Below are 446,815 nucleotides of genomic sequence, written 5' to 3'. Positions count from 1 at the left end.
GCAAGGAGCCCCATAAATGAAGAGCTGAGAGGTGGAAGAACACAGTATATCCTGGGAATACGGACGTGGTTTCCCTGGCACAGGGCAAATTTGGGGAGAAAAAGGTTTGGGCCTGTAAGATAGGCTGCGCCATTCTACAGAGAGGAATAAACATCAGGAAACGTGTCTAACTCAAAGGAATGTGGAATGGGACTTGGTACAAGAATGGAGTAATTGGCATCAGAGTAGACTGTAGCACAGGTGGGAAGACAAATGGGGACATTACTGTCAAGCATTCAAGTGAAACCCTTTGGTTTCTACGCACCCAGGTTTTGTCTAAACCATTTGGATATTTACTTCAGATTATTTTAGCTTCTAATTTTTGTTTTTGTTTTTGACTTCATAGAGGTATTTGAGGGTGAGCTTTATCCTGGATTGGGGAGGGAACAAGAAGATATGGGATAGGTAGCTTTCCCTCCAGGATGCACAAAGGGAACAGGTTTGCAGGCTGAGGATCCTTCCTGATGGAGGACATAGGAAGGGAACTGCCCTGGCAGCAGAGTGCTTTCCTCCTCGTGTCCAGTGTCCACTGAGACATGGCTGGAGGACTGCCTGTGCCTCTGTCCAGCCCTAATGCAACTGCATTTTTTTGTGAATTGACATTCATATCCATGTTTATATTGGTGTATTTCCCTTTCCTTATTTATTTATAGGAATTCTTTACCATATATTGTAAATATTTTTCTGTTTGTCATTCATTCTTGTTTATGGTCTTTTTCTTCTTTTCCTTACAGAGGTGTTTAGTTCGTGTGTGTGTGTGTGTGTGTGTGTGTGTTTGTGAATTTTAAGGAAGTCAAATTTATCCATATTTTTCTTTAAGGTTTCTAGGTTTGTTGTTGATCTCAGAAATGCTTCAACTATCCCCAAGTTTATGTACACCTATATTTTCTTCTAGTTCTTTTCTGGTTTTGTTTTTTCCAGACTTTAATTTGGTATATGCTATAAGATAAGGATTTAACTTTATTATTTTTCCCAAGTGTTACATCACCATTTGTCAAACTTTGTACCCTGTACCCACTGGTTCAAAATACTACCTTTCTCAAATACTAAATGTTTGTGTGTGCTGAGTCTGTGCTCAGCCAACCATCCTGATAGCATATTCTATACTCAGCCTCCTTTGGCTACTACCTACTCTCCTCTCAAGCCACTGTGTTCCTACTGCTGTCCCCATGGTGCCACAAACATCTCTCTAACAAAGCTCATCATCAGACTCGTAATTGCAAAAGCCTGTGGACGCTTTTCAGGTCTTTTCCTGATGGACCTCTCTGTACATTTGACATTGTTGGCAATTCTTTCCTTCTTGAAATCCCTTCTTTTGAGGTGATTTCGTTTGCCTGTTTGTTTTGGTAAATTTGGGGGACTTCTTGGTCATTGGGTATGTGCATCTTCACCTTTGCTAAATAACACCACAGTGTTTTCCAGAGGTGTTGTAGCAGTGTGCCGTAGTCTAATTAGATTAAAGACAAAGTTGGTATATCTGGCACACGCTGGGTCTCTGCCCCCTGGCATTTGCTCAGTTCCCCTCTTTTAGCTTCTCCCCACAAATTTTCTCCTCTCTCCTGTGAGCTTGCATCCTGCTGCTGGCCTAAGCCAACTCCACCACCATCACCACTCTCCGCTGAAACACAAACCAGTTGAGAGCTTTAAAGACTCACCTTCCTAAAACCTCATTTTTGCATTTTGTTCCCTGTTCCAAAATCAATAGTGGCTTCACAGGAGAGTCAAATAAAGTCTGAACTCCTTGGATTGGCGCCCAAAGCCCTCCCCTGCCTGGCTTCCTCATTTTTTCCAAGACTTATCTCCCCCCACTCCCAAAGGGAGTGCACTTGAATCCAACCCAAGGGCACTCACCCTGCTGGTGAGGGTGTAAACCAATACAGGCACTCTGCAAAAACAATGTGGCAATGTTTAATGAAGATGAAAATACACATACTGAATGACCAAGCAGTTTCACTTGAGTATGTGTGTACCAGGGCACATGAACAAGGATGTTTATGTCGCATTGTTTGTAGGTGCTCAAACATGGAAGCAACCCAAATGTCTATCAAGAGTAGAATGCATAAGTATGTTCCAGTCTCTGCACCCTTCTTCACTCTGTCCCCCCACTGACCCTAGGTCAGTGGGCATGTTTCTTTTTCAGATGTATCTTCATTTAAAACAGGAGCCCAACTACCTACTTCCAAAATAGAAAGTTAGGATACTTTTCCACTGAAAACTGAATTTCCAATATTATTGTATTAATATGTAGGAAAATTCTCTTTAACAAGCTGTGGTCATGTTTTCTCATTCTGTTAACCTAAGTGTTCCTTTTCTTTTTAAATTAACTTTAGGGCTTCCCTGGTGGCGCAGTGGTTGAGAGTCCGCCTGCCGATGCAGGGGACACGGGTTCGTGCCCCGGTCCGGGAAGATCCCACATGCCGCGGAGCGGCTGGGCCCGTGAGCCATGGCCGCTAAGCCTGCGCGTCCGGAGCCTGTGATCCGCAACGGGAGAGGCCACAACAGTGAGAGGCCCACGTACCGCAAAAAAAAAAAAAGAAAACTGAATTTCCAATATCATTGTATTAATATGTGGGAAAATTCTCTTTAACAAGCTGTGGTCATGTTTTATCATTCTGTTAACCTAAGTGCTCCTTTTCTTTTTAAATTAACTTTAGGGCTTCCCTGGTGGCGCAGTGGTTAAGAATCCGTCTGCCAATGCAGGGGACATGGGTTCGAGCCCTGGTCCGGGAAGATCCCTCATGTTGCGAAGCAACTAAACCCGTGCACCACAACTACTGAGCCTGCGCTCTAGAGCCTGCGAGCCACAACTACTGAGCCCGCGCACCACAACTACTGAAGCCCACGTGCCTAGAGCTCATGCTCCACAACAAGGGAAGCCACCGCAATAAGAAGCCCACGCAACGCAACAAATAGTAGCCCCCAATCGCCCCAACTAGAGGAAGCCCGCGCGCAGTAACGAAGACCCAACACAGCCAAAAATAAAATAAATAAGATAGATTTTAAAAATAATAATAATGATAAATTAACTTTTAAAAATGTACACACGTTAAATGGAGTATAATCTATAAAAGTATTGAATCATTATGTTGTACACTTGAAACTAATATTGTAAGTGGACTATACTTCAATAAGTAAATAAATAAAATAGCATATGTTAGAAATAATAAAATAAAATAATATTTATATACAGTAAAATCCATTCTCCTTTGGGGGTCAAGTCTATGAGTGTTTAATGCATACAGCTTATCCTTTGTTTGTTTGTTTTTTTACAAAGGAGTATCAAGATGGGTTTAAAGTAATTTTTCTTAGATACTGTTTACTGGGGCTTTGGAAAACAAAGTTTGACTTCACAACTTAGTAGGCAGGTTGAGTTCATGAAAGTGCAGTTCCACCTATTGGTCCTTCCTCAACTGTTTAAGTAGGTACTGATTGCCTGCCAGGATGGCCAGTCCTGGGCTGACCCTTTCCACGAAGATCAGAAGGATCGCTCCTGACAAAACAGGACTGGCTTTTACTCTCTATAGGAAATTGACAAGCTGTTGCTGCAGATGAAGGATCCAGCCAAGAATCTTTCAAAACCAGGTGCTCCTGGCTGCCAAGTACAAAGGTGACCGAAAACTCCAGAGGAGGGTCTGCCATATCTGAGCTACCTTGTCTTCTAGAAAGTGTCAAGATTTGATGGCATAAGCATTGAGGGAGAGTGAATACTTGTCCCCTCACTTCTCCAAGAAAGACAGGGAACATTGAACCAGTAATAATATAGTTTTCAAATACATTAAATCAGCTAAATTAACTGTTTAACCATAAGCCCACCATTCCATTCCATTTGCTCTGACATTACGCAAAAAAAAAAAAAAAATCAAAATTGTCATTGTTAGAAAAAAAGCCTAGAAATACCTACCTAGTGGTAGACCAGCCACTACCTTGCCCACCCCTTTCACCCCTTCCCACTCCAGTTGTTTTGACCTTTCTACTTCAATGGGTGACTTCACAAAAATGGGATGCTAGGCCTCACCAAGATGGTGACCTTGACGGCCAGCCTCTCTGGGTGGGTAGGATTTAGCATCTCCTACAAGCCTCCAGGTGATGCTAATGTTGTTGGTCAGGGGACCATACTTGGAGAATCACTGCTCTAAATCTAACTAATAATTTATAGGAAATATGAAAGGTAGAGTAACCTATTAACACCATGAGGATGCATTAAAAAAACAGACTCAGAGAAATTGTTCCTTCAACAAATAAATTATAAGGAAAAAGCAAGCAAAAAAGAATCTAGGGATTAAAGGAAACAATAGGCATGGAGAGCAGGGCCAAGACAGTGGCCCAAAGTACAAGCCTTGTCCTGCGCATGAAGCTGGATGTCAATGTCTACCAGATTCTGCCCCAGGCCTCCAATGGTGGCTACAGGCTGGAATTCAGGTCAGTCTGCTTAGACTGTTCACTTTAAAAGGAAAGACTGCCTATATCAACTCGAGTATAAAATATCGGGGGAACTCTTTGCTCAGGCACCAGTAGAACAATATCCTGGCTGAGGAGACAGTGACAGATTCCAGGTTCTATTTTGCAATCTAGCTCCAGGATGACACTGTACATAGTGCTTTCATGGGCATTTGCTTCACAGATCAGGGTGATGTCTTTGACTTTAATATCCCTTTGCAAAAATCACTTCAGGTGGGTAAAGCAGGTATCTGAGATATCCTAAGAATCTCAGGAAATGGCTGCTCATCCCAAGTTGAATCTGGGCTTCAAGGAAGGACAGATCATCAAGTTAAATGATGGGAACGTTAGGACCAAATATGACGTTTCCCAGGACTACAGGGATTGGAGGCCTAAGTTTACTCCCAACCCCACCTAGAAGCAAAGTCACTATTCTCCCTCCATCCTCCAAGACCGACATCAGCAATCATGTCGCCCCACCACCCATCCAAATCTAACCATGGAAGCAGTGATGCAGATTTCCCTTTAGGGTGGGATTCTCCTGCTGCTGTCATGACACCAGCTCCAGTCATTGAGTAATGATTTGGGGAGACCTTGGCACTGCACCCAGCTCTGTTCCAAACCTGGCACCCCAGCCATCCAACTGAGTCTAAGTCTGAAATAGCACTGGCAGGACATCAAGGACATACTTGAAGAATAAAAATGTCCTTGAGAAGATAGGGAAGAAAACCCCATCTTTGAGGAAGAAAATGAAGAAAGAGGAGGAGGTGCGGAAGGTAGACCTGGTAAAAGAAACTTTTTTCTAAAGAATTACAAGAATGATGTATGGGTTTGGGGATGATTAGAATCCTTTTACTAAGCCAGTGGATATTCTTGAAGACTTTGTCATAGAGTTCATCACTGAAATGCGTCAAGGAAACATCAATTGGAAGACAAGGTCAAGTACAAATTGAAGATATCTTTTTTTTTTTAATATTTATTTAGGCTGCTCCGGGTCTTAGTTGAGGCATGTGCGATCCTCGTTGCCACGTGTGGGACCTTTAGTTGTGGCCTGCAGACTCTTAGTTGCAGCATGTGGACTCTTAGTTGCGGCATGCATGCGGGATCTAGATCCCTGACCAGGGATTGAATCCAGGCGCCCTGCATTGGGAGCAGCAGAGTCTTACCCACTGGACCACGAGGGAAGTCCCAGATATCTTCTTCATTTGAAAGGATCCCAGGAAGTTTGCTGAGGTTTAAGTCTTGCTTACTATGAATGAAGAACTGAAGCTTCTTTTATAATTTTAAATTTCTGAAGCTTCATTATTTTCTGGGGCAACCATAAATAGTAACAATGTTTTTCTACAGTAAGGTCCTGATACCTAACCATGTAAATAAAAGATAAAGAAACACAAGATTTTCATGTCTTTGATTTTTGAGTGATATTTGAGATTTTAATTGCCTGCCTTTATAATACCATACTCAAATTACTTATTGGGTTTTAATGACCACACAAAAGCTAAAGTATCTTGCAAACCATGTAGCTCCTTCTGACTTTTGACTATCTGAATTAAGTATTACGTGTCTTTGTGCCATTGTAGGCTATACTATAACTGTTTAATATGTGAAATATAAATGTCACCTTGGACCCTATGATAAGTGAAAATGTGTTTCATGTATTCTCATTTCTAGACAACAGTAATCTAACAGATTATTAAGGATAGTGAATTAATTTGTGTTTCTCTTTTGTAAGAATGTTTACCTGTCTCAAAAGATAACTTGTTTTAATATTTTCTTCAGATACCGAGTGATTTTTTTTTTTGAGAAACTAAGTTTCACATGAATGCTTCAGAGTTGGAAGGCTTTTTTTTATTTAAAAGCTTTGGGGCTTATACATACTATTTGTCAAGTTGGAGAAGAACCCATTTTCCCAGATCAGATTAAAGCTTCTAAAATAAATGCTTTCAGTAGTAGCTGGAATGGCATTGCTTAAAAAGCTGACAGCCCAGGAGCTTCCCTGGTGGCGCAGTGGTTGAGAGTCCGCCTGCCGATGCAGGGGACACGGGTTCGTGCCCCGATCCGCGAGTATCCCACGTGCCGCAGAGTGGCTGGGCCCGTGAGCCATGGCTGCTGAACCTGCGCGTCCAGAGCCTGTGCTCCGCAACGGGAGAGGCCACAACAGTGAGAGGCCCGCGTACCACAAAAATAAAAAAAAAAAAAAAAAAAAAAGTTGACAGCCCAATAAGCATTTGGTATAGTACTTTATTAATATTTGTTAGTACTTGTTCATCGTGGAAAAGTGTCCTTGACTAAAATCAAATATTGCTATAGAAATCACTTGCTCAACTTACTGCCGTTCAGGATACACAGATTTTGAAATTGCATTTAAAGGGATCAATGAATGCTATTATTTGTGAAACTGAACATTTTGTGTGCTGCTTATAAACATTATCTATCAATCAGTACTTGGGAAAGTTCTACTTTCTTAACCTATTAATACCAGGAATAAAATATGAAAAATTAAACGGAAAACAAATTACCCTGGGGGCACAAATCTTTGAGAAGTGAAATACCTCCCTCCCCCAGAACTAAAATTACTGGGCAATCTTTTTCTTAGCTTCCCCATTTCATGGGGAAGCTGGTTTATGCCATTCCCTTTGTTGTTGTGCAGCCAAGATTAACAAGATGGGAATAGTGGGTCATACCACACTCATGGCTGACTCTGAAGGGCTCAGCAAGCCAGGGAGAAATGACCTCTAACGTCTGTAAAATTCACCTTTCAAGTTCCTCAACTTATTTCAGAGTCATCTCATGACCCTCATGTGTCTCTTTGTAAAGTCCTATTTAGCAATTTCAGGGGACAAAAAAATCTTGCCACTTCCTTCTCCACTAAGCCAATTCTCTGAAAATGGATAGACTGGCCTCAGTGTTTATAAATCCAGAATTTTGACAGGGATAGGGATGGAGAAAGTCATCTTTTCTGGTCACTGTTCTATACTCTTCCTCACTGCATCAAGTGCTGACTGCAGCTCCATCACTCTCTTGCACGTTTACATGTCTCTTCCTATGATAAAAGGGTTGTCTGTGGCACCTCCACTATTCTGTCTGTTGAAAAGTGCAACATCTTTGGCCAGTTTGGTGTGGCTTGAATGAAGGAAGTTCAAAGGGCTGTTCTAAATTACATTCTATGGAAGTGTTTATTTTCTTATAGCTCTATCCAGTTGCTGCATTTGAAGAAAAGCTTTACTTGGTATTTGCCCCATATTTAAAGTCAAAGGGTTTAGAATTTTGAACCTGACCTGTGGAGCAGAGGTTGAAAGCACGTAACTCTTGTTTAATACCCACATTCCCTTACTGCCTGGGTATCTATCTGACCCCTTTCCATAAACATTTTTTCAATCCTTTCAAATCTTCAGTATAAATTTGCTACATCTACCATCATTTGTAAAGTTGGAGAGTCACTGCTTCAGCTATTTGACAGACTTCCCAAAGTGAAGGGTTTGATACCCATTACCTAGAGTATCTCAAAAGCAAGTTGCTCTCCCATCACTTTCCTTTCCCACTGCCCAGCCTTTCCATATACAATGCTGGGAGGAGAGTACTCCTTCTCAGGTGATGGGCACTATATATTTGGTATATTAATGGGTAATCTGAGGCAAAAGCAAGAGGATATAATTTCTTTCCTCAACACCAATTTGGACGCTGTTATGGACTGAATGTCTGTGTCCCCCAAAATTCATATGTTGAAATCTAATCCCCAATGTGATGTATTTTTCCAAGTAAAAGCTTTGGGAGGTAATTAGGTCAGAAAGGTGGAGCCCTCACGAATGGGATTAATATCCTCATAAAAGGCCAGAGAACTAGCTTATTCTCTTTCTGCCATGTGAGGATATGAAGAAGTCAGCTGCCTGCAACCAAAAGAGCACTCTCTCCAGAACCTGACCGTGCCGACACCCTGATCTCAGACTTCCAGCCTCCAGAACTGAGAAATCAATTTTGGTTGTTGATAAGTGACCCAGTTTATGGTATTTTGTTATAGCAGCCCAAGCTAAAACAGATGCTTACACTCTGAATGAAGGAAATCCTTATATTTCGTTTCAAAATATATTCTCTCTCCTTGACTTCCATCTTTTATCTCCTAACGACTCTGGGTCCATTTTTTTTTTTCATTGTACTCCCCCTCTGGCAAATCTATTCTTGCAGAGCCATGGCAGGACATCTTTAAATCCATGTTTTACATAGAAAACACTAAAAGGAAAATCTCTACAATCACTAGTGACTACGTACTGGGAACCTCTGTTCTCAATCTTCCTCCACGTTGTGTTCTTTGTATTCTCAGGATAACATAAGCTATATTTGAATTGCTGACACACTGAAAATGAAGTTTAAGATATATGCGTATAAAGTATATGTTGTATTGGTACACTAATGGTAATTTAGAACATGGAACTCAAAAGACAACTATTTGTAGTATATATCTTTTTCTTGAACCTTACCCAAATACACATACTATAATACAAAACATTTATAAGACAATCAGGGAAATTTGAACACGGGATATTTGATGAATTTTTTTTTTAGGTGCAATAATGGTATTGTAGTTTTCTTAAGTGCTCTTTTAGGGATACTAAAATACTTTGGGATGAAATGATGTCTGGGATTTGCTTCAACATAACCTGGGGGTAGAGGAGAGTGAAGAAGAGCTACACAGAGGAAACAAGATGGGTCATGAGACAATGAATATGGGCACAGGGAGATTCATTACACTCTACTCTCTTCATTTGTATGTTAAAATTTCCCACAATAAAAAGTAACAAAACACAGGGTGGCAGACATATATTTACTCTGACACCAGTTATTTGAGCGAGATGAGTCCAGGTCTCACCCCCAAACTCCCCAGCCTTCTGGAGAGAAATGGAGGCCGAACATCCCAGGCTACCCCCCCGAGTACCTCAGCAACAGAGGCTGGCTGTCCCTGGGAGCAGCACTGCCTGTTTCCGTTGTCACATGTGGTAGAGATGAAGGAAGCCTGGGTGAATGGACATGCTTCTCAATATACACAGAGGAGGAGAGGGCTACATGGAGCTTAACATCCACAGGGAGGCAGGAGAGGCTGCTCACCCTGATTCCATGTTCTCTAGGTGTTCTGGGCCTATCTGACAGGGTTCAAGGTATTCAGTGCTATGAAGCTTCCCCAGTTGGGCACGTGGGGCTGTAGAGCACACAGGCTCCTGGCTCACTTTCAGCTCCAAGGCTGAGTATGGCAGAATTGACTCTGGGGCCTTGCACATTTCCTAGGATTAGCTAGCAGAGACTAGGGTCTCTGTATTGCACCCACTCCTGCTTCCCACTCCGCGACAGCACAGAAAATGGGAACCACAAAGGTATATTCAAACTGGGGTGAGGTAGGAGTGCCATGAACATTTGACTCTTCCCCAGCCTTGGCCTGCTAACAGTAGGAGGAAACAGTGCCTAGATGGTAGAAAATAGGATGGTAACCACCCATGAAAACAAGCCAAAAACTGGGGCACTGAGGATTGCCTGTCCTTTGGAGCCCAAAATATGATGATTTGTGTCACAAGTGTGTGTCTTGGGAACATGGCTGCTTGCATTTTATTTCCTTTTCATTTGTTCAATATCATCCTCCCCCAGTATCATTTCTTATTGAGTACCTGTGTCAAACACGCTTCCTCATTTAACCTTTCCCTGAAGATTACGAGGAAAAAATACCACTTGAGGAAGGTGCTATTAGCCTCATGTTATAGATACAGAAACTGAGGTTGAGAAGTTAAGCAACTTCCCTTAAGTTCATACAGCTTATAAGTGTAAGAGCTGGGATATAAGCCTTATACTTACTTCACAAAGTTGTCTCCAGGTTGGGGAAGGTGATGTTGACCCTGGAAATCCGCCAAAGAACCCCAAAAAGAGAGGGGCTCATAGGAGACAAACTTGAGACTGTGTTCTTGTATCACAACTGGCAGTTCTGGGTGTAGATGGATCAAAGGAGACTGTTCCCATGCTACGCACCATCCTTGGTACACATAGTGCCTCACTAGGCCTCCCTCCCCACCACCACATCCTATCCGTTTCCAGAAATCTCCTGGGCTCCATAAGCAGCTCCCATTATCATCTACAGGCAATGATGCTTGCGTCAGCTATCTGCCATCCCCTGGCCACCCAACTTCCACCACTGAATAACGGGAAACAGTAGTGCACACGTGCTCCTCTCTCCCCTTTCTCGTCACCACAACCCAGTTTCTTTTCCCTCTATTCCACCAATAGAGGGAGCTCTGACCAGCTCACCGGGCATCTCAGAATCAGATGCCACTTTCTCTCTGAACTCAGGCCCATTTGACCACTGAGCAATACAAGAAACTATCAACTACCTCCCCCAAATCTCCCTCTTCCTTGGCCCTGTGACACTTCCTCTGGGGGCCTCTGCTCCAGTGATGATCCCTGGGGCTCTGCTGTGGGTTCTTTAACTCTCAGAACTGCCCAGGGCTCCGCCCTCCTCCTGCCCTATACTCTCTCCTCAGGTGATCTGCAGCCTCACCTGATTCCCAGGCCTCTAGCTGCTTACTCTGTCTTGACCAAGTCCTATAGGCCAGTGCCCGTCTGTTCACCTCACACTTCAGGACTTGTATGATATGCCATGCTGCAGGGCGTGGGATCTGGCTTTTCGGGTGGTCAACTAACACAATCTCAACAAGTGAAGGGGAGCGAACACCAAACAGGGCAAACTTGGAGCAACGAAGGACAGCAGACAGAAGAGAGAGGAGGTGAGTTTGCTCTCTCCATCCCTCCATCACCCCAAACGTAGCATTTCTCAATAGTCTATCCAGAGACATCACACTTGGACAAGTGGCCAGTTATTTGTGAAGCAGTGGCCCACTCATTAAAACAAACCTTGTGTTTTCTGCTCTTTTCCTGCCTAGCTTTCCTCACCCTCACTGCTTGGGGATTGTATCTACCAATTAAGCACTAGCACTGCAGCTTTGCCTCAGGTTCAGTTTTCTAAGTAACCTGAATTAAGACAATACACCTCATCCCAATCATGTCTTCAACCACCACTGACACACTCCCAACCCATTCCCCAAAGTTTACCTCCAATCCAGACTTCTCTGCTGAGCTCTATAACCAGTTGGATCCAACTGCCAGTGGACATCTCCACTTGGACATTCTCACAGGCACCTCAAACTCATTTCTAAAATGAAACTCATAGTGCTGCTCCCCAACCGTGTGCCCTTCTCCTGTGTTTTGGGGGAGTCAGAGATGAAAGACACCTTAAAGGAACTCTCAGTCTGGCTAAAGAAGGAGACAGATGGGTGAACTCACAATTACAATGGAAAGAGACACGTACTGGTATAAAGCAATGCCATAGGGGCATGTACTGAAGAAGAGAAGAAAGGCTGCTTTGGGCTAGGCTTGCATGCGTTCTCTCATTTAGCCTTTACCACAGCCCTGGAAGGTATCGTTATTCCTATTTTGCTGTTGAGAAAGCAGACCAGAAATTAGAAACCTCGCCAAGGTCACAAAGCAACTAAATCCAAGCACACCTGAAAAAAAAAGGTTCATATTCTTTGCTGCTCCAGAAGAGGAGCACCTAAGAGGTTACAGGGATTGGAGATTTCCTAAGGTAGCAGTGCCGGAACTGTCTTAATAAATGAACAGGCTGTCAGCTAAGATGGGGTGGGGTGGGGGCAGAGAGATAGAAAGGAAGGAAGGAGGTAACTGGCATTCTTGGCAGTGGGAAGAGGCCTGAGCAATCACATGGTGGCAAAGAAACTGCAGGGGTTCACTAAGCCTAGACCATAAGGCACAAGAGAGGCTGGACAGGTGGGCAGGATCCAAATCATGGATGGCCTCATGCACCATCCTAGTGAATTTAAATTTTAAATTCTAGACACTTGGAGGAACCATTTCAGGATTTTGTTTAACTTTTAAATTCTACTTGAAAGAACCATTTCAGAATTTAAACAGAGAATGACACAGCCCAGTGTGCATTTTGGAAAGGTCTCTCGGGCATCCATGAGAATTGGGTGAGAGAGGCAACAGAGGTAGGATGACCATTTCAAAGACTGCTGAAATACCCAGAGCAAGAAATTATACACAAAGTTAGCAGTGGAGGGAGTGGAAAAAAGTGAACAGATGTGAGAGACAGTAATGAAGGAAAAACTGAACAAGACTGGGTAACTAAATTAGCTAAGGAGAGTGGAGAAGCCATCAGATACCCTGGTTTGTGGCTTGTTACATACAGGACATGGAAAAGATGCTTTCCATTTTAGACATGCTGACTTTGAGATAGATACCAGCAGGCAATTGAATAAATAAGTATGGTATTCGGAAAGCAGTAATGGTGAGAAACCACTACCAAGGCAAACGGACAGAACAAGAAAGCCCTATCCTCTTCTCATACCCCTGGGAGTTGCCCAGTCTTGGCCCTTGGTATCTTAAACACCAATGGGAAGGGAGGTCAGCAGCTTAGGTAGAAAGGACAGGAACACAATCCAATCCCAGGGAAAGAACAGTGTGGTCTGCAATTTCCTCATCACTAGAGGAGGCCAATTTGGAGAGGTGAGGTAAAGACTCTCTGATACACAGCCACCCTCCTCAACCAATTCTGGAAGAATTAAGCCCTAATACCCTAAGGTATCCCTTAGGTATATGCATCTAGAATGGTATCAGCTATGTGTAATCCTTGAGAGTACTGAGGAAAGTCACACAAATCATTTTCTCTTGGAACCCCAGTTGAAAAAGGCTAAGGTGCAGAGCAGGTATCAAAACACCATAATCCACTGGGCTTCCCAAAGGGTACATCAATTGGGAATCCGCCCAGCACTAACGTGTGCCCTGGGCTCCCAACCTGGAACCTCCTTGTCCTGTTTGCTCCTTTCCCACAAGCAGAGGACCTGACCTAGCTGGAGCTGCTCCTAACCACTAGGGGTCTCTCCCTCCAATTGGATCAGAGACCTCTGGCAGCCTGCGTAGGATTTCCCCAAGGAGGGAATAAAAGAGAGTATCAAGGGAATTCCCTGGCAGTCCAGTGGTTAGGACGCCACACTTCCACTGCAGGGGGACACGGGTAAACGACGCAGACAAAAAAAAAAGAGAGAGACAGAGAGAGAGACAGAGAGAGAGAATCAAGGAGTCAGCCAACTGAACTAAACTGGGGTTACGTTCTAAAATGCCGGGGCACTGTTCATTGGCCTAACGGGCCCCAAATCTAGAAGTGATTTCAGTAGGTCTGGGTCAAGGCCCAGAAATGTGCAAATTTTTTTTCAAAGGAGCTCCCCAGGTGATACTAATTTGTAGTGGGACTTGGGAGCAGCTTTTGCAACTTCTATCCTTTCTTACCGGTCTGTTGCTTTGGTCCTCCCTTGCTTAGTAAATGTTCCCTCTGAGAGACCCCAGATCTTATGGGGAGACTGTGCCAGTGCATCAGAAAGTTGTCTGGGGCGATGATCATACCATTAGCCCAGCTCCAAACACTGGCTTGAAGAGCAGTGAAAGATCCAGAAAGCAGAGGCAGGCCTGCTGGCAGAGACGACATACTCCTGGCCTCCTAACTCCATAAACGAACTCAGGAGCTAAGCCCGTGGTCTAGCCCTTTTCCCCTTGCTCCGAGAAACTTACTGCACACAAATTTGAGGAACACGGCATTCTACTGGTCACTAGAGGGAGACCTTCATATGTGACCCAGCCAAAGCCTCCTCAGCATCCCTTCTCCTCCACTCCTGCTCTGAGCCAAACGGCCCAAGTCCCACTCCCAACACCACACAGAGAACACTGAAGCAGAAGTGACTTTAATCAAGGGGTGAAGTCCTCAATCAGGGAGACCTCACTTGACCTTTGGTGGTGGGGTCTCAGCCTACCTACCCACCACGGCCCCTGAGTCTCCTCAGGAAGGAGGGAGCAATTGAACAGCAAGTTCCAGCAGAGGTCGGGGAACGGAACTAGGGGAACCAGGTCAAGGGGCAGGGGCAGGGCACTGACAGGTGGGAGTGAAGCTGAAAGGGGCAGGAACAGCTTCACACAGGCGGTTCTACCTGGGGGCTACCCAGTGGCTATGCATCAGGCAGAGTGGCACCAGGAGGGCTGAGCGTAGAAGAGGACAGCGAGGGAAGGAGCATTTAGGAGATGAGGCGACCATGAAGCTGGTGCAGCTGCTCCTGGGTGAGCACCAGCCGGTGTCGCTGTCCAAGGCCAGCAGCACACGAGAAGGTCACTTTGCCCATGTATACAGTGTCGTCCTGCTGCTCTTCCTTGGCCTGGGAGTTGGGAAGGGGAAGAGGCCTCCAGGTCAGGGGCTCACTTGAGCTGTGTGCCACTGACAGGGTCCCTGAGCACTGAGACCCTGGGTGACTGAGGCTTTGAGGCTGCTAGACTATAATGACCACATTTTCCAAATCAGAATTGAGGTGCACAGCCTGACAAGGGAGTTTTGAGCCCCTTCTGATGTCAAAAGTCATAGAAGATGTTTAACTGCTAAAATATTGGAATTTCAGGAAGCAATGCAAGCACTCTTAAGATACTTGCAAGTAAGACTTGGCCAGATTTCTCAGGATGTTCAGTTGTTGGACCTGAGACCCTAGAAGCCTCTTCAAATTCTGGAGGAGAGGGGAAGGACCCACCTGAGCCCTCCATACTGCCCCTCCCCCTCCCCCACTCCCTCTTACCCTGAGGAAGGCTGATGAAGGGAAGGTAGCAAAGTCAGTGGGGACCGTGGCTCCAGGGCGCTGAGATACAGTCTCCTTAAGGACCTCATCCTGGCAGAGGGGAAAAGGATTCATTTAGGGGACCCCCACAGGCTAGGCCAGTACCTCCCTGGTTTCACAGGAAGGAACACTAATACCAAAGAAGCAGGGACCAATCCTCTTTATCATAATACTTTTGCTCTCAACTCCAATCCCATCCCTACCCAACATCCTTACTTTACAGATACTTACCCTTTTAAGGCTCAACTCAGATTCTATAGCTTCTGGGAAGCCATTTCCAACCATTCTACTCTGCAGTGATATCAGCTCTGACAGAAGTTGTGCCTGAAACCACACACTCTAAAGATGATCCTAGCTCAACCCACTTTGTTGATAAGAATCTGTCTTCTGTTGATGAGAATCTGTTTGGGAGTGAGGGCAGGTTCCCAAGGCAGGAATCCTGCCTCCCCTTCCATCTCCTCCCCAGTGTGTCATCTAGCACAGGGATGGGCCCCCAGGAACCCTGGGAGTTCTTGTGGAAATGAACATGCTAGGGGCTCCACCACGGAATGTTCTGAAGTGGGCACTGTCGGGTGAGAAAGGGCAGGGTCTAAACTAACCTTGAGCTTCTCGATGGTGTCGCTTAGGGACTTGAGCTGAGCCACTTGCTCCAGGAGCTGGGCCGATGGGCTCTTGGCAGCTGTGGGGATAGAAGGCTAGTGAGGCCCACCAAGGCCCAGGCAGGCAGCTGTACTGCATTAAGGGTCATTAGTGCAGATACTGGACCCGCTCATGGAGCAGACATGTAAGAGGGTAGGTGAATCAAGCAAATTAAACACTGAGACCAAAGGGCAGTGCTAGGAAGAGCCTCTCTGGCGTGGGAACTGCCTGGGGCAAGGGGAAGGGGTGTGTTTTCCATCTCAGGATTTGGCTGGTCCATACCAGGGCTGGTGCGGGTGATGTCCACGACATGGGTGTGTGCGCTCAACTGATTCAATGTCTCCAGCAGCTGGTTAGTCTTACGATACAGCACTCCAGCAGCTAGATCACTGCCAGGGCCCTCACGGGGTAGGAGAGAGAGCTTTGCCACGTGCAAAGGGGGCAGGGCTGCTAAGGATGCCTTCATCTGCGCTCCCTGTGGGGGAAGGGGGAAGAAGGGTAGCGGTAATAAGTGATAGAAGGCCCTGCCATCTATCATCAATGAGGCAGTTACACTCCACCTCTACCCATCCTCCCTGTGACCTCCTCACCTTGAGGATGCTGTTCTCATGCTGGAGCTGGGAGATGTGCAGCCTCATGGCAGAGATCTGCTGAAGCAGCAGTGGTGAGTCCTTCACCAGCCCTGGGCCTGGCACAGATCCCGGAGCCTGCCCAGAGGCACCTCCTATGGGTACCATAACAAATGTCATGAGCCCCAGGTGCAGAAGGCTGAAGATGGGCACCATCCCTACTCATCCCCTTTCCTTATCCCCTCCTACCTCCAGTCTTGATTGCTCCCAAGGGGGTAGTCTCACCCTGCTCCCCCAGCCCCAATTCCCACCAGCCCTGTTAACCCCCCACCAGGATGGGTCTCTACCTCGCTGCTGTTCTTCTGTGCTCAGGATAGCCCATTGGGGAGCAGGAAAAGAGGAGAGAGGAATTAGATGATTTGGGAGTGAGGGGGACATACCAGAGGAATCCTGGGCACGCAGGAAGACTTTTTTCCTAATCACCATACCTTCTCTAACAAGACCCTGCCTCTACTTTTGAGGAAAGAGCAAATATGTGTGAAAGACAGAAAAGGGGAGCCAGGCCACGATACAGGGTGCAACACGTGAGGAAGAGTGGCAGCGGGAGTGTGCGCAGGAGGAGAAGCACTTGAGGCCATTCTTGCCTCCCTGCCTCAGACTCCAGCTCCCAGAAGGGCAGCCGGAACGCTCCTGACACCCTGATATGTCTGCACCCTCAGTGCTCCCTAGCAGTAAAACTGAAGTGGAGGATGTAGACACATTCCCATGTTCCTCAGGTTCCCCAGTGCTCTGAGACAAAAGTCACCCTTTTTTGGGTGTGAAGTTTCATAGACTAAGAACCGATATTTGTTTAAAGAGCCTATGCTAAAGCAACTCAATGCGGTAATTCTGGAGACTCCCCTCCCAAGGAACATGGAGCCGTCTGCACCACAAGAGTCTAAAGTCAAGAAGACGCTTGGTCACTTTCAGGGTCAAGCGGCACCAGTGACGGGGGCTTTGATGAGGACAAAACCCTAGGTGAGGCCAGCTGACAAGGCAAGCACAGCAGGGGAGATCTAGAGATCCTGAGGGTTTAATTCCATTACAAGGAGTTTGCCTTCTGGAGGTGAGAAGGGTAAGTAAGAAACTGAAGAGAGAACAAAAACCGAACTACACGGTAGATGAGAACTAACATGGCGGTGGCCGCCTCCTTGGTCAGGAAACTAAGGAGACTAGGCCTGGAAGCCAGAAAAACTCCAGGTAAGGAGCCCTGACCACACTAAGAGACCAGGCAAAGGTCAGAACACAAGCCCCAAGTGAAGCTGGGAGAATTCAGCAATGGAAGAGACAACTACTCTATAGGGTGAAGCCACGTGAACTCAGTGGGGAAGAGAAAATGCAGTGCCCAAGCAGAGGAGGGATCAAAAGCAAGGACCATGCACTGCTGTGGATACCACAGCACTCAGCCCAGCCTGCTGCAGGCTGGTGACCCTCTGGAATACAGGGCTGGGACAGGAAAGCCAGACGGTAGACCCAGAAGGGACATCTACTGGAGTCCGACTGTCACTGTAATTCTGAGCTTCACCAACAACTTGGTAAGGCCCCACTGCCCCACCTTGGTCAGAACTCTGCACATATCTTCAAGGAGAAGTAAAAACTTGGTGAAAGTTGCCAGAGGGCTTCCCTGGTGGCGCAGTGGTTAAGAATCCACCTGCCAATGCAGGGGACACAGGTTTGAGCCCTGGTCCAGGAGGATCCCACATGCCACGGAACAACTAAGCCCACGCGCCACAACTACTGAGCCTGTGCTCTAGAGCCCACGAGCCACAACTACTGAAGCCCGCACGCCTAGAGCCCATGCTCCACAAGAGAAGCCACCGCAATGAGAAGCCCACGTGCAGCAAGGAAGACCCAGTGCAGCCAAAAATAAATTCATTAAAAAAAAAAAAAAGTTGCCACAGAGTGAAACTGGGCAAGCATATTCCTGGTTGAATATCCAGGGGTAAAAGAGGGGGGCAGAAGTCAAACTGAAGCCAAGGGCAGGAGGGGGGCCATCCAATCTCCTCTGGGCTAGTGCTGCCTGTTCCACTGCACTCACCACCAGCAATGCCAGACACCAGGGTAGCAATACCCGAGGGAGGGGGACCCCGGAGCCCCTCGATTGTGCGCTTGGACTGGCTGTTCAATCGCTGCTTTAACTCTGCTTTCTCTGCCTCCAGCTGGTCGATGTCAGCCTGAAGTGCATCCATCGTCTCCTCGAACTCTCTGTGAAAGAATCTGGGCTTGGACAGTGTCCCTTCCCCATGGCCCCACCCCCCCTTCTCAGTCCTAACTGAGTCCTTGGAGTAGCCCTACTGGTGAGGAGCCAGAGGCAGAAGAGGCTCAGACTGGGATGAGATGATGGGGATGTCAGCTGGGAAGGAAGATGGCGTCTGTCCCCCTGGGGAGTCTCACTACAAGAGGCCCTGGGCTAGGCGGCAGGGAGCTGCTGGAAGGAGGGAGGGGTGGAGTGAGCAGGGGCCTGGGAAGGTGCCTGACTTCTCCTTCTTCCGCAGCAGCGCCTGGGTCTCCTCCAGCCGAGTCTGGACTTTCTCGATGCGCTCATCTGCATCCTTGGCTGCACTGTCCAGCTTCTTCTCCAGGAGGCTCAGCCGCACATTGGCCTCACTGAGCTCTTCCCCCTGGACGAGGGCAGAGAGCGTCTAGTTCCCTTACACCCTCCCATGGCCCCCCAGAGACCTGGAATAGACCACGAGATAGAAAGCTTCCTGAGGGCCCACGAGAACTCCCACTGATCACAGGTGCCACTTCTCCCCACTCAACCCCCAGCCCCCCTGAGTTATGATCACCAACACTCACTGCTTCCCTGTGCCCCATGCTATTTCCTGGCCCCCCAGATCCGGAGCCTTCCCTATCCTCACCTTGATCTTGAGTGACTTCTTCAACTCCTTAATAACTGTCTCTCGATCTTCAAGCTTCAAGCCCAGGCCTTCAGCATCTGTGATCTCTGCACGAAGGGCTGCAGCCCGCAGCTCAACTGGGGGAGGCTAAGGGTAGGGACAGGAGACAGAGGGCAGGGATAGGGAGAGGAGGTCATCAAGGCACTCCTTTCAGAGATCCAGTCAAAGGGAAAATCTTCTCCTTGCCTCCTAAGCAGGATGGTGCTCCCCAGATTCCTTCCTGCTGCCGCCCAGCCCTCCCTCCCACAATTACCAGCAGCTCTCCAAGTCCTGCTCCTCCAGGCCCCTGGAGCCCCTCCAAGGAGCGACCCCACCCACCTTGCTAGGGGGCCGCTCTGCATCGTACTCTCCCTCCTGCATGGCGGTGGCCAACTTGTTCATGGTACTGATCAAGATGCTGCATGACTGGCGCAGACACTCATAGGGGCTGCCGGAGGGGGCTCCGTAGATCTGCAGGTGTCAAGGGCAGTAGTGAAAACCCCACACTGGCCACCTGACTGCCCCATTACCACCTTCTGCCCAGCCTTCCCAGCCCACCTGCTCGCCTGCTTTGAAAGCCAGCTCCTCCAGGGCAGCCACAGGCAGGCCTTCATTCTCTGCCAGCGGGGCAATGAGCTGGGCGGCAGCAGCAGCCACCTCCTGCAGCACAGCCACCACCCACGTCAGGTGTTTCCTGCAGTCTAGGAGTGTGTCGGATACCTGTGCAACAGGCCAGAGTCAGGAGCCCACTCTGGGCCCCGCACCACAGCTCCCAGCTACCTCAAAACCATTCTTGTCCCCTGACCATATCCAGATCTTGACACGCTGGGCCCCTCCTGGTTCTACTTGGCTTCCTTCCCATCCCCCTTCACAGCCCAAACCTGTGGTCCAAAGGCCAGTGCAGCTGGGATCCCAGGAGCATCTGTCCCTGGCATTCGCCTCCGGATCTTCTTGCAGAACTGGCGGATATCACTGCACGAAGTTTCCAGGTCCCGGAGCAGGAGTGCAATATCTGAAGCCTCCTGCCCACCCTACTCAGGGAATAGGAAACAGATGGAGAGCCAAGTCAGCATTAGGGCTGGGGCGAGGAGGTGGGGACTAAAAGGAAGAGGAGCTCAAACAGATCTAGTTGTGCTCTCACCTGCAAGAAGGCCCGCAGCCGTCCCACCTCCACACTCATGCAGTCCAGGGCACTCTGGGTGAACTGTGAGGACAGAAGCAGGTCGTTGTCAGCCCCCAACAGGAGCCCTTCTGCCCCATCACCATCTCTAAGAAGTCTCCGCCCTCGGCTGGCCCCCATCCATAAGTGGGTCCTCTGGCTTCCCTGATCTGGCCTTAGTGACCCTGTTCCAGTCTTATGTGACACCCCTTGAGGGTGTGAACTGATGTCTCCCATTTCTGATCTCTATAAGGGGCTCAACCACTGGCCCAGACACCTCACCTTAATGTGGTCAGCCAGCTGTATGGTACTGTCCTCTGGTTGTTCAGAGAGGTGGATGCTGTACAGATGCTGAGGAGGGATGGCAAAGAAACAGACAGTCTTTAGGCCTTGGAAGAATGGAGAATTCTTCCCGAACTGCAATTTGACCCTGTCATCACAGGACTCCAGAGGTATGAGAGCATCCAAAACCCTCAAGGAGCTGCATCCTAAGGTGAGTCCATCTACGAGCCTCAAGCCATCAGCCTGGGACACACAACCTTGGCTACACTGGCAACAGCCTCCAGCAGAAGAAACCCTCCCTCCCTCCTGTGCCAAGGCTGAATTCTCGCCCCAGACCTGGTAGTACTTGATGGCTTTGGTGAGAGGCTCTACGTTGACAGTCTCGTCCAGCTGGTCCTTGTGCAGCAGCTCAATGAGAAAATCCAAGGAGCGTTCGTGGGCACTCATCTCAGGGTAGAGGCTGCCCACCTTCTTATACATGTCCACACTGCACTGAGAGAGGGCACTAGAGACCAGAGAAGGGCCCTGTGAGGCCAGCGTCTACCAGGCAATCTCAGTTCCAGCCAATCTCGGACCCGTGGCCCTGGAGTAGAAGTCAGGGGTTACTTACTGCTCATAACGGTGGAGTGTGGCCTGCAGCAAACTCAGCGAATACACCAGCCCAGCAGCAAAGCTGAGCTGCTCCCCCACAGCTCCTCGAAGTCCTGGACGCTCTGAACAGTTCTCACTTAGTTCAAATTTCTCCTGGGCCTGCTTCCGGATTAGCTCTGCCTGTGGGAAGAAGCACCAGAGACCTGGGGCTCAGAGCAGGGGATGGAGAACACAGACTCAGGAATAGAGAGAGCTGAGCAACTATGTAGGGGGCATGGATACATGGGGGAGAAAGCAGAAACAGCTCTTAGATGGGCAGGGACTATCACATGGGGAAAGGGTAATGATGCGATTACTGGTGGTTATGAAGATTTGGGATGTGGGGATGAAAGGGTGGTAGGACCAGTGGGACCAAGCTCTTTCCCGCCTTAAAGCTGCCGCTCCTGCTACCTTTCTACCTAGAATGCTATCCTGACAACGACCTCCCCACTAACTCCTAGTCATCTTCTAAGTCTGGCCTCAAATGTCATTCCTTCAGTGACAACCCTCTATCTAAATCGGCTCTCCGACCGTGCTCTCTCAAAAACGCTACCTCCACTTCACAACATGCCATCTCCCCTTCACAACATGCCATCTGTAATATACATCCATCTGTGACTTTGTTGACTGTGCTCCTCCACTACATCATAAACTCTGTGAGCAGGGAGAATGACTGTTATCTTTACTTGGCATCCTCAATGCCTGGTTCACAGCAAGTTCAACAGAGTCCTGTTGGGCACGTGATTGATAGACCATACCTTGCAAATGAGACGAGGCATGAGCAGCAGCACCAGGACGCAGTCATGGTCCCCACCTGGCCGAAGGAAGCTGTCAGGCATGAAGGCTGTCAGCAGGGACATGTGCCGGTTGGCCTGTGCCACCTCCATCTGCCTCAACTCCATCTCAATTGCCTGTGAGGTGAACAGGGAGGTGGGCTCTCAGCCAGGCTGCAGAGAGCCTCATAACCACCATGCCGTGCTCCACCACGTTCCCCGCTTCTAGGCCCAGGCCAGGAGTCTTCCAAACCACCACACAAAGCACGCCCCCATCCAGGAAGTGAAGCCCAGAACCCCACACCAGATCAGCCCACCGCCACACCCAGGCTGGGGTCCCCAACACTCAGCCCTCTGCGACCCACCCACTTTCCTGACCTTGGCATGGGCCTTAGTCTCAGCAAACTTGATTTTGAAGTCAAAAGTCTCTGGGGGTGGCTGCTGCTGCCTCTCCACAGATGCTTCCTGCTGGTTTGTCAGTTCCCGGTTCACATCCTGGGAACAGGGACAGACAATGAGGCACAGCTGGGTCCTCAGGGAGCCCTGAGGAGATGGTGGGCAGAGAATAGCGGGTAGGCAGGCACCTGCAGGTGGGCGGTCAGCTGGCGATACTTCTTGATGGTTTGCTGATAGTCTGCAACTGTCTCCTGGGCCGCCTCCACACGCTTCTGGGCCTCTCGCACCCGTGCACCCGCCATATCCAGCTGCTCCCGCAGCTCCAGTTCTGTCTCACGTGCGTTCTCCTGCAGCTCATCGTTCATTTCATTCATTGCTTCCTGGGAGGCCACAGGGGAGTTGAGGCAAAGGAAAGTCAGAGTCAGGGTAGCAGGCCAGGGTGGGTTCACTCACCATGCCTCCTACTCAAAGGTCAGGGGTCACATGTCAGCCCTTCTCTCAGCAAGTCACTTCCAACTACCCTCCATCAGGGTCATGAGTCAGAGTCTGCTCTTCTCTTACCAAGTCCCCCACGGTTTCTCTCAATTCCCGCACTTTCTCTTCCAGATTCAGGTTCCGGTCTGTCAGCATCTCCACCATCTCCTCAGCACCCAGGGCAGCATCCACCTGTGTTACAGAGAGGGAACAAGGAGAAGGGCTGAAAGGCACCTAGAAACAGAAGGTGCCTATAACAGAAGCGAGTCAGTGGGGGTGCTCTGGGCAAGGCGCTGGGCTCCCCAGACCTGCTCCTTGAGCTCATCAATGGTGCTCTCTGCCTGGCTCAGCTCCTCCTGCAGACGCTCCCGCTGTTGCCTCACAACTTCCAGCTCTTGGTTCTTCTTTTCCATGAGCTTCTGGAGTTTCACGTGCTCCTGCTTCTCGGAGGAAGAAAGATCCCGCATTCTGTGGGAAAGTGAAGAGAGAGGAGAGCGCGTGTCGGAGTCACCAGGTGGTGGGCGCTCTAACACATTTGGAGACAGGAGAGTGAGCCGCACAACGAGAGGACCCTACCTCACTAGGGCATCCTTTAGGCGGGCGTTCTGCTCCTCAAGCTGCTTGAGCTGATAACTGGACGCAGCGCCATCTGAGCCTGGGGAAAACCATTAATACTTTCAGACAAAGTTCCAACCCCACCATTTGGCCCCCAGCAGCTCCTGGCCCCTTACCCTTCTCTTCAATCTCAGCCTTGAGGATCTCCAAGTCAGTGGTGAGCTCGTCCACACGCTCCTTCAGCGCCTCCACCTCTTGCTGTAGGGACTCAGCCCGCTCTTCGGCCATCTCCTTATCCAGAGTGGCCATCTCGATGGCATCAGCAGTGTCAGCCATCTCCTCCATGTAGCGTTCCTTTGCCTCTAGGGCCTCCTTGGCTTCCTGAAGAGGAGTGGAGGTTGGTTGGGTTACAAGCACAGAGCTGCCTCATGCACCCTTTCTCACAGGACACTCCAGGCTCCAGTTTCAGCTTCCAGTACACTTCCTTGGGCCCCGTGCCTCCCCAAACACCCTCTTCACCCCAAGTCCCACCTTCCGAGCCTCCTTGAGGCGCCGCTGCAGGTCTGCCTGCTGCTCCTGCATTTTGCTTTTCCATTCTTGCACCTGCTCCAGCTGAATCTTGTGTTTCTCCAGCTCTTTTAGCTTTGCCTTGTCTTCTGCACGTTTCAGTCGCAGGGTCTCCAGTTTCTCCTCCAGGTCCCGCACTTGGGCCCTCAGCCCCTCCTCCTCCTGCAAAGGAGAGACCCTTCAGTCTATGTACAGCCTCCCCCGTTTTCCCCATCAAGACTGAGCTGGAGTGGAAAGGACAGGAATGTGTGCAGACATCATTCCAGGCCCAGGGCCAAAGCAAGTGGCATACAAACATCTGAGAAGAGCCTGATACATAAGGGGAAAGTGCGGAAGGGCAGAGAGTATAAGAGCTTAGTCAGTGATGGGGTACCTATATGCTGTGTCCCCCACTCTTCTAATCCAAGTTCCGGGTCTCCCCCAACCCTGGGAAACTTCGAAGACCCTGCCAGGGGTCATAGGCCCTTTCGTGTCTTGGATCTTCTTCACTCCAACCCCAGACCTTACCTTAGACGGGGAAGGAAGCGGTGGGGCTGCTCCAGGAGAGGTGAGGGCTGGCGTGGGGATGATGGGTGCCGCCAGCGGAGTCTGAGCTGGGGTGCTGGGCTCACTGCTGCTCAGCTCACCTGCTGATGCTGAGCCAGAGGGGCCCAGGGAACTACTGGCCCCAGCTACCCCAGTGCTGGCTGGGCGGGTGGGCTATTCAGACAGGGTAGGGGCAGACCAGAAGTGTAGGGGACAGGGGTGGTGAAACAGAGTAAGACAGAATATGAGAATATGGTGAGGGAAGTGACAGAAAAGGAAAAAGGCAGAGAGTATCAAAGCACAAAGAGAACAGAGAAACAGTGATGAGCAGAATGAAAATGACACAGTCAGAGATAGCGACAAAGGACCGGGGCAGGGTGGGGGTGAGAGGATGGCAGGAGAGGAAGGGATGGAAAAAGACATAAGATTACAATGCTCCTCCCTTGGCACTGACTCCACATTCCTCCAAGCTCTGGCAGTAACCCCTTAGAGCAGAATCCCATACTCCCCAGACCATTCCTTCTGTGACCCACTTGTGATCATTCTAGCAATTTCTTAATACTCCCAATCCCATTGTTGCTCTGGGCCTGTGCCCTCCTCCCCCAGAGTGAAAAAGTGCCTCAGTGTCATTCCCAGAGAAAAAGAACAGACTGATCTCTAATTTTCATGTTCCCAGAGAAGGCTGGGCTAAAAGTGGGGGTACTAGGCCCCCCAGCTCTTTAAATCAAGCTGATTCTCCTCCCCTTGATCTACTTCAGGGGACCCTGCAGGTGAAAGAGCCAGGGTGAAAGTTGTAATCCTTGGCTCCCCTCTGAAACAAGGTCAGTACAGCCAACCCATCTGTCACCTCCCTCCCTCCAAGACAGAGGGGCTCTAATCAGATAACACGACCCAGACCCCTGTGGAGCTGAGGCCCTGGAGCAGACAGGCCTGCCCAGTGCTCCTCCCTGCAGGGCTGAGCCCTGAAGCTCTCCCGATGGGCTGACACTCAGAGGCCACATGCCCAAAGCCTTTCACAGATACACCCACCTCCTTATCTCCTGACATTTACACTGCCAAGTTTTTTCACCTTTCTTCCAATCCCCGCCCTCCCCCCAACACACACACACACACACACACACACACACCTGGTCTAAATGCCCTTCACACACACACACACACACACACAGCTGGTCTAAATGCCCTTCACACACACACACACACAGCTGGTCTAAATGCCCTTCACACACACACACACACACACACACACACACAGCTGGTCTAAATGCCCTTCTTCAAGAAAGCCTACCTTGATTAACTACAACCACTCTCGTTTCTCTTCTGCGCTCAAGCTACCGGCTCAGACACCCTCCTTAGAGCCAGAAGTCACTTTCCCCGGAGGGGCCTGTCATTAGCCTCAGTCCCCTCACTCCCCTTAAGAGAACCCAGGGTACACTGTGACCAACTTATACTTGCTCATACACATGCCCACACACATGCACACGCCTAAAATGAGTGTGTGTCCACTCAGCAGTAGCTTGTACAGAGGCCTGTTTTTCCTCACCTTGGGCCGCCGGGTTGTAGTCTGGACAGGCAACAGGAGCCAGAGGAGTAGTAGTCAGGAAAGAAAGGATAATGGCAGAAAGACAGCAAAAGGGACAGCAATGAGAGCAGAAGCAACAGAAATGAGGCTACGCTTAGCGGTCCCACCACTCCTCCCCCATCCCCAGCCCATCCCCTTCATCCAGTGAATCACCTCGTTCCTATTCCAGGAACTCAGAACTCCTATTTCCCGTTAGTTCCTTCTCCCACTTTTGTCCTGCCCTTGCAGACCTCACCCCTTCAGACACCCTGGAAATCCTGGAAGTCCCTGTCTCCTAGGCTGAACCACAGGAGACCAAACACAGCAGCTGGTAGAGAAGACCAGTCCTTCTGCAACAACGTCTCCCACTCTATCCCAGAGCCCCGCCCACCCACCACTCCCAAGGACTTTCCCAGGTCAGCCCCTTCCTTCAAGTGCTAGACTCCACAGAGGACTCCCTAGAAATACCATGTGACAAGAATGATGATGAGCCCGAAATGAGCGATATGAACCCAGCAGAGGGAGATCAGGTCCCCAAGGCAGAACAGCCCTACTGTATACCCCACCCCCACCCCCTTCCCCAGGACCAGTTCCAGCAGCAATTCCCTTCCCCAGGGCAGAGGGCTCAGGTGTCAGGACCATGAATACTGCATGAGCCTGAAGCCCAGAGCTCAGCAAAGTAACCCCACCCAGCTGCAAGAAAAGAGGGGGAGGGTGGGCAGCAACATAGGGAAACTACTGCCCTAAACCAAATCCAGAAACCCCTCAGGTTACTGCAAAGTGATACAGATGATTAACTCCAACTCCCAAATAATGTTCCTGATACCCAGTGTCTCATACTTCTGGCAAAGGCAAGATTTGGCTTGGGCCCTGCTTCTAGGTCTCCCAAGGAGACCAACGCCCACCTCTACTACCCTGGGCTAAGCCTCCATAGCTGTGTATCAAAAACTATTCTAGGGAAAGACCCCTGACACAAACCCCAGTGGGGCGGGGATGCTGGTATTCAACCAAGAGTCATTCTAGCACAGGTTGGGTGAGGTAGGCCTGCTAGAGGCACAAAGACATCTGGACCTGCTTCCCAAGATTCTCTCACAGGAAATGCATCCGGAGCCAGTTTGCAGCAAAAGCTGCCTGAAGCCCAAGCCTGAGAGGCCACTGGGTACAAGGCCCAGAACACAGATTCAAAGCCAAAAGCAGGCAGGCCAGGGAGCAAATGCCCAGGGTGTGGGGCATGGCAGTGACACACACCTCTCCCTGCCCCCCACCTTCATCACCATCCTCTTCCCCCAACCAGGTAGACAGAGGAAGTCAATCAGCCCCCACCCCCACCCCAGCAGCCTGCTGCCACCATCACGCTGGCAACCCAGCAGCAGGACCAGAGCAAGCAAGAGTACCTTTCGGGCTGTCGGTGCCTGTCTCATCATTGCAGAAAACCAAAGAAAGCCAGGATAGGAGAGAAGGAAGGACAGAGGAAGATGGACAAACACAGAGGAAGGACAGACGGAGGGAGGGAGGGGGGGGAAGAGACCGAACAGAGGGAAAGGCGGCGGAGACAGGAGATTAGTGCATCAAATCCCAACAATGCAGCCTCAGCTTCCCAGACCAGCAGCTTCCCAGCTGGCAAATGGCTGCAGCTCAGATGCAGAAGCCCCCACGGTGCGCAGTGGGGACAGCCAGGCTCCGGCAGGGACCAGAGAGGTAGCCGGCCTAGTTCGCCAGCTGAGGCTGATGGCAGCCTCAGTGGCCGCAGCAGCAGCTCCACCTGACGTCATGCACCCACCCTCCTCTGCTCCACTAGGGGTGGAGACACTGCTCCTCAGTCGCCTAGCAACCACCAGGCTCTGATGGCTCCTCCTCCTCCTCATGATTGGACAAAGTCCTCTACTGAACCCGCCCTGCTTCCTCCTCCAAAGAACAGGTTCTGGCTCCTCCCTCTCCTTCCCTCTCCCCCAGCCCCAAGAATTTGCTCCAAGAAATTGGGCTAAGGGCCATCTCATTTCTGGGATGACCTCTCTGGGACCGGGGTATCACTGCACAGGGACACAAGGCCTCACTGCTTCATCAGGCCTCTCTCATACTCACACTCCCCTCTGTCCACAACCCCATCAACTCTACTTCTGTCTCATACACATGGACAATAATACCCTTATGGTGGCTCATCAGGCACATGTACCCACAGCACTCCTGCTGCATCAGCTCAGCAGGGCACACTAAGAAACCTGGGGAACATTCCATCTGGGCTGCAGCAGCTCTAATGACAGTGTTTGGCTCCTCTCTCAACTCTACCCTTGTTGTAGTCAGGTTAAAACCTGTCTCTAAAGGGCTTCCAGAAAGGACTGGGCACCTTGCAGAGACATCTGGGTTCTCTCTTCCACCCTCCTCCTCAAAGTTCCTTCTTTTGTTCTGTTGCTACCTCCCTGTTCCCTGGGTTAAGTGATGTGCTGTGACAGAAGCACTGAAGAGGAAGACACAGGGGAGGACTTGACTACTTGACTGACATTCTGCATCACGAGCCAAGAAGGTGCTATATCCCAGCACAGGCAGCCTAGGCTAGGCTTTGCCACATTTCTCTAGGCAGCCGCCAAAACCCCAAGACTTGGGCACAGCTCAGGTCCCTTCTCAGGATCAAGTCAGACTGCGGCCAGAACTCCTCCATAGATATCAGACTGCAGGTCCATCCTCTTCTCTATTCAGGGGTCTGGTGTGAGATGGGAACCCCAACCTGGAGCCAATAATCAAGGGAAGAAGCCCAGTGTCTGGAATGGGTCCAGTATCCTTTTGAGAATTATTTTCCTTTTTATATCCCCATTCCCTCCCAAGCCAGGACCCCAAAGCAAGTACCATCATGTTGTCTCTTCCAAGGCAAAACTCCAAAGTGAGGACCCACCACCAACCAGAAGTCAAAAAAAAAGATGTTTTACTCTCCCCTCCACTGCCCCAATCTAGTAGCCCTCCATGCAAGGTCAGAAGGGCCTGAAACAGGCTGGTGACAAGGAAATCACAGAATCATACATACAGCACAGCACATACAGGTCTGACAGGCACATGCAGGTCGGAGACAGCTTGGGCATAGCCCCAAGGCATTGGGCTGGTGTGAGGAAGTGGTCATGGCAGCAACTTAAGACTAGAGGAGTTTCAGGGGTGTGGGAGTTGTGGGAGGTGGGCCTCAGGCACACCACCAGAGGAAGGAAGAGGCAGTGAAAGACTGACAGAGCACAGTGAGGGTGGGCATTCATGGCAGCACCCACCCAGAGACAAGAACAACACAGGCTTTTCAACTCAGGACTGTTCTTCCTGTGCTCTGTTCCCTGACCTCCCACCTTCTTACCTAACCACCTCACTTGGTACTTTCCTCACCTCCAGACCCCCAGTCTCTCCTCCCACTGCCCCCAAGCTGAGGCTAAGTGAGAATCCACTGTAACCCAGTAAATGCTCTATTCCATGCTACTGTTTACAGTCAAATGCTTGGAGTCTCTGACTAGACGTCCTTAGGCGATGGGCAGGAATGTGGGAAGGGGTGAGGATCATCCCTAATGAGTACTACCTGAGCCTGATGTCCTTGCACTCCTCAAAGGAACTCTGAAAGCCAAGGCTGCCATTTCCTCTGGCCATCCCAGCCCCAAGGTCACACACACATGCATGCAGCCCAAGGACATGCAGGACAGCTGGGGAGGGGGCTCATGGCCCTCACCCACCCAGGCACAAATAGTAAACACACCACCTTCTTAGGCTTCAGGCCCCGCTGCATGAGGAGTAGGAAAGGGCAGAGTTAGAGAATAGGCTTAAACATCACACTGTGCTAGCTGGCCAGATATCTTGGGTGTAGGTATTAAGACCAACTCAGGCATAGCCAGGTATGGGGGGAGCCAGGTCACTGTCAAATCCAGGGTAAGTGAGGTGAGGGCTCCCTTAAGGATCAGCTTCCAGGAGGTCCACACCCTGACCCAGAGGAGCTGGAGAGTCTGGAGCCCCACCTCACACATCCTGCACAGAGCAGCGGAGGGAGGCTCCAGCAGGCCCTCTGCATACAGCCTGAAACAGGTGGCAGAGGGTCCACCTCCTCTCCATTCACTTGTGAAAAAGAAAGCACCTTCTTTCTCCAGTTCTTACCTTACCCCTACCCTACACCCATCAGATGCTGGCAGCCTTGGATACCAAAAGGTAGGAAGTTGGCAACAACACTACTGGGGTCAGACCTGTCCTCCCTTTCACCCCCAGCCTCTGTTCCAATTGATCCAGAACTTCTGGGCCTTAATAGCTTTTTCCCTGATACCACCCTTACACCTAAAGCAGCAACTCATACCCAGAAAGCTTCCTTCTCAGAGAGGATGGAGACTGGAAGGCTAACTCAATTTACTCATCTATTGCTTCTACCTGCCTGGTATTGAGTCTCCCTCCTCTCTTTCTCCTTTCCCTCTACTACTCCCACCCCCACCCGTAACCACTTACCAGTTTGCTGGTCTTTGCATTTGAGTCAGTTCCCTCTGTAGAATGCAAACAGAAACAAAGTGTGTGTTTGTGTAGAGGGGTAGAGGCAGAGAACGTCATGGCAGGTTAGGCAAGATATAACAAGGGAATATGGTGGTGATGGAAACTCTCAGGATCCACTGTGGCCCCGTGTTCTGGGGAGAAGTCCTGGGGACTCCTGGATGTGAGGAGGCAACTTAAGTGGGTGGCTGTTACCTCTTCTGAGGACCTTTGAGGCAGAAGAATCAGGTGTCTCTGGGGAAGTAGTATCTGCTCCATCTTCAAATACCTGGATCTGAGGACACAGAATAGACTCTATATAGCTAGATCAAGGCTGGATGTAATATGGGCCCTTCCCCAGGCCTTAAGCAAACCTGGGGTACAGGGCAGCTTCCTTAAGGATAGCTCTTAATCTTCCCTCCCCCATTACCTCCCACTCTACCAACCAGAGACTTATGCTCATGCCCAGGAAAAGGGAGCACCAACACACCAGCCGCACATGCAACAGAGCATGTACACGTACACACACACACACACACACACACACACACACACACACAGGAGGTGAGTACCTGGGACTGGCGCACAAAGATGCCATGCCCTTCGTCACAAGTGAAGTACTTCCTGCCTTGGACAGTTCCATCATTCTTGCCTTTTGCTTCATCCAGGATCACACCTACCCATTTGCCAGTGGCAAATAGTGTGGCTCCAACATAGGCCACAGTGCCACGGTAGCCTTTTCCAATCACCTCCACGCGGGAGCCCACTCGCAGAGGCCGGGCACTTGCCTCCGCACTCATTCTGCTGCCGCTGGGAGTCTGAAAGACACATGCAAACATACACAGTTAAAAGCCTCAGGTCAATGGTGTCATCCTAATATATAAGAAAGGCCCCAATCAGGATCCTGGCCTGAAAAGGGATCAAAAGTCACTTCCCTGAACCCCATTCTCAAGGTAAAGTGTCCCCACCACCACCACCAAATTCCCTTTTGAAAATATGTCAGTGCTGTGTTCTAAAACTTCTCAAAACGCCTCTGGAATCTGCCAGAATTTGTAAGAGATTATATTTAAATTTAATAAATCAGAATTCATTGCTAGATCTGTGAATGTCACCCCACACGGCTGCTTTCTCAAGGAGCACTGCCCCCTAGGAGGGGAATGAAGCTCAAACAAATAACTCAGTTTAGACCAGGCTCCCCACAACCCAGGGCCTGACTCAAAAGCCTGAGCTGGGAAGGCAGGTGAGTCAGTGAGCGACCCCACTAACCCTGTTCCCTCCCTACTGCTGCCTGTCCTCCCTGAGGGCACACAACTGTGCCTCCTTCCAGCCCTTAAGTCACTACCACTCCTTCCTGACCTGACTTCCCCGCCCCCACCAGCATACTCCTAGATGCCTCACCAAGCCCGTCCAACAATTTACTCCCTTCTTCCTGGCCTGAGCCCTGTTCTATCAACTCTCTACCCACAAGTTCTGGAGATCCTTCACTCATGCGATGTCACTATAAAAAGAAAAAGAAAGGCCAGGTAAATCGGGTACCTCAGATCTGTCCTGCATCTGTCCCCCAGACTCTGCCCAGTGGTTCAAATGGATGGCTTATCACCCTATCCATGGTGATAATGGACAAGGCAAGGGAATAGACTAAACATTGTCCTTGGGAAGCTCTCATCTTCTGACATACCCATGATGACAGGACAACATGAAATGAGGTTCCAAATAGGTCCACGGCTTAGAAGAAAATCACACCTAAGCCATTTTTAGCAATAGCAGCTCTATGAACCAGGGGCCTTGCAACAAACAGAGAAGGAAGCATGAAGAAGTGACAGCATGGCCTTGAAGACTCCACAGGGCCCCCTTCTGATGCCCCCTCTTGGCTTCATAAGAGAGCTCTGCCAGAGCCAGTGACTCCCTAACTCTCTTCCCCAAAGAGCTCATCCAAGAAGGTGAGGATACCGTTCCCTGGGGCTCCGAGAGGCCAAATCATACCTGGGACAGCCGAGTGGCTCTCACGGACCTGACAATAAAAGGAACTGACAGTAACATCAGGGCTGGCCCCAAACTCAGAGACGCTCTCCAACCTCCTAACCCTAATAAGCCTCTCAGAATCAGGTGGACACAAGAGTGGCTACAGATTCAATCTCAGTCAGAAGAGCAAGAAAGCGAGTGACAAACAACAAAGCAGCTCTAAAGAAAGACTTCACTGAAAGACCATTCCAACCCACCAACCCCATTTGTAATCCCCAAGATAGTCTGGCCCCCTCAGGAACCTCTGGCCTGAGGTCCACTTGGAGTCAAAGGTCAGGCCTCACCAGTACCCAGAGAGGGCCCAACTCTGGGAAGGGAAGCCTGTGCAGTCCCATACGGTCAGGGCCGCGAGTGGCCCCAGCCTAGCTACCGCCTGTCTCCCCACCCCCCACAGCAATGTCCACAGCCACCCAAGGCCTTCTCCAGAAGCCCTCCCGTGGCCATCCCAGATCAGGACCACTTACCCGACTGTACACGTGCCTCTTGCTCTGGGCCATGTTGCTCACCCGGCCTCTACCCCCTCCCCCAGCTGGCCAAAGACAGAAAGAAAAGGCAGAAACCTAGGCAGGAGGGTCAGGGCTCCAGGCCCTCATGGACAAACACAGAAGCCAGCCAGCCTGGCCTCCCTAGTCCATGGACCTCCCTGGGTGGCCTACTGGGGTAGGGGTAGGGACAGAGATGGGGGCTGAGGAGCAAGTCCCCTCTGCTGCTGGAGGATTCCTGAACCCAGAGACACCAAATCCTGCTTGCCAGCTGATGAGTCTCACTCTGCGCTAGTGCTGCTCTAGACATGTCAGGAATCGAGCTAGCCTCTGGGTCCTAGTGCCCCCTTGCTTCACCTGGGCCAGTCAAGAGGGACAGAGTATAAGGGACTAGGCCCACGCCAAAGACCCTCAACACTCACCTCTAAGTACACTGTCCTACGGCTGGGAGCACAGCCCTGCTGATCCTCCTAATCTGCACCCCCTCACCGTCACTGCCACCCTTCCCACCCCCAGGATGTGAGGCCTCAGCAGACCCACAAGCATCAAGTGACACATTCACACAGCCAAAATTAGGGTCTCTCGCCCCCCTTTCTGGTGCTCTTCCTCCTCCCTCCCCTTTCTAAACTCTGGAGTCACGTCCAAACCCACGTGATTAGGGTCTGAATTTCAATCTCACCCTGGGCCGGAGCAGCCAGGCCCCCTGCCCAATACACAGCAAAGGAAGGGCAGCAATGGAGGCAACTTCACACACACACACACACACACACACACACACACACACACACACACACACACACACAAAGCAAAGCAAAGCAAAGCAAAGCAAAGCAAAGCAAGTCAAGTACCCCAGCTCCCTCAACACTGGCAAAGGTTGCCACGGTCATTCTTCCTCCCTTCTAGTCGTTATAAAGGGCCAGGCTCTGAACCCTAAGAGTATCAGGTTCAAACAGATAGTAAGGGTGGTGGTCAGAAACAGAGAGTCCCACTTGCCCCCTACAAGTGGGGGCAGTGCCCAGTCCACCTCAGCCACCTGTCCCCTGTACTCTTGGCCTTGCCTCCTAGGCATCTCCTTAAGAGAAACAATGAGATGGTTTGTTTTCTATTTTTCACAAAATTTCTTTAATAACCATATTACTTTTATAATTTAAAACGTTTAATAAGATTATACATTCTAGTGAGAGGTCTCAAGAGGGCTATGTAACCACTTCATTCATTTATCCATCTAATGGGCTAGAAACCAACAGTCCCCGCCCCTAAGTAGCTAACAAGGTTGCCCTGGGGTCTGATCTATGGCTCTACCAGCTACAGTGTGGATGTAGATTCCCTGGGCCGAGGGATACCTGTCTTGTCGGCACTGGGCTTCACTGGCTGAACAGGGTCTTCCTCCATTCCACCCTCTTTCTAAGGCAGGCCAGATAGCCTAATAGGAGAATGATAGCCAACAGCCAGATATATGGCCCCCAAACATCTCTCCACATCTCCAATCCTGGCCAGACCCCCTAGGAAACCATTTCTCTCCTCCTCTGCAAAATCTCCATGTTGCCCCCTCCTTTCCCTATTCACCATTACACAGGTGGGCAGGGCCATGCAGCTCCTTGCAGCCTGGACTTCTGCATGTTCAGAACACTTTACAGTCTACAGAACACCTTAAAAAACAATTGTATAGTACCATGGTTAAGAATACCGGTTCTAGACTCAGGCTGCTTACATTCAATCCCTGGCTTCACCACTTGGTAGCTACGTAAACTTGGTCCCATTACTTAACATCTCTGTGCCTCAACTTCCTCATCTATCAATTGGGAACAAAGAACATCTCTGAGAGCTGTTGTGAGGATTAGCTGAGATAATCCATGTAAAACACTTAGGACATTGCCTGGTATTTAGTAAGCACTCAACAAAGTTAGCTAATAACTTAGTTATCATAATATTTGGACATCAAAATAACCCCATAAGAGGCAAGCCAGGAACAATGCTGACAAGAAAACAGGGCTTAGAGAACTGAGCAACTTCCCTGAAGTCACACAGAAGACAAGGAGTGGAGCCATAACTGGAACCAAAGCCTGAACCAGAACCCTCTGCACTTTTTACTCTCCTCATTGATACCACACATATTTCTAGGCTTCCAAAGCTGTGCTCTTCCTCTGGACCACACTACCTTCAAAGATTCAAAAGAGCGCACATCCAAGAACATCACAGCTCACTAGCCACACAAGTGTATATAGTCACCTAACTTCTTAGATGCTGTTTCTTCTATAAAATGGGACTATCACCTGCCATATCTACATTACTGCTCAAATAAGATAAAGCACATAAAAGTGCTCTGTAAAAAAATGCAGAAGCTGTATAGGTATTAAAATAAAATGTCTAGATGATAAATATTATAAGGAATTACAGAGAGGAAAAAGGTAAGCTAAAAAGAAAAGGGATACTTGATTATCCCTTGAATCATGAGGTTTTTGTTTAGATATGTGGAGAGGAAAAGCCTGCAAACATTGTAATCTGTGAGTACAGTATGAGTAGACACAGAAATAATTTTGCTTGACTGGGGAAAGTTAAAGATGACTAGCTTGGCTGAATCAGTGAATTCTGATGAGTTCTCCTATCAAACTATAAGCCTTTTACAGCAGACTCCTCAATTTTTCCTCTTTATGATCCCATCACTCTTAGCTCATGAAGTCAAATATTTATTGAATGAATTAACACTGATATTGAGATGTATTAGAAAGTAAATATGGATAGTCAGGGAATTTAACATCACGTAGAGATAGATGAATTGGATCCGATAACAACAGGAAGCCAGTCTCTTCCTGAGCAGGAGACTGGCATAATGAAAACTATTTTAGGAAGATCAGACAGGTGGCAGAGAGCAGAATGGAGTGGAGGCAAGAGCAAATTGATAAAGACAGGGAAAACAGCAAGGAGGCTATGGCAGTAATGAGCAAGGGGTGAGGAGGTCTGAGCCAGGCTCATGAGAGAAAAAGAGAGGGAAGAGGAAATGGACCGATTCAGAGACAGTACAAAAAAGCCCCGAGAAGGCCCTATGATAGATCAGACATGGGGAAAGAAGCAGCAGGCCTGTATGGGCTGTGGAGATGGACAGACCTGGGTACAGCTTTGATTCTCTTATTTCCTCATGTGTATGACTCTGGGTAAGATATTTTCAGAGCCCTGGTTACCTCAACTGAAAAAAGGGGGAAATAATACCTACCTCACAGGGATGTTGTGAGGATTAAATAAGACTGAAGTAGAGCATTTAGTACAGTGCTGAGCACAGAATGCGTGTTCAACAAATTGTAGATATTGTCTTCATCATTACCGAGAGGGTACATCAATGACAACTGCACACGGTAGGAACTCAAACCTTGCATGAATAAATGGATGGATGAATGAATGCATGGATAAGTAAAGGAATGAATAAACTTGGGAGTTTTCAAGCAGGAATAACGGGAGAGTGATGATTGATAACAATAGAATTGGGACAGGAAACTGAACATGTTAAGAGAGAGAAAATAAGTCATAGGGCCTTCTCAGAGGCAAATTTAACTGTGACCACTAACACGTGTATTTCACGATCTCCTTCCAAAACGAACCTGTGATGCAGACAACACGGATTCCACTATTTCCATTCTACAGGTGACAGAATTGAGTCTCAGAAGTCAAACAACTCACCTAAGTCTCATAGCCAGCAGGGCACATGTGAGTAGGAAGGGGGGCACATTTGACTAGCTGTACAGGTAGGTGATCCTTCAACAGCACCATTGGGCCCCACCCCATGTCACACAGGACAACTCTGAGTTACATGCTACCTCAGCCAGAAGACAGATACTCCCTGGATTTCTAATCCATTTTCCTCCCCAATGATATTAAATACTAATAAAAACTCTAGGAAAATGGAAATAGAGGAGGGAAAGAAATCTGTTTCTGATAGATTACCAGTGGTCTTGGAGAACATTTCAGAAATGACAGGAAAAGAAGTGGATTATTAGGAATTAAGGAGGAACCAGTAAGGAGGAAAAGCCTCTTTGGCACCCAGCCTGCACCATTTCTACCTTGCTTTTACTGGTACCCCAGCATCCTTTATGCCCCTGACCTCCTCTTGTCTCACCTTACCAAACCTTGATCCTGGGCTAACCCAACTGTTTGCTTTCTCTGATCCCACCTGTAGAGGTCTGAAATCCAGGCAGTCTGACAGCAGGGTCCACACACTTGAACTGAACTGCATTAGGCACGGGGTATTTTGATTTGGTTGCAAAGAGATAAAATGAAACATAAAGGTAATCAGCAAGATACAGATTTTCTTATAACTAGGGTGAAGTTGTACATCTCTAAAAGCACTAGTAGGAGTGGGATATGTGTGGATATAAGTCCCTCAGGAGTCAGGAAAGGAGAGGGGAATAGAAGCTCAGGTACTGGAAGCTTGGAAGGCCAGATTCCAGATATGCACAGGAACCCCGAAAGAAGATAAACAGAGCTTTTTATTCCTAGGTCCTACTCCAGTATCTGCCTTGCAGATCTCACACAGATAGGACCTAGACCCTAAACAGACTATTTTTTTACCTCTCCAGCTCTTCATTATCCCCAGAAATTTCTGTAGCCCACTCTCAAACTGAATACAGGTCTACCCCCTCCCAGGATATCCTCCTCCCCTAGGAATACCCAGTGACTACCAGGCCCACCTCCAAAGGGCCCAGACCTCCAAGAGCCAGGAAGGAAAGCTACACAATATGCCTCACTTATCCTCAATGAAGGCACTTCTGCAGGAAGGCAACAAGCACTTGAGTGCAGCCTGCTACTCAAGAATTGCAAGCCGGGACTTCCCTGGTGGCGCAGTGGTTAAGAATCCACCTGCCAACGCAGGGGACACGGGTTTGATCCCTGGTCTGGGAAGATCCCACATGCTGTGGAGCAACTAAGCCCGTTGCCACAATGACTGAAGCCTGCACGCCTAGAGCCTGTGCTCCTCAACAAGAGAAGCCACCGCAATGAGAAGCCCGCACAACGCAACAGGAGCCCCCACTCGCTGCAACTAGAGAAAGCCCACGGGCAGCAACAAAGACCCAAAGCAGCCAATAAATAAATAAATAAATAAATAAATAAATAAATAAATAAATAAATGTTCTTTGAAAAGAAAAAGAACTGCAACCCTCCCAGAGCTAGCAGCAGTCCTACTTAATAGCCTACTCGAAGTTCCTGCTGCTTTCTCCCCATGATCAACCAGCAAGTCCCTGGCACTAGGACCCTGCAGACAGGGAACCCTGAGCCTGCGCTCTAAAGAGAGAGATGCACCATTTCACAACTTCAGCAAAAGCCAAAGCAGCCAACAAAGCCACAGCCACCTCGGCTGTGCTGGGCTCTGCCATTTGGGCAGCTCACCGGCCACTCCCCAGAAGCAGAGCATTCTGTCCTTTCTCTTTTTAAATCCACGTCATCATCTGATCATAATGGGAATCAATCTCAAGTCACCACGCAAAGGCGTATCCATGGCAACATCAAGAGGAAGGACACAGAAATGATGCTCCAGTGGCTGCAGCAGGAAAAGGTAAGTCCATTTCTCTTCCACCCATGCCATCTCATCATTCTCCCCTTTCACTCAAGTCAGGTGTGCACCTTACCTACAAATTCTATCTATCCCACCAATGGGGAAAACAAAGGTGAGTGTTAATAATCTATGCTATTATGTAAGGTCATAGGTCTGCCTAGTCCCATAACTGGCAGCAAAAATTCTTTTTCTGGCTGACTGAGACAAGATCTCTTTTCTTATTCACCATCTCAATTGACATGGTCTCAGCCTGCAGTACCTAACAAATCATCATCAGTCACTTGTCTTTCTAGTCAGGTTGCTGGGAAATCACACAAGGATTTCAGAATTCTGTATGTAGTTGTAAAAATACAGCAGCAACACTGACTCTACCACCCTGCTCACCCAAGCCACTACCATACCCACAGACTGGCCCTCCTTAGCAGCCCTAAACTCCAGCCCCTCAAGGACCAGAAACTGGGAGTTGGGATGAAATTTCTGCCTTTCTCTGATGCCTCAAGGAAGGAATGCCATTTCTGCAGAGGTAAGAGAGTCATCAGACATAAGTTCTACTAAGTGTAAGTAACACTCCATGCCTCAATTTCTCCTTCTGTAAAACATAAATACTAACAATACCTTTCTAACAGAGTTGTTGTCAGAATCACGTGAGAATGCCTGAAAAGCACTAAGAAGAGTGTCTGGTATGAAGCACTCAATAAAAGTCAGCCATAATTACTATGAAGAAGAGGAAAGAGAGGCCTACAGTGCAGGATTCAAGTTCGGAGGGTACTCAATGTTCTTGGAGCATATCTCAACTCTGCTCTCTTTCCCTTTCCTCTCTGGACAGTTTCAAGTTTCCCTTACCACTATCAAGTCCCTGTTCCTATCCGAGCCCACACCAGGACCCCCACCCCTCAGCAGATAACCTTGCTGAGAAAGGAAATTGAACCTATTAGATAAGAATTCCTTTGCAAATTTAGGTGTATCCATCATTGCCTCTTTCGTCCTACATTCTTTTCCTTTCTTCTGTCATTCCTCTTCAAAAGAAATGATGTCTCCTTTTCAGAGACAACCCTCCACCCTCCTCTGCAATCTTCATTTCCTTTGTGCCTTCAAATGCAACCTCTCTATACTGGCTCTTACACATCATCGGATAACCCATGCTCAAGACTTCTATTCTAGGAAAATCTGTCTCTAGTCTCTGCTACTCCTCCACAAGCTGCCACCATCTTCCTTCCTTCCTTCCTTCCCAAACTACTCAAAGTGAGTACATCCTCCCTATCCTCACTTCGCATCCACTCTTCAATCCACCTGGCTCCCATCCAGCTGCTCACACTAAAAAAATAAAAGAGCCCTGGTGACCACAATCTCCTAACTGCCCAATCTCAAAGTACATTTTCCAAGCTCATCCTACTTGACCTCGCTGTAGCAACAGAGGCTGCTGATTCTCTTCCTGCAACTTTTTCCTCTGTAGCTCCCTGGACAACATTCTCTCTCACCTTGCCCACCAATCCCTGTCGTCTCCTCTGTTATCTTCAGTCTTCTATAAGCATGGCTAGGCTCATCCATTCCAACTGCATCAACTACCACTTACATCTACCACCCCTAGACACACACTCTCTTCTGAACTCCAGACCCACATTTCCACCTATCTAAGTGCCACAGACGCCCAAATTCAACACGACCCAAAACACACGGAAGCTTCCCCCAGCAAATGTTCCTCGTCTATACTCCCCCTTTACTACTGGTACCACCATCAATCCAAAATAGAAAACTGAGTCATCCTCAACAACTCCCTCTCTCTTGTTCTCAACAACCAATTAATTAGTCATTACGTCAGGTGAACTCTGTCTCAACAACCTCCAATATATCCCCTCCTTCCCATCCCCACTAATACTTAATTCAGCTTGAAGCCAAGCCCAGGTTACTACAAGAGTCTCCTGATGTCCTGGATCCAGATTCTCCCCTTTCAGTCTATTTCCACAATTAGCTTTCCAAAATATAACCACATCACCTCCCTGCCTAAAAACCTCCAATGGCTTTCCTCCCACAAAATTGAACCTTAGAACAAAACTACAGGCCATTAAAAACCTGGCCTCATTATGAATCTAATCTCATCAATCACCTCTCCTTTGATCCCAAAGTTCTCTTAGATTCCAGCCACTTGGATCTATCTATCTTATGCCTCTGCAAATGTTGCAAACGTCACCAAGTCTCTCTCTTCATCTTCAAGACTCAACTTACTTATCACCTCTTTCCTGAATATTCCCCTGATGTCTCCATGTGGAGCTAGTCATTCCCTCCTCTGCCCAACACTTTGGAAATATCTCTATTACAAGATCCCATTTTACTTACAATATCGTCTCCCTTATCCCATCGTGAATTCCTCCAGGGCACAGAATTTTTATTCATCTCAGTATCCTAAGCACTGAACACAGAAGACACTCAATGTTGAATAGAAGCCTATACCAACACCAGGCTCTAGGGATATAAACTGGTTCTGACAGGTTTCCCAGAGACACCATGGGGGAAGTACAACAGTCAGGCGCACATACACCCCAAGAGATGTAGCTCTTTACTCACCAGATAGGAGCCTAAGAAACTAAAAGTGCAGGGACAGCTCCAGGTCCTATGGAATTTGGTAGTGACAAAAAATCACAACCTCATATGCTTCCAGGGTAAAAGGATGAGAGAGAGAGAGAGAGAGAGAGAGAAGAGAGGCAGGGTGGGGGGGACACCTCTAGGCTCTAGGGGAAGTGCAGATCTTTTGGGAAAATAGCTTTAGCATGGCTTCAGAGTGGCAAGGGTCCAGTCTCTGCTTCAGTGAAACCCTCAGTGGATATGTGGGAGCTTGGGGAGGTCAGACTGGATAGCCAATTTGTCCATCAGCCAAGTACAACTAATATTAGCTGGAACTTCAAAACAAAAATTATATAAAACAAAATTCAGAGACTCCAGGATGGCAAGGACCCTAAGATAGATTTGAATCAGTCAATTGCTCAGCATTTACCTTCTCAGAGGACACTGAGGATCCAGTTCTCAATTCCCTTGGTATGGGACAGCTAACCCAAGGCCCACACACCACCCAGTACCAATAGACAGGCTAAACAACCTAAGAATCCTCTACCACAATCCCTCCCGACCTATAACTCCAAACAGCCACTAACAATGATAGATCCGAGCAAGTACAACCTATGGCAGTTGTCGATCATGTATTATGATTTTCCCAACTATTTTGACTCCTCCCTAACAACTTCTTTTCCTTTGTAACCTCATGTGCATTCAGGCCCAACTTATCAATTCTTCCTCAGTATTGCCTCCTGCATTCTTCCTTTCTCTTTCATTACCACTGTCATCACTTTGGTCTGCCATGTAACAGCTTTGAGAATTAAGGCAAATCATTTACTCTCTTTGGTGCCTCATCTATAAACTGGGTAACAGCTGCTCTGCCTACCTCACAGGAAAGGTTGTCTGTGAAAGGTTCTGTAATCTGTAAAATGTTATACATAAATAGAAGGCATTGCTATTATCAACCTAAGCCCTGTTTACTGATATGTGAAGCATATCTGGCTCCCTGCCTCTCTCCTTCTCCATTTCCAACCACATTATACACCACAGTAAGACAACTACACACTCTAAAACATTGCTTTGCCCAAAATCTTTCACTGACACACCGTTTCTTACTTGAATCAAAAAATTCTGGATCTGACGTACGCAGTGTCATCTCTGGACCACTGTCAGCTGCTTAGGATGCTTTCCCTAGTTTTGCAAGCCCCACCCATCCTTCAAAGTCCAGCTACAGCCCCACTACACTCCACACAGAAGGACTAAATTTATGAGACAGAAATTTGAAACAATGTCATGGAAGAATAAAGGATAATTCAGTTTGGGGAAAACTTGGTAGAAACACTGTCATCTCACACTTTAAGAGTCTTTTTTTTTTTTTTTTCTTCCACCATGCCACGCAGCTTGTGGGATCTTAGTTCCCTGACCCGGGATTGAACCCAGGGCCTGGCAGTGAAAGCACCAAGTCCTAACCACTGGACCGCCAGGGAATTTCCAAGAGTCATCTTTTAAAGAGGGATTATACTTTTTTTTCTGTTTGATTCTAAGAGATAACCTAGGACCAACAGGATGGAAGTTATAGAGATGTATTTTAGCAATATGAAAAACTTCCTTATTGAGCTATCCCACGATGAAATGGGATGCCTTACATGCAGTAAATTCCCCATTACTAGAAATGTTCAAGCCCAAACTGGCCACAGGGCAAGGATATTTTAGATGTAATTCAATTATCACAAGGGTAACTGGACTAGAATCACAACATTTTAGGTCTGAAGGAAACCTGAGAGATCTTCTAGTCCAGTCTCCTATTTTATAGGTCTGGACAGGGGAAGTGATCATTCAAGGCAGCACAGCTTGCTCTGGAGAGCAGGGAACAGAACATGGTCTCTTTCAATCCAGTGAAAACCCTTGCTACTCGAAGTGTGTGTGGTCCATGCACTGGCAGCATCACCATCACCCGGGAACTTGTTAAAAATACAGAACTAACCAAAATCTGTACTTGAACAGATTTTGTGTATGTAGCATTAAAGTTCAAAAAGCACTGACCTACACTGCCCCTTCCAAACCTTGAGTTTCTAATTCTGGAACTCCATTTCCCAAACTGTTTTGTATGTTAAACAGAGGTAACACCCAAGAAAAACAGTATTTTCCGTTCAAATCTGGGGAACTCTCGATACTATACTTCCAGTAGGAAATTCGTGATAAAAATATCAGTAGCATACTGAAAGTTCCAAAATATTCTGTAGTAGAGAAAACTTTAACCATGAAGTTTCTGAACATATTTGAGCACAAACTGTCTTTGAAAAAAAAGTTATCCTTAACTACTATCGCTAACATCCCCGGGCCTTGGGCTTCGCCCATACATTAGCTAAAGAACTTCAATCTCCACCTCATAGCTCCTTGACTCTCAGTACATTAAGCATACTGGATTAGTAAGTGGTCAAGACGGGCTTGCTGCTCTCCACACTGTAATAAGTGAGAGTAAGTTTCTAAATCACCGCCTCTTTTTTTTTTTTTTCTTTTTTTCACCGCCTCTTAAAAAATACCGGAGTTCTTCACCTGTGTGATTTAGCTGTCGGGATGCGCTAAGATGACTGCTCAAGGGTGAGCCTGCCAGTTAAGGCGGACGCCAGGAATTGGAGACTGACACACCAAACGCATATCCAGGCCCCCCACCTTGAGTCCGCTTTGTTTTTTGTTTGTTTGCCTGTTTTTCTGTTTGACACAACTTCTCAACCGTGTGCCCCACAGGAAACCTGTAGCTTGGAGTGGGTTCAGGGGTGCCTTGGATGCTCCCAGGAAAGGAGGGGAACCCTTGCAGTTCCGGAGGAATTCGGAGACGCAATCACTCGACCCCGGGAGCACACCACACCGGCAGGCTGAAGAGCTCAGGTGGGTCGGACCAGCCCAGACGCAGGGGCCGCCCACCCCCGCCGCGGCCCACCCCTGCCGACCCCCGCCCCGCACACCCGGCTCCCGGCCGCGCCCTAGGCGAGCGCCGAGTCCCCAGAGCACAGCCAGGAGCCTCGCGAACACGGTGGGGGAGGAGGCAGTTTCCAGGGTCGCCGCCTCCGTACCTGTCCTGTCAGGGGCTCCGCGCCCGGCTCCGGGCCCCACCGAAGACCGACGCCCAAGCCCTAGCGGGGGCCCGCCCCGCCCGCATGGGCTGCCCGCCGTGCCGCCCGACCCCTGTAGGCCCGTCCCAGGCCCTCTAGCCGCTGAGGCCCAGAGGCGCTCTGGGTCGGGGGAAAACGCTACTCTTCCCCGAAGACCAGCCCGGGTTAAATACTGCGCGCTGAGCGCGGCCGAGAAGACTTCGATCAGGCACAAAGCTGGACACCTGGAGCGAAATAAGCGCGTGCGCACTGTACACGGGAAGCCGATTAGGACCACAGGAGAGAGGCGAGCGGTGGCCAGCGACCTCTGCAGGCAGAGGGTAGACAGCCCAGAGAGGAGCCTGAGGATTCCTTTGCGTTAAGCAAAGGGCTTCCCCAGAGGGTGGCTACGCTTCTGAGTGCTAAGCTGTTAATTAAAACAATACTAGTAAACCATCCTTCGTCAGGTAGCTTAAGGAAAAAATAAAAATTTGCTGCTATTCAGTATTATCCATCATATGGGGATTCAGGCATTCTCATGCCCTTATGCAAATTTACGTAATGGACTTTGGCATTTTTTAATTAAAAAAAAAGAAAACATGGGTGGCAGAAGTGGCAGCGGCTGAAGTAGGAGATAGATGGGCCCCTGGGCTGGATAGCTGGTGCTTGTCAAATGGAGCAAAACTGAAGTTTATCCTCAGCCAGACAAGAATGCAAGGCCCATTTCCCTTCCTTCATTGATGTGGAGGGAATGAACTAGCAGTGGGGTATTTGTTGCAGTAAAAATAGAAATGAGACTTTTCTTTTTGGATAAACAAGGAAAATAAGTAAACAATGAACAGGTTGGGGAAACAGCATAACCAGGCCTGAAAGTGTTAAGCAATCTTGGTTATTCTTTAGCTGTTACTACTCATAAACACGTGTAGCTAGACTTGTCCTTAGCAAAGCCAATTACTCTCTGACCCCCATATGAATTACCCTTTGCACCTGGCATTTCTTCTCCTACACACCCTTGCAGCACTCTTCATTTCCGAAAGAAGGTCACAGCTGATAACTTCAGGGACACCAGATCCGGTTGCTCAGCTGCCTGATGCTAGCTTTGGCCATAAATTTGCAGAAGAAAAGAAATGCAAGACCTTAATTATTTTGAGCCTTATCACCTATCCCAGACCACGAGCCCCAAGCTATAAAAACCTTTCCCAGTGGCGGGGCGGGGGCACAGTTCTTGAGACTCTAGCCTGCTGTGTTCCCCCTTTTGCCTAGCAAAGAATAAAGCTACTTTTTCTCCTTCAAAACTCCGTCTCCGTATTTCTTTTCGGCATTGGTGCACAGAAAGCCAAGATTTTGGCATCACAGCCAGGCAACCCAGCTTCGTGAAGATTCGCGGCATGCTGTGGCCCGCAGGCACCCAGCACGCGCCTGCCCCGCTGCCATGGTGTCTGTCCAAGAGGAAGGTCAGCTCTGCCGAGTGGCGGAGAAGGAGGAGCCCAAGAGGAGACCAGCGATGCTGTTGGCTAAAACAGCTTCTGCAAAAGTGGAAATGAAGCCAAAAAGGTGGAAGGAAAGGATAAATCTTCAGGCAAAAATGTGCAAACAAAGGGGAAAAGGGAGCAAAGGGAAAACAGGCTGAAGTGGCTCACCAAGAGACTAAAGAAGACTTACCTGCAGAAAACGGAGAAAATAAAAATGAGGAGAGGCCAGCCTCTGATGAAGCAGGAAAGAAAGAAGCCAAGTCTGATTAATATCAAACACCCGGTCCTATCAGTGGTCCCTGTCTCCCTTCTTGTACAATCCAGAGGAATATTTTTACCAACTATTGTGTAAATGCAAGTTTTTTAGTAGCTCTAAAAACATTTTTAAAAAGGAGGGAATCCCACTTCATCTCATTTTTTAAGTGTGTGACAGGGAAGAGCTAAATCGGACTCCACGTTGGATCTGTTTCTTTGACTTTAACCTTTGATTTTCGTTGCTTTTGTTATTATAATCATGCATAATGACCTGCCTCAGGAAACCCTGCCCACCTGTGAATGGCTGCAAGAAAAAAGAAATTAACATATCACCTCACTGAGGCTGGTCATTCCAGGAGATGTTTTACAAGACTAATGGCCCTTTTACTTTACTTCCTCACTGCCTCTCCCTCTCTGATTCTATAAAAGAAACTGGCATCCAGACCCAGATAAGATGGTTTATCGGAGACTAGTCTGCCATCTTCCCGGTCTGCCGGCTTTCCGAATAAAGTCGTATTCCTTACCTCAACACCTCGTCTTCGATTCATTGGCCTGTCGTGCGGAGAGCAGAGTGAGCTTGGACTCGGCAACAAATTTAGCGAGCCAACCAGGAGCCTTGCTCGTGTCTAGCCAGCCCCGGTCAGGGAATATTGAGGCAAGGCCCTAGCAGCTGCCAGGACCATTTGTCCTGAGGATCTTCCCTTCAAAATTCCCTGAAGCGGCACTGGTTATCCCAGCACTTGGCAATTGAAGCAAGGAACCGACAAACTTCAATTTGGTGCTGCGAGTCAACGGACTCGATTCGATTTGGAGGGAAAGTCGCTCCGGCGTGCACGCCAGGAACATATTCCCCCCTCAATCTGGGCTTTTCCTTTACAGGACAAGCCAATCTGGTTGAGGTACCCTGCTGGAGGGGGGAATTGTTGTTAGACTCTGCCCGATTCTGGGAACTGGTTCCCTGGGAACTAGTTCATTGGTTTTGTAGGGTAAGTCTACCCGATCTGGGAACTAGTTCGTTGGTTTTGTCTTGGTTTTGTGTGCATCGATGCTAGAACTTGTACCTTTTGTGTTGGAATTTGTTGGCGTCTTCTGTGTCTTGGTGTCATCAAACTTTTAAAAGTGGAAAATACTCCATCTATCCTAAAGGAGAGCCCTTTGGGGAATATATTATATAAATGGGCAAAACATAGCCGTGAGCCTATGACTAAGAAAGACATGATGTACTATTGTAATAGGGTGTGGACCCAATATATGTTAGGATCAGAAGAACGATGGCCCCTGAATGGCTCACTCAATTATTATACAATCTCGCAGTTAGAAATGTTCTGCAAAAGAACAGGGAAAAGAGATGAGATTCCATATGTAGCAGCATTTATGCTATTGCATCAGGAGGAAAAGGAGTCAGAGGGCTGCCACCTTATGGTGCAGCAGTCTGAAAGAAAACCCAAGGGAAAACCTGTTCTACAAGGGAAGAGAAAAAAATGAGAGTGGGGACATGTTATTTCAAAACTTAAACCCCCGTCCAGCCTATCCAGCTCCCCCAGTGGCCAAGCAGGATGAACCAGCAGTTGTTCCAACTGCCCCCCCACCATGCCACCAACATATTCACTGCCTCCTGTTTCCCCTACCCAAGGGGATCATACAGAAGTTTCTATGGTAACACCCGGGACACAGGAACCTGGTTTAGTATCACCATCTAAGACCCGACAGGGCACCCAATTTGGACTGGGAGCCACTTCTGCAGCAGGGCAATTTCCCTTGTCCCAATATCTTGTAAGAGGCCAGGACACTCCCTTGGACTTGAGGCTTGCTATTCTGATTTCCCCACAGGAGCCCCAGGTAACATTGACAGTGGGGAACAAGTTGATAGATTTTCTAATAAATATGGGTGATCTTAAGAGGCTTGTAAATATTAAACAAAGGGGAAACAAAGTCATCCTAGGAGAAACTTGCCTGTATCTTGCCTATATACAAGTGTCCTATCTGGTTTTCTCAAAAACCCTTATCTCTGCCATCTTTTTAAAATGCAAATTTTGAAAAAGAGGGTACAGTAATTTAGAACTTGACTTGTTTTCCATAAATATTAGTAGAAAGGGTTTAGCCAGCTAGACAAGTGAGCTTGATTTGTTCCGTCTGCCAGAAACCCAACTTTAATGCAACCTCTTTTGTAAACCTATGGGTTTTACATTGCTGTACCTGACTCAGGGCTGAACTTTTGAAATGAGAACTATGATGTCTCTCTGTTTGTTTGTGTGTTTGTATGTGTTTCTGTCTTTGGATAACACTGCTGAGGTTAATCTGTAAATGAGCCCTATTTAATTGGCTTAAAGAAAAGTAAGTGCTTACAAACCAAACAATTCTAAATACAAGAGAAATTAAGCTAAATGAGTTTCAGGTTCACGTGAACTGGGAAATATTTAGTATGAAATTAATACCTGGTATTAATGTTTAAGTTTGTTGATCTAATTAATACAGACATGTCTTTAGAGCCATCAGCATTATATATAGTACTTTCACTGCACCTAGGTTTAATAAAAGTTAAATGAAATCTTGTTACATCTGTTGCAAATTTGTCAGCAAGAAAAATAACTTGATATGATGAAATTAAAGTAAATATAAATGAAATAAGATCTTTTAGGTAAGCTATAAGAATAATTATGTCTTAAAAATCATCTAAAATAGTTTCTCCAGATTTTGGTAACTATTACTTGCCTCTTGGTTGTCATTGGAAATTAAGGTTTTTAAGAGTCGGGGACTCTAATTTAAATATATAATTAAAGCTACTGAAAATAATGAAACATTTCAAAATGGTAGAATGTGTGTTTTCAGTTAAGAAGGTATGAGGAATGGAATTACATTTTACTGAGAAAGTTTTATACATGGCCAGGATTAACTAAATTTCGATTAAGTTACCTAAGTAGGTGGATTTTGTTAAGTAAGCTAATACAAGACTGGAATTTGATCTCTCTCTCTCTCTGTTAGAAGTGCTCCTTTTGATAACAGATTATATAAGTTTCTGTGCCCTTAGGTGATCCGTATTTGTTTTCTTTTAATCGTTTTGTGACTTTGGTTAAATGAATAAGTACTGTTTCTCAGTGACCTATGATCCTGTTGTGTTTTAAAACCTTTCTGATATTTTTGTGTATCTTTTTTTTTTTTTTTTTTTTGCGGTACGCGGGCCTCTTACTGTTGTGGCCTCTCCTGTTGTGGAGCGCAGGCTCAGCGGCCATGGCTTACGGGCCTAGCCGCTCCGCGGCATGTGGGATCTCCACGGACCGGGGCACGAACCCGTGTCCCCTGCATCGGCAGGCGGACTCTCAACCACTGCACCACCAGGGAAGCCCCCTTTTTGATATTTTTAACAAACTTCCTAAATATCAAAATCTGAATAAAGCTTTTTAGCCTCCAGTTGACTCTGAGATACTTCAAAAGAACATCTCTGAGACATCTCAGAGAGAGATGTCAAACTAATTTTATTTGGTATGTTAAATTACTTCAAAAACATTGTCAAGTGATTGGAGTTGAACCTTAGGTTATGGTGTATGCATAAATGTCATTTTTATAGATATTCCAAAATTTATATGGAATCCCTAATATCTGCTATGTCCTGATATGTTATCAATCATAATACTAGTTATTCTAAAATGTTATATCCAAGTTTCCTGCTAATTACATTGTACTCAAATCTTTAACCATGCTATTTTTAAGTTTTGTCCTGATGCTTTTACAAAATGAAGATCTTCAAGAAGACTGATAAAAAGGAATTTTTTAAGAAATATAAGTTTCTGATAGCCTTTAGATAATATCACTGGACTGGGTAACATATGACAAAACTAATGGGAAACCTGATTATTTCATCCAGATCAATGGGAATTAATTACATGAGACTGAAAACATGGCAGATATGATTTATGACTTTGGGAAATATACTGACTTTAATCTTTGTTTTTCAGAAAAACCTTTTCTCTTATGCGATGACCTACAACAGGTTGATAAAGTATGCCTTTGTAAACAAAGACGAAACGTTTATCTTTTTCTCTCTACCTGATCCTGCCAGAATTTTTTGTCTCCAGCAGGCTGTCCTGTGGACTTGATATTATGTTAATCATTGTTTGAATTTGTTCTTTATTTCCAAACTGTTTGTGCTTTGTGTCTCCCTGCAGCACTATGTCTTTGTCATTGCTACTAGCTGCATTACTTATATCCTATTTTATAAGATTGTTGTCTCTTGCAGTACCCAGTGTGTAACCAGGCCTCAAAACAAAACTTCTATGGCTAAACATCTTAAGAAAATAAATCACTTTTATAACATAAAATAATTGTAATAATATGATTCTAGGTATGGGAAGAAGCAACAAGGGAAAATGTCTCCTGGATCATAATTAGAGGATCCAGAGAATCTTTAATTATCAATAGGGCCTAATCCAAAAATTAGCACCTGGAGTGGCATATCAAGAATCTTTGCCTGACCTGGGATGAGCCTCCCAGCACCGTGGGACAAAATTTGATCGTGAAATGTCTCCCAAATATTGGTCAGATTCCCGACCAAGAGGAGAGGATCAGTCATCGGCGATTGCAGCCCTCCAACTTGAGCTGGTGAACCCTGAGGAAACTCAGGAAGAAGAATACCTGCCATCTAGCAGCCATCAGACTGCAGCCACTCCCTATGGTGAGCCCTGAGGACACTCAGGATGTGAAAATACAGGATACAGGCTAAGATAGGTGTGGTGCATATCAAAGAAATGATTTCAGTGAGCCCAGACTCTTGCATCTTCCCATACATAGGAAAAACGCTAAATTCCTTAACTGGTTATTTGGGGAAAGGTGAGGGGAAAATGGAATTTGAAATGTACCAACATTGAAGGTATGTCCCAGTTCACTTTATTTATTTATTTATGGCTGGGTTGAGTCTTCGTTGCTGTGTGCGGGCTTCTCATTGCGGTGGCTTCTCTTGTTGCGGAGCACAGGCTCTAGGCATGTGGGCTTCAGTAGTTGCAGTGCGTGGGCTCAGTAGTTGTGGCTCGCGGGCTCTAGAGCACAGGCTGAGTAGTTGTGGCGCACGGGCTTAGTTGCTCCGCGGCATGTGGGATCCTCCCGGACCAGGGCTCGAACCTCTGTCCCCTGCATTGGCAGGAGGATTCTTAACCACTGCGCCACCAGGGAAGCCCATACACCTGAAACATTTTAAATCAACTGTACTTCTATTGAAGTTTAAAAACAATGAAGGTACAATAAAGACATTTCAAACAACACTGAAGAAGTTTGCTATCACTAAATCCTGTATTAGTAGTCTACTGCTGCATAACAAATTATTACAAACTCATTGGCTTAAAAGAAAACATGTATTATCTCACAGTTTCTAATGAGTCTGGGTACAGGTTAGCTGGGTCCTCTGCTCAGGATCTCACCAGGCCAAAATCAAGGTGTCATCCAGGTCTGCAATCTCATCTGAGCTCCAGGTCCTCTTCTAAGCTCACTGGTTATTGGCAAAATTCAGCTCCTTGCAACCGTAGAACCGAAGACTCAACTACTAGAGTCCACGTGGCCTTCTCCACAATGTGGCAGTTTGCTTCTTCATGATAAACAGGAGAATCTCTCTGACTTCTATCTGAACCCTTTTAAAGGGCTCACCTGATTAGGCCAGATCCACCCAAAATAAACTCCCCTTTGATTATCTCAAAGCCAATTGGTTACTTGAGTCTTTAACTCACCAACCTATCTAAAATTTCAAACTGGGCCCCTCATCATGGCACTCCTTTCCTTTCTTGCTTCACTTGTGTCCATAGCATCATATGAGTGCTATGTAATTTTACCATATATTTTTATTATCTCCCTTACTCCACTAGAATATACACTTCTTGAATTCATGGATGTTTATCTGTTCTACTCATTACTGTAGAACAATGCCTGGATCAGTTGATACTCCATTAATTTATTCATTTAATAAATTAAGTTCATTATATTTAAGATCATTTAATGAATAAATTAATGAATGACACAGACCATGGAAAGCTTTGAGGAACTCAAATGTAGAAAGATGTGAAGAAAAGTATGGTAGACGAATAAATATTGTTCAGTCACACGCACACAAAGCCAAATGGTTATAGACTTTAATTACATCAGCAAATCCCATTAACCCAATATATAACATAATCACAGAAGTAAAATTCTATCATGTTCATGAGATCTGCTCACACCCAGGGGGAAGAGATTATAGAGAATGTGTACACAAGTGGGTAGGGATCTTGGGAGCCATCTTAGAATTCTGTCTACCGCAAATCCTCATGAAAGGAACTTCTAAAGGATGTACTTCAGGGTAGAAGGAAAATAATCCCAGATGGAAGATCTGAGACACAAGAAGGAAGAGTGAGCAAAGAAAATACTAAACGTATGGGTAAATCCATACAAATATCAACTATTTAAAATAACAAAATATCTGATTTGTGAAATTAATGAAATAACAATATAATTAAAATATTGGGTTACAAAAGCATATGAATTCAAAGAGAATGATTAATGTTAAAGAACTCTAAGCTCTATGTATTGTTTGAAAGAAGAATAAAGATATTGATTAAAGCTGTTAAATAAATATGCAGGGACTTAAAATTTTTAGAACAGAAGTAGATTGTATATTAGAGAGGGAGTTTAAAAATGGAAAAATTGGGACTTCCCTGTGTCCAGTGGTTAAGACTCCATGCTTCCACTGTAGGGGCTGCAGGTTTGATTCCTGGTTGGAGAAGTAAGATCCTGTGCACAGTGCAGCCAAAAAAAAGGAAAAATCATCCCACTGCACTCTAAGATGCTCCCAACCAACCTTCTCTCCTTTATTCAGGGTCAGACTTGTATCACAGTCTGGTGGATCTCCCTGCCTCTTCCCCACTTTCTCTCACAGCCATTTGCCCTAGCAAGTTTCTTGTACCTTTAATCCTCAATTAATTGGCATCTGTTTCTCGTATAATGTCCCTAGACTAACACAAATTCCCAATTTGTTTTATAAAATGAATCTATCCATGACAGCAAAACCAGACAATAGCAATATAAGTAAGGAAAAGTACAGTACAGGCCAATCTCATTTATGAATAAACAGTTCCAAGCAAAAACATGAGTATACTAAATTTAGCCACGTATACAAAATTAACACTCTGACAAAGTTGGTTTAAATGCAAGTTTGGTTTAATACTAGAAAATCAATTAAGGTCTAGGAAAAGAAATAAAATTTATAATAGTTGAAAGAGAAGAAATAAATATTATTCCCAGATGGTGTGATTTTCTATGTGGAAAAACCAAAAGTCTACAGATAACTTGTCAGAATTAGATAACTTAATAAAGTTGCTTGATGTATGATTAACATACAAATTTTAAAATACCATTTGCAATAGCATAAAAAGTAAGGTATCTGGAATTAAATATAATAAAACTTGTGCAAGATCTTTATGGGTAAAATTATTCAAAATTTTATAAAGATATTAAGAAGATTTAAATAGACAAAAGTGCACTTTGCTCATGTTTAGAACTCATTATCGTGAAGACTTCAATCCTCCCAAGTAGATGTAGTGCAATCCCAACAAGGTTTGTGTATGTGAAAGTTGAAAAGCTGATTCCAAACTTTATGTAGATTTAAAAGAAGCAATGCACTCTCACTCTCAGAATTCACTGACCTTATTGCATGACTCAGCACCCAGGAGCAGCTGGTTGACAGAAAGGTGGAATGGTTACCTGTAGGTTCAGTTACAGTACCAGCTGGGAGACAACACCCTATGAAGTTGGGATGCTCTCCTACAGGATGTGGCATATGCCTTAATCCAGAGGACACTATGTGGTACCGTCTCCCCCAAGGCCAGGAAACAAGAGGCACAGGTAGAAGTTTCCCCTCTTACTGGTACATCTAATACCCGCCAAAAGGAGTCTTACTCCCCATTACCACAACATGGGACTCGGTAGGTTTGGAGATCCTAGTGCCCAAGACATGAACACTTCTATCAAAGTACTAGCAGTAAAGTAGAAGCTGAAACTGTCCCCTGGCTGATCTGAGCTCTCACGCCCCTGAACCAACAGGAAGAGCAAGTGGTCACTATACTGGACAAAGAGATTGATCCTTGGAGCCAGCAAACAGAAGGCATAATCAGAGTAAGGGCTGGGAGTCAAGGAGAGGGTGGCTAGTTAGGGCAGGGGTCACAGAAGATCAGTCCACCTTGTCTAGGTTTGTTAGTCGGACTGAGGTATTCCAGAGGCTTTGGGCCACGTGACAATCCCGAGCAGCTTCAGGGGGAAGAGTTATCACACAGGAACTGTTAAAATGTTTTCCAGAAATGCCATCCAGCTCCTTTGCCAAGCACAGGTAGAGGACTGGGATTGCACCTTGTTTGCTATCCTGTAGAGACACGGGGGAAGAAGAGGAGTAAAGGACACTCAGCAGCAGAGCCCTGCCCCACCCTCCACTACCCACCTTAAAGAAGAAGCTGAGGAGCCAGAAGAGGAAGTGATATGGCCAAGAGAAATGCCTCATGATCTTCGTGTATACAACACCTGGGTCCACAGAGTTCACAGTCACACCTGAGAGGGTGAGACACATGCAGTACAAAGTGAAGTGAGAGGAGGATGTTGGGAAGAAAGGGTTAAGTGTCGTTCTGCAATGTGCAATGAGGGGAGGAGGATCCTTTCAGATCTGTCGGGTAGAGGTGACAAGAGACCTGGGGGTGGTACCAGGGAAGTCAGTGTTTAGTAACTTACATGAACGGTGATATCTGAGCCAGTAAGGAGACATAAGTATTTGAAAGTGTTGGGTGATCTTGAGGGGGAACATGATGGATGATGTTGGAGGAGAGGGAAGTTGTAGGTGATGAGAGAGTTGGAAAAGGACGAAGGGAGATATGAAGATGGGGTTGAGAGAAACATAGGGTGCACAGATGATAAATGGAGGATATTAACAGCTGGCTTGGGGGATATTGGGAGTATTATATGGCCAGAATATATTGGAATGAGATGGGAAGTGTTGGGAGGTAGTGTTGGGAGTGGAGGAGTAGGGGGTGTCAGAGGCAGTTACCTGTCCCTTGCAGTCTCTGGGCAAGCTTCCCAGTGAATGAGGCCAAAAGAAGTTTGCTGCAGTCATAGTTCTGGTTGAAGGTCAAAGGTCTACCAGCCCCTATCAGATGTTCCTCATCAATGTACCCATGTGCTTGCCGGAAGGAAGACACATTCACTACCCGGGCTGACCCTGCCCGCTGAAGGGCCCCTGGGTAGAGAGAGGACCACAAGTACTAGAGTAAATTCCCATGCCCACTCCCCAACCTGCTTCTCCATGAGACTCCAGGAGGACAGGGACCATCCCAGGCTTTCAGGAGAGAGTCAGTGGGTCCCCAGGCAGGTGCCCAGGAGAGGCACAGCATAATGTGAACTGAGACTTCATTTTTATTAGCTGTTTTCCTAATGCTCTTCCTCTTGTTTTATTATAGTGGGTTGTTTTTTTTTTGCCTAAAGTAAAAGTGGAGTTTTGCCTTTTCTTTCACTTGCCAGCTGGAGCTAATTTAATTAATCCTTGTTTATATTTTTATCTTGCTGATGGCTAAGAAGGGGAAGGAGAGGCTCGAAATGCTGTGAAAACTGTCTTTCACACATTCATACATTCATTCTTTTACTTATTCATTCGACAGTTATTCACTAGGACCCTGTATTATGGCAGACACCACGCTAGGTGCTAAGGACATATGGGTGCTAGGTTTAGGGGGAAAAGAAATGTGTGCAGAAATACTTGGGAAGGTGTGGGTTTTTTAAAATTTTAACTATCTTCCAAAAGAGTGAAAGTAAAATTACTATCAATAGAACAGGTACAAGTAAATTAAAAAAAAAAAGAGTTCCTAACTATACAGAAAAAAGTCTGGATTATATAAAGTATCAAAAGTTGTAGGACTTCCCTGGTGGTGAAGTGGTTAAGAATCCACCTGCCAATGCAGAGGACATGGGTTTGAGCCCTGGTCCAGGAAGAGCCCACATGCTGCAGAGCAACTAAGCCCATGCGCCACAACTACTGAGCCTATGCCCTAGAGCCCGCGAGCCACAACTACTGAGCCTGTGTGCCACAACTACTGAAGCCCGCGCACCTAGAGCCAGTGCTCCGTAACAAAGAGAAGCCACCGCACTGAGAAGACCATGCATTGCAACGAAGAGTAGCCCCCTCTCACCACAACTAGAGAAGGCCTGTGCATAGCAACGAAGACCCAAAGCAGCCAAAATAAATAAATAAATAAAATTATTGAAAAAAAAATTGTAGTTGTCACATATGAGTTTACTTATTGTTTCAAAATGCTAAAACTATTTTGAGCCCCCCATTTAAATGAAGAATCACAAATGAAAACTAGAGCAGGAGGTATTTAGCCAAAATTTGTTGGAGACAAGATTATTCTTAAAGAGGACAGTGAACTCCAAACTTGCAGACATAGTGACATGAAGACCAAAGGGGCTCACAGCCTAGTTGGAGACTGATCTTCATGCAGTGCAGGAACAGAGATGTGTACAGGGACTAAGGGAGTCCTGTAAATGGGGACGGCTGGGGGAGGCAGAGGTGTCAGGACAGGATCCACAGCACGAGTGATATCTGTGCTGAGTGTTGGCAGCTGAATTAAGTTAGACAGGCTAAAGAGATGGGAAAGCGTATTCCAGATAGAGGGAAATACATGTGCAAAAGCACAGCCAGAATTAAAAAACAGAGTGTGGCCCAAGAGATACAGATTGTCTGGCTGGAGACAAGGGTGTGGGTTTGGGAAAGGCAAAGGTGAGACTCTCAGCCTGCAGAGGGTCTTTTAAGGAGAGAGAAGCAGTTTAGTTTATTATATGAAGTACAGAGTTCCTTCAAAGGATTTGAAGCAAGAAAGTGATATGATGAAAGGTGATTTCTTAGAAGTGGCAGAAGGGAGAATAGATTAGAGAAGGGAAGATGGGAGAGAAGGCAGTTTAAGAAACTATTACTAAGCAAGGTACAGACAGGGTATTGTAGCATGTTATAATTTTTGGAAAGGGGGGGAAATATTTATACTTACAAATGCATAGGGTTTGGCCTTGCTCTTTGTTCACTTTCCAGTTGGGGCTAATTTAATCACCCACTAAAGGGTACATGAGACCTGGCATATGGGTAGGGTTTGGCCTACCAAATGCATAGGGTTTGGCCTTGCTCTTTGTTCACTTTCCAGTTGGGGCTAATTTAATCACCCACTAAAGGGTACATGAGACCTAGCAATAGTAGTTGCCTCCCAGGAGGGGAACGGGTAGCTGATTTTCCAAGAGAGGAGGAGACTTTTTCTTTCTTTCTTTCTGTCTTTTTTTTTTCTACTGCATACCCTTTTGTACTTTGGACATGTCATACCTGACCAAAAAATTAATTTTCTTTTAAAGAGGCTATTAGACAAGCCAAAGAAAATGTTAGGGAGAATGTGCCTGTCACCCAATCCCTCCACTCCCTAGGAAGAATACAAACCTCCTTAATTCTAGTAGCCTAATACCACCCTCAAGAAGCTTTTGTTGAGATGACTGACTCTACTAGTCTGGCTAGAACTCAGAGCTGGGGGAAAGAGAGGTGGGATGTAGATCTTACATCCTTTTGCTGGTTGTATCTGGGGCTGACTGATTCCATTACCAGCCTCCTAATCCTGACTGTTGCCAGGTGGGTTCCCTGCTGTGTACAGCAAAAATATGCTGGGTCATTGCTCAGCAAGCATCTGGGTGCCAAGGGAAAGGAGATGACCATGGGAGACAGTAAGCACAAAAATGCCGGGAGAATGGAAAAGTGGGGGTGGCACAGAAGGTAAGCACCCCTCCTTCCTTACCTTGGAGCAGATTTGTGAGCAGAAAGGGTCCAGTGTAGTTGGTGGCAAAGGTGAGATCAAGGCCCTCTGGGGTAAGTGTAGTGGGGAATCCTGGGAGAAGATGAAAACATAGGTGGTGGGTGATGGAGTGAGGACCCTGAGGGAGACAAAGTCTGGGGAGGACATATTGGGTTCAGTAGAAATGCCACAGGAGCATGGATGTGTTGAGATGGGGGCGATGAAGTTTGAGGCTATAACTTAAGGTAGGCTTTTTAGGATAGTGTCTGAATTACAGTGTTTCCATGGTCTGTACAGGTTAGGCTTGGAGGATGCCTGTTTTGGGGCCCCTGAGCTAGAAAGGAGGTTCCTGAAATGTGCTTAGGGGAAGCAGTCAAGGCACATACCACAGACTGCAGCATTGTTAACCAGGAGATGTATCTCATGATACTCCTGCAGAAGCCGCTGAGCGAAGCTTCGGACGGAGTTCATAGAGCTCAGGTCCACCTCACTAAGCAGGAGACGGTTGCTCTTTGACGCCGCTTGTATCTCGGCCAGGGCTCGCTGTCCACGCACCCGGCTACGGCAGGCCAGGATCACACATGCCCCGCGGCGGGCCAGCTCCTGGGATACAGCCTTCCCGATGCCTGTGGGAGGGCAGCTTCAGAGTATGCTAGTCTGGGGAGTGACTAAAGGGCAACGTGGTGGGGGGGGGTGCGGGGGGAGACAAATGTTCTGACGGTGGGTGCTGGTCCTCCTCCCTGCCCTCCCTGTTGGGGCTGTTGGAGGCTGAGGCCCTTAGTGAAGTGACAGGGCAGGAGGAGCACTCACCACTGTTGGCCCCAGTCACCACTGCTATCTTCCCAGTCAAATCCGTGGAGCAGCATTGGAGGTCCCAAAGATACAACTTATGCCAGACCTGCACACTTAGTCTAAGCAGGAGGACCAGAATGAGGAGGACAGAGCCAGGACCCCAGACTGGGGTGTTGAGTAGAGACCACAGTGACATAGCAGCGAAGTCTGGTCTGCCACTGGAAGTGCTGCCCATGGGAGGGTGGGGAGGGACTAGTCAAAGCTGAGTAGGACTAGGCAAGAGGTTGGTGTGGAGCATAAGGCACAAAATTTAAGGAGGCACTCACTCGTGGGTGTGCTTGAGCATCCCGTTTGAAACTGAGAGTGAATTCCTCCTTAAATTGTTTTCCCTAGCTATCTGATTGCCTCACTCCATTGCTGGTCCAAGTCAAAGATCAAGAGAGTCCAGGTTTCCCTAAACCCTGCATAGGCTCAAATGTGTCTCCAAGTGAAACTTGGGTTTGCACTCTAAGATGAACTGACAGAGCTCCAGGGACTGGAAATTAACTTCCTCATGTCTCGAATCACTCTGTGCTTAAGTGGGGTCATCCCCTTCTTCCCCTACTGGAAGGAGACTCTTATAAATTCTCCAAACTGAGGCAGACCCCACTTGGAACCCTTATGTCTGCTCCTTTGTGGGGATGGGGATGGTTCTCCAGAATGCCTCTGCTGGGAGCCACCTTGGCCCTAAAGCAGGGTCTCCTAAGGGTGTAATGGAATTATTCCCTGGAGTCAGTGTTCTATATTCTTCTAGACCACTCCAGTTCACGAGAGCACACACTTGGAAGAAACTGACAGACATCAGGCCAATACTTAAGGCAACTCAGGTGTTTATTTCTGGCAAGCAGACAGAAGGAAGGTAGGTTTCACACTGCCTGAGGTTCAGGGCTCAGAATGGGGCAGGCGCTTGGAGGGGAGTGACCACATTTTGGGGGTTGAGCTCTTCATTAACTGTGCCACGGTCACCTGGGGCTTTGGGGCACCTATGTGGGTGGAGGAGAGGTGCCACCTTCTTTGTCCTCCTTTTGAGGTTCAGCAGAGCTGAGCAGCACCTGGGTGGCTGGGTTCCACATGCTCACACCAGGAGCCAGCTCCAGTGCTTCCGGCAGCAACACGGGCTTCCGCATCACCTGGCACTTGGCCTCGAGAACTCGGGGCACGGGATGAAGCCACTTGTGAGGATCCTGTCTCTCCCCGTCCCCAGGGTCCAGGCCCTGCAGAGGTACGCGGGTGCGGCCAGCCCACAGCTCTCCCAGCAACTCGCCCTCCCCCTCCCAGCCGCTGGGCCACTTGGCACCCGGCCATAGTCTGGGGCTGGGGCTGCGTGCCACGTCGGGGCGCGCCGGGTGTGTGGCAAGAAAACGGAGCCCGGAACTAGCGAAGGGCAGCTTTGAACCAAAACCTGGCGACGGTAGGCCTAAACTTAAAGTAGGGAATTGGAGGCTGGGGCCGGGGCCCAAGGCTCGGAAAGGAACGCCAGGTGCGATAGGGAAGAACACTGACGGGGAGACGCGGACGCTGGGGGCGGAGGCTTGCGGTCCGGCTGGGGCCTCGATCTTCTCGCCCCGCTGGTGCCCGCGGTAGGCTTCCAGGGGGGACGTCTCGGAGTCTGGGACCAGAACCTCCGCCAGCGGGCGCACCCAGTGGCTCGACAGCCGCGCTGGGTCCAGGCGCGCCATCGCCGCCTTGCGGCCCATTCTGTAGTGCAGCGCGCTGGGCCGCGCATCGGCGCGCCCGGGCTGCTGCGGCTGGAACCCCCCGGAGGCGCTGAGCGTGGTGGGACCGCCCGCAGAGGGGCCGGACACCGACACGACCGAGGGGATGCGGGGCACCTTCTCCTCCTTGAGCTCCGGCCGGTCTCCAACCGCGTACGGCTGCGGCTGGGAATAGTAGAGGTCCTCGAGCGAGAACTGAGAGCTGAGGGGCTGTGCCCTCTCGACAGAGGCCTGAGGGCTGGCTACCAAGGACAGCTCCAGAGAACGGTGGGGACTGCCGGCGGGCGCCATCTCTTTCGACGGTTGGCTGCTCGCGTTCAAGGATCCGACTGCAAACAGGTGGCCCCTCGCCTGGTCGTCCAGTTTCTCTAAAGGACCCCTGGGCCCTGTCTCCTGAAACAGGACCGGGGTGGGTAGGGGGCCCGGGGTGACTCTCAGTTCAGGAGGACGCTCCCAAGATTCCATCCGCTCCTGAGAGCCTGTATCCATCCACGATCTTCCTAAAGGGATCTGGTCCACGTTCTCTTGGTCCTGGGGAAATGCACCAGGGTGGAGGTGAGGGGTGAGTGGTGAGACGTCAGAAAGGGTAGAGAGGAGGTTGGAGCAGTCCAGTGAGGCCCTGAGGAGATCGAAGACGCGGCGGGGGCAGCGGTGACAGCTGGTAGGTAGCTGGGGGCTGAGCTTACTTCGCCTTGGAAGGTCTCCTCCAGCCCCACCGAGGTCAGCGCGTGTAGCACGGGCACGGATCCCTGAGCCCAGGCATCCGTCGTGCAAGACAAGGGTTCCTCGTCCTCGCCCCATGTGGGGTCCTCTGCCACTGCAGATTCTCCCTCGTCCCTGGCCAGGAAGCGCCACTCGGTGATCTGCAGCATGGCTTCCCGGGCCTGGCTGATGGTGAATGGAATGCACTGCAGAGGCGAGAAAGGGTCTCAGCCCAGCAGGGAGGGGTCAGGGAGAGGGGAGATGGGTCTGGAGAACAAGGATCCAGGCCCACCTGTTGAGTCAGGTAGACTTGAAAGGCAGAGTCCATGACTCGGGCCAGCAGATCAGCCAAGATGTCCCCCACCACTTCCTCGCCCTCTTCGAGAGCCGTGAGCGCCATCCACTCAGCCTCAGTGAGCCGCCCAGGCACTATGTCCACCTGCGGCACCACCGGAGCCGTAGGCGGCCGCGCCTTTTCCGCCTTGGATCGGGTCACCCCGCGGTCTCGGACCTGCCTCTGTGGGAAAGGAACAAGGCAATCAGGGTGGGAAACTAAGGAGTGGAGAAGCAGTTATGGGCTAGGAGGAAGCTTCCTCAAGTGGTCTAGTAGGAAAGAAAGCCTTTAGAGAGGGATAATTTACTAAGAGACTACCATGTGACAGATGCTTTTCAGGTGTGTGACCTAGCTGATTTAATTTTCATAACAGCTCACTAGCCCATTTTACAGACAAAGAAACTGAAACCTGACAGCAGTTTACCTCCACTTGCTTGGGATTACACAGTGAACCCAGGCTATATATAGCTCTAACTGCACAGTCCTTGCTATTTGCACTAGTTCAAAGTGTTCAAAACTCTTGCAAGTTCAAGAACTTGAGAAAGAAAAGTCAATAGGACTTCCCTGGTGGTGCAGTGGTTAAGAATCCACCTGCCAATACAGGGGACATGGGTTCCATCCCTGGTCTGGGAATATCCCACATGCTGAGGAGCAACTAATCCCACAAGCCACAACTAGAGCCCACGCGCTGCAACTACTGAGCCCATGTGCTGCAACTACTGAGGCCCATACGCCTAGAGCCCATGCTCTGCAACAAGAGAAGCCACCGCAATGAGAAGCCCACGCACCACAACGAAGAGTAGCCCCTGCTCGCTGCAACTGGAGAAAAGCCCGCACGCAGCAGTGAAGACCCAACACAGCCAAAAATAAATAAAGTTATTTTAAAATGTAGGGGAAAATAGTTTAAATTGTCATATAATCTCTGGGTGAGAAACAGCTGCCTAAGCATAAAAGTAATGTAAGAAATAATAAAGAAATGGATAGATAAGTATATATATATATATATATGTCAAATTTTCCTCTGCTTATTTAAAAAAAAACATTCCTAATTAGAAGGTGATAATAGTAGTTTTCATTTACTGGAACTTAAAGTATATCAGTCACATACATGGATTCAATTCCTACATTTTTTAGACTACATACTATTTTTATCCCCATTTTACAGAATTTGCCCAGGACAACAGAGCAAGGAAGTAGTGGGGTCATATTTCATATGCCAGTCTGTCTGACTCCAGAGTTTGACTTTATCCTGCTTCCTAAACAAAAAATATGAGCAACAAATTTTAAAAAAGGATAAATATCCCCCAATACATTAAAAATGCATAAAATTTTTTAAAATCATAAGACCTCCAAGGATAATAAGCAAAGGACATAATATTTCACAAAAGTGGAACTGTTGATGACTAATAAACTTTTGAAAAGCTGTCCAACCTTCAAAAGTACCAATTCCAGTTTTATGAACACACACAAAGGCATATTCTGAAATGAAAATATATATTCTCTAAAATAGTCCCTGTGATGTCATTTATAATAGCAGAATATTGAAAACATACATCTAACAAAAAGAGAATAGGTGGCTAATTGTGTGCTACCTATATGATGGACTATTATGCAATGATTAAAGGCAGTCTTTAGGAAGAATTTACAATAGCATAGGTAAATACTTATGATGTAATGTTAACTGAAAGAAGCAGGATACAAAATTACATATCAAGTATGATCTCAGATATGTAAACCGATGTGTTGAAGAAAAGGAAAGCACAAAAATTGTAATAGTGGATATGTTTCTTTCCTACACTCTTCTCCATTTTATAAGTTCTCTACAGTGACTTTGTATCCTTTTATAATCAAGAAAAAGCCACTGAAAAAGAAAAATCTAGTCCCCCCAAAATCCATATTAAGGACATAGGAATTTAGTAGCAGATTCTTGGGAGCTCTCTCATTTCCCCACAACAGTCTCCCTGAACCTGATTCCTTCTAAAATTTACCTCCCAACGTAATCTTCCCAAACCTTTGCCTCCCCATCCCCACCCTTATTGCCTCATACATGGTGTTCCCCAAAATTCATTCTCCCCCAACTCTGGTGTTTCCTAAACCTCACGCTGAACTCAAAATCCCTTAAGCCTCATTTCCTCTCTCTGCTAGAGAGAACAGTCCACTTGGCAAGCCCAGGGAATGGCCCATGGCCCAGTCCAGGCTTGGCCAGAGCAGAGCAGGTAGGGAGAGTTGGTTCCTTAGACTTCCCCACCCAGCGTCTCATGTGACACCCGTGATAACGGCTTTAAACAATTGACTTTCAAGTACAGCCTCAGAATTGTTGTTTAATCCATTTCTTCCTCCTGAAATTCTCGAAATGTATCATATCTAGCAACACCTCTCCCCAATGCCTAATTCTGGTTTATCCATTCAAATGGGTACACCTCAGTATAAGAAACATTATACATGCATTAACTGTTTCCAAAGTCACTTCTTGTTCTTGAGCTCTGCACCACCCATTTAACCCCTTTCCCTCAGGTTCCAAGTGTGAAAATGCTTGTGAGTGGGCGTGGTGCAGGTGTAGATTTTCTGCCCTAGTGCACCGACATGGCTTCCTTGGTCATCTTGAATGCCCGCATGGAGGGCGGGCGCCGGGTGGCACAGATCTGGCCCACGGTTCAGGACACCGATCTTAACGGTCTATCCCCGCTCTGGGGCACCCTCAGCTGAGCTAAAGCTCACCGGGCCTTCGTGCGTCATCGCCGCAGCTGTAGCTCCAGCCCCGGGCATCCAGCTGCTTTCCTGTCCCGCCGCCGCTGCTGCTGCCGCCTATCGGTCGCCTCGGCAACCACGCCGCTGGCGGGCTCGCCCCGCCTACAGTTGACCTGGCAGCAGCGCTGCGCGCTGCACGTTTGGGTTGCTCGCCCCACCCAACGGCCGTGCGTACGTGCGTCGTCTCTATGGTGGCGGTGGATTCGGAGGGACGGGACGCTTCTCGTGTCCGGCAAGCTGCTGGTGTGAACTCTGACCTGGTCCGGGGGCTTCGGGGAGCCAGGGCGAGGGAGGAAGGGCCTGGGGGCTACCCTGCTTCATCCCGCCTTGGCTCGGGCTCTTGGGGCCACTGAGTCCTGGGCCACCGCAATTCCTCCTCTGGGAACCCCTGTCGCCTCATGACTCAGCCCTAGGGTTCCCCTTGCCTGCTCCACAATACCCTTCCCACGCCATGTGATCCCCCATCACCATCCTCGAGGCCCTCATTCACATCACTACCCAATCTCAGGGGTCTCTCCCAGTGCCTCGTGACAGCACCCACTCCCACCTCCCAGCCCCCACAGGAATCTCCGCTGTCGTCTGTCTTCCGCGCGCCTGTGATTCGGGCGTCTCTCCCCAAGGATGTTCCGCCGGGAGCGCTCCATCCCCCTTCGAGGCTCAGCCGCCGCCCTGTGCAACAACCTCAGTGTGCTGCAGCTGCCCGGCCGCAACCTCACACATTTTGGAGTAGTCCATGGACCCAGCGCCCAGCTTCTCAGCGCTGCTCCTGAGGGTGCGCCCTTGGCCCAGCGCCAACTCCAAGCTAAGGAGGGCGCTGGAGTAAGCCCCCCACTTATCACCCAGGTGAGGCGTGGAGTTAGGAGTGGTGTTACTGAACCCAACCCTAAACCAGTTCTTCCTCTCCAAACCTCAAGGAACAGGCCTTCCCTAACCATCTGAATTTCCACACTTTTGAGTCCTCATTCCCCTGCTCTGACCACTTCTTCCACTCTGATTCATCTCCCTCTAGGTCCACTGGTGTGTCCTCCCTTTCCGAGTATTGCTGGTACTCACCTCACATCGAGGAATACAAGTAAGAAGAGGACCTTCCTGCCCTCCCCCACTAGGGTCTTCTCTACTTCTCTCCAAGGCCCCTAGACCTTACCCCATTTATTTCTAAACATTTCCAAGCTGTTCAAATGCTTAGCCCCCTCTTCCTTATTTCTCATCTTCATGCCTTCCTTGTTTTCCAGTTCTCAAGTGCCGTCTCCAGTATCTGCCCTTTTATAAGTTGTATGACCTTGGGCAATTCAGTTAACTTCTCAGAGCCCCAGTGTCCTCCTCTGTTAAATGGAGATAGAAGTAGTGCCTACCTCCCAGGGTGGTTTTGAGGATTAGATGGGCTAAGGCTAACATGAGTATGTGGAGTAATCAGCACAGAGCTCAGCAAAGGTCAGCTGCGTCATGACCCCATCCTTGCCTTGGTCTTCCAGATGTATGAGTCTGATGGCTCCGTCATGGTCTATTGGCATGCACTGGATGCTGGAGATGCCTCTCTAGGTACCTGCAGGACTGAGTGGGTTGGGTGGGGGTAGGGAGGGTTTGCTGGGGTTAGGGGAGACGCTATTTCTAATCATTTTCCCCTCTCAGTGCAGGCTGTGTTTGCCCGAGGAATTGCTGCCAGTGGCCACTTCATCTGTGTGGGTGAGGGGGCCAAGGGCAGGGCGTTGGGGGGTGCTGAGGTATAGGGGTATAGCCTTTGGCCAGGAGGATGCCAAAGGTCTGAGGAAATTGTGCAGTGTTAGAGGGAAGGGTGGGAGTGAAGGGGGATCTGAGAGACTCCAAAAAGCCATGGTGGGGTTCATAGGGGCAGGGTGGGATAGGAAAAGGGTAGTGAAGGTAGGGGTGGGGCTGTTGGAGCAGTGAGAGGTGGGTTTGTTACTAAGGTTTCTGGGATGGAGGGAGTGCTGAGTGTGGTGGCTGGAGACCTGGGAGGATCAGGAAGCCATCAGTGGAGCACTGGTTCTGCAGGAATGTGGTCAGGCCGGGTACTGGTTTTTGACATCCCAGCCAAGGGTCCCAACATTGTACTGAGTGAAGAGCTGGCTGGGCACCAGACACCAGTCACAGACATTGCCACCGAGCCTGCCCAGGGACAGGTGAGTGGATTCCCCCTACTGTTCCAGTGAATCTGGGGGCCTCCCCACCTTGGGAGGCACGGGACCTGGGTTCCAGCCGTGGCTCTGCCACGAAGCAGCTGGATGACTTTGGGCAAATTGCCGCACTTTCCTAGGCTTTAGCAACCTCAGTTCCAGTGATGAAGCCTGAGATACTTTACATTTACGTGGCATTTAATAGTTCACTCACACTTTACAATACTGGTGTGAATGGAAGAGTTGGGACAGATGGTTTCTGAGATACTTTCCAGCTCTGACATGTGTGGCTTCCTTCTCTGAACTTCGGTAAGTTCAGGCCCACCTCCAGTGCTATCCTCTCCAGGAAGCCTTCCCCCTATTCCAGCTCCCGCTGATCTCCCTTAGCTGAACCCTGAATTGATACTGCCCTCAGACAACTCTTGTCTCCCCAGTTGGATTGTAAACCTCTTGAAAACAGGGTATGTATCATCTAATTCCTATGTTACACCGCACCTGGCACAGAGCTGGGCCCATGGGCTATGTTGGCTGCCTGGGTTTAGGGGTTGTCAAGAGGCCCAGAGTCTAGTCATGACTGTGGCTGGCTCACTGCAAGACCTCCAGAAGGTCCTAACACTATGGCCTCAGTTTCATCATCCATCCAATGAGGACAATTATATACCCAAACACATGGTGTGTGTGTTGGGGTCAGGGTAGGGAGTGAGACTATAAAGAATACAAGGAAAGCATTTTATGCCTCCAGGGGACCCCTCCAGCCAGTGATGGCTTCACATCTTGCCCTTTCCCTGGAGAGGCAAAGATGCAAATACTGCTTCCCTTCCCCTGCTGCCCTGTATACAGGACCCAGCAGGGGAGAAAGGGAAGGGCTGATCCTGCCTTTCCCCTCAGGACTGCGTGGCTGACATGGTGACAGCAGATGACTCAGGCTTGCTGTGTGTCTGGCAGTCAGGGCCTGAATTCAAATTATTGACCCGAATTCCAGGATTCGGGTAGGTGAGGCGGAAGGGGGCTGAGGCCTTCCTGAGGTAGCTTCCGGGTGGGGAGTAGGCTTGGGTCTGGGAAATCAAAGTAGGGTATCACTCTTGCAGGGTCCCGTGCCCTTCTGTGCAGCTGTGGCAGGGGACCATAGCAGCAGGCTATGGAAACGGGCAAGTGCGTCTGTATGAAGCCAGTACAGGAACTCTACATGTCCAGATCGATGCCCACGCCCGGGCCATCTGTGCCCTGGATCTGGCTCCTGAGGTGGGCAAGGTCAGTCTCCTCCTCTGTCCCTACATACCCTTGTTTCTGGTGCTGGGATGTTGAGAGGAACTCCACAGGCTTATCTCTGCCACTCAGTGTCGGCCCCTCCTCAGGCACCTGGACTGGGCTCTACAGCCTACACCAGTCCCCTGTCAGCACGTTCTGACTCCCACTGGTCCTCCCTGCCTTTTTTTTTATAGCTACTCTCTGCGGCTGAGGACACCTTTGTACACATCTGGAAGCTAAGCAGAAGCCCAGAGGGTGGCTACATTGAGGTGTGTCTTGTGGAATGGGAAGGGGAGTGGAATGAGGACCCAAGCATGAGGCAGCAGGCCCTGAGCAGCTCTCCTCTCTCCCAGGTGGAGCACTGTCATGGAGAGTGTGTACCCGACACCCAGGTGTGTGGTGCCCGATTCTGTGATCCTGCAGGCAGCTCCTTTGCTGTGACTGGCTATGACCTCGCCGAGATCCTGAGATTCAGCAGCATGTGAGAGAAAAGCAGCCCTCCGTTTCCCCTGTGGTATTTATAAAGTACCCGCCTCCACCCAGCCCTTGTCTGGTTACTCAGTATCATAGTCATACTTCACAACTAGTGAACTAAGCTCCAGGGATGAGGGGATGTGACAGGTCCAGACCAAGCCAAGAAGCAACCTGTCCTCAAGAACCAGGTGAAGGCTGATGTTAAATAACTTTAATGATCAATGTGGGAGTCACAAGGGAGGTGCATTCCCTCCCAGGGCTCTTCAGTGCCATCCTCAAAGCTGGTTAGTGCAGGGAGGTAGGGCAGGGTTGGTTCCAGTTTTCTCCCAGGAAGGGCTTAGGGGGTCCCAGCCAGCCCTGGGAATGAGTCCCTCAGCACCATGGCAACCACAGCTTAAAAGGGGCTTCTGCTCCCCCTCCCCAGCCTATCCCCAGTCCAGCAGAGGAAGGGGAGGCCAAGCTGGCCAAGCTGCTACAAAGAGCGCCGAATCCAGAGCCCAACTGCACACAGCTCATCTCCTCTTCTGACCAGATCCTGTTGCCAGTGCACCATCTCACACTGGGGACTGGAGCCAAGTGTCGGGTGGGCCTTTGCTGCAGAGGCCTCTGGACTGTGGGGACCGCTTCGGGGGTAGAGGGGCAACCGAGTGAGAAGCCCCAGGGGAGTGGTCTGGGGGGACAGCATCCAGGGATAACGTTCGGGGTCTCCCCCAGGGCAGGGAATGGGGCTGGGCTGGGGTTGGGGCCACTGAAGCAGGCGAGCAGGGGCCAGACAGGGCAGGCTGGTCTGTAAACACTGCTAGCCAGGGTGGGGGCGTCTCCAGCCTCGTGCCCTCCCGCTGGGCCAGGATGTCTGTCACCGCTGCGATGTCATCCAGCGGCTCAATAGCTGTGGCACCGGGAAGGGATTGAGGGGAGGGGGCTAGTCAGAGCTTAGGCCCCAGACCTACTCAGCCCTGAGCATCACCTGTCACTGTAGGAGGAAAGCCAAGCCTGGATCTCAGCTGAGATTGCATTATCCTGCAGGAGCAGCCCCTCACTTGGGCCCCCTGGAGTCACAGGTTCTGATAAGACTGGGATATGGGGTGACAGGGTAGACAGGGAGAGGAGGGTGGGCAGAAGTAGGTGAAGAAGCCAAGAAAGAGGAGGAAAATGAAAGCAGTGCCGGGCAAGTGAAGGGTCAGAGGAGGAGACAGGAATCCACATGCAGAAAGGGAGACAGAAAAGAAGAAATTACGGGAAAAAAATCCATGAAATGCATCTGGTTCTGTGGGTTTTTGTTGTGAACTTCGGTGGAGGTGGTTTTAAGAAGAGTTGGAGAAGGGAAAGGAATGCTGGGTGGGACTTGGGTCCCCAGAGCTCTGCCTTAGCCCGAAGTGTGCTTTCTCTCTGTCTCCATTATCTGGGTTCCCTTGAAGCCCCCGACCCAAATTCCCATCAGGATCCCAGAGTGCACTTTCACTCACCCATCTCATGGTACAAGGACCCCTGCTTGGCCAGTACTTGGGGTGGTTTCCGAGGAGCAGGGGTTTCAATTTTCATTATTTCATCGCAGCACTGCTTCCACTGGCCTGCAGGGAGGGCATTGATTGGGGTGGGTAGGGGGAGGACTGTGAGAGGGCCAGGCTACCCTCTCCCCTGCTACATTCCTTTCCACACATTCTTGAAACAGAGGCCTCTGGTAAAAGTAACGATCCACAGTCCCTCCTGAAGGTTCAATCCAGCCCCCCCCCTCTTACTCATGTCAAAGAAAAGCTGCCACAGAGCTTCCATCCAGCTCTGCAGGGCTCCCCGACTCTCTGCCTGAAGGGTGTGTGTCACCTCATCCTCCGCATACTGGTTACTGATGCTCAGGGTGAAGGGCCGGCCCGCTGCCTGGTCCAGCTCCCCTGCCCGGACTCGAGTCTCCTGCAGGAGAAAGACAGGATCTGCTTCCACCACCTTCACCTTGGTCACAGAAGTCAGCAGTGACATCAGGCAGGCTTGGTCATCCCTGCCTTAGAAGGAGGAGCTTGTGGGGCCTTCAAGAAGCCCTCTCATTTGCCTCCTACTGACCAGAGTGGAAAGAAATAGCAGGAAAGGAAGGGGACGAGACAGGTCGTCCTTAGGAAAAGAGGAGCAGACGGAGACAGGGAAGGAGGGGTTGAGCGAGGCAGGGAAGGCAAGGAGGCAGGCAGGAACAGGAATGCCGAGGCCTGAGGTCCCTCAGTACTTTCATAAGTCGGCAGGAATGCTAGCAAAAGGGCTAGGAAACAAAGAGGGTCCTTGGACTTGGGTTGGGAGAGAAAACCAGGAAACGGTGAGGGAGATGCAGATTGAACCTGAGGGGAAAGATGGAAGGAGGATGAAAAGTCCTAAACTGGCTATAGAACCCTCTCTGAGACTTGGCAGGGTCTAAGGTTGGTGAGTAGAAGGGACGATCATTTTCCAGTGATGCTGGTTGGGGAGAATATGGTCCCAACAACCCTGGCCCTGAAGCTGGGTGTGGTGCTGTTTGGAACAGGACGCTAGCTTTGATCCCTTTGAGGTCTGTGCCCACCCTCCTGGGGCCTGATGGAGAGGCTCCCGAACCCTGCCACCTGGGTGGCTTCACCACCAGGGATTCATCACCTTGTTGATCGCAATAGTAAACAGCGGCTCCTCCCCAGTGTCTGTGTCTTCAGGTTGCCGGTAACAGAAGAGGTTTGTGCCTTTCAAGACTCCATGCACTCGCACCCAGTCCTGCAGCTCCCCAGTTTGCTGCATAAATGACTCAAGGTTTCCTAGGGGAATCACACCCCCAACACCCTTCTTCCCAGCCCCCCACAGAGAAACTGCTCCTTTCTGCCCACCCTCCTCTTGTCTTGCCATGCCCCTCCTTCCTCCACCCAGATCTTGCTTTTTCAATAGTTCTTTGATTCCTGGGTCATCTGGCTTTCCTCTGCCTTCTCCCTGTTCCCTTCCACTCCTCAGGGCCCCTCACCTGCACCCTGAGGGTACCACTTGCAGTAGGCTGAGTCATGCAGAAAGGCTGAGCCACCAGACGGCAACACACGCTACCATAAAGGGGCAGCCAGGCGGGGTTCTCCTCTGGGGTAGGAGGAAGCGCAGGGTGAGGGTGGGGAATGTGAAGGGGACCATCCAACGGCCCCTCTTCTCACCATCCAGCATCCCCCACATACACACATACTCACCATGACTGGCGAGGGTCAGGTCATGTGTGCGGAACCCATCTTGCACTGCTGCCAGGGTGAGTGTGGTATGAGCCAAGAGGTGGTAACGAGGACCACTACAGGACAGAGAAGTGGGCAGGAGCCTAATGAGGGGCATGTTGGATGGCAGGAGCTGTAAGCTGAGCAGGTCTGCCCCATTGTTCAGGCTGCCCCACAGAAAACTAGCTTGCCTCCCCCACAGGGGTTGGAACATTTACTGCGCTCCTGCTAAGTGCCGGGGCCTGTGCTTTAAATATGTTATCCCACTGTGTTCCCACAACAGCCCTGAGGCAGCTTGAGGCTTAAAGAGGTTAAGATATCTGCCCATAAATATAGCTTAGAGTTGGAATTTGAATCTATATCTGTCTCCAAAATAAGCATTCTCTTCATTACCTGGAAGGTTTTCAAACTGCTGCTCAGAGACCCAGTGGTTCCACTAGGTGCCTTCAGGTTCCTGTAGGCAACACCACAGGACCCAGGCTACCCGGCTTCAACCAGGGGCACTCTGTTCTATCCACATAAGATGTATTTGCTGCTGCCAAAAAGTGATGACCCCAGAGCCTAGCTCTTCCTGCATTCCTACTGCTCTTCTCAGTTGGCTTGGGGTACAAGCCCTGAGGTACAAGCCAGAGTGCCTCCCAGCTATGTGACCACTGCTTATTCATATCTGTCTGCATGTCCTGGCAGCAGTGCAAAATAAGTTCTGCATGCTCAACACAGCTCAGAGGTCACCTGTGGCCAGCTGAGGGCAGTGGGGGAATACAGGGCCTTACCCAACAGCCGGGGTGGGGAGCAAGATGGGACTGCTCCCTGAGCCCCCAGCTGTCTCCAGAGATGCCCGCACACGCCTCCCCGAGGAGCGGCCCAGCGAGCTGCTGAGTTTGGTGGCAAGCCTCTTGGGGGCTCCAGCCAGGGCCCCCTCCTCTTCCACGCAGGCCCCATACAGCTCCAGCCGCAGTTCAAAGTCTGGCCCTGCCTCGGCACTATAGGAATATGGGAGGAAGAGAGGACAGGAGGATGGTCTGGGGAAGTGCTGTGGTGGAGGATGGATGTCATGCAAGTACAGGACAGCTCCACAGGGAAGGCCCATCTCCCTTCCTCCCTCTCCTCTCCCTCCCCTCCCCTGTGGCTACCTCATCCAAGGATTCGAGCAGAGTAGAGAAAGGTGGGAGCCATAGGGATGAGGTACTCATACTCACAAGAGCACGTTGTTCTGAAAGGAGATGTCTGTGAGGGTCCTGTCCACCAGGATCATCTCCGTGTCCTGAATGTGTTCCCCTATCTGCAGCAGCAAGAACACAGCCCAACGGTGCAGGTCTGGGGACAGAGAGCAAAACTGGTAAAGATGTGCCCCACAGGGACCTCCAATCTCAGGGTCACTCCCTTAAATTTGTCCCATGTGTGTGGAACTCACCACCTTTGTTCTTGAAATATTCTGTGTCCTTCCACATGAGTGGAATCCGGAGATCTAAGGGGCAGACAGATAGGAATAGATGTTGAGATGGGGCAGGAGATCTTATCATTGGGCAAAGAATGCCAACAGCTGGGGTAGTTGTGCTTCTTACCAGAAATGCAGACCTGGCCACGGCAGGGGGAGCGCTCAGCGGGCGGCCCACTGTCAGAAGGCCTGTGGGCAAATCACAACGTCCTAGCCTGGCCTCTTGACACTATTCCCCCTGGCTCTGGTTCCCAAGGGCTCTAGGACACCCCTGGCCCAGGACCCAGCTGCCAGGTCCCAGCCAGGCTGACATGGCAGGGCTGAAGGACTGTTAGGGAGAGTTGTCAGTTGAACCCAGGAGGTTGCTGGGCTTGGGAATGTTAGAGGCTCTTAGCTCACACACACAGTACAAGCTCAGGCCACCCTCCGCACAAGCACCCTTCCTGACCACCTCCCCAGACTCCTGCCAGAGAGAAGTGGGGCTTGAGGACACAGGTGCCCACAGAGAGAGACTCCCTTTTAAGGACTCTTCTCCATTAACCCCCAGGCTTGGAGGAGTTTGCAGGCTTTGTTTTTAACAACAAAGGAGGCTGCTTTTCTCCACCATCTCATCACTTCAATAAAGGAGGGTACTGGATCAGTCAGAAAATCAGGAACCCAAGTAGGGAACATTTGTGTTCCATTTACTGCAAATCTCTCTCCATCCTCCCCCTCAGCTTTGATTTCTCCTCTACCCTTCTGGCTAGATGGGCCGAACCTTCCCAGTGCCCCAAGTTCCCCAGTCCCCCCCCTCAGGGGGGACATCGGCCTTCCTCCCCTCCCCGCCCATCATTAGGACTCACCGAGCTTGTGTCCCTCTCCTAAGGTGATGGCCAGCTTATCCATACTAATTTATAATTCATTATAATGAAATTAGTGACTTAGCCTTAAACTAAATGATGTGGCATTGATGGCAATGTGTTTAGCTGCCAGGGACTTGGGGTGCACCTCAGATCACACTGTATGGGCTGTGTGGGGACTTGGGCAGGGCAGAGCCTGTCAATGGCCGCCTCTTAAGAGACAGCAAACTCACAGTAGAAGGTGTCCCCATGCCTGCTTGCTCTTCGTTTAACTTTATGGAGCAGCCTTCCCCTGGTGTCTTCATGGGTGCACTCTGGAGGCCTCCTGGCAACCTCTCCTTGTGTCAGCCTTCATGGATGAGCTGGGATGACACTATGTCGGTGAGGGGCCTGGACCTTCTCCCCACTCAGCCTTGTGGGATCAAGCAGGTTACTTTGCCAGAAGCCAGTTTTCCAAATGACCAGTTCACCAAAAATGGTCAGTTCTCAGAACGATCAATTTGCCAAATACTTTTTCCCACATTTTAGTTTTACCAGAGCATCGCCTCAACCATTTCACTACAGATTTGTCAGATCAGCAGTCTAATGCCAGTGTAGGTTGTGTTTCACATCCAAGAGTGGAGTCCTTTTAGTGCACAATCTAATTTATGTGAGTGGGTAGGCTTTCCCTCAAATTTTTTTTTTTTTATTATTTCTTTTCCCAATCCCTGACTTTAATGAGGCAAACCCCAGGTACAATGAACTATGGTCAGTTACAGTAAATTGGTCATTTAGCAAATTGGCCATTTGGTGAACCAGCTATGAGAAAATTAGCTTTCCAGAAGCCAGCCAGCCAGACTCATCAGATCACAGGCAGGGCTTAGCAAATTAGCACTTTTGCATGACTACTCCTCAGACTGCCAGCCTTTCACCAGATACACTGGCTTTCCTGAGCCAGTGTCTTGCAACTCACTAGTGCACCTCTGGGCAGCACACTGTGGTGGTAAAACACCAAGGTGTCTTCTAGGACCCTGGTAAGTCTTCACCAGGAAGTCATCTTCAGGGTGCTCCATACTCCATACTCCATAAACACACACACTGTGCCACTACTCCCATAAAGCCTCGCTTCCCCCCTGCTCACCGCCGGCCTGTCTTCCTCAGCACCTGCGCCTCCTTGCGCCGCTGCAGCTCGCCCATGTAGCTGAGGATGCGGCTGTTGCACACTAGCAGGCTCTTGGTGGCTTCCAGAGCCTGCTCTCGCTGGGAGCAGGCCGCCAGCAGCTTGCAGGTCCCTTCCCTCATTCGGATCTCATGGTCTAGCTTTCTTTGCAACTCTGTGTCCTAGCCGGAGTGGGGATAAGGATGAGAAGGAAATGTCAATTGGGGGACAGGTTGAAGCACCCTTCATTCCCAGGTGGACTGTGGTCCACGAGAAACTGACAAGAAACTTATGTTTCAGGCAACTAAAGGTCAAGGGTTGAGTCTCAACCTCAGCAGCCCACAAATAACCAGAGAGACTTTGTTAAAATTTATACTCCCTCTAGGAGTATAAATTTTTTTCAGCCTCTTTTGAGCGCAATTTGGAAAAATCTGTAAAACCTACAAATTCACATATCCTTTGATCCAGCTATCCAACATCTAGGAGTTTATCCTACAGATATAGTTACACTTGTGGGCAGAGCCATATTCATTGCAGCATCATTTTAAAACACCAAAATTAAAAGTCCTTCAATAGGGCATTGGTTAAATAAGTTATAGCACATCTATACCATGAAATATGGACTATTGCAGACATTAAAGAGTAAGATAGACATGTGCAAAAATGAAGCGATCTTCAAAGTATATGAAGTGAGAAAAGAAAGAACAGCATGCTACCATTTGTACACTATATATATATATATATATATATATATGCATATACATATCGATAGACATGCATAAAATAGTAGTGGCTGTGGGGCTGGGAGCCAGGAATGGAAAATCAATTTATGATACTTTATATATATGCTCCTTTACTACTGTACTATTGGAAATTGTGTTACCTTTTAAAAAATTAAATCTTCTGAGTTAAAAAAAATAATAAATCACGAGACCCCACCTCAGAGTAGCAGAATAAGAATCTCTACGAGTGGGGCATGTGCATTTTTTGGAAAATTCCCCAAGTGACTCTGAGGTGCAGCCCAGGCTGAGAACTACCACCTAAAGGGAATGGCCACAGATAGTAAAGGCCATCCTGGCTTACCCCAAAGACTCAAGTGATGAGAGAGGACATTTAGTTGGCAAGGGGTCAGTGGAGAAGGAGCATACCGCCTACAGTGTTCATCCATGCTGCAGAGAATGCAGTACACACCCCAAATTTGGGCACCTGCCATCTGCTGGCCCTCTGAGTCTGGGAGGTAAGGACAGAGGCAAGGAATGGGGATGGGAAAACAGGTAAAGCAAGTCAGGAGTGAGTAGGCACTTAGCACAATGCCCAATGCACAGCATATGGTATGCATGGGGCGGGATGCTTATTTTAACGATGCTACTTCAGCCCAGTAGCATTCACCCAATAACACTGGAGCATCCCTGTGCTGTCCGAAGCTCCATATTTGAGATCCAGCTGGGAGGTGAGAGATGCAGACGTTAATGGCTGCTCCGTAAGTGCCACGTCATGGCACACACACACTCACGGGAAACAGACCCTATTTGTTTCTGGCTGAGGTGATGGGGAAGGCTTCAGAGAAGAGGTGGAAGACTAACCCTATTACAGTGTACAAATCAGAAGGCAAGCCAAGTGGAGTCACAGGGTTGGAAGAGGAGGATGAGTGTGACTGCACAAAACCAAAACCTGTCTTCCCCCTCACACCAGCTCTTTTCCACACTATGTGCCCTTGCTTCTTTCCTGATGACTCCAGCCTTCAAGTCTCCAAGACCTCAACACCCTAAATTCCTGCTTCCGGGAATTGCCTTGTCCAGCCTCCCTGCTGATTCTTCCTTCCCTACTTGAGCTGGGCCAGACTTTCATCACGTCTCACCTCATCTCATCACCCTCACTATCCACATTTCCCTTCCTGACCCTTCAGAAATAGGCCAACCGGGTACCTACGCCGCCTCCACCAGGAAGCCCTCTCAGACTACACAGCTGCCCCTACCCCCACCATGACTGCCTGCACCAGGGTCCCACCTCTGCTACGGTTTGCTGCTTGCCAACCCCTATCCCATTCTGCATCTAGCTTCTACCACAAACACCCCCAAACAGGTGGGGGTGGGGGTGGGGCCGAGCAGCGTCCGCAGGCCACCTCCTGACTAGCCTTTTGGTCCCGGCCCTAGCACTCACGAATTCTTCCCTAGCCCTGTCCACTGCACGTGCGGCGCAACGCGGACATTGTCCCTGGTCCGGGGAGCCGCCCCGCCCGCAGAGAGAGCCGATGACATCATCTACCAACTGCCGCGAGAGCGGCCGAGGGGCTCCGGGACGCAGGCGGTCCCTCAGTCCCTCTGTGCGATTGGCCCGGTTAGGCTCCAGGTGGTGCTAACCACAGAGACCTAGTCGCGGAGGAACGGTACCTCCGGGAGCACCGGCCTCACTCTAGAAAGGGCTCCAGGCTCCGGAGCTGCCGGAGGCCAGGGGGCCCCTCCGGGTTGCAGTTGCCCTCCAGGATGACTCCTGGCCCGGGTGCATACGGGAGGGAGATAGTGTATACATCGGAATAACTGGGGATGCAGGGAAGTCGCTGTATCCAGCCTGGATGAGTCGGACTGGGGGTGCAGACACCCTGGCTACCACTCTCCCCCCATGCACTCGGGTCCGAATCCATTCTCCCACGGCCCTCGGTGGACAGTGCCATAGAAATCTCCCACCCTTTAGGCAGAGCACCTCGGGAATCCTGACGCAGGCTCTGGATCCCGGAGCTTCACCCCCATCTCCGTACCTCAGGTATAGCTCCATGTCGCCCCCCTCCCCACCCACACACCCTCTCTTCCCAAGCCGGCAGTACTTTCACCAGACTCCCCTGGGAAAGAGCCCTAAGCTGGACTCCGCTCAGGGCCCAAGGGGCTGAAGGAGGATGAGTCATGGGCAGAAGCCCCAGCACACATTAGGCCCTCTCTGGACATCCTTTCCAGTTCCTCCCACTCCCTTCTATCTCTGACTTCCCTCTCTGCTTCTCATCACCTTATGTTCCCTTTAGAATCTCCACCAGGGCTAAGTTCAAATCCTGGCTTAGGAACTTGACTAGCCATGAGAACTTAACCTCTGGAGCCTCTGTTTGTAAACTGGGGGTGGGAGAGCGTGGTAATTCCACCTCCTACTGTTTGAGGATTAAATGGGAAAGTCTAACCCCTACCTGGGCCCAGCACTCCCACCTTCCCTTTAATTGCAGCTTAAGTTGCCTCCTCCAGAAAGTCTTCTTGAATTTACACTTCCACGACTACCTCTCTTGCTAATCCCTGAAACATCAATGGGATGGGGGTTGGGGAACTGCTGAGCTTCCTGGAGAAAGAACACAGCACCCTCAACCAACCCAAGACTGAATGAGAGATGATCAAAGTGAAATCTAAGCCCCCTCCTCTTCCCCAGAACTTGGGCAGAGCTCCTATGAAGAAAAATTACATGGAGGGGGAGGCATGCAGAATTCGAACATTTAAATACCTAGACCAGCCATGGCCAATAAGATCTTCTGCAATGATGGAAATGTTCAGCAGCCATCTAGCACATGAAATGTGGCTAGAGTAATTAAGGAACTAAATTTTTTATTTTATTTCATTTTAATTAACTAAATTTTAAAGTTAATAGCCACATGTAACTAGTAACATGGACAGTGCAGAGGACTAGGGATGGCAAATAGGTTTTATTTCATATGCCAACAGAGGACAATATGTAGTGTCAGAGTCCCAATGGGATCCTTGGGCACCTTTCTCCATTTTAGAAAAAGATAATCCTCTCCAGGCAAACAAATTAGATAAAGGTGTCCCCTCCTCACACCACCTGAAACCAGACCAGGACTCCTGCCACTATGCAGTGCCCTTATGAAGGACACAACCTGCATAATTTATGCCAAGGTTGAGCTGAGAAAGATTGTGAGGCCATGCATGGATTTGTTGGTGAAGACTGCCATGATTGACTCGTAATGTCTATCATGATCTAGGGAGTGGGGACCCGGTTGAGGGTACAAACACATGTGCAATAAATTCCCCTTCTGAGCTGGACTCTCTACTGTCCTGCCTCTGACCTCCCTTAGCAGCAACACCCTGCCTGGTTCAGGCAGTCACTTCCTCAGCTTCCTCTCTCTTCCCCATCTCAGTAAATGACCACATCGCCCAGTTGCTTAGCCACACACCAGAGAGTCATCCTGGAGCCCTCTCTTGGCCGCACCCACATGTCCAGTACGTCAGCAAGCCCTGTCAGATCTACCACCATCATCTGAAATCCACCCCCTTCTCCCTATCTCCACCAAGAGCGTTTAATCCATACCACCAGGTTCACTCCCCTAAGGCTATAACGACCTCCTAGCTGGTGGTCTTCTGCTATTCGTCTGGCCAACCCTTCTCCCTCCCACCCCCCACCCCTGCCTAGCCTATTCCTTTCAAACACAACAGCCATCATTTTAAAACATTAGATAAGTTGTCCCCCTGCTTAAAACCCTTCCATGAGCCAACATCACACTTAGAGTAAAATCTAAATGCCTTGTCACGGACTACAAAGCCCTGCATAATCTGGCTCGCACCCATCAGCTCGACCCCAGCTATTATGTTCCAGCCCCACTGGCTCTCCTTCTTCCACAAACATATCACCATCATCCTCATTTAAGAGCCTTTTGCCCTTACTATGCCCTCTGTCTGGAAAGCCCTTCCTCCCATCTTTACATATCTTCATATCCTTCTGGTCACAGCTCAAAGAGCTCACAGAGGCCTTCCCTGACTCCTACATCTAATGCTGCCCCCCCTACCCGATTTTTATTACACCCCCCCGTTTTCATCATAATTTCACTATGTGAGATTATTAGTTTGCATGCTTCTTGTCTGTTCCCCCAGTAGAATGGACCTTTCCTGTTTTGTTCACTGAGGTATCCCAAGATCTAGAAAGAAGCTGACATATAGTAGGTGTTCAATAAATGTGATTAAGAATAAATAAATGAGGGACATCCCCGGCAGTCCAGTGGTTAAGACTCTGCCTTCCAATGCAGGAGGTGTGGGTTCGATCCCTGGTCAGGGAACTAAGATCGCACATGCTGTGGGGTGCGGCCAAAAACTAAAAAAAAAAAAAAAGGACTTCCCAGTTGGCGCAGTAGTTAAGAATCTGCCTGCCAATGCAGGGGACACGGGTTCAACCCCTGGTCTGGGAAGATCCCACATGCCGCAGAGCAACTAAGCCCGTATGCCACAACTACTGAGCCTGCGCTCTGGAGCCTGCGTGCCACAGCTACTGAAGCCTGCGTGCCTAGAGCCCACGCTCCGCAACAAGAGAAGCCACAGCAATGAGAAAAGCCTGTGCACTGCAATGATGAGTAACCCCCCGCTCGTCGCAACTAGAGAAAGCCAGTGAGCAGCAACAAAGACCCAATGCAGCCAAAAATTAATTAATTAGCTAACTAATTTTAAAAAAATAAAATAAATCTATTTAAAAAAAAGAATAAACAGCTCCCTGCCATCTTCAGGGCCACAGAATCCTGCCCTAGAGTCCTCTTCCCCTTCTCTGGTAAGACCATCTCCTTCCTGCAAACCTCTCACATTGAACTCCCCTCTTCTTCCCATACCTAAAAGGAGCCCTCAGCCCCAGAACACACATCCACACCAAACCACAGAGCTTCCAGAAATAGGTGTGAAGACCCTGTTGCCAACACAGTACTCTAATTGGCAGAACTGAACCTGGGTCCACACGGAGCACCCAACGAAGGGCTTACAGAACCGCCTATCCCTCTCCCCACTTGGAGCAGACTCTGCTCTCCCTGCTCAGCCCCAGCAGGAAAGGGCAGAGCAGAGATGGGCTGGGATGCTGTGGAGGAGGTGCACTCCAGGGGTGGGGGCGTTACCTCCAGGCTGAGCGCCATCTGCCGGATGTAGAGCATATTCAGGTCCTCCAGGATGTGCAATCTGTCCTGCATCTCTGTGCCCCCCAGGTGCCCCTTCCCTTGTTGACCCCTCAGAAGGGTGGGGCGAGCAAGCACCACGCTGCCCCACAATTCCTCCCGCTGCTCCCCTGGTCTTGAAAGAGGTGGGCAGTTCTTGGACAGAGGGCAGAGGCAGCCCCTGTCCCTCTTGCACTCCCGTTAGACCCCTCTGGCTGCTGTGACAAACTTTCCTTGCCTACCGCTGTTCCAGGGCCCTGATGGGAGCCAGGCATGGAGGGAAAGGAAAGCGAGGTGAGGATGAGCAGGGTCCCCGGAGAGGAGGCCAGCTGCAGAGGGGACTCTGGGCACAGAGTGTCCAGTCTTGCTTTGGTGGCAGCTGTTCTCCCAGCTGTGGAAGAAAAAGGCTCTTTCATTCCGACTCTGGCCCCTCCCCACCCCCCGCCCACATCCCTGGCCTGGTGGACAGAGAATCTGTGTGCGGTAGGGTGTGAGGGGCAGGCACAACTGGAAGGGGGCAGGGAGGGGACACTTCATGCAGGTTCTACAGAGTCGTGGGGTTTGTCAGGAGGTTGCTTTCTGAAAGGGGTTCTGGCTTAGTTTGAGGAAGAAGAAGGATAACGGTGAGGACCTTATTGAGTGAGCCCAGGGAGTGGGACAGAGGGGTAAATGCGGCTCAACCCCCAGGGCCACCTCTTCCAACTTGGGGCCCCCATCCAGCCCGCCCCACCCTGGGTTCACAATTACCTCGCTTTTCCAGCAGAAGGGAGGAGACGGAGGGAGAAAGGCAGGGGTGTGCCTAGCTGCTGCTGCCCCCGCTCCCCTCTGCGGGCCCCTTCCCTTCCAGACAGGAAACCAGCCCCGATTCCCAGCCAGCTGCAGCTTTGCCACCCCCCTCCACCCCAGGCCCACGGAGTCACATACCGCTCCGCCGGGTCCCAGCGGCTCCGCCCCGGCTCCTCCGCTACGGCCCCCAAAAGGCCGGGCTTATCCCCGGCTCCTCCGCTACGGCCCCCAAAAGGCTGGGCTTATCCCGGGGGCGGCCCCAGCTCACAGGCCCCTCCTCCGGGTCCCTGGGCCTGCCCCTCACTCCCCCACACTGGCCCCAGGCGGCGTTGCTTATGCTGGACCCGAAAGAGGTCCTCTCCCCGAGGCCCACTAGCTTCAAAGTCAACGAAGGCCCGGGACAGTGGGACACCGGTGTGAAAGAGCCTTTGTTCTGGGCAGGCTGTAGGGTAAAGTGCAGTTCTGGGCAGGCTGTAGGGTAAAGTACAGAAGCCAGGCCTGGAATCCCGGCAGGGAGGGGTGAGGAAGGCCCTCTCACTTAACCCTTTCCAGGCCAAGCAGGAAAGGAGAGCTGACCTTGGGGATAGCCTCTGCTGTAGCTACTCGCCCTGTCAGTCCTAGCTCAGCCCCACATCTTTCAGACCCTCCTGAGCCTCTTTAGGGAGTTACAGGTAAGGCTCAGACCTGAGCAACGTGTAGAGTGGTGGGCCGAGGAGGCAACTGTAGAGGCTGGACTCCTCTTAGGCCCCAGGAAAGGAGGCTGAAAGTTTGAGTGCGGGAAGTAATCCCAAATCTTTAATAAGGAACCCCCTCACTCCCGATTCTCCCAGCCACAGAGGAGCAGCTGGGGAGGGTTTCAGCGAAGGGGGCAGACCGGCGGAGAAGTCAGGATTGATGATGGAGGCTGTCCCAGACGGTTGAGACAGGTTGTGGGTTGCGGCTGGAGCCCAGGGAAGGAGCGGGCGCCCAGGCCAGGAATCTGTTAGAGCCCGCCTGGTTGCACACCGCCCTTTGCTCCGGGATGCCGTGAAGGACCGGGGTAAGGCACATTTGGGGAATCGAGCCTAGGGCCCCTTAAATTGAAGCCAACCCGAGGTTTTTCCAGGCGGAGGCAAATCATCCCAACTGGGCCAGGTAATGTCTGGGGTGGCACGGTCCGATTAACGTGCAGACGGTCCGCGCCTGACTTTTTAAGTCAACAACTACTAGTTTGTACCAGACCCGCGGCGTCTCCGCCCCTCGGCGCGCGCGGGCGGGGCGGGAGGCCCAGGCGGCCCGGGCTGCGGGAGCCCGGGGAGGGGAAGGCAGGGACGCGGGTCTCTCACCTCCGGTGGGTCGCAGAAGAGGCTGAGTCGGAAGCGGCCGCGTTTGAACTCCATCTCCAGGGCAGAGCCCCTGGCTACGGTGACCCGGCTCCGGTGGTTTCGGGAGAACATGCTGGCGGTCCCCCGCCTTTGCCTGCCCTCTGCACTCCCCGCGCCGCCCGGCCCTGCCTTGTCTCGTAGGCTTCTGTCCCTCGCCTACCGCCAGCTAGTCCGGCCGGGAATCTCCACGGCCCGGTTCCCAAACTCCGCCCCCGGAGACGACACCTGGGCCGGGCAGGGCGCGGCACGCTCTCCCTCCACTCCAAACCCCCGCCCCCGCCAAAGGCCCTGCCCGCCGGGCCAGTCCCGGTCCCCAAGCAAGCCTGACCCGACAGCCGGGGTACCCTACACCTCGCGAGCACTGAGGCGGGGCGTCGTCCCTTCCTGCCCGGGTAGCCAGCGCCACACCTGGGCATGGGGCGAGCCCAGAGAAGCCCCGCCCCCTGCCGCCCCCACTCGGCTAGCCAGACTCCCTGCGCGCGGAAAATCCCGGGGCCCAGGGATCGCCGAGAGGCACACAGCCCGGCCTTGGGATGGCGCCCAATCTCACCTCTAAGCAGCTTCCGAGGCGACTGTTTCAACTTCCTACAGTCCCAAATGTCCTTTCTTCGTCCCCCTACCCACTAAAGCTCCCCTCCGTCCCTAGTGGCCGCAGTTCACGTGTCTGGTAGCCCTGTTCTGTTACTTACTAACCGTGGATCCTTGGCTCTCTCACTGAACCTTCTGAGCTTCAGTTTTCTTACTTGTGCAATGGGGATACACTAATTACCTCCACTCCTCAGGTCGCTATGAGGATTACATATGAGAATGAGTGTAAAATGCCCAGCATAGTTCCTGGCACAAGACAAGCACCCCGTAAGTGCAGCTATGAAGAAAAACGACCAGGTAAAGCACCTTTGTGCCCTTGGATGGGGCACCAGTGACCTCAGCTCCCTGGACCCAGACTTTAAGTGCCTTAAGAGGGTGAGGATATCTATGACCTCATATGGGCTCTCAGCTGTTTTGCTGGGTCGCTGAGACAGGGTTAGGATTCACAGCTTCTGCAGAAAAAGGGGCCACCCCCAGCCTCCTGGGACAGAAGGAAATGGCAGAGGATTAGCTTGCTGACCACACGTGAGGAGTTTTCTGGGGACTTATGAACTTACTGGGGAGAACTCGAGAGAGAGTGGGGCTCCTTCACAGCCAGAGCCGGAGAAATACCAGCTTATAGCTTTAGAGAGCCCAGGTTAGAACTGCTCTGCTATGACAAATTACTCAACATTCTTTTAGAAAACCTGACTTAAAATTACTTTGGCAAAAGGGGAAATATATGGCTTAAGGAACAATAATATCCAGGGGTCAGGCTTTAGTTGTGGCTTGACCCAGGCATTCAGCATCACAAGGATTCCATCCCTCTCCTTCATCTGGCTCTGCTTTCCTCCATGTTAGCTTCACTCTCCACAGCATAGCAAGATTGTTGCCAAAAATTCTGGGTCTATAATATTTTCAGACTTAAATTCAGCAGAAAAGGGAACATCTGTTTCCTGAAGCTCCTACACATGTCTGGGATTCACTATGGGCCATTTGGGATGATTTATCCATCTCAAACCAATCACTGTAGGCAGAGGGGTGGCCAGACCTGAACCAATCACTGTGGCTGAGGAGGATTCTATTTGCCAGTTGGCCAGGCCTAGGTCACTTCCCACTCCTGGAAACCAAATGGAACCCAGTGAGCTGGGAGAGAGATGGGGGAGGGAGATATGGTTTCTGAAAGACTGTTCCAGGTACTACTACCAGAAGGTGAGGGAATGGATGCTGGACAGGAAAAACAACAAACATCCTTGACATACAAAAGTGTACATGGAGAAGGGAGTTCTTCTGTCATAGGAAAGGAAGATCAAAAGATTTTATAAATCTGTGGCCTCTGAGATAAACCTCAAAGAGGAGTGAGGGAAAGGAAAGGCATTGTTTCTGAGTTTCTTCAAATATCTATTGTCACTCCTCTAAACTGTAAGCTCCCCCAGGGAGGGAGAGTCTGTCTTGTCCACTGCTTTATGCTCAGTGCCTGGCACATAGGAAGTACTCAATAAACCATCACTTGAAGTAAGTGAACAAATGAGATGCCTAAAGAAAGCATACAGATTTGAGAGTGCTTAACTGGGATGAGCCATACTGTTGGACTAAAATTGTTCATTTCAAATGTTTGGCTTTTAGCAGCAGAATGCTTTTTTCTCCAAATGAAATCTCACCTGGAACATGTGAAATGTAATCAGAGCTGCTGTGATAGAAGCAGGGGCTGGAGCCCCACATCTTGTCCTCTCCAGAGGCCCTCAGCTGCACGCAGACACACACACACACACACACACACACACACACACACACACACACACACACACACACCTGTGGGACATGGGACCTAAGGAAGTGCTTAAAAATCCCTGACAAGAGCTGGAGGAATGGAAGGCATTTGGAAAAGAAGTAGAGCTCAAATCTTGCCAGAGAATTTGCACTCGATGTGACTGAAGATTTTGGGAAAGGAGTGACGCAGCCAAAGTTATATTTTAGAGATCATAGTCTGGCATCCATTTGTGTGAATCATTTGGAGGAGGTTGTGACTGGAGTTTGGGAAGCCAGCTTACACTGTTCTCAACCAATGGTAGAGAAACAAGGGCCAAAGTTTCTGTGGAGTTATTATTTTTTAATTAAATTCTTATTTGAAAACACACAGTTTTTTAAAACAATCCTTATTCTACCACTTAAAAAATAATACAAAGTAAAGAATAAATGAACAAAAGCACACTTTCCCCACCATCAGAGAAAAACACTGAGACACAGCCTGGTGCCGTGGCATGCTGAGGCCTTATACTGGCTCGTGAGAGACAATTTTGGAATTTTCTGGAATTGTGCATTCCAGCTGTTAAACACAGCTTTAATTAATAATTGAATCATAAAAACTCACAACTAAATAAATTATATTAAAGCAAAGGTGATAAAACTCAAAATTCATCACTTCCTAATTATTTTACTGCATTTTCCCATTATCCCTTGAGGTTGTTTACATCTATAGTGTCCGTATGGTTGAAATGCTATGTCACGGTGTGCTACTACATGTCTTGCCAACTCTGTGCTCAGTAATGAAATTGGCCATGGTGGGAGTTTTACACAACAGAAGTAGGCGAACACTGTAAACCAGGGCTATTTTTTTTCCCCTGGGGAGATTTCATTAAATATTTAGCCACATACCACTTGTTCACTGCATAATATTTCCCAATTTTTCCTTTTCTTACATCTGTATCTCCATCTCCCCAGCTATGAAGTAGATATTTGGGAAGGGCTTATTAGCCACCCAGTATTCAAATTATCTTTCTATTTCTACACAGACCCCTACTGTGGACAACTCTGGTAGGCTGAGGCTCTACCCTCTTTCTGGCAGCTGGAGAAGGACATTCATCCTCCCTCCCACTTCTTCACAGCCCAGGGGTAGGCAGTTGGCCTAAGCCAACCAACTGGAATGCTACCAACTGGACTTTGAATCTTGAAAGAGTGAAAACAAGACCCAGGGAGAATTCATGAGGAGTGGATGGCTCTGCTAGCAGGGAAATCCTCATCAGCAGGTTCCTGTGGTGAGACTTTGGTGTGGCCTCAGCATAACCTCAGCCATATGCCCCTAATGCTTGGCCTCCCAAGGGTTCCCACCCCTTATCCAGGGAGAATACAAGATGAACCCGAAACATTTTGTAGTGTTGGGAAATAAAAAGGTGCTAAAGGAATGATGGAGATGTGTCAGAAGGACACAGAAGTCATCTTAAAGAAATGCCCACTGACCAAATCTGGGACAAATTTAAGCATCAAAATAAATAATAGATTACAACTCATTGAATGAAACAGGAATCTATACCGACACAAATAAATACATATGAAACTGAATGTAAGGAGAAAAGAAAGCTCCACTTCACCATAGAATGCCAACTAACACATGTAGATGGAATAACGGGAGTAGAATACCACTTGGCAATTATTATTTTATTTATTTATTTATTTTTTGCGGTACGCGGGCCTCTCACTGTTGTGGCCTCTCCCGTTGCGGAGCACAGGCTCCGGACGCGCAGGCTCAGCGGCCATGGCTCACGGGCCCAGCCGCTCCGCGGCATGTGGGATCTTCCTGGACCGGGGCACGAACCCGCGTCCCCTGCATCGGCAGGTGGACTCTCAACCACTGCGCCACCACCGAAGCCCGTGTACTTGTTTTTGAGGAAATACACAGTGAACTATTTAGGGGTGAAGTGGCATCATGTCTGCAACTTGCTCTCAGAATGATCAGAATAGGAATAACGATAATGGAGAGGAAGGGGAGGCAATAGTAAATGTTAATAATTGTAGAATCTGATTTAAGGAGCTAAGAGAGTTCTATGTACTCTTCTTGCAACTTTTCTGTAAGTTTGAAATTATTTCCTCAAAAATTATATTTAAAAAATAAGCTAAGGGCTTCCCTTTGGAAGTGGCGCAGTGGTTGAGACCCACCTGCCGATGCAGGGGACACGGGTTCGTGCCCCGGTCCGGGAAGATCCCACATGCCGCGGAGCCTGCGCGTCCGGAGCCTGTGCTCCGCAACGGGAGAGGCCATAACAGTGAGAGGCCCGCGTACCACAAAAAAAAAAAAAAAAAATGCTAAGAACTTTTTCAGAAGGACAAAATTCTTCCTTTCAGCCTACAAACCTGCTCAAACCTCTCTGACACTAAACAAAGCAAAACTAAAAACAAAACAAAATAATGAAGCCCATGGCTACTTACTTACTGTCACCGCTTCCTCCCTGCTGGGCATCAGGATGTTGAGGAAACACCACTGGGTCCAGTGTCAGGAAGTCTCTGTTTGATGCTGGCTCTGCCACTCCCTAACTGTGTGGCTCTGGCCAAATCATTTAACCTCTCTAAGCCTCAGTTTCCTCATGAGGGAACAACAGTATCTCCCACATGGAGCTGCCATGGGGATCAAGGGAGGGAAGGGATATGAAAGCAGGTTATAAACTCTAATACGTTTGACAAATACTAACTGCAGGTGATCCCTCACTTCAACTCCTAGTGATACAGAACTATTGCCTTCACTCCCTGCTAGAATGCATACTCTGCTTGGAGCTCAACCTAGCCTTCGCAGAACTGTACACGGTTCATCATAGCCTTTGTCTGCTGATAATCTCTGCCCTTGGGTACCTTTATTGCCTCTTTTGATCTCTTCCCAACCCTGCCTGCCCCTCTGCCTGCCTGTTCAGGACTGGTGTCCACTTGGGTTTGTTCCTGGTCCTTTCCTCTTCATCTGCTTGATCATTCTGGAATGTCTCATCTATTGCCATCCCTTGAAGGAGACCTCCACTTTTATGCTGATGACGATGCCCCAAATCACACCTTCTGCATTGGCTTCTCCTTCAGTATTCCATCTCCATCTGGGCATTCCCACATGCACTTTATTTTATTTTATTTTTGTTAACTTTTATTACAGTATAGTTGCTTTACAGTGTTAGGTTAGTTGCTGCTGTGCAGCAAAGTGAATCTGTTATACGTATATATATATATATATCTCCACTCTTTTTTAGATTTTCTTCCCATTTAGGTCACCACAGAGCACTGAATAGAGTTCCCTGTGCTATACAGTAGGTTCTCATTATTCATCTATTTTACACATAGTAGTGTATACATGTCAATCCCAATCTCCCAATTTATCCCACCCCTCCTTTCCCCCTTGGTAACCATAAGTTTATTCTCTATATCTGTGACTCTATTTCTGCTTTGCAAAAAAGTTCATCTGTATTATTTTTTCTAGATTCCACATATAAGCAATGTTATACGATATTTGTTTTTCTCTTTCTGACTTACTTCACTCTGTGTGATAATCTCTATGTCCATCCACGTCTCTGCAAACGGCATTGTTTCGTTCCTTTTTATGGCTGAGTAATATTCCATTGTATATATGTACCACATCTTCTTTATCCATTCCTCTGTCGATGGACATTTAGGTTGCTCTCATATCCTGGCTATTGTAAATAGTGCTGCAATGAGTATCAGGGTGCATGCATCCTTTCGAATTCTGGTTTTCTCCAGATATATGCCCAGGAGTAGGATTGTTGGATCATATCGTAGCTCTATTTTTAGTTTTTTAAGGAACCTCCATATTGTTCTCCTTAGTGGCTGTACCAATTTACATTGCCACTAATTGTGAAAGAGGGTTCCCTTTTCTCCACACCCCTTCCAGCATTTACTGTTTGTAGATTTTTTGATGATGGCCTTTCTGACAGGTGTGAGGTGATACCTCATTGTAGTTTTGATTTCCCACATGCACTTTAAATTCACCTTGGATAACACTAAATGATTTTCTTCTTACTTGCTTCTCTTCCTATGTTCTAATCTTTATTTAAAACACTATGGGGACTTCCCTGGTGGTGCAGTGGTTAAGAATCCACCTGCCAATGCAGGGGACACGGGTTTGAGCCCTGGTCCGGGAAGATCCTCCATGCCATGGTGCACGAGCCACAACTACTGAGCCTGTGTGCCACAACTACTGAAGCCCGCGTACCTAGAGCCCATGCTCCGCAACAAGAGAAGCCACCACAATGAGAAGCCCGCGCACCACAACAAAGAGTGACCCCCGCTCGCCGCAACTAGAGAAAGCCCGTGAGCAGCAACGAAGAACCAACGCATCCAAAAATAAATAAATAAATTTATTTTTAAAAAACAAAACACTATGTTCTCTCTAATACTTGGGCTAGAAATATAGAAGTCATTTTAAAATTTTTATTTATTTATTTATTTATTTTAGCTGAGCTGGGTCTTAGTTGTGGCATATGGACTTCTTAGTTGTGCCATGCGGACTCTTTTTTTTTTTTTTTTTTAATATTTACTTATTTATTTGGCTGCGCTGGGCCTTAGTTGCGGCATGTGAACTCCTAGTTGCTGCATGTGGGATCTGGTTCCCTGACCAGGGATCGAACCTGGGCCCCTTGCATTGGGAGGGCAGAGTCTTACCTGCTGGACTACCAAAGAAGTCCCTAGAAGTCATTTATTATTGCTGCTGTTTGCTTTTTGAACATCTACTATGTGCCAGATACTACCCTAGGTACTTTGCATTCTTGATTTGCTTTATTCCTTGAAAGAATCCTATGCAGGAGACACTACTTCATTCTATTTTGCAGAGCTGGAATATGAGGTTCAGAGAGCTTAAATAACTGTGAACCCAAGGTTACATAGCCAGTAAACTGTAATTTGATAATAGGCTTCTCCGACTCCAAAGTTCATTCTCTTAATCTTAATCACTATACTACATTGACTTCTTCCTGAATTCTCATATATAATTGTTCATCAGTTCCTTTAAATTTCATCAATGAAATGTCTCTTGAATCAGTTCTTCCCTTACTATGTTCACTATTGCTACCTTGTTCAGACATGTATCCCATATATATTATATACAGTGCTTTTTTCTAATTATAAATGTGATATATAGGCTGTAAGAAAATTCATTACAAAAAATACTAAGCAATATATATATATATTTTTTTGCGGTACGCAGGCCTTTCACTGCTGTGGCCTCTCCTGCTGCAGAGCACAGGCTCCGGACGCGCAGGCTCAGCGGCCATGGTTCACGGGCCCAGCCGCTCCGCGGCATGTGGGATCTTCCCAGACTGGGGCACGAACCCGTGTCCCCTGCATCGGCAGGCGGACTCTCAACCACTGCACCACCAGGGAAGCCCTAAGCAATATTTTTAAGTGAAGAGAGAGAGAGAGAGAGAGCGAGAGAGAGAAGGAAATTTATAGAATTTAGAGAGAGAAAGGAAAGGAAAGGAAAGGAAAGGAAATTCACTACAGATCTAGATAGTGAAATTTCCCCAACCCCAGCTTCCAAAGATAATCACCGTTAATGGTGTAGTATACATTCCTTAATGTTTTCTCTGTGAATGTAGTAGCATATTATGCCTTTTTAAATGGGATCACCGCAGGACTTCCTTGGTGGCGCAGTGGTTAAGAATCCGCCTGCCAATGCAGGGGTCACAAGTCTGACTCCTGGTCCCAGAAGATCCCACATGCTGCAGAGCAACTAAGCCGGGGCGCCACAATTACTGAGCCTGCATGCCACAACTACTGAAGCCCGCGTGCCTAGAGTCCACGCTCCGCAACTAGGGAAAGCCCTTGGGCAGCGACGAAGACCCAGTGTAGCCAAAAATAAACCAATTAATTAATTTTAAAAAATTAAAAAATAAATGGGATCACCTCATCTTGAAACTTGCCTTTCCTATTTCATATGTCAGCACATACAGATCTACCTTGTTCCTTTTTTTTTTTTTTTTTTTTTTTTTGCGGTACGCGGGCCTCTCACTGTTGTGGCCTCTCCCGTTGTGGAGCCCAGGCTCCGGACGCTCAGGCTCAGCGGCCATGGCTCACGGGCCAAGCCGCTCCGCGGCATGTGGGATCTTCCCGAACCGGGGCACGAACCCGTGTCCCCTGCATCGGCAGGCGGACTCTCGACCACTGCGCCACCAGGGAAGCCCTGTTCCTTTTTTTTTAATTAGGTAAAACATACATGTTTTAGACAAAGTACAATAGGCACAAAAGGGTATATTATGAAGAATAAGTCTCCCTTCACCCTCGTTCTCCCAACTATCCATTGGAATTGCTGTCACCAGTTTCTTGGGTAGCCTTCTGGGGCCTCATTTCTTTTAATGGCAGCATAGCTTCCCACTGTATGGATGTATCAAATCCCTGTACCAAATTATTTTGGTTTTTCTTTAGAGGCACACTTAGATTGTTTCCAATGCTACTACCAACTTGGATATAAATTCCATGTCAATCTTATCAATTACTTATGAGCTCTTAGCTTTTGTGTTCCAGATTGGATAGATGCACCATAATTCATTTATCCATTTCTCTAATGATATAGAATTTAGGCTTAAATGTCATTTGCCCTGCTGGTAGGGCACTTGTGCTGTTAAGTAAGCCCTTCTGCCATTTTGCCGGCAATACAGTTTCTTACGTACTCCACCAAATTGTAAGCTCCTCAAAGGCAGAGAGAAGTGTTCATATTCATCTTTGTATTCTCATAGCCTAGCCCCGAATTTGGTCTGCAATATACGTTCATCACGCTTGAGTGTAATAATAATTGAATTGCCCGCGCTGAGTTCTGACCTCGATTGCGTGGATGCGGAGCCAGCAGAAAGCCGTGGCCCTCTGACCGCTCCCGGTCTCAAAGAGCCCGGAACCCTTGTTGGAAGGGGCGTTGTTTCTCCCGGAGGATTTTTTTAAACCGCAAAGCTTGCCCCGCACAAGCATGGTTGCTACGCACCGGAAGTGCCCGGCTATTTGCTGGGATAAGTTGTTCCGTGGGGCGGAAAAGGTATGTCTGCTTGTGTTCCGACTATTTTCAGCCTCTTTTCCTTGCAGGACCCCATGAGTAAGCTGTGGCGGCGCGGGAGCACCTCTGGGGCTATGGAGGCCCCTGAGCCGGGTAAGCGCGGATCGATAAAGCAACTTAGGCCTTCGCAGAAAAGGAGTCCCTTTCTTGCTCCTCCGAGCTTCTTGGGTACTTCGCCACAGGTGGGAAGGAGAAAGGCGGGGCTGTTGTTATGGTAACAGCGAATACCGCGGGAAGAGTAGGACCCCTCAGGGGTATTGGGTTCTTCTGGGATTTCCCTGACCTGCTCCTGATGTACACCGTTGACAGACTCTCCTTCTGCAGGGGAAGCCCTGGAGTTGAGTTTGGCGAGTGCCCACGGCCATGGAGTGCACAAGAAAAAGCACAAGAAGCACAAGAAGAAACACAAGAAGAAACACTACCAGGAAGAGGAGGCTGGGCCCACGCAGCCGTCTCCTGCCAAGCCCCAGCTCAAACTCAAAATCAAGTTGGGCGGGCAGGTCCTGGGCACCAAAAGGTGAGGCCAAGAGAGCCGAGGTTTTACTTGGGGGACTTCAGGAGCAGGTAGAGATAGAAGCAGAAGCTGGCTGCGCTTTTCAGAAGACAGAGAATGGACGCTGTGATTTCAGGGCCCAGGTTAAAGCAGCAAGAACCCAAGAGGGTGTAGGGAAGGCTGGATGTACTGAGCAGGAGGAGACAATTGCTCAGCTTACAGAGTGGTTGCTTCTCCGCAGTGTTCCTACCTTCACTGTGATCCCTGAGGGTCCTCGCTCACCCTCTCCCCTTATGGTTGTGGACAATGAAGAGGAACCTGTGGAAGGAGTCCCCCTTGAGCAGTACCGTGCCTGGCTGGGTGAGAAGGGTCTGGAGGTGGGGAAACTGGGTTTCTCATTATACCTGGTTAAGGGAAGAGGGTTCGTTCTGAGGAAGGTGAGAATTTTGCGTGTCCCAGTATTAACTTGGCCAAATTAGGGTTCCCCCTCTGAACAATTCCACTTTTAGCTCTCCAACTTTCCTTTCCAGATGAAGACAGTAATCTGTCCCCCTCCCCACTGCGGGACTTGTCCGGGGCCTTAGGGGGTCAGGAGGAAGAGGAAGAACAAAGGTGGCTGGATGCCTTGGAGAAGGGGGAGCTGGATGACAATGGAGATCTCAAGAAGGAGATCAATGAACGGCTGCTCACTGCTCGACAGGTAAGTTAGTTCATTCTTTATTTGCTTGCCAAATTTATATTGAGAACTTTCCATGTCCCAAGAACTTTGCTAGGCAGCAGGGATATCAGCAGTGGAGAAAAGACAGACAAGGTTTCCATTCTTATGGAGCTGGTATTCTTGTGCAGTAAATAATTTCGAAAAACTGTAAGGTTTATAACAAAAATAGGGTGATGAAATAGAAAGAAGTAGAAAAGAAACAACATTAGATAGGGTAGTCTGGAAAGACCTCTCTAAAGAGATAACATTTACAATACCAGAGGAGCTTACCCGGCAGAGAGACCAGCAGGGGCAAAGACCCTGAGAGCGGAACATGCCTAATCATGGTCAAGGAGAAGAATAAGTGTGACTACCACAAAAGGGTTGTTTACAGAGAAGTAATGTATTTGATTTATATTTCAGTAGATTTCTTTGGTTTCTTAGTGGTGGTAAGGGATAGAAGCAAGACCAAGTAGGAAGCTGTTGAAGTAGGTAAGAGATGGTGGTGGCTTGAACCAAGGTGGAATGGTAGAGATGGAGAAAATCAGATGGATTCTGGATATATTTAGGAAACAGACACTTGTTGGGGGAAGGAGAGGAATCAAGGATAATTGTTAGTTTTTGGCTTGAGCAGTTATCCAATTGATGCTATCCATTGATATTAAAAGATTTAAAACAACAACAAAAAAGCCTCCAGAGAGCTGGTACAGAGTTTTGGTACACAAGGCAGGAAGGTAACATTACTAATACTTTTCCCCTTGAGAGTCAAGGATCTAAAGCTGGAAGTCTGGAGACCTGAGAGGAGGCAGTATTAAGGGCTCCTGGAGAGGGTGCTCATTTCACCCCTTCTCTCAAGGCCTGTTCTCCTCAAGACCCTGCTTTCCATGTCCCATCTTCCCCTTCCCCCGTTCAGGCAGACGTCACTTCTCTGTTTTGACATCTCTTCCGTCTCTCCCTAGCGAGCTCTGCTGCAGAAGGCTCGAAGTCAGCCTTCCCCGATTCTGTCACTACCTGTGGCCGGGGGTTGCCCAGCCCCCGCTCTCACCGAGGAGATGCTGTTGAAGCGTGAGGAGCGGGCACGGAAGAGGCGGCTGCAGGCGGCTCGGCGGGCGGAGGAGCACAAGAACCAGACTATTGAGCGCCTCACCAAGACTGTGGCGCCCAGCGGGCGGGGAGGCCGAGGGGCCGCGCGGGGCGAGAGGCGTGGAGGGCGGGCCGCGGCCCCGGCCCCCATGGTGCGCTACAGCAGCGGGGCACAAGGTTCCACCCTTTCCTTCCCACCTGGCGTCCCCGCCCCCGCGCCGGTGTCTCAGCGGCCGTCCCCATCTGCCCCTGCGCCTCGGTGCTCTGTCCCCGGCTGTCCACATCCGCGCCGCTATGCCTGCTCCCGCACAGGCCAGGCACTCTGCAGCCTTCAGTGCTACCGCATCAACCTGCAGATGCGGCTGGGTGGGCCTGAGGGCCCCGGATCCCCACTTCTGGCTTCTTAAGGCCCTCACCCAATCTGGACTCTGTGCCTTCTCCTCTGTCCCCGGTTTTCAGTGTCTTCCCCACCCTATTAAATTTCATCCAGTGCCTTGACTTGTACAGAACTGGGGTAATGGGGTATGGGTAGGCCAATTCCGCGTACACACATCTTGCCCCCACCGGAGCTTGCGTCGAGGCCTGGGAAACGTCCACCAGGCCCAAGAACAGTAGCCAGCCCCCGCCCAGACTCCAGCCGACATCTGTGACCCTGCCTCTTCCTGGCGTGGTTAAGCGTTTGGCGTCATCTGGAAAATAGGACTCAAGCCAATCAGCGGGAACTTTGCTGTTCTGGACGGCCGTTCATTGGTTGATAACGCAAACCCGTTCTGTTGTCCATATTGGCTGTTGTCACTGTCAGTCAGGGCCATGGGTCGAACCTTACCCCACTCTTTGTCTGTGCAAGCTCTTGTTGTCTGGGAGAGTGGCGGAGGCGCTGCTGTAGATTGGTCACAGGGAGAAGCCTGTGATCTTTCCTATTGGCCCATGTGTCTGAGGGTGATGTGGATTGGTAGGACGGAACAACCTGGGTGCTAGTTGGCAGAGCTCTGGCTGGATGGAAGGTCCGGTTGCGAAGTGATGGTGGAGGCAGCGAAGATGGGCCGGGCAGGGACCATGGCGGTGGCGGCAGAAGTGGCAGGGGCGGGGTGGCTGGCGGTAGAGGAGACTGTGGTCTTCAGGGGGCTGTAGGCAGAGGCATGGCTCGGGCCAGCGGCGGGAACGGCAGCGAGGAGGACTGGGGGGCACTGCGGGTGCCGCAACAGCAGGTATCCCAACAGCTCCAAAAGCCTATCACGACAGCCATTTATTTCTCGTTCCCCTTTCCTTGTCCCTGCCTTTTGGGGGGTGGGGGAGGAACTCACGGAGACAAAGGTACTGCGAAGTTCCTAGATATGTTCCTTGCACCCTTTGTCTAAACTTTGTAATGTACTGTAGATGCAGTTGACTTGTGCCTGCAGCTTCATAGACCCCCATCCCGTGGCTGCAGTGGAAGCTTGCAGTGGCTCTCCAGTGACCAGAGGCATAGCGAGGCCCCAGGGAGGCTCCCTCTGTTTTGCAACTGTTATTTGTGATGTTTTTCTGTGTGCCTATTGTCACAACCGAGTCTGGCAGCGTCTACTCTTGAGGGAGCAATTTGGAGAAGAGCTGGAACCCAGACTCGCGCCTTGGATGCCATCCGTTAGCATCCGCAGCAATCCCATCTGGTTGGGAGCCCTGCTCTGGGTCTCACACTGACCCGCCTCTACCCTAGGAAGCCTGAGACCCAGGGGTGGAAAGATCCAGCTTGGGAGTGGGGATTGGCAGACCATGGGGAATGATGATGAAAACAGCTTTAGGAATTACCTTAAACTCCTTACCCATTGTCTGAGACTTTGAGATAGCTCAGACTGTCTTCTGGCTTCTGCCAAAATACTCCCTTAACAGAACCCTGGGGAGCCAGACCTGAGTATGAGAGAAGTCTCTTATATGCAGAGCTGAAATCTGCCTCTTTGTATGTCCACACCTTGCATCTTAATCTTGGTCTCTAGACTGATTCTTGCTATTCCAAATCCTCTTCCATGCTGGCAGCCCTTCAGATATTTGAACACTCCTCTCAGCATCACTCTTCCCTCTCCCCATAGATTTCTATGAGCTAAACTTGGTTCACAGGGTGGGATTATGTATGTGTATGCAGGGGCTGGGGATGGACAGTGCCTTGGGCTGGAACCTCCCTTGGTTCTAAGTGCCTCCTTGCTCCCAGCTTCGAGAGCTGTGCCCAGGAGTGAACAACCAGCCTTACCTCTGTGAGAGTGGTCACTGCTGCGGGGAGACTGGCTGCTGCACCTACTACTATGAGCTCTGGTGTGAGTCTTCAAGAGGGCTCTTCTTGGGTCCTTCTGCCCACCCGCCTTTGGACCTCAGCCTTCAAGGACCCTTCTCTGCCTGGGAGGTATCTAAGACTCTCCCTCCTCACTTCCTGCAGGGTTCTGGCTGCTCTGGACTGTCCTCATTCTCTTTAGCTGCTGTTGTGCCTTCCGCCATCGACGAGCTAAACTCCGGCTGCAGCAACAGCAGCGGCAGCGTGAGATCAACTTGTTGGCCTACCACGGGGCATGCCATGGGGCTGGCCCTGTCCCTCCCGGTTCACTGCTTGATCTTCGTGAGTGACTTGAGGCTCTGGGCTCACTACCAGTGGTCCCTCCCAAAACAGGACCCTGATTCATCCCACACTCCCTTTTCAAACATTTCAAAGCACACTTTTTGCTAACAGGAAAGAGACCCCCCCCCCCCCCGCCTTGTTGCCTTCCACCAACCATGCCATTCTCTTCTGCAGGCCTCCTCAGCACCTTCAAACCCCCAGCCTATGAGGATGTGGTTCACCGCCCAGGCACACCGCCGCCTCCTTACACTGCAGCCTCAGGCTGCCCCTCGACTGCTTCCAGTGAATGCACCTGCTGCTCCTCTGCTTCTAGCTGCCCTGCCCACCAAGAGGGAACAAATGTGGAAGATGTTTCCTCCCACCAGAGTGACCCTCCTCATCAGGAGGGTGAGCCTGGGGCAGGGGTGAGCCCTGCCCCCACACCACCCTTCTGCCGCTATCGCCGCTTGACTGGGGACTCAGGTATTGAGCTCTGCCCTTGTCCTGACTCCAGTGAGGGGGAGCCAGTCAAGGAGGCTAGGGCTAGTGCCACCCCACCAGATGTGGAGGACCAGTCCCCTGTGCACGGCCCCTAGATCCTGTACCCCAGGTCTCCTTTGGGGCTGGCTTCCAATGAAGGGGACATCCCATAAGCAATTTGGGGAGGGTGGGTGGTTTACTTGCCCACCAGAAACAGCCCTGCTCCCAACTCCCTGAGTTCTCCTCGGCCTCTCCCTGCCCACCTAGAATCGGTCTGAAAGGGCTGGAGTCCTGAGGAGAAGGGCAGTGTTTGGAGGACTGTGCTAGCTCTATCTCCTAAGACATACACAGGAGCCTTTGATCTCATTAAAGAGATGTGAACCAGCTGCTTGTGGATTTGGGTGGACTAGTGCTCAACTTACTGCATTGCACTTGATTGGAGGGGACCTCCAATCCACCTACTCTGAAGGACAGCAGGCAGCCCTAAGGCCTGGACTGAGCTAAGACCTCTTGGTGAGGCAAAGTTGGCAAAAGCAATAGAGTTTGACATGGCTTTCCCATTTATTTATAAAAATAGACTCTGAATTCACATTCACTCCAGGGCTATGTGGGATGTCAGTAAGGAGACACCTGAGATGAGCTGAGGAGGGTTTGAAGCACTGGTACTTGAGGGCTAGGGGCAGAAGTGAGAGACCTTGTCCCTCGACTCCAGAGTGGCATAAGGGGCCTGGCTCCCCTCCCATGTTCCCCCTTCAATAGTCTTCAGCCATGGCCAGTAGGACAAGGCTGGTCCAGCCCTGGAAAGGGCGGCAGCCCATGCCTCGCCCATCCTGGTCACTGTATTGCTCCCACAGGAAGCCCGTGGCCTGGTACTGCCGCCTCACATTGCTCACCAGATTGGTACGGAGTTCTCTGTGGAGCTTGGCAGCACGGGCCTGGTAGGGACCCTTCAGATGCCCATAGTAGTGAAGAGCCCCCAATGCCAGGTAGTTGACATTGAGCCACACAGCACCTCGCCAGTAGGGAGGATCATGCTCTGAATTGCGCTGGCTGTAAAAGGGGCTGGTTGCTGCAAGGGAGCGCAAACCAAAGGGGCTCCAGAGCTGGCGGCTATCAGCTACAACATCCAGCAGGGGTCCAAGGCGGGATGAGTTGGGGTCCAGTAGCCTCAGCAGGAAGGGAAAAAGACTGACATAGCCCAAGGCATCCACATACTGTAATCGAGGGTTGGGCCGGCCCACCACTCGCACCAGGCCCTGAGGGGGTCTAGGCTTCAGCTGCACTGCTTTTGTGTGATTCCCAAAGTCTGCAAAAACTCCTAGCTCTGGGGCCCAATGCAGCTCATCCAGGCTCTCCTCTGCTTCCAGGGAGGCAGCCAGTGGGCCCAGCTCTGCAGCTGCCTCAGCCTCTCCCAGCCGCTCCGCTAGCCGCATCAGCACACGGGCACCCAGTGCCACCCAGCACCGCAGGTCCAGGTGCCGCTCAGTGGATGAAGGGTGTGAAGCCCGGGGATAGTCATCCAACCCTGAAGGCAGCGTCTTGGGGTTCAGTAGGGTTGGCAAGGCTGGGTCCCGGCCCCGCCAGCGGTAAGACAGTGGCACTGGCCCTGCCTGGCTCTGATGAAGCCAGGAGAACCAGGCACGCAGGCGGGGGAAGGCCCTGTGGAGGAAGGCATAGTCGGCAGGGTCACCACCCTCTAGCATGTGGGCTATAGGCAAAAGCAGAGTTGGGGGGTTGGCGTGGGCTGTCCGTTGCACCAGGAACTCTGAGGGCACCCGGGCTCTGGCCTCATCCCCCAGCACCTGCTCCCGCCCAATCCAGCCGTCAGCATTTAGCAGCCCCAGCCAGTGGCCTATGGCCTCCCGGGTGAGCCGGGGATCCCACCGTTGGATCACCAGCTGGTGAAAGCCCTCGTCCCACAGGAAACCTCGCGGGAAGAATGACCGGGAGGGCACTGCTGTGAAAAGAGGGACAGGTGGAAAGAGGACTGGGTCCACCTTCTGCTTAGACCCCTCAACCTCCATGTCTGGCAACACCAGACCCTGTCCATAGAAGTAGCCAATACCACCAAGAAGACCACTGAGGGCAACCTGACCCAAAGCCTGCTCCTCAGGGCTCAGGCCCTTCTCCTTCAGCCGGAAGGTCTTCTCAAAGCGCTCTCTAAAGGCTTCAGCATGGCTTTCCAGGGCCTGGGTCAGCAGGCTGCCTGCCAGCTGCTCTAGGGCTTGGCTTCCTCCTGCCTGGGCACTGCCTGATTCAAACACCAACTCCACAGAAAAGGGGACTTTCAGTGTCACCTGTTGTATCAAAAATTGCCCTTGTCCCTGTCCTTGCCCACTTGGGCCTCTGTCCTCCCACTTCAGAGATCCTGGCAAGCCGAGGTAGCGTTCAGGGGAAGCCCCTGGGGGCCGATGCTGAAACCAGTTATTTAGGCGGCTCTTCACCATCTCTGTCAGCAAGGGAAGTCCTGGGTTGGACGACCAGAAGACATTGTAGCTTGAAAGGAAAAAGATAAACAGGAAATATTACTCAGGAGGAAGTGGTGGGGATTATAAAGCGAAAACATGAGGTGATCAGGAGTCAGGATGGGAGAGTCTTGGCAATGCAGGGAACATGGTGAAAAGAGGGTAGAATGGGGGAGATGGAAATCAGGCTAAGTCAGCATCCATACCACCACCCCACACTCTCTTCCCCCAATTACCTGCCATACTTGGGGGCTGTATCTCCTGGACTGGTTGGTGGCATAAGTGTAAAGCGGAAGTCACCAAGTTCACTGGTGTGTCCACTGATGAACTTCAACTGCCCCTTAGCTCCAACCTCTGGCACTAGGACTTCTTTGCCATCTGTTACCACATAGAAGAACAAGGACACCAAAGGGAGAGCAGAGGTACCTGAGGCCTGGGAGACCAATGAGGACATAAAAACACAGCATTAGGTTAGCAGTCTCTCCCCTGAGAATCAGCCTTAGGGAAAGGGACACCAGGTGAGAGCAACATAGTAAACAACATACATCTAGCAGTGTTGAGGGTCACTGAAAGTAAGCACCAGTGGGATGAGATAAAGAGCTCTGCACAGGGTTCTCTGGGAAATAATAGTACTTTTGTCCCATGTACTATGCTAAGAACTCTACGTATTATTTCCTTTAATTCTTACAATTCTGTGAGTTAGGTACTTTTTTATCTCCATTTTACAGACAAGAAAACCAAGGCTTAGAGATAGTAAAAAGAGATGGTCATACAGGCAAGTGTTTAAGGCAGGCAGCAGATTCAAACCAGGCAGCCAGGCTCAGAGCCCCTGCTATTAACCCCCACTTTATCCTGCATTTGCACGCAGCAAAGGAAGGGTGGAGGAAGTCTGGGCTAGGGGAAGGGTGTCCTGAGGGCCCTGACCTGAGGCTCTACAGTCACTCTCCAGCTCCAGTTCCCTCCGTGTTGACCCCCAGGCCTCTTGACGAACTCAGTGGTGAGCCTTAAGGCCCCATCCTGGATGTGTTGCCGCCCGAAGGAGAGACCGTCGTGGAACTCCCAGCCATAGGGACCCACGCCGTCCCCCTGCTCACACGTGTGCCTGAGCTTAGGGGTCCCCGGGGTGGTGCCTTGCTGCGCCCACATCAGTCCTGGGGGTAGAATGGCCAGGTAAGTCAAAGAGAGAGCAGGGGACCTGTCCCTCTGGGTCGCCGAGAACTTCAGGGTCATCCCTCTTAATAACTCTCCTGATCCACTCCTCACCACCCTTGATCTGGCGCGAAGCTGGGGCGCCCAGATTAAGTGCCCGCCTGCCTGCCCGCCCCGCGTCCAGGTTACCGGTGAGGAGGGGCTGCGGACTGCGGGTCTTCATGCCGAAGTAAACGTGAGGACGGTAGGTGCCCCAGAAGAGGTCCGGGGCCACGGCGGGGCTGGAAGAGTCGGGAGGCAACGCCGGGGGCGCGGAGTGCAGCGTGACAGCCCGCCGCGCACGGTGCCATGCCAGCAGCCAGCATCCCGACAGGCCCAGGGCCAGAGACAGGACCACGACGGCCAGAGCGGCTCCCGCAGCCGCGCCCCGGGGCCTGCCGCCCCGGCCTTCCCGTCGCGCGGGGCCGCCCCGAGCCGCCCTCTCAGCGGTCCGCGCTCCGTCTGCCGGCGCTCCGCGGCGCCGCCGCTCGCCCCGAGCCATCCTTGCACGGAAATCGGCGTCGTGGGGACCCGGAGAGATGGCCACAAAGCCCGGGTCCCTGCTCGCCTCCTGGGCTCGCGCGCAGCGCCTGGAACACCACTGATGTGTCAGCCGCACCCACCGGCCCGTGCCTCCCCCTCCGCTTCCGCAGGAAGTCCCGCCCCTCCACGTCAGGTTAAGCCCCACAGCAAAACAGCGCGGCGTGGCGTAGGGCCGGTCCCTGGGGTCGGCCCTCTGGGCCGCGTCCACTGGATCGGCGTTTATTCGGCGTTCTCACGCAGTTGACAGGCTAGTAGGAAAAACCAATCACATTTGTCTTTTTTTTTCCTTTTAATAACTACTGTATATTAAGAGCATGAGACGCTGTCCTAAGTGTTTTACATTTAACCGCTCCCCATATCGCCCCAATCAGGTGCCTGAAAACCGTGGCCTAGAAAGTTAAAGTAACTTGGCCCTGGCTACAGAGCCAGGAAGCGGCTACCCTGGAACCCAGGTGTATCTGAATCATATTGTCCACACCTATGCCTTCTTTCCTAGTGAAATGGAGTGGATCCAAGAGGACCTGTGATTTTAGATGTCATACCTCCACTCAGTCTAGGATTCCTTATCTAGATAAACCCTAAAAGGACCATAATGGTGGTAGCTGTACTTTTTTTTCTTTTTCCTTTTCTACAACCCAGGAAGCAAAGGCGCTTAGAGGAAAGATTGCTTATGTCCAGGTCAGGGAAGGCTGTAGGAAAGAGGTAGCATCTGCACCTGATGTTGTCCTAGAAGAGCCAAGATTACATTTGATGATGGTTCAGAAATACAACTTAGGGCTTCCCTGGTGGCGCAGTGGTTGAGAGTCCGCCTGCCGATGCAGGGGATACGGGTTCGTGCCCCGGTCCGGGAAGATCCCACATGCCGCGGAGCGGCTAGGCCCGTGAGCCATGGCTGCTGAGCTTGCACGTCCGGAGCCTGTGCTCCGCAACGGGAGAGGCCACAACAGTGAGAGGCCCGCGTACCGCAAAAAAAAAAAAAAAAGAAAAAAGAAATGCAACTTAGATTCATAGTTACTTCTCTCCAACAGCTCAGCATAAAAGGTGTTTTCATAAAGTACAAATCTCTATCATCCTCTAAAAAAACCCTACTCCACACCCTTATGCTAGTCTAGCTATAATCACACCTTCCATCCAAACTCTAATTATACAAAACTACTACTTTATGCTGCACACCCACTTCTTCTTTCACTATAATCTGACTTCTGGCCCCACCCTCCACTGGTAGACTTTTTACTCATTTAACAATCACCTTCTGACCAAACCCAATGGTCAGTCCTTTCTTGCTACCACTGCACCTGGTCCACACCTATTCAATATATTGTAGCACTTAGTATACACACCTGAGTTTCACCATTCATCTTTGTATCTCAGTACTAATCAGTTGAAGTCACAAGGTTGATGCTAAATACTGGTAAATTCAACAAAAGTTTATTGCACACTCTGTATCAGGCACTATGCAAGGTGCGGGGGACACAGAGAAAACAGCCCCAACCTCAAGTTCAAAATCTATAAGCACAGTGCCAGCACTCAATCCGTGTTCACAGCAGTGTTTGAACCATCCCTGTTTTTACAGATGAGTAGTTAATCTGGCCAAGGATAATAGCCAGTTAACCATGGACCTGAAGAACTCAAATCTAGGTTGTATCCTTTCGTCAATGAAGAGGCCTATAACACACAGCCTCTTAGATGCTATGCTGTGCTCACTCAATATTCTAGGCAGTTTACAGATATCAGTTTATTGATTGATTGATTGATCTTTGGCCACGCTGCATGCAGGGATCTTAGTTCTCTGACCAGGTATTGAACCCGTGCCCCCTGCAGTGGAAGAGCAGAGTCTTAACCACTGGACCACCAGGGAAGTCCCAGATATCAATTCATTTAATCTCTCAACAGTTCTATGAGGTAGGTACTATTATCCCCATTTTACGAATGAAGAAACAGGCACTGAGAGACTAAGTAATGTGTCCAAAGTTACACAGCTACTTAAGGGAAAACCTAGGATTTCAATCCCAGGCATTCTGGCTTTTTACTACACTATACTGTCTCCTGATAGTTTTCTTTCCTTTAAGGGAGAGGGGGGAAAACCAGTCCTTTGAAGATATCACCGTCTTAAGAGAGAAGCAGTAATGGGGTAGGAGGAAATATATTTGGTGAAGTACACAGCAGCCAGTGTCCAGAGATTCTTGATTGCCTAGCTGAATATTCTGAAGTTTTTCTCTAAACCAGTGGCTATTTTTTCCTACAACCTGCAGTAAGAAATAATTCTATACTGCAACCAAGTACATGCAGATAGACACACATACACATACTTCATATAATACCTATATCTATATTCATGATACGCTTAAAACAAGTTTCTTAAAGAATACTTCCCAGTCCATGTGCCATCTACTGATACTTTTTATTCTATTTGTTTTTAAAAGGCTGATTTGACCCCCTAAATTCACTTCATGATCCACATTAATGGGTGGTAACCTAGTATGAAAAACTTTAGGCAGGGTGCCTAAAAAGGACTTTAGGCACTGTTCTCTGAAACAAGTTGTAATAATAAAACCAATGATATGCTTTGGAAAGATAAAAGTAAGCAGCAGCAAAAACGGTTAGCAAAAAGGAGACCAGGTGGGAGAATGCAACAATAATACAGGAGAGTGAATGGAAATGTAGAGAACATTTCAGGAGCTTTTGTTTAAGACAGAATATTATGAACTTACTGACTGGATATTCAGGGAGCGGGCAGAACCAGAGATAATGCTGTGGTTTCCAGCTCAAGTGGCTGAGCAGATGAAGTGCCTTTTAAAGGAATGAGGAAGTCAGGGGAGGAGGCAAGTACAGATGACCCTTAAACAATGGGGGTGGGGATGGGCGTTAGGGGCCCAACCGCTCCACAGAGTTGAGAATGGGGGGATAACTTTACAGTCAGCACCCACAGTTCCACAACCGCAGATTCAAACAACCACAGATCGTGTAGTACTTATACTATGTATTTATTTGAAAAACAGGCATGTAAAAGGACCTCTGCAATTGAAACCTGCATTGTTCAAGGGTCAACTTTAGAGAGTATGTAAGATTATCGGGTTAGGGTTAGACAAAGAGTGTTGGTGGGATTTGGAGAAAATTGGTAGTAAGTACCCTGACTATAGCACAGAATCTGAGATTAGAGCCAAACAGAAATGTAGCGTTTAACCCAAGAGGGTAGTTCAAGTCATGACAGAATATGAGATGCCCCAAAAATAAAAGAGAGAAGAGAAAGAAGGAGAGTAGTATGCCTTTATGGTTAAAAGAAGAAAAAGGACCTGAGTGGAAAAGAAGTTACACAAGGGAGGGAATTAAGAGTGGCGGGTGCTACTGAAATGGAAAAATGAGGACTGAGATAACAGCATTTCTAATAAGAGTAAGAGGTACCTTGAGTAGTGTTGGAAGAAGCCAAATTCAAAAGGGTTAAGCAGTGAGTGATGGTAAGAAAGTGAAATAAAATTCAAATTTGTCCAGACCCCTCCCCATCTTGTCTCGTCCCAGAAACACTGGTTGGATTTGTAGTCACAGGGCTCTTTCTTTTCTCTTTTGCGCTCTGTGGTCTTCTAGATAGTGATTTGAGTAATTAAGTCAAGCTCTTCTTAGATGTGTCCTTAGCAGTCTTAGGTGAAAACCTGCTTGTTGGTCTCTTCCGCGCTGTCAGCGCCCGGTACTGGCGCCCGGCTTGTCCCCGCTTCCCGCCGCAGCCCTGGCCTGGATGTGGGAGGCGAAGGCAGTGAGCATTTCCTGGGCGGTGAGGTGCGCGCCGCGCATAATCAGGCGATGCCCGTCTCCTGGGGAAGAAACAAACGAGTAAGGCACCGGGAGGACGGCGGGGCCAGCGCCGAGATCTAGCGACTCCCTCCCGACTCCCAACCAGACCCACCGAACAGCACGTCCACGCAGGGCTCGGAGCCGTCGTGTCTCACGTCCGCTATCACCGAGCAGTTGAGGTTGGTGCAGCGAACTTTCTCGCTGCTCACGGCCTGGAGGAAGGTCCTGCGGTGAGAAAACGGCGTGAGCGGCCGGCAGAGGGGGCTAGACCCCCGGCGGGAGGAAGGCGCGCCCCTCGCGTCCGCACTCCTTCCCCCTCGTACCTTGTCGACTCCACGTTCTTCTCGAAAGGGCAGAATTGAACCCGAACCTGCTTGACAGAGCGGAGTCCGAGCCGGGCCAAGGCCGCTGCCATGGTGACCCTCACCCCGGAAGGACTCGTGCGGGCGGAAGTGTCGCTAGTACGAGACGCTGTGGACTGCTACGCGCTTCCGCAGTCCCCCGACCTCCGCCTCGTGCGGCTTCTCTGACACGGTCGGTGGTGCTGGTCCCCAGGCCGCCGCCCTGGGCTCCCCAGCCGAGAAGAGGAGGAAGGCCAGGAGGGAGACAGATAATTTCGGCACAGGGTATGGGGCGCCCAAAGTACACGGTCAGTAAACACAACCTGTCATTAATAGCCCCCTTTATCACGGTGAAGACAATAAATAGTGCAAAAGCCGTTTGCACCTGGCTCCGATAACACGTCTTTTGCAGCCTTTACTCCTCTGTACCCTGCTGTGCCAGATCTACGTTAATACCGTCTTAAGTGCTGGTCCCTTCCAAGGAGAGGGCACCACCACGGCAGGGATTATAAACCTACCAGAGGGTAAACTCCACTCGGGTAGTTTAAGATTAAACACATGGAACTCTGGAGTAGCGAAGCTTACACGTGAAGGTCCTACAGCCCAATATTCTTAAATGACTAAAAATAGTGATGGGGAGGAGAGTGCAGGGTACTATTATATAGTATACACTGTGGGACTGATTCAGGTGTATAAATTCCTATTCCACCTCTGTGGTTCCTGATGAATTAACTTTGTAGTAGTGTCCCGAACTTTTAGTGTTTAGCCTGGCTCCTGGGAGTTAAGAGGAAGTGGCATCTAGGCTCCCTGCTTTCTATTGCTTTTCCTCTTTCCCTTTCCCCTGGGATCCAACCCTAAAGCCTTACTCCCAGCATCTAGCCCCTTACTGCTAGTGTCTAGCTCTGAGATGTCTTCACTGATGGGGGACTAAGCCCAAGCCTCCCAAGGATGCTGACCTCCAGGTTTCTAAGTCCAAGCTCTGTGTAGCTTGTGGTTCTCAGGTATGCTTTCTTCCAAGCTCCCAATTAGGCTTTTTTAATATGCATTTCTAAATGTCTGGGCTTTTTCAGACAGAGACAGGGAGTTCTAACGGGCTCTGATTAGGGTCCTTAGGATTCAGAACTGGTCCTCAGGCAGGAAAGAAAAGGTAAGTGCCTGCGGGGATGCTGGTGCTGCCTCAGGGCAAGCCAGGCCTGCTGATTTCCTACCAGGTAAGCCTCAGGACTAGGTCCTTCTCCCCACAGTGTGCTTAGCAGCTGAGCTGTCTGGGCTGGGAGTGCTCCAGGTCGAAGAGGGGGCTCCAAGCTCTCCAGGCTGTTGAGGCTGCTGCTGGGCAATTCCATGGTCTGGACCTCATTACATGCACCTGGTAAGGCAGGAGTGGAAGGCAGGTGGCTGGCGGTGTGTGTGTGTGGGAGGGGGGCACACGCAGAAGCCAGATCAATGATGAGGATGGGGGATGCGGCACATAAAGTTATGAGCTAGGGGCAAAGAGAGCCTGGAGTTGGGGAGGGAGAGTGACTCACAGCAACAGGGAGGCCCCCTGTGGACTTGAGTCTTGGGCAGGGGCTGCTGCAACAGACACAGCAGGGCCCCATCCAGCCGCTGGAAGATGCTGAGCGTGAACAGAGTCTGGCGAAGTTCTGGGGACAGGCCCCACTGCTCCTCCTCCAGCAACTCCCTGACCACTCCAAAGTCTTGTCTGAGCTGCAGCGCCCCCTGCAGGCTGAAGGCCAAGGTACAGTGTGGCCCCCTGACCCTCCTGCCTCTCGGAACGGCTCTGCCCCACCCATCCCCTCTCTTTTTTTCAGTTCCATTCATCCCCCTGCCACGGCCTCCTTTTCTCCCCACCTGAACCGGATCCCGTGGGTGAGGATGTGGTCAAGCCAGGCACCCAGGATGGCAGTCAGCACCAGGCTGAGGGCAGGGGCCTGGGCTTGCTGTGGCAGTCCTTGCAGTCCTTGCAACACAGGCTCCAGTACCCTGCGGACCACCAACCCAGCATACTCACTAGGAATGCTGGGAAGTTCTGGAGTGAGAGAAGAGAAAGGACAGGATATGAGGCTAGGGAGATCCATCAAGCCCCTAATGGAGCATCTGGGGGAAGAGGGTAGGATTTCAGGGTGAGGGGACACAGAAGGTGAGGACAGGATGGAGACAGAGGAGTGGAGCCAGGATTTGGAGGGGCCAGGACACTGTTACCCCCTGAGAATCCTGGAAGGGAACGCTGGGATGAGGACTTACCAGGACAGAGGCGATGCCGCCAGTACCGACCCCGTGGCATGTGGAGTTCGAAGTCCTGTGTGGCTCGTTTATGACATTCTTGAAAAAAGAAACTTAGTGACTCTTCAGGCAGGAGCTGTGGGGATAAGGAGAAAGTAAAAGGGGCTTATCTCTGAGGGACTTGTCAAGTTATATGCTCTTCTAAATCTGAGGTGTTTAACCTGGCATCCATAAAGCCCCAGAACAGAATTGTATGGGCTTGGGCATTTTCTGAGGAGAGATACTATGGCTTTTATTGGATTTTCCAAGAGGTCTGGACCGAGAAAAGATTATGGACAGTTGCCCTAAGATTACCCTGCTCTCCTCAGCTTGGTTCAGAGGATGGAAATCCTCCATGTTAATTTTGTTCCATAGGAACGTTAATAGGAAAAAAAAAGGGAGACACCCTCACCACCGCCAGTGTTCAAAAGCAGATGCTAGAGAGAGGTCTTCATGATCTGCAGACAGGCAGAGGCTGAAGAAAGAAAAGGGAATTGTACGATCTTCTCTCTGTCATCTATAAAAGGAAGGCAAGAACTGTGTGTAGACCAGGAGCAATGAATATAACTTTCTAAGATTCAGGAACCTTTGGAATGTCCTCACACTGAATATTCTTTATAGCCACTTCCATTTCTCCAGAGCATTGTAACCCACAAAGCAAGAAAAGGCCCATGTGCTGGTTTGGTTTCTTTGGTTTGATAGGTTTTGTTTTTGGAGGGGGAGAAGACAGCAAAAAGGAGGGGTCTCTACAGCCCATCTAAGAGAAGAACTCAATAAGAGCGGTGTGTAGTGGCAGGTCTAAGGAAAAGGTGACTGTATGCCTGAGAACCTGAAGAGAGGAAAGGACCTGGCGGAGGCCAGACTTGGTGGGAGAGAGCCCATGTGGCTCCTGATACATGGGCTCTCTCCCACCAAGTCTAAATCTAAACTTTTCTTCCCTTATCCCAAACACCAGAACCCCCTTCTTCCTTATACATAACAAAGAAATTACCCTTTCGTCAACTGACATTTGTTAGGAAATTCTGCACTCAACACTCGGAAAATACAAGGTCACACTATGGGACAGTTTTTTCTGTGGGACATTACAGTCCTGCTGAGGAGAAAACTCACATCTGATTCTTCTTTTTCGTCCCAGTGCTGTATGTGGTAGAATGCCCAGAGCAGATGCCCAATAGTGCAGTCATCAGGCAGAGAAGCAAGGCATGAAACTGCTTTGGACAGTGTTTGGTTCACATGATGAGCACACTGTCCCTGCCCCTTTTGCTCTGTTCTCACTGCAACTACCAAGAGCTGGACCCTTCTCATATTATGTCTCCCCACCTCCCTTCTATCCTGACCACTATAGCTGGATCAAACTCTATCACTGTCTTCACTGTTCCCCTCCTGCTCTTACAATGGCTCCCTATCACTTATGAGATACAGTCCAAAATCTGTGAGCTGGTGTTCAGTGCCCTCCACAACTTGATGACAACCTACTCCTTCATAATTCTCCACCCCCACCCTTGAGATGCACATGCGAGGGCAAGTGTATGCTTATGTACACACACACACACACACACACACACACACACACACACACACACAGAGCGCTTCTGCTTTGGTCAGACCATCTCGCCAGTACTCCCCCAAGGAACTATGAACTCTGTTCTGGGACATGTTGAGTTGAAAGAGGCAGCAGTAAATTGAGGTATAAATGCCCAACGGGCAGATGCAGATGGTGGATTAGGGCTAAACTGGGGGCGGGGGGTGGGGTGGTCTACAGCACCAAGGCACTGTGGAATGCAGACAGAAAAGGAGGAGCGGGACAGGGACTGAACTCTACAGCCATGCCCCTATTCAGAGCAACGAGTAGACATTTGGGCAGGAAGAGAACAAAAAGCAGAGAGACATCATCCATAGTAGGAACAGATACTGTGTAAAATGGGGAAAAGCTAGACGTATAATAGTTTAATTCATAAATTTAGAAGAAAATAAGAAAATATTAGAAGAAACAGCCAAGAGTGGATGGAAGTTACCAGTGTGGAACAAGGATCAGAAATTGAAGTTGGGGAGGGGCAATTAAAGTGCTATTTTTTCATTAGAAGCCTTCTAAAATAATACTTTATTTCAGTTTTAATAAAAGTACAAATTACGCTTTTAGAAAATAGGAGAAACATATCAAAAACTAGTAAATAAAAGGAAAAGTCAATCATTTATCTTGCTGTTTCTCTACAAATTATACCTCAAAGTAACCAAGTAATTTATGAGGGCAAGTTTCACTTTATAAGAGTAATCCAACTAATAATGAAGAAGGAATGATAGAATTGGAATGTCACCACCTTGCACCCTCTAATGAAATAACGGATATAGACAATGATCATCAATCATCAGTGGCTGTTAACATCACAAAATGAGAGCCTGACATGGGAGCTGGGGGTGGGATATATAAGTGAAGTAAAATTGACCATGAGTTGACGAGTATTAAAGCCTCAGTGGTAGGAATATGGGGGTCCATTATACTCTTCTCTCTACTTTTGTATTTTTTTGAAATTTTCCATAATAAAGAGAGGACAAGAAGTGAAGAGCAAGAAAAGATAAATTTAGTGGCGATTCCAAGCACTGAGTTGTTCTACCACCACCACAACCTCCCCACCAACCCCAAAGCTGGCCCCTGTCAGGTCTCCTGCTCTCCTTACCTGGATCTGTGCAGTCAGCTTCTGGATCTCCAGGCCCAGCTGCTGCTCCACCTCCAGGGCCAAGCTTTCCTCTGAGGCCAGGCTAGACAAAGCTTCTGCCTCATATAATAAAGGCTTTGGCAGAAACAGGGAGTGAGATCCGAGCCCAGCCCGGGATGCTCCCCTCCCCATTCCCTAGCTACTCACAGGTAAATCCTTCTGGATCAGGAGCAGGAAGGAACCTGGGGCCCACGCTGCCAGATGCTGCTGAGTTCTGCCCCAAAACCAGAGCAAGATGGTCTGCAGGGTACAGAGCCCCAGGGCAAGGGGGGCAGGACCTGGGGAGAGGAGGGACAGAGTATCTGAAGGGCCACAGAACACCTTTGGGAGGAGGCAGGCTTCAGAACAGATTAAGGAATAAGGAGATGTCCAGCTGTTCTCTTATCCCCCCATCCCCAATACCTTGTCTCACCTGGAGGCCGGCAGAGGAGCAGTCCTGACCTGGGTTCTCGAAGGGCATCCAAGAGAGGAGGGAAGAGCTGTTGCAAAAGTTCAGTGGTATGAGAGGATGAGGGAAGGCTGCTCTGATTTCCACTAGCAGATGCCAAGGCCTGGCAGAAGCCTGAAGGTGAGGGGGTATGGTTTGATAAGGAAGGAGCAGTCTGGGGCTTGTGTCACTGCCATTGCCCCTTCCTTCTCACCTTGATCCCAGCTCCAGATAAGAGACTGATGAATTAGGTTGTGACACAAAGAAGCCAGCTCCTTCTCACACTCCTGAGGCAGTGATGCTAGTGGGAGAAATGACTGGAGCCTGAAAACAGGGTCCCTCTTTGCCCAACACTGCCCCCACTCAATGATGGGGGAAGAGGGGAGGCTTCCCCCAAGACTCAAGGCTGGCATGGAAAGCAAGACTTTGCCTTGAAAGCCCAGAAGCTATAGCCTGAATCCCCGGGGGTGGGGTGGGGTGGGGTATGTTCATTCTAAAGAGCCTGTTTTTGTAGTCAGGTGGCAAGTGAGTGAGGTGAATACAGAAGAGATCCCAGCTTTCCCAAACACCCACCCAGGCCCATCACTCACCCTGACCCAGTGCCTGACTCAGCTGTTGTGCCGCTGCCCTGGGGTCCCTCCAGGGTCCTAGACTTAGGTCCAGACTCTGAGCACAGGCTGCCCACAGCATGGTCCAGTACTGGCTCCACAGGGCCCCAGCCCCTCCAAGCCCCAGTCCACTGCTGGCTGAACCCGTCACGCCCCCCATCAGGCCCAGTAGCCCTGGCAGCAGCTCCCGCTCCTCTTGGCACCGCCTGCGGAGCTGGTCCCTCAAGTCAGATCCCCTGAGCGCCTCATCCAGCCAACCTGCCACCTGGCAACCCCGCTCCCCCGTCAGGAGGCGGAGCACACGGGCCGGGGGATAAGGGCGCGCTGCCCCTGGAACGTAGCTCAAGGCTTTTCCCTGCAGCTGGTGGTAGGCGGGAAGTGCCAGCAGCAGGTCGGCGATTTGGGACGATAGGCCCGGGCTGGCGGGCGCCTGGCCCAGAGCCCGAAGCTGCATCTCGATAGTAGCATCCAGGCGCTGGGCGGCTAGTCCGACGGATCGTGCCAGGAGTAGCGGCTCGGGTGTCTCCTGAAGGCCGTTTCGCAGGACCGCGCCTCCGGAAGAGTGCCCCAACAGGTCGCTGCACAGCTGAGGCAAGTGGCTGGGGGATGGAGCGCCGGGACTCAGGATCCTCAGGAGGCGCACGGTCGCCTGTAGGTGGCGGGCGCAGTCCTGTGCGTGGAGGAGCTCCTGCCGCTCGTGGTGCAGCCGAAGCAACACCGCCCGGAGACGCTGCAGCGCTGGAGGGGTCGGGCCGCCAGCTGCCGGCTCCCGCCCCCAGTCCACAGCGCCAGCCTCACGGTGCTCTCCTGCGTCCGCCGGCACCGCACACCACGGCTGCCCTCTCGGAGCTCCGCCGGGCCGTGGGTCCAGGCAGGGGATACTTCGGGCAACCGGCAGCCGCAGCCAGCCACGAACGTCCCGGCGGAGAGCGCCTGCCCGCTTTCTCTGCCACTGCTCCTCCTCAGCGCCCCCGGCCTGCGCCCGTAACGGCGGCACGGTAGCCAGCGGAGGCAGAAGGCCACCAGAGCGAGACGCTTGGGCCATGGGACAGCTTGTCCGGAACGAAGCTAACGATTCCCACCTCCCCGTACTGCCCAACGCCTGCCGTAGCCGGGGCTCCGCCCCATCCCCGGAGCCGTCGTCTCCGGCCCGGGAGCCGCCGGGACCGTCATGCACTCTCTCGCGCTCCGTAAGCGGAGGCTTCTGCCCCCAACAAAGATGGCTGCCTACTCTGTCCTACTCTGCCCTTCGGCCGGTGTCGAATGCCACTTTCACTTTCGGGTCACTGTTGACGGGGATGGCACCGATTCCGAAGACTGTGGGGCTGGTCAAGCTAGGTAAGCAGGTGAGACAAGACCGGAGGGGGTCCAGGAAGACTGGGGCAGCCCCAATTAGATCTGTTTTCAGTAGGATTTTGTGCTTCACGTGATGGGCAGAGGGCTCCAGCTCACCTACCCCGAGGCCCCCAGACGCGCCGCCGCCTTCCTTTCCTATAGTCTGTCCTCTGCGGCCCGGCTGCCCGCTGGGGGTCGCTGCTGTCCCCAAACTCTGCAAGGAATTCGGTCTCTTGGAGATCCAGGGGTTAGGACTCCGCGCTTTCACTGCCGAGGGTAGGGATCAGTACCTGGTCTGGGAACTAAGATTCCGCAAGCCTCGCGGCGCGGCCAAAAAAACAAAAAACATAACTCTTAGCCGCTCTTCCGCCCGTTCCCTTTACGGTCACGCCTCTTTTCAACCTTCCGTGTTGAGCCCTGCCCGGCCCGGCCCGGCGCCGCGCGGGGCTGCACCAGGGCTTTGGAAGAGGCGTAACTGTGGGCCCTACTGCCAAGAAACACAACGCAAGTGGAGGGGGCGGGGACGACTCAACGGTGATAAATGCTTGAAGTGGGCAGGATCGGGCAGACGAGGGTCTCTTAGTTGAGGATTGGGGAGTGGGTAGGAGTTGCTTGGGGAAAGATATTATGAACAGAGGGAACAGTGTGAGCAAAGACACTAAAGCAAGGAAACGTTAAGAGTACGTCACTGAAGTGAGACCTTAGTTATGGGTTTGAGAGAAGAGGCGAGCAAGAGGGCAGCAAGTGGTTTGAACGTCCTGGTCTGGCACATGGATTTGGATGTCCTGAAGGAGGTGGTAGGGTTATAGAGGGAGGGAGAGGATCAGATTTGGGAGCACCGGAAAGCTATACTTCCAACTGCTGCCTGGTTATCTCTAAAACCAAACTCAACAAGTCCAGAAGTTAATTCATCATCTTTGCAAATTTGTTGCGTTTTCTCTCATCTTAATCTTGGTTAATAACACAAACTTCCATCCAGTTGCTTAATTCAGAAATCTGAGAATCATTCTACATATTCTTCCCCTTTTCTTTACCTCACCTGTGTAGTCAGTCACAAAATCTACTTCTGAAGTGTCTCTTCTATCAAATCCATTATTTCCATTCCTACTTCTGCTGCCACTACCTTAGTTCAAGAACTCAATCTTTCTGGCCTGAACAGTTCTAATGACCTGCTAACTAAACATTTCACCCCTAGACTCATCTCTTTCCCCAGTACAATTTCATTTGAGCATTTCGCTTCCCAGATTAGATCCACTTCCACCACCAACAGGACAAAGTGCAAACTCACTGGATCACACAGTGTTCTTCAGGCACAGCTCCTGGCTGCATCTCTATTACAATAGCCTCCTCACCCATCTGTCTGCCTTTGCTCATTCAGCACACACCTTACTGAGCACCAACTATGTACTGAACACTGTTTTAGGCACTGGGAAGAAAGCAGTAAACCAAACAGACAAAAATTCCTATGGTCAGTGAATTAGCAGTGTCTAGTGGGGGCAGCCACTCAACAAATAAATGATATAGTATGTCATATATGAGAAGTGCAAAGAAAAGTAAAGCAAGAAGGAGGATAGGGAACACTGAATGGAACTGAGAGGTTTTGCTTTTTAAAGGGAGTGGTCAGAGAAGTCCTCCCTCAGAAGATTTAAGCAGGGATCTGAAGGGGATGAAGGAGTGAGCCATTCACTGCGGAAAGAGCATTCCAAGCAGATGAAATAACAAACACAAAAGCCCTGAAATGGGAGCACACTTGGTGTATTGTAGGAACTTCAAAGGAGACCACTGCAGTTGGAGGAGGGCAAGAGGGTAGGAGATGATTTCATGAAGAGATTTGGTGGTCAGATCATGTGTGGCCAGGTAGTGAATTAAGAGAGTAGTATAGACCGTGTTTTGGGGAGAGATAGAAGGTCAAGGCAGTCCTTTTTTTGTTTTGTTTTATTTTGTTTTTTTGCGGTACGCGGTCCTCTCAGTGTTGTGGCCTCTCCCGTTGCGGAGCACAGGCTCCAGACGCGCAGGCTCAGCGGCCATGGCTCACGGGCCCAGCCGCTCCGCGGCATGTGGGATCTTCCCGGATCGGGGCACGAACCCATGTGCCCTTCATCGGCAGGCGGACTCTCAACCACTGCGCCACCAGGGAAGCCCTTTTTGTTTGTTTTTAAAGATGGCTTACACTAACTAAGGAAACAATCCTCATTAGAACCACAGAATGTACAGGCCAAGCCTTGAAGAGTCTTGCCTCATTTTGTGAATGAGGAAGCTGAGGTCCAGAGAGGTTAAATGACTTGTCCAAAATCAAACAGCCCAGTAGTGGCAGAGCCAGAACTAAGATGCAAGCAGCTGTGCTCCAGGACAGTGTTCTCTCCGGTTCTATGCTACCTGGCTAATTAAGAGAGCAATAAAAAGCAATGAATAATAAGGTTTTAAATTATATAACATAGGCTATGTTAATGCAGCTTGGTTGAGTGAGGGCAGAGATAACTGGAAACGAAAGGGTCTGGGAAGGCTTTGTGGGGAGATGGAATTTGAACTCTTGAAGGTGAGGCAAGTTGTGAGAAAGAAGCTCAGAGCCAGGAGGGATTTGAGGACAGCTGGGGGAAGACCCCAAGGCTGGAAGAAGCCTGGTGGCAGAGGGAGGACAGCGGCTAAGTAGGAGAGGATTGCAAGGGAAAACTGGAAAGGTCAGCCAGGGAGCTTTTTGGAAGGCTCCAAATCCCAGGCTAGACTCAATCCTGCCTGTGGCCCTGGCAGTGGGAGATTACTGGAAAATTCTGAGTAGGGGCGTAATTGCTGAGAGCTTGGTTTGGGGGAGAAACAGATAAAGTGCCGGGGAGAGGCCAGCCAGGAACTGTGGCACTCATTTAGGCGTTGAGGTAGCTCCAGGGTGGACTATATGGGGGTGTTCATATTCAAGGATATAGCAGGGGACACCGCTGGAAGAGCAGGTAGGAGGGCTCCATTTCAGGGGCATCAGTGTGGCTGACCTAATGGCAGGATGTCAGAGAAGCCTGGACTGAATGCCACCCTCAGCTCTTGGGAAGGCAGGTGATACATGTGAAAGTCAGGAGCAGCATGTTTTGAGGTGCTGAGCAGGGAGAGGTCGGCCAGTAAGGTTTTCCAGGCTGGGTGGCTGGTTACTGGTTGCCGCGGTGGAGCGGTCAACCCAGCCAAGCTCCTTGCTGTCTCCCAGAGTTCCCCACAACACCAACCTAATGTCCCCTCCCCACCCCCTCCCAAGACATAGTGGATTTTTTTCGACGGCTTGTGGAGAATGATCCCCAGGGCCTGCGTCGGATCCGTGTGGGTGGGAGCGGCAGGCGGCTGCAGCTGTGGCACCGTGGTGGGGAGTGCAGGGGCCGGGCCCAGGGATTAAGGCTGGTACCCTGGTTGGGGGTGGGGGGGGCTGGCTTTCAGATGCTCCTCTCTCTCACGTTCTTCCTTTCCCTTCTCTTTCTCCCTCCTGACAGACTCCCTCCGGACCATTTCTGTTATGAGGGGGAAACTACTGGACAGAATGACAAGGCCAAGGAGGCTGAGAGACTGGGCACCTCCTGTGGTCTCCAAAAGTCCTTCCTATACCCTCCACGAGGGTCTAAGCCCTGCCCTCAAAGCCCTTCTGCCTCAGCATCCTGCCTCAGTGACTCAGACAACCTGCTTCAGGTGGCCATGCCGCAGAGGCTCCTGCTGACTGAAGAGGTGAGACTCTAGTTCTCCCAGTCTCCAGATTCCCATGTCTATATTCTCTCCTAATCTGGAGCTTTCAAGATTCGTTCATACTGCTTACCTCCCTTTCACTTTCTCTTTTCCTGCCACCTGCCCTTCCTCTTCCAGGAAGCCAACCGCCTGGCTGAGGAGCTGGTGTCCGAGCAGGAGCGCATGAAACGGAAAGCAGAGAAGAAACGACTCAAAAAGAAGGGAGCTGGAGGGCAGAAGGAGTAGGGGCCCAGAGGGACTTGGGGGAGGGAAGAAGAGAGAACTCTAGATGGCCAGGGGCCCCCACGGGGCTCAGGGACTGGAGGGTCTCCTGGAGGCCATTTGGTGCCGTGGTTCTAGAGTCACACTATGCTGTCTGGGCTGGAATCTGCCTCCTTACTATGAGCCCTCTGCCTGATGACCGTCTTACCTGCTTTTTCACCTGTAAAATGAGGATGACAACAAAACCTACCTCATAGAGCTGCAAGGATTAAATGAGATAGTGTATGCAAAGCTCTTAGTATGGTACCATATATATTGTCCACATGAAGAACTGGTCTCAGGATACAACTTGTGTGTGTGTGTGTGTGTGTGTGTGTGTGCGGGTGTTTAAGTATAGTGCTCAAAATACATCTTTCTCTTCCTCGTCATTGTCATTACAACGTCATGACAAAAGGATCGGAAGCGAAGGGAGCGTTTGGAGCAGGATGGCGGGGAGTCCAACGTGAATGTCTACAGGCAGGTACCAAGAGCACCAGGTACCAGGAGGGGGGGCTGGAAAAGCAAGCAATCCCAACACTGCACCTATTCACCTTCCTGCCTCACCTTCCAGGCTGAGGCATTGCAGATGGGGATGAGAGCCCCCCGTCCAGCTCTGGGAACCCAGCTCAGGGACAGTGTTGCGAGGAAGAGGTAAGAGCCCCCTTCCTTCCCTTTACGGTCTCTGCCCACCCTCTCCTCCCACTACTCTAGGACATACCTCATCCCTGCCCCTCCTTAACTTTCCTTTCTGCTCACAGGACTCACTGGATCTATCTAGTACCTTTGTGTCTCTGGCTTTGTGCAAGGTTGTGGATTGGCCCCCCAGTGCCTGCAGAGAAAAGGGACTGAGTCAGGAGCCCCAAGGCAGGAGCTTGGGTCCCCAAGAGAAGATGAGTTAGGAGGAAGGAAGCACTCCAAAAGAAGAGAGCTCCAGGCAGAGTCATAAGGCAGAGATGAGGAGGGCAGAAGAACCTCAGCTGGAACCAGTGGAAGGGGTGCCAGAGGGCTCTGGGAAGTTATGCAATCTAAGGGTAGAGGGCAGTGATCAGTAGAAGGAGTTCTCTGGCCCTAGGATTAAGAGACCTGGGATCCAGCTCCATCACTGTCACCCTGACCCAGGGTAGTTTCCTCTGCAAGAAAGTAGGGCTGATGCCATCTTGCAGACCTGTCACGAGGATTACATGAGTTGCCTGACACAAACTGTTTAAACAAAAGAGAAGGATTTGGGAAGGCTGAGGCCTTGAGTCCTGCTTGACTTTGCTTCCCATTCCTAGGCATCTCTAGAACTGCTGGCAGCTGCCTTACAACAGAGCCAGGAGTGAGATTCTTTCTCTCTCCTTCCTCACCCATCCCTCCCTGCGATAGCCCCATCTGAACCTTCCTACCCTCTCTCCTCCCCAGAGTTTGGTACCAGCTTTGCCCAAAATGGTTTCCACTACAAGGCCGTGGTCCTCTTCACCCAGGCCTCGAAGCTCAACCCCTGGGACCACCGGTAGGTGGGGGGGTTGGCCTCTATGCTGGGATGTCAGGGCAAGGCCGGGTGCCGAGGGAGGACCTGGACTTTTGGCCACTTTGTCTTTATCAGGTTATTTGGAAATCACTCATTCTGCCATGAACGGCCGGGTCAGCCGGTGTGGGCCCTGGCTGATGCCCAGGTAGCCCTTACTTTGTAGCCTGGCTGGCCCTGGGGCCTCTTTCACCTGGGCAAAGGCTTGATGGGACTGCAGGTAATGGGTCTGAGGTTGGAAGCTGAAGAGGAATTTGAGTGGGATCGGGTGGGGATCAGGTCTACATTGACATTTTCTAGTTAAGCTACTACCACAGTGTCACAATGTTAGTGGTACTCGGAACTGGAGCCAGTTTGGGAAAGGGGGCAGTTTTAAGTTCCCTTACCCCACTGACGCCTAAACTTTCCTCTTTCTCGTTCCTCTGGGACCGAAGCGTTTCGAAGAGGCAGCTGCTGTGTTCCAGGAGACTCTGAGAGGCGGATCCTAGCCTGACGCAGTCTGGGAGCTCCACTCCTGCCTTCTACAACTCGCTCTGGTAAAGGGACCAGACCCACTCTCATGCTGAGGGGGAAACAGAGAGAACTGGCCGGGATTGCAACACCAAATGCTGCTGCTTTCTGCCTCAGGCAAATAAGGGGGATGGGCAGGAATGCATGGGATGAGGGGGGCACAGGCAGCACTGCTGGAAGGAGTATCAGGTGCCCCTCCCTCTTCTCTCTCAGCAGGACCAGCGAGGAGGAAGCCCTGGGCCGCCTCTGTCAACTGGATTCCCCTATGCATTTCCCCATGTTGAGCTGGGGCCTTCAGGTCTCCTTTCCCTCAGTTGCCCTGGAAGCACTGCTCCGAGGGCCCCTGGCCTTCTGTCTCCACCCTTGCATTATCCCCCACATCACCTGAGCCCCTCCAGCTGGTCCCTCCCCCATACTCAGAGCAGAAGACCCTGTCCTCTCCATTTCCAGGACTCCTCAAAGGGCTGGGGCATCCTGGGACTTGGGCCCCAGCACCTACCTCACACCAGATGAAGGAGGACCTGTCCCTAATAAGGCAAGGCCATGTGTGCATCCCACAGGGATGAAGGACACTGTGTGGTAGCAGTTCACTGCACATTTTGAGACCTGTACTCTAATACCACGGTTGGGAACATCCCTGGCAGTCATGCCTCTTGCCACAGAGACCTTCTGATGAGAGAAAGGAGCCCTACATCCACTGAAATAGGCTTTCTTTGGTTCTTAAGCAGATGGCTTCTTCTGGGAGCAGTAAGGAAAAATAAAATCTCCCAAGGCTCAAGAAGGGATCTGTACAAAAGTTCAGGTTTTCAGACTATAACAGACCTGGCAGTGGGGGCATTTGAGGCTTGCCCTGCTTCTTGGCTCTGGGGGACTCACTCACCGGCCAGATCTCTGCTCAGGATGGGGTCACAGTAATGAATAAGGCCCAAGTCTTGCCCTTCAGATTGACAGATGCTCACTTCTTCCTAATCCCAGTTCTTGCCCGGTTTTCTCAAGCCTGAGCTCCTCATGCCCTGTTTCCTGTCCACACTTCCATGCATATTCTGACCTCTCCTTTGCCCAGTGGTCTGATGCTCACCTCCTCCCACTGCTAGAAGATTCACCAAGGGTTTGTATTTACCAGCTTACCAGCTTCTGCCTGGAGCTGGCAGAGCCCATACATCTCCACGTACCTGCACTGCTGGCTCCCCCACTGGTGGGGCCTTAGCAGGAACCCAGGCTTCTGCTACTTTGGTCATGGTCTTTCTCCACTCCAGCACTGGGCATTGTAACCAGCCTTTGCCCCATGTGAATTTACATACTTTTTTCCACCCAGGGTCACTGCCCCTAAAGAAGGCTAAAATCCTCTACTTTCTGTATAAGAATCATGACCTCCTTCTGGTTTCTCCTCTAAGATCCTGGCAGCTGCTCCTGGCTGGTTCCTCCCTAGCTCTGCCTGGGACTCTCAGCTCATTTAAATATGGATCTGCAGGGGACTTTTAGGCCTCCAGAATGCCTTTCCTAGAGGAACCATTTATCAGGATGAATGACTCTTGCTGCCCTATGGGTCTTATTCAACACCATTTGCACCTAGAGATAGGAGATGCTGAAGCACCTCTTTATTTAAGGCTGTCCCAAATTCTTTTATTGTTTATGGTTTCAGGACGCTTAAATACTGTATGACAGATTGAAGTCTGCCATTACCAGTTGGGTCACCTTCGGCAGATTTCTTAACACCTGTGCTTCAGTTTCCTCATCTGTAAAATGTGGGCAATCCCTACCTCACAGGTCTGTTGTGAGGGCTGAAAGAGAAAGTGTGAGAACCTACCTACCGAAAGCCTGGTACGTAATGGGTGTTAAATAAACTGATTTTTATCTGCAATTGTCCTACATATTCATGATTCCAACACTGGGAAGAGGAGTATGAGTGAATTGCTGCTTATTTCACAAAATACAGAGTTTGTGGGACTGTGGTTCTCAAAGTGTGGTCCCTGGGCCACCAGCATCAGTGTCATCTGGGAATTTTTTACAAATACAAATTCTCAGGCCCCCTCTAGACCTTCTAAATCAGAAGCTGAAAGAGTGGGCCCAACAGTTCGTGTTTCAATAAGCCCTCCCGGTGATCCTGAGGCACCTGACGTTTGGGAAGCTCTGCTCTAGGACCTAGCAGAGGAGACACCCATCCAGGAGGCCATTTTGGTGGGACAGGTTTGAGTTTTGTTTATCCAAGCCTTGATCATAAGAGGTGGTAGCACTGGGCTAGAATTTAGGAAGCCCTAAGTAGCAGAGGGTTATGGCTCAGAGCCAGTTAACTTGACTGAACCCTACCTTCCTGACTAGAATTATTTGCCCTGGGAGTGCTTTGCTCATGCCCGGCTGGCCGGGGGGTGGGGTTCGGGAGAGGTAGTTGTGTTTGTTTAAGGGGTGATTATATCACAGTGCCTCCATACCAGGCCTGCTCATGTGGCCCTCTTGTCCTGGACTGGGGCTAGGAAGGTGGGACTTACATGCTTTGGGGACTCCACTAGGGCTCCTGGCCCCTCAAAGAAGGGCCACCCACCACTACTGTATGGCGTCTTTGCTTTCAGGCTGAGCTGCTCCTTGCTCTTCCAGCCCCTCAAAGAAATGTCCCCGCCCCAGTACCTCTTAGACTGTCCTGGACTCGAATCTTTCCCAAGAGCCATAGGACTCCTGACACCTTGCCTCCACTTTGTCCCACACTCACACTGCTGACTGGTAGGGTTCTGACCCAGCAGCCTGAGGTCTGAGTCCCCAAGGCTGGAAAGCAGAATAACCAAACATCCTGGTTTTCCTGGGACTGAGGGATTTCCAAGGCTGTGGAGCTTTCAGTGGTAAAACTGGGAAAGCCCTGGGCAAACAGGAATGAATTAGTCACCCCAATCTAAAGGTTCCAGAGAGGCAGTCTTTAGAAGGGGATGAAGGGAATACAGATGGAGCCCTGAACAGGAACCAGGGGAGGTATGTGTGTGTTGTATATGTGTACTGTAGAGGCAACACAGGTGCAAAGAATACTTTTTGTATATAATAGGTGACAGATTCTTAGCTCTGTACTAGTAGTCATTATCTGTTCCTGTCAATGATGTCATTTTCCTTCCAGTGGCCCAGGGTTTCAAGGTTGTCTTTGACTCCTCCAATCTTTGGTCACTGGAGAAATTACACTGATTCCTGTTTCATAACAACCTTCCTCCCGACTCCAAGTCTGGCCCTGAATTCTCTCTGCTCTTACTTTTTGCAGTGGCCAGAGCTACACTCCTTCATCAGGTCTGCGCCAGTCACCCTGCACATGCAGCCAGATGCGCCTGCCCTAAACATTGCTCTTATACCTCTCCTCCCTAAAACCTCCAAGAACCATGACCTGCTCTGTCTACAGTACAATGCCTAAATTCCTACCTTTGGCTCTTCCCTCTCTCTGCTCTGTGAACACTTCTTTCGGTTAGTAGTCCCAGCCCCCACTTACAAGCTTCACGACATGATCATGGGCTTCTGTGATTTCATTCTCCTTATCCTTACAATGAAATTAAAGTCTCATCTCATGGGATTTATTGTAAAGATTAATCCATGCAAAGCATTTGGAACTGTGTCTGAAAATGCCAGGTTCCTTTCTGCCTTCCAGCCTCGTTCACTTCCCTGAAATATCCTTTTCTGGGACTTCTACCTGCAGCTGAGGCCCTAGCTGACACATACCCCTCCCCCACCCCCAGCGCTGGGTGGATTATTCCCAGAGCATCCTGAGGGTGGGATTGTGGCACCTGAGCATGGGAAGGTCTGGGGAGGGAGGAAGGACTGATGAGGAGAGACTCCTAAAGATGAACAGGGATGACCAGGCATGGGGGAAGACTTGCATCACGGGGAGTGTTCCTTTTCCCTCCCCATCACATGCAGGAGGATGATTCATTACCAGCGTTAGAAATTAATCTCAGAAATATCTGTTGGAGGAGGTGGGCTGGGCTCTCTACCCTGCAAGCAGCTACTCTAAGCTCTGCCTCAGCAAGTAGGACCAATCCTTCCCACCCTCCCGCCACCACCATCATCCTGGTGGTGACATTTTCCGCCCAAGTGCGGGGTGGGATGGAGGTCCCAGAAGCAGGGGTATGTCCCCTCTCCCAGAGCTCATCACTTTGCCTGTGTCTCAGTGTAGGATTCTCTCTGTGGGGGCGAGGAGAAGGGTCAGGACTCTATTAACAAATGACCTCAGGGTGGGGAAAAAGGAGAGTCAGGCAGGACGCTGTCACTCTGGGGCCAGTCTATTAGTTAGGTGCAAGGTCTCCCAGGTGGCAGCTGATCAAACGCCGGGTGGAGACCTGGAACTAAGGCGGCCAGTAGAGGAGGAGTACGCGCCCGCAGCTACCAGAGTCCCATGCCCTTCCCCTCATCCCGCAGTCTCCAGAGCATAGAGCTGACCAGCACCAGCTCTGAAGGCTGGTTGGATGCCTGGGTCCACATCCTGACCTAGGGGTTGTTCTTTTGTAAAATGGGCATAATTATATCACCTACCTTATAGGGTTGCTTGAGGGTTAAAGGAAACATCGGATTTAAAGCGCTCAGCACGGTGCCAAGCACGGAATCTTCGCAATAATCAGCAGATTTTGCTCTTACTGCGGGGAGCGTCAGGATTGAGGCGTGCTGCGGCGGAGTCTCAACTTTATTCTCAACAATTGGGAAAGGTGGGCGTCTGGACTGTGAGCCGGAAGGGGCCCGGGTCGACACCCTCCCTTTACCCCGGAACCCAGACAGGACGCGGAGGCGCGGAGTCCAGGGCCCCAGAGCCCTAGAGGTAGCTTTGCCTTCAATCTTCCACCTGTATCTCCTCGTCTGACAATCGGGGCCCAGAGTCAGGCCGGGCGGGGCCCGGGCAGAGGCCTGGGGCGCCGTCAGGCAGCGCGAGGCGGCACTGGATTTCGGGGGACAGCGAGCGCAGCGAGGCCAGGTCGGCGCGCATCTCCTCCACGTCGCGCTTGAGCTTGGCTCGCCGGTTCTGGAACCACGTGACGACCTGCGCGTTAGCCAAGCCGAGCCTCGCCGCCAGCCCGTCTCGCTCGGACGGTGCCAGGTACTTCTGGAAGACAAAGCGCCGCTCCAGCTCCAGCACCTGCTGCGCGGTGAACGCCGTGCGTGACTTCCGCCGTCTGCGGCCGGCCCGGCCAGGGCCCAGCGCGCCTGGGGCCGCGCGGCCTGCGGGGACAGGGCGGGGGTCAGCCTTCTTCTAGCTTGCGGGAATCAGGCTTCGGTCCGGGAGGAAAAGCGGGGGTGGGGTCAAGCCAGCGAGGGGGGCGTTGGTGCGGAGCGAAAAGACGGACGGGAGCCAGAACCGCCGCCCCTTCCCGAACTTTGCGAGGGGGGAGGGTGGTATTTCAGCCCGGGAGTGGGGCACAAAGTGGAACCGGCCACTGGGGTACTGGAGGCAGGAGGCTGAGGGTATCTTGCGGGGACCGGGGAGTGGGAGGAGGGCGGGACAAGCCAGAGAACTGGTGCATGGTCAGGCGGTCTAGGGCGGGGCCTTTGAGGCCTTCCGGAGCCCCTGGTGGAGCGGGCTTGCAGGTCTGGGCCAGCACCAGAGGCAGGGGCCGACCATGGTCAGAGTAGGGGCATTCAGCTGGAATGGTGAGTGCAAGAGAACCTGCACCGTGCCCTTCTTTAAACTCGTGGGTGTTGGGCACTCTCGGCTTATTCTTTTTGGGTGACACGGGCGCCCCCTCCTCGAGCCCAAAAGGGAGAGAGTGGGGGTACAAAGGGCGAGGAAAGGCGGAGTCCAGAGTCCCGCGGCCCTTGAGGCTCCAAGGAACTTCTGCTCCTTGCGCCCTCTCGAGAGGAGAGCGGCTTGGAGCGGAGCTCGGTCACCCGGAGAGGCCCGAGCCTCGCCTCCCTGCACTTTCTGCGCCGCCCTTGCCCTAGCTCACTCATTTACAGCCTCCGGGCCAGGCCTTTTGTCTCCTCTCTGGCCTTTCTCTGTCGCGATTGCCCCGCACAGTTCTCGACAGACTGGCCCTTCCCCTCGGCGCTGGCGGCCTCCAGGAGCGGGCGCGGAGCCTGGGAACTAACGGAGGGGAGGGGAGAAGAGGGAGAGGCAAGCCCCAGCACGTGGGCTGAGGGCAGGGTGCGGATTAGGGTGGCGGCCAGGGTGAACGAAGGTTCGAGACCGGGAACCTGGAGGAAAGAAATGGGGAGAAGGCCAAGTCACAGTGAGCGACCTCGCCGGCGCTATACCTTCAGAGGGCTGCGGAGCGTGCCCGTCAAGTACGCGGAAAGTTTTACTAGTCAGCTCCTCCAGCGCGCACAGCGGCGACGTGGGACCTTGGTTCGACTCTGGAAGCTGCGACGCAGAGGGTCCTCGGGGAACCATGTGCGGGCCTAGGATGTCTGCGATGCTGAAGGGTGTCCGGGGTGTCCGGGGCTCGGATCCCGAGCTCATGGCCAGCCGGGCTGTGGCGGTCCCGCCGCCCGCCGCGCTCGGCTCCGCAGCTGCCTGGGCCCCAGCGCGGCTCCCGATCTGGGCCCCCAGCCTCGGACCCGCCCCCCGCGCTGGGCCCGAGCCTCGAGTGCCCCTCCTCCTGCGCCCCCACCCCCCAACCCGGCCGGGTCCGCGGTGGGTCTGGAGCTGGTAGACGTTCTGGCAGCGGTATTTCTACAGGGTGGGGAGGTGTGGAGAGAAACCGGAGGAACAACCCGCCAGGCCGGGCCGCAGGGCTGCTCTGCGCTGCCGGACGCGGCGCAGTGCACACTCGGGCTGGACCCTTCCTGGGCGGCCCCCAGATTCTGTATACCACAGACTCCCCGCCTAGCCGCAGCTCTGGCTCATAAACTCGTCGGCAATAAAATTGCTTTCCCTGGCCCCAACGGCTGGGGAGTTGCAAAATTCCGAAAAGGGAGAGCAGAACTGGCAGTGGTAGGATACCCAGTCTCACCTAGTAAGGACCTCTGTCTCCTGACCTGGCCCCCTCGTTCCGCCCCATCCCTGCGGAACGCTCTTAAAGAGGTCGGGCGGCTGGAAGTTATTAGCGCGGTGCTGGGGGCTGGGGGACTTGCAACTTGGAAGGACCTGGCCAGGCAGAGCGATTGTAACCGGGAATACTGGGGATGCCATGGGGAAGCAAGTGCAGGTGAGTGGACTCTGCCGGCTCTCTGGCTGGACCCAAGGCTGTCCCGCTAGGGCTCAGAAGCCCTGAGAAAGTCAAAACACATGGAGAAGGGGCCGGAGACCTGGGCCTCAGGAGAGAGGACACAGCAAACCAGAGCTAGTGTTACTGCCCAGGAGGGGTCTTTGCCAGTGAAGCCTGGGCTTCCCAGTTACTCTTTCCATCTATCAGTCGATCTGTCTGTCTTTGTTTTCTTATTAAGCTCCTGTAGTTGGAGTAGAGGTCCTTCAGCCTGGAGAGGCCCAGAAACCACCCAGCATCTACAACAGTGGAGGCGGCCACTGGTCACTGCCCAGGAGCGTCAGGGTCACTCGCTATAGAAGAGTGACTTGAAGGGCAGACTTCATATACCCAACCAGATCCTGGGACAGAACCCCTACCAACCCAGGGGCAAATTCTAAGACCTGGGATATTCATTCCTATCTTATCTGGGTTCTGTCTTTCTCACTTCTCTCCCACAGCTAGTCCTGGGCTTATACCACAGCCCTCCTTTGTAAGAAGAAGACAACTCTGGGATAGCACTGCTCACCAGTGGAGGCCCAACAGGGCAAGGGTTTTGTTCACGTCTCACATCCCAGAGGCAGAGAAGCCCCACCACTCCTGAGGAACTCACCACTCCTAAGGAACTCGCTGCTATGATCTCTTCTGTTTTTTTCAAACAGTGCCATGAAGAAGTGGACAAGTCCCTCCTGGACTGTGCATTATGTCACCTTCTCTGTAGACTTCTGTACCTCCGACTGTTTGCGCAGTGATACTCTGAGTCCACCTGTCTATTCTCTGGGGCAAGTGGAGCCTGCAGTTGGGGTGCCCTGAACAGAGCTTGGGAGATCCAAGACACCTGGGTCAAAGACTCCTTGACAAGGACAGGAAAACACTTTGATAATGGGGGTCAGGGAACCTCATGTAACCTGAGGCAGTGACATAGCCCACACCCAACAAAGGGTATTCTTGGTAAAGGGCTCCCTCCCAAGTCACCCCCCATCCCCTAAGACTCACACAGACACTCACATAGTACCTTCATGGCAGCCTAAGCAATAAACTCAGCCCAGTGGGCCACTGTTGGATCAGAGAGCAGACGGTGGAAAGCTGAGATGCCAGGACCTTGTTAATTGGTTATTAATGGTGGCAGGTGGAGGAGGGCCAGGAGAGATCCTCTTAGCTGGAGGCCTCAGCCCGCTGAACCATCCTGGGGGTTTCCCTTAATCTGCAATTAAAGAAGGTCTCAGGAGGCTGCAGGAACTGCCTAGCCTATGTCCCAGGCCTGTCACCAAACAGACACTCCAGCCTTCACTCATGCATCTTCTTATGTAGCTTTTATGTCATCTCTTCTGCTCTCAATTACTCCTGTGTGTCAGTGTGGGGCTCTCCTGAAGGGCCTTTGCTTTCCTCCCCTTCTGTCTCTCCAACATTTTCCCCCTTGCAACCGGGCTTAGGAATGGGGTTGGACAATGGGGTTGGGCAGTCCCCAGATGTGGGTTTGGGGGAGGAGAGGGAAGGAGAGACTAGTAAAGGGAAGAGGCCACTTACAGCAGAGCCCAGCTAAGGTCATCTCAGCAGCCAGGGACTTGTCCAGACAATTGTGGGGCCACAGGAGGGGACTTTTCCCAGCAAAGCCCCTGGAACCTGAGCTGGGGAGAAACCAGATCCTCCGAGGGGGGTAGGAGGAAGGGAATGATTAATGAGGGAGATTAAGAGATTAAACCTGGGTCCTGGGCTGAGGAGCAGGGCGCTTAGCTGTCTCATAGGCTTCCCCCAACCCCAGCTTGGCAGTGCTGCTGCTTTCCAGTGCACCTCTTCCCACCATACCTCCCACCCCCATGGTCCAGCCCTCTCTGACTTGGGTCCTCCCCAGAGCCATCCAAAGACGTGAGCATACATTGCTGCCTGCCACCCCCCCTTCTGCAACAGACTCTCCCCATTGTCCCTTCAGACATTTGGGGGTCCTCTGCTCCCTCCTCTAGCAGAGATCCCCTCTTTCTCACTTTCCCTGCAGAAGGCACCTCCATTCCCACTTAAGGGTGCCTTCTCACCCACCCCCAACACCCTCTTTCAGAATTCCCTTTCCTCATCACCCCCATCTTATTTCACATTCCCTGACGCTGCACCTCTGGCCCGCCTTGCCCTCCTCAGCCTCTCAGCTTGCAGATTCCTCTACCCAGGCCTGCCCCAGGTGTACCCCCTCTTCTTGGCATCCATATCTGCTCAACAAATGACCTTCAGTCCCCTGGATTTCCCACCCCACGCATTTCTCTGAATTCTGTGAGTGTAAAGGGGGGCGGAATCCCCAGAATAACCTCCTTGGGTTGGTGGACGGCCGAGGACAGTCCCAAGAGATGTGCTTGTCCTCCCCCCCCCCCAGGGGAAATCCCTTAACCAGAGTGAGAGGGAAGTGGGCATTTTAGAGAAGAAACTCCAGGCAGAGGAGCTGGGGTGGGGAGTCCATACATCTCACACACTTCTGGGATGGTTTTCTCTTTCAGAAAACGTTAATGCAGATATAACCGATTCAGACATAAATTTTAGTTTTCTCACTTCTAGGGCCTCAGGTCTGTGAGTTCTTTTAGGCCTTTACGCTGGCTCACAAAAAGCTCTGTGCAATTGCCACCAAGCTGGGAGTGTGCAGGCTGGGGTGCGGGAGCGGCGGGATGCTCAGACACTCCCCCACACCCCTACACTGGTGTACCCCTTGGGACCCATTGTTCCAGGGAAGTCCCTTTTCCCTACCTCCTCACCCCCGCCCACCCCCAAGTCCTGGGAGAGACTGGCCAGGCTGAGAGAGACGGGTCCTCCTCTGTGCCAAAGGCCAGAGCAAATCTTGGTGCCCCCTCCCTCAGGTGAGTGTGGACCACGAAAGGGGTTTGGTGAGAAAGGGCATGAGGGGCAAGGGCGAGCTTGGCCCTGCAGGTGAGGACTGACGCCTCCACCCGGGCGCCCCGCGAGGTCCCGGGCGCCTGAGGGCGGGCTGCGTGCTGGGAAGGCCCTGCGGCCGCTTCTCTGAGCACGGCGCCGGCGTTCTAGGTCACCAAGCCCAAGAGAACCGTGGGCTTGATTTGCCCGCTGTGGCGCAGATCGAGACCCGAGTGACCCCGAGTGTCGGGATCTGCGTGGGGCAGGCCGGGGAGGGAAGTAATGGACCCACAGATGGAGGGAGAACGGCGCGGTTGCCCGCAGCGGGTCTGCATCAGCCACTTCGGGAGACGCACGGCAGCGGCAGCTACCGCCACCACTGCCACCCCGGCTGACAGACAACAAAAAAGGCCCCACTGAGCTGGGGACGAGGAGGGGAGCCGCGCCAACCCAGATCCAGGCCTGAGCGCCTTCTGCTGCTTCTTGGCCGCTAGCCATGTGTCATCAAAGGCCTCATCCCAAGGCTTGGTTCTCAGGTCTCCCGTCTCCAGCAGCCTTATCTTCTGACTGGGCCTGCTAGATGTCAAGCTGCCGCCAAGCCCCTACTGGACTCCTCTGTAGGGGCGTTTCCATTCTCCTTACCTCCACTACCGCCCCCCGCCCCGCCCCCGGAAATGCCCTTTCACACACAAATGCCTTGAGAACAGTCTTAAGTGCTGTGTGCTTGAGTGGGCCTGGGAGTACCCAAGCTTAAATTCAGGGAGAAGAGAATGGGGAACCCTGGGATAGATATAATTCATCAAAAACCTCCAGATACATGCTGGTATAGAGGCAGGCCAAAGACACTGAAAAAAGCCCTGATTCTGGCTGAGGGAAGGTTTTCTGTAGGAGGTGACACTTAGGCTTTCAAGGACAGCTGGTGGGGGTGGGGGGTGGGGGTTGGCGCGTTCCAGGCCTGAGGCCTGAAACATGTGAGGCTCGGGAATCTTGGAGATGGTGCCAGGAAGGAACTGGGCCTGGGCCAGTGGCCCTGCAGTGTCCCTACCCTGGTCCCTGCTGCCTGCCCAGAGGTCACCAGGGGTTCTGCCTTGCTGTCTGCAGTCTCTCCACATGTGCCTTTCTCTTGGCCTACAAGCTTCATCCATGGGGAGGGAAGCCCACGCCTACTGTGCCCTGGGAGAGAGCTCAGGTTTTTGCCCCTGAGTCTCTGGCTCTTTTAGCCAGTTCAGGCCACCTTCACTATGGCCCTCCCCTGAGCCCTCTGCCACCCAATCTCCATCTGGGGAAGCTCAGGCACCTTCAGCCCTCACAAGCTATACCCAATGAGCCCCTTGAATTCATGAGTCAGACTTTGGCCAGCGCCAGATTTAGGCTTTAAAATAAGGTTTAACATTTATGCTGCCTATGCCATCCAGTTTGTCCCAGATTCCACAGCAGCCCATTAGCTTCCTTCAGGAGCTCCTTGCTTTGGCCTCCAGTCCCCTCCTCTGTTACTGTCTGGCTCAAACAGACAAGGAATGCTTGCTGAATTACTCAGTGGAGTTCTCGCCTTGTTGCTTCCCTCTTGTTCCTAAAAAGTGCCTCTCCTGAGCACCAGTTCCCTCTTTTCAACTACCCTCTCCACACCCTGGCTTCACCTAGCCCAGGTCCCTGAAGGCCCACTGAATCTCATATGGACAGCGAGGTTTCCAGCTGTGACTATCCCCATGTGTTCTTGCATCCCACTTTTTTTAAGGCTCCTCCCATAGTGCAATTCTTTGTATTTTCTTTCAAATATCACTCTTCTTCAGTCCTGCAGTGGCCACTGTCAAACCCTAGCCCCATTCTCACCACTATTGAATTAGGATACCTCCAACTCAGGCCTTCATTATATGTGGCAACATTCAAGGACGGTGAGAGCTCCCCTTCCCTTCACCAAAAAGAGCTGGTATGAATGACCTGGTTTCACTTAGGTCACCTTCAGAGTTTTACATATGTAGGGTCCTCTACTGCTTTCCTTTGGCAATTCACTGAGGGAACACCAACAGAGAGAGGCCCTCTTTCTTGATGAAACTCAAGAGGGAAGCAGGACACAAGACAAAGCATGAGTGTGTGGCAGGAAAAAAAGGAAAAATTTGCTTTTTTTAAAATTTTTATTTCAAAAAATAAAGCCAAGGTTAATTTCACATAAATATCTGGGGAGGGAAGGGCAGAGGGATAGGTGGGGGCTTGGCCCCTACCTCCTCTTCTCTTTCACACTGTATTGTAAAAGCAAAGGGGATGGCTAAGGAGAGAATAAAGGGAAGAAGCAGTCAGTGGGAACATTCTTACCCAAGAGGCCCCCTCAGTCTGCCCCTGCCCTGGAGACTGCCTTGGCACTGGCTCACCTTGCCGAACCAGCGGGAGAGCCATATCTGCTTCATGGTCATGTGATCAGGGAGAACCTCATTGTCAAAAAGGAGCTGCACCTAGAAGGGAGACAGGGGCACAGTTTCAAGAAGTATCCTCTTGCACAGGTCAAGAACTACCCTGGTCTACCCTATACTCTGTTCCTCCTTTCTTAGCCGCCCTCCCCAAAAAACTTACTATGGGATACTCACATGTTGGGGATTTAGCATCAAGCGGTGACAGAGCACCCTCCGGAGATGGCGAACTTCAGCTCTAACAGAACATCGGACATATTTGTTCTGGGGGTGGGGAGGGAAAGGAAGAGAACAGGTGTGTGAGGGAAGGGCCATGGGGAGGTGAGTCTCCTTAAAGAGGCCCTCCCCTCAGCCCCTCTCACCTGCAGGATGCTTTTATTCTTGTCTTTGCCAGAACTGGGGGGGGGGGGAACAGACACAGGTTAGGGAGCTCTATCTTTCCCCTGTCCCTTGCCCAGACCATGATATACTCTCTTCAAGTGAACAGACACTCCCTTACTGCTCGCCCTCTCCCTGAGCCCCTCCCTGCCTCTGGGTCATTGTCACTGTCACTTCAGATAGCCCATGACCTGTCCTTCACCTCAGCCGCTCCAGGCATAGGCTCAGCTGCTCATCATAGCGATAGTAGTGGGCTTTTGAGTGGTCGAAGCTGCTGAAGGGGAGGCCAAGGTTGCTCAGGGCTGGCTCTGAGAAAGACAGAGTAATGAGGAGTGTGGCACATGTTCCATATGCCTTTTTCCCCGGGGAGCAAAACTGGGCAGGAGGAATGCTCTGGGGGTTTTACCTTACCCTCCTGTTACCAAGAGACATACCTTCCCCACTGGGCTGGGTGACCCGGTCCAAGCCTCGGGACTGGTAGAATTCTCGGATCCGTTTCTCTTCACCTAGAAGGGAGTGGAGTACAGGAAGTAAAATATAAGCCCTCCCTCATTCTTTGTCCCTCTAGCTGTCAACCTCTTTACCAAAGCCCTTGTCATCTCAAGCTGTCACCGAGCATCAGTCCTCTAGAGGCCCCTCAAAGTCAGGTTGGTTACTCACTGTCTTGCAAGCCTGGCACTAGCTTGTACACGATGTCCTGCATGACCCGGTCCAGTTTGAGGTTAAGCAGTGGCTGTGTCTCGTGGATCTTGATGTTGCACATGGGGCAGTACTTGCTGGTTTGGAGGTACTTCACAATACAACTCTTGCAGACTGCAAGAAGAGAAAAGCAAACTCTCAGGCCCTCTGGAAATCGGGCTCATGGGCTGGGTGGGTCGCCTGGGTGGTTGGGGCAAGCAGCCTAGAGGCTGGCAGCCGGCTTAGTGGGAAGTGGGGCCTGGAAGAAACAGCCAGGGTCCTGGGCACTCACACGTATGAAGACACTCTGTTATGGTGGTGGCATCCACGAAATACCCTGCGCACAGGCAACAGACGATGTGCTCATTCAAGTCTTTGATCTTTACTCGGACCTCCTCCTGCGGACACACCCTCCGTCAACGATCACTCTCCCAACCCCAACCCGTGCGCCTTCACAACTTGGAAGTCGCCTCTCATCAGACCCCACGGCCAACACCGCACCCTGCGCCGTCAGCCGATTAGCTCCCGGGGATTGACACTCCCCCTCCGCCCAGCAGAGGGCTCCGCGCACAGCGGGGTCTCCCTCCAAGCCAACTCGCCCCACCTTCCTTTCCCAGGGGAGACTACAAAGAGTGAGCGGCACAATGCGCAGGCGTCCTAGCCTGGAGTTTGGCAACCCGACCGCAATCGCGCAGGCGCATTGGGCACCCTGTCTCTGCGCAGGCGCACTGGCGCCCGGCCAGCCACCGCCCGTCCTGTAGCCGGCCGCAGTTCGCACCGCTAGCCGACCACAGTGGTAACCTTGCCGCCCCTGCACCTCGTTCCGTAGCGGGTCCATCTTGTACACTGACTGGAGCTGGTTCCGAAGCCTCATCGCGATCGCAATCTGGCCCCCCTGAGGAGACGCCATCTTAAAGGCTGATCCCGGCCGGCCACTTCCGGTGCCGCCTGCGGGGCGGGACTTGTCGCCTCGCAACGAAGGCTTAGGTCTTTTCGGATTCGCTGACCCTCTGTAAGGCCCCGCCCATGTCCCTTTCTCGCCGTGTGCTCACCTGAGCCCCACTGGCCCCTCCCCCTCCTCAATCTGTAATTAGGGAGTCGGGGGGTGCCTGGGAAGGGGTCCTATCTCTTTGAGCTCCTGTAGGAATCATCATAATAGACCCGACATGACCTCGGGACTAACTTTTGGAGCCTGCAAAAGACGGCCGCCTTCAACTCCCAAAGGCCCGGCGGTCTCCTCCCGCCACCGCTCAGGGTCGTCGATCTCCTGTGATGATGTCCCTGCTAAAGAAGCCCCTCCAGGGCCCTCTACTTGTGTCGCCCTCCGCGGCTGACGCGTCCGCATTACGGAGCTTCATCCCGATGGTGGGCCTGGTCCCGGCTTCACAGCGGGGATTTCTCGGAGCTTTGCGGAATCTCGTAGAGGGTGGAGGGGAAGGAGGGACCCCCAGGGACTTGGTAGTGATCGTACCCCCGCCCCCACACTCTCCCCTGCCGCCGAGGATGGGGGAGCAGGCCCTGGTTAATGATGATGATTCAATCATCGGCGCCTGCGGAGGCCTGGGACAGACTAATGCAGAGCAGATGCCCAAGAAGGAGGGGAGGACGGCTAGGACACTACCACACATGGACACGCTGGGGCAGCGAACTCCTGCGGTAGCATAGGCCCAGTCCCGTACTTGGGGAGGACGCAGGGGCCCTAGAGCTGGTACACCGACGTCCATAGTTACTTTTTAAAAAGTGGGATTAAAAAAAACAAAAACAAAATAAAGATAAAATTACTGTGGAGTATTAACATCAGGTGCAATTGGAGACTCAAGAAGGGAGAGATACCAGTGGAGACCCCGAAAGACTTTCTGGAGGAATTGGGTCTTTGTGTGGGCACAATTTAGAGATTGGGGGTGGGGGTGGGGAAAGGAGTGTGGTGGAAATAGAAAAGAAAGGCAAAGTGGGGGGAACGGAGTGAACGGAGAGGGACTGGACTGAGGCCCAGGTGTAGATCTGAGCGTAGTGATAGAAGAAGCAGAGCCTTGTGGAGTTGGGACTTTAGCCTGAGGGCAATAGGGAGCTAAAAGACGTTTTGGAAGAGGGTGAATTATCCTATGAAAGAAACATATTTGTTCATTTATCTTCAGAGTGAATTAGTGGTAAGGAGTTATGAGATTGGTGATATTTTAATCAACTACTTCTCGCTACAGCCACTGCTTACCTCTCTGTTCGAAGACGGCATTATCTCTTCTCTGGATGATTGCAGTGGCTTTTTGCCTGCTTTCCTTGCTTCTTGTACCTTTACCCCTCTTTAGCCTATTCTAAACATAGCAGCTCACAGTGATTCCGGTAAAACATGAATAAAAAAAGGATACGTGGGGCTTCCCTGGTGGCGCGGTGGTTGAGGGTCCCCCTGCCGATGCAGGGGACACGGGTTCGTGCCCTGGTCCGGGAGGATCCCACATGCCGCGGGGCGGCTAGGCCCGTGGGCCATGGCCGCTGAGCCTGCGCGTCTGGAGCCTGTGCTCCGCAACGGGAGAGGCAACGGCAGTGAGAGGCCTGCGTACCGGGGGCGGGGGAGGGGGGGGAAGGATACGTGGAAAGTTTTTTTGAGTTGATGGATGTTTATTATCTTGATTGTGTTGATGGTTTCATGTGTGTATACATGTCAGTGTATCAAATTGTACACTTTAAATATGTACGTTTTATTGTATGTCAGTTTTGCCTTAAGAAAGTTGCTTAAAATAAAATTTAAAAATGAGGTTTCTTACTTTTCTGTTTAAAACCTTCCAATAGCTTCTCTTTTCAATTAGAATAAAAGTCCAAGTCTTACAATGGCCTTCAAGGCCTTGCATGGTCTTTCGCAGTCCCTCAGTCTCTCAAGACACACTGGACCCCCTCACCATTTGTTCCACAGATACACCAGGATATACTCTCGTGTCCCCAACTTGAAATGCTCAGATATCCAAATGGCCCTTTTTTTCCTTCAGGTCTTTACTCCATGAGGTCTTCTGTGATCAATCTAGATAAATCATAATCCCCCACTCTTACACTTCTTCTTCCTCCTTCCTTGCTTTAGTTTTCTTCTTAGCATTGTTATTATTAAGTTTATTGTATATATTTCCTTTTCACCTGCCTCCCCCACTAGAATGTAAGGTGCTCAATGGCAGGAATTTTTGTTGTATTTACAACTATATTTCGTGGTGGTGATGATGGCCTAGACTAGGCTTTCATCTGTGGAAATGGAAAGGAAGGACTGTGTATGAAACATTTCAAAGAAAAGAATAATAGGAGGAAGTGAATAAGGAGCTTGAGGGGAAGAATTTCCTCCAGCCTGTTGGACTTAAGGTGGCTAGAGTGAAAGCAGGTGGAGCTTGCTAGAAAACTAGAATGGTGGGGTGGGACACAGCAAGTGTCAGAACCAGGGACTGAGGTCTTAGAGTTTTCTGGGTAGCTGTAATAGATGGAACTATTGGAATGGATGAAACCTGAGCAGAGGTAGAGATGGGTAAAGCTGAAGTCTGAGCTCTGAAGAATGCTCACAGTCTTTGGTAGAAGAAGAGAAGTCGGTGGAGGAAAAACATAAGCAGTGACTGTGAATGTCCAAAGATGTAGAATAATATGATATTATGGAAGCCAAAAGAATGGACATTTCAAGAAAAAGTTGATGGTCAGCAAAGTAAAACATGTCAGAGGAGTCCTGGATAACAGACACTGGACACGGGAGCTCTCTGAGAAAGGGTCCATGTAGTGAAGCCAGCTTGCGGTGGGTTAAAAGAATAAATAATGGGGAAATGGAGGCAATGGGTATGGGCAGTAAAAGGGAAAAGGAAACACATAATTTCTCTTGAGAAGTTGGGCGAAGACTTTGTCCAGATAGTAGAGACTTAAGACAGTTGGGGGTAGGAAGGACTAAATTGATAAGAAAAATGATGATACAGGAGTGGGGACATGGCACCAACAGCAGGACGGAAGACAAGATTCAGGAGGATGGGCTGGGAATGTGGCCTCTCCCTTTGAAGCTGCAGGTTTGAAGGCCTGAACAGAAACTAGCAGGAACCATCTTGCTAGAGAATCAGGGAACTAGCAAGGTAGAGGCAAGCCGAGAAATTCCTAGGACTGTGGCTGACAGAATTTTTTTTTTTTTAATCCCCAGAAGATGTGTATATACTACCAGGTTTGTGACCATTCTCCTCCAAGGATCAGTTGGGTAATCTCTGGGTGGCCGTGCCATCTGTGCTGACCTCAAAAGGCAGGATGTAAAAAAAAAAAGGCAGGATGTAGAGTAAGCAGGTATACAGGTCTGCACAATGCTACCTTTTTCACCTGCATTGATTCACTCATTGATTCATTCAAGAAGGATTTATTCCGCTTGATTGGAGACACACTAGTGCTCACTGTCTCCTGAGGCCCACCCCTGGAGTGGGAAAGGGGACTGACAAACTCCTAACCTGCAGGCCAGTCCCCTTGAGAGACTTTATTTACTTTACTGTCTCCCTAGGCTCTCTGTTCTCATCCAGGGAAATCCAGCCCATTGCTATCTCTGAAGGGTTTGCCTGAACAGTAGAGGTTTCATGCTCTCTAGTAGCCCCAACCCCTCTACTGCTGAGAAAAGATGCTTGGAGTTCTGTGAAGGCTAAGGGGAGGTGGTGATATGTTTCCTTCACCAAGACAAAAACAGCTGCCACAGTAGCAGTACCCGCCCCCCCACCCCCACCCCCCCGCCGCGCCCTCAGCCCCAGCAACCCTTTCAGAAGGGATTGTTGGCAGGGTGGGGGAATAGCTGGAGAATTGGATGATGGAGGTGGACAAGACTGGGGGAGGATGTCACCTATTATTGATGCCCACTGCCTCCCTCCCCCATCATTCACCCCCTTCAGATTGAGGTTTTCTGAGAACACTGAGGGGCTGGTGGCTTTGTGTGACGAGAAAGCCTACTCCCTTCTTTCTCTTCCTTATCTTCCTACCCAGATGCCCAAATATCATTCCTGGTTCCCTGGAGAGAAAAGACCCCTTACCGTGCCCTAAGCGCCAGGCTGCCAGCCCATCTGCTAGGGAGAAAGGAGGGGCAGAGTTTTCCCCAGGAGATCCTAGAGAATCAACTGGAAGATCCGTGCTCCCAGGGAGACCCATCTACTAGACTTAGAAGGCATTTCAGCTCACACGGGTAACTGGCAGCCTGTAGGGAAGCACCAGAGTGGGCTGCAGCGGAGGGTCTAGAGCTGGCACAGTGGGGTGGGGTACTTTGGCCACCACGTGCCGAGGCAGGCCAAGCTACTCATCGTGCCCACCCTCTGAGGGATGGTAAGAACATCCCCCTCCAGGCGCCCAGTCTCACCGGCTCAGAGGCGCCAGGAACCAGCCCCCCCAACCCCGGGGTCCGGGGCGGGCCGGGGAAGGTAATGTAATTCCGACCCAGCTAACCCGATTATGGCGGCCTGCACCGGGCTGGGTGGCGGCAGGGGCGGGTCTAAGGCACAGGGGCCCGGCCGGCCCCGGGTCCCATCCCGGGGAAGGATGCAGAGTTCACACGCTCCCAGCTCCTGGGTCCTCGGCAAGAGGTCACAAGGTCACCGAGCGGCTTCTGTCTTTCCCCACCTCCCTTCTCTGACACGCTCCAGGCACAGTTTCCTGGGCTTGGGTGGAGTGAAGCAGCTTTGCGAAATGAGGCGGTTAGGATCCTCCGAAGACTTCTGTGAGGTCCCAAGTGTCGCCTGTGGCGATTTCGTCCTCCCGCCTTTGCGGGGGTGGGAGGGAGTGTGTGAGAATAGACTTCCTAGGCGCAGAGTGGAGGGGCAGAGTCCCGCGTTGGTGGTTCCCTGTTGGGGGCAGAACGCCAGCCCCAAGCCCCACTGACCTGAGTTGGCTCCGGTGGAGCCACGGGTCCGCTTTACACCGATTTCAGAAAATCGAAATTCTAAGAAACACTGGGCACCCATTACGGGCGCTCCCGAATGCAGCTAGGGCCCCTATGGGAGAGGCCGGGAGGAGCACCAGGATCACTGGCCCAGAGTAGTTGCTCCCCGCCCTAGCCCACCGAACGCCCTGCCACCGCCTTCCCACACCTGTCCTCTTCCCGGGCCTCCAACTCGCCGGCCCCGTTCCCCAGCCGCTTCCCATCTCAGCCAGAAAGCCACAACGAGATTTGGTCTTCGAGAGCATTTAGGCGGGGGCCACAACGAATTCGGGAGTCGTCAGGCAGGACCCATCGGGAGGCGAAGAGTGGGGGCTGTGGGAGGAGGCACCTGCAAGGAAGCCGGTGAGGCCGAGGAAACCCCAAAGGCGGAGGCCAGCGAGGATGGAGTTGCCTTGCGCATCTCGGCTGACTCAGCGCGTAGCGGCCCAAGCACCGGCCCCTCCCGTGCAAGTTCATAACACCCTCGCCACCTTCCCCCCTCCAACACCCCCACCATTCCCGCCGGCCAGTCTTCCCCGCGCTCAGAGCAAACAGGCGTCTCTTCCCCTTTAACAGGCCCGGCCCCGCCCCTGCCCTACCCCCAGCCCCCACTGCCCACCCGAGGCTGATCTGTCAGTCACTGCCCCAGCCCGAGCCGGCCAACCCTCTCCACCCCGGACTCGGGCAGAGGCCCTGGCAGTCCAGCGTCCATCTGCTCTTCAGAGTCAGCAAGGGCGCTCCTGGGGCCCCAGTGGGTCGCGCTCCCCCGGGATGCGAGTCCCTGCGCCGACGCCCGGCAGAGGCCGGCACGGGCGCGGTTACTCCCCGTACACAGGGATGAAGATGTCCTGGGGGCCCCGGCGCCTCTCCACGGCCAGCCCCGCTGACCCCTGAGGCCACCGCCCCAAACGCTCCGCTGCTGGGCTCCCAGAGCTGTTTGGGGCGCCCTCCCCAACTGCCAAGCCTCCTGCGGTCCTCCTTGACGCGGACCCATGGAGCCGGCGGTGCTGGCCTCGCACAACCTCCCGCACCACGAGCCAATCAGCTTCGGAATCGATCAGATCCTGAGCTGCCCGGAACCCCCCGGGAGCGGCCTAGGCCCGGGTCGAGCGGGCCAGGGCCATGGGGAGAGTGTGGCGTTCTCGGGTGGATTTCACGGAGCCACAAGCTACGGCCCCGCGGGCTCGCTGGCCCCACTACCAGGCAGCTCTGGCGTGGGCCCGGGCGGCGTGATCCGCGTCCCGGCGCACCGCCCGCTGCCAGTGCAGCCGCCCGCTGGAGGCGCGCCTGCTGTTCCTGGACCCTCGGGTTTGGGCGGCGCCGGGGGCCTAGCGGGACTCACCTTCCCTTGGATGGACAGCGGCCGCCGCTATGCCAAGGACCGGCTCACTGGTGAGGTTGCCCGATCCCTCCAGCGTCATGCCCCACACTGACCCGGTATCCTCATCTTTGATCCTTCTGCTCCAACTCAAGGTCCCCTTTCGTACCCTCCGCCCCTAATCCCAGGGGATCCTCCCTCAATTGGTATCTCTTGGTCCCGCTGCTGAGAGGCGCTGGGGAGGTAGCTGCCGTCGATGCCCGCGCCCTCCTCTGCAGTTCACTGTCCACACCGCGGGAAGGGCAGGGTGAAGTTACGGGGGACGTCTCTCCCTCACCCAAGTGGGAGGGCCATTTCCGAGGCCTTTTCTTGTCTAGAAGCCTCTACTGGTGCGGGGTCGAGCTTGGGGCACCGTAGGGACCGGGCGCGGGAGCTCTGCAGCATTGGCAGCCGCGCTCTCTTCTCAGTGACACCTCGGGCCGCCCCGAAAACCCTGCCTTGCTCTTTCTTCCTCCCTGTAGCGGCGCTCTCGCCCTTCTCCGGGACGCGCCGTATAGGTCACCCCTACCAAAACCGGACCCCCCCAAAGCGGAAGAAGCCGCGCACATCCTTCTCCCGCTCGCAGGTGCTGGAGCTGGAGCGACGCTTCCTGCGCCAGAAGTACCTGGCCTCGGCCGAGAGGGCGGCGCTGGCCAAGGCCCTGCGCATGACCGACGCGCAGGTCAAGACGTGGTTCCAGAACCGGCGCACCAAGTGGCGGTGAGGCGCGGGGCGGGCGAGGGACCGGGCCGGGCCAAGTGGCGGTGAGGCGTGGGGCGGGCGAGGGCCGGCCTCGCTGACCCCGCGTCTCCGCTCGCCCAGGCGCCAGACGGCCGAGGAGCGCGAGGCAGAGCGGCACCGTGCGGGCCGACTGCTTCTGCACCTCCAGCAGGACGCACTACCGCGGCCGCTACGGCCGCCGCTGCCCCCGGACCCGCTCTGCCTGCACAACTCGTCGCTCTTCGCGCTGCAGAACCTGCAGCCCTGGGCCGAGGACAACAAGGTGGCTTCCGTGTCCGGGCTCGCCTCAGTGGTGTGAGCGACGCCTGCCCGACTGGCCGAGCGCTCTTTTCCGGACTGAGGCGCCGCGTGGAGCCCCGGGCCCGGGGCCTTGGAGCGCACGGCCGCCCACCCCGTGGTTCCGTAGCAGTGGAGCGTGTGAGGAGGAGGTGGCCTCGAGGCTATCGTCAAGAGCTCCTCGGCCACTGCCGTCTCCCAGGCCAGCGTTGTGCTGTTGCCCTGCGCGCTTAATCGTGACCTTTCCCGCCATTTTTCACTTAGACTGTTGCACCGCGGCTGGAACCCGAGGCGCTGAGGGGGCGGGACCTGAAGTATGATAGCCAATGAGATGCGGGGAGGGGGGCGGGCTGGCCAATGGCTGCTCTCTTGAGGGACTCCGGATTCTTCCGTGGGTGTGTTGGAGCTGGGGTTCTGTGTGGCTGGAGTAGGTTTACAGGCCCGGCTGGAATCAGGAGGCTGCAGCCCGCACAGGCCGGGTCTGTAGCAAAGGTGTGAAGGAAGGAAGGAAGACGTCAACGACAGAGGAGTAATGGAGGAGGTGCTGGAAAGCGAGTCTGACTGACCGCGACAGGAACCAGAGGGTTATCTACGCTGGGCGTCTCATCCTTCAACTGTAAAATAATCGCTAAGGACTTTGAGCCCCATGTTGTCTGTGTGTTTAACCGGCTGACTACGTCCTCTCACTTGAGCCTTACAAGTGGGTGGCAGGCGAGACGGATACTTACACACTCAATGGAAAAGAAAATCTGGGAACACTAATCTGGCTCTGGTGTCTCTCGGGGACAGAGAGGGAAGAGGAGGAAGCAATGGACAAAGTTAATGGGCCCAATGGAGTTAGGGTGAGCAGAATTTGGCAAATAATTAGGAAGTGATAGGCCTAAAAATAATCAAAGATAATTCCCAGGTTGGAAATGTAAAGGATCAAGAAATCAATGGTGTTGTGGATGATGAAAGGGAAATTGGGAAGATAGAACCAAGATTAACTCTGCAGGCAAAACTAAATGCTAGACCTAGAGAGAATAAATTCTGGAAAAATGCCTTTTGGGGGAGGTCAGTAGACATCTACATAGAGGTAGGAAATAGATGGAATGATGAGAACAGACAGAATCTCCAAGGGAGGAAACTGAGGCAAAAAGCAAAGTTCTAAGGATTAAAGGTTCCTTTCCATCAATTTCTATAAATACATTTACAATGTGCAAGATGATTGAGGATATCAAAATAGTCAAAAGGAAGAAAAGGGAACGTAGTACCCAGCTGAAAAGAGAAAAGCATGATGTCCTTGAAGTTGTTAGAAAAACTTGTGAGTGGGCCAGGGGCTGCTGGGAAGCTTGTTGATGGAAAGTTAAGAGTTTGGGTATGGCTGCAGTAGCCTTGAGGTTTAAGAAGAGCAGGATTTAAGTTGTATGAGAACAAAAGGGAAGACTTTGTCTGATTCTTATAGCACAGCCTTTCTTTCTCCCCTGGAGGCAAGAGCAGTGTGATAGAGGGAGGTAAGCTTTAGGCAGGGTTAGAGGCCAACTGTAGTCAAACTACTCATGTTCCATGTTAGTGACAGCTAGGTTAGTCATAGTACAAGTCTTGACTAGAGGTGGGAACCAGGCAAGAGGATGTCACTGTTGGAGTTGACTCTTGTTCTTTCCTACTAAGTCATCTCTAACTCATGGATATTGCAAATGCCGCAGAACCAAACTCAAATTTGACACCATATAAAAAGAACTTTTATAGACCAAAAGGGAACACAAGGATGGGTTTGGCATAAGTTGGGTATATGAAAGGCATGTTAGTTCCTCTCCAATAAATAGAAGAAAGCTAAGGAAAGGGTCCTACTCTGTTTAGACTGATTCGCTCCACTCCCAGCCCACCATTTCTTGGAACTCAGGTTCCAGTATTTGATCCTTAACTTTGGGCTTCTAAATCTGGCTGGCTGCCTAGGTGCTAGCCTGAAGGAAGATCTAATGTAATGAGATGAGCTCAGCTTCACTCCGCAGGCAGGTCACTGCAGGACACAGGCATCTCCAAGCTCTTGGGTGGAGGAAGATTCACTCCATGTTGAAGAATCTGCCATTTCTTCCCTCAGCTGGTTCAGGAAGTCTTTGCTCTCACTAGGGGGCAAGTTACTCAGGAAGTATGGAGGGGCCAATTCCACCAGCCTGACAGAGACAGTTATAATTAGATGATTTCTGTATCCTCTTTTATAATGCATGTTGTTAAACTTCTTACTACCCCTTCCACAAACCCTGTCTCCTCAAATCATATATTACTACAAACCACTAAGACCCCCTCCTCTTCTTAGGGTCTCTAAATCCCTAGCTTTAATTTTGGCCCCAGGAAGAGGAATGGGTAGTATAAGAGGGTTGTCAGGGAACTCACATCTGTGGTTGAATCTCAGAAACAATGGAAAGGCAGTTGTCTTTGGAAATGGAGAAATTGTGGTAAAGCACCCAGGGCGGGGGTCTGGCAGGAGCCCTGCGGCTTCTGTAGCAGCAGTATGGGGAGAGCTGGGCCACATGCTTATGGGTTAGGAGCAGGTAATTTCCAGTTCCATCTGTGTCTCGGGCCACCTCATTGAAAGACAAAGATATTGAAGGAATAAGTGAGAGTGAAGTGTCAGTCAGTAGAAGAAAGAAAAGGGAGTTGAGAAAGAATTATTAGCAAGGGTGGTGACAGTATTAAAAGTAAAGCATACCTCTAGGTGTTATAGCCCTACCATACTACGATACTGTATGGCATCTCCATAGCCCCTTGTATCCAAAACCTCAAAGGAAAAGTTTCTCCTGGTCGTAAAGAATCCTTTGTATGGCCACCTGGACCCCAATTTCAGAGGTGACATACACCAATCTTTGCTTCCTCTACTTTCTGCTCCTTTTATGACCCTCACCCCAACTCTTTCCCCTAACCTTAAGGAAGTATCCTGACACCAGTGCTTTCTGAAGGGCTCTGCGATTCTGCTCAGAGCCAAAGGCTGGTTGAGACAAGGGAAGTTCAATCCGTTGCATGAGTTCTAGGAGTTCTCCCCGAAGTTTATGGGCTTGGCACAATGCTGCCCAGTTTAGACCCCGAGCCTGGCACCAAGCCTTGTCTGCTCCACCTAGGAATAGAAAGGGACCAGCTATAGCTAAAGCCCTTGAGACCCCCAAAAGAACCCAACCCTTGGCCAAAGGGCTTCCTTTTCCTGGGAATAGAGATCTGTCAGCTGGTTGCACACCACTTCCTCTCTTTGGAAAATCTGGATTCTGTAAGAGGATGCAGATTGGACCACTCACTCTGTATAAAGGCTTCATACACCTGGATCAGAGAGCTGTGATCACCATCCACGTGTTCTAGTGCCCGACGCAGGGCAGCTTCTTCTGCACAGAGTGGAGGACGAGTAAACCCAGGGGCAGCTGGAGGCAGAAGAGAGGAAGTTCATTTTGGGGAATGAGAAAGGACAGCAGTGCACCGAAGAGGTAGAAGTGTCACTTTGGGAACTTTATTCAAAAGACTTCTAGAGACTATGCAGTTTATTAGACATTGAAGATAAATAAATGAAAAACAGTCTCTGCCCTCAAGAAGCTTGGGAGAGATCAACAAGTAAGCAAACTTGATAAGCCCAATAGGTGTGCAGGCCAGTATCTGAAGTTTGAGTAGGAATTAGTTCAGTGGAGAAAGGGCAGAGGGAGTATTCTAGACCACGGGGATAGCATGTTTGGAGAACTGCAAGCACCTAGTATATGAGTGGAGGGGATGGCATGTGTGGCAGGGTGGCAGGAGATTAAGCCGGAGTGGTAGGTATGGGCTAGGTTAAGAGAGGCTGGATGTGCTATGCAAATGAGTTTACATTCTGTTTGGAAGGTAGAGAATAGCTGATGAAGAGTTTTTAAAAGTCCACGTGTTTGGAAGAAGTTCACATGATTAGTTAGGAGGCTACTAAAGGAATCCAGCTGAGTAGTGATGAGGTAACACTGGCATTGACTGTGAGTATGGAGACGAACAGGTAAATTTTTTAAAAATTAGGAAAAGTGAAAAATAATAATGAAAAAACCTGGAGGAAGTTTAGTCTAGAATGATGATAGTGGAGCTGCAGAGATGATTGTATGATTTTGTGGTGGTGGTGATGATGGTGGTGGTGGTGGTGGTGGTGGTGGTGGTGGTGGTGGTGGTGGTGGTGAGGGGGTAGTTTAAAAAAGTACTCAGGCTTGGGCTTCCCTGGTGGCACAGTGGTTAAGAATCTGCCTGCCAATGCAGGGGACATGGGTTCAAGCCCTGGTCTGGGAAGATCCCACATGCCGCGGAGCGGCTGGACCCGTGAGCCATGGCTGCTAAGCCTGCGCGTCCGGAGCCTGTGCTCCTCAAGAAAAGAAGCCACCGCAATGAGAAGCCCATGCACCGCGACGAAGCCCGTGCGCAGCAACGAAGACCTGACACAGCCAATAAATAAATAAGTAAAATAAATTTATTTTAAAAAAAGTGCTCAGGCTCAACAAAAACGACAACAAAAGTGCTTGAGTTCAGTTCTGAGTTGAAGTATTATGGACAATTCTGATAGAAACATCCATCAGGAGTTAGATATATAAATCCAAGATTCAGAAGAATGATATTGTGGCATTTCAGACGATGGGGGTGAATGAACTTGCTCAGAGAGTTCAGGGAATGGGAAGACAAGAGGGGCAAGGACAGAACCCTGAGGTCCAACTTAACAGTGGAGGAGCAGAGGATGAAGCAGAGGAGGAAGAGCTCAAGAGATTAGGGAGTGGCCAGAGGGGTAGGGTGAAAACCACAAGGAGCAGGTCACAGAGGCTTAGGGAGGGGCAATTTTAAGGTGGGAATGGTTGGTGTTCTATGTGTCAAAAGAAAGTCATGAACAGGGGCTCAAAAGTGTTCATTGGGTTAGGTCTCTAGGAGGCCACTGGTGAGCTGAAGGCTGTGTCAGTGTTGTGGTGGGCCTGAAGCTGGAATGCAGCGGGCGAGGAATACCCTAGACTGAACAGGATAGAGATTATTCTGTATAGGCGAAGGGGAGTGTACGGTTGAGGAAGAGGGGTGCAGTTTTAGTAATAACAGGTAGGAGAGATTTAAGCATATTGAGGGGCAAGAACCAACAGAGAGATCGGAGAGGGATAAGTGGTGAAGCCTAGTTCCTTAGGCACTGTGAGCGCTGGGAGCTAGAGCAAAGTGGAATGGGCTGGTTTTAGGAGCACCAGAACACCAAAGGGAAGGCTGAAGTGGCCATAAGAGCCAGAGAGAGAAGTGATTTATACCAGTGAGCATGGCGGCCAGGGTGAGCATCTCATCCACACAGTCAAACTCGCACGAGGCCAGCAGGGCTTTGGCCAGATCAGGGGCCAGGGGAAATTCTGATAGGATGACTCCCAGGTCTGATAGGTCCCCATTATCATCCAGGGCTGCCAGATAGTCTAAATCTTCCAGGGCCTGCATCAGTGCTTCTGGAGCTGGAGAGGGAACAAGGCTTACAGGGCAGGGGGTCTCAGAGCCTGGACAGCAGGACTTGGGCAGGAGGGGTGCTCACCAGGCCGGTCCAGGAAGTGACACTCCCCTGGCTCTGCAATTTGTCTCCTCTTTAGTAGTAATATCAGGGGGCTCAGATTCTCCTCACACACCCTGGGTTGGGGCAGCGGGGGAGCCTCTAGTTCTAGGAAGGACTTAGGATACAGGCAGAGGCAGGATCCTGAGGGGAGAAAGACCTGGGAAAGAAGACCACTGTAGATTTCTCAGGGCTCATGGGTTGGGGACTCTTTTCGTGTTTGATTTCATTGAGGGCAAAGGCTCTTACCTGGTAGGATCCCTGTTGCCCGCAGTCGTCTTGCCTCTGCCTGACACTTGCTGATTGGTCTCAACACTTGGGATTCTGCTCGGATCTGAGGACTGTAAACCTGTCACCACCCCCCAACCAAGGCCAAGACAGATGAGAGAGGGCTATTTCTATCTTTAGCCCCCACGTCCCCTCACCTCTCTTTCACTCACACTTCGAAGCTCCAGTCCTGCGTCAATGACATGTCGGATGGAAGGGAGGGAGAAGGAGAAGTCGGCCAGCCAGTGAGTGACCACAACCTTTCGGGCACCCGATTCTATGTCCTCATACACAGCCTGAACAGCTTGTCCGCAGCCTGGGTGAAGGGGCAGCACCCGTGGTGGAGGCCCTTGGTTCTCCAAGGACCCCCCATCCCTGGACAAGGACTCACAGCACAGGGAAATTTCCTGAGAAAAGGGGTGGGGTGTTAGGGTAGTTCTCACCTTTGTGGGTCACAGACCCCTTTGAAAAACTGATGAAACACTATGGCCCTTCACTCTGAAAAAATGCACATACTCACAAAGTTGGGGTGTTATAATTTCAGGAGCTCACTGAACCACAAATCCCTGCATTGTATGGAATCAAAAAGAGGGTGGTAGACCTTTTTACCCTGAAACCCCAGAGTTTTTCCTCAGGACTCCAATGGAGAGTAAGTACTAGAACTCCAATGTTCCTAACAAGCATTGCTCACATTCCCCCCCGGGACAGGAAGGGACAGACATGAGACATGAGTACCTCCTTTTGCATCCCATGTTTTACCTCCTCACTGGGCAGGTACACTAGCACATCTCCTGGAGCCTCCTTCCGACACAATTCAAGCACAGCTTGGCAGGCAGCTTCCACTCTATCAGTAGGGACAGTGTCCCTGTAGACGGGAGTGGAACACCTGCCAGTCTCTCCAAGTACATGTACAACAGGAGGATTGCCCCAGAAGGCCTGGAGCTTAGGTTCGAGGGCTGGATCAGTAACTACAACCACTCTGGGGTCCCCTGGAAGGTTTCCCAGCCTGGCATCTCGCAGGAGCCCCTGGAGCAAATCTGAGGCCACTGACCGCTCCTGAGCCTCATCCAGCACCAGCACACCCCACGCTCCAGTGCCCCGGGTCGAGGCCACCTCCTGCAGAAGCAGCCTGTCCCAGCAGAACCTGTTGACATTGGCAGTGGGCAGAGGAGTCAGTGTAGACAATGACCAGCCCCAGAAGTCCAGAGGAGCTTCTCCCCAGGGGGCCTAGATTCTGATAGTAAAGATCAGAAAAAGACCCTGTGACTGACTTCCTGAGCCCATGGACCTTTACCTGTGACCCACAACCCCACTGGTGACACTGTTCACAAGCTGTACTCCAGTTAGGAAAGTGAGACTTTCATGATGAGGGTGAGGTTGAATGTCTGAGGTCCCTGGCTGGGGTTAAAGGGCTGAATTCAGCAGTTGCATCATGCATGATTTAAAGGGTGAGCTAGGCTGAGAGAGGGAATGGTGAGATATCAGAAGACTGGGCTTGTTTCTACTGGATGAGGGGAAGATCTGGGGTCAGGCCTGCAGGGGGCCACACCTGAGCAGGGTGTCAGGCCCAGTGCAGTCCTCTTGGGGGATGCTGTATCCAACCTCATGACCCAGGGTCAGGTCCATTTCATCAGCAACTTGCAGGGCCAAGCTCAGGGCTGCCAGAGGGTAGGGCTGAGTCACAGTTACCCGGCCCTTCTGGAAACCCCTGGCCAGCACAAACTCTGCACACCACTGTGGGATCTGGGGTAAGGGTAGGGAAGGACAATCAGTCAGTAAGATATAGAACTCCAGTCAAAAGTGCTGGGGGAGCTGTGGCCAGTTTAATCTCTTATTTGGGGAGTCCCCTGGTCCTTCACCAGCTACCCTGGGGCCAGCCTGTCTCCTTTTACCCACCTCCCTTATTACTCCTCACAGCTCCGCCCTGCCCCCCACCCCCCTCCCCCGCCTCCCTTGTCCCGGGAAGAGCCAGTTCCCTAGCCCCTCCGTTTGTCCACTCCCAGAATCTTCCCCAACCTGGGTGCTCTTGCCAGAGCCAGGCTCTCCAGACACCAGCACCACTCCACTGGGGCTACTCTCCAACTGCTCCAAGAAGATAAAGCGAGCAGCCCAGATAGGCAAGGATCGGCGCTGCTCAAGCAGCTCGTAGTAGCGGGAAGAGAAGGGGAGCCCGTCAAAGGGGTTCACAGCCAGTTCAGAATCCCCAGGGTTTGGGCCAGACTCTTCTTCCAGCCCGAGAACCTGAGAGGCCATGGTGGCTGTCTAGCAGGACCTACAGAAGGCAGGGCAGACATCAAGGCCTCGTATTTGGTGACTGACACCATCTGCCCACCTCAGCCCTGATCCCTAACCTGTACCCTCAAGTGATAATGCCCCGGGGTCCATCCTTCCCAGTATTTTTTGCCTGCCAGGAAAACAGTGGAGAGTTGAGTCTCCACGTAAGGGACTATCAAAAGTGGACTATTACCCTGTAGTCAGATAGTAAAAATCCTTTGACTAACACAGGGGTCCTCAGGGGCAGCAAGAATTCTATGAGACATGGTAATCTGTGGGAAGGTCCCCAAGGGAACAGAATGAAGAATCAGAGGAGCGGGGTAGGAATCAGGGAGCAGGGCCACAAGGATCCTGGATTCAAACCTGCTTGCAGCTCTGAGACGTGTCAGGATGGCAGCCAGTTCCAGACCCACACAGCAAGTCACCAATAACCCTGACCTGCTGTGAAGTACAAAGGTAAATTCCGGCTCCACCCACACCCTGGGGTGTGCCTCAACAGTCCTAAAGACTGTTTTGGGGTGGGGCCATGTGCTCCACCTTATTTAATCTGGTCAGCGGCCTATGGAAAATAGGCTCAAGCCACCACACTGAGCATGTGTGAACTCTGCAGACTTTGTGTACTGTGCTCATTAGTGAAAGGCATCCTGGGACTTGCAGTTTTACAGCTTTTTCCTCACATACCTGGGCTGAACACCCAAGCTAGGGTCCAGTTGCTTCTGGGCCTTCAGCTCAGTTACATTTCCTTAATATCACGCATTTCTTGACATGAGAAGGCGATTGCAGACAGTTCCATTCTGACCACCCCCACAAACCCACAAGGAAGCCCTCATCCCTGATCCCTACAACCAAGGGAAAAGGAACTTGCTATGGGGCTTCTGAGACCCAGAGAGGCAACAGAGACCGTGAGTGAAAACCCTGAATTTAATGTGATATTGGGGGGAGCCCCATCCCTCCCTTTTTACCACCCACCCATCCGGCCTGTTGTGAGTTGGGTGAGGGCTGCCCCCAGTCTCCGTCCTGCGGCTCTGGGTGCCATCCTGTACTCAGTCAGCCTCCTGGGCCTGCCTCTCTGTGAATCTCCTGTGGGACATAAGGAGAAGACACTGTATGGGTTTTGTCGTATACAATCGGCCCCTTCCTACCCGCTGTTCTCTAAGCCCCTCACCTTCTTGCGTATTCATACAGCGCCTGCTTGCGCTCCTGCAGATTCTCCTGCCGGGCCCAGGAGGACTTGGCAAATGTTAGGGCTGTGGGCTGAGGGGTCGCCGGGCCAGAGCTGGGGAACTGAGGTGATCACAATGTCAGAGGGCTTGCGAAGTCATCATCATTAAACACGCATCGAATGCCTACTTTGCAAGAGAGGCACTATGCTAGGGTCTCAGGATCAAAAAAACAGACGTCAGGGACAGGGGATATGCAGACTGTCCCATCCCACCCCAAGTCTTGGACCTGCCCATTTTCTGGGTCTCACCTTGGGCGTGGAGGCTGTGGGAAGGGCCTGGGTCCTCTCAGTGATGTCTTCAGGCATGAAAGTTACAGCTCCCTCAAGCAGATTAGTGATAGTCAAGTCTACACAGCCAGTCCTGGCTGGGCAGAAGGGAAGAGAGAACAGGACAGTCTGTTTCCCTGTTCACCTTCTCCCTTCACCACCCACTTCCCCTCTCTATGCCTGTCTCCTTACGTGAGTCTACCCTTTCTCATACCCAGGTCTCTCTGGATGACACCCAGTGGCACATGGGGTAAAACCTCCTTCACTCTCTGAGCCAGAGTTGCCAACTGCACATCAGGAGAAGGTCCAGGGGAGGGAGGGAAAGACTGGGCTGCAAAAAAGAAATACGAAATAAGGTGAGTGGAGAACTAGGAGGACGGAGAGGCTGACTAGTACAGGCATAAGGAAGAAAGCACAACAGACTGAAAAAAAGCTAAAAAGCTTTGTGTCCAGAGGCCACACACCTGACTGGGGACGCAATCTGGGGTGTCTCTGTCGCTTCATGTGCTCTGCTTTGTCTGCTGGAGTGAGTTGTGTCCCTGTCTGGCCCAACTCTTTGGCCACCAGCTAGGGAGAATTGGAAGATTGGAAGTTTCTTAAGCCTTCCTCTCCTTCCCCATAAGGAAAGAACCCACCTCCACCCTGCCTGTGTCCCCTACCACCTGTTGTACACGGAGGGAGAACTCCTCACTCCCCTCCCCCAGCTGTCGATGAACAGGACGAAGCCACCTGAAAAAAACAACCCAGGACCATGTTGGGGGCACCCACTCTCCACTCTGATACCTCTTTTCTTGGAACAGTGGTGGTGAGGATAGGGGAGATAGTAAATACTTTATATTGCCTCTGTGGTAGGACCTTGATATTAAAAGATCTGCAAATGGACAGGACAGAGGCAACTACTTCCTTGACCTTGAGACGAGTTTCTCCCAGCCACCAAAAAGTTAGGACAGTTAATACCTTACTTGATACACCGTGAAAGGGACGAAAAGTGACCACAGCAGTTCTGAGACCCAGGAGGCATCTGACACCGTCTGAGGGGAGGGCATGAGTGAGGTCTAAGCCAGGGCCAGGAGTGGGAAACTTCCCCTCCAAACCCAGAGCTCCCCTGTTGAACACACTCACCACAGAAACTAGGGGTCTCTGGACTCGCAGGGTAAGAGGCTGTACCACATCCTGGATAGAAAATGGCCAGGAACTAAAAGAGGGAAGAGATAGTAGGATGGGATTCCAGCCAACCCAGTCAGCAGCTCATACCCGACTTAAAAACGGGTAACTGTCAAACTGTACAAGTAGAAATATGGAGAATAAAGGGATTCAGGGGAAAGAAGTAAAAGTGGACAGAAAGTAAATGAACTAGTAAGGGAGGGGGTAGGTCTGAAAAAGGCTGTGAAAACCCAAGGGCTCCCAGGCCTGACCACCTACACAGTTGGAGACAGATACCTGTGCTCACCCACCTGAAGCGCAGGAGCCCCTCCCGGCCATTGGTGGCCTCTTCCTCGGGGAATAGCAGCAGAGGGGTGGGGGGAAGCCTCGTTGAAGCACAGAATCTCTTGAGTGACTCCACCAACTCCCCCCGCCCATCCATCTCCATGAAGCCCCGAGACCAGCACACAAAGCTGGGGGGACTATTGAGTAGAGGCTGGGAATGGGAAGGAGAGAAAGAAAGAAAAAAGAATATTGGAAAATGAGAAAAACTGACAAATGGGTAGAAAAAGGGGGTCAGAGGTAAGGGTCAGTATCTTGTGGTCCCCAAAGGAAACCCGGACACGGAGAGGGGAGCCTTGAGCTGGGCCCCAGGGAACCGCCCCGTGGCACTCTCGGCTTCGTCCCTAACTCACGGTGCTACAGCTGGTGAGCAAGTTGACTATGTTGTGGTCGAAAGGTGTCACGTGGTTGGAAATGAGGACCCTGACGCGGTGATCTCGGAGTCCGGAGTCCTCCTGCCGGGCCACGAGCCCCAGCACTGCACACATGGTCCGCACCACGAACCTGGGAACGCCGGCAGTGGTGACTGCGCGGCCTCCGGCCAGGCCCAGCCCCGACCCTCCCCGAGCGCCCGGGTCGGAACCTGCGAAGGACGCTGTCTGGTAGCGCGCAGCTGACCAGGAAGACGTGGATCCCAAGAAAGACGCGCAGGACGAGAAGGCAGAACCCGACTGGAGCGTAGAGCAGCAGCGCGAGAAGCAGGAAGCCGTCACCCGGGAGCCTGGGGGGCGAGAGGCGGGGTGATCGGGGGCCGAAGGCCAACTGGACGCGGGAGCCGGTCTCTTCCCTCCGGGGATCTTACCGGTGCGAATCAAAGAGCCGCTCCGGCCCCGGCGACGGGGGAGGCTCCATTGCCGCCGCTTTAGGGGTGCCGGGCCAACGCCGCCGCCATCTTCGCACCCCGCCGCAGGGGCTCTTGGGAAGGCGGAGTCTTCGGGCATCCGCCCAGGGTGCCGGGACCCGAAATCCTGAGGCGCCCCGGAAGGGCTAGCGGTCCCAGCATGCCTCGCGGGCCCTTTGACCACCTCATAACTCGCGTCCCACTGGGACCACAATTCCCGGCATTCGCGGGGCGGGGGCGGAGTCGGCCTTCCGGAATCCTTGGTTCCGGCGTGCACTTCTGGAGACTTCAGGTACCGGCGTGCTCCGCGTCCCGCTGTCCGCCCGCTAGCGTCCAGGGCGCCTCCTCTGTGCAGGGCGGGCGACGAGGCTCCCGAGGCGGAGCTGATGGCTGCACTGAGGGCGGGGCGGGGTGCAGTCTGGAGCCTCCGAGGATGGCGCGCTTTGGGAGGGGGTCGCTGGGGAAAGGGACCCCTGTTGACCCCTGACCTCCGGGCCTTGCTGACGTTAGGAACTCCTGACCCTCGGGCCCGAGTGACTTATGGGACCCCCAGTTTCGGGGCCCGGTTGTCTGTGGGAGCCCCTGAACCACGAACATGTCTGACGTCGGGCACTTCGGATCCCCGAGCACGGCTGATCCAGGGGACCCCAGATCCCCGGATCCGGGAAGACTCAGGGACCCCTGGAACCCGTCCGCGCGTGTGGCTGGCGGTGGCGCTGGGCGCTGGGGGGGCAGTGCTCTTGTTGTTGTGGGGCGGGGGTCGGGGTCCCCCGGCCGTCCTCGCCTCGGTCCTTGGCTCGCCGCCTCCCTCTCCCCGGAGCCAGTACAACTTCATCGCGGACGTGGTGGAGAAGACGGCCCCTGCCGTGGTTTATATCGAGATCTTGGGCCGGTAACGGTGGGGTAGACCCGGAGGAACCGAAGCCGCGGGTAGAGGGCGGGCGAGAAGGAGGGTCCGAGCCTCCTCACATCCGTGCTTCCCCAACCCCCGCCCCCCTATCCCAGGCACCCTTTTTCGGGCCGCGAAGTCCCTATCTCGAATGGCTCAGGATTCGTGGTGGCTGCCGACGGGCTCATCGTTACCAACGCTCATGTGGTGGCTGATCGGCGCCGAGTCCGTGTCAGGCTGCCTAGCGGCGATACGTATGAGGCCGTCGTCACAGCTGTGGATCCCGTGGCAGATATCGCCACGCTGAGGATTCAGACCAAGGTGGGGGTCTGGGCAGGCCATGTCTGGTTGGGGCTCTGAATTTGCTCACAGCTCCAGATGACAAGTCTCTTGTACCCATTCTCCCTTAGGAGCCTCTCCCAACGCTGCCCCTGGGACGTTCAGCCGATGTCCGGCAAGGGGAGTTTGTCGTTGCCATGGGAAGTCCCTTTGCACTGCAGAACACGATCACATCCGGCATTGTCAGCTCTGCTCAGCGTCCAGCCAAAGACCTGGGCCTTCCCCAAACCAATGTGGAATACATCCAGACTGATGCAGCTATTGATGTGCGTCCTGATAAGAGAGAAATGACAGACTAGGTTGGGGGAGGGGGTAGAGGTGTGTGATAGATGGTGGATTAGCCTGTATACAGAGGTTGGGTGGCAAAAACCGTGCCCACCCCTTCATGGGCTGGTAAAGGAGAGAATTTGGAGCAAGTGCCTCCATCCTGGTTTTGCCCCCAGGCATAGAGTCCCTGGATCTCTTCCATATTTTCTCCTTGTCCTGCAGTTTGGAAACTCTGGCGGTCCCCTGGTTAACCTGGTGAGTGGGACATCCTTTCCGAGAATCCCTGCCCCAGGTCAGTGTGGGAAGGGGTGGGTTTTCCCTAATTCAATGATGTTTGGTCAAGTTTCTGAGCAGTTTCTTGTTGGCTGTCGCCGGAATCCAGCCAGGTCTCCCCGACTCCCCAACACTCCCTGCTACTCTTGCTCAGGTACCCCCATCTCCTACTATTTATTTGGGCTAGAGAATAGTGGGCTCTGTCCCAACAGGATGGGGAGGTGATTGGGGTGAATACCATGAAGGTCACAGCTGGAATCTCCTTTGCCATCCCTGCTGATCGCCTTCGAGAGTTTCTACATCGTGGAGAAAAGAAGAGTAAGCCTGGCTTGGGGGTAAACGGTTTCCTTTAAGTAGTGGGGGGTGGAGGTGGGGGCTTGTTGGAGAGGGGTCTGTTGGGAGGAGCAGGAGGGGGAAGGAAGGATGTAGCTGGGTGGGGCTTATTTGTCCCTCTGTCACAGATTCCTGGTTTGGAAGCAGTGGGTCCCAGCGCCGCTACATTGGAGTGATGATGCTAACCCTGACTCCCAGGTATGAGCTATAGGGGTAGGGCCATCAGTGTAACCAGTTGTGGGCACCTGGCACTTCTGTTGAGCTTCATTCTCAGTTCTGTCTTTATCTAAGATGAGTTGCCTCATACTTGGAACTATCAGAAGAGCTGTCCTCTCTCATCTTGATTTTCTCACCCCACTCCACTTCGCATACCTCCCACCTGATTGATTTCATCCTGTTATTGCTTTGATTTACAACCTCCAATCCATTAGCCTGGTGTTCAGGGGCCATTTTCCATGTCTTCAACTCAACCTTCCGGACATGGCTTCCCTATGAGTATATTCTGTTCCGTCCAACTTGATTTCCTAATCCCATGTTTTTGTTTATGTTGTTCTCATTTTATATAAATATAAGACCAATCCTTCTAGGTTTAGATAAAGTTATGCCACCTCCTTCTAGCTTCTCTTAGGATTTTAGAATGACATTAGTGCTATTGATTTAATACTGTCATTTGGAATTAGTTACCTTTTATATACATGTCCCACTTCCTAACTGCTAGAAGGCAGAAAGTGAATTGTTTTTGTCTCCAGAGGATCTAGTGCATCCCTATCCATAACTTATCAGTGTGTTGATGAGAGATTTGAGGCGAACCCAGAATTGGGAGAGTGCCGTGGTGTGGTTAACAAAGTGATCTGTGTCCTTTCAGCATCCTTGCTGAACTACAGCTTCGAGAACCAAGCTTTCCTGATGTTCAGCATGGTGTGCTCATCCATAAAGTCATCCTGGACTCCCCTGCACACCGGTGAGGGAGAGATTGCACTGGGAGGTGGAGATGGGTGAGGTGTTTATGTGCCCTTGAACTGGGCCATCTATTCCCTCCTTTATCTCTCTGTCCACTTTTTGCCATAGGGCTGGTCTACGGCCTGGTGATGTGATCTTGGCCATTGGGGAGCGGCTGGTACAAAATGCTGAAGATATTTATGAAGCCGTTCGAACCCAATCCCAGCTGGCAGTGCGGATCCGGCGGGGACCGGAAACATTGACCTTATATGTGACCCCTGAAGTCACAGAATGAATGGATCAGCAAGAGTAGGAGGCTTCTGCTCTGATTTCTACCTTGCTTTCCTGGCTTGGGTTCTTATGGCACCCGGATGGAGGATTAAATGAACCAGTTGGGGGCAGGTCCCTCCAACTACCAGCACCAATCCCTGGGCCCTGAGGAATCACAAAAACACTTTTTATATAAAATAAAATTATACCTAGCAACATGTTATACTCAAAAATGAGGGGAAGGGTGGCGCACTGCTCTTTCCCCCCACAAAAAGGCTAGAGGTAAAGCCGTATCTCCCTGAACTGAGAGGAGATATTGGAGTTGACCATTCTGACCTCCCTATTTAAGAAAACGAGCTGCTGCTGTCTTTTCCTGGGCAGTCAATCAGGTGCGCCTCTTTGTGGCGTGCTTGGTTTGGTGCTGGGCCTGGGAGCAAAATTCCCCATGCCTGGCCACAGATCCAGACAGCCGGCGTAAAAGGAGGGCAATAACTTCTGCTTGACAGTTCTACACCCACAGTGCACAATGGATGAGTGCCGTGGGCCTGCTGACGTCAAGGATTCCTTGGTAAGCTCCTGAGGTAATGGCAGCCTCAGACCCCTGCCATTAGGGGCCAGTTGTGGTCTGCAGAGGAGGGTGGTGGCACCTTAGATGATCTGGTTGCTGGTCTGGCCAGGGTAGCGTTCAAACCTCCTGTTGGCCTCTTCACTGAAGGCATCGCCTGCAAGGTGAACATGTGGTTTGGGCAGGAAGATTGACCCGTTGTGGGGAAGGGTGGGTAGAAGTGGGGAGACTGGAAAATACGGAAGTGGGTGGGAAGACATAGAAACAACCTAGGGAGAAGAGAATGAAGGCCTTTCCCTCCCATCCCCCAGTCTTTCTGGCTTCTCTTCCCACCAAATACCAATGTGGCAGTTGTGCACCCAGATGCGATGTCCATCATATTTGCAGTTACATTTCATTGCATTGTTGGTGAAGTCACTTTCTGCTACTTCAAAATTGGGGTTGATGACCACCTGTGAGTGGGAAAATGCCAGCTTAACCAGCTGCAGTCCTCAAATCCAAATGTGTCTTTAATAAACACTCCTCCCACTCAATAGCTGGAAATCTTAGATCCCAGGCACCTGCAGAATGTAGTTTCCTGGCTTCACATCTGTGATGTCAATCCATTGACAGTCGATGTCATGCCGGTAGAGATCCCAGCAACCCACAGTAATGCCCTGCTCTCCAAAGTTGGCACACTCATACCTCTTGGAGACATCTGAAGAGATAAGCATATGTCAGTGTGAGGCAAGGCTGTGGGGATGAGGAAACTGTAGTCTACTCTAGGCCCCAACTCACCCTCCTGACACTCGGTGTCTTCTAGACAGAAACTAGCTTTGTGGCCCTCAGCCACCTTGGTGCCGTTGGGGGTCAGGATATCATAGTGAGTGAAGATGTCCATACTGTGATAATGCCTGTGGGGACAAGGGAACCCCTGTTTCCTTCCCTGCCCACAGCAGGCTTGCCCCGTCCCCAGTGGCCTTGCCCTTCTACTTGACCCTCTCACCCATGACACTCATGCCACACCCAGGAGTGGCGCCCAGCCTTGGGCCTGAAGTCAGCGCGTCCCAGGTTGTGGATCTGGGAGGAGAATCGGAGCAGACGCCGGTGGCCGTAAGGCCAGTTGGCTGAGCGGGCCGAGCTAGCCAGGCAGTTCTCTTCAGCAGCACAGTACAACATGTGCAGGGGCCTGTCCTCGATGTACGCGGTCTCCTGCACCAGTGCTGAGTGCAGCAGCAGATCTGACGCGGCTGCACCAAGGAAGGAAGGAGAGGGTTAGAACTCACTGCTGAGGGGCAGGGACAGATGGGAGTGCGTCCATTCTCACCCCCACCCCCTGCCCCGCATCCCCTTCCCCCCACCCCCAGAAAGTTGGGTGAGACTGGTTTTCTGCAGGGAAGGCGGACCCCTCCGGATTGCAGCTCTCTCTCTCCCTGCAAAGGGGTAGGCCACAGCCTCCCTTCCCTGGCTTGAGTCACCCGACCCTTCACTCACTCTCAGAACAAATGACTCCAGCAGTGAAATGGCTTCCTGTCCTCTTGCAGGCGACGTGGGTGCCATGATGAGCACATTGGTCCAGGGACAGCTCAGTCCCTGTGCAGTGCACTCCACTCATCACCACCTCTGTTATATTCCCTGAGTCCCAGTACCAGGTCTCCTGGGGACATACAGAGGTGTTTTTGTGAGGCCACCATCCAGCCTCCCAGGCCAAGGGACTCATTTTGACAGTCCTCTGCCCCAAACACAGCCTTTGGAGGCAATAGCCTTGGTTCGTCTCCTTCCCACTCACCTGCAGGCCATGGTTGGCATAGCCCAGTCCGAGTTGCCTGCAGGCAACCATGGCCTCCAGTGTCCCCCAGTCATCCCCACAGATGAGGCCCCAGCGAAGGGACCCAGGTCCTCCTGTTTGCACCTCGACTCGCCCTTCATGTCGGCTGCGGCCCCCGCTGAGTCGGATCTGTAGTGACACAATGGAAGTACTGGGGAAGCTTTTGGGGGTGGAGTAGTGGGAGTCTGTAGCAGGCCTATGGCTGAATGGTGATTCAGAGGCACTTAAAGGGCTAGCAAGTGGTGGCATCAGGTGGGAGCTGCAGGATGGCAGGGGCATGGGGCAGTGGGCATCAGACTGCAGATCATGACCAGAACTGGATAGGATGTGAGACACCTGAATCAAGGTGGAAAGAATGACTGACCTTGGTCTCTACCCCAGTGTAGGGCAGGTTGCATCGGACTCCAGCATCTTGGCTATGGGAACAGTCCTCAGCTGTGATGTTCCTGTGGGGGCACTTCCAGAGGGAGGGTTCCTGGCCAGAGCATCGAACTTCACTCAAATGGATGGCACCCATGCCTAAGGTCAGAGGTCAAAGATCAGGAGGTTCTAACTTCCTTATCTGTCCAGGGGTCTCCTTCCTAAGGAATGTACCCTCCCCCAGGAGTGTGTACCTCTTCCTTCCCTCTCCCTCCCACCTGCACCCCCCTCACCCTGCCCCATGCGGGCACCGCTCAGAGCCTCTCGAGCACTCCCGAAGCCCAGCTCCCGACACACCACACTGGCTGCCTGCAGGTCCCACTTGCGGTCACAGACTGTGCCCCACGTGCCAGCCTTCAGGACTTCTACCCGGCCCTCTCCTGGGTGGGCTCCACCCTTTAATCGCACTCGGGCCTGTAAAGGAGAGAGAGGTGCCCAGCAGTGAATGGAAACATCAGCACAGAGAGGGCTGAGTAGACCTGGGAGATGAATGAGATTCTGGTGGGAGGGAGCATGGGAGGTAGGAGGTTCCTCTCTGTCCTCAAAGGTCAAGGCTGTGCTTAATCAGGGGCTGGCCAGGCTAGGGGGTTCTCCGCCTGGGGTGGGGAAGGTCATAGTCGCTGTCTCACACACCTCCCCCTGAGGCTTCGACTGTTGCTTCTTCTGGCCACTGGACGCTGCGTAGAGAGGGCTTGGCACACAGCTCACCACCGCAGGGCCCCCCCCAGGGCACCTGGTGGTGTCATTGGCACGATAGAACTCCAAGGAGCAGAGAGAGAGGTGGGCCTCCGTGCCCACGCACGCCACCCCATGCAGACCAAAGGAGTGTTGCTGCCGCTGGGCCAGCAGCCTGGGGGGACAGGAGTGGGAGCAGTAGGGTAAAGCAGTGCTCCTGCCTCTTTGCCCACATCCCTCCTCCCACTCCGTGCCTCCACCCATGACCACTTTAGCCCTTCTTCTTCCCCTCTTCTCCGCAAAAACACAGAGACAAAGAGACAAAGGTAATGGCGAGTTTCTAGGCCGAAAGAGCCTAGATTACCTGGACGGGGGCTGGTCCTTGGGGACCTTCTGCAGCAGAAGAACCCTATGGGAAGGAAGGCTCGTCTTGACTTGCCTGACAGAAACCTTGTTCTGTACGGTTTCAGGGTGCTGGCCCTAATGGAGGCTGAGGCTGACGCTACTGTGCAAAGACAATAGGAAGCCAGGACTGCCCAGCTGGAAGAGATGGGTAGGAGGGAGTAGCTGACACAAACAGGAAGCCTGAATAGCCAGAGTGAGCAGATCCTTCTATTACGCTGTGACTGAAATAACTAAATGAGTCAGGATGCAAAGGAGTGAGTAAGTCTTGCGTCTACATGGCTTCTTAGAGGCCAGAGGGGTTTCCAGGCCAGAGGATGATGGGCAGTTATGGAAGAACAGACCAGATGGTGAACACAGGAAAGACTGGAGCTGGTATATACAGGAACGAAGATGTACAAATGCAAGACAGACAAAGAGGGGCCACGTGACCAGAGAAGGAGAGTGAATATGAACAACAGAAGGGTGAAGATATCCCCAGACCTGAGCTGAACTGTATGAGTCTTTAATGAGGTAGTCCATGCTTCTGCAGTTTAAATGTAACAGAAAGAATGTTCCATAGCCCCTCAAGTGGGAAAATGGGACTAAATTAGAGATGTTAAAACTTGGAAACACAGCGGAGAGATGCTAGAGAGAAGGAGGAGACTTGCTTATTGACACCAACGGAATGAGATACTGCAGTGAGCCATGTGATGAGAGAAGGACTTTCTTCCCAGAACAGCTGGTTTGAACCCAGAGAGGAAAGGAACCAGATGAGGCCTGGTGTTGGTGGAGTGGGTCTGTGAGGCTGGTTTGGCAGTGAATTATTGCAGTAATGTGCTCCATTACTTGATGTCAGAGGAAGGAAGGAATATGACGATTTGAAGCCATTGGCTGGGAAGACACAGAGAGATGGACAAGTTATAAACAAATCAGACAAAGGAAGCCTGGAGACTTTACAGAATACGTTTGCGAGCTCAAGATAAGTGGATTCAAAGAGACCAGGTATTCTCCCAAAGTCCTGTCTGGCTGAAAATAAAAGTCAAAGACGCCATCAGAGGAAAAAGACATCTCTCTTCTAAACTCTCTCCTCCTTTTTTCCCCATAACTGACAAAATAAAAACACCAGTGTGCATTTTAATGTGGGGGGTCAGGGAAGGCCAGAGTATGGCCATGTTGGGCAAGATGACCCTAAGCTGGAAGGGCACTACAAGAACACCCCCAAATTCCAAGCCCCTTTGAAGGCACCAGAGGGAGAAGCTGGGGAATGAGGGGTACCAGGGGCCACTGGGTGATCTCGGAATGCTGTGAAGAGAGGAGGAAAGAATAGAAAGGGATGACTTCTCTATGCCTCAACTACTGCTGAAGAAGCTATCAGAGAGACTTTTCATGGACAAATTGCCTTTAGAAACCAAGTGAGACACAATCATCGGGATTGGAAGCTTTCCATTCCCTGGGCTTCTGAAGGAACCCAGGAGGAAAATGATGGGACTGGGAGCCTAATTGTGTGAACTGGGCCAGAGATCAGGACTTCCATGTGACTCCATCCCTGACAAAGTTTCCAGAGGGGATCCTCAGTCTCACTTCCAAGCTGGTAGCACTTATTTTTAACAATTAAATAAAGGTAGGATGGGAACACTGATCCCTTAGGCAAACTTAACTTCTTGGGGGAGAGGCAAGCATGGCATCTGAAGGACAAGAGTGCCAGAGTATCTACTAAAATCTGCTGGGGGAAGATAAATAAGCATGTGGAACAAGGGTAGTCAGTGGATGAACTTCTGAGATTTTCAGAAATCCTGTGACAAGCATAATTCCTCAGAGAACCACATAAGGGCCAGTCTTACTTTACATTTCGGTGACTCATCTGGAAGGTGGCTTGTAACAGTTGCTGCTGCTCTTCCACCTCTTGGTGGAGGCTTCTCTTGGACCCCTTCCTGACCACAGCCCGACGCCCCTGACTCATCACTCGGCACTCCCTCTCCTCTCCACTTAGCCTGAACTTTATTTACCTCTTGATTGGCCCCCTGCCCACTCGGGGTTTGGGTTTGGCTTTAAGCTTGATGATTGGTCTGAAAAAAGGAGAAAGAAGTTATTGGAGGTAGTGGTCAGGTATGTTGCCAGGGAAAAGTAAAGGATTATTATTATTATTTTCTGTTTCTAGGAAGGACCCTTCATGCAGAGTATGGGGAGGGGCAAAGCCAAGGCAGTCAGATTTTCCACATATACTGCTGCATACCACTTAACTATTTTTGGAATACATGCTGCTCTCTGGGTTCAGCAACAGTTATGAGAAAACTAGTTATGTCAATCCAGGTGGTGAGGGGAGAGGAGATAAGAGGAATGGTAAAGGGAGAAGAGAGAATGGGAATGCAGATGAATTAAGGGAGGTTAGGAGTTGGGGCAGGGGAGGAAGCATGCAGGTGGCTGAGGCTGGAGTCCAAGCTATTTGGGGGAAGTATAAAGATGCAGAGGCTTTTCCTAAGCCATTCCTGCATTATTTCCTCCTTGGGCTTCCTAAGATCAAAGCTTACCCATCCCCATGCCTGCCTCCCCTCCCCTCCCCCCTGGAATGGCCATTTTCCAGTCATATCCCTGATTCATCAGCTTGGGTTCTGGGATGGACATGGATAGGCTGCCTTCCATCCATCCACCTCCTGGGGTCACAGGGATGAGCAGGAGGTCCCGGGGCTCTTGCCCCATTACCTTCCAAGGGGCTTGGAGCGTCGGGCCGAGGCTTTGGCCGCTCGCTTCCTCAACTTTCTGTGAGGATAAGACAACAGCAGAGTCAGGATCAGTCTAGAACTAAGTGGGAAAAGCTAGTGCAACTGGGACCAGGGGCAAGATTTCTTTTCCAATAGTTAGAGGGCTCCTGGTGGCAGGATCTTATAACATCAGATACCTCCAAAGTTCAACCCTTCACAGCTGTTTGGCCTCATAAGCACGTAACCAGACAGGTGAGCAGCAGTGAAGGACATGGACTCGGGGCTGATAAAGACCCTATACCAGGACCCACAGAAATTAGGTTAAGGCAGACAGGGAATAAGGACTCTTGGGTTGATATTAGGGCTGATCTAAACCTGGGGGGAGGGCTAGGGGAACGGGTGTAAGTAGAAGGGTGTTAGGATTGTTAGGATTGCCAGACTGACTAGGCAAGGAGAGGGAACTGGCTTGGTCACACCTAGAGAGGCTATGTATTCTTTTCTCGGATGCTCTCTGGCTTCTGGCATGTCCAGGCCTGAGGCCAGTGAACGAGGACCACGGACCAAGGCTGGATAATAAGGGACATTAACTTGGTCTGACTGCGGAGCATAAGGCCAGGCTGCTTAGGATGACAGAACCCTTCCTGCTTTAGTTAAATCCCATATGCTTTAGTCATTGCTTTAGTCATTCACAAACTGAGCTCATTTCCCAAACTTACTTCCAGGGATTAAGTTCTAAAACCTTATTTCTTCTTAATTGGCCTAAATATTTGACCTATTTTATTCTTCAAGAAGTTGCCTTAAGTCTAATGCATGGAAACTAGGTCTGTTTCTCCACTCATTCTCCCTTTGATTTCAAAGACTTTCACTTTGCCCCCTTTGTCCTGCCCAACTATGTATAATGAATGCAGGTCTTGTCTGTCCTTACAAAATTTATGGAATTCCCTGTCATCCTCTTAGTTATCATCTCTTTGAACATGTTCCTGCTCTGCTGTTTCTCTTGAGGAGTCATCTTTGGATGTGGTATACTATGTGCAGATGTGCTAGGATTTTAATAAATAGATTTTAACAGGGCTGAATCTGCTTGGTACCTCCTGCCCTGGCTTCTTACTGAGGATGTACTTAGTTGGTCTTTTTGCCAAAACGTTCAATATGTCCAACATTCCTAGCAAAGAGTCTACAATAACTCTCGGGTCCCTTTCCTGAGAGACTACTAAGAAACTTTCCGAGACGCTACTAAGAGTTTAGAATGTTTCATCATATATGTATAGTGTGAAACTTTTTCTCTAGATGTGTTTTTCTCAAACATGTCTGAAATGAAGTATACTTGGCACTTTCTTTCACCAGTAACCCAGAGAGATCATTCTGATCTCCAGCGTTGTATTCAGAAAAATGTTGTATTACCTAGAAATTTAGAAGTACTTCTTCTCTAAGTTATGTAAGGACTATATAAGGTCTTTATATTATATATTATATGGTATATATAATAATATACATTATAAGGCAAATACAGGTTACATTAAGGACCTGGTACTTGTTTAGGACCAGTACTGATATTTGTCTTCATTGATATTTCTTCATTCACAAATGTGCTTGTTTTCCCTATCATTTGTTCCTTCAACCATCAAACATAAAAAGCTACCTGCATCTGCACATCCTTTTCTCATTCCAACTGTCTTTCTTCTCTAAGGCCACTGCCCCCAAACGTTTCTGAATTCCTTCCCCTACGTTCCTTTCTCTCCTTCTCAATTGAGAAGTTGCACATAACCTCTCCTTCTCAATCGAATCCTTTTAAACATGTTCAGCTCTCTCTCTGTCTCTTACACACACACACACACACACACACACACACACACACACACACCCTCCACCCCACATCTTTCTCCCTCTTCATAGAAAAACTTTTCAGTGGTTGTCGATACTCATCATCTTTCCTCCCACTCACTCCTTAACCCACCCCTTTCTGGTTTCCGCCCCCCCGCATCACTCTGCGATAATAAATCCAGAAGATTTTTTTTCTTCTTTTTTAGTCTTCATCCCATTGACTCTTGGTAGCATCTGGCACTGCTGTTCTCTCTTTCCCTCCTTGGCTGTCACAACACTACTGGCCTTGTTTCAGTCCTAATTCTGGTTGCTCTTTCTTGGTCTTCTTATCAGGCTCCTCCTCTATATAGTCATTTAAATTTTTAGAGCTCTAAGGCATTCTTCTCACTCCACATCCTCTCTTTATATGTTCTCGTTCACACCTAACCTTGTATATTCCATTGCCTTCTTGATGTTCCTACTTAGATATCTCAAAGTTATCTAAAATTTAATGTGGGTTTAAAAAATAAATATAACTCTTACAGCAAAATCTACGCCGGAAACCTAGGAGTCAACCTTGACTCTTCTCTCTTCAATCCGTAACGAAGTCCTGTCAATGTTCTGTCCTAAACAACTCTCTAATCCATTTGCTCTTGCCCTTCTCTAAACCATTCTCAGAAATGCAGTCAAAGTAATCTCTCAGAGCCACAAACCTGATCATGTCCTCTCACAGCCCTCCTCATTAAAAAACTTCAATGATTTTCCATTACTTTTATCATAAAGATCCAAATCCTTAACATAGCCTATAAGGTCTTCTATGATTTGGTGCCTAACTAACTCTCTCGTCACCTCTGTATTCTGAGCACCTTGCACAGTGCTTGGCAAATAGTAGGAGTTCAATAAATATCTATCAAGCTGAAATGAACTAGAAGAGTGACTTCTTAAACAGCACTTAAGCTCTTAGAACTTCAACTTCTTTGCCTGAAAAAGGGCAGTAAATGGTTCAATTATCTGTACATTATTTTCCTCTTCTAAGATTCTACAACTTTCACATGTTCTAGGGTAGAACTAACAAACCAAGTTTAAAAATGATAAATATATCACATTCTGATTTTCTTATTCTCTAAATCTTACTGACTTCCTCTAAAAGCTAGCAGATGCATCTTCTTTCTCTAAGGAAGGTAGAGTTGTTTATAACTATCTTGCCTAGGCTTTATAATTGTATTACCTACGAGGATTCTCCCTCTGTCTGACTTGACCTGTGACGGCGTATCTATACCATATCCAAATCACAGAATCTCCCAGGACCCCTGTAATCTCTTTCCCCACTAAGAATGAACACTGTACTAAGTATATTTCCTTCTCCAGCCTTCATATCCCAGACTCAGTAAGAGATCCCAATAGGTACACAAATATTCCTGATTTCCGAAACTTACTTGAGGCTGTATATACGTGGGGACAATTCCTGGGCCTCAAAATGCCCCGGGACGGCCCACGTCTAAAGTTAGTTCATATTAACTTGAAGCCCAGAGATGCCTGATGGATACCATCCTTCTCTTGAGCAGCTTCAGTATCATTTTAGTTCTTTCTTCTCTTATTTTCTATATTCTATCAGTCATCCTACATCTATTCATTCCCCTCTCTCCTCGTTGTCATCCTCCCCATCAGCTTCATGTTTATAACTCCTGACTAATCTTACTGCATCTAGAACTTCCTCTTCCAGTTCACTACTATCAAACTTTTAAAAACATTGGCCTTATTTTATCACTGTCCCATACAAGTACTTTTATTTTTTAATCTTCCATAAGATAAAGGTAAAACTCTCCAATCTGGCATTAAAAGTGTTCCATTTTCTAGCCTTACTCTATCCATTCGGATCTTTCTTCCACTATTTCTCAGTATAAATCTTCTACTCTTGTCAACTGTCTTTCAAAATATCCTATTCATTTTCATCTTTGTTGGGGTCAGCAATAACTTCATGTTGCTAAATCCAGTATTCATTTCTCAGTCCTCATGTTTTTAGACCCATCAGCGGCACTGACACACTTGATCACTCTTCCTTGAAGCACTTTACTTGGCTTCTAGGCCTCCACACTCACCTGCTTCTTTTTCTACCTCACCTCCGTTTGCATTTTTTTTTTTTTTTTGCGGTACGTGGGCCTCTCACTGTTGCGGCCTCTCCCGATGCGGAGCGCAGGCTCCGGACGCGCAGGCTCAGCGGCCATGGCTCACGGGCCCAGCCGCTCCGCGGCATGTGGGATCTTCCCGGACCGGGGCACGAACCCGCGTCCCCTGCATCGGCAGGCCGACTCTCAACCACTGCGCCACTAGGGAAGCCCTGCATTTTATTGTTGTTGTTGTTTTTTGTTTGGCCACGCCACACCACGCCATGCAGCACGCGGGATCTTAGCTTCCTGACCAGGGATCGAACCCGTACCCCCTGCATTGGGAGCACAGAGTCTTAACCACTGGACTGCCAGGGTAGTCCCCTCTTTGCACTTTGCCTTATCTTTGCCTTATCTCCCTGACGCTTGATTCTGCCACATCCCTTACAGTCTATTCTTAACAAAGCAGCCCAAATAATACATAAAAAGTGGAAGTCAGATGTCACACCTCTGCCCAAAACCTTATCTCACACAGAGTAAAAACCAAAGACTCTCAAATGGCCCTACATGATCTGGCTCCCCATTCTTTCCCTATCTCCTCCTGCATCACGTGTCCTATCATTTTCTCCCTTGTTCACTCAGCTCCAGCCCCAGGGGTCTCCTGGAGCATGACAAGAATCCCCCATCCCCCACATCGTGATACACACCACCACACTCCCCAGGATCTTCTCATTTATGATGCCTCTTCCTGGAGATGCTCATCTAGATTTTTGCATAGCTTGTGTCTTCGCCTCCTTTAAATATTTTCTCAAATGATGCCTCCTCTGACCTATTTAAAACTGCAATCCCAGCCCCGCTTCCTAACCCTTTCCCTGCTTTATTTTTATCTATTATGCCCTTTGCCATCCTTACATTTTGTAATGTTACTCGTTTTCTGGTATTTCCCTAGTCCATGAGATCAGGGATTTTTGTCTGTTTTGTTCATTATTGAATCCCTAGTATCTACAACAGTCCCTGGCACACAGTAGGCACTCAATAAATAAATGTTGAATGAATGACTCTCTACACTTTTGTTCATGCTACCCTCTTCACCTGAAATGGCTGCTATTTAAATCGTACTAATCTTTCAGAACCTGGTGTTTGGATTAGGAAAGGTAAAGAACAAGCACAGGGAAAGAAATATAGCCCCAAGGTAGATAATAACAAAGGAGCACAGCACATAGATGTTTTACACCATATGAGTCCCTATGCCAGATAAAGTATATTCCTTGGGGCTGAAAGATGTGTTTCAGAGCCAAGGCAAAGAAAATCTGAGCAAGTATGGAAAAGACTGGAGGTTGGATAATGTACTGATTTTTGAGAAGGAAGAGGATTCTTCAATCTACAGATAATATTCTAGAATAAGTTATTAAATAGAAAGTTTGTGAGCATTGAGGAAAAATATGGTGATCCTTAGAAATCTAAAAGGATTTCAGTAAAAATTAGCCCAGTCAAACCACCAAGATTTCCTTTCTTGGTAAGATTACTAAATTGGAAGGCTGCAGAATGGCTGTGAACATAATATAGCTGGATTTTAGCAAAGACTAATAACATCTCCCATGATTTCATTACAGATAAGATGGTATAATGTTGGCTACATCATTGTAGTGTTCAGTTTGTTCCCAATTGGCTGAAAAAACATTTTACAACTAATGATTAAAGGTTTGATGTAAATCTGGAGGATTCATAAGAAGAGTTAGACTTTGGTTTTAAAGATTTCAACAATTTTAACAGTCACTTTGATGAAGTCAGGAAGCAGAGCTATCATATCTATTGAACAGAGGAGGCAGGGAGGGATGACAAGTGGAAAATAATGTCAAGATTCAAGATAATCTCATGGGATCATCATGGCTTTTTAATGGTTTTTAAATGATGTATAAACTAATAGGGTAAACTCAACAGATTTAGGCTGCTCTATCAGTATCAAGGATGAGAGAAGACCCAATTTAGGTGATTACAGGGTCAATATGAGCAGTGGGATGCTGCCTCAACAGAAAGGCAATGCAAAATCTACACATGCTTTAATTAAAAGTGAGCATTTCTGCTGTACCCTGCCCTGATCAGACCACATCTGAAGTAGTGTGCCCAGTGGAAGGTCACCCAGATGTTAAGAAGTCTTCCTGCAAAACTGATCTAAGGAAGAGATGAAGAAAACAATCATTTAAATTACAGAGAAATTTCTAAATTTCTCAAAATGCCAAATTAGATGCTCCAGGGAAGCGAGACGCTGTTAAGCACAGAACCGGTCACCAGTGTGATCCGTTTCCTAGAGGCCGGCGCGTACACCAGGGCTCCAGAGCAGGTGAAGAGGGCCGGCTTCTGGGCCGAAGCATATTCTGGAAAACTTGCCTAGGAGTCCTGAGGGCTCGCGCGGTCACAGACGCCTCGTGGGCCGCCTGGACCCAGGGAGGCGCCAGGCCCCTCCCGGCGCCCTCCGGCCTTCAGGGATTGGCGCTCTGGCGGGGACCCACCGCCCCGGGGATGCTCCGGGCCTGTCACCTTCAGACTCCCGGCGTCCGGCCCCGCCCCAGTTCCGCCTCTGCAGGGCATGGCCGCGCCCCCACCCCCCCCAACTCGACCCGCGGGCTCCTGGGCCGCGCCAGCGCCGGCACCGTAACCGCGACCGCCCGCGGGCCTGCGGGCCGCTGGCCATGGCCTCGCGAGACCCGGCGCTCGCCCCGGGTCGCGGAGACGCCGCCTGGCGACCGATGGAGTCACGGGCACCGACGCCATAGCCGCCGCTCACCCCGCGCCGGCTTGGGCCGCTAGAGAGCTCGAGCCTCGCCGGTCCCGTGGCAGACTCGCCTCGGGGACCGCTTCATGGTCCCGCGATATTTCTCAACTCTCCAGTTTAGCAGAGGCCTCCACATTTCCCCACTCTTCCGGAGCCCAGGTTCCCCCAGTGCCGCAGCCCCCTCGGAGGTCTCTCAACACCATTCCCTAACAGGCGCCCTCGTCCCTTCACCTGTAGAAGGCCACGTTGACCCTCTTTTCGCTAGGGAAGCCCAGCATCCCGCAGACCACGTGGCTGTTATGGGCGCTCCATCCTTTATCACACACTTGCGACCAGCCGTCCGGAAGCCTGACTTCGACCAGTCCCTCAGTCACGGGCAGGGGCCGCCTGCCCCGCCCAACGGCTGGTCGAATTCGTACCTCCTCCACTTGCAGGTGATGCTCTACCTGGGGATGGGACCACAAGTAGAGGAAGGAATCCCAATGACACCTTTCGTATGTCCGGCCACCCTCAAGGAACCCTGATTGAGTGTGCTTGCTGTAAACCCAATGGCGAGACGGGGCTGAGAGGCAGGCCTGCTCTCTAGGAGGTGTGTGGGTGTGTTGACCCTCCTGCAGCCATGAGTGTGCAAGGACATGCTATGCTCTGAGAAATGACTAAGGGTCCAGAAGAAGCTGGGGAAGGAGCATCTAACTCTGCCTGGAGCCTGAGGGAGCACTTCACAGAGGAAGTGGTATTGAAGGAGGAGGAGAAAGTAAGAAGGGAGATGTCCCCGGAGAGGAGGAACATCTGAGGTGAAGGAGAGCACAGTGCCCTGAGGACCAGGGATGAAGTTGGAGAGGCTCATGGCAGGCTTAGTAACTTGAATGCTAATGCTAAAACCTGGACTATACAGTGTCTCGGAGCCCTATCATTTTGTGCCCCCCCAAGTCCCCCACCAACCCAAATTATCCCCTTGGGCATATGGGATCCTCTACCTTCTAGTATCTGCGCATATAACCACTCCACAGCCCCCTGTGTCTCGCCACCCTGGGTGGTGTGTGTGTGTGAGTGTGTGTGTGTGTTTATGAACTACAGACCTCAATGACATTGGAATCCGAGAAGCCGGGGAGGCGCTCGTCCTTGCAGATGACCCCGGCATCCTCATCGTGGGTACAGTCACTGTTCCCCCAGCCCCGGGAGGCACATTCAGTCACACTCCGCTCAGTCCCACTGCAGCTCAGGTTGTCCAGCCAGATGCGGCCTGTGGAGGGGCGGGAGATAAGGGGACAGAGGGGCTTGGAGAGGTAGTACGGAGATGTTGGTGAGAATGAGCATGGAAGCCTCATACCTGGTAAGGTAATGAGTGGGGAAGGGACAGGGGACCCTGGAAAGGAATACGAAAGGGAGCATAGGATTGATGGAGGGTTGATAGTGATCTGGGGATACCCAAGAATTTGGTAGGGTGAATAAAAAAAACCAAGAGTCAACACTGAAGTTCTGATCAGCCCTTACCCATTCAATGAAAGCTACAATTAATCAAGTACCTACTGTATGTGAGGCAATCTGCCAAGGTATGTACATATGTGAGCATCCTTAGAACAGAGCTGCCAGAAGGTATTATCACCATTTTGTATAAAGAAATTGGAGTTCTGAGGAGTTAAGTAACTTGACTAAGACCACAGCCAATACATGGGGGCTTAGGGATTTGAGCCATTTGTGAGATTTGGAAATGTAAAATCCTTTCACCTCAGCCTTACATTCTCCCATGTGCCCCCCATCTGCGTTGCCACGTTGCCCTGCGTTCTTCTCTCTGCCTGGACCAAACTGAAATGAATATCACCGACTTTCTCTCAGAATTGGGTGGCCCCTCAAAGGTTGGTCCCAGCTAATGTGCAGGGACCCCTCATGCATATCCTGACAGGACTTACCCAGCTTCTGCTGGGATACCTACCTCCTGCCCCAGCAGGCTGTTGGAACCATCACAAAGTCCTTGAGACTCTTTTATGACTCCCCCACTCCAGGTCTGATTCAGTCCTTGATGCCATCCAGAAAAATCCCTCAGCCAAACGACTGTACTCACATTTGAAGACAACCATCATGTAATTGTTATCCAAAGCTTTTTCCTTTCATACCAAATATCCCTGGTTTCTTCAGCTATTCCTTGAAAATTGGCTTCCAATCTTTCACATCTGGCCAGCTCTCCTCTGAATATACTTCCATTTTTAGGATCTTAGTTCCCTGACCAGGGATTGAACCTGCACCCTTGGCAGTGAAAGCGCGGAGTCCTAATCCTGGACCACCAGGGAATTCCCAGTACTTCCATTTTCTACTGTCTCTCTGGAAATGTGGCATCTAAAGTGACACTTCATTCCAGAAGTGATCTAGCCAGTGGAAACTGGGGGATTAGCTTCAGACTGCACCAGTTTCTATCAATCTCACTGTGAGCTCATACAGTGTAAGCACCCCCAGGTCTCAGAATTGTTCCTAATCCCCTACTACCCACATTCATACTTGTCCTAGAGTTTATACTTGTCTTTGGTAAGTTCCAGCTTGTTGGTTTCAGCTCTGGTCTATAATCTGATTTTGTTGGCTGCAGTATCTGTGATTCCTTCTGGCTTTGGGACATCCAGACATCATTTACCTGCTTTCAGCTTCCCATGAAACCAGTTGTACTTTAATCATACAGGGCTCACCTGTGTCAGCGCTGTCTTTGCACGTGGCTTTGTAGACTCATACTTTTGCAGCAGAAAGGAACTTAAGAGTTCACCTAGTCATTTTGCACATGGGGCATCTGAGGCTCAGAGAAGGCACTGACCAGCCTAAGTTCACACAGCTCTGAGAAGTGACTGCTGGTTGGCTTGTCCCCCATGGTTGTACTTGACACTGGCTTTTCTTGGTGTTCTGTGTCCCTATGGCTGTGCCATCCTGGTGTTCCCTCTCCCTACATTTAGGTTGCACTTTGGCAATACCTAGGCTGTGCCTGGAGCATTGCTCACCTGTTCCAGGGCCGTATTTGGCACTGTGGGTCCAGCCTGTGGCCTCTGTGAAGCCCAGCTCCCGGCATAGGACATGGGCAGCCTGCAGTGTGAAGTCGTCATCGCAGATGGTGCCCCATTCGCCAGCCCGCTGGATCTCCACGCGGCCCTCGAAGGGCTTCCTGGGGAAGCCAGCCAGCCGGAACCGTAGCCCCTGGCTCCCAGCCCTCTTCTCAGGGGCCGTGGATGGGGATGGAGATCCCAGGCACGAGCTGCACAGCAGGCACAGCAGCAGCCCCCACAGGCTCCACTGCCAGACACTGACAGGTCGCATGGCAAGGAAGGCCTGGGTGCCCCAGAGAGAGAATATGTGAGAGAAGCTGAAATTGAGCCAGGCCCAGGTCTGAGAGAGGTCATGAGAGGAAAAGAGACACTGGTTAAGACCAGAGACAGACAGTGCGAGAGAAAGAGAGGGACCCACGGACTAAGAGAGACAGTGAGAAAGGAACACATACTAAATAAGAGCAGAAACACAGAGTCAAAGAGGCACACAGACTGAGAGACCCAGATTGGGGGGCGGGGAGGGAGAGAGAGAGGCTCTCCCTCCCTTTTGTGAAGAATAAAACTCTCACTATTAGTTGTTATGTCTCACAATGTCCTTTCCCTAGTTCTGCTATCATCACCTCCATACCCCGACTCGTGGGTCAAGGAGACCCAGTGATCAAAAGACAGAGATTAGAGACCAAGATCAGAGAATGGTCCAGATAAAGAGGAAGAGACTGAGCAAGAGACACGGAGAGGGAGACTCAGACAGAGAGAATGTGAGAGGAAGGGAAACTGTGGGAATGAAAGGGGACCAAACAGAGACAGTAGAGAGAGAGACACAATGTTGAAGATGGATAGAGAGGGATCAGGAGAGAGCCTGGCACACAGAATTGGGGGGCAACTGAGAAAGGCAGGCAATAGGTGAGGAGGAGGGGAACTGACAAGAGCCAAGGAGCAGAGGCAGAAGGGACCCAGATGATCCTATTCAGCCAGTCAGACAGAGGACAGATAGCTACTGATTGTGGAGACAGGCAGGCAAGGAGGGGCTTAGGAGACCCTCGGATCTCAGGTCCCCTGAATGGGAGCCAAGCCGAGTCCTCTCTGGGCAGATTCCAGGCAGAGAAGGCAGAGAACCAGAATGCACTGGAGAACTCTTGCACATCCTACATGCCCTGCAGGGTCAAGGGGCCCAGGAGGGCCAGGCCTCGAGGTGGGGGGGGAATGGGGTGGGGTTTTCCAAGCCTCCTGCCAACACCGCCATCTCTGTCACGGGCAAGCGGAGGCGAGAGCACCAATCGGCTTCTCTGCCAAGGCCTTCCCTCTGTCTGGGGCGGAGAACAGCCCCTCTACAGCGAGCTCCCCCCTCCCCCCCCCCACATGCTTCCCCCAACTCAAACAACCCAACAGGGCAGCTTTGTTTGGGAACATTTTGGCTTGGGGACCCAGGGAGAGGGCCTCACAGAGGAACCCCCAGCCTTAGGGCCCTCCCGGCTGCCCTATTTGGAACATCCTGCAGCCCCCGCCCCCCAATATCTGCTTCATTTCTCCACTCTTCTTGTGTTTCACTCTTCTTTGACAATAATAAAACCCTCAGTAGCTTGACTTCCCTTTGACTTTATCCCACATCACCCCTTTTCCCAGGTCCCTCCACCATCCTCCATCCACAACTCTCCTTCCTCCCACGGGCAGCGTGACTCCCCCTACCTGTGGCTGAGCGGGGGCCGTAGCGGCTGGGAGAAGAGTCCTGGTCCTGGAGTTCAGTCCTAGGACTTACAAAAAAAGTGCTTGTCCAGGGGAGACTTACCCCCCTTTCTCCCCCAGCCCTTTCGTTCCTCCCACGTCCCCTTGAGCCCTCCCACATTCCGCCTTCTCCCACGATCCCTCCCAGGCCAGTTCCCTCCTCTTCTCCTCCCCTCCTCTTTGGAGCAGGCCGCAGTCGCCGCTCCACCTCCCTCCCGCCCCCCTCCCCGCCTCCCAGCCTGCTTAATAAAACTTTCTTTTCTCGCGGGTTGGGTGCAGGGTAGCTGCGGCCAGAGAGCTGGACACAGAAGAGGCCACGGGGCCGCAGACCGTCCTGCATCCCGTGCAGCGACTCGGCTCCGAGTTCCGGAAAGTCTTCAGTCCCTAGCCCTTCCCCCACGTCCCCTGCTCCGCGGATCTTAAAACAGCCCAACTCCGGCCGAGCAGGGGTCGGGTCGTGTCTGGGGAATTGAAGCCGCGAGGGCACGTATGGTCCCTCCAATGCCCCAGGGTGCCCGTCGGCATTTTCGAGATGATGTCACGGCCTTCACTCTGACGTCACGTTGAGCATCTGATGTAGTACGCAGCCCCCAAGCCTAGGCGCCGGAGTCCTCTGACCGAAACCACGAGGTTTCCTTCGGTGGAGCCACTTGTGCGCGACCCAGGGTTCGGGCGGGGTGGGCCGGACGTGGTGCACCAGCCAGCTTATCTGGGTACCCCCTCCCCTTCCTTCTGGCTTGTCTCCTTCCTCCCCTTTCGCGGTCCGGGGACGTTGTGGGGGCGGGAACGCCTCCTGCGCGAGCCCCGCCCCGCCCTCCTCCCCGCCTCGCCCCGCCTCCGGCCCACAGGGCCAGGAAGGGCGGAAGGAACCGCCAGGGGCCATGGACGGGGCCATGGACGGGGCCGTGATGGAAGGGCCGCTGTTTTTGCAGAGCCAGCGTTTCGGTACCAAGGTAGTGTGGGTAGGGGTTACCGAACCCCATCAGAGCTAGGGGTGGGCAGCTGAGCCTAGATGGAGGGAGGGGACCGGCAGCGGGTTGGAGCGCGGCGCCCGGAGCCGGAGAGCCTTATGAATTTCCGGCTAAATTGCTTTGCACACATTCGGAAGAAGCGTCTGCCTGCCTCCGGCTTCGCCTCTCTGGCCCTGGGGGAGGCGGAGCGGCATCCTCCTTGGGAAACTTCGCCTGCCGTCGGGAAGCCTCAGACCTGAAATTGGCCCGCGCAGGTCCCTCCCTCCCTGTCGGGGCCCGGGCCGCCGGTGTTTGCCTGCTCTCCCTCCCCAGTGTCTCTCCGATCTTTCCCCAGAGGTGGAGGAAGACCTGGGCGGTGCTTTACCCGGCCAGCCCCCACGGTGTCGCGCGGCTCGAGTTCTTTGACCACAAGGGGTCGAGCTCTGGAGGGGGCCGAGGGAGCACGCGCCGCCTGGACTGCAAGGTGATCCGTCTGGCTGAGTGTGTGAGCGTGGCCCCCGTGGCCGTGGAGAGCCCCCCTGAGCCTGGCGCCGCAGCTTTCCGCCTGGACACCGCACAGCGTTCCCACCTGCTGGCGGCCGACGCGCCGTCCAGCGCCGCCTGGGTGCAAACGCTGTGCCGAAACGCCTTTCCGGTGAGGGGCTGGGGCGAGCTGCACTGGGCCCAAGAGTCCATGCGGGGTGGGAGCAGTTACAGCGGCAGAGGAACTGGGCTGACTCAGACCCTGGGAACCGCGGTGAGGGAATCACAGTCTCCTTCATACTCTTTCTCTTTACCCCAGAAAGGCAGCTGGGCCCTGGCGCCTGCCGAGAACCCACCCAAGCTTTCTGCCCTGGAGATGCTGGAGAATTCACTGTATAGCCCCGCCTGGGAAGGTAGATGCCTGAAAAGCCCCAGCAGGGATGGCATGGAAAGAAAGGGTGTCCTACAAGGGGAAGTAGAATGCTCCTGAGAGCTGGCTTTCACGTGTATGCTTGGACAACCTGCTCCCTCCCCCCACCCCAGTCCTGGCCAGGTGCCAGTCTAACTGTGTATTCCTTCCAGGATCCCAGTTCTGGGTAACCGTGCAAAGGACTGAAGCCGCTGAGCGTTGTGGCCTGCATGGCTCCTATATGCTGAGAGTGGAGGCTGAGAGGCTGACTCTCCTGGGCGTGGGGGCCCAGACTCAGATACAGGAGCCACTCCTTTCCTGGCCTTACACTCTGTTGCGTCGCTATGGCCGAGACAAGGTGCGGTGCAGGACTGGCTCCCTGGGTTGGGCAGCTGTGGGAGGGGTGGGGCAGGACCGGGCTTTCTTGCCTAGCCCATGACCCCACCTCCCTTCCCAGGTGGTCTCTTCTTTGTAGGTCCCCTAACTAGTTCCAGCCCTGTGACTCACCTCCTCTGATGGCTCCTGATTATGTGTTTCCCTCCACACCCTCTTCAGGTCATGTTCTCTTTTGAGGCTGGCCGCCGCTGCCCCTCTGGCCCTGGAACCTTCACCTTCCAGACGGCGCAGGGAAATGACATCTTTCAGGCAGTTGAGACTGCTATCCACCGACAGAAGACCCAGGGAAAGGCCAGCCAGGGGCAGGATGTTCTCAGAGCTGATTCCCATGAAGGAGAAGTGGCAGAAGGGAAGTTGGCTCCCCCGCGGGGCCCCCAGGAGCTCGCAGGCAGCCCTCCAGCCCTGTATGCTGAACCCTTAGACTCCCTGCGCATTCTTCCAGGCCCTTCCCAAGATTCCCTATACTCAGACCCCCTGGACAGCACCCCTGCTCAGGCAGGGGAGGGGTTACAGTTAAAGAAACCTCTCTATTGGGACTTGTGTGAGCATCTGCAGCAGCAGCTGATAAAGGCCAAGTTGACAGACCCCAAAGAAGACCCCATCTATGATGAACCTGAGGGCCTGGCCCCAGCTGCTCTCCGGGGCCTTTATGATCTGCCTCAGGAGCCCAAGGATGCCTGGTGGTGCCAGGCTCGGGTGAAGGAGGAGGGCTATGAGCTCCCCTACAACCCTGCTACTGATGACTACGCCGTGCCACCCCCGCGGAGCACAAAGCCCTTCCCAGCTCCCAAGCCCCAGGGCCTGGCCTTCTCTGAATCCGGTGCTGCAGCTGGCAGTGGCAGCAAAGGCCATAGCTCAGACACTGCCCTGTACAGCCAGGTCCAGAAGAGTGGGGCCTCAGGTAGCTGGAACTGTGGGCTCTCTGGAGCAGGGACTGACAGGACTGGGGCCAAGTCAGAGGGCTCCACATGAGAAGAAGGGCAAGGCTGGGGTTGCTGATAGGAGGACCATGGGGAGGTGGCACTGGGGATCAAAGAAACCTGTTAGAACCAGCAGGAACCAGAGGGGTCTGTGTGTAGAGACCAGGGTACAAGGGGAGTCAAGGGAAGGATGATGTGTCCCAAGAAGTCATGGAAGTGGGACAGTTGGCAGGGGCTCAGGGGCTGGATCTGGGGGAGGCCAGCACCTCTAAGTCATCCCCACCAAAGGAAGGGATAGCTGCTGGAGCAGTACTAAAGAAAGGGGTGTTTGGTCAGAGTAGGTACAGTTTGAGGGGCCTGTATGGAGGCTATAGGGAGACACTGGGCTGTGTCTTGATCTTTACCCCGGCATTGTTCTTTGCCAGAGAGAGATTTTTTTTTAAAGTTTTATCCTCATTAAAGTCAGTTTGGGTTTAAGAGGTCTATGTGTGTGAATAGTCACAGAGGGGACAGAGTGGCAGGCTGTGCTGGGTAGATGTGGAGGGAATCAGGAGAACCAGGAAGGTGTTGGGGGCCACTGAAGGAGGAAAGGGCCTCGGGCAGGGGAGTCAAGCAGTGTGGTCGTTCAGAGTCTGGGTGGTCCAGTCAGGCCCACCTGGGCCTGACCCTATCTCTGTGACCCTGTGTGTAACATCTGTAACGCTCAGTTTCCCCCACTGCCCCTGTGCAAAATGGGAAAGCTTAATTACACATACAACCTCACAGGGTTTTTATGAAAGGAGTTAAATTTCTCAAGTACTTAATACGATTTCAAGTGCAGAGTAAGCATTGTATAAATGGTAGTTATCCTGTGGATGGAGAAAGCTGATGGGCAGGTATGAGGAGAGGGGAATAGGAAGGGAATAGGTCTTTTTCACACCACCCTCTCCCCTGTTCTCAGCTCTAGGATGCCTTCCCTCCCCCTTGTCTCACACACCGACACACACACACACACACACACACAAAAGCACACTCACGCGCCTGCGCACACTTTGCGTGTAGGTACCAAGCATCAACCACTTATCTGTTTGGAGGCTGAAGGGAATTGCACTGTGGTGGGTGTAGTGGGAGGGGCATGGGCTTTGGAATGCGGTTTCGATTTCAATTTCAATCCTACTTGCTTTTCATGAGCTCTGAAAACCTCATCCTTGTCTCCTGAGGTTCAGTTTCCTGATGGTGACCTGACTTCACCCACCTACTTACACAGCTACAAGGAGAAAATCAGGCCTGGGAATGCTCCTAACAATGGTGGAGACTTACTGGTTATTTAATCTTCATTTGTGTTAACAGTATCAAATGATCCAAAAGAAAAATGAGTCCCTGCTTGGCGAAGGAAAAGGGTCGGTGCGTCTCTTCCCAGCCTGAAGAGTGAGGCAGTGGCAGCACTGAGGACTGCGGAGGGGAAGGCTGTGTTTCCCAGCCACCCGGAGCTCACAGAGGCTCAGGTGGATAGGAGGCAAGTCTGTCCACAGAAAGCCATTGTGTGAGCCTTGGCATGGATGTGCTTGCACAGGGCAGCTGGGCTGTGGTGCTGGTGACTTAGGGCCCTGAGGGATACTCCTCGTCTGCCTCCTCCTCCTCCTCCTCCATGGAAGGCTGGAAGAAGACATCCGAGGAAGCTTTGCTGGCTGCTGGCATCTTGGGGGCTCTGCCAGGGGCTGGAGTCATAGGCAAAGGGGCCACTGTGGCTCGAACTCGATTTGTTTGCAGTGGCCCAGCCTGCAAAGAAAGCAAGAAGAGCTTCCTGTGAAGACCAGACCGTTCCCGATCTGTCCAATTCCCTGCCGGGCCTTCTGTCCTAACTCCTTCATGTGTCCTGTGAGTGACAGCCTCGAGGCCCAGGGCAGTGGAGTCCCCTAGGCTCCAGCCTCCACAGTGCCTGTCTCCTGGCTAAGTGTCCTCCTCTGTTTGCTTGTCCACCAGCTAACTTATGGTCGGTTCTGTTCCCACCTCTAGACTGACTGTAGTTTGGAAACATCTTTCTCTTGTAACTTCAGGTAAGACAAAGCGGGGGTTTTCCTATAGGCTCTGTTATTGAGAAACAAGGAAAAGATTAATAAGGGCACAAAAGGAAGCCCAAATACTATAGAACATGGATTTCATAAAAATAAACACCCCCTGGGACTTCCCTGGTGGTCCAGTGGTAAAGAATCTGCCTTAAAATGCAGGGGATGGGTTTGATCCCTGGTCAGGGAACTAAGATCCCACATGCCGCAGGGCAACTAAGCCCGCGTGCCACAATTACTGAGCTCGCACGCCTCAACCAGAGAGCCTGTGTGCTGCAAACTACAGAGCCCACGTTCTCTGGAGCCCATGCGCCACAACTAGAGAGAGAAAACCCACATGCCACAACTAGAGAGAAGCCCGTCCGCCACAATGAAAGATCCCACGTGCCTCAGTGAAGATCCCGCATGCCACAACTAAGACCCAACACAGCCAAAAATAAATAAATAATAAGATAAATCTTAAAAAAATAAAAAGATAAATCCCCCCTTCAATTACTCTTTTCTCTCAACCCCTGTCACTAGAGCCCTGTCTCTAAGCTACTAACCTTGATCAGCCTCCCTTTACTCATCTGTAAAATAAGCATAACACTTACCTTGCGGGGATGCTGTGAGGATTAAATGAGAAAAATATATGTGAGAACACATGTCACAGAACCTGGCAAATGACTGCTGCTCAGTAAATGCTAATTCCCCTTCCCTTAGGCATTTCTTTTCCCACCTTCCCTTAAGCCTTTTCTTTCAACAGAGGCTTGTGGTTGTAGTTCCAGTGCCGCCAGTTTGCTTAGTGGGACAATGGTCTGTTAAATGACTAATGATTTATCACAAACACTGCAATTAAGATACCTAAACATATGTAAATGCCCAAGCAAAAAAAAAAAAAAAAAGCCCCCTTACCGGGTAGGGGTTGTAATTTTCTTTGTTTAGGGCAAAAGGCTGCTCTTTTTCTTCCTCCCCTGTATGCCCTCTTTCTGCCAGAGGGGATCCAGGGAGGATACTCCCTTGGATGGGGGGGAGTTGGGCACAGGGGAAGAGGACTCTCTGGGATTCTGGGCATAAAGGGGAGGGAGGGAAGTACCTTTCTCAGAGCCCGGCTCTCCCACCTTGGGTGGAGCGGGCCCTGAGGCTTGGCAAAGGTGCTGCTCAGGTGTGAGTACAGGTGGCTCCAAACCTGCAAGGGGTTGTAGGTGGGTTCTAGCTCCAGGTCATCCAGCATGCTCTGAGGAAGAGAGAGGAGGAGCCTCACCTGGGGGTCTTGAGGTCACAGAACCCAAGATGTCAGGCAGAGACCTGAGTGTGAGAAGCTGGAGGAGGTATGATGACCCAGGGCTTCACTGAAGGATGTGAAATAGATGCGTGTCCTGCTGGGTGTTCTGCCCCAGGTCTGAGTGCTTGTGAGGTAAGTGTCAGGCAAGGGTACAAGAAGTAGCAGCAACTGAGTGGTTAGGGACACTGAACACTCTGGCCCTGAGAACAATGTCACAGGATTCTGAGAGGGGCCAGAGCGCTATGAAGGTTACAAGGGATCCAGTGTGCGAAGCTGTGAGGGAGGGTGTGTCCCGGCTGGGGTGCTCACAGTCTGCAAAGCAAGTACACTGAGTTCTCGGAGGCCTTTGAGGTGAGTATAACCAGAGGACATGCCAGCAGAGCATTCCTGAGCAGTCAGGTTTTCCGGCCACAACATCCTGTGCCAGGAACCACTGGCCCTGAAGTGAGACACTGAGTGAGCCATGGCCACTTGTGCCCACCTCTCTGCATCCCCGTGGCTGCCAAGCCAAGAGTACAATCCCAGGCTCTGTCCTCTCTGCACATAAGTCAGCAACCTAGCAGCAATGATGTGGTTCCAGTTCTCTGTACCCAGAGGACCCCCTCCCCCGCCTCAGCCTGGGGAGGCTGACAGAGGAAATCCAGAATCCAGATCCAAGAAGAGAGGAGGGGGAGGAGAAAATGGCCTTCAGAACTGTTCCCTCCTTCTCATCAGAGTCTTATTTTAAAGCTCTTCCTATTCTCGGTGCCTACATTGGCTGCCTTTCCCTCTTTTTCTCAGAAATAGATGCACACAAACACAGGTACACACACATGTATACACATATTGCAGAGAAAGACCCATGAGAATACACCGTCACACAGATGCTTGCTTACTTCCTTCTGTCTGGCCTCAGTTCCTTGCTTTCTTCTCTGCTCCTCTTACCACACCCTTGGAACCACTTCTGCCTCTGCTCCCGTCCTTTCCTTCAGGGGCTCACTCCTTTCCCTCATCCCTTTCTTCAACTCTCTTCTCTTTTCTCCCCTCTATCTATTCCATGAGATCTGGGCTCACTTGCCTCCACAGTCTTACGGCTGTCATCAGGCATGTCCTCAGGTAGCAGGGGGAAAGGGCTGGGCAGCATCAGTTCCCGAGTGGCCACTGCCTTCACCAGCAGAGTGGGAGAGCGAGATGGCAGGATCACGTAGAAGGTGCTGGCGGGCTCTCTCAGGCTGTGTCCTTGGCTCAGGGGCTCCCCTTTGGCCAATAGCACCCATTCTCTTTTCTGAAACAAAGACATACATAAACGCTGGTTTATCTTTAGTCTTTGGTGTGTTTGGAGGATTAGTCCCAATTGAGGCTTCCCCAAGTTCCTCTGGGGGTGTCAGGGATGGCTGAGCCATTTCACCCTGGCCCTGGGGAGAGAGGGACTTTCTGCCTGAATCACCAGTGCCCCAAGGTACTACTGTTTTTCCCTGATTAGGGACATACACAAAGGGTTATCAATGCAGAGACAAGTTCAGAGATGAAGTAGGTGTTCACCTTAGAGGGGGCTAATATATTACTCAATGATAAATGTGGAGTTTCAAGAACTGAAATCCTTAAAAACAGAGCCTTAAAACAGAGACTTCTGTGGGACACTGTGAAAATTCAGGTCTCATTTTGAGAGTGATAAATTTTGCTTGTGTTGCACAACTGGGGTTAGAGTGGGCTGATTGGGGAATGTCCCTGGAATGTCCAGAGAGGGCTTAAAAAGAAGGTGGTCAAAGTCACCTGGGAAGAGAGAGGAGGAGGAGAGATCAGGGAGAGGAAAGCTTTGGTACAAGGAGGTGGGTGGGGACAGGGCCCTTGATATCAACTCAGCCCATCACAGGACAAAAAGAAGGGTCAAAATTCTGGGGGTGGCAACTCTTTGAGTGAAGGGTACTGCAGAACAGAGGGGTGACACTTTGTCGTCTGCCATGGAGATTAAATAAGTTAGCATATGGGTAAGAAGAAGAGACAAGCAGACATATTAGCAGATTTTCTGCATGTACCCTTTTAAACCAGGAATGGAAATGAGACAATTTTCTGTGGTAGTTTTTCAAGGAAAACCACAACTCCCGGAACCATGGAGTCAGGACTGTTACAATCATCTTTAAATCTTTAAATTGTGTTCTCTTCCTTGAGGTGATCATCATAACAGGTACATAACAGTCTGCTTGCTACATAAGATGAAAGAAAGCACACTAGTTCTACCCACTCTAACATATATGAAAAGTTGGAAGAAATAATACAAGAGGAAAGGCAAAAAGGAGAAAAAAGATTTTAAGGGGATAGAGGAATTATCAGTGTCTTGTGGAAGACAAGTGGAAAGTGACACAGCGAAGTAGAAAAAACCTGCTGTGGCATTAGAATTATACCCCAGAGCAAATGTGCTGAGGTGGGGGTGGGGCTGGAATTCTAGAAACTTCTTTTTTCCTGTTTTTCTTTTTTTTAAAATTCTTTTGTCCCCTTCTTTCCTCTTCCCCACCCCCACTCCTAATACACACTTTTTTTAAGTAAGGGGAATACCATGATGTCTCTTTAGCCCAGCCCCTGTAGACGTGACCCCAGGGCCTGCTGTTAAAACCACTGTAGAATTGAGAGGGGGAACTGTTGTAGTCGGGGGTCTGGGCTCGGAATCGGACTTGTGGGAAACCCTGGTCTGTTGTGCTCATGCCTGGTCTGTTGGTTCGCTTTGGGATCACCTTGATTTGTCTTCCTCTAAATAGGGAGTCATCTAAGGCCAGGGAAGCCCTCACTGACTGTTTGTCTGAGAACTCTATATAAGCAAACTCTTTGGGATGGCCACTAAATTTGTCACAGAGTATGGTAACGTGGTTGACTGAACCACAGCCATGAAAGTGTGCTTCCAGCTCTTCCGCTGCTGCACCACAGTCCACTTTGCCAACGTAGGTGGAGTGGGCATCGGCCTCCATCTTCTCCTCAATGGACATGATCAGTGGGCCGGCATTGCTGGAGGTGGACTCATATTCATTTGCTTCTGTACTTCATTCTGCAGCCCCTTTAGCCTCTCAGCTTCTTCTTCCATCTCCCAACTCAAGCTTTGATTGCTTCCAGTTCCTTCTCTAGAACAACACATCAATCCTGGGCCCCTTCTGGTGGTCGAGGCTGCATCATGTTATTCTCCGCAACGCTGCCCCGCCAGCCAGTCGGTCGCTGGCCTGCTTGCTCGCCCTCCTCTCACCCAGTTCTAGACACTTTAAAGCAGTGTCATCATTTTGTACAGCACAGAACTCTGAGGGGGTCTGGTAAGCCAGGCAGGTGGTAGGTGCTTTCAGAAGTTCATGCTTAACATTTTGCTTATATCTGGAGATGCGCTGTCTTCCTGAAGAACAGATACAAAATGTATGGAAAGTCTACCTGATGCTTCCCAAGTCCATCAGATTGGAAATAAATGATATAGAAATCATGGTGTATGTGTGCATGGGGAGAATTTGCTCCTGCTCTGAGGACATGGCCTTTCTTTTTTTAACATCTTTATTGGAGTATAATTGCTTTACAATGGTGTGTTAGTTTCTGCTGTATAACAAAGTGAATCAGCTATACATATACATATATCCCCATATCCCCTCCCTCTTGCGTCTCCCTGCCACCCTCCCTATTTCACCCCTCTAGGTGGACACAAAGCACCGAGCTGATCTCCCCGTGCTATGCGGCTGCTTCCCACTAGCTATCTATTTTACATTTGGTAGTGTATATATGTCCATGCCACTCTCTCACTTTGTCCCAGCTTACCCTTCCCCCTCCCCGTGTCCTCAAGTCCATTCTCTACATCTGCGTCTTTATTCCTATCCTGCCCTTAGGTTCTTCAGAACCATTTTTTTTTTTTTAGATTCCATATATATGTGTTAGCATACTGTATTTGTTTTTCTCTTTCTGACTTACTTCACTCTGTATGACAGTCTCTAGTCCATCCACCTCACTACTAATAACTCAATTTCATTTCTTTTTATGGTTGAGTAACATTCCATTGTATATATGTGCCACATCTTCTTTATCCATCCATCTGTCGATGGACACTTAGGTTGCTTCCATGTCCTGGCTATTGTAAATAGAGCTGCAATGAACATTGTGGTACATGACTCTTTTTGAATTATGGTTTTCTCAGGGTATATGGACATAGCCTTTTTAAGCCTGGAAGGGATGTTCTCTGGAAGGGATATTAGGAAATTGTAGGGCACTCCATTTAATTTGGCTCAAGTAACTTCCAATGTGGCTCAGGCTTTGAATTATTATCATTATTTTAATCTTCTTTTTTTCATGCTGTTTCATGAATTTGTTTGTAGATTAGTTTGTTTATTTATTAAGAATTTACTGAATGCCTATTATGTCCCAAGCACTAGGCATGGGTATATAGAAATTCATTAGACATGTTCGTTGCCCTCTTAGAGCTTGTAATACAGTAAGCAGAAGGTTTGTAAATTAATGTTTGTCCAAGATTTAGGATGACCAGCTGTTTCAGTTTGCCCATCTTTAGCACTGAAAGTCCTGTGTCCCAGAAAACACTTCAGTCCTGGGCAAACTGGGGCAGTTGGTTACCTTTCCAAGACTCCATGGAGAATAGAATATCTTGCCACTGTGGCAAGTCCCTGGGGGCTAAAACTATGGCAATATGACATTTCTTGCACCTCAGAGTTATGAAACAAATTCAAAACCACTACACCCTGGGATTACTAAGAAACTTTGAATGTGGCACACAAAAAAATTATGATCTTTAGAATTTGACTCTATTGACTTTGAGACAATAGCTAAGATTCTGTTAGAGAACTGGTATGCAGAAATACGTGAGGTCTCTCAAAAGTAGCTCCTGATGTGGGAACTATCAGAGGACTGGAAAGAGGCTGATTTGAAAGGATTTTACAGAATGCTTTAAAACTTCTGGGATAATTTACAGAGAGGTTGACAGAAGGCTCTGGAAGGAAGACAGGCAAATGTACTTATTAGAGTTTGATAAAGATATTAATTTATCTGCAGTTTCCAGGAGCATTCTGAGACAGTGAGAGATAGGGAAATTGAACTTTACGGCTTCTATTTTGACTCTGAATTTCTAACCTCTTCCTGGACAGTGATAACTTGAAGTCCAGGACCCAAGCTTGAACGAGGTCATGGGTTGACTTGTTTGTACAGGCATTGTACCTGTGATGGAAATGGTTAACTGACAAACCAGGTATCTGAGGCTGAGAAAAGGCAGTGGCATGGTGATGCCCCAGAAGACTAACCTTTGGGGTCCTCAAATTGAACAATGCTTAATGACTGTGGATGACTGCTGAGTACTTTAGAATATGTTTTTTCTAATTCTAAAAAAAGAAGCATGAGTTGGATGCTGAAATTACTGGAAGGCAGGTGAAAATGTGTCTATATTTATGTTGTGCTTAGGGACTTTTCTACAGAAGGTGCCAGGAAGTTTAGATTTTAGGAAGTGGGGATAGATTCTTATTAGAACAGGTGTGACAGGGACAGAATTGAATGCAATGTCATACTCCAAGCTCAGCCTGATTAAAGTCATCCTCCCCCACTTCTAACTACTAAAGCTGTGAAGGAAGGTGTGGCAGCCACTGTTGGTTTCCTGGCCACTGCTCCTCTCTCCCTTGCCCTCTCCCTTCTCTTTACCCATTTTTCAGTCTTTCAGTGATTGGTGTGGGGTGATATGTGACCTACAGTTAAATAATGAGACATCATCAGAAGTTGCTGGGTGGGGCTTCTGGAAAAGCTTTGTAATACGCTGGCAGGCTTTTTGCCTCTGCACCCTACCCCTCTTTCTCCCTAGGACAAGACTTGGTCTTAAGGTGCAGCAGCCATCTTGTGGCCATGAGGCAGCAGGCATAAGGATGAAAAGTACACCTGCTGTGGATGCTGCAGTGGGAAAATGGAAAGAGTCTGGGTCCTTGATGGTGTTGATCAACTGCGTCAGCCCCAGAATTGTCTGTCCCTGCACTTCTTGTTACATGAGAAAAATAAACTCTTATTTACTCAAAGTAGAGTTGGGTTGGTTTTCTGTTAGTTACAGACAAATGGATCCTTTACAGATTTCAAAGAAAATGAAGAGGATGTGGTTACTCACTTCCGGGTATATGGGGAAACAGGAGTAGAAGGGACAATTTTTTTTTTTTTTTTTTTTTGCGATACGTGAGCCTCTCACTGCTGTGGCCTCTCCCGTTGCGGAGCACAGGCTCCGGACGCGCAGGCTCAGCGGCCATGGCTCACGGGCCCAGCCGCTCCGCGGCATGTGGGATCTTCCCGGACCGGGGCACGAACCCGTGTCCCCTGCATTGGCAGGCGGACTCTCAACCACTGCGCCACCAGGGGAGCCCCAGAAGGGACAATTTTAATGGCACTGTCAGAAGGGCAGATGGGAGTTTATTATATCAGGTAAAAGCTCTAATCTCACCAAACCAGCACTCCCTTGGTTTGCCATCAATATGATGATGTGGGACCAAATCCATCCATTAAAGAAGCGTTGACCAACTCCTGAGTGGGAGTGTTCCTGAGGCAGCCGCTGAGAGTGGGGAAGGGCAAGAGCACTCATTTTGCATTGCTTGTGGGAAGAGAAACACTTCATTGTCATAATGCATCTAGGAAGAGAAATCACAGCTAGTTACAGAAAAGCCATGCATACCTGGGGGTTTTGGGGATCTGGAAGGACATCAGGAAGAAGTTGTTAATTTGGCATTATTTGCTTATTCTCTCACTCCAGAAGGCAGGACCCAGGAGGGGAAGAAAAAGAAGCGACAATATCCACTACTCCGCTACTCTCACACTGGCTTCCACAAAGGAGACCAGGGGAAGATGGTAAAAGAGATTTCAAACCCCCAAACAGCAGATTATACATTCTTCTCAAGTGAACATGGAACATTCTCCAGAATAGGCCATGTGATAGGCCATAAAACAAACTACAATACATTTTAAAAGATTAAAATCATCCAGGGCTTCCCTGGTGGTGCAGTGGTTGGGAATCCACCTGCCAATGCAGGGGACATGGGTTTGAGCCCTGGTCTGGGAAGATCCCACATGTCATGGAGAAACTAAGCCCCTGAGCCACAACTACTGAGCCCACGTGCCACAACTAACTGAGCTCGTGCACCTAGAGCCCAAGCTCCGCACCAAGAGAAGCCACCTTAATGAGAAGCCCAAGTACCACAACGAAGACCCAACACAGCCCAAACTAACTAAATAAATAAAATTTAAAAAAAAAGATACTGGATTGTATCTGAAGAACTTTTAAAAAAATCATATCATCCAAAGTATCTTCTCTGACCACGGTGGAATGCAATTAGAAATCAATAATGAAAAGAAATTTGGGGAATTCATAAGTATGTGAAAATTAAATAACATACTCCTAAGTAATCAGTGGATCAAAGAAGAAATCACCGGGGAAATTAGAAAATAATTTGATATGAGTTTAGGTAAAAACACAACATACCAAAACTTATGAAATACAGCTAAAGCAGTGCTTAGAGGGACATTTATAGCTGAAAACTCCTCTATTAAAATAAAAAGAAGAAAGATCTCAAATCAATAACTTAACCTTCCACCTTAAGAAACTAGAAAGAGAAGACCAAACCAAACCTAAAGCAAGTAGAAGGAAGGAAATTAAAAAATACGGGAGTAGAAAGAAATGAAATAGAGAATATAAAAACAATAGAGAAAATCATGGAACCAAAGTTGATTCTTTGAAAAGATCAAAACAAAACAAAACAAAAACAAACAAACAAACAAAATTTGTTAGCTAGATTGATCAATGGAAAAAAGAGAAAATAGTTACTAAAATAAAAAAAAGAGGTGGCATCACTACTCACCTTACAGAAATGAAAAGGATTACAAGACAATATTGTAAACAATTATATGACAACAAATTAGATAACCTAGATGAAAAGGACAGATTCCTAGAAAGACACAAACTGCTGAGAGTGACTCAAAAGGAAATAGAAAATCTGAATAAATCTGTGTCAGGGGTCCCCAAGACCACTTCCAGGTTCAGTGATTCATTAAGAAGACTCACAGGACTTAGCATATAGTCATACTCATAAATATTACTTATTACATCCAGAGAATACAAAGGAAAATCAGCATGGAGAAAATCTCATGGGATGAAGTCCAGAGGAAACAAGGTGTAAGCTTTTAAAAGTCCTCTACCTATGGAGTCACACAGAATGTACTTAATTCCTCTAGTGTTGAATTGTGACAACATGTGTAAAATGTTGCCTACCAGGAGAAGTCATTAGAGAGTCAGTGTCCAACATTTTTTTGGAGGCTGGTCACATAGGCACTCTGTACCTAGCACATACCAAAATTCTAGACTCCTAGAAGGAAAGCAGATGTCAGCATATACTTTTGCACAGTTTAGGCACAGTAAGCCACTCTTATTATTTAGGGGATGGTGGAAACACTCCCTAAATCCAAGTTCCCAGATGCCAGCCAAGGGTCAATCTTGCAAGCAGGACTTTCTAAGGAAAGGAATTTCAGGTCTGCTATATTAACTTTTTTGTACAACCTATAACAAGTAAAGACATAGAATTAGCAATCAGAAAATTTTCCACAAAAATGTCAAGGCCCAGATGGCTTCACTGGTGAATTGTACCAAACCTTTAAAGAAATAACACTAATCCTTCAGAAATTCTTCCAAAAAAACAGAAGATAAAGGAACACTTTGCAACTCATCTATAAGGCTAGTATTACCCTGATACTAAAACTAGAAAAAGACATCACAAGAAAATTACAGACAAATCTCCCTTATGAATATAGATGCAAAAATCCTCAACAACATACCAGCCAACCAAATCCAGTAATATATAAAAAGGATTATACATAACAAGAGGGATTTATTTTAGGAATACAAGGTTAGCTTCATATCCAAAAATCAAACAATGTAATAATATATCATGTTAATAGACTAATGGACTAATGGACGAAACATAATCATCTCAATAGATGCAGAAAAAGCATTTGATAAAATTCATGATAAAAACGTTCAACAGGATGGAACTTCTTCACCCTAACAAAGGCCTCTACAAAAAACCTACAGCTAACATCATAAGTAGTGGTGAAAGACTGGGTGCCTTGCCCCTAAGATTAGGAGCAAGACAAAGATGTCTGCCCTTGTCACTTCTATTCAACAATACTGGAGGTGTACTGAAGACCAAAGGGGCATTTTCCACATTTTCTGGACTGTTAGCCCCCCTCGGATTATGAGGATGACCGTAGGGAAGGGGAGAGGCACTCATAAAGATATTGAGTGTGTCAGCATCCTAGCACTTGGGGACTAATATTTTTAAAATTTGATTTAGAAAAATATAGTAATGTGACATTTCTCACATCAGAGAGTCAAGGTGCATATTCCTACCATTTATCAGTTCTGTGAAGTTCAAAATAGATGTGGCAATAGGTACATGGGTGGGGAAGGGTCAAAAAGGATGAGTGGGGGCAGGCTATGGTGGGGGGCAGGAAAAGCTTCAGAGTGAAAGTATTTAAGCAGAATCTGGAAAAAAAATTAAAAATTTGTCAGGTTCATAGAGGCAAGGGGAAGGGCTCAGCATGAAAAAGGGTGTGGCTGTGTGAAGCAGTTTAGCATCTTTGAGGAACATTTAGTAATTTATTAGTGTGGCTGGAGTGAATCATAGAAGGGGCATGGTGAAAGATGAAGCAAGAGAAACAGACAAGGCTGGGTCACAAGAAGCCCACTGACGTCGTGCTATCCTGCTATTCTAGCCCCTGTCTGTATCCCCTGGAGGCTGTATATGCTAACTTCATTCTGATCACTTTTTAAAAAATAGCTCCTGGGACTTCCCTGGTGGCACAGTGGTTAAGAATCCGCCTGCCAATGCAGGGGACACGGGTTCAACCCCTGGTCTAGGAAGATATCACATGCTGCAGAGCAACTAAGCCTGTGCTCCACAACTACTGAGCCTGTGCTCTAGAGCCTGTGAGCCACAACTACTGAGCCTGCATGCTGCAACTACTGAAGCCCACATGCCTAGAGCCTGTGCTCCGCAACAAGAGAAGCAACTGCAAAGAGAAGCAAATGCAATGAGAAGCCTACGCACCGCAACGAAGAGTAGCCCCCACTCACCGCAACTAGAGAAAGCCCGCATGCAACTAAGACCCAATGCAGCCATAAATAAATAAATAAATAAATTTATTTTAAAAAAATGGCTCCTGACCTGCCATCACCCCACTCTCAGCTTGGATTCTTGCTCTTGACTCTTCGCCTAATATAACCAAGGAATTTCCATTTCCCCACCCATTTACAGCCCAACCAGGTCATTGCCTATGTACTTAGACTCCTGCTGGGCATATCTTGGCTTGAATCCTGTCACTTCTGTGTCCAATTAGGGCAGACATGGCCCGTAAAACTCTGGAACATGTCTCCAGAAACTCTGACATTTTAAGTATGAAACTGAAAGATCTAGGTGGTATTTTCATTTCTTTTCCTAGTTCAGACAGACATGACTTTGTAAGAGAAATGAGGATGTGAAAAGTGAGTCACTAGCTACATAACTGGGACTATGTAGTAGGATTTGGTAATTGAAATGATGTTTTCCTGGTGATGAATAAATTCATCTAATAAATACTTAGAAAAATTATATATATAATTCCCTACCACATTCCACAAAGTAGTTATCCAAGTTTAGAAAAAGGCAACAACAAAAAATATAAAATAAACAATTAGGGGGATTAGGCAAAGGAAAAATAAGGGTAGGGTGATAATAGAGCCAAGATTAGATAAGATCATAAAAATGCAAACCACCCATTTTTGCCAGAAGCTATGCTTATACATACTTGTAAGAAAACCCAGGAACCTGAAAATGAGAACATGGTGGAACCAGCCAACTAACTGAGGGTAAACCAGAAAAATGTATTATAGGCCGTCTAGCCAGATAAAGGATGCAAAAGGGAATAAATGAACATTTAATAACCATCAACCTCTACATTTGAGTGGGTTGGAATGGCCAGAGGCAGACTGGTTTTCCTGCCTAGAATAACTAGCAAAGCTGAAAAATATACAGAAACCATTTGTCTGAAGGCAGTGAGAAGGTGCTGAAACAATAAAACTGAGAGATGGCTCCGTCTCTGGAGAAGGAAGAATTCAGAGAGGTGAGGGAGGTCTTGCAATTGCTTTTATCCTGAGGGCATATGTTTATTCTGAGTTGGAGGGAGTGGGGGTGGGAGCTGAGAATCTAGGATTTGTACCTCCTGAGGCACTTGTAAGGGAACAGAGAAACTACCAGAACTTTCTGGTGGAGACTTGGATGGGGTAAGATAGGTGCTCAAGCCAACTTCTCACTCAGCACATTTGCCAAATACTGGGGCTGCATGGAGCAGAGGACAAAAACACCCAAGGAGAAAACCTCTAGAAGTAGAGCATTTTAGCAGACTTGGGAAAGAGTCATTAGAGTTGGGATCGTCCAAGGGGAGGGGATACACATTATAGACCAGGTTTTCAGTGGAAAATCCTAGAGGGCAAAGAGCAAACCAGGGGTAGATTGAGCCTTAGCAGGACTGCAGTCCAACCTCGACTCAGCATAGCTCCTGAGTGGAAAAGGATGATTTGCCAACACTCTATCTGCTTAGTGCAGGGCAGGATGAACCCTCTCAGAAGAGGCCAACACCAACTGGAGCCTCTACAATTTATTTAGACACAATGAGTATCTTTCACCAAAATATTACTGGGTTCATCAAAAGACAGGACCACATGTCTGAAAAGCAAATGAAGACAGAGACAATAGAAACAAGGCCACAGGTGATCCAAGTCCTGAGGTTAGCAAAGTACCTTAAAATAACTATGATTAGTTTGTTCACGAAAATAGGTGAAAATACGGAGAATTTTTCCAGAGAATTAGAATCCATAAAAAATAAACAAATGGAATTTGTAGAACTACTAACCAACCATTATGTACAAATCATATGCCAGATGTATGCTACGTGCTTTACACATGTAATATTACTTAATCATCTTAAAGACAACGTGAGGTATATTTTACGTGAGGTATATCTGTTTTATATGTGAAAGGGACAAGGGTCACTAATATGTTTGTCATGCACCTTCTCCCTTTTTTTCCTTCTCTCCCACTCCACTTCTACTCATGAAAGGAGAAGCTGTGTGGGTTCTATTGCTGGATATTTTAAATAGGTGGAGAGAGACAGGACCTAAGAGGGAGGGGATTATGTCAGAGAGGCTAAGTCAATCTATAGAATATATATATATATATATGTGTGTGTGTATATATATATATATATATATATATATATATAGCTGAGAGAGGAAGAAGATAGAGGAACAAGGACTGGGGATACAGACAGAGTTTTAGTTTTTGGGTGTGCGTGTGTGTGAAAGGCTCTTGGAACATCTCCAGGTTAGATATGATCGAGGAGTAGAGGAAGAAAATTTGAAAAATGTCATTGTGGGTAATGAACTATTTCCTCTTTGGCGTTCTTGGAAAGCACACATAAGTTAATTTTAAAATTGCTTTTTGTCCTCTGGGCAGTGCTTCTTTACATGCCATTTATATAGAGACAAAACCACATGGGACCACTAGATTTGTTAGGGTTACAAATAGATAAAGACACTGAGGCTTAGAGAGGTTAAGTATATGGCCTAACTTCACACAATTGGGAAATAATGAAGCTGTCAGGAACCTAGGACCATCTGAGCCCAAAGCCCATGCTTTTCTCAGACAATACGAATTATACTTTACCACAACAGATTAGAAAACTGACTGGCCTTGACTCCCAACAAAGAGAGATAACAAAGGGACAGTTTCTACTCTAAACCTAAATTTGACTAAGCCTGAGGAATTAGTTGGTAAAATGGGGAAGTGGTAGAAATTTCAGGAAAAGGCAACCACGTTTTCCTGGATTCTGTGTAGGCAAATTTATATCATAGACTTTAACCAAAATCATAGGATCATATATTTAAAAACTAATTGAAATATGCTTGTCTCCAAAAAGAAACAGAACACACAAAGCTCTAGTGATAAATATAGGCATCCAGAAAGGCCTCATTGCAGAAGCACCATGTGAGCTGGGTCCTTCAGAATGAGGTAGGATTTGAACAGATGGAGATAGGAGAAGGGACAACATGAAAAAAAGTTCAAAGGTAGGGCAATTTAAAGTTTGTGTATTAATTTGGTTGCACTGTATGATACAGGAAGGGGAATAATGGGAGACAAGGATGGAGTTTGAATACCTGCCTAAGGAGTATCCACTTTAAGTATGATTAATAGTAAGCCACAAAATAGCTTTAAGCTGAAGAGTGCTGTGTTTCAAGAATATTAATCTGGTTGCAGATTGGAAAATGGATTGGGAAGGGGAAACACTAAAAGCATTGAGACAAGTTAAGAGATTATTGCAATATTAAAGGAAAGAGGGAAAATGAGGGAAATATAAATTAAAGGAAAGAGCGGAAAAAATACATACAGTAGATGCTATGGGGTTAGAGCGGGCAAGACTTAAGTCACTGGGTGAACAACATGTGATAGGGTAATGCTTCAAGAAGATTAATCTGGTCTAATGAACAGGGCAAATTAGAAGAGGGAGAGATTGGAGGTAGGGAAGCTAATTAGGAGTTTCTGAAGAAGTCTTGGTGAGAGCAAGCAGCAGGAATGGGAAGGAAAGGACAGTTACAACTTATGAGAAAAAATTTGATATGACTTAGTAACGAAGTAGGTGTAAAAGGAGAGAAGGCTGAAAGTGACTGAGGTTACAAGCCTGGGTGAGTAGACAATGGTGGTGCTGCTATTAATAGAAAGACAGAAGTTAGAATGAGAAGTTAGCTGGAGGGGAAACAGGACAATGAGAAACAGAAGTCAAGAGTCAACTGATTACATCAGATTTTCACAGAACATGTGAAAGAGGTGTAAGAAAGAATATAAAACCAAGGATGGACTTAAAGAAGTGCTGAAAACTTGTAAAAATAGGATCTGGAAGGTTAAAACACTAAATAAGTCTTGTCACATAGTAGGGACTCCAAAAATATTTGTTGTTGAATGAATGAACTGAAGCTTGTGAAGAATTCTTCCCTCCATAAGACACCACCTTTCAGGCTTTTTGCTGCTTGGAGATGTCAAGTGGGAAGCAAGAAGGAAGAGCCATTCAAACACGATTTTGCTTCTTCCTTTTCTAGGAAAGGAGAGTGGTCTTTGATCTGGTTGAGGTGAAACACAAGAAGCACAAGATGGGTAAGGAGCTACTACAAGTACCTAGTACTAGTTTAAGTGAATTCAAGTCCAGTGGTGTACAGAAGCTTGGGGTGCTAAGTGAAGGGAGAAGAATTAGCCTCAGTGCTGTGATCTGTGTTTATCTGGCTACACCTGGAGTAGGAATTTAGCCAAGGAGTTAAAAGTATGAGATATACAGTCAACAGAACTACATTCAACTACATTCTGACTTGGCCACTTCAGTGGCTGTGTGACCACTGGTAAGTCACTTGATCTCTTTAGACTTCAGTCTTCTCCATCTGTAAAAATGGGGACAACAATCTATCTCACAGAATTATTGTGAGAATTAAATGAGGTAAAGTATGCAAAGCACTTGGTTAAGTGACCAGCTCTTAGTAAGTGCTACTGAAAATGGGTATCTTATTAGACATGGGTCAACCACATACTCGTGAGTTTCCATGAGAGAGGAGTGGTAAAGAAGAGGTCTCTTTGGCCCCTACAGCTGTACCTGGCCTGTAGTGCTCAATAAATTTTTGTTGAATAAATAAATAAATACAGATTCTCAAACCCCAAGTTCAGAGACAGAGAGACTCTGATCTCATATAATACAAGCCAGGATGGAAGAGAATACTCTTTCCCATCCTTACTATAAACTATTATGGCTACATAATATATAGCCATAATAGTTTATAGTACATACTGTAAACTATTATGGTTCATTGTTTGGCTGAATTATTGTTCCTCTAACTTTCCCCCTATTTCAATTTAACCATTCCTCTATTTAGGACATTTAAATTGTTTCCAGTTTCTTACCATTGTAAATAACACTGAGATAAACATGCTGGTGCCTATATCTTTGCTCCCTTTTCTCATTGTTTTCTTGGGCTATATTCCCAGTAGTGGAATTGAAGTGTTGAAGGGTACCACTTTCCAGAAAACTTACACTCCCTCTAGCAGTGTATTAAAATGCAACTGTCTGTTTAAAATATCATGTACTATAAGAATGCACTGGGCTTCCCTGGTGGCGCAGTGGTTGAGAGTCTGCCTGCCGATGCAGGGGACGCGGGTTCGTGCCTCAGTCCGGGAGGATCCCGCATGCCACGGAGCAGCTGGGCCCGTGAGCCATGGCTGCTGAGCCTGCGCGTCCGGAGCCTGTGCTCCGCAATGGGATGAGAGGCCCGTGTACCGCAAAAAAAAAAAAAAAAAAAAAAAAAAAAGAATGTACTGAAGCCCCATGAGAGCAATTTCTCCCGAGTAGCTCTCCAAGATCCTGAGGAATTGGGTAGAGTATAGTAAATGGAGCTCTTGGGCTTTAACAGTTAGGAGGTATCTGTTGTCTCTGCTCTGCAAAGACAGGAGATGGGTGTTCTTCAGATAGGAAACAGGAACTCAGTGGGTGGACCTAAAGGGGAGTGTGGGCTTTGAAACAGGAAAAAAGAAGTCTGCTTCTGATAGTGAAAGGGACACATTACTGTGCTGTCTTGATCTCTCATATCCTACTGGGTCAAACTGCTATTCTATATCCACTTAGCAGTTATACACATCCTTGAATTGTATTTGCAATTGTTTTATTTTGCTTTCTAGGTGTTGTATTACTGTTTCATGTATATGCTCTTTTAGTTTTTTCATTTCAGGAAATGGTAAATCAGAAACCAGGCAGTTATTTGATACTTCGCTATTCCTCACTCCCTACATCCAATCCTTCACATGCTCTCTTTCTCTAAAATACTTCTTTAATTGGTTTACTTTTCTCATCTTGACTTCCAACATCCAAGTCCAAGCCACAATCATCTCTTGCCTAGACTACTGCAGTGCCCTCCTACCTCATTTTCTTGTTTTCATTTTTCTTCTGAAAGTTCATTTCCAAATTTTGGCACAATTAATTGTTTAAAAACTTAAATAGATGATGTCATTTCTAATGATTTCTTTTTGTATGTAAAGTCCCACGTCGTTTTTGGACTACAAATCTTTGTATGATTTGACCCCTGCTCACGTTTGGCTCCTCACCTTTTGGCTCTCTTGGTCCTTGCTCTTTTTGTTTCAGTCACAATGGTCATTCCACTCTTGATTTGAGGATCAGCTCTTTCCGGCCTTTGGGTCTTTGCACATGCCTTTCCCTGCACCTGGAATGCTCTTCTTGCCACCCTTCACCTAGCTAATTCCCATTCACGTGGCAGATCTCAGTTTAATTGTCGCTTTCACAGAGAGGCTCTCTTACAGCAACCTCTTATTTTCCCTCATAAAATTCTCACAATTAAGAATATACATATTTAATTCTGTCTCTTTCATTAGAAAGTTTCTTGAGACCATAGATAATGTCTATCATAATAGACTGAATATCTAGGGTTTAGCACAATGTCTGGCACAGACTAAGTGCTCTTCATTGAAATAAACCATAATGTCCAGCACAGTGACAGGAAGAAAATAGGGTTTAAAATATAGTTACTTAAGGAAAATTCCCTGTTGCCATTAAAATGTACAAAATCAGGGATTTTCAGGTTTAGTGTCATATAACTGAGTTCAGGAATTATTCTCTATAGTGTGAAACCAACAAAGGCAAGTCATATTTAATCCACATTTCAGAGTATGTCCAGTTTTCCCCTGTGCTCTGGAAGACGGGGACAGGTTTGGGATCAGGGTAGGATTAATTAGCTGCTTCTCTGTGTTGGGTACTTTAACACTCTTCCTCTTCTTCACTGGGTGACATGGGTACTCACCAGTAGGCTGTGACACAAAGCATGGAAATGCTGCTGATTTGTTTCCAGCTCATCCCATTCCAGCTGCCAACAGCTTGTGGGTCTGAGGATGAAGGGGAGTCCATATGTCAATGATTCACAGACCCCACTGGATTTTAGAGCCCTGGGAAGAGACAATGGCAGTGAAAATCCCCTCAGAGATATCCAGAGCTTTGACGCAGATCCACTTAAATTTAGCTTAAGTATAAGACCCTGTTGTGAAATCCTTTAGGTTAGGGCCTGTGAATTATTCACCTTAGTATGGCTAGCACCTATCAGGGTATGTTGCACACAGCAGAGTCTCAAAGCCTGTTAATCAATGAATGGAGCAGCCATCATGAGGCCTCAAGACTGATGGATATTTCCTCTCCTGAGCTCATTCTGTCCCATTCATTCCTGCTGCAGCGACCACATTACACAAGAGTACGCTAAAAATCTGCATCCCAGGCCTAGTTCTTCTGTGGCAAGGTGCTGACAGAAGACACATTTAAGAAGAGGGTACGTTTAAGAAGGTTCCCCAGCAGTATCCATGGTCACAAATCCATGGACAAGCTTACTCAGATAACTGTACATGGCTACTGTGATAGGAACTAGGAAGCAGTAAAAATGGTCTTTGCCATCATTGCTAATTCCACCCTGGAACTGATTCTTCTGGAAACAGGAATTCTAGTACTTAAAGAAATGGGAAGGTGGGGTAGATCCTCTGTGTCACTTGCTCCTTGAAGGTCAGATCTCTGTCACGATGGTATTCAATAAACATTTACTGAATGGATAAACATCATTCTGCTGATCTTTTTTTTTTTTCCTCTGCATTCTCAGAGACTATATGGATATCCAGTCCTCATCCAGACTTCAGAATACCCTACTGAGGCACATCTTCCACAATCTCCTCATTCATCTCCACATACTGAGTAGCCTGACCTTACTCTTTTATGCTCATACCTGTAGTTGCTGCTTTGGAACTGACTCCCTGCTGCCTGACACTTGGGGATGCCCTTTACCTCTGTTCTTCCTAGCTGTGGAACCAATAAGAATAAATATTTGCATGGATGGGAGAGGTTCTCTTGGGCCATACTTGATCACCCGGAGCTTGTAACGAGAGGCTGATGACTGGGAAACCATCTGGTAGAGGGTGCTGAAGTCTCCTTTGGGGTCATCCATTCTCAAGGAGCCATCAGCTGTTCCAGGGAGCAGGGATGGGCTGAGAAGTCGCTCTTGGAGATCACATTTCAGGCACACTACGATAAAAACGGCATTGGGGGAGGGATTGTTTTTCACAGGTTACTTCAGGTTATACGGTTAAGAGAGAACATCTGCCACCCAATTCCACCTCCACCCAGCAAGTAGGGCTGGGAGGAGGCCAGGGAGTGACAGAGGAAAGTACAGTTGGTTTGGGAAGGGAGAGCAAGTCTGGAACAGTATTGCTCTACACAACAGGTAACTTATTTTCTGGTTGTGGCATGATCTTTTTCTTATTTTACTTCTGGGCTGGCTGAGCAGTTGTCTCATAGTGAGAGATCTGGCTTGTGATCGAGTCTGAGAGGAACGTGTGTCCTCTGCGGAGGAGGCGGCTAACACTGAAATATGCAGGGCCTTTTGGCAATCACAGAAGGAAATTTTGCCCCTCCTGCTTCCCTGTGGCTAAGCTTTGGCAAGACTGCAGGTCAGATGAAGGAAGAACAGGAAAGCAGAAGTCAGGCAGTCAGCTGACAGCTACTGCTTCTCTGTGAGCTCTTCTAGGGACATTCGAGGGAGGGAGAGGAATAACTTCCTGAAATAGTTAATTTTTTAATTCCCCAAGTGAATAGAATCTTCTGGGCCTTGGAACATGATTGCAGCGCCAGACAACAGTTCTGAGGGGGCTTCAACTAACTGTGTATGGGTTATTCATCTGCTTCTGTATTAAGCTTTTGCTCCAGCAGGTACATTCACATGTCACAGTGTACAATGTTCTGTTGCACTAGATTTGAATCCTTGATATTATGAAGGTTTTAAATAAAATGTATATTGGGTTTAAATACTGTTAACAAACTATGAATGTATGAGTGCTGCATACTTGTGAGAAGGCTAGTAGTTGATGTCAGTGATTTATGAAATGACTGTAGTAACTGCAACATGAGGTAAAAATGAAAGTAGAAATAATGTAGAAAAAATAGGATGCCAGAATAGATGTCAGATCTAGCTGGCCCTCCTGGGCCTAGCAATCAGACCTAGACATCAGTTCTGGGTGAGACAGCTCTTGGCCAGGTGTGTCCTAGAGCCCAGGAAGTGCAGGAGGGACTTTGCCTAGGACTTCAGCTTCCCCTCGTTTCCTCTGTGCCTGACTGCTCCATTATTGGGTCCCTGGGCTTTAGGACTAGATGGCTGTGCTCATCTGGCTTAGGTTCTCAACTCTGGTTGTAGTAAGAATCACCTAGTGAACTCGCAAATGGTACTGATGTCTGGCCCCTACCTCACACCAATGAAATTGGGATCTCTGGGGATGGAGCTGATATTGGTATTTTAAAAAGTTCCTCAGGCTTCCCTGGTGGCGCAGTGGTTGAGAGTCCGCCTGCCGATGGAGGGGACGCGGGTTCGTGCCCCAGTCCAGGAAGATCCCACATGCCCCTCATGTGATTCTTACTGTAGCCAGGGATGAGAACTACTGGAGTTGTAGTCTCAGCAATGTTCCAAAGCTGGGAAAAACGTTTTACCAGGGCTAGAGTCTAGAACCAGGTATGCTTCTCACCACTCAGACTCAGGTGCAGAGGTGGCAGACCCCCAAACCCAAGATATGGGAAAAGACACTCAGCTGAGGTAGACTATGCACTGTGAGAAAGATGCCTCTGAGGGAAGCACCTAGAGAGTGGGTGAAGGGCCCGAGGCAGCTACAGAAGCAGGTGGTGTTGGGTGGAGAACCTTGTAAGGAGCAGTCAAAGTGGATATCTGAGGAGCAGTCCTCAAAAGATTCTATAGTAGGAGAGCTCAGTGTTTTTGTTTTGTTTTATTTTTTTGTAGGGAACCACATTTCCAGAAATCTACATATGGGGCAATGCATCAGTTTTGTAAATAATGGATAACTATGATATGGTCTTTATTGTGCTTGTTTAAACTCTCATGTGGGTCACACCCACCCCAGAGGAGGCCTACTTTCTCTGGACCTCATTCCAACTTATGCCTGAGCATCTGGATTCCAGTGAAGACCTCTTCAGCACAAGAGTCTGGATCTAAGTTCTACCACCCATCCTTAAGACCTGTGGTTTCCAAAAAATAATTGCAGATGGAGATAAACATTCTGGCTCTGACCCTGGTGCTGAAAGCCATGGAACAAGGGAGGGCAAAGCAGAGAAATTCTCAACACTACCATGGGCAAATGCCATGCAACAGTAGAAGAAAGGCTGGCTGTAGGAGCTCCTGGCTTTGGATGGCCCCAGCCCTCCTAATGAGAGATGTGCCCAGCATGAGGCAGCCCCTTTGCTCAAAATTGCCCAACATGAGGCAGGTTGCACAGTAGGTAAGGGCCCAGGCTCTGGAAGTGATAGACTTGAGTTTGATGAATGTCCTCTAGGCTGAGAGTAGTCAAATGTATAAAATATAGATTTCTAATCCTAAGGGTTAAGAATGGGATATGGAGTTGCCTGGCTTCAAATTCTGGCTTGAATATTAATTTTCTGTGCAGAAATGTTTAATTTCTCTGTCTCAGTTTTCTCATCTGTAAAACAGGGATAATATTATATTTATTCATTTTAAGACACATTTTTTTTTCACTTACTAACAGCTCTATATATGTCTTGCAATCACCATCGACCAGACAGGTACTCTTAACCCTTACTTACTACTCTAATCTAAAAGAACTCTCTCAGTAAGAATAAAATAATATTTCTAAGTGATAAAAAAGCAATGTGTCACATTTAATTGGCATTGTTTTTCTTTCTCAGTGGTATATAAAATAATGGTGTATCTTATAATGGACAGCATCTTAGATTCAATGACATATGATAATAGTACCTGCACCATGTTGTTGTTATGAAGGTGAAGGGGGATGATGCAATGAAAGGAGTTAACATAGTGCTTGGGGAAAATAGATAAGAAGTGAGTAATTGGTACTGTTAGTCTCAGACAAAGTGCGTGGAATGGAGGTCCTGGGAAGAAAATTTTACACACAAAAGAAAGACAGTAAAATCAAGTTAAGTTGTTAAAGGCATCTCAGGCCCTAGATTGAAATGTGGGGGAGGGGGAGGGAGATTAAGTACCCAGTGGCTATCCCCAGAAAGAAAGGACCAATGTGTGTCCTCCCCTTTGGGGATGTAAGGAAGTCTGTACCCATTTTTCTCATTGAGTTCCCACCCCTAAAGGGGAAGACAAAATTTAGTCTGTTCCCTTTGGAGCTGTGGCTGACTATACTGATGGGTCCATTTGCAGGCCCTGCCACCCAGGTCCTAGGCCAAGTTTCAAAGGGGATGGAGACTAGAGATGGCTTTATCCCTACAATCTAGTGGGACCTGAATTAAGTAACACTGTCAGCCATAACAATATCCAGGACCTTGCTGACATGCCTGGAACACTGGTTTGACCTCTTGGTTTCTACAATTGCCAGAACATACTTTGTGAACATGGTATAGGGCCACCAGTTGTACTCCCTGGGGCTTGCCTCTGTAGTTGCTTTAGTTCCCCTCAGTTTGGTGTCTCCCTATTGAGAAGACCTCTATTTAATCATTTAATTTTGGTTCTTTTCCTCTCCTCACAGGCCCTATTGATATTGTCAAGGTACCAGCTTACCTGAAATTATAATGTCAATGATATCTGCTGCATCAAAAATGAAAACTTGAGAAAACATATGATTCACTGTGCTCTTATGTAGTGTAGCTGATGCCCTATTATTGAGGTGTTTAAGTCTTTACACTGAAACTAACTGGCCCTTGCTGTCTGGGCTTAATCAGGCTCAATTTTCTAACTGTGGTGGTTACTTTTTAGAAATTCTTTTCTTACTCCTCATGCTTACATGGAGAGCCTCATCCAATCCTCCTCCAATCCCTAAACCTCAGCTACTCTGTATTCTGATGAGTTTCCAATCTAGAGTCCTAATCCTAGACTAGGATAATTATTATCTATATAATATGTCTTTTGGGGGGTGTGTACTTGGATTATCTCTGGCTCTGGAAATGTCGCTGAAACTCCGTGAAGGAAGAAGAAGGTGGACATGTTCTTGGTCTGTTCCATTGTTATGCAGCCAGGCTTTGAAGAAAATCTCCATGCTGACAATATCATTGTCTATAGTCTGAAGGTCAATATCAGTTCCCAGGATAGAACTCTCTGCAGAAGAAAGGGAAACAGTGGTTAAAGTGTTTAATTCTTTAATTACAAATTTTGAAAAATATAAAATATTAAATGCACCCATTTTTGGATCCATCAATTCCACCTCTAGATATCTAGCCTAGAGACGTTCTTGGACAGTACACAAAGAAACATATGCAAAGATGTTCAGTACAGCACTGTTGTGATAACAAATAATCAAAACCCCAAACAGGAAGCAATTCAAATGCCCATCAATAGGGGAATGTTTAAATAAATTATGGCACAGACTGTGGAGTATTATACAGCTGTTAACAAAGTAAAGCTAAATGTACTGACATGGAAAGCTAGGAGATAGTAAGTGAATAAAGAAAGTTCTAGAACAGATGTATGGTATGGACCCATTTATATAAAAATAAAACTCTTAGCCTAAGTGCATACATATGTATGGAAATGCCTCTTACAAAGCTCTGGAAGGCTATTATCAAACTCTTAATAGTGGACAGGAAATAGGGCAGAGTTCTGAGATACATTCACTTTTTATTATTCATACTTCTATAGTGTTTGTATTTTATTGTATTCATGTATTTCTTGTATTGAATATTTTTAAAAACTCTAGAATACAAGAACAGCCAAAAATAATATAGCAATGCAAGTTAAATACTTAGTTAACAAGGGGGACTTCAGTTTTATGTTGTTGTTTCACAGTGAAAATGTATTCAGTTATTATCTCTGTTATAAAAAAAATAAATTTAAAAAAGACTAAAAGAAAAAAAGATGAATTCCTGACCTCCACCTTCTGACACAGATTATACAAGTTTGCTATTGACATACTATATCTCACAAGTGTGATTAGCAGCCAAGAAGACAGGGATGGTCTGGTGGAGTGTGGTTTGACTCCAAATCTGAATCTCCAAATGAGAGTAGGTAGGTGGGGTAATGAGGCTTTGATGGTCTACTTCCTTCTTTAGGCAACACTAGCTCAGGAATTGGGATCTAGGTCTGGAGGTAAAGTTTGTCAGTAAAAGCCAAGTATAAGGTGATGGAGGAAGCACTGAGAGAGGAAATGAGACAAGAGCTGGAAAGAAACTGAAGAGGAGCATGACTTTTTTTGCCTCACCATGAGGGACTCTCTGAAATACTTTTACAAAGGGCCTAAGAAAAGCCAGTTGCTCCAATGAATTAACTTCTATGTATGACTCATGGACCCCAAGGAGAAAGCTGGTTTATTTCTAGAACAACATTCCTGAGGACAAGTCTGCAGAGGTGGCAGACTCTCCACAGGAAACAAAGGGCTTCAGTCCAACGTATTGGCACCCAAGCAGGGAAAGTGTGGTGAGACTTAAGTGACTTCATATTATATTTAACGACTTATTCTGTGGCTGAAAAGGGGCACCAAATGCATTTCTCTTCGACCAGTATAATTAAAACTGTACCATCAGCTGCTCTCGCCCTCTGTGACGGACCACATTCTGCCTATGGAATGTGTATCTCTCTAAATAAACTCGCTTTCACTTAAAAAAAAAAAAACTCTACCATCTTCTGTGGATAGTTATGAGGGTTCATTAGCTTACTAGCTATTTCATTCATTGCATCAAGCAATAATATTAATTATGTACTACATGGAAGATGAAATAATATACAAAGGTATATGATATTCTTTGCCTTAAGGAGTTTATAAAGCAACATTATTCTTGACCATTTCTCCTTAAAATCTCATCTGCTCTACTATGTTTTCAGGTACTACAGTGATAAATGTGAAGTCATTGTCAAAGAAACGTTCCTCATGAGTGAAGAGAAATGTTCTTTTTAATAATGTGAAACTTATTGTGTCATAGGAAAAACAAGAAGTAATTTTTCTGAGCCTGGACTTCAACTTGAGTAAGAAGTATGGAAATGACTGAACAGCTTCTCTTCAGAGAGGCAAAATGGTTATTAAAGCATAAGGAGGCAGATAAAGAACTAAATAAATGAAATTGAACAAAGGATCTCAAATAGTAGAGAGGATAATATTGCCCCAAGTTCAAACAACAGAATTTTGGATAAGACAAATAAGTGTTTTTTTTCTCCCCAGGGAAAGGGTTGAAGATTAGAAATTCCTACCATGGGCAGTACATGGGGACAATAGCAAAGTTGAGAATCTGGAAATAAGAACAATAGGTGTTTCCTCAAATAATTAAACAATAAAATCAATACAGAGTGATGAGGTCTATGAAAAACAGTCACCTTAAAAAAGGAGAATGGGGATTTCCCTGGTGGCACAGTGGTTAAGAATCCGGCTGCCAATGCTGGGGACACGGGTTCGAGCCCTGGTCTGGGAAGATCCCACATGCTGTGGAGCAGCTAAGCCCGTGCGCCACAACTACTGAAGCCCACGTGCCTAAAGCTCACGTACTGCAAGGAGGAGTAGTCCCCGCTCGCCACAACTGGAGAGAAAGCCTGAGCACAGCAACGAAGACCCAACGCAGCCAAAAATAAATTAATTAAATAAAACAAAACATATAAAGATTAAATAAATTTAAAGAAAAGGAGAATGGCTTACAGACCAGAGCAAGATTTGACTAGAGCCTATGGATGGTACTGGCTTATCTAAAGAATGATGTGTCCATTAGAAGGGGTTGGCCAGAAATGGAGCACAGAGGAAGGGAGCAACAGTGGCAGATGCTGGCAGCCATCATCCAAGTGTGGCTCAGAGGAGAGGGAGTGCTGGCTCAGTGAGGCATCCTGATGGCAGGATGTGTTTGTCAAGTTTCTGTTCTTCTTGATGATTATAGTGGTTATGGTTCTTCCTCTAAAATATTCTGGCTAATACTTTAGTCTTGAGCTTGATAAGGTGACTCTATCTCCGAGAGGATGTTGATAAAATCAACTTTCTGATTCTGTAAAGCTGAAGAACCAGGCCTGAAACATGCCTCTGTGAAGGAAAATGCCAATCTTCCCTACAGACACTCCATCAATGTTGCTAAAGTTCGTTCCAACTTCTTTTTTCTCTTCCAGTTTTATTGGGATGTAATCGACATAGAGCACTGTGTAAGTTTAAAGTGTGCAGTATAATGACTTGGCTTATGCACATCATGAGATGATTACCACAATAAGTTTAGTGAACATCTATCATCTCATAGATATAAAATTAAAGAAATACAAAAAATTTTTTCTTGTAATGAGAACTCAGGATTTACTCTATAACAACTTCCATATATAATGTACAGCAGTGTTAATTATATTTATTATGTTGTACCTTACATCCCTAGTACTTATTTATCTTATAATTGGAATTTTGTACCTTTTGACCACCTTAATTCAATTCACCCTCCCCCACCCCCTGCCTCTGGTAACCACAAATCTGATCTCTTTTTCTATGAGTTTGTTGGTTTTTGAAGTGAAATTGACTTACAACACTATGTTAGTTCCTGGTACACAACATAGTGATTTGATATTTCTATACATCCCCAAATGAACATCATGGTAAGTCTAGTTACCATCTGTCATCATACAAAGATACTACATAATTATTGACTATATTCCCCATACTGTACATTTGATACCTGTGACTCATTTATTTTGTAATTGAAAGTTTGTACCTCTTACCCTCCCTTAGCTATTTCTCTGCTCTCCCTACTCTCCTCCCCTCTAGCAACCACCTGTTTGTTCTCTATATCTATGACTTTGTTTCTGTTTAGTTAGGTTTGTTCATTTGTTTTGTTTTTTAGATTTCACATATACGTGAAATCTGACAGTATTTGTCTTACTCTGTCTGACTTATTTCACTTAGAATAATACCCTCTGGGTCCATCCATGCTGTTGCAAATGGCAAGATATTCTTTTTTTTTCTATGGCTGAGTAATATTCCATTGTGTATATATACCACATCTTCTTTATCCATTCATCTATTGATGGGCACTTAGGTTTCTTCCGTATCTAGGCTACTGTAAATAGTGCTACAATGAACATAGGGGTGCATATATCTTTTCAAATTAGTGTTTTTTCTTTGAATAAGCACTCAGGAGTGGAACTGATGGATCATATGGTAGCTCTATTTTTAATTTTTTGAGGAAACTCCATACTGTTTTTTATAGTAGCTACACAAATTTACATTCCCACTAACAGTGCATGAGGGTTCCCTTTTCGCCACATCCTTGTCAACATTTATTATTTGCTGTCTTTTTGATAATAGCCATTCTGACAGGTGTGAAGTGATTGTGATGTTGATTCGCATTTCCCTGATGATTAGTGATGCTGAGCATCTTTTCATGTGCCTGTTGACCTTCTGTATGTCTTCTTTGGAAAAATGTCTATCTAGGTCCCTTACCCATTTTTAAATTGGGTTGTTCATTTAAAAAAAATTATTTATTTTATTTATTTATTTTTGGCTGTGTTGGGTCTTCATTGCTGTGTGCGGGCTTTCTCTAGTTGTGGCGAGTGGGGGCTACTCTTTGTTGCGGTGCACGGGCTTCTCATCTAGGTGGCTTCTCTTGTTGTGGAGCATGGGCTCTAGGCACACGGGCTTCAGTAGTTGTGGCTCGTGGGCTCTAGAGTGGAGGCTCAGTTTTGGTGCACGTGGTTAGTTGCTCTATGGCATGTGGGATCTTCCCGGACCAGGGTTCGAGCCCATGTGCCCTGCATTGGCAGACGGATTCTTAACCACTGCGCCACCAGGGAAGCCCCGGGTTGTTCGTTTTTTGATGTTGAGTTGTATAGGTTCATTGTATATTTTGGATATTAACCCTTTTTTCAGATACATCGTTTGCAAATATCTTCTCCCATTCAGTGGGCTGGCTTTTCATTTTGTCGATAGTTCCCTTCACTGTGCAAAAGCTTTTCAGTTTGTCGTAGTCCCGTTTGTTTATTTTTGCTTTGTTTCCCTTGCCTTAGGAGACATGTTCAAAAAAATATTGCTAAGATTGATGCCAAAGAGCTTACTGCCTGTATTTTCTTCTGGAAGTTTTGTGGTCTCAGGTCTTACATTTAAGCCTTTAATCCATTTTGAGTTTATTTTTGTATATGGTATGAGAGTTCTTTCCAAATTCTTAACCTACAGGTTCTTGGAAGAGCCACAGAGCGGAGCTTCTTCCTTTGAAAAAGTTCTCAGGTAATCGCCATAGAGGCGCTTTGCTTCAGATTTGAGGGGACCTTCTCACATCATCCAAGCTAAAGACTAATGTGTAAACCAGAACACTTTAGAGAGAGAACTTCTTTTCCGTATTCTCTGCCACTGGTCCAGGCAGCCATTTCCTTGTGCCTGGATTATGGCAGTAGCCTCTTAGCTGTCCCATCAAACTCCATTCTTTCCCCTCTGGTACTTCTTACTACCAGTTAATTTTTCTAAAACATAGTTTCATCAGATCCTTCCTTTCCTAAAGAGCACATACTGCCTTCCTGCTGTCATCTTTATTCCCTTCACTCATTTTGTACCACTTGCTGCTACTCATTATTCCTCAAATACCCCCATTCTTCCCTTACTCTGTATGGCTCATATCAATATATTCCTCCTCTTCTCTGCCTGTTGAGAACCTATCAACACCCCCACCCCTCCATCCCTCAGCTCAGCAGCTTGCAGAGAGCTGAAGATTAGCAAGTGCCTGTTGAGTTAAACAATTGCTCCCTCCTCCTCAGCTCTCATTACTTTTTCCTGTAACTCTTGGGCTTCAACTGAGCTAGTCTCCCTGCCACGTGACTTCCTTCCTTAGTGCTTTTATTACTCTTGTCAATCCATGGCCTGCAGCTCCTCCAGGTTCCAACTCAGAACTGACTTTGTCCAAGAAGTTATGCTTCATTATATCCTCCCTATTGGTTTTAATCAGTACCTCCTGGGTATCTGTGGACTCCATACAGGCAATACTAATTATACTTGTTACTTTGTTTCTCCTGAAGGGTTTTCTTAATTTTTTTTGAGTTTATGAAAGGTGGTGGAATGTAGTCGAAAGACCAGGGTTTGAATTGTGGCTTGAAAGTTGTTAGCTATGTGACTTTGGGCAAAGTGGGGATAGCACAACATATTTCATAGTTATAGGAGGCATAAGAAGTGAGATGATTACCTGCATGAATGGCATGCAGTAGGTCTAACAAATGGCATTTTCTTCCTTTTCTCTCATCAACAAAATGATTTGCTCTTATAGGAAAAGAATGTGCTTTCCTTTTTTAAAATTCTTTTTTTCCAATCACTTATCTCGGTGACTTTCTCCCTGCCACCAACATACGTAAGAACATCAACACCTGGTCCTGTGTTCTTCACAAATATAACTAAATGTACTAAACCTGGGGAATGGGAAGGAGACTTCTCAGACGTTGAAGAACAGCTTCCATATTGACTGTCTAGCAGGGACTGGTCACACTGTTATGAACTAGAAAGGTTACTGGAGTGAAGGTGGCGGCTCTGAGTGTCTGGGTGTTCCTGACAAAAGAAGGCCTAGTCTGTTGCAGTCTAGCTGCAGCTGGCATTCACATTCAGTTTTTGGACCTACCCTGCCTCCCTGTGGCCATAAGCAGTGACATCCTTCACTGGGCTAAGCTTTTCTGGAAGAGGCACAATAATGGGAAAGACTAAGAAAGCCTAAAGGTAGTAAGGTAATGCCTAAAGCAATCCTTTTCAGAAGTCAACCCTAAAATAGTGTTACAAAATTGAAATGTGTTTAAAATGGGAGAATTTAACACTTTAACACATACTTACATATATAATGGCTATATTTCTCTCTTGACATAGAATGTCTAAAGTAGAAGCCCAGGAAAATGATGCTCCTGCACATCCTCCCCAGTCCCACAAAGGTCTTGACCTATAGGCCAAACCTATTTCTTTCTATTTTTTATTTTTTTTGAGGTACGCGGGCCTCTCGCTGTTGTGGCCTCTCCCGTTGCAGAGCACAGGCTCTGGACGCGCAGGCTCAGCGGCCATGGCTCACAGGCCCAGCCGCTCCGCGGCATGTGGGATCTTCCCGGACCGGGGCACGGACCCGGATCCCCTGCATCGGCAGGCAGACTCTCAACCACTGCGCCACCAGGGAAGCCCCCTATTTCTTTCTAAATGACCATCATGTCACCCGTCCTTGGGTGTTATGGATGGGCTTCAGGGGTTCTGGGAACCCCTGAAATTGTATACAATTTTGTCTATATGTGTATAGGTGTATTTTGGAGGGGTGGAGGAGGGGGATAGGACCTTAGCTTTTATCAGATTCTCAGAAGAGCTCTGTGACCCCAAAAATGTCAAGAACCACTACAGAAACTGTATAATCATGGTACCTTAGCCTTCCTGGGTCAGTTTACAATCAGTGCTGTGTACTCTGTGAATACTAGGATAAGTAATCAGAGCAGACAAAGTTGGCTCAGGAACAACTGTGCAGAGGCATTCGACCACTGTCTTAAAATCAATAACTGCAAGGGGATAGTCTCTGACAGCTCAAAATGTTAGGGGCAGTCTAGCTTGTCTTTCTGAGCTCATTTGCCTCATTTGTGGTGGTAATGATTGGACCCTGGGAAAAAGGAGAAGCCCCTTGAAAGGAGGTGGCAGGGGTAGTGGGGGTTAAGGCAGCGTGTCCTCTGCAGAGAAGTGAGCACAGGACTGACCAAGTGGTGATCATCTTCCTAGGGCCCCAGTCTATAAGTAGAAGTGTAATGAGATAGAGAAAATTTATTTCCCAGAACTATACCCTCCCAGGGAGACTACTGCTGCCATTCATTCATTCATTCACTTATTCATTCATTTAATTTGTCATTCAAATAATTATTTATTTAGTGCCTTCTATGAGCTAGGCACTGCTTGGTGTCAACAAAGAAAAAGACAAATTCTCTGCTTTCATGGTTTACCATTCTAGTGGGAGAACAGAAAATAAACAAAACAGAAAAAAATTACAGATAATAATAATGAAGAAAAATAAATCAGGATAAGTGTGTGTGTGTGTGTGTGTGTGTGTGTGTGTGTGTGTGTGTGTGAACCTTTACCTTGGCTGGCCAGGGAAGAAGTATGCTCTAAGAAGGTAATAGTTGAGCAGAGACTTGAACCAAGTGAACGACTGAATCATGAAAACATCTGTGGGAAGACTGTTCCTTATAAAGGAATCAGCAAGGTCAAAGGTCTTGAAGTGAGAATGAGGTTGGTATACTGGAGGAATAGCAAGAAGGCTAAAGCAGAAGGGAGGAAGTGAGGACTGGCACAAACTGCTGGGGTGAAGGATGAGACCCCCACAAAGGAACACACTCATGTAACAACAGGTAGTCACTACACCTATTTCTAAGAAGGGTGGGCTTTGGCTCTGCTTAGGGAAGTGTGCAAGACTGGGCAGAACAGAGCCAGTACTCCTTTCCTTTCTCTTCCTCTTTGTAGCCTTTGGCTCCTAAACAATTGTTGAATTAGTATTTTAAAAATATTTGTTTGAAGGTGTGCCGAACTATTAGCTTGTGTGGGATGCCCACGTCTCAGCCCAGGCCTCCCACACATGCTTTCCTGTTCTGTGGTGGTAGTGGGCAGTGGTGGAAAGACGGGAGAGGAATCTGGGAGTCCCATGAGCAGAACACAAGCAGAGATCCCTCAGCTTGTAGTGGACATGCCTCTTTTCCAGCCCTAGTCAGCTACCCAGAGAGTTTTATGATGGAGGGTCAAGGCGGTGCAGGCTAAGGTGGGCTAAAAAAAAAAAAAGGCTTGACTGTTAACTAAAGAATGAAATACTAATGATTCACGATGGATGATTTACATTATTGGAGACAAAATAGGGACCTGTGGGCACCTCTAGCTCTGAGACATGTCCTAACCTAATTCCAAATATTTCGGCCCTTAGTAAGAAGATGAATTAGGAAAGAAAATGTTTCCAGAGCAATTACTTTGGCTGGGAAAGTAATCTTCTCAGAATTGCTTTTTCTCAGGCCTGTGTGTTTCTAAGGGTGAAGAAGCCTGTGATTGGTGGTAGGGACTTCTCTAAGGGAGAAGCTGCACTGCATCCCCACACATCTGGAGCTGTGGGAGCAACATCCTGTGACAAGGAGTTGACAATATTCCCTGCCATCCAATCTTGCTTTTTTTTTTTGGCCGAGCTGCATGGCTTCTTAGTTCCTGACCAGTGATTCAACCCGGGCCCCCTGCAGTGGAAGTGCAGAGTCCTAACCACTGGACCACCAGGGAATTCCCATCCAATCCTGCTTTGAGGTGCCTGACTTGCCCTGCCCTGGCTAGCCCAAATAGAAAGGAGATCCTGCAGGTGCAGTAAAGAGGGTCTTGGTTATGGAAGGGTGTCTCTATGCCTGTGGATACCAGATGTAGCACCTTATCCACCTCTGCACCCTCAGCACTAGCAGAGTGTCTGGAATACAACAGGAGCTCAGTAAATGCTGCACTGCACAGAATGAACTAATCTTAGCCATTCTGCTCCTAACTTGCTCTGTGACCTTAGACCAGTCACTTCATCTCTCTAAGCTCAATTTCTTCATCTGTGAAGTGGGAATGATAATAATACCTAGGCTTAGTGTTCATTTGAGTAGGAAATGATGGCACCTGAAAGCACTTTGTAGACTTTAAAGCATCATGCAACTATAATGGATGAAAGATTAGAAAGCTGCCTCCCAGCTGTCTACACATGAACATTTTAGTTACTAAATGCCAGTGCCATTTCTTTCTTTCTTCTTTTTTTGGTGACATTTTTCTCTTAAATAACGTATATGGGGCTTCCCTGGTGGCGCAGTGGTCGAGAGTCCGCCTGCCGATGCAGGGGATACGGGTTCGTGCCCCGGTCGGGGAAGATCCCACATGCCGCGGAGCGGCTGGGCCCGTGAGCCATGGCCACTGAGCCTGCGCGCCCGGAGCCTGCGCGCCCGGAGCCTGTGCTCCGCAACGGGAGAGGCCACAACAGTGAGAGGCCCGCATACCGCAAAAAAAAAAAAAAAAAAAAGTATATGATTCAAGGTGTAAGAAAAAATATTTTATTTATGGGTCTCAATTAGCTCTATTTTCATTTTACTGAGGAAAAAATGCAACCCACCTGCGAAAGGGGTTGATCACTACTGATTGAGATTTACCAAAATCTAAAGCATAGTTTGACCTGGGAAACACTATACATAGAAGGTATTTTAAAAGCCTTTTCCTGCACAAACTAATTTACATATTCTATAAACAAAAAGCATTTAATGTAAATTGCAATGCAAATTAGAAAAGTGGACTGGGAAGAAGTGTTTTGATAGGCACTGAGGTGGGGAAGGAGAGTAGGGAAATGGTTATTTAGGAAAAGGAGGAAGTGGGGCTAGGAAGGCATTAAATCTGTTGGTGAGGGCCTGAGAACTAGACCAAGGAATTTTGCCTCTTTAATGCCCAAATGAGCTGAGAGATCTACTCTGAGATGAAAACAAAAGTAGGAGGAACCAAGAAAGAATATAACACTTACTGGGGAGTTAGGTAGAGTAAGGAAATGTTAAAAAAAAAAAAAAAGGCACAGAAACTGAAGAAAGTCCTAAAACATATCCTAAACAACAAAAATAAAAATCTAGAAAGACTGTATAACAGCTTTGTAATCCTGTATATATGTATGCATTTTTATATTGTTAGAGGTATATCTTCAGGGTATTGGAGTTTTAGAAGTGGGAATGGTGAGTCAAAAGTAAATGCCTAAGTAGCTTTGTTAGATACTGCCAAATTCACCTCCAAATGTGTTGTACCACTGTGCCTTCTACCGGCGATAAATGGAAATGTAGCCTCACCAACAGAATGTGTTGTCATACTTGTTAACTTTTGTTGATCTAAAGGTGGGAGATGTTGGTGTAGTCTTAGTTTTCATTTTTCTAATTATGAGTGAAGTTGAGCATATTTTTATATGTTTAAGGACCATTTAAAATATGTTTTGAATTATCTGTTTATGTCTTTTGTCCATTTTTCTATAGGGTTTTTGGTCTTTTTTTTCCCCTTGAATTTTTTAAAAAATAGATCTTTACTGGAGTATAACTGCTTCACAATACTGTGCTAGTTTCTGTTGTACACCAAAGTGAATCAGCCATATGCATACATATGTCCCAATATCCCCTCCCTCTTGAGCCTCCCTCCCATCCTCCCTATCCCACCCCTCTAGGTCATTGCAAAGCATGGAACTGATCTCCCTGTGCTATGCTGCTGCCCACTAGTTAACTATTTTACATTCGGTAGTGTATATATGTCGATGCTACTCTCACTTCGCCCCAGCTTCCCCCTCCCACCCCGTGTCCTCAAGTCCATTCTCTATGCCTATGTCTTTATTCCTGCCCTGGAACTAGGTTCATCAGTACCATTTTTTTTTCTTTTAGATTCCATATATATGCGTTAGCAGGAGGGTTCCCTTTTCACCACACCCTTTCCAGCATTTACTGTTTCTAGATTTTTTTGATAATGGCCATTCTGACCAGTGTGAGGTGATACCTCATTGTAGTTTTGATTTGCATTTCTCTAATAATTAGTAATGTTGAGCATATTTTCATGTGCCTATTGGCCACCTGTATGTCTTCCTTGGTGAAATATCTATTTAGGTCTTCCACCCAATTTTTAATTGGATTGTTTTTTTTTTTTTTTTTTTTTGCTGTACGCGGGCCTCTCATTGTTGCGGCCTCTCCCGTTGTGGAGCACAGGCTCCGCGGCTGTGGCTCACGGGCCCAGCCGCTCCGCAGCATGTGGGATCCTCCTGGACCGGGGCACGAACCCATGTCCCCTGCATCGGCAGGCGGACTCTCAACCACTTCGCCACCAGGGAAGCCCTGTTTTTTTGATATTGAGCTCCATGTGATGTTTGTATATTTTGGAGATAAATCCTTTGTTCATTGTTTCATTTGCAAATATTTTCTCCCATTCTGAGGGTTCTCTTTTTGTCTTGTTTATTGTTTCCCTTGCTGTGCAAAAGCTTTTAAGTTTAATTAAGTCCCATTTTGATTATTTTTCTTTTAATTTCCATTACTCTAGGAGGTGGGTGAAAAAAGATCTTGCTGCGGTTTATGTCAAAGTGTGCTTTTCCTATGTTTTCCTCTAAGAGTTTTATAGTGTCTGGTCTTATATTTAGGACTTTAATCCATTTGGAGTTTATTTTTGTGTATGGTGTTAGGTAGTGTTCTAATTTCATTCATTTACATGTAGCTGTCCAGCTTTCCCAGCACCACTTATTGAAGAGGCTGTGTTTTCTCCATTGTATGTTCTTGCCTCCTTTGTTATAAATTAGGTGATATGTGCGTGGGTTTATGTCTGGGCATTCTATCCTCTACCATTGATCTGTATTTCTGTTTTTGTGCCAGTACCATACTGTCTTGATCACTGTAGCTTTGTGGTATAGTTTGAAGTCAGGAGTCTGATTCCTCCAGCTCTGTTTTTCTTTCTGAAGATTGTTTGGCTACTCGGGGTCTTTTGTGTTTCCATATGAATTGTAAAATTTTTTGTTCTAATTCTGTGAAGAATGCCATTGGTAGTTTGATAGGGATTACATTGAATCTGTAGATTACTTTGGGTATTACAGTCTTTTTCACAATATTTATTCTTCCAATCCAAGAACATGGTATATTTCTCCATCTGTTTATGTCATCTTTGATTTCTTTCATCAGTGTTTTATAGTTTTCTGAGTACAAGTCTTTTACCTCTTTAGGCAGGTTTATTCCTAGGTATTTTATTCTTTTAGTTGCAATGGTAAATGGGATTGTTTCCTTAATTTCTCTTTCTGATTTTTCATTGTTAGTGTATAGGAATGCAAGAGATTTCTGTGCATTAATTTTGTATCCTGCAACTTTACCAAATTCATTGATTAGCTCTAGTAGTTTTCTGGTGGCATCTTTAGGATTTTCTATATATATATTTGTCTTTTTTCCCCCTGAGATATAAATTGCAAACACTTTCTCCTAGTTTTGCAGTTGTCTTTTGACTTTGTTTATGGTGATCTTTGCCATGCCTAAGATTTTTACTTTTACATAATGAATTTTTTGTAGTTAAATAAATTATTGCACCTGGATTTTGAGTCATAGGTAGAAAACCTTTCCCTATGCTGAGATTATAAAAAACTTCACCAAGGTTTTCTTTAACTACTTTAAAAATGTCATTCTTTACATTTATGTCCCTGATCCATTTAGAATATTTTCTAGATGGCTAACCACTTGACCCAGACAATTTGTGAACCATCTTTGCTCTAGTGATTTGTCACCTTCATTCTACACTAAATTTATATATGTACTTATGTCTATTTTTGGCCACAATCAATATTTGTACTGTGCTAACTAGTGCTCTAGTGCTAGGTATATGATAGGCATGATTTCAGATAGAGAAGCAGCCAGATTGTCCTAAGGTTGGGTGGGGAGCAATATAAGTCATCTGCCTAGTAAAGCAGGGGTGTGTTTGTTTCTGAGTGTCAGGGGATGAGGGGGAAAGAAGAGGAGGAATGAAGAGTTGGGATTTAATTAGAAGAACTTCTTTTAAGTCATAATCTCCTAAAGACACAGAGAGAAATGATGAAAAACTTGACCTTATTAACCTGAACAGAAGATGGAAGAAGAGGTAAAAAGAAAGAACCAAACTGATCAAGAGTGAATAAGGGCCTTCCAATCTGGTTAGGTTCCAGTACCTAACAAACTGATCTTCCTGTAAATAACAGACAAACTCTGGATAGTATTAAAAAACAAAACAAAACAAAATAATTACCCGAGGGCTCTTGAGACTGAACAAAGATAGGTTTGTGAGGGGAGCTGAAACTTGGAGTAAGTGACCAGCAAGGAATGAGTTCCCCATTTTTTGCACCTTTGCCCTGAGGGTAGCCTCGATCACAGCTGTGCAGGGGCAACAAAAGCTTCAACAGAAACCCCTCTGTCTTTCACTGGCATTACCAGGGGAAGCAGCCTGGGGCAACCAGAGCCCCTGGAGAGCGAGGAATAAATCCAAGGAAGGAGAAAGCCAGAGCCAGAGAGCCTGAAATTATGTATTTAAACTCAGTCCAGGCACCTAGCTGAACCTAGGTGGGACAAACTGAAAGCAGTTCATAGTTTAGGCTTAAAGAATGGAACTGAGATTTGAGTGAGGGGCCTACTACAGGCCATGAAATGTTGCAGTTTGAGTCTAACAAAGTTAATTGTCTGCTAAAACAAATAATTTTCAGAGTAATACAATAGATTCCAGAGTCTATACAATATAATATTCAGAAAATACAATCCAAATGTTTTTGGCATACAGAGTCAGAAAATATGGCCCAATTTCAGAGGAAAAATACAGTCCACAGATGCAAACCCCAAGATGACAAAGATGTTAGAGTTAACAGACAAGAACTTTAAAGCAGCGTAATTAAAATTATGGTCATAAGGAATGGAAAATACGTTCATAATGAATGAAAAGATAGGAAATATCAACAGAGAAATAGAAAATATAAAAAAGTACCAAATGGAAATTTTAGAACTGAAAAGTACAATATCTGAACAAAAAATTCACCACATGAGCTTAACAGCAGACTGGAGATGAGAGATGAGAGTCAGTGAATTTAAAGGTAGATCAATAGAGATCATCTGATCTGAAGAAGAGAGAGAAAAAAGTTTGGACAAAACAAACAAGCAGAATACCACAGAGCCTTGGGGAACTGTGGAAAAATTTAAAAAGGTTTAACATGTGGTAATTGGAGTCCCAAAGGAGTGAAGAGAGGGAAGGAGACAGAAAAAAATTTGACTAAATAATGGCAGCAAATTTCCCAAATTGGGTTAAGAATATAAATTTACAGACTAAAAAAGCTCAGTGAACCCAAACAAGAAATCTGTGCCTAGTCACAGCATTGTAAACCTGCTTAAAAACAAACATAAAGAGAAAATTCTTGAAAGCAGCCAGAAAACCGATCCTTTACACAAAGGGGAAAGTGATTTAAGGACTATGACTTTTATTGAGCAACCATGGAAGGCCAGAAGACAGTGGAGCAACATCTTTAATGTGCTGAAAGAAAAGAGAATCCTGTCAACCCATAAGTCTATATATAAGAAAAACCTCCTTCAAGAATGAAAGTGAAATATACATTTTCAGAAAATAACAGCTAAGAAATTTGTCGTTACCAGAACCAAACTACAAGAAATACTAAAGTTCTTTGAGCTGAAGGAAATGATACTGAAGGGAAAGCTGGATCTTTAGGAATGAATGAAGAACACTGGAAACAGTAAATATAAAAACTATTTTTCTCTTAGTTTCTTTAAAATACACATGATTGTTTAAAGCAAAAATTTATAATATTGCCTTGTGAAGTTTATAATGTGTATGTAATACACACAACAAATACAACAAAAAGACAATGTGTGTGTGTGTGTGTGTGTGTGTGTGTGTGTGTGTGTGTGTGTGTGTGTGTGTGTAGGGGATAAATGGACCTACATAGTTGCAAAGTTTGTATATTTTCCATGACATGGTACTATGTTAAGTCTAAGTAGGCTATAAACAAGTTTAAAAATATATTTTAATCCCTACAAGGTTTCTATATTTTATGTGAAGTACTGTAATCTTGAGGTTTCTACATTTTATGTGAAGTTTACTATATTGACTCTAAGTAGACTTTGAAAAGTTAAGATTGTATAATGTAATCCCTATAGAAACCACTAAAAATAATGCAAGAAAATTAGCTAATGACAATAGATAAAATAGAATTCTGAAAATGTTTAATAATCCAAAGAAAGCAGGGAAAAGACGAAGAAAAATCAGAGAGGACAAAAAAATAAAATAAAATGACTGACCTAAATCCAACCATATCAATACTTATGGTAAATGTTAATGGAGTATACACTCCAAAAAAAAGCAGAGAAGAGCATAATGGATAAAAAGCAAGACCCAATTTTATGCTGTCTATAAGAGATACACTTTAAGTATAAAGACACAAATGCGTTGAAAGTAAGTGGATGGAAGAAGATTAACCATAAACACAGTAAGACCTATGAAAAATAAAAACGTATGTCCAGGGCTTCTCTGGTGGCACAGTGGTTGAGAGTCCGCCTGCCGATGCAGGGGACACAGGTTTGTGCCCCGGTCCGGGAAGATCCCACATGCCGCGGAGCGTCTGGGCCTGTGAGCCACGGCCGCTGAGCCTGCGCGTCCGGAGCCTGTGCTCCACAACGGGAGAGGCCACAGCAGTGAGAGGCCCGCGTACCGCAAAAAAAAAAAAAAAAAAAAAAAAAAAAAAAGCAAAAACGTATGTCCATACAGAGATTTGTGTACAGACATTTGTAGGAACTTTAGACACTACAGTCAAAAACTAGAAACAACTGAAACATCCATTAACAGCAGAATGGGTAAACAATACGTGGCATAGTCATACAATATACTATTACTCAGAAATAAAAATAAAGCTAACAACTACTTGTTGATATAAACAACATGGATGAATCTCAAAATCTAAATGAAAAAAGCCAGACACAGAAGAAGTATATACCATTTATATGATCCCATTTATATAAAATACAAACTAATTTACAGACAAAAAACAGATCAGTGGTGTATGCCAAGGATGGAGAGAGGGATTGAGTGTAAAGGGGCAAGAGGAATCTTTTGGGATTGATGGAAGTGTTCTGTATCTTGATTGTGGTGATGGGCATATACAACTGTCAAAACTCATTGAATTGTACACTGTGGATGCAACTTACAGTATGCAAATTATTCCTCAAAAGAGGTGAGGAAAAAATTTAAAAGACCTAATTTTCAAATAACTTTAGATTTTCTATGGAACTCTAAAAAAAATTCTTCAATTCAATTTTTGCCATTTTTCTGAGACCATGGTTTCTGTTAATAAACATCTCTCTGTGTTAAAAATCTTTAGGTATTAAATAAAACAGTGGTTCTAATTTAGTCTTAAAGCCATAGGGACATGACTTTAATGTAGTTTTCAAAGACAAGCTCAATAAACAGCTGCATTTTCTGGTCTATTTTTGAAGACAATGAAAGGAGAAAAAATCAATAAGTGGAGTCTGACAACTGTACTGAAGCATGAATCATAGAAAAAGTTTTTTTTTTTTTTCTGGAACACTTTAGGAAGCAATGAATCTTTATCTTCTATGTTTAGGTTGTTAACATTTGGTGTTTCCTGAGAACACATATGGATAAAATACCTTTCCAAAAGAGCTTGACATCAATCCCTAGCAAAGACTGGGAGGAAATATTAAACAGATGGTTTGTGAGCACTTAGAAAGGGAACCTGATATCCTTGTGTACCAAGGCTGAGAAATGGAGGCTGGTTGACAGCATCATTAAGATGATTTGTAAATGGTTGAAAGACTTACATACCCAATGAGTGCAGACTGCTGTCAACCTGGACAGATGCCCTCTGGATGCCAAAATGCATTGATCACAGTGGCCATTTTAGTTTTGTCATATGTATTACTTAGTCGTTCTTTGGAAGCCATTATAAAATTTTTTATATGAAAATGAATACATGCAACATATATTTAAGCTATGAAGCATAACAGCAAAATGAACACTCATGAAGCCTTTATTCAACTTAAGATGTAGATCATTGACGCTACTAAGATATCTATATGCTTTGCCCTGATCTTCTCTAAGGGAAACCTTGCTACACTGAATTTTTAAAAATCATTCTTTTCCTTTTAAAACTAGTTTTTTAATTTTAAACAAACACGTTAGTATTTTGTTTTGCTTGAGCTTTATAAAGAGATATCTTATTGTCTATATCCTTGGTTATCTGCTTTTTTTCCTCAATATTGAAAAGATTTATCTACATTGTTGTAGGTAGCTGTGGTTCACTCATTTCCACTTTGTGAATAAACCTTGTAATACTTATTCATGCCTCATTCAATGGACATTTGAGTAGTCTAATTTCTGGCCTTTTAAATAATGTCACTATTCACATTCTTGTACATGTCTCCAAGTGCACATTTGTAAAAGTTTTTCTAGAGATATTCTTCTAGGAATTCTTCTAGGGTATTGTGACTGTTACTTTACAATAAAATGACAAGTTGTGAACCAATTACATTCTTTCTGTCAGTCTATAAGAGTTTCCATGCTCTGCTATTGCCAACACTATAGTGAGACTTCTTAATTTTTTGCAAACTAGTGGGCATAAAATGGGATATCATTGTTTTGTGTTTCCCTGATTACTAATGAGGGTGAGAATTTTTCTTATGTTTATTTTGAGATTTCCTCTTCTGTGAAATACCTGTTCAGATTTTTTGTTTATTTAAAAATTAGATTGTCTTTTTAAAAAAAATTGGGTTTCAGGCATTCCTTATTCTGGATACCAACTCATTATTGGTCATATGAGTTGTAAATATAGTTATGACTTGTCATCACTTTCTTCATGGTGTCTCTGATGGGCAGACATTCTTAATTTTGAAGTAACCATACTTACCAATCTTTTACTTTATGGTTAGCAAACTTTATTCCTCTTCTTTCCTACCTTTGGTGATAAAATATTCTCCTATATTTTCCTGCAAAAGTTTTAACTTTCATATTTAAATCTTTAATACATTTAAAATATAGTATTGTAAATGGCATGCAGAAGGATCAAATTTCATTTTTCCCATACGGAATACTGATAGTTCCAGTATGATTTAATGACTAGATCCATCCTTTCCATGCTTTGCCATGTCAACTCAGCCACATATCAAGTTTTCATATAATATGGCTGTCTGTTTCTGGGCTCTCTCATCTGTTCTAGACTGGACAATTTGCCTTTCCCTGTGTCAATATAACACTGTCTTAATTAGAACAGCCTTTTAATCATCTTAATATCAGGCAAGGTAAACCTTTAGCCTTAATATATATCTTCGCATCTAATATATATATTAGGATCAGCTTGTCAGGTTCATTAAAAAACTGATAGCATTTTGATTGGAATTGAATTGATAGATCAATTTGGGGAGAACTGAATCCTTATGATATTGAATGTTTCTATCCATTAACATGCTCCACTTAATTATATCTTCTTTAAGGTGCATCAGTAAAGCTTTAAACTATTCCCAATAACTATTCTATGCATCTTTTGTTAAAATTCATTTCTAAATACTTTACTTTTTTATTACTGTAAAAGGTATTTCTTTAAAAATTGAAGTTTCTAAGAGTTTGTTTCTAATTATAGAAATGCTATTGACTTTTTTTAAAAACATTTTTATTGGAGTATAATTGCTTTACAATGTTGTGTTAGTTTCTGCTGTGTAACAAAGTGAATCAGCTATACATATACATATATCCCCTCCCTCTTGTGTCTCCCTCCCACACTCCCTATCCCATCCCTCAAGGTGGTCACAAAGCACGGAGCTGATCTCCCTGTGCTGTGTGGCTGCTTCCCACTAGTTATCTATTTTACATTTGGTAGTGTATGTGTCCATGCCACTCTCTCTCTTCGTCCCAGCTTACCCTTCCCCCTCCCACATCCTCAAGTCCATTATCTACATCTGTGTCTTTATTCCTGTCCTGCCCTTAGGTTCTTCAGAACCATTTTTTTGTTTGCTTTTTAGATTCCATATATATGTGTTAGCATACAGTATTTGTTTTTCTCTTTCTGACTTACTTCACTCTGTATGACAGACTCTAGGTCCATCTACCTCACTACAAATAACTCAATTTCCAGGAAATGCTATTGACTTTTGTATGTTTATCTTATATCCAGCCAACTTGTTAAACTCTTACTAATTTGGTTATTAATGTAGTCAATTAAATATGTTTCAAATAAAAACAGTTTTGTTTCTTTCTATTCAATCTTCACACCCTTTAGTATTTTTCTTATCTTACTAGGCTAGGACAACTATGCTGAATCAAAGTGGTGATGGGGCATCCATGTATTATTCCTGATTTTTGAAGGCAATCCTTCTGGGTATTCTTGGTTATAGGTTATTCCCTTTCACCACTTTAAATATATTGTGCCACTCCCTTCTGGCCTGAAGAGTTTCTGCTGAAAAATCAGCTGATAGCCTTATGGGAGTTTCCTTGTATGGTATTTGTTGCCTTTCCCTTGCTGCTTTTTAATATTCTCTCTTTATCTTTAATTTTTTTCATTTTAATTACAATGTGTCTTGGTGTGTTCCTCTTTGGGTTAATCCTGTATGGGACTCTCTGCACTTCCTGGACTTGGGTGACTGTTCCTTTCCCAGGTTAGGGAAGTTTTCAGCTATTATGTTTTCAAATATGTTCTCCGCCCCTTTCCCTCTCTTCTCCTTCTGGGACCCCTATAATGCGAATATTAGTGCACTTGATGTTGTCCCAGAGGTCTCTCAAACTGTCCTCATTTCTTTTCATTCTTTTTCTTTTTTCTATTCAGCGGCAGTGATTTCCACTACCCTGTCTTCCAGATCACTGGTTCATTCTTCTGTAGCATTTAGTTTACTGTTGATTCCTTCTAGTGTATTTTTCATTTCAGTTATTGTATTCTTCATCTCTGTTTGCTTGTTCTTTATATTTTCTAACTCTTTGTTAAAAACTTCTAACTTCTCACTTGTACATCCATTCTTCTCCCAAGTTCTCTGATCATCTTTACAATCATTACTCTGAACTCTCTTGGGTAGATTGCCTATCTTCACTTCGCTTAGTTCTTCTGGGGTTTTATCTTGTCACTTTGTCTGGAACATGTTCCCCTGTTGCCTCATTTTGTCTAAGTTGCTATTTGTATTTTTATGTATGTGTTAGGTTACTTTTCTTGACCTTGGAGAAGTGGCCTTCTGTAGGAGATGTCCTATGCATCCCCTCAGCATACATTCCTCTTGTCACCCATGTTATATGCTCTACGGGTTCCCCCCACGAGGGCTGTGTGGGTGCTTCTGTTGTGGTGGGCTATGTGGGCAGTCTGGTAGGCTTTGTTGGTCCCTAGCCAGGTTGGTTGCCAGGCCCTGCCTTGTGTGGATGCTACTAGCTGCTGGTTAGTGGGTTCTGGTCACAAGGTGGCTAATTATAGAACCTCAGGTGGCCCCGGGGCTAGTGCTGGCTCACTGGTGGACAGAGTCAGGGTCCAGAAGACCCTAGGTCTGTTGCCTGCCCACTGGTGGGTGAAGCCAGGTCCTGGGGTTAGTGCAAGTCTATTGGCAAGCAGATCCAGGTCCTGGAGTCTAGCTGCAGGGCCCAGGGATCCCAGAGCTGGTATCATATTGCTGGGGAGTGGGTGGGGAGGGCGATTCCTGTCACAGTTGGGTATGGGGTCTGGGGTGTCACAAAGCTTGTGTTGGCCTGCTAGTAGGCAGGGCTGGGGCCCAGCTGATCCTAGGGTAGGGTCTGGCCTGTTGTCAGTGGGCTGGGTCTGCAGGCTACAGGATTGTGGTTTTCTTGCGTTTAGTGTCTGCCCCCTGGTGGGTGAGGCTGGTCTAGAGGTTACTGCAAGCTTCCCAGAGGGCAGGGCGGGAGTTGGGTTTTGGCCCTCTGGTGAGCAGGGTTGTGTCTAAAGGCATATCTGGAGGTGGCTGTGGGCTCAGGTAGTCTTTAGGCAGCCTGACTGCTGATGGGTGGGGCTATGTCTCTGCTTAGTTAGTTGTTTGGTCTGAGGTGTCCCAGCATTGGTGCCTACAGGTTGTTGGGTGGGGCCAAGTCTTGGTGCTAATGAGCCAGAGGGAAGATCCCATGATGGTGCCTGCCTGCACCAGTGTCCATATGATAGAAAGCTCCCAAATATGGCTGCTGCCAGTGCCTATGTCCCCAGGGTGAGCTGCAGCTGCCCCCCATCTCTCTGGGAGACTCTCCAAGACAAGCAGCTAGGTCTGGCCCAGGCTCCTATCAAATTACTGCTTTTGCCCTGAGTCCCAGTGTGTGTGAGATTTTGTGTGTGTCCTTTAAGAATGAAGTCTCTATTTCCCCCAGACCTTTGGGATTCCTGAAATTAAGCCTGCAAAGCCAAATGCTCTGGGGCTCATCTTTCTGGTGCAGGACCCTGGGCTGGGGAGCCCAATATGGGACTCAGAACTCTCACTACAGTGGGAGAACCTCTACAATATAATTATTCTCTGTTTTGAGGGTTGCCCACCCAGGGCGTATGGGACTTGATTATATTGTGAGTCTGCCCCTCCTACCAATCTTGTTGTGGTCCCTTCTTTATGTCTTTAGTCATAGAAGATCTTTTCTGGTAGGTTCTGGTCTTTTTCATTGATGGCTATTCTACAGATAGTTGTGATTCTGGTGTGCTCGCAAGAGGAGGTGAGCTCAGGGTCTTTCTACTCTGCCATCTTGGCCACTCTCCTTTTTTTTTCTCCTTTGTGCTTAGTCTAGTTTCACTTGCTCATATGGTGCTGCATGTAAAGGCCTGAAGGTAATCTTTCACCAGTAAAGAACCGTATTGTAGATTTTTGATAGAAACATTTTGCCAAGTTACAGAAGTTATTTTCTATCCCTAGTTTACCAAGACTTTTTTCTTAAATAATGAATGGATGTTAATTTTATCATATGTTTTTCTGTATCTATTAAGATAACATAATTTTTACCTTTATCTGTTGATGTAAATTATATTTATACATTTCTTTCTTTTTTATTGAAGTATCGTTGATTTACAATGTTATATTAGTTTCAGGTGTACAACATAGTAATTCAATCTTTTTACAGATTATACTCCATTTAAAGTTATTATAAAATATTGGCTATTTCCCTGTGCTCTACATTACATCCTTGTACCTTTATACATAGTAGTTTGTACCTCTTAATTGCTTTCCCCTATCTTGCCCCTCCCTCTAAGCCCTCTCCCCACTGGTAACCACTAATTTGTTCTCTGTATCTATAAGTCTGTTTCTGTTTTATTATATTCATTCATTTATTTTTTAGATTCCACATATAATGATAATGTACAGTATTTATCTTTCTCTGTCTGACTTACTTCACTAAGTATAATACCTTCTGGATCCATCCATGTTGTGCAAATGGCAAAATTTCAATCCTTTTTATGGCTGAGTAATATTCCATTGTATATATATATACCGCATCTCCTTTATCCACGCATCTGGTGATGGACATAAGTTGCTTCCATATCGTGGTTTTGTAAATAATGCTGCTATGAACATTGGGGTGCATATGTCTTTTCAAATTAGTGTTTTTGTTTTCTTTTTTTTTTTTTTTGCAGTACATGGGCCTCTCACTGTTGTGGCCTCTCCCGTTGCGGAGCACAGGCTCCGGACACGCAGGCCCAGCGGCCATGGCTCACGGGCCCAGCCGCTCTGCGGCATGTGGGATCTTCCCGGACTGGGGCACAAACCTGTGTCCCCTGCATCAGCAGGCGGACTCTCAACCACTGCGCCACCAGGGAAGCCCCCATTTTTGTTTTCTTCAGATATACACACAGGAGTGGAATTGCTGGATCATATGGTAATTCTATTCTTAATTTTTTGAGGAACCTCTATACTGTTTTCCATAGTGGCTACACCAATTTACATTCCTACTAACAGTGTACTAGGGTTCCCTTTTCTCCACATCCTTGCCAACATTTATTATTTGTTGTCTTTTTTTTTTTTCTTTTTTCTTTTTTTTTATTTGTTGTCTTTTTGATGATAGCTATTCTGACAGGTGTGAGGTGATAGCTCATCGTGGTTTTGATTTGCATTTCTGACGATTAGTGATGTTGAGCATCCTTTCATGTACCTGTTGGTCATATATATGTCTTCTTTGGAAAAAATGTCTATTCAGGTCTTCTGCCCATTTTAATTGGGTTGTTTGATTTTCTGATATTCAGTTGTATGATCTCTTTATATATTTTGGATATTAATCCCTTATCAAATGATATCACTTGCAAATATCTTCTCCCATTAACTAGGTTGTCTTTTCATATTGTCAATGATTTCTTTCACTGTGCAAAAGCTTTTAAGTTTAATTAGGCCCCATTTATTTATTTTTGCTTTTGTTTCCATTGACTTAAGAGACAGAGCTAAAAAAATATTGCTATGATTTATGTCAAAGAGTGTTTTGCCTATATTTTCTTCTAGGAGTTTTATGGTTTCTAGTCTTACAGTTAGGTCTTTAATCCATTTTGAGTTTATTTTTGTATATGGTGTGAGATAATATTCTAATTTAATTATTTTATACATAGCTGTGCTGTTTTCCCAACACCACTTTATTGAAGAGACTGTCTTTTCTCCATTGTGTATTTTTGCCTCCTTTGTCGTAGATTAATTGGCCATAAGTATGTGGGTTTATTTCTGGTATCTCTATTCTGTTCCATTGATCTATGTGTCTGTTTTTGTGGTGGTACCATACTTTTTTGATTACTGTAGCTTGGTAGCATAGTCTGAAGTGAGGGAGCATGATACCCCCAAATTTTTTCTTTTTTCTCAAGATTGCTTTGGCTCTTTAGTGTCTTTTGTGGTCCTATGCAAATTTTAGGATTATTTGTTCTAGTTCTGTGACAAATGTCATGGGTATTTTATACAGATTGCATTAAATCTGTAGATTGCTTTGGGTAATATGGACATTTTAACAATATTAATTCTTGCAATCCATGAACACAGGATATCTTTCCATTTATTTGTACAATCTTTAATCTCCTTCATCGATGTCTTATAGTTTTCAGAGTATAGGTCTTTTCCTCCTTGGTTAAATTTATATTTATATATTTCTAATGCAAAATCACCTTGTATTACAGGGATAAATCCAACTTGATCAGTTATATAGTCTCTTTTTATACATGATAAGATAATTTAAGATGGTTTTATCTATTTTCATGAGCAGACTGGCCTGCAATTTTCTTTTCTCACATTGTTCTTGTCTGGTTTTCTATCATGACTTGGCGGTGGGGGGGTATTTTCTTTTTCTTTCTTTCTTTTTTAATTTCTAGAAGAGTTTGTATAAGATTGGAGTGATCTGTCCCTTGAAAGTTTGATGGAATTTGACTATAAAACCATCTAGGATTGATAATTGGTTAGGGGAACCATTTAGATTTTTATTTCTGAGTCAAAATTTGTATCTTTTAAGTAATATATTGGTTTTTGTCTAAATGTTTGATTCCAATGTTTTGATTCTGCAGTTATGCTCCTTTTTCACAACCCTAACATAGTTTATTGTGTCCTCTTTCTTTGTCTTTTCTTCATTGATTTCACCAAAAAATTCTCTATTTTATCAGTTTTTTTCAAAGAACCAACTTTTGAATTTTTGATTATCTTTATTGCTCTTTTCAACTGAGGAAGTATAGAGAATGGTTAAGTATGTGAGTTTTAGAGTCAGACTGCTTAGAATCCCTGTTCTGTATCTTAACTAAGAAACTTTGCGAAAGCTAATTTGGACAAGAAACTATGCCTTAATTTCTTCATCTAGATATATGAGATTAAATAATAGTGGAAACTATTTAAAACAAAGTATTTGGACAGAAGGTGTTCAATAAAATGTTGCTGTTATTATAATCTATAGACAACTGTTAGAGTATTTAAGAGACTATGGCTTTTAGTTCACATATCTTTTCCTTGAGGCTCAGAACTTACTTAAAAATAAAACCAACTAGCAGCATTATTCTCTCCATTGATGGCTCTCCTATGTGCTTAATTTTGGCTGCTGGAATTGGAAGCCTCTCCCAGATCTTAAATTTATGATCAAAATCCAGTATTAGAGATCTGCTCTAAAGGTGTCAGGTTGGCTTACATATAAAGAGGGCATATAAAGATAAAGAAGTATTCCATCTTCCCCTGTGAGAAGTATATCTCTTCACATCTCTATTACACAGACCAACATTTCTAGTCCTCTTTTAAGAGCAAAACAGGAACAAAATGGATAAATAACAGAAAAGAAGGCTAAAAAACTATGGAAAAAGTTTTATAATATTATGTTACATGAAAACAAAAAAATTACATACATAAATTATAACTCTGAAACCTAAAAATGATTGTGGACAACTGAGAGGTAATGTGCAAAAACAAAATCAGTGTAATGGAGTAGTGGAATTGTGAATGATTTTGAATTAAAAATTATTTTATAGCCACATTTTCTTTTCAATAAAAAATTATTAGAGCCTGAAATTTTCTCAGTAAAAAGGTATGTATAAATTTTCTCAGTAAAAAGTTTGTGCGAGGACACCATCTCTCACAAACTCTTACTATTACTATTAATATCAACAGAAAACATTTATGCATTGCTCACATGTGCCAGGTACTGTTTTAAGTACTTTACATGCAAGTTATATTTAATCCTTGTAAAAACCCTATAGAATAGCTACTATTATTAGCCTTATTTTATAAATGAGAAAATTGTGGGATGAAGCATTTAAGTAACTTGTTCAAGGCCACAGAGTTCAAATAAAAATTCAGCTGGATGGTTAAATAAATGGTGATGAATTTATACAATAGAATACCTCACAGCTACTAAAAGGAATGGGTTAGAGCTCTATATTCCAATATGAAAAGAATTATTGGATAAATAGCTAAATAAAAAAATGCAGATCAGTGGGTATTATATAGTTCCATTTTTGTAAAAGTGGATGATATCAAAAACCCTAATAACATCACATGTATGTTCATGTCCAATATATGTGTAAGGAAAGCAATCCAGTAGAATGTGTCCTACACTGCTGATAGCAATTATCTCTGGAGGGTAGAATTTTGGGTCATTTTGAACTGTTTATATTATACTTCTGTATAGGGAGTGTTTACTTGTAATAAAAAATTAAAGAATAACTGGACAAAAGCTACCACAGAGACAGCTAGGCAGGATATTTCAGCTAAATTTTTTTTCAAGTTTATACAAATGACTTATTTCCACACTTGCAAGGGTAAGAAATGGTTCTTTAAAGCAAGCATTTACTTGAGCAAATTTTAAAACAATTCCTATGGGGTTACAGGATGGAGAATACAATCTAAGACCATTCTTACAAGCCTTAACATAACTAAATAAGCTTTTCTAAATTAAAGGAAAACATTTTATTAAAGATTCAACATTGCTTACAACTCCGAGTTTATTGAATGTGTGTAAAGAATGTGTATTTAAACTGGGGATTTATTTGAGGCTTTTATTATAGTGACCACACATATAGTAATAATAATACTGATGATAACTTCATAGATTTTATACTGTCTTTGCATTCAGCTAAGAATGGGGGGGGGCTTCCCTGGTGGCGCAGTGGTTGAGAGTCCGCCTGCCGATGCAGGGGACACGGGTTCGTGCCCCGGTCTGGGAAGATCCCACATGCCGCGGAGCGGCTAGGCCCGTGAGCCATGGCCGCTGAGCCTGCGCGTCCGGAGCCTGTGCTCCGCAGCGGGAGAGGCCACAACAGTGAGAGGCCCCCGTACCGCAAAAAAAAAAAAAAAAAAAGGAAAAAAAAAAAAGAATAGGGGTGGATTTAATTTAATTTAATTATTGTATTTCCTGTTGGATGACCACCTAAAAAATTTTAAGATCAGTCAAATTCATTTTCAGCTCCATAAAACTTTGTAAACATATCTCTGTCAAATACATCTGGTGAACTTCTGATGTTCTTAATATCAGCTAAATTTTAAATAAAGAAAAAATGAACAAGTTAGGCTAATCAAGAACAGATGGAAGAAAGTGTCATTTATACACTTGAAAGAAAACATATAATAAGCCATAAGCCTGAAAATTTATAGAAAACCTTAACTGATATGAATGTGATTTAAAGTTAACCTTTTCATTAAAATGAAATTATCTTGCTTAAGAACTCTCTAAAAGGTGAGTCTACCTTCTTAATTTCTAAGTTCGCTTTTTCTTCAACAATTCTGGATCTTGCAGTCTCCAAGTCATCTTTGTAATAATTAGATCTCACTATGCAGGGCTGCACTAAAGAAGGCAGAAATTAGACCAATCGAAGGACATAGTCTCATAGCTCCTTTTAAAACTGATCTGTAATATCATTTCCTTGTATGGTAACCTGTTTCTTTCTTCAAAAGGTAGCGTGTAGACAATTTTTATTTAATTGATGATCATGGTTACCACAGTTAAAAAATTATAAATAGATTCAAAAAGTGTTTGAATCAATTCATGATATTCATGGGCTACGAAGGGAAGCTACAGGTGTTTGGCATATGTCCCTAAATATTTGAGTTGATGTCAGAGAGTGTGACCACCACCTCTCACAAATTATTTGTTTTTTCCCAATCATTATTTATTTATTCAAGAAACATTTATTGAGAATCTACTATGTGCCAGGCAGAATGATATATGCTGGTGATACAAAGATGTATAAGACACAGTCTTATCCTCAGGTAACTCACAGTCCACTTGAGGCCTGGCCATTAAAAACAAATCTCAGGACTTCCATGGTGGCGCAGTGGTTACGAATCCGCCTGCCAATGCAGGGGACACAGGTTCGAACCCTGGTCCAGGAAGATCCCACATGCTGCGGAGCAACTAAGCCCGTGCGCCACAACTACTGAAGCCTGCGCTGCCACAACTACTGAGCCCATGTTCCGCAACAAGAGAAGCCACCGCAATGAGAAGCCTGCACGCCGCAATGAAGAGCAGCCCCTGTTCACCACAACTAGAGAAAGCCTGCGTGCAGCAGCGAAGACCCAACACAGCCAAAAATAAATAAATAAAAAACAAAAACAAATCTCAGAAATATTAAACCATCCATATACAAAAATTTTCAAAAATACTAAGAGTAGCTAACTTTCATTTAGCATTTACTGTATACTAAGTAATTAACATGTATGATCTCATTTAACTCCCATAACTACTGGATGGGGCAGGAATTAAAGGCTTACACAGGCTAAGTACCTTCTCCAAAGCCACACAGCTAGTAAGTAATAGAACTGGGATTTAGACTCAGGCATCCTAATTCTAGAGCACTCATCCTTCTGAGAATAAGACTAGTTGCTGTTGTTAATCTCTTGACAAGAACATCAGATATAGCAAAACATTAATGGAATAAAGGAATTAACTTTGAGGAAAGTACAGGCAAACTGGGAAGATTTCAAGCCATGAACCATATGTACACTTAACTCACAAAGAGGAATTACAAGCAATTTATGGGATAATGTATTATTTATAAGCAAATAGGAAGTTACTGGAAGAATCGTTAGCAGTGACACAAGGTAGAAAGCTGCCTTCCTGCATTTAAAAGCTCTTCTGTACAGTGCTAGCCTCTAACCATTTTAAATAAAGCCATCAGGTACCCTCAGAGTACTCTGAGTTTTGTGCCATTAGAGATTCAGTACTTTCTGGGTACAGTCACTGAAGGGAGAAAAGGACATAGTCCATGCCTGATCTGTCCATGATCAAAGAGAAATAAAAAGAGCTTCTCTCTCACAGATTCAGTTTGAGAACCCACTGGGAAAGACTCTGATTAGTAGCCTGGAGAGCTATGATTGCCTCCCCTGGGTCATAGCCCACCCTGTGACCATGAAAGTAGAGGTGTTACTAAAGAAGGGGGATGCAGGGGATGCTGGGCAGACCAAGAACAGACTCCACAGGTATCACTGTCATCAATTCATTCAACAAATATATACTGATAACCTAGGATATACTACAGAGTGGGGCGCAGAAATGAGTAAGGCAAATTTGTAATGCCAAGGCTTAATGCTTAAGAGTTAATACAGATAGAAAAGATATCAAGTAGTTTACAGTTTAGGTGAGAAGACAAAATTATCACACAATAAAGCAATGGTATCATCAAAAAATCTACAGACAATAAACGCTGGAGAGGGTGTGGAGAAAAGGGAACCTTCTTACACTGTTGGCGGGAACGTAAATTGATGCAGCCACTATGGAGAACAGTATGGAGGTTCCTTAAAAAACTAAAAATAGAATTACCATATGACCCAGCAATCCCACTACTGGGCATATACCCTGAGAAAACCATAATTCAAAAAGAGTCATGTACCACCATGTTCACTGCAGCACTATTTACAATAGCCAGGAAGTGGAAGCAACCTAAATGTCCATTGACAGGTGAATGGATAAAGAAGATGTGACACATATATACAATGGAATATTGCTCAGCCATAAAAAGAAACGAAATTGAATTACTTGAAGTGAGGTGGATGAACCTAGAGACTGTCATACAGAGTGAAGTAAGTCAGAAAGAGAAAAACAAATACTGTATGCTAACACATATATGTGAAATCTAAAAAAAAAATGGTTCTGATGAACTTAGGGGCAGGACAGGAATAAAGATGCAGACGTAGAGAATGGACTTGAGGACATCGGGGGGGGGAAGGGTAAGCTGGGATGAAGTGAGAGAGTAGCACTGACATATATACATCACCAAATGTAAAATAGATAGTGGGAAGCAGCTGCATTGCATGGAGAGATCAGCTCGGTGCTGTGTGACCACCTATAGGGGTGGGATAGGGAGGGTGGGAGGGAGCCGCAAGAGAGAGGGGATATGGGGATATATGTATACGTATAGCTGATATACTTTGTTATACAGCAGAAACTAACACACCATTGTAAAGCAATTATACTCCAATAAAAAGACGTTAAAAACAAATAAAGCAACGGTAAACAATTCTATGTGGTATATAATTAAATGCTAAATTGTGTTGTGTAGACCACAGGCTACGTGGTTGTTCTAAGGAGAGGAAAATCAATTCAGTAGTCATGAACTTCAATTAGGCCTTAAAGGATGGGGAGGATTTGGTTGGAAGAGGATAAGGGGAGGAATTCAGAGGAAAGAAGGGGGAATTCAGAGGAAAAGATTACTACAAGTGGAGGGATGGAAATAGAAGCACAGTCAGTGAGGAGACTGCCTTGAGAAAAGCAGAGGGTGTGTAGTAGCTGAGAGCTCATATACCACACAGCAAGGCTAGTTACCCTCCCGCCCCAACCAGAACAATGTCAGTGGTCCATGATGCTGGAAGGATCCACATGTGTCAGAATTTGATGGGAAACACATCCTTAGTTACCAACCCCCTAACCTAATTAGGGCATGAAGGGAAGAGTGAGGTTATTTATATGGAACCAGGAAGAGATCAATGGTATCAGAACAGTGGACACCTCCAGGTGTCTATAACCTTGGAGAAGACCAATATAACCAGAAAGAACTGACAGAGGGTGAACTGTAACTTGAGTGTTGGATAAATTAAAACCAGTCAAAAACCTTTTAAATGCTGTAATTTGAGAATCTCTACTTGATCTCCTGACAAAAATCTTCTCATAAATTTCCATTGCTTTAGCATGAAATCTAAATGTCTTAGAATGGGTTTAGGGCATATATGGACTTTCTTGATCTAACCCTTGCCTACCTTTAGAGCCTTACTCCTGCCTCTGCCTGATAGGCTCCTGACATAAGGAACCATGGGCTCATCTCTGAAAGTTGATTTATCTTGATTTCTCATGTCCCTGGGTCTCCTTTTTGAGTCCCCCTTTCCTCTTCCTCTGCTTGGTTAATTCCTATTTGTCCTTTAAGACTCAGTTTGAATATTTTCTCTTCTAGGAAGTGTATGATTACTGGTGATTTATGGGGGATTTATTAGCAGAGATCTGAGTGCCAGTAGTTACTGGGTTGGGGTAGGCGGGCTGGGGACATCAGGGCTGGGAATATAGTGACTCAAAACCCATTCTGGGGAGGTAGGAGGTAGGCAGGGCACATATGAACCGAGACTATAATCCCCTGGCACATGTTCCATTGTTCCATCAAACTTCACTTACAAAACACTGATTAAGAATTTCAAGACTGCAACCCAAAAGCATTAAATCCTAAGCATAGGGGCTTTCTGAATGCAGGGCCTTGTGTGACCGCACTGGTCATAGGCCAATGAAGCCAGCTGTACATATAAGTCTCTTCATACAGCATTGGTTATGATAGCAAAATGTAATAAACCAAATTATTCATTAATAAGCGATTAAACAAACTATGGTCCAACCACAAAGTAAAAAAAATCATGTATCCAGTAAAAAACGAGGAATGTCTATAGATACTAACATAGATAGCTGTACAACATGCGAAGAGGATTACAGAATATTATGTATGTCATGATCCCATTACAATATAAATTATTTCTTCCTATTATCTATCTATCTAATGGAGCATTAAGAGTGATACCCCAATCTCTTGAGGAGGAAGGAATTTTTACTTTTTATACCTATATTTCAGGTTTTACATTAACATATATTGTTTCTAAATTAAAAATATGATTAAAAAATTAAACTCTAACATGTAGAAACACCTGTCTGAACCACAGTGAAATCTGTTGGCTTCATTTCATTTAAGAACATAAAAGACCATGGAAGAGATTTCCCTGGTGGTCCAGTGGTTAAGAGTTCCCTTTGCAAAGCAGGTGGTTCGATCCCTGGTAGGGGAGCTAAGATTCCACATGCCTTGCGGCCAAAAAACCGAAACATAAAACAGAAGCAATATTGTAACAAATTCAATAAAGACTTTAAAAATGGTCCACATCAAAAAATCTTTTTTTAAAAAAAAAGTCCATGGAAAATAATCTTCCTGATCTGTAAAAGACTACTCATTAAAATCTTACCATTCTTTTTACCTTTTCTTTTAATTCTTACCGTCGTTGCTGGCCTCTTCAACAGGGGATGCTGAGTCCATACATTCTAGGACTCCCTTTGTGATCTCAACCACCTGAAGTCTCCTGACCCTGACTATGTCTGTATCTTTCAATCCTTCCTCCAATTGTTTGACCACCTCTTTTCCAGGCTGTGAAGTCAGAACAGTAATCTGGAAATAAATAGAAGAATCAACGTGTCTACTTTCCCTGATGTACAGAGGTTAGAATGTAACAGGTTAGATCTGGAGGATTAAACACCCCAGAAATCTGTGGTAGTGGCTATTGTCTTTAGGGCAAAGAAAAAGATTTATATGTAATTTGCAAATCAAATTTCATTTGACATATTCTGGTGCGAGAAGTCTGGTGGGACAGATCATCACAAGACCCTGCCAAACAGGCTGAACCTACCCCAGAAAGTGACCAATGAGAAGCCATCCCTGTGTTTTAGTTTTAGTTTTTCTTTTGGTCGTACCGCATGCAGCATGTGGGATCTTAGTTCCCCAACTAGGGTTCCCCGATTAGGGATTGAACCCGCACACCCTGTATTGGGAGCGTGGAGTCTCAACCACTGGACTGCCAGGGAAGTCGCTCACTGTGTTTCAGTTTTTAAGACTGCTTGAATCATTGACAGTATCCCTCTTGCTCAAAGTGCTTTGATTTCTTGAGGATACAAAGGAAATAGAATCCTTAAATTCCACTCATTAAATGTGTACTAAAGATCAGAGAGCTTATATGCTCTTTTCTCACAGTGGTACTTCCATGTAGATTTCTCTCCTTGCTCAATCTGAATCTGGGTTGAACTTGAAACTCTGGAAGGCAAGTATTAAATACATGCAATTCTCTTTTGTACTTAGACATTTTTAATTGATGAATAAGCATGCAGATGAAAGCATAATTATTTTTAAACTCATTTGTCTGATGCCTGATGTTACTAGAGACTGAATGTGTTTTAACTCACAGTCACTCATGTACCCAATGGAGTATCTAGTCATGACTTTCAATGTGAATGAAACAGAGAACAACAGAAGGATGACAAACAATGAAGGATCTAGATGGACTGAAATGGGAAGATGAGTTAGTGTCCTAAGCCATCTTTTACCTCCAGGGAAGTGTAGGTCAGAGCTGCACTTGTGGTCATGTGTCCGCTGTACTGTTTGAACTGCTGGAGCCCATCCTTTATTGCCAGCTGCAGAGAAGTGGCTTGTGGTCTGAAACAACCTTCTCTTTGCAATATGCGGAGTTCTGAGATGCAGGCCTGCAGCCTAGCAAAGTTCCCTTTCACTTGCTGCAGAGAAAAATGAATCAAAGATGCAAATCTTTAGTGACTCACGTTTCAGATTAACTGGCAGTCTAATTTCATTATCAATTACTCCTCAAGAGTACTTTTCCCTTCCTGAAAATCTGTTTATTTGACCAAGATCTATGGAATGCCTATTATGTTCTAGGCACTGCACTAAAATATTCCCTAGACCAGAGGAAGGAAAATTTTTAGCCAAAGGACTTTGATTATGTGGAATTACTAGAAACAGGAAAGAATGTGTTTTAACTCATTCACTTACCCAAAGGAAGGTTCAGTTGTGACTGCTTAGTTTTACTTTGGGGTGGTCTGCAAATTGGAGGCCTAGCAGCGTCACTCTTAGACATTATCTTCATTTCTCAGTCAGTCTAGGCACAGTGAGCTTCTCTATTCAAGAGTGATGTTTTATCAGAAATGAGGATTTTGATCATTTTAGAAATGATAAGGTCCTACCTAATCTTCCCCTCAGGATCACTTTGAGCAGAGATGCTTGGCTTAGTCTGCAGTCAGGTCAAGGAGCCAACACGTAAATCTCCTGGCTCTCCTCACTTTCCTTCACAAAAACTTGTTCTCAGGAAGTAATCTAATCTAATCTGACTCTAGATCGATGTTATGTCTTCTAAGAATATATGCATTTTGAATAAATGTGGAATTAAAATTTGTGACACTATTTGAAGGAATTCCAAGCATCAATAGCAGGTGGGGGTGGAGTGGGGAGGAATTATATTTGGGATAAGGAAACTTTGCTGATCAAAGAGCAGAATTGAGCAATATTTGCAAAATGCACATAAAATTCATGAGCATGTTACTTTGCTTACATGCTCCTCTCCATGAATCTCTGGGAAAAACACAAGAAATAGTATATAATTCTTACACAAAGAGAACTTGTAATCTAGATAGGAAGATAAGAAACCTACTCAAGTACAGACTAGTAGCCTTTGAGCATTTCTTTTCATGTACTCCCTAAAAGAATATGAAAAATGATATACTCCTTTATACGTTTTTAAGTTGACATATAGATTTTAAGTAAGTACGTAGTTGTTAAGGATATAACTTCCAGCATATTTAAATATCAATATTTCAAAATAAAACTATACCACTACTCTTTAAAACATAATCCAATAGAATCTAAACATCATAGGGATTTGATACTTGCATTATTCAATTTAAAAAGTACATGAGCAAGCTCTTTTTTCTTTTTAACAGATGGAAATGAATATTATTCATTTTTCTCCTTGAATTCATATTTCCATTTCACTTTTCTCATAGAGTTTTATCATAATGTAATAGAATTTTTTGGTTGGCAGTTTGTTTTTTTTTTCGGTACGCAGGCCTCTCACTGTTGTGGCTTCTCCCGTTGCGGAGCACAGGCTCCGGATGCGCAGGCCCAGCGGCCATGGCTCACGGGCCCCGCCGCTCCGCGGCACGTGGGATCTTCCCGGACCGGGGCACGAACCCGAGTACCCTGCATCGGCAGGCGGACTCTCAACCACTGTGCCACCAGGGAAGCCCCGGCTGGCAGTTTTTTATTGATCATCTTATCATACTTCTCTGTGTCAAAAATATTTACATGTTGTAAGATTTTAAAATTTCCTATGACTATAGGCTCTAATTAATAATCTAGATTGAGCTATTATTAAAATTATTGCTCATATACAATTGATCAAAACAACATATATATTACCTATTTTGATAATTATTGGCATTAAGCATAAACTTTAATTAAAAATGCATCTCAATGTCATGAGCATGTTGCGTTCTTTTTTCAATTAGTTAAGGTATGTGTGAATAAATTACTGATTGAATGGCACCAACATTCCGTATTAATCCTATTCCTATTTTCTAGGAGGTTTCTAGTGCTGAGAACCACTGTCCTGATAAATATAGAAGTCAATCAAATTGTCAAACTCATTCTGAGCTATATGCCAAAAATTATATAGGGATATAAATACTAATAAAAATTATTTTAATGATCAGCTGCTACTCAGTTGTTTGTTTTTTAAGATTTTTTTTGATATGGATCATTTTTTAAAGTCTTTATTGAATTTGTTACAATATTGGTTCTGTTTTTTGTTGTTGTTGTTTTTTGGCCACGAGGCATGTGGGATCTTAGCTCCCTGACCAGGGATCGAACCTGCACCCCCTGCACTGGAAGGCGAAGTCTTAACCACTGGACCACCAGGGAAGTCCCTCAATTTAGTCTTCCCTCAATTTTGTTAAAATTGGACATCACCTGGTTGCAAAAGATTTTTTTTTTTTTTTTTTTTTTTGCTGTACACGTGCCTCTCACTGTTGTGGCCTCTCCCATTGCGGAGCACAGGCTCCGGACGCGCAGGCTCAGTGGCCATGGCTCACGGGCCCAGCCGCTCCGCGGCATGTGGGATCTTCCCGGACCAAGGCACGAACCCGTGTCCCCTGCATCGGCAGGGGGACTCTCAACCACTGTGCCACCAGGGAAGCCCTGCAAAAGATTTTTAACCCAATCATAAGTCCTTTACTTTCTTACATTGATGCCAATATTTTGAATTATTCCTTGTTTGGTGCCCCTGCAAGTTTTAAAACCACATTGCAATTCATCACAGTAAAATTCATAGTGGGTGAAAGATTTGTACCTCTCACCTCTTCCTTTTTATTTTGGATTTTCTTTGTGAAGTGGAAGAAGGGTAATTGTGAAAGGGATGGTGGGAATGATGAAGTAGTCTGACACTCTCATCATAGGCATAATTAGTCAGAGAAATTTTAGAAAAGAATACTAGTGGAAATTGAGGATCTATATATCAATTCTTTAAAATTATATATTCCTGTGTACTCTGGGAAGTCTTATAGCCCTAGTGGTATGTGTATCCCGGTTGAAAGAGACTGTTATAGACTATTGATACTTTAGAGATTTAGAAAAAGAAAGGTAAGTGTTGGTGGAAAGGGGGTGAGATGGGGCTGAGAATTGAAAGGGTAAGATTTGTAAAAAGAATACAATATTTTATGTGTTTATGTGTGTGTGTTGGGGGATTGGTAGAGAGGCTGAAAGTTCAATACAAGCATCTATGGAGGTTGAAAGTGAATATAATGTGTCAGAGAGGAAGAGGAAATGTGCCTGACAAGAGTAGAGGATGCTTGTTGAAGAGTAGTGGGCATTTTAGTTAAAGAAGTACTAGTCTTGGTTAAGGTTTTAGATCCAAATAGACTTGAGTTCCAAACCTATCTCTTCCTCTTACTGACTATGAGTCCTTAAGCTAAAATGTCTTCAATTAGAAACTGGGGACAATGGAAATACTTATCTTACAGACTAACTATTAAATGACTTAGTTCATGTCACACAGTATGTACTCAGTGTTAGCTGTGGTTATTATTTTTTATCACTATCAAACCCTAAAAGCACTTAAATCATTGCTGATTAAACAGAAGGGGTTTGTATTGACTTAATGGCCCTATTCTACAACTGACAAAAATAAGTGGAAAAAAAATAGTATCTATGTAAATGACATAGGTGCATTCAGTCATCCATTTTAAAAAACATTTATTATTATGTGCTTATGATGTACTAGGTACCTAAAAAAAGACATAATTCCCACTTTCTACTAACTTACAAACAAGTGAGATAAATAGCCTCAGAATAGAAAGGGATAAGAGTCACACTAGAATGACATTTTCCAAAGTATGTTGACAAGTTATTGTCTGTCTATCTCACTAGAATATAAGCTCAATATAATAATATACTAAAGGGGGAATCTGATCTATCTCTTCATTGCCAGGTCTGCAGGGCCTAGGACAGTACCTGGAACACAGTTTTATTAAATTATTTTTGAATAAATGGTAAATGGATGCACATATAATAAGTTTTAGGGGGAAGAAAAATATAAGTTAGAAAATATAGGCATTCTCTGTACTGCCTTTGCAACTTTTTGATGAATCTAAAATTATTCAATAATGATAAATTTATTGAAAAAATAAACTAGGAAAATAGTAGAAAAAAAAGGATACTATCTTCTGGTAGGGAAGGCCTTTGGAAACATGACAACAAAGGTAGGAAACCATAAAGGGAAAAATGAAGAGATCTGACCACATTAAAATTTTCTGTTAAGTAAAGGAGAATATGAATAAAGTTAAAGACAAAAAACAAACTGGGTAAATATTTGCAATGTATAAGATTAGCATGACATTAATATTCTTAATATGTAAAAAGCACCTACAAATAAACTAGATATCTGAAACACACTCTTCTACCACCTAACAGTATACATACTAGATAAAACACAAATATCTTTTATATGCATAGTTGAATTCATAAGAAATTAAGGGAAATCCCCAGGAACCAAAGTGGGGACAACAGGAAACTACAGTGTGAGATAGGTATAAAAGCCTTGGCTTTACTTGTTGATCTTGGGAACCTAGGGCTTTGTGTTGTAAAGGAGAAGGAGACAAGGCCTTAGGCCCTCATAAGGAGTAGAATTGGAACTGCCATCCTGGCTCAAAGTTAAGACCATTCAAAAGGTTATTTTCTCAGTGAAAAGGTGGGCTAGAAAGAATCTACTCACTGGTCAAGGGAGGCGACAATGAAACTTGTTAAGTTATGTGAACTCTGAGTAGAAATGAGAAAGAAATCACTGCCGGGACCTAGAAACCATATATCTCCCCTCATGTGGGTTTGGGATTTGTCTTTATCTGCAGGGTCCAGGAAACCCTAATTTTAAAACATAACTTAAAGTGGTCCTGGGTTGATAGCACCTCAGGGCACCTGACTCAAGCAAACATAAATCCTTTCTAGAGGTATACACCCTAAACTCAGGCCCCACAGAATTCTCACACATTAAGATCAGCTTAAGGTAAGCTCATAATCCAAAATTACAAAATCAGTGAGGAAACCAAACATTATGAGAGAGAGTCTGCAGAAACAACAAACAGGAGAATTAGAATACCAACAATTTCAGATATTAGAATTATCAAATATATTTAAGTACCTTTAAGATGTTTAATGAAATAAAAGAGGGATTCAACACCATGAACAAAGAATTAAAAAACTATGAAAAAAGGACCAGAAAGATTTGAACATTACCAGGGTAACTGTACACTGAAGTAAAGGGGATAATCAGACATTTCAGGGTCTACTGGACACTGGCTATGAACTGACACTAATTCTAGGAGATCCCAAACATCATTGTTGCCCACTAGTCAGAGTAGGGGCTTGTGGAGGTCAGGTGATCAACGAAATTTTATATCAGGTCCAGTGGGTCCCCAAATGCAGCCTGTGGCTATTTCCTCAGTTTTAGAAAGCATAATTGGAATAGACATACCTAACATCTGGCAGAATCCCCACATTAGTTCCCTGACTTGTGGAGTGAGGGCAATTATGGTGGGAAAGGCCAAGTGGGAGCCTCTAGAACTGCCTCTACTTACGAAAATAATAAAAGTAATACTGAATTTCTGGAGGAATTGCAGAAATTACTGCCACCATCAAGGACTTGAAAGATGCCGGGGTGGTGATTTCTACCACATCCCCATTCAACTTGCCCATCTGGCCTGTATGGAAGACAGATGGGTCTTGGAGAATGATAGTGCATTATCATAAACTTAACCAGGTGGTGACTCCAACAGCAGCTGCTGTGCTAGATATGGTTTCATTGCTCGAGCAAATTAACACATCTCCTGGTACCTGGTATGCAGCTATTGATCTGGCAAATGCCTTTTCTCCACGCCTGTCTATAAGGTCCCACAGAAGCAGTTTGCTTTCAGCTGACAAGGCCAGCAATACACCTTCACTGTCCTACCTCAGGGGTATATCAATTCTCCAGCCCTATGTCATAATTTAGCTCACAGAGATTTTTGACTGCCATTCCCTTCCACAAGCTATCACACTGGCCCATTACATTAATGACATTATGCTGAGTGGACCTAGTGAGCAAGAAGTAACTTATTGGTAAGACATTTGTATGCCAGAGGGTAGGAAATAAATTTGACTAAAATTCAGGGGCCTTCTACCTCAGTGAAATTCCTAGGGGTCCATTGGTATGGGGCATGTTGTGATGCCCCATCTAAGGTGATGAATAAGTTTGTTGCTTTTGGAGTAGAAGAGAGCATCTAAAGGTCAAACTGCTTTTTATACAGATGTTCAACATCTTTCTACTTTTAGCTCTACCTTCATTCTTACCTCCAGAAGTACTTGATTTTACCAATTCCCAAGGCTTTTGAGAACTTGGTGGTTTAAAATGCTTTCTTCCTTGGGTTTCCCACTACTGGCTTAAGATTTAGCTCTCTTGGGACTGCTAAGTCAATTATCACTTTTCACCTGTATTATCGTTTCCAAAATTTTGTTGAGATTTCTCTTCTCACATTCAACAAGCATTCAAGATTCAAAGGTTACAAAAAAATATGTAGAAAAAGTCACCTTCCTACTCTTGTTCTTTAGCTAACCAGTACTTTACTGGAGGCAATCAATATTACCAGCTTATTGGGTATCTTTCCAGAGATATTTCTTTACATGGAAGAAAATATAAATGATAAACTTGATCTTTCTTCTTACCAAAATAGACCAGATTATGATACTCTTTCGTATCTTGATTTTGTTGCAGAGTAAATCTGGGTAATCGTTACATTCAATATATAAAAAGTGTCTTAATTTTTATGGCTACATAGTATTCCATTAATGGATGGACCATAACTTTATTTAACCAATTCCCTATTAATTAACATTAGGTTGTTTCCAATCTTTTGCTACTTCAAACAATGCTGAAATGAATAATCTTATACTCAAATCATTTTTGCACATATGAAAACATATCTGTAGAATGAGTTTCTAAAAACAGACTTGTGAGACTTCCCTGGTGGTCCAGTAGTTAAGACTCTGTGCTCCCAATGCAGGGGGCCCGGGTTCGATCCCTGGTTGGGGAACTAAGATCCCACATACTGCAACTAAGCCCATGCACTCTAGCGCCACAACTCGAGAAGCCCACGTGCAGCAATGAAGATCCAGTGCAGCCAAAACAAAACCAAACCTATTAAAAACAGACTTGCTAGGTTAAAGGGTATGTAAATTGTGATACCAAATTGCCCACTATAGAAATTGTGTTAAAATATATGCCCATAAATGGCATATAAGGGTGTCTGCTTCTTTATATCCTCATAAACAGTATGTCATTAAACTTAAAAAAAAAATCTTTGCCAGCCAAACAAGTGAAAAATAATAGCATCTCAATGTAGTTTTAACTTGCATTTCTTTTATAAGTGAGACTGAACATATTCAATATTTCAGCATCATGTGTATTTCCTTTAATGAAAACTGTGTACATAATTTCTCACTATTGATTGTTGGTCATTATCATTATTGATTTCAAGGAAATCTTTATGCGGTTAGGGAAATTAACCCTATGTGATATAGAAGCAAATATTTTTCCTCATATTGTCAGTTGTCTTTATTTTATTTTATTTTATTTTTGTGGTACCCGGGCCTCTCACTGTTGTGGCCCCTCCCGTTGTGGAGCACAGGCTCCGGACGCGCAGGCTCAGCGGCCATGGCTCACGGGCCTAGCCGCTCCGCGGCATGTGGGATCTTCCCGGACCGGGGCACGAACCCATGTCCCCTGCATCGGCAGGTGGACTCTCAACCACTGCGCCACCAGGGAAGCCCTGTCAGTTGTCTTTAGATTTTACACACAGTATTTTTTTTTTTTTGGCCAAGTGTATATTTTCTATTTTCTATATTTATTCAGCTGAATTTATTAATCTTTTATTTTTGGAATTTTGGGTTTTGTGTTATGATTAGAAAGGCCTTTCTTACTGTTACATTTTCCCCCATGGTCTGTATGTTAATTGTTGATTTATTGCCTCTCAGCTCAAAATTCACCCTTCAGTATATCTCTGCAATAATGGACAGAATTCTACTTTAAGCCTTTCTCCTTTACAGTAATCATGATGTTAAGTTTTCTGAGTAGAGTGTACTGGAGGGACATTGCAGGAGGAAGGTGCACTCCTGCTGAAACCAGTGGGGTATGAAGTTACCTGGTAGTGCTCCACCCACATGCCCAGAACTTGCTGGCCCTTGGTGTTATGGACTGAATGTTTGTGTCCCCTTAAAATTCATAAATTGAAGCCCTAACTCCCAATGTGATGGTACTTAGAGGCAAGGCCTCTGGGACGTAATTAAGTTTAGATGAGGTCATGAGAGTGGGGCCTCCATGATGGGACTGATGCTCTTAGAAGAGGAATAGACACCAGAGCTCTCTCTTCATGTACATGCACTGAGGAAAGGCCATGTGAGCACATAGCAAGAAAGCCGCTGTCTGCAAGATGGAAGAGGACTCTTACCAGAGCCTGACCAGGCTGGCACCCTGATCTTGGACTTTCAGCCTTCTAAACCTTGAGAAAATAAATGTTTATTGTTTAAACCAGCCAGTCATAGCCCGAGCTGACTAAGACACTGGGAACTTCTCAGCCCTAACCTGATCACCTGTCAGCTGTCCACTCAGCATGGACACTGCATGCTTCAGGCCTCCTGCCTGCACTGATGCCTGATTCCCTTTGCTCACCTGTGCCTCCCCTCAGTTTTGTCTCCTGTAGTCCTCCGAATGCTGCTGTTCTTCCAATACAGACACTGCTTACTCCAGGCCTCCTGCCCACATTGGCTTCTCCACTCTCTGCATGCCTACGCATCAGCCACTGTGCCTACACCTGGAGGGTTGCTTCCTGCTTTCCCAGTAGCCATGGATCAGCTCTGGCTTGAGCGAACCAGTGAACTTCTTTGCATCCAGTGAGCTGCAACCATATATTCTCCAACTGGGTCTAAACCCCAGCCTTCGGAAAGGGGTCCCCTTTCCAAGTTTGTCATTCTTTGAGATCTCTCCCTCAGCCCTAGCGTACCACAAAAAGCTCTCTTATATCTTATAATTGCTATATTACCATAGCTTAATATGTTAAACTATGTTAAAATACTCTATATACTTTTTCCTTGTTTAAATCACTATGTGGTTTCCATATCCTGATTGGACCCAGACTGATAGTCTGTTCTAGTACTTAGATATTTTCAATTTTTACATTTAAATCTTTGATCCATCTGCAACTACTGAGCCTGTGCTCTAGGGCCTGCAAGCCACAACTACTGAAGCCTGCACGCCTAGAGCCCATGCTCCGCGACGAGAGAAGCCACCACAATGAGAAGACCGTGCACCGCAACAAAGAGTAGCCCCCACTCTCTGCAACTACAGAAAGCCGGCGCGCAGCAACGAAGACCCAACGCAGCCAAAAATAAATAAATTTATTAAAAAAATTTTTTTTTTGGAATTTATACTGGTGTAAGCTGTGTGTATGACTCTAACTTAATTTCTTCCCACATGGCTATCTAGTTTGTTGAATAATTTTTCCAACTAATGTTAAATAGCATCATTATTATACACTAAATCCCCCCATGTATTTGGGTCTATTTCTGGACTTTAAATTGTATTATATTGCTCTGTTTTTTCAATTTCCAGTATCACACTGTGAATATCTGTTTAATATTTGAGAGGAAGAGTCTCTAGCTATTCTTGTTTGTTTTTTGTTTCTAATTTTAACTTTATTATCAAGATGTCTAGTTCTTCTGTTAGAAATTTTACAGGGAATTGCATTACATTTATAGATTAATTTAGAGATAACTGACATCTTTCTGGTCTGAGTCCTCTCAAGAACTAATGATGTTTCATTTGTTCAAGTCTTCTTTTGTGTTTCTCAATAGCATTTTAATTCATATAAATCTTGCAAATTTATTATTATTTTCATTCATAAGCATTTATTTGATCATTTTGGTTATTGTGATGAGAACTTTTCTGCCATTTTAACTTCTGGTTTGTTGTTCTGGAATAATATAAAGGGTACTTATTATTTTTTAAAAAATAAATTTATTTATTTTATTTATTTATTTTTGGCTGTGCCTGGTCTTCGTAGCTGCGCGGTCTTTCTCTAGTTGCGGCATGTGGGGGCTACTCTTCGTTGTGGTGCACGGTCTTCTTATTGCAGTGGCTTCTCTTGTTGCAGAGCATGTGCTCTAGGCACAGGAGCTTCAGTAGTTGTGGCACGTGGGCTCAGTAGTTGTGGCTCACGGGCTCCAGAGCACAGGCTCAGTAGTTGTGGCACACGGGCTTGTTGCTCCGCGGCATGTGGGATCTTCCTGGACCAGGGCTCGAACCCTTGTCCCCTATATTGGCAGGCGGATTCTTAACCACTGTGCCACCAGGGAAGCCCTAAAGGGTACTTATATCTGTATTAATATTTGTACCTGACCATTGTCATGAATTCTTTTGTTGTTTTAAGTAATTTTCTAGTCGATTCTTTTGGGTTTTCTAGATATATTACCATTAATCTGCAAATAACGATCATTTTATCTTTTTCTTCCTTATTTCTTTTTTTTTTTGGCCATGCCGTGGGGCATGTGGGATCTTAGTTCCCCGGATCAAAACCGCGCCCCCCTGCAGCAGAAGCGCAGAGTGTTTTTTAACTACTGGACCACCAGGGAAGTCCCTCCTTTCCTTGTTCCTATATTCTAACTTCTTTTTTATGTGTGCAATTATATCAGTGAAAATCTCTAAAATACTGTTAGATAACAGTGATGATAGTAAACTTACTTGTCTTACACAGGAGTATATTCAGTGTCTTTTCATTAAGATCTGGTTTTTGACTTGTCATAGACATACACTATGGGAATAGCCACCTGTTCCTAATTTTTTAAGTTTTTTTAAAAGAAGATTGGAGGGCTTCCCTGGTGGCGCAGTGGTTGAGAGTCCGCCTGCCAATGCGGGGGGCGCGGGTTCGTGCCCCGGTCCGGGAAGATCCCGCATGCCGCGGAGCGGCTGAGCCCGTGAGCCCTGGCTGCTGAGCCTGCGCGTCCAGAGCCTGTGCTCCGCAATGGGAGAGGCCACAACAGTGAGAGGCCCGCGTACCGCAAAAAAAAAAAAAAAAAAAAAAAAAGATTGGATGTTGCACTTTATTAAACACCATTTTTTAAGTGTGTATGGAAATAAACATGATCATATTTTTCTTAGATATATTTAGTAAACTATATTAATAGATTTCAATACTGCACCATTTCTGCATTCCTGTAGATGATTTTTAAAATATGAGCTGGATCCTATTACTTTATTTGGGATCCTAATACTTTATTTGGGATGTTTAATAGATAGTCATAAGTGAGACTGGTCTGTAGTTTTTCTTTCTGTGTAATGTTTGCTGGATTTTAGGATCAATATTACATTATCTTCACAAAAATAATTTGGAAGGATTTTTTTTTTCTTTCTGTGGTATAAAATGGTTAAAAAACTTTAACAATCTATTCTTTAAAAGTTTGGTATTATTCCCCTGCAAAACCATTTGGTTCCAGTACTTTATTTTGGGGGAGGGTAGTTCTTTCATAACTTTCCCTATTCCTTTTATGGGAAATGGCAGGTTTCTATCTCTTCTGAATTCACTTTCGGTAATTATATTTTCATGGAGAATTATGCATTTCACACAAGTGTGGTTACTTTCTCCTTATCTTATTTTGGGTATATGTGCCTTTTCCCCCTGCCCTTTTCCAAAAACTAAGTTAACTAATGGCTGATCTATTTCCTATTTTTTCCCCAAAGAACAAATTTGGATTTATTCATTTGTTCTACCATTTTCTATTTTCATATTCACTACTGTTTGTTTTTATCTTTATTATTTCCTTCCTTTAGCTTTCCTTAAGCTTGTTTTTTCTTTTCTTCTTGAGTTGCTTGCTTCATTTATTTTCAGTTTTCCTGGTTTACTAATATAATTTAAAATAATGAAATTTGTATAGTTTAAAGATATGAATTTTTCTCAGCATTAACTTTTTTATATCACATAGGTTCTAATATGTAGTGTTTCATTATTATTATTTTCTAGATATACTGCAATTTTTGCCTAATTTCCTCTTTGATTCAAAAGCTATTAAACAGCTTAAAAATTTCCAGGTGGTAGTGACTTTTTGTTCTGTATTTGCTATTTATTCCTAGTTTTATTGCATTGTATTCAGAGAATGTTGACTGATCTACTTGTACTTTTTGTAATTCATCAAACTTTTGAGGTTTATTTGTGGCTTAACATATGGTCAACTTTTGTGACTATTCCATGAGCACTTCAGGAAGGTGCAGATTTCTTTCATACATATAATTATATTTCTTTAAAAAATGTTGATACTATGTTATTTGGTACACTGGTATTCAAAACTGATATATTTTCAATAGACTGTCCCTTCAACAAGCTCTCTTACTGAATATATTTCTTGTGCTCCTCTTGATAATTCTCTGCTCTTCTCTGCTTTGTGTCCTAGCATTAAAGTGCCATTCTTAGTCGTGTTTAGTGATTTTTGCTCTAAATTCAATGATGTTTGATATTAAAATCATGGTTTTTGTTTTTTTATTACGGGGGTGCACTTGCCTAGTATACCTTTGCCCTTCCTTTTATTTTCAACCCTTCTGAATCACTTTGTTGTAGTCTCTTCTGCTGAATACAGCAGAATTTTGTTCTGCAATCAAATCTGTTTTAAAGTACTTTAATAGGTAAGTTTAGTTATTTTTAGTTATACTATTTTAAGGTATACACTGTTTTCATAGCTTTTGAAAAATCACTACACTGTGTAAATTTGTTTGCTCTATATATGTTTTCCTTGTCATAATTAGAAAGGTTTGTATTTGTTTTAGGGGTTATCTTTATAATTCCATGTTTATATAATTCCCCTAAGTTATTTCTTTAATATCCATTAATGAGAGATGAAAATCTCCACTATACAATAATAAAAGTTGTATATTTCCTTTTCTTACTCTCCCCACCCTCCTGCAGCACTCAATTACAGTTTATTATCTTTTTTTTTTTTTTTTTTTTTTTTTTTTTGCGGTACGCGGGCCTCTCACTGCTGTGGCCTCTCCCGTTGCGGAGCACAGGCTCCGGACGCGCAGTCTCAGCGGCCATGGCTCACGGGCCCAGCCGCTCAGCGGCATGTGGGATCTTCCTGGACCGGGGCACGAACCGTGTCCCCTGCATCGGCAGGCGGACTCTCAACCACTGCGTCAGCAGGGAAGCCCAATATATTCTTATTATTTGCCACTTTTAAATGATTCTATTGAAGGTCTGCTAGTAAGGATAAGAAAATAAATGTAATAGGCAAATTAGACCACTACTGGTCCTCAAATACCATTGTAGATCACATATGATTTAAATAACTTCTTTGTTCTCATGAAAAGGTAAAAGAATTGGTAAAATCCTCACAGTAATGGAATTTTTCTGAAACTGCTTTGAGAGATTAATCATTTTGGTCAAATTTATTTATATTAAGGGCACAATAGATATAAAAGGAATTCTAATATTTTAATTATAATTCCTTTGTCAAGATTTCTCATAAAAAGTTCAGAATTATTTTATTATACTCATAAATTAAATATGAGGAGATAAATTGAGGTGTTCAACTTAGGCAAGATTTCCTACCTGCTGTCTTCCTCCACTTACATTTTGAGCTAACTCTGCAGATAGAAAACGTCAGATACTTATATAGGTCAGAGAAAATGGATTTAAGGTAATATTTTATTTCTTTAAACAAAGATTGGACTGTTCTATACATAAGGTAATGGCATTGTTTCAGTGATTTTCTTGAGCTTTTGACCATGGCTGAACTTACTGTTCGTTTGGATGGAAATTTTGGCTTGCAATTTTTCCTGAGTTACCAGAGGTTGTTTTTAGTCTAGAACTGTCTGTCTTTCCTAATGGAGTGAATAAGGGATCAGGGGTTCATCTAAGGCCAGATGTACTGAGGAGTACCAGAGGCACAGAACATAGTCAATTGAAGAAGGAAATGAAATCCTTTTACTTTTGTTTGGGACATGAGCTCATCTCCCCAAAAGCCTCCTATGCTGAATATCTTCATTTGCCTTTCCAGATCACTCTCAACTTTTCTTTGCCCCTATTGCCTGACAGAAGATAGATATCACAGCCAAATGTGGTCATGGGACAGACATGCACAAGGAAAATGGCACAGTAGAGGAACATACTTGCTGTATGGCTGTAAACATCACTATCACTTTCACTCTGTCCTCAGTGTACTTGTAGGAAACTCCAGTTTTATGGAGTGAGAGTTATACATTTTGTTTATCCATTGACCAGTTAACAGACATTTGCAGTTCTGTTGTTTAGTGGGGACACATTTAAGATTGCTGTCTTTTGTTGGATTGACTTTTTTTTTCTTTTGGAATTTTTTTTAAAAATTATATTTGATATACAACGTTGTGTTAGTTTCAGGTGTACAGCAAAGTGATTCAGATACATATATATGTATACACACACACATATATATATTCTTTTTCAGATTCTTTTCCATTATAGGTTATTACAAGATATTGAATATAGTTCCCTGTGCTATACAGTATGCCCTTGTTGTTTATCTATTGTATATATAGTAGTGTGTATCTGTTAATCCCAAACTCCTAATTTATCCCTCCTCCCTTTCCCCCTTTGGTAACCATAAGTTTGTGTTCTCTGTCTGTGGGTCTGTTTCTGTTTTGCAAATTCATTTTGTATCATTTTTTTTAGATTCCACACGTAAGTGATATCATATGGTATTTGTCTTTGTCTGACTTACTTCACATAGAATGATAATCTCTAGGTCCATCCATGTTGCTGCAAATGGCACTATTTCATTCTTTTTTATGGCTGAGTAAAATTGTATATATATACCACATCTTCTTTATCCATTCATCTGTCGATGGACACTTAGGTTGCTTCCATGTCTTGGCTATTGTAAACAGTGCTGCTATGAACACTGGGGTGCATGTATCTTTTCAAATTAGGGTTTCCCCCAGATATATATGCCCAGGAATGGGATAGCTGGATCAAATGGTAACTCTATTTTTAGTTTTTTAAGGAACCCCCATACTATTCTCTATAGTGGCTGCACCAATTTACATTCCCACCAGCAGTGCAGGAGGTTCCCTTTTCTCCACAGCCTCTCCAGCATTTATTATTTGTAGACTTTTTTTGATGGCCATTCTGACTGGTGTGAGGTGATACCTCATTGCAGTTATTTGCATTTCTCTAATAATTAGCAGTGTTGAGCATCTTTTCATGTGCCTGTTGGCCATCTGCATGCCTTCTTTGGAGAAATGTCTATTTAGGTCTTCTGCCCATTTATAAAATTTATTTATTTATTTTCAATATTGAACTGTATGAGCTGTTTGTATGTTTTGGAAATTAAGCCCTTGTTGGTTGCATCATTTGCAAATAGTTTCTCCCATTCTGTAGATTGTCTTTTCATTTTGTTTATGGTTTCTTAGTTTGATTAGGTCCCATTTGTTTATTTTTGCTTTTATTTCTTTTGCCTTGGGAGACTGACCTAAGAAAACATGGCTACAATTTAGGTCAGAGAATATTTTGCCTATGTTCTTTTCTAGAAGTTTTATGCTGTCATGCTTTATATTTAAGTCTTTAAGCCATTTTGAGTTTATTTTTATGTATGGCATAAGGGAGTGCTCTAACTTCACTGATTTACATGTTGCTGTCCAGCTTTTCCAATACCACTTGCTGAAGAGACTGTCTTCTCCATTGTATATTCTTGCTTCCTTTGTTGAAGATTAATTGACTGTAGGTGTGTGGGCTTATTCCTCGGCTCTCTATTCTGTTCCATTGAGCTGTATGTCTATTTTTGTGCCAATATCACAGTTTTTTTTTTGTTTTGTTTTGTTTTGTTTTTTGTGGCTGCACCACATGGCATGCAGGATCTTAGTTCCCTGACCAGGGATTGAACCCGTGCTCCCTACAGTGGGAGTGTGGAGTCTTAACCACTGGACTGCCAGGGAAGTTCCCAGGCTGTTTTGATTACTATAGCTTTGTAGTATTGTCTGAAGTCTGGCGGGAGTCGGGGGGGTGGTTATGCCTCCAGCTTTGTTCTTTTTCTTCAGGATTGCTTCGGCAATTCTAGGTCTTTGGGGTTCCATATAAATTTTAGGACTATTTGTTCTTGTTCTGTGACTCTTTTTATCATTATGTCTACTTAATTTGATACATTAATAACGTTTTGATTGTTATCATGGTATATCTTTTTCCGTCCTTTCACTTTCAATGTACTTTTATTGTATTTGAAGTTAGTTTCCTGTAGATAGGATATAGTTGGGTCATGCCCCCACCTCCGCCAATCTCTTTTATTTATTTATTTATTTCCACACCATGCAGCTTGTGGGATCTTATTTCCCCAACTAGGGATCGAACCTGGGCCCCTGTCAGTGGAAACACAGAGTCCTAACCATTGGACCACCAGGGAATTCTCTCTTTAATTGGTGTATTAAAACCATTTACATTTTTAAAAATAAATTTATTTAATTAATTTATTTATTTTTGGCTGCTTTGGGTCTTTGTTGCTGCATGTGGGCTTTCTCTAGTTGCAGCAAGCGGGGGCTACTCTTCGTTGCACTGCATGGGCTTCTTACTGTGGTGGCTTCTCTTGTTGTGGAGCATGGGCTCCAGGTGCATGGGCTTCAGTAGTTGCAGCATGCAGGCTCAGTAGTTGTGGCTCACGGGCTCTAGAACTCAGGCTCAGTATTGTGGTGCATGGGTTTAGTTGCTCCACGGCATGTGGGATCTTCCCGGACCAGGGATAGGTGCCACCAGGGAAGCCCATAAAACCATTTACATTTAATGTAATTATTGGTATGTCAGCCTGTTGATTTATTTGTTGCTTTCTGTTTGTTCCCTCAGTTTTTCATTTCTGTGTTTTCATTTACCTATCTTCCTGTGGGTTAATTGAATACTTTCTTAGAATTTCATTTTGATTTATCTATAGTGTTTCTGAGTGTATCTCTTTATATAGATTTTTTAAGTGGTTGCTTTAAGTATTGCATTATACAAATACATTCCTATCACAGTATACTGGTGTCAATATTTTACCATTTTGAATGAAGTGTAAAAACCTTAATTTCCTTTAAGTCCTTTTATCCTCCCGTTTATAATGTAATTATCCTAAATAGTTCCTCTAAATACACTAGCATTAACAACCATATCAGACAATGTTATAATTTTTGCTTCAACTGTCAAATATAATTTAGAAGACTCTATAGAAAGTCTATTATCTTTATTCATATTTTATTCTTTCCACTCTTCTTTCTTCCTTCTGGATATTCCAAGAGTCTTTCTTTTATAATTTCCTTTCTGATTCAAGAACTTCCTTTAGCCATTCTGTTAAGGTAGGTCTGATGGTGACAAATTCTCTTAGTTTTCCTTCATCTGAGAATCTTGATTTCTGATTCATTCCTTAAGGATATTTTCACTGGATACAGAGTTCTAGGTTAACAGTTCTTTTCTTTCAGCATTTGAAAAATGTGATACTTCCTCTGGGCTTCGTGGTCTCTAATGAAAAGAATCTATCATTACTTGATTGTTTCTCCCTTATAGGTAAGGTGTCAGTGTCCCGCTCTCAAGAGTCTTTCTTTGTCTTTAGTTTTTAGAATTTTGATTATGATGTGTCTTAGAATGGATTTCTTGGCGTTTATTCTGTTTGGGGCTCCACCAGCCTCTTGAATCTTTAGGTTTATAACTTTTGCCAAATTTGGGAAACTTTCAGTGATTATTTCTTTAAATATTTGTCCAGCTCCACCCTCCTGTCCCTTTCCTCTTGGACTGTGATGACATAAATGTTAGCTCTTCGTTATAGTCTCACAGATCCCTGTGGCTTTGCTAATTTTTTTTTTCAAGTCTCTTTTCTCTCTGTTGCTGAGATTGGGTAATTTTTATTCTGTTTTCAAGTTCCTCTGTCCTCTCCATTTTTCCCATCCATAGTAGATTTTTGTTTCTAAAATTATGGGTATTGCATTTTTCAGCCTAAAATTTCTATTTGGTTTTTCTTTATGCTTCTATTTCTTTGGTGAGACTTTATATTTTTCCATTTGTGCAAGCATGTTCATAACTGCTTGTTGGAATATTTTTATGATGGCTGCTTCAAAAGCGTTTTCAGATAATTCTAACACCTGTGTCATCTCAGTGTTGGTGTCTGTTGTCTTCTGATTCAAGTTGGGATTTTCCTGGTTCTTGATAATCATGAGTGATTTTTTTTTTTGTATTCTGGACATTTTGGGTATTATGCTGTAAGACTCTGGATCTTGTTTAAATCTTCTGCTTTAGTAGGCCTATTTTGACACTGCACCAATGGGGGAAGTGAAGTTTCCACATAATTACTGTCAGGTTGGGGTGTGACTCTATTTGGCCTCTAATTACATCCCAGAAGGGAGGGTGCCTTGTTATCTCTGGGTGGGGGTGGATGTTCAGGTGCCTCATATGCCCCCCCACTGACACCCTGGGGGTAGGTAAGCTTCACTACCATTAAGCTTTCCACTAGGAAAAATGTCCTAAAAGTCCTTGTTTCCCACTAGGTCTTCACTGACACCATCCTGCCTTGGAGATAAAAAGATGCCTCACTGCCACGTCCCACATGGCCTCCTCTGACACCACCTCAATAGGGAGGCGGAGAGATAGAAACCTTGTTAATGTTGGATGGGTTGGAGGGCGTCTAGGCTCCCACATGGCTTCCATGGACACTATGTGGGAGGAGGTCTTATTCACACCAGGTAGGAATCAAAGTCCTGGCTCTCCATGAGGTCTTTTCTGACTATCCCAACAGCATGGCTGCCTCAGGAAGAGGATTTACTAGAACCTCTGAAGTCTTTCCCAGCCCTGAGATTCTGAACTTTGTAAAGGGCAGAAAGTGAAGATCTGAATTTGTTTGAGGAGGAAAAGAGATAGCTGTCTATGTGTGAGAGAGCTTTGTAAAAGCATTGCCCTTAGCCCAGCCTTTGCCTTCTGAAACCCTAGGGGGAGTTTCACCTGAGTCCTATATGGAAGTATAGAGAAAAAATATTTCCATATTTCTGCACAGTTGGGGCTTTCTGAGCAAAAAAACCTGGAACCTGGGTTAAAGGAAAAGTCTTAGAAACTTAAAGGGAGATAGAGCAGCCAGAGACCTCCAAAGAAATTTAGAGATTTACTTCCCCGTGTTTACATTTCAAAGAGGGATGAAAGAGGTCAGTTGCTTATATTCCAAAGGACTGTAAATGCCAAATTTTCTCTCTCTCTCTCAGGAGTGGAGGTGGGGGGTAAGATGTGGCCTATATATACTCCCATATTAATAATTTTGGGTTTCCTCTTCTGCAGTACAAATCCCCCATGTGTAGGATGACATCGGGCTCTTTCTGTTGCCTGTGGGGTATTGGGTATGGGGAATGGGCACAGTTATTACTGTAAGAATAAAAACTGTGATCTCTGCTCCAGAAACCTCATATCTGCTTTCAGGATAAAATGAACAAGTAGATATACTCACCACAAAGGGGAGGATGCACTCGTGCTGATTTTGTACAATGTATAAGCTGAAGAGGGACATGCGGCTGGGGCCCATCAAGCTGCAGGCTAGAGAGAAAAAATTCTGCAGAGCCTCACAGAGGTTGGAGCAGAGGTCAGCCCAGGATGGTAGAGCGATATGCATAATGAGGAGCCTTGGAGGTTGCTGGTAAATCTGTGTGGAATTAGATGGCCCTTTACTAGTAGTTTGCCCATGATACATGGCAGCCAGACCAGGGGTGGAACTGTAGCCACCACTTAGATATTCTCTACACCTATAGGGAAGAAAAGAGAAATCATTGGCTTTCATAAAACTGAAAGTTGAAACAATGAACACAGGTCTAGGGGACTAAGTCCAGACAAGAGTCAAACTAGGTACTAACTCAAGCTTCTCTACGCTATCCCATCTTAACAGCTGCCAAGGGATCTAGATGTTTGCCTATAATGTAAGGCTGAGAATGCTTAAGAGATGTTGAGTGGAACTAATCAAAAAGTCAAACTTCGGTCTCAAAGTAAGCTATCTGCCCTCATGACTTTGTTTATTTTTTTCTTTTTCTTTTTTTCCTGTACGCGGGCCTCTCACTGTTGTGGCCTCTCCCATTGCGGAGCACAGGTTCCGGACGCGCAGGCTCAGCGGCCATGGCTCACGGGCCCAGCCGCTCCACGGCATGTGGGATCTTCACGGACCGGGGCACGAACCTGTGTCCCCTGCATCGGCAGGCGGACTCTCAACCACTGCGCCACCAGGGAAGCCCCAACATTGTTCTTTAAATGGGGTAAAAGGCAGCTCTCTCCCTTATATTGTCAAACATGATCAATTAAGGCACCTGATGTGTCTGGGCATAGTCCTAAGCAGCACCTATTTGTGATCCTATGCTCCCCACTTTTGACAAGAATGCCCACTTATTGGTGTCCCCCTGCAAACCGGTTAAATCTCGGCCTTGAACCACCAAAGGCCATCAAGTTACCCCCTTACCAAAAACCCTTCAATGGCTTCCAATTACACTTGGAACAAAATCTGAAATCCCTACCCTGGCTCCGAAATTCTGCATGTGTCTCCTACCCAACTCTCCATCCTCCTGCCATGCCCTACCTGGCCAACCCCCCCTCCCATCCTCCACCCTCCTAGCCCCTGGCGCGCCCTTCAGCTCCACAAAGGCAGCTGGCCTCTTGCTGTGGAAGAGCAAAAAAGATTTTCGTGGGCCCTTCAATTTCATTTCCGCCCCCCTCACGTAAGGAAAAACATAAAACAAAACCCCTTTTCTTCGGCCCTAAGGTTTCACTGTTTTCTTTTGTCTTCACAAGTTAATATATTTCACGCTCCCCCCCCCCCCCAAAGTGTCTTGGGCCCTCAGCACGACGCCTACGCTGCCTGACGGATTGGCCACCCAGCCCCCAGGCCCGGGAGAGTCGGCGTAGGAGACTCGGCTCTGCCGCTCCATCCTCAGAACCGCTTGCGGAGGGCGGGCTCGGACGCGGCGGACCTGGGCGTCCGGGCGTCAGGCCTCCCCGGCAGCTGCCCGTGTCTGCTCGCCAACACCCTCCCCGCCAACACCCTCTTGAGGGCCGGCCCGAGATCGCCCCAAGTCCTTCCTGCGAGGCGCTGCCCGTGGCCGTCCTCCCCGCCTGCGGCCCTCAGCCCTGCTCCTACCCTTTTCTTCGCGAAGGCAATGGCGCGGCTACCTGGCCCTTCCGGCTCTCCACGTCCGCCTGCACTGCGAGGGCGCCCCCCTCAGGCCGGGCGGCTCATTGCGGGCTCCGCCTCAGGGTCCACCTCAGGCTGCACCTCAGGCCCGCCTTCTTCAAGGCCTGGGTGCCAGGGGAGCAACCCTTCCTTGGTGCTAAGGTAGAGTTTTGGATTTCTGTTGAGAATATTATGCTAAACCTGACATTTCGTCAAGCTACCCCTGCCCCATGAAGCATTCCAGTGGTACCCCCATCATGTTCCTGGGCTTAACCTTTCTCTTCCACGTCATTCATTCACTCATTCAGTCAGTCACTGTTTTTTTCTTCCAACTTTATTGAAATATAATTGACATACAGTACTGTATACGTTTAAGGTGTACAGCATAATGCTTTGACTTATATACATCGTGAAAGTTTTACCACAATAAGTTTACTGAACATCCATCATCTCACATAGATGTGAAATTAAAGAAATAAACAACATTTTTTTCTTGTGATGAGAGCTCTTAGGATTTACTCTCTTAACAACTTTAATATATAACATACAGCAGTGTTATTTATATTGTACATTACATCCCTAGCACTTATTTATCTTATAACTGGAAGTTTGTACCTTTTGACTGCCTTTATCCACCACCTCCCACCCCCACCCGCCTCCAGCTCTGGTAACCACTAATCTGAGCTCTTCTGTATGAGTGTGTTTCTGTGTTTTGGAAGTATAATTGACCTTCAACACTATGTTAGTTCCTGTTACACAACATAGTGATTTGGTATTTCTATACATTTCAAACTGAACACCACAATACATCTAGTTACCATCTCTCACTGTAGAAAGATATTACATAGTTATTGAGTATTCCCCACACTGTGCATTTCATACTTGTAACTCATTTATTTTGCAACTGGAAGTTTCTACCTGTTACTCTCCCTCACCAATTTCTTTCCATGCCCCCCACCCCCCTCACCTCTGGCAACCACCTGTGTGTTCTCTGTATCTATAACTCTGTTTCTGTTGTATTATGGTTGGTTGTTCATTTGTTTTGTTTTTTAGGTTCCACATATAAGTGAAATCATAAAATGTTTGTAGTTCTCTGTCTGACAATATTTCACTTAGCCTAATACCCTCTAGGTGCATCCATGTTGTTTCAAGTGGCAAGATTTCATTCCTTTTTATGGCTGAATAATATTCCATTGTATATATGTGTGTGTATATCTATCTATCTATATAGATAGATATCTATATATGGCATCTTCTTTATCCATTCATCTATTGATGGGCTGTTAGGTTGCTGCCATATCTCGGCTATTGTAAATAATGCTACAATGAACATAGAGATGCATATATCTTTTCTACTTAGTGTTTTCATCTTCTTCAGACAAATACTCAGGAGTGGAATTGCTGGATTGTATGGTAGTTCTATTTTTTCTTTGTTGAGGAATCTCCATACTGTTTTCCATAGTGCCTGCACCAATTTACATTCCTACCAACAGTGTATAAATGTTCTCTTTTGTCCACATCCTTGCCAACACTTGTTATTTGTTGTCTTTTTGATAATAGCCATATTGATAGGTGTCAGGTGACATCTCGTTGTGATTTCGATTTGCATATCCCTGATATTAATAATCTTTTTAAAAAAATAAATTTATTTATTTATTTATTTTTGGCTGCATTGGGTCTTCGTTGCTGTGCATGGGCTTTCTCTAGTTGTGGTGAGTGGGGCCTACTCTTTGTTGTGGTGCATGGGCTTCTCATTGTGGTGGTTTCTCTAGTTGTGGAACATGGGCTCTAGGTGCATGCTTCTGTAGCTGTGGCTCGAAGGCTCTAGAGCACAGGCTCAATAGTTGTGATGCACGGGCTTAGTTGCTCTGTGGTGTGTGGGATCTTCCTGGACCAGGGCTCGAACCCATGTCTCTTGCATTGGCAGGCAGATTCTTAACCACTGCACCACTAGGGAAGCCCAATATTAATAATCTTGAGCATCTTTTCATGTGCCTGTTGCCCATCTGTATGTCTTCTTTGGAAGAATGTCTATTTAGGTCCTCTGCTATTTTTTTTTTCTCTGCCCATTTTTTAGCTGGACTGTTTTTTTGATATTGATTTGTATATTTTGAATATTATTCTCTTATCAGATATATTATTTCCAAATATCTCCCATTTAGTAGGTGCCCTTTCTGTTTTGTTAATACTTTTCTTTGCTCTGCAAAAGCTTGTCAGTTTACTGTAAAAGATTTTCAGTTTGCTGTAGTCCCATTTGTTTATTTTTGCTTTTGTTTCCCTTGTCTGAGGAGACGTATACAAAAAAATTGCTGAGATTGAAGTCAAAGAGCATACTGCCTGTGTTTTCTTCTAGAAGTTTTATGGTTTCATATCTTATATTTAAGTCTTTAATCTATTTTGAAATTACTTTTGTGCATGGTGTGAGAGAGTAATCCAGTTTGATTCTTTTGCATGTAGCTATCCAGTTTTCCCAGCACCATTTGTTGAAGAGACTGTCTTTTCCCCATCATATAGTCTTGCTTTTTTTGTCATAGATTAATTGCCCATATAAGTGTGACTTCATTTCTGGGCTCTCTATTCTGTTCCATTGACCTATGAGATTGTTTTTCTGCCAGTACAATACTGTTTTGATGACTGTAGCTTTGTAGTATAGTTTGAAATCAGGGATCATGATATCTCCAGCTTTGCTCTTTTTTCTCAAGATTGTTTTGGCTCTTCAGGGTCTTTTGTGATTCCAGACAAATTTTAGAATTATATTGGTAGGGATTGCATTGAATCTGTAGCTTGCCTTGGGTAGTGTGGTCATTTTAACAATATTAATTCTTCCAATCCATTAACATGGTATATCTTTCCATCTGTTTGTGTAGTCTTCAATTTCTTTCATCACTGTCTAATAGTTTTCCAAGTACAGGTCTTTTACTTCCTTAGTTAGATTTATTCCTAGGTATTTTATTCTTTTTGATGTAGTGGTAAATGGGATTTTTTTCTTAATCTTTCTGATACAGTAGTTTGTTCTTAGTGTATGGACATGCAACTGATTTCTGTATATTAATCTTTATCCTGAAACTTTACTGCAACAGTGATGAGCTCTAGTAGTTTTTTGTTGGCATCTTGAGGATGTTCTATATATAGCAGCATGTTATGTGCAAACAGTGACAGTTTTACTTCTTCCTTTCCAATTTGGATTACTTTAATTTCCTTTTCTTGCCTGATTGCTATTGCTAGGGTTTCCAATACTATGTTGAATAAAAGTGGCAAAAGCAGACATCCTTGTCTTGTTCCTGATCTTAGAGGAAATGCTTCCATCTTTCCACCATTGAGAATGATGTTAGTTGTGGGCTTATCATGTATGGCCTTTATTATGTTGAGATATGTTCCCTTTATATGCACTTTGATGAGAGTTTTTTTATAATTTCTTTTTTCAGTTTATTTTATTTATTTTCTTAATCAATTAATTTATTATTTTTCAATGAGAGTTTTTTTTATCATGAATAGATGTTTACTTTTGTCAAACTTTTTCTGCATCTATTGAGGTGATCATATGATTTTTATTCTTCAATTTATGAATTTGGTGTATCACATTGATTAAGTTGTGAGTATTGAGTTATCCTTGCATCCCTGGAAAAAATCCCACTTGATCATGGTGTATGATCCTTTTAATGTATTGCTGAATTCAATTTCCTATTATTTCATTCAGGATTTTTGCATCTATGTTCATCAGTGATATTGGCCTGTAAGTTTCTCTTTTTTTGGTGATATCTTTGTCTAGTTTTGGTATCAGGGTGATGCCTGATTTGTAGAATGAGTTTGGAAGCATTTCTTCCTCTGCAATTTTTTCGACTAGTTTGAGAAGGATAGTTGTTAACTCTTCTCTAAATTCTCTTCTCTAAGAATTCTCCTGTGAAGCCATTTGGTCCTGGACTTATTTTGGGGGTGAGTTGTTTTGTTACTGATTCAATTTCATTACTGGTAATTAGCCTGTTCATATTTTCTATTTCTTCCTGGTTTACTCTTGGGAGATTGTACATTTCTAGGAATTTGTCCATTTCTTCTAGGTTGTCCATTTTATTGGTGTATAATTGTTCGTTGTAATTGCTTATGATTCTTTGTGTTTATGTGGTGTCAGTTGTATCTTCTCCTTTTTCATTTCAGATTTTATTGATTTGGGCCTTCTCTCTTTTTTTCTTGACAAGTCTGGCTAAATGTTTACCAATTTTGTTTATCTTTTCAAAGAACCAGATCTTAGTTTCACTAACTTTTTTCTTTTTAGTTTCTATTGCATTTATTTCTGCCCTATCTTTATGATTTCCTTCTATTAACTTTGGTCTTTGTTTATACTTCTTTTTCTAGCTCCTTTGGGTGTTAGGTTAGGTTGTTTATTTGAGCTTTTTTTGTTTCCTGAGGTAGGTTTGTATCACTGTAAACTTCCCTCTTGGAACTGCTTTTGCTGCATCTCATAGATTTTGTGTTGTTGTACTTTTATTTACATTTGTCTCCAAGTTTTTAAAAAATTTCTTCAGTGATCCATTGGTTGTTTTGTAGCATATTGTTTAGCTTCCATGTGTTTGCATTTTTTTTCTTGTCTCATAGCATTGTGGTCAGAAAAGATGCTTGATATGATTTCAATTTTCTTAAATTTACTGAGGCTTGTTTTGTGTCCTGGCATGTGATATACCCTGGAGACTATTCCCTGTGTACTTGAAAAGAATGTGTATTTTGCTGCTTTTGGATGCAATGCTCTCTATATATCAATTAAGTGCATCTGATATAATGTGTCACTTAAGGCTAGTGTTTCCTTATTGATTTTTTTGGGAGGGTCTGGATGATCTGTCCATTGATGTAACTGAGGTGTTAAAGTCCCCTACTATTATTGTGTTACTGTCAATTTCTACCTTTATGTCTGTTAATGTTTGCTTTATGGATTTAGGTGCTCCTATGTTGGGTGGATATATATTTACAATTTTTATATCTTCTTGGATTGATCCCTTGATCATTATGTAATGTCTTTCTTGTCTCTTGTTACAATCTGTTTTAAAGTCAGTTTTGTCTGAAATAAGTATTGCTACCCTGGCTTTCTTTCTCTTTTTTTTAATTTAAGTATATTTGATTTACAATGTTATGCCAATCTCTGCTGTACAGCAAAGTGACGCAGTTATAGACATATATACATTCTTTTTAAAATATTCTTTTCCATTATGGTCTACCCAGGAGATTGGATATAGTTCCCTGTGCTATACAGTAGAACCTTGTTGTTTATCCATTCTAAATGTAACAGTTTGCATCTACCAACCCCCAATTCCCAGAAAGATATGGAACGCTTCATGAATTTGTGTGTCATCCTTGCACAGGGGCCATGCTAATCTTCTCTGTATTGTTCTAATTTTAGTATATAGTGCTGCTGAAGTGAGCACTACCCTGGCTTTCCTTTAATTTCCATTTTCATGGAATACATTTTCCCATCCCCTTACTTTCAGTCTCTCTGTGTCTTTAGATCTAAAGTGAGTGTTCTGTAGGCAGCATATATATTGGTCTTGTTTTTGTATCCATTCAGGCACTGTGTTTGTTGATTGGAGCATTTAGTCCATTTACATTTAAGGTAATTATTGATGAGTATGTATTTATTGCCATTTTGTTCATTGTTTTTGTAGTTCTTATTTGTTCCTTTCTTCTTCTTTTGTTCTCTTGTGATTTGATAACTATCTTTAGTGTTGTGTTTGGATTTCTTTCTTCTTTCCAGGTGTGCATCTATTACAAGGTTTTGGTTTGTGGTTACTGTGTGTGTGTGTATACACACACACACACACACACACACACATATATATATTCATTTTAAGTTGCTGATCTCTTAAGGTCAAACACATTTTAACAACCCTGCATTTTTACTTCCCCCTCCATGTTTTACAGTTTTTGATATCATATTTTACATTTTTTGTTTCATGTATCCCTTAACTACTTATTGTGCATATAGATGACTTTACTATTTTTGTCATTTAACCTTCCTACTAGCTTTATATGTGATTGATTTACTACCTTTACTGTATATATGCCTTTATCAATGAGATTTTTCCTTTCATAACTTTCAAGTTTCTATTTGTGGCCTTTTCTTTTTCTCTTAGAGAAGTCCCTTTAACATTTCTTATAAAGCTGGTTTCACGGTGCTGAACTGTTCAGCTTTTGCTTGCCTGTAAAACATTTGATCTCTCCATTGAATCTAAATGAAAGCCTTTTTGGGTAGAGTATTCTTGGTTGTAGGTTTTCCCCTTTCATCACTTTAAATATATCATGCCACTACCGTTTGGCCTGCAGAGTTTCTGTTGAAAAATCAGCTGATACCCTCCCACCCTTTTTTTTGACCAGTAAAGAATTTTATTAAGGTAGAGGCCAAACAACTTGCTTCTTTTCACTTAGGAGACCAAAATTTTCACTTAGGAGACCAAAATTTAAGAATTCACTTAGGAGACCAAAATTTAAGAATTCTGTATATGAAAATTATTTTTAAACAATAGGCCAAAAAGAAGAAAATGAAGAAATAGTACTTTCAAATGGAAAAGGCATTTGAAAATTGCCATTTCCCCTCTTCATATAATACAAACTCATTTAAAATATTTTTCCAAATGTTTTACTATTAAAGATGTATATAAATTGTCTAACACATTTTTAGTTTTTTTTTTAACATCTTTATTGGAGTATACTTGCTTTACAATGGTGTGTTAGTTTCTGCTGTATAACAAAGTGAATCAACAATACATATACATATATCCCCATATCTCCTCCCTCTCGTGTTTCCCTCCCAGCCTCCCTATCCCACCCCTCTAGGTGGTCACAAAGCACCGAGCTGATCTCCCTGTGCTATGTGGCTGCTTCCCACTAGCTATATATTTTACATTTGGTAGTGTATATATGTCCATGCCACTCTCTCACTTTGTCCCAGCTTACCCTTCCCCCCTCCCCATGTCCTCAAGTCCATTCTCTATGTCTGCGTCTTTATTCCTGTCCTGCCCCTAGGTTCTTCAGAACCATTTTTTTTCCTTTTAGATTCCATGTATATGTGTTAGCATATGGTATTTGTTTTTCTATTTCTGACTTCACTCTGTATGACAGACTCTAGGTGCATCCACCTCACTACAAATAACTCAATTTTGTTTCTTTATATGGCTGAGTAATATTCCATTGTATATATGTGGCACATCTTCTCTATCCATTCATCTGTCAATGGACACTTAGGTTGCTTCCGTGTCCTGGCTATATTAAATAGACTTGCAATGAACATTGTGGTACATTACTCTTTTTGAATTATGGTTTTCTCAGGGTATATGCCCAGTAGTGGGATTGCTGGGTTGTGTGGTAGTGCTATTTTTAGTTTTTTAAGGAACCTCCATACTGTTCTCCAGAGTGGTTGTATCAATTTACATTCCCACCAACAGTGCACGAGGTTTCCCTTTTCTCCACACCCTCTCCAGCATTTATTGTTGTAGGTTTTTTTGATGATGGCCATTCTGACTGGTGTGAGGTGATACCTCATTGTAGTTTTGATTTGCATTTCTCTAATGATTAGCGATGTTGCGCATCCTTTCATGTGTTTGTTGGCAATCTGTATATCTTCTTTGGAGAAATGTCTATTTAAGTCTTCTGTCCATTTTTGGATTGGGTTGTTTGTTTTTTGATATTGAGCTGCATAAGCTACTTGTAAATTTTGGAGATTAATCCTCTGTCAGTCGCTTCATTTGCAAATATTTTCTCCCATTCTGAGGGTTGTCTTTTTATCTTGTTTATCGTTTCCTTTGCTGTGCAAAAGCTTTGAAGTTTCATTAGGTCTCATTTGTTTATTTTTATCTCCATTTCTCTAGGAGGTGGGTCAAAAAGGATCTTGCTGTGATTTATGTCATAGAGTGTTCTGCCTATGTTTTCCTCTAAGAGTTTTATAGTGTCTGGCCTTACATTTAGGTCTTTAATCCATTTTGAGTTTATTTTTGTGTATGGTGTTACGGACTGTTCTAATTTCATTCTTTTATATGTAGCTGTCCAGTTTTCTCAGCACCACTTATTGAAGAGGCTGTCTTTTCTCCATTGTATATTCTTGCCTCTTTTATCAAAAATAAGGTTACCAGGGCTTCCCTGGTGGTGCAGTGGTTGAGAGTCCATCTGCCAATGCAGGGGACACAGGTTCCTGCCCCAGTCTGGGAAGATCCCACATGCCATGGAGCGGCTGGGCCCGTGAGCCATGGCCACTGAGCCTGTGTGTCTGGAGCCTGTGCTCTGCAGTGGGAGAGGCCACAACAGTGAGAGGCCTGCGTACTGCAAAAAAACACAAAAAACAAAAAAACAAAATTAAAAAAAATAAGGCAACCATATGTGTGTGGGTTTATCTCCGGGTTTTCTATCCTGTACCATTGATCTGTATTTCTGTTTCTGTGCCAGTACCATACTGTCTTGATTACTGTAACTTTGTAGTATAGTCTGAAGTCTGGGAGCCTGATTCCTCCAGCTCTGTTTTTCTTTCTCAAGATTGCTTTGGCTATTCGGGGTCTTTTGTGTTTCCAAAATTGTGAAATTTTTTGTTCTAGTTCTGTGAAAAATGCCCTTGGTAGTTTGATAGGGATTGCATTGAATCTGTAGATTCTTTGGCTAGTATAGTCATTTTCACAATGTTGATTCTTCCAATCCAAGAACATGGTATATCTTTCCATCTGTTTGTACCATCTTTAATTTCTTTCATCAGTGTCTTATCGTTTTCTGCATACAGGTCTTTTGTTTCTTTAGGTAGGTTTATTCCTAGGTATTTTATTCTTTTTGTTGCAATGGTAAATGGGCGTGTTTCCTGAATTTTTCTTTCAGATTTTTCATCATTAGTGTATAGGAATGCAAGAGATTTCTGTGCATTAATTTTGTATCCTGCTATTACCAAATTCATTGATTAGCTCTAGTAGTTTTCTGGTAGTATCTTTAGGATTCTCTATGTATATTATCATGTCATCTGCAAACAGTGTCATAAGCTGATACCCTTATGGGAGTTCCCTCATATGTAACTTGGTGCTTTTCCCTTGCTGCTTTTTTTTTTTTAAGATTTTTTTTGATATGGACCATTTTAAAAGTCTTTATTGAATTTGTCTCAACATTGCTTCTATGTTCTGGTTTTTTGGCCCCAAGGCACTTGGGATCTAGCTCCCCAACCAGGGATTGAACCCACATCCCCTGCATTGGAAGACAAAGTCTTAATGACTGGACCACAAGGTAAGTCCCTCCCTTGCTGCTTTTAATATTCTCTGTTTATCTTTAATTTTTGCCATTTTAATTACAATGCTTCTTGGTGTGATCCTCTTTGAGCTGATCCTGTTTGGGAGTCTTTGTGCTTCCTGGACCTAGATGTCTGTTTCCTTTCCCAGGAAGGGAAATTTTCAACTATTAGGTCTTCGGATATGTTATCTGCCCTTTTCTCTCTCTCTTCTCCTTCTGGGACCCCTATAATGTGAATGTTACTATCCTTGATGTTGTCTTAGAGGTCTCTTAAACTGTCCTGACTTATTTTTATTCTTTTTTTCTGTTCAGCCTCAGTGATTTCTTCTACTCTGTCTTCCAGCTCACTGATCCATTCTTCTGTACCACTGAATTTACTGTTGATTACTTCTAGTGTATTTTTCATTTCAGTTATTGTATTCTTCATGTATATTTGGTTGTTCTTTATATTTGCTAACTCTTTGTTTAAAACTTTTAACTTCTCATTCTGTTCATCCAATCCTTTCCTGGGTTCTTTGAACATCTTTATGATCATTACCTTGAACTATTTATTGGGTAGATTGTCTGTCTTCACTTCACTCAGTTCTTCTTCTGGGGTTTTATCGTGTTCCTTTGGAACATATTCCTATGTCACCTCATTTTGCCTAGTTTGCTGTTTTTATTTCTGTGTATGTGGTAGGTTGGTTATATTTCCCAACGTTGGAGAAGTGGCTTTTTGTAGAGACCTCCTATGCATCCCAGCAGCAACTGCCCTCTGGTCACCAGAGTTATGCTCTGGTGTGCCCCCTATTTGTGCTGCATGGGTCCTTCTGTTGGGCAGACTATTGTGGGCATCCTGATAGGTGTGGCTGGCCCCCACTCTAGTTGGTTGCCAGGCTTGAATTGTGCATAGGCGGCCACTGGTGGGTGAGGCCAGGTTCTGGAGTGGGTGGTTGCAGGGCTGGAAGGGGGGTTTCCTGGATCTAGTGTCAGCCTGCTGGTGGGTGGGGCTGGGCCTCAGGGTGTCCCAGGTCTAGTGCTGGGTCACTGGTTGGTGGAACCAGGTTCCTGGGTCTCTGATTGCAGGGCCCTGTTGGTGGGAGGGTCCCAGAGCTGGTGTTGGGCTGCTCATGGGCAGGGCTGGATCCTGGAGTGGCTGACAAAAGAGCCCATGATGTCCCAGTGCTTGTGTTGGCCTGCTGATGGGCAGGGCTCGAGTCCAGAGTCCTGGGGCTGGTGCCTGCCTACTGGTGCATGGGCTGGGTCCTGATATGGCAGGCTGAGAGGCTGAGTTCCTGCACTGGTGGTGGAGTGGAGCCAGGTCCTGGGGTCTCTGGGTTCAGGTCTTTGGGTCCTGGAATTGGTATCAGCCCACTGGTGGGCAGGGCCAAGGCCAAGGGGTCCTGGGGTTGGTGCCTACCCACTGGTGGGTGAGGCTGGCCACCGGGCTAGTGCCAGCCTACTGATAGACAGAGCCATGTCCCAGGGTCTCTGGCTGCAGGGCCTTGGGGGGTTCTGGGGCTAGTGCCAGCACACTCGTGTTCAGGGCCTGGTCCTGGGCCCTCTAGTGGACAGAACTGTGTCCAGGGGTGGTTGCAGGCTCAAAGGGTCTTAAGGCAGCAGTCAGGCTGGTGGGTGGGGCTGTGTCTCCACCTGGCTAATTGCTTGGCCTGACACATCCTAGTACTGGTGCCAAAAGGCTGGTGGGTGGGGCAGGATCTTGGTGCTAATAAATTGGAGGGCAGATTCCAAAATGGCACTTGGTAGCACCAGTGTCCACATGGTAGAATGAGCTCCCCAAAATGTCTGCTGCCAGTGTCTATGTCTCCTGTTGCCTCCAGCATCTCAGGGAGGCTCTCCAAGATCAGCAGGTGGGTCTGACTCAGGATACTTTCTTTTTTAAAATAATTAATTAATTTTTGGCTGCATTGGGTCTTCAGTGCTGTGCGTGGGCTTTCTTTAGTTGTAGCGAGCAGGGGCTACTCTTTGTTGCAGAGCACGGGTTCTAGGCGTGAGCACTTCAGTAGTTGTGGCACGCATGCTCTAGAGCGCAGGCCCAGTAGTTGCAGTACACGGGCTTAGCTGTTCCATGGCACATGGGATCTTCCTAGACCAGGGCTCGAACCTGTGTCCCCTGCATTGGTAGGTGGATTCTTAACCCCTGTGCCACCAGGAAAGTCCCAGTATACTTTCAAATTACTGCTTCTGCCCTGGGTCCCAGAGCACGTGAGATTTTGTGTGCATCATTTAAGAATAGAGTCTCTATTTCCCACAGCCCTCTGGTTCTCCTGAAAGTAAGCCCTGCTAGCCTTCAAGGCCAAATGTTTTGGGGGCTCATCTTCCCAGTGCAGGACCCCTGGGCTGGTGAGCCTGATGCGGGGCTTGGACCACTTGCTACTTGGGCAGGATCTGAGAACCTCTGCTATTGTAATTATCCTCCTGTTTGTGGGTCACCCACTCAGGAATATGGGTCTTGACTATACTGCATCTCCGTCCCTTCTACACGTCTTGTTGTGGTTCCTTCTTTATATCTCTAGTTGTAGAAGATCTTTTCCACTAGTCTTCTAGTTTTTCTCATCAATAGTTGCTCTGTAAATAGTTGTAATCTTGATGTGCCCAGGGGAGAAGGTGAGCTCAGAGTCTTCCTACTCTACCATCTTTGCCACTCCCCTAGTATAAGTCAGTCACTCTTTTATTCAATAAATATCTGTTGAGGGCAAACTATGTGTCAGGCACTGTGCTAGGACTGGGATATTGTGGACACACAAATAATGGTCCTTGCCTTCATGGAAGTTAGAGTCTGCCCTCAGAAAGCTCTTTTAAGTCTTTTTCAAACTTCTACATTCCAAGAGGATCTGCCCCTTCTCTACTCATACTCATTTTCATTTACTTGCTGTTGATTCCTATAGTACCTCTGACAAAATCCAGTAGGGATAGGAGCCTCATGGTCCTCATCAGTTATCTGGTCTGGGTCTTCAACTCTATCTGGTTGAATGAGAATTCTTCTCTGAATTAGCCCACAGGAGAGGAAAAGATAATGCTAGTACCAAACCAGAAATGGGCAAGCACTTTCTCCTGTTTCCATCTTGATTATTGTTTCTTTACTCCTCTCAAGTTATTTGTTTGAGTTGCAGGTTGGGGAAGAGGAGGTCAGCTTACCAATGAGTGGTTCAGGATAGGTTAGAACCAATAGGAAAAGAGTTAGTTGCTTATGTTCTAGTCTCATAACCACTTTTCTCCCCTCAACTGCTCCTCATTGTAAAACCAGAAATATTTAACCCAGGTGTCCCAGGTATTGTAATCTAATGTCCAACAGACTTCCTATGTTTCAATATAAAGGATAGCTTCTCAACAGGTCTTCTTTCATACATAGTCCAAATTTATATTCTTGTCTCTAATCTCCAGATTAGACACTTATGTTGGAAATAGCTTTAAAAAATATATTTGGTCATGCCATCCCTTGACTTAAAAACTGTGTTTCCTTTTGGTTACAAGGTCTATTATAACTGACACCACCTCCAACAATATGCTTACTAACTCCGCACCATCCATTGCTCCTAGCTACAATAAATTTCTCTATGTCTCTCTATAAGTTGTTTTATCCATCTGAAGTAGCATTCATTGGAAAATGTGCCAAGGACTGTTCCATACATGGGGGAGTATGACTTGATTCCTTGAAGACCCCACTAAAGTCTAATCATACTTATAAGCTTTTGCACAGTGAAGGAAACCATAAACAAAATGAAGAGACAACCTACGGAATAGGAGAAAATGTTTGCTAACAATGCAAGCAACAAGGGCTTAATTCCCCAAATATACAAACAGTTCAATATCAAGAAAACAAACACCCAATAAAAAATGGGCAGAAGACCTAAACAGACATTTCTCCAAAGAAGACATACAGATGGCCAACAGGCACGTGACAAGATGCTCAACACCACTAATTATTAGAGAAATGCAAATAACTACAATGAGGTATCATCTCACACCAGTCAGAACGGCCATCATCAAAAAATCTACAAACAATAAATGCTGGAGAGAGTTTGGAGAAAAGGGAACCCTCTTGCACTGTTGGTTAGAATGTAAGTTGGTGCAGCCACTATAGAGAATAGTATGGAGGTTCCTTAAAAAACTAAAAATACACCTACCATATGATCCTGCAATCACACTCTTGGGTATATATGCAGAAAAACCCTCTAATTTGAAAAGATAATGCACCCCAATGTTCATAGCACTGGTTACAATAGCCAAGACATGCAAATTGGAGTTTTTGGAGCGACCTTTGCAAACCTGTCACTCAGGGTCCTGGAGTGACACGTCCAGCCCATTTTCGAGGTAGAACGCCCCACGTACCCCTGGGTCTAGCTCCCTCTCTCTCTGGCCTGGGCTTTTTCTCTCCTTAGTCCGACCTCCACGCAACCCCTACGGCTGAGGAGAAAATCAGTCCCATCATTGGTCCCTTCTTGAAGGGGTGGAGCCAGGTTGTGCTCTAACCCGCCGCCGCAGGCCCAGCCGCACGGAGGAGAGCAGAGTGGGACCGAAGCTGGTGGCGCCGAGGCTCCGAGGAGGCTGCGGGGCGCCCCACACCCCGGCGGTCAGGCGGTGGCAAAAATGCCGGCCTCTGTTGCGCGGCCCCGCCCGCGCCCGGGGCCGTCCCCGGCCTCGCCCTTACCCCTGCTGCTGCTGCTGGAGGTGCTAAGCGGCCCGGTGTGTGGCCGCGTACCCCCTTCGGTGCCCAGGATCTCGCTTCCTATCTCCGGTAAGGCGCGTGCGCCCTCGCCCTTATTCCTTCGCGCCGCGCCCAGACCCCGCCTGCAGGTACCCGGACCCACTTGCCCTCCCCACCCGGGAAGCCGCACCCGGGCCCCCACAGCTCAGCCCACTGCGTCCCGCGACGCCCAAGCCCCGCCCGGTTGCGGGCGGGACCCCGGGCGGGACCCCCACTTGGTGCTGCTCCAGCGAGCCGGGCGACTCGGCTACTACGACCAGCCCAGGAGGCTCCCGCGGCCCCTTATTAAGGCAACCGCCCCTCACCGTGCAGACGCAGACCCTGAGGCCCAGGGAGGGGAATGGGGGTTGCCGGAAACCCTCTATTTCGAAGTTTCCTCTCCCTTATTCCGCTCCTCTCTCACATGTACCTGTGTCCGTCACCCCAGCGTGACGCCCATCCTGCTCTCAAACCCATCGGTCTTTCATACTACTCCAAACACCCATCCTTCTGATTACCAGCTCAGCATTTCCATCTGCCCACTTCTCAAATTCATTTGGTTATCATCAGTTCTAACCTCCTCCGAGCCTTTTGCCCCGTTCACAACCCTAATTTCCCTAACTCACTTACCAGTCCTCTCATCTCTGGCACCAACTCCCATTTTCCGATCCACCATAACCCTCCTAACTTCCTCAACGTTCCCTACTCCCTCTACCCATTCCCTATATTGAGTAGCTGGGAAACGATTCAATGAGTTGATTTAAAATTCTTTTAAAATGATTTTCAAAGTCTTCAGAAGGAAAAAAGGAGGAGGGAGATGTCCTTTCAAAAGATGTGAAAGAAGCCAGGGGATGCCACAAGGTTAAAAGTGGTCATTGGAGTGATTCACACTTTAACGGCTCTTTGTTGAGGCGGGCATGAGTGTAGCTATGAACCTTGTGTTTTTCTCAGTGGGCAGTGAGTGTTAGCACCTTGGGCAGACAGAACCAGTGAAGCCAAGAGTACATCCTGTTGGGAAAAACTCACAACTGGGTAATAGTAATTTAGAGTTTTCTACATTACTTCTGTCATTTCAGACCAGTGACATATAGGGATGCTGTGAATCCAGAAGACAAAGTTGTGGTCAGAGCCTGGGTTTCAATTTGTGTTGGAGCAATAGCCACAACATGGAGTTGAGGTTGCCAGTCTGGGTTCATATCCAGGAATCCAGAGAGGTCTATATGACAAGGCGAGGCAGAGGTGGGGATATGAAGGGTGGTTGGGTGATCCGGGGCTTATACTAAGCATGGGATAGTAGTCAGGATACAGCACAGACATGAGTATGGGTGTGGGAGGATTGGGTGAGTGGGGCTCCATACATCAGCACATCTAAGAATGCATGGCCATTCTACTAGTCTTGAAGGTAGCTGAGCAGACGAAGCAGGTAGAGCAGAGCTGTATGTGTCAGATGCTTCCACATATGTTATCTCATTTAATTTTCAACAACCCTGGATGGTGGTGTTTACAGATGAGGAAAATGATGCTCAGAGAGGGCAAGTAACTAATTCAAGATCATACATCAGGTAAGTGAAAGAGCCACATTTAAACTTGGGCTGATCCATTTCCAAAGCACATACTCTTCTTGCCCCCTCTACTCTCTTACCTCTTTGGGTAGAATTAGGGTGAGATCAAGGGTGGTGGGAGAGAGAGGAGGTGATCTCCTAATGTGATGGTGAAAAGAGTGAGACATTTCCCTTCTAAGTAAAAAGGAGTTACTATTAAGTAGTGATTTAAGAAACAAGGAAATTTAGAGAGAAAAGTACTTGTACCTTTTACAGGTATTTTCAAATTATGTATCATGTTGCTATGAATAGAAATAAATATTAAATAGACTTAATATTTATGCTATTTTAATGAAGTGTTCTATTTTTATAGAAAAAGCATACTTTATTGTGTGCTAAATATTCTGGCCTCATCAGTTATCTTTCCCTGGGGAAATTAAATGGATGGCCTGTCAAGGCTTTGTTTTTGCCCTTAAGGCTGCTAAATAAATGGTACTTGGAAGAAAACAAAAATTGGCCCCTTTGGCTTTGCCCTTGTGGACCCAACCCTTATGAAATGATGGCTGATATCACTCTTCACTTTCACCCTCTCTTCCTGCCAGAGGCTGACTCCTATCTCACCCGGTTCACCATCCCTCAGACATACAATTACTCCGTTCTCCTTGTGGATCCTGCTTCCCACATGCTTTATGTTGGCGCCCGGGACACCGTCTTCGCGTTATCCCTGCCCTTTTCAGGGGAGAGACCTCGCAGGGTGAGAGATGAGAGTGGGGAGGACCTCAGATTCTAGAGCATGTGATTAGATCCTTAGTTTTATGGCATATGAAGGGGGGTGTTGTGGTAGGACGGGGAATGTTGGTGAAAAGGAATAAGGGTAGGTCGTCAACCTTATTGTCTCAGCTGAGGGTGATGGGGGTGGGTCATGGTGACTGGGGAGGCTATGAGGCAGGTTCATGATTATGGGGAGGAGGCCACAGTGACCAGGGTTCAGGTGGCAGTGGAATCATTAAAATCACATTACTCTAGGGCAATAACTTTCAAACTTTTTTGACCACCCCTTAGTAAGAAATATATGGTACATTTTGACATAGTACACCAACTATGTACTGAAAGAAAACTTTCTTGAAACAATATCTACTCTCCTATATGTGATACATTCTGATATATTCTATTTCATTAAAAATAATGTTGGTTGAGATTTCACAATTGATTTCATTACTCATTAATGGGTAGCGACCTCCAGTATGAAAAACAGTGCTCTGTGGTCGGGGGGTTGTCTCTGAAGTTTCCAAATTGATGGAGGTTGTAGAACTGTGTCACCTAGCCTGACTTGGGAGGAATTTGTGTGAGAATCTGAGAGAAATGGTCACTCTTCCTTTCTTAGATTGACTGGATGGTGCCTGAGGCCCACAGACAGAACTGTAGGAAGAAAGGCAAGAAGGAGGTAGGTATAAATCCAGGCCCTGGCCTGAATGTCAGTTGAGGCCTTGGCCCAGCCCTGACTCTGTGTCAGTCCCCTGCAATGCTCCCATCCCAATGGGCCCAGGCAGGGACTCTAACAACATACCCAGACCTGCATATAACTGTCTTAACACTACTTTTCCTTGTACCTGCTGCTTCTGATTCTCTAACCATCTCTGACCCTTAGGAAGAATGTCACAATTTTGTCCAGATTCTCGCCATTGCCAATGCCTCTCACCTCCTCATTTGTGGCACCTTCGCTTTTGATCCGAAGTGCGGGGTTATTGTGAGTGACAGGGGTGGAAGGATGGGAGGGGTCTTCTGTGAGTGACTGTGACAGGGGTCATGCTTAAGGCAACCCTTGTGCATGATAAGCATTGGGGGTGAGGGATGTCCTCATAGGGTAGAGGCTTTGTCCACTGAGGGAGGGTATGAAAGGGAGGGGGAGGGAGGTTGTCGGTAGAAGGTAAGGAATACAAAGTGAAAAGAGGGACGTAGTGGGATGGTGAAGGAAGTGAGGATGCCAGCTGGCCTGTGGGGAGGAACTTCAGAGACCAGTAGCTCATGTTTTCCTTGTCCTGTGTATGCTTTGTCCGGGGAGCCTGGGTCCATTTCTTAATCAGCACTGTCCATACCTGTTTCTTCCTCCCATGGCATGTGATTGTCTTTTACCACCTTCTCCACCTCTGCTGTCAAACTCATTCTGTGTGGGCTATGACCCTTTCCTCTCACAGCTTCTGAGGTCACTGCGCATTAATGTAGTACCTGTTGGCCCCATACTCTGGATCTTGCCTTCAAGGTGGGCACTCTGTCAACCATGTTTTCTTCTTGGTCCTGTTCATTGCTGCTAAAGCCCTGGACATCTCCAACCTCACACCCAGGCAGGCTTGGGACATGGATACTCCTAATCACATCTAGGTTGGTCATGACCTCAAAAGTCCCTGGGATTGGTGACCTTTTAGGAAGCGTGTTAATGTTTTGCCTCCTCACCTTTTCTCATCAGTTATCCAGTAGTCAATTACTGTTCCTCTGGCTGCACACATTTGTGACCAGGCCCTGGGAAGAGTCACATGTCCTTCATATCACTGGACACTTTTTATCCCTTTCTGCTGGGGGTAGGAGGGAGTGCAACAACTCCCTTTCCTGACCCTGATCCTTAATGGTAGATCTTGACTTGATCCTTCTGCAGCCTGCAGTAGTCCTTGCCACATGGATCTAGTCAGTGTGTAGCTCCAAACCTCTTTGTTAAGCATCATCCTTATATTTCTGACTTAAGAATGCTATAATTGTATATGCTTGATTGCCTTAGTCCGTCCCTCTGGGCTCTCCTTGGAGTTAGTTGCGTTTATGTTGAGTTATTTTCATAATGCTGGTGATAGACTCCCTTTTGAGGTGTGAATAGCTCCCTCATCCTGGGAAGGTTTCCCAGTTCAGGGTGGTGTTGAAAATCTCTATATTCCTTCAGGTAACGCTGAGGGCCTAGTTTCCCTACAGTTCTCACAAAGCTCACAGAAGTAGCAGTGGAACTGCCATTGACATATTTGTCCTTTCCTAGTATACGTAGGATCAGGGAGCCCATGGGTGTGAATACCAGAGCCATGGTTTACAGACGATGTGATTACTCCAAGTTAGTTCCCCAGGGCCTTCTATTCTTCTTTGGCTCTCTGAGGTGGGACCCTAATGGTTGTTAGATAAGTATCTAGACAGAAAATGTTCTGGACATACCTGTCAGGAATGGTGTGACTTGGACCCCTATCCATTTTTGAGGAATATCAGCAAATAAGAACGAAGCCAGGGGCCTGTGTACTGCACTCCTATGACTTTTAGCTCTTTTTCTGAACCCTCCTATCCCACAGGCTCATGAAATGAAGGACCATCCTTTGATCAAGTCTTGTTTGTAGGAGAATATAAGGTACAGCTAACAACTGTGTTAACCCTTTAAGCATCCTGAAACTGCTCTCTAGACTTCCTGAATGTTCTTTTCTGCCTTTGTCTTATCCTGCCACCTGGCAATCCCCATCTGCTTGAGCAAGTCCTTGCCTTATCCTTAGTGCTGAACTTCTCATGTCCCAGACGGATGACTTTGAGACTGTGTGTAACAATCTGAGAACTTGGACTAGCTGATCCAGATATAACAACTTGCTCAGAGTTGATTGCTCAGAGAAATGAAGGTTCTCACAAAAGGAAGTTTAAGCATAGGACCTACCAGTTCCAACAATGTGGAGTGTTGCCCTTCAGTGACAGCTCATCAGACATTGGGGGAAAATATTTTAATTTGTTTTTCTGAGGGAGCTCCGGCAGTTAACAGAAAAAATGTTAGACTTATAGTAACAGCAACAACAACAATGAGAAGACTTCCCATTCAATTGAGTGTCTACTCTGTTGCAGGCTTGTTGCTTGATACTTTCACAATGGAGTTTAATTCTTATCACCATATCATGATATTTATTTATTATGATAGTGATGACACATCATGAGAGTATTTATTTCCAATTTACATGAATGAAACAGAAGTTCTGAAAAGTTAGGTAAAAGTCTGAGATATATAGCTGGCCGAGGCACAGCCAAGATTCAAACCCAGGTTCGTCTGGCTGTGCTCTGCTCCCTTGTCCCTCTAGTCCAGCCTGCACCCTAGAAGAAGACCTTAGCTGGCTCCAGTTTCTTGTGACATTTGATTTGTTTCATGTTAACAAGGACCACCTCCCCCTACCCCTCACCCCCAATCTCTCAGGAAAGGTCCTTTATATGCCTTGCACTCTTCTTGGCCAAAGTCAAAGGATGGGTTCTAACCCCACAGCTCAGTGAGAGCTTGCCTACATAGCTCTGGCTTTCAACTTGAGGGACTTGCCTTCACTACAACTCATGCTGATAGGACTGTGCTGACACAATGATATAATGAAGAATCTCAACATTCAGATAATGTGGTGGTGTGGTCGTATCCTTTCAGACCCTAATTAAATGTCACTTTGACCGTACAGTAATCATAACCTATGTAGTTAATCGGCTCCCTTGCTCAAAGGCTATAAACCTAGATAACGTGATGATGCCATTTGGGGAAACTGGAAGAGGACGAGTTTCAACATGTTCAGTTTTTTTTTTTTTTTTTTACCGGTATGCGGGCCTCTCACTTTTGTGGCCTCTCCTGTTGCAGAGTACAGGCTCCGGATGCGCAGGCTCAGCAGCCATGGCTCACGGGCTCAGCCGCTCCGCGGCATGTGGGATCTTCCCGGACCGGGGCACGAACCCGCGTCCCCTGCATTGGCAGGCGGACTCCCAACCACTGCGCCACCAGGGAAGCCCCATGTTCAGTTTTAATAGATCATCTCTGTGAGGAAAGGAAGTCCAGCAGTCAAGTGCAAACATGGACTAGAGTTTGGAAGACATCAGGCTTTAGAGAGTTTGGGGAATGATTTGCATAGAAAGTCTGGGCAGAAATGTGAAAATTAATGAGATCTTTAAAGTATATGTGAAAAAGACTAAGGATACATGGTTAGAGGCTGGAAAGGAGAAGAGAAACAACCAAAGGAGATAGAGAAGCAACAGATAGGAGGAGGGGCTCCAGGAGGGTAGAATTTCAAGAGTCAAGAAGTAGATTATTTCAAGGAGGAGAGTGAATCAAAAGTATCCGATGGTGCAAAAAGATCAAAGAGAATGAGAACTGAGAAAAGGCTCATCCTTTATAAGTCCTTGGTGAAATGTGATGGAATAGTTTCAGGCATAATTTGTTTTCTAGGAATAACAGGTGATCCATGTTTGGTTAGAAGAAGTAGTAGTTTGGGATAAAGAGGCAATGGTGAGCCATTTTTGTCATTCTGTGGCTCAAACATTTATTAAGTCAGTGACTAATAGTCTAGGAATATTAATCTGGGGTGGGTATAGAGAGTAAATTGGGGGCAAGGCGAAGCAGTGTGGAGAAAAGGAGGCGATAAGACAGGCCACAGCAGCAGGTAATAACCCCATGTTCAGAGTGCCCAAATATCTTGGTAATCTCTCACTGAACTGTCATCTTTCTCCTCTGGCTACAATGTGCCCACCACCACACAGGGCAGATGATTATGTTTCTGTGGGGTCCTCCATTCTGGAAGATTCTTGACCCAGTATTCCCTTTGAGGGGACATCAGATCACATCTCATTTTAACAGGTCTTCTTCAAGGCTCTCTCAGTAAAATGAAACCCTGTTTGCCAACTACAGGAAATAAGTGAGCAGTCAGAATGGGCCAGTGGTACACTTATGCTCAGGGGACGTAGATCTATGTTGGTTCTCCAATTACCATCACAGCAATAAGGCTCCAGCAACACCATATGTCCATCCTAGTTTGTGAACTAGAGATATCATGCCTGGTACTTCGTGTCGTAACTGATTCCTAACTGGCCATAGTTAACTTCCCTGTCAGTCCAGGTTGAAATCATCTGTGATTTTCATTTTTAGATGTTATCTTGAAGCCTCTCTTAGTGCTGGATGCTCAGCTAAGGTCATGTCTGGCTGGCTCTGTGGAACTCTTACACCTCTTGCCCACCCCCGCACCCCAGGTTAGTCCCTCTGGAGTCCCTGGATGAGGAAGACACTTACCAAATTCTCAGATTCTGACCTCAGCTTTAGTTCTTCACTGACTTTGTAGATTCCCTTCCCTCCTTCTGTGTATCCTTGACTCTGGTTCAGTCTTTTATTCGTGGGGTGGGATTAGGTGAAGGATGGCCCTTCTCTCTAGACCCCTGGGCTTCGGATGGTCCTATATCAGCCTGTACTTTTCTTTACCCTTCCTAAGTGCTCCAGCCCTCAGGAGGCCTGCTTTCTTCCCTGGTCCTGCTTATCCTGTAGCACGTTCTCCAGCCAGTTGCAAAGCTGGCGGTTCAGCAGCATTTCAGAGGAAAGGTCTGCCTTTCAGCCTCTTGGTGTCTTCTAGTGCCATCCTAGGTGTTCCTTCATCAGAGCATGTGGGTGTTGGGAACTAGGGGAATTGAGGGAAGAGGAATAAACTGATGAAAAGAGGGATGGCAGAGGTAGGAAATGCAGGAATGAGTGGTGGAATCAGGAATAGCAGACTGGGAATATGGGGATGGTAGTGGGGGAATGGGAGATGAATGGGAATCGGGGTTTTTCTTCATCTGACCATCTTTGTAATTCTCACCATGGACTTCCCCATGACCTCTAAACCAATTGCCCCCTTCTGGTCTGTAGGATGTGTCCAGTTTCCAGCAGGTTGAAAGACCTGAGAGTGGCCGGGGGAAATGTCCTTTTGAGCCAGCTCAGCGGTCAGCAGCTGTAATGGCTGGTGAGTGGGGAGAGATAAGCACCTGTGACTTCTTGCTGTAATTGCCTCCTTCCCCGCCCTGCTGTTGGAATTTCTGTGTCCTTTCTTTACTTTCATCAGAATGTCTATTATTCCCACATCTCTTTCTGGCCTTTCCTATTCTTCCCAGAGTGCTTGTGTTCTCCTGCTTTTACCCACAGAGTATCATTTCTCTTGCTTTTCTCTAGAGAATATGTCACTGTTCACAGTAGACTGTGAACATTTCCTCTGTTAACCTCATCTCTGTTAGTCATTTTTTCCTGTTTTTAAGAGGAATCTACTACAATGCATATTATAATAAATTTGAAAAAAGTATAAAGAAGAACATAAGAAATCTTTTAGAACAGCATAGTCCAAAAGAACTTTGTGTGATGATGGAATTGTTCTGTATCTTCAATGTCTAATATGGTAGCCACTGGTTACATGTGGCTGTTGAGCCCTTGAAATGTGACTGGTGTGACTGAAGGGGAGAATATTAAATTTCATGTAATTTTAATTTAAATATAAATAGCCATTCATACCTAGTGACTACCATATTAGCACAGTTTTAGAGTATTCCTACTCTGAAAACCACTGCTAGTATTTTAGGATATTTCCTTCTAGCCTTTTTAATGTGTGTGTCCACATGCATATATACTCATGCACATATATTTGGCTGGCCAGTGCTTTGTTGCTCAGAAAAATCAGTAATGACTATTAAAGAAATTCCTTCTGTTACTTCCTTCAAACAAACTATATATACATATAGAGTTGCTCAGGTGTTCAATGGTTCTATCACAGATTATGCCTAAATCTTTTCTGGAGAATGATTGACTAATTCTTTGGTAGCCACAAAGTGAACTGTTTGTGTGCCACATAGCCTGTATTTTAGGTTAGACTACTCCACATGCACTCTCCAAATTCAGTGAGAACCCAACGATTTTTCTCATGAGAGTATAAAACAAGCAGGTGAACAGAAATTTTATGAGTGTGTGTTTTATGAAACTTCTAAATGTCATGCTACAGGGATATAATTTTGAATATTTGTCATGTGACTTTATATCATAGGCATTTCTATATAATTTAAAAATTCTTTGTGAAGAAAAATTTTAATGACATTATGCTACTCAACCTGTGAGCATACCATAATTTAATTAAAGAATTCCAAATTATTTATGTAAATTTATTTTCAAGTTTATTTACTTCACTTCAAAGTTTTTGCTATTGTCTGTAATACTGTAAGGAACATTTTTGCACATAAATTTTTATCCTCATTTTAGGTTGTCTTCTTAGACTCCTGGAAATGGATGACTATATTAAAGGATGTGAATATTTTACAGCTCATTATCTGTTGCTAATTGAGTTTTTAGAAAGGGTATACCAATTTACACCCTAAATCAGCAGTAAATGAGTGTTTTTTCACATAAATTTCACCACACTGTTTTGTTGTCATTAAACATTTTTTTGTGTGTGTGTGCTGATTCAAGGCTAAAAATAGCACCTTTAAAAAATATTTATTTACTTGGCTGTGTCAGGTCTTAGTTGTGACATGCAGGCTCTTCGTTGTGGCTGCAGGCTTCACTCTACCTGTGAGGCACAGGCTCTAGAGTGCATGGACTCAGTAGTTGCAGCGCACAGGCTTAGTTTCCCCGTGGCACGTGGGATCTTAGTTCCCCGACCAGGGATCGAACCCGCTTCCCCTACATTGGAAGGCGGATTCTTAACCACTGGATCACCAGGGACGTCCCAGCACCTTGTTTTAATTTGTATTTTTTTGAATATTAGTGAAGTTGAACATTTTTCATGTTTTAGTACTTATTTTTATTTCTGCTTTGGTCAATCCTCTGCTTATGTTCTTGGGCCAATTATCAGGTAGGATATTAGTATTCCAATCTACACCTTTTCCTTTGTGATTATATTTTTTAAGCTAAATCCTTCTTCAGTTAGAGAGCAGATAAAATTTTCCTTCTTAAAATTTTTTTCCCGAAACATTTTAACTCTGATTTATTTGAAACTTATTTTGACAAATGGCATGAGAAGGGAATCAAAATTGATTTTTCCCAACTAACTATTCAGTTGACTTAGCATCATTTATCACAGTTTTTTTCTTCCTTCATTAAAGTTGCTACGAACCTTATTATAAAATATTGGACAATATAAATTTTAATTTAAATATTGCACAATATTTTATGAAAAACAAAAATTGGGATATAAGATCTAACCTTAAACTTTGTTGTTGTTGTTATGGACCATTTTTAAAGTCTTTATTGAATTTATTACAGTATTGCTTTCAGTTTTATGCTTTGGCCTTTTGGCCGTGAGGCATGTGGGATCCTAGCTCCCCGACCAGGGATTGAAGCGCACCCCCTGCATTGGAAGACAAAGCCTCAACCACTGGACGCTAAACTCTTTTCTTATGCATGACTTTATTTGTAGGAAAAGTCTTAAAAGCTGCACAAATTAAATCACTCTTGGGCTTCCCTGGTGGCACAGTGGTCAAGAATCTGCCTGCCAATGCAGGGGACGTGGGTTTGAGCCCTGGTCCGGGAAGATCCCACATGCTGCGGAGCAACTAAGCCTGTGCGCCACAACTACTGAGCCCTAGAGCCCACAAGCCACAACTGCTGAAGCCTGTGCACTTAGAGCCTGTGCTCCTCAACAAGAGAAGCCACCACAATGAGAAGCCCGCACACCACAACGAAGAGTAGCCCTTGCTTGCTGCAACTAGAGGAATCCCGCATGCAGCAACAAAGACCCAATGCAGCCAAAAATAAATATAAATAAAATAAATAAATTTATATATTAAAAAGTCACTCTTAGTCATTCAGTTAATGATTTACCTTTTCTGAAACGTAATGAAATAACAAAAGTTTTTGAAAATGAACATAAAGTATATATCTAGTAAATACGATATTTGAGTTGTCATTTTTATCATTCATCTACAGTTGAAGTCAGTGAGACCTTGTTTATACGCATACATATTTGAATAAAAGTTTAGTCAATAGTTTATTTTTCTTAGCTTTATATCAAGCATCTTTGGCAAAACGCTGAACCAGTCATTAAGATCATTAAGAAAGATTTCACAGGTTTAGCAGTTATGAATGTCTCTTGATTCTACATAATTGTTTATCAACAAAATGACTTCTCAATTGCAACAATCTGAAATAATTAAAATACTTTGTTTCAAGCAGTATCTTTAAGTACATTTAACCATCTGTGTGTAATTTCTCTGTGTTCTCTCAGCAAGTGGAACACAGCATGTAGTTTAAGAATACAAATTTCATAGATAAGATAATTGTATAACAAAGAACATTTTCAAACAGGTTAAGTCTTTTTTTCCCCCAGGTAATGAAATTTAGTGTTGCCTTTCAGCTGATAATTGATGGAGGTGTCAGAAATCACTTTCTAACAGTTTAGAATGGCTAGCTCAAGACATAGAACCTCCATGGCTTTTTCTGTCTCAGATCCAAGTCATAGTCAATATCAATATTATAAGTTTTCCTCTGAAGTTCTTTATAGGGCTATAATTTAAATTTTTTCTTGGTCTGACATAATGCCAATATTTAGTTGGAATTTTTTTTTTTTTGCGGTACACGGGCCTTTCACTGTTGTGGCCTCTCCCGTTGCGGAGCACAGGCTCCGGACGCGCAGGCTCAGCGGCCATGGCTCACGGGCCTAGCCGCTCCGCGGCATGTGGGATCTTCCCGGACCGGGGCACGAACCTGTGTTGCCTGCATTGGCAGGCGGACTCTCAACCACTGCGCCACCAGGGACGCCCTAGTTGGAACTTTTAATGTTGATCCATTGTGTCCTACTGGCCCTTGTTTTGAAAATAGCAGTATAGAAGATAGTGGCAATATTATTTAAGAATTAGAACCAAAATTCCCAGTTAGGAGCTATACAAATGTCCTTAAGGATAATAGACATATTTTGAAAGAAAAGAGCTTTTAGTAATGAAAATATTAGAATATAATGGCAGGAGTATTTCTTATTTTAAATTATAAAAATTGCAATGTGCATTGTGGAAAATTGAGAAAATATAGAAATGTATAAAGAAGAAAGTGAAAAGTTTATTGTAATTCAGTCATCATCAGGTAACCACTATTATTATTTCGGAGTATTTTCTCATTGTGTGTGTGTGTGTGTGTGTGTGTGTGTGTGTGTGTGTGTGCGTGCGTGCGTGCGCATGTGTGCGTATTTATAATAAATTGGAATTGTCATGCATATTTCACTTATTGTATACTGAACATTTTCTCATCATAGAATTTAATTATTCAAAACTTGATTTTTAGTGATTGTATACTTTTTCATCGTATGAATGTAGCACACTTATTTAATTATTCCCATATAATTATACATTCAGATTTTAAAATAAATTATTGCTTTTATAAATAATGCTGCATAAGGAATCCTTTTACATAAATTTTTATGTAAATCCTTTACATGAATCTAATTAATTGCATGAGTCAATCCAAAAAGTAGGATTGCTGGGCCAAAGGATATAAAAGATTTTTATAGTACTTGATGGGTTTGGCCAAATTTCTCTCCAGTGAGTCCTACCAGCAGTGATGAGAGGGCCTGTTTCATTACAGCCAGTTAGCCCCCAAAATATAGTTAATAAACATAAAACAGTGACTTTCTCCAGAGTCCAATTTGATGTTTTTGATTTACATTTCTATTAGTGAGGTCGAACAGCTTTTCATGTGTTTATTGGCACTTGTATTTCTTTAGGAAAAGGTCTCAGATATCTTGTCTTCAAATTTGACATTTATCTGTACTCCACTGAGATAAAATTAACAAAAGTGATCTCAGTGTCTCTATTTGCGCTATTCCAATTCGGAAAAATGCAAATATTTTGACAGTAATGTTCACATTAGCCTAAGAACATCCGCAATTCCTTCTCAGTCTTCTTTGCAGCATCTTTGTCTTCTGCTCATCCTTTAAATGTTCCTTAGACTTCCACCTAAGATCCTCTTCTCTTGCATTCTTTGGAATTGTGATCTCAGCCAGCTCCATGGATTCTGTTTGCACTGCATTCTGATGTCTCCCAAATCTGACGCCTTCCAGATCTCCCAAAACTAGCCCCATGGATTCTGTTTCTACCAGATTCTGATGCCTCCCATACATTATCTGGAGCTACAGACCACATATCCAGCTGCCTTCCAGACATCTCCACTTAGATGTCCCACAGGAATCTCAAAGTCAGCATGTCCCAAACTGAGCTCATCATCTTCACTCACCTCCCCCAAACCTTCTCCTCGACCAGTGTCCCCTTCTCTGAGTGCATAGTGCCATTACCCACCAAGGTACCCAAGCTAGAGGCGGTGATTTGTCATCTCTGGTCCTCCCTATCACATTCGATAGTAAATAGGGCTCTTATAAAGAAGAGCAGAAGAAGGGAGCTTTTGCTTTCTCTTTGGGAACCCGTCTTGTGTTTTTCTTGTCTCCTTTTGGTCTCATTGCATCTTGTGATTACTGCATCTGCTAAGGAGCCCTGTATGTGCACTGGGTGCTGCCAGCATTTTGCGGTCAAGCTTATCTCTTAAATCCGTGAGTGTGTACCCCAAGACAGCATTCACACATCGAAACAAGACAGTTATAAATCCTATATGCCAGGAGAGGAAAAGGTAGAGTAAACACTGCATCTCCAACGATCTGTAATTATGTCCTGATAATAGGCTGTTTAAAAAAAAAGAAAAAAAGGTATCTAGCTGGCATAAACCTTAGATAAGGAAATAGAGAATATTAGGTCAGGAGCTGTCTATCCTGCAAAGCTCTGACCATGAGAAGAAAAGAGAGTGGAAGAAGGCAGGCTAGGGCATGTTTAAAACCCTCTTTTTAAAGATAATGAGTGATAATTCCTATTATAAACCTTCTTTAAAAGTGAGCATTTTGATACCAGAGTGAAAATTTGAACCCCTTCAGGGTGTAGTGAAATATTCACTGCCATGGCTTATATCCTAGTCTGTCAGTGTTGGGTTGCTAACATATCTGGGAGGTCTATGTTCACAGGCTTTACATCTGAGCAAGTAGAGATCTATTTCTGCACATAATTGTCATTTTTCTTTGGCTGTGATTCTTCATCTTTGTGGCTTTCAATCTTGTTTTTCCTCGTATTTCCAAAATGACAGTATTTTAATTTTTGGGGTTATAAAAGTAAAAGGTGCTAACTACAAAAAATGTTCAGTGAATACAGAAAAGTAGAGAGGAGAAAATAAAAATCACTTGTAATTTCATTAGTCAGAAACAAACATCAGTAACACTGTCCAGTTGTAGCTCCTTCAATCTTTCCTGTGCCTACAGACATACATACATATTTTTTAAAAATAGGGTTGAATTATACCATGTGTTTTTTTCTAGCCACCTTGTTCACTAAACTCAACGCCGTGGGCATCGCTCTCTTTGGCATATCATCTTGTGCCAATAGCAGATGTATGTTTTCATGTTTGCTAGCTTGATCTAGTCAGTAATAACTTGCCAAACAACTGCACATACAGGGATATTTTATTATATGAACAGTACAACAGAATATTTGAAATTGACTGTTCTGGAAAATTCAGGGCGTGTGGTGATCTTGTGTCCTCCTGTGTCCTCCTGCCTTCATAATTGTGATGGCTGTCATTCCTTTTCCTCTGTGTGTGTGTGAAGATTGTGTTGTAAGCCCCTTAGTACTCATGGAACACCTGAAGCCCTGCTACTCCCTCCCAAAGTGTCTGATCCCTCCTGCTATCCCTTTGTGACCCTCGGCTCTCTCCGCTGAGTGAGTGTGCTCTTCAGCAATCCTAGGCTCCAGAGTTGCTGACTGCCCCCATTTAACCCCTTAGAAAGTTTTGGGACTTCACCTCCGTCCACCACTGGGTCCTTGCATTGTTGTCTGTGGTCCTTTACCGTTTCCAGAATATTTATGAGTGTTCTCCCTCAAACACATCAAGTCATGCTTCCAAAATATTCATAACTGTCTTTTCCACCACATCTCCCCCATTCTCAGGGTATCCATGACACAGCTTCTGTCAATAGTTTCAGTTTTAGAGTGTTTTGTGTATAATGCTTTTAGGAAAATTTTTATTCCAATTCTGGCTTCTGTGTCATGTTTTTCCCCCTGGAACTACTGAGGATTGGCTTATTTGCTGCTCCATTAGCTGCCAGAAACTTTGCCCCAAATCTGATTTTCTCCCTCATGAAATACTCTGGAAGGGAATGGGATGCCATTTTATAGTTGTGGCCCCCCTACCTTATGGCAACAAATCGAGCATATGGCCCCCTGAGGTTCCTAACACATATTGAATGCCAGCTGGGTAATTGCCTAAGATAATACTACTACTAAGTATTCAAAGTTCAAACCCAAGCTTTCCTGACTCCAAAGTGCTTGGATTCTTTTCACAAACTCGAGTGATAGTATAGTCTTCCCTCCCACCCAGTAAGGAAGGGGGTTTCTAATTCTTTACTATTGCCCTCAGAGGGCTCCTGACCCTTTTCTTGCTTTGCATTAAGTGTTTTTAAGTGTTGGTGGTTATCATTTCAATGCCTGAGACATGCAGCTTCACAGGAGCATCTATGAGCCCAGGACGTAGTGCTTCCCTCAAGGTGGCCCTGCCCTCTGCTGCCTCCCTCAGTGCACATGACCCCGCGGCTCTTGCTGGGGTTTCTGGGCACCAGCCTCCAGCACTCCAGCCTTGCTTGCTTCTCCAGCCTCTCTGACTCTTCTGAGTCAGTGCTCTTCTGAGTTGCCTTCAAATGATGGTGCCCCAGGGCTCCCTCTCGCTTTCCTTTTCTCCCTGGCTTTCACATTCCTGTGGTAACTTAAGCATGACTCCTAGGTTGCCTGATTCTGGCCCTATGGTCCACACCCTTCTGTTCGATTGCCTTCCAGCGACTCCAACCAGATGTCCCAAAGGTGCGTCAACCTTAGTGGGTCCAACAACTGAACTCACCTCCTCTCCAGCCACCTTCTTTATGAGCCTTATGTCATTTCTTTGCTTGGTTCATAATATCATAATCTACTATTATCCGTCTTATAAGCGGAAACCTTAGAGACATTATTTTACTCCATTCTTTCACATCTCATATTCAACTGATGTTCAAATCTTGTTAATGGGCTCTACCTCAGAAATATCTCCCAATTCCAGCCCCTTTCTTTCCTCTACCAGTGCCTTAGTCCTTCTTTGTTCTTGCCAGGACTGTGTGAAGGCATAACTAGCATTTTCTTCCTAAAAAACAAAACTAATTACGTCATGCCTTCTCAAGAAAATCTCTGCAGTTTTGCCCTCACCTTTAGGATAAAGTCCACATTTTCCTGGCATGGAAGAGCAGATTCATCACAATTGGGCGCCTATCTCTGCACCTGTAGCTTATCTCTGCTCACTTGCCCAGCAGCCCCTGTGCCCCGCTGGAGCTCCAGCCATGGGGAGTGCCCCACATCCCTGAACATGGCTCCCCTCTTCCCCACTTGCCTGTCTTCCCCCCGAAGTCCTTCTACCTGGCAAATTGCTCATTCTTCAGAGCCAGCTCAGATGTGACCTCTGAGTTGCTGCTCCCCCAGTTAGATGTGGCTGGGTCCTCCTCTGTGCTCCTACACACATCTGTGAGTCCACGCCTCTTGGTATCTGATTACGTTTGTCTTCTGGACTCAAATGGGAATTCTTGGGGGGGACAGTGATGTGCTTAGCACTCAGTGCAGTGCCTCTTACGTAGTAGGTGGTGAAGGAGTGCTTCTCTGTTCTTCTCTGTTCTCTCCAGAGTCCCTGTGATACTCAAGACTCCACCGGGGGTTTGTGACCTTCTTGTTCCCTGAGTCATTGTCTCCACTCATGTCTGAGCCCTTGGCAGTGTTGCTCAGAGTGGCTATAGTTCTTTCACATTCAGCCCACAGAACTGCACCTCCCTTCCTTCCCAGAATGCCTCTGATTTCTCTCTTTTCCAATCCCCACCATTCCTATAGCACCTCTGCACCTCCACTGAACCAGGAGGAAGGATCTGATTCCTCGTTGTTTCCTCTGGCTGGCTGTGAAATATCCAGAAATCCCCTAGGTTGGTGTTTCTCAAAGTGAGGTCTTGAATCACCCACATCAGAGTAACTCTGACTGCTTGTTTGAAACGTAGTTCTTGGGCCAACCCCCAACCCTACTGAGTGAGAATTGCTGGGCCCGAGGCCCAGGAATCTGCATTTTGATCAATTCCCTAAATGATGCTAGTATACCCTAAAGTTGAGCCTTGTTCCAGGGCAGTATACACCCCCTAATACTCAGAAAGAACAGTAGTTCCCTCAGACATTTACCGTAGTGGGAGAACTTAAGTAAGATGGGAACATGCTGCAAAGCAAACCTCTTCCTGGAAAGTTACCACGTAATTATAGGGTAGAAGAGTCCTTAAAAATGACAACAGCAAGAAACAGACCAACAAAAAAAATCTTGCTTTCCACAGGGATAGCTTCTATTCTTCCTTCATATACATGAACATTCCAGCAGTTTTTCCTTAACACCGGTTTCCGTTACTGCCCCGGAGCACTTTATTTCTGTTTATTTTAAGTGAGGTAATGCATGTCGTGCTTAGCATTGCCTGGCACTTAATGTGTGCTCAGCCCCTGAGGGTTCTTGCCCCTGCTTTGCTCCCTGCTCTGCCTGTGACCCTTTCTGAAAGCTTCCTCAGTGAGTCTGACAGTCCACCTCCTCCCTGTCACCCTGCAGGGGGCATCCTCTACGCTGCCACTGTGAAAAACTACCTGGGGACGGAGCCGATTATCTCCAGGGCTGTGGGTCGTGCTGAGGACTGGATTCGGACAGAGATCTTGCCATCCTGGCTTAACGGTGGGGAGAGGGCAGAGGGGGGGTGGTGCTGCTCTGGGGACAGAGTAGGTGGAGGCTGGGTGGCCCCAGGCTATATCTGTGGGATCTGAGGCCACGGGTCTCCCCAGCCCCAGCCTTTGTTGCAGCAGTGGCCTTGAGCCCAGCCGAGTGGGGGGATGAAGCCGGAGATGATGAAATCTACTTCTTCTTTACGGAGATTTCCCGAGCTTTTGATTCATACGAACACGTTAAGGTCCCCAGGGTGGCCCGTGTGTGTGCGGTAAGACCCTGATCCCAGCTGTCTGTCTTGTTTTCTGCTCTACCTGTCCTGTCTTTTCCTCTGGTCTCTGTCTTTGTATTTCTCCTCTTTCTTCTTTTTTGATGGGCAGTGACTACTTTTCTGGGAGCTTGAGGAATGTGGCGAAAGGGCTCTGGCCTCTTTTACCCACTTATTATCCCGTGTGACACTGTAGTGTAGAGGTTAAAGGCAGGAACTGTTGACAGACCTGGGTTCAAGTCCCTGCTACACTGCTTACTGCCTGTGTGACTCTGGCAGTGTCGATTTGAGGGCTAAACGAGGTAACTTATGTAAAGCATGTAGTGCAGAACTTTATAAGTGCACAATAAACACAATAAACATCATTGTTGTGATCCTGCCCACCCCATACCTCATCGTCCTTCTCAGTTACTCTGTATCTCTGTCCTTGCATTTCTATGCATCTGTCTCCCTATCTGTCTGTGTCTGGGGGAAACTTGTATTGGTCTCCACAGTCCTCCTCTAATGTTGGTCTTCTAAAGAGAACTTCCTATGTACTTGTCACCCCAGGGGGACCTTGGGGGCCGGAAGACCCTCCAGCAGAGGTGGACAACCTTTCTGAAGGCTGACCTTCTGTGTCCAGGGCCTGAGCATGGCCGGGCCTCCAGTGTCCTGCAGGACATGGTCATTCTTCGACCTGAGCATGGAGCGGGGACGCCCATCTTTTATGGCATCTTTTCCTCCCAGTGGTGAGGGGGTCCTGATGTGGAGAGTTACAGGGTGGGAGATACCTGGGGTTGGTGCAGGTCAGTGCGGTCTCCTCCAGTGGGGGTGGACTCTCTGTGGAGCCCTGCTCCTTCTGCCATGAAGCAGGCTGCATAGCTCCCTGTGCGTTTCTCATGGGTCATCTCATTTGACGGGATGAGTTGCTTCCCCTAGTTCCCTCTAAATATCCAGCTCCAACCTGTGACTCTTCCAGGGAAGGGGCTGCCATCTCTGCTGTCTGTTCCTTCCGACCACAAGACATTCGGACAGTGCTGAATGGTCCCTTCAGAGAGCTTAAACATGACTGCAACAGGGGACTGCCTGTCATGGACAATGATGTACCCCAGCCCAGACCTGGAGAGGTGAGGGGGCTGGGGCAGTTCTTCACCTCACGCCTGAATTGCCCCATTAGGACAAGAGCCCAACTAAGCATCACAGACACTTCCTGGCCCCTGGGAAGCTTTGTCACTCATCCTGTGTTTCCTTTAGTGCATCACCAACAACATGAAGCTCCAACAGTTTGGCTCGTCACTCTTCCTTCCTGACCGTGTGCTCACCTTCATCCGGGACCACCCACTCATGGACAAGCCAGTGTTTCCAGCTGATGGCCACCCCCTGCTGGTCACTACAGATACAACCTACCTCAGAGTCGTGGCCCACAGGGTGCCCAGCCTCTCAGGGAAGGAGTATGATGTGCTCTATCTGGGGACAGGTATGTTTAATAGCCAAGCAAGTTGCCCATCCAGTGCACACAGGTTGTCGCCACAGAGAGGGTCCCCTGCATACGGGTGTCAGAGTCCCAGGCACAGGTACAGTTATGTTATTATGTCTTGCCCCTTGCTTGCTTCCTAGAGGATGGACACCTCCACCGAGCAGTGCAAATTGGAGCCCAGCTCAGTGTTCTTGAGGATCTGGCCTTATTCCCAGAGCCACAGCCAGTTGAGAATATGAAATTGTATCAAGTGAGTTGTAGATTTTGGCGAGTCTGGTGGGGAGATATCTGAGTCCAGAGCCAATCTGTGACATTGAAGTCTGGGAGATCCAGCGTGTTTCTCTTCCTCACTCCCTTTCTGTAGAGCTGGCTCCTGGTTGGCTCCCGTACTGAGGTGACACAAGTGAACACAACCAACTGTGGCCGTCTACAGAGCTGCTCAGAGTGCATTCTGGCCCGAGACCCTGTCTGTGCCTGGAGCGTTCGGCTAGCTGCGTGTGTGGCCCACACTGGAGAGCATGAAGGGTGAGGGTTCTGGCACTGGTTCCTTGCCTGATGTCCCCAGGCTCTGGCCTATCCATATGTCTGTGTCTGTTTCTCATGGGTTAATGCTGCCCTCTCTCTCTCTCTCTTTCTCTCTCTCTCTCTCTCTCTCTCTTTCTCTCTGTGTTTCCTAGTGTCACTTGTGTGTCCATCTGTCAGTCCATACTAACCATCTTTCTGTCCTCATCAATGTCCCTGCCTCCCTGCTGGACCTGCCCTGACTGTGTGGTTGATTTCCATGTTGCCATATGCTTCTCAGTTTTCATTTTCTTTTTTTTTTGGCCGCACCACGCGGCATGTGGGATCTTAGTTCCCCGACCAGGGATCGAACCCGCACCCCCTGCATTGGAAGCGTGGAGTCTTAACCACTGGACTGCCAGGGAAGTCCCTCAGTTTTCATTTTGCAAGTGCTCTTAGAAGTGTTTTCACAGTTGACAACTCCCCTCCTTCCTTCCTTGAAAAACTCTATCCTGTTGCCTTCTATGACTCTGCATTCTCCTGGTTTTTCTCCCTACCTCACTCTCCAGTCTGTCTCCCTTACTGGTTCCTTTTCCATCCAGCTTCTGAATGTTGATATTCCTCAGGGTTCAGTCCTTCTCTTTACACTTTCATGCACTCTCTAGGTGATTTCATTCTCATTGTATTCAGTACCAACTGAGTGCTGGTGACAACCACAGATGTATCTTTAGCTGAGGTGTTTTGTGAAACAGAAAGTCATCTCACTGACCCTCACAGAATTTTGATTAGCTTTGATAGAAAAGAAGTTTTCTCTTTCTCTTAACAGAGAAATTTTTTAACAGAGATTTCCAGAGAAATTTTGTGGTTGTGGACCACCAGCTATACTTCTTGGAAGGTTCCTGTGTTTCTTTCAAAGTACCCCACCAAACATCTTTCTGACAGACCTAGTGCAAATTTAATTCTCTGTAGTCTGCTAGAAATATTTGTAGAATTTGGCATGTCATGAGTATAAGAGGTATTGGGGAAAAATTTAGTGATGAAGAGAATGTTGACTGATAATTCTAGAGGTGACTTATGAGATGATGGGAGGTGCAATTGGTGAGTGAATGTTCAGTACGGAGGAGGGTAGAGGGGGTGTTGACACTGGATTTATCAAGTATTCTCTTCTTTATAGGCTGGTTCAAGACATAGAGTCAGCGGATGTCTCTTCTTTGTGTCCTAAGGAGCCTGGAGGTCTGTATGGTTTAGGGAATGTGGGTAGAGTAGATGTAAAGGGCCTAGAAAGTCATGTTTTTGGACCTAGTTTAAAACTTGTACCCTGGAAGTTCTGGCAGCCTTACTCTCTTTGGGAATCCCCTTTTCAGCTTGGTGCACTACGGCCCCTTCTCATTTCTCGTGTCACCCCACCTTTCTCTCTAACACCTCCAACCTACAGCCTCACCACCTTTTGTGCTTTTGTTGTCTCTGCAGAACACCCAGTGGTGTTTGAAGTTCCCGTGGCTACAGCTGCACATGTGGTCTTACCATGTTCCCCGAGCTCAGCCTGGGCATCCTGTGTGTGGCACCAGCCCAGCGGAGTGACTGCACTCACCCCCCGGCGGGATGGGCTAGAAGTGGTGATATCCCCAGGGGCCATGGGTGCTTATGCCTGCGAATGTCAGGAAGGCGGGGCAGCTCGTGTGGTAGCTGCTTACAGCTTGGTATGGGGCAGCCAGCGGGGCGCTCCAAGCCGGGCTCACCTAGTGGGGGCTGGACTGGCAGGCTTCTTCCTGGGAGTTTTTGCAGCATCCCTGACTCTCCTTCTGATTGGTCGGCGTCAGCAGCGACAACGACAGAGGGAACTTCTGGCTAGAGACAAGGTGGGCTTGGACCTGGGAGTCCTGCCATCTGGGACCACAAGCTACAGCCAGGACCCTCCCTCTCCCTCTCCTGAAGATGAGCGGCTGCCCCTGGCCCTGGCCAAGAGGGGCAGTGGCTTTGGTGGCTTCCCTCCACCCTTTCTGCTTGATCCCTGCCCGAGCCCACCCCACATTCGGTTAACTGGGGCTCCTCTAGCCACGTGTGATGAAACATCCATCTAGGGCTGGGCAAATAACCACGAGTGCATGAGTGACCACTGGATGGAATGACCATTGGGACGCTGGGGCTCGATGGTCGTGGAAGATCGTCGTGGCCTCTGAGTTTCCTTTGGCTTTTGAATGATCACTTCAAATTCCCTGTCTGCCTTTTCTGGGCCTGGATGGGCTCAGGGCCAGGGCTTTGCCTGATTCCCATAAGAGATCAGAATTGCTCTTGCAGTGAATCAGGACTTTTCCTGCCCCTGCCCTCTCAACCCCTATGACCCCTTCAGCCCACTATCTTGGGCCCATTAGTTTGGGGCTAGGCCCCAGGACATCGCTGTGACTTTGCTTTCCGTTTGGGCCCTGGCCAGAAGGAGGAGCCGTGGAAGTTCTAGGGGGCTAATGTGCACTGACTCCTTTTGCCGGTTCTCCCAGTTTATCTGATTCTCTGTGGAGAGTGCATGATTCCCAAACTGCAACATGCAGTCTCTGCCCTGAGATCTACCCCGTCCCAGTTTTCCTTCTTCCATGAAAGAGCATGTGTAAATACACGGATGTTCATAGGTGACCTGGACACACGTGCATGGATGACTAGGCCGATGCTCTGGTGTATTCATGGGAGGTTGAGAGGGTCGGGCTGGAATAAGGGCAATACCTACAGGACTTCAGACCCTGTAGCCAGTGAGGGAATGGCTCTCCTTTCTAAAAGGAGAAAAACCACTTCCCTGTCTCCATCACCTCTCACAGCCCTTCTGTTGAGTAGAGAAAAACTCCCAAAGTGACCTTCTGGGTGGGAAAGGCAATGGTACATCTGACCACATCTTTCTCTTTGTTTTTGCCTCCTGGCTGCCACCACTGCCATGCACAGCTGCTCTTTCTCTGGCTAGAGCCCTTTCCTTGGCTTCTATTAAAACTTTACAACATTCTAAATATCAGGGGATGAAAAAAGTGGAACAATCGTGGGAAATACAAGCCGCACAAAGATAGGTTTATATCAGTGACTTTATGACTTTACTCAGGTTGATACCCTTGCTCTAAAGCAGGAGTTCACCTGGGGTCCATGGCCTCCCTGAAATCGCATGCAAGATGCTGTCTGTATATGTGTGTCTGTATTTTTCTGGTGGTGGTGGGGCTTGGTTTGTGACTCTCATTAGATTCTCAAGCCTTAATAGAGTTAAAGGACCACTGCCCCAAGGTCACCACATGTTGGCCAAGCTGAGGTGGTGACAGGCAGGGGCAGCTCTTCCTGCCCTTTGGCCAGCCCCTGGACTGGCAGCCACTGGATACCTTCTTGTTGCTCCATTTCCTGGAAGGTGGGCTCCGTGCGTATTTGAAGACACTGTCAGCTCTCACCAAATTTAAAGACCTCTTCCTGCTTCACCACTCTCAGATGCTCTAGGCTTCTCCTGCTCAGTTCCTGTCTTGGCCTGTGAACGTGCCTCATTCATCCCTGCTGAGGGACTCCCTTGAGCTCCAGTGAATGGTCCAGCCTTTCCCAGTTGAAGTTTTCGGTTCTACTTGCCTTGGCAGCAGCCTGTGAACTACTCAAGAGTCCCCTTGGGTTTTGAATTATCACTGGTTTTGCCATTAATCAGTGTATGTTCCTCAGCAAGTAATCTAACCTCGGAACTATGGTTTACTCATCTGTAAAGTGGAGATAATAGTACCTACCTCAGGGTTGCTGCAAGGATTAAATGAGAGAACATGTAAACAATAAAGCGCTCTCTATACCAGTAGAGGTTGTTATTGTAAAAATTGGCCTATTCTGCCATGATCATATAGCTTAACCATCTGATAAGCATGACACATGCAGTCACTTTAAGCCTCATTTGGTGGGAGGAGAGTCATTGCCTCACACAGACCTCCTGTCCTGGGGCATCTCTGGTGAGATCTTAGCTGCTAGTGTCTAGGTTTTGGGAGGCAGGGGCTGTCATTTTCATAATCTTCAGATGTCTTGGCGACCTTATTGGTCTTTCTATATGGGAATGGAGGGGGGCTCTGTATTCTTTGGTTTATCCTCACTCACTCTGCTCTCTTGAGGTTATGGGTTAGTTTCATTTCGAGGAATGAAGGGAAATGGGAGATTTCAGTAGGATCTGGGATCTCTGTGAAAAGGGGAGAAGAGTTTCCCAAGGAGGGGGAACCAGATCACAGTGGATTTGGGACATTTGGTCCTTGGGTAGTGGCTCTGGTTGGAGGAAGATGGGATGAGGAATGTAGGAAAACTGAGGAAGGATGGAAATAGACATGAAGGGAGGAGAGCCACGTCTTAGGCTGTGGAAAGTTCAAGCCCCAAGAGTGAGTGATAGCATGGAAATGTGAAACCAGATCCCAAAGAGATAAGTGTGAATAACTGATTGCATTATCTTTGGACTGTGGGGGTGTGGGATGGGAGAGGATCCAATGATAAGGGAGGTGAAGAAGGGTGCAGGGTTCCTGCAGGTAGAATTGTGAGGATTCTGGCAACCAGAGACCTGACTGGCTTTTGCACATAAAAGCAGCCAGGGAGAGGGTTGGAGATGGGGCTTGTGTTTTTGTTTACCTCCAAACTCTAAAGAATGCCCACTTTCTGGCCTTCACTCTGAAATTCCCCTCTGTTTTTGATTCTGGTCCCTGGTCCATAAATTGTGACTCTCAGCTTGTCACCCCTAACCAATGGTCTGCTGCTACCCACGTGACCTTACTGAAAGCAGAGCCAGAAAGAGATGCTCCCTGTTCACTCTCATGAACCAAGTGAATTCCAGCATACCGCTGGCCCTAACCCAACAGGAGGCAGACTCACATCTTTTCCCAGGAGTCTCCTGGCTCCCTAGCTTTCCGCAGTAGCCCCACAAGTGATGGCAGGAGAGGGCTCCTTTAGGTATCGGCTGGGCCTTGTCCCTCCTGGCTACTCTGCCCCTGTCAGAGGGGCGCAGTCATGGCTACAGCAGACTGTTCTTGGTCAACTGCACAGAGATCCTATCTCACAGGTGTGGGGATTGAACTTGCCTTTTTGGTTGTAGTAGAGCCAAGGTTGGAATTTTTTTGTTTTTGTTTGTTTTTGCGGTACGCGGGCCTCTCACTGTTGTGGCCTCTCCCGTTGCGGAGCACAGGCTCCGGACGCGCAGGCTCAGCGGCCATGGCTCACGGGCCCAGCCTCTCCGCGGCATGTGGGATCTTCCCGGACCGGGGCACGAACCCGTGTCCCCTGCATCGGCAGGCGGACTCTCAACCACTGCGCCACCAGGGAAGCCCAAGGTTGGAATTTTTAAAGATCATTTTCACCAACTGGAGGAAAAGCTAGCAATCAAAGCAGTAAGAAATATTTCTGCAATTTTAAAATTCTGTTTGATGGCTCCCAGGAACAGACCTTGCTGTGACATGGCAATTTGTATGACCAGTACAGAGAAGGTGTGGTCCCAGAGAGGTCCATCTGGAGTGATGTAAAATACCAGGTCCTGGTTGAGGTAGGGATGGGCAAGCAACAGAGAGAATGACCTAGCTCCCTGAGGATGTTAGGTGGAGTCAGGGGCGTTTGGAAGAGCCAAGATGAGTTTTAGAGGGCTGCTTCAGGTCCTGTGGAGAAATAAATGCAAGCCCGGAACTGTCTTCCTCTCTTTTTTCCAAGGGTTCCCAGTCCATGGGACTAGCTTTTCCCTAGACACACTGGGCCTAGGGTTTAGGGCTACGGATGAATCTGCTGCCTGCTGGTGGGTATGGCACCTGTCTCATGGACTCCAGAGCTTGGCAGTGCTGAACCCCAGGCTAAAGGCTTTCACCACCTGCAGCTGGAGCCATGGTTGAGAAGGAGGAGTCATCAACTGACGCTGGATCCAAAGACCAACATCACGCCCTCAGCTTCAAGCAAGTCCTTTGGGTTGAGAGGCTGGGAATACAGTCCTCCCAGGGCTGAGGTTCACTCCAGGGACTCTCTGAAGGTTATGTGTCGAGGAGGCTGATCAGACCTCTCTGATCAGAGGCTGAGGAAGAGAACTCATGGGAAAAGCTCAGGCTTCAGGTCTTTGTAGGCGTGCCTCATATCTGTCAGGTAAGGGGTTCTAATCAGCCTCACGTGGATTCACTGAAATTCTCTCCTGCAAGCCCAAGAGTGCACAGACTTGGCACACGCTCTCGACACTCTCCTTTCAAGATACGCCAAATTGTGTGTGGTAGGTAAGCTATTCCTTCCTTTATAAGAAGTGAGGAAGCAGAAGTGGCCCTTCCCTGAGGTGAGGATGGAGATGGATGTTTTGTCCTTTAAGTGATGTAGAACTGTGTCCTGCTTCCATGCAGCTTCTCCAGCGCTCTGGTGGGATAGAAGGTGTGGATGCTGGAGACAGTCAGGCCTTGAGCGTTATGGGGAGGTGTCCCCATGCTTTGGTGTGGAAGGATGGATCTGCCTATCCTTTGTGTGAGGTCAGATGATGAGCTTCTCAGCAGCAATCATAGGAACCAGAGGCTCTTCTTCCCTTTGCTGGGAGCCACACAAGTCCCCTGAATTCTTGTTCAGTTCTAGGGAGAAGGATGACCATCCCCAAGATGGCTGAGATAGAATATTTTCCCGCTGAAGTGACTGGGAGTTCAGAACCAGGTTAATTTGATTTATAGAAATGAAGTAATATTTTTGTACCTATAAGTTTGTGGAGAAAAATCCATGAGCACTATAACTAATACCAGCATTTCTAAAACTAGCTGAGTCCAGAGTGCCTGCATTATGAACTGTCCTATAGATTGAGAGAGCAGAACTGACTGTAGATAGATTAGAGCTGAATGACCACTAGTTGTCTGAAATGAGGATGAGGGCCTTCTTCCAACCCTTTGCAGGAGCTATTCCCCCTAGTGTAGCTTGTCTGCATACATATCCACCAGATTAATTTTTTATCAGACTCAAAACCCATCACCTCTCAGATTTACTGGATTTTGGCAATTTGTCTGTGGTCTCGTCATAATACTATAGCTCCTTGTATTGTGAGCACCTTGTAATTCCCAGGTAAACATCCTCAGAAAGAAGGGAACGTGAACCTGCTCCTAGCTGACAAACCAAGGTGTCCACATGCTACCGCTACAAAGGTTTATGACAAAGCTGTCCTTTGAAGAGTTGCTAGATAAGTTCTTATTCTTTTGGGTACTTATTGCTGTACTAGTCAGGAGAGGCTTTGTTATGACACAATAACATACAACCCCATATTCTTAGTGGTTTAAAGCAACATGTTTCTTATACTATTTATAAAGGAAGGAAGTTCTGACATATACTGCAACATGGATGAATCTTGAGGACATTATGATAAGTGAAATAAACCAGTCACAAAAATATTGTATGATTCCACTTATATGAGGTACTTAGAGTAATCAGATTCACAGAGACAGCAAGTAGAATGGTGGTGGCCATGGGCTGGGGCTCAGAGGAATGGGGGTTATTGTTTAATGCATATAGGGCTTCAGTTTTACAAGGTGGAAAGAGGTCTGGAGATGGATGGTGGTGATGGTTGTACAATATTATGAAAGTAATACCTCTGAACGGTACACTTAAAAATGGTTAGGATGGTAAGTTTTATGTGATTTTACCACAATTTTAAAAATTGGAAAAAATGAATAAGACACAGTCTCTGCCCCCTTGAAGCTCTTAATTCAGTGGGGAGGCAGATATACACTATGAAAAGCACTATTGTGAAGGTATGTCCCAATCCCAAGCAACCTATGGACACCTCATTCATCTTATATCTCTCTTGTTTTTAAACTTTTTATTTTATATCGGAGTATAGTTGTTTGAAAATGTTGTGTTAGTTTCAGGTATACAACAAAGTGATTCAGTTATACATATATCTATTCTTTTTCAAATTCTTTTCCCATTTAGGTTGTTACACAGTGTTGAGCAGAGTTCCCTGTGCTATACAGTAGGTCCTTGTTGGTTATCCGTTTTAAACATAGCAGTGTGTATATGTCAATCCCAAACTCCCTAACTATCCCTCCCCCCACCAGTACCCCTACTAACCATAAGTTTGTTCTCTAAGTCTGTGAGTCTGTTTCTGTTTTGTAAATAAGTTCATTTGTATCATTTTTTTAGATTCCACGTATAAGTGATATCATACGGTATTTGTCTTTGTCTGACTTACTTCACTCAGTATGACAATCTCTAGGTCCATTCCTGTTGCTGCAAATGGCATTATTTCATTCTTTTTAATGGCTAAGTACTATTCCATTGTATATATGTACCACATCTTTATCCATTCATCTGTTGATGGACGTTTAGGTTGCTTCCGTGTCTTTGCTATTGTTAACAGTGCTGCAATGAGCATTGGGTGCATGTATCCTTTTGGAGCATGGTTTTCTCCGGATATATGCCCAGGAGTGGGATTGCAGGATCATATGGTAGCTCTATTTTTAGTTTTTTAAGGAACCTCCGTACTGTTCTCCACAGTGGCTATACCAATTTACATTCCCACCAACAGTGTAGGAAAGTTCCCTTTTCTCTACACCCTCTCCAGCATTTATTGTTTCTAGGGTTTATTTTGATGATGGCCATTCTGACTGGTGTGAGGTGATATCTCATTGTAGTTTTGAGTTGCATTTCTCTAATTAGCTATATTGAGCATCTTTTCATGTGCCTCTTGGCCATCTGTATGTCTTTGTCTTTCTTTGGAAAAATGTCTCATTAGGTCTTCTGACCATTTTTTTTTTACATCTTTATTGGAGTATAATTGCTTTACAATGGTGTGTTAGTTTCTGCTTTATGACAAAGTGAATAGTTATACATATACATATGTTCCCATATCTCTTCCCTCTTGCGTCTCCCTCCCTCCCACCCTCCCTCTGACCATTTTTTGATTGTGTTGTTTGTTTTTTTGATACCAAGCTGCATGAGCTGTTTGTAAATTTTGGAGACTAATCCCTTATCTGTCACATCGTTTGCAAATATTTTCTCCCATTCTGTGGGTTGTCTTTTTGTTTTGTTTATGGTTTCCTTTGCTGTGCAAAAGCTTTTGAGTTTAATTAGGCCCCATTTATTTATTTTTGTTTTTATTTCCATTACTCTAGGAGGTGGATCAAAAAAAATCTTGCTGCGATTTATGTCAGAGACTGTTCTGCCTGTGTTTTCCTCTAAGAGTTTTATAGTGTCCGGTCTTACATTTAGGTCTTTAATCCATTTTGAGTTTATTTTTGTGTGTGGTATTAAAGAGTGTTCTAATTTCATTTTTTACATGTAGCTGTCCAGTTTTCCCAGCACCACTTATTGAAGAGGCTGTCTTTCCTCCATTGTATAGTCTTGCCTCCTTTGTCATAGATTAATTGACCGTAGGTGTGTGGGCTTATTTCTGGGCTTTCTATCCTGTTCCATTGACCTCTATTTCTGTCTTTGGGCCAGTACCATACTCTTTTTTTTTTGCGGTACGTGGGCCTCTCACTGTTGTGGCCTCTCCCGTTGCGGAGCAGAGGCTCCGGATGCGCAGGCTCAGCGGCCATGGCTCACGGGCCCAGCTGCTCCACAGCATATGGGATCTTCCTGGACCGGGGCACGAACCCGCATCCCCTGCATCGGCAGGCGGACTCTCAACCACTGCGCCACCAGGGAAGCCCTCTGGAGAGTTTTTATCATAAGTGGTGTTGAATTTTGTCAAAAGCTTTTCCTGCATCTATTGAGGTGATCATATGGTTTTTATTCTTCAATTTGTTGATGTGGTGTATCACACTGATTGATTTACGGATGTTGAAAAATCCTTGCATCCCTGGGATAAATCCCACTTGATCATAGTATATGATCCTTTTAATGTATTGTTGGATTTGGATTGCTAGTATTTTGTTGAGGATTTTTGTGTGTATGTCCACCAGTGATGTTGGCCTGAAATTGTAACTGTGATTTAAAAACCCCCAACAAGCAAAAGTCCAGGATCAGATGGCTTCACAGGCGAATTCTATCAAACATTTAGAGAAGAGTTAACACCTTTCCTTCAGAAACTGTTCCAAAAAATTGCAGAGGAAGGAAAACTCCCAAACTCATTCTATGAGGCCACCATTGCCCTGATACCAAAACCAGACAAAGATACCGCAAAAAAAGAAAATTACATCTGGTCTAATGTGTCATTTAAAGCCTGTGTTTCCTTATTGATTTTCCTTCTGGATGATCTGTCCATTGATGAAAGTGGGGTGTTAAAGTCCCCCATTATTGTTGTGTAGCTGTCGATTTCTTCCTTTATGACTCTTAGTATTTGCCTTATATATTGAGGTGCTCCTATGTTGGGTGCATATATATTTACAATTGTTATATCTTCTTCTTGGATTGATCCCTTGATCATTATATAGTGTCCTTCTTTGTCTCTTATAACAGTCTTTATTTTAAAGTCTATTTTGTCTGATAAGATTATTGCTACTCCAGCTTTCTTTTGATTTCCATTTGTGTGGAATACCTTTTTCCATCCCCTCACTTTCAGTCTGTATGTATCCCTAGGTCTGAAGTGGGTCTCTTGTAGACAGCATATATACGGGTCTTGTTTTTGTATCCATTCAGTCAGTCTATGTCTTTTGGTTGGAACATTTAATCCATTTACTTTTAAGGTAATTATTGATATGTATGTTCCTATTGCCATTTTGTTAATTGTTTTGGGTTTGTTTTTGTAGGTCTTTTTTCCCCCCTTCCTCTCTTGTTCTCTTCTCTTGTAGTTTGATGACCATCTTTAGTGTTGTGTTTGGGTTGCTTTTTCTTTTTTGTGTGTATATCTATTGTAGTTTTAGGGTTTGCTGTTCCCATGGGGTTTTGTTATAGCAGTCTATATATGTACAAGGTTGTTTTAAGTTGCTGGTCTCTTTCCTGCCTAGAGAAGTTCCTTTAGTGTTTGTTGCAAAGCTGCTCTGGTGGTGCTGAATTCTCTTAGCTTTTGCTTGTCTGTAAAGCTTTTGATTTCTCTGTCGAATCTGAATGAGATCCTTGCTGTGTAGAGTATTCTTGGTTGTAGGTTCTTCCCTTCCATCACTTTAAATATATTGTGCTGCTCCCTTCTGGCCTGCAGAGATTCTGCTGAGAAATAAGCTGATAACATTTTCGGAGTTCCCTTGTATGTTATTTGTCATCTTTCTATTGTTGCTTTTAATATTTTTTCTTTGTCTTTAATTTTTGTCAATTTGATTACTATGTGTCTTGGTGTGTTCCTCCTTGGATTTCTCCTGCCTGGGACTCTCTGTGATTCCTGGACTTTTCTTTCCCACATTGGGGAAGTTTTCAGCTATTATCTCTTCAAATATTTTCTCAGGTCCTTTCTGTCTCTCTTCTTCTTCTTCTGGAACCCCTATAATGCAAATGTTGGTGCATTTAATGTTGCCCCAGAAGTCTCTTAGACTGTCTTCATTTCTTCTTTTTTCTTTATTCTGTTCTGTAGTGGTGATTTCTACCATTCTGTCTTCCAGCTCACTTATCCGTTCTTCTGCCTCACTTCTTCTGCTATTGATTCCTTCCAGTGTATTTTTCCTTTCAGTTATTGTATTGTTCATCTCTGTTTGTTTGTTCTTTAGTTCTTCTAGGTCTTTGTTAAACATTTCTTGCATCTTCTTGATCCTTGCCTCCATTCTTTTTCTGAGATCTTGGATCATGTTCACTATCATTATTCTGAACTCTTTCTGGTAGGTTGGCTAGCTCTGCTTCACTTAGTTGTTCTCCTGGGGTTTCATTGTGTTCCTTCATCTGGGACAAATTCCTCTGCCTTCTCATTTGACTGACTTTCTGTGATTGTGGTTTTTGTTCTGCAGGCTGCAGGATTGTCGTTCTTGCTTCTGCTGTCTGCCCTCTGATGGATGAGGCTGTCTAAGAGTTTTGTGCAGGCTTCCTGATGGGAGGGTCTGGTTCCTTCTCAGTAGTGAGTGGAGCTGGTTCTTGTCCCTCTGGTGGGCAGGGCTATTCTCAGGGAGATTTTAAGCCACTTTTCTACTGATGGGTGGGGCTGTGTTCCTGCCCTGTTGGTTGTTTGGCCTGAGGCATCCCAGCGTTGGAGCCTACAGGCTGTTTGGTGGGGCTAATGGAAGTCTCTGGGAGGACTCAAGCCAATGAGTACTTCCCAGAACTGCTGCTGCCTGTGTCTTTGTCCCCACAGTGAGGCACAGCTCCTCCCCACCTCTGCAGGAGACCCTCCCATACTAGCAGGTAGGTCTGGCCCTGTCTCTTATGAGGTCACTGCTTTTTACCCCTGGGTCCTGGTGTGCATGAGACTTTGTGTGCCCCCCAAGAGTGGAGTTTCTCTTTCCCTCAGTCCTGTGGAAGTCCTGCGATCAAACCCTGTTGGCCTTCAAAGCCAGATTCTCTGGAGACTCCTCCTTCTGTTGCCAGACCCCCAGGCTGGGAAGCATGACGTGGGGCTCAGAACTTTCACTCCTATGAGAGAACTTCTGTGGTATAATTCTTTTCCAGTTTGTGTGTTTCTCACTTGGTGGGTATGGGATTCGATCTTATCACGATCTTATCACGATTGTGCCCCACCTACCGGCTCCTTGTGGCTTCTTCTTTTTTGCGGTACACGGGCCTCTCACTATTGTGGCCTCTCCAATTGCGAAGCACAGGCTCCAGACACGTAGGCTCAGCGGCCATGGCTTACGGGCCCAGCCACTCCACAGCATGTGGGATCCTCCCGGACTGGGGCACGAACCTGTGTTCCCTGCATCAGCAGGCGGGCTCTCAACCACTGCGCCACCAGGGAAGCCCAGTGGCTTCTTCTTTGTCTTTGGATGTAGTGTATCTTTTTTGGTACGTTCCAGCATATTTTTGTCAGTGATTGTTCAGCAGTTAGTTGTGATTTTGGTGTTTTCGTAAGGAGGGGGTGAACTCACATCCTTCTACTCCACCATCTTGAGCTAATCTCCTCTTACATCTCTTCTTAACTGGCAGCTAGACAAACAGACTTGAGACACCAACAAAAACTTTGTACCTCTAAGTGGACTCCCCTGAAGATACTGAGACAGTCTAGACATATATATGCCTTATATGGTCTTTTTTGTGTATCCAATTTTACATAATAAAACTAATAAAAACAAGATGTTTTTCTGTCTGTGAAACTAGCAAAGATTTAAAAAAAGGTGGATGATACTTTGTGCGGACAAGGGTTTGTGGGGAATTGGATATTCTCCTATCCTATTGTTGGATGTGAAATTTGTACAAATTCTATGGAAGGCATTCTGTCAATATCTATTAAAAACATAAAAATGTATGTATCATTTGACCTAATAATTACACTTCTGGATATTTATTATTTTTAGGAAATAATGGCATAAGTGTGCAAAGATGTGTTTCTAAAGGTTTTCATTTTAGTATTTTATATGCCTAAAATATTAGAAGAATCCAATTATTCAATAAGAGAAATTTGGTTAAATTAGACCCAATATTGACTTGAAAAAAGGTCCACAACATTGTTAAGTTAAAACAAAGAGAGGAGCAGCCCCTGACAGCCAGGAGCTGGCCTGACATCACTGTGGGGACCTGGAGTTCTCCTGTTTCATAGAACATCAACATCAAGTAAGGCCACTCAGCAATGTGATGGATGGGACAAAAACAAGACCACTCTGTAATCGTGTCTGCACACAGACAAAACTGGAATATTGTGCAAACCACAAATATGACCAAACATCTAAATGTCCCTGCTAATAGAAGTGACTGCTACTTCTTTACCTGTTCTTCACCAGCTTTAGCCTAGCTCCAGTCATCTCTCTTTCTGGGTGAGATTTATAAAGGTACCCGAGCATTAGAATTATGCTGCTTCTGGCAACACCCAATCTAGAGCAAAGCCCTGCTTCCTTAAATCCTCCTGCAAGCCCCTTAGCACAAGCGTGAATGCTGTAAGTTCTTCCTAACAGTCTCTTACTGAAACACCCCACAGTTCCCTGTGCTGTGCATTCTCCCTCACTGTAGAGTGATAAACCTAGATACAGCTGTGTTCCTGGTGGTCTTTGGCTGGAGATCAATGACAGTTCAGTCCATTATTGTTTGTAATAGATACTTCCATTGTCGCAAAAATGTGTGGAATAATACACACCAAGCTGTTGGCAATGGTAACCTGGTGAGGGATTTTATTTATTTATTTATTTTTGCGGTACGCGGGCCTCTCACTGTTGTGGCCTCTCCCGTTGTGGAGCACAGGCTCCGGACGCGCAGGCTCAGCGGCCATGGCTCACGGGCCCAGCCGCTCCGCGGCCTGTGGGATCTTCCCAGACTGGGGCACAAACCCGCGTCCCCTGCATCTGCAGGCGGACTCTCAACCACTGCGCCACCAGGGAAGCCCCTGGGATTTTACTTTTGATTTACTATTGTTTTTGGAGGGGGGAAAGGGAAGAAAGGAAAGAAGAAGGAGAAGAATGAGGAGAGAATGATGACGATGATGTGATGGCAGTGGCTGTAAATGAAGTATTAAGTGTTGATAATGATGTTATTGGACTATCTTTATTCTTTAAATTTTCTACAATTAATATGCATTACATTTGAATGAAAAATTATAGAAGTTACTTTTTTTTTTACATCGTTATTGGAGTATAATTGCTTTACAATGGTATGTTAGTTTCTGCTTTATAACAAAGTGAATCAGTTATACATATACATATGTTCCCATATCTCTTCCCTCTTGCGTCGCCCTCCTGCCCACCCTCCCTATCCCACCCCTCTAGGTGGTCACAAAGCACCGAGCTGATCTCCCTGTGCTATGCAGCTGCTTCCCACTAGCTAGCTATTTTACGTTTGGTAGTGTATATATGTCCATGCCTTTCCCTCGCTTTGTCACAGCTTACCCTTCCCCCCTCCCCATATCCTCAAGTCCATTCTCTAGTAGGTCTGTGTCTTTTTTTTTACATCTTTATTAGAGTATAATTGCTTTACAATGGGGTGTTAGTTTCTGCTTTATGACAAAGTGAATCAGTTATACATATACATATGTTCCCATATCTCTTTCCTCTTGCGTCTCCCTCCCTCCCACCCTCCCTATCCCACCCCTCCAGGCAGTCACAAAGCACCGAGCTGATCTCCCTGTGCTATGCGGCTGCTTCCCACTAGCTATCTGTTTTACGTTTGGTAGTGTATATATGTCCATGCCTCTCTCTCGCTTTGTCACAGCTTACCCTTCCCCCTCCCCATATCCTCAAGTCCGTTCTCTAGTAGGTCTGTGTCTTTATTCCTGTCTTACCCCTAGTTTCTTCATGACATTTTTTTCCTTAAATTCCATATATATGTGTTAGCATACGGTATTTATCTTTCTCCTTCTGACTTACTTCACTCTGTATGACAGGCTCTAGGTCCATCCACCTCATTAAAAATAGCTCAATTTCGTTTTTTTTTTTTTATGGCTGAGTAATATGCCATTGTATATATGTGCCACATCTTCTTTATCCATTTATCCGATGATGGACACTTAGGTTGTTTCCATCTCCTGGCTATTGTAAATAGAGCTGCAATGAACATTTTGGTACATGACTCTTTTTGAATTACGGTTTTCTCAGGGTATATGCCTAGTAGTGGGATTGCTGGGTCATATGGTAGTTCTATTTGTAGTTTTTTAAGGAACCTCCATACTGTTCTCCATAGTGGCTGTACCAATTCACATTCCCACCAGCAGTGCAAGAGTGTTCCCTTTTCTCGACACCCTCTCCAGCATTTATTGTTTCTAGATTTTTTGATGATGGCCATTCTGACTGGTGTGAGATGGTATCTCATTGTAGTTTTGATTCGCATTTCTCTAATGATTAATGATGTTGAGCATTCTTTCCTGTGTTTGTTGGCAGTCTGTATATCTTCTTTGGAGAAATGTCTATTTAGGTCTTCTGCCCATTTTTGAATTGGGTTGTTTGTTATTGAGCTGCTTGTAAATTTTGGAATTAATCCTTTGTCAGTTGCTTCATTTGCAAATATTTTCTCCCATTCTGAGGGTTGTCTTTTGGTCTTGTTTATGGTTTCCTTTGCTGTGCAAAAGCTTTGGAGGTTCATTAGGTCCCATTTGTTTATTTTTGTTTTTATTTCCATTTCTCTAGGAGGTGGGTCAAATAGGATCTTGCTGTGATTTATGTCATAGAGTGTTCTGCCTATGTTTTCCTCTAAGAGTTTGACAGTTTCTGGCCTTACATTTAGGTCTTTAATCCATTTTGAGCTTATTTTTGTGTATGGTGTTAGGGAGTGATCTAATCTCATACTTTTACATGTACCTGTCCAGTTTTCCCAGCACCACTGATTGAAGCGGCTGTCCTTTCTCCACTGTAAATTCCTGCCTCCTTTATCAAAGATAAGGTGACCATATGTGCGTGGGTTTATCTCTGGGCTTTCTATCCTGTTCCATTGATCTATATTTCTGTTTTTGTGCCAGTACCATACTGTCTCGATTACTGTAGCTTTGTAGTATAGTCTGAAGTCAGGGAGCCTGATTCCTCCAGCTCCGTATTTCATTCTCAAGATTGTTTTGGCTATTCGGGGTCTTTTGTGTTTCCATACAAATTGTGAAATTTTTTGTTCTAGTTCTGTGAAAAATGCCATTGGTAGTTTGATAGGGATTGCATTGAATCTGTAGATTGCTTTGGGTAGTAGAGTCATTTTCACAATGTTGATTCTTCCAATCCAAGAACATGGTATGTCTCTCCATCTATATGTATCATCTTTAATTTCTTTCATCATTATCTTGTAGTTTTCTGCATGTAGGTCTTTAGTCTCCTTACGTAGGTTTATTCCTAGATATTTTATTCTTTTTGTTGCAGTGGTAAATGGGAGTGTTTTCTTGATTTCACTTTCAGATTTTTCATCATTAGTGTATAGGAATGCCAGAGATTTCTGTGCATTAATTTTCTATCCTGCTACTTTACCAAATTCATTGATTAGCTCTAGTAGTTTTCTGGTAGCATCTTTAGGATTCTCTATGTATAGTATCATGTCATCTGCAAACAGTGACAGCTTTACTTCTTCTTTTCCGATTTGGATTCCTTTTATTTCTTTTCCTTCTCTGATTGCTGTGGCTAAAACTTCCAAAACTATGTTCAATAAGAGTGGTGAGAGTGGGCAACCTTGTCATGTTCCTGATCTTAGAGGAAATGCTTTCAGCTTTTCACCATCGCGGACGATGTTGGCTGTGGGTTTGTCATATATGGCTTTATTATGTTGAGGAAAGTTCCCTCTATGCCTACTTTCTGCAGGGTTTTTATCATAAATGGGTGTTGAATTTTGTCAAAGGCTTTCTGTGCATCTATTGAGATGATCACATGGTTTTTCTCCTTCAATTTGTTAATATGGTGTATCACGTTGATTGATTTGCGTATATTGAAGAATCCTTGCATTCCTGGAATAAACCCCACTTGATCATGGTGTATGATCCTTTTAATGTGCTGTTGGATTCTGTTTGCTAGTATTTTGTTGAGGATTTTTGCATCTATGTTCATCAGTGATATTGGCCTGTAGTTTTCTTTCTTTGTGACATCCTTGTCTGGTTTTGGTATCAGGGTGATGGTGGCTCGTAAAATGAGTTTGGGAGTGTTCTTCCCTGTGCTATATTTTGGAAGAGTTTGAGAAGGATGTGTGTTAGCTCTTCTCTAAATGTTTGATAGAATTCGCCTGTGAAGCCATCTGGTCCTGGGCTTTTGTTTGTTGGAAGATTTTTAATCACAGTTTCAATTTCAGTGCTTGTGATTGTTCTGTTCATATTTTCTATTTCTTCCTGATTCAGTCTTGGCAGGTTGTGCATTTCTAAGAATTTGTCCATTTCTTCCAGGTTGTCCATTTTATTGGCATGGAGTTGCTTGTAGCAATCTCTCATGATCTTTTGTATTTCTGCAGTGTCAGTTGTTACTTCTCCTTTTTCATTTCTAATTCTATTGATTTGAGTCTTCTCCCTTTCTTTCTTGATAAGTCTAGCTAATGGTTTATCAATTTTGTTCATCTTCTCAAAGAACCAGCTTTTAGTTTTATTGATCTGTGCTATCGTTTCCTTCATTTCATTTTCATTTATTTCTTATCTGATCTTTATGATTTCTTTCCTTCTGCTAACTTTGGGATTTTTTTGTTCTTCTTTCTCTAATTGCTTTAGGTGCAAGGTTATGTTGTTTATTCGAGATGTTTCCTGTTTCTTAAGGTAGGATTGTATTGCTATAAACTTACCTGTTAGAACTGCTTTGCTGCATCCCATAGGTTTTGGGTCATCTTCTCTCCATTGTCATTTGTTTCTAGGTATTTTTTGATTTCCTGTTTGATTTCTTCAGTGATCACTTCGTTATTAAGTAGTGTATTGTTTAGCCTCCATGTGTTTGTATTTTTTTACAGATCTTTTCCTGTAATTGATATCTAGTCTCATAGCGTTGTGGTCGGAAAAGATTCTTGATAGAATTTCAAATTTCTTAAATTTATCCAGGCTTGATTTGTGACCCAAGATATGATCTATCCTGAAGAATGTTCCATGAGCACTTGAGAAAAATGTGTATTCTGTTGTTTTTGGATGGAATGTCCTATAAATATCAATTAAGTCCATCTTGTTTAATGTATCATTTAAAGCTTGCATTTCCTTATTTGTTTTCATTTTGGATGATCTGTCCAATGGTGACAGTTGGGTGTTAAAGTCCCCTACTATGAATGTGTTACTGTCGATTTCCCCTTTTATGGCTGTTAGTATTTGCCTTACGTATTGAGGTGCTTCTGTGTTGGGTGCTAAATATTTACAATTGTTATATCTTCTTCTTGGATCGATCCCTTGATCATTATGTAGTGTCCTTCTTTGTCTCTTCTAATAGTCTTTATTTTAAAGTCTATTTTGTCTGATATGAGAATTGCTACTCCAGCTTTCTTTTGGTTTCCTTTTGCATGGAATATCTTTTTCCATCCCCTCACTTTCAGTCTGTATGTGTCTCTAGGTCTGAAGTGGGTCTCTAGTAGACAGCATATATATGGGTCTTGTGTTTGTATCCATTCAGCCAGTCTGTGTCTTTTGGTGGGAGCATTTAATCCATTTATATTTAAGGTAGTGATCAATATGTATGTTCCTATTCCCATTTTCTTAATTGTTTTGGGTTTGTTATTGTAGGTCTTTTCCTTCTTTTGTGTTTCTTGCCTAGAGAAGATCCTTTAGCATTTGTTGTAAAGCTGGTTTGGTGGTGCTGAACTCTCTCAGCTTTTGCTTGTCTGTAAAGGTTTTAATTTCTGTATCAAATCTGAATGAGATCCTTGCTGGGTAGAGTAATCATGGTTATGGGTTTTTCTCCTTCATCACTTTAAATATGTCCTGCCAGTCCTTTCTGGCTTGCAGAGTTTCTGCTGAAAGATCAGCTGTTAACCTTATGGGGATTCTCTTGTGTGTTATTTGTTGTTTTTCCCTTGCTGCTTTTAATATGTTTTCTTTGTATTTAATTTTTGACAGTTTGATTAATATGTGTCTTGGTGTGTTTCTCCTTGGCTTTATCCTATATGGGACTCTCTGTGCTTCCTGGACTTGATTAACTGTTTCGTTTCCCATATTAGGGAAGTTTTCAACTATAATCTCTTCAAATATTTTCTCAGTCCCTTTCTTTTACTCTTCTTCTTCTGGAACCCCTATAATTCGAAAATTGCTGCATTTAAAGTTGTCCCAGAGGTCTCTGAGACTGTCGTCAGTTCTTTTCATTCTTTTTTCTTTATTCTGCTCTGCAGTAGTTATTTCCACTATTTTATCTTCCAGGTCACTTATCCGTTCTTCTGCCTCAGTTATTCTGCTATTGATGCCTTCTAGAGTATTTTTAATTTCATTTATTGTGTTGTTCATCATTGCTTGTTTCATCTTTAGTTCTTCTAGGTCCTTGTTAAATGTTTCTTGCATTTTCTCTATTCTATTTCCAAGATTTAGGATCATCTTTACTATCATTATTCTGAATTCTTTTTCAGGTAGACTGCCTATTTCCTCTTCATTTGTTATGTCTGGTGGGTTTTTATCCTGCTCCTTCATCTGCTGTGTGTTTTTCTGTCTCCTCATTTTGCTTATTTTACTGTGTTTGTGGTCTCCTTTTTTCAGGCTGCAGGTTCATAGTTCCCGTTGTTTTTGGTGTCTGTCCCCAGTGGCTAATGTTGGTTCAGTGGGTTGTGTAGGCTTCCTGGTGGAAGAGACTGGTGCCTGTGTTCTGGTGGATGAGGCTGGATCTTGTCTTTCTGGTGGGCAGGACCACGTCTGGTGGTGCGTTTTGTGGTGTCTGTGGACTTATTATGATTTTAGGCAGCCTCTCTGCTAATGGGTGGGGTTGTGTTCCTGTCTTGATAATTGTTTGGCATAGGGTGTCCAGCACTGTAGCTTGCTGGTCGTTGAGTGAAGCTGGGTGCTGATGTTGAGATGGAGATCTCTGGGAGGTTTTCGCCATTTGATATTATGTGGAGCTGGGAGGTCTCTTGTGGACCAGTGTTCTGAAGTTGGCTTACCCACCTCAGAGGCATGGCACTGACTCCTGGGTGCAGTACCAAGAGCATTTCATCCACATGGCTCAGAATAAAAGGGAGAAAAAGAAGAAAGAAAGAAAGAAAGAAAGAAAGAAAGAAAGAAAGAAAGAAAGAAAGAAAGAAAGAAAGAAAGGAGGGAGGGAGGGAGGGAGGGAGGGAGGGAGGAAGGAGGGAAGGAAGGAAAGAAAGAAAGAAGATAAAATAAAATAAGATAAAATAAAATAAAGTTTTTAAAATAAAAAATAATTATTAAGAAAAAAAATTTTTTTAAAGGAAAAAAAACAAAAACAACAATAAAAATGGACGGATAGAACCCTAGGACAAATGGTGGAAGCAAAGGTATACAGGCAAAATGTCACACAGAAGCATACACATACACACTCACAAAAAGAGGAAAAGGGAAAAAATCATAAATCTTGCTCTCAAAGTCCACCTCCTCAATTTGGGATGATTCGTTGTCTATTTATGTATTCCACAGATGCAGGGTACATCAAGTTGATTGTGGAGCTTTGATCTGCTGCTCCTGAGGCTGCTGGGAGAGATTTCCCTTTGTCTTCTTTGTTCGCACAGCTCCCTGGACTCAGCTTTGGATTTGGCCCCGCCTCTGCGTGTAGGTTGCCGGAGAGCGTCTGTTCTTTGCTCAGACAGGATGGGGTTAAAGCAGAAGCTGCTTCGGGGACACTGGCTCACTCAGGCGGGGGGAGGGAGGGGTACGGAGTGCGGGGCGAGCCTGCGGTGGCAGAGGCTGGCGTGACGTTGCAACAGCCTAAGGCGCACTGTGCGTTCTCCCGGGGAAGTTGTCCCTGGATCCCGGGACCTGGCAGTGGTGGCCTGCACAGACTCCCTGGAAGTGGGGTGTGGATAGTGACCTGTGCTCGCACACAGGCTTCTTGGTGGCGGCAGCAGCAGCCTTAGCATCGCATGCCCGTCTCTGGGGTCCTAGCTTTTAGCCGTGGCTCGCGCCCGTCTCTGGTGCTCCTTTAAGCAGCGCTCTGAATCCCCTCTCCTCGCGCACCAGGAAACAAAGAGGGAAGAAAAAGTCTCTTGCCTCTTTGGCAGGTCCAGACTTCTTCCCGGACTCCCTCCCGGCTAGCCGTGGTGCAGTAGCCCCCTTCAGGCTGTGTTCACGACGCCAACCCCAGTCCTCTCCCTGCACTCCGACCGAAGCCTGAGCCTCAGGTCCCAGCCCCGCCTGCCCCAGCGGGTGAGCAGACAAGCCTCTCAGGCTGGTGAGGGCCGGTCAGCACCGATCCTCTGTGCGGGAATCTCTCCGCTTTGCCCTCCGCATCCCTGTTGCTGTGCTCTCCTTCGCGGCTCCAAAGCTTTTCCCCTCCGCCATCCGCAGTCTCCGCCCGCGAAGGGGCTTCCTAGTGTGTGGAAACCTTTCCTCCTTCACAGCTCCCTCCCACTGGTGCAGGTCCTGTCCCTATCGTTTTGTCTTTTTCTTTTTTTCTTTTGCCCTACCTAGGTACGTGGGGACTTTCTTGCCTTTTGGGAGGTCTGAGGTCTTCTGCCAGCGTTCAGTAGGTGTTCTGTAGGAGTTGTTCCACGTGTAGATGTATTTCTGGTGTATCTGTGGGGAGGAATGTGATCTCCGCGTCTTACTCTTCTGCCATCTTCCCATTTAGCATTTATTTTTTGTAGATTTTTTGATGATGGCCATTCTGACTGGTGTGAGGTGATACCTCATTGAAGTTTTGATTTGCTTTTGTCTAATGATTAGTGATGTTGAGCATCCTTTCATGTGTTTGTTGGCAATCTGTATATCTTCTTTGGAGAAATGTCTATTTAGGTCTTCTGCTCATTTTTAGATTGGGTTGTTTGTTTTTTTGATATTGAGCCGCTTATAAAGTTTGGAGATTAATCCTTTGTCAGTTGCTTCATTTGCAAATATTTTCTCCCATTCTGAGGGTTGTATTTTTGTTTGTTTATGTTTTCCTTTGCTGTGCAAAAGCTTTTAAGAGTCATTAGGTCCCATTTGTTTATTTTTATTTCCATTTCTTTGGAGGTAGATCAAAAAGGATCTTGCTGTGATTTATATCATAGAGTGTTCTGCCTATGCTTTCCTCTAAGAGTTTTATAGTGTCTGGCCTTACATTTAGGTGTTTAATCCATTTTGAGTTTATTTCTATGTATGGTGTTAGGGAGTGTTCTAATTTCATTCTTTTACATGTAGCTGTCCAGTTTTCCCAGCACCACTTACTGAAGAGACTGTGTTTTCTCCATTATATATTTTGCCTGCTTTATCAAAAATAAAGTGACCATTGGTGTGTGGTTTTATCCCTGGGCTTTCTATCCTGTTCCATTGATCTATATTTCTGTTTTTGTGCCATTACCATACTGTCTTGATTACTGTAGCTTTGTAGTACAGTCTGAAATCTGGGAGCCTTATTCCTCCAGCTCCGTTTTTCGTTCTCAAGTTTGCTTTGGCTATTCAGGGTCTTTTGTGTTTCCATGCAAATTGTGAAATATTTTGTTCTAGTTCTGTGAAAAATGCCATTGTTAGTTTAATAGGGATTGCACTGAACCTGTAGATTGCTTTGGGTAGCATAGCCATTTTCACAATGTTGATTCTTCCAATCCAAGAACATGGTATATCTCTCCATCTGTTTGTATCATCTTTAATTTCTTTCATCATTATCTTATAGTTCTCTGCATGTAGGTCTTTAGTCTCCTTAGGTAGGTTTATTCCTAGATATTTTATTCTTTTTGTTGCAATGGTAAATGGGAGTGTTTCCTGAATTCCTCTGTCAGATTTTTTGTCATTAATGTATAGGAATGCAAGAGATTTCTGTGCATTAATTTTGTATCCTGCTACTTTACCAAATTCATTGATTAGCTCTAGTAGTTTTCTGGTAGTATCTTTAGGATTCTCTATGTATAGTATCATGTCATCTGCAAACAGTGTCTGTTTTACATTTTCTTTTCTGATTTGTATTCCTTTTATTTCTTTTTCTTCTCTGATTGCTGTGGCTAAAACTTGCAAAACTATGTTGAGTAATAGTGGTGAGAGTGGATAACCTTGTCTTGTTCCTGATCTTAGAGGAAATGGTTTCAGTTTTTCACTATTGAGAACAATGTTCGCTGTGGGCTTGTCATATATGGCCTTTATTTTGTTGAGGTAAGTTCCCTCTATGCCTACTTTCTGGAGGGTTTTTATCATAAGTGGGTGTTGAATTTTGTCAAAAGCTTTTTCTGCATCTATTGAGGTGACCATATGGTTTTTATCCTTCAGTTTGTTAATATGGTTTATGACATTGATTGATTTGTGTATATTGAAGAATCCTTGCATCCCTAGGATAAACCCCACTTGATCATGGTGTATGATCCTTTTATTGTGCTGTTGGATTCTGTTTGATAGTATTTTGTTGAGAATTTTTGCATCTATGTTCATCAGTGATATTGGCCTGTAGTTTTCTTTCCTTGTGACATCTTTGTTTGGTTTTGGTATCAGGGTGATGGTGGCCTCATAGAATGAGTTTGGGAGTATTCCTTCCTCTGCTATATTTTGGAAGAGTTTGAGAAGGATAGGTGTTAGCTCTTCTCTAAATGTTTGATAGAATTCGCCTGTGAAGCCATCTGGTCCTGGGCTTTTGTTTGTTGGAAGAGTTTTAATCACAGTCTCAATTTCAGTGCTTGTTATTGATCTGTTTATATGTTCTGTTTCTTCCTGGGTCAGTCTCGGAAGGTTGTGCTTATCTAAGAATTTGTCCATTTCTTCCAGGTTGTCCATTTTATTGGCATAGAGTTGCTTGTAGTAATCTCTCATGATCTTTTGTATTTCTGCAGTGTCAGTTGTTACTTCTCCTTTTCATTTCTAATTCTATTGGTTTGGGTATTCTCTCTTTTTTTCTTGATGAGTCTGGCTAATGGTTTATCAATTTTGTTTATTTTCTCAAAGAACCAGCTTTTAGTTGTTTCGATGTTTGCTATTGTTTCCTTCATTTCTTTTTTATTTATTTCTTATCTGATCTTTATGATTTCTTTCCTTCTGTTAACTTTTTGGGGTTTTTTTGTTCTTCTTTCTCTAATTGCTTTAGGTGTAAGATTAGATTATTTACTTGAGATGTTTCATGTTTCTTGAGTTAGGATTGTATTGCTATAAACTTCCCTCTTAGAACTGCTTTGGCTGTATCCCAAAGGTTTTCGGTAGTCGTGTTTTCATTCTTATTTGTTTCTAGGTATTTTTTTATTTCCCCTTTCATTTCTTCAGTGAGCTCTTGGTTATGTAGTAGTGTATTGTTTAGCCTCCATGTGTTTGTATTCTTTACAGATTTTTTTCCTGTAATTGATATCTGGTCTCATAGTGTTTTGGTAGGAAACATACTTGATACAATTTTAATTGTCTTAAATTTACTAAGGCTTGATTTGTGACCCAAGATATGATCTATCCTGGAAAATGTTTCATGAGCACTTGAGAAGAAAGTGTATTCTCTTGTTTTTGGATGGAATGTACTATAAATATCAATTAAACCATTCTTGTTTAATGTATCATTTAAAGCATGTGTTTCCTTATTTATTTTCATTTTGGATGATCTGTCCGTTGGTGAAACTGGATTGTTAAAGTCCCCTACTATGATTGTGTTACTGTTGATTTCCCCAAATGCTGTTAGCAATTGCCTTGTGTATTGAGGTGTTCTTATGTTGGGTGCGTATATATTTATAATTCATATATCTTCTTTTTGGATTGATCGTTTGATTATTATATAGTGTCCTTCTTTGTCTCTTGTGATAGTCTTCATTTTAAAGTCTATTTTGTCTGATATGTGAATTGCTACTCCAGCTTTCTTTTGATTTTCATTTGCATGAAATACCTTTTTCCATTCCCTCACTTTTAGTCTGTATGTGTCCTTAGGTCTGAAGTGTGTCTCTTGTAGACAGCATATATATGGATCTTGTTTTTGTATCCATTCAGCCAGTCTTTGTCTTCTCGTTGGAGCATTTAATCCATTTACATTTAAGGTAATTATCGATATGTATGTTCCTATTACCATTTTCTTAGCTGTTTTGGGTTTGTTATTGTAGGTGTTTTTCTTCTTTTGTGTTTCCTGCATAGAGAAGTTCCTTTAGAAGTTGTTGTAAAGCTGGTTTGGTGGTGCTGAATTCTCTTAGCTTTTGCTTGTTTGTAAAGGTTTTAACTTCTCTGACATTCTTGCTGGGTAGAGTAATCTTGGTTGTAGCTTTTCCCCTTACATCACTTTAAATATGTCCTGCCACTCCCTTCTGGCTTGCAGAGTTTCTGCTGAAAGATCAGCTGTTAACCTTATGGGAATTCCCTTGTATGTTATTTTTCCCTTGCTGATTTTAATATCTTTTCTTTGTACTTAATTTTTGATAGTTTGATTAATATGTGTCTTGGCGTGTTTCTCCTTGGATTTATCCTGTATGGGACTCTTTGCACTTCCTGGATGTGATTGACTATTTCTTTTCCCTTACTAGGGAAGTTTTCAACTATAATCTCTTCAAATATTTTCTCAGTCCCTTTCTTTTTCTCTTCTTCTTCTGGGATACCTATAATTCGAATGTTGGTGTGTTTAATGCTTTCCCAGAGGTCTCTGAGACGGTCCTCAATTCTTTTCATTCTTTTTTCTTTATTCTGCTCTGCAGTAGTTATTTCCACTATTTTATCTTCCAGGTCACTTATCCGTTCTTCTGCCTCAGTTATTCTGCTATTGATTCCTTCCAGAGAATTTTAAATTTCATTTATTTTGTTGTTCATCATTGTTTGTTTGCTCCTTAGTTCTTATAGGTCCTTGTTAAACATTTCTTGTCTTTTCTCCATTCTATTTCCAAGATTTTGGATCATCTTTACTATCATTACTCTGAATTCTTTTTCAGGTAGACTGCCTATTTCCTCTTCATTTGTTTGGTCTGGTGGGTTTTTGCCTTGCTCCTTCATCTGCTGTGTGTTTCTCTGTCTTCTCATTTTGCTTAGTTAACTATGTTTGGGGTCTCCTTTTCGCAGGCTGCTGGCTCATAGTTCCCATTGTTTTTGGTGTCTGCCCCCAGTGGATAAAGTTGGTTCAGTGGGTTGTGTAGGTTTCCTGGTGGAGGGGACTGGTGCCTGTGTTCTGGTGGATGAGGCTGGATCTTGTCTTCTTGGTGGGCAGGACCGTGTCTGATGGTGCGTTTTTGGGTGTCTGTGACCTTATTGTGATTTTAGCAGCCTCTCTGCTAATGGGTGGGGTTGTGTTCCTGTCTTGCTAATTGTTTGGCATAGGGTGTCCAGCACTGTAGCTTGCTGGTCTTTGAGTGGAACTGGGTCTTAGTGTTGAGATGGAGATCTCTGGGAGAGCTTTCCCTGTTTGATATTGTGTGGAACTAGGAGGTCTCTGGTATCTTTAACTTGGCTCTTCTACCTCAGAGGCACAGGCCTGACAGCTGGCTGGAGCATGAAGACCCTGTCAGCCACACAGCTCAGAATAAAAGGGAGACGAAAGAAAGAAAGAAAATTACTAAAATAAACAAGAAAAAAATTATTAAAAATAAAATAATTAAAAAGTAATAAAACAAAAGAAAGAAAGAAGAGAGCAACCAAACCAAAAACAAATCCACCAATGATAACAAGCACTAATAACTGTACTAAAAAAACCCCCCAAAAAAACACAAAAAAAAAACAAAAAAGAAAATGGACAGACAGAACCCTAGGACAAATGGTAAAAGCAAAACTATACAGACAAAATTGCACAAGAAGCATACACATACACATTCACAAAAAGAGAAAAAGGAAAAAGATATATATATATATATATATATATATAAAGAAAAAGGAAGAGAGGCAACGAAATCAATAAACAAATTTACCAGTGATAATAAACTCTAAATACTAAACTAAGATAAACTTAAAACCAGAAACAAATTAGATGCAGAAAGCAAACCCCAAGTCTACAGTTGATTCCAAAGTCCACCACCTGAATTTTGGGATGATTTGTCTATTCAGGTCTTCCAGAGATGTAGGGTACATCAAGTTGATTGTGGAGATTTAGTCCACTGCTCCTGAGGCTGCTGGGAGAAATTTCCCTTTCTCTTCTTTGTTTGCACAGCTCCTGGGGTTCAGCTTTGGATTCGGCCCCGCCTCTGTGCATAGGTTGCCTGAGGCCATCTGTTCCCCACCAAGACAGGACGGGGTTAAAGGAGCAGCTGATTAGGGGGCTCTGGCTCACTCAGGCCAAGGGGGCGGCAGGGTATGGAATGCGGGGGAGCCTACGGAGGCAGAGGCCAGTGTGACAATGCAACAGCCTGAGGTGAGCCGTGTGTTCTCCCGGGGAAGTTGTCCCTGGATCGCAGGACCCTGGCAGTGGCGGGCTGCACAGGTTCCTGGGAGGGGAGGTGTGGATAGTGACCTGTGCTTGCACACAGGCTTCTTGGTGCCTGCAGCAGCAGCCTTAGCATTTCATGCCTGTCTCTGGTGTCTGCGTTGATAGCCATGGCTTGCACCCATCTCTGGAGCTCATTTAGTTGGTGCTCTGAATCCCCTCTCCTCATGAACCCTGAAACAATGGTCTCTTGCCTCTTAGGCAGTTCCAGACTTTTTCCCGGACTCCCTGCTGGCTAGCTGTTGCACACTAGCCCCCTTCAGGCTGTGTTCACGGAGTCAACCCCAGTCCTCTTCCTGGGATCTGACCTCCGAAGCCCGAGCCTCAGCTCCCAGCCCCTGCCCGCCCCAGCAGGTGAGCAGACGAGCCTCTCAGGCTGGTGAGTGCTGGTCAGCACCGATCCTCTGTGCGGGAATCTCTCCACTTTGCCCTCCGCACCCTGGTGGCTGCGCTCTCCTCTGTGGCTCTGAAGCTTCCCCCCTCTGCCACCCGCAGTCTCTGCCCGCGAAGGGGCTTCCTAGTGTGTGGAAACCTTTCCTCCTTCACAGCTCCCTCCCACTGGTGCAGGTCCCATCCCTATTCTTTTGTCTCTGTTTTTTCTTTTTCCTTTTGCCCTACCCAGGTCCATGGGGAGTTTCTTGCCTTTTGGGAGGTCTGAGATCTTCTGCCAGCGTTCAGTAGGTGTTTTGTAGGAGGTGTTCCACATGTAGATGTATTTCAGATGTATTTGTGGGGAGGAAGGTGATCTCCATGTCTTACTCCTCTGCCATCTTGAAGGTCTCTCTGCCATTGGAGTCTTAACCTTTATTTTTTCATGGCTGTTTGACCTTCACCTTGATCCAATATCTAGTACAACTCATTTGCTGGGGGGCCCTTTTAAAATGTCGTGATTAAAAACTTAAGCTTTAAAGAAAGACATGCCTGGGTTCTCATCCTGGCCCTCTCTACTACTAGCTCTGTAGCCTTGAGCAAGTCTCTCCATTTCTCTGAGCATGTTTCCTTATCTGTAAAATGGGTATCATGATAGCACAAACTTCATGGGATCATTTAAGGATCAAATTAGATAATGAAAGTAGAGTATAGCACCTGGCATGTGGAAAATGCCCAACAAATGTTAGTTATTTTATTATTATTACTTAGCCAATGAGAATGAGGGAAAATTATTGTTAAGGGACAAATATTATATAATGAGCTGACATAAGTGAATAAAAACTATAACTTGTCTACTAATGTGGGCTGGATTCACACTTAACCAGACATCTCCAACAATGCTCCCAAGTAGCCGAGCCCCAACTGCCTTTACAGTGCTTGCCAGGTTTGTCCCATCCCATCCTCTCTCCTTCTTCAAACCCAGCCCACAAGCCTTACCTTCATTCCTGAAGGTCAGGATTCTCTTCTCTTCAGTTCCTCCCAACACTGCAGATGTCCTTGTTCTTCTTTTTTTTTTTTTTTAAATTTATTTATCTATTTATTTTGGCTGTTCCAGGTCTCAGTTGTGGCATGCGGGATCCTCGTTATGACATGTGGGATCCTCAGCCGCAGCACGTGGGATCTTTAGTTGTGGCATGCGGACTCTTAGTTGCAGCATGTATGTGAGATCTAGGTCTCCGACCAGGGATTGAACCCAGGCCGCCTGCACTGGGAGCACGGAGTCTTACCTGCTGGACCACCAGGGAAGTCCCTGGAGTTCCTTGTTCTTTTATCCTTTGGTTCTTCAATTAGCTTCATTCAAATTATGATCATTTTCTCTTCATAACCACTCAGCCTAGACGAGCAAAGCTTGCAAATGTGTGGGTGAATTTAGTTTGAGGGTCAGGATGAAAGGAGAAGTACATTCATTCAGTTCAACATTCAACCACAAGTGACATTTTTTTTTTTTTTTTTTTTTTTTGGTGGTACGTGGGCCTCTCACTGTTGTGGCCTCTCCCGTTGCGGAGCACAGGCTCCGGACGCGCAGGCTCAGTGGCCATGGCTCACGGGCCTAGCTGCTCCACGGCATGTGGGATCTTCCTGGACCGGGGCACGAACCCACGTCCCCTGCATCGGCAGGCGGACTCAACCACTGCGCCACCAGGGAAGCCCACAAGTGACATATTTTGTAACGGAAATTAAAATACCAATTAGGTGCCATTTTCTCTTTGTCAAAGACAAGGAAAGAATGACTATATACCTTGAGTAGGTGAGGAATATAAATTGATATAATCTTTCTGGAGAGTAATTTGGCAATGTGTATTGAAAGTATTAATATTTTCACATACTCTTGATCTTAGCAATTCCACTCCAAGGAATTTAATTGAGAATGAGAGCAAAGATTTACAAGCTTGTTCATTACAGCAATTGCTTAGATATAGTGAAAAAAATGCAAATGACCTAAATGTTCAAAAGTAGGGGACTGGCTAAGTTGAGACATCCTTGTACGAGATCACTCTGTAGTCATTATGGATAATGTTGTATAAATCTATTTATGGACAATGAAAGATGTTTGTCACGTTATCATATTAAAAAGCAGATTAGAAGGCAACGTGTACAGTGTGTTATCATGACTACTTATATCTTTTTAAAGCTTCAAAAGACATATACCAATTTATATACTTGTATCTTTGGGTTTGAAAATTACAGAAAATTTTCTATTTTCTTTTTGCTTCCTTATATTTTCTGATTGACCTATGTTTTCTCTATTTTCTGAATGAGTGTGAATGAGTGTCATATAATTATAAGCCATTATAATTTGCATAAAAATTACTGGGAACACATTTTAGGCTTTGGGGATTCAAGAGTGAGTAAAAGGAAGAAAACTCACATCTGATGAAAATTTTAAATGTGCCAGACACTGAACTAAGGCCTTTGCATAATTTATTTCATTTACTTTTCACCATAATTTCATGAGATATGATGGTCTCAGCTTATAACTGAGGTTCACAGAAAGTTAGAAACTAGCCGAAGATCATACATTTGTTGGGATTTGAAACAGGTCTGACTCCAAAGTACATATTGTTATATACACACATTTAAAAATTTTCCATGACACCATAGAAGCTTGAAGTCTGGAAGGGGCTTAGAACCGAAGTCCTAGGCAGACCCAGATCAGTGGCATAAGAGTGACACAATAGAGGGCCATGCAGTTGCAGAGAGAGGAGTCCTTCTGACTGCTATAATCAGGGACGGAGATCTGGTGTGGACTTGATGTCAGATTTCAGTAATCAACAACTGGGGCGAAGACCTTTCCACAAGGCCAAAGCATATGGGTGCAATGGCAACGAGGGCCAGGTAGGAGCAGATGGAGAGTCTGGAGTAGACAAGGGGAGGCTTCTGGCACAAGCAGTACTGGTCTAAGGTTGTCTGGATGAGGTTTGCTGACGCATATTTCATGGTTGATCCCTTTGTACCTCATTTATTTTCTAGCAGGGCAGCTTTTGTCTCATTGATTTTCACTCCTGGGTTTGTCTATTTGTTTGAAATCTCTTCATTTCCCTTTGATTAGCCTTTATGCCCACTGAGTACTTTGAGGGTTTCCACTTCACACTCATCAAAGAGCTAGGTGAGAAGGGAAGACAGCTTGTCTGCAGGGACCAGGTAGAGGTTCCTAGAGGCAGTGGCCAGGCATGGTCCCTGGTGTATCACTCCCTCTTTTCTACCACCTGGAAGCCCCCAGGACTAGGAAGAAAAGAAGAGGAGCAGAAGGCAGAGGTAGAGACTGGGGAAAGGGACTGGACTTTGGGGGCAGAATCCTAGGCCAGGCCTAGCAGGGCAAGTCTGGCATCTCACCTTTTCTACTACCAGGCATTGGGTCAACTAGGGATTCATTTGGGTTATATTTTTAAATATGTCTTTGAAAAATAAATGCAATTCATGATCCTGGATTGAATTCTGGATTGGAAAAAAGTTGTTACAAAGGACTGGGCAAATTTGAATGCAGACTATATATTTTATAATAGTTTGTTATCAGTGTTAAACTTTCCTATTTAAAAAATTGTATTGTGGTATATAAGAGAATGTCCTTGTTATTAGAAGATAGATGCTGAAATATTAGGGGTTAAGGGGCATGATATGTGCAACCTACTCTCAAAGGGTTCAGAAAAAAAAAATGATGTATGCATGCATGTATATAGCTATCTATTCAGAGAGAATAAAATAAATGAGGCAAAATATTAGCAATTGATGGATCTAGGTAAAAGTGTATGTAAGCACTCATTGTACTATTCTCACAACTTTTATGAAAGTCTGAATTATTTTGAAATAAAAAGTTGAAAATTTCTCTAGGAAACTTCTGATCTGGCCAAGATGGAAAAACAGGTCCAGATTTACCCCCCTTCCCGAAACAACAACAACAACAAAAGTTAAAAAAAAAAAACAAAAGAAAAGTAAAAAATATGTGGAACAATGGTTTTCAGGACATGGACATCAGGCAATGAAGGACAGGGAGAATGTGAGAAGCAAATGAGGTGAGGCCTACAATTGTTCCAGCTCACTGCCTTGAAGGAGTTTCCAGGCTACAGCACAGGGAGGGGGACCCAAGTGGAGCCTGGCAAACTCTTTGAGTTGAAGAAACAGAGACCAAAGCGACTAGAGTTTGCAGAACAGAGTACTGGAGAGGAGAGAGCTGCAAAAGAGAGAACTCTGGAGATCTGCAGAGGGTTCTTCTCAAGAATTCAGCTGAGTAGTGATCAGCATATGCGTGTGAAGAAAATACCTGAGAGAATTACAAGTAACAGCATTTAGTGCTCATGCAGGGCAGGGAACGGTGCCCATTCCCAGCCAGATTGGGAATGATTCATAGAGAACTGAGTGGTGTACACGGAGCACTAGGTAGTGGACACGGAACAGCCTTGCTTCAGTCGTGGGGAGCAAGTAGCCTTAGACTGAACATTTCTCAGTACTCCCCTAAAATATCACAACCCAAAAGGATCAAACTATTTCCAAATAAATGTATCCTGGAACTAAGCTCAAGAATATTTATAGGAATACAATAATATCTAACAACCAACAAGGTGAAGCTTATAATGTCTAGTATCCAATCAAAAATTACCAAGTATACAAAGAAACAGAAAAATATGACACAAATAAAAAACTGTGGCCCCATGCCTGTCAGCAAAGGCCAAGTAGGAAGGATCTAAACTTCTACGCTCATCTAGCTGTAGTGAGGAATCCCACCACTTCCCAGCAGGGGTGGTGTCCCCCATAATGACCCCCGCCATGATGTCTGTGAAGGCCACGCAGGGAGGTGGAATTCTCATCGCCCCCACCCCCAACAGTAACAAGATGCCCCTCCCACACTGGAGTGTCAGTGAAGGCCAAGTGTGGAACGTGGACTTCCTTCCCACCTGTCGGTAATGAGGCAGCAACTCTCTTTCCCTGATGGCTTAGTGTCAGAAGTAGCCTGCTAAACAGAACAGTTAAATAAGATCTAGAGTCTTATAAGTCCCCAAATATCCAGGATATAATAGGAAATCACTCACCATGTCAAGAGACTAGGAGAATCTCAACTTGAATGAGAAATGACAGTAGATGCTAACATCGAGATTTTGCAGAAGCTGTTATAAAAATTCTTCAATAAGCAGTTATAAACATGCGTAAAACAAATGAAAAATAGAATGTCTCAGCAAAGAAACAGAAGATATAAAAAAGAACCTGCAAATTCCCTGGCAGTCCAGTGGTTAGGTCTCCGTGCTTCCACTGCAGGGGACACAGGTTTGATCCCGGTTGGGGAACTAAGATCCCACATGCCGCACAGCATGACCAGAAAAAAAAAAAAAAGATATAGAAAACAACCGAATGGAAAATTAGAATGGAAATAGATAGATTTTGGTTCAATAGAATAAAAATAATTCTAAGAAGAATTAACAGTGCATTTCCAATATTGTGCATGTTTAAGAGAGCTTGCTAACTGTCTCTAGAAATGTGGGATTTATAAGTTGTATAAAGAACCTAAATTTTAGGTCCCTTCAGGATGTGGCCTCTGGGGGTATCCGACCTCATTCTCATCTGTAGCACACTCCTCCCCTCTCCTCCTTTCTGCTTGTCCTCCCTTCTGAACACTTTCCTCAGGAAACCCTTCTCTCTATCCTTGCTCCATGAATCCTCCTCCCTGAAGGATGAAAGCTCCCTCTCTCAGGTGTTCTTTGTCCCTCAGTCAGCCTTTCTCTGAGTGTTATCCATGGACCTCCTGCATTGGAAGAGCTCCTGTTGACCCTGAAAGTTCTGGGCTCCATATCAGACCTGAGGAATCAGAATCTCTGGGGGAGGGACCCTGGAATCTGCCTTTTAACAAGGTCTCTCCGTGTCCCTCTGCATCTGGGAGTTGGGAAGCTCTTGTTCAATGGTGACTGAAGTTGCTCAGAATGGCCTTTCAGAATCTTTACCTACTTTCCCTCCTTCCTCAAGTGGCGTAGAGGTGTTGGGTTTTCCATTGTCTTCCACTACAGATGTTCAGTATGTGACAGTTGGTTTCTAGAGTCTGCCACAGGACCTAATGACTAGAACCAGATACGACAGGAAAATGAGCTTGGAACTCTAAACAACGCTTGAAAAGTTAAAAAAAAATATCTTGGGAACAGAAGCCACGAATTGTCTGGGGCTACCTGTGCAGTTATTGTTGAAATTACTGGAGCTGTTGAATATTCGGAAATCAAATCCCAGAAGCAAATTGGCTGTGCCCCTCAGTCATAAAAATATCTGGCCCTGGGAGGTTCTGATGGGTAGGGACAAACAGGGACATGGGAGGAGAATGGGGAGGTTCAGGACTGCACGAACCGAGTAGAAATGTTTGGCCAGCAGGCCAGGAGCAGCTGCTCCCTGGGAACTGGGCACTTGGGACTTGCAGAGGGAGAGACAAGGTCTCAGCTAGCTGACGTCATCGAAACCACTTGCTGGAGGCGTGGGTGCAGTTCATTGGGAAGGCGAGTGGCCATCTGTCACGTGAAGGGTTTTGCTGATCTCTGACACTGGATATTTCCCCTTCCCCTGCTGCCAGGAACCAGGGGAGAGAGCTATCTGGGGCCTGAGACAGGGCCAGGAATGCCAGGCACTGTCAGGGAAGGAGCCAAAGAAGATGATCCTTGTATAAACCCTGGCCGCTTGGGGTGGAAAATAAAGCAAAGAGAAGGAATCGAGATGGTTAGGGTAGGAAGTGTGCACTCACTCACCCCATCTGTTGCTGTGCATCAGGCACCCTCCCTGCGCAAGGCCAGCAGCAGCTGCCCTGCCACTCCTGGGGGGCAGGCCTGGCAGAGGGGAGAGCCTCCTCTCTCAGTGTTAGACAGACCTGGGTTCAAGTCCCAATTCTGATACTTTACTTACTAGTTGTGTGATGCTGGCAAACCCAAGTTCTTTCTCAGATTGCTTCTTTATCAGTAAGATGAGGATGACTAAAGTACCCGTATGTAGGGTTACTGCAGAACTTGAATGGTGGTCATGTGTGTAACATGCTTAGTTTAGTGTCTGCTCATGGTTGACATTTGATAAATGTTAATTGTTATTATTACTATTACTAATCACAAAAGAAAGATCTTCAGTGAGTTATTTGGCCCCAAGTTATCAAATCCTTAATCTCTTTCCCTATAGATTGGGATGGACCTGCTATCAAGAGTTTAAAGAAATGTCATCTTGTTTCCTGACTCCTTTCAGTGAAAAGTGTTTCTTCTCTGAATTTCTTTTCTACAGAAAAGAATTGAAAGAACTTTTAGAGAACTGACATGTTCAGTCTTGAGCTTCACAGAGCTCTCCGTCTGCAGGGAAGAAAGAGGAAGAAAGAAGTAATTTCAGTCTGTGGGGGAGCATTTCAAAAGGGGAGTGTGAGGGGCTTGGGCTTAATTATTAATAAGTCATGAAGAAAAGTTTTGTCATGAAGAAGAAAAGGCTCTATGTGTATTTCTCTCAGTTTCCTTGAAATTTGGAGGTCTGGTTTTAGGAAGTTGCTAAAACTTGAAAAATTGCAGGCGCTGCATAGATTTTTGACAAAAGGTTGTAAAATGTGTACTTATCACGTTTAAAAGAATTATAAAGGCAACAGCGATATAGTAAGAAGAGCCTTGGTCTTGGGGAGAGAAGAGGTGGGTGTGCATTCTGGTCTACTTGCTGTATGACATAGGGTAAGTCACTAAACCACCCTGAGCCTCAGTTTATTCATCTATAAAATGGGGATGAGGTCATCTACCTCCCAAGACAATGGAAGGATTACATACAGTTGTACTCAAGATAACTGTAAAATGATGAACAAACAGCAGTTTAAAAACCAGAATCTTCCAAGCAACAAAATGCTGAATATAGCAAAATCTAGTTCAGGTTTAAAAGACTAATATTTGAGTACTTACTGTGTCTAAGCATAGTAGACTTATTTCATTTAATTCTCATAAATAACCTGTGAGATAATGCTCTTATATCCATTTTATATATGATAAACCCAAGGCACAGAGAAGTGAAGTAACTCATCCCATATCCCCCAAACTAGCAAGTATCAAAGCCTGAATACACACATGGGTGCTTTGAGCTCAGAGCACATCCTCTTTTCTACACTGCATGCACTCATGTGCAGTATCTCACCTAAAATGCACAACAGTCCTATGAGAACTGTATTATCACTTCCATTTAGTAGACGAGGAAAGTAAAGCATAGAGAGAAAAGTGACTTTCTTAAGGCCACAAAGTTAAAAAGTTTGAGTCAGGATTTAAACCAGGCAGCTCAACCTCAGGGTCTATACGCTTAACCATCACTCTAATGGAATTGTTCTAAAATTATTTTTAAAATAATCATTCACTTTCCAAATCATGGTATTGGAATGCCTGAAGAAAGAGTCACTGTGGCACAGAATACAGGGTAATGAGGTAACCCACTGGGCTGTGAGCGACCCAGATGTACTGGGCTGTGAGCGACCCAGATGATGACCACTGGTATGTTACAGGGGCCACCCTGAGCAATTTAGGCACAGGGCGGAGCCAACCGTGATGGAAATCACAGTGACATCATGGAGGTGGCACTGGTAACACACCAGCTGTGACCCGTGTGGATCAATTACATGCTTTGGTGGGGAACATTTGTTTTATAGCACTAAACTGCATCTGTGCAAACATATATCATCAATCCCCTTCCAAGTCCACAAAATGGAAGACAAACCAAAGGGAAACCTCCAGAGGACCTGTGGAGGCTAGATGAAGTCTTTTGTCAATTGTTGTGCTCTTTGGAATTAATATATTTAAACGTCAGTAGTTCCAGTAATCTGGAATATACTCTATCCTGTCCTGAAATCCTCTTCCAGTCACGGGTCACCCAACTACAGTGCGCTCAATTTCTCCTTTCACCTGAAGGTGGCAGCACGAGCACCGATCGCTGTCTGGTGAGGACGCTCGGGGCTGTTGAGTCCCTGAGAGAGAAAATTGGGAATAGAAGATAAGAACGGGGTTAGATACAGAAATAAGACCCATGAACTCCGACTTCGGATAAAACATGTCATTCATTCAAACCCCTCCAGTCTAGCTGAACTTGAAACTCCCCATGAGCAGGCCTTGTGGGCCCAGTGCGGGGCGGTGCCCTGAGCAATATCCTGCGTGGATATCAGTCCCTTCGCGGCCAAACTGCAGCGCCAGGGCCGGCCCCTCGCATTTCCTAAGACCTGACAGAAATGCATCCCCTGCCACCGCGATGGGGCGGGTCAGCTGCCCTCCCACGTGCTCTTCCCCCAGGGCACGGGCGAGGCCTGCAGCTCCGCATGTCCGCATGTCCGAGGGCTGGGCGCCTGTGGGCTCCACTGCGCTTCCTTTCCCGCTTACTGCAGGAGCCCGCAGAAGCGGAGGGATTGGTCCTCGCTCAGCAGTCTCGGGACAGGAGGCTTTTCCCTTTAGATCAGACCAGTTATTTTGTCCCCCACTATTCCTGGCAGGGACTCATTCTCCGTCTCTTTCTATGCCTTCTCTCCTCCCCTCAAATGAATGCTAATCACATTCAAACCCAAAAGACTGGAGATTAAATGTGGCCTTCCTCAGGAATACTTACATTTGTAAGAAAGGAACTGGATACAACTGCATGATATATAACGGTGTCATTTCAGGAGTGTGGACAGGCTTTTGGGGGAGATCTTTTGGGGCAGTAGTTTTCTTTCTAGGATTCCTCACGTTGCATCTCCTAACTCAAAATCGGCTCAAGCCTTCCTTATGGCCATATGTATGTGGCCGAGAGGAAAGTCTGACTTCCTGGCAAACCTTCTCTTCGATGAAGTATGGGTGACCTTATTCATCTGAATAGCAACTTAGAGCTTCAAAATAGAAAAGGCATAAAACTAAGAAACTTCCTTAATCAAAGCTGACTCTCCAGAAATTGCAGTTGCTTTTATTCAGCTACAGGTTTGGGAGATACCCATTACTCACATGGACTTCTGACAGGTAAATGTTAATCCCTGGTGTTTATAGTTATGATAATTATGTGACAATTATGTGAACAGTGTAGCTGGCATCCATTGTCATCTACTGATATAGTCCAGTGCAAAGAATCATTAACTTAGTAGGTAGCACATTCTAATTAGCTTATTTTCCCCTTCCCCCCATGAAAGCAGGTATAATAATTATTCTGCTGTAAAATTACTCCTCCTTCCACTTTCCCTACCTAAATTCGCCTGCCTTTCAGTGAGCTCAACCTTCTAGCGAAGATTTCTTTGTCCCTCCCCTCCTCACCTTCTAACTCCTCCAAAAACTCCTCCCTAGCTTGACCACCCAGGAAACTGTCTGGATTATGCCGTATGAAATTTGATTATAGTTGATTAAACACGTTTTGAATATTGCCCCGACTTGTTCTCAGTTTTCCTCTTGAAAGCATTATCTTCTGAAGTAGGCTGTAAGTTTTGAGAGGGCAAGAACCATATTCATTAATCCTAGTCTTAATAAGATGTATTAATAAGATTAATAGGATGCTTAATAAATATTTGTTTAATAGACAGGTGTCAAGATGAAACTTTAATGTTGAGAAACAGGAACTATCATCCACTTAATCTTTTGATTACAATTTCCTGAGTTTCAGCTCTGTGCCAGACCCTGTGCTGGGCTGTGTAGAGGGTATTAAATATTAGGAAGACATGGTCCTGTCTTGATTTGTAGGAAGATAAAGCATTCACAGAGCTCACCAGAAGGCAGTGTAAATGCCTTAGAAGTGTTGGAAGCAAAGTCGAGAGGGGCAAGGAGAGAGCTTTTGTGGCTGGTGGTTGAGGAAAAATTCAAAGGAAGAGCATCTGAGCAGGGCCTTTGAGTGTAGGATTTCAGAAGGTGAAGATGGGTAAAAGCTGCAGGCAGAAGGAACATTATGAGCAAAAGTAGGGGGATGGGAAATAAATCCTAAAACTTGCACGGGGAAACCAAGAGATTCAGTTTGATTGCAGTGATGTCATAATAGTAACAATATCTGACATTTATTTATGCCTGGTTTTATGCTTTATGTATTTTATCTCATCCTATCCTCCCAACAACACATGAGGTAGGTACTGCTAATATTCTCATTTCATGGATGGGAAAGCAGAGGCTCAGATAATTTACCCAAGGCCAAAGCACTACTAGGTTGGGCTCTGACTCTGGAGCCAGACTATTCCCCCTCCAAGACGTATGTGGGAGGAAGTGAGAAATAAGATTGGGAATGTTATTTGGCAGGTCATATTAAATTGGGCCTTAAATGTCAAAACTCAATTTGGTAAGTAATGTGGAGCTGCTGAAGATTATTGAACAGGTAAGCCACCCAATTAAAGCCAACCTTTAGGAAGATTAATATGGTGGTTGGAGGTGAGATAGATTGGAGAGAACAGAAACAAAAGAAGAAAGACCAAGTAGGGGGATGAATGCAAGTGGGGGATGAAAATTCAAACATAGAGTGGAGCAGTGAGAATGGGACATAAGAAATTGTTGTGGGAGTCATTTCAGAAGTAGATTTCTGTAAGGCTTGGTCGCTTGGTGAAGTGGAGAGTTAAGGAAAGAGTGGACAGTGACTCCAAGGCATCAAGCTGAATCCTGAGGAGGTGGCAGCAACATGGACAAGCATAAGGAGGCAAGAAGAGCTGGTTAAAGATGGCTCCCTTAGGTTGGTCCGTGGAGTTGGTGAGACTATACTGGACTGTATTTTGGTGGTCATGCACAATAGACAGGGGAGATGCTGGTCTGGAACACTGGAATGAGGTTAGGGCTGAGGGTATAGATTTGGGAATCCTTCACAGTAAAGCCAAGAAAGAGCCCACTCATGGAGAGAGAGAGGAAACAGAGGAAAAGAGGGGGCCAAGAGGGTACCTAGATAGAGCCTTTGGGAGGAACTGGAGGAAAACAAGTCACAGAAGTAGGGCATCAGTTAGAAGGGAGACTGAGGGGACATTAAAAAAGCCAATGGAGGAAATTTTCAAGGCAGAAGGATGGTCAATAGTGTCATGTACTGTGGAAAATCAAAGAGAAAGAGGATTGAGTGCTTTGGCAACTAAGTGGGTCACTGTATCTAACACTAGAGAATGAGATAAATACATTATGGCACATGCATATGGTGGAATATTCTGTGGACATGAAAAAACCCAGGTTTTCTAAGAATATTAAAGGATTTGGCAAAGTACTTATAATATAATTAAAGGATTTGGCAAAGTGCTTATAATATAATGTTAAACAATAAATAAATAAATAAAATAAGATTGAGAGAAAGGCCACAAACTATATATAACATGATCCTAAATTCATTTAGTCTTTATACCTTTTCTACATGAATAGAATATTAACATATACTGGAGTGTTTTCCTCTGTTTTCTGCCAGGCTCTTCTGCTCTTGTTGAGCTAAGCAGGGTTGTAGGCAGAGCTGAGAATTGGAAGGAGTTCAAAAGACTGGATTGCTTGGTATTGGAAAGGGCTTGGAGCTACTTGCATGAAGGATCAGTGAAGATCAGGAAGAGGGCAGGAAGAGGCAAGAGTGAAAGGGTGGTGAAGAAGGCAGATGAGTCCAGGTAGGGCAAAGAGCTTGAGAGTGAGTCAGAGAAGAGAGACATGGCTTGAGTTAGTGAGACTTGGAGGAGACATAGAGGTCTTCAGATTTTTGTGCTGATGTTTGCCATGTCTCAAACAATGTGATTCCTTGTGTAGTTTATTTGAAAAACTGAAGCAAAAATTGAAATTCATTTTTACCAGTTGCTGATATTTTTATTTATTTTTTATTAACATCTTTATTGGAGTATAATTGCTTTAATTTTTTTTTTTTAAGTTTTTGGCTGCACCCCACGGCGTGTGGGATCTTAGTTCCCTGACCAGGGATTGAACCCGTGCCTCCTGCATTGGAAAGCAGAGTCTTAACCACTGGACCTCCGGGGAAGTCCCGAAATTCATTTTTAATGACTTTTTGGATGTTGTATAGATTAATCTTCTTTTCTAAAAAAAGCATTTAATGATGGAAAATTTCCAAACATTCACAAAAGTAGAGAAAATATTTTAATGAACCTGATTCACCCATCACTCAGCTTCAACAATTATTAGTACATGGCCAATCTGTTTCACCTGTACCCCCACATGCTCCTCCCACTCCATTACTTTGAAGCAGTCATATCATCTATAAATATTTCAACAGGTATCTCTAAAATACATGTTCTTCAAACATAAACAAAAACATTATCATACTTAGAAACCACCAATAATTCCTTAGATTACCAAATATTCAGAGTTCACAGTTTCTCAATTGTTTTATAATAATTTTTTTTAGTTTATTTAAATTGGGAGCCATAGTTCACACATTGCAATTGCTTACTCTAGCTCATAAATCTTTTTGAAACTACAGGTTCCCCCTTCACTTCTCCTATTGTTCCTTGAATTTTTTTTCTTGAAGGAATCTACAGTATGGATTTTGCTGATGATATCCCCATGGTGGTATCATTTACTGTGTCCTTCTGTCCCTTGTATATCATGTAAATTAATAGTTTTATCTGGGTGGTTTTTATTTTCTTCTTTATATCTTTCCACATTTTTCCAAGTTTTCTACTCATCACTCCTTACTTTTATATTCAGAACTTAGGAAGTTAAAAAAATATTCTTTAAGGTGGCTTTAGTAAAAAGCTTTCTTAAAAGGATGGAATTAGATGTTGGTGAAACAATGGTGAAATCTTAATAAAGTCTGTTGTTTGTTAATTACATCAACACTAATTTCTTCATTTTGATAAGTGTACTATGTTTATATAAAATGTTAACATTTGGAGAAGATGGGTAAAGTGTGTATGGAAACATTTTTCACAATTTTTGCAACTTTTTCTTAAGCCTGAATTTCTTTCAAAATAACAAAGTTAAAACATCGAAAGAGGCATTTTCAGTGGAGAAATAGAGATTGAAGCTAGATTTTAGGGAGTTAAATAAAGGGAAGAAAGGAAAGAGTTCATTGGCAACATCTGGCCATTAAAAAATGTAAAGAAATTAGGAAGTAGCTCAAGGGAGTAGCAAGATTATGAAACAAAATTTTAAAATTTTGCTTTTCAGGCTTGAGGAGACCTGAGCTTGCAGGCAAGAAAGCCTGAAGAGTTTGAAGACACAAAAAGTAAATCAGATCATTTGTATTTGTCTGACTTTTCTGTAATAAAAGTATTTTTTAATAAATCAGATAATTGATGTTAAAATGAGGGATAGGATCTAGAGCAGAGAAGGGTTTGCCTGGACAAGGAAATAAAATCATCTCTTCCTCTGAAATAGGAGAAATTTAGGAGAAGATGGTTGTGGACAGAGAGAAATTCTAGGAGGGAAACAGAATTGAGATAACATATACCTGAAGATTTTTACTTCACAGGAGAATGAAAATGACATTCTCAGATGAAAGTGAGAGACATGGGGATAAACTGGAGACTGGTGGAACCTAGAAAATTCTTTGCAGGGGCTGAGAAAGAGGCAACAGGAAGCCAATTTCAGGTGGATAACTGTGAAAGCAGGGAGGGCCCAGATGTGGTTGGGGAGTGGTAATACTTAGCAGATCCTGTGGAATAGTTGTGATACTTTCTCTAGCAAAACTTGGCAGCTCTAGAGTGAGCAGGTGGCCAGTGACCTAGAGTATGGGTTGGTGTTGGGCGCATTGGCAGGTAAAAGGGCCGATGGGGCCAACGATGTTAGCAAGGGCAGCACTGAATGGCTGGAGGCCAAGATCTCTGTGGTAGACTTGCCTGTCCCTGGTCATCATGCCACTGACCTTGATATATAGAGTTCTTGGAAATTCTTCATCTAGCCAAGGGGTACAGTTATTTCAGGAAAGGCCAAGTCATAAAATTACAGAGCCAGGGTTTACCTTTTTTTGTAGGTTGTTCCACCTTTGCATCTCTGTTCTTTCTGGATAAGCCACCAGTGAGTATTAATGGCTCCACAAAGATGAGTCTCCCATCTCCTCTGTGGCTTTACCCACTGAGATTCTTGGCATTGATTACTTCCTCAGGTGGGTAGAATGGGCATTTCTGCCCAGCAATTTTCAATCACTAAGGTTGGTTCTTTGAGTTTTCAGGTGGGTTCTGGGAACAACTGACCAATGACCCAGAACAGCCACCTCTACTAACTCCTCAGGTAGAAGAGCATCCTACACATGTGACCATTGCTTCTAGTCCTCTCAGGAGGTGGCTTTGGGGAATCATTCCTCATGAAAAAGTGAAGAAGTAACTTGAATTCAGGAACATGGTTCCAAAAAGATTGTGTATTTTACTTTGCTAGAGTTGTCATAACCAAGTACAAGTTGGGTGGCTTAAACAGAAATTTATTGTCTCACAGGCTAAAAGCCCAAGATCAAGGTGTTGACAGGATTGGTTCCTTCTGAGGGATGTGCAGGAAGAATCTGTTCTAGGCCTCTCTCCTTGGTCTGTCGATGGCCATCTTTTCCCTATTTCTCTTCATGCCGTCTTCCCTATATGTGTGTCTGTACCAGTGACCAAATTTCCCCTTTTTATAAAGACACCAGTCACATCAGATTAGGGCCCATCCTAATAACCTTGTCCTAACTTAACTAATTACATCTGCAATGACGCTATTCCAAATGAGGTCATATTCTGAGGTACCAGGGGTTAGGACATCAACTTGTGAATTGGGGAGGGGCACAATTCAAACCATAATAGATGGATTGGAACCCTCCCTTTTTTCTCTCTCCCTAGCCACCTCCCTTCTGTAGGCCCTCATGACCCACTGCCTGGGGTACAGAAATTGTTTCCCATGATTCCTTGTCTCCAGTCCCTCAACTCCTGCCCACCTTGCATATGGTTTTCAAATTCATCTTTCTAGAATTCTCACTTTTATCGTGATTCCTGATTAGATCCCATCCACGGTCCATTGCCTAAGAAAGTGGTTCCAAAACTTTCCAGTTTGGCAGAGTCATGTGGCAAGTTTAAAGAAATGTAACTTCTTGGGCTCGACTCTCTTAACATTCTGATTTATAAGATCTGGCATTTTTTAAAGATCTCCAGATAATTTTAATCATCAGATTGACTGATTTAGAGAAGAGATTCAAATTCTTCACAATCTGACTGAAGTTTACTCTCCAACTTCACAATCCTCTAGAATCCTCTGTCTATTTACTGGGCTCCAAAAGTGCTCACAATCCTGCCCTAATATATCTTCATGTTGTACCACCTGAGGAGGTTCTCCCTCCCAGCCTACTTCTCCAACCTGCTCTAGTCCTTCTCAAGTCCCACCTTTTCTTTAATGTCTCCATATGACTCTGTCTTACTGTTACATCCCCTTTCTCGACCTCCTATATCTTCTTGTCTGTGTTACTCACTAGGCAGAGAGCTCTACCATGTGAAGGTTCATAGATCACAGAAGGCCAGGGATGAGAGGGTCCTAGAGAACACATGTCTTAAAGGTCCTCAGAGTTCAGAGGAAGAAACAGAGGCCCCTACTATGATATGCTCAGGGACACACAGTGGTAGAAACAGGAAATGTTTCAGGGTGTGACTCCAAACAAGAGGACTGAATAAAACCCTTAGACTTCATATCCTTTTCCCTACTACACACAACCAGGAAATTATTGACTCTGATAGGGAACTGGAGCCAATATATTCTCTGCAGAGACTGAGGCAAAGAAGCTCTGGAGTCGAGAACTTAGGGCACGGCAGGGGGCAGAGCAGAACACCATACTGAGAAGAGTACCACTGAGTGAGAGTCTACATATTCAGCAGGCTCCCCCATCATCAGAAATACCTAAAGCAAAAAACGGAATCATTTCTTTCTTTTTCTTTTTTTTTTTTTAACATCTTTATTGGAGTATAGTAGCTTTACAATGGGGTGTTATTTTCTGCTTTATAACAAAGTGAATCAGTTATACATATACATATGTTCCCATAACTCTTCCCTCTTGCATCTCCCTCCCTCCCACCCTCCCTATCCCACCACTCTAGGTAGTCACAAAGCACCGAGCTGATCTCCCTGGGCTATGCGGCTGCTTCTCACTAGCTATCTATTTTACGTTTTGTAGTGTATATGTGTCCATGCCACTGTCACTTTTTCACAGCTTACCCTTCCCCCACCCCTTATCCTCAAGTCCATTCTCTGGTAGGTCTGCATCTTGATTCACGTCTTACCCCGAGGTGGTTCTGACCATTTTTTTTCTTTTTCATTTTTAGATTCCATATATATGTGTTAGCATATGGTATTTGTCTTTCTCTTTCTGAATTACTTCACTCTATATGACAGTCTAGGTCCATCCACCTCACTACAAATACTCAGTTTCATTCCTTTTCATGGCTGAGTAATATTCCATTGTATATATGTGCCACATCTTCTTTATCCATTCATCTGTTGGTGGGCACTTAGGTTGCTTCCATGCCCTGGCTATTGTAAATAGAGCTGCAATAAATATTTTGGTACATGAATCTTTTTGAATTATGGTTTTCTCAGGGCATATGCCCAGTAGTGGGATTGCTGGGTCATATGATAGTTCTATTTTTAGTTTTTTAAGGAAACTCCATACTGTTCTCCATAGTGGCTGTATCAATTTACATTCCCACCAACAGTGCAAAAGGGTTCCCTTTTCTCCACACCCTCTCCAGCATTTATTGTTTCTAGATTTTTTGATGATGGCCATTCTGACCATTGTGAGATGATATCTCATTGTAGTTTTGATTTGCATTTCTCTAATGATTAATGACGTTGAGCATTCTTTCATGTGTTTGTTGGCAGTCTGTATATCTTCTTTGGAGAAATGTCAATTTAGGTCATGTGCTCATTTTTGGATTGGGTTATTTGTTTTTTTGATATTGAGCTGCATGAGTTGCTTTTATGTTTTGGAGATTAATACTTTGTCAGTTGCTTCATTTGCAAATATTTTCTCCCATTCTGAGGGTTGCCTTTTCATCTTGTTTATGGTTTCCTTTGCTGTGCAAAAGCTTTTAAGTTTCATTAAGTCCCATTTGTTTTTATTTCCATTTCTCTAGGAGTTGGGTCAGAAAGGATCTTGCTGTGATTTATGTCATAGAGTGTTCTGTCTATGTTTTCCTCTAAGAGTTTGATGTCTGGCCTTACATTTAGGTCTTTAATCCATTTTGAGTTTATTTTTGGGGATGGTGTTAGGAAGTGTTCTAATTTCATTCTTTGATATGTAGCTGTCCAGTTTTCCCAGAACCACTTACTGAAGAGGTTGTCTTTTCTCCACTGTATATTCTTGCCTCCTTTATCAAAGATAAGGTGACCATATGTGTGTGGGTTTATCTCTGGGCTTTCTATCCTGTTCCATTGATCTATCTTTCTGTTTTTGTGCCAGTACCGTACTGTCTTGATTACTGTAGCTTTGTAGTATAGTCTGAATTCAGGGAGCCTCATTCATCCAGCTCTGTTCTTCATTCTCAAGATTGCTTTGGCTATTCGGGGTCTTTTGTGTTTCCATACAAATTGCGAAAGTTTTTGTTCTAGTACTGTGAGAAAATGCCAGTGGTAGTTTGATAGGGATTGCGTTGAATCTGTAGACTGCTTTGGGTAGTAGAGTCATTTTTGCAATGTTGATTCTTCCAATCCAAGAACATGGTATATCTCTCCATCTATTTGTATCATCTTTAATTTCTTTCATCAGTGTCTTATAATTTTCTGCATACAGGTCTTTTGTCTCCATAGGTAGGTTTATTCCTAGATATTTTATTCTTTTTGTTGCAATGGTAAATGGGAATTTTTTCTTAATTTCACATCATTAGTGTATAGGAATGCAAGTGATTTCTGTTCTTTAATTGTGTATCCTGCTACGTTACCACATTCTTTGGTTAGCTCTAGTAGTTTTCTGGTAGCACCTTGAGGATTCTCTATGGATAGTATCATGTCATGTGCAAAGAGTGACAGCTTTACTTCTTCTTTTCCGATTTGTATTCCTTTTATTTCTTTTTCGTCTCTGATTGCTGTGGCTAAAACTTCCAAAACTAAGTTAAATCATAGTGGTGAGAGTGGGCAACCTTGTCTTGTTCCTTACCTTAGTGGAAATGGTTTCAGATTTTCACCATTGAGGATGATGTTGGCTGTGGGTTTGTCATATATGGCCTGTATTTTGTTGAGGAAAGTTCCCTCTATGTCTACTTTCTGGAGGGGTTTTATCATAAATGGGTATTGAATTTTGTCAAAAGATTTCTCTGCATCTATTGAGATGATCATATGGTTCTTCTCCTTCAATTTGTTAATATGGTGTATCACAATTGATTTGCGTATACTGAAGAACCCTTGCAATCCTGGGATAAACCCCACTTGATCATGGTGTATGATCCTTTTAATGTGCTGTTGGTTTCTCTTTGCTAGTATTTTGTTGAGGATTTTTGCATCTATATTCATCAGTGATATTGCCCTGTAATTTTCTTTCTTTGTGACATCTTTGTATTGTTTTGGTATCAGGAGTGATGGTGGCCTCGTAGAATGAGTTTGGGAGTGTTCCTCTCTCTGCTATATTTTGGAAGAATTTGAGAAGGATAGGTGTTAGCTCTTCTCTAAATGTTTGATAGAATTTGCCTGTGAAGACGTCTGGTCCTGGGCTTTTGTTTGTTGGAAGATTTTTGATCACAGTTTCAATTTCAGTGCTTGTGATTGGTCTGTTCATATTTTCTAGTTCTTCCTGGTTCTGTCTCGGAAGGTTGTGCATTTCTAAGAATTTGTCCATTTCTTCCAGGTTGTCCATTTTATTGGCATAGAGTTGCTTGTAGTAATCTCTCTCATGATCCTTTTTTTTTGGGTCGTTGTGTGTTCATTGTCATTTGTTTCCAGGTATTTTTTGATTTCCTCTTTGATTTCTTCAGTGATCGCTTGGTTATTAAGTAGTGTGTTGTTTGGCCTCCATGTGTTTGTATTTCTTACGGATATTTTCCTGTAATTGATATCTAGTCTCATAACGTTGTGGTCAGAAAAGATACTTGATATGATTTCAATTTTCTAAAATTTACCAAGGCTTGATTTGTGACCCAAGATATGATCTATTCTGGAGAATGTTCCATGAGCACTTGAGAAAAATGTGTATTCTGTTGTTTTTGGATGGAATGTCCTATAAATATCAATTAAGTCTATCTTGTTTAATGTATCATTTAAAGCTTGTGTTTCCTTATTTATATTCATTTTGGATGATCTGTCTATTGGTGAAAGTGGGGTGTTAAAGTCCCCTACTATGATTGTGTTACTGTCAATTTCCCCTTTTATGGCTGTTAGTATTTGCCTTATGTATTGAGGTGCTGCTATGTTGTGTGGATAAATATTTACAATTGTTATATCTTCTTCTTGGGTTGATCCCTTCATCATTATTTAGTGTCCTTCTTTGTATCTTGTAATAGTCTTTGTTTTAAAGTCCATTTTGTCTGGTATGAGAATTGCTACGCCAGCTTTCTTTTGATTTCCATTTGCATGGAATATCTTTTTCCATCCCCTCACTTACAGTCTGTATGTGTCCCTAGGTCTGAAGTGGGTCTCCTGTAGAGAGCACATATATGGGTCTTGTTTTTGTATCCATCTAGCCAATCTATGTCTTTTGGTTGGATCATTTAATCCATTTACACTTAAGGTAATTATCGATATGTATGTTCCTATTACCATTTTCTTAATTGTTTTGGGTTTATTATTGTAGGTCTTTTCCTTCTCTTGTGTTTCCTGCCTAGAGAAGTTCCTTTGGCCTTTGTTATAAAGCTGGGTTGGTGGTGCTGAATTCTCTTAGCTTTTGCTTGTCTGTGAAGCTTTTAATTTCTCCATCAAATCTCAATGAGATCCTTGCTGGGTAGAGTAATCTTGGTTGTACGTTTTTTTCCTTCATCACTTTAAATATGTCCTGCCACTCCCTTCTGGCTTGCAGAGTTTCTGCTGAAAGTTCAACTGTTAACCTTATGGGGATTCCTTTGTGTGTTATTTGCTGTTCTTCCTGTACTACTTTTAATATTTGTTCTTTGTATTTAATTTTTGATAGTTTGATTAATATGTGCCTTGGTTTGTTTCTCCTTGAAGTTATCCTGTATGGCACTCTCTGTGCTTCCTGGACTTGATTAACTATTTCCTGTCCCATGTTAGGGAAGTTTTCAACTATAATCTCTTCAAATATTTTCTCAGTCCCTTTGTTTTTCTCTTCTTCTTCTGGGACCCTTATAATTCAAATGTTGGTGCGTTTAATCTTGTCCCAGAGGTCTCTGAGACTGTCCTCAATTCTTTTCATTCTTTTTTCTTTATTCTGCTCTGCAGTAGTTATTCCCATTATTTTATCTTCCAGGTCTCTTATCTGTTCTTCTGTCTCAGTTATTCTGCTATTGATCTTCTCTAGAGAATTTTCAATTTCATTTGTTGTGTTGTTCATCATTGGTTGTTTCCTCTTTAGTTCTTCTAGGTCCTTGTAAACATTACTTGTATCTTCTCCATTCTATTTCCAAGATTTTGGATCATCTTTACTATCATTATTCTGAATTCTTTTTCAGGTAGACTGCCTGTTTCATCTTCATTTGTTAGGTCTGGTGGGTTTTTGCCTTGCTCCTTCATGTGCTGTGTGTTTCTCTGTCTTCTCATTTTGCTTAACTTACTTTGTTTGGAGTCTTCTTTTCACAGGCTGCAGGTTCTTAGTTTCCGTTGTTTTTGGTATCTGTCTCCAGTAGCTAAGTTTGGTTCAGTGGGTTGTGTAGGCTTCCTGGTGGAGGGGACTAGTGCTTGTGTTCTGGTGGATGAGGCTGGATCTTGTCTTTCTGGTGGGCAGGTCCACATCTGGTGGTGTGTTTGGGGGTGTCTGTGGCCTTATTATGATTTTAGTCAGCCTCTGTGCTAATGGATGGTGTTGTGTTCCTGTTTTGCTAGTTGTTTGGCATAGGGTGTCCAGCACTGTAGCTTGCTGGTCATTGAGTGGAGTTGGGTCTTGGCGTTGAGATGGAGATCTCTGGGAGATTTTCGCCGTTTGATAGTACATGGAGCTGGGAGGTCTCTTGTGGACCAGTGTCCTGAGCTTGGCTCTCCCACCTCAGTGGCACAGCCCTGACGCCTGGCTGGACCAAGAGGCTGTCTTCCACACAGCTCAGAATTAAAGGGAGAAAAAGAAAGAAAGAAAGAAAGAAGAATATAAAATAAAATAAAATAAAGTAAAATAAAATAGTCATTAATATAAATAATAATTATTAAGAAAAAAATTTTTAAGTAATAGAAAACAAAACAAAGAGAAAATGGACAGACAGAACCCTAGGACAAATGGTAAAAGCAAAGCTATACAGAGAAAATCACACACAGAAGCATATACATATACACTCACAAAAAGAGAAAAAGGGATAAAAAAATATATATTGTTGCTCCCAAAGTCCACCTCCTCAATTTGGGTTGATTCGTTGTCTATTTAGATATTCCACAGATGCAGGGTACATCTAGTTGTTTGTGGAGATTTAATCTGCTGCTCCTGAGGCTGCTGGGAGAAATTTCCCTTTCTCTTCTTTGTTCGCAGGGCTCCTGGGGTTCAGCTTTGGATTTGGCCCCGCCTCTGTGCGTAAGTTGCCTGAGGCCGTCTGTTCCCCGCCAAGACAGGACGGGGTTAAAGGAGCAGCTGATTAGGGGTCTCTGGCTCACTCAGGCCGAGGGGGCAAGCAGCTGATTAGGGGGCTCCGGCTCACTCAGGCCGAGGGGGTGGCGGAGTATGGAATGCGGGGGAGCCTACGGAGGCAGAGGTAAGTGTGACAATGCAACAGCCTGAGGCGAGCCGTGTGTTTTCCCGGGGAAGTTGTCCCTGGATCGCAGGACCCTGGCAGTGGCGGGCTGCACAGGTTCCTGGGAGGGGAGGTGTGGATAGTGACCTGTGACTGCACACAGGATTCTTGGTGCCTGCAGCAGCAGCCTTAGCGTTTCATGCCTGTCTCTGGTGTCTGCACTGATAGCTGTAGCTTGCACCCATCTCTGGAGCTCATTTAGTCGATGCTCTGAATCCCTTCGCCTCAGGCACCCTGAAACAATTGTCTCTTGCCTTTTAGGCAGTACCAGACTTTTCCCCGGACTCCCTGCCGGCTAGCTGTTGCACACTAGCCCCCTTCAGGCTGTGTTCACGGAGTCAACCCCAGTCCTCTTCCTGGGATCTGACCTCCGAAGCCCGAGCCTCAGCTCCCAGCCCCCGCCCGCCCCAGCGGGTGAGCAGACAAGCCTCTCAGGCTGGTGAGTGCTGGTCGGCACTGATCTTCTGTGTGGGAATCTCTCCGCTTTGCCCTCCGCACCCCTGTGGCTGCGCTCTCCTCTGCGGCTCCGAAGCTTTTCTCCTCCGCCACCCGCAGTCTCTGGCCGCAAAGGGGCTTCCTAGTGTGTGGAAACCTTTCCTCCTTCACAGCTCCCTCCTACTGGAGTAGGTCCCATCCCTATTCTTTTGTCTCTGTTTTTTCTTTTGCCCTACCCAGGTACGTGGGGGAGTTTCCTGCCTTTTGGGAGGTCTGAGGTCTTCTGCCAGCGTTCAGTAGGTGTTCTGTAGGAGTTGTTCCACATGTAGATGTATTCAGATGTATTTGTGGGGAGGAAGGTGATCTCCACGTCCTACTCCTCCGCCATCTTGGTCTCTCTGCTATTGGAGTCTTAACTTTTATTTTTTCATGGCTGTTTGACCTTCACCTTGAACCAATATCTAGTACAACTCATTTGCTGGGGGGCCCTTGTAAAATGTCATGTCGTGATTAAAAACTTAAGCTTTAAAGAAAGACATGCCTGGGTTCTCATCCTGGCCCCCTCTATTACTAGCTCTGTAGCCTTGAGCCTTAAAAGGGTCTTACAGAATATGGGAAGACTTAACCATAGAAATAAAGAAACTAAACAGATGAAAACACAAGGTAGAGGACAAGGAAGGATGTAGCCAAGAAAAGAATTGACCTGATAGACTCTTGATGTGTTTGTATTGAGAAAAGTTTTATATAGTTCTATGTGAGAATTTTGGGGATAAAATTGAGACACAGAAAGATAAGACAATTATTAAATTCAAGAAAAAGAGAAAGCTGTATAAGTAAGGAAATGTTATCATGCATATTACATGACTCAGCTGTAAACAGTATTATATTCTAAACATATCATAAATGATAAATATAGATTTAACCAAAAATTGAAATGCAACTATATTGTAAATATTGGGGCAGGATAAATGTGTGTGTGTGTGTGTGTGTGTGTGCATGCCAGTTATTATATGATTGTGTCTCAGGTTCAAACCCACCCTTCTACATTTTGCCCTGTGATGCTGGGGCTAGAAGTCTGCAAACCACACTTCTCCCTTCCAGAAGTGTGGCTTCTGGCTCCATGTTAGTCGCTCTCAATAGGGGAACAAGAAGAATATTACAGAGCTTCATACTTATACCTTCCTATCTGCTTCCTTTTCTCTCAATATTCATTCATTAAATTATTGAATAAAGATTTATTGAGTGACTGTTGCATGCCAACCACTGTTCTAGGTGTTTAGGTTTCATCAGTGACAATATTTCTGCCTCCATAGAGCTTATCTTCCAGTAGAGAAAGAGAGATAATAAACAATGTACATAATAGATAAATAAATAAATAACTTAGTGTTGTAGAAAAAAGGAAAGAACAAAGCAAAGTAAGACTGGGAATGCCTGGGTGAAGAGTGTTATAATTTTAAAAAGGGTGGTCAGGGTAGACTTCTTTGGGAAGAAGATATTTGAGTAAACACTTGGCCTTAAAATGAAAGTAGGCTTGGCATGTTCAAGGAACAGTCCAGAGGCCAGTGTGGTTGGACTGAAGGGAGAGAGGATGAAAGGGAGAGAAAGCTGAAATTTAAGCTTTTTTTTTTTTTGCTAACATTAAGTAATTGTCTAAAAAAATGTAAATCAACTTTTTTTTACTAATTCATACACCAATGAATATAAAAGTACATGTGGAAAGCATTGACATAAGACATTATTTTAACATCAACAACAGAGTCACCTAAACTGGCACTGGACTCCCTCCCGGCTAGCTGTGATAAGGGATAAGGGAACTTGAGGTGAGGAGGGTTTGGGCAGAAGATTGCTTTTCTTTGTTTTAAGTGGTATACAATCTTTTCACTTTTTAAACCATGAATATGTAAATTTTATACAAATAAAAATTAAATTTAAAAATAATGAATTACAAATGGCAATATGGATCCTGAATTGGATCCTAGAACAGAAAAATGGCATTAGAGGAAAAGCTGGTGAAATCTGAATAAAGCCTATTCAATCATAATGTACTAATATTATTTTCTTAGTTTTGGCAAATGTATCATGTACTATAAAATGTTAGGGGAATTGGTTGAGAGGTAGATGGTAATTCTCTGTATTATCTTTGCAACTTTTCTGTACATCTAAAATTGTTCCATAATAAAAAGTTTATTTAAAAAAAATTTTGGAACAAACAGAAAACTGTATCAGGTGGTAAGATCTTACCCTTTCCTTTCTCCCAACTCCCAGACCTGCACTCTTTTTTGGGTTTGAGCAGCGGGTTGTTTACCTAGCAGGAGGACATGATTTACCCATGGACCTGGGCTAATCCCCAGATGGAGGGAAAAAGGCCGGTAGGGAAGACTTTTGGATCACACCTATGGAGAATCCAGCTCACTGATCCTTGGTGGGTGACATCAAAGAAGCTGAAAAGCAGAACCAGGACAGAGGCATTTAGGCATAAAAAACATGAACTTGCAATTCCCTTAAGCTTTTAAGAAAGCAGAGTACCAAAAATATCCTCACAGAACTTTACTTCTTGCTTAATGTCTGTCTTTAGTGACAGAGATTAAGAATGGCTTCAAAGTATAGAAATAACTCCACATACTTGATTCAATGGCTCTTTCCTCATTTCAAAGCTTCTAAAAGTTTTTGGTTAGAGGTGCCTGTTTAGGTGATTCTGTTGTTGATGTTAAAATAATGCCTTATGTCAATGCTTTCCACCTGTACTTTTATATTCATTGGTGTATGAATTACTAAAAAAAGTTGATTTAAATTTTTTTAGACAATTATTTAATGTTAGCAAAAAAAAAAAAAGAAGCTTAATCTTTGGTGTCAATACTTTGAGACTATTAGCCTCCTACTCTTCTCCCTGCTGAGTCTTTTTCTAGTATTGAGGAAATCCTTTTCTGTTCATGCTTCTTCCACATATTCTGCTTCCATCCACAATCCCTCTCCACTCTCTGGTGCTAACACTTTTGGAAATAAAAGCCAGGATGGAAAGTTTTTTTTTTTTTTTTTTTTTGCGGTACGCGGGCCTCTCACTGTTGTGGCCTCTCCCGTTGCAGAGCACAGGCTCCGGACGCGCAGGCTCAGCGGCCATGGCTCACGGGCCTAGCCGCTCCGCGGCATGTGGGATCTTCCCGGACCGGGGCACGAAGCCGTGTCCCCTGCATCGGCAGGCGGACTCTCAACCACTGCGCCACCAGGGGAGCCCTAGAAAGTATTTTGTATGCTATTTTTATTTTCTGTCCTACCACATACCTCCCCTGAGGTAGAGCAGGCTACCCCTTAAGTTGGGGTGAAAGAAAAAGGGAAAGAGAAAATGAGAGGGAGAGAAACAATGGACATTTCAACATTTTATCCATCCACATTTAGTCCACTCTTCTGGCCTGCAGGACTCTGTATATATATATTTTCTGGGATCATGAGCAGTTAAGTGGTGATGAGCAATTAGCATTCAGAAGTTCATTTTGATTTTATTTGTTTTCTTCATACTTAAAAAAAATTACATAAGAAATACATATTCATTGTAGAAACACAAATAAAGACAAAATATTAAATTAAAAATTACTTGTAATCTCAGAAATAATCACTCTAGTCTAACATACCACCAATTACTCAATACAAGAAACAAAAAACTGAAATAAGGTAAGGAATGAAGCACTGAAGCATGTGAACCTCCAGCTCCAGAAGCTTCTGAGACTAAATGCCTGCCCTTCTTGGGGACTGGTGGTTCCATGTTTTGCCATGGCTGATGGACACTATCCCATTAATCTTCCCTATTGGATAACACTCTTTTGGTTTTAAGTGACAGAAACCCAACTCAAGTTTATTTATACAAAAATAAATAGAAATAGGATGTCTGCTCAGATCATGCAAATTTGAATGCCAGCTCTACATGGTCTTCAGCATATTAAACTACCTCTTAAAGCCTCTGCTTCCTCATCTGGAAAGTGATACCCCTCTTCTTGTGAGGTAGTTACAGGGATTGAGTGAAATAAGGCATGTGCCTGGAACATAGTAACAACTTCATAAATGGTATCAGCAGTAACTGAACAGTATTTGGTTTCCTGAAGAGTGGGGAAAGTTGTGTGGCTAGCATGTTATTACTAGAGGAAGTTGGAAGGCAGGAAACAAGGGGGAATGAGGCAGGAGCTTTCCTTCTCATGTGCTCATAACCTTGTGAAATCCACCATGATGTGCTACAAGGATTGCTGGTATGAACAGCTGTGTGCTGACATCCTACTTTACCCACAGTGCCCTGAGTGACTATTTCTTGACTAGCAGGCAGGCCTCTGTGGCCAGAGTCCAGGAGAACTACACATTTCATCAGACATGAAGGGAGATTTTGCCAGAGATTACCTGAGAAGCTGAGAACGCTGCAGTTTGAGATGGTGGTTTCAGGCCTGCTGGGATGCAGAAAACCATGTCAGACACCTCTGAGAGTTTAAGGCTGCTCATTCTACCCAGGGTACTGTCAGGGAGGGGGAAATTTCCCCCTCTCTCCCTCTTGAGTTCTTTTGGCTGAACTAATAATAAGATTGACACAAGAGAGATCAACAGAAGAAAGAGAAACAAGTTTAATTCATGTGCATGGAGGTCTCATAGAAACGAGACCTAAGAAGTGGCCAAAGCAGGCAGCTTTTATACTTTTTAGACAAAGAAACAATAAATTTGAGAGGAATTGACAGGGCAAAGAAACTTAGGTTTGGGCGCTTAATTAGTTAGGAATTTAAGCAATGTTTGGGTTTGGGTGGTAAATTAGTAAATAAATAACAAAGTTTGTTTATATAGACTTGGCTTTGAAGTTCTTGTCTCTGGTATATGGATGTCCTTCTACCTCTCAGTATAGGGAGAGCACTATTCATATGGGAGATTTATTTCCTACTTTCAGGGAGACAGAAGGGAGGGTCAAAGTGTCCCTCTTGCAGCAACTATTTCTTAAGTAACTTTAATTCAAAATAATAGCCATTGAGACATATTTTGCCGTGGCCTGCCCTGGGCCCCAACGGTACATTCGCACAATGTGTTTATGTCCTATGTCCATTTTTTTGGTCTTTTTTAGTCAAATCGAACCCATTTTGGGGGACATTTAGGGTCTAGATAGTAAAATATGTAATGAAAAACCAACCAAAGTCTGGTAAAAACCTTTTAAGAAATGATTACCTGAATCTTTAGTTCATAGATTTTCAACTGTTCTTACTAAAAATTCAAAGGTTTTTAATGGCATGTGTATTAAAACACACCAGGACATAGTACAGTCTTGTCTCAGAACCAAATCAATGTCAATGTCTCAACCAGAATTTGTGATGAACCAACATATTCAAATACTCAGCTCAATCTTGAGGTGACCTAGGTTAAAAATATAGGCTCAAAAGAAACATGCTGTTTCTCATCAAGTCCCAGATGCAGGATGGTGAGGCATAAGGTGATGTCTCTCCCTACACACTATGTCTGTAGCCCAGGTAGAGGTGCCACCCATTTGAACTGTGGCTTTTTCCTAAGTATGGCTAACTGAATCACAAACTATAGTTACCCCACCCAGTCCATTTGTGTTTTTTTCTTACCAAAATAAAACTCTCCATCAAAACTGAACAGCAAATAAACAATTTCTAATCTTCACTATACGTAAAAAGCAACCTGCAATTTAGAGCAAGATTTAGTCACATCTTTTAGTCCTTTTTCCCACCAATCTGCTTCAATAGCTGGGAATCTTTGTTTAATCTGACTCCAGGTCTTTCTTTGTGTTTGAGAAAAACACTCATCTTCTGCGGTTTCTCCATGTCCCAGTTGCAACTTCAGGAACCCCGATCAGTGCCATCAAAGTTGTAATTTAAAGCTTTTGCGAGGCCCAGGCTTTCTCTGTGTGAGACAGGTATCAGTCCTCATTATCAAACCACTCATTTCCCTCTTGTTGTTCTATGTAATAAAGAAAGCAGCTTCCTGCTCCTGGTGACTTGGCAAAACACTCAATAAGAGAGTGAGATTATGGCCATAGCAGATGTGTACAGCAGGGTCCTTCCCAAACTCCTCCTCTGTGGTCCTTTTCTAACCAGGAGTCATTGATTTCCCTTTTCAAAGGGACTGATCTACTTTGCTTCATCACAAGGCAGAGAGTAGCTTAATGAGTAAATGTGGTGTCAGAATGCAGCAGATTTTCCTACGCTCAAAAGTTTCCAGACTACTTTTATCTCAGCCATATTAATTTCTTGGAATTAATTTTTACTTTTTTCTAAGAAACACACACATAGATTTAAATATTACACAATTCCAAAAGGCTCATAAGGAAAAACAACTGCCCCTGTCCAGTTTACTTTAAAACTATTTTTAGTTCCTTTTTTCTTTACTATTTATCTCTATTTTTTCTATGGATATTCATATGTCATTTGTTGGATGACTTATCTATCAGCTTTCTCATAAGTTAAATGGATATAGCTTTCTTGCTATCCCTATCTCCTTCTTTTTGCCATACTGAAATTCTTGGTTAAATCAGTTTCAGTGTTGATATTATTATTAGTATGTAAAAACTGTTCATTGCAAAGCCAAGGATTATATAGTAATTATGCTTCCTTTCCTGTAAATGTTTTGACATTACTAGGGTTAATAATTGCTCCTCCACCCCTCTGCCCACTTTTGCTTAAATGTCTTGGTTCCAATGGATGGATTCTTAACATGACTGTTCACATAGTTAAATGTATCAGATAACTTACCAGATAACTTTCAGACAACTTTCCTGCCTCCATGATCTTGCTCCAAGCTAATTTCTTGCTCTCTGGGCCTGCTATGCATCTATGACCCTGGAACTTCCTTTCATCATCCTGGAAATTACCTGTGTCTGATTCTGATTCCTAGATCCCATGTCTTTCTCTTTTGGGGTTTATTTATTTAGTTTTTTAAAAAAATAAATTTATTTATTTATTTTTGGCTGTGTTGGGTCTTCCTTGCTGCATGTAGGCTTTCTCTAATTGTGGCAAGCAGGGGCTACTCTTTGTTGCAGTGCATGGGCTTCTCATTGCAGTGACTTCCTTGTTGCAGACCACGGGCTCTAGGCACATGGGCTTCAGTATTTGTGGCGTGTGGGCTCAGTAACTGTGGCTCACGGGCTCTAGAGTACAGGCTCAGTAGTTGTGGCACATGGGCTTAGTTCCTCCGCGGCATGTGGGATCTTCCCGGACCAGGGCTCAAACCCGTGTCCCCTGCATTGGCAAGCAGATTCTTATCCACTGTGCTACCACGGAAGCCCATCTTTAGGGGTTTATTTACTCCCTCATTTTTCATGGATCATATTCTTAAATAGCTTCCTGAGAAAAAATACATGAGAGAAAAGTCTTTTGAGAATTTTCAAGCCTGAATTTTCCTTTATCTTCATACTTGGTTGATAATTCAGCTGGGTATAGAATTTTAGACTGAAAATGATTCTTTTTCCCTTAGAATTTTGAAAGCATTCCTCCATGTTTTCTAGCTTCCTATATTACAACTGAGAAGTGACCATTCTTATTCCTAATTATTCCTAATAATTATTTTGTATTTCACTGTAGAAAATTCTATTCATCCCTGGTGTTCTGAAATGTTATCATGATATGGGTTGTATTCTTTGTGCTGGCACTTAATGAGCCTTTTTAATCTTGAAACTCAAGTCTTTTAGTACAAAGAATTTTTCATAAATCATTTGTTTGATAAATATCTTCCCTTCTCAATTTTCTGTTTTCTCTTTCTAGAACTGTTTGTTCTCATCTTTGTTTTTCACCTTGAGGATCTTTTTCAAATGTCTGTGAATCTTCAGTGGCTCATTAATGTTTGATTCAATCACTAAAAAGCTGATTAGGGCTCTGTGTGCATGGGTATGTTTCTTCTGGTGATCTTCACTGTAGGCCAGTGGTTCTCAATAGGTACAGATACTAGGGGCATTTTGGAAGTTGTAAGAACTTTTAGTTAAAAGATTTATTGGGGAGCTGTGACAAAATAAGAAATATACATATTTGGTCTTTGCTCCTGGTTCCTGACACAAAGCTCCAAAAAAACTCTCCAATTTCCTGAGTAATAAGCATGCTAGGAGTGTCTTACACAGAGTTTCTAAATCCCTTGGATTAACCTGGTGATAGGAGCATCTTTTAATCTAATACGATGCCTCTTGGTGGGCTCCTGGATAGCTTCAGGATGTGGAATGGTCACCAGAAGGGCCAAGCCATGATTAGAAGCGTGGAACTTTCAGCCCCACCTCCTATCCTCTGGGGAGGGAAGAGGGGCTAGATACTGAGTTGATAATCAATCATGTCTACATGCTGAAGCTGTCATAAAAATTCCTAAACTAACGTGTTCAGAATGTTTCTGGGTTGGTGAACACACTGAGGTGTTGGGAGGATGGTGCATCCCAAATTCCATGGGACAGAAGCTCCTGTGCTCAGGACCCTACCAGAATTCACCCTATGTACCTCTTCATCTTGCTGTTCATCTCTATTCTTTATCATTTAAAAAAAATAAACCTTTAAATGTCAGCTAATATTTCCCTGAGTTTTGTGAGCCACTGTAGCAAATTATCAAACCTGAAGAGGGTGTTGTGGGAACCCTGATTTGGTCAGAAGTACAGGTGACACGTGGGACTTGTGATTGGTGTTGAAAGTGGTGGGCAGTCTTGTAAGACTGAGATGTTAACCTGTGAGGTCTGCACTAACTCTGGGTACTGTCAAAACTGAGTTTAGGACACTCAGTCAGAGTTGGAGAATTGGTTGGTGTGGGGGAAAACCCCACACATTTGGTGGCAGAGTGTTGTGAATGCAGAGGAATGAAATGGGTTGCTATTATTTAGTATATGGGGGACAAAGGCGCTAGTTGACTTGCAGAACGGTCCCATACAACAAAGACTGCCATGTGTCTAAAGTTGCCAGATAAAATAAAGGACACTCACTTAAATTTCAAATTTCAGATAAACAACAAATATATTTTTTGTATCAGTATGTCTCAAATACTGCATTTTTATCTGGCAACCTCATCTGTGTTCTATTCCACTTTTAATGTCCTCCTGGAGAGAAAACTCATTTTTAGTGATTTGATCCAGGATATCAACACTGCTTTATGTATAAATACCAATCATTTTTTGCATGGATTTATTATACCCTGAGATTTCTATAGATTTGCATTTCTAAGAATGAAACTACCATGTGAATTAAGGGGAGATTGGACATTGTCTTGTTTAGAATTTAATCAGAGGTTGTTCACCATTTAGAAAGATATACCACTGACAACAGCCCTGCTTGTGATAAAATATGCTGATATTAGTCTGCAATTGTTGTTGTCTTACTCATGGTGATTGAAATATACTAAATACAAAGGATCATAAGAGACTACTGTGAACAATTATACTCCAACAAACTGAACAACCTAGAAGAAATGGATAAATTCCTAAAAACATGTAACCTGTCAAGACTGAATCATGATGCAATAGAAAATCTGAACAGGCTGATTACTAGCAAGGAGGTTGAATGATCAATCAAAAACCTCTCAGCAAACAAAAGTCCAGGACCAGATGGCTTCACTGGTGAATTCAACCAAACAAACATTCAAAGAAGAATTAACACCAATCCTTCTCAAACTCTTCAAAAAATAGAAAAAGAAGGAACTCTTCTAAACTCATTTTATGAGGCCAGCATTACCCTGATGTCAAAACCAGACAAGGATTCCACAATAAAAGAAAATTACATGCCAATACCCCTGATGAACATAGAGGCAAAATCTTCAACAAAATATTAGCAAACCAAATTCAACAATACATTAAAAAGATCATTCACCATTATTAAGTGGGATTTATTCCAGGGATGCAAGGATGGTTCAACATCCCCAAATCAGTCAATATGATATACCACAAAAACAAAATGAAGGATAAACATTGTATGATCATCTCAGTAGATGCAGAAAAAGTATTTAACAAAATTCAACATAAACTTATGATTAAAAACTCTCAACAAAGTGGATATAAAGAGAACATACCTCAACATAACAAAGGGCGTATATGACAAGACCATAGCTAACATCATACTCAATGGTGAAGCTGAAAATTTTTTATCTAAGATCAGGAACAAGACAAGGATGTCCTCTTACCACTTTTATTTAACATAATGTTGAAAGTCTTAGTCAGAGTAACTAGGCAAGAATAAGAAATAAAATTTGTCCAAATTGGAAAGGAAGTAGTATAACTGTCACTATTTGACATGTACGTTTATATGTAGAAAACTCTAAAGATTCCATCAAAAAACTGTTATAACTAATGAACAAATTCATGAAAGTTGCAGGATACAAAATCAGTACACAAAAATCTGTTGCATTTCTATACAGTAATAATGAACTATCAGAGAGGAATTAAGAAAACAATCCCATCTGCAATTGCACCAAAAAAAAAAAATATCCAGGAATAAATTTAACTAAGGAGGTGGAAAACCTGTATATTGAAAAGTACAAGACATTAATCAAAGAAATTAAAGAAGACACAAATAAATGGAAAGATATTTCATGTTCATGGATTGGAAGAATTAATAGTGTTAAAATGTCCCTACTACTCAAAGCAATCTACACATTCAGTGCAATCCCTATCAAAATTCCAATGGCTTGTAAATTTTGGAAATTAATCCTTTGTCAGTTGCTGCATTTGCAAATATTTTCTCCCATTCTGAGGGTTGTCTTTTGGTCTTGTTTATGGTTTCCTTTGCTGTGCAAAAGCTTTGAAGTTTCATTAGGTCCCATTTGTTTATTTTTGTTTTTATTTCCATTTCTCTAGGAGGTGGGTCAAAAAGGATCTTGCTGTGATTTATGTCATAGAGTGTTCTGCCTATGTTTTCCTCTAAGAGTTTGATAGTTTCTGCCCTTACATTTAGGTCTTTAATCCATTTTGAGCTTATTTTTTTGTATGGTGTTAGGGAGTGATCTAATCTCATACTTTTACATGTACCTGTCCAGTTTTCCCAGCACCACTTATTGAAGAGGCTGTCTTTTCTCCACTGTACATTCCTGCCTCCTCTATCAAAGATAGGTGACCATATGTGCATGGGTTTATCTCTGGGCTTTCTATCCTGTTCCATTGATCTGTATTTCTGTTTTTGTGCCAGTGCCATACTGTCTTGATTACTGTAGCTTCGTAGAATAGTCTGAAGTCAGGGAGCCTGATTCCTCCAGCTCCATTTTTTGTTCTCAAGATTGCTTTAGCTATTCGGGATCTTTTGTGTTTCCATAGAAATTGTGAAATTTTTTGTTCTAGTTCTGTGAAAAATGCCAGTGGTAGTTTGATAGGGATTGCATCAAATCTGTAGATTGCTTTGGGTAGTAGAGTCATTTTCACAATGTTGATTCTTCCAATCCAGGAACATGGTATTTCTCTCCATCTATTTGTATCATCTTTAATTTCTTTAATCAGTTTCTTATAATTTTCTGCATACAGATCTTTTGTCTCCTTAGGTAGGTTTATTCCTAGATATTTTATTCTTTTTGTTGCAATGGTAAATACCTAGGGGTAGGATGGGAATAAAGGTACAGACCTACTAAAGAATGGACTTGAGGATATGGGGAGGGGGAAGGGTAAGCTGTGACAAAGGGAGAGAGTGGCATGGACATATATACACTATCAAACGTAAAATAGATAGCTAGTGGGAAGCAGTCACATAGCACAGGGAAATCAGCTCGGTGCTTTGTGACCACCTAGAGGGGTGGGATAGGGAGGGTGGGAGGGAGGGAGATGCAAGAGGGAAGAGATATGGGAACATATGTATATGTATAACTGATTCACTTTGTTATAAAGCAGAAACTAACACACCATAATAAAGCAATTATACTCCAGTAAATATGTAAACAAAAAAAATTCCAATGGCATTTTTCACAGAAATAGAACAAATGATCTTAAAATTTGTATGGAACTACAAAATATCCCAAATAGCCAAAGCAATCTTGAGAAATAGGAACAAAGCTCTAGGTATCATGCTTCCTGATTTCAAATTATATTACGAGCTATAGTAATCAAAACAGTTTGGTATTGGCATAAAAACTGACACATAGATCAATGGAACAGAACAGGGAGCTCAGAAATAAACCCATGCATATATGGTCAACTAATTTATGACAAAGGAGCCAAGAATATACAATAGGAAAATCGGGCAGCCACATGCAAAATGATGAAAATGGACCACTATCTTACACCATACACAAAATTAACTCAGAATGGATTAAAGACTTGAATATAAGGCCTGAAGCCATAAAACTCCTGAAAGAAAACATAGGTGGTAAGCTCCTTGACATTGGTCTTGGTGATGATTTTTGAATCTGACACCGAAAGCAAAAACAACAAAAGCAAAAATAAACAAGTGGATAACATCAAACTAAAAAGCTCCTGTACAATAAAGGAAATCATCAACAAAATTAAAGTCAACCTACTGGATGGGAGAAAATATTGGCAAATCATATATCTGATAAGGGGCTAATATCCAGAATATATAAAGAACTCATAAAACTCATATAAACTCCCCCCACAAACAATCCAATTAAAAAATGAGCAGAAGATCTGAATAGACATTTTTCCAAAGAAGACATACTGATGGCCAACAGGTACATGATAAGAAGATACTCTACATCATTAATTATCAGAGAAATGCCAATCAAAACCACAATGAGATATCACCATACACCTGTTAGAATGGCTATTATCAAAAAGACCAGAAATAACAAGTGTTGGTGAGGATGTGGAGAAAAGGGACCACTTTTGTTCTGTTGGTGGGAATACAAATTGGTGCGACCACTATGGAAACAGAATGAAGGTTCTTCAAAAAATTAAAAATAGAACTACCATATTATCAAGCAATTCCACTTATGGAGATTAATCTGAAGAAAATGAAAACACTAACTCAAAAGGATATATGTTCATTGCAGCATTATTTACAGTAGCCAATATATGGAAACAGCCTAAGTCTCCATTGATAGAGGAATGGATAAAGAAATTGTGATATATATATATATACACACATACACATACATACACAAACACACACACAATGGAATATCATTCAGCCATAAAAAATGAATGAAATTGTGCCATTTGTGACAAATAGATGAAATAAGGGCATTATGCTAAGTGAAATAAGTCAGACAGAGAAAGACAAACATTGATTTTTCTCTCTCATATGTGGAATCCATAAAAAAATTAAAATAAAATCCCCAAAACAAGCTCATAGATAGAGAACAGATTGGTGGTTGCCAGAGGTGGGAATTGGGGAGCAGGAGAAATGAGCAAACTGTTTTTTTTTATATTAAATAAATAGAATTTAAATATAGAGAACCGTTTTCCTCTGGATAAGAGAAGCGAAACTAAAAGTATATATGCAATGCATGTTTCTCCACATAGCAAGAGATTGGTTAGCCATTGATTAGAGAAATGATTTGGAAATGAGACCATGAGGAGAGAGGAATAGATTTAGAATAAGTGCTCTGGGCACTATAGAAGGAAGAAATCAGTGAGAGGTGAAAGGACCATCAACAAGGGCCAACTTGAGTTTGTATCGATCAGGACTGCCCAGCTCTGCAACTGCCTTATAAGAATCCTCTACAACCAAGAATAAGGAGCAGAAATCATTGTTGCTTTTGTTGTGGTCACTCATTTACAATGCTTGGTGTCAGTGTATTTATCTCCTGTAAAAATAAAATACAGTGTGTGTGTGTGAAAAAAAAAAAAGATATGCATCACTCCAAAAGTAGAATAGCTGCAATTCTAACCAAGTCTTTTGAAAAGATAGAGTATATAGGTGTAATTTAGAGCTGTGACTGTATAATTTGGCCACTACTAACTTAAACATTTTCAGTTCAGCAACTTAATAAAGAAAAGCATTTACAGTGTTTCACTTTAAAAAAAAAAAACGAATAAGGAGCAGAGAAAGTTGAGTTGAGTGACCATGAATTAGGGATTGACATGGTAAGCTTGGCCAAAGATTTTCAGGAGGGGGAAGAAATACAGAGTACTGAGGAGTTTTCAGTGGAATCTGTTTAGCCAGAAAGCAATTAACGGACTGGGTTGGAAGTTGACCACTCCAAGAGATTAAAGGTTCTTGCAAGAAAAACAGAGAATCTCAGGGTGATGAGGGGCAGTGAGATTAAAAAACAAAACAAAAACAAATATGTTGATATTAGTCTGCAGTTGTAGTTATCTTACCCATGGTGATTCAGATATATTAACTTATACCTTATTTCAAAATGGCAAATGTAAGAACTGTAACCAAATATAATGAAAGATTTGTCAACAATATTCAAACGTATTCATTGTAAGAAGATGAAAATATCTATTTACTTTATTATGTTTTCAAGGGTTTGCTGCCCATGCGCTTTCACAGTGAAACACAGTTATTGTATAAATTACTTTCCTTTTATTTCTCCCTTATAAGGCCATTATACTGTTTTTTACAAAATTATGTGTAGGATGATTATTTTAACTATGAATTTCATTTCAGATTATAAAAGAGATATTTCAAAATATTTATTTTAAAAAGAAGGTGTTATAACCCTGAGCATGGTTGAATCTCAAAATAATTATGCTTCATGAAATGTCAGACAAAAATAACATACTGCATGATTTCTTGAAAATGCAAACTAACTTATCGGATAGAGAGAAGATCAATGACTGCTTAGTAATGAGGGATTGGACAGAGAGTGGCAGGAGGGGGGATTACAAAGGAGTGCAAGGAAACTTTGGGAGAATTAATATGTTCATTATCTTGATTGTGGCGATGGTTTCATGCGTGGATACATATGTCAAAACTTTCCAAATTATATACCCTAAATGTAAGCAGTCTATTGTGTGTCAATTAAACCTCAATAAAACTGTTAAGAAAAAAAATAAGAAGCTGTTGGATCTGTTAGAGTTGAGGCAATTGCTATAGGGAAATTGGGCAATGATGGAATTTTTGCATTGAGATGCTTTCAAATGTCAGTATCTGTAGGATCTGAAGTCTCCCTCCTAGCGTGATTCAGTTCTCCAGATCAAGATGCTCCAATTTCCCTCCTGGGGGATATGAATCTGGCTGTCAGTGTTCTTGGAACTAAGTGGGGACTGGGGATGTGGTGGTGAGGGGTCTCATATTCAGTGTGCAGACTTCTACTTAATCCGTTATTTTCAAGTCATCTCCTCACCCCACCTTCTGCTCTGCCTGCTGTCCCCAGTCAGATGCTTCTCTCACTTCTGTTAATATTTACAGGTCCCCTTCCCCTAGAATATGTGCTTTAAACATTTAAAATTATGAAAAACAAAAGATGTTCTGGCAATAATTTATTTAGATAACTCTGATGACAGAATCAATTGGTTATTAAGTGAGAGCAGGACAAACATCTGGGGTAGGTGGGTGGTATTATAACTTTTTTTGAAGGATGTTGAGAAGACAACCCATTCCCCTTCAAACAATCCCTTGCTGCCTCTGCCAGAGACAACCAGGATGGGTGTGGCAATTCAGGTGTTCTTACATTTGGACTTCAGCAACTTTAGAGCAGGGACCTGGAAAGGATTCAGGTCACACGGTGCTTACATTGCTGGTGGAGATTTGAGGACTTCACAGAAAGGCTCTGGACAGAGATTTTCATGAGGATTTCGTGTCAGCATGAAGGCAACATTCCCTGGGTGCTCCTGGCTGGAGCTTCTCATTCTTTGTGAAGGCAGCAGTGCTTCTGCCATTTAACTAGTAGCTACTATTTGGTGAGCACTTATTCTGTGCTAGGCACTTTTCATAAATTATTTCAGTGATTTCACAACAATTCTGTTGTTTTTATTCCCCTTTCACAGATGAGGCTACTGAGACTCAAATAAGTTACATAACATGCTCAAAGTCACTAAGCTAGGAGTGTCTGAGACAGAACCACATCCAGACAGACAGAGAGGCTCCAGAGTTGGAGATTCCACCTGAAATCCAAATACTATCCATTTAAAAACTAGCTGTGAAAAAAAACGTCATGAAGAACCTAGGGCTAAGATGGGAATAAAGACACAGACCTACTAGAGAATGGACTTGAGGATATGGGAAATGGGAAGGGTAAGCTGTGACAAAGTGAGAGAGTGTCATGGACATATATACACTACCAAAAGTAAAATAGATAGCTAGTGGGAAGCAGCCGCATAGCACAGGTAGATCAGCTCGGCGCTTTGTGACCACCTAGAGGGGTGGGATAGGGAGGGTGGGAGGGCGGGAGATGCAAGAGGGAAGAGATATGGGAACATATATATATGTATAACTGTTTCACTTTGTTATAAAGCAGAAACTAACACACCATTGTAAAGCAACTATACTCCAATAAAGATGTTAAAAACAAACAAACAAACAAAAACTAGCTGTGAGAATTTTAAGCAGAACTTGGGATTAAGGGAAAACTTTGTGGGGTCATCCTCACTAGGGCTGAATGAGGAAAGCAGGCACACACAGGCAACAGTGAGGCGGGAAGCAATTGTCTCCCAGCCTGAGATACAAAAGGGCAATATTCTCACTAAATTAGTGTATCTACAGTGTCATGGGCTCGCTATCAGGCAACCCAGGTTAAAGTCTCCAGTCTGTTACGATCTCACTGTGTGGCCTTGAGTGATGGCTAATCTCTTACTGCACACTGACACTAGACCTCAATGTCTTAATCTGTTAAGGGGGAAGATTTGACTAGACAGGTCTACAGTTTTGCTCAACTTTAAAATGCTGGGATTCCATGTGTTACCTCTCCCAGATGTATTTATGATGTAGAGTAAAAAGCCTTTTACTGCTGTCTCAGAGAAGTATTTTACAGGCCAGGGGTCCTTTCCCAATGCACTGGACTTGAGCATCTTGAGTTGCTGTCTACCCAAGGACAGGCCTCTCCTGTGCTAGGCCATGGCAACAGAAAGGTTAAGAAATACACCCTGGAGATAGCCTCATCCACCAGAGGGCAGACAGCAGAAGCAAGAAGAACTACAATCCTGAAGGCTGTGGAACAAAAACCACATTCACAGAAAGATAGACAAGATTGAAAGGCAGAGGGCTATATACCAGAAGAAGGAACAGGATAAAAACCCAGAAAAACAACTAAATGAAGTGGAGATAGGCAACCTTCCAGAAAAAGAATTCAGAATAATGATAGTGAAGATGATCCAGGACCTTGGAAAAACAATGGAGGCAAAGATTGAGAAGATGCAAGAAATGTTTAACAAAGACCCAGAAGAATTAAAGAACAACAAACAGAGATGAACAATACAATAACTGAAATGAAAACTACACTAGAAGGAATCAATAGCAGAATAACGGATAAGTGACCTGGAAGACAAAATGGTGGAATTCACTGCTGTGGAGCAGACTAAAGAAAAAAGAATAAAAGAAATGAAGACAGCCTAAGAGACCTCTGGGACAACATTAAATGCAACAACATTCACATTATAGGGGTCACAGAAGGAGAAGAGAGAGAGAAAGGACGAGAGAAAATATTTGAGGAGATTATAGTCAAAAACTTCCCTAACATGGGAAAGGAAATAGCCACCCAAGTCCAGGAAGTACAGTGAGTACCATACAGGATAAACCCAAGGAGAAACACGCCGAGACACATAGTAATCAAATTGGCAAAAATTAAGGACAAAGAAAAATTATTGAAAGCAGCAAGGGAAAAATGACAAATAACATGCAAGGGAACTCCCATAAGGTTAACAGCTGATTTCTCAGCAGAAACTCTACAAGCCAGAAGGGAGTGGCATGATATGCTTAAAGTGATGAAAGGGAAGAACCTACAACCAAGATTACTCTATCCGGCAAGGATCTCATTCAGATTCGAATGAGAAATCAAAAGCTTTAGAGACAAGCAAAAGCTAAGAGAACTCAGCACCACCAAACCAGCTCTACAACAAATGCTAAAGGACCTTCTCTAAGTGGGAAACACAAGAGAAGAAAAGGACCTACAAAAACAAACCCAAAACAATTAAGAAAATGGTCATAGGAACATACATATCAATAATTACCTTAAACGTGAATGGATTAAATGCCCCAACCAAAAGACACAGGCTTGCTGACTGGATACAAAAACAAGACCCATGTATATGCTGTCTACAAGAGACCCACTTCAGTCCTAGGGACACATACAGACTGAAAGTGAGGGGATGGAAAAAGATATTCCATGCAAATGGAAATCAAAAGAAAGCTGGAGTAGCTATACTCATATCAGATAAAATAGACTTTAAAATAAAGAATGTTACAAGAGACAAGGAAGGACACTACATAATGATCAAGGGATCAATCCAAGAAGAAGATATAACAATTATAAATGGACCCAACATAGGAGCACCTCAATACATAAGGCAACTGCTAACAGCTATAAAAGAGGAAATCGACAGTTAACACAATAATAGTGGGGGATTTTAACACCTCACTTACACCAATGGACCGATCATCCAAAATGAAAATAAATAAGGAAACAGAAGCTTTAAATGACTCAACAGACGAGACAGATTAAATTGATATTTATAGTACATTCCATCCAAAAACAGCAGATTACACTTTCTTCTCAAGTGCGCACTGAACATTCTCCAGGATAGATCACATCTTGGGTCACAAATCAAGCCTCAGTAAATTTAAGAAAATTGAAATCATATCAAGCATCTTTTCTGACAACAACGCTATGAGATTAGAAATGAATTACAGGAAAAAACCGTAAAAAACACAAACACATGGAGGCTAAACAATATGTTACTAAATAACCAAGAGATCACTGAAGAAATCAAAGAGGAAATCAGAAAATACCTAGAGACAAATGACAATGAAAACACGACAATCCCAAACCTATGGGAAGCAGCAAAAGCAGTTCTAAGAGGGAAGTTTATAGCTATACAAGCCTACCTCAAGAAACAAGAAAAATCTCAAGTAAACAATCTAACTTTACACCTAAAGAAACTAGAGAAAGAGGAACAAACAAAACCCAAAGTTAGCAGAAGGAAAGAAATCATGAAGATCAGAGCAGAAATAAATGAAATAGAAACAAAGAAAACAATAGCAAAGACAAATAAAACTAAAAGCTGGTTCTTTGAGAAGATAAACAAAATTGATAAACCATTAGACAGACTCATCAAGAAAAAGAGGGAGAGGACTCAAATCAATAAAATTAAAAATGAAAAAGGGGAATTTACAACAGACACTGCAGAAATACAAAGCATCCTAAGAGACTACTACAAGCAACTCTATGCCAATAAAATGGACAACCTGGAAGAAATGGACAAATTCTTAGAAAGGTAGAACTTTCCAAGACTGAACCAGGAAGAAACAGAAAATGTGAGCAGACCAATCCCAAGTAATGAAATTGAAACTGTGATTAAAAATCTTCCAACAAACAAAAGTCCAGGACCAGATGGCTTTACAGGTGAATTCTATCAAACATTTAGAGAAGAGCTAACACTCATCCTTCTCAAACTCTTCTAAAAAATTGCAGAGGAAGGAACACTCCCAAACACATTCTATGAGGCCACCATCACCCTGATACCAAAACCAGACAAAGATACTACAAAAAAAGAAAATTACAGACCAATATCACTGATGAATATAGATGCAAAAATCCTCAACAAAATACTAGCAAACAGAATTCAACAACACATTAAAAGGATCATACACCATGATCAAGTGGGATTTATCCCAGGGACACAAGGATTCTTCAATATACGCAAATCAATCAATGTGATACACCATATTAACAAATTGAAGAATAAATCTATATGGTCATCTCAATAGATGCAGAAAAAGCTTTTGACAAAATTCAACACCCATTTATGATAAAAACTCTCCAGAAAGTGGGCATAGAGGGAACCTACCTCAACATAATAAAGGCCATATACAACAAACACACAGCAAACATCATTCTCAATGGTGAAATACTGAAAGCATTTCCTCTAAGATCAGGAGTGAGACAAGGATGTCCACTCTCTCCACTATTATTCAAAATAGTTTTGGAAGTCCTAGTCATGGCAGAGAAGAAAAAGAAATAAAAGGAATACAAATTGGAAAAGAAGAAGTAAAGCTGTCACTGTTTGCAGATGACATGATACTATATATAGAGAATCCTCAAAATGCCACCAGAAAACTTCTAGAGCTAATCAATGAGTTTGGTAAAGTTGTAGGATACAAACTTAATGCACAGAAATCTCTTGCATTCCTATACACTAATGATGAAAAATCTGAAAGAGAAATTATGGAAAAACTTCCATTTACCATTGCAACAAAAAGAATAAAATACCTAGGAATAAACCTATCTAGGGAGACAAAAGACCTGTATGCAAAAAACTATAAGACACTGATGAAAGAAATTAAAGATGATACCAACAGATGGAGAGATATATCATGTTCTTGGATTGGAAGAATCAACATTGTGAAAATGACTCTACTACCCAAAGCAATCTACAGATTCAATGCAATCCCTATCAATTTACCAATGGCATTTTTTATGGAACTAGAACAAAAAAATCTTAAAATTTGTATGGAGACAAAAAAGACCCCTAATAACAAAAGCAGTGTTGAGGGAAAAAAACGGAGCTGGAGGAATCAGACTCCCTGACTTCAGACTATAATACAAAGGTACAGTAATCAAGACAATATGGTACTGGCACAAAAACAGAAACATAGATCAATGCAACAAGATAGAAGTCCCAGAGATAAACCCATGCACCTATGGTCAACTAATCTATGACAAAGAAGGCAAAGGTATACAGTGGAGAAAAGACAGTCTCTTCAATAAGTGGTGCTGGGAAAACTGGACAGCTACATGTCAAAGAATGAAATTAGTACACTCCCTAACACCATACACAAAAATAAACTCAAAATGGATTTGAGACCTAAATGTAAGACTGGACACTATAAAACTCTTAGAGGAAATCATACTCTTTGACGTAAATCACAGCAAGATCTTTTTTATCCACCTCTTAGAGTAATGGAAATAAAAACAAAAATAAACAAATGGGACCTAATGAAACTTCAAAGCTTTTGCACAGCAAAGGAAACCATAAACAAGATGAAAAGACAACCCTCAGAATGGGAGAAAATATTTACAAATGGATCAACGGACAAAGGATTAATCTCCAAAATATAAAAACAGCTCATGCAGCTCAATATTAAAGAAAGAAACAACCCAATCCAAAAATGGGCAGAAGACCTATATAGACATTTCTCCAAAGAAGACATACAGATGGCCAAGAGGCACATGAAAACCTGCTCAACATCACTGATTATTAGAGAAATGCAAATCAAAACCACAATGAGGTATCACCTCACACCAGTTAGAATGGGCATCATCAGAAAATCTGCAAACAACAAATGCTGGACACGGTGTGGAGAAAAGGGAACCCTCTTGCACTGTTGGTGCGAATGTAAACTGATACAGCCACTCTGGAGAACAGTATGGTGGTTCCTTAAAAAACTAAAAACAGAATTACCATATGATCCAGCAATCCCACTACTAGGCATATACCCAGAGAAAACCATAATTCAAAAAAACACATGCACCCCAATGTTCACTGCAGCACTATTTACAATAGCCAGGTCATGGAAGCAACCTAAATGCCCATCGACAGATGAATGAATAAAGGAGTTGTGGTACATATATACAATGGAATATTACTCAGCCATAAAAAGGAACAAAATTGTGTCATTTGTTGAGACGTGGATGGATCTAGAGACTGTCATACAGAGTGAAGTAAGTCAGAAAGAGATAAATAAATATCATATATTAACAGATGTATGTGGAACCTAGAAAAATGGTACAGATGAACCGGTTTGCAGGGCAGAAGTTGAGACACAGATGTAGAGAACAAACGTATGGACACCAACGGGGGAAAACCGCAGTGGGTTGGGGATGGTGGTGTGCTGAATTGGGCGATTGGGATTGACATGTATACACTGATGTGTATAAAATGGATGACTAATAAGAACCTGCAATATAAACAAACAAACAAACAAAAACTACTAATACTAAACTTTCTTTGGGTTATTTGTATGGAAATATGTTAATATAAATGTTTCAGACATTACATGAAATTTCTAAAAATCTTAAAAAAGAAAGAAAGAAAGAAAGAAATATGCCCTGCTATGCTTCAGGCTGAGGGGTTGTACAGATTGACTCGTGTTTCAGCTCTGCTGGTGGCTGTGACTCAGTGTTGAACTATGATTATATAAGTACCTGGGAACAGGTGGCAGTACATATATGCTGGAAGCCCCAGATCTCTCCCATCAGATTCAACACTAATTTTTTTATCCTTCTTTTGGATACAAGCTTCTTTGAGTTCATCTTTGGAATGGAAATGAAAGCATTACTGTGGAACAGGCAGAACAGGAATTGCCTATCAATCGGACAGAACCCAGCCCTCAAAGCAAAGCTGGAACTAGAATGTGAAATCTCTGAGTCTTGAGCCTGCGTCGCCTAGCCCTGGCTTGCTGCTCTGCTGCTCTCCTTGCCTCCCTCCCTCCCTCTCACCTGTGCGGTCCACCTTCCCTCCTAGACCACCCAAGGTAGCTCCAACCCCACCAGGAGCCTCAGGAGGCCCCAAGAAGTGACTGTCCCCGGGGACAAGAAGTGAGTAAGTATGTGTGTGTGGATGGAGAGGAGTAGGGGCCAGAATGGTGCAGCTGGAGCAATGACCTCAACAGTATTTCTTCTTAGATCCTTCCAATCAGATTGCACGCTTCAACCTCAGCTGTCATTTCAAGGGACGGCTGTAGCTTGGATTTTAGCTTTCTCCCCATCTCCATTGCCTGACATTTTTATGGTCCAAGATTCATTTTACCTCTGGGTTTATTTCTCCCTGTGTCCCTTCACCTGTCTGAAGCTCACCTTCTTCATCCACTCCCTACAAACTACAAGAAAACAAACAAAAAAGCAAATAGGAGTCTCCTCCCTCACTTAACCATCACTGTTTCTCTACCTTTCCTTTTGCAGATTTCTCGAATGCATGAGTCTGTCCCTGCTGCCTTCACTTCTTCATCTCCCATTTGTGTCTGACTCTACAGTACAGTGAACTGCCCTCACGGCCCCCTGTGACCTTCTCATCACTCAATGCCAAGACCTTTTTTTAGCCTCATCCAATTTAAACTCTTGGCAACATGTGACATGCCAGCCAGCTGCTCCTTCTTCCAACTCTCTCTCCTCTTGGCTTCTGAGACCAGTCTCTTTACTGCTCCATCTACGCCTCAGAAACAATCACCTCCTTCTCAGTCTCTCTTGCCAGCCTCTCTTCCCTGACATGGACACCACCTATATGTGTACCTACACATATATTTGTAAGTAGGCAAGTACTGAGTGCCTGTCTTCTTCCAAAAAGGATTTAAACATGTTACAGAAATATACACTCCACTAGAGTAGCAAAAAAGGGAATGAGATGGAAGTGGTGGGGAAGGGTAAATTGTAGCCATAATAAATGAAGAATGCAAAACTTTAACCAAAAGGCACTATAAGATAATTAGTCCACCCAACAAATCTGATCATGTTACTTTCACATCAAAAAGTCCTTGATGACCCATTACTGCCCAACTCCTTAGCTTAGCCTTTCATACTTGGACACCAGTTTGCTTTTCCAGCTTATTTACTATCTCTGGGCCTTGGTCCAAGCTGATTCCTCTGCTTAGAATATACTGTGCTCAACAAACAGAAAACAAAAAGCAACCCTAAACCAACCATACTAAACTTCATTAATCATCAAGGAAATGTAAATTATAGCCACAACGTAACACTGCACACCCACGAAAATGGCTAAAAAGAAGAAGATGGGAAGTTCCAAATCAAGCCTAGTGAGAATATGGAGCAAAGTGAGTTCTCCTAAACTGCTGATAGAAGTGTAAATTGGACCATAACACAGAGTATGTGCGTATCTTTCCTTACCAGGGCTCAAATTCTCCCTGGACTATCTGATGTTTAAAATCACAAAACAAATACAACATAGCAGAATGAAACTTGACAAATAACCTTCTGGAAACTACATTGTGAAGTAAATTTCAACTCTCTGCTTTATTTCCGTTTACTTCAAATGGTGAATTATTTAAAAAGAGATTTTATGTTTTCTTAATCGTATTACAAAATGAAAGTCTTTGGGAAAAACATTTTAACAACTTAATAAATCTCTGTAAAGATTCTTTTTATATGGAATAAAACTTTATTCCATAAAAAATAGAATATACTGTGCTCTCCTCTTCCTCACGTTGCCCACTCAACAAACATCTACTCATTATTTAAGACAATTCCAACATCACCTCTTCTGTGAAGCCTCTCCCTGCTACTCCTGTGATAACTTATCACTCCATTTTGGTAGCAAATAGACTTCCATAAGCTTCAGTTTCTGCTTCTGGACAATGGGAATGATAATGGAACCTACTTTATTGTGAGGATTAAATGAGCCACACGTGAAAAGTGCTTAACGCAGCGCTTGGCATGTGTGCGTTTACTAGATGTTGACAACTAGGTATTTTACCCTTTTTATAAGTGGAGAAGACAATAACCAAGAAGACTAAGCTATTTTCTTAAGCTGATTAGGATCTCAGTGATAGAATTTAGAATAAGCCCCTGATTCCTCTTGCCTGGGCCACAGTCTATTCTATCCTTGCCCATATAGTCTCTCAAATGTTGCTCTTCATCAGTACCTGGCTGTTCTTCTCCTGAAAATCTTTTCTACCCTGAATGTCAGTCTCTTCAAATTTAGACACTACTGGCTCAAGTGACTTTATCTGCTCAAGTGTGAGTATGGGCGCTGTTCAGTTCTAATCCTGTTGCCTTAGTCTTGCTGAGAACACTGTCTCTGTAATTCACTGCTAAAACAGTCTGGTCTCAGTGTTCCCTGGGATTGCCGAATGGATTCAGAAGTCAAGGAGAAGGCATCCCAGTGTCAGTGGTCAGCCAGGTACAGGGGCAACCAGACCCAGCCACGCAAGGCATTTGCTGGCCCTTGGTGCCAGGAAAGCCTGGGTGACCTAACGTCTGGCTTGGGGGCCAGGGGTGGGTTCTCAAGGGCCACCTCCTCAGCAGCCCTCTGACTGTGGGCACGCGGCAGTGCATGCACATTTGTGCTTGTGTGTGCTAGGTGAGTCTCTCTGTGTGTAAGTCTTTCTTGTATTCAGGGACCTTGTTGTTCCTCTGGGGGGATCTCATAATAATTATACCAGTACTAAGTGGAAGTGGTATCTATGCATATGCAGAGAGAGGAAATAGGAGGCTCAGCGAGGCCAAATGCTTCACACAGTCGCTTGGCTCCTAAGTTGTCATATGCGATCTACCTCACCCTGAGCCCAGGTTGTTTCTTGCATGCTTTATGCCCCTTTCAGAAAAGTAGAGGAACACATGAAGGTCCTTGTATAACCACATAAGGCACCCTACAAGGGCTACCCTGCACATGCAGAAGGCTCCCAGTAAACATTCTTGGGGTGGCCTGTATGTGGAGGTACCCTGAGGAGGGGGATCACAGGCCCTGGAGAGCAGGAATTGAGCATTACATTTGGAAGAGTAGGCTTAGTAAGCACACAGGGAGCAGCGTGTTGGTGCTGAGAGGCTGGGAGCCAGCTCTGGGATCTTAGGCAGGTTTCTCCCAGTTTCTCCATCTTATATGAGAGGTTGGTGGAGATGACTTTGTGGTTCCTTTCTTTAATGAGGGGTTTTCACGTGGTGTTGAACCTCTCCCCTGAGATGAGGATTATTAGAAAATTACTGTGAGCACACAGTGTCTTACCTGTGTGTGGAGCTTCACTAACATTTTCCACTGCTCTTTTGAATTTGGAAGTGCATTTCAGCTTATTTTACATGGCACAGTTTTTTTCATATTACATGGTAATGGAGTAATGAATTTTTATGGCAACTTGAGGCAGAACCCCTATTGCTTGCATGGCAGACATTTTACCCACCTACAGGCCTCAAGGAGCAAAACATGTAGACGGTGTCCATCAAGGGGACAGGCAAGGACAGACCTGGAGAGAAATGTGTGGTCAGCAGGCACTGAAGGCTCCAGGGGGTCGCAGTCAGAGAGGACAGCCTGGAGAGCCAGCACAAGTGGGTGGCCTGCCGCTGGGTCTGGTCTGGCCCACACAGTGTTTTAAAGAAATTCAAAATAGTTGCTAAAATTGAAAATTGGGATATTTCACATTAAAAGTCAGTGTTCTGGGGGCTTCCCTGGTGGCACAGTGGTTGAGAGTCTGCCTGCCGATGCAGGGGACACGGGTTCGTGCCCCGGTCTGGGAGGATCCCACATGCCGCGGAGCGTCTGGGCCCGTGAGCCATGGCCGCTGAGCCTGCACGTCCGGAGCCTGTGCTCTGCCACGGGAGAGGCCACAACAGTGAGAGGCCTGCGTACAGCAAAAAAAAAAAAAAAAAAAAAAAAAAAAGTCAGCGTTCTGGGCTTCTCTTGAAAGATGGGAAGGGGCTTTAACCCTGTGTTCCTACTTGGCCACATTTTGCCCGATGCAAAAGGGGGCCACACTGTCCAGTCCAGCCCAGGGCCTGCTCCATGTGCTACCCTCTTCCCTGCCACCTGCATTTGTGGGCAGCTTACCCAAGTACTCAGCCCACTGTGTCCATCTGTATGGGAGCTAAGTCATGATCAACAAACTTATGGGCAATTAAATTTCCCCAATGTGACAGCAATCTGACCCAGTATTAGTTGTACCATGGATGAGCTGCCAAAAGATGTGAGATTTTGTACATATTGGTGGATCTTATTTTCCAGAGCTGACTATGAATGCAGACCCTCTAGGCTGGGATCACTTGTTGCATGCCAGGCACTGCTCTAAGTATTTTAACTGCCACAACCACCTCCTGCATGAGGTAGCTACTAATATCCCACTCTCACACATGGAGAAACTGAGGCACAAAAAGGTGAAGCAACTTGCTCTGTGTCCAGAAAATAGCAGAGCTGGGATGGGAACCCTGGCAGTCAGACCCCAGAGAGCATCCTCCCACCCACCCTGTTCCCCATCTTTCCCAGCCACCTCAGACTTCTCCACGTCTGTCTTCTCATTTGTGAGAGGTCTGCCAGTCATCCCGGCCTCACAGGGAGCAAATGAGATCATGTGTGAGAAAGCACTTGGTAAATTGCAACATGCTCTATAAATGTTAGTTGTTACTAGTAATTACTATAACTTGCAGGTCAGGAGTCAAGCCATCAGCCTGTGACTGAGGCTACCAGCTCGTCAGTCTCTCTCCAGCTATGACTCTGTGGCCTCTAGATGGGGAGGGAGTGTCATTAGCCCTGATTCTTGACATTCCAACATGGTGTGAACAAGGGATCAATCATAGGAGACCCGGCAGGGTTGTAGCTGAGGTGTGGAGCCAGTTTTCAAAGGCACAGACTAGTTAATTTCAACATTCCCTCCTCCCGCCATGGAGGTAAGCCCACCCACAGACACTGCTTTGTTGGGAGGTCCAAGCTCAGCCAGTGCCAGGGAGAACTGGAGGGTTCGCCACCCTCTCCCTGAGCAGTTCCCAAGGCATCCACGTACAAGGCATGCAGCTGGTGGACTGCACACAGATAACGACCAAGGGAGTAAGTGGGCACTGAAATCCAACTCATGTTTTGTTCACAAGTTGTGAGTCCTGTTGTGGGCTGCACCTGGAGGAGGGAGACGCGTTTTTCTCTTCTTGCAAAGGTGCCATCTGAGTGCCCCTGGTGTGTCTATCCAACTGGTCTTCCTAGAGAGGCATCATTTTCAGTTCATATGAGGAACCCATGTGGTCTAGAGGGGGCCCTGGTTGTGTACCCTTAAAAGACAGATGACAGATTCCTTTGCTGCCCAGGAGCTCAACCCCTATCTCCAGCTTCCAATTCTCCTCCTCCTCTGGGCCCATGGTTTCCCTCCCTGGCAGGCTCACCCCATGCATATTCTCTTATGACTCCCCATCCCCTGCCCTCCCCCATCTGATCCAAGACAAGGAGATCCAGGGCCAGCTCCCAAGATCCAAGGTCGTAACCCCATTTGCCTCACCTTTGTCCTCTGTTCCTGGGTTCCTTTTCTGGTAACCTCTAGGACCCCTGCCTCCCTGCCTATACTTTCCAGTTACCCAGCCCCAAGACTGGAGAATTCTCCTGAATCCGAAGCTCAGCTACAGATTCCTGACTGTGTATAACCTGTCTGACCAGACTTCCAAATGTGGCTCTGTTGATATTGCCTGCATCCGCCTACCTGTGAGGTTAACCCCTGCTTTGTCCCACACGATTCACAGTCTGCTTCCACCAGAGCTGGAGACTACCCAAGACAGTGACACCCAACCTTGTCTGCCTGGCTGAGCATGTGGGATCAGGTTGGGTCAGGGGGTCACTTCCTGCAGCACCCATCCCACCCCAATGGTGAAGTTGTGCTGGTTCAGACCTTCCCTCCTGGACTGTCCTATGAGTAAATAAAGTGTCACGCTCAGACAAGTCCAGAGTGATGATCCAGTGGAGCAGTGGCTCTTTACCTGTGTCTGCCCAGTGCCCTGAGGAATCCACACATGGCATCAACACACAGGAGGTGCTCAGTAAATAGTTACTGAACCTTTTGGCTGCCAATACTGTAGCCATTCTTACCTGGAAGATGTTTCAGAATTTCTGCAGGTGGGTGTGGTGGTGGTTGGAGGGAATGTAAAAATTCTCCCCTCCTCCTACTGAGAATCACAAATGCCCCCTGTACCCTCTTAAAGCCATGTCCTCTTGGAATCACTGCACTGCAGTTTCTTTGTTGACTTTAGCTCAGATGTGACAAGCTCTAGATATGAGAAGGGGTAGGTTCCTCTGTTTCCAACTTTCTGCTTTCTGTACCATCTCCAGTAGTATATGTTTTTATTCCTGTTAGCTTGGCTCCCTGCCTTCGCTCAGCAGATGGTTATGGGGGACTGAGGTGTTTGTACCCCAAACTTGTCACAAGCTTGGGCTGGCTCTTAAGCCCCCAACATTGAGCGAAACTGGATTGGAGACCCAACATTCCTCATCTTCCTCCCCTCAGACCCAAGCTGGCCGAGGACCCCAAGGGCAGTGGTCTTCAGAAGGGTGCCCCATTCCACGCTGCCAGAGGCTGGGGGAAACCCCCCTGAGATGTGATGACCCCAGTCTCCAACTCAGGAGTGCCCAGTGCCAGTCACTGGAACCGAAAGTCAAGCTTGGGGATGTCAGGGATGTTGGCTCGAACACCTCCTAGGCCCTCCCCTTACCCACAGGGGCAGACAGAAACAAGACTCATTATCCCTGTTAATGCTCTGGTCTGGGAAGTGACAGGGCACATAAGATGAGAAGCCAGAAATCCTGTCGTCCAGTGTCCCCCCTCTCCAAGGCTTTAGAGGGGTCACTGTGGGTCTCCTCTCGCAGTTGGGCTTTCTCCGGTGACCTCAGTGGTTCAGGGTTGTGCAAGTCTCCCCACTCCCGCCCATACCCATGTCCTGCTCAGCCTGGCAGGGCCCTGACTCATGGCTACGTGATTGGGCAACCAGTTTTTGGAGACTGACCATGGCAAGAGGAGGGGTGAGCATACCTCAGGGCTGACTGGGAACAGCATCCACAGGTGCTCACCCAGGTGGGTGTTTGCATGAAATAAGAGACTATAGATCATGCTGTCTTTTTCCTCTTACTCCCCTGATCCACCCCCTCCCCCACCCTCTGGAACCCAGGGCCCACATGCTACTGTCCCTTTCTCCCCAGTGGTCAGATCTTCTACCCAGGGCAGTGCTTGGTACTGAAGACGGTATGTCCGATTCTCCTCTCATCCGCTCCCTCACTAGACCCCCACCCTTCCGCGGACCCCCTTACTCTGAGCGTCTCACCTCTTCCTGAGCCCCTCCTCTCCATGCCCTTATCCTTCCATGTGTCCCTCGCACACCCATGCGTGCGCATACACACACACACACACACACACACGCGCGCGTGTGTGGACACCTTTTTTGGTGTCCTGATTTATTTCCTCTCAGGTAGCTGCTGGGTTGGAAAGGCATTGATAAACTAGGTCACTCTACTTAAGGAAGAAAATCGCTGTTGTATACCATTATCATTCCCAGCAACATCTGCATCCCCTAACTGTAAAAATCGAAAAAGCTCTACACTGGTAGGATCTCCTTCATTAGCAATAGGTCAGTGGGGGGAAAAATTCGCAGTTAGAGGAGCCTTCCTATTCACTATCAAATCATGCTTTGCAGCAAGGGAATTACCCAAATTGCCTAAGAGTGGCCTTTTGTTCCCTTCACTTGGTCCCATCTCTCCAGGCTTCTAAAACCCTGAGCACAGCAATGTGTGTGTTCAAACTGGGTCCTGTTGCAATTTTGGCTAATGTGTGTTTGAGATCTGGTAAAATTTTCAGTATATTCCCCCGTTTGTTGAAATTGGTGTATCTCCAACTCTGCCTTTTCAGTCAGATGCTCTCAATCTGACTGTTTAACAAGATTGTGGGTGAGAAAGAAAAAAGAAGGGAAGGGCTTCCCTGGCGGTGCAGTCGTTAAGAATCTGCCTGCTAATGCAAGGGACATGGGTTTGAGCCCTGGCCTGCGAAGATATCACATGCTGCGGAGGAACTAAGCCCGTGTGCCACAACTACTGAGCCTGAGCTCTAGAGCCCGCAAGCCACAACTACTGAGCCCACGTGCCACAACTACTGAAGCCCACGCGCCTAGAGCCCGTGCTTCGCAACAAGAGAAGCCACGACAATGAAAATCCTGCACACCGCAACGAAGAATAACCCCTGCTCACTGCAGCTAGAGGAAGCCCGCGCACAGCAATGAAGACCCAACACAGCCAAAAATAAATAAATAAATAAATTAAAAAAAAAAAAGAAGGGAAAAGCAACACTTTTCTGTAAGCTTAATAATGTTTTAACATGAAGTTGACTAAGAAAGGGCTATAAAACACCTTAAATGAATGTATACATAAATGTCCCAGAGAATCTGGCAAATTCTTATAAATGAATTAGATTATTACTCTGTCATGAACTGTAAATGTAATACAGCTACAGACAGAAAAACTGGGGCTGTTGCTCTGGAATGTTTGATATACACAAATGATCTGAACATATGTACCTAACCATGTTATGATAGAAACAGTAAAGGATTGCTAATATGTAATTTTTACTACTGTTCTGCTTCTGTTTTACTTGGGAAAAAATTGAGATTTTGGCAAAGGATGACTTATACTGCAAGATTCCTGGATGGGATGTGAATGAGGAACTACAGCTGGGATGCCTGAAGGTGGTGGGAGGCCCAGCACCTAGATACAACAGTGCCTGTTCATCCCACCCAGGAGGTCAGCTCAGCCTGTGCAGAAGCCTGTCAGTTTGGATATTTGTCGACATTTGTGACTTGATGCTTAGAAAAGTCGGAGACGGTCATGAAAGACACATAGCAGCCTGGATACTACCCAGGCTGTTGGACTGGCAGTTGCTCAATTGCAGGGCCCAGTGTATTTTCTGGGTCATTTTTGATGTTTGGGCTGGGATGTTAGAGGCAGTCAGTATATGGATAAGAGTGCAGATTCTGGAGCTTTGCTCGGAATAAGATTTGCTAGTTGTGTGAACTTGGGCAAGTTACTTAAGCATTCCAATCCGGATTTCCTTACCTGTGCAGTGAGATAATAATGTTGCTATGAGGAGTAAAGGAATTAATATCACTTAGAAGAGTGCCCATCACATAGTAGCCCACTTAACAAGCATTAGTTTTTTTATTACTTTTACTATTTAGAGAAAGGTCTCAGAAATTGCATTGGACTGCTAGTAAAAGACTGTATGTAACTGTGATATGATAATATGAGCTTTATTGTTATTATTATTTGGTGAAAGAAGTCTGGAGTTATGAAGTCCAAAATTAGTATGAAGAACCCATACCAGTCACTCTATCCATCTGCTCTGCCATTCATAGTGCATGGCTTCCATCTCTAGGTTATTCATGGTCTAATGGAGCTGCTGAAGATCCAGCTATCATGTAAGTGTTCCAGGCAGGAAGCAGGAGGAAGTGTGGAAGAACAAAAAGAGAGGAGTAATCTCCAGTTGCCTCGCCCCCTTTAGGCAGTATTTTCCTGTGAACTGCCTGCACAACAGCTTCTACTTCCATTTCCTTAGGTAAAATAATGTGGCCATAAGGTTAAAAAAAATTTATCTATTTTCTTTCTTCTTTTTTTTTAAGCTGCATTGCATCTTTATTGCAGTGCGTGGGCTTCTCTCTAGTTGTGATGTGTGGGCTCCAGGGCATGTGAGCTCTGTAGTTGTGGCAGGTAGGCTCCAGAGTGCATGGGCTCTGTAGTTTGCGGGCACATGGGCTCTCTTATTGAGGTGCACAAGCTCACTAGTTGTGGCACACAGGCTTAGTTGCCCCATGTCATGTGGGATCTTAGTTCCGTGACCAGGGATCAAACCCACGTCCCCTGCATTGGAAGGTGGATTCTTTACCACCAGGACCACCAGGGAAGTCCCGTCATATGGTTTTAAAGGGGCTCAAAAATGTAGTCACTCTAAATAAAAGTAGGGTTGTGTTACTCAGCAAGAAGAGGAGAGTAGTACTGGCTGGGTAGACAAGCAGTAGTTCTTGCCTAGTTACATCCAACACAAGAAGGTTGTACTGTTAGATAATCTTGATTGGTTATTTTTATATGTTGAGAAATTGGAAAACGCTAAGTGAGGTGAAAATTGTCTATAGATGTATGAAGGCCACTGATGAATCTGTAATCAGGTACAGAAATTAATATGGCTTTTTAATACTTTTATGAATTCTTTTGACAACTGATCTGATCTGTTTGGTAAGCGTTAAAAACAATTGCTGAGGGGAATTTTGGATTAACAGCCCTAGTACAGCCTCTCTCACATTTTCAATAAAGTACTATGAAGCCATGACAGGGAGTAATATTGGAGAAAGCTTATACCCACCCCAGAAATGAAATCTAATGGGCTGAGCAGAAACTCAAAATTTCAAAGGAATCTTTAACATAGACAAATGAAGGTTAAGACAAACCTTCATGTCATTTGGATCATGAAACAGAGCATACCTGAAGAACATAACTCTTCAGACCTCCACACTGTTTACCTCTTGACTCAGAGACCCAGCTGACTCTCCACTGTGGGGTTCTGTGAGGTAATAAAGGTTGATTCTCATCCTCTCTCCTTGTTAACTTTCTGCATACATTTAAAGACAGAAATTCCCCAGAAGTTAACTAGGCAGTAAGTAGTGGGATGGTGTGTGTGTGTGTGTGTGTGTGTGTGTGTGTGTGTGTGTGTGTGTGTGTATGTATGTAGACACACTGGGGTGGAGGGATGGCTGCAGTGCCTACATTCTGGGGGCATATAATCCCTACAAGTAAATAGCTATTAGAATTGGCATTGAGAGAAAGAGCTCTGTTGGAACCAATCAGAACTGTAGCTTTTCAAGAATCACAGTGGTTAGAGTATCATGTGTAGGGTTTAAATGGATGAACGTCTACTGGAAATCAGAACCGGGCTGGATGTTAGTACCCCAACCTGTTCCTCAGCCACGGAACTGAGAATGGAGTTCGACCTTCACACAAATAGAAATGGAGCCAGGGGAAATCTACACACATTATCTGTTGTTAAATATCAAGTTTAAATAGGATTTCCCTTTAAAAAATGATTTAAATATGACTGAGAGACAGCATAGCATCAATACTTTGGAGCCAGATGGTCTGTGTTCAAATTCTGACTCCACCATTTCTAGTTCTGTGACCTTGGGCAAGTTACCTAACCTTGGTGTCTCAGCACTCACATCTATAAAATGAGGTTAATAATGCTTCTTCATTGTTGTGAGGATTGCATGAGTCAATATATGAGAAATGTTTAGGATAGTACATAGTAGGCACTCAATAAATGTGACCTATATTATAATGGTGAAGATTATGATTAAAGAGAAAAATAATTTAATATAGAACCTGTAAGTAAATTACAGAAACAAGGGAAAGGAAATAGCTAGCTGGAGAGTCAGAGGTCAAATACATCTTCAGAAGTAATGTACTGCAAGCTTCAAAAGAAAATTTCAGGAAGATCTTTTGTATGCTCGGTAGAGTAAAAGAAGATGTGATCTTTATAAAACAGGACAGAAACATGCAAAGAGAGAGACAACAAAATATAAAAATGTATGTTGAGCCAATAAAGAACAGAACTGATAACATAGAAGATGAAAGCAGGAATCTGTGGAGAACAAGCATGAGAAATACTTCCAGAATGCAGAGGAAAAGAGAAAAAAAATCATGTGGGAGAATACGATGGATATAGAGAACAGAAAACTGAGACATGACATAAACAATTGACTCTGAAGAAGAGAACAGAACAAATGGACAGAATACTTCACTATGAAATAAAAGAATACCTTCTGACTGCCAGAAAGAGCTTTCTATGTTGATTAAAATGATTTGCTCCTTCCATACCAAATCAATGAAAAGAGACTCACATTTAGGCACACACAGGCAAAATATGTAAAGCATCCAGGCCAAGGAGGCATGCTTAAAAATTAGATTGGCTATACACATCACCTCTGTAGTACTAAACACCAAGAAAGACAAAAGCATGACAGTCTGCCAATCATGTTATTTTCTATCTGGAAAATGTTAACAGAAGCCACAGGAAAAAATTTTCCAGAAATAATAACCAAGTTCAGCACCATGATCAGTTTTTAAGCTCCTATGCAAAAGTAACAATTTTAAAATTTTCCAACAATAAGCAGTTTTCTGAAGTGCTTGCCTGTCATGGAGGGAGTGGCTAGGAGGCTGAGTGACATCTTTTACAGTCTTGTGGGGCTACAGCACAAGGCCTGAAGTCCAGGACCCACCAAAAGGGAAGCCTGATGAACTCTCCTCCCTGAGACCTCGAAGGGATGTCTGCACCCTATGAGTAAGGTTGAACTAGGCATAAATAGGCCTTCAGCGGGATTGCAACTCAGCTTTAAGTATTCAGTCTCTGAAATTGGGTGATCCCAGGTTGTTAGTGCTTCTAGGCACATTGCAAAAGTAACATAAACTCAATCTAGGAAAAGATATAAAAGTTCAATTCACTAGGAAGATGTAACAATGCTAAATATGTATGCACCTAATAATATTTTAAAATATTTTGAGCTGAATAATAATAAAAATACTATATGAACATCCAATGTTGTGCAACGCAGATAAAGCTGTGCCTAGAGGGAAATTTACATATAAATATATTGAAATAATAGATAATATGTATAATATAATACAGATATTTATAATATAACATTATGTTTATGTAAATTTATATATTTAATGTAAATAAATACAATAAACATATACATAATTAATATAAAATTGATTAATTTAACATACAAACTTACATATATATATATGTAAACAAGAATAATATGGGAGAAACTACTCTAGCTAGCAGTATCAAGATTTATTAAAAACTATAGTAATTAAGACTTTGTGGTATTGACTCAAGGATGAACAAATGTATCAATGAGTTAGATATATGGACCCTTGATTACGTCAAAGGTGGCACTGTAGAGCAGTTGGAAAAGGAAAGTTTTTTCAGTGAATGTTTTGGGATTTTGGAATACCCATTAGGAAAAAGGTGAAAATTAATTTCTGCCTCAAATACACAAAAATAAAATTCAGGTAAACTATCATTTTAAAGAAAGGCAAAACAATAAAATGACAGTATAAAAGAATATCTTCATGATCTTAGGATAAGGAAAGACTTCTTAAACAGAACATAAAAAAACACTAATCATAAAGGAGAAGGTTCATATATACTAATACATTAAAATAAAAAACTTATGTTCATCAAAAATGACATTAAGAAAGTAAAAAAGAAATCCATAGAAGGAGAATATGCAACACATATGACTGACAGAGGGCTTATATCACTTTGAATATACATAGGATATGTAACAATACATATAAAGATCCTGGGTTCATAGGATCATAGGGTAGGTATATCTTCAACTTTGGTAAATAACGACAACAGTTTTCCAAAATAAGTACTCAATTATACACTAAAGTGCAGTAGCTGGAGAAAAAGTTACTAGGAATAGGGCTACATTGCAAACAAAGCTTAGTTAGAAATCCTGAGATTAGAGGAAAGCAACTAGAGAAGACCTGGAAAACAATGAAGAGGAGATGGCAGTGGTACAGCATGAGATAGGAATGAGGAAATTTAATACAGTGAAATGGAAATAAAGGTTAAAAAGAAGTAAAGAGAAAATAGTAGATGTAGAAAACAGTCAAAGGAGATCCAACATAGGCATAATTGGTTTTCCTGAAAAAGAAAATCAAAACAAGGTAAAGAAAAAATATTTAAAATATAATAGAAGAAAAACAGGTGGTTTCTTTTTTATTTAAATCAGTGTTCACAGAATGAAATTTAATCAGATGGGATTTAAAAAAAATATTTATTTGGCTGCACCAGGTCTTAGTTGGGGCACTTGGGATCTTTGTTGCCGCATGCCAGATCTTCATTGCAGCATGCGAATCTTTAGTTGTGGCATATGGGATCTTTTAGCTGCAGCATGTGGGCTCTTAGTTGCGGTATGTGGGATCTAGTTCCCTGACCAGGGATCGAACCCGGGCCTCCTGCATTGGGAGTGCAGAGTCTTACCCACTGGACCACCAGGGAAGTCCTTATTTTCTTTTTTTTAAATTGAAGTATAGTTGATGTACAATATTATACAAGTTTCAGGTGTAAAATATGGTGATTCACAATTTTTAAAGGTTATATTCCATTTATAGTTATTGACTATATTCTCTGTGTTTTACAATACATCCCATCCTTGTAGCTTATTTTATACATAATAGTTTGTACCTCTTATATTACCCCTCCCCCTTCTCTCTCCCCACTGGTAACCACTAGTTTGTTCTCTATGTCAAACAGGTGGTTTCTGATAAAGTTAAATATACACTTACCATATGATACAGCAACTCCATCCACTCCTAGATATTTACCAGAATAAATGAAAACATACACCCACATAAAGACTTATATATGAATGCTTATAACAGATATAGGAATTTGACAAATAATTCCATATTTCATTCAAAAGAATAGATTTAAAGATAATATGATTTTCAAAGTGAAAATGAAAGAACTTTCACTATTAGCATTTTAAACATATTTTTAAACTACAGTTTTGTTTGTTTTGTTTTGTTTTGTTTTTGCGGTACGCGGGCCTCTCACTGCTGTGGCCTCTCCCGTTGTGGAGCACAGGTTCCGGACACGCAGGCTCAGCAGCCATGGCTCACGGGCCCAGCCGCTCCGCGGCATGTGGGATCTTCCCGGACTGGGGCATGAACCTGTGTCCCCTGCATTGGCAGGCAGACTCTCAACCACTGCACCACCAGGGAAGCCCAAAACTACAGTTTTTTAAAAAAAGTATGATACTGTTGTAGAAATAGTCCAGCAGATTAGTAGAACAAAATAGACAGCCTATAATGTGTGTGTATGTGTTTTGTTAAATCGAAGTATAGTTAACTTGTGATATTAGTTTCGGGTGTGCAACATAGTAATTTGATATTTTCATAGATTATACTCCATTTAAAGTTATTTTAAAATATTGCTTATATTCCCTGTGTTGTACGGTGCACCCTTGTAACTTATCTATATTATACCTAGTAGTTTGTACCTCTTAATCCTCCCCCATTTTGCTCCTCCCTTTTACCTGACAAGATTAATTAATATGGGTTAGGGTTAAGGTTGGGATGTGAAATGAAGAAATAGAAGTTATGCTTTGGGGTATGAGAATTTAAACATTGTACAAGGAGACATTTTCAATTACAATTTGACCCATAACAAATGGAAAGTCTCTGAATGAACTCATCTTTGTACCTGGCTGCCTGAAGAACTCTTCTGAACTGTTCCTCCATTAATGAATCACAAACAAGTGCCTTGTGATAAGGTGCAGGTCTCAGGGATCCAGATCATAATCTCACATCTAGAATGTAAGAGCAAGAAAATGTAAAGACCCTTTTGCAAGGAGTTGCTAAAGAAGTAACATGCAAAAGTTGGGAATTTGATTGTCTTAATAGCAAAGTGTCAGCTTTATCTTGATGGCATGCTCAAATCTATAGTAAGGGCCAATGAACCTCTCTGCCAAACCTTTCACATACACATTGGAGTGGAGAAGGGAAGAGCAGGAGGAAGAGGAAGAAGAGGAGGAAAAGAGGAGCTTTGATATGGGTCAAAGTCAAGGAAACAATTGGGCCACAATGGTAGTATCAGTAAAGGATTAGGCTTTTCTGCATTAGTTCCTTTTTCCTGTTGTTATTTTTTAGATTTTTTCTTTTGGGACCTCTTGGCTCTTGGTCCACTTCCTTTAGAGCAGCTGGTTTAATGACGGACTCTCTGCCCTGGGGTGGGCCTTGGCTGGCTCTGTTCTGGAAGTTAGAAAAAAACACTACTTGGTCAAGATTAAGTCTGGGTCAGGATTAAGTTTTGCCCTGGATTTAGTCTGGGCTTTGGACTATGAGGTTCCAAAGCTTTTTTATGGCTATGAATGTCCTGACTGAGTCCACAAAGTTTAGGAAATCCATGTGGGAATTAGAGGCCAAAATCCTCTGGTGATAAACATTATATTTGTTTATTTTCTCAGAAACTTATGGAAGGATGAGCAGCTGACCATACATTTGGAGATTTGGTGTTATAGGAATCTCTCTCTCACTTTCTACTGGGAAAGACAGAGAGATGAGATATCATCTATTTTTAGCAGCAGCAACAAAGATAACTTTCAGCAAACTATTTTGGTCATATAGTGTTAATCTTTCCCAGTTGAGGGTGTGGAGAAAAGGGAACCCTCTTGCACTGTTGGTGGGAATGTAAATTGATAGATCCACTCTGGAGAACAGTATGGAGTTTCCTTAAAAAACTAAAAATAGAACTACCATAGGACCCAGCAATCCCACTACTGGGCATATACCCTGAGAAAACCATAATTCAAAAAGAGTCATGTACCAAAATACTCATTGCAGCTCTATTTACAATAGCTAGGACATGGAAGCAACCTAGGTGTCCATTAACAGATGAATGGATAAAGAAGATGTGGCACATATATACAATGGAATATTACTCAGCCATAAAAAGAAACAAAATTGAGTTATTTGTAGTGAGGTGGATGGACCTAGAGTCTGTCATAAAGAGTGAAGTAAGTCAGAAAGAGAAAAACAAATACTGTATGCTAACACATATATATGGAATCTAAAAGAAAAAAAAATGGTCATGAAGAACCTAAGGGCAGGACGGAAATAAAGACTCAGACCTACTAGAGAATGGACTTGAGGACATGGGGAAGGGGAAGGGTAAGCTGTGACAAAGTGAGAGAGAGGCATGGACATATAAACACTACCAAACATAAGGTAGATAGCTAGTGGGAAGCAGCTGCATAGCACAGGGAGATCAGCTCGGTGCTTTGTGACCACCTAGAGGGGTGGGATAGGGAGGATGGGAGGGAGGGAGATGAAAGAGGGAAGAGACAGGGGGATATATGTATATGCATAACTGATTCACTTTGTTATAAAGCAGAAAATAACACACGCTTGTAAAGCAATTATACTCCAATAAATATGTTAAAAAAAAGATAGAGAGGATTACTTGAGGGAAAGGATCAAGAAATTGATCCTCTTGAAGAAATATGACAGAGGGAAACCAATACTTGGTGACAGCATACCAGACAGCTGAATTGACTTTAAGAACACACAAGTGAGTCCAGATAGTAAAGAAAATACCTAAATCTCTATGAAGATACTTGATACATGGGCATCTTCAGGCTCTCATGTATGACTTTTTGGGGAAGCTGATGGTCATGGCATATATGATGGAAAATAACCCTGAAAGCACAGAGAAGCTGATGATCACAGGCTATAAAGTGATCAATTGGAGAGAGAAAAATTGATCTGCTCTGGTGAACAAAGTGTATATAGAAGGGAAAGGAACATCCACATAGTTCTTATAATTATTCCTTCTCTCTCCTGCACCGTCAGTTTCTCTTTCTATACAGCAATTCTCCCAATGTCATACAAGCATGCCATAGTGTATATTTCATGTTAAAAACAAAAACAAAATCCTCTTCCAGTCATTCTTTATCACATTGGTATGTTCACTTTCTTTAAAGCACTTATTACCTGAATGGTCTTATGTATGTATTTGTGTTTTTATTATTTGCTTTCCTAATCTAGGAAATAAGCTCCATGAAGGGAGGGATCTTGTCTTTCTTGTTCACTGTTTTTTTCATCAGAGTCCTAGAATAATAGTATTTGGCACATAGCTAGGGCTCAATAAATGCTTATTTACTGACTACAAGAAGTTGAGTGGCATGAAAACATGGGATATAATTTCCAAGGTAAAAATAGATTTCTTTCAAAGGTAAAATAGTTTACAAGGACAGAGACAATGGGCTGAACTGTAACCCTAGGAATAATAGGAAAGGCAATTCCATAATCTAGTTGGCTGTAGAACAAGTATGGCAAACACGTGGTGTACATTTTGCCACTTCCCCATTCTGATTTCAAGATAGATATCATTAACCTATCACAGTTCTTTTTCTTACAGAGTGTCTACTGCCTCTCTGATTAATGAATCCATAGTTCAAATGGAAGGATGAGATTTTCACCTAGAAAAACAGGGTTGAGGGAAGACCTTATTAATATGGAAGACCAAAATCCTTCTATAAATAATGTTGCCTGATTATCAACTCTAGAATGAGAAAAAGGAAAAGAAAGAAATAGTTGCATGCCTTTGCTTTTTTCCTTCCTAAACAAACCAAATGACACCATAGTTCAACCACACCACACACACTAATCAAAGGGACCAATTAGAGAGCTCATCATTTAGCCAGGGGCAGATGCCAAAACCAAGCCAAGAAAACCTGCCTGGTGACATCCAAAAGCACTGGACAGAGGTAGGCCCCACTGGCTATGACTGGTAGCTGTAACTCACCTACTTGAAGAACTGCTGGCTCCAGCGAAGTGCCTGGATAGAACAGTAAGAATGAAAGGAAATCATGGGTGAGACTCAGAATGGGCAACTCTTAGCCAGTTTCTGAATGTTTTTATTTGGGGAAGGAGGCAAATGGGGTAGGGACAGCAGCTGGGCTGTTGCCTTTCATTAAAGTGTGGGTGGACCCAACACTTAAATTGTAAATCTGGGACTTCCTGCAACAAAAAAGGGCCAACAAGTTTTTAAAGCCTTCAATGGCCTGCATGGGGGTAAATGTCAAGAAGCAAAGAGTCCCTCCCATGGTTCTGTCTCCTCCCCCCCCACATACCCAAAGCACTGCCCTATATTACACAACTGGCACTGGAGTGCCTCCAGAACAGAACATTGTTCGTGGCCAGCAGGGGGGAACACTTTGGCCAAGAGACAGAATTCTGCCCAACGGAAGTGATCTGAAGGAACACTGAAGAAATCTTTTCAAGATAGTTAACACGTCCAGCAAACAAACAAGCAACATTATAGAGAATAGAAACAAACTCTCCATTTGCTTAATTCCCTCCTCTTGTCCCTGCTCTTGACCTCACGATACAGTGATGGGGCCCTGAGATGACCTTCCAGGAGAGGCTAGGCAAAGGGCTCGGTTAGACCTTGCTGAGTCTCTGCCCTCTCCCTCCAGTGGGCCTCTCTATGGATGAATCATCTGAGGTAGGACCACCAGGAGAATAGATTTGTATGTCTCCTCTGGAGTGGCACTGGATTCACTAAAGAGAAGAAGGTAGAAGTAGGGTGAGATATCATGAGGGATCTGTTTGCTCAGGGGAATCCATGTGGGAAATAAATCACACCTTGGGTGTGCAATGGACTAGGAATAACAATTTCCAGGTGTGTCTTCTTGCCTGGATCATTTCCCACTTGTCCTCCGCCCTCACCTTCTGGGCCTTCTTCTCCACTTCTCATTCCTCTGTGCCCTTAATTACTTCAGGTGTCCTTATTCTTCCAGAAGCAATTTTCTGTCCCCAATTCATCCTACATTCATCACATCATCTTTTTCCACACCCAAACTGCTTGGGCCACATTGTCTACACTGACCACCTCTTTTTAACATCCAGATTTCCAGACACTGTACAAGGCAATTTATAGACATCACTGCATTTAGTCCTCCCCAAAATCCAACAACACCTCAATGAGCTAGCTATTATTTACCTCATGTTAGGAAGCTCAGAGATGTTTAACTTTCTCATGGTCCAAACCAATAGGTGATAAGAGTTGGCATTCAAACCTAGGAGTGTCTGCTCTTAACCTCTTTCTTGTGTTTTCTGAAGTATGTCATTTAGAAGATAAGTATCTAGTGAGATTTAAATAGGAATGCTGTAAAGGAATTTGGAAATTTTATGCTTTGAAAATAAACATTGTGTACTTTTTTTTGAATTTTATTTAATTTATATTTTTATACAACAGGTACTTATTAGTCATCCATTTTATACACATCAGTGTATACATGTCAATCCCAACCTCCCAATTCATCACACCACCATGTACTTTGTCTCGTTATCATGAAAAAAAAATCTGCCTCTAAAAATAGTGTCATATCTTACACTACTAGTATTTCCTGATGGGGATGCTGTTGACCTAGAGTTAGAAACTGTATGATGTTTTTTGTATCCCTGGACCCTGCCAGCTAAATGTCAGAGGGGTCATTAGTCAATTTGCAACTAAGAGGCTCCCCTATATCCAAATGGTCCCTGGCAATATGAATGTTACTGCCTCCAGTAGAGGATAACTGATCCTAGGCTATAATTACCATGAAGTCAGGGTCTGTGTCTTTTTACTCATCATTGCATCCCTAGCATCTGGCTCATTGTAGGCCTTTAGTAGACATCAGGAAGTCACCTAATGCATAAATGTGTGCTGATTAATAGATGGGCAGCATTTAGCCATGATGTAGGATGTTATCTAATCTGATCTCGCTGTATATCTGGTCTATATAATCTCAGCATGCATATGATATTATTTAATGTTTATTATATTTGAGATATATGAATCAAATCTTGATCATTTCTTGCAGCAATTAAATCATCTCACTACTTTAATCCAAGTGTGAAGTTTTCTATCTTGTGTGTTCTTCTTGTTGCTTCAGCCATATACCTTAAATTACAATACTGTTTCATTTTTAAAATATTTGGGTCAGGCCACATTATACAATACTACCTATTGATAGTTAGCAAGCAACAAAAATAATCCAGTCTCTCTCACCCTCTACTGCTTTTGATTCCCTTTCATAAACAGTTCTGAGACCTCACTGTCCTCTTGCTTTTCTCTTTATTGCTAACGGTGGTCCTTCCCCTACTTGCTTCTCCGGACTGTCCGTCTTCTCAGGTTGACCTCTTCCTTCAGTAAAGCTCTTCTTCTCAAATACAAAAATACAATCTGAACAGAAAAACAGGTATGGACAAGTGGTGGCCATTCATGTAACCACATGTCTTCAGTGGTTCATTTTCAATTCCAAGTAAAGACACCAGTGTCCATTTCAGCCAGCTCATGGCTGGAGTTTCCTCTGGTCATTTCTTTGCCTGCCTCCCAAGAATCTGTTGTTTTTGGTCTTTTCATTTTCTCACCCTCTCACTGGTTTCACTATTTTTGGGTAGACATAGGAATAGGCATTTTTGGAAGAACAGGTGGGGTTGATACTGACAGGGGGTGTGATACTGACCCCAGAGCTACCCAGTGGGAAGGAACAGGCCTTGGGAGAGGTTTTCCAGCCAAAGAGGCTATAGCAGGGCATCAGATTGCCAGGAAGACTAGAATTGCTGCCTATTGGGGCAAAGTTCAGGCAAGCAGTGGGCCAAAAGGGAGTCTGATGAGGCACAGCGAGGAAGGAATTGGGTTGAAGGGACTTGGAAACACAGGCATAAAAGCAGCCATAGAGGCTGTCCTAGGTAGTAAGCCCAGTCTACACAAATAGAGTAGTCTGGGAAGGCTTTCTTTTAGAAGGAGATGAGACTGGATTTGGAGTGTGAAGAAAGGGTAGGATTTGTAGAGTTGAATAGGAGGATGACAAGCTACATCCTGTGAAGTGAGAACACACATCACTCAGTGGGTACTTCCATGTTCTGATTGGCTGAAATCTCCTGTGGGCTAAGGGTTCAGCCATCAGGCCAGGATGCTGGCTCACCAGGGCAACTGAGGTAACTTCTGCAGGAAGTCACCTTGTACCTGGTTTACACTTTACAGAGTATACAATTATTTCTACTTGCTCAAAACAAATTTACCAAATCCAGTTCAGCAAGGGAGTTGACTCCAAGGTAATCTTTAAAAAATTTTTTTAAATTTAATTTTATTTACTTTTTTATACAGCAGGTTCTTATTAGTTATCTATTTTATACATATTAGTGTATATATGTCAATCCCAATCTCCCAATTCACCCACCACCACCATCCCCCCCGCCACTTTCCCCCCTTGGTGTCCATATGTTTGTTCTCTACATCTGTGTCTCTATTTCTGCCCTGCAAACCGGTTCATCTGTACTATTTTTCTAGGTTCCACATATATGCATTAACAAACGATATTTGTTTTTCTCTTTCTGACTTACTTCACTCTGTATGACAGTCTCTAGGTCCAACCACGTCTCTACAAATGACCCAATTTCATTCCTTTTATGGTTGAGTAATATTCCATTGTATATATGTACCACAACTTCTTTATCCATTCGTCTGTTGATGGGCATTTAGGTTGCTTCCATGACCTACCTATTGTAAATAGTGCTGGAATGAACACTGGGGTGCATGTGTCTTTTGGAATTATGGTTTTCTCAGGGTATATGCCCAGTAGTGGGATTGCTGGGTCCTATGGTAATTCTATTTTTAGTTTTTAAAGGAACCTCCATACTGTTCTCCAGAGTGGATCTATCAATTTACATTCCCACCAACAGTGCAAGAGGGTTCCCTTTTCTCCACACCCTCAACAGCATATATTGTTTGTAGATTTTCTGATGATGCCCATTCTAACTGGTGTGAGATGATACTTCATTGTAGTTTTGTTTTGCATTTCTCTAATAATTAGTGACGTTCAGCAGCTTTTCATGTGCTTCTTGGCCAACTGTATGTCTTCTTTGGAGAAATGTCTATTTAGGTCTTCTGCCCATTTTTTGATTGGGTTGTTTGCTTTTTTAATATTGAGCTGCATGAGCTATTTATTTATTTTGGAGATTAATCCTTTTCCATTGATTCATTTGCAAATATTTTCTACCATTCTGAAGGTTGTCTTTTCATCTTGTTTGTTGTTTCCTTTGTTTTGCAAAAGCTTTTAAGTTTCATTAGGTTACATTTGTTCATTTTTGTTTTTTTTCCCATTACTCTAGGAGGTGGGTCAAAAAAGATCTTGCTGTGATTTATGTCAAAGAGTGTTCTTCCAACATTTTCCTCTAAGAGTTTTATAGTGTCTGGTCTTACATTTAGGTCTCTAATCCATTTTGAGTTTATTTTTGTGTATGGTATTAGGGAGTGTTCTAATTTCATTCTTTTACATGTAGCTGTCCAGTTTTCTCAACACCACTTATTGAAGAGACTGTCTTTTCTCCATTGTATTTCCTTGCCTCCGTTGTCATAGATTAGTTGACCATAGGTGTGTAGGTTTATCTCTGGGCTTTCAATCCTGTTCCATTGATCTATATTTCTTTCTTGATTACTGTAGCTTTGTAGTATAGTCTTAAGTCAGGGAGTCTGATTCCACCAGCTCCGTTTTTTTCCCTCAACACTGCTTTGGCTATTAGGGGTCTTTTGTGTCTCCATACAAATTTTAAGATTTTTTGTTCTAGTTCCATAAAAAATGCCATTGGTAAATTGATAGGGATTGCATTGAATCTGTAGATTGCTTTGGGTAGTAGAGTCATTTTCACAATGTTGATTCTTCCAATCCAAGAATATGATATATCTCTCCATCTGTTGGTATCATCTTTAATTTCTTTCATCAGTGTCTTATAGTTTTCTGCATACAGGTCTTTTGTCTCCCTAGATAGGTTTATTCCTAGGTATTTTATTCTTTTTGTTGCAATGGTAAATGGAAGTTTTTCCATAATTTCTCTTTCAGATTTTTCATCATTAGTGTATAGGAATGCAAGAGATTTCTGTGCATTAAGTTTGTATCCTACAACTTTACCAAACTCATTGATTAGCTCTAGAAGTTTTCTGGTGGCATTTTGAGGATTCTCTATATATAGTATCATGTCATCTGCAAACAGTGACAGTTTTACTTTTTCTTTTCCGATTTGTATTCTTTTTATTCTCTGATTCCATGACTAGGACTTCCAAAACTATGTTGAATAATAGTGGTGAGAGTGGACATCCTTGTCTTGTCCCTGATCTTAGAGGAAATGTTTCCAGTTTTTCACCATTGAGAATGATGTTTGCTGTGGGTTTGTCATATATGGCCTTTATTATGTTGAGGTAGGTCCCCTCTATGCTCACTTTCTGGAGAGTTTTTATCATAAGTGGGTGTTGAATTTTGTCAAAAGCTTTTTCTGCATCTATCGAGATGATTATATGGTTTTTATTCTTCAGTTTGTTAATATGGCTTATGACATTGATTGATTTGTGTATATTGAAGAATCCTTGCATCCCTGGGATAACTCACACTTGATCACTGTGTATGATCCTTTTAATGTGTTATTGGATTCTGTTTGCTAGTATTTTGTTGAGGATTTTTGCATCTATATTCATCAGTGATATTGGTCTGTAATTTTCTTTTTTTGTAGTATCTTTGTCTGGTTTTGGTATCAGAGTGATGGTGGCCTCATAGAATGAGTTTGGGAGTGTTCCTTCCTCTGCAATTCTTTGGAAGAGTTTGAGAAGGATGGGTGTTAGGTGTTCTCTAAAGGTTTGATAGAATTCACCTGTGAAGCCATCCGATCCTGGACTTTTGTTTGTTGGAAGATTTTTAATCACAGTTTCAATTTCATTACTTGGGATTAGTCTGCTCATATTTTCTATTTCTTCCTAGTTCAGTCTTGGAAGTTTCTACCTTTCTAAGAATTTGTCCATTTCTTCCAGGTTGTCCACTTTATTGGCATAGAGTTGCTTGTAGTAGTTTCTTACGATGTATTTCTGCGGTGTCTGTTGTAAATCCCCCTTTTTCATTTTTAATTTTATTGATTTGAGTCCTCTCCCTCTTTTTCTTGATGAGTCTGTCTAATGGTTTATCAATTTTGTTTATCTTCTCAAAGAACCAGCTTTTAGTTTTATTGAGCTTTACTACTCTTTTCTTTGTTTCTATTTCATTTATTTCTGCTCTGATCTTTATGATTTCTTTCCTTCTGCTAACTTTGTGTTTTGTTTGTTCTTCTTTCTCTTGTTCCTTTAGGTGTAAGGTTAGATTGTTTATTTGAAATTTTTCTTGTTTCTTGAGGTAGGCTTTTATTGCTACAAACTTCCCACTTAAAACTGCTCTTGCTACATCCCATAGGTTTTGGATCATTGTGTTTTCATTGTAATTTGTCTCTAGTTATTGTTTGATTTCCTCTTTGATTTCTTCAGTGATCTCTTGGTTATTTAGTAACGTATTGTTTAGCCTCCATGTGTTTGTGTTTTTTATGTTTTTTTCCCTTTAATTGATTTCTAAAGTCATAGTGTTGTGGTTATAAAAGATGCTTGATATGATTACAATTTTCTTAAATTTACTGAGGCTTGATTCGTGACCCAAGATGTGATCTATCCTGGATAATGTTCTGTGTGCACTTGAGAAGAAAGTGTAATCTGCTGATTTTGGATGGAATGTCCTATAAATATCAACTAAATATATCTGGTCTATTGCATCATTTAAAGCTTGTCTTTCCTTATTGACTTTCTGTCTGGATGATCTGTCCATTGGTGGAAGTGACGTGTTAAAGTCCCCCACTGTTATTGTGTTACTGTCGGTTTCTCTTTTACAGCTGTTAGCAGTTGCCTTATGTATTGAGGTGTTCCTATGTTGGGTGCATATATATTTATAATTGTTATATCTTCTTCTTGGATTGATCCCTTGATCATTATGTAGTGTCCTTCCTTGTCTCTTGTAACATTCTTTATTTTAAAGTTTATTTTATCCGATTTGAGTATTGTTACTCCAGTTTTCTTTTGATTTCCATTTGCATGGAATATCTTTTCCATCCCCTCACTTTCTATCTGTATGTGTCCCTAAGTCTGAAGTGGGTCTCTTGTAGACAGCATATATATGAGTCTTGTTTTTGTATCCATTCAGCGAGCCTGTGTCTTTTGGTTGGAACATTTAATCCATTCACATTTAAGGTAATTATCGATATGTATGTTTCTATTACCATTTTCTTAATTGTTATGGGTTTGTTTTTGTTGGTCCTTTTCTTCTTTTGTGTTTCCCACTTAGAGAAGTTCCTTTAGCACTTGTAGAGCTGGTTTGGTGGTGCTGAATTCTCTTAGCTTTTGCTTGTTTGTAAAACTTTTGATTTCTCAATTGGATCTGAATGAGATCCTTGCTGGGTAGAGTAATCTTGGTTGTAGGTTCTTCGTTTTCATCACTTTAAATATATTGTGCCACTCCCTTCTGGCTTGTAGAGTTTCTTCTGAGAAATCAACTGTTAACCTTATGGGAGTTTCCTTGTATGTTATTTGTCATTTTTCCCTTGCTGCTTTCAATAATTTTTCTTTGTCTTTAATTTTTGTCAATTTGATTATTATGTGTCTTGACATGTTTCTCTTTGGGTTTATCCTGCCTGGGACTCTCTGTGCTTCCTGGACTTGGGTGGCTATTTCCTTTCCCATGTTAGGGAAATTTTTGACTATAATCTCTTCAAATATTTTCTTGGGTCCTTTATCTCTCTATTCTCCTTCTGGGACCACTATAGTGTGAATGTTGTCATGTTTAATGTTGTCTCAGAGGTCTTTTAGGCTCTCTTCATTTCTTTTCATTGTTTTTTCTTTATTCTGTTCAACGGCAGTGAATTCCACCATTCTGTCTTCCAGGTCACTTAACCGTTTTTCTGCCTCAGTTATTCTGCTATTTATTCCTTCTAGCGTATTTTTCATTTCAGTTATTATATTGTTCATCTCTGTTTGTTTGTTCTTTAATTCTTCTAGGTGTTTGTTCTTTAATTCTTCTAGGTCTTTGTTAAAAATTTTTTGCATCTTCTCGGTCTTTGCCTCCATTCTTTTTCCAAGGTCCTGGATCATCTTCACTATCATTATTCTGAATTCTTTTTCTGGTAGTTTGCCTATCTCCACTTCATTTAGCTGTTTTTTTGGGGTTTTATCTTGTTCCTTCATCTGGTACAAAGTCCTCTGACTTTTCATTTTGTCTATCTTTCTGTGAATGTGGTTTTCCTTCCACAGGCTTCAGAATTGTAGTTCTAGTTGTTTCTGCTGTCTGCCCTCTCCAAGGTCATCTTTAACAAGAGAAACAAGGTTTCTCTTTAAAAACAATTGAAAACACATGTATACATATAGTGTTTACAGAGTTTAAGCAAACTTCATTTTTGAGAGAAGAGAAAATATTTCCATTCCATGGCCAGCTGTTAAACCAGACGGGGTTTGTTAGTCTGGGTCCACAAAAGCTCTTGTCCATGGGGAGCCTGAGGTCAGAGGTAACAAACTCATGTTTGTTGGGAAGACAACATAAATAATGAACAAATAAACTGTGATGCAATAGGAAATGGTGTAGGCTACAGCTCACTGGAGAGCAGACACCCCATTTAAAGAGGACAGCTGCTATTTTCTCCCCAGTTTTATATCTGTCCAAGAGTGGGAGTCCACTGTGATCAAATTTTCTAATTTTTTAAGAGAAGCCAGAAATGCTGACTTTTGTAAGAAATTTCCCAATCTAAGGAATACTGTATGGGTGCTTCATGACATGAACCACCAGTTTCCAGTCTCTGCCCTCTAGAGGCCATCTACTCATGGAAATCACCTGCACTTGTCCTCACTTTTCCTAGAAGGAAGAGTAGCCATCTACAGGAAAATGTCCAGTCTCCCTAGTCTGATGTGAAAGACTCTTGACTACTTTTCCCATGCTCCCCTCATGGTTTACACTTCAGCTCTGCTGAGCTAACTGTAGCTTGTCTCATGTGCAAGGAACAAAGAGCCAACTTCCACCTTAATTTAAACTCTTAGGAAAATGGAGTTTCACTTAGGCTGAGCTGAGACGGAGTGAAATTTTAAGGTGTGTTCATAACTTTTTTCCTACATTCCTTTCATTAGGTAGTGGGCTTGAAAACTTGCTGGGCTTTTGTGACAATTTGAACCAAGAGAATAGGTGGGAGTGATGCTCTATAACCTCTGAGGCTAGGTTGTGATAGGCAATGCAGCTTCCACTTTGCTGGCAGGAACTCTCCCTGTTGAAGTCTTTGGCTGCCATGTAAGTAGTCTGACTTCACTGGAGCCCAAATTAGCTCATGGGAAGAGACACCATGGAGATGTTCTGAGGTGACACACACAGAGAAAGCTGTCCTGCAAGTCCCTAGGTGCTACAGCTCCCTGATGTTCTAGCTCTTCTCCACCTGACTACAGCTGTCTGAGAGACCCTGAGCCAGAACCACCCAGCTGAGCTCTTCCCAAGTTCCTGACTCATGAAAATTGTGAGAGATAAAATGATTATTATCATAATAAACCAGTAGGTTTGGGGATGATTTGTTATGCATAACAGACTTGAAGTAGGACTCAAAGTTTGGGCAAGGGGCAGAGGAGTTTTAGTGTGTTGTGTCTAGTCTAGTCTGGTGTCTTGCTTCTCTGCATTTGACTCTGCTATTCTTCCTGTGTAAATTCCAGCGGGAGCCAGGGTGATTGACTGATTTATTTAATAGCACCTGTATTGAACACCTCATAGGACACCCCAGCCAGTTTGAGCCTTTGGGTCAGGAGCACATCCATCCAATTGTAGCAACTCTTGCTGAAAACCAACCTATCATAGTTTACAAGTTTAGGGACCTGTTGGTATGGTGCTTTCAGTCTGAAGAGGAAGTTAGGGTGGCAGGTGTGTGGTGGACCTGTATGGTACCTGTGACTTGGTATCTTGCCTTTCCATGCTGTGCTCCATGTTTTAGACTCACCCCACTCCCAACACCTACTCATCTTTTAAATGTCAATCTGTATTTACCTTCCCTGTGAAGCTTGACCATTCTGCTTGGAAACACCCTTTGTCTCTTTGCACTCCTGCCCCACTTGAGAGAGTTCATGTATTCCCCATCCATCTCCCCCAGGAGGCTAACCACTCATGGAAGGCTGGGCCCAGAGTTCATTCATCTCACTACCCTCAATGCTGGCCTCTGCTGCTGGCTTATATTGGGGGCTGGATAAATCATTGGTGAATGAATAGATGTGTTTAGTTAAAAGAGGAGGAAAGGAGCCATAACATTAGCTACTCTTGAGCTTAGAATGCTTTTGACATCTGGGTTGAGAGGCCAGGTTCTCTTTTACTGTCTCTTGCAGAATTGTGACACTGGCTCATTGGTTATGTCATTCTGTTACCTGCAGTAGGAGCACGTTGGGTCCTAAGCATGTAGTCTGGAACTTGAAGCACATTTTCCCTCATAGAAACAATGCTGCAAGTCAGTAATTTTCAAATTGAAAATAAAACAAACAAACAAAAAATTCATGAAACTCTCTTCAAAAGAGATTGTTCTTTGAAGCTCATTTCCTCCTTTGCCCCCTACACTCCTTTCCTCCACTGTACCCCCAGGAGATTCCCTAGGGATTCCTAGAAGCTCAGATTTGAAGCCACAGCCATAAATGAGTGTTGGACCTTAGTAGGACCTAGGAAGCCCAGCGAGTACCTGAAATAAAGGCCTCAGTCCACTGACTACATACCCAAAGCATGATAATGCTTTAAATGAACTTAACTCTTTCAGAGCTCCATTTTCTTCATCTATGAAATGGGGAAAATGATAAAAACTTACCTTGGAGGGTGTTGTGTCTTAGAGATAATGTACATAAAATGCCTGTGGCAATGAGGCCTGTAGTAAATGTTTGTTGATTATATGACCTCGTCCTCAGCCTGCCAAGAAGTTTCACTCAGCCTAGGAGTGTTTTTCTCTGAATTGTCCTGTGCTCATGGGGTCAGGGTCTCCATCCTCACTGCCTGTGGTGAGTGACAGGAGGGGTCACATTTATCAGTGACCCTGTAACTATCCATAAGGCATTTATATGAGAAGGTGTGGGGGAAAGATACCACCCAAGATCTACTCTAGTGAAGGATGGCCAAGTGGTCAGACATTCCTCAGAAAGGTTTGTAATGTGCGGTTAAGCATGGTAAAATGGAAGTTGAAACTTTTGGGTCTAAAATCTGTCTTTTCCAATTACTAGTTTGTGCATCAGTTTCCTCATCTGTTAAAAGCAGATGATGATGACGATGATGATGACAATGACAATGATACACATCTCCTCAGATTGATGGAAGAATAACTGAGTCTATGCATAGGAGAGTAGAGCACATTGGCATTGCTCACAAATGTTAGCTGTTATTGTCATGCTTTCCCCCTTTGCTCTTTCTGTAGCTAGTGATAGAAGAATCAAGTCCTCCAACAAGAGTGTCTCTCACCCTTTTCTTTCTTTTCCTTAGCCTCTAGATTTTTTTTTTCATCCCAGACCTGCTTAGTCAGAAAGTCTGGGGTAGGGACACAACTTAATCTGTATTTTAACAAGACTTCCAGAGGATTCTGAGGCATGCTAAAATTTGAGAACCCCTGTTAGAGATCAAACTTCTAGAATCACTTGCTTAAGAAGCTCTTGTTATCTAAGCTCTCAGAGGTCCTGGGTTATATATGTAAAATAGATGATGCCAAAAATAACGAACCCCTAGAAAAATTTTCTACTTGCTACACTGAGACACCATATTGAAGACAGCATTATTTTAAATGTTTCTGTAGCACTTCATTTTAAGTTTATTAATTTTAAAATATTTATTTACTTATTTATCTGGTTTCACCAGGTCTTAGATATGGGCCGCAGGCTCCTTAGTTGCAGCTCACCAACTCCTTAGTTGCAGCACGTGGGCTCCTTAGTTGTGGCATGCGAACTTTTACTTGTGGCATGCATGTGGGATCTAGTTCCCTGAGCAGGGATCTAGCACTTTAAAAAAGAACTTTGGTTCATATATCTAATTCTCTTCTAAATTTGAAAGTGGAAGGTACTTTCCCATCGTTGGCACCTATCATATGGAGTTTGTGTTAGATAGACCTACTCTGCGTTACTATAGAGTACTCATTCATTTATTCATTTACCATTCATTCAATTAATCACCATTCAGCTCTTTGAAGTGTTGATTTATCATCTATCAGTTTAGAGCAATCTTTTATGCATTAGGAAAGAACAGATCTGCTTTTATTTTTAGGTTTTATTTTAAAAATAAGTATTTTCAATGATGTTGGGAAGCTTGCAAAGAATTTGAGTGAAATTGGAGAAATTTTCTCTAGCACTTTAAAAGTCTCTGGAGTCCCCTTGGGCTTCTGAGACACTAATGCCAAGATAAAGTAGGAGTTTCCAGGATTTTGCTGGTTTCGCTGAGTTCTAGACTCTGGGTGCAAACAAATTATATGCCAGTTCCTGGAAGGTTTTCAGGATAGAGGAATGGCTCCAGTGGTGCTCTTTGAGCCATTTAAGGGCAATGACAGAAGGCCTAGAAGAAAAGAGCTAAATCAAAGTCATTTGCATGGCCAAGGGAGAGAACATGGCTTGCTCAACTACCACTGGCTGTGTTTGGCTTCAGTCCCAGACAAGATTCTAGGCTACATTATTTATCATAATCATAATAATAGTAATAACAATAATAATAAAAGTTCATGAGACTTACGGGAAAGTGACAATCACTGGCGCTCAGCTTGAGATTTTTAAAAACAGAATATGTCAGTCTGAACTTTTTCTTTCTTTAATATTGTTTCTAGGCTCATCTATTAAGGAAATATACACAAAGCCTGGAGCAGAATAGAGACTCAATCCATATTTGTTGATTGAACAAATGGAGGTTTTTGATAAAGTCTCTTATGACCTAGTTGATAAAGCACAATGCGGGCTGGATGCAAGGGCAACTAGTTGGGTTAGAATAGCCCAGAATATGTCATTCATACCAGTCTGGAGGCAGAGTCCTGATGCTGGGCCACAACCCCCCAGAAAGCTCTCCATGACGTGGATGCAATATAGAGAATAGGCTCTTTGAACTGCATTGGGCAGGGCAACATATGTGCTGAAGGATGGAATCCAGATCGACAGACCTTTCTTATCAATCTTTAAAACCTCCCCCTGCTCTCCCCATATAAGCAATACCTGCTTATTGTAGGCAGTCTGAGAAATATAGGAAAGACTAAGGAAGTAAATAAAAAGAATTCATGATCTCCTCTCACTCAAATATAACTGTAAGCAGATAAGGTAGGGGGTTCCCAGAGAAAGAGAACCAGGCATGGCTTTCTTGACATAAGAGAAGCCACTTTTAGCCTAAGCCATTTTGTGATCTAAGCCTGGCCACAATGCTTGCCCTTGAACAGGTCTCAGTAATGAAAGATCTTAAGGGAACAAAAGAACGCAGAAACTATGGCAAGAGAAGTAACAATAGCAAAGATAATATATCAGGTGTAAAGACTCCCAGTTCTGTTTCAATGATAAAGATTAGCCTGAAGTGCTCAACCACCAGAGCAACTGGAACCTAAGGGATGATGATGTTGACCTTCTCTGACCCTTGTGACTTCCATCAGCTAAAGCTTAGACTCTGTCCCGCCCAAGCCCCTTCATGAATATGCATGTCCCCATAAACTTCCCCCAAAGGAAAAAAAAAAGAAATTAAAAACAAAAAAAACAAACAAAATAACATCCCCAAATTTGCTGTGCAGGGAGATGCTGCTTTGGGAAAGATCCCTGGTGTTCTCCTTATTTGCTGCAAGTAATAAATTCTCCTGATCTTTGGCTTAGAGGGGAATCCAGTTTTCAGGTAACATAACCATGGCTAATATGTTGCTGTATTTCTTTGCAGAACTTAATGTATACGCATTTTTAGCTAGATAAGTTAATTTTATAACCTCTTTTCACTTAAACTAAACTCTTTTAAGGTATAATTTGTAATGATTATGTAACACTACATTATATTTGTGTTGGCTCTCCATGTGTTCATTTGTTGAATTGAAACAAATAATAGCAATGTTAATAGTACCAAATTAATATGGTAATTTACTAAGGCCCAGATTCTGTTCTAAGTGCTTTAAATTTATGAACTTTTTAAATCTTCAAAGCAACTCTATGAGGTATTATTATCCCCATTTTACAGCTGAAGAAAGTGAGGCATAGAGAGTTTCACTTGCCCCAAATCAACTAAATACTAAGTGGCAGAGGCAGGAATTTCTGTTTCTTCTGAAGTTCTGAAGATTTGATAGTCCACATTTATTAAATGGTATTGGAATAACTGAATAACCATCTAGAAAAAAATTAGGTTGGCTTTCACATCACACTTTATCTTAGTATAAATTCCATATGAACCAAAGACTTAAATATAGTAGATGAAATTGTAAACATGCAAAAACAGTAGTTCTCAATGCTGGCTGAGCTTTAGAACCAACTCAGGCATTTAAGAATTACCATAAAAAAAGTACACAATTTTGCCATTTGCAAAATGGATGAACTTGGAGGGCATTATGCTAAATGAAGTAAGTCAGACAGAGAAAGAAAAATACTGTATGATATCACTAATAGGTGTAATCTTAAAAATACAACAAACTAGTGAATACAACAAAAAAGAAACAAACTCATGGATACAGAGAACAAATTGTGGTTACCAGTGGAGAGAAGGGTAGGGGAGGAGCAAGAAAGGGGTAGGGAAGTAAGAGATACAAACTATCAGGTATAAAATATGCTACAAGGATATATTATACAGCAGGGGTCCCCAACATTTTTGGCACCAGGGAAAGGTTTCGTGGAAGACAATTTTTCCACAGACTGGGGTGGGGATGGTTTTGGGATGATTCAAGCGCATTACATTTATCGTGCACTTTATTTCTATTATTATTACATTATAATATATAATGAAATAATTATGCAACTCACCATAATGCAGAATCAGTGGGAGCCCTGAGCTTGTTTTCCTGCAATTAGATGGCCCCATCTGGGGGTGATGGGAGACAGTGTCACTCGAAGTGTGTTGCTTATGTCCAGTTTCCTCCGTGATCTCGTTTTGGTTGCTGTCACTACAGAAAACCCTGCTTCACAAGGATAGGATGTTGGAAATGGAAGCAGGCTTTTCAGTGCTTCTGTGGCAATCTCAGGATATTCCCCCTTGACTTTACAACAGAACGTATGGAGATTTGAAGTTATCTCAAACATACTTCTAAGGCCACCATCATATGCGATCTCAAGCAGTTGATCCTCTTCTAGCAGGGACAAAGTCGATTCACCTGGCTTACTCATGAAGGGGTCGTGGATCCATTCCTTCCCAGTTCAGGGGTCTTTTGTGGTTGGGAAGTAATGCCCAAACTCTTTTGAAAGCTGAGATAGGTGGTCATGCACCAGCTGGGACATAGAAGGCCCTGGCTCAGTTTCTTTCAAAATCTCTGCTAATGTTTGAAACATGTCAAAAATCCCAAAGTTCACTCATCGCCCCCATAATTCCAGTTTGGCTTTGAATGCAGCCACTTTATCTGCCGACGTGAACACAGTTGTTGTTCTCCCCTGAAGTGACAGATTGAGTTCCTTGAGCAGGTTGAATATGTCACACAAGTAAGCAAGTTTTATGACCCATTGTGTGTCACTGAAATGTGCTGCCAGTGGTGACTTTTTCTAAAAGAAATCTCTAGAGCGGCTCTCGTAACTCAAAAACTCAGGCCAGTGATCTACCTTTAGAAAGCCACCTCACTTCCGTGTATGAGAGAAGACGTGTGTGTTCTGCGTCCGTCTCCTCACAGAGCTCTGTGAACAGACATGAGTTAAGGGTTGTACTTTAATGTTGTTGATAATTTTAATCACATCCTGAAAAACGTTAAGTTCAGCTGACATTTTCGGCTAGCCAGCATTTCTCTATGGATGACACAGTGCGTAGACTTACATTCAGAAGCGACCTCTTTCACCAGAGTAATGAAACCAGAAAGCCATCCAGTCATGGAAGCCACTCAGTCCGTGCATATACCGACACAAAATGAACAATTCAGGTTTCCTAATATGTAATCAATCAAAGACTTGAATAGTTCTGCAGCTGTGGTGCTGGTTGGCAACAAAAGTGCACATAACATATTCTCATGCACATCCTCCTGAAAAATATATCGCACAAAAACAAGCATTGTTGTCTTGTTGTCAACATCGGTAGACTTGTCAACCTGGATTGTGTACCACGGTGACACATTAATCTTCTCTAACAATTGTGCCTCAGTATCCTCTGTTATTTCATCAATTCGTCTAGTTAGTTATGGCGCTAGACAAAAGAGGAACACATGCCACATTTTGAACTGTAGCCTCTCATGACAAATGTCCTTAGCAGCAGGCAGGATCAACTCTTCACAATAGTAAAGGGCTTCTTAGCTCTAGCAATGTGGTTAGCCACTAAGAATGATGCTCTCAGTACAGACATATTTGACAAAGTGGTGGCCTTCAATAATTGCTTCTGTTCTTCATGTTCACATTTTTTTCTTTTGAAGAACTCCAAAGGCTTGTCTTTTAATGCAGGGTGCTTGAGCTCCATGTGGCAAAGCAGTTTCGAAGGTTTCATGGCTTCGTTGGATAGCCAGTCGCCACATATTATACAAAGCGGTCTTGGAGAATATGAACCACCTGTTGCAAAGGAACCCCTAATTTAAGTAAGACTCTTGGTATTTTCTTTCAAATGCAGCTTTTTTGTTGTTGGCAGTCTTAGAGTCTTCTGCGGTCTCATCATTGGGTCTTTCACCCTTTTCACAGAAGCTCTCCACTGACGTTTGTTTTTTACTCATTTTGGCTAGAGTTAGTTTGTGGGCTTACCAAAACTGACTGATTCAAGTGTGCAGTTCAGGAAAGAGGGGCAGATGGAAGTGGGAAATAAAATAATGGGCGGGCCACACGCAGACTAAAATGTGTCGGATTCTGACTTAAACCTACCACCAGATACAGCTGTACAACTGAAGTACGTCAACTCACTTGCCACTATAAAACCTTCCACCAGATGCAGCTTAATTGTCCCTTGCCACTCACTGATAGGGTTTTGATATGAGTCTGCAAGCAATTGACTTATTATGCTCACTGTGCAGTCAAACCTCTCTGCTAATGATGATTTGTATTTGCAGCCGCTCCCCAGCGCTAGCATCACCGCCTCAACTCCACTTCAGATCATTAGGCATTAGATTCTCATCAGGAGCGTGCAACCTAGATCCCTCGCATGTGCAGTTCACAGTAGAGTTTGAGCTCCTATGAGAATCTAATGCCCCTGCTGATCTGACAGGAGGCAGAGCTCAGGCTGTAATGCAAGCGATGGGGAACAGCTGTAAATACAGATGAAGCTTCGCTCGCTGGTCTGCCGCTCACTTCCTGCTGTGCAGCCCTGTTCCTAACAGGCCAAGGACCAGTACCAGTCTAGAGGTAAGGCCTAGGCATTCATATTTTTTAAAGCTCCCCTGGTAATTGGTATGCAGCCAGGACTGAGAAGCATTGACCAAAAGAAAAACTGTAGATTAAAAACAAAGTCTGGGAAAAGAGAAAGATTTTCTATGTATTATATAAAGTTCAGAAGAAAAAGGTGATAAATTCAGTAGTGAGGAGTTACTGTTTCATGGGTATGGAGTTTCAGTTTGGTAAGATGCAAAGTTCTGGAGGTGAATGATGATGACAGTTGCACAGTAATGTGAATGCACTTAATGCCATTGAACTGTACACTTAAACATAGTTGAAATGATAAATTTCATGTTGTATAAACATTTCCATAATAAAAAATTGCATTAGAAAAAAAATCATAGGACTTCCCTGGTGGCACGGTGGTTAATAATCTGCCTGCCAATGCTGGGGGCATGGGTTCGAGCCCTGGTCTGGGAAGATCCCACATGCCGTGGAGCAACTAAGGGCATGTGCCACAACTACTGAGCCTGTGTTCTAGAGCCCGTGAGCCACAACTACTGAAGCCCGAGCGCCTAGAGCCCGTGCTCCGCAACAAGAAAAGCCACCTCAATGAGACGCCCGCACAACGAAGAGTAGCCCTAGCTCACTGCAACTATAGAAAGCCCGCGCGCAAGCAACGAATACCCAACGCAGCCAAAATAAATAAAATAAATTTATAAAAAAAGAGAAAAAGACATAATAGGCACAACAGACAGTTTACAGAAAAGAAAATACAAAAGATTCTTAAACACATGAAAAAAGACCATTCTCACTAATTGTAAGAGAAAATAAAATTAAAACTACACTAAAATATCATTTTCACTTAGACTGAGAAAGATAAAAAAGTTGGATAACTCAGTTGTTCGTAAGGACCTTAGGAAACAGTCATTCTTATTCCTTGCTGGTGAGAGTATAAATTTGTATATTTTCTATGGTGGGCCTATTTGGCAACATCTATTGAAATCCCCAATGTGCATACAATTTGATCCCATAATTTCACATCTAGGAATTTATACTACAAAAATATTCATATACAAAATGACATAAGTATAAGGTTATTAACTGCAATATTATTTGAAATAGCAAAGGATAAATCCAAACACCTATCAATAAAAGACTTGTCAAATAAATTTTGGTATGTCTATTTTTGTGTACTTTGGAGTACTCTGTGGGATGTTAGAAAAATAAGGTAGATCTTTACATGCTAATATGGAATGATTGCCATTATGTGAAAACAGCAAGAGAAAGGGTAAAGATAGACATAATTCTATGTATGTAAGAAAATGGTTAAAAAGAATAGTAGCCTCTGGGAAGAGGACTGGGATATAAAGAAGACATTGTGTGCTTTTAAAAATATTGATTAAAAAAGACCCCTATGAATATTTAACTTTTTTTCTTTAAATAAAGCTTCACTGGGGAAAGGAAAGAGCAATATAAAATAGCATCTAAAATGATCTAGGATTTGTCATTGTCTGCCCGTTTGTTTTTAAACAGCTGGGGAAGACTTGGGTATGTTCATGTGATGCAGGGATAACATCAGTAGAAAGGAAAGGCTCCCGAGCCGGTTATCTGGGGAGTGAAATCAGGATTAGGCAGGAGGCCTTAGCTTTGGGCAGGAGCAGACACACCTCCTTCCCTGACCTGGGTGAGATAAGGGGAGGATTGGTCCCTAAACAGATGAAACTGGGTGCGTGGGGTGGGGTTGAAGGAACTCCAGACTCAAAGTCTCTATTTTCTCTGGAAAATATGAGATAAGTTATCTCCTGCTAGTGAGAGAGGAGTTGGTGGCCCAGGGGCATGAGGAGAGTGGTTAAAATTTAAAGCAGCTTGTAAAGCAAGCAAGCATTAAGGAGACTCAGAAAGTAATATTGGACAGCTTTGAGGGCCTCATAAACCTTCAGTGATGGCAGTCTGTGAGGCTGAGTTTTCTCCAGCAGTTTTCAGTAACCTGGGTCACTGGGGCAGAGGGCCAGCAGAGAGTGAAGAGCAAGGGGATAGGCAGATATGAAGTGTCAGAGTGGATGAGGTCTGAGGCCAAGTGGGGAGCAGGTGAGTTGTTTGTCCTGTTTGTCTCCCCAGTGGACTGGGACCGTTTTTTACCCTCAGGGCAGGGAGCCCCATCCCATCCCAGGCCCACTTTTCAGGGTCCCCAGGGTCTGATGGGGTGTCTAATCATGGGACACACCCACGGAATGTTTTCTGAATTATTCATTGACCTTGCAAAAGTAAAAACAAACAAAATCCAAGTCTTTGACTTTATTAAAGCTGTAAGGAGTCTTTTTTTTTTTTTAACATCTTATTGGAGTACAATAGCTTTACAATGGTGTGTTAGTTTCTACTTTATAACAAAGTGAATCAGTTATACATATACATATGTCCCCATATCTCTTCCCTCTTGCATCTCCCTCCCTCCCACCCTCCCTATCCTACCCCTCTAGGTGGTCACAAAGCACCGAGCTGATCTCCCTGTGCTATGTGGCTGCTTCCCACTAGCTACCTATTTTACATTTGGTAGTATATATATGTCCATGCCACTCTCTCACTTCATCCCAGCTTACCCTTCCCCCTCCCCATATCCTCAAGTCCATTCTCTAGTAGGTCTGTGTCTTTAATTCCCGTTGTAAGGAGTCTTTTATCACATTAAAATAAGCTGGCATTATCCAGCTTATTTACCTAATTTGTTCACCAGAGTTGTTTGCTATTTTCAAATGTGAAAACCGGGACTTCCCTGGTGGCACAGTGGTTAAGAATCCCCCTGCCAAGGCAGGAGACACGGGTTCGAGCCTTGGTTCAGGAATATCCCACATGTGGCGGAGCAACTAAGCCCAGGCACCACAACTACTGAGCCTGCACTCTAGAGCCTGCGAGGCACAACTATTGAGCCCCCGTGAGCCACAACTATTGAAGTCCGCACACCTAGAGCCAGTGCTCCACAACAAGAGACGCAACCGCAACAAGAAGCCTGCGCACTGCAATGAAGAGTAGCCCCCGCTTGCCGCAACTAGAGAAAGCCTGCACGCAGCAACGAAGACCCAATGTAGCAAAAAAATTTAAAAAAAAAAGAGTAAAAATTAAAAAGGAAAAAACAAATATGAAAACCACTCTCAAAGATATTGAAGATCTATGTTTTTAAATATGCTCCAGGCTATGATTACAATGACAAATGATTTGCAGGATTCCAGGCATCCCCTCGTCTTTGCTAAAAACATTTTCATCACTGTACTTAATATTCCCCTCTTTAATGATTCACTGCTGCCTACCTCTCTCCCAAAGTGTGTGTGTGTGTGTGTGTGTGTGTGTTTGGGGGGGGTGGTATGGGAGGAGAGTTCTGCAGAAGGAGGGGAGCGCTTGCCCCTGTGACGGGGAGACACTTTGGTACTGACTCCTTAGTGTAGGTGGCTTGCAGCTCAGAGGGGCCAGCAAGCACTCAGTTTGTGAGGAGTGAAGAGGGGAGGCTCTTAGAAGTGATTTGGAGATCAATATGTGTCTTCTGTAATTGCAGAGGGCCAAGCTTCCTCTCTTCCAGCCTCTGGTTTTCTCTCACCTCCACGAGCAGAAGAGCTTATTGTAGCCTCAGAGAAACTCTCATTTGTTCAGCCATTCATCCAACAGTCTTTAAGCAGCTGCTGCATGCCAGCCCTCTGGTAGGAGTAGAAAGGCAGAGCCGCCCAAATCCTGGACACTCCCGAGGTGGCCTGCAGACACGTGCTCCAGATGGTTCAAGGGCCCACAAATGCCTTTAGATATTATTATTTGGATTATTTGAATACCACTATTAGAAATCCACTCCTGAACCATCAGCGAGTGAGAGACAGCAGTGCCCTCTAGGGACCCGGCAAAGTACACGTGCCAGGCAGCACGTAGCTGCTAGGGCAGAATGGAGGCGTTGCTATGGAAACTGCCCGAGAAGCCTTTCCTCTCGCAACCTCTAGGTTCCTTTCTTTGTAGCCATTTATTGCAGGGAGACACGTGCACAGCTGTCTCTCCTCCTTTTTCTCATCTCTGGGAAGCTACACAGTTGAGGAGGAGTTGTCGGCAAGTGGCATGGGGAGAGGATGAGTGGAGCCTGGGTAGGAAAACAGCTGCGGGGTGGGGGCAGTGGCTCGCACCAGGTTTACAGCTCTGCCACTGTGGCTGGAGAAGCCCCTCAGAGCTGATCACATTACATCACACCCACTGCCCGCCCCTCTCCCTGCCCCCACAGGCTGCATGGCATTTAGGAGCAAGGCCAGGCAGAGCAGGATTGCTATGATTAATTCTCACTCAGTTTCCCAGAAGCCAAGCACAAGGGTCTGGGGCCTCTAAGGCAGAGCAGTATAGTTGAGAGAGCACTGGAATTGGGAGTCAGGAGGCCTGCACTCTGGCCCTAATCCTGGCATAGTGTGACTATGTTAAGTCATTTCCATCCTTCCTGGCTGTTTGCTCATTTGAAAAATGAGAGGACTGGAGTAGAGCAATGATTCCAAAGTGTGGTATCAGATCCGTCTGAGAATCTTTATTAAGAGATGCAGATTTCTAGGCTCAGCTCCAGGAATTCCTATTAAATGTGTCTGGGGTGGGCCCTGGGAATCTGTATTAAGATGAATGCAAATTCAAATCACTTGCAGAGTCTGTTGATATACTTGAGATAGCGACACCTTGAGAACAGTCACAACCAGGACTTTGAATCACAGAGGTAAATGTCAAGGATACTCAGATAACTGCAGAGAGTATACTAAGAGAATGTTATCTGACTAGTCCCAGGCCTTTATGGCAGTGATGCCAATTACCTCATTCTGTAGTGTCTTTTAGTACAAGAAAAAATGACCATCACTGAAACCCTCTTAGGGAGGCATAACTTCAAGTGTGTACTTTAGCATCAGAAATGGATGGGCACTCAACCAGCCTCTCCTGGGTGACTGTCATCCACCAACTGCCACACCAGTGCTGCAAGAGGTGAGGGGCAAAGAATAGAACTCCTAATACTTTCTTGAAACTTTCCTTCCTTCGCTTTAGTAAGTCAGTTCCCTCTGAGTCTTTCCTAAGGGAAAGACCTTTTTCATTTATTTATTCAGCAAATATTGATTGAATGTATATGTGCAACTAAACTCTGTGCCGGGCACTGGGGAGACAATGAAGGACAGGATCAAATATAATATGATGTCATGAGTGCTATGAAGGTGTTATAGGACCTAGAGGCGTTCTCAACCCAGGCTGACCCCAAATATCTTCTTGCCCTTCTCTGCCTCTAAGTACGGGCATTCTTCAAAGCTCAGTTTTATACAGACATAAAATGGCATTTATTGGCAGAAGGATGGAGCAGAACAGGTTGGCCATGACCAGCACCCTGGATAGACTGAGGAAAAGAAGGTGGCCCTGGCAGGAAAAATCTCAGAGCTGGTGATGAGAAGTTCAGATTGAAGGTCAATCAGTATCCAGAAAGTCCAAAGAGCTTGAAAGAGATGAATATCCTGATAGGCAGGTAAAAACTAGACAGGTAGATATATATTCCACGACTCCATCAGTGGTCATGTGGACTCAGCCTCAGGGTTCTAGGGCATGACTAGGGTGATGCTTTGTCCAGGGAAACTGGGAGACTGAACAGGGCATCAGGCATGAACACAGACATGGACTGTCACAAAGGAAGTGGCACAGATTTTCCTGGTCTCAAGACCTAAGAGAAATATCTCCTGGGGTTCTCAGAAATAGTCCTGTAATATGCCTTGGAACTATTCAACGAAAGCTGTACTAAGATGGGTTAAAACAAAGTAGACCTACCATGAACTCCAGGTTCTCTTGGTCCTATCCAGACTCTCCTGAGTCTGGGACAGAAGACAACTTCTAAGCATTATATCTAGATGAATGGATGATTTGCATATCCTTCAAGCCAGAGGCTGACAAACTTTTTCTGTAAAGGGCCAGATAATAAATATTTTAGACTTTAGGGCCATTAGGTCTCTGTTACAACTACTCAATACTGTTGTAGGGTAAAGGCAGCCATAGAGAATCTGTAAACAAATGAGTGTGGCTGAGTTCTAATAAGACTTTATTTTGGGATACTAAAATTTGCATTTCTTATAATTTCCATATGTCACAAAATGTTTTTTGGAGGGTTTTTTTTCTCCAACCATTTAAATGTGTAAAAACCATTCTTAGCTTGTGGACTGTAGCTATTCAAAAACAGGCAGCAGGCTGATTTGGTCCATGTGCCATGGTTTGCTGACCTCTGCTTCAGATGTTCTTCCATAATGAGTAATTTTTATAACTGATTAAGAAATCAGGAGGTGAAGCGTTTGGGTAACATTAGCTACTGTTACAGACAAACCTCAAAATCTCAGTGGCTACATACAAAACCATGAATGTATTTCTGCTTATGTCAGGTGTTCCTAATGGGTGGGCAGCTTTCCTCCAATGGGTGGTTCAGCAACCTGGGCTCCATCTACCTTCTGGCTCCACTCCCAGTTAGCAGATGTGGGGGGAGACAAGGTGACGGTGGGGCTGCTTCTCAACCATATCAGCCCAAAAGTGGCACATACAACTGGGCCATGTTTAGATGCAAAGGGTTGGGCGGAGGGAATGCTGAGAAAGACAGCAGCTGGCCCTGTCTGGTAATGATGCTCCCCTGTGGAAGAGAATGTATATCTGCCGGGTTGCTAGCTGCCCTGCTACAGTGACATTCTTGGACAAGAACTTGAGGGTTGATAGTGATGCTGATTAAGCATGGTTCTGTGAACCAAGCTGAGTGTAAAGAGGACATTCTTCTATGAACGTTAAAGCTACTGACCACACCACATGCCTGAAGTACATGGAGGGCCAAGACTTCCCTCTGAAAACCACTCTGGGTGTGCTCAATACAAACTCTAATATGTAGATGGTGGAAGTCTCAACATTCTTCACACAAAAACATGACTGTAACATATTTTGTCTGGAAAAGCTTCAAAGAGTTGTAACCAATTATCCAATATGGCCATAAAAAATCATCAACAAAGAACTCAGGGAACCTATAAGATTAAGCGATATAATCTCCTGTTGAACCTTCCAAAATACAGTTATCTTAAAATGTATTTCCAGGTAACTTAAGGATTCTCAGCTTTGGCACTCTTTACCTTCTGGGTAGGATACTTCTTTGTTGTGGGGGGTGACCTGTGCATTATAGGGTATTAGTAGCTTCCCTGATCTCTACACACTGGATGCCAGTGGCATCCTTTGCCACCCTTCCTTGGTTGTCACAACCAAAAATGTCCCTGGACATTGCCAAGTGTCCCTGGGGGACAAAACTGCCCTGAGTTGAGAACCACTGTGTGACTAAATGATAGAACTTAGTGAATAAAATTGTTGAAAATGAGCCAACTAAATGTTGCAGGTGTGAATATAAATGACAATGTTGATTCTAGAGTTTTGTCTTGGGTCGGGCTTTCTGACAATGATTAGGAATTGGGCTAAGTCCCCTCTTGGTAAAAGATGACACTCGATCAGCAGTGTAGACAAAAATAGCTGCCTTCAATACATTCCTTTCAGTTCTCAGTATAGGAGGGCATTTAGCTACATATCCCAAAGTGGTTTCATGTAAGGATACGGGATTGCTGCTAAAATGTGCCAGAATTAACTTAATTAACTTATTAGTTTAAAAACTATTCTCTGATATGCCAGGTTGTTCTTACCAACCTTAGCCCTGGAGGTGGCTCTAAATTACAGGTTTCAAATACACAAATACTGCTCAGAACCCCTGACCTTTACTATTGTCTGGCTGCAGTCTCCAAGGCCAAGATATAATCAATAAAGCCTGAAAACTGAATCTGTTTCTGAACACATGCTCTACAGTGTGATGGAGAATGCACTTAGCCTCATGGTTGAAACAAACAACAAATTGTTAGCTTTGTCATTATTATTGCTATTATTATTACTACTGTATAACAATGGGCATTTGCAGAGTGGCTTGCATTAAAGCCATGCAAGCTTGTAGTACAGAATATCTCCCTACCTTGTAGTTCATTAAAGAGGAAATTAGAGCAGAATACAACCCAGACTCTTTAACATGGCCTTCAAGACCCTGAGTGATCTAGCCCCTAACTAAATCTAAGCTCCTCTTGCCCCACTCTTCCCCCGGCTCACCAAACTTTGGCTTTTAAACATTCCTCTCACCTCTGGAGATTTGGCTTCAGTAGGTCCAGGAACGGGTACTGTTTTAGAGTCTCCCATTGGTTCTGATGGGCTGACAGATCTGCAAGTTGTGGCTACAAGTTGTGCGTGGCTTAAACCTCAGCCAGCTCCAAAGCCAGACAGTTGCCAAATGAAGTAAAAAACAGGGGCTCTATGAACCAAGGACTTCCTATATAGGGATGGGGAGGCTGTTGTTTTAGTGGCAATGTGGGCTGAGACTGAACTTGCTGAAAGTGAGGGGGCAGAGGGGACAAGCCCCAGGAGGGCAGATCCTAGTAGGCAAAATGAATAATGCAATTTCCACTTCAGGACCTTCTTCTAAGTGTGAGGGGTGTGTGTGTGTGTGTGTGTGTGTGTGTGTGTATGTGTATGTGTGTTGGGGGGAGGTGACCTCAAGGCCTCAGCTTAGAGCTAGACACTCTGGGGGGGGAGTGGAGTCTCTTGGAGGGGGAGTGTGAGTGACGTTGGTGCCTAAAGTAAAACTTTCCTATTGTCAAAATTCCCTTCAATGGCCTGCATCTGCCATGAAGTCCAATGTTCAGGATAAGCATATCCTACTCTGCTTAGGAATTCATTTGCACACTGACATTTCACACTTAAGAGCCACTAATGATGGTGGTACAACCTTGTAGATGTAATGAACGCCCCTGAATTGTACACTCAAAAATGATAAATTTTATGTTATATATATTTTACCACCTCCCGCCCCTCCCAAAAAAGAACCACTGAGCTGGACTAGAGGTTGTGATAAAAGGCAAATCTATATATATGTGGATGTGGGACATTTAAATAATTCCCTTTAACCTCCAAAAGGAGGATAGGTGGTCAATTTCAAAGAGTTCTTGCTTGTCTGCAGGATTTATTACATTCTGACCCTTCTCTTATTGAACTTTTTATTATGAAAATTTAAAAATACACTCAAAAAGTGGAGAGAATTGAACAATGAACTCCCTTTGAATCCAGGACCCAGCTTTAACAACCGTCAACTTTTGCTGTTCTTGTTTATATAGCCCTCTAACTTTCCTTTCTTTCTCCCTTTCTTCCTTCTTTCTTTCTTTCTTTCTTTTTCTTTTTCTTTCTTTCTTTCTTTCTTTCTTTCTTTCTTTCTTTCTTTCTTTCTTTCTTTCTTTCTTTCTTTCTTTCTGTATTTTAAAGCATATCACAGACATATTTACAGTTCATCCATAAACACTTCAATTTTCCTATTCTAAGATTAAGTTTTCATAGCTTAAATCTCATTAAAGGATTCATTTGCTGCTGTAAGGATTAACGAGATAAGTTAGCTTTGTCATTATTATTGCTATTATTAGGTTCAAAAGTCAGCTCAGTTTCTAAATTAGTATTTGCTTCTCATTCCATGTGATAGGTGGTCCAACCTTCAAAAACTTTACACTCTACTTGAAAAAACAAACAATGGATATAAAATAAGATTGTGCAGAATTAAAGGTTACAATCACCAAACCACAAATGTCAAAGGGCAGCCAGTGTAAATTCTGTAATAAGACCTGAATCCTGTGTATGTCAGCTGTGCAGGAATTCAAGAGAGGGGGCTGCCTCTCTGAACCAAGCAGTTGGAGAGGTCAAGATAAGAAGGTACCAGGAATGGGTCTGGAATAGATAATCTCTATTCTTGGCCCTGAACATTTGGTGTCCCTCACAAGATCATTTGTAATTGGCAAGATTTAGAGATCTAGATTGCTAGTCTGTTTTAGTTGATAATACCTTTCTTTTCTTTTTTTTTTTAATAGATCTTTATTGGAGTATAATTGCTTCACAACACTGTGTTAGTTTCTGTTGAACAACAAAGCAATTCAGCCATATGCATACACGTGTCCCCATATCCCCTCCCTCTTGAGCCTCCCTCCCATCCTCCCTATCCTACCTCTCTAGGTCATCGCCCTGTGCTATGATGCTGCTTCCCACCAGCCAACTACTTACATTCGGTAGTGTGTATATGTTGATGCTACCCTCACTTTGCCCCAGCTTCCCCCTCCCACCCTCACGTCCTCAAGTCTATTCTCTATGTCTACCTCTTTATTCCTGCCCTGCAACTAGGTTCATCAGTACCATTTTTTTTTTTTTAGATTCCATATATATCCGTTACCATATGTATTTGTTTTTCTCTTTCTGACTTACTTCACTCTGTATGACAGTCTCTAGGTCCATCCACCTACTACAAATAATTTCATTTCTTTTTATGGCTGAGTAATATTCCATTGTATATATGTGCCACATCTTCTTTATCCATTCATCTGTCGATGGACATTTAGGTTGGTTCCATGTCCTGGTTATTGTAAATAGTGCTGCAGTGAACATTGTGTTACATGTCTCTTTTTGAATTATGGTTTTCTCAGGGTATATGCCCAGTAGTGGGATTGCTGGGTCATATGGTAGTTCTATTTTTAGTTTTTTAAGGAACCTCCATACTGTTTTCCATAGTGGTTGTATCAATTTACATTCCCACCAATAGTGCAGGAGGGTTCCCTTTTCACCACACCCTTTCCAGCATTTATTGTTTCTAGATTTTTTGATAATGGCCATTCTGACCAGTGTGAGGTGTTACCTCATTGTAGTTTTGATTTGCATTTCTCTAATAATTAGTGATGTTAAGCATTTTTCATGTTCCTCTTGACCATCTGTATGTCTTCCTTGGTGAAATGTCTATTTAGGTCTTCCGCCCATTTTTTAACTGTGGATTGTTTGTGTTTTTGATACTGAGCTCCATGAACTGTTTGTATATTTTAGAGATTAATCCTTTGTCTGTTGTTTCATTTGCAAATATTTTCTCCCATTCTGAGGGTTGTCTTTTTGTCTTGTTTATGGCTTCCTTTGCTGTGCAAAAGTTTTGAAGTTTAATTAAGTCCCATTTGTTTATTTTTGTTTTTATTTCCATTACTCTAGGAGGTGGGTCAAAAAAGGTCTTAGTGTGGTTTATGTCAAAGAGTGTTTTTCTCTAAGAGTTTTATAGTGTCTGGTCTTATATTTAAGTCTTTAATCCATTTGGAGTTTATTTTTGTGTATGGTGCTAGGTAGTGTTCTAACTGCTTTCAAATCCTCTGCTGTATACGATCCCTTCGTTTCTCCTATAACCTTCTTATACCACTGGTCCCCATCACAAACTCTTTATTCAGTTCTCTCCTTGGGTGTGCTTCCATCTACTCCTTGCTTCTTCTACCCCAGAACCTTCAAGACTCTGTTTATGTTGGGCACTGGGAAGGCACTGTCCCATCAGCCTTTCTCCAGCCTCCTTGTTCTTTAGTGGGGCTGTGGTGGAGCCCACTGCTGCTGTTTGAAACCAGTGAACTTTACTTGTTTTTAGGACTTGAACTAGCCATGGACTCAGAGAGAGAGCCTGATGGGCAAATTCATGTAAATGTTGAATGCAGGACTCCAGTGGCTAAAAAGCAGTGGGTAGGGGAGGGAAGAAAAGAAGGAAGGGAGAAAGGGATGAATTAGGAGTGTAGCTGAGGGTGTAGAAGAGGCTGGTGGCAGAGATCCAGTGCTCAGAATGTCTGGGGCCCAGCTCAGCTAGAACAAAAGCAGGGCCTGATCATTACTACTCGATGCCCTCCTGGTCTATCCAGGCCATATCAGGGAAAATTCAAGCAGAAATCTAAGTCGGGTCAGAGTGAACAAATTCTGGAGGGAGAGAGATGAAAGATGACCTGAGTTGGCAACAGGCTGATGTCAGGTAGTAACAGTACAGTGGGATTTAGGACCCTGGTGCTCTGTAACCTCTAGCTTCCTGTTCTAGACACTTGCTACTTACAGTGTGGTTTTAGGGTTGGCAGCATCTGTATTACTGGGAGGTTTTTAGCAATGCAGAACCGCAGGTCCTGCTCAGACTTACTGAATCAGAAACTTGGGGGTGGGAATCCCCTGGCAGTCTAGTGGTTAGGACTCTTTATTTCCACTGCGGGGCCCGGGTTCAATCCCTGGTCAGGGAACTAAGATCCCGAAGCAGCGCAGCACAGCTGGAAAAAAAAAAGAAAAAAGAAAAAAAAAGAAAGAAAGAAGAAGAAAAAAAGAAACTTTGGGTTGGCATTCCTTGGCCCGTGGCTACATCACTCCAAACTTTGCTTCTATTGTCGTCATATCCTTCTCTGACTCTGACACTCCTGCCTCCTTCTTATAACACTTGTGATTACATTAGGTCTACCTGGATAATCCAAGACTTCTCTCCATCTCAAGATTATGAACTGAAGCACATCTACAACATCCCTTTTACCATGTAAGGTAATATATTTGCAGGTTCTGGGAATTAGGATGTGACATCTTTGGGGGCCCACTATTCACCCTACTACAGGAAGCCATTAGAGAAGTGACAAAATTTGACATATATTTTAAGAGTACTTACGGCTGCTGTTTTGAAAATAGTTTTGTGGGGGCAAGAATGGAAATAGGAAAATTAGTTACTATATCAGAGTGAGTCTTTAAATTCTAAGGGCCTTGTTGGCTGTTCCCACATAAGTGAGCATATAATTCTGTTATGGGCTGAATTTTGGCCCCTAAAATTCCTATGTTGAAACCATAACTCCTAGTACCTCAGAATGTGGCCATATTTGAATATAGGGCCTTTAAAAGGGTGATTAAGTTAAAATGAGCCTGTTAGGGTGGGCCCTAATCCATTCTGACTGGTGTCTTTATAAGAAGAGGAAATTTGGACAAATGAAGAGACACAAGGGATGTATGCACACAGAAAAAAGACCATGTGAATACACAGTGAGAAGGTAGCCACCTGCAACCCAAGGAGAGAGGCCTCAGGAGAAACCAACCCTGCCAACACCTTGATCTTGGACTTCCACCTTCCAGAACTTTCAGAAATAAATTGTTGTTAAGCCACCTAGTCTATAGTATTGAGTTGTGGCAGCCCTAGCAAACTGATACAAATTTAAAATATCTCTCTGAAATCCAGATGCAGACTCTCTTCCTGATGCCTCAGTTCATGATTCTTGTCAGAAAAGGAAGTTGTGTCAGAAAAGTAGTTGGCAGGATCTTCCTGAAGTAACCTCACCTACATCCCAAGAGTGAACACTTAAAACAATCTTTGCTCTTTAAAAGACACTGTTTAAAAAAGGAAAAGAAAAGCCACAGACTGGGAGGAACAATTTGAAAAACCCATACTTGATAGAGGCTTGTATCCTGAATACATAAACCACTTAAGTAAGACATGGCCAAAAGATTTGAACAGATACTTCACATTAGACGAGGTACAGATGACAAATAATCACACAAAATGATGATCAACATCATTAGTAACTAAGAGTATGCAAATTAAAGCCATAATGAGCCATCACTATGTACCTACCTACTAGAGTGGCTTTAAAACAACTGACAATACCAAGTTTTTACAGGAATTCAGAGCAATAGAAACCTCATACACTGCTGGTGGGAATGCAAAATGATACAGCCACTTGGGACAACAGTTTGGTAGATTTTTAGAAGGTTTAAACATACTCTTACCATATGACCCAGCAATCTTACTCTTAAGTATTAAACCAAGAGAAATAAAAATGTTTTACTGAAAGACCTGTGTGGGAATATTTATAGCAGCTTTATTCATACTATCTCAAGCTGGAAACAACCCAATGTCTCTCAACTGGTGAGCAGATGAACAAACTGTGTCACATCCACACAATGGAATACTACTCAGAAATGAAAAGGAATGAACTGTCAATATAAGCAAGAAAATGGATGACTCTCAAAAGCATTATGCTATTGAAAGAAACCAGAAAACAAAGGCTACAGACTGCATGTTCCATGACTTTTTGAAAAGGCAAAACTATAGGGATATAAATAGATTGGTGGTTGCTGGGGGCAACCCAGTTGCCCGGGTGAATTTTGGAGGGGTGATATACCATATAATTGTGGTGGTCCTTATATGACTGTATATATTTGTCAAAATGCATTAAATTGTACATTTAAAATTGGTAAATTTAAATGTGTGTGAATCATACCTTGTAAAGCTGATTTAAAACAATAAGACCCCATACTACCTGGACATGGGGAGAGGATATCTAAGCTATGACTTGGGATAGACGCAGTCCCTGTGCCTTGAGTCCTGATGGCTACTTCTATACAGGTCACTCTACCACAGTGGTGGAGTGCTGAACCCCCAGATGTCCTTGTCAGTGGAGGAGACTTTGGGATCACTCACAGGCAGCTGTGACAATGTCTTTTTCCACGATGTAGCTGAAGAGCAGGGAAGTGATTTTAATGCATATTAAAGTTTGAAAACCACTAGTTTAAAAGAGGGGTCTTTAGCAGTAATGTATGTGTGCACACAGGAGGCGCTCTCTCTCTCTCTCTCTCTCTCTCTCTCTCTCTCTGTGTGTGTGTGTGTGTGTGTGTGTGTGTGTGAGAGAGAGAGAGAGAGAGAGAGAGAGAGAGAGAGAAGCTGTCTGTCTGTTTGTAGGAAGGAGGCTGAGGGAGAGGGAGCATTTATAAGTGCAAGTAGAACGCGGAAGACAACCTATGAGATTTTAATACCCTTAGATAATCTGGGCCCAAACTACTTTGGGAGAGCTAAAAGCCTGTTGATAACCATTATCTTTGGCTCCAACTACCTTCTCCACCACTTTTTCCCTGTGACTCCAAAGCCTCTCTCCCATCAGAGGCTTATCCCTTCTCCTTGAGCTTTAGGGACCTTACCATTGTTTTCATCAGCTGTTAATGAGAGTTGCTTAAATCTGTTCCTCAGTTCCTCAGTGTTACATCCTATTATCATCCACCTTTTACAAAGAAAAAAGTTTCTTGTCCCTGTTCACCCAGTGAGTAAATGGACAGCTTTCAGGCTTCCAGCTCCAGGGTCTCCTGGACCAGATGGCTTCCATAATTTCCCACTACCCCTCACCATCCAAGAGTTTAATTCTGAATATTCCCTTTGTGACCACCAATCAGAGTGAGGAGGAAAATGGGGTGGTGGGGAGAGGGGGCCTGGCAACAGGGTACAGAGGTGACCAGGAGAGAATGACTAGGAGATGATGGTTTTGAGCTCCCTACACTTTCTGTCCCAGGGTATTTGGCTGGGGACAGTGGGGGACAGAGTTGGGGAAGGTACACCTCTATAAGAGAAAAAGCTGCTAGAAGTGGCAAACAATGTAACTATAATTGTCAGGAGACCACCTCAGGACGTGGACGACATGCTGTGGTCACAACTATGAGACCTTGGTAGAAAACCTCACCACATGGGAAGAGCAGAGCCCGGAGCCCAGAGATAAGGATTTCTGTCTTGACTTATGTTTACTAAACCTTGAACAAGTCACAAACCCTCTTTCAGCAAACACTTAACCCAAATAAGACAACATATTCCAATGTGTTTTGTAAAATGCTACACAAGAAGGACATATTATTTCAAAAACTGACAAACCTTCATTAGAAGAGCAATCCTTGTGACATGAAAGAATGTCTTGTACCACCTTTCCTGAGGCAACGGTGCTGCTGCTTTACACTTGAGCATTTAAAAGCCAGCACTTGAAAGATTTATTTGCAATCTTTGCTCCAAAGTAACTTGCTGGCAACTCACTCAATTCTTTCTAACCAGGCACAGCTGAATATCAGTGTCAGTTATCTCTTGGGTAGCAGAATTAGAGTTGATTCTTATTTTATTTTTATATGGTTCTGCATTTAAGAAAACAAAGGCATGGACATGTGAAATAGTGGGGAGGTTTTGGATAACTACAAGAGGTCAGGTGCGTTTGGAAGTTGGAATATTTGTGGGAGGAGATGGGGTGGGAGCTTGATGACAGCCGTGCTGGGGACTGTGCTTGTGGAGTCCTCTTTTCAAAGGCCCTTAGCCTACTCTGCTCTGGGTTTAAAGCTGTAGCCCTCAAAATGTGGTCCCTAGGCCAGCAGCACTGGCCTTGCCTGGAAACTTGTTAGAAATGCAAATTCTTAGGCCGCACCCCAGATGTATTGCAGCTGAAACTGGGGCTAGAGCCCAGCTCTGTTTTAATTAGCCTGCATGTTGAAACCTGAAAACCACTGGTTTAAAGCATGCCTAAGCTGGGACAGTGCTCCTTGCTCCTAGTGAGCTGGCAAAAAAGAACCAGTTGCCTCAACCATCTATTAGCCCACCCTTTTGTGTGGGGTCCCCTGGGTTGGTTCTCTAAGCCCTAGATAGGTCCTCTTCTCTGACATAATGGCAGCGAGGTGAGGCCTTGCAGTTGAATGATTAGTTGGGATTTTATTTACAGACAGAGAAGCATCTGGGAGGGACAAACTTCACAGTGCTTGCTCAAATTTAGTTGCTTCTCACTTCGAGTTAAAAAAGATCTAGGACTTCCCTGGTGGCGCAGTGGTTAAGAATCTACCTGCCAGTGCAGGGGCCATGGGTTCGATCCCTGGTCCAGGAAGGTTCCACATGCCATGGAGCAACTAAACCTGTGAGCCACAACTACTGAGCCCACGTACCACAGCTACTGAAGCATGCGTACTCTAAGGCCCGTGTGCCATAACTACTGAGCCTGTGCTCTAGCGCCCGTGAGCCACAACTACTGAGCCCACACGCCACAACTACTGAAGCCCACACGCCTAGGGCTCGTGCTCTGCAACAAGAGAAGCCACCCAATGAGAAGCTCACGCACAGCAATGAAGAGTAGCCCCCACTCGCTGCAACTAGAGAAAGCCCGCATGCAACAACGAAGACCCAATGCAGCCATAAATTAAAAAAAAGAAAAAGATCTGGAAGTAACACAAAAGAGGTCCTCAGAAGGCACTGGGTCATCTATTTTTAGGGTGTTACAGTGTGCTCCTTGCTAGTTCTCCAGACTCTGCAGTTGCTCCTGCTTGTTCCCATTATCCAAGGACAGAACCTCCCACCTGGGCCTCCCCACAGAACAAGGAGGCCACGGGTGCATTGAATTGCTATAAATCCCTCAGGGCCAACAGCTCCAACACCTCGGACTCTCAGATCCCTCACCTGGAAACCATCTCTGCTTTACCTGCATTTACTTTACTCTGAAACCCTACTTAGAAATACAACCATCCCTGTAGGTCTTACCTTCCTTACAGTCTAAAGTGTTTAGTATATAGTAAAGAGTTCAATAAATAATAGTTACTACTATGGTTATTATTATTTTGTGTTAAACAGGGAGAGAAGAGGTGGAGGGCATCCCAGTAAGAGGAAACAGCAGGGTCGGCTGTATGGTTTGTAGGCCCATTACAAAGTGAGGCCTGGCCAGAGGGCTGAGAAATCATTCTCCCTTTCCCACGGGCTCACTGCCCCAACTCAGGTCTGATGGGTTTCCCCCAAGAGACTGCAACCTCTGTGCAGGGACATGCTGAGAACCTGTGCCAGGGGTGGGAAAGGGGCCGTTACTGAGTCATCTGCCAAAAATCATCACCAGAGCACTGCCAGATCAGGGCAGGGATGGTCACCACCACCTCCTCCAGGAAGCACACCTCACCTTGACCCTCCTCACTCATGCACTCATTGCCCTGGGGCTGGAGGGCAATGGAGGCAATGACCTGGGCAATGACCCAGTTATCACACAGGCAGAGGGCAGCAGTTGTTATGAAGTGGGAAGGGGGATAGTGGGCTCCAGGGCAAGGAGCAGATGGCCAAAAACTCATCCCAAGTAGGCGGTGGAAGTGGGATCACACATGAGCCGAGGCTCTGAGCCTTTGAGCATGCTCCATTACCCCATTGGACTTCACTTACAAATTCAAAGATATAATTATTAAGAATTTCAAGACTGCAACCAACCGGAGAGCCCTCTAAGTGTGGAGCCCTGTATGACTGCCCTGGTCATGTGTCCATGAAGCTGGTCCTGTGGGACAGAATATGTAAAGACATGGCATATAGTGAAACTGCAAGATGGTCCATTGTAAGAAAAGAGTAAGAGTAAGTCCTGAGGTGAGAAGGCGTAGGAGGGGAGGCTAGAAAGACAGACAAAAACATAATACTTAACAGTCAAAAGTAGAGCCATAAAACTTTGATTTAAGTTAAAGGATATAGTAATATATAATCAATACAAAAAATTTGAAATATGGGACTGTATTAGTTTCCTAGGGCTGCTGTAACAAATTATCACAAATTGAGTGGCCTAAAGTCACAGAAGTTTCTTCTTTCATAGTTCAGGAAACCAGAAGTCCAAAAGTCAAGATCTTGGCAGGGTGATACCTTCTGGAGTCTATGAGGGGGAAAGCTATGCCTCTCCTAGATTTTCCTGGTTTCCTGGTTGCCAGAAATCCCAGGCATTCTTTGGCCTGTAGATGCATCAATCCAGTCTTCACCTCCCTCTTCACATTACCTTCTACTCTTTATCTTTGTCTTTTCCTCTTCTTATAAGGATACCAAGCATTGGATTTAGGACCCACCCTAAATCCAGGATTATTTCATCTTGAGATCCTTTACTAATTATTCTTTTTACAAATAAGGTCACATTCTGGGGTTCTGACTGGACATGGATTGGAGGAATTGGAGGGGGAGGGAACATAATTCAACTCACTACAGGGACAGTAAAAAGAAGAAGAATAAAATCATCCATGCTTCTGCTACCTAGAGCTAATATTGATGAATACCTTGTTATATTGGTGGGCAGTGGTAAGCACTAAGGGCTGGAGTGAAAGATGGGAGGCTGCATTGAGAGGAGTTTGGGAGACATGCAAAATGATTAGCAGTTAAATTTTAGAAAGATAATAACTTTAGAAAGATAAGACTTCCTTCTGGCCTTCAGCCCAGCTAGTCCCACCTAGCTTCAAATGTCTTTTACACTTAGAATTCAAGTCTCATTCCAACATATCTCTGGAACCATTGGTTATCATAAACAAACCTCCTTATTTTATTTATTTATTAAAAAAATTTTACCATTGTAAAGCAATTATACCCCAATAAAGATGTTAAAAAAAATTTTAAACATCTTTATTGGAGCATAGTTGCTTTACAATGGTGTGTTAGTTTCTGCTTTATAACAAAGTGAATCAACTATACATATATCTCTATATCTCCTCCCTCTTGCGTCTCCCTCCCACCTTCCCTATCCCACCCCTCTAGGTGGTCACAAAGCACTGAGCTGATCTCCCTGTGCTATGCGGCAGCTTCCCACTAGCTATCTATTTTACATTTGGTAGTGTATATATGTCCATGCCACTCTCTCACTTCGTCCCAGCTTACTCTTCCCCCTCCCCAGGTCCTCAAGTCCATTCTCTACCTCGGCATCTTTATTCCTGTCATGCCCCTAGGTTCTTGAGAACCATTTTTTTTCTTTAGATTCCATGTATATGTGTTAGTATTTGTTTATCTCTTTCTGACTTACTTCACTCTGTATGACAGACTCTAGGTCCATCCACCTCACTACAAATAACTCAATTTCATTTCTTTTTATGGCTGAGTAATATTCCATTGCATATATGTGCCACATCTTCTTTATCCATTCATCTGTCGATGGACACTTAAGTTGCTTCCATGTCCTGGCTATTGTAAATAGAGCTACAATGAACATTTTGGTACATGACTCTTTTTGAATTACGGTTTTCTCAGGGTATATGCCCAGTAGTGGGATTGATGGGTCATATGGTAGTTCTATTTGTAGTTTTTTAAGGAACCTCCATCCTGTTCTACAGAGTGGCTGTATCAATTTACATTCCCACAAGCTGTGCAAAAGAGGGTTCCCTTTTCTCCACACCCTCAACAGCATTGTTTGTAGATTTTTTGATGATGGCCGTTCTAACTGGTGTGAGGTGATACCTCATTGCAGTTTTGATTTGCATTTCTCTAATGATTAGTGATGTTGAGCATCCTTTCATGTGTTTGTTGGCAGCCTGTATATCTTCTTTGGAGAAATGTCTATTTAGGTCTTCTGCCCATTTTTGGACTGGGTTGTTTGTTTTTCTGTTACTGAGCTGCATGAGCTGCTTGTAAATTTTGGAGATTAATCTTTTGTCAGTTGCTTCATTTGCAAATATTTTCTCCCATTCTGAGGGTTGTCTTTTGGTCTTGTTTATGGTTTCCTTTGCTGTGCAAAATGTTTTAAGTTTTGTTAGGTCCCATTTGTTTATTTATTTATTTTTATTTCCATTTCTCTAGGAGGTGGGTCAAAAAGGATCTTGCTGTGATTTATGTCATAGAGTGTTCTGCCTATGTTTTCCTCTAAGAGTTTGATGGTGTCTGGTCTCACATTTCGGTTTTTAATCCATTTTGAGTTTATTTTTGTATACAGTGTTAGGGAGTGTTCTAATTTCATTCTTTTACATATAGCTGTCCAGTTTTCCCACACCACGTAGTGAAGAGGCTGTCTTTTCTCAATTGCATATTCTTGCCTCCTTTATACAAAATAAGGTGACCATAGGTGCGTGGGTTTATCTCTGGGCTTTCTATCGTGTTCAATTGATCTATCTTTTTGTTTTTGTGCCAGTACCATACTGTCTTGATTACTGTAGCTTTGTAGTATATTCTGAAGTCCAGGAGCCTGATTCCTCCAGCTCCATTATTCTTTCTCAAGATTGCTTTGGCTATTTGGGGTCTTTTGTGTTTCCATACAAACTGTGAAATTTTTTGTTCTAGTTCTGTGAAAATTGCCACTGGTAGTTTGATAGGGATTGCATTGAATCTGTAGATTGCTTTGGCTAGTATAGTCATTTTCACAATGTTGATTCTTCCAATTGAAGAACATGGTATATCTCTCCATCTGTTTGTATCATGTTTAATTTCTTTCATCAGTGTCTTATAGTTTTCTGCATACAGGTGTTTGGTCTCCTTAGGTAGGTTTATTCCTAGGCATTTCATTCTTTTTGTTGCAATGGTAAATTGGAGTGTTTCCTGAATTTCTCTTTCAGATTTTTCATCATAAGTGGAGAGGAATGCAAGAGATTTATGTGTATTAATTTTGTATCCTGCTACTTTACCAAATTCATTGATTAGTTCTAGTAGTTTTCTGGTAGCATCTTTAGGATTCTCTATGTATAGTATCAGGTCATCTGCAAACAGTGACAGCTTTACTTCTTTTCTGATTTGGATTCCTTTTATTTATTTTTCTTCTCTGATTGCTGTGGCTAAAACTTGCAAAACTATGTTGAATAATAGTGGTGAGAGTGGACAACCTTGTCTTGTTGCTGATCTTAGAGGAAATGGTTTCAGTTTTTCACCATTGAGAATGAGGTTGGCTGTGGGTTTGTCATATATGGCCTTTATTATGTTGAGGTAAGTTCCCTCTATGCCTTCCTCCTGGAAGATTTTTATCATAAATGGTGTTGAATTTTGTCAAAAGCTTTTTCTGCATCTATTGAGATGATAATATGGTTTCTCTTCTTCTATTTGTTAATATGGTTTATCACATTGATAGATTTGTGTATATTAAAGAATCCTTGCAATCCTGGGATAAACCGCACTTGATCATGGTGTATGATCCTTTTAATGTGCTGTTGGATTTTGTTTACTAGTATATTGTTGAGGATTTTTGCATCTATGTTCATCAGTGAAATTGGCCTGTAGTTTTCTTTATTTGTGACATCTTTGTCTGGTTTTGGTATCAGGGTGATGGTGGCCTCGTAGAATGAGTTTGGGAGTATTCTTCCTCTGCTATACTTTGGAAGAGTTTGAGAACGATAGGTGTTAGCTCTTCTCTAAATATTTGATGGAATTCTCCTTGAAGCCATCTAGTCCTGGGATCTTGTTTGTTGGAAGATTTTTAATCACAGTCTCAATTTGAGTGCTTGTGATTGATCTGTTTATATTTTCTATTTCTTCCTGGTTCAGTCTCAGAAGTTGTGCCTTTCTAAGAATTTTCCCATTTCTTCCAGGTTTTCCATTTTATTGGCATATAGTTGCTTGTAGTAATCTCTCATGATCTTTTGTATTTCTGCAGTGTCAGTTTTTATTTCTCCCTTTTAATTTCTAGTTCTATTGGTCTGAGTCTTGTCTCTTTTTTCTTGATGAGTCTGGCTAATGGTTTACCAATTTTGTTTATCTTCTCAAAGAACCAGCTTTCAGTTGTGTCGATCTTTGCTATTGTTTTCTTTTTCATTTATTTCTGATCTGAGATTTATGATTTCTGTCCTTTTGCTCTTTCCTTTTTTCTTTTCCTTTGGGTTTTGTTTTGTTCTTTCTCTAATTGCTTTAGTTGTAAGGGTAGGTTGTTTATTTGAGATGTTTCTTGTTTCTTGAGGTAGGATTGTATTGTTATAAACTTCCCTCTTAGAACTTCTTTTGCTGCATCCCATAGATTTTGGGTCGTCGTGTTTTCATTGTCATTTGTTTCTAAGTGTTTTTTGATTTCCTCTTTGATTTCTTCAGTGACCTCTTGGTTACTTAGTAGTGTATTGTTTAGCCTCCATGTGTTTGTATTTTTTACAGATTTTTTCCTGTAATTGATATCTAGTATCATAGTGTTGTGGTCAGAAAAGATACTTGATACGATTTCAATTTTCTTAAATTTACCAAGGCTTGATTTGTGACCCAAGATATGATCTATCCTGGAGAATGTTCCATGAGCACTTGAGAAGAAAGTGTATTCTTTTGTTTTTGGATGGAATGTCCTATAAATATCAATTAAGTCCATCTTGTCTAATGTATCATTTAAAGCTTGTGTTTCCTTATTTATTTTTATTTTGGATGATCTGTCCACTGGTGAAAGTGAGGTCTTAAAATGTCCCTTACTATGATTGTGTTACTGTTTATTTCCCCTTTTATGGCTGTTAGTATTTGCCTTATGTATTGAGGTGCTCCTATGTTGGGTGCATATATATTTACAATTGTTATATCTTCTTCTTTGGTTGATCCCTTGAAAATTATGTAGTGTCCTTCTTTGTCTCTTTGATAGTCTTTATTTTAAAGTCTATTTTGTCTTATATGAGAATTGCTACTCCAGCTTTCTTTTGATTTCCATTTGCATGGAATATCTTTTTCCATCCCCTCACTTTCAGTCTGTATGTGTCCCTAGTTCTGAAGTGGGTCTCTTGTAGAAAGCATATATATGGGTCTTGTTTTTGTATGCATTCAGCCAGTCTATGTGTTTTGATTGGAGCGTTTAATTCATTTATACTTATGGTAGTTATCAATATGTATGTTCCTATTACCATTTTCTTAATTGTTTTGAGTTTGTTTTTGTAGGCCCTTTTCTTCTCTTGTGTTTCTCACTTAGCGAAGTTCCTTTAGCATTTGTTGTAGAGCTGGTTTGGTGGTTCTGAATTTTCTTAGCTTTTAATTGTCTGTAAAGGTTTTATTTCTCCTCAAATCTGAATGAGATCCTTGCTGGGTAGAGTAATCTTGGTTGTAGCTTTTTCCGTTTCATCACTTTAAATATATTGTGCCACTCGCTTCTGGCTTGTAAAGTTTCTGCTGTGAATCAGCTGTTAACCTTATGGGAATTCCCTTGTATGTTATTTGTTGTTTTTCCCTTGCTGCTTTTAATATTTTTTCTTTGTATTTAGTGTTTCATAGTTTGATTAGTATGTGTCTTTGCATGTTTCTCCTTGGATTTATCCTGTATGGGACTCTCTGCCCTTCCTGGACTTGATTGACTCTTTCCTTTTCCATATTAGGGAAGTGTTCAACTATATAATCTCTTCAAATATTTTCTCAGTCCCTTTCTTTTTCTCTTCTTCTTCTGGAACCCCTATAATTCAAATGTTGGTGCATTTAATGTTGTCCCAGAGATCTCTGAGACTGTCCTCAATTCTTTTCATTCTTTTTTCTTTATTCTGCTCTGCAGTAGTTATTTCCACTATTTTACCTTCCAGGTCACTTATCCATTCTTCTGCCTCAGTTATTCTGCTATTGATTCCTTCAAGAGAATCTTTTATTTCATTCATTGTGTTGTTCATCTTTGTTTGTTTGCTCTTTAGTTCTTCTAGTTCCTTGTTAAATGTTTCTTGTATTTTCTCCATTCTATTTCCAAGATTTTGGATCATCTTTACTATCATTACTCTGAATTCTTTTTCAGGTAGACTGCCTATTTCCTCTTCATTTTTTTGGTCTGGTGGGTTTTTGCCTTGCTCCTTCATCTGCTATGTGTTTCTCTGTCTTCTCCTTTTGCTTAACTTACTGTTTTTGGCATCTCCTTTTCACAGGATGCAGGTTTGTAGTTCCCGTTGTTTTTGGTGTCTGCCCCCAGTGGCTAAGGTTGGTTCAGTGGGTTGTGTAGGCTTCCTGAGGGAGGGAACTGGTGCCTGTGTTCTGGTGGATGAAGCTGGATCTTGTCTTTCTGGTGGGCAGGACCGTGTCTGGTGGTGTGTTTTGAGGTGTCTGTGGCCTTATATAATTTCAGGCAGCCTCTTTTCTAATGGTTGCAGTTGTGTTCCTGTCTTGCTAGTTGTTTGGCATGGGGTGTTGAGCACTGTAGGTTGCTGATCGTTGAGTGGTGCTGGGTATTAGCGTTGTGATGGAGAACTCTGAGAGAGCTTTCACCATTTGATATTACATGGAGCTGGGAGTTCTTTTGTGAGCCAGTGTCCTGAACTTGGGTCCCCCACCTCAGAGGCACAGGCCTGACACCCAGCCGGAGCACCAAGACCCTGTCAGCCACATGGCTTTTGGGAAGTCTGTGGTCTTCTGCCAGCATTAAGTAGGTGTTCTGTAGGAGTTGTTTGACATGTAGATGTATTTCTGATGTATTTATCGGGAGGAAGGTGATCTCCACATCTTATTCCTCGGCCATTTTAAGGTCTCCCCAGAAACCTCCTTGTAGCCTGAATCTCTTTAAAATAAACAAAAATGAACAAACAAAACCTTCCCCTGCCTTTTGGAAATCTGGTTCTCTCTGGGAAGCACTGGGCTGTTCATTCACCAGCTACCATGTAGGGAGTGGGGGCAGGTTGTCAGAATTCTTCTAGCATTTTGTTGCTCTTCCTGAAACATTTTCCTTCACCTTCTTCTAAAACCCTTTCTCCTTTGGGACAGTACCCGCCTATCTTACCAGTGTGCTCTGTGGATTTTCTTCCTAGTCCTTGAGGTTCTAGGATCCTAGATTATTGTGTTTTTGCCCAGCTCACATTCTGTGTCATCTTGGACAATTTTAACCATGAGGTCAATCCACCTATATCTGGATTCAAAATTTCCTGATCTCATGATTTATATAATAGATCTATATTAAATTTTTGTATCCTATAAGCAGAGAATATATAGTATTTTCCAGCATTCCTGGGATATTTAGCAGGAAGCAAAGGTTATCACTGCTCTCAAAAGTCTTTCCTAACACATCACTCCTCTGCTGTCTCCTTTGTTCTTCAGAAACCAATCTTTTGAGAACCATGTCACTTTGTTCCATCACTGACATTGATGGTTCATGGGCATGTGACCTGGGTAGCTACATCAGGGCTCCATGCTCAGAAGGGCCCCACACTTGGCTTAATGATCCACTGTTGCCATCTTGAAATTCTTAATAATTTTATCTTTGAACTTGTGTTTAGTAAGTGAAGTCCAATGAGACAATGGAGCATGAACATGAACAGAGGAGATACTTACAACATGTGTCTGCTAGTCCTTGCTGCCCATCCATATGACATTCATGATGCCCGATGGGCACAGAATTCTATTTTATAGCCCCAGAAGCCACATTTTCCATTTCAACTAGGACTTGCTTCACATGCAGAAAAGAAGGCATTTTAAGAAACAGAAACAATTGAGGAACACTATCATATCCTTTCTTACTGCATCAGCCAACCACTTACTCTGAAAATGATGACGTAGAAAGCAAAGTTCCTTCTCCTTTCAGTCCTTCCTTACTCATCAGTAAGCCTAAGATAAGTAGAATTGTATACATTAAGAAGGGAAGTTAAAACAGGTGAGTTAGTTTTGTTGTGATAAAAATGAAATACTCATTTTGTAGCATGTACCAACTAAAAAATACAGATTCTGTGATTTTAGTGATTCTGCATGTGAGTTATACGATTTAAATGCTCTTGCATTTTCATATAAAACTGGCATTCCACATAAAGATGAACAGTATACTTCATACTAATAATTTAAATTTTTAATTTTTTCTGTACTCAGAACGACATTAAATAGCAAATGTAAAACATCACGGGGACTTCCCTGGTGGTGCAATGGTTAAGAATCTGCCTGTCAATGCAGGGGACATGGGTTTGAGCCCTGGTCCGGGAAGATTCCACATGCTGCAGCACAACTAAGCCCATGCGCCACAACTACTGAGCCTGCACTCTAGAGCCCGTGAGCCACAACTACTGAGCCCACATGCCACAACTACTGAAGCCCACATGCCTAGAGCCTGTGCTTCGCAACAAGAGAAGCCACCAAAATGAGAAGCCTGTGCACCGCAAGGAAGAGTAGCCCCTGCTCGCCACAACTAGAGAAAGCCTGTGCACAGCAATGAAGACTCAGCACAGCCATAAATAAATAAATTAAATAAATAATAATTTTAAAAAAGAAAAAGAAAAACATCATGGCAGGGCTTCCCTGGTGGCGCAGTGGTTAAAAATCCGCCCGCCAATGCAGGGGACACGGGCTCTAGCCCTGGTCCGGGAAGATCCCACGTGCTGCAGAGCAACTAAGCCCGTGTGCCACAACTACTGAAGCCCGGATGCCTAGAGCCTGTGCTCCACAACAAGAGAAGCCACCACATTGAGAAGACCGTGAACCACAACAAAGAGTAGCCCCCTCTCACTGCAACCTGAGAAAGCCCACATGCAGCAAGGAAGATCCAATGTAGCCAAAAATAAATAAATTAAATAAATAAATTAAAAAAACCCAACACCATGGCAAGTCAAGAGAGAGAACATGGAAGAAAAAAAAACTTTATAGATTTAGGATCATGGCCCATATGCTTCCTCTCCACCTGGCATCATGCTCTGCAATTTCAACACTCATTTGGTTGATCCACAGTCCAGAGATATATGTTTTGGAAAAAGACAGTGTGTTTTATTAAGATACAAAGTTGTACATACATGAAATACTTAGAAAAATTCACCCTATTTTATACAAGGATGTTTATTTCAATACTTCTTATAATAGTAAAATTTTGAAATGATGTTTATGGAATATAAGGTATATGGAATATAACATAAACTCTTCCCTGAGCCTCCAGCCTGCTGGTCTGTCCTGCAGATTTCAAATTTTCCAGTCCCCCCAATCACATAAGCCAATTCCTTAAAATAAATTCCTCTCTTTATCCACACATATCCTATAGGTTCCGTTTCTCAGTAGAACCCTTACTAATAGAAGGTTCTACACTTTCCTTCATTTCTCCATTTCTATGACCACATCTGGATGGTGTCATGTTCAGAACCAGCACCATCTCAGAAATCTTATACCCATTTAGCACCTCAGATGGCACTCTTCTCTGACTCTTAGACCTGTGTCTACACACCTGTTTCTTCAGTCTCATTGAGATCTCTGGTTCTGCCATCCTTCTATTTTCTCACCATCCATTGACCCTCTTCTGGTTGACTCCTTTGTCTTTCCCACCCAGCTTAAGCTTCCACAACCCATTATTTCAGTCACTCTTATGCCCAAACTTTCAATTCCCTTACCTTTGTCCTTTTGCTCCAGCTGCCCTGCCAATTGCCAACTTTGGATCATCCTAGCTAACTGCTACCTTCACTTCTATAACCACAATTGATGTATTAGTGTTCTCCAGAGAGGCAGAATTCCTTCTTCCTCTGGGGTATGTCAGTATTTTTCTCTTAAGGACTTCAATTAATTGGATGACTATGGAGAGTGATCTGCTTTACTCAAAGTCTACTGATTTAAATGTAATTACATTTAAAAGATAGTTTGACCAAACATCAGAGCACCAGAGCCTAATCAAGTTGACACATAAAGCTAACTATCACAGCTAAGTAGCTGCAAAAACTCACATTTTCATTTAACAAATATTTGTTGAACACATAGAATATGCTGTGTGATGAAAATACAAAGATGGATAAAAGACACAGTCCTTTCCCCCAAAAGGAATTTATCATCTCTTAGCATGAGGCAGACACAGAAGCAGACATTTGTGATACAAGGTGATAAGTGCTATGATGAAAAAGGTATTAGAGGTAATATCTGTTAGTAGGATACAAAATTTGATGTGGATCTATTAAATCAATGATAAGATCAAGAAACTTTGAATTCAGACATAGAATGCATCAACCTCATAGTTGAAGTTTATCATATAGGATGACACAGAACTTGGGCTAGATAAAAAGGTGGTGACTGAACAGCATCTTGGAGAATAAGTAGGGATTGGGTAGGTAATGAAGGTAGAAGAGGACAGGGCATTTCAAGTTGGAAAGTAAGGCGATAAGGGAGCACATAGCTTGAGTCAAGAATCAGAGATAATATGGTGCATCAGGAATTTGTGTTACTCGAGTGGAAAAGTGGGGAAAGCAGAAGGCAAGATTCTTGAGTTCCATGAAACAACATCTGTTTACTGGGAATCTGCTATTGCCAGATACAAGTTTGTGTATGAGGGTTGGGGGAGAGAGGATGCAGTGTGGGGTACGTTGAGATGTTTCTACCTCCGTGGAGTTAAAGCATAGGTTGGGTACACACACACACACACACACACACACACACACACCACTATGTGTTCTCCATGGGCTGGAGTGATCAGAGGTGGCTTTGGCCACTGTAGTTATACATATCTTGTATTTGGGGCGGTGGAGGAGGGGCACTCCTAGGTGGAAGGGAAGGACAGCAGAGAGAAAAGGTGCAGCCATAATGTAAACAAAGGTTCAAAGGAGGCTCATAGGAGCCCATTTTCCACTGAGAAGAGACCAAGCTTGCCAGAGGGGAGAGTTTGTGCCAGGGAGGAGAGTAGGACAGGGAGAGTGATGATTACAAACTTAAGTAGTTTGGACTTGACACCATGTGCAGTGAGGCTTGATCAAAGCAGCAGTGTGGTAAAAAAACAAAACAAAACAAAACAAAAAGAAAACCCCAAAACCCAAACAACTTTAGGTGATATGGATGTAGACAAAATTACTAAAGTGTAGGGCTTCTGAGGATGGAGGGAGGGTTAGGAGACATGGCAATATTATGAAGGGCTTTGAATGATAAGCTAAAGGCTTGAAGTTTATCTTTCAGGCTAACATTTTTCAAAAAGTTTTAAAGCAGTGGAAGTCTTTTTTTTTTCCTCAAAATAATCTTAACAGAAGTCCAATATATCAACCAGATACAAACAGCTGTCTATCAGGTTTTCCTGGTTTGAAAGCCCCTGATGAAGGTGATGTGGATCTGAGGAAGTTGTAAACTCTGATGGCTATGTAGGATCTGGGTTGGAAGGGGAGAGGGTGAAAGCTGAGAGGAAGGTTAGAAAGAGATGAGAGTCTGGATTTTGGAGGAGGCAGCAGAGATGAAAGAAGCAGGTGGATTTGAAGGATTTTAGAGGGAAAAGCAGTGGGAGTGGTGAGGAAGCAGAGTCCAGCTTTATTCAGAGGGAGGAAGGAGAGCTCTTGGTATGGTGGAGGGGTGAGGTTCTTGGCTGCCATCAGTGAGGAGAACTTAAAAACATCTGGTCCAGTTGTGTGGCCACTGTTACAGATGATCATTATTTCTTGTCCCCAAAACTTCGTTCAGGGCTGAGACTTTTTGGAAGAACTTCTGAAAGAAGCTTTCGAATTTAGAGTCTCATAAAAAGTGCAGTACTATGTATTTGTTCATGCAGTCTGACAGTCTGAAGAAATAAAAGAACTCCTCCATTTGGGTGTCAGGGAAGTTTTATTTGAAAGATCCAACATGGTTCTTGATATCGTTAACACTGCTGTTAAGTCCTGTGCTAAAATTACCTTCACAGGTGCCAAACAGTCAAGAATTGTGAAGGGTTTGAGATTTTATCTGACTTGAAAGCTACAAGACTGCCTCATGGATGCTGGCATAAGACATAAGATTCCTGGGCCAGAGACAAAGGACAGGTTATTACTCACAGCAATAGTAGTAGCTAGAGTAACATCATTTTTGCATTGTTTCATCAAACCCCAATTTCTACAGGGTGATATGAAAGAACCAAGTAATGCCTGCACATGTAGTGGGTTACATTTTAAGAGAGGAACCCCAATTTTAGGGAACTCAGATCTTTTATACTGGATAGTAAGCCTACCTGAACTTTGTCCTGAAGGGAGACACTATCTTTTTTATTTTTAAAATTAAAAAAAAATTATAGAAATATAGTTGATTTATAATGTTGTGTTAGTTTCAGGTGCATAGCAAAGTGATTCAGTTATTTTTTTCAGATTATTCCATTATATGTTATTGCAAGATATTGAATATAATCCCTATGCTATACAGTAAATCCTTGTTGCTTATCTATTTTATGTATAGTAGTTTTGTATCTGTTAATCCCGTATTCCTAATTTGTCCCTCCCTCCCTCTCCCCTTTGGTAACCATAAGTTGTTTTCTGTGTCTGTGAGCCTGTTTCTGTTTTGTATATAGATTCATTTGTATATTTTTAGATCCTACATATAAGTGATATCATTTGTCTTTCTCTGGTTTACTTCACTAAGTGAAGTACTTCACTAAGTACTTCACTTACTTCTCTAGGTCCATCCATGTTGCTGCAAATGGCAATACTTCATTCTTTTTGAAGACTGGGTAATATTCCATTATATATATATATATGTATATATTTGTGTATATATATATGCGTATATATTTGTGTATATATATGTGTGTGTATATATATATATGTACACACACACGTATATATATATATATGTGTGTGTGTGTGTATATTATACCACATCTTAAGCCAATTATCTGTTGATGGTCACTTGGGCTGTTTCCATGTCTTGGCTATTGTAAATAGTGCTTCCATGAATATTGGGGTGCACGAATCTTTTCAAATTAGAGTTTTCCTTTTTTTCCAGATGTATACCCAGTAGTGGGATTGCTGGATCAAATGGTAGCTCTAATTCTAGTTTTTTTAAAGGAACCTCCATACTGTTTTTCATAGTGGCTGCACCAATTTACATTCCCACCAACAGTGTACGAGGGTTCCCTTTAGGGAGACACTATTTTTATCATACTGGACAGTAAACAAATTTGTCTCATACTTTGGAGGAAGACACCATCTCTGTCTTCAAGGTGGTTTGCTGTATATATATTCCTGAAAACATAGTCTGGAATAAAGGCAGGCAGAGCTCTGATCCCAAGATATGCAGAAATGCCAGAGAACTCTGGAGAATTGTCCCTTAATGTGACAAGGCTCTAATAATGATGAGCTAATTGGGTGATTAATTTCCTTCACTTCCTATCTCTTTCTCCCACTGGACCTATAATACACAGGTGAATTTTCCAGTTGACCTAAAAGGTCAAATCTTCTATTACACTGGCATTCTTTAAAACGTCTCAAAGATCTGACCACTATGTATCTGAAGTGCTCCCTTAAAGGGAAGTTTCACTTGTCTATACACAGTTTAATGATCCTTCATTGTTCAGGTCTTCAAGCTATTTTGATTCTTTTTACCTCAAATCTCTCAGGTCCCTTTCTAGCTTGAAATTTTGTAAAACTTGATCAATTTTATTTATTTGGACCCAAATCCTGAGCTTATAATTAAGAGGTGTATAAGGAATGTTCAAAAACTCTCCTAAAGAATTTTCTCAAGTTTGAGAGAAATAAAATGCATATAGATCTTTGCAGATAAGAGTTGTAAAATAGAGCAGTAATACACCCTGGTGAAAGATTTTATGAGGTAGTTGAAGAGAGTAAGCTTCCACACCTGCGAAGTCCTCCTAAGCCACCAGTCTACTTACTTTGTAACATCACTGGAATGGAGATTCACCTTCTGACACCTTCAGATGAGGATGAGTTATAGCAACAGCCCTAAAGATGGGACTAGGAACTGTAGTTCCTTCAGGTCAACTAAAGGTCACCCGCTAAAGGAGGGTGTATCCTCAGCCTCTTCTGAGGCTAGAGGGCTGAAGTGGAAGCTGCATCTGTTGCAGTGACCCAGGCCTGTACATTGAATGAAACTAACCTTGTTGCCAGGATAATGACTGACAGAATCAGAGATTGTTATCCATACCAAAGGCAACTAGGTATAGACTGAACATCATGCAGCTCAACCCATTGTGAGGTGGCTTGAAGAAAAACTTAGCTCAGGGCTTCCCTGGTGGCACAGTGGTTGAGAGTCCGCCTGCCGATGCAGGGGACACGGGTTTGTGCCCCAGTCCGGGAAGATCCCACATGCCGCGGAGCGGCTGGGCCCGTGAGCCATGGCCACTGAGCCTGCGTGTCCAGAGCCTGTACTCCACAACGGGAGAGGCCACAACAGTGAGAGGCCCACGTACCGCAAAAAAAAAAAAAAAAAAAAAAAAATTAGCTCAGTAAAAGGGACCTATATTGAATGGGCCAAACAAGTCCAACCAAATACTCCTTATTGAGGAATATAAATGTTAGATCCAAAAAATAAATAAATTAATTAAAAAAAATAAATGTTAGATCTACAGAGACACATTGGCAGACCCCTGGTAAGCAAAGCTGCAGTGTTTGAGTTCTCCTTGAGGCCTGCTGGTCATCCAACTTCTGGATCCATTGAAACCCATACAAACTGATTCTCTTGTATCCTCACCTCTGTTTCTAACCCATCATTGAAATCTTATAGAGTAATATTATTATGCCCTAACAGATCAAAAGACCTTTTAATCAAAGTGTGAATAGACCCAGAATCAGAGGTAAAGAAGTAGAGAATAAGTCAAGGATTCTCACATGAGAGAGAAAGCTGAGACTCTAGGACATAATAAACACTGAGTTGGTCAAACATCTGCTGGTAAGAAAAGAAATTAGTTTCACCTGTCCATACTGCTAAATACAAAGGTAGAGACTTGCTCCTAGGTGCTTCAGAAAAAGTTTATGTGGCATGGTTGATAATGAATGGGAGACAAAAATTTCAAACACGTTAGAAACTAAACCTTCTTTGTCCACACTCCATCACTAGGGGATCTCATCCTTTCCCATGACTTTAAATACAGTCTTATGCGGACAACTCTCATGTTTTATCTCCAGCCAGATCTCTGATATGAAAAAAGCCATAGAACCAGCTGTCTACTTGTCATCTCCACTTAGATTAACACAAGCATTTCAACTTAGCATGTCCAAGATGGTACCCTGGATCTACCTGCTGAGTCCATTCTTCCCCATATTCCCCTCAAAAAACGGTACTATCCATTTGCTTAAGCCAGAAACCTGGAGTCATTCTTCACCTCTCCCATCCAATCTACCAGCAAGTGCTGTCGGTTCTATCTCCAAACATGTCTTGACTCTGCACTATTCTTCCTCTCTGCAGCCATCACCCTTTGCTGCATCCTTCATCTTTTGTCAGCTGACTCAAGGGCCTCTTACTGGTTACCTACTCTCTTCCAATCCATGCTCCAGACAGTAGTCAGAGTGGCTTTAAAATATTTATACATTGAATCGTGTCACTCACTGTTTAGTACCCTTTAGAACATAAAGTTCCTCTCATAGCCCTCTAGATTCGCCATGAATCTGAGCCTCATCTCACACTCCTTACTTCATGCTGCTCCTACTCTGTACTTCCCACAGTGACTTGTCCTTGCCAAACTGTTTCCTATTCTGTTGTCTTTGAGCACATTGCTCCCTCTCCCGGAAGGCATTTTGGCCCCACTCTGCCTGGCTGGCATCTGGGATACCATGCACATCATGCAGTGTCCACTGAGGCTATGTATCAAGGCAGCCCTCTTTCCTGATCACACAATTCAAAATGGGCTGCCGGCTTCTCACTCTCAGTGCACCACACTCTGCCCTCATAGCGTGTATCATAATTTGTATTATATATTTATTTGGGTTTTTACTTTTTTACTGTCTTGAAAATGCTGTAAGCTCCATGAAGGTAAAAATCATATTTGTTATGTTAACCACTGTCTGTCCGAGTTTAATACAGTGCTTGGTATAACAGGTTCTCAATAAATTCCTGTTGAATGAATGGATGAATGAATGAAAGCCTACGGGGCAAGGGGAACAGGGTCTTACAGGCTGGGTAAAGATGAATGAAGCAGCAGCATGGCACCAATACTGAGAGAACTTGAAAAATGAGGGCGTGACATGCTGGGTGCTTCTCTGAGAGTCCCATCTGTCAAAGCTCATAGAACTGTGTGCTCTAAGTGGGAATAAATATTCACACACCATTATTACCCCGAATGCAAACTCAGCCTGCACAGTACTAGGCCTTATCTCTTGGAAGTTCACCAGACACAAAATGGAGACAGATGGGTATTCTCTGCCTCAGCCAGGCTGAACCTCTGCCTTTCTCCCTCCTCTTACACCCTCACTCCATACCCTGATATTCTTTGCCCCTTCAAGCTGCTGTGTTCTGCCTCTGCTACTTATTTATCTTTTTGGTGCTCCATTCTCCATGCCCAGAAGGCTCCATGCCCAGAAGGCTGCCCTCTCTTTCTGGGCCCTGCATTGCAGAGGGGTCTCCGGCATTCTGGCCCTCGCCTTGGGGGTGACTGCTGAATCAACACGGTGCTTGCGTCCTTCCCTCTGGGCTTGCCGACCGCCTTGGCTAGAGAGCCTCCACCTCCTGCCTGCCCCCACCAGCTAGCGCTCACTCTCACCAACAGTAGGTTAGCTTTGTGACCTGACACTCACTCTCTGAGGCTACACTGTAGCTGTCTCTCATGAGGGAGTGAGAGCTATTCCTCATGCTCTTGTGGTTTAAGAAAGCAGGCATTACTTCATCACTAAATGCCTAGAGAAACCAAACCCCAGAATGGAAACAGACCCTCTCTATAGTCTCTTTCTACTTCCTTTTTTGTTTGCTTGTATCTACAGTCAATAGAAATTAGAAGCATAACTTAATGGACACCAGAGTTCTGCTGGAAAAAACTGCCTTAGGTATATTTGTTAATTGTTGTTTAAAATTTCATTATACTTTATAATGATGCACATGCTATAAAATTCAGCAGGTGTGAAAAGGTAAACACGAAATGTTGTCTCTCTCCCCTGCCCACACTGCCCCCACTTCCCCTCTGTAACTTTCTTGCATAACCTTCTGGAGATCTTCTATGTACTTACAAACATGCATATATTTTCACTCTCCTTCCCCTCCCCCCACTCTTACATTGTTCTGCAGCCTTCTCTTTCCTTTGAACATGTTCTGCTTCAATAATCCAAAAGCTTTACAACTTTTTATAGCTGCATGTAGTATTCCATTATTTAGGCAAATTTATAATTTGCATTAATAAAATGATGTGTAATTTCACACATATTCAAGTATATCTGTGAATACATTCCTAGAAGTCAAAAGGTATGTTTATTTTTAATTTGATATATTGTCAAATTGCTGTCTGGAGTAACTTACAAGAGTGTCTATTCCCATACATCTTTGTCAGTGTAGTTTCTAAAATCTTTCAAAGTTGTCAATCTGTGAGCTGAAGAAATGTATCACTATTGTAACTCTAATTTGCATTTTCCCTATTATAAGTGAACTCAAGTATATTTTCATATGTTTAGAGCATTTATATTTTCTTTTCTATGAACTCTTCATATTCTTGCCCATTTTTTCAAATAGGATAATGGTCTTTTTCTTATTGAATTGTAAGTGATTATATTTTAAGGAAGGTTGTTTATGGTAGGTTTGTCTTGAGGAATTAAAATTTTTTTAATGTAGCTAAATTCATCTTTCTTTTGAGGCATCTGGGTTTCTGTGTGATGCTTAGAAAAGCTTTAATTGGAGGTTACTGCAAAAATTTTCCCATGATTTTTTCTAATAATTAATTTTTTAACATATAAATCTTTGTTTCATCTGGAATTTATTTTGTTGTAAGCAGTAAGATAATAATCCAAATTAATTTTTCTTTACTGATCATCACCTTGGTGCTCCAACACTATTTATTAGTTAATCCATCTTTTCTTCTCTGACTTGAAAAACCACTTTTAGCATATACTAAACCCCTATATGTCTCTGGGTCTGTTTCTGGGTCTGTCTCTGGTCTGTCTAATCATGATTTAAACTCTTTAACTTCTATCATTATGTCAAAGGGGTTACAACAGTATTTTAGGTTACTGTTAGGGGCGCTGTTGGTATCTAGCAAAGCTAACTGGGCCATATGGAGACTGAATTCTTAATCCTGGCCTAAATCACTCATTATCCAGTCCTTTGCCAACTACAGCAAAAGAGGATCTGACACTTTAGGAGCAATGGGCCAGGGACGTCTAGACACCATATCTTGCTCTCAGTTGAGCTCACAACCACCCTATGATGTAGTGTGTTCCTTGAGTCATTTTGGTTGCAAGAAATAGAGACTCTCTTGGGTTGGTTCAAATAATAAGGGCTCATTCTCTTGCTATATAAATAAGGGGGTCATGAATCTCAGCCACCTCATCAGAAGAAGCCTACAACAAGACCTTGTAGGAAGGTCTCATGTTTTTTTCTTTGTAAATTGCACATCATTTATATAGTTTAAAAACATAAGCATACACAACTCATCTTACAAGGTTGAATGCATGCATGTTTAATGACCTATAGCAAACATACTAGAATGCTGGCCTATGATAAGGGCTGGGGAGGAAAAAGGTGCAGCTATCAGGGTTGAAGAGTTAAAAAAATGAAAATGAAAAGAAATAAACTACAAGTAGCAGGACCTTTCATGGGCTGATGAGAGTGTGCTATGCATCGAAGAATAGTGAACCATTTACATCTGAGATTCTTTTAAAAATTAAAAGTCAAGGGCTTCCCTGGTGGCGCAGTGGTTGAGAGTCCGCCTGCCGATGCAGGGGACGCGGGTTCGTGCCCCGGTCCGGGAAGATCCCACATGCCGCGGAGCCTGCGCGTCTGGAGCCTGTGCTCCGCATACGGGAGAGGCCAAAACAGCGAGAGGCCCGCGTACCACCAAAAAAAAAAAAAAAAAAAAAAAAAAAAAAAATTAAAAGTCAAAATGCGAAACTCCAGGCAGAACTCACAGTTCACTGGACTCCTTGAGGCAGGTCTCTATTTTGGGGGCAGGTTATACAGGGATTGATTAGAACTCAAAGAGGTAGTGGTGAGCTCTTCTCATAGGAAGAATAGAAAGCACAGGGTAGCCAGGTTTCATGGACACTTAGCTCCTTGTGACTCAAAGTAAGGTCCATGGACCAGAGACATGGCTATTACCTAGGAGCTTGTTAGAAATGCAGAATGTCAGGTCTCAGTCCAGACCTGATTAATCAGAGTCTTCCTTTTAACAAGGTCCCCAGGTGATAAGAAAAAATCATTAAAATTTGAGAACCTCTGCTCTAGGACATAGTCTGGGAAGAGGAAGTTTGCTTAGAATCCAGTGCAACTCAACCTACTGAGCCATTTAATCATACCTCCACAGTGGTCATCATAGCTTTGACTGCAGAAGGGAAACAATTCTGAGTGGTGACAAGGTTCAGAATGTAGCCTCAGAGAGAATGACCAGAATACAAAGAGGGTGGAGGTCGCTGGATATGGAAAGGTCCAGAAACTATGAGGCTGGGGTGCTTGGTAGTTGTCTATGGGGCTGTTGAAATCTCCCAGAATTCTGAAGGACTTGGAGAAGGCAGGAAGACTATGGTCCAGGTGCCCAAGAGGGCAGGATGTCAGTAAAATGAGGAAAGACCTGGGGTGACCCAGCTGGAGGACGTGAGTCTTAAAGGAGTGGGACTTTTACTCAAGAATAGAGCCAGCATTGGCACTGGGAATTCCGATCTCACCTGCCAACCCTCAGGAAGAGAAGCCTCTAGAGGAGAGCCAGGGTTCAAGTAAGGTCCAGAAGTAAAGGACACATTCTGCGGAGAAGCTAAGGATGCAGGAGAATTTCTCTGGTACAAAACTGGGGCTCCAGAAGACACACTGTAGATATTGGGATGTGAAAAGAGAGGTAGGAAATTAGATGGAGGACAGCAAACTTGGAGCAATATATGGAGAAGATGCAGGAGGAAACAAACAACTGGAGGGGAGTGAACATTTTGGGGATGGTATCAGTCAGGATAAAGTGGTTTATACTTCCTAAAACCAACATTACAGGTTGACATTACATCTGCTCCATGTCATCTTCACTTAGGGATCCAGATTGATAGAGGCTGTCTCTGTGCTTCCATGATATAGCCAAAGCTCAGTTTTTGGTGTGCACTTGCTGAAGTTTTCATTGACCAAAGCAAGTCACATGATCACATCTAAATTTAAAGGGATGGGGTTATGCAATCCTACCATGAACTTAGAGGGAGAACTAGAAACATTTGGTGACTAGAGCTAATGACTACCACCGGTAGTGACTATAACTTATAGGGATATGAACCATGGGGTGAATGAAGTTTTAGGTTTAATAAAACTAAGTTATAGAACAGAATTCTGGAATAGAGTCATGTTGGCATGGAAACCAGCTGCCGTCCACTGGGGGTGGCTGAGTCCTGATGACACCAGAAGTTTGTGCCTGTTCTGTAGGCATGAGTTAGTTCTCAAGATATTTCCAGAGGCTTAGTAATCAGAAATCTATACAGACATATACAGTTTCCAGGATGGCATGTCAACCCTGCTCTTTGCTCTAAAAAGTTTGTCTTTGTAATTAATGGTTTTGTTTTTAGGCCAAAGAGATACTGGACAAATAACTGTCTCAGCTATAAAACAAAGAACAGGGATATATTGTTCTGGATGTTTTAGCTGATACTTTAATCTTTTTTTTTTTTTTTTTTTTGCGGTACGCGGGCCTCTCACTGTTGGGGCCTCTCCCATTGCGGAGCACAGGCTCTGGACGTGCAGGCTCAGCGGCCATGGCTCACGGGCCCAGCCGCTCCACGGCATGTGGGATGTTCCCGGACCAGGGCACGAACCCGTGTCCCCTGCATCGGCAGGCGGACTCTCAACCACTGAGCCACCAGGGAAGCCCGATACTTTAATCTTGACTCCCTGAACTTCCATGTCTCTTTGAGACACACACCAGTGTTGCAAGTGGAGCAGCCAACCACATATTTTCTCTGATGGCTAAAATCCTACCGAGAGCGATGCCACACTGTCCCCTCTGATAAGGTTTAGAGAAGCAAAGTTTTAATGTTCTTTGATTGACCAATGAGCAAGTGTCCTGTGGTCATTTTGAGTGCCAACTTTCTAGTTCTGCAAAAATATAAATACTAAATCACGAGTGTTAGCCTCACTGGGTTCTGGGACTATAGTTCCCTGTATTCTGTTTTGATTTCTCCACCAGTTTATAAATTCTGTGTCTGGATTACTCTGCAGGAGGCAGGGGCTGGACCCCAAAACCTTTGAAGAAGTAATATAGGGGACATTGTTGGCTGCCTACCACATCCCTTCTTTTCCCTAAAAAAACCTGATATTGTTTGGGGTCCACCAAATGGCTAGGGGAAGGTAACCCTGTCCTCAGCTCCAGGGATGGCCCCTGGTTGGTCTAAGCCAGGTGTCTCAGTCTTGGTACTCTTGACATTTTGGACTGGATAATTCTCTGTTGTTGGGGCTTTTGTGTGATTATAGAATGTTGGGCAGCATCTTTGCTAGTGACACCTCCAACTCCAGTTGAAACAACCCAAAATGTCTTCAGTTATTGTCCAATGTCTCCTGGGAGGCAAAATGACCCTCCCAGCAGAGAACCACTGGTGTAAACCAACCATGATAAACTTACTCCTCTTTCAAGATTTAGAAGGTTTAGAATGGCTATGTGGCAATTTGACTAATGAGATTAAGGGGAAAGAAGGCTGCTGGGAGTTTCAGGATGTTTTTTTTCCCTTATAAGAAAGAAACCCAGGGGGAGGCAGGTCCTTTCTCTTTCTCTGGATCTTGTAGTTTGTGGATGAAATCTGGACACGTTGCAGCTATCTTGCTACCAGCATGAAGATGAAGCCAACTCAGGGAGCAAGACAAGGCCAAGACATTCTCAGAGAAGTGGGGCCAGAGCCCTAATGCACCCAGCCTGGAGCCCAGCCCACCACCAGGAAGCTTTTTATTTGAAACAACAAGTATCTTTATTGTTGGAGTCAGAGTGTTCTGTTCCTTGAACCTGAAATCATCCAAACTGAAGTCATCGGGCGAGAGGGCCCTCACTCATTCCTGCTGGGACAATTGCCTTCTTAATTAAAAGTAATACATTTCCCATCACTGAAGTGACAGGAGGTTAGGAAGTTTACTTGGCTTTTTGGCAAGTCCATAAGAAAACTGAGCTCCTGTTGTCTAGGGGGCAGGATTGAGGAAGCTACAAAGATAAGGACCAGATGATGCTGGGCCAGAAACAGATACAGAGAAGTGCAAAGGGATCAAGCTGTGCTTATGGGGTGGAGGAGTCAGATTTCAGTGCCGAGACTGACACAGGCTCAGCTGATCCCCCGCAAGCACTGAAGCCAAAACACCAGAGTTGCTACTGTCATGGGTTTTTTGTTTGTTTGTTTTTTTAAAACCATTGCCTGCACATTGGAATCACCTGGGGAACTTTAAAAACTACTGATGCCTGGGTTCCGCCTACCCTCCTCACAAGATTCTGATGTAATTGGACCAGTGTGTGGGCTGAGCATCGTTTCTTTTTAACTTAAACTTTTCACATTTGGTGGATTCAGGTGTCTAACCCCAAGTCCTTTTCACTCGATGGTGTTGCCTTCACACTAGTAGGTAATTAATTTAATCCCTTTTTTTTGGTGAATAAATAATACTTGCACCTGATGTAAAAGATTACACAATAAAGTCTCTCTCCTATGCCTGTCTACCAATCACCCAGTTCCTCTATCCAGAAGAAAGTTTATGACTATACTACACAGGTACATGTTTATTTTATTTTCAGTTCCTTTTTATACACTAATGATAACTTTGTATGCACACTGTTCTACAACTTGTATTTTTGACTTAACTGTATCTTACTGATCATTCCATATTAATACTTAGCCTCTTTTATTTTTAATATGTGATGACTAAGTAATTCCATTGTATGCTCTAATTTACCTAACAAGTCCACAAATAATAGGATTTAGGTTGGTCCCGGCCTTATTATGGCAAATTATGCCCCAGTGAATAAACTTACACAACATGTGTAGGTATGCCTGTAAGAAAAATGGGATCTCAGGATCAACGGGCAGGAGTACTTGTAATTGATGGACAGTGTCAAACTGACCTCATGGAGCCTGTGTTCTCCTGTCAGCAATGTGCTGGAAGAAAGAGTAGCTCTTTCCCTGCGGTAGGGTGTGTTATGATTATTTGATTTCTGCCAAGCTGATGGGTGAAAAATGGTACATCAATATGTTTTAAATTTGCATTTTCGCTATTCTGAGTGACGTTAATCATTTTTCATACATCCAATAGCCATTTGTTCCTTTCCTTTGAACTCTCTGTCTCCTTTACTCAAGTTTTTTTTTTTTTTTAAAATAAATCTATCTATTTATTTATTTATTTATTTTTGGCTGCGTTGGGTCTTCATTGCTGCCCACGGGCTTTCTCTAGTTGTGGAGAGCAGGGGGTACTCTTCATTGTGGTGCGTGGGCTTTTCACTGCGGTGACTTCTCTTGTTGTGGAGCACAGGCTCTAGGCACGCGGGCTTCAGTAGTTGTGGCTCGTGAGCTGTAGAGCACAGGCTCAGTAGTTGTGGTGCTCGGGCTTAGTTGCTCTGCGGCACGTGGGATCTTCCCGGACCAGGGATCGAACCTGTGTCCCCTGCATTGGCAGGCGGATTTTTAACCACTGTGCCACCAGGGAAGTCCAACTCAAGGGTTTTTAAATTTCTTTTTCTTATATATGGTACACCATTTTTCCAAAGAGCAGCCCAACGGTGAGAACCACTGTCTTGGAGTCTTTCCCGTCTCCACCCCTCACTTTCAATCTTTTATTATGTCCTGTTTGGGCTATCTCATACTTTTCTCACTAATTTCACATCTCTGTCCTTCTGTCATAAGCCTAGTAGTGGCCTTCAGCATCTTTCCCCAGGACTTCAGTCTCACTTCCCACCAGTCTATCCTCCACAGTGTTTCCAGTCTAGGTGCTGTGCTTTTGAGTGCTGATGGGATTCTATTCCCTTTTGGTTGAGCCTTCCCTGCCTACCTGCCCAGCCTCCCTCCTGCCAATCCCCACTGAAATCTGCTCTCTAGGCCAGAGCACTGCATGCCATTCAGAACAAACCAATCTCTCCTATGTTCCCAAGATGGGGCATTTGCTGTTTCTGACATCTGGAGTTTTCTTTAATCACTGAGTTCTTACCGCATAGAAACTTGATATTATGAGTGATGTGCTTAGGTAACTGGTATTCAGGATCCACCATGTACCAGGCTCTGAACTAATGTCTTTGTATATTCTGTCTCATTATCTCCACTTTGCAGAGGAGGTACCTAGGGCTCAGAAAGGCCTGAGACCACACAGTGTTCCCACGTCACCCTCAGCATGCCACCATGCTCTTCTCAGGCAAACTGTTTGGGGGATACATAATCCTGTGGCCATCGGGATGAGGGGATCAGACATGATAGCCCTCATGTTTAGGATGGCACTGCAGGGGGGACTCATGGCAATATTTCATAGTGGCCTTTTCCTCATTTACTGTGACACTGAATACATCTGTGGAGAGGCACTGGGTTACAGAATGTGTGTGGAGAGGGTGAATCATCCAGCCAGGTGAATTCGTTTATAGTTAGTTCTCCTGGTGTCATTTAGCCTGCTGACTATTTTCTCCTTCCCACTGAATACAGATACCCTATTTTTAAAGTTCGTTTGCTTTGTTTTTTAGATATAAGTGAAATCATATGGTAGAGGTCTGACTTATTTCACTTAGCATAATACCCTCTAGGTCCAACCATGTTGTCACAAATGCAAGATTTCATTCTTTTTAATGGCTGAGTAATATCCCATTGTATGTATATACATCTTCTTTATCCATTCATCTATGGATGGGCATTTAGGTTGCTTCCATATCTTGGTTATTGTAAATAAGGCTGCAATGAATATAGGGACGCACATATCTTTGCAAATTAATGTTTTTGTTTTCTTTGGAAAAATAACCAGAAGTGGAATTAGTGGATCATATTATAGTTCTATTTCTAATTTTTTGAGGAACCTCCACACTGTTTTTCATAGTGGCTGCACCAATTAACATTCCCATCAACAGTGAGGACGGTTCCCTTTTCTCTACATCCTCACCAACATTTACTTGTTATCTTTTTTTTTTTACATCTTCATTGGAGTATAATTGCTTTACAATGGTGTGTTAGTTTCTGCTTTATAACAAAGTGAATCAGTTATACATATACATATATCCCCCTATCTCTTCCCTCTTGCGTCTCCCTCCCTACCACCCTCCCTATCCCACCCCTCCAGGTGATCACAAAGCACAGAGCTGATCTCCCTGTGCTATGCAGCTGTTTCCCACTAGCTATCTATTTTACGTTTGGTAGTGTATATATGTCCATGCCACTCTCTCGCTTTGTCACAGCTTACCCTTCCGCCTCCCCATATCCTAAAGTCCATTCTCTAGTAGGTCTGTGTCTTTATTCCTGTCTTACCCCTAGGTTCTTCAAAACCATTTTTTCCCCTAAATTCCATATATATGTGTTAGCATATATATTGTCTTTCTCTTTCTGACTTACTTCACTCTGTATGACAGACTCTATGTCCATCCACCTCATTACAAATAGCTCAATTTCGTTTCTTTTTATGGTTGAGTAATATTCCATTGTATACATGTGCGAAATCTTCTTTATCCATTCATCCGATGACGGGCACTTAGGTTGTTTCCACCTCCAGGCTATTGTAAATAGAGCTGCAATGAACATTTTGGTACATGACTCTTTTTGAATTATGGTTTTCTCAGGGTATATGGCCAGTAGTAAGATTGCTGGGTCATATGGTAGTTCTATTTGAAGTTTTTTAAGGAACCTCCATACTGTTCTCCATAGTGGCTGTACCAATTCACATTCCCACCAGCAGTGCAAGAGTGATCCCTTTTCTCCAAACCCTCTCCAGCATTTACTCTTTCTAGATTTTTTGATGATGGCCATTCTGACTGGTGTGAGATGATATCTCATTGTAGTTTTGATTTGCATTTCTCTAGTCATTAATGATGTTGAGCATTCTTTCATGTGTTTGTTGGCAGTCTGTATATCTTCTTTGGAGAAATGTCTATTTAGGTCTTCTGCCCACTTTTGGATTGGTTTTTTTGTTATTGGGCTGCATGAGCTGCTTATAAATTTTGGAGATTAATCCTTTGTCAGTTGCTTCATTGGCAAATATTTTCTCCCATTCTGAGGGTTGTCTTTTGGTCTTGTTTATGGTTTCCTTTGCTGTGCAAAAGCTTTGAAGTTTCATTAGGTCCCATTTGTTTATTTTTGTTTTCATTTCCATTTCTCTAGGAGGTGGGTCAAAAAGGATCTTGCTGTGATTTATGTCATAGAGTGTTCTGCCTATGTTTTCCTCTAAGAGTTTGATAGCTTCTGGCCTTACATTTAGGTATTTAATCCATTTTGAGCTTATTTTTGTGTATGGTGTAAGGGAGTGTTCTAATTTCATACTTTTACATATACCTGTCCAGTTTTCCCAGCACCACTTATTGAAGAGGCTGTCCTTTCTCCACTGTACATTCCTGCCTCCTTTATCAAAGATAAGGTGACCATATGTGCGTGGGTTTATCTCTGGGCTTTCTATCCTGTTCCATTGATCTATCTTTTTGTTTTTGTGCCAGTACTGTACTATCTTGATTACTGTAGCTTTGTAGTATAGTCTGAAGTCAGGGAGCCTGATTCCTCCAGCTCCGTTTTTCATTCTCAAGATTGCTTTGGCTATTCAGGGTCTTTGGTGTTTCCTTACAAATTGTGAAATTTTTTGATCTAGTTCTGTGAAAAATGCCATTGGTAGTTTGATAGGGATTGCATTGAATCTGTAGATTGCTTTGGGTAGTAGAGTCATTTTCACAATGTTCATTCTTCCAATTCAAGAACATGGTATGTCTCTCCATCTATTTGTATCATCTTTAATTTCTTTCATCAGTGTCTTATAATTTTCTGCATACAGGTCTTTTGTCTCCTTAACTAAGTTTATCATAGATATTTTATTCTTTTTGTTGCAATGGTAAATGGGAGTGTTTTCTTGATTTCACTTTCAGATTTTTCATCATTAGTGTTTAGGAATGCCAGAGATTTCTGTGCATTAATTTTGTATCCTGCTACTTTACCAAATTCATTGATTAGCTCTAGTAGTTTTCTGGTAGCATCTTTAGGATTCTCTATGTATAGTATCATGTTGTCTGCAAACAGTGACAACTTTACTTCTTCTTTTCTGATTTGGAAAACTTTTATTTCCTTTTCTTCTCTGATTGCTGTGGCTAAAACTTCCAAAACTATGTTGAATAAGAGTGGTGAGAGTGGGCAACCTTGTCTTGTTCCTGATCTTAGTGGAAATGCTTTTAGTTTTTCACCATTGAGGACGATATTGGCTGTGGGTTTGTCATATATGGCCTTTATTATGTTTAGGAAAGTTCCCTCTATGCCTACTTTCTGCAGGGTTTTTATCATAAATGGTGTTGAATTTTGTCAAAAGCTTTCTCTGCATCTATTGAGATGATCATATGGTTTTTCTCCTTCAATTTGTTAATATTGTGTATCACGTTGATTGATTTGCATATATTGAAGAATCCTTGCATTACTGGAATAAACCCCACTTGATCATGGTGTATGATCCTTTTAATGTGCTGTTGGATTCTGTTTGCTAGTATTTTGTTGAGGATTTTGCATCTATGTTCATCAGTGAAATTGTCCTGTAATTTTCTTTCTTTGTGACATCCTTGTCTGGTTTTGGTATCAAGGTGTTGGTGGCCTCGTAGAAGGAATTTGGGAGTGTTCCTCCCTGTGCTACATTTTGGAAGACTTTGTGAAGGA

At 45.0% G+C, this 446,815-nt stretch overlaps 23 protein-coding genes, 2 long non-coding RNA genes, 1 other non-coding gene and 1 pseudogene across 58 annotated transcripts; 12 read left to right on the top strand and 15 right to left on the bottom strand.

Annotated features, from left to right (window-relative positions):
• The first annotated feature begins 4,273 nt into the window (after positions 1–4,273).
• On the top strand, positions 4,274–5,482 carry LOC101284014 (adaptin ear-binding coat-associated protein 1-like; annotated as a pseudogene).
• An 8,760-nt stretch (positions 5,483–14,242) lies between these two features.
• Positions 14,243–44,573, bottom strand: DCTN1 (dynactin subunit 1). 8 transcript variants are annotated; one of them, XM_049695753.1, is made up of 32 exons: positions 44,353–44,573; positions 31,258–31,503; positions 30,902–30,980; positions 30,668–30,702; positions 27,613–27,630; positions 26,201–26,221; positions 24,640–24,831; positions 24,097–24,294; positions 23,742–23,946; positions 23,587–23,665; positions 23,319–23,478; positions 23,098–23,202; positions 22,725–22,916; positions 22,519–22,635; positions 22,126–22,278; positions 21,348–21,508; positions 21,074–21,242; positions 20,738–20,806; positions 20,438–20,500; positions 20,178–20,327; positions 19,855–20,016; positions 19,636–19,767; positions 19,279–19,404; positions 18,896–19,038; positions 18,456–18,622; positions 16,726–16,740; positions 16,400–16,533; positions 16,092–16,284; positions 15,770–15,849; positions 15,402–15,494; positions 15,132–15,221; positions 14,243–14,723 (listed from the first exon to the last, which is right to left on the bottom strand). In XM_049695753.1, exons 2-32 carry the CDS (start codon positions 31,483–31,485, stop codon positions 14,586–14,588), a joined length of 3,867 nt encoding a protein of 1,288 aa, XP_049551710.1. In that variant the 5' UTR covers positions 31,486–31,503; positions 44,353–44,573; the 3' UTR covers positions 14,243–14,585. The 8 variants fall into 8 exon arrangements, with proteins under 8 accessions (XP_049551710.1, XP_049551709.1, XP_033256435.1 ...); XM_049695752.1 differs by lacking the exon at positions 44,353–44,573 and adding an exon at positions 33,172–33,466; XM_033400544.2 differs by lacking the exons at positions 27,613–27,630; positions 44,353–44,573 and adding an exon at positions 33,172–33,466.
• LOC117195601 (uncharacterized) lies at positions 43,214–46,626 on the top strand. Its single transcript, XR_004475352.2, has 2 exons — positions 43,214–44,167; positions 45,389–46,626. It is a non-coding gene; the product is annotated as an uncharacterized LOC117195601 (long non-coding RNA).
• A 6,631-nt stretch (positions 46,627–53,257) lies between these two features.
• Positions 53,258–58,918, bottom strand: LOC101272700 (retinol dehydrogenase 12). Its single transcript, XM_004277097.3, has 6 exons — positions 58,721–58,918; positions 58,297–58,536; positions 57,914–58,003; positions 55,141–55,329; positions 54,544–54,650; positions 53,258–54,468 (listed from the first exon to the last, which is right to left on the bottom strand). Exons 1-6 carry the CDS (start codon positions 58,896–58,898, stop codon positions 54,280–54,282), a joined length of 993 nt encoding a protein of 330 aa, XP_004277145.3. The 5' UTR covers positions 58,899–58,918; the 3' UTR covers positions 53,258–54,279.
• A 683-nt stretch (positions 58,919–59,601) lies between these two features.
• C13H2orf81 (chromosome 13 C2orf81 homolog) lies at positions 59,602–64,343 on the bottom strand. Its single transcript, XM_033400555.2, is given in 4 exon segments — positions 59,602–61,023; positions 61,026–61,364; positions 61,451–61,675; positions 64,211–64,343. Coding segments are annotated over 4 exon segments (1,911 nt in total). The 5' UTR covers positions 64,259–64,343; the 3' UTR covers positions 59,602–59,724.
• A 518-nt stretch (positions 64,344–64,861) lies between these two features.
• WDR54 (WD repeat domain 54) lies at positions 64,862–68,657 on the top strand. 3 transcript variants are annotated; one of them, XM_033400559.2, is made up of 10 exons: positions 64,862–65,083; positions 65,250–65,312; positions 65,713–65,779; positions 65,870–65,923; positions 66,251–66,378; positions 67,261–67,361; positions 67,461–67,623; positions 67,815–67,889; positions 67,974–68,134; positions 68,519–68,657. In XM_033400559.2, exons 1-9 carry the CDS (start codon positions 64,862–64,864, stop codon positions 68,103–68,105), a joined length of 1,005 nt encoding a protein of 334 aa, XP_033256450.1. In that variant the 3' UTR covers positions 68,106–68,134; positions 68,519–68,657. The 3 variants fall into 3 exon arrangements, with proteins under 3 accessions (XP_033256450.1, XP_004277148.1, XP_033256449.1); XM_004277100.3 differs by lacking the exon at positions 68,519–68,657 and having other exon boundaries at positions 67,461–67,614; positions 67,974–68,162; XM_033400558.2 differs by lacking the exon at positions 68,519–68,657 and having other exon boundaries at positions 67,974–68,162.
• Positions 68,291–83,365, bottom strand: RTKN (rhotekin). 3 transcript variants are annotated; one of them, XM_004277101.3, is made up of 12 exons: positions 82,702–83,365; positions 74,683–74,882; positions 72,851–72,912; positions 72,700–72,753; positions 72,485–72,602; positions 72,059–72,268; positions 71,268–71,362; positions 71,057–71,163; positions 70,705–70,833; positions 69,834–70,002; positions 69,561–69,665; positions 68,291–68,983 (listed from the first exon to the last, which is right to left on the bottom strand). In XM_004277101.3, the coding sequence occupies exons 1-12, from the start codon at positions 82,810–82,812 to the stop codon at positions 68,649–68,651; spliced, it is 1,695 nt and encodes a 564-aa protein (XP_004277149.1). In that variant the 5' UTR covers positions 82,813–83,365; the 3' UTR covers positions 68,291–68,648. The 3 variants fall into 3 exon arrangements, with proteins under 3 accessions (XP_004277149.1, XP_033256448.1, XP_004277150.1); XM_033400557.2 differs by lacking the exon at positions 82,702–83,365 and adding an exon at positions 81,515–82,686; XM_004277102.3 differs by lacking the exon at positions 82,702–83,365 and adding an exon at positions 80,555–81,482.
• On the top strand, positions 82,400–86,209 carry LOC117195602 (uncharacterized). The gene is made up of 3 exons (XR_004475355.2): positions 82,400–82,510; positions 83,523–83,625; positions 86,100–86,209. It is a non-coding gene; the product is annotated as an uncharacterized LOC117195602 (long non-coding RNA).
• Positions 86,210–92,047: 5,838 nt separating this feature from the next.
• Positions 92,048–94,881, top strand: INO80B (INO80 complex subunit B). The gene is made up of 5 exons (XM_004277104.4): positions 92,048–92,203; positions 92,435–92,627; positions 92,845–92,963; positions 93,134–93,303; positions 94,260–94,881. Exons 1-5 carry the CDS (start codon positions 92,095–92,097, stop codon positions 94,788–94,790), a joined length of 1,122 nt encoding a protein of 373 aa, XP_004277152.1. The 5' UTR covers positions 92,048–92,094; the 3' UTR covers positions 94,791–94,881.
• Positions 94,882–95,026: 145 nt separating this feature from the next.
• On the top strand, positions 95,027–97,807 carry WBP1 (WW domain binding protein 1). Its single transcript, XM_004277105.4, has 4 exons — positions 95,027–95,591; positions 96,566–96,668; positions 96,788–96,964; positions 97,139–97,807. The coding sequence occupies exons 1-4, from the start codon at positions 95,523–95,525 to the stop codon at positions 97,537–97,539; spliced, it is 750 nt and encodes a 249-aa protein (XP_004277153.2). The 5' UTR covers positions 95,027–95,522; the 3' UTR covers positions 97,540–97,807.
• Positions 97,808–97,965: 158 nt separating this feature from the next.
• On the bottom strand, positions 97,966–103,851 carry MOGS (mannosyl-oligosaccharide glucosidase). Its single transcript, XM_004277106.3, has 4 exons — positions 101,227–103,851; positions 100,813–101,039; positions 100,125–100,321; positions 97,966–99,919 (listed from the first exon to the last, which is right to left on the bottom strand). The coding sequence occupies exons 1-4, from the start codon at positions 101,576–101,578 to the stop codon at positions 98,176–98,178; spliced, it is 2,520 nt and encodes an 839-aa protein (XP_004277154.1). The 5' UTR covers positions 101,579–103,851; the 3' UTR covers positions 97,966–98,175.
• A 150-nt stretch (positions 103,852–104,001) lies between these two features.
• On the bottom strand, positions 104,002–106,775 carry MRPL53 (mitochondrial ribosomal protein L53). Its single transcript, XM_004277107.4, has 3 exons — positions 105,729–106,775; positions 105,518–105,630; positions 104,002–105,425 (listed from the first exon to the last, which is right to left on the bottom strand). The coding sequence occupies exons 1-3, from the start codon at positions 105,818–105,820 to the stop codon at positions 105,292–105,294; spliced, it is 339 nt and encodes a 112-aa protein (XP_004277155.1). The 5' UTR covers positions 105,821–106,775; the 3' UTR covers positions 104,002–105,291.
• A 69-nt stretch (positions 106,776–106,844) lies between these two features.
• Positions 106,845–113,675, bottom strand: CCDC142 (coiled-coil domain containing 142). Of its 4 annotated transcripts, XM_004277133.4 has the most exons (9): positions 111,740–113,672; positions 111,364–111,450; positions 111,135–111,284; positions 110,870–111,000; positions 110,684–110,797; positions 107,991–108,105; positions 107,598–107,775; positions 107,273–107,472; positions 106,845–107,112 (listed from the first exon to the last, which is right to left on the bottom strand). In XM_004277133.4, exons 1-9 carry the CDS (start codon positions 112,800–112,802, stop codon positions 106,856–106,858), a joined length of 2,295 nt encoding a protein of 764 aa, XP_004277181.1. In that variant the 5' UTR covers positions 112,803–113,672; the 3' UTR covers positions 106,845–106,855. The 4 variants fall into 4 exon arrangements, with proteins under 4 accessions (XP_004277181.1, XP_033256451.1, XP_033256452.1 ...); XM_033400560.2 differs by lacking the exon at positions 111,364–111,450 and having other exon boundaries at positions 111,740–113,671; XM_033400562.2 differs by lacking the exon at positions 107,273–107,472 and having other exon boundaries at positions 106,971–107,112; positions 111,740–113,675.
• On the top strand, positions 112,929–120,921 carry TTC31 (tetratricopeptide repeat domain 31). Its single transcript, XM_033400563.2, is given in 11 exon segments — positions 112,929–113,095; positions 116,557–116,785; positions 116,921–117,005; positions 117,451–117,540; positions 117,621–117,694; positions 117,802–118,005; positions 118,318–118,366; positions 118,442–118,535; positions 118,629–118,770; positions 118,985–119,086; positions 119,277–120,921. Coding segments are annotated over 11 exon segments (1,533 nt in total). The 3' UTR covers positions 119,574–120,921.
• Positions 120,922–123,684: 2,763 nt separating this feature from the next.
• LBX2 (ladybird homeobox 2) lies at positions 123,685–125,471 on the bottom strand. The gene is made up of 2 exons (XM_004277108.3): positions 125,265–125,471; positions 123,685–124,232 (listed from the first exon to the last, which is right to left on the bottom strand). The coding sequence occupies exons 1-2, from the start codon at positions 125,467–125,469 to the stop codon at positions 123,847–123,849; spliced, it is 591 nt and encodes a 196-aa protein (XP_004277156.1). The 5' UTR covers positions 125,470–125,471; the 3' UTR covers positions 123,685–123,846.
• Positions 125,472–131,153: 5,682 nt separating this feature from the next.
• On the bottom strand, positions 131,154–133,463 carry PCGF1 (polycomb group ring finger 1). Of its 2 annotated transcripts, XM_004277109.3 has the most exons (9): positions 133,316–133,463; positions 132,791–132,896; positions 132,481–132,633; positions 132,255–132,326; positions 132,023–132,128; positions 131,805–131,838; positions 131,620–131,706; positions 131,407–131,487; positions 131,154–131,303 (listed from the first exon to the last, which is right to left on the bottom strand). In XM_004277109.3, the coding sequence occupies exons 1-9, from the start codon at positions 133,406–133,408 to the stop codon at positions 131,256–131,258; spliced, it is 780 nt and encodes a 259-aa protein (XP_004277157.1). In that variant the 5' UTR covers positions 133,409–133,463; the 3' UTR covers positions 131,154–131,255. The 2 variants fall into 2 exon arrangements, with proteins under 2 accessions (XP_004277157.1, XP_033256455.1); XM_033400564.2 differs by having other exon boundaries at positions 131,154–131,487.
• A 5,911-nt stretch (positions 133,464–139,374) lies between these two features.
• Positions 139,375–142,642, top strand: LOC101275701 (T cell leukemia homeobox 2). Its single transcript, XM_049696279.1, has one exon. The coding sequence runs from the start codon at positions 139,375–139,377 to the stop codon at positions 139,813–139,815; it is 441 nt and encodes a 146-aa protein (XP_049552236.1). The 3' UTR covers positions 139,816–142,642.
• On the top strand, positions 139,957–142,642 carry TLX2 (T cell leukemia homeobox 2). The gene has a single exon (XM_049696278.1). It carries the CDS (start codon positions 139,957–139,959, stop codon positions 140,461–140,463), a length of 507 nt encoding a protein of 168 aa, XP_049552235.1. The 3' UTR covers positions 140,464–142,642.
• DQX1 (DEAQ-box RNA dependent ATPase 1) lies at positions 142,455–149,900 on the bottom strand. 3 transcript variants are annotated; one of them, XM_049696273.1, is made up of 13 exons: positions 149,791–149,899; positions 149,185–149,262; positions 148,564–148,819; positions 148,097–148,290; positions 147,307–147,691; positions 146,721–146,954; positions 146,530–146,629; positions 146,266–146,424; positions 145,997–146,188; positions 144,023–144,142; positions 143,657–143,847; positions 143,130–143,320; positions 142,455–142,909 (listed from the first exon to the last, which is right to left on the bottom strand). In XM_049696273.1, the coding sequence occupies exons 3-13, from the start codon at positions 148,798–148,800 to the stop codon at positions 142,753–142,755; spliced, it is 2,160 nt and encodes a 719-aa protein (XP_049552230.1). In that variant the 5' UTR covers positions 148,801–148,819; positions 149,185–149,262; positions 149,791–149,899; the 3' UTR covers positions 142,455–142,752. The 3 variants fall into 3 exon arrangements, with proteins under 3 accessions (XP_049552230.1, XP_033256462.1, XP_033256461.1); XM_033400571.2 differs by lacking the exon at positions 146,266–146,424 and having other exon boundaries at positions 149,185–149,259; positions 149,791–149,900; XM_033400570.2 differs by lacking the exon at positions 146,266–146,424.
• AUP1 (AUP1 lipid droplet regulating VLDL assembly factor) lies at positions 149,724–152,736 on the bottom strand. Of its 8 annotated transcripts, XM_004277114.4 has the most exons (12): positions 152,598–152,732; positions 152,379–152,516; positions 152,149–152,299; positions 151,765–151,949; positions 151,433–151,505; positions 151,268–151,341; positions 150,973–151,039; positions 150,775–150,877; positions 150,525–150,641; positions 150,293–150,408; positions 149,987–150,105; positions 149,724–149,901 (listed from the first exon to the last, which is right to left on the bottom strand). In XM_004277114.4, exons 1-12 carry the CDS (start codon positions 152,645–152,647, stop codon positions 149,865–149,867), a joined length of 1,230 nt encoding a protein of 409 aa, XP_004277162.1. In that variant the 5' UTR covers positions 152,648–152,732; the 3' UTR covers positions 149,724–149,864. The 8 variants fall into 8 exon arrangements, 5 of the variants coding, with proteins under 5 accessions (XP_004277162.1, XP_004277161.1, XP_033256465.1 ...); XM_004277113.4 differs by having other exon boundaries at positions 152,149–152,516; positions 152,598–152,736; XM_033400574.2 differs by lacking the exon at positions 152,379–152,516 and having other exon boundaries at positions 152,598–152,730.
• Positions 152,737–153,022: 286 nt separating this feature from the next.
• On the top strand, positions 153,023–156,162 carry HTRA2 (HtrA serine peptidase 2). Its single transcript, XM_004277115.4, has 8 exons — positions 153,023–153,528; positions 153,642–153,846; positions 153,936–154,130; positions 154,354–154,386; positions 154,617–154,722; positions 154,866–154,935; positions 155,603–155,698; positions 155,806–156,162. Exons 1-8 carry the CDS (start codon positions 153,023–153,025, stop codon positions 155,969–155,971), a joined length of 1,377 nt encoding a protein of 458 aa, XP_004277163.1. The 3' UTR covers positions 155,972–156,162.
• On the bottom strand, positions 156,111–174,195 carry LOXL3 (lysyl oxidase like 3). Of its 7 annotated transcripts, XM_033400565.2 has the most exons (17): positions 173,881–174,195; positions 172,153–172,477; positions 170,254–170,417; positions 169,406–169,620; positions 162,498–162,554; positions 161,804–161,863; positions 159,778–159,822; positions 159,372–159,588; positions 158,972–159,152; positions 158,683–158,837; positions 158,280–158,447; positions 157,985–158,147; positions 157,497–157,740; positions 157,289–157,404; positions 157,072–157,208; positions 156,852–156,963; positions 156,111–156,668 (listed from the first exon to the last, which is right to left on the bottom strand). In XM_033400565.2, exons 2-17 carry the CDS (start codon positions 172,463–172,465, stop codon positions 156,595–156,597), a joined length of 2,421 nt encoding a protein of 806 aa, XP_033256456.1. In that variant the 5' UTR covers positions 172,466–172,477; positions 173,881–174,195; the 3' UTR covers positions 156,111–156,594. The 7 variants fall into 7 exon arrangements, 6 of the variants coding, with proteins under 6 accessions (XP_033256456.1, XP_033256457.1, XP_033256458.1 ...); XM_033400566.2 differs by lacking the exon at positions 159,778–159,822; XM_033400567.2 differs by lacking the exon at positions 162,498–162,554.
• Positions 174,196–174,654: 459 nt separating this feature from the next.
• On the top strand, positions 174,655–177,551 carry DOK1 (docking protein 1). Of its 2 annotated transcripts, XM_004277117.3 has the most exons (5): positions 174,655–174,869; positions 175,222–175,521; positions 175,669–175,762; positions 175,932–176,116; positions 176,314–177,551. In XM_004277117.3, the coding sequence occupies exons 1-5, from the start codon at positions 174,798–174,800 to the stop codon at positions 177,124–177,126; spliced, it is 1,464 nt and encodes a 487-aa protein (XP_004277165.1). In that variant the 5' UTR covers positions 174,655–174,797; the 3' UTR covers positions 177,127–177,551. The 2 variants fall into 2 exon arrangements, with proteins under 2 accessions (XP_004277165.1, XP_033256464.1); XM_033400573.2 differs by lacking the exon at positions 174,655–174,869 and having other exon boundaries at positions 175,502–175,521; positions 175,673–175,762.
• Positions 177,552–178,652: 1,101 nt separating this feature from the next.
• Positions 178,653–183,461, bottom strand: LOC105748362 (polyadenylate-binding protein 2-like). The gene is given in 5 exon segments (XM_049696244.1): positions 178,653–178,761; positions 180,220–180,335; positions 181,441–181,647; positions 182,894–183,360; positions 183,363–183,461. Coding segments are annotated over 5 exon segments (972 nt in total). The 5' UTR covers positions 183,436–183,461.
• Positions 183,462–197,102: 13,641 nt separating this feature from the next.
• M1AP (meiosis 1 associated protein) lies at positions 197,103–255,730 on the bottom strand. The gene is made up of 6 exons (XM_012535648.3): positions 255,435–255,730; positions 235,934–236,119; positions 234,836–235,004; positions 202,414–202,587; positions 198,371–198,533; positions 197,103–197,419 (listed from the first exon to the last, which is right to left on the bottom strand). Exons 1-6 carry the CDS (start codon positions 255,672–255,674, stop codon positions 197,254–197,256), a joined length of 1,098 nt encoding a protein of 365 aa, XP_012391102.3. The 5' UTR covers positions 255,675–255,730; the 3' UTR covers positions 197,103–197,253.
• Positions 255,731–262,438: 6,708 nt separating this feature from the next.
• LOC117195609 (U6 spliceosomal RNA) lies at positions 262,439–262,547 on the bottom strand. The gene has a single exon (XR_004475367.1). It is a non-coding gene; the product is annotated as a U6 spliceosomal RNA (small nuclear RNA).
• Positions 262,548–270,857: 8,310 nt separating this feature from the next.
• Positions 270,858–293,967, top strand: SEMA4F (ssemaphorin 4F). 2 transcript variants are annotated; one of them, XM_049696272.1, is made up of 15 exons: positions 270,982–271,107; positions 272,564–272,618; positions 273,200–273,351; positions 273,982–274,041; positions 274,246–274,344; positions 279,238–279,331; positions 289,012–289,131; positions 289,239–289,390; positions 289,937–290,115; positions 290,346–290,493; positions 290,621–290,843; positions 290,984–291,093; positions 291,208–291,368; positions 292,519–292,577; positions 292,815–293,967. In XM_049696272.1, exons 3-15 carry the CDS (start codon positions 273,280–273,282, stop codon positions 293,423–293,425), a joined length of 2,088 nt encoding a protein of 695 aa, XP_049552229.1. In that variant the 5' UTR covers positions 270,982–271,107; positions 272,564–272,618; positions 273,200–273,279; the 3' UTR covers positions 293,426–293,967. The 2 variants fall into 2 exon arrangements, with proteins under 2 accessions (XP_004277167.1, XP_049552229.1); XM_004277119.2 differs by lacking the exon at positions 272,564–272,618 and having other exon boundaries at positions 270,858–271,107.
• The last annotated feature ends 152,848 nt before the right edge of the window (positions 293,968–446,815 follow it).

The sequence above is a fragment of the Orcinus orca genome, chromosome 13 (genome assembly GCF_937001465.1).
Source record: "Orcinus orca chromosome 13, mOrcOrc1.1, whole genome shotgun sequence".
Classification (NCBI taxonomy): Eukaryota; Metazoa; Chordata; class Mammalia; order Artiodactyla; family Delphinidae; genus Orcinus; species Orcinus orca.
The sequence above is the reverse complement of the archived record's forward strand: the minus strand, read 5'-3'. Positions and strand labels throughout refer to the sequence as shown.

Coding starts and splice junctions, on each gene's coding strand:
- TLX2 (XM_049696278.1), top strand. CDS start 139,957: ATGCCCGCGCCCTCCTCTGCAGTTCACTGTCCACACCGCGGGAAGGGC.
- INO80B (XM_004277104.4), top strand. CDS start 92,095: ATGTCTGCTTGTGTTCCGACTATTTTCAGCCTCTTTTCCTTGCAGGAC. Junction 92,204..92,434: donor TATGGAGGCCCCTGAGCCGG/GTAAGCGCGGAT, acceptor CTCCTTCTGCAG/GGGAAGCCCTGGAGTTGAGT. Junction 92,628..92,844: donor CAGGTCCTGGGCACCAAAAG/GTGAGGCCAAGA, acceptor GCTTCTCCGCAG/TGTTCCTACCTTCACTGTGA.
- DQX1 (XM_049696273.1), bottom strand. CDS start 148,800: ATGGCCTCTCAGGTTCTCGGGCTGGAAGAAGAGTCTGGCCCAAACCCT. Junction 143,848..144,022: donor GTATGAAGCCTTTATACAGA/GTGAGTGGTCCA, acceptor TTCTATTCCTAG/GTGGAGCAGACAAGGCTTGG. Junction 143,321..143,656: donor TGTCAGGATACTTCCTTAAG/GTTAGGGGAAAG, acceptor TCTTTCAATGAG/GTGGCCCGAGACACAGATGG.
- PCGF1 (XM_033400564.2), bottom strand. CDS start 133,408: ATGGCGTCTCCTCAGGGGGGCCAGATTGCGATCGCGATGAGGCTTCGG. Junction 132,129..132,254: donor CACCCAGCCCAGTGGGGAAG/GTATGTCTCTTG, acceptor TGTCTTTCTCAG/AGCCAGCCCTGAGCAACCTT. Junction 131,707..131,804: donor AGAATAAAAGCATCCTGCAG/GTGAGAGGGGCT, acceptor CCCCACCCCCAG/AACAAATATGTCCGATGTTC.
- DOK1 (XM_004277117.3), top strand. CDS start 174,798: ATGGACGGGGCCATGGACGGGGCCGTGATGGAAGGGCCGCTGTTTTTG. Junction 174,870..175,221: donor GCCAGCGTTTCGGTACCAAG/GTAGTGTGGGTA, acceptor ATCTTTCCCCAG/AGGTGGAGGAAGACCTGGGC. Junction 176,117..176,313: donor GTCGCTATGGCCGAGACAAG/GTGCGGTGCAGG, acceptor CACCCTCTTCAG/GTCATGTTCTCTTTTGAGGC.
- LBX2 (XM_004277108.3), bottom strand. CDS start 125,469: ATGAGCTCGGGATCCGAGCCCCGGACACCCCGGACACCCTTCAGCATC. Junction 124,233..125,264: donor CGCTCCGCAGCCCTCTGAAG/GTATAGCGCCGG, acceptor CTGTCCCCGCAG/GCCGCGCGGCCCCAGGCGCG.
- WDR54 (XM_033400559.2), top strand. CDS start 64,862: ATGTTCCGCCGGGAGCGCTCCATCCCCCTTCGAGGCTCAGCCGCCGCC. Junction 65,313..65,712: donor CCTCACATCGAGGAATACAA/GTAAGAAGAGGA, acceptor TTGGTCTTCCAG/ATGTATGAGTCTGATGGCTC. Junction 65,780..65,869: donor TGCTGGAGATGCCTCTCTAG/GTACCTGCAGGA, acceptor TTCCCCTCTCAG/TGCAGGCTGTGTTTGCCCGA.
- WBP1 (XM_004277105.4), top strand. CDS start 95,523: ATGGCTCGGGCCAGCGGCGGGAACGGCAGCGAGGAGGACTGGGGGGCA. Junction 95,592..96,565: donor TGCGGGTGCCGCAACAGCAG/GTATCCCAACAG, acceptor CCTTGCTCCCAG/CTTCGAGAGCTGTGCCCAGG. Junction 96,669..96,787: donor CTACTACTATGAGCTCTGGT/GTGAGTCTTCAA, acceptor CACTTCCTGCAG/GGTTCTGGCTGCTCTGGACT.
- SEMA4F (XM_004277119.2), top strand. CDS start 270,960: ATGCCGGCCTCTGTTGCGCGGCCCCGCCCGCGCCCGGGGCCGTCCCCG. Junction 271,108..273,199: donor GATCTCGCTTCCTATCTCCG/GTAAGGCGCGTG, acceptor TCTTCCTGCCAG/AGGCTGACTCCTATCTCACC. Junction 289,391..289,936: donor GGGTGGCCCGTGTGTGTGCG/GTAAGACCCTGA, acceptor TTGTCACCCCAG/GGGGACCTTGGGGGCCGGAA.
- MOGS (XM_004277106.3), bottom strand. CDS start 101,578: ATGGCTCGGGGCGAGCGGCGGCGCCGCGGAGCGCCGGCAGACGGAGCG. Junction 101,040..101,226: donor TCCGCAGCCCCTCCTCACCG/GTAACCTGGACG, acceptor TTCTACCCCCAG/GACTGATGTGGGCGCAGCAA. Junction 99,920..100,124: donor ACAGCCCCCAAGTATGGCAG/GTAATTGGGGGA, acceptor TTTCCTTTCAAG/CTACAATGTCTTCTGGTCGT.
- DCTN1 (XM_049695752.1), bottom strand. CDS start 33,204: ATGGCCCAGAGCAAGAGGCACGTGTACAGTCGG. Junction 20,017..20,177: donor CACTGGCCTTTGGACCACAG/GTTTGGGCTGTG, acceptor CCTGTTGCACAG/GTATCCGACACACTCCTAGA. Junction 15,222..15,401: donor CTGAGTTGAGCCTTAAAAGG/GTAAGTATCTGT, acceptor CCCCTCTGCCAG/GATGAGGTCCTTAAGGAGAC.
- LOXL3 (XM_033400565.2), bottom strand. CDS start 172,465: ATGCGACCTGTCAGTGTCTGGCAGTGGAGCCTGTGGGGGCTGCTGCTG. Junction 158,148..158,279: donor ATGCCAACCATGGCCTGCAG/GTGAGTGGGAAG, acceptor GTATGTCCCCAG/GAGACCTGGTACTGGGACTC. Junction 156,669..156,851: donor GGTGCACAACTGCCACATTG/GTATTTGGTGGG, acceptor TTCACCTTGCAG/GCGATGCCTTCAGTGAAGAG.
- CCDC142 (XM_004277133.4), bottom strand. CDS start 112,802: ATGGCCCAAGCGTCTCGCTCTGGTGGCCTTCTGCCTCCGCTGGCTACC. Junction 110,798..110,869: donor TGATCCAGAAGGATTTACCT/GTGAGTAGCTAG, acceptor TTTCTGCCAAAG/CCTTTATTATATGAGGCAGA. Junction 107,473..107,597: donor ACCCACGGGATCCGGTTCAG/GTGGGGAGAAAA, acceptor CTTGGCCTTCAG/CCTGCAGGGGGCGCTGCAGC.
- MRPL53 (XM_004277107.4), bottom strand. CDS start 105,820: ATGGCAGCGGCCTTGGCCCGGCTCGGACTCCGCTCTGTCAAGCAGGTT. Junction 105,631..105,728: donor AAGAACGTGGAGTCGACAAG/GTACGAGGGGGA, acceptor TTCTCACCGCAG/GACCTTCCTCCAGGCCGTGA. Junction 105,426..105,517: donor CTGCGTGGACGTGCTGTTCG/GTGGGTCTGGTT, acceptor TTTCTTCCCCAG/GAGACGGGCATCGCCTGATT.
- M1AP (XM_012535648.3), bottom strand. CDS start 255,674: ATGTATCATGGGCAAACTACTAGTAAAGGGCCATCTAATTCCACACAG. Junction 235,005..235,933: donor TGACCTACACTTCCCTGGAG/GTAAAAGATGGC, acceptor ATTTATTTCCAG/ATTACTGTTCTGACTTCACA. Junction 197,420..198,370: donor TACAAGCTCCGGGTGATCAA/GTATGGCCCAAG, acceptor GTCTCTTCCCAG/GGCTCTAAAATCCAGTGGGG.
- RTKN (XM_004277101.3), bottom strand. CDS start 82,812: ATGTTCTCCCGAAACCACCGGAGCCGGGTCACCGTAGCCAGGGGCTCT. Junction 74,883..82,701: donor TCTTCTGCGACCCACCGGAG/GTGAGAGACCCG, acceptor CACTCCGGCTAG/GACACAGAGTTGCAAAGAAA. Junction 72,913..74,682: donor CTGAGGAAGACAGGCCGGCG/GTGAGCAGGGGG, acceptor ATTTGCCCACAG/GCCTTCTGACAGTGGGCCGC.
- LOC101272700 (XM_004277097.3), bottom strand. CDS start 58,898: ATGTCACTGTGGTCTCTACTCAACACCCCAGTCTGGGGTCCTGGCTCT. Junction 54,651..55,140: donor CCAGAGACTGCAAGGGACAG/GTAACTGCCTCT, acceptor TCACCCTCTCAG/GTGTGACTGTGAACTCTGTG. Junction 54,469..54,543: donor TCCTCAGCTTCTTCTTTAAG/GTGGGTAGTGGA, acceptor GTGTCTCTACAG/GATAGCAAACAAGGTGCAAT.
- HTRA2 (XM_004277115.4), top strand. CDS start 153,023: ATGGCTGCACTGAGGGCGGGGCGGGGTGCAGTCTGGAGCCTCCGAGGA. Junction 154,387..154,616: donor GCGGTCCCCTGGTTAACCTG/GTGAGTGGGACA, acceptor CTGTCCCAACAG/GATGGGGAGGTGATTGGGGT. Junction 154,723..154,865: donor ACATCGTGGAGAAAAGAAGA/GTAAGCCTGGCT, acceptor CCTCTGTCACAG/ATTCCTGGTTTGGAAGCAGT.
- AUP1 (XM_004277113.4), bottom strand. CDS start 152,736: ATGCCCGAAGACTCCGCCTTCCCAAGAGCCCCTGCGGCGGGGTGCGAA. Junction 151,950..152,148: donor TGCTCACCAGCTGTAGCACC/GTGAGTTAGGGA, acceptor TCCCATTCCCAG/CCTCTACTCAATAGTCCCCC. Junction 151,040..151,267: donor TTCACGGTGTATCAAGTAAG/GTATTAACTGTC, acceptor TGTTTTTTTCAG/GTGGCTTCGTCCTGTTCATC.
- LOC101275701 (XM_049696279.1), top strand. CDS start 139,375: ATGGAGCCGGCGGTGCTGGCCTCGCACAACCTCCCGCACCACGAGCCA.